The sequence below is a fragment of the Mastigoproctus giganteus genome, chromosome 13, assembly GCF_048544385.1.
Source record: "Mastigoproctus giganteus isolate SK-2022 chromosome 13, ASM4854438v1, whole genome shotgun sequence".
NCBI classification, from domain to species: domain Eukaryota; kingdom Metazoa; phylum Arthropoda; class Arachnida; order Uropygi; family Thelyphonidae; genus Mastigoproctus; species Mastigoproctus giganteus.
This window is the reverse complement of record NC_143587.1, coordinates 27,857,824-28,434,539: the sequence shown is the minus strand read 5'-3', so window position 1 is coordinate 28,434,539 and position 576,716 is coordinate 27,857,824. Positions and strand designations below refer to the sequence as shown.

Here is a 576,716-nt window from a genome sequence, read left to right as displayed (position 1 = left end):
AGATTTGAGGACATGAGAGGAAAGATAACAGGTAGCAAATTATAATCGATTAGACATAAACCTATGCAGAGGTATAATTACACGTATTTTCTGTCTGTTCCCATTACATTGATACCTGCCAGTTGATGAAATGTAGCCAGTCCTTTACATAACCACACCCATGTCTATAGCTCAAAACATTTGATTCATTCCCTAAAGGATAAACTACAAATCACTGAAAAAATTATAAACAAAGCAGTACTGATCGAAAGAGTTTATAGTAATAAAATCTTGGCCGAAGATTAGAGAAGTTTAACTATTCGGGGTTGTAGCTGTTTCAGGCCACAGCCTCGAGTAGTAAAATCTTCGGCCAGTGATGAGTGAAAGAGAGCTAGAAGAGAGTGAGAGAAACCAATGAAAGAGACTGATATACATTTGAACAACCGGTCTGATGGTTTTAATTACTACTTGAATACAACTTTCGTTGACAGTGTTGCAAGAAGCGTGCAAAGATGTATTTACTTTGAACTATACGAAAACATGACTAACATATTAATGGACGATCGGCAGACTTCTAAGCGAGACTGCAATTAGTAGTCATGCCTTTCCCAGTAGTTAGGCTAAATAGGGAAAGAGACATTATCTTGAATAAAGAGAAATATAAAGAATGGCTAACTGATGGGTTTATTATGATAATAGGACGCTGATGCAGGTGGTTCAGTCATCATTTCAATATCATGAAGATATCTACCAGAATGATAATCGTGTACTACTAAAGAATGCTTTTTCAGCTTGGCTAATTTTGCTACAATTATTAATCACAGTTTGTACGAGAGACGTCCGGCTCAGGGGATACTACAAGCAGGATTTTGAGCTCACTGTTGAGGTCAAATTTGCGCTGTTTCGTTCAGATGTAAACTTATTGTGGCAGATATATTTCATTCCTAGCATCGTTTCGTTCTCTTTATACTCCAGCACGACCACATCCTGTTGATTAGAGAAGTTTATAATCCGTAATTTGTCAATAAGAATATTAACAAATTATTGACCGTGTTTTGAGGTAATGTGAATTTTGACCATGGTCTACTCAAACGCGCATATTACTGTACTTTCGTGATAACCGCTGGGCTAGGTCAAACTTGTTTCCTTGGTGGTGATCGTTTTTTCCTCCTTCCCATTTTGCAGCATTCCTTCAAGTTCTGCAATTTACCGAGTATTGTTTGGCAATTAAATTCTAAGAATTTTAAATTTAAAGAAAAAAATATGTTAGAATGACAAAAAAAGCTTTTAATATTTTTCAAAGCCTTGAACAACTCTACACTTGTGAGACAGTTTGTAGAGTTGTTGTGGACATGTGTGATATGTAAAGGGCGGCTCCTAGAACGTCAGTTCAACTCCGCCTCGTATCTTTGGGAAGAATAGTACCACGCTATAAAAGGGCCAGAAATGTGAATGATGTAGGTTTGTGTGTGTTTTGTTGTTCTGTTCTGGCCGCTTGGCTAACCACGGGAAGGTGGGCCAGTCCATGTAAAGCACGTACTATCTCAAAAGAGACTCTGACCCACCTGGTGTTGCCAGAAGGTAGGGCAGGATCGTCTGGGGGCCCATTCCAGAGAGGAAAAAAAAAAAAACGACCACCCATAGTGCTGGATATGAAAAAAAAAAACGAATAAAAATAAAATAATGAATGAAGTAAAAGAAAATAAAAGAAAATATGTATAATAAAAATAAGTTAAAAAAATAATAAATAAAAAAATATAAAATAAATAAATAAATAAATAAATAAAGTAAACAAGTAAATAAATAAACAAATAAATGAAAGAAAGTAGTGGTGCTACTAAAAAAAATAATAATAAATAAATAAAAGATAACAATAATAATAAATCAAAAAAAATAAAAGAAAGAAAGTAGCGGCTGCTAAAAAAAAATAAAAATAAAATAATAATAAATAAATACATAAAAGAAAGAAAGAAAAAAAAAGAAAAGAAAAGCACTTAATTTTGTCTGCGGGCCTAATCCAGAGGAAAAATTACAGTTCTTGAGGATTTGAGTTTACATATTGAACAATTATTAAAGGAGATCGAACCAGGTATGCATCAGCAGAGCCATTGTGCTGCATCCTGTTGAGATCTGTCGACACTGAACGCCTTCGCAGAAATACGTCTTGAGCGAAAACCTGAAGAATCAGATATGATTTCGATCTTTGAAGCAGAGACGACTCCTGTCCTGGTTGAAAATTAGAAGTGCACGAAGAGGAAGTCTGAGATCATCATACAGCAATGAAACAAGATGTGATCCGAACTTTCTGGTGATTCCCAACAACTCTTGTAGAGTTGTTTATATTCTTTTTTTATATTCATGTGTTTTTGTGGCGGACCCCAGGGTTTCCTCCATTAGCCGCTATTGTACTTCTCGTATTGAAGCTCACGCCAAAACCGGCCATTTGTATATGGTGTTTTGGATGTGTAAATGTTATGATGCGTTCTGTTGTTATGTAGTCGGCCGGTACCTGGCTCTTAGCAGGTGGGAAGCGGCAAAACCTGGTCACAGAGTTCCCCCCCCCCATCCCCGCCACGTGGAAGCAGCCAGGATCTTCTACCTTCATGCTAATCTATACCGGAACATGGTTCCAGGACAGACAAAGTATGAGAAAAGGAAAATGGGAATAGCTGGAAAAGTTAGGGATGGGTGGAGAAGGAAAGAAGTGCAGCTGGGGGTCAGAGAGGGGACCCGCCTTAATAAAAGAAGTTAAGAGAAATTGAGAAAAGATAAAAGAAAAAAAATAATAAAATAAAAAGAGGAGGTGGAGGCAATTTTCAGCCTTTGTAGAAGCTACATGTCGTGGTGTAATCCTATCCTAAATTAGGATTAGCAATTCCTATCCAGTTACTATCCTGTGACTCCTAATCCTATCCAGGATTAGGAGATGTCGAGGCGCTTCCTCGATAGATCCTTCAGCTTGAAGGGTAATTCTTCCAACATTGAAGATTTCTTTAGCACTCCCATCAGTTTGATAGGAGAACTCTACGACAGACCAGGAGGAGGGAGGTTCTGTTGTTGTAGCTATCCTAAGTTTCAATGTTTGATAGTAAGTATCCAATGGCATGGCACAGCTGAAGCACTAGAGTCAAACTACATACACTATTTTCAATTTCTAACACAGTAGGTTCGTCACTCCAATCAATAAGGATTTAACTTCCATTACGATGTATCACCTAACGTATGTATGTATGTATTTATGGTCACCGGTGGCCCCTAGACATATGTCCAAATATACCTGTCGTCACTGTTCTTTATTGTTTCTTTCTACATAGATAGGGAGCAGCCAACACTCTGGCAACCACTACCCGGCACCCGACCCCAGGCACGGGGCCACTAATCTGTCTCTGCTAGCTGCACAAAAATCCCGCACCTTCCGGTAGAAGTGCTAGACCAGTGGATGCCAGCAATCCCGCTCCAATCACGCCAGCAATCAAGTTGCCCAGGCCTGGGAGCCAGCAAAAAAAAAAAAAAAAATAAATAAATAAAAATAAATAAATAAAAATAAAATAAATAAATGAATAAAAAAATATAATTAAATAATAATAAATAAAAAATGAATAAAAAATAGAATTAAATAATAATAAATAAAATAAAAATGAATAAAAAATAGAATTAAATAATAATAAATAAAATAAAAATAAATAAATGAATAAAAAATAGAAATAAAAAATAAATAATAATAAATAAAATAAAAATAAATAAATGAATAAAATATAGAAATAAAAAATAAATAATAATAAATAAAATAAAAATAAATAAATGAATAAAAAATAGAAATAAAAAATAAATAATAATAAATAAAATAAAAATGAATAAAAATAGAAATAAAAAATAAATAATAATAAATAAAATTAAAAATCACCTAACGTTGGGAAACAATCTCTAAATGCATTGTTTCACCTACCTTTGTCATATTTCTACACTTCTTTCAATGTCTTCTAAACCGCCAACATGGATTTGATTTTGGGGAACAGGAAGTACTTGAGGAAGATGTTGTTGTGTTTTAGGCGCATCAATCACTTAGACCATATTGCAACGTTATATCTCTCTATGCATATATTCTGTGGGCTATTGTCTTGTTTGCTGGACGAAAAACCCCTGTTTCCGGAAGAAGAAAAAACCATGTTACCCTCGCCTGAGAACGACTAACTAAGCCACGTTGTGAAAAAGACCCATAAATATTATTCGTGTCATTGACTGGTTTCGAATTCACGTCTTTTCCACCTGATGTGAGGAGAACGGCGATTGCACCTCAGCTACCCACGAGGGTCACAGGTCCTGAAGTCAAGAAGGTTGTGTGAATGAGGAAAGATGGACAAAATCAGTCACCGTGCAATCATCCAGTATTTGGGAAAAACAAAACCAACGCCAAAGGCAATTTATGAGGATATAGTCACAACACTTGGGAGGATGCCCCTTCCTGTCCCATGCTTAAGAAATCGGCAGCAGAATTTTAAAGTGGGAGGGAGAGTCTAGAAGACGACACCTGCAACGTCCATTACTCACTCCAGAAGTTGTTGCCAACGTGCTTAATCTGGTGATGATCAATCGACGAGTGACAGTTCGGTACACTGCTACCGTCTTGGACATCTCATTTGAACGTGTGTAGCATATAATAGCAGAGGTTCTCATTATGAAAAAGGTATCAGCACGATGGGTCTCAAAGTTGTTGACAGCAGATCAAAAACGCACAAGAGTTGTCAAGCCAAGTAAACATTTGCAACACTTTTAAGCAGATCCACCAAATGTCTTTGCAAGATTTGTGACCACGGATGAGACGTGATCCGTCGCTTTCAGCCAGAGACAAAGGAGTAGTCCAAACAATGTAAATATACTCTTCTTCTTCCCCTCCAAAGAAATTCAAGTCGATTCCTTCTGTTGGCAAGGTAATGTCATCAGTTTTTTTGGGATGCTGATGGAGTATTAATAGCAGATTACCTTCAGAAAAGCCAGACAGCCACAGGGATATATTATGCAGAAATTGAAAGGAGTTTGCGTGAAAACTTCGAAGACAAACGATAAAGAAAACTCAGGAAAGGAGCCTTGTTCTACCAGGATAACCTGCCCGCTCACAAGTCTGTCATTGCCCATGACTACACTGCATTAGTGCTGCTTTGAAATCTTGAGCCATTCCCCATATCTATCAGATTTAGCACCATCGGACTTTCACCTTTCCCCAATTTGCAAAAATACTTAGCTGACATCCATTTTTCCATCAACAGTGACGTCATTGCCGTAGTGGATGCATTCTTGAAGGTCCAAGAGGAAACTTTCTTTGTAGCTGGAATCAACATATTGCAGCATCAGTGGCAAAAGTGTATTCACTTCAAAGGGGATTACGTTGAAAATTAGCATGTTGCCAGGCTTTTCAAATAAACCCTTCATAACCGTCCCCAGTATTAGTATCAGTAGTTGCAAAATGATGGAAGTAAGCATATACATCAATTAAAATAAATAATAATAATAATAAAAACATAACTTGAGTGCATAAAAGGCAAAAAGTATTTGCCTTTTATTTACATGATTGTTATTTTATATTGTACTTAATACGTAGTCATATAGTTATAGTAACGCTGGTTATTTTTTTATTTTAATTTAGATAAAGAGTTTTTGTGGATTTTACTTACGATAGGTAAAACCGTTATTTCATTCGATTTTAGTAGCCATTGTTTTTGTATAGTGGTAGGGAATTCAAATTTTTTTAATTGAGGTAGCTAGGTAGCTCTAACGCATAATTATATAGTAGTACGCTTCACTGTTTCTATTTAATAGTTTCTATTCAAATACTATTGACATTTAATTTATTGATTTTATTAATTTAAACTACCATGCCCCAAACTAGAGCAGCAAAGCAACGGGCACAAAGTGGCAGGAGTGCTGTGACTCGTGGGAGAACTGAGGGGGGCAGTTCTCCAACGCATCACAGCCTAAAAAAATGTGCAACTTGTGAAATGTTTGCCGAACTCTCTGGAACGGAACATGATATTGCCATGGGGGATGTCTTTGTGTGTGCGCGATGTAAGGAGTGTAAGGAAATCAGGCGACAACTCAGCGTTGTTATGGGCCTATATGAGAGTTTGAAGGACAGGGTGGATGCTCTCGAAAGATCTAAATTGAGGGCCCATCAGGCTCTCAGCTGCCCACATCAACGCCAGAGCTTGCACTCGGTCATCACGCAACACAGCGGCAACCCCTAAGGCAGAATGCGCTGGTCCCACAGGAACTAGTAGTTGTTGGTGACTCTATTGTCAGGGAAACGGGGAACATGCTTTGCAAAAAGGATAGGTGGAACAGGACCAGGGTATGTCTGCCAGGGGCAAAGGTTGATGACGTTGTAGAGCGGATATCATCTTTCAAGGGCACAAAAGGTGATATAGTTGTACACGTTGGCACTAATGATATTAAGAGTAGGAGACCGGCGGAATTACTCAACAAGTACAGGTCACTGTTGAAAAAAAGCCGTGAAATAGGGTTGAATTTGAAAGTGTCTGCAATTCTGCCCAGACACGATAGGAGGGAGTACATGATGAGAGCCTTGTCGATCAATTCGGCCCTGGAAAGATTGTGCAAGGCTCAAGGGGTAGAATTTTTTTCAGCCTGGACTGTACTTGTTAACAGGAGAGATTGCTTCTACAGGGACGGGATACACTTAAATAGAAAGGGTGCAAGAATATTTGCTGATGCTATCGAGGCAGTGTTAGGTGGGTCGGAAAACTGCTAGTTTGGGGGGATACAAAGACTAATAGTTTAACAGCAACCGCAGGCAGAGGTGAAGGTGATTCTTGCACAACTTCTATTAGAATACGAAGCGACCTGGAGCGAGGGATGTCGGGGGTTTCAGGGACGGATGGCAGTCATCATGGAATAGTTGGGTATATGGGATGTGTTAGAGTGGCTGGGAATAGGAATAGGTGCATGTATACTTGCATGTATACCAATGCTAGAAGTATAGTAAATAAATTTGATGAATTTGAAGTGTTGGTCAAGACATCAAAGGCGGATATGGTTGGGATAGCAGAGACGTGGTGTCACAAAGATATAAGGAATGCAGAACTGGAATTTGGGGAGTACAATGTGTACAGAAAGGATAGACAGGACAGAAAGGGAGGGGGTGTTATGCTGTTAATTAAGAAAAACATAAAATCAAAGGAAGTGCACCCAGTTAATATAGATGAACAGTGCTCTGTTGAGTCAGTTTGGTGTGAGATAAGCACTGCGAAAGGAAAAATAAGAGTAGGAGTGTGTTATAGGCCTAATGACTTGAAAGAGTACAATGAACAATTGTACAGAGAAATAGAGTGGGGCAGTAAATCAGAATGTCTTATAATGGGGGATTTTAACTTCCCAGATATTGACTGGAACTTGTGGGTTGGTCACTCACACACTAGTCAGACTTTTGTGGATTTATTGGATGATTGTTTTCTGGAGCAGCATGTTCGAGAGGCAACCAGAGAAAGTAACATTCTTGATCTGGTTATCAGCAGTGATCATTCGTGTATTAAGAATTTGCAGATAAAGGAACCACTAGGTGGCAGTGATCACAGTGTGCTGAAGTGGGATTTACTCAAAGAGGTAACTACCGTCAGGGGTAAAGGAAAGGGTTTTTGCTTCCGTAAAGGGGAGTACAGTGGTCTCCGACAGTTTTTAAATTCTGTACAGTGGGATCAACTGACGATGTTACCAACAGTAAATTCTAAGTGGGAAGCATTCAAGGAATTAATCGTGGAAGCTACTAGACTTTTCATACCGATTAAGAAATATTGTTAAAGGTTTAGGCCTAAATGGTTATCAAATGAACTAATGAGACTCGTGACAAAGAAGAAAAATGCATGGGATGCATATAAATTATCAGGCGACGCAGAAGCCTGTGGCAGATATAAGCTAGTCTGTAATCAGGTCACAAAGGAGGTTCGGCAGGCGAAGGCGGATTACGAGAAATCTTTGGCAAAAGATGCTAAGAAAAACAGCAAGGATTTCTTTACTTATATAAACTCTAAAAGGAAGGGAATGAATATGATTGGTCCACTTGACATCGATGGTTCGACTGTTGACGATCCTGCTCAGATAGCAAACAAACTAAATGAGTATTTTGCATCTACATTCACACGTGAGGAATTATTACAGTTTGAAAATGGAAGAAGGTTGTCAAATTGTAGCAGAGTGCTTAATGATTTTGTAATAACTGAGAGCAAAGTGGAGGAGAAATTGTTGAAGTTAAACATAAGAAAGGCACCTGGGGTGGATGGGATCTATCCAGTTATATTAAAGGAGGCGGCAAAGCAACTAAGCAAACCCTTAGCCATAATTATGAGAGCATCCTTGGACTCAGGGGAGGTTCCCACTGACTGGAGATGTGCAAATGTATCCCCAATTCACAAAGGTGGATCGAAGGGTGACACGAGTAATTACAGACCAGTTAGTTTAACTTCTGTTCCGGGTAAAATAATGGAATCACTGGTTAAAGATGCATTGCAGGATCATCTAGACAAGACTGCAGCAATAATTCAGACACAGCATGGGTTTGTTAAGGGAAAGTCTTGTCTGAAAAATTTGATTGGTTATTATGATGTGGTCACAAAGGAACTGGATGCAAAAAATAATTTTGATATCATATACTTGGATTTCAGGAAAGCTTTTGACACTGTTGCGCATGGAAGACTACTGTACAAATTGGAGCAGAATGGTATTAAGGGTAAGTTGCTACAATGGATAAAAGGATGGTTAAGTGGGAGAAGACAGAGGGTGGTAATCAATGGGTGCTGCTCTTCGTGGACTAATGTTATTAGTGGAGTCCCACAGGGTTCGGTGTTGGGTCCACTGTTGTTTTGTGTATTTATCAATGATATTGATGAAGGTATATCAGGCTTAATGTCGAAGTTTGCAGATGACACAAAGGTTGTCAGGGTTGTTAATGACAGTAATGGCAGTGTGCTACTGCAACAGGATCTAGATAATTTGGGCAGATGGGCTAAGAAGTGGCAACTGAAGTTTAACCTTGACAAATGCAAAGTACTGCATATGGGTAGAAGTAACCCCAGAGAAACGTACCAACTGTGTGGTACTACACTTAAAGTGGTAGAAAATGAAAAAGACCTGGGAGTAATTGTGCAGTCAGATATGAAGTTTTCTGAGCAGTGCAGACAGGCTGCTAGGGCAGGTCATGGGGTTTTGTCAATGATATATAGGAATTTTGCTAGCAGGGAAAAGGAGGTGATTGTCCCTCTGTATAAGGCAATGGTCAGGCCGCGCCTTGAGTACTGCGTACAGGTCTGGAGGCCTCATTTTAGGAAGGATGTAGATTTGCTTGAGCGTGTACAGAGAAGAGCAACACGATTGGTGAGGGGAATGAAGGGATCCTCTTACCAAGAGAGGCTTAAGTTCTGCAAATTGCAGTGGCTGGAGACTAGGCACCTGCGCGGTGATCTGATTGAGGTCTATAAGGCCTTGAATGGGTTGAGCACGCTGAATTCTGATGGGATCCTCCCACTTGTTCAGTTTACGAACCTACGGGGACATAAGTTCAAATTAAGAAAGGACAGATGTAGAATAGATGTGCAGAAATTTGCCTTTAGCCAGCGGGTGGTTAATTGCTGGAACAAACTTCCATCTGTCGTTGTGGAAGTTGATAGGTTAAATAAATTTAAGGAGGAACTGGACAGGCATTTGGAGGGAATGGTGTGTTTTTTTTTTTTTTTTTTTTTTTGGCTGATGCTGCATAAGCTCCTACACTTGCTTTCTTGCATCACGTGCCACTACTACTACTACTACTACTACTACTACCTAATAATAAGTTAGTCTAACCCTTCTTTAAATTTATACAAAAATCCATAACACAACATGAAAGTTCAAAGTCAAATAAAATTAACAGAATTTTATTTTAACGTCTTTCAAGGATAAAAGAAAATAATTGATTTTATACCTTCGTACACATCTGTTCTCCCTTTTTTAACGGTTGTATTGAGAAAAAAATTATAAAAAATATTATTTTTGGAATTACAGTTGGTTGCGCCCTCTCACCTCTTTGACTTACCGAAGGGAATTAACATTTAATTGAATAAAACAATTAATTTTACTGAGTGGAATTATCAGTTTAATTTTTGTCATATGTAAAAGTTGTAAGGGGGCGCTGCCTGTACACAATAACTGGTTATTTCTGTAGGAAATTTTAATTGTAGTAGAAACAGAATTACATTATACATTTTCATATTTCTAATCTTTTATAAAGGTGCATGTGATTCTCTCAGAGAATCAAACGAATAATCATTTTGTTGCGACTGTTTTGTTTTCCAATTAAATAAATAAAAAGAAATAGAAATATGTATAAAATTTTACCAAAATAATGATCATAAAATTTATGAGTTATCTCAAACGTTGGATCCCAGCACATGTGCACCATCGACAGCGCTTCTGATAAAAGAACGGCTATGAAATTTTTTGTACCCACCGTAACGAAGTTTCAAAGAGAAGAAACTAGATGTACGACATCATTAGTTTATCTCTCTGTAGTTTATTGCCTTCACTGAAGCCCTCGCTGATTTGATGCTGTGGGACACTTGATTAAGGGTGTTGCCGTAATACCAAAAATACTCATCAAGCCACAGATGTTGTCAGCCACTCTACACGTATCTCTGCTAACACCTGTCAAATGGGGTGGTCTAACCGCTACACCACTGCAGGCGGATGGATATGTTAAAAACGAGTATTTTTTACTGGCACACTGATTTCCACGATAAGATAGTACTAGCAAGCAGCTCTCCCATTCAGTAACAGTCTATTCATTCAAATATGGTGCAGATCGCTTTTTTGTTTTCATTTGGAAAATACACAAATTGTTGAAAGCAGCTCGCAGAGATAGATGAGAGAGAGAAAATCGATATGAAATCACTGTCTTGTCTACATTAATCATGGCTAAAATATACAGAAACACAGTACATCTGAAGATTAATCAGGAAAACCATGAGTGGTCACAGTTTGAATTCATCGCGATGTGAATTTAAGCAGTGTCTGAGAAGTATCCGGCTTGGAATTACTTCATTCTTGTAGCAATTATATATGCCTCTATTGTCCCTCAGTGATGATACTAGTGGACCGAAGTGCCGTTAAAGACTTTCAAAATCATTTTCAGGAAGAGGGAAGAAACTACGGCCAGAAATATTCCTCTTTTATACCTTTCCTTGGTTGAATTACTGCTTTTAACCTTCCGATCTTAACGTTTACTCTGACCATGTCAGTGAAATTATCTTTGTAGGGATGAAATCCTTTATTATACATTCGCTAAATAAAGTCGTTCCAACTACTTTTGTATATTCATGTCTCTGCTTTTCAGGAAAAAAAAAAAACCAAGTTTCTCGGGGAGGCTTGTTATCCACGCCTGAAACCAACTCTGCCACGGAGTGAAAAAGCCCATAAAAGTTCTCATGCCATTGACGGGATCGAAACTGGTCCTTTTCCACCTAGTGTGGTGGGGGGGGGGGGTGTTTATAACCACTGTGATACTCGCGCGGACGTCGAATACGAATAGGATGTAGCAAGAAGGATCCACTACTGCATGTGCCAATCATGGCGTTCATTAAAGCATGGAAGAAGAGACTGCTGATTGCTGTTTTAACCTTCCGATTGTGGTTGGTGATGATTGGCTTATGCGTTGCCGCTCTCCCACAGAAACTGAACAAACTTCAATCCCTGTTGGCCCTCAAACTTCTGATTCATGTTTTGCCGGAATGTATGGCGAGATTGAAGTATTATCCTTCCGAGTACCGTCTGATCATGTGGAGTAAGCTTCCTTGGATGCATCGACAAGCCACCAATGTGACATCCTGCAATAACATTCTACTCGCACTTATTTAGCTCAGTTCTACGTCCCATGATGAGAATTACTAACTTTTGTGGTTGTACCTTCTTTACTGGTCTGAGCTATTTGCCTCTCCTTGATTGTCCAGTGGACTATGACAACAAAAGTTTCCGTATACTTTTTAGAGGTAGTGTACAGAGTTGAAACGGAAACGTTTAAAAATGGAAATTTCGTAAAATAAACCTGGAAGGGAACCCGAACGGGAACGCCTTTTCCCGTAGGGTCTCTTCCACGCGTTGGTAGTGTACCTGGCAGTGCTGCAGTCTTAAAATTAGCAGAAGGTATACTCTGTGAATGTTACGTATGTGGAGAGTGTAATGTCTTTATTAATCATACCCGCGTGTACCCTCCACTACAGGTACTTGGTTGAGGGGGAAGTGGCTGATTCTGGGAAAGTTTCACTTAACACTGAATTCGTTGTAGGCATAATAGAAGAACTGTCGTTTAAGATTACTGAAGAACTATTCCTTACAATACTCATTACATACCTCTTCCAGACAGCTAGCTTCTTTTCAGTATCAATTTCACCTTCTGAGGTGAATTTGCCGACAATTCCACCTCAGTCGTTCTTAATGGGGGAAGGGAGAATCTTAATATCTTCGATCATTCAAAACCCAATTTTTTCTTATCATTCGCAAAGAGAGAGAGAGAGAGAAATGCTTCCTCATGTTCACCTTCAATAATATCCAGCTTTCTAGACAAGCAGATTTTTTTACTTGGAATAAGCGTTAATTAGCTTTTGTGGGCTAATTCTGTGCGAGTCACAAAAAATACCTCTCCCTAAACTATGGAATATTATTCTCAAAAAATTTCCCTTAAACACCCCTAGATTCTTCTTACAAATCCCCTGAATGCCGAATGCCGTTTCTGCAGATGTTTTCATAAGCACTCTTCTGAGGTGCTGTCATCGGAACCAACCTTTCTTCAAAGTTAGTCAGAACACGCACATCAGCAAGTCAACTTCCATTCAATTCATAATTCAGCTAGCTCTAAACTGACAGTATCAACTTTTCTTCTTCTTGATTTATCCCTTCAATTTCTGCTCTTTAGAATAACATCCCTTCTTGTGTCTTATCTCTGAAAATTACAATCCCAAAAATTCAATTCTAATATCAACAATTTTGTTCTAGCTTTCTGAACCCATCCACGGTATGAGTGCCTTTGTTAATGAATTCCTAGCCATCGCAGTGTGTCCTTTCTTTAAGTCACATGATCATACATTTGCATAAATCTCAATCGGACACGGGAACAAAATTCAACAGGAGACGGACGGACTCGTTTTCTAGTATTTTGTCTTGGCAGGGTAGTGACGCGCATCATTTGTACTACCTACTGGATGGCGAAGATGGATGGCTAACTTTTAACGTTCGTTTTTATACTAAGGTCGACACGAGAATGCATTTAAATTCATTGTAATTGCAATACTAAAAGTCAAAACCTGATTTCTTGTTGGATAAAGAGAGCCGCTCTGACTGATCTACCATCAAACCGAATCTGTATTCAGATGAACTGCATGAAAAAATACACATCTGTCAGTCCCAACTATTTTAAAAGCGTTCTCTATAGACCGGAGGTCATTACCTAAAGAAATGCATAGAACACGTGGTCATTTTGCATTCAGAATTCGACCTTGTTTGTCCAATGTGAAGTAACAGCCATTAACCCTTCGATCTTCAGGCCATTTCGAAGTCGGGGCAGCAGTTCAAAGCACGTGACAACATTACAAAGGCTATCTAATTGATAATGTAAATAGCATGAGTTTATACAAGGTCTATTAAGGTATGACATGTCAAAGAAAGACCTAAGCCTATCCCTGTTGGGATGAGGCTAGCGTGAACACCTTTTACGCCATGGTGCGATGGTAATTTGCACGTGCCCCCGGTTAATGAAAGAGACAAGAGTTCATTACGCCATTGTCAGATATGTTGACCCATCAATGTTTATTTTTTTCTGGTTTTTTGTCGATATAGGGGACTCTTTCTTTCCTTAATTGCTTCAGGAGAAGAGAGTATTTGTTCAATCGAGTTCACTTCGGCTTTTTAAGGTCAAAAGCCGAAGTTTCGATGCGTCTAAAACCAACAAAAGTGAGCGTAGAAGAACTGAAAAACTTATCCATGCCTTCTTATATATTAGCATGTGGTTAGACCGCCTCTGGCTTTAATGATAGCCTATTCTCTTTGTCCAACATCTGCCATTAGCTTTTAGTATTTGTATTGAGAAGCAACAAAAAAAAAAAAAACCTTCCTACAAAAGTCTGATAGACATTGCCACGTTACCATGGAAGCCTTGAAGCAAATGCATCCAGATGTCAGCTCTAAGGGGCAGCAAAATGAATATTACTGGATCCCTTTCATGTAGTAAGGGGGCGGAATTTTTTTGTTTGCATTTGTTTTGACACAGACCCATGTAGAGACACACCTTAGATTCCTTTTGCAAACGGCATACATATTCTCATCTCAAGACTGATGCTGAAACCGGATGTTCCTAGATCCGTTGATAGATCTGTTTCATAGATCTGTTGATATGACATTTATATTCAAAATGTCAACAATAACAGAAAAAAAGGCTAAGTAACTGAATAAGTGATATTTTTAAAACGTATTACCAAGATATAAATATGCGGTTATAAATCAAACGATTTATAGGCACTTCAGTATTGGAACATCGATTGATCATCCTGTTACAGTCAACCCAATAAGTGTTACAACTGACCCACACGTGGGGAAGATTGTAACAAATGTATATTTAGAGTCAGAAAAGAATTTTTACATAATTTTTGTATTGATTAATTATAAAAGTAAATTCTTACAATTAACCCACGATTTCCACTTCTATTACACACTTTTATTTATTTTATTATTTTTTTGTTGGTTTGTTTGTTTATCATCGAATAATGAAAAAATCTGTATCATAACAATCCCATTCATTATTGTAAAATATCTAAGAGATAGAAATCTCAATTTATCTCCTTTTATAAACTGTAAAAATAACTTTGAGAGTTACCCCAACATCCAAATATGAGATCTTCTTTTTCAACTTCCGGGATAAAATGAATTAGAATAAATCAGAATTTACATTTAATTTTAAATCTCCGAGTATAGATAAATTATTATTCTTATAATTAACCCACGATTCCTTAGTTATAATTTACTTCTACTCTGAGATTTAAAATTAAATGTAAATTTTGATTTATTCTAATTCATTTTATCCCGGAAGTTGAGAAAGAAGATCTATTTGGATATTGAGGTAATAATCAAAATTTATTATTAGTAATTATTGCATCATGATCGTCAATCATTTCATTTAAATGTTTAATAAGTGGTATACTTTTGAAGAATAACTTTTTACTTTAAATTTTCAAATATTTTAACTTTTCAAACATTATTTCCAATTAACTTTACAGTTGCAAGATTCTTTTATATTAATAAACTAGAAAACTTAATCTATTTTAGGCAGAATGCATTTTGGATCAGATATTATAAATGGGAAATCGAAGTATGAAAAGATGGTGGAGTTAAATTCCATTTGTCAGGGAAATATTTTTTATTTAAAATTTTTTATAAAAAAACACGTAATAAATTGATTTGTTTACAACACATTTGTTTACAAAATTTTAAACGAGAACCCATAAAATACGAATAACTTCAAGTAAAAGAGTGCTAGAGAAAAAATTCACAAGGAACATTCTTAATTCAGATTATTTTTATTATCTTTTATTTTTATATTTTAATAATAATAACGAATATGATATAAATATAAAAAATGAACCTATAATGAATATATTTTATTATTTTATTATTGTTGTAGGAATTGTCTTCGTTCTGAATGATATTAATGGTTCATCACAAAATCAATTTATTAAATTATGGAAATATTTTACTTTGTTTACAGCTCTTTTATACACAGAAAACAAGAAAGAGGTGTTCAATGCATATTTCTATTTATTGACTAAAAATTTAACTAGTTGTTCACTATAGTTAAGAAAACAAAGTTACATATTATTGTTCAAAATCTTTTTATTTTTATTTTAGGAAAAATCATTATATAATAATGTAACTGTGAAATATGAACAACACAGTATATTTAGGGTAAGTTGACAGGAATAGTTTGCCAACCACGAGTACGTTTCGAAAGAATCGTGGTAGGCAAGACTAAGATCAAAATGAAAATAGGGGATTCGGACCAATAAATACGCAAAATATATTTGATAAAAAATAAAAAAAAACACATTCAACATTGAACGTTTAGAATGTCATCATATAGGATATATTACGACATTCTATTATTAGAGATCATAATAATGAAAATCCATATAAATAGAATTTAAAAATAAATAAAATATAATAATCAATAAAAATCGTAAACAAAATGATGATAATTGTTATAATAAATAAATAAATATTGAATTTAAAATAAACACCGTGCTATAAATGCAGAATTCATCATAAACATATATTTTTGAATTCAAAATGGTGTTAGAGACGATTGTTCTTGATGCTTGTTGTTCTTCTTATTTAAAAGAATAGCCATCTTTTAAGGAATGGTCTTCTCAACATGAGTTTTTTCAGCCAACCACGGAACAGAATAAATAAAACAAGTGTCGACGTGAATTAGCAACTACCAGAACGGTTTCATGACGATTCAACAATCCATGGTTAGCTGTTCCCAAAGTGATAATACAAAAATGCTGTAGCCCCCTTACAAAATCTACATGGTGAAGTAGCTAACAACATCTGGTTTACAGAAAGGTATCGACTTGCTCTCCAATTTCGAGCCAAGATGAAAATAGATGCTATGGATTCAGTGGAAGTAACTAGAGGTCATTGTGGTCCCGTGTCGGATGCTCCTATTATGATCCACCACTACTTCGTCCCTAGCCCTCATACAAAGAAGTTTCTTCAGTATAACGATTATGATATTGCTATTCTAGAGACAGTTACTCCGTGACCCATTTCCCAATAATCGTATAATTTCTGTTTCTTTAGTCACCTCTAGCACCTGACCCCAATCTATACTACACTGCTCTACAAAATTAACAGAACACATAGAAAATGTGGTGTAATTCGTGCAGCTTGCGATGAAGCGAGACAAAGTATGGTAGTGTACAATAGAATAACAAGGAGAAAATGAGGAGACAGCGAGAAACTTCAGATAGGTATAAGGGTCATTTATAGGGGTTGTATCAGAAGACACATTACAGAAGTTGCTACAAAATTCTCTAAAATATAGTCACATGACATCAGTACAGCGTATGATCCCCTCCAACGGCTAAACAGGCCTGACAGCGGTGAATCATGCTCGACATAAGGGTGTCTATAAGATTCTGAGACAACAATCTCATTCTTCCTCCAGCGCAGATCTTAGTTCACCAAGTGACCAAGGAATTGGCTGTCGGCTAGCAATGCGACACACAAAGGCGTCCCACACACATGTTAAAATTGGATTTAAGTCTGGTGATCGCGCTGGCCGCGGCAGTCGTTGGATATCATCAGTTTCAAGATATTCCTCCACCACTTGAGCTCTATGTGCAGTAGCGTTGTCGTGCATGAAAAAGAAAATCTGGTCCAACCGCACCCCTAAAAATCGCACATAGGATTTGAGGATCTGTTCTCGGTACCTCTGCGCAGTTACGGTATCCGTATAAAAAACACGAAGAGGAGTGCGGCCGTAGATCATTATTCCACCCCACACGAGAACGTCGCCTCCACCGTAAGTGTCCCTTTATCTGATGTTGGAGGGATGGTACAGCATTCCTCGTTGTCTCCAGATGAAATAACTTCTAGAATCTGTTTATAGGCCAAAATAGGACTCATCAGAGAACTCATCTGTACTCCATTGACAATATTTTAACTATGGGGCATGCGACTTCAAACTCGGATTGTAACAAACTGAGCACTTTGAAATACCAAACTGCCACTTCCTCCAATTAGGCAACATCCTCCACTAGAGCCTTCACACAATTACACTAACTATAGTTACTCGGTAGCGTTGTACTTAACACGTTCGGCGCTTCTTGAACGCATATATGCGCATTCGGATTTTCATCCAGTTGGAGGGAAAACCAACTTACTCTAGAACTTTTTCTTCCAATTTGAGAGAAGAAAACCCAGACATTTTTACCAAGCAACCTTCACAGGGGACTAATTAATTCCGCCATAGTGAAGAAAGCCCAAAAATGTTTCTGCCCTTTCCAAGACCCATTTCTGAGGTTTTCTATCCAGGATCGAAACCGCGCTCAGAAAAGCCAGCAGCTAAAGTGTTAATACAAACAAACTAGATTTACTTTTAAAATGAATACACTGTATTAACAAAAAAATAATAAATAAGCACACATTTGTGAGGAGCTTTGACCTGGAGCCAGTTGGTTTTTAGCTTCTTTATAATGACTCGTTACAACACCAAGACTCATTGTCATTCCAAAGCCAGAAAATTAAGGTAATAAACTTAACTAATCGCTCACTTTACGTAATGACTTACATTACTCCTTAAAACACTGCAGGAATAAATTATGTTCGCACCGAACTTTAAAACGCCCAACTGCCTCCTCCTTTTCTTAAATAATTACCACGAAGCGATTATCTTAAGTGGGCAAGTTTGTTTTATTGAAATCAAAATGGCTCCAAACAATGCTGAAAGAGTGTACTAATTGTTTCATGAATCTAATTTACAAAAAAGATCAAGTTTTCTAAAAGCAGTCTATTTTTTAATTAATTAATTAATTAATTAATGTTTCTGTATTGTTTAAAATTAAAAAGTTATTAATAAATGATAAATAAAATTCATGCTACTGTATTTGATCATTCAGTTTTTTTTTTTTTTTTTTTTTTGTTTCGTTTCTGTGTGTATTTTGATTTTGGATTATCTCATAATTTGAAGCTAATTATCACGAATTGTCTCGGTCTTGCACTTCAAATAACAAAAATCACAAATATATGATTTGTTTGTTATTTGGTTTTTAGGAGCATTAGCAACTAAGGCCATATTGCTCCGAGATATGCGGTGGTCATTCCCTGACCTTTCCGCATCCTCCGTATTTGGTGGTGACGGGCTCGAACCCCGGTCTAATCAAGAAGAGTGTGCTACGCACTGCTGCTCCTTCCCACCTGGCTACGGAGGCGCCTATATGATTTGTGATATAAGGTCTATAAGGTTGAGAATGTGAATTGCGAATTCGTCTTGTTGTGGTCTTTCGTGAGGCCTAATTTCCTGCACGATTTGCACTTTCTAAGCATAAAGTTCCAATCTTTTGCGAACCATCCTGTGCAATGTTTGCTTGCGGTATTTGCAGTTACAGGCTTGACTGGCAGATAGATTTTGTAGGACCTCTGGTAAACACCTCCTGAATTTCCGAAACTCTATCTACAGATACACTAGGCCTACCTGCTCCTTTCTGATATACCACACTTCTGGTTTCTTGAAACTGTTTCAACCATTGATTGTTCCTTAAGTGGATCGCTGTGGAATTCCCATTGAAAACAGTCACCGGAGATTTGATATCCCATAGCCACAACGTGCACATTGCTGACTCCTGCACTGTCGCCATTTTAATGCTGTAATATCGCAATGGTTTCTGGGATCAAAACTAACAACCGTACGAGAAAAAACTCATTGAGTTGCCTTGATAAGTGCAGCAAAGCATTTTATACACCCATTACAATAAAATTTTAATCAAGCTTCATAATCGGGTGAATAATTTATAGACATCCTGTATTTGCAATCAGGAAATCAACTTTTCTCCATTTGAAATTCGATCTGCAACGTGTGCAAATTTTTCAATACAATTCGCACGCTGGAAAATATTTGCAGGCGAAGAACAGTCAAATTCCATCAAGAAAAACAAATCTTTTGAGTAACGGGTGAGCCCCCAACAGTTTCTACTAAGTATGGGATCGTCAAAGGGAGGAAGTTCAGCTCACGTTTTGCATGTCCTATTAAATGGCAAACGTGGTTAGAATAAGAAACGAAGCCCATTCGTCAGGGAATGGGGAGCGAAAGAACTCCTTAATTTATTGGTCAAAGGAGAAAAAGGGTCAGTGCGCTACTGTGTTTCTCAGCAGTGAGTGATTCTTTTAGAACTGGTTGATGTTGACATCATCGCTTGAAAGAGTAGAATTTCTTCTTATGCCGGGGTTCAGCATGTCGCTGGTTCGAGACTGCACTAGTACTCAGAAATAAGGAGATCAGCACTTTCAGCGGATGAATGGGTTGTACAGATACACAACATGAAATACGTGTATGCATACTCAACACGAAACAATCATTGCGAAAGAAACTTAACCGTAGGTTGCTTAACTATGTATTTCTTGTCTTCCCATAAACACAAAAGAACAACTGCAGACGCAATCGTATTCAGTTTTCTTTTTTTTGAAAATCCCCAAACACGAAAGGTATTAGAACCAAAGTACTTAGTACCAAGCATGGGTTGAAGTTTGAGAAGATTAAAGATTGTTGACACTTGTTTGGACGGATTTGAAAGATTTTGAGGGGGAAGAGAATTGCAGATGACAATTCAGAAGAACAGTGCCCATGGAACTATCTCTAGGAAAGCCATGCAGCAGAAACTGAACGTCTATGAGACATAGAGTGCAGAAACTTTGTGTTGGTCATTAATTAACCTAACTTCCCTCTTCTGAATTAAGTCTAGAAAGGTGAGAGAAGTTTCGGGGGCGCTACCCAAAATGCGAGAACAATATTCAATGGTAGGGCGGATTTGAGATTTGTACAGAGTCAGCAGCTGTTTGGAAGAAAAGTAACGCTGAGAATGAAAGAGAAAACCATGTTTTTTAGATGCAGAGGAAGCAATATTTGTAATGTGCTTATTCAAAGAGAGAGTGGAAGTCAGGATAATCTCCAATAAAGATATATGATCTTGCTTAGAAATTTGATTGTCATCGAAGATAAGCATAGGAGAAGAAGAATCCTTTTTGCCAGATATAAGACAAGACTGAGTTTTAGAAGGGTTGAAATCAACTAAGTTGTCTTTGCCCCACTGGAGAATTACCTGAAGATCGGCATTTAAGGAATTGGAGGCAGATTTTCGAGAAGTTGAAGCTGATTGAGCAGGACAAGGTTTCTCAAAATGGAAAGTGGAATGCAAAGTGCTATCATCGGCAAAACTATGGATAGGATTTCCAGTCCATGGAAGAAGGTCATCAATATACAAGAGGAAAAGAGTGGGGGGAAAGAACTGAATCTTGGGGGACACCAGCACTAATGCAGAAGTCAGAAGACAAAATAGTTTAAAGTTGGGTCGAGAGAGAGAGAGAGAGAGAGAGAGAGAGAGAGAGATCTAGCTGGCTAAGAATGAGGTCCTCTTCGACTAATCCAGTAGTTGGAACAGTGACGGTTCACATAATTGATAACCAGTCTGAAAAAAATACGGTGATGTTCCATCATGATGGAAGTATATACGCCGATTCGTCAATAAAGGAGTGGCCACCAAATCGACCGATAGCTCATTTTTCAAAAAATAATTATTAAGGTATGTTTCTCCGCTCTGATGCTCGTTGAACTCATATGATCCGATTAATCGGTTCCCAACAACTTCGCATCTTACATTTACAAAAACCACTGATGGAAATTGGATTCACCCATTGCACGAGGATTGTCACCGGACCTAACATGCTCATTACTAGTCTTATTCATTCCATATCGATAAAACGTCGGTTCTTCAGCGAATGAAGTGTACGTACACATCAGAATTAGCGAGCACTCAACAGAAACATTCTCTCTCTAGGAGCTCTTAATATACGAGTACCTCTTCAAGGTGCTGTATTGGAAATGGTAAACGCTCTTTACTCAGCATCTTCCAAACAGTCGTTTTAGAAACTGCAAAGCACGCAGATATTCGCCGATTTTTTTTTTTTTTTTTTCGGGAATGCTTTATATTGCTCACGTTATTTTGAACTTTGTGATTATCGTTCCCTTCAGATGGAACCCAAAATGATCAAGTTTCTTCGAGACCGGGAGACTGGATCTAATTAGACCACGACACGTGAACAGTCAGGCAGCGCTACAGTTACTAGCGACAGAATCATGAACTGACTGTGAATTTTAAATGACGGTATTTCCCTACGAGGGAGATCCAGTCTTTTAAAATCACTCAAGGAACCGACCACTGAAGTTTGGAAGATTCCTTTTGGGACACCCTGTATATATACGCTAATATAAAACAATCGAATGTGTTATTTTTCCAGCGCTTGGTTGAATCCTTGCTTTATCTGACTTTGGACTACCAAAACACATCCTCCTGTAAAACCTGCCCTTATCATATTATTAGTTCTATCATCTATTTTTATTTTCATTAATTTTCTTTTCTTTTCGTTTAAGTGAGCATATTTAAACTATGCAAGACCGAAGAATGTTCTACATAAGTTGCAATTCCCTCTTCCTCTTTCCCTCCATTCGCTTAGAACGTTCCTCGATCCGCCTTCTAATTAACATTGCTGACCTTAAGAGGAAGTAATTTTAAAATAAACCAATCTCGTGAGGAAATTGTCTGAACCAAGATATTAGTCATTCACTATTTTCTTAGGCTATATATTAACATACTAACACGTATCTGTAAATTCCTGTTTAGCAGAAAACGTTGAGAATGCCCTGTCTGGATTTAAAGCAGGCTTTGCCTCCTTGGTGTGATATATAAAACAAAATCCTCTCGACCTAACGGGATACTGTAGATCAATTATTACTGAAGTTCTGATTATTTTATGCCGCATAAATAACAGTAGGTATTGAAAATATCCTCCAACCTACCATACACTTATCTCGCCACTTTATTTAGGCCATAAAGTAAGAGCATGTTGGGCGGCCATTGGCCCAAGTCATTGCTCCAACAAGACGAAGCAGAGTTTTTCTGCATCTGTCAACAAAAGGAATAAAAAGAAAAAAAAAATCTCAATCACTGGCATTTTTCCATTGCTAAAAAAGTGGCTATTCAGTTCGGCTTTGAACTTTACCAAGCTCTCAGCCTTTCCACTTGGATTTTCGCAACCGATCTAGGTCATTTTGAAGCAAAGTGGCTATTTTTGGCTGTTAAACACCTTTCTACATTTAAATCATCAGCAAACTTTGACAACTTCCCTGCGCTGCATCACAGTCATTAAGCAAGATGAGAACAGAAATGGCCCCAACACTGATCCCTGATGGACTCCACCTGCTACTCAGATCCACTTAGGAATGTTCATTTATGACTATCTTTTATCTGATCCAACTAAGAATCTTATCAGTAGTCCCAATTTGCTTCAGATTATATAATAGCCTTTAATTGGAAACTCCGCCTTTCCAATTAATCTTGCAGATAGTTGCTCATTGGGGTTGGGATCCCAGGATTGGACATGCCAAGGCAGATTTTTGAAGTCTTCCTGAAACCACTGTGTCACAAATTTGTCCGATGGGTATTTAGATTGTTAAATGTCTTAAATGTACTCATGTACATCGCTATAAACATGAAACATTGCTGATGTATCTAACTTACAACGATATTCGGATACTCTCCAGGTCCTCTGATCCTTCCATAAGGATCAGGGGACAGGAGTACGCCACAAAACATTTCCCACACCATTTCAATTCTCTAGCAGCCTGTAAAGGTCCTTTATTAGGACTACTGTTCATGATCCTAATAAAGTGGCCAGCCGTTATGTATTATTTTTAGAAACACGCTAAGTTCCACCCGAAGTTGAGCATTAATTATTTTGCTGAGGATCGTGCTTTTAAGATCATACTAAATACTGCAATGAGGAACAGTTTGTTCTAAACAAACTGTTCCAAACTATACTCGGAATGAAAAGCAAGAGTTATACAGCGAGTCCATTATTATTCTATTGACAATACACTATTGGCAATACACTATCAAAAATTTGTACTTGAAAATGACAGCGGAGTCTATAATGGAAGTTTGAGGATACGTGCGTCCCCTCTACTATTTTAAAATGAGCAGAGTAGTTTGTGTTTCTGTTCAAATTCTTGAAGTTGCGTTGGTTTCCTTAACTCTTTCCAAAATTAGAAACCAATGCAAAATTCAGAACGCTAATTGGGTTTACGTTCAATGTTGGATGTGGGCCGGGCTTGTGGATAACAAATCAGCTCTTTGTAGGCATTGTTTTAAATACCAGTTGAGCATATAAGGAAAAAGTTCCGAATACTCTCGCTAAGCTGATAACCTGAATTTGTGACTGACGTCTATGTTGAGTGTGGTCTGCTTAATGTTAGGAAATTGGGTTAAATGCTCGAAAGATTTTAGAAACTTGGCGCCACTTTATAACCTACGCGTAAATGTTCGAAAGTAAAATAAAATATACTTCGTCTATCGTACTAATGCTTGGAGTAAACATTTATTTTATTTTTCTATCATTTTATTTCTGCTTGAACCAAACAATGCAATCAGCAGCTTAAGTTGCTCGAAAAGGAAGAAAGAAATCAAATTTATGGTGGTGTTCTGATTCAACACTTCCTATTTCATTACTCGTAAATATTTTTTTATTTTTAAGGCGTGTCAGGACCCGAACTTTAGCCGTCCAGATTAACCCCTTGCGTCGTACCCTGATTTCACGTTTCCCGAGATGTAAATTAGCATGACCTTGAACCAAAGTGCAGAGGCATAGTCGTATTTTAATCGCAACCATGTCGTGCATACAGTACATTATCCAAAGGATTCGGACACCATAAGTTCTGTTTATACTCCGGCACGAACACCAGCCAGGTCAGAGGTGTTAACAAAAAATCACGAATACAATCGTTAGTCGTATTTAGCAGTCGTGCGGACTCGAACCACAGGCTATTCAAAGAGCATGTGATACCTGCACTCTCAAGTGACCACTCGGCTACTTCAGGTCTTGACAAAAATAGCTAAAAATCACAATGTTTAATATATCTTTCAATACAGCAGATAAGCAGTAGTGGCGATTTTGTTTGGCAACACCTTTGCCCTTTCTGCGGTGTCTCTGTGAAAATATGTGGTCAGCTGCTTTGTAATTCACCTCTTGCTTCTTCCATTGCCTTACGATGTTCCGTATTAGTGGCCCCTGAGAATTTCAGAACCTCTGATAGCTGTCCAACACTAAGTTTCACAATGTCCTGCTCAGATAACTCCCCACGTTCGAATTCTCTAAGCTCAGTTCTATGTGGCAGTGCCATTTTGCAGTTGAGTTTATACCCATGCGTTGCTATAACACCCTCTATACTAAGTTTCTGAAACTTTTTCAGCTGATGGCACCCTGAAATTATGCAATACGAATCAATGCACCCTTTTAAACAGGTCCATGATTTGAGAAGGGTGACGCAAGCCCACAAATTTACGAAAGGCACCTAAAACTATTCTTTTAATTTCATTAAAGTGATGGAATTATCAGGTTTCTATTGAATTTCTTTTACTTAGAACGCGCTGGAGAATCGCCGTCTTCTCCACATCGGGTTGAAGAGACTTGAGTTCAAGTCCCGTTGATGATCTGAGGAATTGTTATGGACCTTTTTCACAACGTGGCTGAGTCAGTCGATCTCAGACGAGTGTAGCATGGTTTTTTCTTCCCGAAACTCGAGTTTTTCATCCAGCAAACAGAAAATCGACCACAGAACCATAGCAATTTACAGACATTATGGAGCAATATGGCCCTAGTTGCCGATGCTCCTAAAACCGTATTACAACAACGCCGGTTAACCGAATGACCAGTTATGCGAACTGAAGAGCCACGTGGATGAATTCCATGAAGTTTGTCTTTTTACTCAGTAAACTTTTTCAGAACAGAAAACCATTTTTCTCTGCTGATTGTTAAAATACGTTTATGCGTTTATTGAATTCATGGAAAATATAAATGATCAGAAAGTTCGCTGTATCACCCCGGACTATAAATGCAATAAAAAAACATTGAAAAATGCGACTGAAGAGACATTGATTGAAGTCAAGACAGTTATAATATCTACAAGAAAATATTTACACTACAAGAGGTATTTAAGCTATTAATTTTAAATCATAAAACGCCCTGCGAATTTCAAGCTACTCTAGTCCAGCTTCTTGTAGAATATTCTGTGATAGAATATTGGCCCTCTTTTGGTTGTTGTTGTTGTTGTTGTTGTTGTTGTAGGGTTTTAGGAGAATCAGCGGCTAAGGCCATATTGCTCCGGATATATTGCCTTTAAATTGCATGTGTTCTAAGGTCGATTTTCTGTTTGCTGAATGAAAACCCCTAGTTTCCGGGAGTAAAAACCATGCCATCCTCACGTGAGACCAAACACAGCCACATTGTGAAGAAGACCCGAAAAAAAATTCCTCACGTCATTGACGGGACTCTAACTCAGGTCTTTTCCCTCCGGCATGGAGGAGGACGGTGATCCTACCAACTGTGCTACTCACGAGGGCGCCTCTTTTGGTAGGGTAATTGATGATATCATGCGATTGTGCTATGGTGTCCCACAGGGCCTTTTGATAATGGTATATCTATGTTCTCGATATTTCTTCCGCTCATGAAGATCGCAAGAAGAGAGCAAGAGGAGAATTAAACCCGATTAGAAAAATTATTGTATTTTATTACCACTTGCTTTGTTTCTCTAACTGAAATCATTATTGTACAAAAGGAACAGAAACTTGGTTTAATGCTTTACCCAAAAACTATGTATGCACTTTTGATGCTGTTCTATATAATAGACTGCTGTACAAACTGGAGCAGTGTAGCATTAAGGGCAAGCTACTGCTTTGTATAAATGGATGGTTGAGTGGGAGAAGACAGAGAGTGATCATTAATGTACGCTGTTCTTCTTGGATTAATGCGCTCAGTTGAGTTCCTCATGGCTTAGGGCTGGACCCCCTTACTGTTTACAATATTTGTTAAAATTATTCATGAACGCATATCAAGTTTATTGGCTAAGTTTGCAAATGATACAAAGGTTGGCAGAGTGGTTAATGACAAGGATCAAGGCAGTAAGATCTAGAAAAATGAAGCAGGTGGGCTGAGAAGTTGAAGTTTAACATTGATACATAAAAAGATCTGCATTTGGGTAACACAACTGAGCAGTGTTTATCAGTGTGAGCTCTGTTTATTTTGAGGTTATCGTGTCGAACTTATGCTGTAAAGTGAGTAAAATGTCTTCACGCAAGTGTTTGAACAACCCGAACCTATTTTGTTTTAATTGTGGAAGTTATGTAGTCCTCAAGCAGACAAGATATTACAGAATTTATAAACAAAAAATGTGTATTGTACTTATTTTGGAGTGAAACTCGGTGACCATAGTTCATAAACCACAGTTAGACCTCAAACTGTCCTCCTTCCATTCTTGCACATCAAACTAGGTTGGATGAAACATTTTATGAAAGCTTTACCTCAGGAAGGTTCTTGCTTCAGCTAGCTTCATTATAAAATCCCATCCAAGAGAAGCTAAAGTAAAGTATTTGTTGGACCTCAAATTCGCAGACTGATGTTTTTGAGGTAACTATGAATAAATGAGAAAAACAGGCATGGATTAGCTTCAGGTCTGTTGTTCAAAAGGTCTTAAAGAACAACAAGGATCCAGACCACAAGAATATAGTTGAAAATATGTTGGCAAACTTCTGGGTTGCAACATGAGTGTCAAGGTAAATTTTTTACACTCCCATTCGACTACTTCCCTGAAAATCTAGGATGTGTTAGTGAAGAACAGGGTGAGAGATTTCACCAGGACATTAAAGACATGGAGATGAGGTACCAGAGGAGGCGGAATGTCAATATGATGGATGACTATTGCTGGATGGTGAAGATGGACTGTAAAGTAGAAGGATCTGCAAAAAAAAAAACAAATTTTGACGCATCGTAGATCAGTTTTTAAAATGTGAGGTGAGTGTATTTAGCAGACGTTTTACACACTGTCCTTTTTAATAGTGTTTTCAACATGTATTTAAATATAAGTCTGGTAAAAGTAGCATCTTGTTATAATTTTCATGCACAAATTCTGCCAACATTAATAAACATTTGTGAAAAATCAAAATTTCTTTTGTAATTTTGAAAGAAATTTGACGCGATGAACAGCAATGGTTAGGCTGCATCTTGAGTACTGCCTACAGGCGTGGAAGTCTCATTTTAGGAAGGACGTGGAACTGTCGAAAAAGAAGAACAATAAGAATAGTGAAGGTAACAAAAGGGTGCTCTTACCAAGACAGACTTCAGTTCTGCAAGTTGCAGAGCTAGGAAACTGGGCACCTACGATAAGATCGGATTGAGGTGTTCAAGGCTTTGAACAGATTGAGTAAGCTCAATGCTGATGGAATCCTTCCTCTTGCTCAGGCTGCACACATGAGGGGGAATGAATTCAAATCGAGGAAGGAGGGCTTCAGAATAAATGTGCGGAAGTTTTCCTTCAGCCAGAGAGTAAATGATTTTTGGAACAAACTTTCACTTGGTGTTGTGGAAGTACACATATATGTAGAGATGTATAATATCTTATGTAGGGCCACTCCAGAACGTTCGTTCAACTCTTCCTTGGTTCATCAAGATGAAACAGAATACTGTAAGACGGCCAGAAATGTGTATAACGTTATGTTTGTGTTGTTTAGTTGTTTCTGGTCACTTTGTCAAAAGGAAGGCGATCACCTGGAAGCTTGCTCAGTGCCCGTTTACACCATGAGGAGGTGGGCCACAACTATGCATTTACGTACTAGATCCTACGGCCCAAAAACAGGGCAAAATCCCGCACCCACTGGAGGGAGTGCTGTCCCAGTGAGTGCCAGCATAGGTGGAAGATGGCGAAAAAATATGGGTGGATTTTAGGAAGAAACCGTTTTGAAAGTATGTTAAAAATTATTTTATTGATTTACTCTGGTACAACAGGTGATGTCAGAAAAGTAACTAAACTAAAACATAATCCGCCACTAAGCTGACGCATGCTCATTAATCGAAAAGTGTTGAGATTCCTTTAATTCAAAGTTTTACAAAACGAACAAATCGTTCGGATACAAAATTAACGCAAAAAAATGTAATATTCGGTAACCTTTGAAGATTTAAATGAAATTAATATTTTCCAGGCTTCGTAAAAGATCACCTTATTCAAAGTTCAAATACGGAACGAGTCTTGGCATTAATATTTCAGTCGCCTCCTTTCTCTCCGTATAACATTTGATAATGTAATGAGTCGATGCTGGAGATAAACACCACCGCCCGAAGGATCAAACTCTATGTCAAACAACAACCATGTCGAACATCGCTGCTGGAAAGGTGGCAACACGCCCCGCCTGCCGTAACGTGCTTAATGTGCCGAGCATGTCTACAGAATATCCGGCAGGGGTTGGTTTTTTTCGATGCACGTGGAACGTCCTGATCCTTTAACCAAATATTTTAAACGCGCTGTTTACATTCTTTGCATTCTCCCGCGGAATTTGTGTATTCGAGAGTTAAAGGGATTAAATTCCTTTCCCCCTGCCTTGTCCCTTCGACGTAGGCAGTCCAGGACTATTATCTTCCCACATAATTGGTTACCACAATGTCCAAACTGCGATTAACTTTAGGGATGGTTGGATATTTATGTTCATACATTATCTGGATGATCCATATTAAAGATTGGCCTGTACGAGACAGTATTTGTCATCGAACGAGGAGTGTTCGATGGAAGCATTCGTAATATAGCGTCGTCCCAACCTCATTTAACAGCACACGCCGGTAAAGGGGCGACTCAGCTAGTCGCGTGCTTTCTAACTGCACCCAGACTCACAGTTTTAATGTTAAACGGAAACAAAAATTAAATAATTGTTCAACTAAGTGGGATGAAAACTTGTTTTAATAAGTTTATGGCTGCTTCAGAAATATGCAGTACACCAGAGGGCTCTGATTAGAAACAATTGTTTCCTTTTTATCGAAGAAAGGTCAACTTCATTTCGGTTTTTTGATTTTTTTTTTTTTTTTTTTTTAATTTTTGTGTCTCGGAGAGCAGGTCCATGCTTTGTCTTTTTCGACGTGTTAGTATATATGCATACACGCCTATTGTCTGCATTAAGCCCGTCCGTCCGTCCGTCCGCATGTAACAACTCGACGCCTATTGGAGAGATTTTCATGAAATTTTATATTTCGGATTGTTTGAAAGCGTTGTTGAGCCTTCCCAAATTTCATTAAAATCGAACCAAAAGAAATGTAGCAATTATTGTTTATTTTCTCCAAACATATCACGTACGTCATCGATATAGTATATATTGTATCCGTGTATCGTAGCTGAAGCATAGAATACTATTCGCTGATTAGAGGACTGAAAGGCGCCTCTGTAGCCAGGAGCAACAGTGCGTAGCACACGCTTCTTGATTAGACCGGGGTTCGAGCCGGTGACCACCAAATGCAGAGGATGCGGAAATGTCAGGGAATGACCACCACATATCCCCGGAGCAATATGGCCTTAGTTGCTAATGCTCCTAAAAAACAAATAACAAACAAACAAACGAGGACTGAATGGGCGATATGGTGGAATTTTTTTTTTTTTTTTTTATGAAAACGCGAAAGGTATTAGAACCTCCGGTACTTAGTACCTTGCATGGGTTGAAGGTTGAGGTGATGAAAGAAGATACTTGTTGATATTACACTTACATTTCTGTGGACTGTAATTTTCAGGAAATACGTGTGAAGAAAGGTTGTTCCAGAAAACAGAAGTTGGATGAATAAATGAGAAAGAAGAAAAGTTGGTTTTGCGATTTCGAAGTTGGACAGTAAATGGATGTTCACTAGTTGCGGCACGTGTTCGGACTGCTTTGAACGAGAGAGCGGGAATTGAAGAAGCCAATTCAGAAGAACAGTGCCCACGGAAGTATTTGTAGAAGAGGCATGCAGCAGAAACAGTACGTCTATGAGAGGGAGGGTGAAGATACTTTGCATGCGATGGGTAATTAATTAAGCTAGCTGCCCTCTTTTGAATGGAATATAAAAATTGAAAGAGGTTCAAGTGACACCGGGGTCATCCCCAACTCCACGTAGTATGCGTGTGCAGGAATACAAACTCTCTGAGGCCAGAGATAGTGTCAGTTTTAGTGTAGTCTGTGTTGGAGTGTGTTGTTATGCTATTTAGCTGCGGGGCCACAAGAGGTACTCTCGTTTCTGTCCATCACACAAGGAGGTAGAGGTGGGGACAATATTCCATGGTAGGTTGGGACAACAAGTTTTCTTGTTATTCCCACTAAGAGTCTTTACCTGTTTGTGGTTCCTGGCACGCCTCCACGTAGCATGGGACGGGAGTCAGGGGGCAGCGGACCAGGTGTTCACTGCCCTCTGGATGCAAAGTTGCCAGGCGCTGGCACTCAACATTCAACATAACACACACATAAACTTTACACACCAACACTTATTCACACTTGCCGGCTTTGGCAAATTTGCTTTTCAGACGCTATTGCGGTACAGAGGGGGACACCCTGGAGACCGCCTCAAAAAACAAGAATACCTTAAAAACCTTAAATTCCATGGTAGGTCGGATTTCAGATTTATGCGGAGTGAATAGCTGTTTAGAAGGAAAGTAACGCCGATAGCGAAAGAAAAACTTTGGTTTTTTAGATGCAAAGGAAACAATATTTGTAATGTTCTTATTCCAAGAGAGATTAGAAGTCAGTGGTAGTCCCTAATAGAGATACGTTATCTTGTCTAGAAATCTGAGTGTCATCAAAGATAAGCATAGGAGCGGAAGAATCTTTTTTGCGAGATATAAGACAGGACGAGATACAAGTTTTAGAAGGACTGAAATCAACTAAGTTATTTTTGTCCCCACTCGAGAATACCTGGAGATCAGCATTTATGGAATTGGTAGTGTATATTCGAGAAGTTGAAAATGTTTGTGCAGGGCAAGATTTCTCAAATCGGAAGGTGGAATGCAATGTGTCGTAATCAGCAAAACACTGTTGACAGGATTTATGGTCAATGGAAGGAGGTCATTAATATACAAAAGGAAAAGAGCTGGAGAAAAAATTGAACCTTGAAGAACACCGGCATTAGTGAGGAAGTTAGAACACAGAGGGCCAGTTGCAATTACCCGCAGTAAGCGGCCAGAGGGAAAACTGGATACCCAATTACAAGAAACAGTCGGGATTCCATAAGAAGGAAGCTTATTTAGAAAACTTTTATGGCAAGCACGATCAAAGCCTTTGAAATATCAGAAGCAACTGCTTGAATTTCACCAAACTTTTCTATTGAATTTATCCATAGAAGGGTAACATAAGTCAGTATATTAGTAGTGGATCGATACTTACGGAATCCATATTGGCGATCATTGACCAGATGGTAAATTTAAATCTACTGAAATACTGAAAATTAAAATGTACAGAAATTCAAGACTAGTGTCAACAAGTTCTTCTCAACCTTCAACCTTCGCACGGTGCTAAATGCTATAGTTTCTAATAGTTTTCATGTCGAGGTTTTCCTTAAAAAAAAGATCTTTGTCACTCGAACCTGACTGCATGGTACAACGTACTTCTTGCAACGTTTAGAAGCCTTATGGAGTCCATGCTTCTTCACGTGGCGGCGGCACTCTGTTGGCAAGAGGAGGATACCCACTATTAGGTAGGTGGTAGTAATGTTTTGACTGGACATTGTACAAAAGGCAAAGGGAGTTAGAGGAGGGCCAGATAATTACCAAATAGTTTTTTAACTTATATGAAATGAATGATTTGAAATGAAATACAATATTTCGTTTCGTAATAACAATGCGGATGTGGGGGTAAGACATATTGTCACTAATATACAAGGAGAGATGTTCAAAAGGGGAAAAAAAAATCCCATTATTTGTGGGTGGACTCGTAAGCACTTACCAGCGGCACTCTGCTAACTGCAGTCCAATAACCCGGGGGGGGGGGGGTACTGGAGGAAATAGAAGCTCATCCATCGCACTAATTTTTAAACTTTTTTCGTCTGGGAAACGGCCTATTAAGCCAAAAATCAAAAGGGAACCGCGGCTGAAAACGTTTTCCTGACACTCTTCTATACTTATCCCTGATCATATTGAATCTTATCATTACAGTTCCAAAGATAAAGTAGTTAGCACTGTGCCAAAAAAAATCAACTGTTATTTTTGCAGCAATTAGTTAATTCTTGAAAGAAGTTATAAAAAGAAAACAAGAAAGAGAGAGAGAGAAAGAGAGAGAGAGAGAGAGAATGTGCCATGATGCAGCAACAACATTACGTAGACAAATCACGACGACATAATAATTCTTCAAGCAGCTGTTCACATGTTGTTCGGTGCTCGGAGGGCAATAAAGAAGACGTCAACCTAGCCAAATGTCCTCATTAAACACCCCGTGGTTCCTATTTGTTATTAGGATAATAAGGGCAGTTAACGTGTACTTTTTTACATGGCCAAGCAGGCGTTGATATCTTAGCCAGCTCCGTAGCGGAATGGAAGAGGGGGAAAGAGAGAGATAGGGGGTTAAAATTAAGTGCAGGGCAGCCAATAGTTTATCTCCTTCAATCTCTACCATAGGTCTATGGACTCACAAAAAATCAGAGGTGGGTCTTTGTTAAAAAGGACAAACAAGAAAAAAAAAAATCTGGTAGCCTACAGGTTCGCTGTGGGCGATTATATTACGTTGATTAACTGTTCTAAAAGGGTCAGTCTTCGACACTTATCTCTGCGAACAATTTACATATAATTTGCTTGGCAGATAGTTTTTATAACACATTTTTCTTTAATTAGCATTAAATTGCCCATTTCTTGCAATAGCAATTTCGACTGATGAGAGGGCGCCACTGTCCAATTAGCATTAAAATTTTCATTTCATATAAAACTAACTTGGTCTGGCGAGAGGGCGCCATCGGTTTCTTCTCAGAATTTTTATGAACATCCGAATAATCTTGACAATAAAAATACTTTTTTTCTTTAATTAGCATTAATTTGTCCATTTCTTATGATAGCAATTTCGACTGATGAGAGGGCGCCACTGTCCTTTCTCAGTAGTCTCCATTTTTTATATTAACATCCCATTAATAATCTTTATTATCAAAAATGGTATTTATTTTTCTTTAATTAGCATTAAATTGTTAATTTCTGTTAAAAAAATAACTTGGTTTGGAGAGAGGGCGCCACCAGCTCATTCTCAGAAATGTGTGCAACATTGATATCAACATGAAAGTGATGCCAACAATAAAATGTCATTTCATTAATTATTATTGAATTATTTTTTTATAATAACAATTTGGTGAGAGGGCGCTATCAGTTTATTCCAGAAATAATTTCTTTAATTGTTAAATTGTTCTTCTCATAAAACTTGTTCTACTGAGAAAAAAAAAAATTATAAGTAAAATTATGAACTCATACCTTTTAAAAAGTTTTAATTTTTATTGTAATGTTCTTTAATTAGCATTAAAATATTTATTTCTTACAGTAGTATTTTGGTGAGAGGGCGCCACCAGTTGTTTGGCAGAAATATTACATTCGGAGTGATCTTAAAATAAAAATAATATTTTTTTAATAATCATTAAATTTTTCATTTCTTATTTAAAAAAAATAACTTGGTTTGGTGAGAGAGCGCCACCAGCGCTTTCGCTGAAAAGTGTCCATTTCTTACATTAACATTTAAATTAATATGAATTTTTAATTTCTTCCAATAGAAATTTGAAATGGTGAGAGGGCGCTACTAGCTCGTTCGTAGAATGGACATTTTTTGAGAGTGAAAATTTTAACACACAAACGTTGATTTTGGAAAAGATTTTGACTTTGCAGATTTATGCAGATACAACCTTTCAATGAAGTTTTATCCGTTTCAGTTCTAAAACCAGCTTAAGAAGTTGGGGGGAGGGGGGAGGAAGATGACAAATAATTTACGAGTAACCTGAGTAAAACATCTGTTTTGTGTTCATGTTTGGGAGTGTTCCATCCAGGTCACTTGGTCAAGGAGTGGAGGATCGCTGTCCCAGTTCTTCATCCTCTAAAAAGATGTTTATTTCAACAAAACTAACTTTACGGCCAACCTAAAGAATGAAGTTTTTCTTGTAAGTGGCCCGCGTTATAGGAAGAGAGAACAAACATTCAATAGACTTTTCACACGGAGTAAAACGTGACAGATGAAGTACATCTCCCACAGTAACCACAGCATTCAGCTTGGGGGCAACTGGTTAGGTTTATGTTCTTTAACTTGTGCCCAAATAAGGGAACATTCGTCATATACAAAAACACTTCCTGCTTTTTCGTTTCTTTTCAATAGGAATCATGCCCCATAAAGGAAACGAGCATTTTTCTCCTTCTGTGTTCATTTAAGCTTTGTAATTTCACAGCGCATGCGTCAGGAGTCCTGGTTTAGTCGGCGTAATGGTTCTGTCATATTTCATCCATTTGTTCAGCAGAAGGGAGCAGAAAATTAAAGTCATTCGTTATTTAAAAGGATGTCAGCATAATGGTTTAAAAAGATTTTTCGAAGATATTTCGTCTGATTCATTGTGATGTAATGCCGTTTAACTTCTTAACGTGGGAGGTAACTTATTTTCAACCTGAGATCACCTGATTAGGGATTACTAATTACTTGTAATTAGTAAATTTATATTTCTGATTTTTAGTTAATTCATTTTTGTTAATTCAAATCTTGTGATGAGATTGACTGAAAGAGATGAAGATGTCGTTTGGTAATTTATTTAAATTTTTCTTTTCGTCTGCTGTAAAGTACAAGATTTAATGCATCACGTTTTGTGCACGTGAAATGAATGTTAAATGTGTGATGCATTATTGTGGTGACGTAACAATTACTTTCCTTCAATCGCAGGTCAGGTGACCAGAGATCGTGCTGGGAGATGAAATAGCCTTCATTGTTGAATATGCAAATAACTGCGATATCGTTTGGTGGTTTTTTATCCTTATCTTTTTATTTTCTTTTAATGTAAATTATGCAGTCTTGTTTGCCTGTTTTATGACGCGTAATAAAGTCCAGACATTGGATTATTTTATTTATAATCAGGCCACTATGGAATTCATAATTATTATAATGTATTTGTTGACGTTTTTATTGCGTTCCCATTTCTGCAAAACATGGACGTCTTATTTTCAGGTAGTTCATTTATGTGGTACGTAATGATGACTCGAACCTATATTTTACTGTGGGATCCTCCCTTCCTAATTCTAACCAAAGATTAGCGGCGGATGCTTCTAATTATTTTATTTGTAAAAATCCCAGAAAGATTTCCAACAAGGCAGAAACTGGAAGTTAGATGCCTTTAACCTCCCATTATAATACAGGAATGTTTTGTTTTATTTTCAAATTGTTAGTTTGTACGCTGATGATTGCTATTTAAGCAGAGAACGTTGAATCTTGCTCTGGGACACATTTAAGGGAATTCCAAACATTTGTCAAAATAAATTATCGGCCAAACGATAATATATGTGTTAATCACGATAAAGGGGGGGGGGGGGAATCGTCCCACACAGGAAGCAAAATCGAGTACTTTTGATTATTCCCACCATGACAATGCGCCAGCCCATAACGTTCTTTTGTAAGATGGGGGTTGACAGAAAAAAGGAAAATTAAGAAACCTGATCATCCACTGGGTTGAACCTCATACGACTTCTTTCTCTTTCCTAAGTTGAGAAACTCCATAAAAATTACATAAATAAATAAATACAATGTCTCTTTATGTAGTTATTAATGTACTATGATTGACTAGTTAACTTACGAATATAGCAGCCACTGCAGTTTTCCTAAACTTTTTTGTCGGCAGTATATATTTAACAATTCTCCGTTTCTTGCCAGTTTCTGCTCCAGAAAAAAAATGAAAAAGGGTTGTTTACCACAGTCGTGTGTTAAGTGGTTGTTATGAAAGGGAAGATGGCTTTAAAAAATTCCATTAATTGGTTGCAAAGTCAAATGTATTTCAAAATTAAATCTGCTCTTAATAAGGTGGCTGATGTGTAGCTCATCAGTTATGAAACGGGGAGGGGAAGGGGTCTGCGGGTTGTTCTACGAAAGGTGAATCGGTGCATTAACCTGTTCCCCCCCCCCCTGTAGGACGTCAACATTTAGCGTTCGTTCTCTCCTTTCCGTGATGAGGATTGGTACAAAGTGGCCTGCGAAGGCGCACCTGCTGAAAGGCGAATGGTAAGAGGTGAAATTGATTGTTAGTGAAAAAAAAAATGTCAACAAACCCATGTGACGTCACTATTAATTTTTCTACTTGTCTCGTGCGCATTATGACGTGGCAGTTTAAAAATATTAGCGTTGTTGCGCTAACAATTACTTTTCCTCGAGGGTCACGTGACCATATGATAGCTATTGTTGAAACAGACGACGTTCTCCTTTTAAGCGGATTCTCTATTCATTTTCACGACTGCTACTTTGTGTTTTTTGTACTCATTGCTCAAATGTCCAGCGAGTTTCTTTCTGTTGTTTATACGCATCTTTGATTATTTACTCTTGTTCCTAGTGCCAACGTTATTTCCTGCAGATTGCCAACTCAGGAATTCTGAGCAGAAAAAGCGAAAGAAATTAAGATACGCGGATGAATGAAGGAAGGAGAAATAAATAACCTTAGCAACAGCTAAGAGCACGTGTCAAAATCGAAAGAATGCTACCAGATGGCCACTCGAAAGATAATTCTTAAGGATCTTTCTCTACAACGCCCTTACGAAAATCTAGAACAGCTTTTTTCCCCTTCTGTGAATGTATCACAGTGTTGAGCGAATAGCCACAGAGCTTTAGGAAGTTTAATATATCATCTGTACCGCCCTCTGGTGCCTATAAGACAAAACATTCCTTTCACGTGGCAGTTTGCTGTGAAAAAAAAAAAAAAAAAAAAAGCAGTCACGCAGCAGTCTCCCTACTTCCCCGACCTTGCACCGTCTGGTTCGATCTGAAATTAATTCTTTTAGAGTAACAAGTGAGTTTTTTCATCATTGGGTCCTCAATGCTTCTATCAAGTCCTCAGTGGTTTCGCCATCTGTCATTCATTGGGCAAGGTATGCGTTCGAATCCCGCTCAGAACTGGAGGAATTTTTAAAGGCTTCTTCAATTGTAGTTAGACGATTTCAGGGAGAAGGAGTAGGGGATCCTCCCCTTGAGTTATTCCGCATTTTTTTAAGAGTGTATAACGCGCAAAAGTTTATATTGCTATTGACCGGTACAAAAATGTTCTAACTAAATATCAAAACAATATTTCCGCATTTCTTTCGCACAGTATGAATACACACACCCCTCCACATATTTTGTTTCTCCAATGAATGATTTGCTCTGCAGGACTCTGAACGTAAGTAACTCACATAATGGAAAGCTTTGTGTCTGTTTTTACTACCCACGTTCAGGGCCACACCCCTCAATTGTGTATATCTCTTATCAAAGAGTATTCGCTTCTGGTTGCAATAGGTTTAATCGCAAGAACTGTCGATGGAATATTAATATTCTTCGCTTCGATGGAACGTGAGTTGAGATGACACTCTGAATTATCGGGTAGACTTTGCAGTTCCCTTTTTGTTCGTATGATTGAGAGGACGGACCTGCAAGAACGAACAGTGGGAGATATCTCCCAGTTGATGCTTCCTTGGAGTAATGACCTCATGGGACGGATGGAGCTTTGTGCTGTCTCCGATACCCTTTGATCCACTCCACAGTCTTCTTTGGTTGGTGTCTAACTTGTATTTGTTTCGTCGAACTGGAAAGCCAATTAATCACTTGTCTACAGGCTTACCACATCTATCAAACGTATCTCGGGCATCTGCCATTCCCTTAATTGCTCTTATCCTGCTGGAAGTAAGATAACCTCATCAACACCAAATACTCAGCAGATTAATTATCGTCAAAGATTTATCAACCATTGATCAACTGGACGAAAGACGCTTACTCTTCAGTTTCTGAGTTGCCGTATTGTTTTATTTTATTTTAATTTTTAACCCGGGATCCCAAGAGGAATCGAATTCACCTCAAAAAAATTACGTCATCATCATTCCACATAAAATTATATATTATTAATTTTGACTTTTTTATATTTAGCCCAGAAAATTTGCTTTAGATGAAAAACGGGACAAACGTTTTGAGAGGATGGAGGGCACTTCATATCACTCCAAAATTTTCCAAATTTCATTAAAACCGGACCAATAGAAATCAGACAATTATTATTATATTTTTTCATATATATCACATAAGTTAGTCATATACTGGATATTGCAGCTGAATCAATGGATACTGTTTCTTACCACGCTCTGGTTGGAAGAATGAATGAGTATTTATTTATTTTTTTTTAATATTCGACTGGTAAAAAAACAGCAAGCCCTAAAATGCTTTGCTTGACCTCTTCTCACGTTGATTAATATGTGTTCTCTAAGGGTAACACGCACGCGATAGATACAGTCAATTAGAACAAAATATAAAGTAGCTAGAACCCAAAAAACTCCAATCGAGGCAAAGCAAGAAGAAAAGTTGCAATTAAGAAACTGCCAGTTATATTGAAATATTACGAGTTTGAGTTGCACGGAGTTCACTCCAAATAATATCACACTTTACACCTCTTGGCAACTGCTGCTAACAGTCATTATTGGTAAGGAAGTTCCCGAAATTCCTATTAAAAAAAAAAACAAAAAAAAACAAGCAATTAGAAAGATGATTAATCGATTTTCATGATTTTAATTTAAGGTTTGGGTAAAAAAGTATAAAAGAGCGTAATAGGTGGTCCTAGGGCAGTAAAAGAGCTCAGAGATGCTTCATCTATAAGAGAAAAACCTTGAAACTGTTGGTGCCATTGATGCGTAACCCTGAGGGCCTCATGCGGCCCGCGCGGCTGCTTTTCAGGTTACCGTGAATTTGAATTTCAGTTTTAAAACAATAACAACCTCCCACCACGGATTTATTCGATTATCACTTCAGTTTCAGCGTTTTCATTTAAAAATAAAAAAGGTATTTGCATATTTTAAGACAAAAGACAATATAAAAATAAATTAAGAAAGCGCAAAGTAAACCGTAAAGTGTGTTTAGGGTCTGACGGCACCAGGGGGTTCCCCCCCACCTATCTTTGTCGTGTGTTACAGTACGCTGTAAAGGCCAGAGATTTAAAGTGTATGGAGTTCATCTGGCCATTTAGTCGCTGACTAAATCTGTCTGAATCAACAGAGAATGTGGGACATTCTCTGTTGATTTAGATAGAGTGAGGGGGAGACTGAAGACTGGGGGGGGGTGAAATTCAGAGTAGGACATCGATAGGGAAGGTGACCCTTGGGAAGATCAGTGAGGCAGGCCCATGCCTCACCAGGAGGGGAAGAAAATAGGGGGGCGAGGGAAAGGAAACACAGAGTCGGTTCCCTCCCCCAGGTGGTGGAAAGAAAGTACCATGCAAGGGAGCATTGGTATTGGATCGCCAGTGGGCGCCTTGGCAGCATAGCTGCAAGGGGAAGACATATCAGGTAGTCCAGATTCTTCTAGTCCAAACTAGTGGGTTGGAAGGTAGTCGAATCCAGTGTAAGTTCGATCTTGTGAGTTGATTTTATCAGTCTAATCCAGTGTATCGCTTGACTGTACTGTTCTGGTGTCATACTTGTGGCACCTAGGTCCAGTCAGTGTATGGTCATGTCTCTGTCTTATTGGTTTGTTGGACACGTTTCGTGGTTTCAGTTCAGTGTCGCGCTGAAGATGGGGTCCACTCCTCTGAGAGTCCTTGTTCTGTTAGGTTTGTTGGAATCCATTGACAGTTCCAGTTTGCACGTCGATGTTCAGTGGTTGAATTTGCAGTTAGTGAGTGTCCGCTACGGGGGTCCAGGGACTGGCAATCAGGTGGAATGCTGCAGTTGTCTTGTCCAGTTCTGTTCGTGAATCATGAGATAGAGTCTTCCAGGAGTTTGGAATCCTTGGGCGTGCTGCGCCATTGTTATCCGTTCCTGATATTGTCTTTATAGGCCACTGTTGTCACACAGCTGTGCAATTCCGTCTTCATTTAGTGTTGGGGTGTCGGCCAGAGTCGGGAGATCACTAGTTGTTATGGAGGTGGCAGGGATCTTTGTCGTGAAAAGAGGTCCTGTGCAAATTGGGTGATTTTTTTTTTGGTAGTTGTTGGCGCATCGGCTTCTGTGGCCATAGTGCACCTCCCAAGGTTTTTGCAGTACTTTGATCCAAGCCCGAGGCGGGATTCGAACCCGCGACCTTTCGGTTGCCAGGCAGGCACTTTACCAACCTGGCTAGCCCGGTCGGCCCAAATTGGGTGAATGTCCTTTAGTATTCTTCTTCCTGTATTATTAGGTGTTCCTGGTTTCGGAGTAGGGAGTGGATCCTTGTGACCAGCTGGCATCACAAGTCTTCATAGATTTCACAGTCGTCTATGAGGTGCTCCCACGATTCCTCTTGCCCGCAGGAGCATTGCGGTGTTTCCGAGATTCCAAAGTCAAAGAGTTTTTTTCCTGAAAGGGCCATGTCCAGTCAGGAGATACGTAGTGTGTAGTCCAGGTGAAAACCAGGCCGGAGGATGCGGATATACCAGATTTATCTCAGGGATGAATTTTTTGGTAACTGTGTCTTTTGTCGAGTCTGACCATCTGTCCTGCCAGGTTTGTTTCAGGAATGTCATGAGTCCTGCCTTTTCCAGGGTCTTGTTGCTTGTTAGATCTGTAGTGAAGCCAATGCAAGTAGTTGTTCTCCCTTTAGACAGTTGAAAAAGCAGCAACAGCGGACAATTTCCAGGTCCAGGGGAAGAGTACCCGCGAGGACCTAGAGCGCGTGGGTGCTGACTGAAAAACACGCTCTAGTGATCGTTAGCAGAATTGAGCGGTGAACTGTTTCACGCCTTCATCTATTCACTACCGTAGTCGCCTTTTTATACCATACATTAGCTGCGTAGGCCAGTACTGGGACGAAGACGGCCTTGTTAAAGAGGGAGAGCGTTTTCCTTTTTCAGGTCCCAGTCCCTCCGGGTAACTCTAGCAATGAGTGCAGAAAATTTTCTTATCTTGGTTCGTAGACAGCAGAGGTACGGCATGTAGGAGAGATTCTTGTCCAGAACCAAACCGAGATATTTGAGTTCAGTTTTGAGCTTTATGGCTGTCTCTCCGACCTTGATTTGTGGGGGGCTTCTTAGGTCTAGAGAGCCTTTTAGGAGAATGGAGCTTGTCTTCTCTGGATGTCTAGGAAATTTTGACTGGCCCATTCTTGAAGGGTAAAAATAGCTTGGTCTGCCGTGGTTTCAATTTGGGCCCTGCTGTCAGATACAAGCATTAGGACCAGGTCATCTGCGTAGGCCTGGGTCCCGACGCCCTGAAGGTCAAGGTTAAGAAAATTGTCCAGGATCAAGTTCCAGAGGAGATCCGAGGACAGACCCCTGAGGGAAACCCCTGTAGACTGGCCTGGAAAGATGGCAGTACTGGGCACTAACAGTGATTTCTCTGTCCTTAAGATAGGATTTGATGCATTGATAGAGGTTACCAGGTATGTGAGCTCTCTGGAGCCTTTCCAGGACACTGAGCCACCATAGGGAGTCAAAGGCTCCAGCGAAGTCGATGAATATAACCAGGAAATATTTGTGGTCACAGTTTTTAGCCGCTTCGGTGATATTTTCGAGTGCATCGACAGTGGAGCGCCCTTTCTGGAATTCATATTGGTTCGGTGATGGGAGTCCAGCTTCCTGATAGCGTGTTTCTATTTTCTGGTGAAGAAGTCGCTCGAATAGTTTACTCAGCATTGACAGCTGGTAGGCCCCTAGGAGGGCTTGAGGTTTGGTCGGATTTTTTGGTAAGAATCGGATATTTGCAGTTTTCCAATCAGAGGGGAAGGTGCCTTCTGAGAGGCAACGATTGAAGAGATCACGGATTTTATGTGGTATGATTTAAACAGATTTTTCGACTAACTCGGATTCGATTTGATCTTCACCCGGTGTTTTCTTGTTTCGCATTTTGGATGCTGCAGTGTCGAGATCCTCCAGAGTAAAGTGATTTTCTATGGTTGACGTTTGGTAAGTTTCATTCCACTTCTCCCCTGCGGAGTTTGTTGGTGGTGACTTTGTACACCATTCCCCAAGGGTCAGTGTTTCCTTCCGTGGAGACAAGAGTTTCCCAGGAGTTTATTTTGCGGAGCTTGATTTTGGCTGGGTACTCATTCCTGTTAATTAATAAAATAAACTTAAATTATATTTTATAATCGAGTAATTCTTGCGATAGCGATGATGCATGATTTTCAAGTTTTAATAATGAATCTTGGAAATCACCAAGTATTGCTAAGTGACAGTGATTTCCATGACATCATTGCTTAATTTGATTTTTGTTCAAGGACAGTTCAGGTGTAGGCGAAGCAGTGTGTGCCTAATGACCGAAAGGAAAGAAGACCCATCCAGCCACAGACTCTGCCATTGTGGTTAAAGCGAAATGGATGGTCCTTGAAGACAGACGTGTAACTATAAATTTTATAGCAAATGAAGTGAGCATTAGCCATGGGTCTGCTTGAACTATAATGCATGAGTTCCTGCACATGTCTAAGGTGGCAGCCCGATGTATTCCGAGATTGTTGAGACCTCCTCAAAAGCTCCACAGGAAAGAATGTTCAGCAAAATTTTTGGAGATTTGTACAGAGAGAACTTTGATGCTGTTTTTGATCGAATTCTGACAATGGGTGAACGTTGAATACATCACTATGACCCAGAAACAAATGAGCAAACAATGGAAATATTCATCTTCATTAACCCCCAAAAAGCCAAGGTTCAATTATCTGCCAACTGGGTTATGTTGTCGGTTTTGTGGGAATCTAAAGGTATCATCTGTACAGATTGCTTCCAGAAACGTAACAGAATCAGTGGAGAGTACTACAGCAGCCTCCTGGGAAAGTTAAGAGACGTATCGAGTTAAAGAGACGTGGGAAGCTATTGAAAAGTGTCCGTCTCCTACCAGACTTTGAAAATCTGCAGCACCCACCCTATTCTTCCGACTTCTTATTGACCACTTAGCAGAAATCCGATGCCATTGGATAATTTTGAGTTTTACAGGAGCGACAGCTCCTTTCTGTTTCCCAATCGCTATGTTTTTTTTTTTTGTTTTTTTTTTAATGTTTGACAGTTAAGAGTCGGGTTTTTGGAATCGAAAGGGATGGGTTTTGTTCCAGGTTCATACCACAATCAAATACACCATCATGTTTTATCTCCAGTGTTAATGTCGGTGCTTGAAGCAATCGTTCACGTTAATTTGTTGCTCTTCCATTCTCGCGTATCTATTGGTTATAACGGTGATGTGTACACAAAGGGGAATAAATTATTCCCCTTTCTGGTTCTGAAAACTTACATGAGATCGAAAAATGAGTAAGTCTATTCCCCTATTATAGAATTCAGTTGAAGCTTCTTTTCAGAAGAAGAAAAGAAAACTTCTCTGTCCTGGAAACTAAGACTTATCTGCTCTTGGAGAGTATTGGAATTAGCGTCTCCCCACCACCCCAATAGGCCGACCCATCATTACAATTGTTGAACTCGTTTTTAGAATAACGAATAGATGTTTACTATAAATTAAACGCCCTATTTGGAGGGATGTAGATGATGGGGCAATAAACCGATGCATTCTTTTACGTTCAAAAGATTCAATCTAGAGGGGCGTGTTGTGAGTTGTTTGGTACATTGTTTCAGATCCTCACTTCTACTAGTCATTGACGTCATTCTTAAAGAGAGAGGAAAGAAAGAAAGAAAAAAACACTCGCAGGACATCACCTCATGCAGGGTGGACAGCGCTGCGTTAATAATTTTGTTCGAAACCGTAACCCGACAGCTACAAAATCGTCTCAGTAATTAAGTCAGAGATTAATACACCTAAGGTGTCCATCGCTGCCTACAAAAGGATCTGAGAAAGGAAAAAGAAAAGAGAAAAATTACGGAGGGAATTCAACGCAATCATGATCCAGTAGAACTTTTCCCTGAAGCTCGCAATTATGCTTTGCTTCTATATAATTGGCTGCCACGAGTGTTAGAGGTTGCGCACATAAATCATCTCCCTGGCCAAACACACACGCGACAAACGAAGCACGTAGTACCGGGGAATGGGGATATTAGGTGCAGGGATCGACAGGGGGAGAAGCTGCAAAATAAAACTGGTTTACGCTCTAGTTCGTTAACTTGAGGGCTTCATCGATGGAGAGAATAGAGCGCATGTGAGTGGAAGGGGGCCCTAAAACTCATATTCATTGGCCAATGAGGGTACGTCTTATCTGAAATGAAGATCGGGTAATCTTCGTTCATAATTTTTTCACACAATTTAAGGAATGCAGCACCAATCACAATTTATACCACGCATTGCTGGGCGCGCGACTAGCACAGGGACACATTTCCAAGTGCGCACGCTCTTTAATAGTATTATTTTATATTATAACATCACTGAGACTGCGCATTGAATATTCGTAATACATCAACGTTTCTTTCCCCCTCCTCCCATTTTGTTTGATGTGTAACTCAGTCTGTATTTAGAGGATCGTGCCAACAAATGTAAGCAACGCATAATGGTGTCGCCAAATGTAAACAACTGCCGTCATTCCAAAGATTAATCGTTGTAGACGACATTAATTTTTTTTATAGCGGCAATTTAACTCAGTATAATGATGCTGTTTTATTTTTATAAGTTCCGTAATACAACTCGTTTTGAATTTTGGTGTCTGGACTTAACGAGAGCCATAATACTGTATTCCAGTGGTTCTCAACCTTTATTGCCCCATGCATCCTTTTCACCATACGTCAGATTGTCATTCCACCCCCTTTCCAAGATTGTCTGACTCAAAAGGCTCCAAAATCTGCGCATAAAAAACAAGAAAAAGTCGAATATAACTATAAATGCGATATTCATCCAGTAAAGTCTGATGTCCTGTAGATTATGTACAATCTGTAGAATTGTAGTTTGTAGAAAGATCAATATTCCAGCAGTTTTGAGTCTATCAATCTGTGGTCTCAATTCCTTCCTGGTTGAGAACCCCTGCTGTATTCGATCACCATTTTTATTCTCTTTAGTCTTTTCGATTCATACCAAACAGAGTCCGAGTTGACAACTCTATTTAAATAAAATTTACGTTTCAATAAAATATACTTTTCAAATTCAGCCGTTTCAAAATGACGATTAATAGCTTCATTTTAATAGTATGTTGGTGGACACAATCGAGAGTCATAATCGATTAATTCGAAAGAATCGAATGATTATAGTAAATCATTTGGTTATTTCGATTATATTCGTATACTGTAATTCGAATGATTCGAACAAGTATGCAGGCGGCATTTGTTTGTTTAATAAATTGAATGTCAATAAATAACAAAATGCATTTTCTTTCTGTTTTGTTCTTGTAATGTACTAAAAACAGAGCTCAAGCTCAACACAGATTAATGAAAATTTGAAATGGTTCATTAATTATGCTTTTCTACATTATCTTTTTCAATCGACCGTCTGGAGGCCCTAGTGTCCTCAGTGACAGAGTTCGAACTTAGCTCTCTAATGTATAGTTGTTTCTAAAGAACTTAAGTTTGAGCGCAGTCACCGTCACTGGAGAGACAAGAACTCTAAGCTACCTAGAAACCTTCCATCTGATCAATGATCGCCAGTATGGATTCCGTCAGTGTCGATCCACTGGAGATATTCTGGCTTATGTTACCCATTTATGGACTAATTCAATGGAAAGGTTCGGCGAAACAGAAGTAGTTGCTCTTGACATCTCAAAGGCTTTTGATCGTGTTTGGCATAAAGGTCTTCTAAACAAGCTTCCATCTTATGGTTTGCCAACTGTTTTTAGTAATTGGTTATCCAGTTTTCTCTCTAATCGCTCACTGAGGGTGATGGTAGATGGCTCTCTGTCTTCTAACTTCTCCACTAATGCCGGTGTCCCCCAAGGTTCAGTTCTTTCCCCCACTCTTTTCCTCTTGTATATCAATGACCTTCTTCCATTGACCGGAAATCCTATCCATAGTTTTGCTCTTGATAGCGCATTGCAGTCCACCTCCCAGTTTCAGAAACCTTGCCCCTCTCAATCAGCTTCAACTTCTCGAATATCTGCTACCAATTCCTTAAATGCCAATCTCCAGGTAATTCTCCAGTGGGGCAAAGATAACTTAGTTGATTTCAATCCTTCTTAAAGAGTTCTTCTTCTTCTAAAACTCAGTCTTGTCTTATATCTCACAAAAAGGATTCTTCTGCTCCTGTGCTTATCTTTAGTGACACTCCGATTTCTAGGCAAGTTGATATATCTCTTTTGGGGATTACCCTAACTTCTAATCTCTCTTGGCAGAAACACATTACAAATATTGCTTCCTCTGCATCTAAAAAACTTGGTTTTCTCTTTCGCTCTTGGCGTTACTTTTCTTCCAAACAGCTTCTCACTCTGTATAAATCGCAAATCCGCCCTACCATGGAATATTGTTCCCACATCTGGGGCAACGCCCCCCAGAACCTCTTTCAGGCTTCTAGGTTCCATTCAAAAGAGGGCAGTTAGGTTAATTAATCACTCGTGTCTAACAGAGTTTCTCCACTCACTCCATACTCAAACAAAGCCCTTTATATTTAATTTTTATTAATTAAATCAACTTAATATTTCTCACTGAAAATATTTTACAGCAAACTTTACTCATTGACAAATAGTAAAAGAAAGAGAAGAATACCTACGGGCAATTCTCATCTCTCCTATTAGAACTAATTGCGAGTTGATGTAAAGGGGTTGGGTGGTCTTCTTTTATACTTTCCTAATGCGCAAGGTCCTCTGTTCAGTCCTCGGCACCTCCAACCGTAGTAGCCGAGTGACCAGGCTTGAGGACCACGGTTTGAGGCGCGAGGGTACTTATGTACCCTCGCGCCTCAAACCGTGACTGCTAAATACGGTGCTGTTTCTTATAATCTCATTAACTTTGCCTTCGTGGGTAGCACAGTTGGCAAAATCGCCGTTTCCCCCACACCGGGTGGAAAAGTTCGAGTCCCGTTGACGACGGGATGAATTTTTATAAGATCGTACTTCAAAAGATCATTTCTGTAATTTGATTAGCGAGTTATTCCAACCACAAACGGGATTTGAACCCGCTCCAAACGACAGACAAGTGGCGATATAACTATACTGTCACGGAGAACTGTGCACATTATTCTGTGGGTGGGGAAGGGAATGAATCTAATCTAGGGTGGAATCGTTCATAGGCGCATCTATGTGGGAAAGCTGAAGGAGCTAAACCCCCCATTCCCAATTTGTATTTTTATATTTTTTTAAGTTTAAAATGGAAACGATTGTTTAAGTCTTAAACAGACTCCGAAGGGAGTGTCTATTTTATGATAATGTCAACAGTAGGGTTACCACACGTCCACAGAATGTCCCTGGTTTTCAGGATGTATCCCCTGAAAGGTGACTGATAAAAACTTCAAATCAACACCTACTTGAAAGTACTCTCTTTGTAGATCAAACTTCTGCGCAGTACATCGTTGACCACCACTTGAAATGGTCAACGATGACATATCCTCTTACCACTCTTAACTACATTACTGTGGACGTGAGTGGCACAACTAGAGTGTAAAAACTGTGGACCTGAACCGCCGAAATAATTGTCTTCATAACGAGTTGTCCTGGCATTGCATTGCTTTCAATCATATTTTTTTCCAAACTACAATAGTGCGTAGTGCGATTGGTAAGATTAATCTTTGGAGATGACATTACTTCACCATTACTTCCTTTATAATTATTTTATTTTATTTTTACTATTTAATTAATACTAAAATTAATGCAAGTAGCATAATTTTTTCTTTAAATATTAATTAAAGAAATTCCAACTTTTATTAAGTCAACGGGTGATTTTCCTATACTAAAGCCGGTTCAATGACTAGTATCAGAAAACTTAGTACAGTTGTCGCCCTCCCTAACAAAAAAAAGAAAGAAAAATCCTAGATGCGCTCCTGATATCAAAACCTGTAAAACTGACAAATTATTTTAAGATTGATGCTGACCGAACTTAAAATTAGCATCACAAAAGATCTTTTTACACTGATTTTGAGAACATTTATCTTCAGTAATGTTTTAATTTTCTGTATTGCTTACTTCTAATGGTTTATTCACATTCCTGACTTATAACATATATTAGGACATAAAACGTATATTTACATATAAAATTAATATTAACATGTGAAATGAAGACACATGAAAGGACGATGACAGTCACTCGGTTGAAGACGAAAGCTGTTCCATGATGATGCGTCTTCTGTACGATTTGTCCTCTATGAACTTTTTGTAGTCCACATCTATCTCCTGGACGTTGTGGAGTATCTCCATGGGCAGGAATCTATCCCCTATTCTGAGCCTCCACGCCACAGACTGCAGAGAGGGGAGGGCTCTTAAGGGTTTCGGGAGGATCCTCTAATTGCACATCTGCCAATAATTTGGCGTATTGACTTCACCCGCCATCATTTTAATTGACACAAGCAAGCGGAGGGCAAATATCCGTTTGGAGACTTTTCTGTAATTGTAAGAACCTGAGGGGGAATCTATTCCCCCTCAGGTTCTTAATCTGAGCAAAAGGAAGTGTCCCATCAGCATTTAGCCTGCTCAAACCATTCAAGGCCCTGTACACATCAATCAGATCACCTCTCAGGTGCCTAATCTCCAAATGCTGCAACTTGCAGAAGTTGAGCCTTTCTTTGTAAGAGCACCCCTTTGTTCCCCTCCCCAATCTTGTTGCCCTTCTTTGTACTCGTTCTACAAACTCTACATCCTACCTAAAATGAGGCCACCAGACCTGTATACAGTAATCAAGGTGTGCCTGACCATTGCCTTGTACAACGGTATAATCACCTCCTTGTCCCTGCTATCAAAATTCCTACATATCATTGATAAGACTCCATGACCTGCTCTGAGAACTTCATATCTGACTGCACAATTATCCCCAGGTCTTTTTCACTCTCCACTTCCCTGAGTGTAGTACCACACAGATGGTACGTTTCTCTTGGTTTACTGTTGTCCATATGCAGTACTTTGCTTTTGTCAATGTTAAAATTCAGTTGCCACTTCTCAGCCCATTTGCCCAACTTATCTAGATCCATTTGCAGTAGCATGCTGTCTTTACTGTCATTAACAACCCTACTAATCTTTGTATCATCTACAAACTTGGACATTAAGCCTGATGTATCCTCATAAATATCATTGATGAATACACAAAACAACAATGGGCCCAGCACCGAATCCTGGGGAACTCCACTAATAACATTAGTCCACAAAGAGCAGTGGCCATTGATTACCACTTTCTCCCGCTCAACCATCCTTTTATCCCTAGCAGCAACTTGCCCTTAATGCCACACTGATCCAATTTGTACAGCAGTCTTCCATGTGCAACAGTATCAAAAGCTTTCCTGAAATTCAAGTATGTGATATCAAAATTATTTTTTGCATCCAGTTCCTTTGTGACTACATCATAGTATCCAATCAAATTGGTTGGATACAAGATCTCCCTTTAACAAATACATGCTGTGTCTTAATTATTATTGCAGTCTTGTCTAGAATTCTATTATTGCTTTATAATTTTTAACATTTTCATCATATTATATTATAAAATGCAGTGATGAAATTAGTAACAATATTTATCATTGGATTTTTTAATTGTTTTAATAGCATGTGTTATTTATAATTCTGGGCAGTCCACAGGTATGTTTAACCGGTTCTGTAGAACAGGGTCCCGCGCTCAAATGGATTAAATCAGGGATAGACAACCTCCGGCCCGTGGGCCAACCCAACCCTGCGAACATGTATAATCAGGCCAGCGGCCATTTTCAAAATATATATAATAAAATCGCATTAAATATAAAATATTGCAATTTTTATTACTGAAATTGTATTTGGTTACTATATTTGTATTTTTGTATTTTTATCTTGAATTTGTAATTCGTTTTTCTTCAACGATTTTTCCTTCAATTGACTCCTGCCCTCTTCTGAACTCTGCCGACCATCTTGTAACAGTAGCATAACTGGTTGGTACTTCTTCAAACACCTAGTCATTCTTTCATGGACTTCTTTAGTATTTCTACCCCTCTTTAGTCAAAAGTATGATTACTTAACAATGCTGGATTTGCTGGATCTTCATTTTTCCACCTACCAAGATAAAATAAAAATTAATTTTACGTACAATTGTTTCCATATTATTTTATACGACACTAAGCTATCAAAATAACTTATTCTATAATTCATTAATACATTTTATATATCCTATTCTCAGAACTCTTTGGCCACCCCCAGTACTCCAACGTCATTGATGGCACGAGAATTAAAATAAAACACCGTTGATGTGTTTTATTAAGCTAACTGAAATCTTTTTTTCAGGATAATGTTGTCATATTTAATGTTTTTAATGATTGAAATCATATTTCCAATTTCCAATCATTTTAATTATTGAATTCATATTTCACAAAATTCAAATGTGTTCCTAATTGAGATTCAAATGAATATGGCAGCGTATCTCGCTTTATTTTAAAAATTTCCACTTGTCGTCATGGTAACACATACGTCACATACAAATCGTCTGCATCTAGTAAACTTAAATCTATTCACCAAACATAGAGGGCGATAAATACCTAAATGCGATAAAAAATCTGTTTTTCAGATAATAAATTCTAAAAAATCATGACAAGGTGTGGTCTAATTTTCATTTCGGGATGGGGTATGTCCCATTAAACTCCTCCCAGCGCTGCCCCACATGACAGCATGCAGCTGTGTCCTGTAACATACATTCCCTAATTTGGGGGAAAATCCTGTCAAAATGATTTATTGCAGGCAACTAATTTCAATAAAACCAAGGAAGAAACAGAGTCATTAAAAACTGGAAGGAAATCAATAAATCTAAGGAAGCGCGATCAATCAAATAGCGGGGATTTTCCTCAAAACCAGAAGGACTCAAATTAGTGGTCCAGAGCAGGTTCTTCTAGTTGATAACTGCGTTAAAAAATATAAATAAAATAAAAGAAAATTAGCAAATTTTAAAATTTAATACATGAATAAAATTTAAACTCCTTTTCATTTTAATTAAAAAATCAAAATCAAAATAAAATTAACTCTTAATTTTTAAACATATCCAGATAAAGATCACAACTGCCGCTTTAGTTAGATATCCCATTGAACATGTTCTATTCGGACAACCTTCCAAAGTCAGTAAATAATGACAGCCGGCTTATGCATATAGAGTAAAGAACTAGTATAAGGTAGAACGCCCTCGTGAGTAGCACAGTTGGTAGACTTTTCCTCTCCACACCAGATGGAAAAGACCTGAGTCATCGAGTCTCTTCGATGACGAAAGGAATTTTTATGTGCCCTTTTCACAAAGTGGCTGGCTTAGTCGGTCTCAGACGAAGGTAGCATGGTTTTTTTCTCTACCGACCATGTCATTGGGTCGAAGAGAAGGTGAATCCAGTTTGACCCACTGCGACTTAACTGGGTCTCTTCTATTAGACTCAAATCGTCACAAAAAGTATTTATAAACCCAAGTAAATAAACACTGATCTGGTAATGTTCCTTTTCAGCCTATATCCATGAAACATTCTCAGTAGTCTACTTATAGAGCCAATTCACGCTATCTTCTAAATGACTATGTCGCTGGTATCAAAAGCAGAAAACGCTGTGTTCACTGTATTCCCTATCTGGCTCCAAACCATGGCGAAACCACTCTTGATTAATCTCAGGGATTGGCCTTCGTGGAATCTTAATCGGCATGATACATTGCCATCTACCACTCTTTGGAGAGGTATAGATTCGATTCTTCTCGATGAGTAATTTTTAATTATCTCTTCAATAGCGGCTATAGTAATCCAATCTCGTGAGGAGGGAGTATGGGAAGGATGCAGTTAAAATAGTAATAATTAGAATGTGAATCTCAAGGATTGGGCCGACTAACTACGCGGTCAGATTTAATTCTACTTCCATCCCTTCAGAGTAGGTGTCCAGCACATGCATTTTGAAGCCTTCGTCCTGTCTGCAGTTTCATTATCTGTGGAAGATATACTCAGAGCAATTAGTGGGAATCAATATGATCCTTTCATTTGCACTTAAAGTAGCAAACTTTTTCATTAATAAGACATTAACTTCAGTGGTCAGTAGAACTCAAAGATCATCTGCAATTCTGGAATATGAATCCACTGTAAAATGGTACCCAAAGTTGAGTCTCCAGAATCAAAAACCGACTTCGGAACTGTTGCCACCTCTCAAACGCATCGAAAACAACAAAAACAAACTGGTTGCACACGTCCTCTACAAGAGACCTCCAACCATATTGTATGCTTTAAAAGACCTTTCAGTCCTGCCTTCAGACGATTCAGATATTCTTCAAGTTGGAGTTACAAATAGTTCCAAAGAGAAGTAAGCCCTTGATCTTACTTCTACTTTTCCCTCGGTACAAGTCGAATCCTTGTTACAGCTATTCAAAACTACTACAGAACTGTAGATAGTTATAGAAATCTCTCGACATCATATTATCAATTGGATTCCTCTATTTCACTTCATCCAATAGAACGGTGGCCAGGCAAATAAATAGTAAAATCCCTTGTCTGTGTGTTAAGCGCCAAGGGCCCAAAGGCTATGTGGCATCAGTATATTGTCTGTAAATTGCATGTATTCTGTTAGCCGAGTACGAAATACCAAGTTTCCAGGATTAAGAACTATGCTACTTTCTCCTAAGACCGACGAACTTAGATATGTGGTAGTAAAAGTCCATAAAAATCCTTACGTCGTTAAGGGAATTCTAACTATAAAATATTTAAGGGCAAAGGCCTCATGCTACGAAGTAGAATGACTAACATATAGGTCAGTGCAAAAGCATCATTTTAACGTAGACATCTACCAAAGTAGTTGGTAGATGGCTACGTTAAAATGGATCTCTCATATTGTGAAGTTATACTTCATAACTGGGTTGTCACTATTGCAACACCAGGGTACCTGCCCACCCACCGAGGAGAAGTCAACAAGCTTTGAAACGGTGCCGCCTGGATGGTGGTATCTGCTGAGAATAAGTAACAGTAGTTTCCTCCACTGGTGAAGTGTTACTTATTCGAGGTAGTACAATACCATGGCAAACTCGTTGTGAAGGCATTCACAACATGAGATATAACCAAAACGATGTCAATTTAATTAATTAATTTAACTACTTTGGTAGATGGCTACGTTAGAATGATGCTTTTGTACTAACCTATATGGGAATTCTAACTCGAGCATTTTTCCACCCGGTGCGAGGAGGAAGATGATTTCATCCACTGTTTCTCAACGAGGAACCCTATTAGCTTTAATCTTCCCTACTGTCCTTGTGCTGTTCCTAAAAGCCTACTGCTATTTCAGATCCTACGCTGATGATATTTTTTGTGCCTACTCAACATCTAAATTCCTCTGAACAAGCTCAATCAACAATTGGAAAACTTTTATTACTATTGCAGTTTTTTTGAGCTCTCCATAAAATCAAAAATAACCTTAATATGTTATTTTTCCCTAAAAACTATCCACGGGTACTTGCCTATGCTTGGCTAATTATCAAACTTTGCTGAATATATTTCATTCTTCCAATTTAAAGCTCTCCAAGATGTTTTGAACTTAATTCTCCACCTGTGTCGAATTCAAACTAAGACTAGAATAATGAGATGTATTATCTTTTATATTTGCTTTATCTGCTACTCATCTGTGGTCTAGTCCCCATTCCTCCAACACTACTGCTCAAACTATCTGAAGCATTGAGTACTGAATGAAGCAAGAAATGATCCTGATCTTCAAAATCGGCTTCGAAGTCAGTTAGCTTTAAAAATCTACATTATACCCCAATACCACACATTATTCAAATCTTAAAAATATTTGTTCTCTTACCCATGACCACATCAACATACGGGAAGTCACAGAATGAAGAATTCTTAGGGGGCTTGCTAAGAAGTACGCCTCGCCTTCACTCGAACTGCAACAGGCTCAAAACCTTTGAAACGTTTTTCACAAATTGCAAACGATAAATACTTTTGGAAAAACCGCAGTGATCCATAACTGATGTCCATTTGTAAAATGGACATTAGTTACCCTTAACATTCATATACTGGCAACATTTTTCAAATAACTGGAAGTAATATCAGGCCACCAACTGGAAGTAATATCAGGCCACCAACTGGAAGTAATATCAGACTGCCAATTTTGCATACCACAGGCCAAGTAGCATCTCTCTGAGCTGATGCCACTCGCTCACTACCTCAGCTGTTGTTGTTGTTGTAGGGTTTTAGGCGCATCAGCAACTTAGGCCATATTGCGCCGGATATAATGTATCTGTAAATTGCGTGTGTTCTGTGGTCGATTTGCTGTTTGCTGGATGAAAAACGCGAATTCTGGGAGAAAAATCACGCTACCTTCGTCTGAGACTGACTAACTCAACTATGTTGCGAAAAAGGCCCACAAAAATTCTTCGCGTCATTGACGGCATTCGCCGCGACAAGCTCCTGCCAAATAAAAATGTGAAAACATGTTTAAATGGCAGAGATTTAAATAAAAAATAAAACAAAATAACAAATTTAATACCACCATTCCTCATCTCTTCAGGAGATTCGTATGTTGTGATAAGAGTTTCTCCCCACACCGTTTCGAAAATCGAAATATTCGGTTTCGATTTTCCAAACGCTATTTCAAAAAAAGACAAAGATGAAAAGTAATAAAAGTACTGAAAATTAATTAAATATGTACAAATTTGTATGTTCTTAAAGATATAAGATGGTAAAGGATTATGAAAAGTCATAAATATAAATAATACACCAATATGTTGGAGGTACGTTAAACATAATTTAGCAGTACTCTTATACACTCCCTCTCCTGTTTGCCCAAGTACAGGGAGGAGAAAAAAAAAAGCCTACCATGACCAAAAAAGATTGATATCAACAAACTGAAAATAATCAAACTATATAAAAAATAAATATACATATAATTAAATTTCAGAGAAAGTCCAAACTTCATTGGAAAGAGCTACATCTGTTCACAGTTTGTTTCAAAGCCAGCAGCGCCAGGAGCTGCCGAGAACAGAAATGCCAGCACAAGGAACTGGAGTTGCAGTGGATATAGCAGACTCAAGCCTCCACGATTTCACAGGACTTTAGGTAATTCGGCATACACCATACCGCATTACAAATCCAAGGCTTCCAGATGCAGAAGAGTCTTCCGCCTAAGAAATATTGCGGTTACAAAGACTTGGAAAGCCAAGAAGTTCTCCTGTTTATCAACTAGAATTGTCTCGCAGCCTTCTGCCATAAGAGTGAGATTACTAATCCGAGGTACCAGTTCAATTCGTAGATCGCTGTACTCCTCACAGTTGTACATAATATGTTCCCACAATTCTCTTTCGCCACAATGGCAACTAGATCTTTCAGTAATTCCTAAATCATGCAACTGTGCATTAATCGAACCATGACCAGTCAATAAGGACATAGCTTGTAAGTTTGGGGCAAACCATTTGAATTTTATCGAGGCTGCATTTCTTAAATCTGGGAAAACATTTTGTGTAATCTGCCCTTTATCACAAACACTCCAACACTCTTATCAGACTTTTACCAAAGCATCCGAGATTCTTGTCCTTTCCTTCCTGGGATCTGCCAAAATGTCCACCTGTATATTCAGAAAAGAACAGGAAATGCCACGACGGATGAAGTAAGCCAATGCACAATACAACAAATGCAGATCAATAGGCAATTTTCCAGTCACATCCTGCAAAGCTGGGGTCGATACAGTTCTGCGTGCCATGCACATCCTAAGGAGGATTACTCTTTGAATGGAACTGAGCTAGTTCCATTCAAAGAGTAATGAATACCAATAAATTTCCTCACCTTTTCTGATAGATAAGTAACATGTGAGTTGAAAGTCAAAGATCCGTCAAACATAATGCCTAGATATTTTAAATGACTCACCAAGAGAAGAATGATGATATCCGGCTCAGGACCCTGGGTGTGCCAAGCCCATACTCACCAGATGTGAGCCCTTGGGGTTGGTAAAGTAATTTCAGTAACAGTACTGGAGCCCCTGGGGTTGGTAAAGTAATTTCAGTAACAGTACTGGAGCCCCTGCTATTTAAATAAAGCCAGTAGGACCCTCTACGTAAAACCACTGAAGGTGAATACATGGTAGAAAGAACAAGTGCCCCCTCTGTAGGGATATTAATAAATTTATAGCTTTAATATACAGTCATTAAGAACCCTTGAAACAAACTAATAAGGCATCGATCTAAGTCTACCAGATAGAAACTTTAAGAGAAAATTAAAATTTAAAATAAATTAAATTAACTTTTAAAATATCTGCCCCATGTTTTGTTAACTTTCCTCATTTTATTCCCCAAATTGGAAATTCCTGTGATACCACTGTTCAAGAATGAAAAAATCGGTAAAGAACAGATAGTTTTTTTTTTTTTTTTTTGATAAGATGAAACCGTACATGCCAACATACCGTAAGATGGCGCCACATTCTATCTTATGTAATATTGAAAAATCAACCGACTGGTTTCAATCGCATTATTTAGTGTTCTACTTTCTAATTTTTTGGTTTTATAATTTCAAATTGCCTAATAATTTACGATAATATAAAATTAGTTTATTTAATAAATATTAATTAATAATATCAACAATATTAATAGTATTAATAATAGTGATAATATAAATAATATTAATTCGGTTGATAAATTTGTTCTAAATAAGAATAATTTTAAATTGTCTTCCACCCAACCCTGATGACTAACACAATATAATCTTGTTCGTGTGGGCTTCTGTTTTTTTTTTTTTTTTTTTTTTCTACATTGGTAATAACTATCCTACCAAGCGATGAAAGTTACTAGCAGACGACACCCTTTTCAAGGGCGTCTCGCGCTATGAAGGTGAAACGAAATCTTTTCAAAATTTGTAGCCAAAAAAATAAATAAATAAAATAAAATAAATAAATAAGCGTGTTGGTATTTCCCGATTTAAGAAAAAGGATCTTATCTTCATTTTCTATCGAAGACTGGGATCGTCAAGGTCATTGCACCTGTTGTTCAGGAAGTAAATGAAATTCAGGAAATAGTTCCCACCTCTGGCACGCTTCATGACTTCAAAAGAAAAATAACGCAGGCAGTTCCGAAAGCCTTTCAGCTTAAAGGTAAAGATGTTTCTTTGGTGTTAGTACAAATGCAACTGGCTACGAATTTATGCGTAATATTTGTTACTTCAAAAACAGCTTTGCCCAAGTGAGTACAAGCAAGATTTTTTACCATTATTTCAAAACGTTTTTCCCTTTTTTAATGGAATTTCCCCCCCGCCCAGTGACGGGTAGTGATACCAAGTGCACGGGGTGGTTGCTTGAATCCGGTTACTAAGTTCCAAAGTGGAACTCCAGAAATCCGTTATTATTATTGAGAATATTAATTTCATAGAAGGCAGGTGGTAGTAATAGTAGGATTTTAGGAGCATCAGCGACGAAAGCCAAATTGCTCCGTTTAGGTAAAAAACCCGAGTTTACGGGAGAAAAAGCCATGCTACCTTCGCCTGAAACCGACTAACTCAGCCACCTTGTGAAAAAAAGACCCATAAAAATTCTTCATATCATCGACAGAACTCAAACTGAGATCTTTTCCACCCAGTGTGGGGAGGACGGCGATCCTACAAACTGTGCTACCCACGAGGGCCATAGAAGGCAGGGTCTCTATACTTTTTTGTAAAGAACTCGACCAGTTTTAATCCAACCACATGAATCAATGTCTAGAAATGTTTGTGAGGGTAGGGCGGATCTCCTACGTTATTAACACCAGTTAGTAATAAGTATGAAGTAATTTTGTTTCAAACCGAGGTATAGTTCCACTGATATAACCATACAGGGGGTCAAAAAGTTCTGAGAACAGGGTATGTGAAATGTAACATAAATGTAATAAAATGGAATGTCTTGTATATCTTTTGCAGTTTCTAAAATTTAATTTTTTATGTTGGTAGGTGGAAGAAGAATGAATATCAAGAAATTTGAGCAGCGTTCGGTAATCAAATTTTTGACCAAAGAGGGCAGAAGTACTAAAGACATCCATGAAAGAATGACTGGAGTGTTTGGGGAAGCATCGTTCGGTTATGCTACTGTTGCATAATGGTTGGCAGAGGACGGGAGTCGGCTGAGGATGATCGAAGATCTGGTTGGCCATCCGAAGCAATCAATTCTGAAACGATTGACATAATAGAAGAAAAAAAAAATTAGAAAATAAAAGAATTAAAATGTCGGAATTCGAAAAAGTATTTAATATTTTCCATGGAATACATGAGCATTTGAGAATGTCCAAAGTTTGTGCAAGATGGGTTCCCAGAAAATTGTTCATTCACCACCAAAAATCAGAGGGTGGAGTCATCGAAAGAGAATTTAAAATTAATTATTGCTAATCCACATAGACTTTTATCACGTTTGGCGAGTGATGATGAACTTGGCTACATTTTTGTGATCCTAATCCAAATTAGAAAGCATGCATTGGAATCACGAAGGATCTCTAACTCCGAAAAAGTTTCAAACCCATCCATCAGCTGGAACAGTGCTGGCATCAATTTTCTGGAACACAAAAGGACTGTTAGATTTATGCCAAAATGAAAAGCTGTAATTTGGGGAAAAAAAAGGTGAGGAAATTTTGGTCTTCAGAGTGAATACATTGAAAATAAAAAAGAAACAGAATTTTGTACCTATGTCTTTTATATCCCATTCGCAGAACATTTGGACCACCCTTCTTATTTAAGCAGAAAATGAATAACTGGTTGGTTAATCGGCTTGGTATATTACTGTTCAAAAGTTCTAAGAAAGATAGGCAGAATATATATGGTAGCCTCTCAGATCATGAATATAATTGGCAGACGTAGTAGAAACGATTGCCACACTAAATTTTGGCGACGCCTGTTGAAACATCAATTATATAATTTAATTAGATAATGTCAGAATTAGTTATGTTGGTTTAGGTTAGGAAATAATTAAGTAAACAATTATACAGTACAATAGGGACAATCCATTTATTACTAATTATTAACGTAATCTGAATTGATATTAATTATGGAATGATTGATTAGTCACGTATAAGTAGATATCCATCAGATGTCAAGCGCTTCATATAATCTCCTGTTTCTCTGAGGCGATAAAATTCCTTCACACAATAGGAAATAATTTTTTTGTGAGTTTTATTTTGTCACACACTGTACAAACGGAGATTAAACTTTAAAAAAAAAATGGAAGTTGTTGTGTTGTCACCGTTTGTAGGACTGTCTACCGTGTTTCAATGCTACCTACGCCGTCTGGGCTCGTACAGGGGTCACCTCTTTTGCACGTGGGACGCTGTAGCATGCTGACTGACTCGTGCTTCTCTTCCACATGCTGCACCGACAGGGGCGATCACTTTCACCGAAGTCAGAGCGACGGATAAGCGCAGCTGACACCCGGACGACCCCAGAAGGTCGCACACAGGACGGGGTTGCCTGTAGGCCATGAAAATTGTTGGAGTAAGTAGCGCAGACGTACGGGATTCCAAGGAAAGAGAAGAATTACGAGCGGACAAAGAGCGCTGAGACAAATGGGGATGTTGGCTCCGTTTATTACCTAATGAGCAAGCAACGTCCCCCCCCCCATTCTGTTCGGGCATCTCGATGTGAATAGGAGACAGTAATTATCAACTGCACCCTGGAACAGTTGTGCCGCTGCGATATGGCATCAGGAGGGTATTTCACTGACAGCAGCGTCGTCTGCGAGGTAAGTAAGCTCATTTTAATCACTCTTTTCATTCCTGTTTATTTTCTTTCGTTCTTTTTACTGTCCCTATTGCTCTCCATCTAGCTATCTGAAGATCACAGCTGCTGCTTCAATCTACAGAAAATTACTCGATTTGTTTGTTTTATTTATTTATTTATTTATTATTATTATTTCGTTTTAATCGAGTCTCTTTGGATGGGGCTGAAGTAGTCCATGGTTCGTACCACGTGGTTGGACATCCTCAAACAAAAATGGATTAACCAAAAACGTGCAGTCCTTCAGTTCAAGTCTCGTGATGAATTTTTGTGTCCATTCTGTTGTCACCTGTTTTTTTTTAGCTCTACCAAGGACACGTCGTTGGATTATTGTACGCGTATAATGCTATGCAGCGCCATGCCCTCTCGTGATACCTTTTAGGACGTAATTTTCATTTAACTTATTTATACTGCTGATTTATTCATCACCACATTCGCTGACTTCGCCTTTGTTTTTAGTTCCAGTTATAATTTGAAAAAATACTTTTGTAGCAATCGAAAATTTCAATTATTCTTTTTTTAAATTTATTAATAGGATTTCATTTTCCTCATGTGCAATGCAGGTTCCATCTTTGTCTCGACCGAAGATATTTACTCTTACAAAAAAAAGAAGAAAAAAAGTGCAATTATGTAAACCGTACCACTTTGGTCTTACAACAGACAATGAGTCCGGGTTCCAATTACGGTCAGTATAATTTGCTCCACCAAGGATCTGCCTTAATCATCAATCCAACTCACTGTAACGTTCTTTTTCGTCCTCAATTAGCGTGTTACAGAATAAATGGTGTCCGCGGGGGTCATCCTTCAAACGAACAAGCAGAACGTGATCGCCCCAACAGCCCATTCTTTTTGTATTCTCTGTCAGCAGGTAAGCGATAGCACTATGAGAAACAGAGTCGTTTGTTAGTGGATGACAAGCGAAACCAGAATGTCTTTGTAAACTTTGCCGCAGAGATGCACGATTTCTCATCTACTGCCTCATGACGATTTTCAAAGCGTGCCGACTGCAATGTTAGAACAGACCTGTTTCCCTTTCTGCATAATCTTATGGAAAACCCCGGTTAAAGCAACTCTCATTAATTCAAACCACCGTAGCAGTTTCAGGAAAGGAAGCAGTTCTTGACTGGGCAATAACCGTGAGGTGATAATTGATTATTTCGATTATATCAAATCATTCGATTATGGAAAATCGTTCGAATGGCTCATTCCATCATGAAAAACTCATTGTATTATTTCGATTATGGAAAATTCAGTCGATTATCTCGATTAAGGAAAAATCATTTGAATGATGAATTCAATTATTTCCTTTAAGAAAAATAATTTGGTTATTTCATTCGATTATATCATTCGAATTATTATGCCTATCACTAGTTTTAACTTCCACTTCTGCTTCTGGAAGTTCATAGTTCAACAATGAACAAATTGGTCCATGTTCTTCACCTCATCCTTTCAAAATAGTTAATTGTTAAAATTTGGCCTTCAAGGAGACATTTTTCCTGTCACTCCGGACGTCAGGAAGCTTCCGCCCTTCCCTCCTACAGTTGGGGGCTCATATTGGGAAAATATCTGAACATCGCACAAATATTCCCATGGTAAGAAAATTATTTTAAAAAGGGGCTGTCCGAGGATTTTCTGAAGGATGGGGAAGCTAAAGAAGTGTTCCGGAGAATCATTAAACATTAATTCTCATGTAGCAGAAAAAAATCAACATTAATTTTGTTACAAAGGTTATTACACTACCCGTTTATCCCCTAATTGGAACCCCCACTGCTCTTACGTGTGATGTCTTTTGTATAATGTGTCTGATATAAGAAACTACATTGCTGGACAAAATTAACAGAAACGTAGAAAACATGCCGTTTGCGATGAAGCGGGACAAAATTTGTTATGGTGGTGTACCATAAAATTACGATGAAATCAGAAAAAAAACTTCAAATAAGTATAAGGGACATTTATAGGGGGGTTGTATAAGAATTACCAAAAAGGTCACATTACAGAAGTCGATACAAGATGCTTGAAAATATGGTCACATGACATCAGTACGGCGTATGATCCCCTCCAACGGCTTAACAGGCCTGGCAGTGGATTAAAGACACCCTTATACTCGATATAAGAGTGTCTTTAATCCCATTAACAAATCCAATTCTTCCACAGCGCAGACCTTAGCTCACCAAGTGACCGAGGAGCCAAGTGTCGGAGTGCAATGCGACGCCCAAGGCCATTCCACACATGCTCGATCTGATTTAAGGTGCTAGTCACGGCAATCGTTGGATATCTTCAGTTTGAACAGACGTTCTAGGAGCCGCCCCTTACAAAAATACACATCTTCAGTTTCAAGATATTCATCTACTACTTGAGCTCTATGTGCTGTGGTGTTGTCATACATGAAAATAAAATCTGGCCAAACCGCACTCCTGAAAAAAGTCACGCATAGGGTTTGACGATCTGTTCTCGGTACTTATGCGCAGTTACGGTATCCCTATCAAAAACATGATGGAGTGCTGCCGTTGATCATTATTCCGCCCCACACGAGAACACCACCTCCATCGTAAGTGCCTCTTTCTTTGATGTCGCCAGAAGAAATAACGTGTAGAATCTGTAGGCTAAAATGGGGCTCATCAGAGAATAGAGCTGTACCCCATTTTTGTCAGGGCTCCAAGTCACATGTTCATGGCACCAGTTTCGACGAGCTCTGCGGTGGTTTGGGTTAATGAGATACAAACCACTAGCTTCTTTGCTTAGAGTCCACTTGAGTTGAGCCTGCTTAACACAGTCAAGTTGAAAATGTTTTCACCTGTGGAAACAGCAACCCCAAGAGACAGTTGATGACAGGACATCGTACGATTTCGTCTTGCTGTTAGAGCCAGATAGCGGTCTGTTCTGGTTGACATATCCCTCGGGCGACTTTGGCCAACTCTTCATGTAATAGTTCTTGTCTCCTTAAACTGCTTCCATAGCGCCGACACGACAGTACGTGACACATTAAGCCAATGTGCTACCTCCGCCTGCTCGGCTTCAAGTCATCCAACGGCTCCCAATCTCAAAAATCATCTAAACGACCATGACTTGCTGTCCTGAGTACTGAGGATGTGGCTGTTCCACTGAGCAAGCAAAAAACAGGAATTGGTGTTGGCAACCCATTTTTTTATAGGCATAAATAATTTGTATAATATGCGGCTCTGTAAGGTCTTCCTTACAGAGATCGGTCTACCGATCTACCGATCGGTAGACCGATTTCTACTGAATATTCGGAATTTGCACGCTAGAATGCCTACTATATTAAATATTCGCCTTCGGCGACACTGTTCATAATAAAATATTCATGAAAGACATTTTGTTCTGTTAATTTTGTCGATAAGTGTAGTAGGACCACATTTTATTCAAATTACAGCCCGTACACGTCTTCGCCTGGATTACATTAGGTCTTTGAGGGAGTCTAGCCTCAGATTTGATCATTCTTCCATCAGGATATTCGTCAGCCGCTGTATTGTGGTCGGTAGAGAACTGCAAAGCTTAAATGCCCGTCCAACATCTCCCAAACGTTCTCAATTGGATACAAATCTGCAGAATTAGTCGATCAGGGTAGATATTGGAAACGTTCCTCGAACCATGCAGATTCATCTTTTGCATGGTGAATAGTTGCGTTGTCATCTTCAACAATTCATCCCAATCCAGGTAAAAACGAAGCGGTGCAGGATGAAGTTGGCCTGATACGACAGAAAGATATTCATTAACAGTAACATGAACTTTAATGGCATTAGGAGGCTCAGTTCATACCAACAAATTTCAAATTATTATATTAGGGCCACCCATAATTTCTTGCATATACCCGTATATGTATTATGTCTGTAAATTGCGTGTGTGTTGTCGGGTCGATTTACCTGTTTTGCTGAACAAAAAACTCCCAGTTTTACGTCCAGCAAAACCTTGAGACCGACTAATTCAGCCACGGAGTGAAAAAAACCCCCTAAAGTTTCTCGCGTCATCGACGGGATTCGAACTCGAGCCTTTTCCACCCGGTGTGGGGAAGATGGTGACGACACCACTGCGTTACCCGCGCAGACAGTTTATATCAACAGAAGATACCCCACACCACGATACCACTTCCAGCCGCTTGAGTAGACTTGATGCATGGCTTCACGAGATTCGCGTCACACTTCTCCCTACCACTGGCGCAAAAAAAAAAAAAGCGTGTAAATCGAGATTCGTCATACCGCATGAACTTTTTTCTTGTCGTCGGCGGCACCATATGGAGGCCGCCGTAGCCTAGTGGTCAGGCGCGCGGGTGCATAAGTACACGTGCCTTGAGTGACCGGGGTTCAAGCCCGTGACTGCTAAATACGGTGCTGTTTATTGTAATCTGTCTATCTTGTGAACTCCTCTGACCGTTTGGTCGTCCCGGAGTATAAACTGCAAATTTATTTATATTTTTTTTTCCTTCTCCTCTCTCCGCGCTCTGCTCTGACTCTAGGGCTGTCCTTGGAGTCGGAGTAGTCCAAGGAGTGCTTCTCTGCACTCCTTCCTTTTTCCCTTCTAGTCCCATGCTAGATGAAAAACTTTTTTTTTCTCGCGTTCTGCTTCTCTGAACCGGGGCCCCCCAGGGCAGGGCAGGGCAGCCCCTCTTTCTCAAAAAAAAAAAAAAAAAAAAAAAATATATACTGTATATATATATATATATATATATATATATATATATATTATTTATTTATAATTATTATTATTTATTTATTTTATTTTTTTTTTTTCTCCTCCTCTCTCTCTCTCGCTCATTCTACCCTGGATTGAGACTTCCCTGGGCCAGGGAAGTCTCTCTCCTCTCTTTCCCCTTCTCCCTCTTCGTCTTTAGATAGTCCTCTACTTCCCCCCTGGGAAACCCGTTCCTAAGGGGGGGTGAGCAGATAGTAGGGGAAGCCTGCCTTCCTGCAGCTAGGGATGAGTGCCTGGAAGCGACAGTATTTATTTTCTTTCTTGTCCTTCTGGGAGGGATGAACTTTTTTTTTTTTTTTTTCCTTCTTCTTCTTTTGCTTTCCTCTCTCTCTCTCTTCCTGCCTGGGCAAAATTTCCCGTGCGAATTTTTTTTTCTTCTTTTTTTTTACTACACACACGGGCCTTATCTTCACAGCCTGTTGAAAAAAAAAAAAAAGTAAAAAGTAATAGTAGTAGTGGCACATGATGCAAGAAAGCATCATGTGCCACTTGATTGTTTACAGAAAGACGTGGCTTCCAATAGGCACGGGACTACCAAATCCACGATTCTTCAACTCCAACCGCAGTCTGCGAGGGTAGCACAATGGTATCGGCACCATCCTCCCCACACCGGGTGGAAAAGGCCGGGTTCAAATCCCGTCGATGACGCGAGGAACTTTAGTGGGTTTTTTTCACTCCGTGGCTGAGTTAGTCGGTCTCAGGCATAGATAGCGAGGTTTTTTTCACCCAGAAAACTGGGAGTTTTTCGTCCAGCAAAACAGGCAAATCAACCAGAGAAAACACGCAATTTACAGACACAAATACAGGTCAACGTATTAAATTACGGGTAACCCTTATATATATATATATTTTTTTTTTAAAACTCCCACCGATATTTCGATTGGAAATGGGTCTTTCTTGAATAAATTAAATTCTTCAGTCATTTGCTGTACACTGGATCTTCTATTTTGGCGCTCAATTCGCTTTAAGTTCCTAAGGTCTCTTTATTGCAGTACTGAATTACTGCTAGATTTCTTCCTTTTAGAGATGCATTCTCATTTCGTATAATCTTGCTAAACCTTCTGCAATACAGCACCTTTCTGAAAACCGGAAAGATCATTGTCTTCCCCATGACTGTACCCTTTCCACAGGAAAGGGTACAGTCATGGGGAAACTTATGGTATGCAAACTTACATTTGCATACCATACGTTTAATTATCTGTTGATACCAATTGCAAACGGTTTCTAAGTTTATTGGCCAGTGAGTGCATCAGTGACCACCCTGTATTTTAATTAAATAATTTTAAAAACTTTAAGCTCTGAGCTTCTTTATGCCTAAAAATAAAAATCCCAACTGTACTTGCATATCTTTCAGTCCTATTTTTTATTTTATTTTTTTGTCATCACGAAAAAAATTATCTTATTGGAAGACAAGTGGATGACGGGAGGAATTTTTATGGACCTTTTTCACAACGTGACTGAGTTGGTCTCAGGCGCGGGTAGCCTGGTGTTTTCTCCTCGAAACTCGGGTTTTTCATCCAGCAAACAAAAAAATCTACCTCAGAACACACGCAATTTACAGCCAATATACACGGAGCAATATGGCCTTAGACGTTGATGTCCCTAAAACCCTATTACAACAACATTGGGACACAAAGTTGTAAATACCAAATGAAGTCCTGTTAAAGTTTATAGGAATGATTTACATTCCCTACAATTTTAAAAACTTTTCTTAAATTTAGTGCTTGTTGGTTTTTTTTTTTTTTTTTGTATTTATGTAAACTTTTCGTTTGTAAATTTTTATGTATTTTTTTTTTTTCTTATTTATTGCACTTTTCACTGAGGGGTCATACCTTGTTCATTAAGTTGAGAAATTATTTTAGCATAAGTTTACTCCTCTTAATACGAATAATAATATATTATTTGTAGTTTTAACCATATTGTTTTATGTATTTCCATCGTACAAAACTGCCTGAACATAAAGCACAAGCACACCCACTTTCGCTTCAAATACTGAAAGGAGAAGTTATTTGTTTGCTCGTGCGTTATCGTGTTTGGAGTTCCTCTTAGAAATTCATAACACTTGTGTGAGAACAGATGGACAGGACATTACGAAAGAGAACATAAGTGGCCATAAAGAACTTGAAAATGACAAAAACAAAAGAGAAAAAGAAAACAGCTCGCCATCAAAAGTGGTGATTGAAATGATAAGAGAAGTTAAAAGGAAAGAACAGAATGTGTTTGGTTGTTTGCTGATATATGGGTATGAATTTAATGTGAAACTAGATCCTAAATGGAGGATGCTAATTGGGTAGAGGAATGTCTTTCATAAGCGTAGCTGATGAAAGAACTGCATAGTGTTATCCAAATATAATGGATAAATCAAAAATTTAATCGTTTAAATCAAAAATTTAATTAACCCACAATTAATGATTAATTAATAATAACCAACTACATAGTAACTAATTTATTATTAATTGACCATACACTAATTTATTTATTATCAATAAAGTGCCTTCAGTATACTTTTTTAATGGATAAAGGATAATTAGTTACTTCACGTTGACTACAATAGACAAATGTAGTCGTTTGTAAAACTCTGTCATCGTCACTGGACAGTCAACAGCGTCCTCAAGCGGTCGACTATAAAACTTAACGCTGACAATATATATTTTATTATTATTTTGCATTACACATTCAAAAATAGTTCTGTTATGTTCCAAAAGCTATAGTACTGTATATGAAAAATCTTTTAAAAATTTAACTATTGATAAATATATAAACTTATATAAATGTTTATTATATAATTATTTAAAATTTATAGTTGTAAATAAATATGCCAAAAGATTTTTATTAAGATTTTTAGTGGATAGTCAACAACGCCCTCAGACGGTTGGTCCACTGTAAAACCAACGCTGACAATATATGTTTTATTATTATTTTGCCACTTCACATGCATTACGCATTCAAAAATAGTTCTGTTATGTTCAAAAAGGTATAGTATGTGAAAAATCATTTAAAAATTTAACTATTTATAAATATATAAAACTATAAAATATTTATTATATAATTATTTAAAATTTATAGTTATAAATAAATATGCCAAAAGATTTTAAACTTCCATATCACTATCTGTGTATCTGTCTCGCAATAAATTGTGTGTTAACTGTTTTTTAATCTAATAAACTCCAAAGCTAAACGAAAGGTGGTAATTAATTTATTTATTGAATTATTAAATAAGAGTGATTAATTTCTAATTGAGTGTTATCATTAATTTTAACATAATATATTAAATTCTGGCACGTTTTTAGTACCTCATTTTAACACCAGGGTTATACCTCATAATAGAAAAATTTACCTAAAAGAAATTACTTATTCTTTTAGGTAAATTAATTCAACAGACTTATATATCCTTCATTTGTCATCTTTCTTTAAGGGAGATGCTGTGTCTTTAACTTCCTATTTATGTATTGTACATTATATCTATGCATTTAACCCCAGGGACTCACATCTGGTGAGTATGGGCTTGGCACACCCAGGGTCCTGAGCTGGATATCATCATTCTTCTCTTTCTTGGAGATTCCCTTCTATTTTCTCTCTCTCTTTCTCGGGGTAATTTTTTTTTGGCTGGTGCAGTATAAGTCTCAGGCTTCCTTGCACCATATAGCTAATAATAATAATATTGATAATAAATAATGTATGTTTATGTCGATTCGTATGATGTGCGGTTGAAAGACCCTACTCCTTCTGCTTGAGATTGGCTAACAGCAACCATGAGTGAACGCGCCTTGCAGAATTTTCCCAGTCAGGGCTAGGTTAATACTTTCAAAGAGCTTGGATCAAACAAAAAAGATAGAACCTCTTCTCCCAAACAGGAAAAGGTCCGTGTTCATTTTCCTGTCCTTGGAGCTGATGCTTCCGGGCTTTCGTATTAACAATGCCTTGCGCGGAGTCTTATACAGGTTTTGAACCCATATCCCTCCCTAAACCTGGGACAATTGGAAAACCTACTATACTGTCGCAGAGGCCATTTTTCAAGGCTAAGTAAAGTAAGCAGACGCAACTTTTGCTGATATATTCCAGAGCGGAAGTAATTCTTGATGTGCTCTCATCACCCTGGAGAGCAAAATTAAGAAATGTTGAGTGATTTAAAGAGGTTCTTATGTTTGAAGGTCAAGAAACAAATCTGGCGTATAAAAAACCTCCTTCTTTAAGTACTATAATATAAAAACGTATGAACAGCAAATGGATAATGGAAAAGTGGATGACATCGTGAAATAAATTAAAGGCAGAGATTGTACGAAAGCGGAAGTACTACAACCGCAATTTCCTGTTACTTTTTTTAATTATCAGTGTACAGATAGGAAGAGTATGCAATGCTTTAGCATGACAGCTCATACATTAAGAAAGAAAGACACTATGAAAATTGATCCGAGTCAACGGACATGTGACTGAAATTAAAAATTACACATACAGGTGGTTGTGTCAACCACAGAAAAACATTGATTATGCTAATGACGTCATTTTGAAAGATAGTTGGATCGGGTCACGAAATATATCTAGGACACCAAACATAACCTATGAACAGCATATTGTCCAAAATATTTGAATGAAGACCAAAAGCGAAAGATAGTGAATTGTGCAAGTGAAACTTGGATTCGTTACTGCTATCTAGAGCAGTGGTCTCCAAAGTGGGGTGCGCAAGATGATCCATGGAGTGATTTGGTAAGCAGAGGGAGCGATGCAATCCTTCCATTTGGATCAACGTACCTATGTGAGGTGACTTTCTCTGCAGTGACTATTATTAAAACCACGTTTAGGAATAAACTTAACTTAGAACCAGATCTTCGGGTAGCCATGTCCTAAAATATGAAACCAAGATATATAGCAATAATGAAAAATATTCAAGCACATTGTTCCCACTAAAAAATGCTGTTGATTTGATTTATACCACTTTGTACTTTAATTTCAATTTCGTTTTGTTTTGTATTTTTGCATCGCATTCGATTGTGATCTTTTCAAATTATATGTGATTTTATATATGTGATTATAGATATTATAATGCATACCATGTAAATTATTTATAAATAAAACAAGTAGTATTATATTACATTTACTATACTTATTACATTAATGATTTCATATAATTTTGTGCTTCAAGTTCAATTTAATTTTGTTTTGCATTGTTTTATTTGTAATCTTTTAAAATTATATGTGATTTTATAATAATGCTTTCCATGTAAATAATTTATAAATAAGAAAATATTAAACTTATATATTTAGTAAAATATGCGTACGCGACCAAAAACGTTTGGAGACCACTGATCTAGAGACCAAACAGCAATCCACGGAGGGACGTCATAAACGATCTCCTCGCCACAAGAAATTTCTCAGGACGCCATCAGCAATCAAGTTGATGGCATCAATTTTTTGGAACAAAAAAAAAGAGTGGGGGTGGAATTCATTGAATCTTAATGACGCGAGAATTCTTATGGTCTTTTTCACAACATGAATAACTCGGTCTTGAGTGATGGATGCCTGGATTTTGATCACGCAGTTATCCTGACCCTTATAACCTTAGTTTCCTTGGCGCCTAACTGTTCCACTTCGCCACTCGCATCGTTAACGTCAAATACATAATTATTAAAAATAAGATATTTTACTAATGAGCATTTCGTTTCATGAAATTTTCTACCTCAATCCCCGATTATATAATGCTCCTCGGCACAAAAGGCCCTGCTATCCATGGAAACAACCAACGATGGAAAATGACAATACTTTTACCACAATATCAAAGTGCAGAACTCGGATTTCTTTTGTAAGACTTACCCTAAAAGAAATTCTGCAACTTTTCAAGGTTAAGGGGACAATTAGATAGTTAGCTTATTGTTAAGAAAACCTCCATTGTACTTTCTTGAATATCTTCTTGTGTCTGCTTTCTTGAATTCTTCGAAGACATGTGAAATAATTAGTCTCCTTTTGGGACAATTATTTCATATCTTCTATTGTCTATTCCCTCGAATAAAATATATAATTTTATGAGAATTGCAGAGAAAGAAGAAATGCAAAAAGACTCGTGTGATGTCAAAAAGAGCGCAGCATCGCAATCAATGATTTATTTACGATTAAAATCTTTCTTCTTACCTAAAATCGAACCTCGACAGTCGAAAACATCGTCAGACAGAGACACAAACAATCAGTTCGAAATGCCGTAAATGGTTGGCGAATTAACGCAGACCTTCAAAATACATTTACCAACGATCGCCAGCGAATACTAACTAACTTCGCAGGAGACGGTCAAGTACACCGCTGTAGCTTCGAACAGTTTGACGTAATGTACGATCGTCAGTCTGTCGTCATATAGTTGGTTATTTATCTTACAAATCCAGAGCAGCAGGAACAGTTCCTTGCATGTCGCTGATAGAAGTATTTGTTGAAAGTGAGGCTTGGAAAAATTACACGAATCAGTTGATCGATGGGTTGTTTATCGAAGTTTGTGCACTGTGGTTTGTTACGCAGAATTTTAAGAGGTAAGCCTTTTTAATTTGTGTCGTCCATTGCACGCAATGCGCAAAATATGACATTTTAATATTGCGTTTTAGTTTTAGCATCTTATAATCATATTTAGACCGTCGTTTGGTTTCACTAAAATCATCGTTTGGTTTTAGTAATCATATTTAGCATTGTTTGTTTTTGAATCTTATAAAATCATATTTAGAGTTTTTTGCTTTTAGTATCTTATAATCATATCTGGAGTAGTTTGGTCATGTTTTATTTTGAGCAATGAGAAAAATATGATTATAAGATGCTCAAGTTAGAATTAAAATAATATTTGGGGTTAGTTTTGCTGAGTTATTGTATTTCGATTGTTATAAATAAATGAAAAAAAAAAAAGTGTTTTTGCTAGTTTTGTTGCACAAGATGACTGACACTTTTTTTTTTTTTTTCGTTTAGATCGATGTTGATATGGCAGCAGCAGCCAAGAATGCAAGAAAAAGGTTAGTCTATTTGCTTGTATACAACAGTGGACAAAAAATCACAACAACAAGATGTGTAAATAATTATCTAAAACGATGAAAAAAACCAAAAAAACCACAGTTATCGTATACAGTATTATTATGCAAAAAAGACCAAATCAATCTAAAGAAAACCAGACGATAGAAAAAAACAAACAAACTAATTTTTCAAACGCATTTGAACGATTTCTTTGTTACGTTTCTTTTAATGTCCCCTCCACTTTCAAATCGTGTGCTTTCAGGGTAGATTTCATTTTAGGGTCAGGAAATAGTCCGGGGAATCAATCCGCAGAAGTTTTGGAGATGGTTTGATTTATAGATAGTTTTCAATAAGTTATTTAACAATAAAGTAAAGTGCAGCCATTATCAAGCCACTTCAACAATTCACGTTGAGGGAAATGGTCCATAATCTGCCACGCTGATCCAGTGCGGGTTGGCAGATCGACCGTATTCAGCAGTCAGGGGCTTGAACCCCGGTCTACTCAAAGAGCGTGTGCTAATGCACTCCCGCTCCTGCCCACTCGGCTACGGAGGATTTAACAATAACTTATTGTAAATAAATTAAAGTGGACCCTGAACTAAACTTATATCCATACGTGCATTATGTCTGTAGAAATTGCCGATAAGCATATTGCGCAGCATGAAAAACTTGAAATAATTCACGGTGGAGGGGAACCTTACATCCTCCGCCTGAGATCTACTAAAACCTTGATTAAAGAGTATTTTGGAAATTCCTGCAGTCGACCGGAATCGAACCCAGACTTCTCCAGACGAGTGACAATTAGCAAAAGCACCCACTATACTGTCATGGAGGACAAAATTATTGATAGTTAGGCCAAACGTAGCATGGCCAAGGAAAAATTTTAATAGCACACGCGTTTGAGCTGACCAGAGTTCAAAAGACGTGACCACCAAATACGGTTAATATAGACTTCAAAACGACTACATGTAAACTGCTCCGATCTGTGTGGTCGTGAGATTGTCAGTGCATCAATCCTTTTGAAGAGTTAACTGTTGGTCCATTCTTAAGGGGATTGAATTTATATTCATATGAATATTTATCGTGCGATTGAAGCCTCTTGCCTTCATATTTAGCATCGACAACAGAAACATATGAATTAGATTGTGGCAACAGGAACATATGAATTGCTAAAAACTGTTTATGGTGATGAAACTTAAGTCGTACCAGTATGCATGAATGATATAAACGGTACAAAGAAGGAATTGAGGATGTTCGCACCCAAGAAGAAAGCTCCAGTCAACCTCTCGAAATGAGGACAGAGATGCAAAAGTTCTGGAAACTGTGGCAAGAGATCGTTGTTTGACCTTCAGAATGATGGTTGATGAATTGGATATGAATAAGGAGGCGATTCGAATTCTGCATGAAGATTTAGGGAAATGAAGGCCTCTGCAAATTTTGTGTCGCACAGCCTCACGGATGAACAGAAGCAACGAAGAATGTTATCGTGCGAAGACTTCATCAGACTTGTGAAGACTATCCGAATTTCCTCGACTGTATTGTCACTGGAGATGAGTGTTGGGTGTTTCAGTACGACCTAGAGAAGAAGCGTTAGAGCACACACACTGGACTTCAAAATCATTAGCAAGGCCCAAAACGTTTCGTTGCAGAAGCCTAGGAACAAGATTGCGCTGATGGCGTTTTTTCGAAAAAATTTGTACCCTGAAGGGGAGATATTCAATGATATATTATACGTACAGGTTCTTCAAAAACTATTGAAGCGCATTTCTTGGGTGAAGCCGAAATTTCGAGAGAAAAGTAGCTGGTTCTTGTTGCACGACAGTGCTCCTGTCTATTCCACACTTATTGTGAAGACATTTCTGACGAAACATGGTATTATACAGATCAACCATCCACCCTACTTGTCCGATCTAGTAGCATCGGACTTCTCCTCTTTCCCAAAGTTAAAACTGCCTTCAAAGGAAAAAGATTTCAGGATGTTAAGAACATAAGGAAAAACGTACCCGCCGAACTGAACTTCATCTCTTTGGATGCCTTCGCTGACTCTTTTCAGAATGGTGCAATAAGTGCATTCAATCAGGTAGTGATAAGTTTGATTAAAAATTAAACCACTTTGTGTTATGTTTATGGCATCAGTTCGGGAACTTCCCACACCTAGTATACTTCTTCATTACAATTATTAGAACTACTCATCACTTTATAACTGTCTTCATTATATGAACAATTTTAATTTCTCCTTTAGGAGTTCTAAAAGGCGGCTAGATTATTTACTGTTATTGTTTTGCAAAGTTCTGTATCTGACTGCTACGCCAAGCTCGATAACTCCTTTTCAGTGTGTACTATTCACAGTGAGCACTCCCCAGTGGGTGCGTGGATGAGATCCGGATGTCAGTGATGTCTCTTCCCTTTCCTCTCTGCCTTACTTGTGTCTTAGCATTAGTTCATCTACTTGTGGCCTCTTCCGATACGTGCACTTCGAAAATGAGAATCATTTGGTTTCTTCGTTTATTCCTCTTTTGTTTCTATCCGCTGCTCTTTAGCAGTACGGCAAGTAAACTTTCTTTTATTTCATAATCACGTGATTTATGTGATTAATCTTTCTTGCTCCTATAAGTTTTGTACAATATTATCAGTGCTTTAAGCTAATCTCGTTACTATTTATATAAATTCGGATGGTACTTCATTTTCAAACCATTTTATAAAGAAGAAAAAGGTGCCTGAACAAAATAATATTTAATGATCGTCAATATCAATAAAATTTAAAAAAGAAACCAAATTTCTCTTTCAATTTTTTTAACAGAAATTGTCTCTTAAAACTCATAGTAGAAAATTTCTTTTTTAAATCTGTATGAGACAATCGTGTGAATGAACAGCATAGGGTTAAACCATGTGGTTAACTCACGAAGGGAATATAGGCAGTGGATTATAGGGGAATATAGACAGTGGACGTTGGTAAATATTTGCTAATAATTACTAATATCCTTATTCACACATACGTACGAATAACAAATCTTATCGAATTAATATTTATAAAGGGCAGATGAGTCAAGAAATTATTCTGAATATGCAAAATAATGATAGGAATTGACAGGACACGAGAGGACACCATGTGCCATCCTAATCTCCTGTTTACTTTGCATGAAAAATTTCATGTCAGATTGAACCTTAACACCTAAGTATTTTTTTTCTCTTGAACCACTTTTAGTTCCTCTTCCCCTATCATATATGTAATTCCAGGATGTCTAATCCCCAAATGCATAACCTTACATTTATCATCATTAAATGTCAGTTGTCATATTTGGGACCATGTAATACAACCGATCCAAGTCTTTTTCAAGCAGCGTGGCCTGGCTGGAATTGTGTACTAGTGATGGCTAAAAGAGTCTTTTTGTTGATTCAACTTCGTCGAGCCAATACAGAAAAGTGGCTCCAATCATTGAGCCACTTCGAAGTAAGTCACCATAGTAGCGGTGGCCAATGAGTAAGGAATTTAACTGGCTCACTGATTCCAATCATGCAATATCTAGTTATTCAAACACAAACCTGCGTTAATTTGATTTTATTATTCGTACAGAGTAGGAAATATGCCAGTAGTTTGTATTTTACTCTTTGGTGATTGTAATTACTGTATGAAAACAAAACAATAAAATTGCAAATGAAATTACGAAGGTATCATAAAAATACAATTTATATACGATAAATTCAATACAACAAGAGACTGAAGAACGCAAAGAAAAGTTTCTAAAATAATCTGTTTTGGATTCGAATACATGACATAAATGATTTTGTTTTCTTTCCATGACTTCAGTGAATCTTCGTCACTGGTTGCTGAATCTGGAACCGAAAGAAATGTGTGTCGCTGTCACTTCTCTCCATCTTTTCAAAGAATCCTTACTCATGATCATGGGAATTCTAAAACGAATAACCGAATTTATTTTTCACATTTCAAAGTTGGATAATTGCCCTTCTCTGTAGGCATTGTAGTTATTCTTTACCATGCGGGGTGTTTAGAATATCAATGGCTCGCTTTTATAATTGTGTTTGTTTAATGCCACATTCAACCTGGCAGGTGACTTGATTTATCATCTCATCGGACGTGCTTATTTATACTTGTGACCTTTTAGGACTATCTCGTTCTCTCTATACCCGCCGCTCTCAGTATGCTGCCATTAACTGGAGTTTCATGTGTACGTTGAAAACCAAACAGTCTTCTTCTCCAAGATTTACTATTCATTGTTCTATCCATCTACTACATCTGCATGTTATGCAAAGTTCCTAATCTTCAGATATCGTGAATTTATGATCTCCTGTAAAAGTTACATCGCCTATTTAAAGTTGCAAAACAATAGATAGTATTTAGGAAAGGTAGAGGCGGAAAGTGTGATCAAACTTGAATTTACTCATGGAAAACGCCTACATCGGATTTGAAGGTTGCAAATAAGTTACGCTCCTTCTATTAACTTGCCAAATCGCCTAGGGAAGTCGAAAGACAAGCAGAATTATGCTTATTCAGATTCCTTGTCCATCCTCCGGGTTCCAGGTGGTTCTAGTTCATATAATCGCTAAATACGTTAATGATCATATGTCAAAATGGCTAACTGTAAAACTCTTTCGACATTTTGGGATGGAGTATTAAGGCATATATACACAGTACAAACAATTTACAGTACATATAAATTGATTTTAGGAAAATTTGTTAGTTTTCAAAAATTAATTTGACCAGCTATGGCAGTAAACTTGGTGGATACTAAGCAAAAAGTGTGTGCTACTTAGTTTTCATCCTGTGTATTAAAATCACTGTTTTATGCCCTTTAGTATATATGCGTAATGTGCCTATTTGTCTTCGTCATGTCCGTCCACATGTAATAACTCGCTTCCTAGTGGGTGGATTTCACAAAAGTTTATATTTGCCTTGAAATGTAACGCACTGCCTTACATTTCAAGCTCCAAAAAATTCTGAAGCATTGAAATAGTTGAAATAATACTGCATACGTTATGTGTTTCATTAGACCTGGCTATGCTCTTGTCCCTCCAGTAACAGGACAGCGCTCTGGCTTAGGCTATTTAGAAACTATTACATATGTCCACGTAGTCAACTGTTATTGAATACAAAAAAAATCCAATTTAACCAAAAAATTAAACCAAATTAAATTTAATCGAAAAAATTAAATTAAATTTTTAATTATTAACAATAATAATTTATTAACGACAACTGAAGAACTGGTATATCAGTGCATTGATATCGGATACTATTACCAATTTTCTCTTTGTAGTCCTGTCTTCAGCGCCCCAAAGTTTTCTACACCTCTTCAAGACGTTGTATGTAACGAAGGGGACAAAGTCGTCTTGGAATGTCACGTTCAAGGATATCCAAGTCCTGACGTTCGATGGGAAAAAAGAGGTGTATCATTACCAATGACGCGCCATATTAGACCCGATAAGGAGGGTGAAAGGTTTGCTGCTTATCTCTTATTCGAATATTATAATATAAATAACAAAAATCCTTTATTAGAGTTAATGTTTAGCTAGTTTTACGTGTATTTATTTATCTCTTGGGACAATAAGAAAGGTTCATATAAGTGATAAAAAACATTTTTAATATGATATTAGTACGAGTATTAGTCATATTTTTGCAAAGAAACCATGGGCTTTTGCTAGTATGAAGATGGGGTTAGTATGAAGCTGTTATAAGTCGTCTAAAATCTGATGGAGACTTTTTTTCAAAAATAAAATACTAGTTTCTTGTGGTATCTTCAGATTATTTGTGTGTGTTCTGTTGTTATGTTCTGACCACTTGGCTACCCAGAAGCATCAATCACCTGGACAGATGATTCTGGGTACTCGTCCACACCACGGGAAGGTGGGCCAGTTCCAGTAGATGGGACACCTATGGTCTCAGAGTATGAGACAAAAAAAAAAAAAAAAAAAATCCTTCTCTGGGGCCCACTCCAGAGGGGAAAAAAAAAAAAAAAAAGAAAGAAAAAGAAACCCGAAAGGAAGAGAAAGAAAAGAATAAAAATAATTAACTAAGATAACAAAAAAAAAATAAATAAAATAAAATAATAATAATAATAAAATAAAAAAATAATAATAATAATAAAATAAAAAAATAATAAAAAAAGATAGATAAATAAATAAAATAAAATAAATAAATATATATGCTAAGTATATATATATATATTGGTTTTTAGCATATATACGCAAACATACATACATATATATACCAAAAAGTGAAAAGGGAAAAACCAAGGGGGGGGGGGAGAGAGATAAAGAAAAGAGTAGATCTTCCAGTTGTGCAACCAGTAAGAACGGCAGCATCAAAACACTTCGGCGCCTCCAGCCAGATGGATTTGATCAACCTCGTATCACTGGAATCATACTTTTCCTTAGTTCAAACACTTCTTTAGCAAATACCTGGAGCATCTAATACTTACTGCGGTCTCTTAAAAATATAGCTTCTTCTGCTGGAGCTATACTCTCAAGAATTTCACGTATCGCTGTCCTGGCATTGTCATATATTTGACAATCATATAGTATGTGCTGCCAGCCTTCTATGGCCCCGCAAAAACAAAGGTCCGTGTTACTTAGTCCTAATGCATATAATTTCTCATTCATTGACCCGTGCCCTGTTAACAAAAATGACGACTGCATACTAGGTGTAAACCAATTGCGAACCTTTTCATCATTCAGAAAAGTGACGTTCGGGATAAACAAGTTGGTCACTCTTCCAGTGGGTATGGTATCCCATCTTGTCTGCCATAAAATGATTATTTCATCATACATCTTTTCTTTTCGCCTCTACAATCAGAGCGAATATTTATCTCTGTACCAAAAAGTTCTGTAGGAATTTCCCTCTTAACACGGTAGCAAAAACCACGATACAACAAATGTAGATCTAAGGGTAGCGCTCCGGCCAGTAGACAACATCTGGATGACTTTACCCGGGATTGAATAATTGGGAAGGTCGAAGTGCGAGGAGTGTGGCTGCAGAGGTTGGTATCGCCGATGGCATCGTCTCACGTGTGTGGTCGGCCTTCAGAACGACAAGTGCAGCTGTTCGAAGGACCAGTGGTGGTTGTCCACGAAAAACAACGCCCAATGATGACCGCTATCTCCTACAGGCCAAGAAGGACCGACACCAGACAGCGGAATCCATTGCAAACCAGCTGCACAGGACGCAGGATATCACGGTTTACTGTGGCCAGGCAACTCCACAAAGGTGGACTGTTTACCCGACGGCCAGTACGCTGTGCCCCTTTAAAACCTGCCTATCGGAGACACCGGTTATAGTGGTGCATCGAACACAAGGACTGCACAGCAGCGCAATGGGGTATGTTGTTGTTGTTGGTTTTAGGAGCATTAGCAGCTAAGGCCATATTGCTCCGGGAATATGCGGTGGACATTCCCTGACTTTTTCGCATCCTCCGTATTTGGAGGTCACGGGCTTGAACCCCAGTCTAATTAAGAAACATGTGCTACGCAGTGCTGCTCCTGCCCACCTGGCTACGGAGGCGCCCCAATGGGGTAAGGTACTCTTTACTGATGAGAGTAGATTCAGTCTCAGCAGCGATTCTGGACGTCAGCTAATCTAGCGAGAGGTTAGCACACGTTATCACCCCACAGTCGGCCTCCGTAGCCGAGTGGTCAGGAGCGGGAGTGCAGTAGCACATGCTCTTTGAGTAGACCGGGGTTCAAGTCCCTGACTGCTAAATACGGTCGATCTGCCAACCCGCACTGGGCCAGCGTGGCAGATTATGGTCCATTTCCCTCAGCATGAATTGTTGAGAAGGCTCCCATCCAGCAATGGGTTGATAATGGCTGCAGTTTACCTTTTTTTTTTTATCGCCCTGCAAACCTCACTGAAAGGGATCGATATGGAGGTGGAGGAGTTCTCGTCTGGGAGGCGTTATCTGGGATGGACGTACACAACTCCAGATACTGGAAGGCGGTACTGTAATCGGTGCACGCTACTGTATTGAGGTAATCCTTCCCCATGTGCATCTGTTCCGAGGTGGCATTGGCCCCGAGTTCGTGTTTATGGATGGTAACACCACACCCAATTGCACTGCAGCTATTGATATGCTTTTGGAAAGTGAGGACATTGTTCGTATGGATTGGCCTACCCTTTCCTCCGACCGATCTAAATCCCATCGAACACATATGGAACGCTCTGCGGATGCCTAGCGGCACGTCCACACTCACCAGCTGAAGATGGCGGTGACAGAGGAATGGACGATGTTACCGCAAGAACTTATCAACAACATTGTTCTAAGTATGGACAGGCGGTGAAAAGCCTGCATCGACATTAGGGGGGGGATGGCCATATCTCCTACTAAGGACTACCTCTTCTCTTTGTTCCATCTTTGGCAGTGATGCATCTGTATCATGGCAGCCAGTGCTATGTTGCCATTTTTGAATAAAGTCCCTGTGTACCGTTTTGTTTCCATTGTTGTGTCGGTGTTGTTTCCTTAATCATTTCTTCACCTAATGAGGTTCCTTTGGTATGCTTTTCCCATATCCATGCCACCCGTATGAGAAGCTACAGGTGAAAACCTGACTGATCCTTAAGTTTCGCACACCAGTGTATTAGACAACACTACCAAGTAATGATCGTTGGTACTAGTGGAGGATGCTATATAACTGGAGGAAGTGAATGTTTGAATTTGAAGTGTTCTGTGTCACAATCCATATTTGAAGTTGCACATGTTATCCAGTATAGTCAAGGACCGTGTTTTTTAGTGAAATCTTATTGGAAGCGAAGTCTTACAGTGAATGTCAACAAAAGTTGGTTTAAATATTCCAAAAAGTCAGTTGGGCACATTAGATATGACACCTTAGATAAAATTATACAAACAATTATGAAATCTCCAAGCAAATCTCTGTGGAAGCTCAGCATTCAAAAGGGGATATCATTTGGTTCAGTTCTTTTCACTTTAAGAAAATTCCCAAAACTTTTCCCGTACCTAATCCAGAGTATAAATCAGTTTCAGGATAATGTTAAAAGTATTACGGTAGTGTCGCTGGTTTAAAAGGAAAATTGGAAAGCGCTAAAACTCCGCACATTTTTTTGCGAAATCCGTTTAAAATTGGTGCCCAAAAAATCGGTGTTTGGTGTGGCATATATCGCAGAAGGATAGTTGAGCCCATATTTATTTTTATTATTTATTATTATTATCTGTTTATTTCTCTTCCGAGACACCCATAGACAGCACGTGGCTAGAGGGTGTGGTTACATTATTTCAGTATTTACAAGCATATTTACATGAACTTATTTACAATATTTGGAGATGACAAAACACAGAATATGTGTTAATGGATTAATTGCGAATGGTTGTTAAATGCTAAATATTATTATATAGATTATTAAATTACTCTTATTATATTTGTACCTGCCGGTACACATTACCAAATATTTCTGTCCTATACATTTTGTCTGTACATAGTTTCTCTGGATCTATATTTAAATTATTAAAATAATTCACAGTATTTGCTGGGAAAAATCTCCCCAGAGAGTCCAATTGAGTCAGTTGGCACTTGAGATTTGGTTCTTCTCTGTTTATTCTCGGTCGTGTCATCCGAGGGCGAGTGATCACGTTTCCCACTTTCGACGCATCTGTTCTCTCCGTTAGTAGCTTTGCCAGAGTTAAGATGTTTCTGGTTGTGATGATATACTTCCAGGGTGTGATGTCCAGATTGGCAGACAAGACCGCTCTTGAGATGGTAAACGGTTTCCTGGCGATCTTGTTTAGCCATCTCAGGAGCCAGTATTCTACTCCTAAGAAGGCCTTGATGTTGTTCTCGGGGGCCGATGACCAGATAGTCGATGCGTACAACGGAATCGGTGTAACGCATTTAAGGATGTATTGAATCATGAGATGAGGGCTTCGGAGACCGGTGAGTTCTTGTCTAGTGCTCCAGAGTGCTGCGTATGTCTTTTTCCTAATGTATTCGAAGTGAGGTATGAAGTTTAATCCTTCATCCCACTTAAGGCCAAGGTCAACATGTGCGGGAGATTTTTGGACTCTGGTATTGTTCACGAAAATCGTAATTTCATTTTTCTTCTTTTTATTGGTGAAGGTCATTTGGGCAGTTTTCTTTTCATTAACTTTCAGGCCAATGTAGTGCAGATATTCTTCTAGTTTCCTGATTGCCTTGTTTGCTTCCTCTGATAGATGGGGTGCAGTTTCTTGTTCTTTAGAGATTACAAAAAATTTCAAATCGTCAGCATATGTAATAAATTGCTCACAGTTTTGAGCTAAAAATGGGGCTAGTGCTATTGCGAAGAAGGTGGTTTGTATTGAACAAACTGTCACCGCTGTTGTTTAGCTGGGCGTCATAATGCAGTTCATTGCATTGCTACGGAAAAAACAAACAACATCCAATTTTGCAAGACTCTTTTAGGAATCGAATCACATTACAAGGACTTTGGCCACCTAGATCTCCTAATTTGTGTATCGACACAAACTTTGTGGCATCGCTCCCAACATGATCAAAAGAGTGAATTTGTGTACAAGGAGGACACGTCCAGCATTTTTCATCAACTATTATTTGTCAATTACTCTAATAATAAATGAATGGAACAAAGGGTTGCTCTTACGAAGAAAGGCTTAAGTTTTGCAAATTACAGTGTCTGGAGACTAGGCACCTGCGAGGTGATCTGATTGAGGTGTATAAAACCTTGAATGGTTTGAGCATGCTCAATGCGGATGGGATTCTTCCTCTTGCTCAGAATAATCGCCTGAGAGGGCATAAATTGAAATTGAGGAAAGACGGTCGTAGGATAGATGTGCGGAAGTTTGCCTTTAGCCAGCGGTAGTTGGTTGGTGGAACAAACTTCCATCTGTCATTGTAGAAGTTGATAGCTCAAATAGATTCAGGGCAGAACTTGACAAACATTTGGAGCGAGTGGATGGGTGAAATAAGGGGTTTTTCTTGGCTGATGCTATATAAGCTTGCTTTCTTGCATCATGTGCCTTTGCTAATGCTAAGCCGACCGGGCTAGCCGAGTGGGTAAAAGTACCTGCCCGGCAACCCAAAGGTCGCGGGTTCGATTCCCGCCTCGGGCTTGGATCAAAGTACTGCAAAAACCTTGGGAGGTGCAATATGGCCACAGAAGCCGATGCGCCAACAACTACCAAATCAATCAAGCTAATGCTAATTTTATTTTCCTGATTATTTTTGAGCGCTTACTTTTAAAACGAACACCCCGTAGTTGTCGCGAGACCCAGACTATTCCATTAGATTAAAAGAGCGTTCACCAGTATTCATCATTCGAGAGAACGCGTTTCCACTCCTCCAATGTCCAGTTTTTAATATACAGTACTGTAGTGTTTATCAATAATGGTTATAGGCTGACCTACGGCGGGAGGAGAGAAGGGGGATTAAAGCGCTTCCCAACAACATTTTGTTTATATTATACAAACTGACGTTCGTAAAAGCCATCATGTAGATGTATTCGTTCTACAATGATGGCTTTTACCAGATGAACTTTCTGAGGGTGCGCCAGCTGACTGAAAACGAAAAGTGGTTCGCTTCTGTGGACGTTGTGGTCTAAAGAGGAGAAAACATTTGATCACATCTAGTTATAACAAAAAAAAAAAAGGAGGAATTAAAGATGACATTAAGTTTAAATAGATTAATGGTTAATATGCCCCCCATTTCTCAAAAGTTATAATGAATCAGACGTAATGATTTAAAAGAATTTTAAGAAGAGAAACAGTTGAGAAATACACAACAAAAAAAACCCGAAAATCTTCTTCCACCCCTTTATTCGGTTTCATTAAAATTCATAAACAGGGCTATCCGACAACTCATCGTTAGGTCGAAGGATTCAACCATAAATTCTTTCAAAATTTATGTTTCACATCTTACAATCTTTATCAGACCAATCATTATATAGAATTAAAAACCCAGACCGCTTATTTGGGTTGCTAATGTACCCCAGCTTATCATCAGCTGATCAGATAATATCACTGGGAGTTAAGTCTTTTATATACAAGTTTATATATAAAGAGGTTGCATCTCATTTTAGCTGTGTCTAAAATATGTTGAAGGATACTTCCATATTTATTTGTTAGGACAAATTTGAAGGCTAGTACCTTATGGAGATGGTCAATATTTTGACACACGACTATTTTTTCACTTTGGGGTTATGTCTAGACAGATCAATGAATTGCCTATGAGGCAAGCTACAAGTTTTAGGGCTCTTCCTGTTGCTAATGTGGAATTTTAAAATAGTTATTTCTTAAACAAGTTGCCATGAGTTTATGAGAAGTTTGTCTATGAATTTCTTATCATTTCTGAACGGAAACTCACACTGTCTCTTTGTGTAGAATAAATATCTATAATTCGCTTTTAAAGTCTGGTGTTGTGAATTTTTTTTTTTTTTTTTTTTTTTTTGTTGATTCATAGGATCACCGTTATGGAAAAGGACAATATTCTCCTCAACCAGCTCAATTCTTGAGTTGTATTGCACTAAACCTAAGCACCGAAACAGGAAGTAAACATCCTGTTTACTTCCTGTTAACAGTTTCTCACAATATACTATTTGTGAGAAACTGTTAAAGCTAATACCATGGAGACTCTTATATAATATAGAAATAAAGTACATCAAAATCATTGGCTATTTTATGGAAGGCTCTTCCCGACCTAACGTACAACCAATCTATACTATTGAATCAGTGCATGCTCCAACAATTATCAAATAAAAAAATGACCTTTATTTAGTTTAGGTATGTATGGGTTTTGTGTTAACCAAGTTTCTTCTGGCTTCCCAACTTTCAACCCATCCATGGCATTGGCGCACAGATACTTTTAAAAGTTTCCCATGAAACAGTAATCTTTACATCTAGTGTCTCTGCTAACAGATTTATTTTGACTGTGAGAAAGTTTCGTCTGGCCTTCCTGCTCCAGCGACTAACATGGTCGTCATGACAGCTATCTTTCCACACATTATAAAAAAGGACCTGGTTTCCAATCGCATCTAGGCGGGAAGAACTTTGCCTCTGCCCAAATACTAAAACAAAACATCTAGCCTCCCAATTAGATTCGCCCAGCCCACTTGGGCTTCAGCCATAAAACAGTTTAACAGCCATAAAAAGGAAGAAAAATATTAAGTTTAATTTATTTTACTTTTAGGACTATCCTGATGGGTTTTTCAACCTGCAGTTCGTACATGCAAAGCACACGGATGGGTTTTATTCTTTTTATGCCTTTGATCCGTCAGAGGAATGGAAAAATATCTGTCCACGCGTTTCTTAAATTGGTAGAAAGTGAACTACCAACGCTAATGTGAGAGTGAGAACTCAGAAGTAATGTCTCTTACTGCATAACTTTTTAAGGCAGCCGTAGCCTAGTGGTCAGGCGCGCGGGTGCGTAAGTACACGTGCCTTGAGTGACCGGGTTTCAAGCCCGTGACTGCTGAATACGGTGCTGTTTCTTGTATTCTGTCTATCTTGTTAACTCCTCTGACTGTTTGGTCGTCCCGGAGTATAAACAGAAAATTTATTTATTTAAATGATGTCTGTGTAAATAACACCCATAGAGTACCTTCCCCCCCACAAAAAAAAAAAAAAACAGTCAACATCATTTTACTGGAAATTTGAATGCTTAGACTTTGAACTTCTTTTGAAAGTGGAGATATTTTATAGAGCCTGTCTGTTGTTATCCAGATCGTACTAGCAAATCCAGAATTCATTCAGGATTCGACATTTTCGGCGGTCAAAAACTCAATAACTGCATGAACCGCGTGTTCAAGGATGCTTGCATTTTAAACTGTATAATTGGTAAGTGAACAGCCACACAGAAACGCTACTGCGACGGTACTAACTAGAGACTATAGCTATACTGAGAACCTAGTTGGAAGTTTCTGCTCCAACTCTCTCTCTCTCCACTTTGCTCACAGATTATGAACTAAGAGACATTACTGTACTTTTAAAACCACTTTAGCCCCAGGGGCTCACATCTGGTGAGTATAGGCTTGGCACACCCAGGGTCCTGAGCTGGATATCATCATTCTTCTCTTTCTTGGTGATTCCCTTCTACTTCTCTACCTCTCTCTCTCTCTCTCTCAGAGTAATTCAGAATTTTTTTTTTTTTTTTTTGCATGATGCACCATAAGCCTCAGGCTTCCTTGCACCATATGGATAATAATAATAATAATAATAATAAAGGAATTTATATATCGTATTAAAATGTGATCTGTAAATCGCTGTTGTCCCTGGTATAGCTAAGTGGTCAAAGACCAAGGGTACAGTAGTACAAAAGTTTAAGTTGACCATAGTTCGAACTCATATGGTTAGTAAGAACATTTCTGTCTTGCGAACTGCTCTGACCTTACGTGGCTATACCTGAGTATAAACAGAAAATTAATTTATTTATCCGAACACTTGAACCAAGCAAGTGTTGAACGATGAACCAAGCGATCGCCTAGTGAAGTATAGCACTACAGTTGTAGGAAGTGGTGGTCAAGCTTGTAATGACGCAAACTCTTCAAATGCCATTAATTGATATAAAAAAAGTTTACTTCCTGTTGATAATGTGTGATTTCACTTAAGTATAATTACAATCGTATTTATGCGCCGTACCTAAATGAGCTAATAGTGGCTTCATTAAAAACCAACAGTAACCAACACCAACCATTCTCAAGGATATTATGCGTACGTTCTGCTTTGAACGTCTTCCCACTGGTGTGTTTGATTTGCTGCCTCTACCAGATATCTTATCAGTAAAGAGAGCTTAATGCATTAGTCGTATATCATTAATCAAATCATTATAAGTACAGAAAAAAAAATGCTATTCATTGAAACAGGTGTGCCTTTCCGGCTTCCTGGTACAGATAATATTACATAGTATTTGTTACTTGATAAACTCATCAGCAAAAACGTAATAATTATATTTATTTATTTTTGTATATACATGTACAGTATATATATTTTTAAATTAGCTTTTCATCGCTGGACAGCGACATCTGGTGCTTGAATGCAAAAGAGGTAAAGGAAAGCCAGATGTGTTATGAAGGTTGAAATAACATTACTTATTAAGATGAGAGATATGAAGAATAAATATCATATTACTTGAATAAACATTCCAAGCGCATTATGAAACATGCTGATTAAAAAAATATGATTTATATAACAGGTGCTTATAAATACCATCCCGCCTCCGTTCTGAGAAGATATACATTATTTCGAAAGTTAACTTAAGTTAATTTTAATGATAATTTCTTTGCAGTAATCTAGATTTCTTAGCTAAGTTACACTTTATAATTTTTTCTTCAAACGTTTGTAACGAACTGACCAAATATGCTGAAGCATAAAATTAAAAAATATATATACTTTTTTTATTGATAAAAATAAATAAAAAAGAAATAATAAAATAAATAAATAAATAAAATAATAATAATAACAGCAAAACGTGAACAAACACTGAGCGTCAAGTAAGCATAATTAATATACTCAAACTATTACGTTTAGCGATTATTTCTGCTTTTCTGCTAAGAAAAGCAAAATGCGTAATGCGATTTTTAAACTTTTGAACACCTACACCATAACATATTCAACTCCATTCCTGTTATTACATAACGAAGTATTTCAGCTTAAGGGATGTCGTTTTTTATTGAAAGAACCTGCTATGTAACATTCTTGCCAATCCCTTCTACTAGCAAGCATTGTAACTCATAATGCCAATGAATAATGTGTATTCTTTTTCATTTTATGGAAATTTTATTCTTTTTCCTGGTATTTTTTTTTTTTTTTTTTTTCAATCTATGGAAATTTTTTATTTGCACGTGCTGTACTACTCTGACTTTAACATGGGGAATCGTGGTTCCGGTAATGTGTTAAGCTAGGGAATCCCCGGATGGCCTTTTTCTGCTCGAGAAACGTCACAACTGGTCTAGAGCTAAGGCTAATTCTGTTTGTTGTTTCATTCGAAAGACTTTATTTTTGTTATCAGATTATTAGACAACACGTGATATAAATACAGTCGTGACTGTAACTAATTAACAGATTTTCGAGAGATAATTTTTATTGATGGTAAACTGTGTAATGTAATTGTAAATTAATAAATGGGATAAATTTTTGTATATTTTATTTGAATAAAAAATTTTCCGTAACTGCTATGCTTTAGCTTTCCTGTAATTAATAGTACATTGGCTCACTTCTCATTGAAGTACTGATCCAACTGATACATAATTCGTTTGCTAAAGAAAAACTTCATATTATTATTATTAGCCATATGGTGCAAGGAAGCTTGAGGCTTTTTGCTGCACCAGCCAAAAAAAAAAAAAAAAATCTGAGTTACCCTGAGAGAGAAAAAACAAGAGTCAGAAGTAGAAGGGAATCACCGTGAAAGAGAAGAATGATGATACCCAGCTCAGGACCTGGGAGTGCCAAGCCCAGATGTGAGCCCCTGGAGTTATAATGCAGTTTATAATTCGTCTACTTTAATTTGAATTTATATCCTCTGGTTCTAGTATCACTAATACTGTACTTGAATCACTTGCCTTCACTTTACTGGTCCCCCTCTCAGAGCCTTATAACTTCAATCAAATCCCTTTCTAAGGGTACTTAGTTACCTTAGCTCTGTAGTCCACATACTGTATTCGAATATCCTCTTCATATGGACGACCTTTTGCCAGTCTCACCAGGTACAATGTCGGGCCATTGTACATATTCAAGAAGCTCGATGTGGGTTTTTTTTTTGGTGCACTTGCAATACTGTTTCGTTCATGCCACAGTATTCCAAGTGCTATCCCACAATTGCCTCGTACTGTGAGATCATGACTTCCCTATCTCTATAAACAAATGTTCAATAAATCATCAATAATCGATAATCACCAATCTTATTGTAACTCCCAAATCATTTTCTTTTTTCTATTGCTTTCAGGTCAACCCCACTAAGTTTATAATCTGTTTTGGGATTGCTATTCACCAAGTGCAAGACCTCATATTTTGCTGCATTAAAACATTTCTGCCACTCTTCTGACCATCCTCGAGGCCTATTCAAGTAATCCTGATTGAGCATTGTTTGGCACTGAACATTAATCACTCCTCCAATTTTCATATTATCTAAAAATTTTGACATCACGCCCTCTATTCCTTCATCGATGCCATTTATGAAAATCAGAAACGTTATAATCGAGTTACAATGTGTTTTGGACGAAAGAGAACATATGTTTAATATCGTTTTTGAACGACATTGACAATCCAAAAATGCATCCAAACTTCGAGAAAGAAGATCACAACAAAAATCGCGTCTGTAAACTTTTCTTTTTCTCATATGCAGGCTTTCTTTGTGTACATAGACATGTCTAAAAAAAAATGGATTATTTAATCAGTGCTGTCTTGGACTGTCTCTATTCTTTCATCAATGAAGTTTTCTACCTCTATTTTTTGAATAGATGCATAACACTTTGGGCTACCCTACTTTTTACTGGCCACATAATGCCGCCCATGGCTCGAGAGTTGGACACACCCTACATTAAAGCATAGAAAAAAGTGGCAGAACATAAATTGAAAAGTACAGTACTTCGTAATCAGCGGTCGTCACGGATAGGAGTTAAAGGGACTACAACCCCACCCCCATGATGATTAAAACTCACTGATTCTCCGGAACACGTCTTTAGCCTTCTTCGGAGTGCCACGTTTAAACACAAAAATGTGTAGGGGAAAAAAAAAAACTTTTATTGACAAATAAATAAATATAATAAACAAATATTACCTCGTAGTTTACAATTTGCGATCTTTTCTGTCTATCCAAATGTCTCTACTACTCCTGGTGACGTCATCGACCTTGGGTTTCAAGTTGTATAATCTTTACACTACAGCGAAAAGTCATCTACTGTCGTAACGAAGTATACTTTTCATTACTCATTTCTTAAGTCACCCAAACATGCATTCTGCCTGTGTTCAATAATTACAAAAATTTACGCAACATTACTGGAAAGTTTTAGAGGACAGTTAACACAGTATACCAACACATGTGAGAGATAAAGATGGCGCATTGTTTTTGTGTCGATCATAGTTTGAATAACTACGATATTTTCAAGGGCTGATGTGTGCTTAACTTATTTCATTTCAGGTAATTTATTATTAGTAGACTTTTTATTACTTTATAAATACTAGGCTGTGAAAAGATTAAACATTTTTGTAAGTTTTTTTTTTAAGTGAGGCTAATTCACTTTAGCGAATTCGAGAATAAAATATTTAAGTCGATTGAAAATGATTGACACCACCTAACGTAATGTAATCTTTAGAGCAGATAACTTAATTAATTAATACTAAATTTGGATTAAGTAAGGAACATAGTCTGATAAAACTGCTTAGATACAATACTATGCCGTTCAACCTACATGACCATGTAAAACAGTGGTCGCTAAGGGATTGTCAAATAAATAAAATTCGCTTTATACTCGGTATAAACATTTACTATTCATTGTAACTTTTATTTCAGCATATAAATACCATCACAACAGTTAACTGTGGAACGTGTATAAAGTTCAGAATTTAACTTTTATTCATTTCACTTTATTGCTTTATTTAATGTCGAAAATAAAGCATTCTGAAACTTTTCAACACGTAGGCTTGCATGCATCATCATGTTGGAAGAATAGTTCTTTTTTATTAACCCCCCCTCATTATTTGGAAAAATTGGATGTGCAGGTTCACAAGAAAACATCAGCCGAAGCGAATGAAATGTTAAAAGAGGCGTGTAGTGAATCTACCATTCCATATAGCACAGCTCGCAGGTGGTTTAGAATTGTTTAAGATGAACGTGATTCAATCACAAAAATCGGCTGTCCTGGAGTTCCAACCACTGCTTTCATCACAGCATAAACATTGGTTCCGTAATCGTCAGAGAAGATTGTCGTATAACAGTAAGGCAACTGACAGAGATGTTGAGAATATCAGTAGGAAGCAAGCATTGTATTCTCCATGATATTTACATATGATACGTCTTTGTGTATGCTGGGTTCCAAGAATACTCGCATCTGAGCAACAGCAAGTTCGCATGGAGGTTTGTCAGGAGCTGCAAAGAATTGTTACTATGGTTCTGGGGTTTCCCCATTCACCGCTGAGTCTTCTGTACTGGGCGTAGCCCAAGTCGACCTGTGTGTGTACAGTAGTGTGGGTCTGTGAAAGGTGTGGGATATGTTGTTGTGTTGTTGGCCGGGCTAAACAGGAGTTTAGGAGCCAGACACCAGGTCTAGCGCCCCCTGACTCCCATCCCTAGCCGCGTGGAGGCACGCCTGGTTCTACTATCGATGACTCTATACAAGGGTTACTGGGGGCCCAAGTAGTAAGTGAAAGGAGTTGGATAGCGGGAGAAGTTAAGGATGTTTTAGTGGGGGGGTAAGGGGATAGTAAGTTAGGAATGGGAGATTGAGGTTCTGTACAAGGTAACGGCAGATGAAACATCATTTTGACCCAAAGGGTAAGCAAAAATGCTCTGTTTGGAAGTCTACGTCGCCGCCAACACCGAAAATTAGCAAAGTTATGACATCAGCAAGAAAGGTTATGGTCATCTATCTCCTTTTTGACATTCAAAGAATAGTTTGCCAGCGTGTTGTACCGCATCATACCACTGTTACGGGACCTTACTATAGAGCTGCACTGCACACTTTGTGGGATCACATTCGTCGCAAAACCACCACTGCACTCAGGTGGTTGATGCTGTATCACGGCAATGCGAGACCTCACATTGCTTATATTGTCATCGAGTAATTAGCCAGCATTAATATTTTCTATTTTATACTCTGGCATGACCACCAGGTCAGTGGAGTTTTTATAATAAATTATCAATACAAACATTAATCGCTTTTAGCAGTCGCGGGTTGAACCCTGGTCCACTCAAAGAGCGCGTGCTACTGCACTCTCGTTCCTGACCACTCGGCTACGTCAGGCCTATTGTCAGTTGTTTCCCATCCGGCTTACAGCTGTGATCTTGCACCCTGCGATTTTTCCCCCCCAACCTTAAAGAAGGAGCTGCGAGGAAAACGTTTCCAATCGTCAGACGAAATTGTAAAGACATCGGAGGCGATTCTCTAACGCATGTCAAAAAATTGGCTTCCGCCATGTTTTTGAAGGAGGGCAGAAACGTTAAAGTAAGTGCATTTCGTCAACGTCCGACCGTTAGGGGCTAACATGAATTGGTTAGATAACCTTTTAAATCTCCCATCAAGATAGGGGTTATAATTATGCCTATGCAGTTGATATTAGACATATCACATCCCATTTGAATATAACATTTTTAGTATTTGTGCTTTGCATTTGAGGTATTTGGTTAACAAAAGTCACAGATGGTGCGTTTCTATTTAAGCAGTTTAGTTTTGACGCTTTTCTTGTACTTCGGGTCCTTCCCGTATCTGTGATGATCAGTATCAAGAACCAGAGCTTGTTTCAGCAACTGATAGGGAGAAATCTTCCTATTACCTAATGCGGGTGTGGCCCATAGTGCTGGAATGGGGATCCGCCAATGACAGTTTTCCCAGACGGAATTCCGACGCCTGCAGTCATCTTGATTGTGGTGTTCAGTTTGGTTTGGTGAATTCTGTCTTTGAACGGAACAAAGTTCAGTTTTTCTATAAGCTGTGAGGCATGTATTACTTTTGGAGCATCTACTGTTGTATTATATCCATTGTATACCTATCGGCATCCTATCGCTTGGCAGGTTAGAACAATTGCGCAAATGACCTACCAATCACAGTTGTGCTGTAGGATTAATTCAAAACAAGATAAAAGCAATGAAGGATTGGCCCTTCCGTTTAATTCTATTGAACACTGAGAGAACTTGAACTGCAGTATTATTTTTTTCGAATCGTGTCTTCATTAAAAAACGAAAAACAGAATTTTTCACAGTCAAACAAGAGTAATAGTGGTTTATGAAACTGAATTCCATTAAACAGCTACACTTGAATGTTTTATTATTATGAGGAGTCTTCAAAAAATAAGTTACACCTGTCGCCAACAAATGTGGCGCCTGCGTAGAATGGAGTTCATATCATGCGCCCTGGTAGGTGAGTTTCGTTGACGTACTGGTAACAGTTGTGTAGGAGCAAGCGTTCATAATGGCACATCAGATAGAATGTTACTCCAAGTTTGAGGCACCCGGAACAGTACGATTTTTGTGGGCGAAACTGAATCTCCGAATAATTCAGACGAAACGTCTGAATTATTCGGAGATTCATCGTGAAATAACGGCGGTGTATGGGGAAAATGCAATGTCACGTCCAGCCATAGCGAATTGGTGTCAGCAGTTTGAAAGTGGTCGCACAGAACTGACGGATGCTGATCGAAAAGGAAGGCCATCAACGTCGACCACTGCAGACAACGTGATTATTATTATTAGCCATATGGTGCAAGAAAGTCTGAGGCTGGTGCAGCCAAAAAAAAAAAAAAAAAAAATCCCAAGTTACCCTGAGAGAGAGAGAAAGTAGAAAGGAATCACTAAGAAAGAGAATAATGATGATATTCAGCTCATGACCCTAGGTGTGTCAAGCCCATACTCACCAGATGTGGGCTTGGTACACCCAGGGTCCTGAGCTGGATATCATCATGTATCCGTTTAATTTCCTTTTCTTTTATTAATTATTATTATTTATTATTTTTTTTTTCATCATTGTTTTTTTTTTTTTTTTTTGGCTGGTGCAGCAGCCATAGGCTTTCTTGCACCATGCGGCCATTACTAATACTAATGTACAAGTTTATTGAAGCTGTACATATAAGTTAAAAAAAAAATTTTAAAGGTTCAAAATTATAAATTAACCAGTGCTATTTCATTTTATTGAAATATTACCCGACTGGGAGGAAGTGCGTTCATATTTTTTTTTAGCAGCAGAATTTAAAGTTCTACAATTTCTTTAATAAACACGTTTGTCTTCACAACGAGTTGCCCTGGAATTGTAGTACTGTACTTTCAAAAACATTGAATCGCCAAAAAATTATTAAAATGCAATACTGTGCTAGACTCCCCCGAAATCCTACATAATTAATCTGAAAAATACTTGAGATTACTATGACAACCTGTTTCATGTCTTGATGAACCTTCTAATACACTGGTGTGCAAAACTTAAGGACCAGTCACCTGTAGCTTCTCAAAGGAATGGCCTGGATATGGGAAAAGCATACCAAAAGAACCTCGTGAGGTACAGAAATGATGAAAGAAACAACACCGACACAACAACAGAAACAAAACGGTACAGAGGAACTTTATTCAAAAATGGCAACATAGCGCTGGCTGCCATGATACAGATGCATCACTGCCAAAGATGGAACAAAGGGAAGAGGTGGTCATCAGTAGGAGATATGGCCACTCCTAATGTCGATGCAGGCTTTGCACCGCCTGTTCATACTTAGAATAATGTTGATAAGTTGTTCTGGTAACATCGTCCATTCCTCTGTCAGCGCCATCTTCAGCTGGTGATCATTTTCTGGTGAGTGTGGACGTGCAGCTAGGCATCCGCGGAGCGTCCCATATGTGTTCGATGGGATTTAGATCGAAAGAAACGGGCAGGCCATTCCATACGAACAATGTACTCACTTTCCAAAAGCATATAAACAGTGCGATGGGATGTGGCGTTATCATCCATAAACATGAACTTGGGGATTACCTCAGTACAGTAGCGTGCACCGGTTACAGTATCGTCTTCCAATATCTGGAGTTGTGTATGTTCATTAAGATAACGCCTCTCCAGACGAGAACACCTCGACCGCCATATCGATCTCTTTCAGTGATGTCTGCGGGGTGATACTGTGTGTTAACCTCTCGCCAGATTAGTTGACGTCCAGAATCGCTGCTGAGACTGAATCTACTCTCATCAGTAAAGAGTACCTTACCCCATTGCACTGCTCTCCAGTCCTTGTGTTCGGTGCACCAACATAAACGGTGTCTCCGATGGACAGGTGTTAAAGGGACACAGCGTACTGGCCGTTGGGCAAACAGTTCACCTTTGTGGAGTCGCTTGGCAACAGTAAACCGAGATATCTTGCTTCCTGTGCAGCTGGTTTGCAATTGATCTCGCTGTCTGGTGTCGGCCCCTCTTGGCCTGTAGGAGTATATAGCGGTCATCATTGGGCGTTGTTTTTCGTGGACGACCACCACTGGTCCTTCGAATAGCTGTACCTGTCGAAGGCCGACCACGCACGCACGTAAGAAGATGCTATGGGCGATACCGAACTCTGCAGCCACACTCCTTGCACTTCGACCTTCCTCTAGCTTCCCAATTATTCAACCTCGGGTAAAGTCATCCAGATGTTGTCTACTGGCCATTTCGTTGTCTGTAGCACTGTATGAAACCAATAGAACGTCTGTAACAATCGTACTCACCATTCTGTAATTTGCACATAACTGCTGCTTTTATCCGTTTATGTGAGCCCTCTCATCACGATTCAAATTTTTTCATGTGTACCAGCTTTGTACTGAACGGCCACAGTTATGCAAATCGCCACAGGCTGTTTCATTTGATTTTGTGGTTGTAATCTTTAGAAATAGTTGGCCCCTAACTTTTGCACACCAGTGTAGTAGATGGTGTTAACTTACAATTATTAGTAATTTAAAAATAAATTCAATAAAATAAATAAATTAAAAATATTATTAGACAAAACTATGCTCTAAAATATGTTGCAATATTTGCAACAGCGCTGACAACCATCTGTAAGGGCCTTCGTAGCCAGATGGGCAGGAAAGGCAGTGCGTAGCACATGCTTCTTGATTAGACCGGGGTTCGAGCCCGTGATCACCAAATACGGAGGATGCGGAAAGGCCAGGGAATGACCCCCGAATATCCCCGGAGCAATATGGCCTTAGTTGCTAATGCTCCTAAAAACCAAATAACAACAACCATTTGTAATAGCGTTCATATTCTTTGAGTAACCCATCATTTTTGGTGGGCGCTTTTCTGTACGCTATTTATTTTATAGTGTGCTACACTGTAAAATAAATAACATACAGAAATATTATTTTTTGCATAAAATAATAGCTACATGAAACTTTATAGAGTTCTTTCGTTATTCTTTTATTCACTAAAATAATAGCTAGATGAAATGGGTATTTTTGTGATTTCGTGTGTTCATGTGGCTAGTCAAAGAAACGATATTATCGTTCACAAAGAACAAACTTTGCCTTTACAGTGCGTTGCACAGGTATTGCATTAACATTCATATAAATGGTCGGCATCACCTAAAATATAACCTTCAGTTTCTGGACTTAATGGTTCCTCTCATGTTGCAGGTGGTTTCTTTTAAATAAAAGAAATCTTTTGGCGATGGCACTTGATTGAAGCCTTCGTTGGTAGCACCGTTGGTAGAATCGTCGTCCTCCCCATACCAAGTAGAAAAGACCTGAGATGGAGTCTCGTCGATGACGAGAGGAATTTTTATGGGCCTTTCTCTTTGCTGGACGAAAAACCTGAGCTTCCGAGAGAGAAAACCATGCTACCCTCGCCTGAGACCGACTTAAGTAAGTCTAAGTCGGTCTCAGGCGAGGTACGCAATTTACAAACAGTATACGCGAAGCAATATGGCCTTAGTCGCTGATGCTTCTATAAAAAAACTTGTTTGAAAGTTGTGAAAATATTTATGAAAGCGTGTATATCTGTATGGCTGTGGTTAGAATTCACATCGAAATGGAACTGAAATCACTCTTGTTCCTGGTTTTAATAAGGTGAGAGGAAGTTTTAGTCCATTCTTCAGCGGTTTTCTGCCTTCTTCGTGGATATCTAAAACTATAGATGATGTAATCGTAAAACTTGGTTACCGTTGTTCAGGTAATACTGTTTTTAAAAAGCCTTAAACCTTTTAACTCAGCCGTTTTAATTGCTAACTGTTACAAAAACAGTGATACTATTCGTGACAGTTGTAAACCTTTTTTTTTTTAATTTCTGGAAAAAGTTATATGAACTTTTAAATTCTGCTTGGAGTTATTATTAGCCATATGGGGCAAGGAAGTGCGAGGCTTATGCTGCACCAGCCAAAAAGAAAAAAAAAAAAAAAAAAAAATCTGAATTACCCGGGGAGAGTGAGTGAGTCAGAAGTAGAAGGGAATCACCAAGAAAGAGAAGTATGATGATATCCAGCTAAGGACCCTGGCCCTGACCAAGGCCATACTCAACCAGATGTGAGCCCCTAGGGTTAATATTTCATCGTTTCTTAATGAATTACAATTCTTTTGTATGTTTTTTTTTTTTTTTATTTTTACAAAAAAATTGAAACATTTAATTAAAGAAAGGTGTGTTTTTTACACCTTTTATTAAAAAAAAAATTCTGCTGAAAAAAATTAAAAAAACATTGTAGGCATTAAAAAAACATTAATGTTTTATGCCATTAACAGTTTTTAAAACTGTAAACATGAACATATGCATATATTTCTGTGTATTATTTATAAAATGGATTTTAATGCTTTTAAAAACATTCAAAAGCTATATAACATTTTAGAAAGTATTATTTATTTCCATTTTTCAAATATTTTTAAAACTTATTTCAAATTGGGCACACTGTGAATCCTGCAAAATTTAGAGTGAATATCACCTTCTGTTTTCTTCATGAAAACGAATAAATAATCTTTCAAAATCACCTCATATAAGACTATTCATGTCTATGAAATTCCTCAGACAGCAGTTCTTTACCACATACTTGTGCATATGGGCTTGGAAAACCCAGGGTCCTCAACTGGATATCATCATTCTTCTCTTTCTTGGTGATTCCTTTCTACTTCTGACTCTTGCTCTCTCTCTCTCTCTCTCTTTTCTCCCAGAGTAACTTGGGAATTTTTTTTTGGCTGGTGTAGCATAAGCCTCGGGCTTCTTTGCATCATATGGCTAATAATAATAAGAATAACAACTATGCCTGCACACAGAGTTGCACTGGTATTGAACTATTTCCAAATGAATATCCCTGGCCAAAAGGTTCATATCCAGTATTGTAGCCAGAATTTTTTGTCAGCAGGTACATTTACAAAAAAAGGTGCCAATTGCTGTTAAAAAGTGCCACAATACCAGATTTCGGCATCATGGAGTACAGTGCACCTGCTGACTCTACCCTGGCTATGTCACTGTTCATATCCTATTTATTAATTTCTGGAAAACAATCATGAATTACATAGAGTTTGCTTTACTTTGTAAATGAGTCTATATCTAATTTATGATTAGTACTTGGGTATCTAGATTCCTTTTAAGCTAATTAATGCTCTAAGTATACTCATACTCTGTGACTGAGTGATCATCCAGAAGTAATACATATTTTTTTTTCAAATACATAAATAATAATAATCATAAAGGAGAAAAGAAAACACAGGCTATAACTTACATTATAAAAACATCTGACCTGAAATGAATGACTGAAGCAAATGTGAAACTGAAAGAAACAAGATAAAACATCCAACATACTGTGAAATAGAAATTTGTCATTGCAAAAAAAAAATGCCTCGAGAGTAAATCGCGTGTTGAGAAATGATTATTTCACATATTTAACCCCAGTGGCTCACATCTGCTGAGTATGGGCTTGGCACACCTAGGGTCCTGAGCTGGATGTCATCATTCTTCTCTTTCTTGGTGATTCCCTTCTACTTTTGACACTCCGTCTCTCTCTCTCTGTCTCTCAGGGTAACTCGGGGAATTTTTTTTGGCTGGTGCAGCATAAGCCTCAGGCTTCCTTGCACCATGTAGCTAATAATAATAATAACAAACATCATTATATCAGTTCGACAGTTCTAAAGCTAGATAAAAAATAATGCAAATTTATGACATGGTCACTGCCCACTGTTGGTTCTTGCACTATCAAGTAGTTAATGCAGTTTGGATCCTTGATGAGAATGAGGTTTGAGGATATTATAGCCCCTTGAACTTTCTCTAACATCTTGAAATAAATTAGTCATCCAGTTGGTTCAAAATATTCTTTCCACATGGCTTGTTGCCAGTTCACACTTTCCAGTCATGTAAGACTGGAAATTGTATTATGAAAAGTATTATTTTGCCCATTCAAGTTGACAAATTGATTTTTGTTACATTCCTTAAATGTGTTTGGCCTGTTACTTACCCCCACTATCATCTCACCTTTACTGCAATTGATGTTACGCCACACAGATGTCTATCTATAAGAAGCATGACTGATCCTCCCCATCGACCTGCCTTATTTAACCATAATGACATTCTTTATTGCCTACCTTTGGTCTCTATTAGCCCTACATCAGCATTAGGTGGCCAAATGAAAAGCTGAAATTTGTTTAATAACTATATTTTTGATTTATTTTAAAAATATGACTAGCCATTTTTATTATCTGAATCGATTATTATAAAAGTTTGTAATTCTTTATATAAAATCTGCAGACTTTTTGATAATAATTTAATAATTATAAAATGAAATAGATGCTATTTGATCTTACTGAAATTATATTGAGATTGGAGGGAAGAGCAATCCTGTTTTCCTTATGTGTATTTTAGAGGGAGCAGCAGTTAATCAGTAGCCTTAATGCTCAGAGCACTTTGCCTTCATAACAAATTGCCCTAGTATTTCACTGCTTCTAAACACATTTATTTGAAATTATTGCAATTGGGAGATTAATCTTTTACTCAAGTAATTTATTTTTAAAGTATTGCAATACTGGGGTACATTGTTGTGAAAGCAAAGTTTGTTCTTCTATGAGCATCAAAACTATTGCATTGCTAAGCAGTTTAAATCCTGTTGGCTGTAAATAATAATATAATAATAAAATTATTAAAATACACAAAGTTAGAACTATCCTCTTCTTTTTTTGTTTGCGCAAAAAAACATACTTTAATTTCATACATTTTAATAATTTTTATAATTAATACCCTGGTGATGCTCTTGTTATTTTCCCTTATCTTCACTTTGATTGCTTTCCAGCAAATCCACTGAATTGGAATTTAACAACATAAATTATTGGGTGTATAGTTATCTTTAGTGCTTCATCTGATTTTGAAATACAGTGTATTCAATATCTTGTACATGTGCAGGAAAATTGAAAATATTCAGTGTCTTTTACATTTCAGTGCAGTTAATAACAAGACAGGTATGATTCATTGACAAGCAAAATACAGATGGGAATGTTTGCATACTGTTTATCATATTTGGCCTTAAGTGACCGGGGTTCAAGCCCGCAAAAGCTAAATATGGTGCTGTTTGTTGTTTTCTCTCTATCTGGTGACCTCCTCTGACCATGTGGTCATCCTGGAATATCAGCAGAAACTGGCATTGCTAGATGATTTGTGCCTGTTGCAAAGATTGTATATTTTACTCTCACTCCTTACTCATAAAATACAATCCCTTTGCAACTCTTCTTAATATTCATCTGCTAGCATATCTTCTGACAGACACCACTTTATTAATGAACTTGCACTGTTATTTTTTTAAATCTGTAATTAAAATCATATCCTCCATGTACCTTTGCCTTCCAATATTCTCTAACTGATTATACTGTATTTTTTGTTTTCATTTCAATATACTGTACTATGAATTACGAGACATTAAATTTTTGTATGGCATTTAACAGACTCCAAGTGAGCAAAAGTGTCTACTTTTCTTCTAGGAAGTTCCCATTCCAAGTGGCATTTATGAGACACCAGCAACAGGTGTCTATTGTTTCCATGGTGCTTTGATTTCACTGGCAAAAAGCAAACAGCTGTAAAAAATGCAGATGGTCATGCAAGTGTCTGAATTTTAAATTTTAAAAAAGAATTTTCAGTTCTTTTTTAAATTTAGTATTTTTTTAGTATTTTTCAAAATTTGTAGTGTTTTCTAGTATTTTCTAAAAAAACAATAAAAACTTTATTATTATTATTATTGGTTGATCTCATTTATTTTCATTCAATACTTTTTAATTGGGTTTAGCAAATCATAATTAATAGATTACCATTTTAAGCAAGAAAGCTAAAATCAATTTTTTTATCATCATCATCATCATGAACTTGGTCCGGCTTAGGTCTTTTAAGACCTGTTCCATTGTAGCTCTTGGAGGTGGTCTTGATCTTGCCATCGTTGTCCTGGTCGACCAACATCTCTCTTGCCTGTAAGGTTGTAATTAAAGGCTAATTTTGGAATCTGGTCTGGGTTCATTCTTTCTATCTGGCTGATCCATTTTTCTTGATACTGTTTTATGTTATCTACTTTTAATTTCTCGCGGATATCTAAATTTCTTTGGTGTCTAGTCTTGTAAAGCCTAATAATGGTCTTAAAAATCTCATTTGTGCTGCTTCTAGTTTGTGTGCATATTTTTTATTTATGACCCAAGTCTCACAGCTGTAGAAGAGGGCTGGTTTTGAAGTGATGTTGTACAGTCGTAATTTTGTTTTCGTTTTCATTTGTTTTCCGAAGTGGCGTTTAATCGTTCCATTCATTTTATTATATTTTTGTAGTTTAGTGTGGATGTCTTTCCCTTCATTTGATATTAAATTTCCCAAATAGGTGTAGTCAGATATTTGTTCTATTATTTTATCATCAATAACAATTTTGACTCTTTGTATGTTTTTTTCCACATAATCCCATTGATTTTGTTTTTGAGGTGGAGATTTTCATCTTGTACTTTTTACCTATTTTATTAAGTTCATTTGCTGCTGTCTGTAGTTCATCTTCGGATTTTGCAATTATAACTTGATCATCAGCATATAATATAGTATGGATTTTATTCCTGTTGTTCAACTGTATTCCATTGTTAATTGTTTGTTTCCATTCTTTAAAAATTTTATTGATATAGATATTAAATAAATTTGGTGATAGTCCACATCCTTGTTTCACTCCTTTATTGGTGTTAATTGGGTCTGATAGTTGGCCATTAGAATATTTTATACAGACTTTTGAGTTTTTATATAGGCTTTGGATCGCTTTCCAGAGTTAGGTTGGGATATTTTCCTCACATAGAATCTGCCAAAGATTTTTTCCCAGTTTACATTGTCATATGCTTTTTCATAATCAATAAAGAGCAGAAATGTTGGTAGATTGAATTCTCTTCTTTTCTCCAAAATTTGTTGTAGTGAGAAAATGGCATCTATTGTGCTTCTCCCTTTTTCGAACCCACATTGTTCTTCTTCTAAGAATTGTTCACTGTATTTATTAAGTTTATTCTTTAGTATATTAGAGTATAGCTTTGCAGCAGTTGACAGCAGTGTTATCCCTCTGTAGTTGTTAGGGTTATTTCTGGAGCCTTTTTTGTGTAAATTGATTACTATTCCTGTTTCCCAATCTTTGGGTATCTGTTGCTTATGCCATATGATGTTAAATAATTTTAGTAGCGTGTTTTTTAGTAAGGTGCCCCCATATTTAAATAGTTCTACATTCAAATTGTCTATGCCTGGGCTTTTTCGGTTTTTCGATTTTTGTAATATTAACTCCTAGTTCTTCCATTGTTATATTTTTTCTTCATCTTTGGTTATCACAGATTCATCTTCCAATTCCCTAGTGCTTGGGTTATACCATAGTTTGGAATAGTATTGCTTCCATTCTGCTTGGGAGATGGAGTTGGTTTTTATTTGATCATTTGTGTCTAGTTGTAATTTCTTAAAAATTTTAAAACCTCTTCTCTGTGGGCCCGTGATATCATGTTCTAAAGATTTAACAAATTTATCCCAGTCATCTCATCGGATTCTTCTGGTTAGTTTTCTGATTTCTGCTCGAAGCTTTTTATATTTTATTTGTAGATGTAGGTCTTTACTTTGTAGGAACAGTTTATAGGTCTTTTTTTTCTCACTGATTGTTTGTTTCAATTCTTCATTCCAAGTTCTTAGCCAGTTTTTATTTTTTATAGCTTTATATCCAAGACTTTCTTCAGCAGCTTCCAGAATTGATTTTTTCATGCTTGAGCAGATTTCCTCAACATTATCACTTTCATCTGATTTGAGTTTATCTTTCAATTGACTTTCATACAGGAATTTAGTGCTTTCGTCTTCCAACAAATGTATTTTTAATTTCTTAGCAGTTTTTGTTGGTATTTTCTTCTTTTTATTAAGATAATTTCGGTTTAGAGGTGGCAAATGAAGTTTAACATTGACAAATGTAAAGTACTACATATGGGAAACAGCAACCCCAGAGCAACGTATCAACTCTGTGGTACTACACCGACAGTGGTAGAGAATGAAAAGGACCTGGGGGTAATTGTGCAGGCAGATATGAAGTTCTCTGAGCAGTGCAGACAGGCTGCAAGAGTAGCTCATGGTGTCTTTCCAATTCCCTAGTGCTTGGGTTATACCATAGTTTGGAATAGTATTGCTTCCATTCTGCTTGGGAGATGGAGTTGGTTTTTATTTGATCATTTGTGTCTAGTTGTAATTTCTTAAAAATTTTAAAACCTCTTCTCTGTGGGCCCGTGATATCATGTTCTAAAGATTTAACAAATTTATCCCAGTCATCTCATCGGATTCTTCTGGTTAGTTTTCTGATTTCTGCTCGAAGCTTTTTATATTTTATTTGTAGATGTAGGTCTTTACTTTGTAGGAACAGTTTATAGGTCTTTTTTTTCTCACTGATTGTTTGTTTCAATTCTTCATTCCAAGTTCTTAGCCAGTTTTTATTTTTTATAGCTTTATATCCAAGACTTTCTTCAGCAGCTTCCAGAATTGATTTTTTCATGCTTGAGCAGATTTCCTCAACATTATCACTTTCATCTGATTTGAGTTTATCTTTCAATTGACTTTCATACAGGAATTTAGTGCTTTCGTCTTCCAACAAATGTATTTTTAATTTCTTAGCAGTTTTTGTTGGTATTTTCTTCTTTTTATTAAGATAATTTCGGTTTAGAGGTGGCAAATGAAGTTTAACATTGACAAATGTAAAGTACTACATATGGGAAACAGCAACCCCAGAGCAACGTATCAACTCTGTGGTACTACACCGACAGTGGTAGAGAATGAAAAGGACCTGGGGGTAATTGTGCAGGCAGATATGAAGTTCTCTGAGCAGTGCAGACAGGCTGCAAGAGTAGCTCATGGTGTCTTTCCAATTCCCTAGTGCTTGGGTTATACCATAGTTTGGAATAGTATTGCTTCCATTCTGCTTGGGAGATGGAGTTGGTTTTTATTTGATCATTTGTGTCTAGTTGTAATTTCTTAAAAATTTTAAAACCTCTTCTCTGTGGGCCCGTGATATCATGTTCTAAAGATTTAACAAATTTATCCCAGTCATCTCATCGGATTCTTCTGGTTAGTTTTCTGATTTCTGCTCGAAGCTTTTTATATTTTATTTGTAGATGTAGGTCTTTACTTTGTAGGAACAGTTTATAGGTCTTTTTTTTCTCACTGATTGTTTGTTTCAATTCTTCATTCCAAGTTCTTAGCCAGTTTTTATTTTTTATAGCTTTATATCCAAGACTTTCTTCAGCAGCTTCCAGAATTGATTTTTTCATGCTTGAGCAGATTTCCTCAACATTATCACTTTCATCTGATTTGAGTTTATCTTTCAATTGACTTTCATACAGGAATTTAGTGCTTTCGTCTTCCAACAAATGTATTTTTAATTTCTTAGCAGTTTTTGTTGGTATTTTCTTCTTTTTATTAAGATAATTTCGGTTTAGAGGTGGCAAATGAAGTTTAACATTGACAAATGTAAAGTACTACATATGGGAAACAGCAACCCCAGAGCAACGTATCAACTCTGTGGTACTACACCGACAGTGGTAGAGAATGAAAAGGACCTGGGGGTAATTGTGCAGGCAGATATGAAGTTCTCTGAGCAGTGCAGACAGGCTGCAAGAGTAGCTCATGGTGTCTTATCAATGATATACAGGAATTTTTCTAGCAGGGATAAGGAGGTGATTATTCCCTTGTATAAGGCAATGGTCAGGCCACACCTTGAGTACTGTATACAGGTCTGGAGGCCTCATTTCAAGAAGGATGTAGAGCTGTTGGAACGAATACAGAGAAGGGCAACAAGATTAGTGAATGGAACAAAGGGTTGCTCTTACGAAGAAAGGCTTAAGTTTTGCGAATTATAGTGTCTGGAGACTAGGCACCAGCGAGGTGATCTGATAGAGGTGTATAAAGCCTTGAATGGTTTGAGCATGCTCAATGCTGATGGGATTCTGCCTCTTGCTCAGAATAATCACTTGAGAGGGCATAAATTCAAATTGAGGAAAGACAGATGTAGGATACATGTCCGGAAATTTGTCTTTAGCCAGCAGGTGGTTGGTTGGTGGAACAGACTTCCATTCCTTGTTGTGGAAGTTGATAGCCTAAATAAATTTAAGGCTCAGCTGGACAGGTATTTTGAACGAATGGAAGGGTGAAGTGGAAGTTTTTTTTTTTTTTTTCTGGCTGATGCTGCATAAGCTTGCTTTCTTGCATCATATGCCTCTACTAATGCTAATCACTGTCAATTTCACTGCCTCTGAATACTCTTGTGTCTCTAATTTTGTCATTTAAATTTTCATTAATGATAATATAATTTATTATAGACTTTGTGTTTCTTGCTTCCCATGTGAATTTATGGATATTCTTGTGTCTGAAAAAAGTATTTGTAATTTTAAGTTTATTAAAAATGCAGTAGTCTATCACGCATCTTCCATTATTGTTGACCATGGGTTCGCCTTCTGATCCCATACATTTGTCTACTGATTGAGCACCAACCCTTTGCATTAAAATCTCCTGCTAGTATGGGATACTCATTTTTGTTAGTTTGGTCTATGATCTGTTGTAATTCGTCATAAAATTTTGTGGTTTCATCAATGTTGCCTTCTACTGGTGCGTAGATGCCAATGATTGTTATTGTATAAGATAGAATTTTTAGTCTTAATTTCAATATTCTGGGTGATATCCAAGAGTTGTCTAATATTTTGTTTTCCCATTCTTTCTTTATTATAACAGCAACTCCCGATGATGCCCATGTTTCACTTGGTACGCCGGAGTATATCATTATGAAGTTACCTATTTCTTTGGATCCTTTGTTCTTCTTTTTTGTTTCGGTAATGATTGCTATGTCAATATTTCTATTTTCTAGTTCCACGGTCAATTCATCTAATTTGTGATTTATTCCCCTAACATTCCAAGTTGCTACTTTATAAGTTCCTTAATCGTAGTCCTATATCCATTGCCTAGGTCGTTACCTTTGAGATCCATCCAGTTTTTCCCCTTGAGCTTATTTTGAGTATTTAGAATGTCCCCCTGATAGGTTACCAGCCTTTCGCGGGGTAAGTCTAGTGGTGGGGGCTGCCACCTTATAGCCTCTAGACAGGCTTCAGATACAGCATTTCCTCTGTATGTGATGGAACAGTTATACCACTGTGACTCGGTCGCCAGAGCCTTGTCTGTGGAAATGGGTTAGTTTGCCCCGAGAAGGTGAGGTTGGCATTTGGGTAGGAGAAGTTATGGAATGCACGTCACTGCACCATGAACACACCCCAATTTTTTTTTATAATTAAATAAAAAAGGGGGAGGGGTTGAATAGACACCACATGAATGTTCTTGTTACAATTGAGGATGCAAGTGAGTGCAGGTTAATTTATATGCAACTGGCACCTCTATCTTTGACGCTAGTTGTATTACCCTAGCTACTGTTTCAACAGAGGTGAAACTGCAAATTCCACCCTCCCCCAAACTTGGAAGTATGGGGCTTGTGACAGCTTTCATAAAAGAGGTAGTATTTAACAAAGAGATCTGATCCTTATAATCTTTTGAGCTTAGTCTCATAGTAGCTGATAGTCTTGCAGTTAAAATTTTAATTTTCAGACTTCCCTGGAGATTATATCAGGACATTCTTGTTTAGAAAATTTGTTTCTCCCTCATGTGACAACTGTTTACTCTACATTTTTGATTAATAAATTGTTTTTCTGTGCAAATGTTTAGGGTAACTGGCAATGTATTATTTTTATGAATTTAGTAGAATTGGTATGCTATAGTTTTCTTTTATGCTCCCTGTTAAAACAGATAACTTTTTCTTACTTTTTTTTTGTGTTTTATTTCAGATGTCGATTAACAATAAAGAACTGTGGACTAAAGGAAAGTGGGACGTATACATGCATTGCTATAAACAGGATAGGATCTGAAAGAAACAGTGCATCTGTAATTGTTAAAGGTAAGAGATCCATATAGAGAAAGCATTTCTGGTTACTGGATTTGATGTGATGTAGTAGATGCACGTATCACTTGATATTTTATAATTTGTTAATTACACTTAGGGATGTAATGAAATGCATATTTTTTATCGTCATTGTCACTCAGTATAGGGGCGCCTCCGTAGCCAGGTGGGAAGGAGCAGCAGTGCGTAGCATACGCTTCTTGATTAGACTGGGGTTCGAGCCCGTGAGCCACCAAATACGGAGGATGCGGAAAGGTCAGGGAATGACCACCGCATATCCCAGAGCAATATGGCCTTAGTTGCTAATGCTCCTAAAAACCAAATTACAACAACTCAGTATAGGATCTCCAAAAAAGTAGGTTTTAGTGTAGAAATTTGTTGTCTGAGGTAAGAAAATTAACTATAACCTGTGACAACTAAATACTGGCCATGGAGAAATGTCACCCTCAGTTAGTTCTCTCCAAATCACTGCACACTGCTCTGTAAACAAAACAAAATCATATATCATAGTGATTTTATATAGTACAGATTTTTATTATGACTGTAGAATTGCCATCATAATGAAATCTTATTATTATGATAATAAGATTTATCATAATAAAATTTGTATTATGACCAGAAATGTTGGCCTGAGGTAGGTTGCTATTAGCCTCCTTTTGGAAAGATGTTCCTTCCAGATAAAGAGATGTTCTATTTAATAATTTTATTGTCTTAAAGTAATAAATTATATTTCTTTATTATACATTTTTAAAAAATTATTTATTATGAAAGTTGCAACTTGTAAGTGTATTGAAACTGCTCACTTTGCCAGTTCACTCAAATACACGAATGCTTGTTTGCTAGCTGCCAGATCTAGATGATTTTTGGGAAAGTATTTGACTCTCTTTAGACATATTTATATCTGATATCTGCACATATTATAGTGAACGTTGGTGAAGATCTGCTTCTGTTTGACATTTATATACTATATCTTTAAGGAATAGTTGTTGATAAGATAGTTTCCTGTATCTATTAATTTTTAAATTATTATTATTTATATAAATAAATCACCTGGCAGTTGTGTTTGAGTACAATAAGTATCACACTTCATATTAAAAATTTAGTTTTTGCTATGTGAGTTCAATGATCTCAATAGTAAAATATTGTTATTTTTTAAACTTTATTTTATGATTATTATTAAAGATGTTTAAGTATTTATTTCATATTAAAGTAGTTTATGGTCTTTAGAGGCCTCTTATTGTAATAATTTATGAACACATTAGCATTAGTTGATGCATATGATGCAAGAAATCAAGCTTATACAGTATCAGCCAAAAAAAAATCCCTTCCCATTTCGCCCATCTGGTCACTCCAAATGTTTGTCTAGTTCAGCCTTAAATTTATTTAAGCTATCAACTTCCACAGCAGCAGCAGATGGAAGTCTGTTCCAGCAATCAACTACCTGTGACTAAAGGCAAACTTTTGCACATCTATTTTACAACTGTCTTTCTTCAATTTAGCATTAGCATTAGCATTAGTAGAGGCATTTGATGCAAGAAAGCAAGCTTATGCAGCATCAGCCAAAAAAAAAAAAAAAGTAAAATAAATAAATAAAAAATAACCACTTCCACTTCACCCCTCTGTTCGTTCGAAATACCTGTCCAGCTGAGCCTTAAACTTATTTAGGCTATCAACTTCCATGACAAGGGATGGAAGTCTGTTCCACCTACCAACCACCCGCTGGCTAAAGGCAAATTTCCGCACATCTATCCTACATCTATCTTTCCTCAATTTGAACTTATGCCCTCTCAGGTGATTATTCTGAGCAAGTGGAAGAATCCCATCAGCATTGAGCATGCTCAAACCATTCAAGGCTTTGTACACCTCTATCAGATCACCTCGCTGGTGCCTAGTCTCCAGACACTGTAATTCGCAAAACTTAAGCCTTTCTTCGTAAGAGCACCCCTTTGTTCCATTCACTAATCTTGTTGCTTTTCTCTGTCTTCGTTCCAGCAGCTCTACATCCTTCTTGAAATAAGGCCTCCAGGCCAGTATACAGTACTCTAGGTGTGGCCTGACCATTGCCTTATACAAGGGAATAATCACCTCCTTATCCCTGCTAGAAAAATTCCTATATATCATTGACAATACACCATGAGCTACTCTTGCAGCCCGTCTGCACTGCTCAGAGAACTTCATATCTGCCTGCACAACCACCCCCCAGGTCCCTTTCATTCTCTACCACTGTCAGTGTAGTACCACAGAGTTGATACGTTGCTCTGGGGTTGCTGTTTCCCATATGTAGTGCTTTACATTTGTCAATGTTAAACTTCATTTGCCACCTCTCAGCCCATCTGCTCAACCTTTCCAGATCCTGTTGCAGCAGCATAGTGTAAGTAGTGTCCTTGACAACCCTGCCAACCTTCGTATCGTCTGTCTGCAAACTTGGACATTAAGCTTGATATACCGTCATCAATATCGTTTATAAATACAGAGAACAATAAAGGACCCAATACTGAACCCTGAGGGACTCCACTAATAACATTAGTCCACGATGAGCAGTATCCATTGATTACCACTCTCTGTCTTCTCCCCCTCAACCACCCCTTTATCCATAGCAGCAATTTGCCTCCAATGCCACACTGCTCCAATCTGTGCAGCAGTCTTCCATGTGCAACAGTATCAAAAGCCTTTCTAAGATCCAAGTATATAATATCAAAGTTATTCCCTGCATCCAGTTCTTTTGTGACTGCATCATAGTATCCAATCAAATTGGTCAGGCAAGACTTCCCCTTAACAAAACCATGCTGTGTCTGAGCTATAACTGAAGTCTTGTCTAGATGATCCTGCAGTGCTTCTTTAACCAGTGCCTCCATTAATTTTCCTGGAACAGAAGTTAAACTCATAGGTCTATAATTACTTGTGTCAGCCTTTGATCCTCCCTTGTGAATTGGGGTCACATTTGCACATCTCCAGTCCATGGGTACCTCCCCTGAGTCCAAGGAAGCTCTCATAATTATGGCTAAGGGTTTGCTTACTTCCTTTGCTGCCTCCTTTAATATAACTGGATAGATCCCATCCACCCCAGGTGCCTTTCTTGTGTTTATCTTCAACAATTTCTCCTCCACTTTACTCTCAGTTATTACAAGATTCTCTAGCTTACTGCTAGAGTTGAATACACCTCTGGCATTCCCCTCGCTGAATAACTCCTCATGTGTGAATGTCGATGCAAAATATTCATTTAGTTTGTTAGCTACCTGAGCAGGGTCATCAACAGTTGACCCATCAATATCAAGTGGATCAATCTGATTCATCCCCTTCCTTCTAGAGTTTACATAAGTAAAGAACTCTTTGCTGTTTTTCTTCGCATCCCTTGCCAAGGATCTCTCGTAATCTGCCTTCGCCTGCCTAATCTCCTTTGTAACTTTGTTACAGATCAACTTGTATCTATCATAGGCTTCTGTGTCACGTGTTAATTTGTATGTATCCCATGCATTTTTCTTCTCTGCCATATGCCTCATTAGTTCATCTGACATCCATTTAGGCCTAAACCTTGAACAATATTTCTTAGTTGGTATGTAAAGCCTAGTAGCTTGCAAGATAAGTTCTTTGAATGCTTACCATTTTGAATTTGCTGTTGGTAACATCATCAGTTGATCCCACTGTATAGAATTTAAATACTGTCTCAGTCCATCGTAGTCGCCTTTACGAAAGCAATACCCCTTCCCTTTACCCCTAATGGTAGTTACCTCTTTGAGTAACTCCCACTTCAGAACACTGTGATCACTGCCACCTAGTGGTTCATTTATCTGCAGATTCTTAATGCATGAAGAATCACTACTGATAATCAAATCAAGAGTATTACTCCCTCTAGTTGCCTCCCGAACATGCTGATGTAGAAAACAATCATCCAATAAATCCACAAAAGCCTTGCTAGTGTGTGAGTGACCAGCCCCCAAATTCCACTCAATATCTGGGAAATTAAAATCCCCCATTATAAGACTCTCTGATTTACTGGCCTACTCTATTTCTCTGTACAGTTTCTTATTATACTCATCAGAGTCATTAGGCCTATAGCACACTCCTACTCTCAATTTTGATCTCCCAATGCTTATGTCACACCAAACTGACTCGACACTGCACTGTCCAGTGATGTCGACTGGCTTCACTTCCTTGGATTTTATGTGTTTCTTAACTAATAGCATAACCCCTCCTCCCTTCCTATCCTGTCTATCCTTTCTGTAGACATTGTACTCCCCAAATTCCAGTTCTGCATTCCTTATATCTGTGTGACACCACATCTCTGAAATCCCAACAATATCTGCCTTTGATGTTTTGAGCAATAACTCAAATTTGAATCTATATTCCCTCAGGTTCTTAATCTGAACAAGTGGAAATATCCCATTAGCATCGAGCCTATTGAAACCATCAAGACCTTTTACACCTCAATCAGATCACCTCGCATGTGCCAAATTTCCAGTTGCTACAACTTGCAGAACTTAAGCCTCTCTTAGTAGAGCACTCCTTTGTTCCTCTCACCAATCTTGTTGCCCTTCTCTGTACTCCTAGCAACTCTACACCTTTCCTAAATGAGGCCTTCAGACCTGTATGCAATACTTAAGGTGTGGCCTGACCATTTCCTTATACAAAGGAACAATCACCTCCTTGTCTCTGCTGGCAAAATTCCTATATATCATTAACAAAACTTCATGACCTGCACTGACAGCCCATCTGCACTACTCAGAAAACTTCATATCTGACTGCACAATTACCCCCAGGTCTTTTTCATTCTTCACCTCTAGGTGCACTATAACCCAGCAGCTTATGCACCATTAAACCTCACACACACACACACACACACACACACACACACACACACACACACACACACACACACACACACACACACACACACACACACACACACACACACACACACACACACACACACACACACACACACACATTCTCCACCTCCCTGAGTTTAGTACCACACAATTGGTATGTTTCCCTTGGGTTACTGTGCTACCCATATGCATTTGTCAATGTTAAACTTCAGTTGCCACTTCTCAGCCCATCTGCCTAACTTTTCTAGATCTGTTGCAGTAGCATAATGTCTTTATTGTCATTAACAACCCTGCCAACCTTTGTATCATCTGCAAACTTAAGCCTGATATACCGCCATTGATATAATTGATAAATACACAAAACAACAATGGGCCCAAAACAACAATGAAGCCTGGGTGACTCCACTAATAACATTAGTCCATGTAGAGCAGTGTCCATTTATGATCTCCCACTCAACCATCCCTTTACCATTGCAGTAAACCTGTCCATTTATGATCTCCCACTCAACCATCCCTTTATTCATTGCAGCAACTTGCCCTTAATGCCATACCTCCAATTTGTGCAGCAGTCTTCCATGTGCAACAGTATCAAAAACTTTCTTTAAATACCATATACCTGAAATTCAAGTATATGGTATCAAAATTATTTTTTTCATCCAGTTCCTATGTGACCACATCAGCATCATCAGCCATTTTCAATCCACTATAGGATGAAGGCCTTTCCAACAACTTTCCAGTTCCTTCTGTTTTGTGCAATGGCCATCCATTTACTACCCACAAACTCATGAATTTCATCTGTCCATCTCTATCATTGTGTTCCAGGTTTTCTTCTAGCTCCTCTTGAGTACCACTCTGTTATTTTCTTAGTCCATCTGTCATCATGTCTTTGAGTTATGTGTCCTGCCCAAGACCATTTTAGTTCTTTAGCTTTGATAAGAATGTACTTTACTTGAGTTTGCTGCCTAATCCATGTGTTTCTCTTCTTATCTAACAGTCTGATTCCTAATATAATTCGTTCCATTCTTCGCTGTGTAGTTCTTAGCTTCTCTTCCATTCTTTTGGTGAGTGCCCAAGTTTCACTTCCATAAGTCATGGTGGGGAGTATAAATTGGTTCATTATTTTACGTTTCAGACAAATTGGGATATTGCTCCTCAGTATGTGACTATATTTCCTGAATGCTATCCATCCAAAATTTATTCTTCTCTTGACTTCCAGCCATTTATCATTATTACATCTAATGACTTGTCCCAGATAAGTATATGGCTCCACCTTTTCAATTACTGCTCCTTCGATCATTATATCCCTTTCTGTGGCGTACTTCTTCATCATTACATTTGTTTTAGCCATATTCATCTTTAGTCCAAAATCCTTACTAACGCTACATAACTGATTAAGATTTTCCTCCAATTCTTTCGGATCATTGCTTATGACCACAATGTCATCTGCAAATCGTAAATGGTTTAGGTACTCTCCATTCACATTGACTCCTTTCTGCAACCAGTCTAATCTTCTGAAAGCTCCTCAAGGGCAGCAGTAAACAACTTCGGAGATAGTGTGTCTCCTTGTCGAACACCTTTCTCAATTTTAAATTTGCTACTGTCTTTATCTAGTCTAATAAAGGAGGTAGCATTCTCATATATATTTTCTTCAAAATCATAATATATGGGGTATCTATGCCTTGTTTTTCTGGTGCCCGAAACATTGCCTTATGCTGTATGGAGTCAAATGCCTTTTCATAATCCACAAGTGCCAGGAATAACGATGTTTTATATTCATTTGCTTTCTCCATTAGCTGCGATATTACATGAAGGTGATTTATAGTTGAGAATCCTGTCCTAAAGCCAGCTTGCTCTTTTGGTTGATTCTCATCAAGTATTCTTTCTAATCTGTTAGTAATGACCCTTGTGAACAACTTGTAGATGTGGGATAACAAGCTAATTGGTCTATAATTTCCAATTTCTGATTTATCTGATTGCATTATTCCACTGCTTAGGCATCACACCTTTTCTAATGCATTTTGTGAAGAGTCTTGCCAGTTTTTGTGTCATGTGTCATCCTCCCAATTTTAACAACTCTACAGTAACTTCATCTTCACCCATTATAGACCCAATCAAATTGGTCAGACAAGACTTCCCCTTAACAAACCAATGCTGTGTGTGAGCTATTACTGCAAACTTGTCTAGGTGATCCTGCATCACTTCTTTAACCAATGACTCCATTATTTTCCCAGGAACAGAAGTTAAACTAACAGGTCTATAATTATTTCTGCTACCCTTTGAACCCCCTTTGTGAATTGGGGATACATTTGCACATCTCCAGTCCATGGGACCTCCCTGAATCTAAGAATGCTCTCATAATTAAGGCTAAGAGTTTGCTTACTTCCCTCACTGCCTCCTTTAATATAACTGGATAGAGTTCATCTGCCCCAGGTGCCTTTATTATGTTTAACTTCAACAATTTCTCCTCCACTTTGCTCTCTGTTATTACAAAATCATTTAGTTCCCTGTTAGAGTTATATTAAATCCAGTTATATTAAAGGAGGCAGCAAAGGAAGTAAGCAAGCAAACCCTTAGGATAATTATGAGAGCTTCTTTGGACTCAGGGGAGGTACCCATAGACTGGAGATGTGCAAATGTGACCCCAATTCACAAAGGAGGATCAAAGGCTGACACAAGTAAATTATAGACCTGTTAGCTTAACTTCTGTTCCAGGAAAATTAATGGAGGCACTGGTTAAAGAAGCACTGCAGGATCATCTAGACAAGACTTCAGTTATAGCTTGAACACAGAACGCAGCATGGTTTTGTTAAGGGAAAGTCTTGCCTGACCAATTTGAAATGATGCAGTCACAAAAGAACTGGATGCAGGGGAATAACTTTGATATTATATATTTGGATCTTAGAAAGGCTTTTGATACCATTGTACATGGTAGACTGTTGCACAAATTGGAGCAGTGTGGCATTGGAGGCAAATTGCTGCTATGGATAAAGGGATGGTTGAGGGGGAGAAGACAGAGAGTGGCAATCAATGGACACTGCTCATCATGGACTAATGTTATTGGAGGAGTCCCTCAGGGTTCAGTGTTGGGTCCATTATTGTTTTCTGTATTTATAAATGATATTGATGGTGGTATATCAAACTTAATGTCCAAGATTGCAGATGATACAAAGGTTGGCAGGGTTGTTAAGGACACTACTGACGCTATGCTGCTACAACAGGATCTGGAAAGGTTGAGTAGATGGGTTGAGAGGTGGCAAATTAAGTTTAACATTGACAAATGTAAAGTATTACATATGGGAAACAGTAAACCCAGAGCAACGTATGAACTCTGTGGTACTACACTGACAGTGGTAGAGAATGAAAAGGACCTGGGGGATAATTGTGCAGGCAGATATTAAGTTCTCTGAGCAGTGCAGATGGGCTGCAAGAATAGCTCATGGTGTCTTGTCGATGATATATAGGAATTTTTCTAGCAGGGATAAGGAGGTGATTATTCCCTTGTATAAGGCAATGGTCAGGCCACACCTTGAGTACTGTATACAGGTCTGGAGGCCTCATTTCAAGAAGGATGTAGAGCTGCTGGAATGAGTACAGAGAAGGGCAACAAGATTAGTGAATGGAACAAAGGGTTGCTCTACGAAGAAAGGCTTAAGTTTTGTAAATTACAGTGTCTGGAGACTAGGCACCAGCGAGGTGATCTGATTGAGGTGTATAAAGCCTTGAATGGTTTGAGCATGCTCAATGCTGATGGAATACTTCCTCTTGCTCAGAATAATCACCTGAGAGGGCATAAATTCAGATTGAGGAAAGACAGATGTAGGATGGATGTGCAGAAATTTGCCTTTAGCCAGCTGGTAGTTGGTTGGTGGAACAGACTTCCGTCCCTTGTTGTGGAAGTTGATAGCCTAAATAAATTTAAGGCTCAGCTGGACAGGTATTTCGAATGAATGGAGGGGTGAAATGGAAGTGGGTTTTTTTTTTTTTTTTTTTTGGCTGATGCTGCATAAGTTTACTTTCTTGCATCATACGCCTCTACTAATGCTAATGCTAGAGTTTAGTAAACTTCTGTCCTCCCCTTCCTTACAGAATTGCTTGTGTGTGAATGTAGATGCAAAATACTCATTCAGTTTGTCAGCTATCCGAGGGATCATCAACAGTTGAGACACCAACATCAAGTGGACCAATCTGATTCATCCCCTTCCTTCTACAGTTTACATAAATAAAGAAGTCTTTATTGTTTTTCTTTGCATCCTTTGCCAAGGATTTATTGTAATCGGCCTTTTTGCTTGCCTAACCTCCTTTGTGAATTGATTACAAAGTACCTTATCTGCCATAGGCTTCTGTGTCACCTGATAATTTCTATGCATCCCCAGCAATTTTCTTCTCTGCTACGAGCCTCATTAGTTCATCTGACATTCATTTAGGTATAAATCTTGAACAGTATTTCTTAGTTGTTATTTAAAGCCTTGTAGCTTTCAAGATTAATTTCTTGAAGGCTTCCCATTTAGAATTCACTGTTTTTCACATCATCAGTTGATCCCACTGTATAGAATTTAAAAATTGTCTGAGACCACTGTAGTCACCTTTACGAAAACAAAAACCTTTCCCTTTACGGTAGTTACATCTTTAAGTAAATCCAACATCAGTACACTGTTATCACTGCCACCTAGTGGTTCCTTTATCTGCAAATTCTTAATGCATAAATAGTCATTGCTGATTATCAAGTCAAGAGTATTACTCCCTCTGGTTGCTCCTTGAACATGTTGCTGTAGAAAACGATCCTCTAATAAATCCACAAAAGTCTTGCTAGTGTGCTAGTGATCAACCCACAAGTTCCAGTCACTATCTGGAATCTTAAAATCCCCCATTACAAGACATTCTAATTTTCTGGCCCACTCTATTTCTCTGCACAATTGTTCATTGTACTCATCAGGCCTATAATGCACTCCTACTCTCATTTTCCTTTCCCAGAGTTTATGTCACACCAAACTGACTCAGCATTGCACTGTCCACTCATGTCAACTGGATGCAGTTCCTTAGATTTTATGTGTTTCTTAACTAACAGCATAATCCATCTTCCCTTCCTACCCTGTCTATCATTTCTGTACATATTGTACTCCCCAAATTCCAATTCTGTACTGCTTATATCTGTGTGGCACCATGTCTCTGATATCCCTACAATATCTGCCTTTGATGTCTTGATCAGCACTTCAAATTCATCAAATTTATATACTATACTTCTAGCATTGATGTACATGTAAGTATACATGCACCTGTTCCTACTCTTAGTTACCCTAACACAGCCCATGTATTTACTTGTTTCACTATCACCCCCAGCAGTCCTTGAAATCCCCAGCAACTTGTTCTCTAGAGTGCTGCTCATTACAATAGAAGCAGTGCAAGAATCACTTTCGCCTTTCCCTCCATTTAATCTTTTAGTCTGTGAATTTCCCCTAGTTAGCAGTTTTCTGAACCACTTAACACTGCTTAGATAGCATTAGCAAATATTCTTGCACCCTTTATATTTAAGTGTATCCCATCCCTGTAGAAGTAGTCTCTCCTGTTAGCAAGCACAGATGACGCTGAAAGAAATTCTACCCCACAATCTCTCCAGGGCTGAATTGATTGACAAGGCTCTCATCATATACTCTCTCCTATCGTGTCTTGGCAGAATTGCAGACACTTTCAGATTTAACCCTAACTCCTGACTTTTTTTCAACATTGACCTGTACTTGTTAAGTAAATCTGCAGATCTCTTACCCTTAAGGCCATTAGTGCCAATGTGTACAAAAATATCACCTTTTGTGCCCTTAAAAAATATTGGGTATTTCAGAATCGTTATTGTAATATGCAATAAAATTAAAATGTTTTACTGCATATGAAAATGTTATTATGTTTTAAATTAAAATTCAAAAAAGTTATTAAATTAAACTTAAAAAATTTAAAATTTTTATATGGGCCAAATATAAAATTTTAAAGTTCCCATATCAACTATTTCTGATATTTTATTTCCATAAACATAACAACTGTGCCGTACTCAAGGTAGTGGAGAATGAAAAAGACTTGGAGCTAATTGTGCAGTCAGCTGTGAAGTTTTCTGAGCAGTGCAGAAAGTCTGCAAGAATAGCTCATGGTGTCTTGTCAATGAAATACAGGAATTTTTTGGCAAGGATAAGGAGATGATTATCTTCTTGTATAAGGCAATGGTCAGGTCACACCTTGAGTACTGTATACAGGTTTGGAGGCCTCAATTTAGGATGTAGATCTGCTGGAACAAGTACATTGAAGGGTAATGAGATTGGTGAATGAAACAAAAGGTTGCCCTTACGAAGAAGAGCTGAAGTTCTGCAAATTGCAGTATCTGGAAACTGGGCACCTGCTAGGTGATCTGATTGAGGTATATAAGGCCTTGAATGGTTTGAGAAAGCTCAATGCTGATGGGATTCTTCCTGTTGCCCAGATTAATCACCTGAGGGGATGTAAATTCAAATTGAGGAAAGTTGTGGAATAGATGTGCAGAAATTTGCCTTTAGCCAGCGGGTGGTTGATTACTGGAACAAACTTCCATCTTTCATCTTGTCATTGTGGAAGTTGACAGCCTCAATAAATTGAAGGCAGAACTAGACAAATGTTTGGAGGGAATGGATGGGTGAAATGGGAAGAGTCTTTCTTTTTTTTTTGGCTGATGCTGTATAAGTTGGCTTTCTTGCATTGTATGCCTCTACTAATGCTACTGCTAAAACTAATTAAAATGCCTTGTACACAACACCCTGCTGCCATGATTTTTGTGATATCTGCATGGAGGATTAAATTATTTTATAAGATGGAAGAGACTGATAGTTTCATGTTTATATTTTGTTTATAACTATTTTTTCACTCATGAGGATTAACAAAAGGTTTTTGTTGAAAGTAAACAGGTATAAAAAAAATAACATTTTTAAAATTTTTGATTAAAAAATTAATGTTTAATAAGTATTGTAATTCTTTAGCATTAGTAGAGGCATTTGATGCAAGAAAGCAAGCTTATGCAGCATCAGCCAAAAAAAAAAAAAAAAAAAACCCACTTCCACTTCACCCCTATGTTCATTCAAAATACCTGTCCAGCTGAGCCTTAAACTTATTTAGGCTATCAACCTCCACCACAAGGGATGGCAGTCTGTTCCACCAACCAACCACCCGCTGGCTAAAGGCAAATTTCCGCACGTCTATCCTACATCTGTCTTTCCTCAATTTGAATTTATGCCCTCTCAGGTGATTTTTCTGAGCTAGAGGAAGAATCCCATCAGCATTGAGCATGCTTAAACCATTCAAGGCTTTATACACCTCTATCAGATCACCTCGCTGGTGCCTAGTCTCCAGACACTGTAATTTGCAAAACTTAAGCCTTTCTTCGTAAGAGCACCCCTTTGTTTCATTCACTAATCTTGTTGCCCTTCTCTGTACTCGTTCCAGCAGCTCTACATCCTTCTTGAAATGAGGCCTCCAGACCTGGGTGTGGCCTGACCATTGCCTTATACAATGGAATAATCACCTCCTTATCCCTGCTGGAAAAATTCCTGTATATCATTGACAATACTCCATGAGCTACTCTTGCAGCCCATCTGCACTGCTCAGAGAACTTCATATCTGCCTGCACAATCACCCCCAAGTCCCTTTCATTCTCTACCACTGTCAGTGTAGTACCACAGAGTTGATACGTTGCTCTGGGGTTGCTGTTTCCCATGTGTAGTACTTTACATTTGTCAATGTTAAACTTCATTTGCCACCTCTCAGCCCATCTGCTCAACCTTTCCAGATCCTGTTGCTGCAGCATAGTGTCAGTAGTGTCCTTGACAACCCTGCCAACCTTTGTATCATCTGCAAACTTGGACATTAAGCTTGATATACCATCATCAATATCATTTATAAATACAGAAAACAATAATGGACCCAACACTGAGCCCTGAGGGACTCCACTAATAACATTAGTCCACGATGAGCAGTGTCCATTGATTACCACTCTCTGTCTTCTCCCCCTCAACCACCCCTTTATCCATAGCAGCAATTTGCCTCCAATGTCACACTGCTCCAATTTGTGTAGCAGTCTTCCATGTGCAACAGTATCAAAAGCCTTTCTAAGATCCAAGTATATAATATATCAAAGTTATTCCCTGCATCCAGTTCTTTTGTGACTACATCATAGTATCCAATCAAGTTGGTCAGGCAAGACTTCCCCTTAACAAAACCATGCTGTGTCTGAGCTATAACTGAAGTCTTGTCTAAATGATCCTGCAGTGCTTCTTTAACCAGTGCCTCCATTAATTTTCCTTGAACAGAAGTTAAGCTCACAGGTCTATAATTACTTGTGTCAGCCTTTGATCCTCCTTTGTGAATTGGGGTCACATTTGCACATTTCCAGTCTATGGGTACCTCCCCTGAGTCCAAGGAAGCTCTCATAATTATGGCTAAGGGTTTGCTTACTTCCTTTGCTGCCTCCTTTAATATAACTGGATAGATCCCATCCACCCCGGGTGCCTTTCTTGTGTTTATCTTCAACAGTTTCCTCCTCCACTTTACTCCCAGTTATTTCAAGATTCTGTAGCTTACTGCTAGAGTTGAATACACCTCTGGCATTCCCCTTGCTGAATAACTCCTCATGTGTGAATGTCGATGCAAAATATTCATTTAGTTTGTTAGCTACCTGAGCAGGATCATCAACAGTTGACCCATCAATATCAAGTGGACCAATCTGATTCATCCCCTTCCTTCTAGAGTTTACATAAGTAAAGAACTCTTTGCTGTTTTTCTTTGCATCCCTTGCCAAGGATTTCTCATAATCTGCCTTTGCCTGCCTAACCTCCTTTGTAACTTGGTTGCATATCAACTTGTATCTATCATAGGCTTCTGTGTCATGTGTAATTTGTAAGTATCCCATGCATTTTTCTTCTCTGCCATATGCCTCATTAGTTCATCTGACATCCATTTTGGCCTAAACCTTGAACAATATTTCTTAGTTGGTATGTAAAGCCTAGTAGCTTGCAAGATAAGTTCTTTGAATGCTTCCCATTTTGAATTTGCTGTTGGTAACATCATCAGTTGGTCCCACTGTATAGAATTTAAATACTGTCTCAGTCCATCGTAGTCGCCTTTACGGAAGCAATAACCCTTCCCTTTACCCCTAATGGTAGTTACCTCTTTCAGTAAATCCCACTTCAGAACACTGTGATCACTGCCACCTAGTGGTTCATTTATCTGCAGATTCTTAATGCATGAAGAATCACTGCTGATAATCAAATCAAGAGTATTACTCCCTCTAGTTGCCTCCCGAACATGCTGATGTAGAAAACAATCATCCAATAAATCCACAAAAGCCCTGCTAGTGTGTGAGTAACCAGCCCCCAAATTCCAGTCAATATCTGGGAAATTAAAATCTCCCATTATAAGACTCTCTGATTTACTGGTCCACTCTATTTCCCTGTACAGTTCCTTATTATACTCGTCAGAGTCATTAGGCCTATAGCACACTCCTACTCTCAATTTTGATCTCCCAATGCTTATGTCACACCAAACTGACTCAACACTGCACTGTCCAGCGATGTCGACTGACTTTTACAACCTTTTAGTATAAAGGTTGTAAAATACATTGGCACACTCTAAGAAGTATTAAAACCAGGTTGGTTTTAATACTTCTTAGAGTATGTAGGGTATATAGTGCCTTACAATTTGGGTACATTAGCAAATAGTAATAATTCATGATTTATATTTAAAAAAAAAGAAGCAAAATGCAACAACTGTTATATGTAAATTGAGAAAACTTCATTTCTGTGCATGCACCACATTTTATTCATTCCTCTAACCAGTGTGTGGCAACAAGCATAATACCTACTGCTTCAGCTACAATAAACAGTATATCATTAACCTATATGATATGTATGAAAAACATAAATAATAATTACCAATTTTTATTGGTCTGATTTTAATGAAATTTGGGAAGCTATGACAAATATTTTTAGCAGGCAAATATAAAATATATATATAAAATATTCACCAAATATAAAATTTGATGAATCCATCCTTTTGGATTCAAGTTATTACATGCAGATGGAAGATAAAGAAATAATATTTGTAGGTTTCCTACTGGTGCAATTTTAATGAAATTTGGGAGGGCTCAACGAATCATTCTAGGAGACCCAACTATAAAATTTCATGAAAATCTATCCACTGGGAGTCAAGTTATTACATGCAAACAAAAAAGAAAGAAGAGAAAAATAATTGCCGATTTCTTTCATCTGATTTTAATGAGATTTGGAATGGCTGAACAAATCTTATCAACAGGCTCAAGGTATAAAATTTCATGATAATCTATCCACTAGGATGGATTTTTATGAAATCATCATCCTAGTTGATAGATTATTTTTATGAAATTGGGCTTTCATTCAATTTATTACTTGCAGATGGACAGACAGACAGTGAATGGATATGAAGACAATAGGTGCATTAGGTCCGATTTCTTTCATCTGATTTTAATGAGATTTGGAATGGCTGAACAAATCTTATCAACAGGCTCAAGGTATAAAATTTCATGATAATCTATCCATTAGGATGGATTTTTATGAAATCATCCATCTTGGACTTTCATTCAATTTATTACATGCAGATGGATAGACGGACAGTGAACAATAGGTGCATTATGTGTATATGCAAAAACACTTAAAGAAAAAACCAAAATTTTTCAAAAATAAAAAGGAAAATTTGGTATTTGTTCTTGTAACCATTGCTGGCATCACCACTGCAACAATGTATTAATAATTATTGCTTCCTCTTTCTAAAATATTGCTGTCCACCACTCATATTTAGTATTCATACTGAAATACATAGCAGTATTACAGTAATTCCCAGATGTAGACTGCTTCATTTTTTTTTTTTGTTTGTTTATTATTGAACTGTACTCTTTAGGTGAGAAATCTCTTTAAACAGGTTGAAAATACATTAAGCTTGTGGGATATTTTTTAAGGACAGACCAGATACTCTAAGCTTTAGGGTAGAAAAACATCTTAAGTCTTAAATACATCCACATCTTTTATACATTCACACAGGAAATAAAGTATTAGATACAGAGTCAGTTTTTTTCTGTGATATACTGGATTTTAGATATGTTTTTTGTTTGTTTGTTTTCATGCCTCTAGGTAATTAAGTCAAAGCAATCTTGTGTTTTTATTCAAATGCTGAAATGAAGTCCTTTATTATAGTTTGCAATCAACAAATAATACTACATACATATATATTGTATATCTCTTTCAGGTGTTTCATCCAAGTCCAAAATGTCAGAGTATAATAGGAAACGGCCCAAAGCACCAGTATTTGTAATTTCACCTAATAGTAAATTGGTAAATGAAGGAGAAAATGCTCGTTTTTTGTGTTCGGTACAAGGCTATCCAGAACCATCTGTCAAATGGATGAAAGGTAGGACTTGCTTGAGTTCTGGTGAAAGAGTGAAGATTATGGAAAGTGAAGGAGTATACATTTTAGAAATCCAGTCAGTTACAAAAGCTGATGCAGGGAAATATACTGTAATAGCAGAAAACATTCAGAATAGGATTCTGTCATCTATTCATCTGGAGGTAAAGGGTAAGTCTGGAACAATTATATATTTTAAATAATCAAAGCAACAGTTTACAGTTTTAAGTTTTAAAAATTAATAAATCAGTCTATGATACGAAAATTAAAATAGTATAAAAAGAAGGCAAAAAATAAAAATAGTTAACTAACTACAGTTTAGCTAACTGTTTTTATTTTTTAGATTTACTATTGAGAGTAGGTGGTATATTTGAATATTCAAAAATAAATCAATGTAGTATGAAATCATAATTATTATTATAATAAACTTACAAAATATAAATTGTGTATATATATTTTTAAATACCATACTTAAAAATTATAATAAGTAAATTTTAGTCATTGTCTGTAATTTTATTTTTTAATTTTAGCCAAAGATCCTCAGACCACGCAGTCTCCACATGTCATAAGGCCACTTATCAATGGAACAGCTATGGATGGAAAACCATTTAGCTTATCATGTGAGGTGGCAGGTAATCCAGTCCCATCAGTTACTTGGTATAAAGATTCCCAACCTGTGCAACAGAACAAGGACTTCAGGATAAGTTATGATGGTCAAACTGCAACCTTGTTTATTGCTGAGGCATATCCTGAAGATGAGGGAGAATATGTTTGTGTTACTAGAAATGAATGCGGGGAAGCTGATACCAGCTGCTGGGTAACTGTGAAAGGTTGTTATTGGTACATAACAGTATTCTCAGTAAAAAATTAAATTAATATGATACCATTAAAAATATATTATTTTAAATATATTTTTATTTCTGACTTATAGATTTTTATGTGGCAGGGATAGCCTTTGAGGATTATCTGCACAAGATAATCCTCAAAGGCTTCTGAGGCTCATATATATGTCTTGCTTTTCTGTTAAATAAAATTTACAAGACTAGAGGAAAACTAAAATAATTTAACAGCAGGGCTTCTTCTTAGCTTTGCCATTAATACTGATATAGTGTTTTGGATTCCTATATTTTAAACCAGAGTATCCCCAGTGTAAATGTCACTAAACAATAGTTTTTAGATAATTAATACAAAGAGAATTTAAAACTGAAAGTACACAATAGTGTACTTATCTTGTAAAATCAAGGATAATTTTGAAGTATAAAACTACTTGAATTAAATGAATGATAGATAACTAAATAAAATGTAATACATAAAGCCATAAATTCGGATGAAAATTAGCACAGTAAATGAAGAAGAATGAAAAAATAATTAAATTAATTAATTTTAATTAAAACTGATTTTAATTAATTCAATGAAAAATGAAAAATAATTTTATCAATTTTTCATCCTTAGCTTATATATTTTACCAGGTTTAATTTTTAATTACTTTCATGGATTTTCAAGTTTATTCATGTATGTTCATATATAATTTCAGTTAGCCATCATTATTTTAATTAAATTAATCATTATACAAGGTAAGCACTATTAGACAAGCTTATACAAAATTGTACATTGTTATTTACCTTTTCATTTTAATTTATTTATGTATTAATCATTCCACCTATTTTTTACTGACATTAACATGAGGATGCTCTGGCTTAAAGAGTATGTTTTAATTAACAAGGATTCATGAACTTTGTAACATTTACATATGCAGTAAAATATACTTTCAAATTCAATAATTTCAGAATCACAATTAATAGCTATGAGTAGCAAAATTAACTCAACTCTTCTATCAGAGCTAATTTTATGAAAGATGTAAAGGCAGTGGGTGCTTTTAGTGTGCTTATAAGTGTTTTGAAACTAAAGGAATTGTTGACATTTTTCTAAGGCAAGGGGTACCTGTCTATGTATCTCTTTCTCTATGAGTGAAAGATAGAAATGGTGAACAAATTCCTTAAAAGATGTCAACTTTCCCTGCACATTAACACAAATAATTCAACTCAGTTCCTTAAATGCTGATCTCCAGGTAACTCTCCAGCAGGGCAGAGATAACATAGTTGATTTCAATCCTTCTAAAACTCAGTCCTGTCTTATATCTTGCAAAGAGGATTCTTCTGCTCCTATGCTTATCTTTGATGACACACTCTAATCTAGGCAAGATCCTATATCTCTATTTCAGATTACCCTAACTTCTAATCTCTCTTGACATAGGCACGTTACAAATATTGCTTCTTCTCTATTAAAAAAACTGGAGTTTCTCTTTTGCTTTCAGCATTACTGTTCTTCAAAACAGCTGTTCAATCTGTACAAATTGCATATCCGCCCTACCATGGAATATTGTTCTCACATCTGGGGCAGTGCCCCCAAAACCTCTCTCTCTCTCTCAGGCTTCTAGATTCCATTCAAAAGAGTGCAGTCAGGTTAATTAATGACTCATCTCTAACAAAGTTTCTTCAGTTTCTGTCTTATAGAAGTTTTGTTTCTGTTGCATGCCTTTTCTATAGATACTTCCACAGGCACTGTTCTTCTGAACTGGCTTCTATAATTCTGCTTTCTCTTCCAAACCAGTCTGAAGACGTGACGCAACTAGTCAACATCATTTTACTGTCCAACTTCGAACTCATAGAACCAACTTTTCTTCTTCTTAATTTATTCATTCAACTTCCATTTTCAAGAACAAGCTCCCTTCATATGTATTTCCTGAAAATTACAATCTACAGAAATTGAAGTGTAACATCTTCTTAACCTTCAACCCATGGAAAGTACTAGGTACCATAGATTCTAATACCTCTTGTGCTTAGGCGCCTCTGCAGCCAGGTGGGAAGGAGCAGCAGTGCGTAGCACATGCTTCTTGATTAGACCGGGGTTCGAGCCCGTGACCACTAAATATGGAGGATGCGGAAAGGTCAGAGAATGACCATCGCATATTCCCAGAGCAATATGGCCTTAGTTGCTAATGCTCCTAAAAACCAAAATAGCAAATAGCAAACCTCTTGTGCTTGAGTTTTTCTTAAAAAAAAAAAAAAAAACTGGGTAAAAGGAAGCATTTCAGGAAGGATGTGGAAAAAGGCACAATGAAGGAAATGAAACATAAAGAAGTATAGGGGAGTTTCAGATTTAGTATTTAAAACTTTGAAAGGCTTTAGTAAATTAAATAATGGGAATTTTTTTTTCATTTGCTAATGGTACAAACTAGAAGACCTGCACTTGAATTAAGAAAGGATAGTTGTAGACTAGGTATAAGAAAGTTTTCCTTTAGCTCAAATATTGTTGTAATTAATTATTATCTAAAGTTTCCAGTTCAGAAATATAGAACTGGAAAGCATATATAAATCCAAGGAAGGATTGGACAAATACTTGAATTGAAACAGGTTATTTGAAGTTAATAAAGCACTCAAACCTATGTTGATATAATTATGTTTATTTCCAAATTGGAAATATGTTCATAATGGAGTCAAATGTTTCTTGGTATTTTCTTACCCTCTTCAGTGACAGCTGTCTTTACAATATCACTATCACAAATGATCACTTTGGTCACTAGAACTTGTTGCCGAGTCTACCTATCCACCGTAGAGGAACCAGGTTAATTTTTTTTTTTTTGTTTTAAAGGCTGGTGCTAAATAAGCCTGCCTTCCTTACATTGAGTTGCTTTTAATAATAAATAAAGTGTGTAAACTATCCTGCAGTTCAGTTCATAAACATTTGCATTTGTTGTTACAACGCATGGACACCTAACCATGACACTTTCCATATAAGCTGTCTGTCTTTGCTACTTGTTTGACTCAAAACAAGTAAAGACATAGTATGTTTATTGATGAAACTCATTTACTATCTGATTCTGTATAGTCTAACAAAAATTTGCAAGTGATTTTTAGGGTCTTCTTTAGAAAAATGTATAGTAGTACTACAAGTATATGCTGGTCTATGAATTATTAGATTCTATAAGAGATCATAATCTATTTAATTGAATTTTCATATTAACTTAATTGGTTTATTAATATAAAGTATATATCATTATTCCTGTTTTATATTTTTGAGGTACAAGGGACTGCCCAAAAGTTTTTATATTCCTTTTTTTCCATGGCAACATAGATGATGGTATGAAGTTCTGCCACTAGATAGTAATAGTGTGTATAGCCTTGTGAGGAGCTCGATGCCAGTTCTGCTCATCTAACTTGTTTCACTGTTATTTTTTATGCCTCTGAGTAGGAGTTTATTGAGTAACCATAATAATTTTGTGTATTACTAGGATGGTGGATTTGAAAGAACAATTTGTGATATTTAAGAGTGACCCAAACTTCTTTTCAAAGGTCATCACAGTTGATAAGTGTAAGTTTACAGGTGATTTAGAAACAAAACTGCAGTCATCTTAGTAGAAAAGCACTTTATCTCCATGCCTAAAAATGGCCAGGCAGGCTAACTCTAATTTAAAGAGTATCTTGATCATGTTTTTTGATATTAGCAGAGTTTTGCCATGAATTTGTTCTAGGGTATAAATTTAAATTCAAAGGGACGTTTAATGATATTTTGGAGATCAAACAAAAATCAAACAGGTGCTGTGAGAAATAAGAGAGCAGGGATTTCAGAAGTGCTTCATTCCATCAACAGCAGAATTGCTTGATATGGCATGTTACCTCTCAAAGGAACTACTTTAACTGGAATGTCATGGAACAACCAGTAAGTGAGACCATTTTTTGTTTTTATTTGTTTATATTATTTTTTTATTACAGTCCATAAACTTTTGGGTAGCACTTTGTACAGACACTTGCATAATGAAATATATTTCATGCCTAGAATCTAGGGGTATTATCACTTGTAAAATATTAAGTTTAGTATTATTAAAAATATTGAATTCAGCTTAAATAAAATGTGTATGTGAAGGGTGAACATCAGGAATTACAGTTGTGCATATTTTGCATTATTTTTGTTGAATTAGAAGGAATATGTTGCAAAGTAAAATATTCCTTCTAATTGAACAAAAGTAATGCAAAATATGAAAGAATGCAGTGCTTGCTGAAAATTTTGTCTCTTGTGCAGCTGGCATTTTTGAAAGCAAAATTTGTAAAACAAATCAAATAAGATTAAATAGAATAAAATAATAAAATTTATAGAAAGGAGGATTTCATGTGATAGTGCTTTATTTCATGGCCTTGGCAAATGAAGAAACCAAAGGGCAGCATTTCAATAACTTCTAAACTCTGCTGTAGAGCAGTTTACAGATGATTCAGTTTGAAGAACTGTGGCACTGTGGTAACTTATCAGGGAGTTTTTATCAAGTTAAGAATAAAGAAAGAAAACTTTTCTTTCTTTATCCTTATAAATTATTAAATATCTCCAGATAGTGTTCCATTTATGAAACTTCAATCAAAATGATAGAACAAAAGTAATCTCAGACAATTTTATTTATTTATAGTGTTAGAGGAGAGCAACTGAGATTGACTAAGAAAAAAAAAATCATCACGTAATTACTAGTGATTTAGTTCAGATCTGGAAAAGTAGCAAGTGTAAGCCTTGGCCAGAAAAGATAGAATATAATTGTGGACAAAAAAAAAAAAAAAAAAAAAGAAACTGATTGGAAACTACCAGTAGTCAAGTGTGAGAGAGCAGTAACACATATGCATTTTAGTGAACTGTGGTTCACATGACTCTAAAATATGGTTAACAGTAATACTCTTTAATAATCTCAAGTCGAGTACATAAGATCAATAAAAGGAGGTCCCAAAACAGAGACCAGTGAGACTTTTACATACAGCAAAAGGTAACAAATCAATGTTGAAATTTCAAGTTTAAATGATTAGTTATAAGGTTAACAGAAAACTGCAGTTCACATTTTTATGCAAACACATTTTTCTTAAATCTGACTGTATTTATTTTGTGACCACTGGTCTGCATCAAGATCAAGGTTATTCATTAACTGTATTGCACAGTTTAGTGAGTGGCTATCAAATTTTACCATTCTGTTTGGGCATGAAGTTACATATTTTAACTTAATTTTAAATTAATGATTGTATTAATTTGTTAAAATAATTGTAAACTCTGACCTACTTGTCATGCCAGAATATGAGCAAGAATATATTTTTTAGTACTTTTCTTGTTAGTTTAATTATTCTGTTTTGCTTTTCAATGTTATTATGGAGAAATGGTGTACTGGTTTTCTGTTGCATAAAAATAGCATGAAGCAAATAACTCTTCATGACTTCATTGTATTTACTCACCAGTGAAAAATGTGGTCATTCTTCCTGCTTTGCTTTTCTTCCTCTTGAGGCCGACCGGGCTAGCCGAGTGGGTAAAAGTACCTGCCCGGCAACCCAAAGGTCACGGGTTCGATTCCCACCTCGGGCTTGGATCAAAGTACTGCAAAAACCTTGGGAGGTGCAATATGGCCACAGAAGCCGATGCGCCAACAACTACCAAATCAAAATCAGAATCTTCCTCTTGGTTTTAAAGAATGGAAGAAAAGTAGCAGTGTCTGTTCAAATGCAGAATATTGATTTGATTATTTTATTAGGGTATTATTACTTTTTAACTAAATTAGTAATGCAAATTTGTCTGACACTGTCTTAAATTTTATTACAGAAAATCCAGAAAATACAAAACAGATTAATGGAAGAGGAGATCCACCAGTTTTTACCCAGAAACTACAGAACTTAGAAGTAGCAGATGGTGATACAGTTACATTAACAGTAAACGTCACAGGTATAGTTATGTTTATTAGTGGTGAAAAATGTGTGATGGCATAAATTTTGTTTCTTGTTAAAAATTTTATAGACATTCCATTAATATGATTATTGATAAAATAAAAGAACAAAAGCTTATTTTCTTAATAAATAGCTTTTGCATTTTTCATCTTGTTTATGTGATTGTATATATGCTTATATAAGAAAGTTAAAATGTTTACTTTTGTTTATAGGATCCCCTCCTATTGAAGTGGTCTGGGTTCACAATGATCAAGAGATTAAAAATTGTAGTGACTTCCGTTATGTCACTTCTCCAGACTCTGTCACACACTCACTAGTCATTGCTGATGTCTTCCCTGAAGATGCAGGCCTGTATGTATGTGAAGCCTATAATATATATGGAGACTGTGAAACATGTTGTAAATTAACTGTGAAAGGTAATTCATGGTTTTTATTTGTAAATATACCTAATCATTATCATAATTTTGTTTTAGTTATCTTTTGATAAATGTGATAATATTATCAACTTATCAATGTAGGATTAAAAGCATGTGATATATCAAGGGACAATTAATCTGAATTTGTTGGTTCGAAAGACCTGAACAGTACTTTATTAATGAAAATCCCCACATAAAGAAAAAAAAATTGCTTTAGTATTTAGCAATGCTCTCAGGTCTTTAAAAACAAAGCATGTGATATTGGATTAGTTTTGTAATGACATCTTATGTTTTATTATATCAGAGTCCTCTGTAGCAGCTTAGTTGGCATGATACATCGGTACTTGCCACTCATTTGGAGAGGTCTAAGTGCAATTCCCGTCTGTGACTAGAGGAATTATTTAAGTTCTTCAGTCAGGGCTGTTGTTAGCCAATCTTAGACATAGAGACCTAGGATTTTTTCCATGAGTTATTCCAGATTTTTCTTCCTGCCTGGGTTTGATTCCCTTCTGTGACTGGAGGAATTCTTTAGGCCTCCTCAGTTGGGGCTGTTAGCTGATCCCAGGCAGAGAAAGCAAGGTTTTTCCCTCTGAGCTATTTTAGGTTTTCCACTCATACAGCATGCAAATCATTTTCCTATCCACATCTGTAGTTGTGTAATTGTCATGTCATGTCATGATATTTGAAAGTCGAATAATGCAGGGTGAAACAGAAACCAGAATAATAGTGGGAAGTATAAAGGAACAATGCTGAAAAGACTGTTTTCTAAATTAGACAATATGGAGAGAAGAAATTTCAATTTTAAAAAAATAACCTATGCTGAAGTTATATTTGATAGTTGTGTTATCATTTAATAATTAGTATCCTGTTTAATTGTTAAAAAGAAATAAAATTACCACAATCCAATGATTGTTATGATCAGATGATCAGTTAGATCATAACAATTATAATAAATATGGTAGCACCACTCTCAGGTGGTGCTACCATCTGACTTTTTTTTTTTTTTTTTTCTTTGTGAATTTATTATTATTATTTTTTTGTGAAATCTTTTTGAAATAGGCTTCCTTATGTATGTAGAAACTGGAAACTTTATTTTATAGCTTTTAATTTTGCATAAGCATGTGAATAGAGAGGACTGTTGTTTATTTTCAGTTGAGTACCACCACCCATCAACTGAGAATAAACAATGATAGTACAAAACAAATAGTCTTCTCTGTTTAGGAGGCATTGCTTATTCAAAGTGTAATGAGTAGGATAACTTCTGAAGAGATTCACAATATGAGATGTTAAAATAGCAATGCCATTTACAACTTTGTTTGCTTATACTGGCTGCATAAATTGATGCTTTGCACTTTATAACTGATAACTTTCCTCTCATAATCTGAAGCTTTGTGCTTTAAACTCATTTCTACATTTTAACATCTGGTAGCAATGTTTTATAGCCAGTTTTAAAATTATCCTGACATGACAAGAGTAGTTTATATATAAAGATGGCATCTCTCTTGAAAGATTGACAAGGTTAAGCAACATTCAGTAATTCATTCAACTTTTAAATGATGAATTAAAATCGCTATTGATCTATCGAAAAATGATGTAGCAGTATTTTTTTTTTTTTTTTTTTTGTAGTTAGAGAGAGAGATAATCTTTATTACCCTTCACGGCCATAAAGCCAGGGGCTTACAGTTTCCCAAACTTCCGGGAAAATTGATCAATTATTTACAAAAAGGTAATTTTACAAAGAAAACATTATAATACAAAGGAGAGAACTCCTTACGAGAGTTAATCTGATTGAGCTGGCTTAACATCGAGATAAGAGCACCAGCTCAATCAGACAGGAACAGATGCAAGGTACACATCAGTCATTGCTGATTAGTCCTACTCGTCATAATTTTTTTCCGGTAAGTCCGGTCAGCAGCGAATTTGTTGAGGTCGGCGTCCAGTGCCTGGGTTTGCTTGAGCATCTGCTGAGGAAGGAACCTGTCCGAGAGATGGAGTCGTGCTGAATGCGAGTAGAGCTCGGGATTGGCCCTAAGGGCAGCAGGGGGGATCCTCCAGCCACAGGTATCCCAGAATGAAGGTGTTGCCATTATGCCTGTTATCATCTTGACTGTTGCTAGGAGGCGTTGGTCGTCGACTAAGGTGGGAAGCCGTGGAATTCCGAGAGAGTTGGCAAGCTGCGTGGTACGAATCTGAGCTGGAAGGTTGTGCTTCCTGTTGGCCCATCGGCTTCTGTTGTTGGCGCATCGGCTTCTGTGGCCATAATGCATCTCCCAAGTTTTTGTAGTACTTTGATCCAAGCCCGAGGCGGGATTCGAACCCACGACCTTTGGGTTGCCAGGCAGGCACTTTACCCACCCGGCTAGCCCGGTCGGCTTGTAGCAGTATAGTGAAGCATGTATTACTGGTAGAAAAGTTTGAGTGGGCGTGAATATTTAAAAGTAGATGAACAAGTGTATTCTTAGTAAAGGACTCTTAATTTCAGCATTTTCATACAGCTGTAAAACCTGCTGCCAATTCTGTGCAGATGTATAGTGGTTTGTATAATTTTTGTATTAGATATTATATGCTTATATGTATACTTATTAGAATTTTTTTTGTTTCCTCTGTATTTGCTACGTTGTTCTTATCAGTTAGCTTTTGTTATTAGTTAAAATAAAGCAGACAGATATGTATAATATTAATTGATGGTGAAACAGTATACTGTTGGTTAATATTGTATGTCTGTTTATTTGTTTACAGCTTATTACATGTCAAAGTTTGGTTGGTTGTTTAAGGGTTTTCTGGTGCATTGACTGTTTTGATCATAGTGCATTAATTAATATGGTTTATTGGTTATAATATCTGCAGAAGTGTGTGTGTGTGTGTGTGTGTTCCAATTTGCATATTCTATAGGCTAAAAAACCTATAATAACTGAAGGAGGAAAAACCTACCTCTCCATTTGAGATTGGCTGAATACAATCCTAATTGAAACATCTTTAAGTATCCCTATAGTCGGAATTTGAACCTATAATTAGTTATTATAGGTTTGATTGTAATAGATTGTGACATTATACCATTGCAGCAACTTTATGTACTTATTGGAGTTATGAGAAACGAATTCTGTAATCTTTTCTGGCTTACTGCATTCATGGAAAGCATATGGTACTTACCCATGGTTTCCTATAAAGTAGTTGTGTAAATAAATTAACATTATTATATCTCTGAATACTAACAGCAAAAATCTAGTGAACTGGGACCTTCAAAATGGTTAACATGCTTTAAAATATTTTCCTATTTATATGTCTCACCGACGTACAATTTGCATTTTTATTTGTTTTTCTAGGAGGTTTAACCAATTCATTGGGAAACTGTGATGTTGAGAAAAATATTCAGAATTGCAGTAATCATCTAGAAAATTCAGTCAAGTCCATTAACAATGCCAAAGAAACCTCTCAGCATGTGAGTATTCGAATTTTCTAATATTTGTAGGAAAATAATTTCCTCAGTATTTATACTGAGGAAATGATAGGATGTCCCCAAAGCTCCTAAAGTCTATCCAAAAGAGGGCAGTCAATTAATTAATGATTCTCTTACTTTCAAACTAGCTCCATTCCTATCACATAAATTTGTTTCTGCTGTATGGCTTTTATACAAATATTTCCACAGGCATTCTTCTTCTGAATTACCACCTATAATTCCATCACTTTCTTCAAAACTAGTCTGAATATGTACCTCAACTAGTCAACACTATTCACAGTTAAAACTCCACACTCACTGAGCTTCCTTTTCTTCATTTATCTCTTCTACTTCTATCTTTGGAGCAACCATCCTTTGTACATATTTCCCAAAAATTGAAATCTACAGAAATTGAATCCAGTGTCAAGAAGTATCTTCTATCTGTTGAACCTTCAACTTGCACTTGGTACTAGAGTACTATAGGTTCCAATATCTTTTGTGTTTTGGGTCACCAAATACCAAGAAAAAAAAAAAAAAACTTAATTGCAAATAACTTAAATTAAACTAGGAAATTTCATGTAATGATATTCTTAAATAAATATTATAACTTTCTGACATTAATCTTTTTAAAAACTCATACCTTCACTTATTTATTATTTATAGTTAAGGTGTGAAAGATAGAGGTATAAAGCAAGTTTTTTTTTTTTTTTTTATACATATAATAAAAGCAAAATCCTAACACCCCAATTCTTATTAATAATATAAGTTAGAGGAACTGCTTTGTGTTATTTACATGCCTCTGGTTTGCCATCTTGGCTAGTATTAGAAATTCCTAATAATATTATAGCTATGTATATCAAATCATCAACACTTCTGCATTTAAATATTCTAAATTTAAGTAATTCAATAACTTAACATTGAAAACCATATATAGAAAAGTCATGAATTTTTCTATATATGGTTTCTTTTATGGTTTCTTCGCTAACCTTTTATGATTTGTACTGGGTCAGTAGCTGTTCAAAAGCAGTATAATACCAAAAGTGAAAGCGAAATTCTAGTTTTTTTTAAATGCAGAAGAAGCAGTATTTGTTCCAAGAAAGGTTAATGATGATCATGACAACAGTAGACTCTCTTTTGAGAAACAGGACTGTGTTTTACAGGGATTGAAGGTAACTAAGTTTTCTTCTTCACACTGGAGATCAGAATTTAAGGAACTGGTGGTTGTGGTGGTGGATATTCAAGAAGTTGTAGCTGTTTGAGCATATCAGGACTTGTTGAACTGGAAAGTAGTATTATCAGTGAAGTATTATCATTAGCAAAGCTATGTATAGGATTTAATGGTTAATGGAAGAAGATCATTAATATACAGGAGGGGAAAAAAGAGTGGGTGAAAGAAGAGAACCTGGAACTTCAGCATTAGTTGAGAAGTTAAAAGGCTGAGAGCTGTCTATCATCACATGCAGTGAGCAGTCAGAGAGAAAACTGGTTACTCAATTTCAAAAAATAGAAGGAAGCCACAAGATGGAAGTTTGTTTAGAAGACCTTTATGCCAAATAATCAAAAGCCTCAGAAATGTTGAGAGACACTATTTGAGTTTCTCTAAACTTTTCTGTGGAATTTTTCTAAAGGTGAGTAACATGAGCCAAGTTATCACCAGTGGATTGACACTAGAATTCATAGTTGCAATTGTTGATTGATGGAAAGTCTTAAGGTAGTGTAAGAGTTGGCAGCCAATGGATTTCTCTATTACTTTGGACAGAATTGAGATGCAAAAAAGTGCGCAGTGGGATGGTAATCAGAAGGGAGGGATTTTTCACCCTTTTTTTTAGGACATGACATGGTTGGACATAAGACAATTTCCACACAGAAGGAAAAACACTAGTAGAATAAGAGAGTGTAAAAAAAGCAACACAAAATAGGAGTTAAGGCTTTAAGAATAGGTGGGAAAATGCTATTAGAATCCTGGTTACTTCTTTGCATTAAGATTGATCAAGTTTCTTTTAATGTTTTTTTTTTTTTTTTTTTTTTTTAACCAAGGGGAGCATTGAATGGGATATGACAGGAAGAGATTTCCTTGGACTCAGGGGAGGTACCCACAGACTGGAGATGTGCCAATGTGACCCCAATTCACAAAGGAGGATCAAAGGCTGACACAAGTAATTATAGACCTGTGAGTTTAACTTCTGTTCCAGGAAAATTAATGGAGGCACTAGTTAAAGAAGCACTGCAGGATCATTTAGACAAGACTTCAGTTATAGCTCGGACACAGCATGGTTTTGTTAAGGGGAAGTCTTACCTGACCAATTTGATTGGATACTATGATGCAGTCACAAAGGAACTGGGTGCAGGGAATAACTTTGATATTATATACTTGGATCTTAGAAAGGCTTTTGATACTGTTGCACATGGAAGACTGCTGCACAAATTGGAGCAGTGTGGCATTGCTACTGTGGATAAAGGGGTGGCTGAGGGGGAGAAGACAGAGAGTGGTAATCAATGGACACTGCTCGTCATGGACTAATGTTATTAGTGGAGTCCCTCAGGGCTCAGTGTTGGGTCCATTATTGTTTTCTGTATTTATAAATGATATTGATGATGGTATATCAAGCTTAATGTCGAAGTTTGCAGATGATACAAAGGTAGGCAGGGTTGTCAAGGACACTACTGACACTATGCTGCTGCAACAGGATCTGGAAAGGTTGAGCAGATGGGCTGAGAGGTGGCAAATGAAGTTTAACATTGACAAATGTAAAGTACTACACATGGGAAACAGCAACCCCAGAGCAACATATCAACTCTGTGGTACTACACTGACAGTGGTAGAGAATGAAAGGGACCTGGGGGTGGTTGTGCAGGCAGATATGAAGTTCTCTGAGCAGTGCAGACGGGCTGCAAGAGTAGCTCATGGTGTATTGTCAATGATATATAGGAATTTTTCTAGCAGGGATAAGGAGGTGATTATTCCCTTGTATAAGGCAATGGTCAGGCCACACCTGGAGTACTGTATACAGGTCTGGAGGCCTCATTTCAAGAAGGATGTAGAGCTGCTGGAATGAGTACAGAGAAGGGCAACAAGATTAGTGAATGGAACAAAGGGTTGCTCTATGAAGAAAGGCTTAAGTTTTGCAAATTACAGTGTCTGGAGACTAGGCACCAGCGAGGTGATCTGATAGAAGTGTATAAAGCCTTGAATGGTTTGAGCATGCTCAATGCTGATAGGATTCTTCCTCTCGCTCAGAATAATCACCTCAATTTGAATTTATGCCCTCTCAGGGCATAAATTCAAATTGAGGAAAGACAGATGTAGGATAGACGTGCGGAAATTTGCCTTTAGCCAGTGGTTGGTTGGTGGAACAGACTTCCATCTCTTGTTGTGGAAGTTGACAGCCTAAATAAGTTTAAGGCTCAGCTGGACAGGTATTTCGAACGAACAGAGGGGTGAAGTGGAAGTGGTTATTTTTTATTTATTTTACTTTTTTTTTTTTTTTTTTTTTGGCTGATGCTGCATAAGCTTGCTTTCTTGCATCAAATGCCTATGCTAATGCTAAGATCATTGATTCAAGGGTTAGAGCAAAAGTAACACATTGATAGGTCAGCTTTGTCTTTAGATGAGGATGCAATAAATATAGCTGGAACAGAGTTAGGATTAGACTGCATGGAGTATTAAACATTGCCTTATTTATTTTTATTCTAGTTACACTCAGAACCTTGTAGTGATAATGTTCTTGAACAAAGTCCAGAGTTCCTGACTGTTAAAGAAGAATCTCTGTCTTCGGTTAATATTAGTGATTCACATTTAGCAGTTCTAAAACTTCCTAATGAAACGAAGCCTTTTGTGGATGCCACTGAGAGTAGCAAAATCAGGTAATAATGTTTATAATACTTTTAACATAACTAATTATAAGCAGAACTTTATTAAATTCTTCCTGTATTTTAGGTAATTAGTAGAGACCGACCTGCATACATTTGATTTCTGTGATCAAAAAAAAAAAAATAATAAATAAATGATTTGCAAGTCTTAGAAAAGAGTAGAGTAGCTAGGGAATATACACCCCTCCCCATTTTTTTAAAAAAAATTTGTTTTTTGTTGAGGATTGACATTTTAATCCTAAAGAGTATTTCTTCAGATTTAGTCTTTCTTCTTTTTAAGCTTCTCCTCCTTGAAAGTTGCTTTCTCTGAATTCATTTATACATAACTTTTACAAAAGAAGTAACTTAATGATAGCCCGTAGCTAGGCCTGTATAATGTTCACTATGAATAGATTATGATTTTATATGAATCCGTGATAATTAGTTTGCACTGTGTACAATAAATTATGAATGCTTGATGGATTAAGATTTTGACAAGCCAATATGAACTAATTTTTGTGATTCATCTTGTGTTTGGGACAAGTAGGGTAATTTTTTATTACTCAAAATATAAATATTTATACTACAGCCATTTACGAATATTTGACATTAATTTTTTCCCTCCCTGCTAAATACAGGAACTCCCCGACTTATGTAAGAGTTGTGTTCCGCAGAACGCTATGCAAGTCATATTTTATGTAAGTCGGAATTTCCCCCATGCTTGTGCAGCACTTGCAGCTGTGCTCGTTGAATTGATTGAATCAAAAAAGAAATGTTCGACAAACATGTAAATAGAATTATTTATTGTATTTATTCAATTTTTTATCTCATGCGGAGGAAAAATTACAAAAACGTGCAATTTAAAAAAATTTCAAAATTATAAAATTACATAAAAAGAGAGGAGACAAGCGTAACGTAAGTAAGTTTTACTTCTTGAGCATAATTGCCAGAATTGACGTCTTCAGCTGATAAGTATGCCACTCCGGAGGTTGAGGGCTGTGGAGATTTAGAAGGGGTCGGCCGCTCAACCTTACAAAAGAACAAATTAAAGGATGACTGGATAGTGGCTTTTTTCTTTTCATCGTAGATTTCTTTGTAGCAAGCATATCATTCACCCACCCCTCTGTTAACTTTTAAGAATCATTCGCTGTCAGAATCCATCTTCTCAAACCTCGCCATTTCACGAAATGCCATCTCTCTGGTGATGAAGCATCTCAGCTCCTCATTTGGTTCATCTTGAGCTTAGTCAGCATTTCTTCTTTCACTATTGCTGCCTGCAAGTCAATAAGTTCGTTAGATAATTCATTCTCTTCTTTCTCTATTAACTCCTCCACGTCTTTGGCATCAACCTCCAACTGAAGTAGCACAGCAACCTTTACAATCTTATCTGTAACCACTTAATATGATTTGTCTTTTTCAAATCCTCTGAAGCCTTTTACGTGCCGTGGGCATATTTTCTTTCATGTGGCATTTAAACAACTTTTAGTAATTTCCGCCCAGGCCTTATTAATGTTTAAGATGGCGTGGTAAATATTGTAAGATTTCCAAAAATCTCTTAATAAAATTTTTCTCATCATCCACTGCAGACGATGCCTGAGCAAATGTTTTGCATAAATAGTATGCTTTTAAATTCGAAATAACACCCTGATCCATAGGTTGGCCGAGTGAAGTTGTGTTTGGCAGTAGAAATATGACTCTCATGTTGGAATTGAAATCATCTAGATGCGAGGGATGTCCAGGAGCATTATCTAATAGAAGCGAAATTTTCTTTACAATATTTTTCAACCTCAGGAATGAAGCAGCATTTAAACCAATCCTCAAAGAGAGATATTGTTATCCATGCTCCCTGGTTCGATCAAAATGCACAAGGATTTCCAGAATGATACACATGCAGTGGTATTAATCTGTAATCTCCCACTGCATTAGCCCCAATCAAGAGTGTGAGTGTGGCTTTATCTCTTGAAGCCTTGAAACCTGGCATTGTCTTTTCCTCTTTTGCAATGTATGTTCGATCTGTCATTTTTTTCCAATACTGAGCAGTCTCGTCAACATTAAAAATTTGCTGTGTTGAACAGCCGCCTTCGTCAATAATTTTTTCCAACACATCACAAAATTTCTCTGCAGCTGCAGAATTGGCACTGGCAACTTCACCGCATACTTTAATGTTTTGGAAACCAGCGCAATGCTTGAACCTATTAAACCACCCGTTGCTTGCCACGAACTTGGCTTGGGGTTCGCCGTACTTATCCTTAATATCTTCTTAAATACTTCTTGCTTTTGCTTGAATGGCCATTGGACTCAGGGGCACTCACTTCTGAATCTGATTTTCCATTCATATTATTAATAGCTGTTCCATCTTCGATATAGCACCTGAACACTGTTTTGCGATCACTGTTGATCTTAAGTGCATTGATCCTTTGACATGGTCTTTTATATGTGCACTGTCCTTTAACATAGTATTCACTATTGAAGCAGCGAGACTTAATTCCCTTGCAATAGATGAAAAACTTTGTCCTGCCTCATACTTAATCATTTTCATCTTCATTTCTAAATCAATTTTGTTTCATTTCCTGGCACTGCCAGCACTTGCATTTTCCATTGGTCCCTTTTCCCCTCATTATTGTAATACGTAAATAGGAATGAAGAGAAGTTTCTGAAAATTTGTTTTTTATATGATTGAAGATTTCAGTGAAGGGGAACACATTTCACTATAATACGGCAACGAAAAACCCACAGAATTCCAGTTATTGGGATTCTTGCAAATGCAATTAGATCGAGTTTACTACCCGATTGCGCTAACAGAAAAGCCCAATAAACCAGAAAGTGCAAATTGTTTTTGTTTTTTGGTCGTGACCTCCAGAAACGTGCTTTAGAAAAACATCACAAAGGCATTCAAAATTGATTCTTATAACAGGAACATATGATAATGATGAAAGTGTAGTGCAATTTCCATTATAAATATGGCCTTTTAGAGAGATAAATAGTTTGGTAATATAGCGAAATTTTCAACTTCCAAGGACTTGGAACAAATTACAACAACAAAAAAAAAAAAAGCAATATGTTATTGGATACACATTATGATATTTTCACAATACCTCCATTTATCCCTACAGACGCAAAATACGTTTCCACATTTTTTTTTTCAGTTTGCACCGGCCGGCAAAAACTTGCGTAAAGTCTAATTTACGTAAGTCAGGTATTACGTAAGTCGGGGAGTTCCTGTAATATTGTAATTATTCTATCATATCATGCATGATGGAAATAGTTACTTAAAAAAAAAAAAAATTCATCCTAAGTGATTGTGATTGGGTGATTTTTAATATCTCAACTTTTAGAAGCTTGTAATTTAGCCGTGAGTAGATGTTTTGTTGAATTTTTTTTCTGGTCAACAATACTTTTCATTGCTTGCTTGTTATTTGGAGCATTAACAACCAAGGCCATATTGCTCTGGGATATGCGGTGGTCATTCGCTGACCTTTCCGCATTCTCTGTATTTGGTGGTGACGGGCTCGAACCCCGGTCTAATCAAGAAGCATGTGCTACGCACTGCTGCTCCTTCCCACCTGGCTACGGAGGCACCTACTTTTCATTGCAAAACAAATCTTATATTTATAATGAGTAATTTTTTTTTTTACTTAACTTTCATAATATAAGGGGTCATATTGTTTTCTATTTCTTACTTTTATAAGCCTATAATGTGGGTGGTTACATACAAATATTTTTAATTTTGTTTTATGTAGCAATAATATAAACATCACAAAAATAAAATATTTTATAGTGGTAATAGTTATATTTTTAAAAGAATTTCACAAAAAAATTTTATCCCACCTTTAGAAGCTTATTTTATGAGCTGCAAATAGATATTTTTGAAAGAACATGTATGTTGAAATTGAAGAAATTTTGCTTTCATGATGAGTTGCCCTGATATTGTGCTAGTTTCAAACAACTATGACTCAAATAAGACCAAGAAGTAATCTGCATTTATTTAAAAGATGAGACATTGGCTAAATGGTAGATTGTATAATTTTAATAAGGCCAAATGGCATTACCTATTTTATTTTATGATTTATATTTTATATATAATAAAAATTTTAGAATATTATTTATATTTTATATATAATAAAATTTTTATAATATTATTTATATTTTATATATAATAAAATTTTTATAATATTATTTATATTTTTATATATTGTATAATATTTTAATATTTTATATATTATAAAAATAAATTTTTATAATATAAAAATATAAAGCCTACAGACAGTTATAATAATTTGTGTGTATTAGTTATTCTGAGCCAGTAATGATTTGAAATACCTGGAAATTGTCAATGACCTGCAGAATTTTTATGGCCTCTTTTTGCAATGTGGCCAAATTAGTCAGTCTCATGTGAGAGTTATATACAGTTTTTTCCTCCTGGAAACTCTTGTTGTTCAGCAAACTGACTGGCAGAATAACATAACTATACCGGTGCTTCATACCTTTAATTGCTTTGGAGCTTACACAAACCTACATGAGTAGGCACTCTCAGAGTTCCAAAGGTGCCATTTACTTCCAGCTTTTGAGTTCCTTAAACATAATAAAAAGAAAAATGAAAATACTTGAAAACAAAAAAAGTGAGATATAATTTAAATTTATTTTTTATTTAATAAATACTTTTCCTAGCCTTTCTCTGTGCATTTTCAGTAATTATTGAAAAAAAATCTATTTGATAAGCTATTTAAAGTCACTTTTTGAGTTTCAGAACCAAGTCAAGTGGTCCTCATGTTGCCTCCCCACCAATAGGCCTTGATTTGGTGCCTATGGTAGACACTACATTTCACCATACCCTAGGTCTGACATCCACATTAATACAGCCATAATAGTAATACTATTAAGTGGATATGTTATCATTGACCATTTTGAGAGGATTCTTTATTTAATGTGCAGAATATAAAAATAGCCTCAAGTACAACATCTTTCCAGGGACACATTCTAAAAATGAGGGAGACAAATAATTTCCAGGGATTTTAAGTAGTAAATTCTGGGTAGTATCCCCAGAAACCAGGGACATCTGGTAACTTTATCTTATGCTTATTTTAGTCTTCACTTTTTTCTTATTTCTGGTATTCATTATGAAATACATGATGTCATTCCAAACTGAAAGCAACTAAGCAATGTGTACTCCTTATATAGAATGATGATATCCTGCTCATCTTTTGCCAAAACATTGATAAATAAAATAGTCTAAAATTAAGTCATTTTAAATCTCATAGAAAGTATGGTTGATCTCCAATCTAAGTGGTTGTGATTGGCTGATTATTATGAGTAGTAAGTACCAAAATTTATGAATTACAAATAAACACTTTTCTGAAGACATAAAGCTGTTATAATGATGCATTTGCATTGGTATCAGAACAGCTCTAACTAAATAGTGGTTTCAGGTGCCAGAAAAATGTGCTGTGTTTTTGTATCTGTTTTGCCAAATTAGGGTGCACTTTTCAATATACAACAAATGAGTGAAGACTTTCTCTGAAGGGCTTCTGCATGATTGCTGCTTCTTTTGAGTGAAATTGTGCATCTCTGAAATATGAAACCAATGCTAGTAGTCTTTAAAATATGATTATATTCTTTTATTCTTTCATTCTTTTATTGTATACATTCATATATACAATCATTACCAGTAAAGAGTTTTATTGGTACCAACGCAAACTTCATAATGTTTCAGTAAAGTAGATAAGGTCACGGAGAAAGTTTTTCACAGAAAAAACAAACAGTACTAGGGTGATTTTTTTTTTTTTTTTTTTTTTTTTTTGCCCCATATCTGCCAAAGGGTTGTTAAATAATTATGTAATTATGAGATTCTTTAATGAACACAAAAGAACTATTAAAATTTCAAGTCAGTGAACATTGATAACTTACATACGGATGGCAGGTTTAATCAGTATAGAAATAAGCATTACTATGAGCCAAATAAACAATCCTTCTTTTACAAAAGTATAATAATATTTATTTATGCTGCAGTTTTGATGATTATAGCCATCGTATTTGAAGTTGCTAGGAACTTCATTGGAAAAATTTACATTAGTTGACATTACTGCTAATCAAAATTTTGGTTATAGGTAATAATTAGCAGAACAAAAGATTCTTCCTTCTGGGTGCACACACACACACACACACACACACACACACACACACACACACACGCGCGCGCGCGCGCACGTAATAATTTTGTGTTTCCATTTTTTTCCTCCCAGCTTGAACAGTTATATTAAAGGAGGCAGCAAAGGAAGTAAGCAAACCCCTAGCCATAATTATGAGAGCTTCTTTGGACTCAGGGGAGGTACCCATGGACTGGAGATGTGCAAATGTAACCCCAATTCACAAAGGAGGATCAAAGGCTGACACAAGTAATTATAGACCTGTTAGTTTAACTTCGGTTCCAGGAAAATTAATGGAGGCACTGGTTAAAGAAGCACTGCAGGATCATCTGGACAAGAATTCAGTTATAGCTCAGACACAGCATGGGTTTGTTAAGGGCAGGTCTTGTCTGACCAATTTGATTGGATACTATGATGTAGTCACAAAAGAACTGGATGCAGGGAATAACTTTGATATTATATATTTGGATCTTAGAAAGGCTTTTGATACTGTTGCGCATGGAAGACTGCTGCACAAATTGGAGAAGTGTGGCATTCGAGGCAAATTGCTGCTATGGATAAAGGGATGGTTGAGTGGCAGAAGACAGAGAGTGGTAATCAATGGACACTGCTCAACGTGGACTAATGTTATTAGTGGAGTTCCTCAGGGTTCAGTGTTGGGTCCATTGTTGTTTTCTGTATTTATAAATGATATTGATGATGGTGTATCAGGCTTAATGTTCAAGTTTGCAGACGATACAAAGGTTGGCAGGGTTGTTAAGGACACTACTGATACTATGCTGCTGCAACAGGATCTGGAAAGGTTGAGCAGATGGGCTGAGAGGTGGCAAATGAAGTTTAACATTTACAAATGTAAAGTACTACATATGGGAAACAGTAACCCCAGATCAACGTATCAACTCTGTGGTACTACGCTGACAGTGGTAGAGAATGAAAAGGACCTGGGGGTAATTGTGCAGGCAGATATGAAGTTCTCTGAGCAGTGCAGACGAGCTGCAAGAGTAGCTCATGGTGTCTTGTCAATGATATACAGGAATTTTTCTAGCAGGGACAGGGATGTGATTATTCCCTTGTATAAGGCATTGGTCAGGCCACACCTTGAGTACTGTATACAGGTCTGGAGGCCTCATTTCAAGAAGGATGTAGAGCTGCTGGAACGAGTACAGAGAAGGGCAACAAGATTAGTGAATGGAACAAAGGGTTGCTCTTACGAAGAAAGGCTTAAGTTTTGCAAATTACAGAGCCTGGAGACTAGGCATCGCCGAGGTGATCTGATAGAGGTGTACAAGGCTTTGAATGGCTTGAGCATGCTCAATGCCGATGGGATTCTTCCTCTTGCTCAGAATAATCACCTGAGAGGGAATAAATTCAAATTGAGAAAGGACGGATGTCGGATAGATGTGCGGAAATTCGCCTTTAGCCAGCGGGCAGTTGGTTTGTGGAATAGACTTCCATCGCTTGTTGTTGAAGTTGATAGCCTAAACAAATTTAAGGCTCAGCTGGACAGGTATTTCGAACGAATTGAGGGGTGAAATGGGAGTAGTGGTTGTTTTTTTTTTTTTTTTTTTGGCTGATGCTGAATAAGCTTGCTTTCTTGCATCATATGCCTCTACTAATGCTAATGCTAATGCTAACTTTGTTATTTTTTGTTTAATCATGTGTGCTATTTATAGAACTTATGTTATTCTGCCAATCATGTTAGACATCTCTTAAGCATTCACAGAATGTGCTCAGGGTAAAATAACATATTTAAACATCTTTCTAAATTTTGTTCTAGATTTTAAAACAATTATTTTGTATTGGATCTAGAAAGCGTCCTCAGATGGTCAATGGTGTGCATGAAGATACTGTTGATATGGGACAGCCTTCTTCAAATCATATATCAAATGACTTGTCAACCTCTGCTAATGTTTCTGGTATTTCACCACCTAGACTCACCCCAGCACAAATTTTAAGAGGACCTCAAAATGTATCAGTACTTCGGGGAGACACAATAACCTTAAGGACACATTTCATTGGTCAGCCTTCTCCTTGTGTTACATGGTTGAAAGGTGTAAGTGAAAGTTATTACATGTTTTATATAATTAGTTTATTTGAGAAACTGATACTTTTAAGGATTTCTGGTGCAGTATATCATCTACTAAAAATAAAATTTAAAATATTTTCAAAGACATTATGATTTTTAATTAGGTATAATAATAGGACAAATTAAGGAATCTTATTTTTTAACTAAAGTAGATGTATTCAATCTGATGTTGTGGCCAGTCATCAGCCAATGTGTGGTGGAGTGTTGTCTTGCATAATGGCTATCAGCTCCAAAACCTGACACTATTAAAAGTCTGGTGAAGCTCTAAAGTCTAATGGTGCAATGAGCTACTCAGCCATCTCAAACATTGGCTCCTGCCAGTTGATATTTTATGTCTACTTTGTAATTCTTGGGCTCAGTATCATCTCAGGACTTCCATTTCTTCAGCACACGTTGCCAGTTGTTTACTTGAGAATGTTTACTTCCTGAGCAGTAGCATGTACAGACATTTTTCCCATATGATTGATATCCAATTATCATTCTTCTCTGAAACCTTTAGCTCTTTCTGTATTGCTCATCATTTTGTGGGTACATTTGAAATGAGTTCCAGGCTAACTGCTAATCACCTTTATAGCCAAAATATTTGCATACTTCATAATCGTACACACTTTCCTGCAATTAGAGTGGTGCCCCATTACTTTTAGTAGCATCTCCAGATGGTGAAATGCTACCTGTGCACAGATTATTTTATCACATCACACACACACAGACTGACTTTAACCCACAGAGGGGTTATGTGTACATTCAAAATTTATTTTGCGTAATAATATTTTAATAATTCACTATGCTATTTTCTGTCAGTATTGACATATATTAGAGTAATCTTCTTTCCATATGTTATCATATATCCTGATAATACAGAATGGAAGAACTACACCTTTATTCAAAATTTGATCTCAGAATTTCTAATAGGAAGTCCATACAGATTTTGAATTCTGAAAAGAAATAGTTGCAGAGATCCTCTAAAAAATTTCATCATCACTTAAGTCAGTCTGCTTCTGATAGACTAATTGTGAAATTTACAAAGTAAGAAATGAAATAAATAGAAGAAAAAATTCTTTTGAGAAAGAATTTTTTCTTCTATTCTTTCGAGAAAGAAAGATTAATGAAAGATGAAAGAATGTTAATATCCTAGAGGTTATGATGAATTAAGCAAATTATGGGCTGAATTGCCAAGACAATATAAAGTGGGGGAACTGTAAAGTAAAATTAGTATAACAAAATATTAATAAAATGAAAATGGTATAGCTGTCATCAGATATGGGGGGAAACAATTTTAGTAAAAGGTCTAATATAGGTAATGCAAAAATTGCTTGATCTGATGTCAGCACAAATAAATATTGATACATGAATACGTATTTCATCAGGGGATTACACCTGACCATGTATCAGGTTTCTATACTTGTCCATAGTAGTAGAAGAAAAGTGAAAGGTCAAAAAGGAATGAAATGAAATTAGCACTTTTTAATACAGTATAAGTGCTAATTTCATTTTATTAAAAAGTATTAAAAAGTGCTAATTTCATTTCATTCCTTTTTTGGCCTATCACTTTTCTACTACTATGGACAAGTATAGAAATGCAATTCCTGATATATGGTCAGGTGTAATCTCCTGATGAAATACCTGATCATGTATCAATATTTATTTCTGCTGACATCAGATCAAGCAATTTTTGCATTACCTCTATTAGACCTTTTACTAAAACTGTTTCCTCCCATATCTGATGACAGCTATACCATTTTATTTTTATTTTCATTTTTATACCAATTTTATTTTTATTTTCATTTTTATACCAATTTTATTTTTATTTTCATTTTTATACCAATTTTATTTTTATTTTCATTTTTATACCAATTTTATTTTTATTTGCATTTTATTAATATTTTGTTATACTAATTTTACTTTACAGTTCCCCCACTTTATATTGGCTTGGCAATTCAGCCCATAATTTGCTTAATTCATCATAATCTCTAGGATATGAACATTCTTTCACTAATCTACTAGTCTTCTTTTTCTACTTTCCTCACCATTATAGATACTGGCACCTTGTGTAACTTTCACATCCATTTATATTTACTCAATTTAATTTAATATTAATACAAATTGCATATACTCTTGCATCCTTTAATGCTGCTTTGTGCTTTTAGGTGCATCTGTCATACCTAATTTATTAATCTTGCTTTCACTGAAGCCATTTCATTTACTTTTTACCTCTGTTCTGCATTACTCTTTAAACTTTTCTTTTAAAGAGTTACATTAAAAACACATTTTTATATTTATATATATATGAAGTTATGTAAAAGAATATGAGGAACAGAAATAGAAATACAACAAAAGTCCAACTTAGGTTTCCTAAAAAACTTGGCCCTTTGACCTATTGGGTATAGTGTTCACCCCTTAATACTTATACAGTCAGTCCTCGTATAACACATGTTTACACTACACGAATTCGATCATACACGATTTATAAATAGGGGAACAATATCTTATATAACACGAACCGAATTCGCTTATGCACGATTCGCCTTTGTGTTTACAAGAAATGGCAGTTGAATGCAGAATCACCCCAACCGAACGCAACACAATAGGAATGAAGAGAAGATTCTGAAAATGTATTTATGTTTTTTATATCAGTGAAGGGGAAACACATTTCACCATAATAACGTAAAAACCAACACAATTCCAGCTATCGGTATAATTGAAAATGCAATTAGATCGAGTTTACTACCAGTTTATAACAGATTCCACTAGCAGAAACGCAACTGGAAATTGTGTTTATTGTTTTATGGTAGTAACCCCTAGAAATGTGCTTTAGTAAAATGTGAGGTGTTAATAGTGTATCTCAGCCTTTACGGCATTGCTTATTCAGTTGCTACACACACGTAGCTTTGTTTATGTGTATTAAGCGTGCCTCCTCATTTTGTAATTGTGCTTTGTTCCCTAAAAATGAGTAAAATACTTAAAAGGTGTGAAAAGGAATCGTCCTGGTGAAGACACTGTGGATTCAGAGAGAAAAAGAAAAGCAATATCGATAAACAGAGGCGGACTGGGTCAAAAATTCTTACCCAGGAAAATTTATAGTGGCCTCATACTATGGTTTATGGCCAAAATCACACCGGGGTTTCCCCGGTAAAGCTTATGGCCAGTCCGCCTCTGTCGATAGAGAAAAAATATGAAACTGTGAAACGCTTTGAGCGAAATGAAAGACCATGTGATATTGCACGTGCTACAGACCTAAATGAGGCAACGCCGAGAATTAGAAAGAATGCAGAGAAAATAAAAACAACTTTCATAGCAGGAACAACTCAAAGTGCAATTAAAATCCATTATATTAAAACAAAGAATTGGAAGAGATGGAATGGCTGTCATCTGTTTGGATAGAAAATCAAACAAAAAACAAGTTTGCTTATGATAGAAGCAAAAGCATTAGCAATATTTTATTATGTAATAGTCATAATAAAATACGATTATTTATTGTGTTTGGTAATGTTTTGGTTACAAATGTGTGTTCAGTCTTGGGTGGTCGGGACCTAACTCCATTTTTCCCATAGGGCCTGTTGTTTATATTGCATGATTTTGCATTGCACGAGGGTTTCTAGGAACACAACTATCGTGCTATACGAGGACTGACTGTCTTCTAAATTCTCCAATTTATCCAGTTGGTATTATTTTTAAAAAATTAAGGTTTTATATATATAGGGTGTCCAAAAAAAATGTATACACACTCGATCAGCCCACAAAAGTCAGTAACTTTTTTTCTTTTTCACTTGCAAGTTGGTGGAAATAATGGAGAAGACCAGACTTACATTTGAACAGCAGAAATTTGTGTTGAAGTGGTATTGGAAGTTGGAAAATATCAACGAAGTCCAGAGGCAGTTTAGGAGTGAACACCACACTGAACCACCAACGCGTCTCACAATTTCACATATTTGTGATAAGTTTGAAGCAGATGGCACTGTGCAAAATGTACACAGGCAACGATCAGGAAGACCTTGCACATCCACAAGATCACAAGAAGTGCTGGAACTTTTCCAACAAACACCAAGGAAATCTGTCCGACAAGCTGCTTGTGAAACGGCAATCCCCAAATCCAGTGTGCATAACATTTTAAAGCATGCAAAATGCACTTGCTTCAGGAATCAGTTGTCCCACACATTCGTGAGCTATTTGAGGATTACAATGAATTTTATTTTGAATACGGTGGGGCATCTCCCCATTTTCATCGTGATGTTAGGGCTTATCTGGATGAAACTTTCCGAAACAGATGGATTGGATGAAGAGGCAGTGTAGAGTTCCCTCTGCATTTGCCAGATCTAATGCCATTGGATTTTTATTTATGGGGATACCTCAAAGATAAAGTTTATGCCACAAAACCAGCAACAATTGCTGAATTATGGCAAGCTATTGAAGTAGAATGTGCAGCAATATTGAGATATCTTAGGTGATGTATGCACTTCAGTTTCTCAGCAATGCCTGGATGAGAATGGAGGACAATTTGAACACTTGCGTTAATGCATATTTTTTCTCACATTTTTTTTTTCATTCAATTATAAAATTTAATTTATGAAAATAAACAGGGAAATTATTAACAGTCAAAGTGTGGATACATTTTTTTGGACACCCTGTATATATGATATTAAAAAAATATGTTATATGATAGTTATTATAATAATAATATAATTATAAACAAAATTACAATTCATAATACAAATTATATATACTTACGTAATAATTTTTTTATTTATATAGAGGTACTAAAATATACCTCTATATAAAGAATAAAAAAAACATAAGTCCTGGGGCACACGTTTGTATTTTGTCGAGTCCCACTCAACAAGGGAGCACAAAAGGTTAACAGTAAATTAATATTCAATATTATGCTAAGGTTAACCATTGACACGACTGTGTGCAATCTTTGTGTAACAGTTTCAATACATACAATATTAAGTATTGTATGTAATGAAACTGTTATCTTTTATAATGTGAGGTTTTTTGTATTTTTGTTTTTTTTTTTTGGAACACTAATAAATAGAATGATCAGTTGACATATGTAAATACTGTCGTTGTGGTTTATGGAACACAATAATAAGAATGTACCTTTTTATAATGAAATAAACATATACATTTTAAAAAAATAAGTTTAAGTAACTTAAACCTAAATTACGTGGCATCCCGGTTGAAAACCACTGCTGTATATCATTGACAAAACCCCATGAGCTGTTCTGGAAGCTCATCTGCACTGTTTAGATAATTTCATATCTGATTGCATGATTATCCCAGATCTTTTCACTTTCCACTACCCTAAATGTAGTACCACACAGTTGATAAGTTACTCTGGAATTACTGCTACCCATATGTAGTATCTTGCATCAATATTAAACTTAAACTACCATTTCTCAGCCCATTGATCCAATTTTCGTAGATCTTGTTGCAGTAGTTCACCGCGATTACTGTTGTAACCACCCTGTCAACCTTTGTATCATCTGCAAACTTTGACATTAAACTTGATATACCTTCATCAATATCATTAATAAATACAGAAAACAATGGTGGGCCCAGCAAAGATCCCTGGTACTCCACTAATAACATTAGTCCAAGAAGAGCGGTATCCATTAATAATCACTCTCTGTCTTCTCCAACTCAACCATCCCTTTATCCATAATGGTAACTTGCCTTTTATGCTACATTGCTCCCATTTGTACTGCAGGCAGCTTCCATGTTAGAAAAGTATCAAAAGCTTTCCTGAAATCCAAGTATATGATATCAAAATTATTTTTTGCATCCGGTTCCTTTGTGGCCACATCATAGTATCTAATCAAATTGGTCAAACAAGATTCCCCCTTAATAAACCCATGCTGTATCTGAAGTATAGTTGTGGCCTTGTCTAGATGATCCTGCATTACTCTTTGATCCCCCTTCATATCACCCTTTGATCCCACTTCATGAATTATGAATACATATGGGCATGTTTAATTTCAACAATTTCTCTTCCACTTTCTTCTCAGTTATCACAAAATTGTTTGTTTAACTCCCTGCTAGAGTTTGATAAACTTCTGGCATCTCCCTTCCCAAAAGAGTTTGTAATTATAAATGTACAATTTAAAATATAGCTTTAAGATATTTTTCTGATACTTTCGGTTATCCACTAGTCTTCTTTAATTATATTTAGCCTGTATATATATATATAAACACAAAAGAAATTTATTTATTTTATAGTATTGAGCATATTAATTTCAAAAGGAGGAAATAATTTTTCCTTTATTTTAATAGGGCAAATTGTTAAAAGATGATGGTCGTGTAACTATTAATTCAGAAGAGTGCATGTCTGTGTTAATAGTAAGGAATGTCTCTTCAGATGACAATGGAAAGTATGTTGTAACTGTGGAAAATTCGGCAGGCTCTGATTGTCATTTTGCTTCAGTTTCAGTAGAAGGTAAGATTTCCATGTTAGTGGATAGTAATTGCATATACAGCAAAATCTGTAAATTTGGCAATGCCAAAAGGTAAATTTACATAGGTGGTCAGCATTAAATTGAAAAGAATAAGGTGACATCCATTAGTACAAAATAGTAGTATATGGATTCACATCTGTGTTACCTTATTTCTTTTCCTGATTGATCAGATTTACTGATATTATTTAATAAGACTGCTGATCTCAAGGGTTATATTCCCAATAATTTCCATGATTGGTAAAGTTAGTGTATGGACAAAAATAGGGTTAGGTGTCTGGTTTGCAAGATATTTTTGCATGAAAGATTAATATATCAGGGGGAGTCATTAAATCAGTCAGAGTCAAAGTAAGGGAAAAAAGATGTAAGCAGGAAACTGATCCAAATGTAGCATTTATTTTTTAATATATTTATTTGTATAAATATTTTGGTATAAATATGTATAAATATTTATACACTTGTTACTTTATCATATTTTATACATATTTGTAAGAACATTTTTAATGATATTATTCATGGGAGCTTAGGTTCATATTAATAATGTAATTAAAGAATGTTACTTTCCACCAGAGGCTTTTCAGGAGTGATGTCATTTGAGAAAGTCCCACATTTTTAATGTATGCTTTTTAATGGATATTACATTTTATATATTCAAATATTACTTCACATTACAGGTAAACTAAGCAAGGGCACTGTCATGCATAAAGTACATAATTTGTCACATTGCCAATGGGACATCCTCCATTAGCTGAGATAAATCTTCCACTAAAATGAGAGTCATGGTAGCAAATAGCTCATAAGGTCCTATAAGGAATTTTCAATTATTCCTGTCCAAACATCAATTGTAAATTAATGTTAGAAGCATTTTTCATGCATTGAATGGGGATTTCATTAGCTCTTATGTTCTGTTTATGATTATTGAAAATACTAGTCCATGTGAAGAATGCTTCATCCTGCTGCAATAGCCATTGGGAAAATGATCTCTGCAGCTGAGGATCTTCCTGGTTTCAGAACTTGAATGAGCTGAACATAGTATGGAGGCAACAACTGCTTATGGTAACATCCTCCACACCATAGACTAAGAAACACTGACAAGAAGCCAACCATCTAATATTAGCATGAGAGAGGGTTGTTTTTCAGATTTGATAATACCTCCTCCAACACTGGCACTCCTGCATCTTTGTTGCCTACCAGCATTTGCTGCAGTCATTTGTAGAATTTGATTTTTTTCTGAAACAATCAAGAGAAGTAGATGTCCTTGGTTTCAGAAGCCTTTGTTGCAGAAGCTGTTCAGCATAAAGTATGTATAGCTGAGCTGTCGTGCTGTGCTTCTCTGTATACCAACAACATATGAATTAATTTTCAAATGAATAATCTCCATTACTAGGCATTATTGATACTAAATGTATCTCAGCAGTTCAGAATGATACAACAATGGAACCAAGGCACCAGAATGGGATGTATGTGTTATATTGGTAAAAAATTACTCTTCTCTTGACTGTGTTAAACATTGTTTATCAAGTTAATGCATGTCATGGCTATATGCAATTTTGGCATATCTCACCAATGAAATTTTTATAACCCTGTGTTTATAGAACAGGGCTTTCCAAAGTGTTGGGGCACCTCCCTCCTGGGAGGGGGGCATGTGTTGTGTTTACGAAGCAGTTTTTTAATGCAATATGGACAAACCATCCCACTAATCTAGGTACGAAACTTATTTTATTTCAGTCTTTGAGATTAAATGTATTAATTTATAAAAACATGTATACTCATAGCTAAAGTTTATGTCAGATCTGGTTATTTGTACTTGTTCTGGAGGATGGGGAGGGGCATGTGAATTGTAGGAAATGCTTTAAGGGGGCACTAGGTGCAAAAGTTTGGGAACCGCTGTTATAGAAAACTCTTTTTCTTGATTTTATATGTAGAACAGGTTCCTTATATTTTATTATGCATAATCAAAAGGCACTCTGTAGAATGGTTATATTCCCCCAACAGCATTAATTCTCTAATATAGTCACTGAATAGCATGACCATGCAAGATATTACATAGTCAAGATATTTGCCAAAGGGCTGTTAAATAATTATGTAATTATGAGATTCTTTAATGAGCACAAAAGAACTATTAAAATTTCATGTCAGTGAACATTGATAACTTACATACGGATGGCAGGTTTAATCAGTATATTTGTGAAAAAAAAAAACACATCTCTGCATACATGAATTGTATGCGGCCTGTATAATGTGAATAGTACACAGCCTGTATAATGAAGAATTAACAAAAAGGAAATAAGAATGCATGTAAAAATGCTTTTTTTCACAAGTATATATCCCTGTAATGAATCAGCATGTTTCATTTTTTTCCTTTTGTAGTTTGTACTGTCTTTTATTTATTTATCCCCATTTTTGATTTATTTTTATAGGTTCACCTGATCCTCCAGCAGGGAAACCAAATGTTTCTGATATTACTAATCATTCCATAGTTGTGAGTTGGTATGGAGCACCATATGATGGTGGTAGTGTGATTACAGGTTATATTGTGGAAATGTGTACACTGCCCGAAAAGAAGTGGAGCAGAGTTAGTGCAGCATGTCACAGTACATCATATCTAATAAGGGATCTTCTGCCGGAGAGACAGTATGTATTTAGGATACGAGCAGAAAATGTTCATGGAGTTAGTGAACCTAGTCAGGAATCAGATCCTGTACTTTTATCTGAGAGACATTCTCCTTATGAGTATGACATAGAAGGTGAAGCTTGTTTTTATTTAAAAACTTAGGATATGTTAAGTGTTCATTAGAGTATTATAGAAAACCAATATACAGGGTGAGGTAGAAATATTATTACAGCCCTATAGCCAGAAAATATATACCCGGGACAAAATTTTGAATCCTGAACTTGTTGGTACTGAGATGTTATGAGAAGGAAATCAAAGATTTTTCGTTGTTTGTTGTTCAAACCAGTTAGTGTGATTTCCAGCACTGAAAAGAAACATTTGTAATTCAATTTGAACATCTACTTTCTCATAGTATAGAATAAGCTATTTATTTTTATTCAATATGTTGCTAGTATTATTTCTTTGAGTTAACTCTTCAAGTAGTACAATATTCCAGAATATTTATGTATTCAAAGAAAATGGGTAAGTATTCTGAAATGTCGTTCTGTTTACAGTGTGTAAATAAACATGTCATAAGCCAAGTGATTTCCTTACTGATGGCTCAACTTTATTTATAAAAAATAGTAAAATATGAAATAACAATAAAAGGCAAAACTTATACTCAGAAAAATACAGCAAAAGGCTATATTTTTCTGAGTATAAGCCACACCTTTCCCCCCCCCAAATTCGCACTTTAAAAAGTAACATGAAACTTATAATCAGTTTTTTAAAAAAAACAGTTATCATTAGATTGTCCAGATCTAGTATAGGTACATAGTTTGTTGTTATTATCAAAAGATGATGCATTAGCTTCAGTTAAATGATACACGTGAAACTTGATTTGAAAATCATTGCCAGTTGGCAGAGTCTTAATGGAAATGATTATATTGGAGCCATTTGGTGATCCAAAATTTTCAAATTAACATGTCTTAAGTATTAGTAGTAGCAAATGGTACAAGAAACCAAGCTTATGAAGCATTAGCAAAAAAAAAAAAAACCTTCCTACATCACCCACTCATCCCCTTCAATAGTTTATCTATTTCTTCCTTGAGTTAATTTAAACTACCCATTTTCACAACAACAGATGAAAGTTTGTTCCACCAATCAACCACCTACTGGCTGAAGGCAAACTTCTGCATATCTTTCCTGCAACTATCCTTCCTCAATTAGACCGGGGTTCGAGCCCGTCACCACCAAATACGGAGGATGCGGAAAGGTCAAGGAATGACCACCGCATATCCTGGAGCAATATGGCCTTAGTTGCTAATGCTCCTAAAAACCAACCAAAACAAACAAACCTTCCTCAATTTGAATTTATGTCCCCTCATGTATAGTCTCAGCAAGGGGAAAATGCCATCAACATTGAACTTGATCAATCAGATCACCTCACAGGTGAATAGCCTCCAGATGCTATATTTTGGAGAACTGAAGCCTGCCTTGTACCATCCTTTTTGTTCCTCTCACCGATTTCATTGTCCTTCTCTGCAGTCTTTCCAGCAGATCTATATCCTTCCTAAAATGAGGCCTCGAGACTTATATGCAGTACTGAAGATGCATCCTAACCATTGCCTTGTACAATGGGATAATCATCTCCTTATCATCGTTATCATTGCTAGCAGAATTCCTGTATATCATTGATAGTAACCACCATGAGCTGTCCTGACACCCATTCTGCACTGCTGAGAGAACTTTATATATGACTGCACAATTACCCCAGAATTTTTTTTTTTTTTTTTTTCCTAATACCTTAGTGTAGCACCACATAGTTGGTATGTTAATCTGGAATTACTGCTATTCATATGCAGTACCTTGAATTTGTTAATGTTAAACTTCACTTGCCATTTCTCAGTGCATCTGCTTAATTTTTCTAGATCTTGTTGCAGTAGCCTTACCTTGGTTACTGTCAGTAACCACCGTGCCAACATTTGTATCATCTGCAACTTTAAGTATTAAGCCTGATATACCTTCATCAATATCATTAATAAATATAGAAAACAACAGTGGGCCCCAGCATTGATCCCTTGGGAACTCCACTAATAACATTAGTCCAAGAAAAGTAGTGTCCATTAATAACCACTCTCTTTTCCCTCTCAGCCATACTTTTATCCATAGCAATAATTTTCTCTTAATGCCAAATTTCTCCAATTTGTACAGCAGTCTTTTATGTGCAAAAGTATCAAAAGCTTTCTTGAAATCCAAGTATATGATATCAGAATTATTTTTTGAATCCAGTTCCTTTGTTATTACATCATAGTATCCAATCAGATTGGTCAGACAAGATCACCTCTTAACAAATCCATGCTGTGACTACAGTATAACTGCATTCCTGTCTTGATGGTCTTGCATTACTTCTTTAACCAATGACTCCATTATTTTCCCTGGAACAGAAGTTAAGCTTACAGGTCTATAATTACCTATAATTGCATGTGATCATATAATTTTTGGAGTTGGAAGTTATATTTGAAGGTGCATATATTCAAGAAAAAATGGTATAAAATGGGTTCCTTCCAAGAAACCTGGAGCACTCATTGTCTTCACGATTTTATATGGAGCTGCTAATTTTCTGGTGTGGCAGATTGACTTTAGTGACTGCTATTTGTCTCAGTGGGGATTAAAATAATTCTTGGAGTGAAATTATGCAGTTTAGTGATGAGTGTTCTTGGGATGTGTAATAATTTACTTCTTGTTCTGAATAAAATTTTATGAATGATCGCATGCAAAACTCCAACTGTCACTCAGACTTTTTACTGAAAACAATTTAAATATATTGTGTTCAGTAATGTCAAGTATCTATTTATATCCTGCAACTGTTACCCTAAGAAAGTTTGGCAGTTCTTGTTAGCTTGAAACAAAAGTTCATTTTATGCCTAAGAAACTTCCAAAGAAAACTGCAATCTGTCAATATTAATTTTTAACAAACTGTAACACATTGTTGAGACCCACTTTCTATATCATGGCTGTATAGGTTTGAGGTGTTTTTTATTAGTTTGTAAAGTTAACATGTAAAATTTTAATGCTGAAGCAATTGTCAGCAGAGATGTCTATGTTTTGCAAAATATCTTTTTATATTTTAGAATTCAAGACTTTTGAACATCGTGTAGTGGATATAACAGAAGGGTGTTATTTTAATGAACAGTATGATCTGAAGGAAGAAGTGGGCAAGTATGTATTGCAATAATTTGATCATAAAAGTTGTTTGTGAAGTATTGAACTATGAACTGTGTGTTCTATAATCTAAAGAGAATGGGTTTTTGTTTTTTTTTTTTTTTTTTTTAACTTTAGAGGAAGATTTGGAATTGTTTATAAATGCTTCGAAAAAACAGATGGAGAAACAAGAGCAGCAAAAGTTATCAGGTGTGTCAAAGCCAGAGATAAAACTAAAGTTAGAGAGGAAGTGGCTATTATGAACAAGCTATGTCATCCGAAATTATTGCAATTGGCTGCTGCATTTGAGAACCACAGAGAAATGATTTTGGTTATGGAATAGTAAGTTAACTATAAATATTACCCTTTACTTTTTTATTGAATTGAAAATGATGTTTTCATTTACATAATTTAGCTCACTTTTCATTGTTTCAAATTTCTTGTGCTGTGTGTTTTTCACTTGTCTTCTGTTCCATCCCTTCTCCTAGTCTTTACTTTTTCATCCCATAATCATCCTCCCCGCCCGTCAAAATAAAAACAGTTTCAGAAAAAGATATGCAATATGTAACATGTACAAAGAATCAAATTAAGCTAAACACTTTCACTACTGAAATATTTGCAGGTGTCTAGCTGTGAAGTATAATTGTTCCTGAACTCTCTAGACTTGAAAACAAAACCCCAAGTAGGTTCAATGTTGTCATAGTTGTGCAGAATAATTTAGTTAATTGAACTTCTGGAAATTGTTTTTGATCATGCACATCCCTTCATGGCTGCAGTATATCCATCTGTGAATGAGTTCTTCTGACTAGATAATGTACCATGTAAAAAGAGCAGAATTTACAGAACTGGTTCCAGGAATATGGGTGTAAATTCAGCCAACTGTGGTGGTCTTTTTAGTTACTAGATCTCAGTCCAATTGAGTGCCTGTTAGATGAACAAGCTCTTTGGAGAGAAACCTGCAACCATTTAATTTACAAAAACTGTAGGAAGCAATTGAATCAACATGGATTAGCACTCAACTACACATTGAGTTCATATCATGACAAATCCAGGCTGTTCTGTGGGCTGTAGGAAGTCCTTGTTATTAGGTAGGTGTACCTAATAAAGTGGCTAATTACTGTTTATGTATATAAAGGATAAGCCACAAAGAATATGCATAACTTCAGAATGCAATTTTTGAGTTATTCCAAGTCAGCAATATTTGAATATTTTATCACCATGGAGACCCACATTGATATAACATTTACTTTGAATGACCTCAGTAAATCACATCCTGAAGTTATACACATCATTCCTCATGACTCACCCTGTGTGTGTGTGTGTGTGTGTGTGTGTGTGTGTGTGTGTGTGTGTGTGTGTGTGTGTGTGTGTGTGTGTGTGTGTGTGTGTGTGTGTGTGTTAAGAAAGAACCTGCATTTAAAAATTAGATACTTTCTAAAGTGATATTTTTATTCTTAAAATTTATTGCACATATATTAATTTAGCAGACATTATATTAACTAAACCTTTTCAGCATTTCAGGTGGTGAACTATTTGAAAGGGTAATTGCTGATGACTTTGTTCTGACTGAAGAAGACTGCATTCTCTTTATGAGACAGATTTGTGAAGGGATTGGCTACATGCATGACAATAATGTTATTCACCTGGATTTAAAGCCAGAAAATATTTTGTGCAAAACCAAGACAAGTCATCAGGTATTAATGTATATATTTTTGTGCCTAATCAGTAACAAAGGAACCTATTATGGTTCCTTTGTTACTGATTATATTAGTTAATCCAATTAGCCAGACAAGATTTCACCTTAACAAATCTAGGCTATGATTGCCATGTAACTGCATTCCTGTCGAGATGATCCTGCATTACTTCTTTAATCACTGACTCCATTATTTTAAAATAATCAGATTGCAGTAGGCTCCTTAATCAACTTTCACTCAAGCCATGCTGTTTATTTTAGGGTAGATCAGATTCCTTTGAAGGTAATTTTTCACTACAGTTTTTATGTTAAAAATTCGCAAAGTTTTTACCGAACAGGATGAAAATATGTTAAAACATTGGCAGTATCTTATATATGATTTCACATGACCAGCTGTGGTTTAAATACAGAGGTGGACAAAAAAACTTGATCACTTGTGAATTTTGCAAATAATGTTTTGCGCTGCATTGTGGATTGCGAAATGAATGTTAGATGGGATATCTCTGTGAATGAAATCCAATAAAAAGCCTCCACCCGACATACCTAATTGCCATAAATATCTTCCCAAAGGGTAAAATGCGTAATTAAAGGAAATATGAGAAATCATGGAAATTGCATATCATGACAACCAAACATACATTTTATTGCATTTATTTGTACAAACTGAAACTACTAGTTAATGTAATAGTATTATGTACTGTAAATCAGCAAAATAAGACCTCAATATTTTGTTGTTCCTTCTTGAGCTGCAAATACAGCCTTGCAACGATCTGGCATAGAGTTAATCAACTTCTGGATATATGGTTGCCCAATTTTATGGTACCACGCCCTTACAATGCCCTCCTGCAGCTGAACATTACTTGTTGGCTTCTGAGCAATTTTAGACAACATTTTATGTTCCAGCAATTTTCAATAGAGTTCAAATCTGCACTGTTGCCGGGCCAGTCCAACACTGTAATGCCAGCATTTCTGAGGTATGACTGCACCTTAAGGGAGAAAAATGAGGGAAAACATTGGTGTAAGTATGTTTTAAGTCTTGTGAGACAAGAAGACAAACTCATCTTTAAACCTAAACAGCATAAAACTTACCAGTTTTGCTGTGTGGCAAGGTGCTGAGTGCTATTGAAAAATGCAGTTTTGGATGTCTGTGTGGTGATCCCTAATAACGGGTTTCAGGCACTCTTCCAAGATATCAGTGTAGGTTTCTGCATTCACTGTTCCATTAATAAACTTAATTCGCCCCACCCCTTTGCTTGTTATGCATTCCCAGACCATCTGACCAACGGGGAACTTTACAGTTGGTGTTATGCAGTCAGGATGATATGCCTCCAATTTTCACCTTCTGACATATCGCTTCCCATCCGAGCCATGTAGGTTGAATTTTGATTCATCAGAAAAGATGACAGTGTCCCATTGCTCTTTTGTTTGTGAAACATGCGTTTTAGCCTGAGCAAGTTGCTTCTTCCTCATTGGCGCCTCCGTAGCCAGGTGGGCAGGAGCAGCAGCGCGTAGCACACGCTTCTTGATTAGACCGAGGTTCGAGCCCGTGACCACCAAATATGGAGGATGCGGAAAGGTCAGGGAATGACCACCGCATATCCCCGGAGCAATATTGCCTTAGTTGCTAATGCTCCTAAAAACCAAACAAACAACAACTTCTTTCTCATTTGTTGGGTCAACAAAGTATGCAGACCACATTCCGAAAGCCATCTTTGGATAGTTCGTGCACTTGTTTCAACACCAGAGGCCATCTCAAAGTCCAGTTTTAGGTCAGGAGCACTAGCATGGCAATTATGAAGGCATAGCTGTTTCAAACATCAATCTTGGAAAGGCATAGTCACTCTCTTACGGTCTGATCCAGGTCTTCTCTTCACATCATCAGTTTCATGCTTTAATTTCAGCACCCTGGATACTGTTGACTGGTGGCAGCCGATTTTATCAGTGATAGCACTTGTAGAAAGCCCTTCCTGGAACAGAGCAACAGCTACACTTTTTTTTTCTTGGTCAAGTGAACATATGGAGCCATGCTTACACCTCTGCAAAACAGGATAGTACCCTTGCAATGTTGTATTTATAGAAACGGCTGATGCGATACCTTGCAATTACTGTCTGATGCAATACCTTTGCTTTTCAACAAACAAAATTACTGTAATCAAAAATATCTTATACACCGATGAGCCAAAACATTATGACCACCTACCTAATATGATGTCGGTCCTCCACGTGCAGCAAAACAGCTCGTACCTGGTGAGGCATGGATGCTGCAATATTTCTAAATGTGTCTTTTGGTATCTGGTACCAACACAACCAGCAGATCCTTTAACTCCTGTAAGGTCCGTGGTTGAGATGCCACAGATTGGAGTTGCTGTTCCAACACAAACCAGAGATGCTCGATGGGATTGATGTCTGGGGAATTTGGAGGCCAGGGCAATACCTGGAAGTCTTCCTCATGTTCCGCAAACCAGTCTCGAACAATCCAGGCGGTGTGGCATGGCGCATTATCCTGCTGAAAGACGGCAATGCCAGAGGGGAAGACTGTTGCCATGAAAGGGTGTACCTGGTCAGCAATGATGTTTAAGTAGGTGGTAGACGTCAGAGTGCCCGGCACATGGATGACTGGACCCATTGTATCCCAGCAGAACATCACCCATAGTATGACACCACCGCCACCATCTTGTTTTGGTCCTCCAGTTCACCCAGGTGCCATCATTTCCCCAGGTACACGACGCACACGTACCCGGCCGTCCACATGGTGCAACTGGAAATGTGATTCATTGGACCACCTCGAGCATCGATGAGCCGTGGTTGTCCAAAACCTCGCCGGCAGTTCGTGGGTTCCCCCTCTTCGGACCACTTTCAGTAGGTACTAACCACGGCTGACCGTGAGCACCCCACCAGCCATGCCATTTTGGATATGCTCTGACCCAGTCATTTGGTCTTTGTCAAACTCGCTTAAGTCCTTTCCCATCTGAAGAATAAGAGTAACACTGATTAACGGAACTCAGTATCAGGTGTTTTTTATACTGTGTCTTGACCTGCGCACATGCCACAGTTCACCTGCAGTTGCTTCGATTTGCTTAACGACTCGCTGGTCATAATGTTTTGGCTCATTGGTGTACGTTTCCCTGCAAATGTTTTAATTTTTTTAAGGTGATGCAGTTTTTTTGTCTGCCACTGTATATCTTAACCCTCTCCCTCACATCTTACAACAATGTCAGTGCTAATCTGTTTTTTCTGCAGCTTGGCAATATCTCTCCCTCTAAGCCGACCGGGCTATCCGGGTGGGTAAAGTGCCTGCCTGGCAACCCAAAGGTTGTGGGTTCGAATCCTGCCTGGGGCTTGGATCAGAGTAGAAAATGCAAAATCTTGGGAGGTGCAATATGGCCACAGAAGCCGATGCACCAACAACTAACAAAAAAAAAAAAAAAAAAAATCTCTCCCTTTAACTTGTTGCCAGTGTTTGTGTTTTCTGTCTGCAGAGCAAGATGAGTACAACCTCCTTGTATCCTATAAATTGTGTGGTTATGATATTTAAATGCATTTCTTCCATCGATTATACAGTGGTGAAAGACTTGTAATATAGCTACAAAAAATTGGATCATCTTATAGCTGTGTTGCGAAATAAAATTTTCACTGTGGTAAATTTATATAACCTTTTCTTGTTTACTGAAGAAGATTACAGCAAAGTAATTGGTATATATACTCATTGATCACTGAATTGCAACCACCTACCGAATACAGTGTTGGGCTACTAGTTGCATTGATAACAGCTGCTATTCACCTAGGCATTGACTCCACTAGATGTCTGAAGACATCTATAGGGATCTGCAGCCATGCTGCCTGCTAGGCTTCACATATTGTAAGAATAGATGATGGTTGTGTGTTCATAAGCCTCACTTCCCGTTCCAAAACATCCCACAAGTGGTCAATTGGATTGAGTTCAGGAGCCAATCAAGATGAGTGATATCTTCATTGTGTTCCTTGAACCACTTGGCAAATTATGGCCATAGTTGCCGATGCACCTAATAAATCCCTAAACAAACAAACCACCTTGAACCACTTGTTCATAGCGCGGGCCTGTTGACACAGTGCATTATTGTCTTGGAAGATCCTGTTTCTGTCTGGGATAAATAAAATGCAATGTGGCAGGGTGCACATGGTCTCCTAAGAGCTGCCAGTAGACCTCACCAATAAAACATCAGTCCATACACACCAGGGGTTCCAGTTCTTGCCAGCAAAACATTTCCCATATTAAGCATCCATCGGCACTTTCCTGCGAGCTATGTGGCATAGTCCATTACAGATGGGGTGGTCACAATTCAGTGATAACTGAGTGTATATTTTGGGAACTTATATATATATATATACAGTGCTATTTTTTGTAAAAAATAGGTGCTGGTACTCATTCTTTGTTATCAGGAAAAATTGAAAATTAAAAGGATATGAAAAGTACTCTAAAATTTTTTTTAGAGTAATTTTTTTTTTTTTCTGATATTGTTATTTTAGTAGTAATGTTTTTGGAATAAGAACAACAAATTTAGTATATTAACACAGTTTATTAAGCATAAATATTATTCAAGTATATAAAAAAATAATAGAGAGCTATTAAGTGCTCGATAATTCCTATATTCTATTATATTATAAAAACAACAGGGATTACCTTTATTTTAGATATAGGAAGCTTCTTTTCCAGCTAACTCTACTAGTCCAATGTGCTAATAATTCTTTGGGAAGGCAATATCAATTTTACAAAAAATGTGGGACATCTTCCCCTTGATATATTGCCTTCCCAAGGAATTATTAGCGCATTGGACTAGGAGAATTGGCTGGAAAACAAGCTTCCTATATCTAAAATAAAGGTAATCCCTGTTGTTTTCATAATAAAAAAATAAGTAAAATAAGTAAATAAATCGGTCAACTACTGAGTGCCGGACACTCAGGATGAAGAATCCGTAGTCACAAATGGTTGTTAGTGAAGTATCTCAAATAGAGAACTTTATGGTAACTGAAAAAAGTTTCTAGTACCCTGGCTTGGCCTAAAACTAAGGAACTAACAAAATGTTGTCTATTTGAGTCTTTCCAGTTGTTGTGAATGACAGAATTTTTTTTTTGAAATTGTCCAAATTGTCAGTGTCATTCAGATATTCAAGTACTGTGACCATGTAAACAGAGATAGAGAAAATTTACAGAAAAAGTCAGGGTGAAAGAAAATCACTCCCTCCTAATTCTCGAACGGGGCGCTTACAGTTGATTCATAGTGGTGTCCAACCTACAGCCTGCCCGGAAAGTGAACTAAAACAGCATTTCATATTTTGTTAAATATCAAAAACATTCTCATTAAATGTTTTGTTCAGTAAATGTAATTGTGCATTGTACTTAATAAAATTTTCAAATATTTTCAATTTTACTTTGAAATTTACTTTGAATACAAGCAACAAGATATGGAAAATGTAACACACTAAAGAAAGCTAACTTTGAATTTTTTTGAATATGGCCCCTGTACTGGAAAAGTTTGGACACCACCGCAGTAGAAGGTTGACTAGAGCGCATTGGGAATACCCCTTGATCTGCTCACTGCTGAACAGCGCGACTTCTCCGTATGTGGGACAGGTGGTTGGATAGGTTTTACCAGGTACCACCAAGTTGTAAAATGGTAATCCCTTTAGCTCTCTTAATTCGTGCAGCAGCACTAATTGCCTGAAGGCCAGAAATGCGAACAGCATGTACTGAGTTAATTCTCTCCTAATCCGTTCAATATATGAAAATTTTCTTCACTCAACGGAAAGTATTTTAAATGTAACTTCCAGTGGGAATTAAAAATGATTTGCTATAAAAGGACTTTGTTAAACAGAGGTCCGGCTGAGTGATTTAGAATTATAAAAATGGTTATACAGTTTTATATAGAAAATAACTTAACAATAGGCAGTGAAAAATGCAAATTTAGTTAAATAATTTTAAGCTTATTTGAATTGTAGGTAAACATGTGAAAAAAATTTATGGAATATTACAAATTTCGAAGTGCACTGCTTCCAAATGTCACACGTCACTGTTAATAAAGGTGCTGGTTTGCCGTACCGTTGCGTACCATCCCAAAAAAAGCACTGTATATATATATTATATTTTTTATGTAGAGCTAGTCTCTTCTTCAGTATAAAGATGTTTAAAGCACAGACACCTTTATAAATTAAGGTGTTTTTGGTTTGACACCTTAATAAATTAACATAATATTTAAGTTATGTTTATAATAATATCATTATTATGATATTTATGTTAAATATCAATAGTATACAATTAAATTTGGAAGTGTTTTTACAATGCTGTTAATTTTTTGCATTCATAATGCTAATGGTACCTGGTTTCAGTGGTTAGAATTTTCTGAGTTATTACTTGTTTTTTATTATATAAATTTTATGTGGTAATGGGGTACTTATTCACAGATATAATTTAAAGATTTTAAATTTCAGGTTAAAATCATTGATTTTGGACTAGCTAAAGTTTACAACCCTAGTGAAAATTTAAGAGTGCTATTTGGAACACCAGAATTTGTTGCCCCAGAAGTGATAAGCTATGAGCCTGTAAGTCCAGCTAGTGATATGTGGAGTGTTGGCGTAATCTGTTATGTGCTGTAAGTATACTAATATATATATTTGTGTGTGTGTGTGTGTGTGTGTGTGTGTGTGTGTGTGTGTGTGTGTGTGTGTGTGCGCATGCGTATGCCCAGTGGTAGCAACATAAATACATCACTGTGAATTTTCTCTCAAAACAAGCATTACAATTGAAATAGTTGCTCCTGTGGCCCCTATTTTGTTATACACTGATGTAAAATTATTATCTATTTTATTGATAAGAAAATAAATTAAATCAAAACTGCTTACACATTTATTTACAAATAATCACAGAAATACACTGCAAGCCATATGAATGCTTTTCCATTGTGACCAATGTTTGAAATTAACGTTATGTAATAAGGTTGAAAAAAATATATACCAGCAGCAAAATAAAGCCTTTGAATGGTTTGAGCATGCTCAGTGCTGATGGGATTTACCTCTTGCTCAGAATAATCACCTGAGAGGGCATAAATTCAAATTCAGGAAAGACAGATGTAGGATAGATGTGCGGAAGTTTGCCTTTAGCCAGCGGGTAGTTGGTTGGTGGAACAGACTTCCATCCTTTGTTGTGGAAGTTGATAGCCTAAATAAATTTAAGGCTGGGCTGGACAGGACAGGTATTTGGAACGAACGGAGGGGTGAAATGGGAGTGTTTTTTTTTTTTTTTTTTTTTTTTTTGACTGATGCGGCATAAACTTTCTTACTCACATCATATGCCTCTGCTAATGCAAACAAATATAGTTGTGGTTCCATATCTTCTGTAACAGATATCAGTATTTTGTTGGCCCACCATGAGCTTTATTTACCACTCTGCACCTATTTGGCATATCATGGAGCATATCAGATTCTTGATGTAATCACTGTTTAGTTCATCATACCAGATATAAATAACGGTTTCTTGAAATTTTATCTTGCATGATGGCTTTTTAGCAGCAATTTTCTGTCCCATAACATGCTAGCAGTTTTTATTCAGGTTCAAATCAGGATGAACTTCTAAAGTTCCTGTATTAAAAACTTAAAAACACCATGCTGTTATCAGGATGTTATCTGGACCTGATCATCAACAATGATTAGGTCCAGAATAATTTTTCTGTGTGTACTTTTTCTAAAATGCTGATATAGATGGCAACCACCAGCTGATTTAAAAATTTATTCATTTATTCAAATTATTTAAATAAATATTCAAGTGAACTAATTTTTATTTGCAGCCTCTCAGGATTGTCACCTTTCATGGGTGATAGCGATGCTGAAACATTTACAAATATTACTCGAGTTGACTTTGATTTTGAAGATGAAGCTTTTGATTCAATATCAAAAGATGCCAAAGATTTTATTACTAGGTTATTAATAAAGAGACCAGAGTAAGTATGATTTATTTAGAATTAGTATTAGTCATGTAGTCAAGGAAGGTGCTTTTGCTGCACCAGCCAAATAAAAAATAAATAAATGACGTATAAAAGACAAAAACAGTAGTCCTGTGTATTTCCCTTTCTTTTACAGGTACTGATTCAGCAGGTCTTTGAATTTCTCCAAACTGTCTGCTCCAACTACTCATGGTGGCAACTTTAACCCTTAGCAAAAGTAAAACGTTCTACAATCCAATCTGTGCCAATAGAATTTAAAATTCCCTCTTAGTTTGAATTTTTGCTCCCTGGGCTAGTGTTACTTTATACTGTGAATGAAGTGTTATATTGTGGAAACTTCGATCAGCACCCTTCCAAGGTACTTAGCTCTGTAATTCCCATTTTTGTCTTTCCTTATATGATCCATAAGTCTTTCCTCCACTTCTAACCCTAGGCCACTCTAAAGAGTAACCATTAAGTACAATTCTTTGCCTCCTGTAATCCATTCCATAATCCATCTAAGGATCTTACTTGTGATCCCAACTATCTTATATTGCAATCCCACTTATGGGACCTAGTCAAACGCTTTTCTAAAGTCCAAATAAACAGCATCAAGAGTTATTTCCTGCATTCAACTCACAAGTAATGCTGTAATAATAAGTTATCAGGATAGTTATATAAGATTTTCCCCTTAGAAAACCATTCCTACCTAGATGATCCTATATTGCATTCTTAATAATTACCTCCTTGAGTTTTTCAACCACTGAAGTTAGACTGACTAGTATGTAGTTACTCACTTCACTCTTTTGAATCACCTTTATGAACCAGTGTTATGTTGGCACTTTCCCAATTCAAGGGAATTATCCCCAATTCTAATAATGCTCTCATGACTACTCTTAATAGTTTTATGTATTCCCTTATCACTTTATTTAAAATAACTCAGTATATGCAGTCATTTCCATTAACTTATTTTGGCAAAGGTAAAGAAAGCCAGCATGAGAACGATGAGAAACATATGATAACTTACGTGGAAAATTAGTTTCCCGACACCAGACTTTATCCTGCTCGCTCTGTAAACAGATGGTAGGTGTTATCGGTCTGGAGCAAAGTCGAGAACGATATATTGATTGACAGGTAGGCATGGAAAATGATGTGCCAATTGGTGCATGAACACAACACATGATAACATCAGGTTAGTGTCATTTTAGTAGCACTCAAAAGCACTAATGGTAACTTGCCCTAATGAACGCTTTCCATAATGGTGAAAAAAGGTCAGATTACCTCAACTTGAATCCCATGGGAGCTTGAACCCCTCCCAAAGTGGAGGCGGTAACCTAACCTTTTTTCTTTAGAATCACAGTCATATTTAGAAATACAGTCATAAAAAAATAAATTTTTTTTATGACTGTATTTTTATTTTCTTGTTCAATAATATGCCCTAATGGTGAAAAAAGGTTAGGTTACCTCCACTTGAATCCCATCGGAGCTTGAACCCCTCCCGAAATGGAGGGGTAACCTAACCTTTTTTCTTTAGAATCATGTGGACTAGTGCATAAATTGTTTCTTAACAAAATATTATTTTTTTATTACTGTACTTTTATTTTATATATATATATATATATATAATCTTTCTTTCTTTTCTTATATTATTTCCTAACCTAACGTTTAAGGTTAGGTCACTAAATATAAGGAAACTGTTTCTATTATTTCCTTACCTACCATTTAAGGTCAGGTTATGAAATGTAATGAAAAATAAAAAAACCTTTTGCTTTTTTCGTAACCAAACCTAAATCAACAGTATAGTAAAAACACTCAGAAACTCCAAAAATCTACTTTTCATAATGAGAAAAAAACATAATGAAGAATATAAAAATGAACAGAATGAAACTTTTATTAATTTAGTTTTCATCAAAAAATCAACCAACGTTTTATTTTCCTTACAAATTTCTTCCATCTTTAAAAGATTCATTGCTACTATTACCTGTTTACCATTCATTACAAAACTATTAGGCACCGTTCTTTACTCATAAATACACATTATAATGCCAACCAATGACTACACAGTAGCTTGTCCTCTGTCACGCCCACCACCAATCATTTCATCGTTTGCCACACCTACCTGTCAATCAATATATCCTTCTCAATTTTGGCTCCAGACCGATAACACCTACCGTCTGTTTACCGAGCAAGCAGCACTAGAGTCCCGTGTCGGGAAACTAATTTTCTGCGTAAGTTATCCGACGTTTCTCATCGTTCTCATGTTGGCTTTCTTTACCTTAGCCCTTATTTCTTGTCAGGAACAAAAGTTTTTCTAACAACCGATATTTGATAATTTCTGTATTACTGATTTTACAGTGTTCAGATTCACAGGTTTCCTAGTCAGGAAGGAGCTTTCCTCAGTAAAGGTCAATCCAAAGTATCTGTTGAGTTCATCTGCCACATCATCTGAGTTGTCAATGACTCTTCCGCACTTGTGGAACTGATTTGCTCTTTTCTTCATAGTTTCATATGTGCTAAATCTGATTTGCCCTTTTGTTCTTTGTTTCATACATATAAAAAGTCCTTATCCTTCTTCTGTGCTATTTCAGCCATTTCTGTACTATTATATACCAACTTATGACTAGTGTATGCTTTTAGTGATTTTCAGTGCTCCGTAAATGTCCCATGCTATTTTTTTTTTTTTTGCTCTATTAAACTAGCTTGTCTTATTGTCCTTCTTGTCTTATATTTTCTTAATGGTATATATTTTATGTAAATTAAAGGCCTTACTTTTTTATTTTTCCCCAAGGTATTGCTAACCTCAACACTCAGTTTAAAAACTTATTAAAATATGAATTTTAGTGCTCAAAGAACTACCACATCCTTTACTTTCAGTTTAAAAATGAACAGACACCCTGTCATTATTCAATGAGGGGAATGCCAGAAGTTTATCAAACTTTAACACGGAGCTAAGTGATTTTGTAATAACTGAGAGCAAAGTGGAGGAGAAATTGTTGAAATTAAACGTGAAGGCACCTGGGGTGGATGGCATCTATCCAGTTATATTAAAGGAGGCAGCAAGGGAAGCAAACAAACCCTTAGCCATAATTATGAAAGCTTTCTTGGACTTAGGGGAGGTCCCCATGGACTGGAGGTGTGCAAATATATCCCCAATTCACAAAGGGGGTTCAAAAGGGGACACAAGTAACTATAGACCTGTTAGTTTAACTTGTGTTCCGGGGAAAATAATGGAATCACTGGTTAAAGAAGCATTGCAGGATCATCTAGACAAGACTGTAATTATAGTTCAGATGCAGCATGGATTTGTTAAGGGGAAATCCTGTCTGAAAAATTTTATTGGATACTATGATGTGGTCAAAAAGGAACTGGATGCAAAAATAATTTTGATATCATACTTGGATTTTAGGAAAAATTTTGACACCGTTGCACATGGAAGACATACTGTACAAATAGGAGTGGTATGGCATTAAGGACAAGTTGCTACAATGGATAAAGGGATGGTTGAGTGGGAGACAACAGAGAGTGGTTATCAGTGGACACTGCTCTTCATGGACTAATGTCATTAGAGAAGTTCTCCAGGGTTCCATACTGAGCCCATTGTTATTTTGTGTATTCATTAATGATATTGATGAAGGCATATCAAGCTTAATGTCCAAGTTTGCAGATGATACAAAGTTTGGCAGGGTTGTTAACGACAGTAAAGACAGTATGTTATTACAACTGGATCTAGATAAGTTGGGAAAATGGGCTGAGAAGTGGCAACTGAACTTTATCATCGATAAATGCAAAGTACTGAACATGCGTAGCAGTAACCCAAGAGAAACATATCAACTGTGTGGTACTACACTCAGGGAAGTGGAGAGTGAAAAAGATCTGGGGGTAATTGTGCAGTCAGATATGAAGTTCGCTGAGCAGTGCAGATAGGCTGCCAGAGCAGTTCATGGAGTCTTGTCAATGATATATAGGAATTTTGCTAGCAGGGACAGGGAGGTGATTATCCCATTATACAAGGTAATGGTCAGGCTACTCCTAGAGTACTGTGTACAGGTCTGGAGGCTTTATTTTAGGAAGGATGTAGAGTTGCTAGAATGAGTTCAAAGAAGGGCAACAAGATTGGTGAGGGGGGAACAAAGAGGTGCTCTTACAAAGAAAGGGGCGCCTCCATAGCCAGGTGGGCAGGAGCAGCAGTGCGTAGCACACACTTCTTGATTAGACCGGGGTTCGAGCCCGTGACCACCAAATATGGAGGATGCGGAAAGGTCAGGGAATGACCACCGCATATCCCAGGAGCAATATAGTCTTAGTTGCTAATGCTCCTAAAAACCAAATAACAAACAAACAAACAAAACAAAAGAAAGGCTTAAGTTCTGCAAATTGCAGCACCTGGAGAATAGGCACATGCGAGGTGATCTGATTGAGATGTATAAGGCCTTGAACGGGTTGAGCAAGCTGAATGCTGATGGGATTCTTCCTCTTGCTCAGATTAACAACCTGAGGAGGTATAGATTCAAATTGAGGAAAGGCAGTTGTAGAATAGATGTGCAAATATGGAGGATGCAGAAAGGTCAGGGAATGACCACCGCATATCCCTGGAGCAATATGGCCTTAGTTGCTAATGCTTCTAAAAACCCAATAACAAACAGAATAGATGTGTGGAAATTTGCCTTTAGCTAGCAGGTAGTTGATTGCTGAAACAAACTTCTATCTCTTATTGTGGAAGTTGATAGCTTAAATAAATTTATGGCTGAGCTGAACAGGCATTTGGAGTGAATGGTTGGGTAAAATGGGAGGAGGTTTTTTTTTTGGCTGATGTTGATAATAAATATCTGATAATAAATATCAGATTGAAAGAAATATAATACAATTTGAAAGCAGGACTCCAAAAGACAAGTCAAGCAGTTTAAAATGTGCTACCTAGCCCTTGCTTTGAAATTGTATTACATTCCTTTCATTCCAATATTAGTATTAGTAATGGCCACATGGTGCAAGGAAGCCTATGGCTTATGCTGCACCAGACCAAAAAAAATAATAATAAAATAAAATAAAAAAACAAAAAAAAAGGAATAAAAATAAAATAATAAAAAGAAAATTTTAAAAAAATAATAATTAATAAGAGAAAAGGAAATAGAAAAACTATGCGTTTCCCTCCTCCCATAGGTAATTATCCTGCTGACCGTTGAACTTCACCAAACTGTCAGCCTCTACCACCCATGTAGGTAACTTATTCCAGTAATTTATAATTCACTGGCTAAAATAAAACTTCCTGCAATCCAGTCGAAACATATACCCCTGTAACTTGAAATACCTAGTTCTAGAATCATTATAACTGTGAAAATTTCATCCTCATTCATTTTACTTATGCCTCTCAGAGCCTTAAATGCCTCAATCAAGTCTTCTCTGAGGTGCCTAGTTTGCAACCTCTGCAACCCGCACCTCCGTAGCCAGGTGGGAAGGAGCAGCAGTGCATAGCACATGCTTCTTGATTAGACCGGGGTTCGAGCCCGTCACCACCAAATACGGAGGATGTGGAAAGGTCAGGGAATGACCACCGCATATCCCGGAACAATATGGCCTTAGTTGCTAATGCTCCTAAAACCAAATAACTAACTAACTAACTAACCTCTGCAACCAAATTCTAAGTCTTTCCTTATATGGATGCCCTTTTGCAGATCTCACCAGGCCAGTTACCCATCTTTGGACCCATTCAAGAAGCACAATGTCTTTCTTTAGGTGTGGTCTCCATACTTGAACACAGTATTCCAAGTGTGGTCTAACAATAGCCTTATATAATGGGAATATGATCTCCTTATCTCTACTAGCAATTGTTCAATAAATCATCGATAGGACACCATGGGCCTTCTTTGCAACCAGTCTACAATGCTCAGAGAACTTTGTCTGACTGTATCGTATCCAAGTCCCTTTCCTCCAGTACCAGCTTTAATTCAACTCCCAAGTGTATATAAGTTATTTTGGGGTTACTGTTGCCCAGGTGCAATACTTACACTTTGCTGAATTAAAGCATAGATGTATTTTTCTGAACATCCCTGTAGTCTATCTATATCACTCTGAAGAAGCTCTGCTTGGCAGTGATCATTAAATACCTACCAATCTTTAAATCATCTGCAAATTTAGACATCACGCCCCATATCCCTTCATTGATGTCATTTATGAAAATCAAAAACAACAGTGGTCCTAATACTGATCCTTTGGGAACCCCACTTCTTACATCAACCCAGTCTGAGGAATAATCATTTATCACAACCCTCTGCCTCCTGCCCTGAAGCCATCCAGCTATCCAGCTGATTCCAACCTGTTCCAACTTATAAAGTAACTGCTCATGTGGGACAGAGTCAAATTCTTTGCTGAAATCCAAATAAACAATGCCGAAATTATTTCCTAAGTTCAGTTCTTGAGTGACCCTGTCAAAATAGCTAACCAGATTAGTTAATCAAGATTTTTCCTTTACAACACCATGCTGAGTATACTTCAGAATTCCATTTCTATCTAAATGATCCTGAATTCCACCCTTGATCATTGTCTCCACGATTTTCCCTACTACTGAAGTTAGATTAACCAGCTGATAATTTCCCGCTTCACTCTTAGAACCACTCTTATGTATTGGAGATACATTGGCACTTTTCCAATCCAATGGAATCACTTCCAAGACCAGTGATGCTCTCATAATTAGCCTCAATAGTTCAATGCACTCACTTGCTGCCTCCCTTAAGATTATGGGGTATATGCCATCAATCCCAGGAGCTTTACTGGTCTGTAGGCTTGAAAGTTTTTTTAATTAAATAAATATGTGAAATTTCAACATCATTAATTAAATTTTTTTTAACTGCACTCCCATAATTTCTCATTGACATGAAGTGTTTTTCTTCTGTAAATATCAATGCAAAGTAACTGTTGAGTTCATCTGCAACTTTAACTGGGATATCTAATACTATCCCACATCTATTACAATACATAATGGTCCAATCTGTTTTGTCCTTCTCTTCTTTGCATTTATATATGTGAAGAATTCCTTATCCCCTCTCTCTTTGCCAGTGATTTCTCCAACTCTGCCTTTGCCAGCCTAACCTTTTCTGTGGACTATTACAGATCATTTTGTTAGCTGTTGTGGGCTTCAGTACATTTTATTGCTCTGTAACTTTTCCATTCCATCTTTTTCTCCTCAAGTAATCTGGCAACTTCCTTATTCATCCAACTTGGAATCTTCCTCGTGGAATATTTTTTAATGGTATATAAGCATTCAAGGCTTCTGTGATTAATGTTTTAAAGGTATACCATAATTCAATTGTATTCGCTCTCTGTGAGTTATCTACCCAGTTAATAGAGGCCACATAGCATCTTAAGCCGTCATAATTTTCTTTCTTGAAATTATAACCCATTCCTTTGCCTTTAACTCTTAATCATTACCTCATGTTTCAAAAACCAACAAAATAGAACTGAGGTCCTATTCCATGCACCATTATTCTAGCATTACAGCTGCTTTAAGCACTCAAATTTTTTCAAAGTAAACACGTTGGTCACCCAAGACATTTGTTGAAGAGAATCAAGGAAAACTGACGAGATTGTTCAGGCCGGGCAGTAGCCACTGGGCAGTGGACAACCCATCTGGAATTGAGATCCAACTACGAGCTTTTTAACCACAACAACTTTAATATATGCTATTGGAGCTGGAATTACCACTGCTGCTACCAGACTTGCTCTCCAATAGATCCTCTTTAAAGGATTTAGAGTGTACTCATTCCAATTACGAGGCTTCAATGGAGTCCCATATTGTTATTTTTCGTCACTACCTCTCTTTTCATCGTCTGCCAGAGAACTCCATGATCACTTCCTGCTACTGGTTCCTGTACTGTCAGCCCTGTTATATCATCTGGTTCATGGGTAATGACGAGGTCTAGAATATTATTTTCCCTAGTACTTTCCTTGACATGTTGATACAAATAACAATCATCCAGTTGATTTAAAAATTTTGTCCCCCATGTCGAGTTTCCTTCCTATTTTCTCCAATCAATTAGAGGCAAATTAAAATCACCCATAATAAGACATTGATGTTTACTTGCCCATTCCATTTGTGTGTAGAAACTGTCATCATAATCTTCACAATCACCTAGCCTGTAGATTACTCCCACTCTCATTATACCTTTGCTTCCAACTGTCTCACACCATACAGATTCTATACTAGCATGCAAAACATCTGAATCCGGAAAAGCTTTCATTGTGCTCAGGCTGCTTTTGACAAGAAGCATGACCCCACCACCCCCTTCTATCTTCCTTATCCTTCCTAAATACATTATACATACCGTACTGAAACTCATCATTCCCTATCTCTGGATGGCACCATGTTTCCGTAATCAATGGACACTGCTCATCGTGGACTAATGTTATTAGTGGAGTCCCTCAGGGCTCAGTGTTGGGTCCATTATTGTTTTCTGTATTTATAAATGATATTGATGATGGTATATCAAGCTTAATGTCCAAGTTTGCAGATGATACAAAGGTTGGCAGGGTTGTCAAGGACACTACTGACACTATGCTGCTGCAACAGGATCTGGAAAGGTTGAGCAGATGGGCTGAGAGGTGGCAAATGAAGTTTAACATTGACAAATGTAAAGTACTACACATGGGAAACAGCAACCCCAGAGCAACGTATCAACTCTGTGGTACTACACTGACAGTGGTAGAGAATGAAAGGGACTTGGGGGTGGTTGTGCAGGCAGATATGAAGTTCTCTGAGCAGTGCAGACGGGCTGCAAGAGTAGCTCATGGAGTATTGTCAATGATATACAGGAATTTTTCCAGCAGGGATAAGGAGGTGATTATTCCATTGTATAAGGCAATGGTCAGGCCACACCTAGAGTACTGTATACAGGTCTGGAGGCCTCATTTCAAGAAGGATGTAGAGCTGCTGGAACGAGTACAGAGAAGGGCAACAAGATTAGTGAATGGAACAAAGGGGTGCTCTTACGAAGAAAGGCTTAAGTTTTGCAAATTACAGTGTCTGGAGACTAGGCACCAGCAAGGTGATCTGATAGAGGTGTATAAAGCCTTGAATGGTTTAAGCATGCTCAATGCTGATGGGATTCTTCCTCTAGCTCAGAAAAATCACCTGAGAGGGCATAAATTCAAATTGAGGAAAGACAGATGTAGGATAGACGTGCAGAAATTTCCCTTTAGCCAGCGGGTGGTTGGTTGGTGGAACAGACTTCCATCCCTTGTGGTGGAGGTTGATAGCCTAAATAAGTTTAAGGCACAGCTGGACAGGTATTTTGAACGAACAGAGGGGTGAAGTGGAAGTGGGTTTTTTTTTTTTTTTTGGCTGATGCTACATAAGCTTGCTTTCTTGCATCAAATGCCTCTACTAATGCTAATGCTAAGCCCTATTATGTCAGCATTACTTGTTCTAACCAGCAATTTGAATTCACTCATTTTATTGATGACACTCCTGACATTACTGTAAACAATTAAGACTTTAGTGTTCTTGTATAGTTAATTGCCCTGACACACCCCTTAAAGTTATTTAATCTCACTTCCCTGGCATTAGCTACCTGCTCATTTGAAACATTTCTACCCTCAGAACGTCTTGCTAATATGTTCTGTTGCAGTAACAAACAAGAACTCTTGAGGTATGTGCAAGTGCCTTTTTTTTTATTCATGATCATGCCCAGTTGACTCTGATATTATTATTCCATGTAACATATATTTACCAACATTCACTATCCAGCTGAAGAAGGGACACCTCGTCCCAAAAGCTACTGTTATTTTATTTTATTTTATTTGACTTCAGTTTTTATGTTTCCTTGTTTTTTGTGTTATAATAAAGCATTTAAATCCATTTTCTTCGGTCATGACAAAATACTAAATGAATTATTATGCAACTCGAAGCTCAAGGCTTGTTCTCCAATATGGATTCAATGTTAGCAGGCATTAAATTGTTTAGTAATGGTTAGTTCAGATGATTATTATTAAAATTTATATAAAGTGATGAAGAGTTAGAAAATCTAAAGAAATTAAGAGTGGGTGCTTCTTATTGTGAGGCCCCTCCATAGCCAAGTGGGTAGGAGCAACAGGGCGTAGAACACGCTTCTTGATTAGACTGGGGTTCGAGCCTGTGACTACCAAGTACGGAGGATGCGGAAAGGTCAGGGAATAACCACCGCATATCCCTGGAGCAATATGGCCTTAGTTGCTAATGCTCCTAAAAAACCAAAATAACAAATAACAAATAGCTTATTGTGATCAATTCTGGATGCAGCCTAGTTGATAACAAGAACCAATGAAACAAGAATTCAGCTATTTATTGATGCAGGGCGGAATGTGTAAAGTTTTTCTTTTCTTTTTTTTTTTTTTTTTTTTATGTAAACCCCAAACACAAAAGGTATTAGAACCTATAGTACTTAATACCGTGCTTGGGTTGGAGGTTGAGAAGACAAAAGAAGATATTTGTTGACATTGGACTTGAATTTCTGTAGACTGTAATTTTCAGGAAATACCTATGAAAGAAGGTTGTTCCAGAAAACGGCAGTTGAATGAATAAACGAGGAAGATGAAAAGTTGGTTCTGTGAGTTTGAAGTTGGATAGTAAATGGATGTTGGCGGCACGTGTTCGGACTGTTTTGAAAGAGAGAGCGGGAATTATAGAAGCCAATTCAGAAGAACAGTGCCCATGGAAGTATCTATAGAAGAGGCATGCAGCAGAAACAGTACGTCTATGAGACAGAGAGTGGAGAGACTCAGAGATGAATCATTAATTAACCTAACTGCCCTCTTCTGAATGGAATCAAGAAACCTGAGAGAGGTTTTGGGGGCACCACCCAGATGTGGGAACAATATTCCATGGCAGGGCGGATTTGCGATTTATACAGAGTGAGCAGCTGTTTGGAAGACAAGTAACGCCGAGAGCGAAAGAGAAAACCAAGTTTTTTTGATGCAGAGGAAGCAATATTTGTAATGTGCTTGTGCCAAGAGAGATTAGAAGTCAGGGTAATCCCCAAAAGAGGTATATCATTTTGTCTAGAAATCGGACTGTCACTAAAGATAAGCATAGGAGCAGAAGAATCCTTTTTGCGAGATATAAGACAAGACTGAGTTTTAGAAGGATTGAAATCAATTAAGTTGTCATTGCCCCACTGGAGAATTACCTGGAGATCGGCATTTAAGGAATTCGTAGCAGATTTTCGAGAAGTTGAAGCTGATTGAACAGCACAAGGTTTCTCAAAATGAAAAGTGGAATGCAATGTGCTATCATCAGCAAAACTATGGATAGGATTTCCAATCAATGGAAGAAGGTCATTAATATACAAGAGGAAAAGGGTGGGGGAAAGAACTGAACCTTGGGATACACCAGCATTAGTGGAGAAGTTAGAAGACAGAGAGCCATCTACCATCACCCTCAGTGAGCGATCACAGAGAAAACTGGATAACCAATTACTAAAAACAGTTGGCAAACCATAAGATGGAAGCTTGTTTAGAAGACCTTTATGCCAAAAACGATCGAAAGCCTTTGAGATGTCAAGAGCAACTACTTGTGTTTGACTGAACCTTTCCATTGAATTAATCCATAAATGGGTAACATAAGCCAGAACATCACCAGTGGATCGACACTGACGGAATCCATACTAGCGATCATTGATCAGATGGAAGATTTCTAGGTAGTTTAAGAGTTGGCGGTTAATTGATTTCTCCATTACTTTAGAAAGAGTAAAAGTAATTGCAATGGGACAATAATTGGATGGGAGAGATTTGTCACCCTTTTTAGGAACTGGCTCGATATGGGCAACTTTCCAAGCAGAAGGAAAAACACCTTTGGAATAAGAAAGTGAAAAAAGGCGGCAAAGAATAGGAGTAAGTTCAGGAGCACAGGTTTTGAGAACAAGTAGAGAAATACCATCGGGACCTGGAGCTTTCTTAGCATCAAGATTCGTCAAAATCCTTCTGACATCCTTTTGATGGAAGACCACAGGAGGCATTGAATGGAGCGTGTTGGGAATGGTGGGAGGTGTTTTATCAAGATCATTAATATATGAGTTGGAAGAAAAATGGGATGCTAGCAGGTCAGCTTTATCCTTGGCTGAAGTGACAACAGAACCATCTGGTTTGGACAGAGGTGGGAGCAGAGATGGGCAAAAGTTGTGGCCAATAGCTTTGGCAAGGGACCAGAATGCTCGGCTACCATTAGAGCAAAAGCAAGTTTTCTACTCTTAGCCTGTTCAAACACTAGTTTGGACTGATTAATAATTGCTTTACAATTGTTGCAAGCTTTGGTGTAGGCAGAAAATGAAACTGAAGAATTAGAAACAAGCCAATTATTTGTTTTGTTTGTTTGTTATTTGGTTTTTAGGAGCATTAGCAACTAAGCCCATATTGCTCCGGAATATGTGGTGGTCATTCCCTGACCTTTCCGCATCCTCTGTATTTGGTGGTGACGGGTTCGAACCCCGGTCTAATCAAGAAACGTGTGCTGCGCACTGCTGCTCCTTCCCACCTGGCTACGGAGGTGCCAAGCCAATTATGATATGCAACATTCTTCTCTTGAACAGCCTTAGCACATTTATTGGAAAACCAAGGTTTAGATAAAGGATGAGATTTTAAAGTGGAGTGTGGGATAAAGGATTCCATTCCTGCAAGAATAATTTTGCTGACACAATCTGAGCAAACGTTGACATCAGAAGTAGTAGTAGTAGTAGCAGTGGCATTTGATGCAAGAAAGCAAGTGTATGAGCTTATGCAGCATCAGCCAAAAAAAAAAAAAAAAAAAATCACACCATTCCCTCCAAATGCCTGTCCAGTTCCTCCTTAAATTTATTCAACCTATCAACTTCCACAACGACAGATGGAAGTTTGTTCCAGCAATTAACCACCCGCTGGCTAAAGGCAGATTTCCGCACATCTAATCTACATCTGCCTTTTCTTAATTTGAATTTATGCCCCCTTAGGTTCGTAATCTGAACAAGTGGAAGGATCCCATCAGAATTCAGCGTGCTCAACCCATTCAAGGCCTTGTACACCTCAATCAGATCACCGCGCAAGTGCCTAGTCTCCAGCCACTGCAATTTGCAGAACTTAAGCCTCTCTTGGTAAGAGGATCCCTTCATTCCCCTCACCAATCTTGTTGCCCTTCTCTGTACACGCTGAAGTAAATCTACATCCTTCCTAAAATGAGGCCTCCAGACCTGTACGCAGTACTCAAGGCGTGGCCTGACCATTGCCTTATACAGAGGGATAATCACCTCCTTTACCCTGCTAGCAAAATTCCTATATATCATTGACAAAACCCCATGACCAGCCTGTCTGCATTGGTCAGAAAACTTCATATCTGACTGTACAATTACTCCCAGGTCTTTTTCATTTTCTACCACCTTAAGTGTAGTACCACACGGTACGTTTCTCTGCGGTTACTTCTACCCATATACAGTACTTTGCATTTGTAACAGTTTTGAAATAGTAATCCGACCAAGGAAAAGAAGAAAAGAAATCTCGCAGGTCATCCCATTTTGCATTCTTGTAATGCCAAACAACACAAGATTGGGAATATCCATGAGATAAAGGCTCTATTGGAGAAGAGACAATCACCAAGTTGTGATCTGAAGTGCCTAAAGGACCTCTCACTTCGACTGTGTACTTTGAAGGGCTGTTTGTGAGAAAAAGATCAAGCGTGTTGGCTGCATGATTAGGATTGTCTGGTATTCTTGTAGGTAAATGAACAATCTGTGCAAGGTCATTAGTAATTGCAAAAGCCTCAGCATCTCGACCAGCTGGATCGGTGTAACTAGAAAACGGAAGCCAACTCGAGTTGTGAACATTAAAATCACCAAGGAAAATTATCTCACTGTTAGGAAAGTTGGACTGGAGAAAGTCAATTTGCAAAGAGAGGAAGTCAAAAAGCTCCAAGTGATTAGTGGAGTTGGGAGAACGGTAGAGACAACAGATGAATTTTACACAATGAGGTAGAGAGATTTTAAGCCAGAGAAGATCAAAGAGAGTAGATTCCAAACTGCCAAGTCTCTGGCAGGGAATATCAGAACGGACATATGCAAAAGTACCACCTTTGAGGCGAAAGGAATCATACAGCAAATAATTTGGGCATCTGAGTTGAGCAGTAGTTGAATCAACTGATAACTGATCAGAAAAAGTACATGGGATTTGGCAGACTGCAAGTGGAAATGGACATCGTTAAGATTAGAATTGAGACCACGTATATTTGTGAAATGAATTAGGAAGTGCTTGGGAGGTTTAGATCTTTTTGCAGATAAGCTTGCTCTATTAGTTTGACAATTCATGGTGTATTCAATAGTAAGAAAAAGTGGGTGGGACATGCTGTATGAAGTAATGAAATTTTTGGATATGGTGTACACATGGTAAGGATATACCCAGATCTTTGACATAATGTGGCCTCAACAATGCTCCCCACATACACACTACTCGGACTCTCTCCAGTCACTATCTGGCAGAGTAGAGGTAGCAAGATTATATATACACTAGCTGATCCGGAAGCCTCCTAGAGAGTTACCAATGGGTTCGGTCCGGTGTAATAACTAGCGGCCGTCGTGCAAACACCGTTTTAGAGCTGTACCGTCGAAATGTAAGGAATATTGGATCTCGCCACGATGTTCATCATAACCTCAAAAGTCATCAGTCATACTGCATGATGGAAGAGAAGTGGACAGAAAGAAAGAAAATGTTAAAATCAAGCAGTATAAAACACTTTAATTTGACTGTTGTCCACTATTTCTTCAAGAAAGTCACAATAAAATGAAATTGTCATAATGTTTCTGGGAAATCCATACAAACCATTATAAACAAATGAAGAAAACATCAAAATTGAGAATTAGAAAAGGAATAATTCTTTATTGTAAAACATTCAGTTTGGTAGGATATATAGTACTTGCCTTCTCAAAGTGATCATACTGACAACAAAGCAACAGCAGTAACTGGATGTTAAAGGAAACTCTTCTGCTGCACATGCAGAAAACCGCAATAAGGCAAAAAAGAAATAACATAAACCAAAGTGCTGATTATGATAACCATTGTTTTTTCTATGTATTTGTATATGTCTGATCAGGACTTATAAAAGTGATAATGTTATACAAACAATAACATTATCCATGATCACGGTAAGCAGTGTGCACTGTATTAGTCCTTCCCTTATTTTTTATTAACCAATTTTAATTTTCTTATAAAGGAAAAGAATGACAGCCTCTTCCTGTTTGAAGCATTGCTGGCTTGCCAGGGGACAAAGAGGAAGGAAAAGTATTCAGTTATCAACAGACAAATTGAAAAGATTCATCATTAGGAGAAAATGGCAGGTAAGGGTTATGTTAGAATCAATTAAGGAATTACTTTGTATTTTCCAGCTAGTATACTAACAGGAGTCATCATTCCATTTGAACCTTTTAGAAATGTTTCATTTCTTTTATTGTACACATAAACTATGTTAAAAATACACACCACACAAAAAATGCCATAAGGGATAAAAAAATCACTATTTAGGCATACATCATATCTTTTAAACTAGATATCCATCTCAATTAAAAGTGAGTTAAGCTAGATTCTCCTAGCTAAATGATATACAGTTTCATATTTGCCACACACATACAGAGTATTTCATGACTGTTTCAAGATGATTTCAGTGAAATATGTTCTATAAACATAGGTCTGATTCTGATTGGTTATAGAGCTGTAATTACCTTAATGTTAAAAATAAGAACAAGTGAGCTTGTATCCTTAGACAAAATTGTTATTGCTGAATTTACAGTAATTGTTGAAAATGAGCACAGTTGGCATTGTTGTTGTATTTGAGAATTTTTGACACAAGGGCCACTTGGGCCATATTGTGCCTAACTTGGCCTGCATATTCTGGATCATTTGTGAATAGTGTATATGTATCAGTTCATGAGGATTTCCCTTTTTATAGCCTGCAGAATTCAAAATGGAATGCAGTAATGCATCTAGTGTTTCTATTTTTTTTTTTTTTTTTTTGCTGTCTACTAGATATTTCACACATCCGTACAGATTTAGAGGGTTGAGGTCTGGAAATCTGGGTGATCTTCTTGGGCCACCACAACCTGTCTGTTGACCAAAAGAGTAATAATCGAGATATGTTTTTACTCTGGTTAGAATGAGGTGCTCAATCATGGTGAAAGTACATATGTAATCGTGTTCTTGAAGGGACATCTTCTAAGAAGTCCACCAATTCATTTTTCAGAAATTGTAGATAAGAATTGGCTGTAAGGTAAATGGACCAATCAGCTGTCATGAAGAGTACTGCACCACACATTTACACAGAATTTGTTGTTGAAGAATGTGTTTGCCATTTTAAAATCCTGGTTTCCTTCACACACACACACACACACAGCCGACCGGGCTATCCAGGTGGGTAAAGTGCCTGCCTGGCAACCCAAAGGTCGCGGGTTCAAATCCCGCCTCGGGCTTGGATCAAAGTACTGCAAAAACCTTGGGAGGGGCATTATGGCCACAGAAGCCAATGCACCAAAACACACACACACACACACACACACACACACACACACACACACACACACACACACACACACACACACACACACACACACACACACACACACACATTCTAATGGCAACTGAAGATGAGCTAAATGTGTTTAAAGCATAGACAGCTTATTGCCAGTCACTTATTACTTTCACCATGTGCTAGTGGTTTTTTATGATGATCCTTTTGCAGAGTTTTCTTCTTAATACGGAATGACAATGTTAAAATATTTTATTTTCCATTTTTATTTTCTGTCTGTAACCAGCTTCTTTTAATTATGTATTTATAACCATGCAAATGCAGAGTTATATCTGCATCAAATCTCCCCGGAGGACGCTATTATTTTGGATCGTGCACACGGATACTGGGAGCGTAAATGGCTCGAGGGTTTACGGATTGGTTCATCCAGTAAGAATACCATGAATAGAGATAGAGGCATGCGTATTCATCCTATTTTTGAAACAATTGTATTAAGTTTGGATGAACGATTTTATTTGCCACGTACCCGAGACATTTCCCCTTCCGGTTCTGACCATGTGCCGATTGAACCACGTGGAGAAATACCACGTGTGGAGGTACCGTGAACCTTCTATTTAAGGAGATGTTGCAGAAAGTCATATTACTGTTGAAGAAGAGAGCTGACGCTCTCGAAAGCTCCAGGTTTTTAGCGCTTTTAATTTTATATTTTAGCTTATTTTATGGTAAATGAAGATATGAGTTTTCCCGACCTCAGAGGCCTCTTTCAGGAAATGCAGAGTTAAGAAAATCGAAGCTTCTGTTGTATATTTCATTTAACTGAATGTTAAAAATAAGAATAAGCAAATAATAACTAATAAATGTTGAAAATGACCACCATCAATTGAAGCAGCTTAAAGCTGATTGGTTGGTAACAACTGAACTGAAAACAGTCTCTCTTTATTTACAGCTTTAACAAATGTCTTAGTAGTCCCAGTTTTATATGTAGCACTTTATTTGGAGAGATAAGTGGCTCATTGATGGTATTTTTGCTTTCAGTATCAGATTAATCCCCTTTATGGAAATGTCTTTCAGATCAAATGATCAACTTTAGCCCTGCTGTTTCTCAAAGATGTACGATTAATACTTTCAAATCGCCACAAGTTGTCCACTCATGATCACATTATTTCACTTTTCCTACCTAGAATTTCAGACAGTTTTAAGTTTCCTTTAGGCGTGTGCAGAATAGGAAACCAGAATTGAGGGTAATGTTCCTATTTTATAGCAGAACTCCTTTAAAGCATGTTGTTGAGCTGTCAATGAAGAATTTCCATTCCATTGGATCATATATATCACCCAGTGCAACTTGAGTAATAATAATAATAATAAACACCAGACATAACACCCACCCTGTGTGCTTGGTAGCAATACTCGTCACGAGGTGGAACCTCCCAATCAGGGAGAAATAATGAGTAACAACAACAACAATAATAATAATAATTATTATTATTATTATGTTAATGGCTCCCAAATGTAACTTTTATCTATATAGTGTATTTTGTCCCTGGAAGTGTGTTTTCACAGGCTAGTTTGCATGTTGTGCAGGTTTTTCAACCTGCTGATGGGGGAGAACCCTAATCCCTCTGCCCATGATTGGCTAACTGTAGCCTTGATTGAAGAGGATTTTAGAAATTCCTCTGGTCATCAATGGGAGTTGAACGCAGAGCTCAAATGAGTGAGAAGTGGTGAAACCACTAACCTATCATGGAGGACTGCAACTTTGGTAGAAGGGAATGAATCCTTTTTCTCTGTACTAATACCAAGCAAACAAAGCCAATCAAGGTTTTGGAATTTAGCTGGAATTGGAACATCTTCACTGTAGCAGAAAAGGTTAATAACAGCAGATTTGGATATTGTATTTCAGCTTGTTCTTGGTGCTGCATCCTGTAATATTGCACATACAAAAATAACAATGTGATGTGTGGTCTCTTGGTTCATGTAACACCATAGGTACACCTAATTCAAGGAAATTTCATCCTCCAATAACCCATTATCTCACATTTTTAACATAGCTGAAAGCCACAACTGACTGTTTATCGTAACTTGATGGGACTAATGATTTGTCTTAGTCACCACTTATAACAACAAAACAAAGCATAATGCACTTTCAGAGAAAAGGAATAAATTGGTGATTCTTTGTTTGATTCTGTGGTGCAACAGATGTAGCAGAAAGAATCAGGATTGTTGACACACTGAAAGTAGTACATTACCTAAAAAAATGTTACATTAATAATAATAATAAGGATCGAAGAGTTCTGGGGAAATATCTGGAGCAGTGAAGTAAGACATAACAGCAGAGCACCCTGCATAGAAGTAGAATGGAAGAAAATGAAGGACATACAAGAGATGACAGAGTGGGAGATTCGAGAAGAAGAAGTAAAACAATCGATCAGGAACACCCACAACTGGCGAACCCAGGAATTGATAACTACTGGTACAAGAAGCTCACCTGCACACACACAAGCACCTAGCAGAGCAGCAGTTCACTCGAATGATAAGCAACCTGGAGACAATCCCGAAGTTTCTCACTGAAGGAGTCACATATCTGAAGCCTAAAGATGAAGATACAAGAAACCCGGCGAAATACAGGCCAATCACATGCCTTCCAATGATGTACAAGATCCTGACCAGCTGCATAACTAAGAAGATAACAGACCACTTAGAGAGTCAGAACATAATGGCCGAACAGCAGAAAGGATGCAAGTGGAAGAGCAAAGGATGCAAGGAGCAATTAACCATAGATGCCGCAGTTATGGAGCAAGCCTTCAAGAAGCACCACAACCCATACACAGCCTATATTGATTATCGCAAGGCCTTCGACTCCGTACCTCATAGCTGGCTAATAGAGACCCTGAAGATCTACAAGGTTAATCCGATAGTGACCAACTTCCTAGGAGTAACAATGGCGAAATAGAGTACCACCATTAATGTCAAGAACATCACAACCAGGCTAATCACCATTAGAAGAAGAATCTTTCAGGGAGATGCTCTGAGCCCACTATGGTTCTGTCTAGCACTCAACCCACTATCCACCATGCTCAATGGCAGCAAGTATGGATATAACCTCAAAGAAGGAAGAAAGAACCTGTACACCCTCAACCACCTGATGTACATGGATGACATCAAGCTCTACGCGGCAACCGAGAAGCAACTACTCCGGATCACCGAAGAATTCAGCAAGGACATCAGGATGGAATTTGGTCTAGAAAAATGCAAGACCCACACACTGCACCATGGAAAATTAGTTGGCCAAAACTACCAGCTGCTGACTTGACTGGTAAAGAGATCGAAGCTATGGCAGAAGGAGAGACCTACAAATACCTAGGGATGATGCAGGCTGAGCAGTTAGAGCACAAGGAAATCAAGAAGTGCCTGACTGAAAAATATCATCAGAGACTCAGAAGCTTGCTGAAAGCAAAATTGAACGGAGGGAACACAGTTAAAGCCATAAACACCTATACAGCTCCAGTATTAACATACACATTCGGGGTCATAGATTCAGCTAACACCGAGCTAGAATATATCATGCAAAAGACAAGGACAATGATGACCAAGAGTCGCCAACACCACCCGAAGTCAGCAGTGAAGAGAATAACTATACTTCGGAAAGACGGAGGAAGGGGCCCTGATAGACCTGAAAGAACAACAGAAAACAGCGATAGCTAACCTGAAAGATTACTTCGAGAACAACACAGCCCCATTACACCAGGCCATAAGGAAGATATATAATTGGTATACCCCACTCAACCTAAGCGAGGAAACCCCTTCCACTCAGACAGTAAAAGAAACGAAGTTAGAAAGATGGGCAAAGAAGACACTCCATGGCAGACACTACAATGACCTCCATCAAGATCACATCGACACCATTGCTTCCAATGCATGGGTCACAAGTGGGATGCTCTTCCCTGAGACTGATGGATTCATGCTGGCCATCCAAGACCAGGTAATCAACACCAGAAACTATAGAAAATACATTGTAAAGGAGCCCGGAATGTCAGATGACACATGTCGACGATGATCACCGCGGGGTGCAAGGTGATCACCCAGACTGAGTACACTCATAGACACGACCAGGTAGCCAAGATAATACATCAGAAGCTAGCGAGGAAATACCGGTTGACCAAAGAAAGTGTACCATACAAGTACGAACCCCAGGCAGTACTAGAGAGCCGAACCCACAAGCTGTACTGGGATTGCACCATAATAACGGAAAGACCATCCCGCACAACAGGCCGGACATAACTCTTGTGGACAAGATGGAAATACGTGATTGACATAGCGGTGCTCAACACTAGCAATGTCCAGAAAACCCATGAGAAAAAAATTAGGAAGTACATGAACCTGAGACATGAGATAAAGGAGATGTGGCATATGCAAAAAATATCAACCATCGTGTCATCCACCTGTATGGTACCAAAGACTCTACATAGCAGCCTAGCAGCAATAGGTCTCCCAGAGAACACCTACAAGGCACTCCAGAAAGTCGCAATCCTGAACACCTGTAGGATAGTCAGAGATTTCCTTGACCGACAGTGATGTGTACTTGGTAGCAGTACTCATCACGGAGTGGAACCCCCAATCAGGGAGAAATAATATAACAGCAACAACAACAATAATAATAACACAAATTAGCATTACATGTGATAATAACATTTATCACTTCTGGCACTTCTTTCATTAATAAGAATACAATTTGTGATTTTTTTTTTTTTATGTGTCAGCTGAGCACACTACAGAAATTGTAATGCCATATTTTTGAAAACTCTTGTCATGTAGGAAAACAATGTTAGTTAATGTATGCAGTGTATACATTTCAGGCTCATTAGCAAATAGTAATAATTCATGATTTAAAAAAAAAAAAAAAAGAGCAAAAAGCAATGACATATGTAAAGCTTGAACATTTTGTTTCTATGAATCTTGCCACATTGCCCATTTATTCCTCCGACCAGTGCATGGCAACATAATATCCAGCTACAGTATGTGGTATATGGATTGCCTACATGATATATATATATATATATATATATATAAATAAATAATAATTGCGAGATTTTTATTAGTTTGATTTTGATGAAATTTGGGAAGGCTTGACAAGTCATTCTAACAGTGCAAAATATAAAATGTCATGAAATCCATGCATTAGAAGTAGAGTTATAACTTGTATAATTTGCAGACAAATGGAAAAAGGAATAATAATTGCTAGATTTCTATTGTACTGATTTTAATTAAATTTGGGAAGACTTGACAAATCTCTCTGAAAGGCCCAAATATAAAATTTAATGAAAATCCATTCACAGGGAGCAGAGTTATTACATGCACATGGCATGTAATAACTTGGCAGACTGATAGACATGAAGGCAATAGATGCATTATTCATACATTTGTATATGTTAATATGCCTAAAAATGACAGTGGTTTTTAATAATCCCATCCGGTAGGGAATAAAACATTTCACAGTTTTTCAGTTATCATAAATAATATATAATGCTGTTATATGTGAGAGATCAATGCTTTTTTTTTTTTTTTTCCAATTTTTATTATGGAAACTGTCTGCTTAGTCCATAAAATATGATAGGGTTAGTATCATATTTTATGATCAAGAAGCAAAGAACTATTAATACTAAATTTCTTTTGAAATATTTTGCTTTTCTTCTTTAGAAAACTGGTAATGCCATAAGGGCCCTAGGGCGAATGGTTTTTCTTAGTGGACTTAGTAGCAGCAGCTCTCGTTCATCCCTTGGCAGCATTAGTAATAGCGACAGCGAAAGTCCTTCTTCAGCAGCTTCTGTTACAAGAACTGGATGTTACATTACAAGTCAGGAAACAATAAAAGAAAGAGAAGATACAGATGACACCCAAAACCACCATCTGAATGAATCTGAAGAACATCCAGAAGTATTCTGTGCCCAAACTAACATTACTGTGTCCTTACCTACTTAGAAAGATACCTTAAGCAAGAACTTTGTACTTGTGTGACCGAAAGTTCAAATTATCACGTGCAATTGGATGCATTTTCTTGGTGAAAAAGCTTCCACAAAGGACATTTCACTAACGGTATGTTTTCTTCGCATCTGATTGCTGAAGTGAACAAAAGGTAACTTTTAGTGGTCTGCATGAGCCAAATATTTTTCTCCTAAATTGGCATTGTGCAGGAATCCCTTGTGATTGTACAGAAACCTCAACCTGTAAACTTTTATCGAAGGAATAATTTTGGCAGATATCTCATAGCGAGATCAGTACGTGTCCAGCATATTCCAAGTAATATTGTATAATAACTCTTATATGAAATCGCATTGTTAAATGTGTTTTAAAGTGAAAGGTCTAATGCATACATTCAGGTATGAATTAGAACTTTCTTGTAAGAACTTTGAATATTCTTATAAAACAGTTATATCCTAAAATCTGGCTCAACCATAAATAAATGGAAGGTTTGAAATTATTTTCTAATTTCATTAATTATATTTGAAATTGCACCTTTATATTTAATAGAAATGAAACAACCAGCCAAAAAAAAAATACTATTTAATAGATCACCAGTTTCATTCTTATTGCTTGGAATATACTATTTGACAGAACATATTTTTAATAACAATTTTTTTTTATATAAAGTCTGGGTGCAATCCATTTAAATCCTTTGACCAATTTAGATGTATGAAATAAATTAGAGGATGTACCCATACTTTAACGTGATAGTTTTCCATGTTTTAAGTGTGCATTTAATATTTTACACAAAATATATATACCAAGTTACACAGTGTATGAAAGCAAGTTGAACTTTTTAAATTAAATATCCATAATTGGAAGAATATCTTCCAGTGATGGATAATATTTTTATATTTCATGACATGCATTTTCATCATGTTGAAAAGCTTCCTATGAATATTTCTCGATTTTATTATAGGAATTTATTTTAATTTTAAAAGAAGCTATACGAATAAATTTTTACATTAATATTACAAACTATAAAAAAAAAAGCATGTTGGAAAAACGTATCATATAAGATGTTATTTTAAAACGTTATTTTAATATTAGTTGCTACCAATATTAAAATAAAATGTTAATGTCTGTAGTACAAGTATGTAAATTGGAATAAAATTAAATTTTTTTTGTGTAAAAGCTTAAATTTCATCAAAGAATATTTTTATATCTATTTAAGATTTAAGTCTACTTAAAATCCAGTTGGTCTTTTTTAACATTTCTAGTTAGCATCAACAGATCATCTCGGTCTTCTAGTTTCTTCGTTAGTACAGTTATATTAGACATTATAATAGTAAAGATATAACTTACAGTAATAGTGATCTTGTTCTTATATTATGTACTTAATGGTAATATCAATATCAGCAAATGATATTTCCAGTGGATTTCTACTGGAAAGAAAACCTTGACTGATTACTTATGCTTTTCAGCGTAGAGATTTTTTTTTTTTAATAATTAACTTTTACATAGCAAACTGATTTGATCGATAAAAGCACTAATTTCTAGCACAAATAATTTATAGCCAATTGCTAATAAATGTGCTACCTAACCTTTAAAACAGTTATTGATGCACTTACAGCTTGTCAGAGGGAAAGATTTTAAGTTGTCTTCTTAAAATCTGTTCTAAATTTATTCTCTTTAAATAATTATTTTCAAGTGAATTCTTCAGCTTACAAATTGAATATCACAATCTAATTTAAGTTTGTCAGATCCCATATGGTTCCTAGATTAAAATTATTAGTCATTTTAAATCCAAATTTGAAACATGTAAATAATTGTATTTAATAGATCTTTTGTGAAAATGTTTTTTCTCTCTCTCTCTCTTTCTCTCTTGTGAAAAGACATTATACTCAGGTATAAGTTTTTATCCTTTAGTTGAGAATATTGTCTTACTTTTACGAATTCTTTCAAATTAATTTTATTTATATTGTATATTCTACCAAAGTACTAATTTGTAATTATGTGCCATATCTATAATTTTAGCTCCTCTTAATACTGTATATTAAGACCCTTTGTTAAAATGTATAAAATGCTTAAATAAATGGGTTTTCTTTTCTATAAAATGTGTATTTTTTGTAATATGACTTATATTATACATAAGTGACCCTAATCATTGGCATATTATCAAGGGTGCCAGAACTAGTACATGTATTGTCTTCAACAGCATATGAAAAATATTAATTAGCTGGTTAATCAAACCTTCACCTAGGTGAAAGTTTATTTTTATATTCCAATAAAGCCTCAAGCTTGCCAAAGGAGTTTACATTATCATCGTAACTGATTTATGGCAGCTGGTGTACTGACACTACAGTTAACCTGCTACTGATTCACAACTAGTGAGTCACCAGGATTAAATGTTTTCCCACTAGCCGTCTAGTAGTTGGTTTTTTTTTTTTTTTTTTTTTTTTATACTTGCCTAATATTGTCTTTGGTCTTGTATGTGCTACTTTTTTATCCATTTATATTATTTTTGTCATGTAGCAAAATGCTTTTCATCACAATGGCTTGTCCTTCACTATCTAGAAGCTTCTCAAAGTTCATCACTCACCTATGTTAGAATTATTATGTTGTTGTTGTTTGGTTTTTAGGAGCATTAGCAACTAAGGCCATATTGCTCCAGGGATATGCGGTGATCATTCCCTGACCTTTCCGCATCCTCCGTTGGTCACAAGCTCGAACCCCGGTCTAATCAAGAAGCGTGTGCTACGCACTGCTGCTCCTGCCCACCTGGCTACGGAGGCACCAGAATTATTATGGAAAACAAGAAAACTAAAAACATTCTGGTAGATTTTGTGACCACAAACAGTAAATCAAGCAAGTCAACTGTAACAAGTACAGGACAACGTTGGGGGAAAAGTCAAAAGTTAGAATTGAATTTGAAAGTTTCTGCAATTCTGCCAGGATATGATAGGAGGGAGTACATGCCTGAGAGCCTTGTCAATAAATTTGACCCTGAAGAGAATGTGCAAGGTTCATGGGGTAGAATTTTTCTCAGCATGGTCTGTACTTGTTAAAAGGAGCGATCGCTTCTACAGAGATGGGATACACTTAAATAGAAAAGGTGCAAGAATATTTGCTGATGCTATCAAGGTAGTGATAGGTGGGCTGGAAAACTGCTAGCTTGGGGGATGGATTAGAGTCACAGGCAAAGGTGATTCTTGCGCTGCTTCTATTGGAAAATGAAGCGGCCTGGAAAGCAAAGTGTCAGGGATATCAAGTCCCGATGTGGGTCATCATGGCCTTACCCAGGTTAAATACATGGGCTTTGTAATGGTAACAAAGAGTAAGAATATGTGCATGTATACTAGTATGTTCACTAATTCTAAGAGCATTGTAAATAAATTTGATGAATCTGAAGTACTAATTAAGTCATCAAATGCAGACATTGTAGGGATAGCAGAGACACGGGGTTACTAAGACATAAGTGATACAGAATTTGAATATGGGGAGTAAAATGGATACAGAAAGGAGGGGTGGAGTGGTTATGTCTCAGTTAAGAAGCATATTATATCTAAGACAGTGCATCCAGTTGACATGGTTAACCAGTGCAATGCTGAGTCAGTTTGGTGTGATATAAGTACTGGGAGAACAAAAATGAGAGTAGCAGTGTGTTAGGCTTAATAACTGTGATGAGCACACCAAACAGCTATACACAGAAATAGAGTGGGACAGTAAATCAGAATTTCTTATAATGGGGGGTTTTAACTTTCCACATGTTGACTGGAATTTGTGGGTTAATTACTCACATACTAGCAAGACTTTTGTGGATTTATTAGAAGACTGTTTTCTAAAACAGCATGTTAGAGAGGCAACAAGAGGAAGCAATATTCTTGATCTGGTTATCAGCAGTGATTCTGCATGCATTAAGAATATGGAGGTAGAAGACCCCCTGGGTGACAGTGATCACAGGGTACTAATACGGAATTTAATTAAAGACATAACTACTGTCAAAGGTAAAGGGAAGGGCTTTTGCTTTCATAAGCATGAATACAAAGGTTGCAGACAGTTTTTAAATTGTGTGCATTGAGACCAACTGATGATGTTACCAGCAGCAAATTCTAAATGAGAAGCATTCAGCAAAGTAATCATAGAAGCTACTAAGCTTTTCATACCAACAGAAAGAAATACTGTTCAAGGATAAGACCTAAATGGATGTCAGATGAACTATTGAGACATGTGGCAGAGAAGAAAAGTGCATGGAATGCATATAAATTAACAGGTGATACAGAAGCCTACGGTAGATATAAAGTAGTCTGTAATCAAGTCACAAAGGCAGTTAGGCAAGGAAGGCAGATTATGAGAATTCTCTGGCATAGAATGCAAAGAAAAGCAGCAATAACTTCGATGCATATTTTAACAGTAGAAGGAAGGGGTTGAATCACATTTTGTCAGAAACCTGACAAAGAGAATAAGTATTCTGCATCTATATCACATGAGGAATTCTTTAGGGGAGGGGATGCCAGAAGTTTATCAAACTCTAACAGGGAGCAAAATGACTTTGTGATAACTGAAATGAAAGTGGAAGTGAAATTGTTGAAGCTGAACATAAAAAAAGCATCTGGGGTGGATGGGATCTATCCAGTCATATTAAGGGAGGCAGCAAAGGATGTAAGAAAACTTTGACATAAGCATGAGAGCATACTTGGATTCATGGGAGGACCCTATGGACTAAAGATGTGCAAATGTATCCTCAATTCACAAGGGGATCAAAAGGTGGCACGAGTAATTACAAACCTGTTACCTTAATATATGTATGAGGGAAAATAATGGAGTCACAGTTAAAGAACTAATTATTATTATTATTATTATTATTAATAGCCATATGGTGCAAGGAAGCCTGAGGCTTATGCTGCACCAGGGAAAAAAAAATTCCCGAGTTACCCTGAGAGAGAGAGAGAGAGAGTCAAAAGTAGAAGGGAATCGCCAAGGAAAAGAAGAATGATGACATTCAGGACCATCTGGATGGAAATGAAATTATTGGCATTAGTAGTGGTATATGATGCAAGAAAGCAAGCTTATACAGTATCAGACAAAAAAAATAAAAAATACAGCGAAGGTAAAGAAAGCCAACACGAGAACTTTGGGTAACTTACCGGGAAAATTGGTTTGCTGCTACTGCACTCTAGCGCTGCTCGCTCAGTAAGTGTTATCAGTTTGGAGCAGAAGTCAAGAACGACATATTGACAGGTAAGCGTGCCAAACAATATATTGATTGGTGTGTGAACAAAACAGATGATAAATCAGTTTAGTCTCACTTGCCCTAATCTTAGAAGCATTAATGATAACTTGCCCTAATCACACATGCCCTAATGAATGCTTTCCATAATGTTGAAAAGGTCAGGTTACCCCACTCCCATGGGAACTTGAACCTCTCCCAAAGTAGCAGCGGTAACCTGACCTTTTTTCTTTATTATCATGGGTGGACTAGTCGATAAATTGTTTATTAACAAAATATTAATTTTTTATTACTGTATTTGTATTTTGTTGTTATTTATGTTTATTTTTAAAGACACTCACTGATACACACGTATCATAACATCAATTAATACCACAATAGCTATTCGCAATATATTTTTATCGTGTATATATATATATATATAAAGAATCTTTCTTTCTTTCCTTATTATTTTCTAACCTAACCTTTAAGGTTAGGTCAGGAAATATAAGGAAACCTTTTCTATGATTTACTAACCTACCATTTAAGGGTCACGTTATGAAAAATAAAGAAACCTTTTCCTTTTTTCATAACCAAACTTAATCAGTAATATAGTGAAAACACTCATGAACTCCAAAAATCTGCTTTAAATAATGAAAAAAAAAAAACATAATGAAGAACATAAAAATGAATGGAACAGTGCTTTTTCAGTAAGAAAAAAAATCAATTTCATGAATACAAATCATAAAGTTGGACCGCAATAGTTATTTGCAATTTGATTAATAATATTCTGAAAAGTATAGTGATTTTTCCCATAAATTTGATGCCACATATATTCATTCATGTAACCCGTCAACATATCTTTACAGATGCCATTTAGTCTTTTAGTCACACTTTTTAGTCTCTTCCACTGGACTTCGATGTTATTCGTATGTGGATTTACAAAGTGTTCCTTATGTTTCACCATTAAATATTTGTAATTCTTTTTTTTTAAAGCCACAATACGCCCATATCCACACCATTCATCTGTTATGATGGTAGTTTTTTTCTTCACTACTTTTCTAATAATGTGTAAAAGAGTTTTTGCTTTCCAATTTTTTATGAATTTCATGAACAAGAATTTTGATTTTCTTTCAAATACTCCAAACATCCATTTCTTCTTAGCAGTTATGTTTTGTCCTCAGTGATTTTTTAGTTTTACCAATACAGTTTCATCTGCTTCTACAGTTTTTCCCAATCCACCCAACTTAATGGGTTTTTTAACAACTGCAATTTCCAAATATCTCTTAGTTTCTTATAAAACTTAATTGCTGTTACTTTTGAAATCTCCAGATGGAATGCTGTTGTAGTTACCGACATGCATGCTGACCAGAAGTATGTAATATACATTATCTTTTTTTTTAATGGAAGTTTTGTATTTTCCATAAAACTGTGTTTTAATAAAGAAACTCATGCAGAAAAAAGAAACATTTTTTACAATGCCAGAACTTTCCAAATGACTTTGATCGTGATTCAATTAGTTTAAAATAATCACTGCACTTAAAACAGTACAATTTCGATCTTATTAATTTAGTTTTCATCAAAAAATCAAGCAAGGTTTTATTTTCCTTACAAATTTCTTACATCTTTATCATCATCGCTAGTATTACCTGTTTACCATTCATTACAAAACTAATTATGCACCATTCTCTACTCATAAATAAACATCATAATGTCAACAAATGACTACAGTGTTTAGCCGTCTGCCACACCCATCACCAATCGTTTCATCGCATGTCGCACCTACGTGCCAATCAATATATCGTTCTCGACTTCTGCTCCAGACTGATACCACCTACTGTCTGTTTACCGAGCAAGCAGTGCTAGAGTGCAGTAGAAGCAAACCAATTTTCCCAGTAAGTTACCAGAGGTTTCCCATGGTTCTCGTGTTGTCTTTCTTTACCTTAGCCAAAAATACACTTCCCATTTCACCTAACCATTCCTCCAAACGTTTGTCTAGTCCTTCCTTGAATTTATTTAAGCTATCAACTGTCCACAATGACAGAAGGAAGTTTGTTCCAGCAATCAACCACTTGCTGGCTAAAGGCAAATTTCTGCATGTCTATTCTGCAATGAGAATACTTTCTTCAATTCGAATTCATGCCCCCTCTCAAAGTGTGTAATCTCAGCAAGAGGAAGAATCTCATCAGCATTGAGCTTGCTCAAACCATTCAAAGCCTTAAACACCTCAATCGGATTACCTCTCAGGTGACCAGTCTACAGATGCTGCAATTTGCAGAACTGAAGCCTTTCTTGGGTATAGCACCCTCTTTGTTCCACCCCACCAACCTTGCTGTCCTTTTCTGTACTTGTTCTAGAGCCGACCGGGCTAGCTGGGTGGGTAAAAGCGCCTTCCTGGCAACCCAAAGGTCGCGGGTTTGAATCCCGCCTCGGGATTGGATCAAAGTACTGCAAAAACCTTGGGAGGTGCATTATGGCCACAGAAGCCGATGCACCAATAACTACCAAATAAAAAAAAAAAAAAAAAACTTGTTCTAGCAGCTCTAAATCCTTCCTAAAATGAGGCCTCCAGACCTGTATGCAGTACTCAAGGTGCAGTCTGACTACTACCCTATATAAAAGGACAATCACCTCCCTATCCCTGCTAGCAAAATTCCTGTATATCACTAACAAATACCCCATGAGCTGTCCTGGCAGCCTGTCTGCATTGCTCAGAGAACTTCATATCTGACTGCACAATTACTCTCAGGTCTTTTTCATTCTCCACTACCCGAGTGTAGTACCACACAGTTGGTGCATTACTCTGGAGTTACTGCTATCCACATGCAGCACCTGACATTTGTCAATGTAAAACCCCAGCCCATCTGCCCAACTTCTCTAGATCCTGTTGCAGTAGCATACTGTCATTAACAACCCTGCTAACCTGTGTATGATCTGCAATCCTGGATATTAAGCCTGATATACCTTCATCAACATCATTAACAAATACAGAAAACAACAATGGGCCTAACACCGAACTCTGGGGGTCTCCACTAATAACACCAGTCCATGAAGAGCAGCAATGCCCATTGATTAAACTCTCTGTCCTCCCCGACTCAACCATCCCTTTATCCACAGCAGCAATTGCAGTTATTTTACTGCAGTTAGCATAGATTTGAATGTGTCCACATACATTAGTCAACACATTCAAATTGTGTCCACTAATGTATGAATTGTTTTAAAATTGTCTAGCACATGCTGCCACTTGTTATCTGTGTTTCAAACTAGCAATAGATACAACTTTAATAGATCGCAGTACAAAAATAGATTTCAAAATCATTGCATCTGTCAGCCATTGTTATCTGAGTTCAGTTTACAAAAGCTAAAACTAAAATTCTTTTGAAATTCAGTTCTAGAATCGATGAAATAAAATTAACTTATGCTTAAATAAATGTAGATGATATTATTTCTTCAAAATAAAAAATTTAAAAAAAAATTTACCAGTTTATTTTTAAACAATTTTTATTAAGTGTTTATTATTTTTTTGATTTAAAAAAAAATTTAGTTTGATTTTTGACAATTTTACTCTAATGTTCTGAGGTAAATTCTAAATAAGAATAAATTAATATTTAGAAGCATTTAAGTTTTCATTTTTACAAAATTTAATGATAAGCTCATTCGACAGAGCCCATCCCTGTCGGAAATTGATTATCGGAAGCCCACATACAAACACATTCACTCACGGAGACAGTTAATAGTTAATAAACATTATTCACAGCTTGTCTCACACTTTAGGTGGTGCTGTGGGTAGGCTATAAATTTAAGTAAGACAGCTTCATAGAAGTATACCACTTCTGTGAAATCGCAGAACACAACAAGGTGAAACCCTAAATGCTCTGTTCTCTAAGATGTAACATCTTAATCTTCTTAAGAATCCAAGATCAGAAGATAAAATTTGCTCACACATGGCTAGGTTTGAACATACCTTGCTTCCTGCTTTAGTGCAGTAAGCAATTAATGTGCATAGTGTGTTGGGACATCCACTGCCACTGTTGAGCACTCTGTATGGCTGGGGGGAGAGAGGGGGACTAGCATAGGTGTAGATTGAACTTGCAGTTTCTGGACTGATGAACTTTTGCTTTACCTGTGGACTTCATGAACTGATATCAAGAGAACGCAGGTGTTGGTAAGGAGGAAAGCAAATTTTCTCAATTTTATTGAGTTTATATGTGGTCATATTGCTTGGTCTTTTTTTTTTTTTTTTTCCTTATTTAAAGCATACTTTATCCTTATGAAGTTGAAAATAAATTGAAGGCTGTGTACTTGTGTCATAAAACACATTGCCTTTGATTTAGAATGCTGTAGTGGCCAGTTTAACTATAAAAATGTAGGCATATGGAAATAACATATTTTCCAGATGAGATGTACCCACACTTTAAAAGGAAAATTTTGGGGAAAAAATATTTTATTGTATATAGTTGAAAAAAATTCACAAGTGAATTTTTCCATTTCGTCATTTTATGTTGAAAGAATGTCAATGTAAAATGAAGCTTTTTCTCATCTTATGATACCAATAATGTCATCATACTCTTCATTATTAATGTTATGGTCTGAACTTTCACTTTCTCCAAAGAGTGCATCATCTTTAGGGCCGTCAAGGGTATTACTGATTCCACATTTCTTGAAAGCTTGCAACTGTCTTGTGTTTCACTAATTCCCCCACTAATTTTTCACCCATTCACATACCTGGATAATGGTTGGTCACTCCATTCATCCTTTTGGTGTCAAAATGGTGGCTCCATCCATTTTGGTTCACTCCTCACACAAGAATAATTTAAAGGATTTGTTAATTGAGATGTCCAATGACTGCAGTTGGCTACAACTAACTCCACGTTTAATTTAGCAATCATCCTTATTGTTGCCCCTGTTATGTATGATCTGAAATAGTCTCAATAAAATAGATAAGCCTTTTTAAAAGGGATCTGGATGTTCTGACCTTACTGCCTATAGTCATGGCTAAAGATAAAGACATTGCCATGTGTGTGTATAGTAGGTGCATACACCTTCAGGCCATAAGGCAATATAATTTAGGCGCCTCCGTAGCCAGCTGGGAAGGAGCAGCAGTGCGTAGCACACACACACTTCTTGATTAGACCGGGGTTTGAGCCCGTCACCACCAAATACGGAGGATGTGGAAAGTTGGGGGAATGACCACCGCATATCCCGGAGCAATATGGCCTTAGTTGCTAATGCTCCTAAAAACCAAATAACAACAATGCAGTATAATCTTAGGTAACATTTTTCAGATGAAAAAGTGCCTTATTGTCCAGAAAATGTGATAATTTCACGTTTAAGATATAAGACCTGAAAAGCATCTTGTGAATAACAGCTCTCATTAAATGTGAAAATAACATGCTACAACTGTGTTGTGAAATATTTGTTGTGGGTGGGAGGATACATGTAAATAATTTTAATTGTCAGTAAAGGTGAACAGAATCAGCAAATTGAAAATTATTCTATATGATGCTTCCATCTAAAATGGCTTGCAATGCAGTACATTATTTACATAACATATGAAGATGATGTATTTTTAAATATTACATATATAAAATTAAAGATTTTTTAATATTTAAATTTTTTAGGCTTTTTTATACCTAAATTGTACAACAATGGCTAACAGGCACGATTTTGCTCTTTTGATTTTCAGACTATTTTCATTCTGCCATCTATTACAACTGTGTCTACTATTTCCTGATTTCAATTGCATACGAAAAGACCTCGGAAAACATAAATTTATATAAGTACTCCCACGAGTCCACATAACAAAATGTTAATTTGTGTGTACTCTTGCAAAAAAAAAAAAAAAAAAAAACAGAGAGAAATTTTCATATACTTTGAGACAGCTGCCAGATAAGAAGGGTTTTACATCATTATGATGGTAAATAATGAAACAAAAAACAGTGCTTGATTAATAATAGGCCATGCAATTTTTGTGGCAGTATACAGATTGAAACATCACACCAGTTAAGGACACTAATAAATATTAACATAATGATTATATTGATGAGACTTACTCATTAGAAAAAAAAAATAGCATTTATTGTACAAAAACTGCATTTCAGATAATTGAAAAGACAGGCAAACTGTTAGTATCCTTTACCTCGATGCTCTTCATATATTTAAAAAAAAAAAAGTCATTAGTTAAATATTAACTTTGTTTTACTGGATGTCAGCCTGATAAGTGATTGGCAAACTGATTTCCTTTCTTTGCTCCATTCTATTCACAGTCATTTCTTTATATGCAGTGGTCCTATAGGTAGTTGCTGAAATGCTGTCACTCACTAATAGGTCTGCAGTGCATCGAGCTTCTCCACCATCATTTGTGGCTTTTACTGTCACTTTTCCAGAATGTTCTGGTGAAGCACTAGGAATGAATAGAGAGTGAATTGCTCCATTTGATGTTATTTGTTGTTCAACGTTATGTTCCATAGGTATGTTATTATGAAGCCATTCGACATTAGGCAGTGGTTCGCCACTCACTTCTACCTCAAGGTGGATACTCTCTCCTGGCTTGTAACCTTTGGCTTCAAGAAGACGAACAAACTCAGGAGGTGTACAGTTAACTGCAATAGAGAGATAGTATAAAAAATTACTGTTGTATTTAATGAATAATAAAGATTATATTTTTATTATATGAATTAACAAAGTATGTAGAGACTAGTTTATACATGCAAGAAAGCATACTGCAGCATTCAGATGGTTGTAGTCAGCACTGGCCCTAGTGGGTGTGCAGGGTACACCTGTTTCCACACTAAGAGAAGCCCTGCATAGGTTAACAAAATATGGGATACAAAGTGTGATGCTACCTTCGTGCATTGGCTCTGCACTGGCCATTGCAAACTCCAGTTTTGGTTCTGGTTGTAGTCTTCTAAATGAAATAATTTTTAAGTAAATGTCAGTGCTTAGTGGAAGATTTTAAAACTGAAACAATAAAGTTGGACTTTTGCCAAAATTTACTGGTTGTTTAATATCAGCAAGATCAACTCAGTTGTCGAATTTCATCACTAGATTATTTTTAGATTTTATGATGTTAGATTTCAAACATAAAAGTATTCCCAAAGTTTGGAGATTTGAAAGAAGAGCAAGGTGAAGTGGTGCAAATCACATAATGATTAAAAAAAAGTTTAAATGATTTGACTGTTTTGCATGTGGACTGCATAGTGAGATCATAATCTTGCTCAATACAAAAATCATCATCCACAGTTTTTAGAATTGGGGAAAAAGTGCAGCTTTTGATGGCCTGTTTTACTGGATATCAGTCTGATAAGTGATTGGCAAACTGATTTCCTTTCTTTGCTCCATTCTATGGAGCAAAGAAATTGTATTGTATTAAATACAATTTAATATTTTGTAGCTAATTGGGTACACATATATCAAAATTTCATCTCATATTTTACTTTATATTCAATAGGAGATATCCTATTTCTTTACTAGAAGAACCCTATTTGTAGCTTCTCTGTGCCAACAGAGAAACCAATAAGAATTATTATACAAGGGTTACTCAATAAAAAGTTATCTACCTTGGTAATGAAGAAACAACATAACCTAATTTTTAAAATTTTTTTCTCAATATATATCCCCTTAAATTCAATGTCTCCTCCATTTGAGATCAAGGAGCAAATACCTGGGTAAAAAAAAGTCTGTTCTTGGTTCTGAAAAAGCCATTTACAGCTTCCTCGAGATTACTGAAAATTGATGTCTGTGCAAGTGTTTCTTCCAATTTATGAAGAGGAAATAATCACTAGGGACAAGATCTGAGCCCTACAGCTCAGATCTTGTCCCTAGGATCTGTAGGTGATTTAACTCCTAGAATCTGAAATCTCTCAGAGCAGCAATTTCTTTATGGGACTTGTGTACAATGGCCCTGTCATAAATAAACAAGGTACCCCATGTCAATTATTCCCTTCCCTGTTTTTTATGGCCCCTTTTAATATTTGAGAACAGTAGAATAGGCAAATCCAGTGACTGTTTTCCTGAATTTTTTTTAAGCAGTGGCAATCCATGGTGTTTCCACTGTATGGACTTCTCTTTTTTTTCTGGATCCCAGATGAATCCATGTTTTATCACCAGTTATAAGTCTTGGAAAATTTTTGGGGATCTACATCATGTATACACAAAGTTTCCTCACCAATTTGAGCTCTGCACTGTTTCTAAAAAGTTGTGAGCATTCTTAGTGCCCATTGAGAGCTGACCTTTACCCAAGTATTCATGGAGAATGGTCAGTACTAATCCCTCTGAAATATTACATTCTTTGGCAATCATGGACAATTTAATAATGTCTATCCTGCATATAACCAAGTCTTCAATTTTTTTATGCATTTCTGGAGTTGTCACTTCTGTTGGTTGTCCCAATTAGAACCACATGGATTCTCAATCCCATTTAAATTACCTAGGCCAAAATTTTATCTGATATTCATGAGGTGTAGAATTACCATATACAGTTTTCATGCATTTGAATAAACTTTGTTCCATTCCCATCTTTTGTAAAAAATTTTATGGCCCGAGGCTCTAGTTTTGTTGACATCCATTTTTTCTTTTGGGTTGGCTACTTTAAATCGCTTCTGTTTTTCCATGCTTCATTGTATTGAGCTAGACCTGTCCAAATAAAATACAGACACATGCGAGTATGATCAAATTAGTTTTTTAAATCTCAAACACATTTAGAGTCAAAGTAGATAACATATTGAATTGAATGCCCCTCATATAAATGGATATGATAATTCTGAGAAACAACCATATTGACTATTATAATACAGATACAGATACCTTTTTCACTTCTTTATTTATAAAACTTAGGTTTAATTTCTGAAATACAGTATTTATAAAACCTATGTTTAATTTAAAACAGAAGAAAATGGTGCAAAAATATAAATAATTACATGCTTATGTAAGAGTGAAGCTGGCAAATTTGATGATCGCATAATAATGTTCAAACTAAAATAATGTCCAAATTAAAATAAATCTCGTATAAACAGCTCTATTAATTATGGTAACTATTATTTGTTCTAAGCTGAGGTTTCACTTACTTCTGACAAGGACATCAGCTGTACAGGTAGCAGTGCCTGCTGAGTTGGTGGCAGAGCAAGTATAGGAGCCTGAATCACTTTGCTTTGCTCTAGAGATCCTAAGACAAGCTTTCCCATTAGAAAAACTAATTGTCATCCCTGGTTTATAAGTGGGTAATTCTACATCATTTTTAAGCCATTTTATACTGGGTTCTGGGGAACCTGTAAATAAAGAAGTAATATTAAATTATAGTGTGGAAGACACTCTCATTAGCATACTGTTTAGAGTGCTAATGCATGAGTAGTTAAGACAACAATCATATACTGAATTTCAGTTGTTAGCAAGAGGTTTACAGTTTATTAATAATAGCAGACAACCCCCTTACACCCCTGATTAAACTGATTCCTGAATTTTGAAGTCCAAGGCAGATAACAGAGGTGTAGTGAGATTATATGATACCCAGGACAATGCAATATATTTGTGTTTTCAATTATTTAAATACAAAAATAATTATTACTGTTTTCATTCACAAAGAACCATTCACAAACATAAAATACTGTTCACACAATGAGGGGTAAAAAAAAAAAATAATGTATTCATCTTTATTAAAGATGAATACATTGATTATACTGTATTAAGCTATAAATAAAAATAAAATCTAAAAAGATCAAGTTTCCTAGCCCTTTAATGGTGCAAATTGGTCAATGATGTCATTAAAATCAATATTCTCTAGAGTTTCATTTTTTACACTTAGCAGGACTGGATCACTAAATTGATCTTGTACCACTGAAATTAACTTTTAACTCATAGTGCCCAGTGCAAATATCTGTATTGCTCCCATCCCAACATTATTGCCACATTGTTTAGGTATTTTTGTCCCCCCCCTACACAAACTGCTTCTATCAGGGTGAAGATCACATTTTAAGCCATAAAAATTCTTAAAATACTCCAACCACTTTAAAGTGAACACACAATAGCTTACAAAGTTTGCAGTGTGAGATTATATTTATGGCATGGTAGGAGTCAGAAAGTCACAAGATGACTGGAAATTAGCAACTATTTTATTAATAATTAGCAATGAACTCAAGTTTTTCATTTTTTCAGCAGGATTACTGCACTTACAAACAACACCGATGCAGCAACTTTCATTTAATTATATGAAGTGTGGAGGACTGGTTGGTCCTTTAATGCATTTTTATGGCCAGCAGCATTTCAACTGCCTGGTTAATGCAATAAGGTTTTATCACTTAAAGCAAAAAAAAAATTTCTTCATAACAAGTTGTCCTGGTATCATATTACTAAAAGTAGTGCAATACCACACCATTTGCAAAGGGCATCTGCCATTTATTAAAAATAATCTACTGCTTTCTGAAAGAAAGACCATTAATATACAAAACAGACTGTCATAGTAGTGACTCTCCACTGGTGAAGCGTTATTTATTCGAGGTAGTACAATACCATGGCAACTCGTTGTGAAGGCATTCACAATATGATATAACCAAAATGATGCCAATTTAATTAATTAATTTAATTACTTTGGTAGATGACTATGTTAAAATGATGCTTTTGCACTAACCTATATGAAAGAAGACAAATTATTTCTTTATAAAAATTTAAATGACAAAAAATCAAGGTGATGAACCAAACTAGCCTAAAAAACTAATTAATATTATATGAAAAAATTATATAACATTTATTCTTACCTTCAATCTGTCCCTCGAGCTTGATCACCTCTCCTTCTTTAACAAGGGCACAATTAAGGGGAATTACAAACCTAGGAGAGGTTCCAGAAGGCCTTAATGTAGTAGTAACTAGCGTTGATGGTAATTCAATAGATAGAGGTGAGCTTGATCCCCTGTTGATCATACTGTGCAGTCTAGATGTCCCACCATTTACCTATTAGGAAAGACATTTTAATGAAATAATTAATGTGATGTAATTGAATTGAAAAACAAGATGCGAGGATTAATAATTTCTCTAAATATAACATACACTAATAATTATTTTCAATTTCTCCTTTAGAGGCAGACTGTCTTTTCTAAGTGAGCATTTGAAAAGCTTGCTCTAAGCCCTTTCAGATCAGTCACACACAATTTCCCAAAGGTCTGTTAATATGGTGTATTCATTCAAATAGGACCAAAGCTTTATACAAGGCACTTTTAAACTTAGCTTTAAAACCAACTTGGCTGTATACTGCATAAACCCTTTGCCATATTTCTAAGATAATAGTAAACTAAATATTATTATTATTAGCAGTAGTAACAAGAAAGCAAGCTTATAAGGCATTAGCCAAAAAAAAAAGAACCTTCCCACATCACTTGTTCATCCCCTCCAATAATTTGTTCAGTTCTTCCTTGAATTTATTCAAACTGACCACTCTCACAGCACCAGATGGAAATTTGTTCCAACAATCAACCACCTGCTGGCTGAAGGCAGCCTCTGCACATCTATCCTGCAACCATCCTTTCTAATTTGAATTGATGCTCCCTTATGTGTGTAGCCTGAGCATAAGGAACAATGCCATCAGTAATGAGCTTGTTCAATTCCATTCAAAGCCTTAAATTACACTTATTAAAACAAATGTTCAATCCTTCGCTGATTTCCCTATACCACTTAATGCTACACCACTTTCACAAATTGGCTATTAAATAATATCTTCTCAGAGAAAAGATTTTGCTTTTGTTTGTTTTTTCACATTGCACTGCTTTTTTTTCCTAGTTTTCACATTTCACATTTCCTAGTTTATAAAGAATTTTGGAAGCACCAGTGAAAAGTCAATCATGTGCTTGTTGAAACTACCTCATCTCCTTTGCCGGCTAACCACATTGAAGGATAATGAAAGTTAATTTAACAAATAAATTTGAAAAATGAATCTGAATTAATGAATTTAATATAAGATTTTATTTTTCAGTTTGTTTTTCGAATTTTGTGAGAGCAATACCATTACAAGCCACGAAAGCAATGTAGTCTAGTGTGGGAAAGTCAGTCAGGGATGAGAACTTTCATTTCTACAAGTGCAAATTTTAGTTAGTATATTAAAAATAAAAATCAAGTAAAGTTTTCTTTAATCAAGTAAAGAAACTGGTACTATTTCAACACAGGTATTGAAACAGTTTCAGAAATAACATTTACACTGCATTCCATATTTCTATCTATGCTGCTGGTGGGAGACAAGTTGTCCCTCTTGTGACAGTGACAGAGCTTGGACTTAGGCTTTTTAGAAATGACTACATTATCCACAGGTCGACCTAATGTAATATTGCTTTTAATCAAATAACATCACCCAGTAGGTGAATTAATTATTCATTAAAAACTTAAAAGCATTGTTGTGACCAGTTTCAGAACTATTTTGTTCCATCATTAGACAACAAAAACAGGTAGCCTCACTTAGCGACCTTCGGCCATCACAAAATATAAAAGTGGTAATGAAATGAGAGGACATCAGTAGGAGATATTTTGCACTAAAGACTTAACAGAACATATTTTGCACTAAAGACTTAACAGTCTCCATATGTGTAGAAGGTTCAGTAAAATAGACTTTTGTTTTATTAACTAAAAACATATAATAATAATTTTACAGTGTCTGGCATTTAAAATATGGCTTCATATCTGGACAAATGGATGGTCTCCTTCAGCCAAAGTTACTGTCTGTTATAATTAGTCTATTAAAATTCTTAATCTCTAAAACTGGGAGAACTTTGCTTTGTTAAGATATAATTGGATGCCATTTACAGTGGAACTAACTGATGATGTTACCAACAGCAAATTCTAAATGGGATGCATTCAAGGAAGTAATCATGGAAGCTACTAGGCTTTTCATTCCGATTAAGAAATACTGTTCAACGTTTAGGCCTAAATGGATGTCAGATGAACTAATGAGACTCATAACAAAGAAAGAAAAATGCATGGGATGCATATAAATTATCAGGTGACACATAAGCCTATGGTAGACATAAGTCTGTAATCAAGTCAAGAAGGAGATTAGGCAAGCGAAGGATGATTATGAGAAATCTTTGGCAAAGGATGCTAAGAAAAACAGCAAGAACTTTAGTTATATATAAACTCTAGAAGGAAGGATGAATCAGATTGGTCCACTTGATATTGATAGTTTGACTGTTGATGATCCTGCTCAGATAGCTGACAATCTGAATGAGTATTCTGCATCTACATTCACACATGAGGTGTTATTAAGGGAGGAGAATGCAAGTTTATCAAATTGTAACAGGGAGCTAATGGATTTTGTAATAACCAAGAGCAAAGTGTATAAGGCCTTGAATGGGTTGAGCAGGCTCAATTCTGATTGCTCAGATTTCAAACTTGAGGAGGCATAAATTCAAATTGAGGAAAGACACTTGTAGAACAGATGTACGGAAATTTGTCTTTAGCCAGCGGGTAGTTGATTTCTGGAACAAACTTCCATCTGTTTTTGTGGAAGTTGATAGCTTAAATAAATTCAAGAAGGAAACAAAGGTTTAGAGCAGGAGTGGGCAACAGCCGCCCCGCGGGCCACATCCGGCCCCCTCGGTAAATGCATAAATATAGAAAATCCATACCTGACTACACTCGCCGTAAACGTTCGGCTTAATTAGGTTCAATCGGGAATCGCGGCCAATACAACAGTAACCAAGTGATTCTACGCAGCGTCAAAGAGTTATTTCCTAATTATTATTGTAGCATCGATCGAACGAAGTTCCTTTGGGTTTGACTTCTTATTGAAAAAAATAATATTGGTGCGAGATATTTTATGTTTTATGCCTTTTCTAATTATTACAATTTTTAATTTAATATAATTTATAGCCCATAAAATGAGCCAATTAAAAAAAAAAGAAAAATTGATGCCGAATGCCGCATTTTCAATGATAATTGGACATTCAGATATTTTTTTTAAAAATACATTAATAATTTGGTAATTCAAGTAATAAAACATTTTTTAGGTTCTGATTTTTTTTATTAAATCGTTCAATCTATTCCGGCCCACATCATGATGCGAAAATTTCATTCAGCCCGCATCATGATATGAAAATTTCATTCGGCCCGCTGACGAAAAAAGTTGCCCACCCCTGGTTTAGAGGGAATGAATGTGTGAATATTTTTTTTTTTTTTTTTTTGGCTGATGCTACATAAGCTTGTTTCCTTGCATCACATGCCTCTACTATTACCATTACTATTACTACTACCTACCTCTTGAAAGTCTTCTTCAGTTGAGTGAAGCCTGACATTAGAAATATGCTGTACACTATGATTTTCCATTCGAGTTACTTCTGTAGTCTTGTTCATAGTGCCGCTGCTAGTTTCTAGCGAAGACATTGCTTTGGTCGTGTGTATGGAATGAATGCTAAAGAAAATATAGAAAAATAATGTGTGTAATGGTTGACTAAGCATTGCTCATTGAAAGGAAAAAATATCCTTGAAAAATATGTTGCTGCTTTTATCATAATTGACAGATTGAAAGAACTCTGTTAATTATGAAAAAGATAGCAATAGTTATTAATTAAAAGTATATACAGAGTTGGAGTCAATGTGAAAGTGCAGCAGTGCATGTATTTAAGTTGACCATAGTTCAAGTCATGTGACCACTGAATACAATTAATAATATATACCGAAGCCTTTAACAGCTACAAGATGATCTGTAATAGAGCCACAGAAAAGGTTCAACAGGCAAAGGCAGTTTATGAGAAATTGCTAGCACACAGAGCAAAGAGGGGTGATAAGGAATTCTTCACATATATGTAAATGCTAAGAAGAGCAGGACAGATTGGACCTTCACCAGCTGCCATTGCAGATGAACTCAACAGTTATTTTGCCTCGATATTTACAGATGAAAAACCTTTTGTGGCAATGGGAAATTGTGGGAGCAAAGTTGAAAAATATGTAATTAATGATATTGAAATTTCGCAAGATTATTTAATGAAAAAACTTTCGAGCCTACAGGCCAGTAAGGCTCCTGGAGTTGATGGAATATACCCTATAATCTTAAGGGAGGCGGCAAGTGAGTGCATTGAACCATTAGGCTAATTATGCGAGCATCACTAGACTCTGGGGAGATTCCGTTGGATTTGAAAAATGCCATTGTATCTCCCATACATAAGGGTGGTTCTAAGAGTGAAGTGGGAAATTATCGACCTGTCAGTCTGACTTCAGTGGTAGGGAAAATCATGGAGGCAATGATCAAGGGTGGGATTCAGGATTATTTGGATAGAATTGAAATTCTCAAGGATACTCAGCATGGTTTTGTAAAGGGAAAATCATGTTTAACAAATCTGGTTTGCTATTTTGAAAGGGTCACTCATGAGCTGGATTTAGGAAATAATTTCAACATTGTTTATTTAGGTTTCAGCAAAGCTTTTGACTCAGTCCCACATGAGCGGTTGCTTTATAAGCTGGAACAGGTTGGAATCACTGGGAAAATCCTTAGATGGATAGCAGAATGGCTTCAGGGCAGGAGGCAGAGGGTTGTGATAAATGGATATTCCTCAGATTGGGTTGATGTAAGAAGTGGGGTTCCCCAAGGATCAGTATTAGGACCACTGTTGTTTTTAATTTTCATAAACGACATTGATGAAGGGATAGATGGTGTGATGTCTAAATTTGCAGATGATGTTAAAATTGGTAGAATAGTTAATGATCACTGTCAAGCAAAGCTTCTTCAGAGAGACCTAGATAGACTTCAGGAATGGTCAGAAAAATGGCAGCTATGCTTTAATCCAACAAAGTGTAAGGTATTACACCTGGGAAACAGTAATCCCAAAATAACTTATTCACTTGGTGGAGTTCAACTAAACCCAGTATCATAACTTGGGTGTTAGGATACAGTCAGACGAAATTCTCTGAGCATTGTAAACAGGTAGCAAGGAAGGCCCATGGTGTCCTATCGAACTTTTGCAAGTAGAGATAGGGACGTGATAATCCCATTATATAAGGCTTTTGTTAGACCACACTTGGAATACTGTGTTCATGGAGACCGCACCTAAAGAAAGACATCGAGCTTCTTGAAAGGGTGCAAAGACGGGTAACTCGCCTTGTGAGATCGGCAAAAGGGCATCCTTATGAAGAAAGACTTCGAATATGTGGTTTGCAGAGTTTGGAAACTAGACACCTTAGAGGAGATTTGATTGAGGTGTTTAAGGCTCTGAGAGGCATCAGTAAAATGAATGAGGATGAAATTTTCAAGATTATAAATGATGCTAGAACTAGGGGACATAAATTCAAGTTACGGGAGGAGATGTTTAGATTGGACTGCAGGAAGTTTTATTTTAGCCAGCGAGTTATAAATTACTGGAATAAGTTGCCTGCATGGGTGGTAGAGGCTGGTAGTTTGGGGAAATTCAAAGGACATCTGGATAGTACCTTCAGGTGAGGGAAATGCATAGGATGATAGGTTAAATTTCCTTTTCTTTTATTAATTATTAGGTTTTTTTTTTTTGGTTTTTTTATTAATTATTGTTTTATTCGTTTTTTTTTTTTTTTTTTTGGCTGGTGCAGCATAAGCCATAGGCTTTCTTGCACAGTGTGGCCATTACTAATACTAATATATATTCTTGTCAAATAACTAGTTTTACAGGATGCACAAGATTAGAGCCAGAACATCTTAAAAATTTGAAAGGTGCAGTGCAAAGTGTATGTCAATACCATTATGATTCAAAAAGTTTATCAGCAATTTTTTTCAGAATTAAAATATTGTAACTTTTTTTGTCATAATTAATATAGCATACCATTAGAAATACCACTGATGCAACTGCACAGAGGCCTCAGACATAACCATAATAGCTTTAATAACCTCTTGGCTGCCAGAGCTAGACTTGTGTGGCTATTTCATTAACTTCTTAAATTAAGAGGTTAAAATACAGATTCAATCCACACATGTTTTATATGTTCTGCTTTCAGGTAACATCTAAATACCATATATCAAAAAAAATCACCATTAGGTTTCAAATTATGCAGCAATTACCTCTTGTTTTCTAGTCCATTAATTAAAGATACCTCACCAAATGGCTCTGGAAAAAATTAAAGATAAAACAATAAAAATTTTGTAAATATTATTGATTTACATGAACAGTATAAAATTTTTTCAAATAGCATGAATGATCTTTCCTAATTAGCATTAAAGAACCAAAAATATTACACAATGGCAATTTGAAATTTTTTGAGTTTTAAACATGGGAAAGTAAGATAAAATTTTAATATAAGTAAATAAGTTAATAAGTAGGAAAAATTTAATATAAATAAGTTAATAAATAAAATTTTAAATGCATTCATATTTACATGTCTGACTATTAATATTGGCATATTCTTGGCAATATAGTTTTTGAAGTTTGTCAATAGGCAAATATTACTGTAAGATTTATTTTATTGTTGTAAGAGAGTGCTTATATAACAGCTAACAGCATCCTTTTCATCTGTTCCAGTGAATCCTATTTGTCATTTATTTTCTATTATTAATATCCTAGATGTGTTCGGTAAGTTTTTTGTCAGGAAATAACCTTTTCTATCATATGAACTTAAAAATGTACTTCTTGATCAGCCTATTGTATAAGCTTGATCAGCCTATTGTATAATTTTTTGTATATTTCTGTTTTAAATAAAATATGCTGGTTGTTGAATTATTATAAGATTTTTGAATATTAAAAACACATTTGGTAAGAGCACACAGTCAACAAAAGTATGTGTTGCAATTGATTATCTGCTGGTCTCTAGTTTTCAGCTTTTAAACTGACTTCTGAAAAACACTGTATATTTATCTTGCATATTATACAATGCTATTAAATATAATTAAAACACACTTAAACTTCCATAAGCAGATTTTCATTCTGAAGACCTCAAAAAAAAGCTGTTTGTTTCACAATGAAAAAAAAAAATAAAAAACATCAGAGATACTGTTTTATATATGTAGCAGCCTAAGGAGATATAGCTGTGCAATCTTCTTCTTCAACTTGGCATCACGTTATCACTTAGAGACAAGAATGAAGTATTTTAATTGGCTTTAATTTATATATAAATACATCCAAGAGCAATAATTCCGAAAAAAAAAAAAAAAATCAAATCTGAGTCCATGGTCTTATTTGTAATTTAATTAATTTCAAATCTGTATAAGCTACAATAAATTCTTTGTCCCCTCCACCCCCAAACACAGCTGAAATTACAAAGCAAATATCTTCCAGATGCTCAAATATATATAGGTGCTCAAAAAGCTAGAAATTACTCAGTCAGCTTGGTATGCTTGAAAGTAAAAGTATTTGATTTAATTTAACACAATTATATTTGGTGGCTATAATAAATATATAAAAAGGAAAATGTTTGTTGTTGTTTGTTTATTTGGTTTTTAGGAGCATTAGTAACTAAGGCCATATTGCTCCAGAGATATCGGTGGTCATTCCCTGACCTTTCTGCATCCTCCGTATTTGGTGGTCATGGGCTCGAACCCCGGTCTAATCAAGAAGTGTGTGCTATGCACTGCTGCTCCTACCCACCTGGCTACGGAGGCGACAAAAAGGAAAATAATTCACTCTTATATTCTAAACAAAATTACATTTTAAAATTATGAAAAAATATTATGATATTATGGGAAAATGCTATATTCACTTATAAAGATATAAATCACTTTGCTGAAGAGTTCTTCTGGCTAAGACTAAAGGATTAGAGGAGTAATGTTAATTCTTCAGAAGTTATTTAAATATGAAGGGGGAGTATAATATAAAGGGGGGATACAGATCTCCAATGCTGTAATTTAAAACAGCTGTGATACAGAAAAATAATTTTGAATATTCATGGCATACCCTGTGAAAAATTAGATGAAACTGAATCTGTCTGATTTCCTTCAGATTTGACCGTGAAGTGATGTGTTGGGTATGGCCAATCACATAGATGTGTACACAAAAAAAAGTGTGAGATATCATCTATTTCTTATTGGCTAAAAGCAATATACCAACAGAAATCCACGAAGAAATTATGGCTGTGTGATGAAGCAGCAACATCTGAAAAGAGTTCATAAAAATTATCATAAGTGGTGTTGATTGTTTAAAGAAGGAATGAGCAAGTTGTGTCCATGAATATCAGTCACTTCTGTTAATGCTGCTGAAGTCGGATTATCATGTAACTGCAAAAATCACCAGTGAAATGCTTAATATTTCTTATGGTGCAGCTTGGAATATCATCAATTAAGAACTGATTTCCATAGAGTATTAAGCAGATGAGTTGGAATAGACTGGATAAGACACATTACAATATCCTCAATACAACTCTGATTTAATACCTTCAGATTTCCATATGTTTTCTCACCTTAAGCAATATTTTGCAGGAAAACATTTCCTTCAAAATATTGAGGTTTATCAGCAGTGCAATAATGGTGTTGAAAGTAGTAGTAGTAATAGAGGCAAGAAAGCAAGTGAGCTTATGTAGCACCAGCCCAAAAAAAAAAAATTTTCACACATCCATTCCCTTTAAAAGTTTGTCCAGTTCCTCCTTGAATTTATTTAAGCTATCAACTTCCACAATGACAGATGGAAGTTTCTTCCAGCAATTAACCACCCACTGGCTAAAGGCAAATTTCTGCACATCTATTCTATAACTGTCTTTCCTCAATTTGAATTTATGCCCTCTCAGGTTTGTAATCTGAGCAAGCAGAAGAATCCCATCAGAATTCAATGTGCTCAACCCATTCAAGGCCTTAAACACCTCAGTCAGATCACCTCGCAGGTGCCTAGTGTTCAGTCACTGCAATTTTCAGAACTTAAGCCTTTCTTTGTAAGAGAACTCCTTCGTTCCCCTCGCTAATCTTGTTACCCTTCTCTGTACATGCTCAAACAACTCTACATCCTTCCTAAAATGAGGCCTCCAGACCTGTATGCAGTACTGAAGACGTGGCATATAAGTATAATGGTACATTCCTTGTAACAGGGTTTTGAAAATTACTTTGTACAATAAACATTTAAGTTATTTTGTAACTTTTGAAGACAAAGAAAAAAAAAAGCATTTTTGAAGCAAAAAAAAGCATTAGAGACATCTGATTTGAGACTTTCTGATCTGGCTTTGTTTATATTTATACAAAGGGTACTAGGAAAGTTTTGCAATACAGCTTTGTTTATTTAATTTTTTCAAAGTAATTTCCTCTACATTCAATACACCTCTCCATCCTCCGAAACCAATCTTTAAACCAGTTCTGCCAAGTTTCACTAGGGAGTAAAGCACACTCGTTGTCCCAAGCCCGTAGAAGGTCCTCATCACTGGAAAACCGCCTCCCTTTTAGCTTCATTTTCACATGCGGCAACAGTGCAAAGTCGCAGGGAGCAAGGTCTGGACTGTAGGGAGGATGCTCGAGAAGTTTCAGTCCTGTCGTGGTCAAATATTCGATGCAGGCTTTGGCGCGGTGAGCTGGAGCATTATCGTGATGGAGGTACCAGGTGTCCATTCTTGACTTTGGCCGCAGGTTCTTCATAGATCCAATGACTTTAGGCAGGCATTGTTCAGTATACCACTTAGCTGTGACTGTCTTCTGCGTGTCCAAAACGACACGTTCCACAATTCCACTCGATTTGAAAAATACAGCTATCATTTTCTTCTTTACAGATCGGGATTTTCTGACAATTACGGGTGTGTCGTCATCATCAAAGACCCAAACTTTGTTTTGAGCCTTGGTCGGCAGATCGTAATAGTACAGCCAAGTCTCGTCACCTGTCACGATGTTGTTCACATACCGAGATTGTCCCTTATCAAACTTTTTTAACATCTCCCGGCACCAAGTCACACGTCGTGTCATCTGCTCTTCAGTCAGTTGATGCGGCACCCAGAGAGAACAAAGTTTCTTCACGTGCAAATGATCTTGCAGAATCGAACGAATTGCTGGTGCATTTAGACCCAAAGTATCCTCTATCTGTTGGTAGGTCACTCGCCTGTTTTCGTCAAGCATTTTCCTCACAGCAGTAACGTTTTCCTCCATAACTGACATTCGTGGCCTTCCCGGCCTCTCAGAATCCTCCAGAGTGAAATTTCCCCTTTGGAATTCTCTATACCACCTGAATATCGTTGTACGATGTGGACAATCATCATCTAGTGCAAGAGTCATTTCTTTTAAGCACTGGTCTATGGTTAAACCACGCACGAAATTATACCGCTAAACTGGCCTTATCTCATTTCGTGACCACGATGCCATCGCAAGCACTTTACACTCTCACTACTAATGAATAACTGAGCCCATCGACTTGGCGCGGTGGCTACTATGCACGTATGAACATGTCTCAACATGCAGCAACAAGCAGCTTCCTGTGATTCATTGTTGCGTCATATTGCAAAACTTTCCTAGTACCCTTTGTATATATATATATGGAGGATTTAATTTTATGCCATTTCATTTGATATACCTCACACCATTATACGTCCACTTCATTTTTGACACATTTATGTAGTTGGACTCCAACACTACCTTGTTGCTGCTGCTCTCTGAAAAAAGTCCCATGGAACCTGCTATAACTTGCATTGATTTATTATTCAAATTCATCCAAAGTTTGGGGTTTGTTCATGTAAACCTCTTCTTTTCCCTATCCCAATAAGAAATCATATGGTTAGGTCACGGCTACTTGCTGGCCATTTTGTTGGACCTCACTCACTGATCAAGCTTTCACTGGATGTATTACCCACCTTTCAAAGAAATAATATTCTGTGTGTTTTCCCACTCTTAAGACAGTTGGCCACACATAATTTACTAACATTTTGGTAAAAAAACCACAATGATAAAAATTCAGCACTGTCAACTTGACTTATCATCTAACATTCACAGCAACAGTTATCCATTATAAAAATGTCTGAATTGCACCTGCAACAATTCAAGTTTGGGGGAGAGAGGGATTTAGTTGAGTATTAGGAGAAATTCAGTAATTTTTAAAATGACTCTACAGCAATTGTAGAGCATTTACATAACACTAAAAGTAAGTTTGGAATGAAAGTGGTGGTGTAATGTTTAGGGGAGGATTGGTTAGTTTATTATCAAGAATTCAATACTCTTCTGGTTCCATGAAAGAGTATTAGATACTTGCCTTCCACAGCTAATAGAGCAGATGAAGTCGCTTTTCCACTATCATTTTCTGCAGTAACTGTGTACCTTCCTGCATGATAGGATTTAACTTGTGGAATTACTAAGGTATGTCCACTGCCACTCTTACTAATTCTGTAATCCTTATCTATGGTTATTGGAGAACCTTTGAAAAACCATTCCACCTGAAAAATGATAAATATGAACATTTAAATTTTCATTAAAAAATAGTAATAAATAGGGTTAGATTTCACATGTCAACAAATTTTGATTTTTTTTTTTGTTTCTTTGAAGAAAGAAATTAAAAAATTAATTTTTCTCAAGTTGTGAAAATACCTGCTATGTCTTATATTCTATAAAATATGCAATGTAGGCCTAAAATGAGATAAATAAAGAACATCCACAATACTTTTTTAATATATCACTGGCAAAAAGAGCAAAGAGTGGGGATCAGAAATTCTTCACATATATAAATGCAAAGAAGAGAAGGACAATCCAGATCAGACCACATGCAATGGACATGGGATAGTATTAGACACTCCAGTTGATGTTGCAAATGAACTCAACAGTTACTTTGCATCAATATTTACAGAAGAAAAACCTTTTGTGTCAATAAGAAATTATGGGAGTGAAGTTGAAAAAATGTAATTAACGATGTTAAAATTTCACATCTTTATTTAATGAAAAAACGTTTGAGCCTACAAGCTCAAAAGTTTCCTGGGGTTGATGGCATATACCCTATAATCTTAAGAGAGGCAGCAAGTGAGTGCATTGAACCATTGAACATATGAGGGCATCACTGGACTTGGGAGTGATTCTGTTGGATTGGAAAAGTGCCAACATATCTACAATACATAAGGGCAGCTAAGAGTGAAGTGGAAAATTACCGGCCGGTTGGTCTAAGTTCAATAGCAGGGAAAATCATTGAGACAATGATCAAGAGTGGAATTTAGGATCATTTAGATAGCAATGGAATTCTGAAGGATACTCAGCATGGTTTTGTAAAAGGAAAATCATGTTTAACTAATCTGGTTTGCTATTTTGACAGGGTCACTCAAGAGCTGGATTTAGGAAATAATTTCGACGTTGTTTATTTGGATTTCAGCAAAGCATTTGACTCGGTCCCGCATGAGCGGTTACATTATAAGTTGGAATAGGTTGGAATCACAGGGAAAATCCTTAGATGGATAGCTGGATGGCTTTAGGACAGGAGGCAGAGGGTTGTGATAAATGGTTATTCCTCAGATTGGGTTGATGTAAGAAGTGGGATTCCCCAAGGATCAGTATTAGGACCACTGTTGTTTTTGATTTTCATAAATGACATCGATGAAGGGATAGAGGGCATGATGTCTAAATTTGCAGATGATGTAAAGATTGGTAGAGTAGTTAATGACCACGGCCAAGCAGAGCTTCTTCAGACTGACCTAGATAGACTTGAGGGATGGTCAGAAAAATAGCAGCTATGCTTTAATCCAGCAAAGTGTAAGTTATTGCACCTGGGAAACAGTAACCCCAAAATAACTTATACAATTGGTGGAGTTGAACTAAAGCTGGTAGTGGAGGAAAGGGAGTTGGGTATTACAATATGGTCAGACATGAAGTTCTCCGAGCATTGTAGACTGGTTGCAAAGAAGGCCCATGGTATTCTATCAATGATTTATTGAACAATTGCTAGTAGAAATAAGGACATCATAATCCCATTATATAAGGCTATTGTTAGACCACACTTGGAATACTGTGTTCAAGTATGGAGAGTGCACCTAAAGAAAGACAATGCGCTTCTTGAACAGGTCCAAAGATGGGTAACTCGCTTGGTGAGATCGACAAAAGGACGTCCATATGAGGAAAGACTTCAAATAAGTAGGTTGCAGAGTTTGCAAACTAGGCACCTCAGAGAAGACTTGATTGAGATGTTTAAGGCTCTGAGAGGCATAAGTAAAACGAATGAGCATGAAATTTTCATGGTTGAGATGTTTGATTGAGATGTTTAAGGCTCTGAGAAGCATAAGTAAAATGAATGAGGATGAAATTTTCATGGTTATAAATGATTTTAGAACTAGGGGCCATAATTTCAAGTTACAGGGGGAGATGCTTAGACTGGATTGTAGGAAGTTTTATATGCAAGTAATTTATAACTCTCATGGCAGCGAGTTATAAATTACCTACGTGGGTGGTAGAGGCTGACAGTTTGGTGAAGTTCAAAGGTCAGCTGGATAATTACCTATGGGAGAAGAGAAATGCATAGGTTGTCTATTTCCTTTTCTCTTATTAATTATATATTTTTAAAATTTTCTTCTTATTATTATTATTTTATTATTTTATTTTTTTATTTTATATTTTTTTATTTTTTGTTTTTTATTTTATTTTATTTATTATTATTATTATTTTTTTTTTTTTTTTGGCTGGTGCAGCATAAGCCATAGGCTTCCTTGCATCATGTGGCCATTGCTAATACTAATACTAATATATCTTATATTGAAAAACTTGTTATATTATAAAAAAACTTTACAAAACAATTTAAAATTATAAGAATTGATATATCTTTAGTTATTGAAAAAAATAATTAAATCACATTAATCAGTAAAATATATAAAATCACTTTATTCACATTTTCTCCTCTTCTTTGCCTGTCATTTGTACCCCACATCTTGGGCATCTCTTATCACAGTCAGTCTAGTAATAGTCAGCTAGTAGCATTGCAGAGTTCCATTTTCCTTGGTATTGCTTCTCCATCACTGAGATGTCCTGTGGAATCTCTCACCATGCTCATCAATTAATGCACCACAGTTGGAAGTGTAAATGCAATAATACCTGGGTTATATAAAGGTGTTTTTACAATTTGTTCCATGACAATTAACACCAGACCACAAACTTCAGAGAAAGGAAATTGCCTCTGTGATTAAAAGTACAACATAAGGCAGATAAAGAAGCTTCCTTTCATGAGTTCTCAGTGATCATGAAATGTGGGCACACCAAACAATAATCCATGGAGTGGTATCACTTAAACCTCCCACATAAAAAGTTCAAGACAGTTTCTGAGAAACTGTCTCAAAAAAAACTGTCTTGAAGAAAAGTGATATCCACTCTCTTCTGAACTTAAAAGGTGATTTTGGCATTTAAACACATCTTTTCATATTTTTAAAAGATAAGTTGAAATCCCCAATTTTGGTTTTTAAAACAAATTTTTTTACAGAATCTGAAAGAGAAATATAATGTCGTAAATAATCCAGTAGATGATATAATGTTATATTTATCAATTAAAAATAGTATATAGTTAACAGAGACAAAATGTAAAAAAATTTACCTGAGGAATAGGTCTTCCAGTAATTACACATTGAAATTTTGCTTCTTTGCCTTGCCTAACACGTTGATTTTCCAGAAACACTTCAAAGTGGGGTGGGGTCTCACCAAAAGTGAGTGAAGGCTTTTTTTTAGGTGTCACATTCAATCTACAGTAGCACTGTGCATGGCCTGCTGTGTTAGAGGCTTTTACTTGATAAAGTCCCTTGTTTTCACAGCTAACCATCAGGATACTAAGAGTAGCACAGCCATATCGATCAAAATTAATCTGTAATTGAAGAAAATAGAGTGAATTACTATTTACATGAAAGTATCCCCTCTAGTAACTTTAGGCTGCTAATAGTAACTTAAATTAATAATACTGAGTTGCCAAGCAGTAAACTTTGAATATTTAATATAACAAAGACTACATGGCCTGTGAAATATGAAATTACTAATTTATTTCAAAGGCCATAGTCTATTAAAAATTTAAGTCTTATCTTCTGCATGACAATTTACATAGAACTACTTAATTAATCACAAATCATCAAAGATTTGCTAATTGAGACTGCCCACTATATAAGCCCAGCAAGTCCCAAAACACAGGCTGTCAGAGTAGCAACTCATTTAAAAAAAAAAAAAAAAAGCAGACTAGCTTTTTAATGATGCTATTTGTTTAAAAATAGTGTTTCTGTAGGCAGTTTGTAGGGAAGTTTGTTCTATCTTGAATTTATAAAAGCCATAATATGTCAACTGAAATTCCATTGATTGCCAAATACCTTGGAAAAATAGCCCTCAGTATCACTAATTTATTTTGTAGGCCACATTGTTTCTGTTATATTAAATATTCAAAATATTAACTTAATACGGACAAACAGATTAAAAAAGAAATACTCAATAATATACTGTATATCCAATTTACTACTTCCATCCCAGAAATATACACAAATTTTCCACTGTACTAATATAGTTGAGTAAACATCTCTTAAATCAACAAAAAAGGTCAGAAGTTAAATTATGAAAATGCAGGATATCAGGATACTGTACATTGTTTCTAATATTTTCTCCCAAGAGATATAAAAATTCCAATTGAATGCAGAAACATTATGAGCATGTCTTATACAACATTATAAATGACATACAGAAGTGTATGATGCTCCAATGAGATACATTGGCACGATGCAATACAAAAATGTATGTTTCTCTGTAAAATTGCATGTATTAAAACTCCTCGGGCTAAATGGTTGTTTCAATAAACAAAATAAAAATTTATTTATTTAATTATTTAGCAGTTCACTTAGTCTGTTGGCATAATGATCAAGTGGTGTTATACAGGGTGTTTCAAAAGTGATGGTCAATAATTTAAAGGTGAACTGTACAGATTACAATATGCAAAAAAAGCCTGGTAAACATGGATCCTTAAGTGAAACGTTTTTGAGATACTGCACATTTCTAGTTGGAATCCACCACTGACAAGATGAACTGTACAGAGTTGGGATCCACCACTGACAAGATGAACTGTACAGAGTTGGGATCCACCACTGACACTTGTTTGTTTAGGTTCGGTTTTGCTCATTCTCTCCCATTCCCCTCTCTCAATGCTGACACTTGTTTGTTTAGGTTATGTTATGCTCATTCTCTCCCTTTCCCCTCTCTCAATGCTCTGAGATGTAGCAGGCATACTAGTACTTGTCAAAGGATAGTCAACATAGAAAGAGGTTACAGTAATGAAGAGTACGTAGACATGCACTTCATGTATGGTAAAGCCAATGGCAGTGCACTTGAGGCTGCACGTTTGTACCAAGAAGCATTTCTCTGCTGAAGGCAACCCAACAGGTGCACATCCATCAGGGTACATCAACGCCTTAGAGAACATGGGCACTTCGCACATGGAATACGAGCAGGTAGGCCCAGAAGCATAACACTGATGTCGAGGAAAGGGTGTTAGAAAGAATAGAACAAAATCCAGGAATTTTGACAAGGAGGGTTGCTCTGCAAGAGCATGTACTGAGTCAGAGCAGTGTGTGGTTAATTTTACATTGCCAATTACTGTACCCCTACCATATCCAGCATGTACAAGGTCTCAGCAATACAGATTACCCTCCCAGAGTGAACTTCTGCCAGTGGATGCAACAACAGCCCCTAATTTTTAAACAATGTTTTGTTCACTGACGAAGCTGGGTTTACTCGTGATGGTATTTTTAATTTTCATAACTGTCAGGTTTGGTCTGACGAAAATCCTAATGCAATTCACAAGTCACGACATCAGCAATGTTTCTTGTTGAATGTCTGGGCAGGACTACTAGGAGACCGTCTAATTGGACTACACTTTCTGCCAAACAGGCTAACAGGAGAGTTGTACCTTCAGTTCCTGCAGAATGTTCTTCCAGACCTCCTTGATGATGATGATAATGTTCCACTTCAGCAACGTCAGAACATGTGGTTTATGCATGATGGTGCACTGGCACATTTTGCTCGAGTTGTGACTTGGTATCTAACTAGAAGGTATGGTCAATGGTGGATAGGTAGAGGTGGGCCTGTAATGTGGCCTCCCAGATCACCAGACTTAAATCCAATGGATTTTTGTTGTATCTGGGGTCATGTAAAAAGCTTGGTGTACACTTCTGGCATTAACACAGTTGAGGAATTACGGCATCAGGTTGAAGAAGCCTTTCAGCAAATCAGAAATGACCCAGGAATTCCTGAGAGGATTCACAACTCAATGCAGAGAAGACTACAAAGCTGTGTACGGATGCAAGGACAGCATTTTGAACACCTCTTGTAACATGTAACATCTGTAAAATCCTGTGGTGTTGAAACCAAAAATTAAAAATGTATTATCTTATGTTTAATACAACCACCCTTAGCAAAGGGTTCACAGCCTTTTGCTAAACTAGTGCTTTCATAGTCAGTGGCAGATCTTAACAGAAAAGGTGCATTATCTCGAAAATGGTTCATTTGAGGCCCAATGTCCACTGGGACTTTTTTGCTTATTTTAGTTTGTACTTTTCACCTTTAAATTACTGACAATCATTTTTGAAACACCCTGTATAGACATTCACGCATATAGTAAAAATATCTCAATATAATTTCATGTCAGTACAGGGTGGAACATTAAAGTAACCTACAGGTAATAAAGGTATACAGAGCGGTTACTTTTAAATGTGCCATTCTGCATTAATGACTAGGACAGTAATGTTAGGTCCTTTCAGGTAGCAGTACAGTGGATAGTGCTGCTGCATAATCTCTCTTTCATACTACAGAAAAAATCATTCCCATCAATGGCCAAAGTTGGGAAATGCTTCTTGATGGAAAGAAATTTAACAGGCCTTTTACACACCTTGGTAGAATTAGTCAATATTGGGAAAGGGGTGCAGAGATTTTTGTCCTAGAAACTTATATTTCTCCATCCTGAAAAGCAAGCAAACCTACGAAAGAATACCTAAAATTTACAGATGTGATGTACTGATGAATGTGAGCGAGAGTTTGGTGAAACATATACTTTTATTCACTGGGTAGCTTAGAAGTACCTGATAATCTTTAGAATCTTCAATCTTTTGTCCATCCTTATACCATGTTACGGTAGGTAAAGGTTGTCCAGCTACCTTGCACTGCAGTTGTACACAATTACCTTCTTCTACGGTTGTATCAAGTAGCAATTTTACAAACAGGGGAGCAGTAGTTATTCTCTCAGACAGCATTGATATATGATGACTAGAAAAATAAAAATTGCAATTAAATAAAATGAGGTTATTCACATATGGACTCTGTAAGCATTGATTTACTAAAAAAAAAAAATAAAAATAAATAAATAAAATAAAATAATAATAATAATATATATCCATTTAACATTGGAATATATTCTTACAAATTAGACTGATTCGGTTAACATTTAATTATACCCATCAATGAAAGATTAAAATAGGATCAGCTATTAACCGTTAGGAAGGTGCTTAAGGGCGAGGAAAATTTCTCAGAAGGACAGTGAACTTCGACCCACAGAAAGAAGGTCAGAATTCTTCGAAAAAGTCCGAGCCAGGAGTATGGAGAAACGGAGAAGGTCCAGGACGAAGGAATTAATCAGGGATTATATTAAAATAAGGGGTGGGGGAGAATTTAGGACCAAATGGGATATATAAGGATTTGTTCGGCGGGAAACGTAGAGAGAGTTTGTGGTTTAGAGTGAGTTGGTGGTTTGGGGGGAGAGAGAGAGAGAGAGAGAGAGAGAGAGAGAGAGAGAGAGAGAGAGAGAGAGAGAGTTGGTCGTTTATAGTGAGTTGGTGGATTTAGAGAGTTATTAGTCGTTTTAGAGTGAGTTGGTAGTTTTCAGAGAGAGTTAGTGGTTTTAGAGTCAGTAGGCCATATTAGAGTGAGTTGGTCGGTGAGTTATTATTATTATTATTATTAGCCATATGGTGCAAGGAAGCCTGAGGCTTATGCTGCATCAGCCGAAATCAACCGCTTGCTGGCTAAACGCAAACTCCTGCACATCTGTTCTGCAACCAACCTTCCTCAATTTGAATTTGTGTGTGGTCCGAGCAAGAGGAAGAATTCCATCAGCATTGAGCTTGCCCAATCCATTCAAAGCCTTAAACTCTTCAATCAGATCACCTTGCAGGTGCCTAGGTTTCGAGGTGCTGCAATTTTCAGAATTGAAACCTTTCTTGGTAAGAGCATCCCTTTGTTCCCTTCACCAATCACATGATCTTCTCTATATTACTCATTCCAGCAGCTCTACATCTTTCCTAAAATGAGGCCTGCAGACCAGAATGCATTACTCAAGATATGGCCTGACCATTATTCCCTTATATAAGGGAATAATCACCTCCTTATCCCTGCAAGCAAAATTCCTGTATATCATTGACAAGACCCCATGAACTGATTTGGCAGCCTGTTTACATTGCTCAGAAAACTTCATATCTGACTGCACAATTAGCATTAGCATTAGCACATGACAAAAGAAAGCAAGCTAATATAGCATCAGCCAAAAAAAAAAAACACACACACACTCTCTTCTCATTTCACCCATCCACTCACTCCAAATGTTTGTCTAGTTCTGCCTTGAATCTGTTTAAGCTGTCAACTTCTACAGTGACAAATGGAAGTTTGTTCCAGCAATCAGCCACCTGCTGACCAAAGGCAAACTTCCGCACATCTTTCCTACAACTGTCCTTCCTCAATTTGAATTTATGTCCTCTCAGGCAATTATTCTGAGCAAGAGAAATAATCCCATCAGCATTGAGCATGCTCAAACCATTCAAGGCCCCATACACATCAATCAGATCACCTCACAGGTGCCCAGTCTCAAGACACTGCAATTTACAAAATTCAAGCCCTTCTTCATAAGAGCAACCCTTTGTTCCACCCACCAATCCCGCTGCCCCTCTCTGCACTCATTAAAACAGCTCAACATCCCTCCCAAAATGAGGCCTCCAGACCTGCATACAGCACTCAAGGTGTGGCCCGACCATTGCCCTATACAAGAGGACAATCACCTCCTTATCCATCCTAGAAAAATTGACAAGACACCATGAGGTACTCCTGCAAACCGTCTGCACTGCTCAGAAAACCCCACATCCGCCTGAACAATCACCCCCAGGTCCTTTTCACTCTATACCACACAGCAGTAATCCCGTTACTCTGGGATTACTGCTTCCCACATGCAGCACCTCACACCCGTCAATGCCAAACTTCAGTTGCCACCCCCCAGCCCATCTGCTCAACCCTTCCAGATCCTGCTGCACCAGCGTACTGTCATTAGTGCCATTAACAACCCTGCCGACCCTTGTATCGTCCGCAAACTTGAACACTAAGCATGATATACCATCATCAATATCACCCATAAACACAGAACCCAATGGAACCAACATTTAACCCTGGGAGACTCCACTAATACACCAGTCCATGAAAAGCAGTGTCCATTGATCACCACTCTCTGTCCTCCCCCACTCAACCATCCCCCCATCCATAGCAGCAACCTACCTCCAGTGCCACACCGCTCCAGTCTGCTCAGCAGCCCCCCATGCGCAACAGCACCAAAAGCCCTTCCAAGATACAAACATACAACATCAAAATCACTCCCTGAATCCAGCTCCCCTGCAACCACATCACAGCATCCAATCAAATCGGTCAGACAAGACTTCAGAAACTTAACAAACCCATGCTGTTTCCGAGAATGCTGAAGCCTCGTCTAGATGATCCCGCAGCGCCTCCCCAACCAGTGCCTCCACCAATTCCCCTGGAACAGAAGTTAAACTAACACGTCTGTAACCACTTGTGTCCCCCTCTAATCCTCCTTTGCGGACTAGGGTCACATTTGCACATCTTCAGTCCATGGCCACCTCCCCTGAATCCAAGGAAGCTCCCATAACTATGGTTAAGGGCCCGCTTACTTCCTTTGCTGCCTCCTTCAATATAACTGGATAGATTCCATCCACCCCAGGCGCCCTTCCCGCGTTTATCCTCAACAACCTCTCCTCCACCTTACTCTCATCCACCACAAGATCATCCACCTTACTGCCAGATTTGAATACACCTCTGGCATTCCCCTCGCTGAATAACCCCTCATGCGCGAATGCAGATGCAAAACATTCTTTTAGTCCGTTAGCCACCTGAGCGGGATCATCAACAGCCGAACCATCGATATCAAGCGGACCAATCCGATTCATCCCCCTCCCTCCAGAGTCCACATAAGTAAAGAACTCCTTGCTGTTTTTTTTTTTTGCATCCTTTGCAAAGACTTCCTGCAATCTACCTTTGCCCGCCCAACCCCCCCTGCGACCCGGCCACTGGCCAGCTCATATCCATCATAGGCCTCCGTGTCACCTGTTAATTTATATATATCCGATGCTTTGTATATGTATCCAAAAATTTATATGTATCCAAAATTGAGAGTAGGAGTGTGCTATAGGCCTAATGACTCTGATGAGTATAATAAGATATTGTACAGGAAAATAGAGTGGGCCAGTAAATCAGAGAGTCTTATAATGGGGGATTTTAATTTCCCAGATATTGACTGGAATTTGTGGATTGGTCACTCGCACACTAGCAAGGCTTTTGTGTGCGAGTGACCAATCCACAAATTCCAGTTTTTTTTTTTTTTTGGTACAGAACAAAGGAATCCAATTTGAAGACCATAATGGAAAGTCGTCCTAAAATCAAGGAGCTGGCCCAACCTGAAGAAGGAGACAAATAATTGTAAGTACTGTTAGTATTATTATACCTAGTCAAGATATAGTCCTGGGGAAAGGAGAAAGGCATTCTGAAATCCTAACTGTGAATGACTTGATTAGCCTGTGAGGTGGAAGAAAAAACACAATTGATGTTTTAAAGGAACTGTAAATAAATCTTCCTGGTAATGAGATATAGTAAAGAACTTTTGTAACTGTACATCCCAGTGGAGGTGCCTGTATTATAAATTTAGTGAAAAATTTGTATGTACATGAGTCAGTTTCCTAGAATTAAACATGTTGCAATTTACTTGTGTTTTGTCAGTTGTCTCACTCATTTCTAGCAAATTCGAAAATCCCTGGACTTGTATATGCAGTCAGAGGCCCAAGGATAACTTATAGTTACCTGATAAAATTAAAAGTAGGTGGAGAAAATTATGTATATATAAGTAAACTAAATAATTATATATATAACACTGAGTAAAAGAGTGTATGCCTACAACTCCTAATAAACAAACATACATTGAAGACAGAGAAGAGGCTTGTTAATTTACAATTATGAGAAAATATGAGTTATAAATTATTCCCATTAAGAGGAGACAGACTATCTGAAATATGATGCAAGATAGTCCTATAAATATGGGCATTACTGGAAGCTATATCTATCACCCAGGTCTAAATGGACAGTTCCAATCATAGAACTAGAATCAAACAGAGGCAACTCTATCAAGGATGACATTGCAGATTGTAATCATGTAAGAAATTACAATAAGTAAAATTCCTTTTATTAGCTCTCAGTCACTTGTTCCTACAATGCATAGAGACAACAGCTCCAGACAAGCAAGTGGCTGCAGGTTTGTCCAAGAGGCATCCTGGGCAAAGTGCCTGACCAGCGTGGCAATGTGGAGATGTAGCATCAATACAGTACAAAAAACATGCTGACAATGATGAGCTTGCCCTGGGACCACTAATGCAACAGCTATAGGACTTACAGTAAAGCATAAAGATGCATATAATTAGAATAGAGTACAATTAATAGGACAGGCAAAATTATTGACACATGTAGTTGACATTAAGTGCACACAACTGCGTGACTTGGCTATCACTAAATTCTCAAGATCAGTTAATGCACGAGAACTGCAATTCAAGAAAACATAAAATACCGGCGTCATCTGATGAGTGGAAGGTGTGTGCTCCCCTAGATATCTAGACTGTAAAGTCAGGATGAATGGAAAGGAAGGATATATAACATTGTGGTTATATTTAGTTTAGTGGAGATTCGTTAGTATGAGTTTAGCTGCTTGTGACAGGAGAGCTCTGTTTTGGGCTATTAAGACCTGGTCTATATTCAAACCATTGACAAAGAGCAGCGTGTTGAATGGGAAGTGCCTTTCGATTAAACGGAGTCGGTTTAGTAAAGGGACTAGAGTTGTTTTGGATCTTGCTGCTTTCCTGGGGATACTCCAAGCTATAACTTCCCAAATTTCTGGACAATTAATGTTGTACAGTTTTGTAAAGAAAGAAAGGTTGTTGTACGAGATTGAATGTCGGAGTAGTTTAGGCAGTCAACCATGAAAGTTCGGGAAGAGACAGGTTCATAGCTGGACATGAAGAAAGTCCATTTAAGAAATCAGTACTCAAGGGAAGAGATTTTTTGAAATTTGCATTGGTCACACTGGCCCAGATAGGACAAGCATAGAGAATTTTTGGCTTGATGATTTTGGAAAAGAACTGTATTATAATATGGGCAGAGTGTATATGTTGAAGGTTTTATTTTGCCAGCCAAATGGCTCTTGTGAGTTTTTTGGACAAGTAGTTCAGATGAGTAGTGAAGTTGAATTCTGAGTCATAGAAAATTCCCAGATCCATATGATCGGTTATGATAGGAATTGTTTGGGAATTCAGGGAGGTGGTTATTGGAAAGATGCTCTTTTTAAGCGAGATTTTGAGGTGACTGAATTTTGTGGGGTTAAGTGTGAGATTGAAAGATTTAAGGTAGGAAGCAAACTCTTGGAGGGTGTTACAGATCAGCTCTTCAGTGCATTTAGCTGATTGACTTGAGTTTGAGGTGGCAATGATTTTAACATCGTCTGCATAAGACATTACATGCTTATGGGTTAGTAGGAACAGTTGGAGGATTGTGGAGAACATTATTGCCGATAGTGTCCCACCCTGAGGGATTCCAGTTGAGCAAATGGCCTGATAGGATTTGTTTTTGAAGTCTGCTATCAGGACCCTTTCTTTGAGGAGGATGGCAAAGAGATTTAATAGATCTGTTAATGAGGTAAAACTGTTCTAGGAGTTTCAGGAGAGAGTGTGTGGAGACCGCATCGAACACAGAGCTGATGTCTGTGTAAATTATATTGATTTGATTTTTAGAATCGAGAGCCTTCAGGATTATTTGGTTTGTTGCAAGGAGGTTGGTCAATGTGGATCTTCCAATAATTCCATAGTGAATCTGGTTATGATGTATTGGGAAGAGTTGCTTCCTCACTGTTGGTAACATATTTCTCTCTAGGAGTTTTAGTACAGAGGATGAGATTGATATTGGCCTGATGTCTTTGTTGCTTTTGATGTTTTTGCATTTCGGTAGCAGGAAAATTTTGTAGTGAGCCCATTCTGGGGGAAAAAAGTTGTTATTTATGACCTGATTGAAAAAGAAGACCAGAAGGTCTAGAATGTAGACACTAGCGATTTTGATCATGAAGTTCGGTATATTGTCATGTCCTGCGATAGAAGGGAGATTTTTAATTGTCTCTTTCGAGACAGCAATACTGCTTAATTTGTCGATGCATGGCATACATTCTTTAAATTCTGACCAGGGATTTGTTTTACTGTTGAAATGGCAACACTCAGATTTACAGACAAGACAAGTTGTTATTTGTTATTTGGTTTTTTAGGAGCATTAGCAACTAAGGGCCATATTGCTCTGGGATATGCGGTGGTCATTCTCTGACCTTTCCGCATCCTCCGTATTTGGTGGTGACGGGCTCGAACCCCGGTCTAATCAAGAAGCATGTGCTGACAAGACAAGATCACATATATCTATTAGGGATTATCCTGACTTCTAATTTATCTTGGCATAAGCACATCACAAATATTACTTCCTCTGCTTCTAAAAAACTGGGTTTTCTCTTTTCTCTTGGCAACTTTTCTTCTAAACAGCTACTCTCCCTGTACAAATCTGAAATCTACTCTACGTGGAATGCAGTTCCCAAAACTGGGACAGTGCCCCCTTAACCTTTCTCAGGCTTCTAGACTTAATGATCCATCTCTTACAAAGTCTCTCCATTCTCTGTCTCACAGAGAATGGAGAGACTTTTTCTATAGATACATCCATTTTTCTATAATTCATCCTCTCTCTTCCAAACCAGTCCAAAAACGGAACCACAACCAGTCAGCATCCTTTTACTGTCCAATTTCCAACTCACAGAACCAACTTCTGTGAGAAGGAAAAACTTCCATTTTCTGGAACAACCTCCCTTCATATATATTTCTTGAAAATTACAATCTTACAGAAATTCAAGTATAATGTCAACAAGTATCTTCTTTCATCTCCTTAACCTTCCATCCATGCATGTTACTAAACACTGTAGGTTCTAATACCTTTCATGTTTGGGATTTTTATAAAAAATATTAAACTATATAAAGAAAACTGCAGTGGTTAATGTGTATGACATCAGTAAGCAGTGAAAATGCTACCAAAAAATCTTATGTTATCATACCTGTGTAAGTAAAAGTCAAATACAACTTACCTTCTCTCCAGGGTGCTCATTTCACTGAAGGCTAGAAGAAAATATTACAATCATTGTATATCAGTTATTATTTAAAGCAGGTTTAAGACAAAAACTACTTATTTATAATTTATAAATTTTAAAATAAAATTCTATCAGAAAAGTTATGCCCATAATAGATTATAATAATTAAAAGTAGCAGGATTTTCACTGATTTTTTTCAAAATGATGTCCGACCCTTAATACTATGGTACTACCTTTTCATGATTTGAATTTATGCCCTGAGAGGACATAAATTCAAATTGAGGAAAGACAGTTGTAGGATAGATGTGCAGAAGTTTGCCTTTTAGCCAGCGGGTGGTTGATTGCTGGAACAAACATCCATCTGTCGTTGTAGAAGTTGATAGCTTAAATAAATTCAAGGCAGAACTTGACAAACACATTTGAAGTGAGGGGATGGGTGAAATAAGGGTTTTTTTTTTTTTTTTTTTTTGACTGATGCTGTATAAGCTTGCTTTCTTGCATCATGTGCCTTTGCTAATGCTAATGATCTATACTATTTTTGAAAACACCCTACTTCTACACCACTTTTAAGATCTTAGAAGTCTGCTGATCTGAGTTTTCCAAATTGTTCATCCCTCTGTAGGTGACTGGGATTGGAGACATCATGGACATCACTGTTGTAGACAGAAGCAAGGATATTCATATCTCTCATTTCCATCATGCTTATGCTTTATCTTTTGGCATATAGTAGTTCAATGACTATGACACTTGATTAAATTTATTCAATGTTACAAGCATTACAAGGTAATACCCACTCAGCTACACAAAAGAATTTACTGAATTTTATTCAACAGTATTTGAATACATACATCAGTTTAGAATTAATGATTATCCTTTATCTACTACTGGTTAATGCTTAAAACACTGGGATAGCCAATATGCTGAAATCCAAAAATCAGCAGCAAAAATTTTATAAGTTGTTACAAAAAGGCTTTCTATTTGATGAAGTGAGTGAACTAATTCAATTCATAATATTATTCTCAAATATTATAATTTCATATAACATTATCCACAAATATTATCCCCAAAGCATATGGGGAAAATATTATCCCCAAAGCATATGGGGAAATATTATCCCAACATGCTTTGCATGTGGGAGAATAATTCCCCCATGCATCCCAAAAGACTTCAGTTCATTACAACTGAAAAACATGGACCAATTTGTTTAAAAATAATAAATTTTTTTATATAAACATTGTTTATATCAAGAAAATAGTTTTTTAAATTATGTAGTAGTAGTAGTAGTGGCATGTGATGCAAGAATGCAAGTGTATGAGCTTTATGCAGCATCAGCCAAAAAAAAGAAAAAAAAATTTACAAAACAATTCCCTCTATTTGTTTGTCCAGTTCCTTTATTTAATCTATCAACTTCCACAACGACAGATGGAAGTTTGCTCCAGCAATTAACCACCCGCTGGCTAAAGGCAAATTTCCGCACATCTATTCTACATCTGTCTTTCCGCGATTTGAATTTATGCCCCCTTAGGTTCGTAATCTGAACAAGTGGAAGACTCCCATCAGAATTCAGCATTCTCAACCCATTCAAGGCCTTATACACCTCAATCAGATCACCTCACAAGTGCCTAGTCTCCAAGACACCTCTGTAGCCAAATGGGCAGGAGCAGCAGTGCGTAGCACACGCTTCTTGATTAGACCGGGATTCGAGCCCGTCACCACCAAATACGGAGGATGCGGAAAGGTCAGGGAATGACCATTGCATATCCTGGGAGCAATATGGCCTTAGTTGCTAATGCTCCTAAAAACCAAATAACAAACAAACAAGCCTAGTCTCCAGCCACTGCAATTTGCACAACTTAAGCCGCTCTTGGTAAGAGAATCTCTTCATTCCCCTTACCAATCTTGTTGCCCTTCTCTGTACACGCTCAAGCAAATCTACATCCTTCCTAAAATGAGGCTTCCAAACCTGTATGCAGTACTCAAGGTGTGGCCTGACCATTGCCTTATACAGAGGGACAATCACCTCCCTTTCCCTGCTAGCAAAATTCCAGTATATCATTGACAAAACCCCATGACCTGACTGGCAGCATTCTGTATGCATTGCTCAGAAAACTTCATATCTGACTGCACAATTACTCCCAGGTCTTTTTATTTTCTACCACCCTACTTTGCATTTGTCGATGTTAAACTTCAGTTGCCATTTCTCAGCTCATCTCCCCAAATTTTCTAGATCCTGTTGCAGTAGCACACTGCCATTACTGTCATTAACAACCCTGCCAACCTTTGTATCATCTGAAAACTTTAACACTAATCCTGATATACCTTCATCAATATCATTGATAAATATGCAAAACAACAGTGGACCCAACACCGAACCCTGTGGGACTCCACTAATAACATTAGTCCATGAAGAGCAGCACCCATTGATTACCACCCTCTGTCTTCTCCCACTCAACCATCCTTTTATCCATTGTAGCAACTTTCCCTTAATACCATTCTGCTCCAATTTGTACAGTAGTCTTCCATGTGCAACAGTGTCAAAAGCTTTCCTGAATTCCAAGTATATGATATCAAAATAATTTTTTGCATCCAGTTCCTTTGTAACCACATCATAATATCCAATCAAATTTGTCAAACAAGACTTTCCCTTAACAAATGTTGTGTCTGAATTATTGCTGCAGCCTTGTCTAGATGATCCTGCAATGCATCTTTAACCAGTGACTCCATTATTTTATCCGGAACAGAAGTTAAATTAACTGGTCTGTAATTATTCGTGTCACCCTTCGATTCCCCCCTTTGTGAACTGGGAATACATTTGCATATCTCCAGTCCATGGGGACCTCCCCTGAGACCAAGGATGCTCTCATAATTATGGCTAAGGATTTGCTTACTTCCTTTGCCACCTCCTTTAATATAACTGGATAGATCCCATCCACCCCAGGTGCGTTCTTAAGTTTAACTTCAACAATTTCTCCTCCACATTGCTCTCGGTTATTACAAAATCATTAAGCACCCTGCTACAATTTTATAACCTTCTGGCATTTTCAAATCTTAATAACTCCTCATGTGTGAATGTAGATGCAAAATACTCATTCAGTTTGTTTGCTATCTGAGCAGGATCAGCAACAGTCAAACCATCGATATCAAGTGGACCAATCAGATTCATCCCTTTCCTTTTAGAGTTTATATAAGTAAAGAAATCCTTGCTGTTTTTCTTAGCATCCTTTGCCAAATATTTCTCGTAATCTGCCTTCGCCTGCCTAACTTCCTTTGTGACTTGATTACAGACTAGCTTGTATCTACCATAGGCTTCTGTGTCGTCTGCATCCCATGCATTTTTCTTCTCTGCCACAAGCCTCATTAGTTCATTGGACAACCATTTAGGCCTAAACCTTGAACAATATTTCTTAATAGGTATGAAACTTTTAGTAGCTTCCACGATTAATTCCTTGAATGCTTCCCACTTAGAATTTGCTGTTGGTAACATCATCAGTTGATCCCACTGTACTGAATTTAAAAATTCTGAGACCACTGTAGTCACCTTTACGGAAGCAAAATCCCTTTCCTTTACCCCTGATGGTAATTATATCTTTAAGTAAATCCCACATCAGTATACTGTGATCACTGCCACCTAGTGGTTCCTTTAACTGCAAATTCTTAATACACAAATGATCACTGTTGATAACGATATCAAGAGTATTACCCTCTGGTTGCCTCTCGAACATGCTGCTGCAGAAAACAATCATCCAATAAATCCACAAAAGCCTTACTACTGTGCGAGTGCTTTCACTCTGTTTAAAAAAACAATGGACTGATGGGAGGAACAGACCCAAAATCGAAACAGTTAAACATTTGCTACAAATGAAGTCCAACTATTCCTTGGCTTGCAGTGGAATGTATGAAAAAATGCTGTAAGATGATAAATTAGTGAAGTTCTTGTTTCATGTAACAAATGTATTTTTGAATTCCTGACTCTATAAGAAATAATATAAGAAATGGGAGTTACATCCTTCAGCATTATAATGGGAAAGCCACTATACCATAATGAAGAATGCGAATCAAGTCATGTTTTAGTCATTACAACACTGTTTCTCTATTAACCCATTAAGGATTTTTTAACATATTTAATCAGAGTGATTAAATTAAATGCTGATTTTATTTTGAAAACATTTTTAATTCATTGCTGTACTTCCCATTTTTCCAAAATGAGATTTATCAGTAACTGAACCTGTTTCATTAAATATTTTGATACTGGATTTTTTCTAGATGATTGTTACTACAACTATTTTTCTTATTTTACTCTGCAACTATTTTTCTCTGTGACCACCTTACATGTCCATACAGCAAGATAATTTCAATGCACCTGCAACAAAAAAAATAATAAAATAAAAAATGTTTTTAAATAAAACCAGTTTATTTTGATTCCCGACTTTATGGACACCTTGCATAACACAGATAGGCAAGTGTGTGAGACTTTTAGGATTCTCATTCCTTATTAATTCATGTTTATTAATCTATATCAATTGGCAATTACATATTATGTGAAATATGTAATTTCCAATGATAAATTCCACCAATTCTTTGGCATTAAGAAGAAAACTGTGCCTTAGAAATCCACATAAAATCCATACATTCAGATCAGAAGCCAATTAATTCAATGTAAATATAATTCTTAATGCCTACATTTTATATCAAGATGGCACTGACTTGAAGCTTCACCAGCTGAATTAATAGCCACACATCTGTACCAACCACTATCTTCTGGATATGCTTCTTTTATCACCAGAGAACAACGATCACCTTCAAAAAGTAAATTGATATCACTGGATTCCTTCACAGGATTTTTATTGTGATACCATATCACCTAAATAAAACATAAAACAGAAATTGGTTACTTTGAATAAGTGATCGTTAAACAGCTTCTTCCATCAAAAAAGGTTAAATAACATAATTTACTTAACAAGTTTTAATCAATTTGTGAATAAAGTGGGGGATGTTTCCTATCATGAAGGCCAAAGTCCCCAATAATTTCAAAAAATGTGCTTTACATCGGCTTTAATCTTTCAGGCTTTAGTGATGATGAAACATGCTCTCTTGACATTACCCTAAGCATTTTCTATATACAAAGTATAATTGCTGTTTACTTGGTCACACCATCAAAACAGCTGTTATGACAGCTATTAACATCTTCAAAATATGGAACAGTTATACATAAAAAATATAAGAAATTGTAATTCTCGTATTGGAAGTGTTGTTTATTTGTGGCACAATATTAGGGTGACCTGCTCTTTGAAAACTGCAATCTGGGAGGTGAACACTACTTTAAGGATCTCTCTCTCAGGCAACTCACTTTACAAGCAACTTTGGAAAATGGAGTAAACTTCTATACAGTCAAACTTGGTTATAACGAGCACGGAAATAACAAGATCATGGCTGTAATGAGCAAAAAGCCATAATGATTTTAATTTACATGTATTCCCGTACAATCAATCACTGTTATAATGAGCGTACTACACAGATATACCAAACATATTTTGGTAACTATGCAAACATTCTTAATTGCTCGGGTAGTCTTAAAAACCCAATTCTTGGAATAGATGAAAATGAAAGGGGAGACTTAGCTTTATGACCACCTGCATCAGATTGGCGGCTGGTTTATGATCTTGTCCTTCTGGAGATGGGCTATACAATAGTGCATTGGTGTTCCGCTTGTCGCATTACCCTATTTATAGATTTTTTTGTATTCACTGAACCATAAATTTATTTCGGGACTTCTAAGAACTTTGTATGCCTTTCAGGGTTCTAAGAACTTTGAATGCAGATCACTTTATCATTTTAAAGTAAAATTAGTTAGAAATAAATCCTTCCTTCCGAAACATGTCTACTAAAAAAATAAAGTGTCTGTCGATTCGCGAAAAAGTCAAAATTATTCGTGAGTTAGAACGTGGTGCAAAAAACGTTGAAGTGTGTAAAAAGTTTTCTTTGTCCTCTTCAAGTGTATCAACATTGTGGAAGAATAAAGATGTTTACATATCGGCACTGGAAAAGAACATAACTGAAAAAGAAAAAAAAATTTAGAAAGTGCGAGGTTACAAACATTGATGAAGCATTGCTTCAATGGTTCACCACACAAAGAAGTGCTGGATGTCCAATCTTGAAGGCTCAAGTGAAAAAATTTGCTAAACAATTTGAATGCAATGATTTTGTGTATAACAACAGTTGACTAGGCTGACCGGACTAGGTGGCTGGGTAAAGTACCTGCAACAGTTACCTGCAACAGTACCTGCAACAGTTAGACATCTACAACAGTTGTACTACTGCAACAGAATCTAGAAAATTTGGGCAGATGGGCTGAGAAATGGCATCTGAAGTTTAACATTGACAAATGCAAAGTACTGCATATGGGTAGAAGTAACCCCAGAGGAATGTACCAACTGTGTGGTACTACACTTAGGGTGGTAGAAAATGAAAAAGACCTGGGAGTAATTGTGCAGTCAGATATGAAGTTTTCAGAGCAATGCAGACAGGCTGCTATAGCAGGTCATAGGATATTGTCAATGATATACAGGAATTTTGCTAATAGGGAAAAGGAGGTGGTTGTCCCTTTGTATAAGACAATGGTCAGGCCTTGAGTACTGCATACAGGTCTAGAGGCCTCATTTTAGGAAGGATGAGCATGTACAGAGAAGGGTAACAAGATTGGTGAGGGGAACAAAGGGGTTCTCTTACCAAGAGGGGCTTAAGTTGTGCAAACTGCAGCAACTGGAGACTAGGCACCTGCGAGGTTATCTGATTAAGGTGCATAAGGCCTTGAATGGGTTGAGCATGCTGAATTCTGATGGGATTCTTCTGCTTGCTCAGATTGTGAACCTACAGGGGCATAAATTCCAATTGAGGAAAGACAGTTGTAGAATAGATGTACAGAAATTTGCCTTTAGCCAGCGGGTGGTTAATTGCTGGAAGAAACTTCCATCTGTCGTTGTGGAAGTTGACAGCTTAAATAAATTCAAGGAGGAACTGAACAAACTTTTAGAGGGAACAGTTGTGTGAAATTGTTTTTTTTTTTTTTGGCTGATGCTACATAAGCTCATACGCTTGCTTTCTTGCATTGCATGCCTCTATTACTACTACTACAACAACGCCGACAAAACAGAACTTTTTTATAATTTAATACCTGACAATACATTTAAATTCAAAGGGGAAAAATGTGTTGATGGAAAAAAAATCTCACTTGACGGTACTCGTGTGTGAAAATATGACAGGAACTGATAAAAAAAAAAACTGTTTGTTATCAGAAAATCGTTAAAAGCTTGGTATTTCAAAAATGTAAGGAAACTTCCTGTGGATTACGCTGCAAACAAGAAAGCTTCGATGACTTTGGATATTTTTTGGGAATACGTAAATGATGGAATAAGGAGCTATTCAAAAAGAAGAAAAATATTTTATTGTTAGTTGATAACTGTCCTGCACATCCCCGGATTCAAAATTTGTCCAACATTAAGCTAGTGTTTCTGCCTCCCAATGCGACATCAATTTTACAACCTATGGACATAGCTGTAATCAAGAGTTTGAAAGGATTTTATAAAAGATTTCTAGTTCTACATCTGATCAGTCAAAGAGAACAGCAACTTACCGAGTCTATATCGATATTGGATTCTATAAATTTACTGAATAATGCGTGGAACAAAGTTACTTCAACAACCATATTGAATTGCTTCAAGAAATCAAAATTAAATTCAAATGAAATTTCAATTGTAGATGAAGAAGATGGAAATGATGAAAACAACTTACCATTATCTGAATGTTGCTATGTAACAGCATGTAGGTTTTGATACTGACAACGTTGATGAATTTGTATAAGTTGATGATAACTTATTAACTAGTGGTCTTTCTACAGAGAGTGATATTGTAGATGCTGTGCTCAACGAAGATGATAATAACGATGGTAAAGATGATGATTGTGATGATGATATGATGACAATTGAAAGTGAATCAAAATCAGTGCTGACAATCTCACAAGCTCAAGGTGCAATGGACACATTAGTCAATTATTTTGAAGGAACTGAGGCAAGTAATGAGACTTAATGTGTTGAGTGTTTTAAGGGGAAACTTAAGAAATGTCAAAGTAAAATCTTTAAAACAAACCCAGATGGCACCGTTTCAAAGCTGTTGGCCTATCATCAGTGGGTGGTCGTATCCACTGAGAATAAATAGCATTACTCTTCTTAGCGAAGGTAAAGAAAGCCTGCATGAGAATGATGAGAAACATTGGATAACTTATGCGGAAAATTAGTTTCCCGATACAGCACTCTAGTGCTGCTCACTCGGTAAACAGATGGTAGGTGTTATCGGAGCAAAGTCGAGAACGATATATTGATTGACAGGTAGGCATAGCAAATGATGTGCTGATTGGTGTGTGAACACAACACATGATAACATCAGTTTAGTATCACTTTAGCAGCACTAATGGTAACTTGTCCTAATTGCACATGCCCTAACCTTTTTTCACCATTACAGTATTTTGTAATGGTGAAAAAAAGGTCAGGTTACCTCGACTTGAATCCCATGAGAGCTTGAACCCTTCCCGAAGTGGAGGGGGTAACCTAACCTTTTTTCTTTAGAATCAGTCATATTTAGAAATACATTCATAAAAAAATAATTTTTTTTATGACTGTAATTTTATTTTCCTGTTCAATATGCCCTAAGGGTGAAAAAAGGTCAGGTTACCTCCACTTGAATCCTATGGGAGCTTGAACCCCTCCCAAAATGGAGGGGTAACCTAATCTTTTTTCTTTAGAATCGTGGGTGGACTAGCACATAAATTGTTTATTAACAAAATATTAATTTTTTATTACTGTACTTTTATTTTTAAAGACACTCGTGCGGATACACACGTATCATAACATCAATCAGCACCTTAAAAGATTCATCACTACTATTACCTGTTCACCGTTCATTACAAAACTATTATGCACCGTTCTTTACTGGTAAATACACATCATAATGCCGACCATTGACTACACAGTAGCTTGTCGTCTGTCATGCCCACCACCAATCATTTCATCGTTTGCCACGCCTACCTGTCAATCAATATATCCTTCTCGATTTCTGCTCCAGACCGATAACACCTACTGTCTCTTTACCAAGCGAGCAGCACTAGAGTCTGGTGTCGGGAAACTAATTTTCCGCATAAGTTATCCAACTTTTCTCATTGTTTTCATGCAGGCTTTCTTTACCTTAGCTGTCTTCTCTACTAGAGAAGCATTACTTATTCGAAGTAGTGAAATACCTGGTACTCGTTGTGAAGGTAGCCACAATATGAGATACAATTAAAAATGGTGCCTTTCACACTATGTACATAGTTTAATTTATGGATGTAGCATCTCCTTTGACTTGTACATCATGTAATATTTGTGTCATGGTTTTCACCAATTTATGACCCATGCTGACAGAAATATTTTGTTATTCCTCTAGCAAAAGAATTTTTAATTGGGCATATGATGTTGTCCTCCGTGGATGATTTCTCACCAATTTGTCCCACAATAGTTATCTTCAGCCAGATCAGAATGTCACATTATTCTCCCCAAAGCTATAACATATACAGGTTTGTAATGGAGAATTGTCCTGTTGAGAAATGTAAGAACTTGTGCCATAAAATCTCATAAATGTTGAAAGAATGACATAAACAGCCAGTCTCACAATGTTGCTCAATTTTTCAAGGTACCACAATAAACCACAAGGTCAACATCATGCACAAAAAGCATGCCAAAACCATCAGACTGTCTTCATTATGTTTCATAGTTGACATGGTGCAGGTCCTTTTCAGCACATTCTTTGGATTTACACAAAACAATTTCTATCAGAAGAAAACTGAATATTTTGAGATTCATAGCTTCAATTAATCCTTTTACTTTTATAATGAAAGTGGTGGTAGGGTTGTCCATGGAATCTCTGTTCATGAAAATGAATAGTTGTCAATGTGTATGCTTACATACACATTGACAACTGATAATCTACATTCCTAGACATTTTGGGTACCTGTGGCAACTATGGGTGAAGTTTTTCCAGATAACACAGACAGGTTGTTTTATCCTCTTCAAAAATGCTGTTTTGTTGGTTAATGTTCAATTTTGGAATGACCAATGCCTTCCAGTTGCATATAATATTTCAGAAAGAATAGTAATAGTAATAATGTTTGCCACAGAGTGTAAGGAAGCCACAGGCTTTTGCTGCGCTAGCAAAAAAACACCGACCGAGTAGATAAGAAAACCCAAATTATATGCATCCCTACTCACACAGGTAAGTATCCAAGAGACCTTCGAATTTGTTCAAACTGTCAGCCTCAACTGCCTGTGAGGGCAACTTGTTCCAGCTATCAATGACTCGCTGGCTAAAAGAAAACTTCCTGCAATTTAATCTAAACCTCAAGCTCTGTAATTTGAATTTATGCCCCCTAGTTCTGGAATTGTTTAGAACAGTGAGAATTCCACCATCATTTATTTTACTAATCCCTCTCAGAGCCTTATAAACTTCAATCAAGTCACCTCCGAGGTTCCTGGTTGCCAAACTCTGTAACTTACTTAATCAGAGTTTTTCCTCATATGGTCATCCTTCTGCCGATCTTACCATTCGAGTTGCCTGTCTTTGGATCCTTTAAAGAAGCTCAATGTCTTTTTTCAGATGAGGTCTCCATACTTGAACAAAGTATTCCAAATGTGGTCTTACAACTGCCTTATACAGTGGGATTATGACCTCACTATCTCTACAGGAAAGCATTCAATAAATCATTGATAGGACAACATGGGCTTTCCTGGCTGCCTGTTTACACTGGTCAGAAAACTTCATATCTGACCACATTGTAACTCCTAGATCCCTTTCCTTCAACACCGTATTTAGCATGTTGAATGCATGCCGACTACAAGTTAATTTGTACTTGGCGATCTGGCTCAGGACGCCAACTACGAGTTAACTCGAACTGCTATGACTTGCCTTTCAGGTGCAGCTACGAGTATATTCGTAGAAAATATGTGCAACTGATGGCTTCTGGGATAAGAATGAAAAATGAACCACAGCATCAGAAAACAGAATTTATTCACAAAAAGAAATATTTTCTTCACACAAAGAGCTAGCTTCTCTTAGCACACTGGACAATAATAGCTTGTTCTGTGGCATTTTTTATTTCTCGTACATACTCGACACGGCTTAGTCGGCAGTGGTTTTTTTCAGTTGGTGCTATTGCCAACTGAAATTCTAAATAATGAATTTTATGTTCAGACCTAATCTTCTTTGGAATGTTTAGAATTTTTTCTCCAATCAAAGATTCAATGTAACTTTCCTGTTAAGTTACGGGTTCCACCATTAAATGTCCGAAATTCAGAGAAATCCGTAACTTGATGGAAAAGGGTGTATGCGTTATATATATATATTTCTATAATTTGTAATGCAGTTTTTTTCAGACATCTGATGGTTTTTCTTAGCACTGAATAATATGAGAGCATTTGATCTGATCGATCTACGAACCAGGACCGTACGACTCGTCAAAAAACTCTTCAAATTCCGAGTCACTCATATTAGCATAGAGCTGAAGCTTTTCTTCAGTCAGTGGTCTCTTCTTATCCATGTTTTCGGTTCTTTTTAGTTCATAACAAAGTACTGAATTCAACATACATGGCAAAGTCTGTGTCAATGCAGCAGATTATGCACAGCACTGATCCATATACAGAGAATTCTGCAAGTAGCGCGCCTCCGTAGCCAGGTGGGAAGGAGCAGCAGTGCGTAGCACATGCTTCTTGATTAGACCGGGGTTCGAGCCCGTCACCACCAAATACAGAGGATGCGGAAAGGTCAGGGAATGACCACTGCATATTCCCGGAGCAATATGGCCTTAGTTGCTAATGCTCCTAAAAACCAAATAACAAACAACAAACAAAATTCTGCAAGTTACAACACATCTGATTTAATCGAGTTAACTTTTAGTTGGCTGCCGCAAAGAATTTTCTATTACATGCGCCAACTATGAGATAATTCACAATGCTTTTTTTACAACAATAAGCTTTTTTTATGAGTTTTGGTGATGAATATATATTATAATTTGGGTTTTGAATAATTTAACATGCCTAACTCAAATTGGCGTCGGAGACTAGTTTACCCAAATAAGCCTTGGCAGTCAACATTAATTCACCCCTACCGAGTGTATAATTTATTTGTGTTTTGCTATTCCCCAGCATTAAAACATAGCTGCCACTTCTATGACTATCTTTGAAATCCGTTCAAATCATCTTGAAGGAGCACTGATCATTAATGATTCTGCCAATCTTTACATCTTTTCTTCAAATAGGCCTCTGGGATTGGGAATGTTCATGTTTATAATGACTGCAATGATACTACACCAACCGTTATAAACTTTTATTGAAATAAAATAAAATAAAATGTTGGATGTTCCGATTTTACTATTAGGGATAGTGCAGACTTTGTATGATTTGTAAGGGATCAGGTTATAGAAGAGGATGAGACCATGGTGTCATTTTATGTGATATCCTTGTTTACATGTATTCCTATTGACCATGGGGTGAAATGTGCATGTGTGGCATTAGAGAAAGATGATACCCTAAGGGGTAGGACTCTGCTAAGGGTGGAGGATATTTGTAGTGGGGTGGAGCTCTCTCTCTCTCTCTCTCTCTCTCTCTCTCTCTCTCTCTCTCTCTCTCTCTCTCTCTCTCTCTCTCTCTCTCTCTCTCTCTCCAGTACCACCATGGTATTTCAAATCACAATGTATAAGCAGGTTCACAGCGCAGCGTTGGGCTCCCCTATTAGTGCTGTCATAGCAAATTTAGCTATGGAGGAGCTCAAGTCCAGGATTTTTGATGGGTTTGTTCTTCCCATGCACACATGGAAATGATATGTTCGCAATTATTCGGAGGGGGGAGAGGAAGAGGTGCTTAGTTTCCTCAATATCTTTTCCCCGTTTATTCAGTTCACGTCAGAGGTGGAAGTAGAGGGTACCCTCCCTTTCCTTTATGTGTAGGTACATAGGGAGGGCCCTGCAGTGAAAACCAGTGTGTATAGGAAACCCACGTGCCGGGACCAATACACACATTACAATATGGCACAAGCAAACCATCATAAGAATAGTGCCTTACTGGATAGGGCTGGGTCTCATTGCAGCACCTCTGAGGATAGAAAAGAAGAAATTAAATGTGTCTCAGCAGATCTCAGGAAATGAGGCTACCCCCAGAGGGTCATAGATAAATGTATCCGAGATGCAGAGAGCTGTTTATGCCCATTGCCACTGCATACATTCCTTACTATGCAGGCTTAACTGAGTGCATAACTCGGGTGTTGCGCGATTGCCAGACATGCTGTGTGCAGCTGCCAGGGTGGAGGTTGCACACAGTTGTGTCAAAGGTTAAGGACCCCATACTTATGGCATGGGTAAGTGGGGTTGTATACAAAATAAAATGCCTGGATTAAGGGGAATGTTATGTTGGTGAAACAAAGCGTCGGTTTAAAGATTGTATGGTGGAGCATATCAGTGCAATTAAGACCACAGATTATGGGAGGTTAGCTGTGGTGGAGCATTTTTGGGAGAAGAACCATCAAATCTTTCCTGATGAAGCTGTTATTGTTGACCGGTCACACAGATTTTGGGACCACAAGTGGCTCGAGATTGTGCGAATTTGCTCCTTTGAGAGTAACACTATTAATAAAGACAGGGGAGTCCACATTCATTCCCTCTTCGAAGCTGTGGTTCTTGGACAGGATGAGCCATTTCCAGTTCCAGTGCGCATATGGAAAGTACTGCCCATGCTCCTGTGGAAACATGTGCTGTGAACCGTGAACCTGCTGATATTTAAGGATGTACTGTACATTAAGATATACAGTTGATAAAGGAGGCGGATGCCTCTGAAAGTGTCAGTGTTTTATCGCTTTTATCCCATGATTTACATTGCTTTATTTCATTGTATATATTTTATTTTTATTGCATAGACAGTGTATCTTATTTTATCAGGTTTTATCCATCTTAATTATAATATTCAATTTATCTATTTTATCTTATTATTATTATTATTAACAATTTTGATTTATTTTATTTCAATAAAAGTTTATACTGGTTGGTGTAGTATCGCTGCAGTCATTATGAACAATCTTTATGTCATCTGCAAATTTTGACATCATGCCTTCTATCCCTTCGTTAATGTCATTTATGAAAATGAGAAACAACAGTGGTCCAAAAACCGATCCTTGAGGGACCCAACTCCCAACATTACACCAATCTGAAGAATATCCATTAATCACAACTCTTTGCCTTCTGCCTGCAGCCACCCAGCAATCCATCTTAGAATCTTACCAGTAATCTCAACCTGCTCAAGCTTACACAGCGACTGCTCATGGGGGTATGAGTGAAATGCTTTGCTAAAATATAGCCGTATGCTAAGTCTTGTCTGGCAGTACTACCACTTGTTTACGTTTAAATTCACTGAGCTCATTTCCATATATAGATTGGAAATACATTACCTTCTGCAGCCTCTATATCTCTATATTACTGTATTATCCTCTACAATATTTTCATGTCCAGAAATTTTCATGTACAAATAAGTACATCATGTCCATATGATGTACTCATTTGTTAGTGTTCCAATAAGTTTTCTAATATAGTAAGCTTACGGTGAAGATGTAAGTTATAAACATTCTTAAAATGACAAAAAAATACTGACATTCACAGACAGAAGTGGATGAGAGGTTAAATTCAAGAGAAATACAATGTAAATATAAAAACCATTACAATCCTTACTTCAGGTTCTGGTTGTCCAACAATGACACAATCCATACGGACTTTGCTACCTTCTGTTACAGTCTGGTTTTTTAAATGTTCTATCACATGAGGTTTTACAGGTTCCATATCAGAAGGAAGCTCTGAATCACTAAGAAATAAATGAAAATATGCTATTAGAGATGTGACAATAAAGATAACAAGGACAATCAAAACAATATAATTCTGTTTTGCCATCTCAAATTAAAATGTGAATATGGAGCTAAAGTTTATCAGGATGTTAAGTGCTATCAAGCATCCTCTCATGTAAATTTTGGAAATATATCTAGTCTTTAGATTATTTCCTATTCAGATTTACCTTCAGATTATTTCCTAAGAAGACGACTTAAACTTTTTTCCTTCATTTCTGAACTCACCCCCCCCCCAAATCAATATGCTTACTAAAGTTTTTAAAGAGAGAAGAATCATTCTTGCAAAACATCAAAATGTCAAAAAAAAAAAAAAAAAAATCATTTATGGGAGGGAAAGGAAGGGATTTAAGAAAAAGAGATATTTTGAAATTTTGGGGTGAGTGGGAAGATGACAATAATCAATTCATTTCATCGTAAAAGCTAAGGGATCAGTTAGTATACGTGATGAACCACAACAATATTTCAGTTTTAAATTTTTAAATGGTGATAATGAAAAAAATAAATAAAACCTTGACTGTTTTTTTTTTCGTCCCAATATTACTATAATCACTGATTTGTCATTCTATCAGTATTAGTATGCACACATCCATCAGCGTCACTACATACATATATATTTAAATATCCAGAATTAAAAACAAAACCCAGAACAGAATGATCATTAAAAAAAAAAAAAACAATAAGAAATAATACCATATAGTTAATCTATGATCTACTTACGAGGTTTCCAAGGGTAGCCGTCCCTTTACAGAAACAGAACAAGTAGATGTGGCCTCTCCTGCTGAGTTTTTAGCTACAATAGTGTACACTCCTGCATCTTTGGGAAAAGCTTCTAATATTACTAAAGTGGCTTCACTTCCATCATAATGAAGCTAAAATAATCAACAGGTAATTTTTTCTTATCACTATAAGAGAATATACTCTAAATTTAAAAGTAACAGAAAGCACTTTTCATTCAAATTAAGTAAAATTTTTATTAATATTAACTAAAATTACCATAATTTATTTCAATTTATGGAATCAAAAATATGCATGAAACTAATAATGTATACACTAAATATGCTAAGGTATGTCATGCCAATTTGTACATACATATATAGACTACTTATTGTAAAACATAATGTCCATAAAAGTTTCGCTTACATCTATACAATCAAAGGAAATTCTGGAGTATCAGCAATTCAAGTTTTACCCAGTTTTTCCAGTTTTACAGCAATTCCTATGTTTTACTTAACTACATAAATCATACATTTTTCCAAGTTACTTTTGCTACAAACCACAGTATAAACATGCAACTGAGTCTGTGTACAGTAGGTCCTCAAAGTATGTAAATTCAGAGTACACAACCCCTACTCATCTGTGACTGACCCCTGATGGGTACTTAGGCTTGTGACTTGTACTTATTGCTTGTCCATTTTATGACAGAAGCAGTAATGTACAAGAGGTGAAGGTCTACACCATAGCAGGTGTGCAGCATCCACTTTTTGATCAGATGAGTAAGAATTCTGTATACTTGAGCTAGATGATACCTTATGGATTTATAAGGATTTATAAATATGATGTCCTCTAAAGTGTACCCTATATGAGGACCAACTCATCCCAACAACTTTATTTAAGATTTATTGAGTTTACACAAATAAAGTTTATAAGAATGTACACAAATTATAGAAGTTTGTTTAGTTTTACATCAGTATAGTTTTCTATGGGAAAACCCCAACTTATGCAAATTCTCCCATATGCAGGGAGTTCCAGGAACCTCACCTTGTGTACTTAACTCAACTATATCTGACTTTCAATTCCAGCCTTCCTTTTTGTGACAGTGTTATCTTTCAATAACAGCACTTTTTTTTTCTTTTTTTTTTGTTTCCATTGATATCTGTTGCTTTACATAAGACAATTACTTCTAACATTGCTGATGCACATGCACAAGACCAGTGTTTCTCAATCTGTGGGAAATACTGGTCAATCCCATTAACAGCAATGCTTATATATATTAAATGAGTCCAAAGTAGCATATCCAGTTGAAGATCAATATAGATTATTATGTTTCATGATTATCCTCAGTCATGCAGTGTTCTGTAGATGGTGTAAAATTGATTTTTAAGGGCATAGTAGACTGTAAAATTTGGTGTGGCAGCAGGTGTCCTATAAAATTTGGGAACAGAATACACTAAAGCAGCTTAAGGAGGTTAGATGCCTTTGTAACAAGTCTAAACTTCTGAATAGCCATGGATGCTAGTATTTTAGATACAGGAACAAAGTCATTTCTATTCCAACGAGATGGAAAGTAATGCTACTGCAAAATTTCATCAATAATACCAAAATTGTTAGAATAAATATTAAATAATAAGAATAAATATCTTTAACAGCAATAGTCTTAATAATTTATCAATTATCTCACTTCCAACACATTGTAATAAAGAGCAAGAGAAATTAAAGCCAAAAATAAAACTCCAAAGGAAAATAATACATGAGTGGGCATGTGCCACATTTTGCAAACCACATGGATTTTTTTATAGCCATATCCAAATAAAAAATTAATCAATGATGCAGATTGAAACTGAAGACCATGCTAAAGGAACATTAAAATTTACATAGATAGAATTCTAATAGGTATTTTAATATATAAATTGAAAAATTTTTATTGAATAGTGTCAACCAGCACACCAGCTAGAGGGTTAACTCCTATTTAGTTGTCAAAGAGATTTTCTGTTCCTCACATGTGCACTCACTTAATGGGGCAACTTTTTACCCCATTTATAATCTTAAAAATTGGCAACAAATAATTCTAAAGGCTAAGGTAAAGAAAGCCTGCATGAGAACAACGAGAAACGTCGGATAACTTACACAGAAAATTAGTTTCCCGACACCGGACTCTAGCGCTGCTCGCTCAGTAAACAGACAGTAGGTGTTATTGGTCTGGAGCAGAAATCGAGGATATATTGATTGACAAGTAGGTATGGCAAACGATGAAATGATTGGTGGTGGGCGCGACAGACGACAAGCTACTGTGTGTCATTGGATGGCATTATGATGTGTATTTACCAGTAAAGAACGGTGCATAATAGTTTTGTAATGAATGGTGAACAGGTAATAGTAGTGATGAATCTTTTAAGGTGCTGATTGATGTTATGATACGTGTGTATCCGCACAAGTGTCTTTAAAAATAAAAGTACAGTAATAAAAAATTAATATTTTGTTAATAAACAATTTATGTGCTAGTCCACCCACGATTCTAAAGAAAAAAGGTTAGGTTACCCCCTCCATTTCAGGAGGGGTTCAAGCTCCCATAGGATTCAAGTTGAGGTAACCTGACCTCTTTTCACCATTACGAAATACTGTAATGGTGAAAAAAGGTTAGGGCATATGCGATTAGGACAAGTTACTATTAGTGCTTCTAAAGTGATACTAACCGATGTTATCGTGTGTTGTGTTCACGCACCCATCAGCACATCATTTGCCAGCGCCTCCGTAGCCAGGTGGGAAGGAGCAGCAGTGCGTAGCACACGCTTCTTGATTAGACCGGGGTTCGAGCCCGTCACCACCAAATACGGAGGATGCGGAAAGGTCAGGGAATGACCACCGCATATTCCCGGAACAATATGGCCTTAGTTGCTAATGCTCCTAAAAAAAAAAAAAAAACCAACCAAATCATTTGCCACGTCTACCTGTCAGTCAATATATAGTTCTCGACTTTGCTCCAGACCGAAAACGCCTACCGTCTGTTTACCGAGTGAGCAGCACTAGAGTGCCGTATCGGGAAACTAATTTTCTGCGTAAGTTATCCGCGTTTCTCGTCGTTCTCGTGGAGGCTTTCTTTACCTTCACCATTCTAAATTGTTTGCCTTTTTTAAGGCCATCTTTATTAGCCAATATTAGTAGTGGAAAACGATGCAATCAGCAAAAAAAAACCTTTGCACATTTATGCACATTTATTACAATCATCCTTTTTTAATTTAAATTTATGTCCCCTTATATACGTTGTCCAAGAAAGGGCAAGGATGCCATCTGCATTTAGTTTACTCAATCCATTTAAAGCCTTAAATACTTCAATCAGGTCTCCTCGCAAGTACCTAGTTTTCAAGTACTGCAATTTGCAGAACTATAGCCTTTCATCATAATACAAGGACTCAAAATTACAATGTAATTTTGAGTCCTTGGCTAATCTTGTCACTCTTCTCTTCATCTGTTCCAACCAGATCTGCATCATTCTTAAAACGAGGCATTCAGACCTGTATGCAGTACTCAAGGAACAGCATAATGATTGCTTTATACAACAGTATAATTACCTCCTTGTCCTGCTTGCAAAATTCCTGTATATCATGACAGAATCTCAGGAGGCTGTGAAAAATCAATTTTTTTATATTAAAAACATATATTTTTAATTATTTTTTTCAAAATAAAAACACCTCTGCAGCCCTTTAGACATGATTTTTATCTTCTCTTTTTTGGGAGATTTGAACATTATCTCCCTTGTTATCTTTGACTGACAGCAAGAAAGATTTCTGGAATTTTCAATGACTAAATCAAAGAAAATAATTTTGTTGAAAGGTAAAGGCCATGCATATGGGGAGACAGTATTGGATGTGATGTACCAAAGCCATGGCACAAAAAAGAAGGGGTCTATAAATGTTTCTTAAATAAATGTTTCATTAATAACATAGTTTAAAAAACAAAAGGGAGGAGCAAAAACCAACCAAGCACCTGGACCCCTGGATACCACTGCATGGTTCTGATTGTGACAGCAAAAATTTGATTCTTTGGGAGACAGATATTCACAAGTATATCTTGTTGGGTCAGGTTTCACTGAAATTAAGAGGGGTACTGGAACTCTAATAAGATAGCAATAAAATTTAGTCAACAAAGTGGGTTAAGGTTGAAATTATAAAGCTAAAGTTGCACATAGTACGATGCCCTCAAATGTGAATTCTGCTAGTATTCAACTGTATGTGTTTTTTTTTTTTTTTGTTGAAACTGTCTCTGCTTTGGACAATATTATTTGACTGGAGATCTTATTTGTGTTCTTTCAACAGAACAATATACTTATGTTTCATCAGTGGTAATAAATCTTAATAAAAAAGTCCTCGCAGTTTTTTCAAACAACAAATTTGGAACACAATCCAGGATCTGTTTTAATTACACATATAATTTATAGCCAATACATTGATTTATTATAATCAAAACAAAACTATTTGAATAAATCTTGTAATATGAAAGAAAATGAAATTTACTGTACAATAATTTTGCAAGATTCTATTAACAGTGGAGATTAAGTTAGCACTATGCTCTTCACTGTTCTTTAGAGGAAGCTCTCAGTAAATCACTTTGATGTGTATTTGCTGGTGTGCTTATTTGTGTAAGCAAGTAATGAGTCAATCACTTTAATGTGCCATTCTAGCAGAGAAGGTGCCTCCATAGCCAGGTGGGCAGGAGCAGCAATGCGTAGCACATGCTTCTTGATTAGACCGGGGTTCGCGCCCGTGACCACCAAATACAGAGGATGTGAAAAGGTCAGGGAATAACTACCGTATATCCCGGGAGCAATATGGCCTTAGTTGCTAATGCTCCTAAAAAAAATCAAATAACAATAACAACTAGCAGAGAAGTTTTTATTTATTTCTAGTAACATTTTGGTCAACTTCTGTTTCAAAAGTTTTTGAGGCAAAAAACACATGTCATCATCATCATCAGCCATTTTCAACCCACTGCAGGATGAAGGCCTCTCCAGCAACTTTCCAGTTCCTTCTGTTTTGAGCACTGGCCATCCATTTACTACCCAAAAACTCATGAATTTCATCTATCCATCTCTGCCTTTGTCTTCCAGGTTTTCTTTTAGCTCCTCTTGGGTACCATTCTGTTATTTTCTTAGTCCATCTGTCATCATGTCTTCGAGCTATGTGTCCTGCCCAAGACCATTTTAGTTCTTTTGTTTTGATAAGAATGTCCTTTACTTGAGTTTGCTGCCTAATCCATGTGTTTCTCTTCTTATCTAACAGTCTGATTCCCAATATAATTCGTTCCATTCTTCGCTGTGTAGTTCTCAGCTTCTCTTCCATTCTTTTGGCGAGTGCCCAAGTTTCACTTCCATAAGTCATGGTGGAGAGTATACATTGATTCATTATTTTACGTTTCAGACAAACTGGGATACTGCTCTTCAGTATGTGACTATATTTCCTGAATGCTATCCATCCAAAATTTATTCTTCTCTTGACTTCCAGCCATTTATCATTATTACAGCTAATAACTTGTCCCAGATAAGTATATGACTCCACCTTTTCAATTACTGCTCCTTCAATCATTATTTCCCTTTCCGTGGCATACTTGTTCATCATTACTTTTGTTTTAGCCATATTCATCTTTAGTCCAAAATCCTTACTAACTGTGCATAACTGATTAAGGAATTCAAACATTCTTAACATTTTGAATAAGGAATGTTCAAGGTCTCTTCTTGGATACAATCCTATTAATAGTAGAACGATGACAGTTAGACTTTAGAGCCAAACAGTATATCTCACAGTTTTAGTTACATATGCACCGACATCAACATGCACAGAAGATGAAGATATGGATGTTTATTATGAAAATCTCTAAGCAACTGTTGATCTGCTCCCAAAAAAAAGGATGTTTTGATACTCATGGGTGATTACAATGCAAAAGTAGGCAGGACAGTTTCTTCTAGTCCGGAATGTGGTAGGTTTGGTCTTGGCACTAGAAATGAACGGGGTGAAAGTTTGATTGAATTTTGTCATCTGAACAGTCTTGTCGTATGTAACACCTGCTTTCGGCAATGCCCGAGAAGACTACACATGGAAATCTCCTGATCATAAAGGTGGTGTTCCAATGTAATCACAGCAAAGGCACTTCCTGGAGCAGATTGTGGCAGTGATCATCGATCATCGGCTACTCCACATAATTCTCAAGCCGAAGCTGAAAAACATTATGAATACGGTTTTCCCTAGAAAATATTCCAAACGATTATACAGGGTGTCTCAAAAATATTGGTACAAACGTTTAGGGGAGGTAGGTAACATCTAAAGGAATGTGAATTGCATAGGAACCCATAACTGGAAACGTCACGTTTCCAGTTATGGGTAGCAGAGGCACAAGAAGCAGAAATGACACAAGACAGTAATTAGTGGCAAACATTTATTTGACATAATATTAACAACGGAGTATGAGATGGATGCATTTCATGATCTTACAACAGATGCTCGAAGGTTCCACCATGAGACGTGATGAAGGCGTGACACCGACGCAGAATGGATTGGCAGATACGGTTGAACACACCTGGAGTTTCTTCGACAGTAGTAGCAGCACAGACGAGTCTTGCCACGAGATCCATTTCCGTCTCCACGGGCGATTCATACACGATAGATTTGAGGGCCCCACAGAAAGAAATCAAGGCTCGATAAATCAGGTGAGCATGGAGGCCAGGCAATGAGTCCACCACGGCCAATCCATCGATGCCCAAAACGCTTGTTCAAATGGTCAAGAACACATCTTCCATAATGGGCAGGCACCCCGTCATGTTGAAACCAAATGTTGCATCTCACATTTGCTGGAACATCGTCAAGTAACCCTGGTAGAACTTGTCCAAGAAAGATCCGATATTTAGCGGAGTTCATGCGGGATGGTAACAGGTATGGACCGACTAAGCAGTCACCGACCATACCTGCCCACACATTTATTGCGAAGCGATGTTGTGCCGCACTGGGGGGTGCACACCGTGTGGGTTGTCATGAGCCCACACATGAGCATTGTGCTGATTGAATAAGCCTTCCCGAGTGAAATAAGTCTCATCCGTGAACAAAACATAGCTGGAAAATTCAAGTCTTGAACACTTTCTTGGAGAAACCACTGCGCAAAAGCCACATGTGCAGGATGATCTTGGGGGAGTAGTAACTGAACCCTTTGGAGGTGAAAGGGGTGTAAGGAATCATCATGCCAGACACGCTGTACACTGCAACGAGACACTCCTAAGGCAGAGGCAGCGGCACGTGTGCTGGTAGTAGGATTATTCTGGATGGCATTCAACACACTTTCTTCCATGGTGGGAGTTCGCGTCGAACGTGGTCTGCCCGCACTACTCCTATTACCTCTAAATGACCCATAATCGCACAAATTTTGATGTACACGCGCAAACAAACGATGGTCCGGTACATGTCTGTCTGGGAAGCATTCTCCATAAATTTGTTGAGCGGCTCGTCCATTGCCCTCTGCTAATCCATACACTAGGTGCATGTCTGCCAGCTCACAGTTTGTATATCAATGCATGCTCTTCATGCAGCGAATACCGTGCCGTCTACTGACTTACAGTGATGTTTCCGGTTATGAGTTCCTATGCAATTCACATTCCTTTATATGTTACCTACCTCCCCTAAACGTTTGTACCAATATTTTTGAGACACCCTGTATATTTGAAACAGGCAATTTTTTTCAAGCTCTATTAGAACTAGATGATGATATGCTGCCTGAGGAAATGTGGGAAAATATAAAAAGCATTATTAAGGATTCAGCAAATAGATACATTAGAGAAAGGTCAAAGATCAGGAAGCCATGAATCACAGAAGCCACTTTTAAATTTATTGAGCAGAGAAGAACTGCAAATGCCTAAGTTACTGATACTCTTCATGGAAATGAAGAGTATCAGTAACTGAGCAAAGTCATCAGGCACTGTTTAAGCCAGGACAAACAGGATTATATCAATTGAAAGTGTAAAGAAATCAAATACAACAACAAACAAAACAAAACTAAGGAGATAGATGTATGATGTTATTAAGTCCTTAAGACAAAATTTCCGACCAAAACTTAACATAATTAAGAACTCCAAGGAGGAAATTTTAACAGAGGAGAACACAATTAAAGAAAGGTGGAAAGAATACTGTGAGCAGCTCTTCTGAGCACTTGCTGGCATTAATGATCTGCCACCCCATTTTCAAGAGTGTGATCATGAACCAGTTTCACTGAAGGAAGAAGTCGAAAAAGCCATCAGAGAACTGATATGTGGCAAGTCACCTGGAATTGATGACATCTCAGTGGAATGATTAAAACTACAAGTGTGAAGGGCACTGAGTTTTTTGATAAAATGATTGTAAAGATTTGGGAAACGGGACGGTGGAAATCAGATGGGAAGAAATCAATTTTCATTCCCTTACCAAAAAAAGGAGACCTGAAATTTTTTTAAAATGATAGGACTATTAACCTAATTTCTCACGCTAGCAAGATTCTTCTTAAAATCATATTCAACAGAATTTCAAGGAAACTTGAAGAAGAAATGCCAGTAGAGCAAGGTTTCAGAAGGGGCAAAGGAACCAGAGATCAGATCTCAAGTCTACGAATGATTATTGAAAAATGCAAAGAATTCAATGTTCCAGTTGTTTTGTGTTTTATAGATTATTCAAAATCATTTGATTGTGTTCAACATGAGAAACTATGGGAAAAGATGACTAATATGGGATTCTCAATCTACATAATTCAGCTGATTAAGCTGCTGTGCCAAGAACAGGAAGGAACTGTGAGAACCACGTGAGAAACACGGACTTTTTCAAAATCAGTAATGGAATCAGGCAGGGCTGTATTTTGTCAGCGTCAGCTCAGCTTTTAAATCTTTATGCCAAAGATATGCATGAAGCTTTGGAAGATTTAGAGACTAGCATCAAAATTGGAGGACTGAAGATAAACAACCTTTGTTATGCAGATGATACTGTGCTAATTTGCAATTCTAAGGATCATCTTAAAGAAACTCTGAGGAGAGTATGTGAAGTAAGTAAGAAAAAAAGGATTGTTTCTGAATGTGTGTAAAACTAAAATTATGGTGATTAGTGATAATCTCGGTTCCAGTAAAGTGAAGGTTAATGGGCAAGATATCAAACAAGTTGATGAATTTGATTACTTAGGGTCAAGAATAAATAAAAATGGTGCCTGCTCAAATGATGTAAAGAGACAACAGGCAATTGCTAAAACGTTTGTCACTGATCTGACAAAACTATGGAGAGATCAAGATCTGCTCCTAAAGATGAAACTGAGAATTATTGATTCATTAATTTTTCCAGTTGCCACTTATAGATGTGAAGGATGGAATCTGAAAAGAGTTGACAGGAAGAAAATTGAGGCATTTTAAATGTGGTGTTACAGGAGAATACTGCATATTTCTTACCTGGATTGAAGAACAAATAAGTGGGTATTGAATAAAATTGACAGGCCTAAAATTCTTCTTCATAGCATCAACAAAAGTTTTTTGGATACATAGTAAGGAGAGAAACTTTCTGTTGAAGAATATATTGGAATGAAAAATCGAGGGGAAGAGGTGCAGAGGAAGACCTGCAACTAGGTGGAAGGATGGGATCAGTGAACTTCTGGGCATGACACTTTGTGATGCTGCTCATAGAGCACATAATCGATACAGTTGGAGAAATTTGTTGGTGGCCACAACAGCCCCTCCGGGAGCTATGTGACTGGAAGAAGAAGAAGAAGAAGAAGAAGATGGTAACAATATTTAGGTGGTATTTATAGATACTGTGAATATGCAAATTTGTATCTGGATAAAAAATTGTATTGCATAAAACTGGATATTTGACAATTGGATATACGAAAGTTTACGTATCAACACAAACTGACATCTAAAAGTGTCATTATATCACTTTGTACCATTAAAAAAATTATTCATTTTAATAGTTAATATAAAAAAATCTTACTTTCACATCTCTATTCTCTCTGATAGGTTTATTGTCATGCAACCATGTGAGCTGTGGCTGTGGTTGGCCACTAACATGACATTCCAGACGGAGTTTTTGACCAGCACGAGCCATCACATTGGAGAGTGGGATTAAGAAAGTTGGGGGTTTTGTAGAAATTACTGAAAAACAAAGGTAGCTACTTTGAATTTTAAAATAAGTATTCCAAATAATGCATTTCTCAAGTGTAAACTTAATAATTATGTGAACATAACTGGAATTAGGATTTAATTTTAATTATGGCACAAGAATTATTAATTAATAAGAAATATGCTATTGAAAGCTTTATGTTGATCTGATCTTCATTACTGTAAGCTTGGATAAAGGTCTAATGTGAAAAAGACATCACAAGCATTCTTTAAGTCTGCAAATGTAAATCACTTTTTTACTTACTTCCCCAAACAGGAAAAAACAATTTCTTTAACCCTCTTTCTTATTTACTAATGGTATTTTTGTATATATGTAAATTTCTGGATCTTTACAACCCTAAAAAAGAGAAGCTTTTTGTGGATGTAGAGAACCAGATTATTTATCCTTAAACTTGACAGACTTAAGATTTTAATACTGCATTTCTAGTAGCACTGCAAACTAGTGGTATTTATTTTGCAATATCAATTGAACTAATTGATATAATTTTGTGAAACAAAATTATATCAATTAGTTTAATTGATAAAATTTAATATAGCCTAGTTATTTCAAAAGCATTCTTTCTATCTCTTGCAATTACTGAGCTAACCAACATGCAAAGGTAACTCAAGGCTTATTTAACGAGTGATTGATAAAGATTGATGAAAATATAAAATAAATAAAATGCAAGATTTTAATCCCAACTGTATTGCACAGAATAAGATCCTCATCTAGAAAATTTTTGAGTTATATATTTACCACCTAATTCTACAGTCATTTTACAACCACTGGATCTAGACATAATGCATAATGTAAAAGTTCATTATCTACGTTGTGTGCTGAAATGAATTATTCTTGATCACAAATTTCTGATGCTTTGTGTTCAGTAAGAACATCAACAATTGTGAAATACTAGCAAAAAACAGGATCGGCTCGAATAGAAACGTCCAGCAATATTATTGAACAAGAAGCTGAATTGGAAGTCAAAATTGAAAAAAATATGGAAATCAGTTATTGCAGTGGCAGGTGTTGCAAGCAAAGTAGGTTTTATGTGTCAGCAGATGACGATTCATTCATTGCATATGAACTAACAGTGAAGAAACATTGAAACCATGAGGGATGGTGCAGAGACCAAATAAACTGATGATGAAGATTATAATAGCGATGAGAACAACGTTAATTTATTGGAGAAGCAAAAAATGACCATGACAAAAGCAATTACAAGTATCCAAAAAAGTAAGGCAGTTTCTTTGTAATTGTAATAATGTTCTGGAATAATCCAGAACATTATTACAATTACAAAGAAACTGCCTTACTTTTTTTTGGATACTTGTAGCTTTTGTCATGGTCATTTTTTGATTAGATAAATGCTATCAATGAATATTTAATGACAACTGCAACAAAAACTTTAGTTCAATCTAAAATCACTGATTTTATCTGAAAAAAGAAAATGCAGATGACATATTTTGAACACTATTATTTTGTATTAATAAGTGAAAAATAACAAAGTTTTAACTTCTTGCTCCAGATGTTTTAGTGTGTTGTGGTTATTAAAATTTTATATTGTACTTTACTTCATTTCTTGCAAATAAATATGCTTTCAAAATTACAATATTACACAAATTTATTTACTTTCATACCTATATTTTGCTTTATATGTATGTAGTAGTAGTAGTGGCATGTGATGCAAGAAAGCAAGTGTATGGGCTTATGCAGCATCAGCCAAAAAAAAAAAAAAAAAAAAATCACACCATTCCCTCCAAATGCCTGTCCAGTTCCTCCTTAAATTTATTTAACCTATCAACTTCCACAATGACAGATGGAAATTTGTTCCAGCAATTAACCACCCGCTGGCTAAAGGCAAATTTCCACACATCTATTCTACATCTGTCTTTTCTTAATTTGAATTTATGCCCCTTAGATTCGTAATCTGAACAAGTGGAAGGATCCCATCAGAATTCAGCGTGTTCAATCCATTCAAGGCCTTGTGTCAGCAGTTTATGCTTTATTAAGTAAAAATAAAGCATAAACTGCTATCTCTACCACTCGTATATACAGTGTACCATAATTAGAAATGTGCAGTAGAAATACTTTGAATAAATTATGTATCTTTGGCCATAATTTTAGATAATATTCACTACAACTAACAAAATTTCTGTACAATGAAATGATTCATGCACCACCATGAAGTTTGTTCTAATAGGATTTTACTGCACAATGCAATGCACTAAACATTTAAATGATTAAGAAACAATTTATATCAGGTGATAAAGCGATTTTAATCTCATTTCATATGATCCCTTTTATTTTTATTCTGATTATCCATACAGTGGACACGTATACAGACAGATACCAGAAATGTGATGGTCATGCCTCCCCATTAGTGTTCTTTATTGCTAATGTGATGGAGGAACTGATGATGAGCACTCTGTCTAATCAAATCCAAGCTCTCATGTCATCGCATAAAGACATTTTATGGAATCTTGGAGAAGGTGCCTTCTCCAAGATTCAATGAGGTCATAAAGGTGAAAGCCAGCAGTTTATATTTTACCTTTGTATATGAAGAATAGCTGGCACATAAGTGCTGGTTTAGTGATGGTCAGCACAGCTAAAAAGCATTACAATTAAGTTGGAAATTCCTCTGGTTTCTTAGGATATAAAAAGAATTTAATAATTTATTAGTTGGGCATGTCTGAAAGTATTGGCAGGGTTTTACATGGACATCATATTTAGTACAATGTGGATGCCTGGCATGAAATTACAATTAACCAATGTAAAAATATTCACATGTGATCTAGTGAGAAGTAGGGGGGTGATGCATCAGGTATCCTTGGATTGAGAAAAATTATGTAAACTGAGAGAAAGGGGCCATGTTTTTAACTGTCTTAAGGTAGAGAATGACCTCTCAAGGGTGGATGTAGAAACTGGAAAGTGTAGCCAAGATTTAGAACAGCATTTTCATATTAAGGAAAAATGTTTTATTGCATTTGGAAGCAGTCTCAATTGTTGGCTTCGATTTATCATTATAATTTAATAATGTACAATATTTTGCAGGTTTTAATCCTCTTGTGAAGCCACTGAAGTTCCATTCCTCTCTACATATTAGCAAAATATTCATAATCTAATGAAGTTTAAAAACTTTCCTCATTTCTGGATGGCTACCACCAGGGGTAATAGCAGGTTTGGGCTAAGCAGGCTATAGCCACCCCATATGATCAAAGGCACCTGAGGTGGATGAGATCTATCCAGTTATATTAAAGGAGGTAGCAAAGGAAGTAAGCAAACCCTTAGACATAATTATGAGAGCTTCCTTGGATTCAGGGGAGGTACCCATGGACTGGAGATGTGCAAATGTGACCCTAATTCACAAATTAAGATCAAAGGGCAACACAAGTAATTACAGACCTGTTAGTTTAACTTCTGTTCCAGTGAAATTAATGGAGGCACTGGTTAAAGAAGCATTGCAGAATTATCTAGACAAGGCTTCAGTTATAGCTCAGACACAGTCTGGGTTTGTTAAGGGGAAGTCTTGTCTGACCAATTTGATTGGATACCATGACGTAGTCATAGTATCTGGAACTGGAACAAAGGAACTGGATGCAAAAAATAATTTTGATATCATATATTTAGATCTTAGAAAGGCTTTTGATACTGTTGCACATGGAAGACTGCTGAAAAAAATTGGAGCAGTGTGGCATTGGAGGCAAATTGCAGCTATGGATAAAGGGATAGTTCAGTGGGAAAAGACAGATAGTGGTAAACAATGGACACTGCTCTTCATGGACTAATATTATTAGTGGAGTCCCCCAGGGTTCAGTGTTGGGTCCATCATTGTTTTCTGTATTCATTAATGATATTGATGATGGTATATTAGGCTTAATGTCCAAGTTTGCAGACAATACGAAGGTCGGCAGGGTTGTTAATGACACTAATGACAGTACGCTGCTGCAACAGGATCTAGAAAAGTTGAGCAGATGGGCTGAGAGGTGGAAACTGAAGTTTAACATTGACAAATGAAAAATACTGCATATGGGAAGCAGTAACCCCAGAGTAATGTATCAACTATGTGGTACTACATTGACAGCGGTAGAGAATGAAAAGGACCTGGGTGTAATTGTGCAGGCAGATATGTAGTTTTCTCAGCAGTACAGACGGTCTGCAAGAGTAGCTCATGGTGTCTTGTCAATGATATATGGGAATTTTCTAGCAGGGACAAGGAGGTGATTATCCCCTTGTATAAGGCAATGGTCAGGCCACACCTTGAGCACTGTATACAGGTCTGGAAGCCTCACTTTAGGAAGGATCTAGAGCTGTTGGAGTGAGTGCAGAGAAGGGCAACAAGATTACTGAATGGAACAAAGGATTGCTCTATGAAGAAAGGATTAAGTTTTGCAAATTACAGTGTCTGGAGAATAGGCACCTGTGAGGTGATCTTATTGAGGTGTATAAAGCCTTGAATGGTTTGAGAATGCTCAATGCTGATGGGATTATTATCCCATATATTTATACACCTCAATAAGATCTGATGATCTTATTAAGGTGTATAAAGCCTTGAATGGTTTGAGAATGCTCAATGCTGATGGGATTCTTCCTCTTGATTAGAATAATTGCCTGAGAGGGCATAAATTCAAATTGAGGAAAGACAGTTGTAGGATAGATGTGCAGAAGTTTGCCTTTAGCCAGCGTGTGGTTGATAGCTGGAACAAACTTCCATCTGTCATTGTAGAAGTTGATAGCTTAAATAGATTCAAAACAGAACTAGACAAACATTTGGAGTGAGTGGATGGGTGAAATTAGATTTTTTTTTTTTTTTTTTTTTTGGCTCCTGCTATATAACCTTGCTTTCTTGCATTATGTGCCTTTACTAATGCTAATACTAAATAATGTGCATTTTTTATAGTTATGTGACGATGACTAAAACTTAACAATTCCCTGGAACACTGCTCTAACCCCACCTTTAGAAAATCCCAGAACTGCCTCTGGCTGCCATTACAATTGTTGAATGAGGATGGGCTGCTGCCCATTTATGGCCCTACCTGATTATACATAGTGCACAGTACTATGTACTGTAGACTACACTGCACACACTGCAAGTTGACTGTTTTAGATGGATAGTGAAATGCATAATAGGTTTTGTGTTCTAATTAAGATAACTAATATAATAATTTGAAAAACTTATAACTTGTAAAACTTACAAGAACGCTGGACTTTCAGTATTCCAGTGCATTCAGATGTTCCACCTGGATTAACTGCTCGGCAGGAATATGTACCTTCATCATTCTGCCTAACACGATCAATATTAAGCTTGCAGAGTCCATTGTTATAAGTTATTGTATAATCTGGGGAGGCATCAATGCAAACTCCATCTCTCAGCCAAGAGACTAAGGGTAATGGAGTACCTGCTACTTGGCAATGAAAGTGAAATGATTCACCTTCTTTCACAATACCTGATTCCAGTAACTTCAAAAAGTAAGGAGCTCTATAATGTTCTTGAGGATGACCTTCTAAGAAATTATAAAAAAAAAAATCAGTGACTAAAGCTTTAGTAGGTTTTATCCTAATCATTATTATTTTAATTATTATAATTATACGGCATAAAGTCAAAATTTTACATGAAGTCACAATATTAATGTCTTTTATCCATTATTTTGTCCATTAAAAAATGAAAATTTTTATTTTACATTTTATTAAAAATGTAAGAAATTCCTTCTGAATTAATAACATTTTTTGGTTAATTTCAGCAAGGCACAGTTGGAATATCTCAATATACAAGAAAAAAATATATATATTTGTAACAATAGTGTACCAAAAACAAAAGAATTGGACTTTTTAAAATAATGTGAAAACAAATACTCAGTTGAAGTTGATGCACTTAAAAGATATTTATGATTATATTTAAACAGATAAAAAAAGTATGGTTGAAATGTTTGTGATACCTTTTACTTGTAGCTGTCCATGGGTTTCTTCTGTTCCAACAGCATTAGTAGCTTTGCAAGTAAACCATGCTGAATCATCAGGAAGAGTTTCCTCAATAGTAAGAGTACAAATACCGTTGCTATTAGTGATATGGTAATCTGGATTGTTCAAGATTAGAATTTTATCTTTATACCATTCTACCTAATGAGCAACAAAATAAAGAACAATTTAACACATTCATATCAATTAATTAATATTTATATATATTAACAGAATAGTTATAATAATTTTTTATTTTTTGATGTGACTTGATCATAAATAAATATTTATACATAGTCTTCTCTAATAATCACCAACATATATTCCACTCTTAAAAGGGTTATAATATAAAGATTTAAAGTAGTAGTGTGCTGCTAATCAGTTGATAATGTGCTTGCCCAGCCTTTCCTACTCCACTCAAGAAAAAAAGCCATTTCTTATAGCTAATCAGTTAAAGTTATCAGTTATCAGTTAAACACACTCATCAGTTAAAGATTTCTTGAAGATTAATAGTATTATCATTGGTAGAGGCTCTATTAAAATTAGTAACATGCAAGTAACAAATGATATATCAGGTCCATCCAAGTCTGACTAAGCATGTGGCAACACACTTCTGATGTACATTAATTAAATGTTAAGGAATATCATAATACTGCCATTTTCATAGCTTAGATTAATAATATAAAGCAATCCCAAGCAGATTTTATTCTGGAATGGGGAAAAAAAAAACAAGAAGGTTGGCACCTAGCATTAAAAAATATCAAACACTGGCATATTAAAATTTAAGTTTATATTATAACTTAAATTCTAATATGAACTGTTCTGAGTTATTTCAACAGTCCATAGCTAAGCATTAACGAAAAATTTTATGACACTAGTCACTGAGAAACTCATGATAATCCTAGGTGCCTCTAGGATTATCAGGGCACATATGATGAGTATACACCACAGATACAAGATGTCTCTTTCACAACAAATGTTCTGTACCACAACACTTTTTTTCATCTAACTTCATCATTTATGTTGTTGTACCCTAATACAATACTGCTTAGCTTATGGTGAACAGGATTGTATATGCGCCTCCGTAGCCAGGTGGGAAGGAGCAGCAGTGCGTAGCACACGCTTCTTGATTAGACTGGGGTTCAAGCCCATCACCACCAAATACGGAGGATGCGGAAAGGTCAAGGAAGGACCACCGCATATCCCGGAGCAATATGGCCTTAGTTGCTAATGCTCCTAAAAACCAAACAACAACAACAACAACAGGATTGTACTGTTACCTATGGAAAAGTAGTCTGAGAGTAATGTATGTGGCCAAAAGTATGCGTGTCATGAGATCGAAACCCAAAGGCTGCCAAAAAAAATGTACAGCCCATTGTTAACTTTATAATAGTATGAAAATTTCTCTACTCACTTTGGAACTGTAACAGGGTGTATTTTTTTTTTTTTTTTATTCTTCAAAGTGACTAGGGAGATTAATAATAAAATGACCACTCTCTAATGTGGGCATTTTATTTGTATTAATTTGATATTAATATATTTGTCATAATCTTACTTGTAAACCTTCCTGTTTCATAGCTAATGGGAATATTTCCCTTGTACTGATCTCTGTTATCTTGATATAACTGATGCTCTATCCTAATTCAAGAATTTTTGTAATCAATTATGCATTTTTTCATAATTGTTAGTAGAAACTACAATTTTAAAATAAAATAGTATTAATATTTGTACTGGCTGTATGATGCAAGTAAGCCCTGGATGTTTGCTGCACTGGCCAAATCAAAAAGAAATAATCATAAACCACCTATTTGACTTCTTCCTCATGCAGGTATCTATCCAGTTAAGCTTCGAATTTCCCCAAGCTGTTCAGCCTCAACCACCTATGCAGGCAACTTATATTCCAATAATTAACAACTTGCTTGCTAAAAGAAAACTTCCTCTCTCTCTCTCTCTCTCTCTCTCTCTCTCTCTCTCTCTCTCTCTCTCTCTCTCTCTCTCTCCCCTCCCCCCATAATTTCATAATTTTAATTTACGGCACACAGTTCTGGACTCATACACCCCAGGATAAATCTTGAGAATATAAGAAAACACTGCTTATTTATAAATTAAAAATTACTTAATTTGAGTGAAAAAATAATTTTCTTTTTTTTTTATTTTTTTTTTTAAAGCTTCAGGCTCTCATTTTCTATAGTTGAAACTGTTTCATCAAGGTTCTGTGATGAAATTATGTTTTTCTCAAGTTTATATATAAAAAATTCCTTTTAAGGAAATATTCAATTATTTAAAAACTGATGAGAATTTTAATTCTTGTTTTGATTGTTTTGTCAATTTTAATTGCTCTGTTTTGATTGTTTTGTCAATTTTAATTTCCTTGTTTTGCACAGGCAAAACAAGAAAATATCTTAGGATAGTTAACTTAATAATGTAAAAAGCTATTTTAAATAAAGTCTTTAATTTTGAACATTTTATTAGATGAGGAATTGAAATAGTGGTTCATTTTATTCCCATAAAAAACTTATTTTGCTATAAAGATAAATATGGTTATATCTCCAACACTATTTAGAGAAAATAATGCTAATTACCACAAAACAAGTGTGACAAATTAATGCTACAATTAGGATGATATTTGGCAAGGTATAACTCTGCTACCAAGAGTATCAAGAAAACTTAATATTAAAATAAAATCATAAAAATAAGAAAAATATAAAGCAACACATCCTTAGCAGTGCAAATTATATTTATTTATTATGAAAGTGGTACTCACCAAAGTGTGAGTGCCACTTTCATAATAAATAAATATAATTACATAAAGACAGGGCACTCACAAGCATCACTTAAGATGCCATTAGTGCTTGTGAACTTCAAAAATTTTATTTCATTTTGAACATTATGGTATCTTGTGCTCAGGTAGCAGCATCACACCCTGCCAAGTATCATCTTAATTGTAGCATTAATTTGTCACATTTGTTTTGTGGTAATTAGTGTACTTTTCTGTGAATAGTCTTGGAAACTTCTTTTATTCTAAATATTTTGCATAAATTAATTTTATTAATTAAGTTATTCCCAATTTATTACTTACAGTAGGAGTTGGATAGCCTTCAACTTGACACTGAAAAGTACACTTAGTACCTTCAGGAACCTCACAGTTAACCAGAGATTTTGTGAAATAAGGTTTCTTATATAAAGATTCATCGGAACCAATATAGAGATGAGAACTTGATTTCATTGGCAGTGAATTGGTCTGTGATGTTAAACTGGTAGTTTTTTTCATTTGTTTGACAAGAGTTGACACCAAATGAGCAGAGGTGAGTGTACTTGAGCTATAGTTGGTGAGATTCTCTACACTAGATTTCACTTCTTCCCGACCTGTCTGCAAAGATGACTCCATCCTATCCTGAGATTAAAAGATACATGATAATGTTAATAAATTTTAAAAACTAACTAAAAGTTTAATATATGCTCCAATTAAAATTTTATTTAATTGAAGACAACAATTCAGTACAAATTATATTGGCATTTCTAACTTCATCATAAAATATAATATAGAATGGGTGCTACAGTGATAATTTAATCAACCTCCAGACTATATTTTAATTAACAGTGAATATCCCATGCAAAAATTTTTATAAAACATATTCAAAATCTAAATATAGTTAATCCTACTATAACATGGCATCTTACGTGTACATTTAAAGTTTCTTGCATATTTATTTTGACACCCTGTCTGCCATTTTACACAAAAAAATGTAAATGACATTAGCATTAACATTAGAATTACCAGAGGCATACGATTCAAGAAAGCAAGTTATACAGCATCAGCCAAAAAAAAAATTTCCATTTCACACAACCATTTGCTCTAAAAGTTTGTCCAGTTCTTCCTTGAATTTATTTTATTGGTAACTATCAACTTTACCAATATCACTTATAAATGATATTGATGAAGGTATATCAGGCTTAATGTCCAAGTTTGCAGAAGACACAAATGTTGGCAGGGTGTTAATGACAGTAATGGCAGTGTGCTACTGCAACAGGTTCTAGAAAAGTTAGGCAAATGGGGTCAGAAGTGGCAACTGAAGTTTAACATTGACAAATGCTAAGTACTGCATATAGGTAGAAGTAACCCCAGAGAAACGTACCAACTGTGTGGTACTACACTTAGGGTGGTAGATAATGAAAAAGACCTGGGAGTAATTGTGCAGTCAGATATGTCAGTTTTCTGAACTGTGCAGAAAGGCTGCCAGAGCAGGCCATGGGGTATTGTCAATGATATACAGGAATTATGCTAGTAGGGAAAAGGAGGTGATTATCACTTTGTATAAGGCAATGGTCAGGCCATGCATTGAGTACTGCGTGCAGGTCTGGAGACCTCATTTTAAGAATAATGTAGAGTTGCTTGAGAGAGTACAGAGAAGGGAAACAATATTGGTCAGGGGAACAAAGTGGTCCTCTTACACCTCCTTGAGAAGTATAAGGGCTTGAATAGGTTGAGCAGGCTCAATTCTGATGGGATTCTTCATCTTGCTCAGATTATGAACCCGAGGGGAGCAAAAATTCAAATTGAGGAAAGACAGTTGTAGAACAGATGTGCAGAAATTTGCTTTAGACACAGCGGGGTAGTTGATTGCTGGAACAAACACCCATCTGTTGTTATGGAAGATGATAGGTAAATAAATTCAAGGAGGAACTGGACAGACTTTTAGAAAGAATGGATGTGTGAAATTTTTTTTTTTTTTTTTTTTTTTAGCTGATGCTACATAAAGCTTGCTTTCTTGCATCATATGCCTCTACTACTACTACTAGGTTAGGTTAGATGAAAGTTTGTTCCAGCAATTGACTACCCACTGACTAAAGGCAAATTTCCAAACATTTATTCTACAAATGTCCTTCCTCAGTTTGAATTTATGCCTCCTCAGGTTCATAATCTGAGTAAGAGAAAGAATTCCATCAGCACTAAGCCTGCTCAACCCATTCAAGACCTAATATATCTCAATCAGATCAGCTTGCAGGTGTCCAGTCTTTGTATGCTGCAATTTGCAGAACTTAAGCCTTTCTTGGTAAGAGGATCCCTTTGTTTCCCTCACCAATCTTGTTGCCCTTCTCACTTATGAAATTCTACATCCTTCCTAAAATGAGGCTTCCAGACATGTACACAGTAACCAAGGCGTGGTCTGACCACTGCCTTATACAATGGAATAATCACCTCCTTCTCTCTACTAGCAAAATTCCTGTATATCATTGACACGACTCCATTACAATTATCCCCCCCCCCAGGTCTTTTTCTTTCTTTACCATCCTGAATGTAGTACTACACAGTTGGTACATTTCTATGCAGTTACATGTACCAATATGCAGTACTTTGCATTTTTCAATGTTAAACTTCAGTTGCCACTTCTTAGCCCATCTGCCCATCTTTTCTAGATCCTGTTGCAGTAGCATACTGTCTCTACTGTCATTAACAACCCTGCCATCTTTTGTATCATCTGCAAACTTCGACATTAAGCCTGATATATCTTCATCAATATCATTATACAAAACAATAATGGGCCCAACACCAAACCCTGGGGAACTCCACTAATAACATTAGACCATGAGGAACAGTGTCCATTGATTACCATTCTCTGTCTTGTCCCACTCAACCTTTTATTCATTGTAGCAACTTTCCCTTAATGCCATACTGCTTTAATTTGCACAGTAGTCTTCCATGTGCAACAGTATCAAAAGCTTTTCTGAAATCCAAGTATATAATATCAAAATTATTTTTTGCATCCAGTTCCTTTGTAACCACATCATGGTGTCCAATCAAATTGGTGGAACAAAACTTCCCCTTAACAAACCCATGCTATGTCTTAATTACTATTGCAGTCTTGTCTAGATGATCTTGCATAGCTTCTTTAACCAGTGACTCCATTATTTTCCTTCGGAAAAGAAAGTAAAGTAACAGGTCTGTAATTATTCGTCACCCTTTGATCCCCCTTTGTGAATTGGGGATACATCTGCATATCTCCAGTACATGGGGACTTCCCCCTGAATCTATGGATGCTCTCATAACGATGGCTAACAGTTTGCTTACTTCCTTTGCTGCGCCTCCATAGCCAGGCGGGAAGGAGCAGCAGTGCGTAGCACATGCTTTTTGATTAGACCGGGATTCGAGCCCATCACCATCAAATACGGAGGATGCGAAAAGGTCAGGAAATGACCACCGCATATCCTGGAGCAATATGGCCTTAGTTGCTAATGCTCCTAAAAACCAAATAACAACAACAACAACAACAACTTCCTTTGCTGCTCCTTTAATATAACTGGACAGATCCCATCCATTCCAGGTGACTTTCTTATGTTTAATTTCAACAATTTCTTCACTGTGCTCTCAAATTACAAAATCATTAAGTTCCCTGTTAGAGTTTACTAAGCTTCTGCCCTCCACTTCCCTACAGAATTCCTCATGTGTGAATGTAGATGTCATCTATCAGTTTGTCAACTGTTTGTTTGTTTGTTTGTTATTTGGTTTTTAGGAGCATTAGCAACTATGAACATATTGCTCCTGGAATATGCGGTGGTCATTCCCTGACCTTTCCGGCATCCTCCGTATTTGGTGGTGACGGGCTCAAACCCTTGTCTAATCAAGAAGCATGTGCTTCGCACTGCTGCTCCTTCCCACCTGGCTACAGAGGTGCCAAAGTTTGTCAACTATCTGAGCAGGAGCGTCAACAGTCGAACTATCAATATCAATTGAATCAACCTGATTCATCCCCTTCCTTCTAGAGTTTATATAAGTAAAGAAGTCTTTGCTGTTTTTCTCTTCCTTTACCAAAGATTTATCATAATCTGCCTTCGCTTACCTAATCACCTTTGTGATCTGAGTACAGACTAACTTATATTTACCACAGGCTTCTGTGTTGCATGATAATTTATATGCATTCCATGCATTTTTCTTCTCTACCACAAGTCTAATTAGTTTTTTCATTTCAACATGCATAAAACCTACATGCTATGCTGCTCTCTTTTTCACTAGTATCATTTCAGTTTATGTTTGCCCATGAGTGCACCTTGCATATTTTGATTGCTATATATTTCCTGTGTAAAAATTTATATATACATTCTTACTATCTGTACTAAAAACAACAAGTGCAGAAAAAGATGACAGTGTTTCAAAAAAATGGAAAGCATTAAATATTGAAATGAAAATGGAAGTTTTAAAGTTTTGGCAAAAACAGTTTCTAGCATGGATCTAGTAACTGAAAGAAGCTGCATGTTCAAAAGAAAATTGAATAATCTGAAGAGTAGTTGTAGATTTATTTTAGAAGAATAAAAAAAAAATAGAAAAAAAAAAGAAAGTTGGCATCAAACCTTATTCTTTCTTTAAAAAAACTGGCCCAATACAAGAAGATTCCCCTTCTATCATTTTCTCTGACTAAAAAATTAGTCATTAGCTAAAAAAATTTTATTTCAGTAAATTTTTATCTAATAACCTTTGGATTTTAATGTTATTTACTAATCATAGCATAATATGTGTTGATAAAAATAAATCTGAAAATCTGGGGTTAAGTATTGACAATTTATTGAACCTATTCCCTAGCTTTTATATGAAAACGTGCATGCTACAGTGCACATTTCAACTATGTGCTGTTTTTTTGGAATATATGTTGCACATTTTAGCAGGATGAGCTGTATAATTTTAAATATTTAGTATCATAACTAGACCTTGACAAATTTATTCAAGAATTAGTCACTACCAAAAGCTAGTTGCCAGCTGGGAAGAGATACAGATGAAAATACCAGTGTTTACCTTGCTTATTAACATTAAATTCATATAATGCCAACTTCCCAAAGCAAATGATGTTAGTCAACATCATGCTGTAATACTGGAACTCTGTGAAAATTAAAAGCTTTTTAAATTTTTTTATGTGATTAATTTTTATCTATGTGTGAAATTAATTATAAATGATATAATAACTACTGCCACTGTACTGAAACAATACAAATTGAAAAAGTAAAAGAGATGTTAAATTGCTAAATCGCTCCCCAAGTTAAAAATACCCAATTTACAACAATTGTGCATGCAAACAAAGCTCCATAAGTCAAATAGTATGTTTTCACAAGTGAACAACCAATGAATATTTATTTAACTTTTCCCTGATAAAAAAAGAATATATATACAGTCAGTCCTCGTATAACACGTGTTTACACTACACGAATTCGATCATACACGATTTATAAATAGGGGAACGATATCTTCTATAACACGAACCGAATTCGCTTATGCACGATTCGCCTTTGTGTTTACAAGAAATGGCAGTTGAATGCGGAATCACCCCAACTGAACGCAACACAATAGGAATGAAGAGAAGATTCTGAAAATTTATTTGTGAAGGGGGAAACACATTTCACCATAATAATGTAAAAACCCACACAATTCCAGCTATCGGTATTATGGCAAATGCAATTAGATCAAGTTTACTACCAGTTTATAACAGATTCCACTAGCAGAAACACAACTGGAAATTGTTTTTATTGTTTTATGGTAGTAACCCCTAGAAATGTGCTTTAGTAAAATGTGAGGCGTTAATAGTGTATACGTGCCTTTACGGTGTTGTTTATTCAGTTGCTACACACGCGCAGCTTTGTTTATGTGTATCAAGCGTGCCTCCTCGTTTTGTAATTGTGCTTTATTCCCTAAAAATGAGTAAAATACTTAAAAGGTGTGAAAAGGAAGCGTCCTGGTGAAGATACTGCAGAATCAGAGAGAAAAAGAAAAGCAATATCGATAAACAGAGGCGGACTGGATCAAAAATTCTTACCCGGGAAAATTTATAGTGGCCTCATACTATGGTTTATGGCCAAAATCACACCGGCCCACCGGGGTTTACCTGGTAAGGCTTATGGCCAGTCTGCCTCTGTCGATAGAGAAAAAATATGAAATTGTGAAACGCTTTGAGCGAAATGAAAGACCATGTGATATTGCACGTGCTACAGGCCTAAATGAGGCAATGCCAAGAATTAGAAAGAATGCAGAGAAAATAAAAACAACTTTGATAGCAGGAACAACTCAAAGTGTAATTAAAATCCATTAGATTAAGACACAAAGAATTGGAAGAGATGGAACGCCTATCATCTGTTTGGATAGAAAATCAAACAAAAAACAAGTTTGCGTACGATAGAAGTAAAAGCATTAGCAATATTTTATTACGTAATAGTTGTAATAAAATACTTACGTATTTTATTACGATTATTTATTGTGTTTAGTAATGTTTTGGTTACAAATGTGTGTTCAATCTTGGGTTGTCGGCACCTAACCCTATTTTTCCCATAGGGCCTGTTGTTTATATTGCACGATTTTGCATTGCACGAGGGTTTCTAGGAACGCAACTATTGTGCTATACGAGGACTGACTGTATATATATATTTTTTTGTTATTTATTAAACCAGGCAATCCCACCCAGATTTTTCAGCATCCCTGCCACCAATTTACAATACATAGTTTTCAGACGTACTTTTTAGTTTTCTGTGTACCTAAGGACGAGTCATATTCTACATTGACATGGTCATGGAATACAATTCTGCATCATAGAATACTCACAGAACCTGTCCATGCAGTTGCTGTTCAGATGTAAGGTAAAGGTTGACAGTCCAATGCACCACAAGGAGGTGCAACAAGGAACACTGAGATAGTGGCAATTTATCCTTAGAGTATTTTGATCGTGAGAAAAGACAGATCAGATACTTATACCCATGTGACTAAAATTTCTATCATATATCTCCCAAATCAGTTATCCCTTAGCTATATTCATATCAACATCATATATTATGGCCTCCGGAACAGGGTGCTGTCGTGTTGAGAAACTCACACTTATGTACCGAATTCTCTCATTTTTCTTCACTTGTTATACAGCCACTCCCCAACTTACATAACGGTTGCATTCTGCAGACCTCTGTGTAAGTTGAGTTTTACGTAAGTCGGAATTTTTCTAAATGCTTACGCAGCACTCGCAACTACACTTGCTGAATTTGATTGAAGCAAAAAAGAAATGTTTGACGAACATGTAAATAGAATTATTTATTTAATTTTTTTATCTCATGCATAGGAAAAATTACAAAAGCGTGCAATTACAAAAATATAAAATTACAAAAAAAGGGAGGGGACAAGCATAATGTCAGCAAGTTTTAACTTTCGAGCATCATTGCCAGAATCAACGTCTCCAGCTGATATTACGCCTCTGCACAGGTTGAGGGCTGTGGAAATTTAGAAGGAGTTTTTTGAACACATCACAAAATTTCTCTACTGCTGCAGAATCGGCACTGGTGACTTCACTGCATACTCTAACGTTGTGGAAACCAGTGCGATGCTTGAACCTATTAAACCACCCATTGCTTGCCACAAACTTGGCTTAGAGTTCTCTGTACTTATCCTTAATATCTTCATAAATACTTCTTGCTTTTGCTTGAATGGCCATTGGAATCAGGGGCACTTGCTTCTGAATCTGATTTTCCATCCATATTATTAATAGCTTTTCCATCTTCGATATAGCACCTGAACGTTGTTTTGTGATCACTGTTGATCTTAAAAGCACTGATCCTTTAACATGTTCTTTTATACATGCACTGTCCTTTAAAATAGTATTCACTGTTGAAGCAGTGAGACCTAATTCCCATGCAATAGATGATAAACTTTGTCCTGCTTCTTACTTCTTAATCATTTTCATCTTCATTTCTAAATCAATTTTGTTTCATTTCCTATTACTGCCACCACTTGCACTTTCCATTGGTTGCTTTCCCTTCATAATTGTAATAAGTAAATAGGAATGAAGAGAAGATTCTGAAAATTTATTTATGTTTCTTATATGATTGAAGATTTCAGTGAAGGAGAAACACATTTCACCATAATAACATAAAACCCCACACAATTCCAGTTATCGGGATTAGTGCAAATGCAATAAGATCAATTTTACTGCCCATTTATAATTAGATGAACTAACAGAAAAGCCCAATAAACTGGAAAGTGCAAATTGTTTTATGGTCATGATGTCCAGAAATGTTCTTTAGAAAAATATCAACAAAGCTGTTCAAAATTGATTCTTATAACAGAACATATGATAACGATGAAAGGGTAGCACTCCATTATAAAAATGACCTTTTAGGGAGATAAACAGCTTAGTTATATAGCAAAAATTTCAACTTCCAAGGTCTTGGAATGAATTACCAAAAAAAAAAAAGAATGTGTTATTGGGTTCACATTGTGATATTTTCACAATACCTATGGGATGCAAAATACATTTCCATGATTTTTTTAAGTTTACACCAGCCAGCAAAAACTTACGTAAAGTCAAATTTACGGAAGTTGAGTATTACGTAAGTCGGGAAGTTCCTGTACATTGTTCTTACTCTCCATTTCCAGAACACTCTCTCTCTCTTTCTCTCTCTCTCTCAGCAATCTGTCACAATTTCAATTTTCTTACTCTGACTGCCTTTGGCATTCCTTTCATCACTTTTCCTACCGCATTCTGCACTTCCTTACTGCTATTCAAAGTCAAATTATCTGTAGCTTTGGTTGTTGGTTGGTTGTTGGGTTTTATTGCCGCATTAGCAACTAAGGCTATACTGCACATAGCCTTAGCTGATTCCCCTCATTAATCTTTTTATTAATCATCACTGATTCTGCAAGTTTTATACCTGTCCCTCCTGACTGAGGTTTCTTAGCTGCATCACTGTACAGTTTTCTCCCATCCTGCTTTTCATTCATATTTGACTGTGTTTTTAAAGTCAAATTCTGCAAATCACTTATTTGCACCTGATGTTTCAACCACACTATCGAGACAGGAGATTTTCTTCAAATTTGCATCCTGGACAGCCAGCGTAATAGCTGCCCTTTCCAAAGGCGCCAACATGATAAAATTTCTTTAATCACCTTCTACTCACACCATTTTCTTAATCAAGGAGGAAATCCTGGATGCTAGATTTTAGCATAGTAGTAATCTCCATTACAGTACACAGAAATGTCTTACCACAGCTGTCTCCACCCCGTAGGACTGTGATCATCACCTGAGTCTCAGATGATCTCATCTGGTTTGAAGTCTGGCTCAAAGTTGGCATTAACTTCTTCCACAGGAGACAAAGGTTGTTGAATGAGTTCAGAGCCACTAACCCCACTTGAACTATTTGAATCTCATCGATCAATACATTGACCACTCTTCAACAGTGAAAGGTCCACTTCAATGTTTCAAGTAACTCCCTCTAGATCATCCTGCAATTGACAGACTTTTCTACACATCACATTTCTAGTGTTATGCAAAACAACAAAATTCACATCCCTTGACAACATACCCATCTATAAGTCTGGAGTATCAGCAACACTATTACCATCCAACTCAACTTTGTCATTTCCTTTCATCATCATAGTGCTCTGCAGTTCATCCTCCTTAATTTCTTCATATATAGATAGCTGGCTGTCCTCCAACATTATCCCGGAAACATCGTCTTCCCAATCCTTACCCGAAGTGGGTATTTCATCAGCCATCATGACTTCAGATGTATCATTCTGTTGCATGGGGTCTTATTTTTGCTGTCATCCCTATGTTTGTAGTCTAGTTTTCAGCTTGACTTTCTCTTCCTCACATTCCTTTTCTTCATAGCTATGTCATTTTTGCTGTCTTTATTTAATGCATGATCATCAATGCTCTGGATTCAACAGGGCAATCCCTCTCCCAATGTGACTTTTGTTTTGGGTTGCCATGTTGTGTAAAAATGCAAACTTCTATATATGAAACATATGTATAAATGTCATATACAGTGGATTCCGGTTATTTGGGCCACCAGTTAATCGGGGCAGCCATTTATTTGGGACAAATCTTAAAGAATAGAACCCAATTGAGAAAATAGCCAGGGTTTACTTCACTTAATTGGGACAACATGCCGTTTAATCGGGGCAGGAGACTGCAGCACTCGAGATTACTCTACGATAATCTCCGACCATACCACGTGGTTCAGTCGGATTTCTGGAGGTCACAACCATAAAACAATTAGCAGTCCCCCGTTTATTGGGCTTTTCTGTCAGTCCAATTTATTATAAATTAATAGTAAACTCGACCTCATTGAATTTGCGATAATACCGATAACTGGAATTCTGCGGGTTTTCACCTTATGGTGAATTGTGTTTCCCCTTCCATGAAGTCTTCAATCATATAAAAAACAAATTTTCAGAATCTTCTCTTCATTCCTTTTTTTTTTTAAGCTTCATAACTTGTTACTCCATTCTCACTTGCAAGTATCGTGTTACTTGTGATTTGTGTGTGTGCGCGCCATGTTCTTTTTTATTAATTGCTTACCTTTTTTACTGTTTTAAATTTTAACCCCCAACCACAAATGTTAGTGAATAGAAATATCAACTAGTTAGTATGTACATATTACAGTATGTATTAATTAAGCTATGCACATAAGCGTAAATTTATTTTTATTTTGGTTGCCTGTGGAAAATAATCTTCCGATTTTCAAGTATCATTTAATTTTTTAATTGGTAAGGTAATAAAGTGTAAATTTGTGCTTGTTATATTTTTACTTTTATAGCCTGTGGATAATTTTCCTCCTATTTTTGGTAATTAGAATTGCTGTTTAATAGAATTAAAATTCAATTCATGGATTCAACAGGGCAACTTACCATATACTTTGCTATGGTGAATCCATCGTAACATGATTTGATCGTAAAGAAAATCAATCGTAAAGCAGGGGTCCATTGTATTTTTAACTATTTACATGAAACTTCGCATAATTGGGGCAGCCGCTTAATCAGGCCAAAATGCACAAATACCGATGTGTCCCAAATAACCGGAATCAACTGTATTAGTAGTGAAAATATTATATTAGGAATGAAATTGTACACACACAATATGCTATACTATCGATAAATAGGTAAAACCTTTTTTTTTTTTTTTTTTATCTCCAGTAGCTGAGGCAGTGCTGGCTTCTTCCTAACTGCTACCATTTAAATACTATTATGGCTACTCATTGTTCTATATGAGTGAAATGTATTGACTTCTAAAGTAAAAATCAAACTCTCCATAAACCAATGCAAACTGAAACCTCATAACTGCTACAAGTAACTCCTTGCCTATAAGAGAATCTACCTCCCCAAATATGTAAGTCTCCCGCTTTCAAATTATTAAGTAAAAATATAGTCCAACATATATGGCTGCCTATGCTAAAGCATAGGCAGCAATATATGTTGGACTATATTTTTAGGCATAGGCAGCCATTAACCCAAGCTCAGTTAGAACCTTCCAACCATTAAAATATTCTTTCAATTATACTAGCTATATAAATACCAATTTTAACATAAAAAAATATCACCATAGATATTATTCCTCTTCATGAATTAAATCCACATACTTGTTTTAACTTTTAACACAATTTTACTCTCTAAATTTATCTTTAAAGCCAGAACTAAAACAGGCATAACTGTCAGTCTCGAGTACCATCTATATTCTCCAGCGATAAAAAAGAATAAAGTTTACTCTATGCAGAATAAGAAATTAAATGCAAAATGCTCTCCAGGTAACTTTAATTTTCATGCTATACTAATGAGAGCCAGATATAACTGATTGGGCTATTGTTCTTTGTAAAATTTCTTCAACCAATAAGATTCATTCTGTAAAAACAATACTGTTGATAGTTTAGCATCCATACCAAAAGTCCATCACACCATACTTTTGTCAACAGTTATGCTAGTCCTTTCAAGATACAGACCACAACAGTTGTAAAGCAAAGAACTGAAAGTTCAACCTTGCAGCAACTAATATTAATGTTAGTGGCTGTGAGGTTAACATTTTACCTCTGTGCAGTGAAATGTTCTTTCATTCTGATTATAGTTTATTGACATATAACCATGCCCTTTCTGAACTCAGATGTATTCAACAATTTATTTTACTACCAGTCTGTTTAGTCAGTAGTGACAAGAATCTTATGCATAATAATAAAAGTAAAAAAGTAAAGTGCAGCCATTTATCAACCCACTGCAGGGTGGAAGCCTCCTCAACAATTCATGCTGAGGGAAATGGACCATAATCTGCCACGCTGGTCCAGTGCGGGTTGGCAGATCGACCGTATTCAGCAGTCAGGGGCTTGAACCCCGGTCTACTCAAAGAGCGTGTGCTACTGCACTCCCGCTCCTGCCCACTCGGCTACGGAGGCATAATAATACTTTATACTAAATTCTATAAACAGATTATAAATTAAACCTAACTTATATATTCATTTTCCATGATCTGCAAAGATTATGCAAAGACTTACCCTTTCCTCTCTACTCTCCTTTTCTCTTATCTTCTGCATCATATTAGTTAACTCAACAGTAATATTTGCCAGTGCATCTAGCAGTTCTTTATTTTTTTCCTGGATTTCTTTCATACTAGCTGGTGTGTATCCACCTATTAAAGAGACCACAGCCATGTGTATACTTCTTCTTTCTACCTAAGCTTAATCAAATTATAAAACAGCACAAAAACTTTTCAGTATGCTTAGAAGGCTATGAATTGGTAATTTAATAGCAACTAGTGACACCACTTCCTGGCTTGGCTGAAAAAAAGAGTAATCATTCACACATCCACTGATGAATTTGCTCAGTTCATCAATGATATTTAATAGAGCAAGTCAACTAACCAAAATACAATTTAGATCACAATATATTTCTAAAGCACAGTCCTTAGATTCAATTAGATTAAATTATTATTAAATTAGATTAGATTATTATTCCAATACTCATTGTATGTCTACTAAGCTTAGCCTTTCATATTTCTATAATTTATTATTTAGCAAGTTTGTTTGTTTTTTTTTTTTTTTTTTGCAGGTGGAGAATTTACACAGCACATTCCTCCTGGCATATCAGCTTTGGTGTCCCAGCTGTACGTAATTTTTGAGAAAACATGTACCCTTAGGAAAATGACTACTTTGCCAAGTGGAAAATTTGCCCACTGGTGGAAGAACATTGCATTGCAGTGTCCTTACTGTAGAGAAGCTCTACAATATAGTGGTACAAGGTATTTTTACCATGTGGGCAGGACTTGATATTGCCATCCTTGGTCCCTCATACAAAGCAGAAAATATAACTAAAACAAACAAACAGTGTTTCATCCCATAAGAAAGAACTGCCTATGGCATTCACCCTTCAGAGAAAATTACAAAGTACATAGCAATCTCTATGTTGCATAGTGCAGAATGGTCTTTAAAGACTACAGAAGGTGGTTAGAATATAAAGGTTATTCCTATGATTTCTGCAATTAAGGGCAATAAATATTATCTGCTTCTGCAACAGGATCTGGAAAGGTTGAGCAGATGGGCTGAGAGGTGGCAAATGAAGTTTAACATTGACAAATGTAAAGTACTACACATGGGAAACAGCAACCCCAGAGCAACGTATCAACTCTATGGTACAACACTGACAGTGGTAGAGAATGAAAGGGACTTGGGGGTGGTTGTGCAGGCAGATATGAAGTTCCCTGAGCAGTGCAGACGGGCTGCAAGAGTAGCTCATGGAGTATTGTCAATGATATACAGGAATTTTTCCAGCAGGGATAAGGAGGTGATTATTCCATTGTATAAGGCGATGGTCGGGCCACACCTAGAGTACTGTATACAGGTCTGGAGGCCTCATTTCAAGAAGGATGTAGAGCTGCTGGAACGAGTACAGAGAAGGGCAACAAGATTAGTGAATGGAACAAAGGGGTGCTCTTACGAAGAAAGGCTTAAGTTTTGCAAATTACAGTGTCTGGAGACTAGGCACCAGCGAGGTGATCTGATAGAGGTGTATAAAGCCTTGAATGGTTTAAGCATGCTCAATGCTGATGGGATTCTTCCTCTAGCTCAGAATAATCACCTGAGAGGGCATAAATTCAAATTGAGGAAAGACAGATGTAGGATAGACGTGCGGAAATTTGCCTTTAGCCAGCGAGTGGTTGGTTGGTGGAACAGACTTCCATCCCTTGTGGTGGAGGTTGATAGCCTAAATAAGTTTAAGGCTCAGCTGGACAGGTATTTTGAACGAACAGAGGGGTGAAGTGGAAGTGGTTTTTTTTTTTTTTTTTTTTTTTGGCTGATGCTGCATAAGCTTTCTTTCTTGCATCAAATGCCTCTACTAATGCTAATGCTAATGCTAATTTATGTTTTTATTTTTAGAACAGTTTATATTATGAAACCATTATAACCAATTATATTTACTCTTCTCATTTTTTAGTAGTTAGTCCTGTAGTGCACACACTTTTTGATCTTATTTAAATTTTATTTAAACTCGCACACTTTTTAATCTTATTCTACTATCCCAATTTCCATCTGATATATACTACATCTACTTAAGGAGTATCTTAGTAGTCATGTAGCGATGCCTTTCACATGTTTTTAACTGTTTATATATGTAAGCATGTAATGAAACTGCATCATGTGAACCGTTAAAACTTTCAGTCAGTTTTCTCGAATGGAATCTTAAAGTCAATCACAGTTGTTTCTGTTAATCTAGAAACACTTTGAGACTGCTAGAATATTTAAAGTATCGCTAGCAAAACACTGTTAAAACTTTCAGCCAGTTTTCTTGAATGAAATCTTAAAGTCAATCACAGTTGTTTCAGTTAATTCAGAAACACTTTGAGACTGCTAGAATATTTCAAGCATCACTAGCAAAACAGAAATAAAGTAAAATAGCTTAACTGAGATGGATATGCTCTCATATACTTTACAAACATTAACCATAAACATGCTTTGATGTTCAAGATCCTCTAATCTAGCATATCTCATGCATTATGCAATCCACTTTGTCCAAATAAATGATAGCAGTGATTATTACTCTTAATGTTAGTTACTAAGATACATTGATAATTTAGGGTAAAATCATGATATCTATTTCAAAATAAACTCATAAAATAGAGTTACATTTTTATGCACTTATAAAAAACGTTAATTAGCAGAAAAAGCAATAGCTTGTTGGACAAGGTCTTAATATATGAAAATATATTTCTATTTTATGTAAGATTTGCAAAGATGTATTAAATATGATGGGTAAGTTCTTTCCAAAGCATACACTTTCTTTAATACTTATTACTCCATTAAGTTTATTACTTATTTTTCCTCTCTGGAATAAAAATTACTTAAAATGAAAAAAAAAATAAAAGTCTTACCATATAATTGCATAGCAAAAGATGACAACCTCCTCAATCTATCATCCTGCTTTACTTTTCCAGACTTCAAGAAATTTTCGATAACTTCTAAAAGACTATCGATATCATCTTCAGTTTTACAAGTCACAGATTTACGAGTAGTTGCAAGCAACAGTTTATGGCCTTCTTTAATCCAATCTTCTGCCTGTAGAAATAGAAAAATATCAGAAACCATTAGCATACATTATAAAAAATTATTTGGGTAGGAATGGGTAAAGAAGAGAGAAGTTATTTTTATTAGATGGTTTGTTGCGAACAGTAATAAGTATCAGAATTTTATAATGACATTTTCATACAGGATTTTTATGAATAAAAAAAAACTAGTTTTACAATGCCTTTCTTAGTGTAGAGCATTTACAGAAATTTTTTAAAGGCAAAAAATGATCAAGGGAAGGAAAGCAAAGATAAATTACTAATAATCTATTAAAAATTCTAAAGAAACATTATTGTTATTAAAATATTATATACAAGGTGAGTTAAACACTACTACCCATTTTTAAAAAGGTACTGCTGGAGTACAGTGGAACAGGAAAGATTTAATCAAGCAATATTTGTTTGACAATTTTAAATCATTTGCTTCACAAATATTCAAATGTTGGCATGAGCACTAGCATTTTTAAGAACCTTTCTTTATCCTCCTATCAATTTTCCACTGAGTGTGAAAGAAAGTCTACAGAAACACCGCTAGCATCCCATTTTTCTTCCAACTCATGTATTAATGATCTTGGTGAAACACCTCCCACCATTCCCAACATGCTCCATTCAATGCCTCCTGTGGTCTTCCATCAAAAGGATGTCAGAAGGATTTTGACGAATCTTGATGCTAAGAAAGCTCCAGGACCCAATGGTATTTCTCCACTTGTTCTCAAAACCTGTGCTCCTGAACTTACTCCTATTCTTTGCCACCTTTTTTCACTTTCTTATTCCAAAGGTGTTTTTCCTTCTGCTTGGAAATTTGCTCATATCCAGCCAGTTCCTAAAAAGGGTGACAAATCTCTCCCATCCAATTATCGTCCCATTGCAATTACTTCTACTTTTTCTAAAGTAATAGAGAACTCAATTAACCGCCAACTCTTAAACTACCTAGAAACCTTCCATCTGATCAACGATTGCCAGTGTGGATTCCATCAGTGTCGATCCACTGGTGATATTCTGGATTATATTACCCATTTATGGACTGATTCAATGGAAAGGTTCGGTGAAACACAAGTAGTTGCTCTTGACATCTCAAAGGCTTTCGATCGTGTTTGGCATAAAGGTCTTCTAAACAAGCTTCCATCTTATGGTTTGCCAACTGTTTTTAGTAATTGGTTATCCAGTTTTCTCTCTGATTGTTCACTGAGGGTGATGGTAGATGGCTCTCTGTCTTCTAACTTCTCCACTAATGTCGGTGTCCCCCAAGGTTCAGTTCTTTCCTCCACTCTTTTCCTCTTGTATATTAATGACCTTCTTCCATTGACTGGAAATCTTATCCATAGTTTTGCCGATGATAGCATATTGCATTCCACTTTTCATTTTGAGAAACCTTGTCCTGCTCAATCAGCTTCAACTTCTCGAAAATCTGCTACGAATTCCTTAAATCCCGATCTCCAGTGGGGCAAAGACAACTTAGTTGATTTCAACCCTTCTAAAACTCAGTCTTGTTTTATATCTCACAAAAAAGGATTCTTCTGCTCCTATGCTTATTTTTAATGACACTCCAATTTCTAGGCAAAATGATATCTCTTTTGGGGATTACCCTGACTTCTAATCTCTCTTGGCACAAGCACATTACAAATATTGCTTCTTCTGCATCTAAAAAACTTGGTTTTCTCTTTCGCTCTCGGCGTTACTTTTCTAGGCAAAATGATATCTCTTTTGGGGATTACCCTGACTTCTAATCTCTCTCTTGGCACAAGCACATTACAAATATTGCTTCTTCTGCATCTAAAAAACTTGGTTTTCTCTTTCGTTCTCGGCGTTACTTTTCTTCCAAACAGCTGCTCACTCTGTATAAATCGCAAATCCGCCCTGCCATGGAATATTGTTCCCACATCTGGGGTGGTGCCCCCAAAACCTCTCTCAGGCTGTTTTATTTCATTCAGAAGAGGGCAGTTAGGTTAATTAATGATTCATCTCTAACAGAGTCCATCCACTCGCTGTCTCATAGATGTACTGTTTCTGCTGCATGCCTCTTCTACAGAGACTTCCATGGGCACTGTTCTTCTGAATTGGCTTCTATAATTCCTGCTCTCTCTTTCAAAACAGTCCGAACACGTGCCACCACCAGCCAACATCCATTTACTGTCCAACTTCAAACTCACAGAACCAACTTTTCATCTTCCTCATTTATTCATTCAACTGCCGTTTTCTGGAACAACCTTCTTTCATAAGTATTTCCTGAAAATTACAGTCTACAGAAGTTCAAGTCCAATGTCAACAAATATCTTCTTTCGTCTTCTCAACCTGCAACCCAAGCATGGTACTAAGTACTACAGGTTCTAATACCTCTCGTGTTTGGGGTTTACATAAAAAAAAAAACATAAAAAGTCACTTCCGTAATAATTTCCTACAGTTCATCAACAGTTCTTAGCTTTATCAGTAAACATCTTCTTTGGCCCAAAACATTATTATTATTATTTAAAAGTAAAACTATTTTGTTAATATACATAGTGTATTCATTTCAGGGATGTTCAATTTATTTTTCTAAAATTAATTGAATTTTGTTCTTTTTCTGTGATTAATAGAAGTGAAAAGTAAATATAGTTATCTCCTTATCAATTAATTACTAAGATTATAACTTTACAGAACACTTAATAAAGCTCTACAGTTTTACATTCTGCAAACTTAGCCATTCAATTTAATTACCACTGTATAATATTCAACACTCTTCTCCCACATAATTTTAAGCTCTTTTCTATCTATATGTAACACACTTTTCACAAGCTACATCACATTCTTGAGTCTTATATTACAATATACATGAAACATGCATGGACTATCTAAAGCTAACAATACTGCATTAAACCACATTAAATCTATAAATTTCTTTTTTCTATACAATTTACATGGAAAAAGAAATAATAATTGGCAGATTTCTATTTATCCAGTTTTATGAAATTTGTTTTTTTTTTTTTTTTTTTTATGAAAACCCCAAACATGAAAGGTATCAAAACCTATAGTACTTAGTACCGTGCATGGGTTGAAGGAGAAGTATGGGGGGTGGGGGTGATGCCGGAAACTTTGCTCTAGAGACTAAACATGGGTTTCACCACTTCAAGCCTCCAAAAAGCAAAGTGGTGGTATTTCACCGGTTGATGAAAGTCATCTACCACCTGTAGTAATGGCTTGACAAGTATTTTTAAAAGACCCAAATAAAAAATTTCATGAAAATCCATCCAATGGAAAATAAATAAGAAAAAATAGTTGAAAAGCTAACATCAGTGGCAGCAGAAAAGCACAAACCACTACCTGTTGTGTATAATAAACTAAAATAAAATATATGCCAGTAGCATGGTAGACCAGTAGAGTGAAAATGAACTTAGCCAATAAAATAACAAAAAATAAAACAACGTTGAAGCAACATTGCTAATATAATTTAGAAAATACAAGCCATTTCACATAATTAATGAGGCCCATGGCAGAGAAGAAAAATGCATGAGATGTATATAAATTATCGCCTGATAATTTATATACAAATTATCGCCTGATAATTTATATGCATCCCAAGGTTGGTGAGAGGAACAAAAGAGTGCACTTATGAAGAAAGGCTTACATTCTTCAAGTTGCAGCATCTGGAGACTAGGCACCTGTGAGATGATCAGAAGCCTATGACAGATATAACCTAGTCTGTAATCAAGTCACAAAGGAGGTTAGGCAGGCGAAGGAAGATTATGAGAAATCTTTGGCAAAGGACGCAAAGAAAAACAGCAAAGAGTTCTTTACTTATGTAAACTCTAGAAGGAAAGGGATGAATCAGATTGGTTCACTTAACATAGATGTTTCGACTATTGATGATCCTGCGCAAGTAGCTGATAAACTGAATGAGTATTTTGCATCTACATTCACACATGAGGAGTTATTCAAGGAGGGGAATGCCAGAAGTTTATCAAACTCTAGCAGGGAGCTAAGTGATTTTGTGATAACTGAGAGGAAAGTGGAGGAGAAATTGTTGAAATTAAACATAAAAAAAAGGCACCTGGGGCAGATGGAATCTATCCAGTTATAATGAACAAGGCAGCAAGGGAAGTAAGCAAACCCTTAGCCATAATTATGAGAGCATCCTTAAAGTCAGGGGAGGTCCCCATGGACTGGAGATGGGCAAATGCATCCCCAATTCACAAAGGGGGTTCAAAGGGTGATTCAAATAATTATAGACCTGTTAGTTTAACTTCTGTTCTGGGGAAAATAATGGAGTTACTGGTTAAAGAGGTGATACAAGATCACCCAGACAAGACAGGAGCATGGGTTTGTTAAGGGGAAGTCTTGTCTGACCAATTTGATTGGATATTATGATCTGGTCACAAAGGAACTGGATGCTAAAAATAATTTTGATATCATATACATGGATTTCAGGAAAGCTTTTGATACTGTTACACATGGAAGACTGCTGTACAAATTGGAGTGGTATGGCATTAAGGGCAAGTTACCGCAATGGATAAAGGGATGGTTGAGTGGGAGATGGCAGACAGTGGTAATAAATGGACACTGCTCTACATAGACTAATGTTATTAGCAGAGTCCACTAGGGTTCTGTGCTGGGCCCATTGTTATTTTGTGTATTTATCAATGATATCAATGAAGGTATATCAGGCTTAATGTCCAAGTTTGCATATGATACAAAGGTTGGCAGGGTTGTTAATGACACTAAAGACAGTATGCTACTGCAACAGAATTTAGAAAAGTTAGGTAGATGGGCTGAGAAGTGACAACTGAAGTTTAACATTGACAAATGCAAAGTACTGCATATATGTAGCAGTAACCCAAGAGAAATGTAACAATTCTGTAGTACTACACTCGGGGAGGTGGAGAATGAAAAAGACCTGGGGGTAATTGTGCAGTCAAATATGAAGTTCTCTGAGCAGTGCAGATGGGTTGCCAGAGCAGGTCATGGAGTTTTTTCAATGATATATAGGAATTTTGCTAGCAGAGAAAAGGAGGTGATTATCCCTTTGTATAAGGCAATGGGCAGGCCACACCTTGAGGCCTCATTTTAGGAAGGATGTAGAGTTGCTAGAACGAGTACAGAGAAGGGCAACAAGATTGGTTGTTATTTGGTTTTTAGGAGCATTAGCAACTAAGGCCATATTGCTCCGGGATATGCGGTGGTCATTTCCTGACCTTTCTGCATCCTCCGTATTTGGTGGTGACGGGCTCGAACCCCGGTCTAATCAAGAAGCGTGTGCTACGTACTGCTGCTCCTTCCCACCTGGCTACGGAGGCGCCCAACAAGATTGGTGAGAGGAACAAAGGGTGCACTTATGAAGAAAGGCTTAAGTTCTGCAACTTGTAGCATCTGGAGAGTAGGCACCTGCAAGGTGATCTGATTGAGGTCTCTAAGGCCTTGAATGGTTTGAGCAGGCTCAATGCTGACGGGATATTTCTGCTTGCTCAGACTAAGAACCCGAGGGGGCATAGATTCAAATTGAAGAAAGACAGTTGTAGAATAGATGTGCGGAAGTTTCCCTTGAGCCAATGGGTAGTTGATTGCTGGAACAGACTTCCATCTGTTGTTGTGGAAGTTGATAGCTTAAATAAATTTAAAGCTGAACTAGACAAACATTTGGAGTGACTGGATGGGTGAAATGGGAAGGGGTTTTTTTTTTTTTTTTTGGCTGATACTGAATAAGCTTGCTTTCTTGCATCATATGCCATATGCCTCAGCTAATGCTAATACTAATGCTAATTTGGAAATGGATGCCAGATGGCACCCATTTCCAAATCATGTGAAAACTCACTAAGGTGGAAACGAGGACTACCAACAATACGTGACCAAATGAACTGAAAATAATAATTAATAAAATAAAATAGACTGACCATTGTGCCCCATCTCGATGGAGGATGAAGAGGCCCATAATAGTCAGGGAATCACTGCATTTCGAACACTAAACAAATCCATGCAATGACGGAAAGATACTAAAATCAAACCGCAAATGCATTAGATTTGTTTTCTACATCAGCATGTTCGGGAGGCAACTAGAGGGAGTAATACTCTTGATTCGATTATCAGCAGTGATTCTTCGTGCATTAAGAATCTGCAGATAAATGAACCACTAGGTGGCAGTGATCACAGTGTGCTGAAGTGGGATTTACTCAAAGAGGTAACTACCATTAGGGGTAAAGGTAAAGGGAAGGGTTATTGCTTCCGTAAAGGCGACTACGATGGACTGAGACAGTATTTAAATTCTATACAGTGGGACCAACCGATGATGTTACCAACAGCAAATTCAAAATGGGAAGCATTCAAAGAACTTATCTTGGAAGCTACTAGGCTTTACATACCAACTAAGAAATATTGTTCAAGGTTTAGGCCAAAATGGATGTCAGATGAACTAATGAGGAATATGGCAGAGAAGAAAAATGCATGGGATACTTACAAATTAACACATGACACAGAAGCCTATGATAGATACAAGTTGATATGCAACCAAGTTACAAAGGAGGTTAGGCAGGCGAAGGCAGATTACGAGAAATCCTTGGCAAGGGATGCAAAGAAAAACAGCAAAGAGTTCTTTGCTGTTTTGTAAACTCTAGAAGGAAGGGGATGAATCAGATTGGTCCACTTGATATTGATGGTCAACTGTTGATGATCCTGCTCAGGTAGCTAACAAACTAAATGAATATTTTGCATCGACATTCACACATGAGGAGTTATTCAGCGAGGGGAATGCCAGAGGTGTATTCAACTCTAGCAGTAAGCTACAGAATCTTGAAATAACTGGGAGTAAAAGTGGAGGAGAAACTGTTGAAGATAAACACAAGAAAGGCACCCGGGGTGGATGGGATCTATCCCAGTTATATTAAAGGAGGCAGCAAAGGAAGTAAGCAAACCCTTAGCCATAATTATGAGAGCTTCCTTGGACTCAGGGGAGGTACCCATAGACTGGAAATGTGCAAATGTGACCCCAATTCACAAAGAAGGATCAAAGGCTGACACAAGTAATTATAGACCTGTGAGCTTAACTTCTGTTCCAGGAAAAATTAATGGAGGCACTGGTTAAAGAAGCACTGCAGGATCATTTAGACAAGACTTCAGTTATAGCTTGGGACACAGCATGGTTTTGTTAAGGGGAAGTCCTTGCCTGAGCAATTTTATTGGATACTATGATTCATTCACAAAAGAAACTGGATGCAGGGAATAGCTTTGATATTATATACTTGGATCTTAGAAAGGCTTTTTGATACCGTTGCACATGGAAGGACTGCTACACAAATTGGAGGCAGTGTGACATTGGAGGCAAAATTGCTGCTATGGATAAAGGGGTGGTTGAGGGGGAGAAGACAGAGAGTGGTAAATCAATGGACACTGCTCATCATGGACTAATGTTTATTAGTGGAGTCCCTCAGGGCTCAGTGTTGGGTCCATTATTGTTTTCTGTATTTATAAAATGATATTGATGATGGTATATCAAGCTTAATGTCCAAGTTTGCAGACGATACAAAGGTTTGGCAGGGTTGTCAAGGGAACACTACTGACACTATGCTACTGCAAACAGGATCTGGAAAGGTTGAGCAGATGGGCTGAGAGGTGGCAAATGAAGTTTAACATTGACAAATGTAAAGTACTACACATGGGAAACAGGCAACCCCAGAGCAACGTATCAACTCTGTGGTACTACACTGACAGTGGTAGAGAATGAAAGGGACTTGGGGGTGGTTTGTGCAGGCAGATATTGAAGTTCTTCTGAGCAGTGCAGACGGGCTGCAAGAGTAGCTCATGGAGTATTGTCAATGAATATACAGGAATTTTTCCAGCAGGGATAAGGAGGTGATTATTCCATTGTATAAGGCAATGGTCAGGCCACACCTAGAGTACTGTATACAGGTCTGGAGGCCTCATTTCAAGAAGGATGTAGAGCTGCCTGGAACGAGTACAGAGAAGGGCAACAAGATTAGTGAATGGAACAAAGGGGTGCTCTTACGAAGAAAGGCTTAAGTTTTGCAAATTACAGTGTCTGGAGACTAGGCCACCAGCGAGGTGATCTGATAGAGGTGTATAAAGCCTTGAATGGTTTTGAGCATGCTCAATGCCGATGGGATTCTTCCTCTAGCTCAGAAAAAATCACCTGAGAGGGCATAAATTCCGAATTGAGGAAAGACAGATGTAGGATAGACGTGCGGAAATTTGCCTTTAGCCAGCGGGTGGTTGGTTGGTGGAAACAGACTTCCATCCCTTGTAGTGGAGGTTGATAGCCTAAATAAGTTTAAGGCTCAGCTGGACAGGTATTTTAAACGAACAGAGGGGTGAAGTGGAAGTGGGTTTTTTTTTTTTTTTTTTTTTTTTTTTGGCTGATGCTGCATAAGCTTGCTTTCTTGCATCAAATTCCTCTGCTAATTGCCTAATGCTAATGCTAATATTTTCATAGCAGTGGTCCTTATGTAGTGAAAAACAATAAGACAGGAAGCCTAGTACTCACATGGCTAACCAAACTACTGACAAAACAATAGTTTAATTGAAAATATATAGAAACAAATTAGGCTATAGATAGCAGTACGGATGTAATAGATTCAAATTGAAGAAAGACAGTTTGTAGAATAGATGTGCGGAAGTTTCCCTTAAGCCAATGGGTAGTTGATTGCTGGAAACAGACTTCCATCTGTTGTTGTGTACCAATTATACTCTTATCACAAAAGTGATAAGAGTATAATTGGTTACTAATATAGGTACTCAAAGTGTACTTACTAAAAACATTGACATAAAAGTTTGCTTGTTTGTTTGTTATTCGGTTTTTAGGAGCATTAGCCAACTAAGGCCATATTGCTCCGGGGGATATGCGGTGGTCATTCCCTGACCTTTCCACATCATCCATATTTGGTGGTCACGGGCTAGAACCCCAGTCTAATCAAGAAGCGTGTGCTACGCACTGCTTGCTCCTGCCCACCTGGCTAATATATACAGTAAACCCCCCGTTATTCGCGGTATCTGTATTCGCGGTTTCACATATTCGCTGTCGCTGATTTAATATAAAATGAAACCTAAAAAAATGTGAATTTTAAAGCGCCGTGAACATTTTCCGCCATAAAAAAAACATGGCCGTGACTAAAATTATCTTTCCCGGTCAAAACAGTGCTCAGTGGGTGGGGGGAGAGGGGTGACAAAATTGCGAGCATGGATGTTTCTCGCTAATCCTTGTTCAGTATGTTGTTATGCGCTTGTCATGGAAGATTTCATCGTTTGCTTTTAATTTATATGCTTATAAATTGAATAAATTTATCAATTTATAAATTGATATGCTTACAAAAGTGATAAATCTACCGTTTTGCAGTGTAAAACAGGACTTTTTCGAGTGTGTTTAACGGAAGAAAGTGACTTTATTGTGGACAAATTCTTTCTAACCTATACAAAAATATGGCTACGAATAACAAGGGAAATGTGAAAAGATCAAAGAAGGTGATGACATTAGCAAATAAAATTGAGTTATTAGACAAAATATCTAATCGTGAAAGTTTTCTCCTCAGTGGCAAAACATTATAAAATCAATGAGTCAACAGAATGATCAATCAAAAAATCAGAAGAAAAAATCCGCCGTAGTGTCCCGTGAAAAACACGCTAATTGCTTCAAACATTTGATCTGTAACTCGTGATGTTAAATTAGAAAAAATGGAAAAAGCTTTAAATCTGTGGATAGAAGACCGAACTCAAAATAAAATTCTGTTAAATTCACTCATCATTCGTGAAAAGGCAAAACTCCTTTATCAACACTTTAGCGAAACTGGTGATAGCACTGGCGGGATAAGTTTTTTTAGCTAGCAAAGGCGCTGGTTTGAAAGATTTTGTTTGAAATTTCTAATAAATATTACATTTAATATTAAATTGTTTCTTATTTTCATTTCAATGCCATATGCTTACATTTCACTATGTACTGTATATGTACATAGTCATATTATGAAGGTACATATAATACAAATATAGACAAAATTTTAGACTAGTTTTTCTTATATATTTCATACTTTGGAATGGAACCCCTTTATTACTATGGGAGCCATAACTCAGTATTCGCATTTTCGGTATTTGTGGCATTTCTCAGGAACGTAACCCCGCAAATAGCGGGGGTTTACTGTATTGTCATATGGTGTTTATGCTCGATCATTTTCCAGCCTAAACATCATTTGGCAATACAACTTCAGAAAAATCAAAATTTTGATGTGTGGCAAAGTATCTTTTTGAATTTATTGTATCCTTTAACTGTTTGACTGAAAATGCTGTTATATGTCTTATCATACCGTCACTTTGCTAACCTTCGCCTGTCTAACCTCCTTTGTGACTTGATTACAGACTAGCTTATATCTGCCATAGGCTTCTGTGTCGCCTGATAATTTCATGCATCCCATGTATTTTTCTTCTCTGCCACGAGTCTCATTAGTTCATTTGACAACCATTTAGGCCTAAACCTTGAACAATATTTCTTAATAGGTTTGAAACTTTTAGTAGCTTCCAAGATTAATTCCTTGAATGCCTCCCACTTAGAATTTGCTGTTGGTAACATCATCAGTTGATCCCACTGTACAAAATTTAAAAACCGTCCGAGACCACTGTACTCACCTTTACGGAAGCAAAAACCCTTTCCTTTACCCCTGATGGTAATTATATCTTTAAGTAAATCCCACATCAGTACACTGATCACTGCCATCTAGTGGTTCCTTTATCTGCAAATTCTTAATACATGAATGATCACTGCTGATAACCATATCAATAGTATTACCATCTCTGGTTGCATCTCGAACATGCTGCTGCAGAAAACAATCATCCAATAAATCCCCAAAAGTCTTACTAGTGTGCGAGTGACCAACCCACAAGTTCCAGTCTATATCTGGGAAGTTAAAATCCCCCATTATAAGACATTCCGATTTACTAGCCCACTCTATTTCTCTGTACAATTGTTCATTGTACTCATTCGAGTCATTAGGCCTATAACACACTCCTACTCTTATTTTTGCTTTTGCAGTGCTTAGGTCACACAAAACTGACTCAACAGTGCACTGTTAATCTATATCAACTGGATGCACTTCTTTTGATTTTATGTCTTTCTTAATTAACAGCATAACACCTCCTCCCTTCCTAGTCTCAATAATGGGTGTTATGTCTGTTAATGAAGTCTCCAACGTGAAAAATAGCTTCATCCGACACCACGAAAAATAGCTTCATTAAAATAATGTTCTTTAAGAGGTTTTGCCAATTCTCCAGCTAATTTAGCCCAGGTCTTTCTCTCTCTCTCTCTCTCTCTCTCTCTCTCACTCACACACACACACACACACACACACACACACACACACACACACACACACACACACACACACACACACACACACACACACACACACACACACACACACCTGTTCTAATGACTTCTTAAGATTGTGAAAAAGGCACCTCATACCACCTTAATTTCCTAATCTGAAATAGAAGTGAACGGTCTTTCACTCCACTTTCTATTAACTTTGGTGGTAACTTTTTTTTTTTGGTTTTAGGATCAACGTTCAGCTTGCCACCATTTTTGGATAGCTGGTAATGACCTCCATATTTCATATCTGGCTAAAATCTTTGCTATATTGCTGATACACTTAGTTGCCCACTATAACTTATCTGAAACAGAACAAAAACGAAACTCTGGTGCAAGATATTAAATTATATCACATTCCTAATAAACATAATCTGATTAAATATTTTATCTGATTTTGCTGCATTTTAAAAGAGGTAGTGACTTTCCAATTATGTAGTTTATATACAAAATTATTAATTTCTTAATAAATATTTTTAAATATTGCATGGTTTTTAAAAATTAAAGTGTTCTTTTATTTTCATTTTCCTAAATTCCAGGAGGGCTAACTGTCTTCAATTGTTGCTATCTGTGGAAATCCACGTTAAAAATTTTGTTCTATTAGTGACCATGATTGAACACTTACATCAATTATTGTGTGGAAATATTCCAGGGCAACTTGAATGAGATTGGAAACTTTATCAACTTCAGCAATGAGACTTGACCACTTTTCCTTAACATTTTGTACTTGTAAAAAGAGATGACTTGTTCCACCAGTCTGACTCTGTAATATTTGATCTGTTTTTCTGATGAAACGGTCTAAAGTTTCTTCAACCATCTAAAATTGAACAACACACATTGGAAAAAGTTATTATCCAGATATCCTTGAATCTTTGAAATAATCTACTTAACAGATTTGAACATCACAAAATGCATTCAAAACAACTAAAATAATAGATGGATATATTTATAATTGGTAAATGAAATTACAAAAATTAATGTAATTTTTGTAATTTCATTTACCAATCATTTATTAAAAAATTAATAAATGATCTATTCAAATAAATGGCTTGGCTAGTTTGTAAATAACATTAGTGAGACTTAATAAAATTTGATATTTTTCAATATTTTGAAAGAGATTTTATTTTGTTTAGACTAAATATATAATGAACCATAGCAGTCTTTGATGAAATAATGATGGAGAACATCCTCATAACATTTTTTTCATTAAACATATATTTTTATGGCAAGCTGGCTGCATATTATTAAAGGTGGTTGAAAAAAATAATTTACCTTGACTGTACTTTGGAATTCAGAAAAAGTAGAAGATGAAGCCTTTGCTGCATTTAGAGACTTTGTACAGTTGTCTTTAATACATGAGAGCTGTTTGTTAAGATCTTCAATATGCTGATTTACCTGTAATTTTTTAAAGAAAGCCAATAACATATTAAGTTCATTTGCAGTTTTCAGTTCAACACTTCAAAGTTATAAAACGCAAATTTTGTTTTTTCATAAAGTAATAACTTATATTATTATTATTATTCCATATTAATTACTCAATTAAAGGAAATCTAAGTGACAAAATTAAAGTGTCAGATTATTGCCAAAGTATACTGAATTAATATGGACTCAAGTAAATTTAGGCTTTGTTTATATAGCTTCCAATAGCTTTGTTTATATACAAAAATACAAGGGGTGATTATTTCATTCACACACTGGTGCAAGATCTTATCTTAATCATCATCATCTGAATCTTCTGTGCATTTCTCCTTCTCGAAATACTCTACCTTGAACTTTACATACTTTCCCCACCATTGTGCACCATCTTGCAAGCCATTTTTCGAAAGACTGAGAAGTACTTCTATTGTGGCTCTGTGAGTATCACTGTCAGATGTGAAATGCTTTCTTCAGACATGGAAACAGAAAGAAATCACATGGGGCTGTGTCCAGTGAATAAAGAGAATGTGGCAGAACCTTGACCCCTATGGCAGTGATCACTGGCTGCACAATATTAGCCATATGAGGCCTGGCATTGCCTTGAATGAGAAACCACTTCACACCAAAAAGTTCTTGATGTTTCTCACGAATGACATGGTGAAGTTTGACTCTGTGAACCTCAGAGTATGCAGAGAAGTTTGACCCTGAAAACTCAATATTTGACTCTTACCTCAGAAACTATGGGGTACCACGGGGCACAAAATGTGTAACAACACTGCCTTTTATCAAAAAACACAAGAACCATTTGTTTTCAGCCGAACGAGAAGCTTGAAATTTCTTAGGTCTTGGTGAATCAGAATGCTTCCATTCACTCAACTGTTGTTACGTCTCCTGATCATAGTAAAAAATCCAAGTTTCATCACAAGTCACTATTTGATATAAGAAGTTTTGATCCTATGTTTCAAAACAATCACGCATTCCTTTGCACAAGTCTACTCTTTACTGTTTTTGTTCTGGAGTCAAATTGTGTGGAATCCAGTGGGCACAGATTTGCAAAATTTTCAGGTGAACTTTCTCAATATTGTGAGTGCTGCCACAATATTTCTAACTTGGCCTTGAAATTACTCAAAAAATGAGAGCTGAAATAGGAAAGACTTTTGCCAGCATCATGTTTGTTGGATCAACATAAGAACAACATAGACAATATTTAATCTTCTTTTCTGTAGTTCTGTAAGAGTATAATTAATATTATAAATGCTTTTTTATTAAGTCTATAAACTGCAAATTCACAATGATATAAACATGACTTTATAATTAACTGTAGAACATAATACATAATGTGATTTTATAGTACAATAACAGATGGTACATAATGCTGTCACATAACATGGGAATAGCGTAGTGTTATTGTTATTATACTTATGTTTCTCTTAGTTTAGTGTAATTTTATAGCACAGTATGAGATAGCACATAATACTGTCACATTAGCATTAGCAAGGGCACATAATGCAAGAAAGAAAGCTTATATAGCATCAGCCAAAAAAAAAAAGAAAAAAAAAAAAAAAAAACCCTTATTTCACCCATCCCCTCACTCCAAATGTTTGTCAAGTTCTACCTTGAATCTATTTAAGCTATCAAATTCTACGACAGATGGAAGTTTGTTCCAGCAATCAACCACACGCTGGCTAAAGGCAAACTTCTGCACATCTATCCTACAACCGTCTTTCCTCAATTTGAATTTATGCCCTCTCAGGTGATTATTCTGAGCAAGAGGAAGCATCCCATCAGCATTGAGCATGCTCAAACCATTCAAGACTTTATACACATCAATCAGATCATCTCGCACGTGCCTAGTCTCCATACACTGTAATTTGCAAAACTTAAGCCTTTCTTCGTAACAGCAACCCTTTGTTCTGTTCACTAATCTTGTTGTCCTTCTCTGTACTCGTCCCAACAACTCTACATCCTTTTTAAAATGAGGCCTCCAAACCTGTATACAGTAATCAAGGTGTGGCCTGACCATTGCCTTATACAAGAGCATAATCACCTCCTTATCCCTGCTAGAAAAATTCCTGTATATCATTGACAAGACACCATGAGCTACTCTTGCAGCCCATTTGCACTGATCAGAAAACTTCATATCTGCCTGACAATTACCCCCAGGTCCTTTTCATTCTCTACCACTGTCAGTGTGGTACCACAGAGTTGATACGTTACTCTGGGAGTACTGCTTCCCATATGTAGAACTTTACATTTGTCAATGTTAAACTTCATTTGCCACCTCTCAGCCCATTTGCTCAACTTTTCTAGATCCTGTTGCAGCAGTATACTGTCATTAGTGTAATTAACAACCCTTCCAACCTTTGTATTGTCTGCAAACTTGGACATTAAGACTGATATACCATCATCAATATCATTTATAAATACAGAAAACAACGATGGACCCAACACTGAACCCTGAAGGACTCCACTAATAACATTAGTCCACGAAGAGCAGTGTCCATTGATTACCACTCTCTGTCTTCTCCCACTCACCCATCCCTTTATCCATAGCAGCAATTTGCCTCCAATGACACACTGCTCCAATTTGTGCAGCAGTCTTCCATGTGCAACAGTATCAAAGGCCTTTCTAAGATCAAAATATATGATATCAAAGTTATTCTTTGCATCCAGTTCCTTTGTGACTACATCATAATATCCAATCAAATTAGTCAGACAAGACTTACCCTCAATAAACCCATGCTGTGTCTGAGCTATAACTGAAGTCTTCTCTAGATGATCCTGCAATGCTTCTTTAACCAGTGCCTCCATTAATTTCCCTGGAACAGAAGTTAAACTAACAGGTCTTAATTACCTGTGTCTCCCTTTGATCCTCCTTTGTGGATTGGGGTCACATTTGCACATCTCCAGTCCAAGGGTACCTCCCCTGAGTCCAGAGAAACTCTCATAATTATGGCTAAGGGTTAGCATTAGCATTAGCAGAGGCATATGATGCAAGAAAGCAAGCTTATTCAGCATCAGCCAAAAAAAAAAAAAAAAAAAACCACTCCCATTTCACCCCTCCGTTCGTTCGAAATACCTGTCCAGTTGAGCTTTAAATTTGTTTAGGCTATCAACTTCAACAACAAGTGATGGAAGTCGGTTCCACCAACCAACCACCCGCTGGCCAAAGGCAAATTTCCGCACATCTATCCGACATCCGTCCTTCCTCAATTTGAATTTATGCCCTCTGAGGTGATTATTCTGAGAAAGATGAAGAATCCCATTGGCATTGAGCATGCTCAAACCATTCAAAGCCTTATACACCTCTATCAGATCACCTCGCCGGTGCCTAGTCTCCAAACTCTGTAATTTGCAAAACTTAAGCCTTTCTTCGTAAGAGCAACCCTTTGTTCCATTTACTAATCTTGTTGCCCTTCTCTGTACCCGTTCCAGCAGCTCTACATCCTTCTTGAAATGAGGCCTCCAGACCTGTATACAGTACTCAAGATGTGGCCTTACCATTGCCTTATACAAGGGAATAATCACCTCCTTATCCCTGCTAGAAAAATTCCTGTATATCATTGACAAGACACCATGAGCTACTCTTGTCAATGATATACAGGAATTTTTCTTACTTCCTTTGCTGCCTCTTTTAATATAACTGGATAGATTCCATCCACCCCAGGTGCCTTTCTTATGTTTATCATCAACAATTTCTCCTCCACTTTACTCTCAGTTATTACAAGATTATCTAGCTTACTGCCAGAGTAGAATACACTTCTAGCATTCCCCTCCCTGAATAACTCCTCATGTGTGAATGTAGATGCAAAATATTCATTTAGTTTGTTAGCTACCTGAGCAGGATCATCAACAGTTGAACCATCGATATCAAGGGGACCAATCTGATTCATGCCCTTCCTTCTAGAGTTTACATAAGTAAAGAACTCTTTGCTGTTTTTCTTTGCATCCTTTGCCAAAGATTTCTCGTAATCCACCTTCGCCTGCCAAACCTCCTTTGTAACTTGGTTACAGACCAGCTTATATCTATCATAGGCTTCTGTGTCACATGTTAATTTATATGTATCCCATGCATTTTTCTTCTCTGTCACATGTCTAATTAGTTCATCTGACATCCATTTAGGCCTAAATCTTGAAAATATTTCTTTGTTGGTATGAAAAGCCTTGTAGCTTTCAAGATTAATTCTTTGAATGCTTCCCATTTTGAATTTGCTGTTGGTAACATCATCAGTTGTTCCCACCGTAAATACTGTCTCAGACCACTGTAGTCACCTTTACGAAATGGTAACTTGATGGTAGTTACGTCTTTGAGTAAATCCCACTTCAGCACACTGTGATCACTGCCACCTAATGGTTCCTTTATCTGCAGATTCTTGATGCATGAAGAATCACTACTGATAATCAGATCAAGAGTATTACTCCCTCTGGTTGCCTCCCAAACATGCTGCTGTAGAAAACAATCATCCAATAAATCCACAAAAGCCTTGCTAGTGTGTGAGTGACCAACCCACAAATTCCAGTCAATCTCTGGGAAATTAAAATCCCCCATTATAAGACACTCTGATTTTATCAATTCTTTGGCCATTCTCTAAGCCAGATTATGGAAAAAATTTGGCAAACAGGTCCAAGAAAGATAGTAAAGAGTTCTATGCATATGTGAACAAAAGAAATCTTCTTGGATCATCAGTATAGATGACCCAAGTAGATGCTTGATGAGCTGATCTTGCTCCTTGCATCTATATACACACACACACACACACACACACAGATGTACTTTCCAAGGGTAGAATACTGTTAATTCAGCTAACAAATTATCCAGGATAAAATGAATTTGTGAAAAGTCAAAAAGCTGTGATTGAGAAATTATTATGTTCATTTATTATATTAAAATATTATAGTTAATAATGAAATTACCTCCTTTAAATCCTTGCCAACTGTCACATACTGATGGTGTTCAGTTAATTTCTTTCTATATTCATCCAAAGCATTTTTCCTTGATTTGTAATTATTTAATACTGCTGTTACTTTCTCTCTATCCTTCAGTGCTGCTGAATAAGGTTCCTTAAAAAATAAAAAGAATTAGCACAATATAAATTAACACAATAAGGACAAAAATTTAAAGATAACTGAAAATGAAAAATGCCAACTTTTAATCTGATTACTAGTGGTACCTCAAGTATAATCAGTAACAAAATTAAAATACCACCTGCAAATGCCAACCGAAATCAGTAATCACACCTTGCATGGTGCAATGAACACTAATTTGTTCTCAAATTACAAACTCAAACCATTCAAGGTCTTGAATGGTTTGAGCAGGCTCAATGATGCTGATGGGATACCTCCACTTACTCAGATTAAGAACCTGAGGGGGCATATATTCAAATTGAGGAAAGACAGTTGTAGAATAGATGTGTGGAAGTTTGCCTTTAGCCAGTGGGTAGCTGATTGCTGGAACCATCTGTTGTTATGGAAGTTGATAGATTAAATAAATTTAAGGCTGAACTAAACAAACATTTGGAGTGACTGGATGGATGAAATGAGGTTTTTTTTTTGGTAGATGCTCTATAAGCTTGCTTTCTTGCATCATATGCCTCAACTAATGCTAATGCTAATGCTAATTGGGCTATAGAGCAGTGGAAACTGGTTCTATGAGTGATGAATTTTGCTACACCCTATTCTGAGCAGATGGGCAGTATGGATGTGGAGGATGCTTGGAGAATGTCTGTTATTGAACTGTATTGTGCCAACAATGAAGATTGGAGGAGCTGTTATAGTGAGAGGTTGTTTCTCACAATAAGGCTTCAGTGGTTGTGTGGAGAATCACGAATGCCAATGCCTACCTTAACAATTTGAACAATTCCATGCTCCCTATGATGCGGCAGTTCTTTGGTAAAGACCTATGTTTCATTTAACAGGATAATTCCGTTTATAATAAATTAAAAATAAATAATCCCTTATAGGCAATACTTATTTTTATTTTATTAACTTATTTATCCATAGTCTATTTAGTTTAATTTTATTTTCTTTCACCTTGCTTATTCACACCATTTTGAATTCCCATGCATTTAATAGCGTAGTGTTGCTGTGATATCTCATGTATTTGGAATTTAGCCAATCTCTTCAGTGACTGAAGAGAAAAAAATTAAATTTAAATTGAATAAAAAATTAATTTTTTAGGTATTCATTGGCTATTTTTGTTCTGTAAGTTTAAATTTTTAAAATTACATTTAAGTTTAAGTTTTGAACAGGCTAAGAGTAGAAAACTTGCTTCTTGTCCTAATGGTAGCCGAGCATTCTGGTCTCTTGCCAAAGCTTTGGCTGCAACTTTTGCCCATCTCTGCTCCCACCTCTGTCAAAACCAGATGGTGCTGTTGTCACAGCCATAAACCTGACATACTAGCATACCATTTTTCTTCCAACTCATGTATTAATGATCTTGGTAAAACACCTCCCACCATTCCCAACATGCTCCAATCAATGGCTCCTGTGGTCTTCCGTCAAAAGCATGTCAGAAGGATTTTGACGAATCTTGATGCTAAGAAAGCTCCAGGTCCCGATGGTATTTCTCCACTTGTTCTCAAAACCTGTGCTCCTGAACTTACTCCTGTTCTTTGCTGCCTTTTTTCGCTTTCTTATTCCAAAGGTGTTTTTCCTTCTGCTTGGAAATTTGCTCATATCCACCCAGTTCCTAAAAAGGGTGGCAAATCACTCCCATCCAATTATCATCCCATTGCAATTACTTCTACTCTTTCTAAAGTAATGGAGAAATAAATTAAAAGCCAACTCTAGCTAGAAATCTTCCATCTGATCAACTATCGCCAGTATGGATTCTGTCAGTGTCGATCCACTGGTGATATTCTGGCATATGTTACCATTTATGGACAAATTCAATTGAAAAGTTTGCTGAAACACAAACAGTTGCTCTTGACATCTCAAAGGCTTTCAATTGTGTTTGGCATACCGGTCTTCTAAACAAGCATCCATCTTATGGTTTGCCAACTGTTTTTTGTAATTGGTTATCCAGTTTTCTCTCTGATCGCTCACTGATGGTGATGGTAGATGGCACTCTATCTCCTAACTTCTCCACTAATGCTGGTGTCCCCCAAGGTTCAGTTCTTTCCCCCACTCTTTTCCTCTTGTATATTAATGACTTTCTTCCATTGACTGGAAATGCTATCCATAGTTTTGCTGATAGCACATTGCATTCCACTTTCCATTTTGAGAAACCTTGCCTTGCTCAATCAGCTTCAACTTCTTGAATATCTGCTACCAATTCCTTAAATCCCAATCTCCAGGTAATTCTCCAGTGGGGCAAAGACAACTTAGTTGATTTAAATCCTTCTAAAACTCAGTCTTGTCTTATATCTCGCAAAAAGGATTCTTCTGCTCCTATGCTTATCTTTGGTGACACTCCGATTTCTAGGCAAAATGATATATCCCTTTTGGGGATTACCCTGACTTCTAATCTCTCTTGGCACAAGCGCCATACAAATATTGCTTCTTCTGCATCTAAAAAACTTGGTTTTCTATTTCGCTCTCGGCATTACTTTTCTTCGAAACAGCTGTTCACTCTGCACAAATCGCAAATCCACCCTACCATGGAATATTGTTCCCACATCTGGGGCGGTGCCCCCAAAACCTCTCTCAGACTTCTCGATTTCATTCAGAAGAGTGCAGTTTTCAGTTAATTAATGACTCCTCTCTAACAGAGTCTCTTCACTCGCTGTCTCATAGACGTACTGTTTCTGCTCCATGCCTTTTCTACAGATACTTCCATGGGCACTGTTCTTCTGAATTGGCTTCTATAATCCCCGCTCTCTCTTTCAAAACAGTCCGAACACGTGCCGCCGCCAGCCAGCATCCATTTACTGTCCAACTTCAAACTCACAGAACCAACTTTTCATCTTCCTTGTTTATTCATTCAACTGCTGTTTTCTGGAACAACCTTCCTTCATACGTATTTCCTGAAAATTACAGTCTACAGAAGTTCAAATCAACAAGCACGGTACTAAGTACTATAAGTTCTAATACCTCTCATGTTTGGGGTTTTCGTAAAAAAAAAAAAAAATTTAGTATCTCTATGGATGCTGTAGTTCTGTCCATAGTCTCCTCCTTGTAGTTCCTAGCTTTATATTTTTATATAATATTTACATAAATATAATATACACTTTTTCATATCAATAACTAACCTTGTTGTTCTTTGCTGCACCTTTTCCGGTAGATCCACTTATTTCCTGAAATGGGCATTCCAAATGTTCAGGAATAAATTATTCCTGTACATTTGGGATAGATTATCCCTTTGTCTTCACTAGAAAAATTGCTGTAAATCAGAGATAAAGCACGTGTTGTTCTAGCAGACTATATATGCTGTTTGGAGAACTTCATGTTGTGCTGCACAATTACTCCTGAGCTGCCATAAGTTTTTTACTTCCCAAGTAATCAGGTAATCTGGGATTACTGTTCAAATTTCACCTTCTTAATAAACTAGTTAAAATACTCACTAAGAGCTACTGGCATGCCACGTTACTCAAATCAGCTGATGCAACACTCTCATAAGATGGCCAAAATGTCTAATAAATTATGTAATTTCATAATTAAAAATTAATTTACTTAATTTTAGTTAATGTTATAATCTTAATTCCTTGACAAGACCTTTCAAATGATACCGTGTGATATGTCTTTGTAGATGAAAACTTGAGTAGGAGATTATGGACAGACATAAATTCAAGAATGGCTTTGTTAATGTATAACACATTAAAATTTTGAACCTTATAAATGTGAGATATGCTCTACTTTATTGCTGTTTCAGCTCATGCACCTTTCAGCAACTGCGCTGATGAATGCCAGTTCCTCCCTTTCCCAATAAAGTGCTGATGAGCACCAAAATGCTCATTTGAGAGTTGGCACCAGAGTTAAAATAAGTAACATTATATATAACACTACTTTTCAGAAAGGGGTTACATATTTGTAGTGAAATATTCAGATAACTCATGATAGCCTAATGTAATGAGAAACAATGCCAATCTTTAAGACTTTTCTTGTAATTAACAGACTTTTGTTTGTTCTTGTTTTGTTTGTTCGTGTTTGTTAATTTTTATTCTTTGAGAAGCAGCTCATTTTTTTATGTATTATGATTTAACAAATGAATGAAAGGAATTACTTCCAAAATGACTTGTAGAACGTTTGTTTTTAAAAATAAAAAAGGCTTTTCGACATCAGTCTTGATCACAGGATAGTTAAAGTGCAAAATGTACAATGGAATTTAAAGTAGAGAGATTAGTTGTTACTCTGACACATGCATATTAGGGACCAAAAGTTTGAAACAGGATAGGGGTAACTTAAATAATTGAATTATGGTGCAATTTAATTTCGAGTGTTTCTGCTATTAAATTTTTTTTTTTTGAGCCTTGTTGCCCTGACATTTATTAATTAAATTGTATATAATAAGATATATATGTATCTTATCATATTGGATTATTAAGTTCAGTAAAACACAAATGTAGATGCCAAACTTTTCTTACTAGAAGTCCATTATCTGTGTCATCGAAATATGCGTGAAAATATGGCAATATTTTTAATAGACAGGTCTCACTGGCTACTGCTACTATTGTTTCATGAGGTTACTGAATAATTTCTTTGTATCATCCAGAACATCAAAATAAATGATTATCTTGCTGTGTAGTGCTCTCCCTTAATGCTAAAAAAAAACTAAAAAAAATTAAATCCCATTTCACTAATTGACTTAAAATTATTTCTATTGATCTTTTGCTCTGGGATTCAAAAATGTTACTGCACCTTACGATTATGTAGGGAGTGCACCCCTTTACAGTAAAGATGAGAGGAGAAGGACAAACTAGACTGGAGAGAGGAGAAGGTCAAACTAGAGTTCCTGTATCCTTTTCAATGAAATTAAATCATTTTTAAATTCTAAGGCAGAAAAAAATTAAGTAAAAAAAAGATGTAAAGCTTGAGTACAGAGGTAAAAGAAAAGTAAAGGGATCTAAACTGTAAAGTATGCAAAGAATTTAGAGGACTCCTTCCTGAGAAATTTTATTTTTCTACACCAACTAGTCCCATTAAATTTTTTAAGAAATTACTTTTAACTAAAGGTGTCCTCCCAACTATGGCATGCATACTCTTATGGAAACTGCCCAGTGAACACAGTATTTAGTTTCAGTATTTTGTTAAAATCACCTCCACAGATAATTATAATTGAATAGTCATACAGACAATTGGTTAAACAAATCCAAATTTAATCATGTTTGTTTTATAAAAATGTGTTAAAAACCATTAAACTATTATCCATGCTTTTTACTACAGAGGATCATCATTATCCGAGGATAATTGGTTCCAAAATTTTCAACTTAAAACGGGGACCAATTTTCATAATGTTTATTATTTAAATAAGCTAAATGCAACAAGGCATAATATTTTAAGACTTTAAGGTTCTATATCTACATAATATCAGTGTAGACACACCATAGACAACCCTTAAAGAAAAACTATAATAGTAGTGTGAAAAGCATCATTTCATCTGTATCTCATATTGTGCTCATCCTTCACAACGAGTTGCCAATGTATTGCACCATCTCGAATAAATAACACTTCACTAATAGAGAAGACTATTGTTACTTATTCTCGGTTAGCACCACCACCCAGATTACACTGTTTCAAAGTTAGTTGGCTTTTCATCGGTGGGTGGGCAGTTACTCTGGTATTGCAAGTGAAGCATTATTTATTCGAGATAGTGTAATACATGGGCAACTCATTTTGAAGGATGAGTAGATATGGCGTATCTACACCAATATTATATAGTAATGTTTATGATGTACTTGTACACAGTAAAAAATGGACGAAGAAACTGAAAAATGAGAAAATTATTTTATTAGCCATTTTTTATTATAATATGTTATACAATGTAAGGCTAAGTAAAGTTAACATTAGCATTAGTAGAGGCACATGATGCAAGAAAGCAAGCTTATGCATCATCAGCCAAAAAAAAAAAAAAAAAAAAAACTCTTCCCATTTCACCCCTCCATTTGTTACAAATACCTGTCCAGCCCAGCTTTAAATTTATTTAGGCTATCAATTTCTACAACAAAGGATGGAAGTCTGTTCCACCAGCCAACTACCTTCTGGCTAAAGGCAAACTTCCACACATCTATCCTACATCTGTCTTTCCTCAATTTGAATTTATGCCCTCTCAGATGATTATTCTGAGCAAGAGAAAGAATTCCATCAGCATTGAGCATGCTCAAACCATTCAAGGATTTATACACCTCAATCAGATCACATTGCAGGTGCCTAGTCTCCAAACACTGTAATCTGCAAAACATAAGCCTTTCTTCATAAGAGCAACCCTTTGTTCCATTCACTAATCTTGTTGCCCCTCTCTTACTCGTTCCAACAGCTCTACATCCTTCTTAAAATGAGGCCTCCAGACCTGTATACAGTACTCAAGGTGAGGCCTGACCATCGCCTTATATAAGGGGATAATCACCGCCTTATCCCTGCTAGAAAAATTCCTGTATATCATTGACAAGACACCATGAGCTACTCTTGCAGACTGTCTGCACTGCTCGGAAAACTTCATATCTGCCTGCACAATTACCTCCAGGTCCTTTTCGTTCTCTACCACTGTCAGTGTAGTACCACAGAGTTGATACGTTACTCTGGGGTTACTGCTTCTCATATGCAGTACTTTACATTTGTCAATGTTAAACTTCATTTGCCACCTCTCAGCCCATCTGCTCAACTTTTGTAGATCCTGTTCCAGCAGCGTACTGTCATTAGTGTCCTTAACAACACTGCCAACCTTCGTATCATCTGCAAACTTGGGCATTAAGCTTGATATACCATCATCAATATCATTTATAAATACAGAAAACAACAATGGACCCAACACTGAACCCTGAGGGACTCCACTAATAATATTAGTCCATGATGAGCAGTGACCATTGACTACCACTCTCTTGTCTTCTCCCACTCAACCATCCCTTTATCCATAGCAGCAATTTGCCCCCAATGCCACACTGCTCCAATTTGTTCAGCAGTCTTCCATGTGCAACAATATCAAAAGCCTTTCTAAGATCCAGATATATGATATCAGTTATTCCCTGCATCCAGTTCCTTTGTGACCACATCATAGTATCAAATAAAATTGGTCAGGCAAGACTTTCCCTTAACAAAACCATGCTGTGTCTGAGCTATAACTGAAGTCTTGTCTCGATGATCCTGCAGTGCTTCTTTTACCAGTGCCTCCATTAATTTTCCTGAACAGAAGTTAAACTAACAGGTCTATAATTACTTGTGTTGCCCTTTGATTATCCTCTGTGGATTAGGGTCACATTTGCACATCTCCAGTCCATGGGTACCTCCCCTGAGTCCAAGGAAGCTCTCATAATTATAGCTAAGGGTTTTCTTACTTCCCTTGCTGCCTCCTTTAATATAACTAGATAGATCCCATCTGCCCCGAGTGCCTTTTTTATGTTTATCTTCAACAATTGCTCCTCCACTTTCCTCTCAGTTATTACAAAATCATCTAGCTCACTGCCAGAGTTCAATTCACCTTTGGCATTCCCCTCCCTAAACAACTCCTCATGGGTGAATGTAGATGCAAAATACTCATTTAGTTTGTTAGCCACCTGAGCAGGATCATCAACAGTTGAACCATCAATGTCCAGTGGACCAATCTGATTCATCCCTTTCCTTCTAGAGTTTAGACAGGTAAAGAACTCTTTGATGTTTTTCTTTGCATCCTTTGCCAAAGATTTCTCATAATCTGCCTTTGCCTGCCTATTCTCCTTTGTGACTTGTTTACAGACCAGCTTATATCTATTATGAGCTTCCATGTCACCCATTAATTTATATGTATCCCATGCATTTTTCTTCTATGCCATATGTCTCATTAGTTCATCTGACATCCATTTAGGCCTAAACCTTGAACAATATTTCATAGTTGGTATGTAAAGCCTAGTAGCTTCCAAGATTAATTCTTTGAATGCTCCCCATTTTGAATTTGATGTTTGTAACATCATCAGTTGGTCCCACCATATAGAATTTAAATACTGTCTCAGACCACCATAGTCGCCTTTACGAAAGCAAAAACCCTTCCCTTTACTCCTGATGGTAGTTACCTCTTTGAGTAAATTCCACTTCAGCACACTGTGATCACTGCCACCTAGTGGTTCCTTTATCTTCAGATTCTTAATGCATGAAGAATCACTATCGATAATCAGATCAAGAGTATTACTCCCTCTAGTTGCCTCCTGAACATGCTGATGTAGAACAATCATTCAATAAATCCACAAAAGCCTTGCTAATGTGTGACCAACTCACAAATTCCAGTCAATATCTGGGAAATTAAAATCCCCCATTATAAGACTCTCTGATTTACTAGCCCACTATTTCCCTGTTCAGTTTCTTATTATACTCATCAGAGTCATTAGGCCTATAATACACTCCAACTCTCAATTTTGATCTCCCAATGCTTATGTCACACCAAACTAACTCGACACTGCACTGTCCAGCGATGTCGACTGGCTTCACTTCCTTGGATTTTATGTGTTTCTTAACTAATAGCATAACCCCTCCTCCATTCCTATCCTGTCTATCCTTTCTATACACATTGTACTCCCCAAATTCCAGTTCTGCATTTCTTATATCTGTGTGACGCCATGTCTCTGATATCCCAACAATATCTGCCTTTGATGTTTTGAGCAATACCTCAAATTTATTTACCAAATCCTAGCATTGGTGTTTACACAAGTATACACCACCTGTTCCTATCCTTAGCTACCCTAACACAACCCATGTGTTTACTTGTACCACAATGACTCCGAGCAGTCTCTGAAATACCCTGAATCTTGTTTTCCAGGCTGCTTCTTATTGAAGCTACACTATTTTTCAGTTGTACAAATAAAGAATGAATCCAGAGTTGTTCGTGTTTTTTTTTTTTTTTTTTTTTGTATTTTTTCAGATGAAATTGTGTCGTAGCATTTAGTTATGTCTTTAACTTCACATTTAACATTTGTTGCACGATCATGGAGAAGATCGTTCTGACAAAAAAAAAAATTGGTCAATTTTCTCAAGGGAAAAAGCTTTAATTCTTTAATTTTCAAATCCTCGTAACTGCGAGGACTCAGATAATGAATACTCAGATACCAAAGACCCCCTGTTCTTCACTTTTCAATAAAAAATAAATAATATTTTATTTTTAAATATAGAATTCTAAAAATTTCTCAGTAAAAACTAATTCTTATTTAAGATTTCACACTGTAACTAATTGGATATTCTGCTTTCAGACAAAGAATAGTAAAAAAAGCAGTAAAAAAATACTTTGTTACTTGGTTAAAACAAGCTATTTTATGAAAGAGTAATTGAAAATTGTTCCACTATACTGTATTTGTCAAATGAGAAATTTTAAACCAAATTACCACTTCATTAATTTTGCAGATTAGGTGATCCATATCTTCAGTACATGACTTTAATGATTTGAGAATTAAAGAACTATTGGAATCAAACTTTTGGAGGAGATGATGAACTTTTGCTGCATCATCAATCACAACGTTAAATGAAGAATAGCTGGTTTCTTCTTCAGCCAGAAGAGTCTCTAACTAGAAGAATATATGAATTAATGAGTTATTTATATTAATTAAGGAAAATTTAAGATACTACATTATCCAAATGCAACATTTTTCTGATGAAAATTATAAATTAAAAACTGTTGTGTACATAACAATTTGTGATTATATGAGAATTTGATGGCTGAAAGGACTGTAAATGCATAACACAAAAACCTTGAGAGAAATGCCAAGTAAACACCAATCTAGAGGCATAGGCAGTAACACTACCACTAGACTTGCCTTATTTTGGATGGTGACCAATCCAGTAGATTTACTTGAAATTCACAAATTCACTCAAATAACTGGAATGCCAACAATGTCAACAACTCAGGAAGAAAGAATAAAGATAAAAAGACCAAAATGATTATATAAACATAGCAAATTGAATGCTACAGGACTAAAACATAAAGAAGAAGAATTATTCAAAATTTGAAAGGATGAAACAGAAAATTTGCAGTTTTAACTGATGCAAAAAAAGAATGTCAGACTAATAACTACAGACAAATTTACAACCGAGTACCTAAAAATTAATGCACCAGAACCACGGTAATGATTTCTGTAAACAAAATATAATTGAATATAATCCAATTATAATAACTGAAATTAGATTAAAAACTCATTTCAATGATTACAGTGAGCATAAATGGAGAGAAGGGACTGGGAAATTTTATAAAATGTTACAATAATAGTATTAATAATAGTAATGCAGGCATGTGATGCAAGAAAGCAAACATATGAGCTTATTTAGCATCAGCCAAAAAAAATATAAATAAATAAAATAATTTCATATGTCCATTGCTTATAAAAGTTTACCCAGTTCCTCCTTGAATTTATTTAAGCTATCAACTTCCACAACAACAGATGGAAGTTTGTTCCAGCAATTAACCACCTGCTGGCTAAAGGCAAATTTCCACACATCTATTCTACAACTGTCTTTCCTCAATTTGAATTTATGTCCCATCAGGTTCGTAATCTGAGCAAGCGGAAGAATCCCATCAGAATTCAGCATGCTCAACCCATTCAAGGCCTTATACACCTCAATCAGATCACCTCACAGGTGCCCAGTCTCCAGCCGCTGCAATTTACAGAACTTAAGCCTTTCTAGGTAAGAGGACCCCTTCATTTCCCTCACCAATCTTGTTGCCCTTCTCTGTACATGCTCAAGCAACTCTATATCCTTCCTAAAATGAGACCTACAGACCTGTAAGCAGTACTCAATGCATGGCCTGACCATTGTCTTATACAATGGAATAATCACCTCCTTTTCCCTGCTAGCAAAATTCCTGTATATCATTGACAATACCCCATGACCTGCTCTGGCAGCCTGTCTGCATTGCTCAGAAATCTTCATATCTGACTGCACAATTACTCCTAGGTCTTTTTCATTTTCTACCAAACCAAGTGTAGTACCACACAGTTGATACATTTCTCTGGGTTACTTCTATCCATATGCAGTAGTCTGCATTTGTCAAAGTTAAACTTCAGCTGCCACTTCTCAGCCCATCTACCCAAATTTTATAGATCCTGTTTCAGTAGCACACTGCCATTACTGTCATTAACAACCCTACCAACCTTTGTATCATCTACAAACTTCGACATTAAGACTGATATACCTTCATCAATATCATTGATAAATATACAAAATAACAGTGGGCCCAACACTGAACCCTGGAGGATTCCACTAATAACATTAGTCCATGAAGAGCAGCACCCATTGATTACCACCCTCTGTCTTCTCCCACTCAACCACTCTTTTATCCATTGTAGCAACTTACTCTTAATACCATACTGCTCCAATTTGTACAGGAGTCTTTCATGTGCAACAGTGTCAAAAGCTTTCCTAAAATCCAAGCATATGATATCAAAATTAATTTTTGAATCCAGTTCCTTTGTTACCCAGCATAGTATCCAATCAAATTTGTCAGACAAGACTTTCCATTAACAAACTTATGCTGTGCCTGAATTATTACTGCACATTAGATGTGCAGTAATAATTGTCCACATTAGATATATATTTGTTGTATTCAGTGATGACATTGGGCTTAGGTTTTGTTTGATCTCTCCTTTTCTAGGCTTTTTAACGTTTATATTTAAATGATATGATAATTATAGTGATGCACATTATACCAATACCTCTCAAATTGTAGTATACACACCCCTGGGAGATATATAACATGTCTTTTGGTGAGGGGAAGGCAAAAGAAAAAATGCAATAGTAGATTTTATTACTCTTTACATGTCTGCATTTCAAAGCTTACTGTCACACATCAGTTTTTAAATTTTTCTAAAGTACAGGTAAAATAACTTTAATGAAGTTTCATTATAAGTTGCACCAAAATATATATAAGCATATTTTTTGATGCAGGCTGTTTGTTTCATGAATCATATATCTTACAAAACAAACACAAATATGATTCATTCTGCTTCTGTTTGGAACTGAAGATTCAGCAGAATATTATATTTTTGACATTATTTAAAGGTTGCTGAATTAATGATATTTAAAAATGGTTGAATTTTTGATTATATTTAAAAATTAATACTGCAGTGTTTCAAAAAGTTGAATAAGTACATTCTAATCGAAGAATCCAAATGGATTAACAACTAATGAAATTGACTTCATCCTCACTAACAGACGATATATCGTGAATGATGTTACCATCCTGAATAAGGTAAATGTTGGAAGTGATCACAGAATGGTAAGATGCACAATTGATATAGATTTAGAAAGGAAAACTGACTCGAGTAACTAATACGAAGGTCTTTGGGATAACAGAAAAGGAGAAAAAGCAGTGTGTACTGGAACTTAAGAACAAGTTTGAGCTTCTGCAGACTGCTCAGGACCAAGATATCGACAAGGTATATTACAACTTTCTGAAAGTGATAAAGCCCAAGAAACCTATAGGGAAAAAGAAATCCAAAGAAGAAAAAATTAGTCAAGAAACACTTGTTATGATGAACCAAAGGCGACAAATGAAGAGCAAGATAAACACTGACAAGGAGAAAATATACAGAGTTATGCAAAGCCATTAGAAAGAGACTCAGAGAGAACATAAGAAGATTTAACACAAGAAAAGTAGAAAACAAAGAATTTAAATCAGCAGCCACGAGCAAACAAATGATGCTGAAAATTGAAGAATAGCGATGGTGTACTTATAAGTAGCAGAGAAGGCATAATTCAAATAGCAGAAGACTACTATAGAGAATTATACAAGGGGCGAGGGAATGGTGCCAGCAGTGGGGAAGATGGATTGCAAATTAGCAACACATACGACATACCTGATATTCTTCCTGATGAGGTAGACCATGCGTTGAAGAAAATGAAGAATTCGAAAGCCCCGGGGGAAGATGAAGTTACCGTAGAGTTGTTAAAATTGGGAGGAAGAGACATAACTCAAAAACTTGCAAAGCTCTTCACAAAATGCATTAGAAAAGGTGTGATGCCTAAGCAGTGGAATAATGCAACCATAGTTTTGCTGCATAAGAAAGAAGATAAATCAGAAATTGGAAATTATAGACCAATTACCTTGTTAACCCACATCCACAAGTTGTTCACAAGTGTCATTACTAACAGATTAGAAAGAATACTTGATGAGAATCAACTGAAAGAGCAAGCTGGCTTTAGGACAGGATTCTCAACTATGGATCACCTTCACATAATATCACAGCCAATGGAAAAAGCAAATGAATATAAAACACCATTATGCCTGGCATTTGTAAATTATGAAAAGGTATTTGACTCCATACAGCATAAGGCAATGTTTCGGGCACTTGAAAGAGAAGGCATAGATAACCAATATATTATGATTTTGAAGGAAATATATGAGAACACTACCTCCTTTATGAGACTAGACAAAGACAGTAGCAAATTTAAAATCGAGAAAGCAGTTCGACAAGGAGACACAATATCTCCGAAGCTGGTTACTGCTGCCCTTGAGGAAGCTTTCAGAAGATTAGACTGGTCACAGAAAGGAGTCAATGTGAATGGAAAGTACCTAAACCATTTATGATTTGCAGATGGCATTGTGGTCATAAGCCACAATCCCAAAGAATTAGAGGAAAATCTTAATCAGTTATGCAGAGTTAGTAAGAATTTTCGACTAAAGATGAATATGCGTAAAACAAAAGTAATGATGAACAAGTATGCCACAGAAAGGGACATAATGATTGAAGGAGCAGTAATTGAAAAAGGTGGAGTCATATACTTATCTAGGACAAGTCATCAGCTGTAATAATGATAAATGGCTAGAAGTCAAGAGAAGAATAAATTTTGGATGGATAGCATTCAGGAAATATAGTCACATACTGAAGAGCAATATCCCAGTTTGTCTGAAACATAAAATAATGAACCAATGTATACTCCCCACCATGACTTATGGAAGTGAAACTTGGGCACTCACCAAAAGAATGGAAGAGAAGCTGAGAACTACACAACGAAGAATGGAACAAATTATATTGGGAATCAGACTGTTAGATACGAAGAGAAACACATGGATTAGGCAGCAAACTCAAGTAAAGGACATTCTTATTAAAACTAAAGAACTAAAATCGTCTTGGGCAGGACACATAGCTCGAAGACATGATGACAGATGGACTAAGAAAATAACAGAATAGTACCCAAGAGGAGCTGGAAGAAAACCTGGAAGACAACGACGAAGATGGACAGATGAAATTCATGAGCTTGTGGGTAGTAAATGGATGGTCATTGCACAAAACAGGAGGAAGTGGAAAGTTGCCGGAGAGGCCTTCATCCTGCAGTGGATTGAAAATGGCTGATGATGATGATAATGATGATTTCATATTATTACCTAATATGTTAAATGCACACAAAAAAATGGTTATTAAAGAGAACACAAATATTTTTTCAGTAAAACCATTTGGTAATAAGAGGTGAATGGGAAAATATTTTTAACATGAGGCACACCACATAAAGAAGTCTGGAAACCATGATATTATACAAAGAAATTATTTGCAGGCATAGTCATGATCATAAAGTTGTATGACCACTTTCTAATTATTTCAATTTCGTTACATCACAGGAGTGAAGTTTATATCTTGAGATATGAAACAAAAGATGGTAAATAAACTCATTAGAAAAATATAAGACAAACTGAGCTAGTCAAATAATTCAGAATAAGCTCAATATCAAGCTAACTTGGTCAATCAACACTAAAACCAGCTGTCAAAAAACTGAATATTCAAGCAATTATTATATTTTTTTATTATTTAAAGTTTTTTTTTTTTAAACCTGAGAAAGATTTTTAAATATTTGTAACTAACCAACAAATATATCTGATTCTCAATCTACTTACTTGTTTTACATTGCGGAAAAAAGTAATCATCTCCTTCACTAAGCTTTCATAACCATTAATTTTCCTTTCAAAGTCCTGGTAGTTCTTTTTAAGTTTTTCTGTCAGTTCATCCTTGTCACTTTCTATGTCTCCCACAAAACACTTCACTCCTGCTGCCTTAGTATAGGCTTCCATCTCAAATTCAACTTTCTGAAATGATACAGAAATAACAGTTACTACTAATATATTATTAGCAAAAATATATATACAAAATACCTCCTGAAAAGGCCACCCATCCCAGAAACTATCTCAAAGATACAGTATGATGCTGATATGAATTTGATGCTGAGAAACATCAATTTCACTCACTTGGAATGAATATTACTCCCGAATTTATTTTTGTTGTTATCTGACAACAGCAAACTATATAAACAAATTTTTAAAAAAGTGGAAACTATATTTTATTTTTTATAATAGTCAACGTGCTGTAATGTTAAAACAAAAATTTATAGGAGGCCACCAACTTTTTTTTTTCTTGTTATTATGATGCCTATCTTGTGTACTTAACTACAGTACTTGTGTAGTGAAAGTGGAAAAACAATTTTTCGTGTTTTTTTTTTTTTTTTTTCTGAGACCTACTGTGGGGGGGGGTCACTAGGCCCAATTAGAAAAAAAGTAATTTCTGACCATGAAATATGTACTGCATGTTTCATAATGATTGTCTTGTACCATTTGTTTACATTTATGCCTTTTGTTTTTCCATTTGATATGAGTTTTTGAAGTTGCATGGTGTAACATAAATAGAACTTTAGCATTAGTTGAAGCATATGATGCAAGAAAGCAAGCTTATACAGCATCAGCCAAAAAAAAAAAAAAAAAAAACCTACCCATTTGGAGTGACTCTTCCGGTCACTCCAAACGTTTGTCTAGTTCAGCCTTAAATTTATTTAAGCAATCAACTTCCACAACAAAAGATGGAAGTCTGTTCCAGCAATCAATGACGCCTCCATAGCCAGGTGGGCAGGAGCAGCAGTGCGTAACACACGCTTCTTGATTAGACTGGGGTTCGATCCCATGACCACCAAATACGGAGGATATGGAAAGGTCAGGAAATGACCACCACATATCCTGGGAGCAATATGGCCTTAGATGCTAATGCTCCTAAAAACCAAATAACAACAAACATCCAGCAATCAACTACCCGCTGGCTAAAGGCAAACTTCCACACATCTATTCTACAACTGTCTTTCCTCAATTTGATTCTATGCTCCCTCAGGTTCTTAATCTAAGCAAGAGGAAGTATCCCGTCAGCATTGAGCCTGCTCAAACAATTCAAGACCTTATACACCTCAATCAGATCACCTCACAGGTGCCTAGTCTCCAGATGCTGCAACTTGCAGAACTTGAGCCTTTTTTCGTAAGTGCACGCCTTTGTTCCTCTCACCAATCTTGTTGCTCTTCTCTTATGTTTACTTCTGAAGAAAAACAATGTAATTGCAGTGTGAGATAATAGTCGAGCTCTGTAAGCAACCTACTTAAAAACTCTATATGACATAATGGCCAATTTATGCTCTGAGACCTGTAAATCAGGTCTCAGAGCACAAAATAACAAAACAACACATGAAATGTTGGAGCCTACATGAAATGTAGGCTCCAACCTTTGTGGTAATACCAAATAAACTTTTGAATCATCATCATCATCAACCATTTTCAATCCACTGCAGGATGAAGGCCTCTCCAGCAACTTTCCACTTCCTTCTGTTTTGTGCAATGGCCGTCCATTTACTACCCACAAGCTCATGAATTTCATCTGTCCATCTTCGTCGTTGTCTTCCAGCTCCTCTTGGGTACTATTCTGTTATTTTCTTAGTCCAGCTGTCATCATGTCTTCAAGCTATGTGTCCTGCCCAAGACGATTTTAGTTCTTTAGTTTTAATAAGAATGTCCTTTACTTGAGTTTGCTGCCTAATCCATGTGTTTCTCTTCGTATCTAACAGTCTGATTCTCAATATAATTCATTCCATTCTTCGCTGTGTAGTTCTCAGCTTCTCTTCCATTCTTTTGGTGAGGGCCCAAGTTTCACTTCTATAAGTCATGGTGGGTAGTATATATTGTTTCATTATTTTACATTTCAGACAAATTGGGATATTGCTCCTCGGTATGTGACTATATTTCCTGAATGCTATCCATCCAAAATTTATTCTTCTCTTGACTTCCAGCCATTTATCATTATTACAGCTGATGACTTGTCCTAGATAAGTATATGACTCCACCTTTTCAATTACTGCTCCTTCAATCATTATATCCCTTTCTGTGGCATACTTGTTCATCATTACTTTTGTTTTACCCATATTCATCTTTAGTCAAAAATCCTTACTAACTCTGCATAACTGATTAAGATTTTCCTCTAATTCTTTGGGATCGTGGCTTATGACCACAATGTCATCTGCAAATCGTAAATGGTTTAGGTAGTTTCCGTCCACATTGACTCCTTTCTGCAACCAGTCTAATCTTCTGAAAGCTTCCTCAAGGGCTGCAGTAAACAGCTTCAGAGATATTGTGTCTCCTTGTTGAACTCCTTTCTCCACTTTAAATTTACTACTGTCTCTGTCTAGTCTAATAAAGGAGGTAGTGTTCTCATATATTTTCTTCAAAATCATAATATATTGGTTATCTATGCCTTGTCTTTCCAGTGCCCGAAACATTGCCTTATGCTGTATGGAGTCAAATGCCTTTTCATAAACCACAAATGCCAGGCATAATGGTGTTTTATATTCATTTGCTTTCTCCATTAGCTCTGATATTATGTAAAGGTGATCCATAGTTGAGAATCCTGTCCTAAAGCCAGCTTGCTCTTTCAGTTGATTCTCATCAAGTATTCTTTCTAATCTGTTAGTAATGACACTTGCGAACAACTTGTAGATGTGGGATAACAAGCTAATTGGTCTATAATTTCCAATTTCTGATTTATCTCCTTTCTTATGCAGCAAAAGTATGGTTGCATTATTCCACTGCTTAGGCATCACACCTTTTCTAATTCATTTTGTGAAGAGCCTTGCCAGTTTTTGAGTTTTGTCTCTTCCTCCCAATTTTAACAACTCTACAGTAACTTCATCTTCCCCCGGGGCTTTCTGATTCTTCATTTTCTTCAATGCATGTTCTACCTCATCAGGAAGAATATCGGGTATGTCGTATGTGTTGCTAATTTGTAATCCATCTTCCTCACTGCTGGCACCATTCACTCGCTCCTTGCAAATAACGTTTGAATAGCAGTGTTATTAATTTAAAAATTTTTCAATGTAAAAGTTTACATGATGATAACAATGTGTGTTTAGTTGGGAGTGTAAAGATTTTTATAAATTTTGAAAATTTTTTCTATCAGTAATGAGTTCTTTTTTCTTAACAATTCAAAATTGCACTTTACACTTTATTACACTTTACACTTTATTACAATTTATTATATTTGCATTACTGTATTTTTCAGAACGGCATATGGTTATTCCATATTTCTGGCAAAATTTTTATTGACAAAACCCCGAGCTATCCTAGCAGCCCATCTGTACTGCTCAGAGAACTTTATGTCTGACTGCACAATACTCTCACGAGCTTTTATGTCATTCTAGGATTACTGCTATCCATACAGAGTACCTTGCATTTGTCAATGTTAAACTTCAATTGCCACTTCTCAGACCATCTGCCTAGTTTTTCCAGATCTTGTTGTAGTAGCATAACTGATTCCTGTAACTAACCACTCTGCCAACCTTTGTATCTTTTGCAAACTTAGACATTAAGCCTGTTATACATTCATCAATATCATTAATAAATATTGAAAACAACGAGTCCAACACTGAAACCTCGGGGACTCCACTAATAACATTAGTCTAAGAAGAGCAGTGCATTGATAACCACTTTCTGCCTTCTGTTATTATTATTAATATTATTAGTGGAAAATGATGTAAGGGAGCAAGCTTAGACAGCAAAAGCCAAAAAAATAAAAATAAATATAATAAAATATATATATATACATCTATCCATTTCAAATTTAATCATTCTGCTAATTTAATCATTCTTTAAATTTATTTAAATTACCCACTTCCAAAACATCAGGTGAGAGTTTGTTCCAATAATAAATTCAGAATTTTATGTAATTATTAATGTTGTTGTTGTTGTTATTATTTGGTTTTTAGGAGCATTAGCAACTAAAGCCATATTGCTCTGGGGATATGCGGTGGTCATTCCCTGACCTTTCCGCATCCTCCATATTTGGTGGTCACAGGCTTGAACTCCAGTCTAAAATTATTAATGATTAAATAATCTTGTATTATTGTCGCAAAGCTGAAACAAAAAAAAAAAAAAATGAATCTTGTATGTTGGCATATAATGAAATAAGTTAAGATTTAGGCAACAACATAATCTCTTAATGCCATAATATTGCAAACCATTTGCTTTTTTTCTTCATAAATGGCAGAGAACTTTTATCTAACTTTAAAATAACAAAAGCAATATGAATTTTTATTTCTATGCATGCTATTACACAAAATTTTGAGAAGTGACCTGAACTAAAATATATGTTATTTGAAGAAAGACTTAATTCTCTATTTATTAATGATATATTACAAATGCAGTTTTAATTTATAAACCATCAGCTTTATTAATTGTTCATTCAGTGTTGGCTGTTCATTCAAATTACTCTGAATACCTAGATACACTTGTCCGGCGCGAAGACACATGCTTAAAGACGACAGTTTATCGTAAGCCTATGTGTGCTGGCCAATTTACCAACTTCCAGTCAGCACACACACGGGGCCACCTCCTCTCAACCGCCCGAACCTTGCTAACTCGCGCCTGGACACACTCCAGCTCTGCAGATGAAAGGCGCAAAGAGATCACCAGAGTCAAAGTAGACCTTACGAGGTGTGGCTACCCCATCGATGTCCTTAACAGATGTGATCTACAAGCACGCGACAACGTGACGACCAACAGCAACGCCAACAGTGACGAGTCTTCCACGAGGGCATTCATCCCATACTACCCCAACCTGTCACAGCAGATCGGTAGAATCCTAAGATCGCATGGGGTAAAGTGCATCCAACTCCCAGGCAAGAAACTGCGTTCTCTCCTTTCCAACATAAAAACACCTGTCCCCACCCTTCTACAGAGTGGTGTGGTCTATCGCATCTCTTGCCGTGACTGCATGAGCTGCTACTTTGGAGAGACTGGTCGTCGTCTCGAGAAACGCCTCTCAGAACATAAAAGGGCGATCCGTTTGGCGGATGTAGAACACTCAGCTATTGCCGAGCATGTCTGGACAACCCACCACGACATCGACCCACACCGCGATGTCGTGGTTGTAGACAAGTCCCACCATTACCTAAGGTGCACCTGGTTGGAATCGTTAAGTATAAAATGCTCGGATACCTCGTTGAACAGGAACAGTGGTTGTCAACTTAACCCCATCACAGAAACAGTAATTCTGTCCATAGACAAACACTGGCCACGTCACCACCATACGTCACAGCCACAAACATCAACAAACAATTAACCACGTGTCTCACGCACCATCCTGGCAGTGCATCTCTATTCTAACTGCCATTCAAAGTATTTTAATCTGATGAAGGCTGCCACCCAGCTGAAAGCTAATTCATTTATCATAGTTTTAATGCTCTGTGTAACAAAAATAAATAAATAAAAATGAACAGTTTTAAGTTATAAATAAAAAAAAAAAAAAAAAAAAATACAAAGTATACCTTAATAAGTGGTAGCAGTGTTTCCATACGTCTTTCTAAATGAAGGGATATGGAATCTGGATGGCTCATATCTTTCGGAATTATGGGAAATAATTCATCATCTAGTGATGTGATAACTTGTACTGACTAGATATCAAAAAGAAAATAAAACAGAATTATCAGGATTATGATATTAGGTTGACATAACCACAATATATATATATTTTTTTTTCTTTTAAATTATTTAAAAAATATCACTAATTAATAAATATTCACTTGAGCATAGTTTTGAAATAGTGATATAAAAAGTTTTAAAAATAATTAAAGGTAAGAAAAAGAAAAGTAATAAATACCTGTAAAATATCAGTAACCAGAGTTTTCCACTGAGCTTTTTGTTCTTTGAATGCTTTCAGTCTAGCCTGCCATGCTGTCCAAATATTGTTTTTCCTTTCACAGAGCTGATCCATTAATGTTTCAACACATAAAACAGCACTTCTAATATTCAGATAAAGATCATCTGGATGCTGGAAGTATTTAACTTATTTTTATTGCCAAATTTAATTTTAATTGACTAAATAGCAATAGTAGTTCTCAAAATAATATCTAAATTCTATTCAAAGAAAATTAAAAATAATTTAAAACTATGCCCTATTAATAGACTTTTTAAATTTAATAATTATTAATTATCAATTTAACATATATATATAACACTGATTTTTAATAAACAAGAAAAATGAATCTATGAATGAATGAAGTAATTACAATAGTCAAATTATATAAAATTAATTTTAAAATATATTCTTTAAATTTTTAAATTGCTTACACATATATATACACAACTTATGAAAACTTTGACACAACTTTTTAACACAACTTTGACAACTTATAGGTAGAATCATCAAGGAGTATTTTCAAATATATGAGAATTTCAATAAAGAATGGTTTCAAGCTCAGCTCATGGGCTTAATCGAAGGCATTGAGAAGTCTGGTTCCCACCTAATGGCATCCACAATGAACATCGGTAGTCGACTACTGATGTTCATTGTGGATGCCATTAAGTGGGAATGAGCAAAGAAAAGAGTCTAGCTCTTTTCTTTGCTCACACATTGCAGTTGTTTCCTGGATACAATGGTCACTTCAAATTTAATGTATCCCTGAGCCCGTCTTCCCTTGCAAGAATTCATTCTTTATATGCCTTCCTTTAATAAAGCACACAAGGGGAAAAAATTATAGAATTTATGTCTGTAAAATAAGGCAGCTACAACCCTTTTCACCAAACTGCACTTTTCAGTGTCTGTGTTGAGTGACTGGATGTACATGTAGTAGCAGAATCTTTCTGGAAGTATCCACAGAATTTTTCTTCATCTGTTAGTTCCCTAAAAATTGATTGCAATAACTGACTGACATACCTCTCCAAGTTAAATGGCTCTGTAAAACACAAAGGCCTCATAATCCTCTTTACAATCAAAGTGTACCAAACACCCACTTTTACACTGTGGAGAGGAACTGAGTGAACAAGATGCAAGTTTTCTAAGCTCTACTATCTGCTATTTTGGTTGTTCACTAGTATACTGTTTTTCAGATGAAACAATGTTTCATCTGAAAAACAGTCTGAAGTTAATCATGCAAACATTTTTGCATGGTTAACTTCAAACAATTATAATGCATGTGTGTTGACCTTGTAGCACTTCTCCATGGCCTCGTATTGTGGAGCTTACTAAGCAGTATGCCACGTGCTGGCAGTGCACCATCATCTCTGTGCAGCTCTCCAAAAAATCTCACTTTATTATGCTAATTGGTAAAAACTATGTAATCAAATAAAAATAGAATTTAAACATTTATAATATGTTTAATATGGATTTGGATATGTAATATGGATTTAATCTTAACATATTAAATTAATAACATTTATAACAATTGTGATATGAATTTATCTTAAAAAAGAAATGTTTCTTTTTTTTTTTTCATATATTTTCCATTTTCCCATCAGCTTACAAGATAAACAAATATAAGCAAATATATATAAAATACAAATATGAAGATAAACAGATAATGGAAAAATGTTACTGAGTTTAAAGGAAATACCAGAAATTATTTTCTTTAAACTCAATCACATTCAAATATTTTGGTTTTCCTTTCAAAATTTTAATGCTAAATACATCTCACTAATGTCTATATTTTATTCTAAATTGTTGATCTTACATTACCCACCAATTAATATAATGTGACTTCAAGGTCAAGGAAATTTCATCATATTCACTAAGAAGTGAGGTATAGCTAACAAACTGAGATTTGGTTTAGCATTAGTAAAGGCACATGATGCAAGAAAGCAAGCTTATATAGCAATAGCCAAAAAAAAAAAACCCCTTCTCATTTCACCCATTCACTCGCTCCAAATGTTTGTCTAGTTCTGCCTTGAATCTATTTAAGATATCAACTACTACAACAACAGATGGAAGTTTGTTCCAGCAATAAACCACCTGCTGGCTAAAGGCAAACTTCCACACATCTATCCTGTGAGTGTCTTTCCTCAATTTGAATTTATGTCCTCTCAGAAGATTATTCTGAGCAAGAGGAAAAATCTCATCAGCATTGAGAATGCTCAAACCATTCAAGGCTTTATACACCTCAATCAGATCACCTCGCAGGTGCCTAGTCTCCAGCCGCTGCAATTTGCAGAACTTAAGCCTCTCTTGGTAAGAGGATCCCTTCATTCCCCTCACCAATCTTGTTGCCCTTCTCTGTACACGCTCAAGCAAATCTACATCCTTCTTAATGTTGGTTGGCTGTAAATATGTATACTATAGACTTCATAAGCATAATAAATGTGCTTGTAAGATTCATAATGAATGACCTATGAAGATCTACAGTTGGTTATGCATTAATTTTCATGTTAACCGAAAAACTTAACATAAAAAGTAATATGGAATCAGGATTAATTTAGCATGAGGAAGAACTTGATAATAATGGCAAACTTCCTAATAATGTCCCAAGCATGGTCCATATTTCAAGGTATGGCAAACCAAAGCGATGCATTGCCAGAAGATTCCTAGCAGTTCTTAGCAATAAGGAGGCATGAAGCAGTTCAAATTCTGAAGAAAAAGGCCACTCCAAAAACAAATGCTGGACTGTCTGAAGAAACCATGATGGCCATCTTTAAATACCGATGGTATAAATGGAAGTTTAAAGTCTTTAAGTAAAGAACTTCAATATACAAAAAGATCATTTGTAGACTGTTTAATACAAACCTCAGAATCACTGCTATCTGACATAATATCAAGTGATAGCATTTCAGATGGAAACAATGATTCTGATGTTTGTATTAGACAAGAGATACTGTTCAAGATTTAGGTCTAAATGGATGTCAGATGAACTAATGAAGCTCCTGGCAGAGAAAAAAATGCGTGGCATGCATATAAATTAGCAGGTGACACAGAAGCTTATAGCAGATATAAGCTAGTCTGAAATCAAGTCACAAAGGAGGTTAGGCAAGCAAAGACTGTTACAAGAAATCCTTGGCAAAGGAAAGGATGCAAATATAAACAACAGACTTCTTTAATTATGTAAACTCTAGAAGGAAGGGGATGAATCAGATTGGTCCACTTGATGTTGCTGGTTGGACTGTTGATGATCCTGCTCAGATAGCCAACAAACTTCTGTCCTCCCCTTCCTTACATTCTGTAAGGAAGAGGAGGACAGAAGTTTACTAAACTCTAAGAGGGAACTAAATGATTTTGTAATAACGGAGAGCAAAATGTAGGAGAAATTGTTGAAGTTAAACATAAAAAAGGCACTTTGGGAAGATGAATCTATCCATTTATATTGAAGGAAGCAGCAAGGGAAGTAAGCAAACCCTTAGCCATAATTATGAGAGCATCCTTAGATTCTGGAGAGGTCCCCATGGATTAGAGATGTGCAAATGCATCCCCAATTCACAAAGGGGGTTCAAAGGGTGATGCAAATAATTATAGACCTGTTAGTTTAACTTCTGATCCAGGGAAAATAATGGAGTCACTGATTAAAGAAGTGATGCAGGATCACAGCATGGGTTTGTTAAGGGAAAGTCTTGTCTGACCAATTTGATTGAATACTACAATGTGGTCCCAAATGAACTGGATGCAAAAAATAATTTTGATATCATATAAGTGGATTTCAGGAAAGCTTTTGATACTGTTGCACATGGAAGACTGCTATACAAATTGGAGTGGTATGGCATTAAGTGCAAGTTGCTGCAATAGATAAAGGGATGGTTGAGTGGGAGATGGCAGAGAGTGGTAATAAATGGACACTGCTATATATGGACTAATGTTATTATGGAGTCCCCCAGGGTTTAGTGCTGGGCCCATTGTTGTTTTGTGTATTTATTAATGATATTGATGAAATGTATATCAGGCTTAATGTCCAAGTTTGCAGATGATATAAAGGTTGGCAGGGTTCTTAATGATAATAAAGATAGTACGCTACTGCAACAGGATCTATAAAAGTTAGGTAAATGAGCTGAGAAGTGGCAATTGAAGTTTAATATTGACAAATGCAAAGTACTGAATATGGGTAGCAGTAACCCAAGAGAAGCATACCAACTGTGCAGTACTACACTCAAAGAGGTGGAGAATGAAAAAGACCTGGTGGTAATTGTGCAGTCAGATATGAAGTTCTCGGTGCAGTGCAGACGGGCTGCCAGAGCAGGTCATGCAGTTTTGTCAAGGATATATAGGAATTTTGCTAGGAGAGACAAGGAAGTGATTATCCCTTTGTATAAGGCAATGGGCAGGCCACACCTTGAGTACTGTATACAGGTCTGGAGGCCTCATTTTAAGAAGGATGTAGAGTTGCTAGAACGAGTACAGAGAAGGGCAACAAGATTGGTGAGAGGAACAATGGGATTCTCTTACCAGGAGAGGCTTAAATTCTGTAAGTTGCAGCATTTGGAGACTAGGTACTTGCAAGGTGATCTGATTGAGGTGTACAAGGCTTTGAATGGTTTGAGTAGGCTCAATGCTGATGGGATACTTCCACTTGTTGAGATTAAGAACCTGAGGGGGCATAGATTCAGATTGAGGAAAGACAGTTATAGAATAAATGTGTGGAAGTTTGCCTTTAGCCAGCAGGTGGTTGATTGCTGGAACAAACTTCCATCTGTTGTTGTGGAAGTTGATAGCTTAAATAAATTTAAAGCAGAACTAGACAAGCACTTGGAGTGACCAGATGGGTGTAATGGTAAGGGGCTTTTTTTTTTTTTTTTTGGCTGATGCTCTATAAGCTTGCTTTCTTGCATCATATGCCTCAAATAATGCTAATGCTAAAGAGATATCAATCTTTATAACATTATAATTAGCACAAGAACAATATTAGACATCTCTTCTTAATTTGACTTAAAATAAAATCTTCCTGTTATAATCTAGTAGGTGAACTGGATTAAGTATAACAAAAAATATAAATAGTATAACAAATAAATAATAGTTTCTCCTCTTCCCCTCCTTTATAAAGAAAGGAAAGAGATAAATATTTACTTCAAGTAAAGATATATATATTTACTAATTTATAAATTGAATTGTAAATATATTTAAATATATATAAAAAGTATATCGTTATTTAAAATTATACATACTTTGTAAGCATTCTCAATAAATACTTTTCCTGCACTATTCAGTTGATTCTGCAGTTGCTCAACAGCGAACCACTTGGATTCTAGCTGCTGAAGTTTGGCATCTGTTGGTTTATTACTTTCTTCTTGGATAATCAGCTCTACAGACTCAAGAAGGTTTGCATACTGTGAAATAAAAACAAAAACAGTACAAGTATATCCAAATTTTAAAATATATCGCTAAAAATTAAAAAGTAAAGGAAAAATAAACATTTTCTTCTTGTCCCCCCAATGTTAGCAAAATACAGAACTTCCAAATTGTATAAATCAGCATCAATAGTATTAGAAACAAAAATTAGTAGGCTCACAAACAGCTATAATGGCATTATGACAATAGATATTATATATTTTTAGAATCATAACAATACTAGGCCTAATAAACTCAGCACACCTAGTAGAATCTCACCACACCATACTATTTGTAGGTCATGTATCATTTGCTGAATGTAACCTTGCTTTTCTAAAAGGTACTAACCCTTCTTTAGTGATATGACAATCATACAGGCAACAGTATAAATATAAATCACTGTGGGAGAATATATAAGTAGGCACCATTTTCTGAAATTTTTGTATAGCAGAAATTATTTTTATTATAAAAACTTTTTCTCCTGTTATGGTATTTTTTCCATCCCATGATGGGTACTGGTACCAAGTGCATAGGGTGGTTTGCTGTGTCTTTTGTCCTATTATTATTATTACTACTGGTTGGGGAACTCTCTTACTATCATATAGGCATTCAGGATCATGGCTTTCTGGAGTTTCATGTAAGTGTTCTCTGCAAGGCCTATTGCTGCTAAGTTCTTATGGAGGCTCTTTGGCACCATGCTGGTGGTTAACACGGCGAATGGGATAGTGATTTATTACTTGTTACATATCTCTGACTTCCTATCTTAGGTCTGTATATTCTTGATCTTTTCTTCATAGGTTTTCTGGGGGTTGTGGAGTTGGGCACTGCTATGTTGATCAGGTAGGTAGTCCTTTCCTTCTTGTCAATTAGGGTTATGACTGGTCTGTTGTGCAGGATCAACTTGTTCATTATTATGGCACGGTCCCAGTACAGTTTGCGAGTACCAGTTCTATTATGGCCTGGGGTTCATACTTGTAATATGGCACATTTTCTTTGATCAATTAGTATTTTTGTGCTAGCTTCTGATGTATTATCCTGATGACCTGGTTGCATCTGAGTGATCGCCCTACATCCTGCATTGATGTGCTGGACAGTTTCTGGGTGATATGTGTCACTCCAGAGAAGAGGTGAAGTATTTCTTATAGTTCCTGGTGCTGATTATCTGGTCTTGGATGGCGAGGATAATTCCTTCGGTCTCGAGGAAGAGCTTCCCTGAGGAATCTTAAGCCAAGTATTGGAAGCTATCTTATAGTTGGCTAACAGAGACACTGAAGATCCACAAAGTCAATCTGACAGTGGCAAACTTCCTAGAAGCAACCATGGAGAAATGGAGTACCACCATCAAGGCTGAGAATATCACAATCAGACCGATCCCCATCAGGAGAGGAACCTTTTGGGGAGATACCTTAAGCCAACTGTGGTTCTGTCTAGCACTCACCCCACTATCCACCATGATCAACAACAGTACATATGGATATAACCTCAAGGAAGAAAGGAAAAACCTGTACACTCTCCCCCACATGATGCACACGAATAACCTCAAGCTCTATGTGGCAACAGAGAAGCAACTCTAGCAAAACTCTGGATCACTGAAGAATTCAGTAATGATATCAGAATGGAATTTGGTATAGATAAATGCAAGACCCATGGATTTCATCAGGGAAAATTAGTTAATTGAAACTACCAGCCACAGACTGGTAAAGAGATCAAAGCCATGACGGGGGGAGATATCTACAAATACCTGAGGATGATGCATGCTCAGTAGTTAAAGCACAAGGGGATCAAGGCCTGCCTGAAAAATACCATCAGAGACACAGAAGCCTGCTCAAAGCAAAGCTAAACAGAGAGATCTCAGTTAAAGCCATAAACACTTATGCAGTCCCACTGCTAACATACTCCTTCAGGATCATAGAATAGATTAGCACCAAGTTGGAGGATATCATGAGAAAGACAAGGACAATTATGACCAAGAGCCACCAACACTATTCGAAGTCAGCCATGGAGAGACTGACAATAGCTTGGAAAGAAGGAGGAAGGGGCCTGACAGACCTCATCGAGCAACAGAAGACAGTGATAGCAAACCTGAAGGATTACTTCCAGAAACACAGAGCACCACTCTACCAGGCCATAAGGAAGATAGACAAGCTACATACCGCACTCAACCTAAGCAAAGAGTCTTCTCCTGCCCAGCTAGAACAAACAAAGCTAGAAAGCAAACACGACATGGTACATACTACAACGACTTTGATCAAGACCACACAGATAAAATGGCTCCTTATGCATAGCTCATGAGCAGAACAGTCTTCCCCAAGACTGCCATCCAAGACCAGGTAATCAACACCAGGAAAATACATTGCAAAGGTGCCTGGAGTGTCAGATGATATATGTTGACAATGTCTCTTGACCTCAGAAACGATCTAACACATCACCACAGGATGTAAGGTGATCATCCAGACAGGGTGAACTCTGTCTGCCTGAAGCTAGTGAGGAAATACCAGTTGATCAAGAACATGTACCGTATTACGAGTACATTTTCTTGATCAACTGGTATAGTATGAGTCCCATACTAGAGACTCCAACCCACAAGCACTACTGGGACTGCACCATAATAATGGAGAAGACAATCCCACATAACAGACCAGACATAACCCTTATCAACAAGAATGAAAACGCTACCGATTGTCATAGCGGTGCCCAACACTGGCAACCTCCAGAAAACCGATAAGGAAAAGATCAGGAAGACCAGAGGTGAATTAAACTTTGGCAGTGAACTAGATGATTTTGTAATAACTGAGAGGAAAGTGGAGGAGAAATTTTTAAGATAAACATAAAAAAGGCACCTGGGGTGGATGGGATCCATCCAGTTATATTAAAGGAGGCAGCAAAGGAAGTAAGCAAAACCTTGGCCATAATTATGAGAGCTTCTTTGGACTCAGGGGAGGTACCCATAGACTGGAGATGTGCAAATGTGACCCCAATTCACAAAGGAGGATCAAAGGGTGACACAAGTAATTATAGACCTGTTAGTTTAACTTCTGTTCCAGGAAAATTAATGGAGGCACTGGTTAAAGAAGCACTACAGGATCATCTAGACAAGACTTCAGTTATAGCTCAGACACAGCATGGTTTTGTTAAGGGAAAGTCTTGCCTGACCAATTATATTTGATACTATATGTGGTCACAAAGGAACTGGATGCAGGGAATAACTTTGATATCATATATTTAGATCTTAGAAAGGCTTTTGATATTGTTGCACATGGAAGACTGCTGAACAAATTGGAGCAGTGTGGCATCAGAGGCAAATTGCTGCTATGGATAAAGGGATGGTTGAATGGGAGAAGACAAGAGAGTGGTAGTCAATGGACAGTGCTCATCGTGGACTAAGGATTGTCTTTTTCCCGAATTTCGGTAATACCGGGATTATCATTGGTGGAATTAAAACTGAAAATTTCACAGAATTTTATTTATTCACATTATATATATATATATATATAAACTACAAATTGAAATGAATTAAAAACTTACTTTTCAGAAACTTAACATGTTCTTTTTAAACCTTGACAGACTAGTGACTACATTGTTAAACAAAAATTAACTGATTTGACAATTAACATGTAATATGAACGTAAGAAATACAGGCAATTTATACTTTTATCGCTGAGTCTAGTTCTAAGTTTAGTTATAAATAGTCCTGCAGCCGAAAAGGACCTTTCAGCCTCTACACTTGGTGGTATGGATTCAAGAGCGTCCATTAATTTTAATACATTTGTTGTTTTTTCACCAGTTGCCTCAAAGATTTTGAACTCCTTGGATATATTCTTTGCAAGTGATTGACCTTCAGCTTCATGTTGAGGGTCTTTAGAAATACATTCAGTTTGTTTTTTGATTTGACGCGCCAATTTCTCACAAAGTGTCTGCTGTCTTTCGCTCTCACTGTCACACTCTTTCTCAGAGTCGGAATGTGACAAATCAGATTGCAATGATTCAGAAGAAAAAAACCCAAGACGAGTTATTATTTGTTTTGCTGTAACCAACAAGGCTGACTTGTTTGGAAATGGCTGCAACTCGGTTTCTACTATTTTTTCTGTTTCTTTTATAATATGTTTTTCCAGTTTTTATATACTTCAATAATCCAACCAAAGCTTTTTGCCTTCTCTCGTTTATTCTTAAAATGAGTGCTTCCTGAACTTTTCTCGAAAAGATAGAATTTTGCTCAGAAAGTTCTTGTATGATGAAAGAAAAAAACTCCCTCTGCACTGAGAAGTGTCACATCACAACTGCAAAGGTTTTGCGATCCAATTTTGACGGGTTTCAATGCACACACAAGGTCATTAAGAGCTGTATACTCTGCTTCACATATTGGATTTTTCATATTATAGTCAATCATTGTTTTTTCAATTTGTGATTTTAGCTGTAATAATCGTTCTAACATGGTTACCAAACTGTTCCATCTAGTTTTAGAATAGAGTACTAGGCTTAAATCTTCTTGCTTGAATGAAGATTTAACATAATTCTGAAGAGTATAATTTCTCAAGGGAGACTTTCGAACCATTCGCACAATCGTTCTAACTTTATTAATGATATTAGCTATGTTTAATACACCAGATAATAGGTCATCTCTGAAATCACATTTCTGTTGCTTATCAGGATTGTTTTCGAAACTTAGATTTGAATCATAATTTTCCGTTTCATCCTCTTCTAAATCTGCCTCGCTGTCTTCAGTTGTTTCTATCTCAATTATCTATCAATCTATCTCAGTGTGTACAGAGAAGGGCAACAAGATTGGTGAGGGGAATGAAGGGATCCTCTTAACAAGAAAGGCTTAAATTCTGCAAATTGCAGCGGCTGCAGACTAGGCACTTGCGAGGTGATCTGATTGAGGTGTATAAGGCCTTGAATGAGTTGAGAATGCTGAATTCTGATGGGATTCTTCCACTTGTTCAGATTACGAACCTAAGGGGGCATAAATTCAAATTGAGGAAAGACAGATGTAGAATAAATGTGCAGAAATTTACCTTTAGCCAGCGGGTGGTTAATTGCTGGAACAAACTTCCATCTGTCGTTGTGGAAGTTGATAGGTTAAATAAATTTAAGGAGGAACTGGACAAACATTTAGAGGGAATTGTTATGTAATTTTTTTTTTTTTTTTGGCTGATGCTGCATAAGCTCATACACTTGCTTTCTTACATCACATGCCACTACTACTACTACTACTACTACCAATAGATTCATGCTTGCCATCTGAGGCCAGGTAATCAACACCAGTAACTACAGGAAATACACCATCAAGGACCCCAGATAACAGATGGTATGGTAACGTCCTTCTTTATCAACAGTGTTGATAAAGGGGGGTGGGTGCCTCTGGTATGGCCTAAGGCTCATACTTGTAATAAGGTAAATGTTCTTGATCAACTGGTATTTTTTCACTAGCTTCTGAAATATTATATTGATGACCTGGCTGCATCTGTTAGTGTACTGTATCTGGGGGCGCACACTGCATCCTGCGGTGATGTGCTGGATTGTTTCTGGGGCCAGATTAATTGCCTGAGGGGATAAATTGAAATAGAGGAAAGACAGTTGTAGAATAGATGTGTGGAAATTTGCCTTTAGTCAGTGGGTGGTTGAATGCTGGAACAAACTTCTATCTGTCATTGTAGAAGTTGACAGCTTAAATAAATTCAAGGCAAAACTAGACAAGTGAATGGATGGGTGAAATGTGAAGGGTGTTTTTTTTTTTTTTTTTTTTGGCTGATGCTGTATAAGCTTGCTTTCTTGCATAATATGCCTCTAGTAATGCTAATGCTAATAACAATAGTAACCAGACAGCCAACCACCCTATGCACTTGGTACCAGTACCTGTCATGAGGCAGGAAAAATCCCATAAAGGAGAAAGGGTTTTTTTGTAATAATAATAATAGCATAATATAATGAAACTTTGTAATGTTTGAATGATTTATTTTTATATGAAAAGATTTGTTAAAATATAATAGTTAAAATACAAAAAAGGGTTTAGGGCTGAAAGACTCAGACTATGGCATATTTACTAGATGAACAAGTTAGGGCAAAGCATAATTTTAGTTGCTTCTCAACTCTGTAAAAATTTACATACAATAGTTAAATAGTGAAAGTCCAGGATTCATAACTAAAAGCAAACACTTCATTTTGGGCTAAACTGTAAATCATAATTTTATTCCATGTATATAAGCTAACCCCAACAACACTAGCAAAGAACAAAAACTGACAAAAACCAAGTACTGGTGCAAATAGTATGAAGTTTAATTAGTGTGCTGATATTGAGCTGCTGTTAATTTTGCATGCCTTTACTTTTACAGACTCGCTTAATGACTACTTAAGAATGACCACCTACATGCATTATAGCACATCACTTTGGTGTCATCTGATGCTTATATGTATCAGAGACAGCAAAAATGTTAAAAATTAAAAACAAAAAAGAAAAAGAAAAATAAATGAAAAGAGTAGAAAAAAGGTTAAATACATGTAAGTTCTATATGCTAAGGAAAAACAGAGGGAAAGAAGTTTTGATGTATAATAACTTTCACTTTCATTCCATCTTTATGTTGAAGTGGAATACAAGAGAAACATAATTATGCACACAATATACAATATTTATTAACAATAATAATATTAGATAAGTTACTCACTTGAACAGCAAGCCTATGAAAAGCTATATAGTACTGAGCCAGTTGAATACGCCTCTCTAGCACCTTGTGCATTTGTTTCCACTGACGACCTAAGTTATCAATCTTTTGTCGAATCTCCACTATCTGTAGATCTCCTGGTAACCCTTCTAAGGTGGCAGAGACTAATAAAGCATCAAGCTCTTTACTGTTTTCCTGGAAGTAGTTTTCAAACTCTTCAGTTATCAGATTTTTGTATATGTGTGTGTGTTTGTTAAAATGAACACACACACATACAGAAAAGATGATTTCATAATATAAACAAATTAGTATCAATAATGCTAAAGAAATGAGAGACTGAACATATCTAGAAATCCAGTTGGATTTCTTTAGAAGAATATAGTGCTGCTAAAAAACAGATTTCAGAAAAATCTGTTTTTTTATGAACAACATATTTTATCACATAATGTAGTGTTTTTTCATAGTATTACAAAGTACTATAATATTTTAGCACTAAAGTAATATTTTGTAATATTATGTAAAATTCTGTTAGTATTTTCTTAATAAAATTACAAAATATTTATCTATTGTGTTAAAATAAAATTTCATTTTGCTGCTTTATGTTTTAAAGTTAAAAAAATCAAGGTAAATTATTATAAAAATACTTACTAACATACTGTTAACACATACATTAAGCACCATGTTGTACACAATACTTACACATTAACATTAGTTGTATAATGCCACAGCTTAAAGCTTTTGCTATGAAAATGCACAGAAAAAAACTTATTCAAAATAAATACTTACTCTAACGTCGCTTTCAAATTTTATATGGCCATCAAGAAATTCCTGAACTCCACTCAGAACACTTCCCATTTCCCTGTTATTCTTCAGAAATGCTTCCAAAATATTGACTGACCAGGTATGTAGCTAGGAGAGAGAAAAAAAAAAACTTGCATTAAAGATATGTTAACATGGATACATATATTATCTAAATACCATCGACACAAATGAGTTCACCCATATTGATGAATCTCAATATCAATTTTCAATTTATGTAATTTAGTCAATTTACTCTATAGAGAGAGTTCTGGAAAATAACACTTGAAAATAAAATTATTATTAAATAAAATTTTTGGCAGATATTAAAATATTTTTTTATATAGCCATTTTATTATAAAAGTTACAATCTTTATGTTACTTATGGATTATCAAGTTTCAATAAAATCCCTGAACTTGATGTAACTGAGCTACTTTACAACTTACAATCTTTATGTTTAGTAAATTTAGTTTTAAAGCACTCTCTCTCTCTCTCTCTCTCTCTCTCTCTCTCTCTCTCTCTCTCTCTCTCTGTGTGTGTGTGTAAATAAAAAATAAAAAAATTGCTATATTAGAACTGAATAAATAGAAGCATAAATAAAATAATATGATAAAAGCAATACAAATAAACTGATTAAAAAGTAGAGTATAAAGTAAACTAGAGCATTCATAAGCAACAAGGAGCAACGAGCACCCTTTTCACTGAGGAAAGGGACTTATTGCTCCTATCCAGAGCTTAAGAAAATCTTGAAATCTCTCAGAGGGCAGTAGTAACAGCAGAATCCATAACCACTGCTCTAGACTTATAAACCTAGCTTTCTACAATCCAGGCAAGCAGACTGCAAGCTACATAGTTATACAAATTGTTATTACAGTATACATTCACAATTATAAAAGTTCTTGACATCTGTGGAAGAGCAGTGGATATATTACCTTATTATACTATTTCCAAAACCATCATCAAACTATTTCTAAAACAAATTTATAAAATTGTTTTCATTACTTACGTTATTATATTTTCCATAGAGTGCATTATAAGCAGAAGATTTCTTTGTAATTATGGAAAACAATTCATTAATTCTTTTTTGACATTCCTCAAGTTCTTCTACCTAATGGAAGAGGGATATTTTTAATTCAGACATTCTATTTTTTTGCTCTCTTTAATGTAAAGTGTAAAATAAATTTAACACTTTGTCAAAAACCATATTTACCCAATAAACTAACTTATTTTTTCATTTATAATTAACATAAATAAATTAATTTTTAATAAAGTTTATTATTATTAATAATAAAGTTGGTATTAAGATAGTAATTAATGTAAATTACAGTAATAAATTCAATGATGCTGTTATAATAACCTGCATTTTTATTTGGCTAGTGCTTGATAATAACTAATTAACTGCAGTAACTAAATTAGAATAAATCTGATAGAATTTTTCTTTAGTGGATACCACAAAAGAAAATGTCCAGGTCAAAGAAAATGAAAAGGAGAAATCTAGTTTTAAATCTAGAAATGACCTGGCATCAGTTCTAATGGTCTTGGTTCTTTTCTTTCTTAGTAAGAAGTGTATATAAGTATACATATACAATAACAGAAAAAAATGAAATTATAATAATAGTTTTTAATGATAGAATTTTTCTTTAGTGGATACCACAAAAGAAAATGTCCAGGTCAAAGAAAATGAAAAGGAGAAATCTAGTTTTAAATCTAGAAATGACCTGGCATCAGTTCTAATGGTCTTGGTTCTTTTCTTTCTTAGTAAGAAGTGTATATAAGTATACATACACAATAACAGAAATAAATGAAATTATAATAATAGTTAAAAAAATTAAGTGAATATATATATAAATACACTAACCTTCCTGGCTACTCCTCCAGCTCCTGGTTCACTTTTCTGAATTCTGCTAAGTATGGCATATCCTTCCTCCAGAGCACTTGTGATGAGATCGTCAGCTTGTCTTTCCAAATGTGCCATCTGACTAAGTTGCAGGGAATTTGTTTTAAGGTGTAATTCTATTTCTGATACTTTAATTAAAGCCTGTGAAAAATAAAAATTAACAAAATACTATATCTATATACAACCGAGATAATTACTAAATGCACAAATAATGATAAAGAACAGACAAAACAGACAGCACAACTGGATTGAAAAATCTCATATTAATAATGAATCCTAATCAATTAAAAGAAAATTTTCAGGAAATTTCAACATGCATTATAATGCTCTTACATAAGATTCCTCCTATTAATTTCTACTAATCTATATATATTTTTTGAAAATCCCAAGCACAAAACGTATTAGAACCTACGCTGTGCTGCCACTTTATTAGGTACACCTACCTAGTAGCGTGTTGAGCCTCCTTTAGCCTTCAAAACAGCCTGAATTCGCCTAGGCATGGATTTAACAAGATGCTGAAAATGTGCAGGAATAGAGTACCACGCAGACATGAGTGCATCATGCAGTTCTTTGAGATTTGAAGGAGGTGTAGGCCTGCAGCGAACAGCCCTTTCCAGCTCACCCCAAAGATGTTCAATAGGATTGAGATCCAGGGACTGAGCTGGCCACTGCAGCAAAGAAAAGTCATTGTCATTCCATAGTGATTCGAGCTTTGTGCACCGGCACATTATCCTGCTGGAAGTAATCATCTGACTGAGGATAAACTGTCAACATGAACGGATGCACTTGGACAGCAACAATGTTTAGGTACAATGTGGCATTCAGACATGAATCTATGGGTATTAATGGACCCAACGTGTGCCAAAAAAACATTCCCCACACATAACACTGCCCCCACCACCTTGCACAGTAGTCGTCAGACATGACAGGTCCATGGATTCATGTTGTTTTTGCCAAATTCTGAGCCTTCCATCAATATGATGCACCAGGAACTTCGACTCGTCAGACCAAGCAACTGTTTTCCAATCTTCAATAGTCCAGTGCTGGTGTTGCTGTTCCCACAGGAGGTGTGCTCTCTGTTCTTCATTGATAACAAAGATATGCGATGTGGCCGTCAACTGTTGTAGCCCATTCGCAACAAAGTGCGACTAGTGGTCCGTTGCGATATTTTTTTCTGTGCACCAAGGTTGTATTCTGACATGACGTGCAACATTGTGGCTCGTCTGTTTGCTTGCACAATTCTAGCCATTCTCCTCTGACCTCTCTCTCTCTCTCTCTCTCTCTCATCAACAAGCGATTTTCTTCCACAGGAGTGCCGTTGAGAGGATGTTTTCTGTTCAGTGCACCATTCTCGATGCACCCTTGAAACTGTGGTGCATGAAAAGTTCAGGAGAACTGCCATTTCAGAGATGTTTTGTCCAACATGTCTTGCACCTACTACCATGCCACGTTCAAAGTCCGTTAGATCACTCCGTTTCCCCCCGCCACCTCCGTAGCCAGGTGGGAAGGAGCAGCAGTGCGTAGCACACACTTCTTGATTAGACCGGGGTTCGTGCCCGTCACCACCAAATACGGAGGATGCGGAAAGGTCAGGGAATGACCACCGCATATCCCAGAGTAATATGGCCTTAGTTGCTAATGCTCCTAAAAAAAAACCAAATAACAATAACTCCGTTTCCCCATTCTTGCTACGGTTTATATGCTTAACTGATACTAGAAAGGTTGTTCTCCTGCGTTTAAATCCACAACTGTGGTCATGTGACTTGCAATGTTGTGGGCCAAACCATTTGTGTGCACAGCAGGGGTATACCTAATAAAGCGGCAGCACAGTGTATATTACTCAGTACCATGCATGATTTGAAGGCTGAGAAGATGAAAGAAGATATTTGTTGACTCGAATTTCTGTAGATTGTAAATTTCAGGAAATTTTCAAGAATGGAAGTTGCTCCAGAAAACCGAACAACTTCCCTTCACACATATTTCTAAAGGAATAAATGAGGAAGAAGAAAAGTTGGGTCTGTGAGTTTGAAGATAGACACTAAAAGAATGCTGACTGGCTGCAGCAAGTGTTCAGACTGGTTTGGAAGAGAGAGAGAGAGAGAGAGAGAGAGAGAATTATAGAAACCAATTCAGATGACCAGTGTCCATGGAATCTATAGAAAATTAATGCAACGGAAACTGAACATCTATGAGAAAAAGAGTGGAGAGACTTTGTAATGGAGGGGTCATTAATTAACCTGGCACCTCCGTAGTCAGGTGGGCAGGAGCAGCAATGCGTAGTACATGCTTCTTGATTATACCGGGGTTCGAGCCCGTGACCACCAAATACGGAGGATGCAAGAAAGGTCAGGGAATGACCACCGCATATCCCCGGAGCAATATGGCCTTAGTTGCTAATGCTCCTAAAAACCAAAACATCAACAACAATTAACCTAACTACTCTCATCTGAATGGAATCTGGAATCCTGAGAGAAATTATTGTGATACTGCTCCAGATGTGGAAAAAATATTCCATGGTAGGGCAGATTTCAGATTTCTAGAGTGAGTAGTTGGTTAAAAGAAAAGTTAAGTTGAGAGTAAAAAGAGAAAACTCAATTTTTTAGATGCAGAGGATGCAATGTTTGTGTTGTGCTTATGCCAAGAAAGATTAGAAGTCAGGGTAATCCCTAATAGAGATATGTGAGCTTGTCTAGAAATCTGAGTGTCATAAGATAAGATAAGCATAGGGTCATAAGAATCCTTTTTGTGAGAGATAAGACAGGACTGAGTTTTAGAATGATTGAAATTAAATAATCTTTGCCCCGCTGGAAAATTACCTGGAGATTAGCATTTAAGGAATTGGTAGTGGATATTCAAGAATTGCAGCTATTTGTGCAGAGAAAGGTTTCTCAAACTGGAAGGTGAATATGATGTGCTAATACGGTGAAAACTATGGATAGGATATTCAGTCAAATGAAGGTCATTAATAAACAAGAGGAAAAGAGTAGGAGAAAGCACTGAATCTTGGGGGAACACCAGCATTAACGGAGAAGTTAGAAAACAGAGAACTATCTACCATCTGACCGCAGTAAGTGGTCAAAGAGAAAACTGGATACCCAATTACAAAAAATAGTTGGCAAACCATAAAATGGAAGCTTATTTAGAATATCTTTATGCCAAGCATGATCAAAAGCATTTGAAATGCTTTTGAAACTGCTTGAGTTTCACCAAACTTTCCCATTGAATTTGTCCACAGATGGGTAACATAAGCCAGTATATCAGTGGATTGACACTGATGGGATCCATACTGGTGATCACTGATCAGTTCCTTTTTAGAAAGAGGCTGGATATGAGCAAATTTCCAAGCAGAATGAAAAACACAAGTGGAATAAGAAAGTGTAAAGAGGTGACACAGAACAGGAGTAACGTCAGGTGCTCAGGTTTCAAAATAAGTAGAGAAAAAAGTACTATCAGCACACTTTCTGGGTATCAAACTGTTCAAAGTTCTTCTGACATCCTTTTGATCGAAGAAAACCACAGGAGGCATTGAATGGTGTGTACTGGTGTGTAAGAGGTTTACCAAGATCATCAATACACGAGTTAGAAGAAAAGTAAGATGCTAGCAGGTCAGCTTTATCTTTAGTGAAGTGGAAATAGAACCATCTGGTTTTGACAAAGGCGGGAATAGAGAGGGAGCAGCCAATTTGCAGCCAATAGCCTTGGCAAGAGAACAGAATATTCACCTTCCATTTGGACAAGAAGCAATATTTCTACTCTTAGCATGTTCAAAATATAGTTTAAACTCATTACTAACTGGTTTACAATTGCTGTATGCTTTGGTATAGGCAGAAAATGAATCTGGAGATTTCAACATAAGCAAATTGTGATATTAAACATTCATATCTTAAACAGCCTTAGCGTAATTATTGGAAAACCAAAGTTTATATAAAGGACAAGATTTTAAGGTTGAGTGTATAATAGAGGATTTTATCCCTACAAGAATAATTTCACTGACATGAATTCAGAAAATGTTGGAATCAGAAGATTTAAAACAGTAATCGAAATAAGGAAAAGCAGAAAAGTAATCTTGCAGATCATCCCATTTTGCAGTGTTGCAATGCCAAACAACACAAGGTTGATAATGGCCATGAGAGAAAGGCTCCTATGGAGAAGAGATCATCACTAAATTGTGATCTAAGGTGCTAAAAGGACCACTTGCCTCAAACATGTAATTGGAAGGGTTATTGTGAGAAAAAGATCAAGTGTTTGTTGGCTGTGTGGTTAGGATTGTTCAGTATTCTTGTAGGTAAATAAACAAAGCCTCAGCATCTTTACCAGATGAGCCCATGTGACTAGAAAACAGAAACCAGCTGGAGTTGTGAACAGGAATTTGAAGGGCTGGTCAAGACATCAAAGGCGGATATTGTTGGTAGATCAGCGTATGGTTTTGTTTGTTTGTTTGTTTTAGGGTTTTATGGCGCATTAGCATCTAAGGCTATAATGCGCCAAGTCAAAAGGTTGTAGAATATAAAACTATAATATTAAAATTATTTGTATATTATTGTAAAATAATATACGACATAAATCGTTCATATAGCATAAAACGATAAAAATATTTTAGATAGAATTATTTAGATTAATAAGTTGTAAAAACTTAAAAATAGCTGACACGTTGTCATTGTCCGATAAAACCTGTCTGAGTGTATAAGGTTCAGACAGATGGCTAAAACATAAACGGCGGTCATTATAAAAGGACGGACATTCAATTAAAATATGACGGACTGTTAAAATGGTGTCACAATTTCTGCACATAGGACGATCGTCTGCCCTCAGCAAATAGCAGTGTGTCAAGTGACAATGTCCTATGCGGAGTCGAGATAGAACAACTTCCTCTTTTCGGTTCCTGCGCAGACTAGACTGCCAATGTTCAATTACAGGCTTAATCTCATATAACTTGTTTGTAATCTGTCCATGCCATGAGTGTTGCCATTGGGATACAAGTTTCTTTCGAATTACCGACCTGTAGTCTGTATAGGGGACTAACAGGCAAGAGTTAAATAGGTTTGCTGATTTGGCTGCAGTGTCTGCCAAATCATTTCCTGAGATCCCAATGTGGCCTGGGATCCAGCAGAAACGAACATCAAATCGAGATTGTACAAGGAAGTGCAGCTTCTGCTGTATCCGAGTGAGGACAGGATGAGGGTTAAACCTCATCGATGATAAAGCCTGCAATGAACTCAGAGAATCGGTATATATAATATATTTTTTGTGGTGGGTGGTTCGTATGCGATCTAAGGCTAGCTCAACCGCATGCAGCTCTGCAGTGAACACACTGCATTCGTTGGAGATCTGCTCAGATACCGTGGCATCTGGGAAAACAGCTGCAGATCCAACAGACATTTCTGACCTCGAGCCATCTGTGTAGATGGGCAAGAAGTCAGCATGTTCGGAGCGATCAGCTAAAAAGAGCTGCAGGTAGACGGTGGACGAAGTATTGTCCTTTCTCCAGTTGTTAAGGGAGAAGTTGCAGTTTGGGACACGAGCATGCCAGGGTGGAAAAGGTTGCCCTGGTGATGGGGCAACATTGTCTAACGTGATGTTCAAATCGTTGAGAAGCCTTTGGATACGAATACCGAATGGTTGATTGGCAGTCTGGCGAATGTTATACAGATTTTCCCAACGTGGCTCAAAAACGGATGTCCACGTCGGATGGTCTGGCAGGGATTTCAGTTTCAAAGCATACTGTAGAGACAACTGTTTCCTACGAAGCGATAACGAGGGCTCATTCGCTTCGACATAGAGGCTATGGACAGGAGAAGTTCGAAATGCTCCTGTGGCAATACGGATAGCCTGATGGTGGATGGGATCCAGCCATCGGAGTACGCTGAGTCTAGAGGATGCGTATACCTGGCACCCGTAATCTAACTTAGATCGTACGAGTGCACGATAGAGGCGCAAAAGGGTACACCGGTCAGCGCCCCAGGAATGTGAGGAGATTGCACGTAGGATGTTCAAACCTCTCGTGCACTTCGCACGTAGTTGACGGATGTGTTCCAGAAAGGTCAGCTTTTTATCGAATATAAGCCCCAAAAATCTAGTCTCAGGTACTACTGGGATTGCATTTTGTCCAAGCCTCAGTTCAGGTTCAGGGTGAAGATTGCGCTTTCTGCAAAAATGCATGCAAACAGTCTTTTGTGCAGAGAACCTGAACCCGTTATTCGTTGCCCATGAGTTCAAATGGTCAATGGTACGTTGCAGTTGCCTCTCAATTACCCTCATGTTGCAGGAATGACAGAATATGCTAAAATCGTCAACGTAGAGGGCACAGTTTACAGTTGGAGGAAGTTGTTCTGTGACGGAATTCACTTTAATGGCAAAAAGCGTAACACTTAAAACGGATCCTTGAGGTACTCCCTCCTCTTGGATAAAAGAGCGAGAGAGAGTAGATCCTACACGGACTTGGAAAGATCGGTGACATAAAAAGTTTTTAATAAAATTGGGGAGATTACCTCTAAGGCCGATGCTGTAGATGTCTTTTAAAATTCCAAATCTCCAAGTTGTGTCATAAGCTTTTTCCATATCGAAGAACACTGACACCAGGTGTTCTCGTTTTAAAAAGGCATCTCGAATGGAAGTTTCGAGCCTGATTAAGTGGTCCAAAGTTGACCTATTCCTACGGAAGCCGCACTGAAATCTGGAGAGAAACCCATTAGACTCCAAATACCAGATAAGGCGGGCATTGACCATTCTCTCCAGAATTTTGCACAGACAGCTAGTCAGAGCAATAGGACGGTAGTTCGTTGGGATTTTGGGATCCTTTCCTGGTTTAGGAAAGGCTAGCACGATTGCCTTATGCCAGGAATCCGGAAACTGCTCTTCTTTAAATATTCTGTTATATAGAAAAAGCAGTTGGTCCATGGATTTTGCAGACAGATGTTTGATCATATCATAATGGATAAGATCTGGTCCGGCAGCACTTGCCTTGGTAAGAGTTAGAGCTGTTTCTAATTCTTCCGTGGTAAAGGGCCCGTTATAGGGATGAGACCTTCTTGATTTAAAGTTTATTGGCTGTTTTTCACATTTATCTTTCCAGACCAGAAATTCTGAGGAGTAACCAGATGTTGACGAGATGGCAGAAAAGGTCTCCCCAAGTGCATTGGCTATTGCAGTTGGATCTGCAATAACGCATCCATTATACTCCAGGACCGATGAAGGGTGCGATGTATATTTACCCTTCATTTTCCGGATTTTGTCCCATATAGCTTTACTGCTGGTTGACTGGGAAATGGTGGATGTAAAGCGGACCCACGATTCCTTTTGGCTCTGACGACGAATATATCGCGCTTTCGCGCGTGCACGTTTGAAGGCTAAGAGATTGGCTGTGGTAGGATATCGTCGGAATATCCCCCAAGCTTTATTTTGTGCCTTTTTTGCTGCTGTGCATTCAGTATTCCACCAAGGTTTTGGAAATGGTGGAAACCGGTTAGATGTTTTCGGAATTGTAGCTGCAGCTGCATGGACAATTCTTTCTGTGATGTACGCCACTGCATCATTGATAGACTCCCGACTGACTGTACTGATGTTAAAGTCTACCAGGTGTTGAAAGGTGTTCCAGTCAGCCTGATCAATCTTCCATCGCGGTAACCTAAAAGGTGAGCATGGCATCCCTTTAAGTAAGCTGGTTATCACGGGGAAGTGATCACTTCCATAAAGATTCTCCTCTACCTCCCAGTTGATTGAAGGAAGGAGAGAGGGGGAGCATATAGACAGGTCGATAGCAGAGAACGTACGGGTAGGCATGTGGAAAAAGGTGTTACTTCCCACATTTAGGAGGGATAGGTCATTGTCATTGAGCATATGCTCTATGACACGTCCCCTTCTGTTAACATTTGCACTACCCCACAGGGTGTTATGTCCATTAAAATCGCCCAGGAGTAATACAGGAGTAGGCAGCTGCACAATGAGATCATCAAGGTCCGTCTGGGAGATATCAGCCCCTGGTGGTAAATAAACTGAGCAGACTGTTATTAAAAAACCTACCGTAAGGCGAACCGCTACCGCTTCTATGTTGGTGGTGAGCGCAATAGTTTGATATGGGGTATGGTTGCCCAATATTATAGCAACACCCCCATGAGCAGGTCCATCGTCACTTCTGTCTTTTCGAATGATAGTGGTGTTACGAAGCGAAGCGTTTTCATTTGCCTTCAGGTATGTCTCTTGTAAGCAAAAGCAGACTGGCTCATGCTTTTGCAGAAGGGCCTTGATGTCATCATTGTTTCGCCGGAATCCACGACAGTTCCACTGTAGGAATTTAGCCATTATTTTGGCTTGGTGGGTCCATCAGGCGGCTTCCGAGGTGCTGAGGGCTTACCTTTTTCAGTCCTGGATTTATCCTTCCTGGGGAAGTACGGACGCTGTCCAGTGTCCATTTCCTCCTCAGCAAAGAGCTCCAAGACTGAGTCTTCTTGTACCTCCTTCTGCTCTACATCCATGTTTTCTTGGGTTGTAGGTGGTATTTCACCTTTCTTATTCTTTTCTTTCGTGATTGCTTTTGTTATTTGTGGAGCATTAGGAGGTACTGATATAGGAGTGGCAGCTGATTGGTCCTTTTGTGCAGGTTTTTGGGAGCTTAAGAGATAACGTGCGATAGGGGTAAATGATTCTTTTGGGGGGATGGACATGTCCGTCTGAGTTCCGACGGAACATCTCCCTGCTACCTTCTGGGCGTAGGTAGGTTTTTTGATGTTGAGAGGTTTCACTGCTTTCCTTGCCTCCTGATACGATATGTTTAGCTCTGCCTTCAGCCGTTGAATTTCTTTTTCTTCTTTCCACCTCTGGCATGCTCGTGAATAGGCCGGATGTTCGCCTTCACAATTAATACAAGTGGGTTTTGCGGCTGAACATGATGTTGTTTCGTGGTCCTTTGCGCCACATCGGGCGCATGCAAGGACTCCGTGGCAGGCCATTTGAGAATGTCCATATTTCTGGCATTTAAAACACCGTAAAGGGTTTGGAACATATGGACGCACTGGACAGTTGATGTAGCCAGCTTTAATCTCATCAGGAGGTTTGGGAGAGTTAAAAGTCAGGATAACACTCCTGGTTTTAACAAGTTTCCCATCCCTACGCGCACTAATTCTCTTCACGGCTATAACTCCCTGAGGTTTCAGTTCCAAGCAGATTTCCTCCTCGGTTACGTCGAGAAGGTCCCATTCTGAAATAACACCTCTCGATGAGTTTAGTGTTCGATGTGGTGTTACTGTTATGGGTATTCCTCCGATTGATGTTGCACGGAGTAGCTGCTCAGATTGCCTGTCAGTTTTGGTTTCGATTAAGAGGTCTCCAGAACGGAGCCTCTTAACTGACTTGGGTGAACCTACTAACCCATCTAACCCTTTCTGTATGAAGAAGGGCGACATTTTGCCAATCGGTTTTTCTGTGGTAGAATGAATTATTAAAAATCTTGGAACAGGCCCTGATGATATTTCTGTTCGCTGCCTCTTTGTAGCAATGATGCTATCTGCTTCACTGTCTAAATTTTCAGATAGGGACCGGGTTGGGGCCCCTGAAGGAGTAAGTTTATCAGGATTCATAGAGATTTTTTAGTTGTTCAGTGCCCGGGCTCCCCACCCACCACGGAGCCCAAAGGGACGCCCACTACCCGGCATGCAATAAATGCGCTCGGGAGTGGGACGCCAGGGCTACCCAGACACTATACCCGCACCGCCGCCAGCCTGAATCCTGTCCCTCGGACCATGAGGGTAGGGGCGTGGCATTGACACGGTTGACCCTCGCAGGCGAGCCTACTAGCCGATTGATCCTAGCCGGGCCTTCCAGGACCACCCGTCTTGTCGAAGCAGGGGCCAAAGTGGTGTATTGAAGCTGGGCCCCTCAACCACCAGGATCCCCCTTTCCGAATTTCCACGGGTCGCAGCGCACGGCAAACACGCCGGATTCCATTGATGTAAGCCTGGAACCTAGGCTGTGGGCGTTGGATCCCAGTGATGCTAGTCTGGAAGTCCAGCAGCGTCACTGGGAGGTCCCCTCACCACGTACAGGTGCCCACGTCGAGGGGTCAGCGTATGGTGTCGCACAGATGTAAGCAGTGCAGAGCTGGAATTTGGGGAGTACAATGTGTACAGAAAGGATAGACAGGATAGGAAGGGAGGAGGGATTATGCTGTTAGTTAAGAAAAACATAAAATCAAGGGAAGTGCATCCAGTTGACATAGATGGACAGTGCAATGTTGAGTCAGTTTGATATGACATAAGCACTGGGAAAGCAAAAAGAGAGTAGAAGTGTGTTATAGGCTTAATGACTCTAATGAGTACAATGAACAATTGTACAGAGAAATAGAGTGGGCCAATAAATCAGAATTTCTCAAAATGGGGGATTTTAACTTCCCAGATATTGACTGCAACTTGTCGGTTAGTCACTTGCACACTAGCAAGACTTTTGTGGATTTATTGGATGATTGTTTTCTGCAGCAGCATGTTCAAAGGGCAACCAGAGGGAGTAATACCCTTGATCTGATTATCAGCAGTGCTTATTCATGCATTAACAATTTTCATATAAAGGAAACACTAGGTGACAGTGATCAGTGTAGTGATGTAGGATTTACTTAAAGATGTAACTACCATTAAGGGTAAAGGGAAGGGTTTTTGCTTTTGTAAAGGTGACTACAGTGGTCTCAGACAGTTTTTAAATTCTATACAGTGGGACCAACTGATGATGCTACCAACAGCAAATTCTAAATGTGAAACATTCAAGGAATTAATCGTACCATGTAATTAATCCTCCTACTAGGCTTTTCATACTGATTACGAAATACTGTTCAAGGTTTAGGCCTAAATGGATGTCAGATGAACTAATGAGACTTGTAACAGAGAAAGAAAAATGTATGGGATGCATGTAAATTATCAGGCGACACAGAAGCCTATGGTAGATATAAGGTAGTCTGTAATCAAGTCACAAAGAAGGTTAGGCAAGAAAAGGCAGATTACGAGAAATCTTTGGCAAAGGATGCTAAGAAAAACAGCAAGGACTTCTTTATTTATATAAACTCCAGAAGGAAGCAGATGAATCAGATTGGTCCACTTGATATCAATGGTTTGACTGCTGATGATCCTGCTCAGATAGCTGACAAACTGAATGAGTATTTTTATTTTACATTCACACCAATTCTACAGAAATTCTGTAGGGAAGTGGAGGACAGAAGCATATTAAACTCTAATCTTAATGATTTTGTAATAACAGAGCAAAGTGGAGGAAAAAATTGTTGAAGTTAAATATAAAAACAGCACCTATGGTGGATGGGATCTATCCAGTTATATTAAACGTGGTGACAAAGGAAGTAAGCAAACCCTTGGCTATAATTATGTGAGCATTCTTGGACTCAGGGGAAGTTCCCACCCACGGACTGGATATGTGCAAATGTATCCCAAATTCACAAAGGGGAATCAAAGGGTGACAAAAGTAATTACAGACCTTTTAGTTTAACTTCTGTTCCGGGGAAAATAATGGCGTTACTGGTTAAAGAAGCACTGCAGGATCATCTAGACAAGACTGCAGTAATAATTCAAAAACAGAATGGGTTTGTCAAGGGAAAATCTTGTCTAACAAATTTATTGGATACTATGATCTGGTTACAAAGGAACTGGATATGATTGGATACAAAGGAACTGGATGAAAAAAATAATTTTGATATCATATACTTGGATTTCAGGAAAGCTTTTGATACTGTTCTACATGGAAGACTACTGTACAAATTGGAGCAGTGTGGTATTAAGGGCAAATTGCTACAATGGATAAAAAAAAGTGTGGTTGAGTGGGAGAAGACAGAGAGTGATAATCAATGGACAATGGTCTTTGTGGACAAATGTTATTAGTGGAGTCATCAGGATTCGGTGTTGGGCCCACTGTTGTTTTGCATATTTCTCAATGATACTGATGAAGGTATATCAGGCTTAATGCCCAAGTATCCAGATAACACAAATGTTGGCAGGGTTGTTAACCACAGTAATGCAGGTGCTACTACAACAGGATCTAGAAATGTTGGGTAGATGGGCTGAGAATGGCAAATGAAGTTTAACATAGAAAATGCAAACTACTGCATATAGGTAGAAGTAACCCCAGAGAAATGTACCAACTGTGTGGTACTACACTTTGGGTGGTAGTAAATGAAAAACACCTAGGAGTAATTGTGCAATCAGATATGAGGTTTTCTGAGCAGTGCAGACAGGCTGCCAGAGCAGGTCATGGGGTATTGTCAATAATATACAGGAATTTTACTAGTAGGGAAAAGGTGGTGATTATCCCTTTGTATACGGCAATGGTCAGACCACACCATGAGTACTCCATACAGGTCTGAAGGTCTCATTTTAGGAAGGATTTAGAATTGCTTGAGGGCGTACAGAGAAGGTCAATAAATTGGTGAGGGGAACAAAGGGGTCCTCTTACCAAGAAAGGCTTAAATTCTGCAAATTGCAGCATCTGGAAACCAGGCATATACGAAGTGATCTGATTGAGGTGTATAAGGCCTTGAATGGGTTGAGCAGGCTCAATTCTGGCAGGATTCTTCCTGTTGCTCAGATTACAAACTTGAGGGGAAATAAATCCAAATTGAGGAAAGACAGTTGTAGAATAGACTTTTGGAAATCAGCCTTTAGCCAGCCTTTACCTGGAACAAACTTCAATCTGTCATTGTGGAAGTTGGTAGCTTAAATAAATTCAAGGAGGAACTGGACAAACTTTAAGCATTAGCATTAGCAGAGGCATATGATGCGAGAAAGCAAGCTTATCATTACCAAAAAACAAAAAAATTTCCCATTTCACCCATCCATTCACTCCAAATGTCTAGTTTGTGTAGTTCTGCCTTAAACTTATTTAAATTGTTGACCTCCACTACAAAAGATGGAAGTTTGTTCCATCTATCAACCATCCGCTGGGTAAAATTTTCCACACATCTATTCTCCACACAGTCAAATTTCCACACATCTATTCTATAATTGTCTTTCCTCAATTTAAATTTATGTCCCCTCAGATGAGTAATCTGAGCAAGAGGAAGAATCCTATTATCATTGAGCTTGCTCAAACCATTCAAGGCCTTATACACCTCAAGTACATCACCTCACAGGTGTATAAGTATCAGGTATTGAGATGTATGAGTATCAGTACATCACCTGTGAGGTGATGTACTTGATAGTCTCTAGAAGCTGCAATTTACAGAACTTAAGCCTGACTTGGTAACACTAACCCTTTGTTCCACACACCAATCTCGTTGCCCTTCCCTGTATTCATTAGAGCAGCTCTACATCTTTCCTAAAATAAGGCCACCAGATCTGTATACAGTACTCGGGGAGTGGCCTGACCATTGCCTTATACAAGGGGATGATCACCCCCTTATCCCTACCAGCAAAATTTCTGTATATCATTGACAAGATACCATGAGCTACTCTTGCAGCCTCTCTGCACTGCTCAGAAAAATTTGTATCTGACTGCATAATTATCCCCAGGTCCGTTTCACTCTCTACCCTGAGTAGTACCACCCAGTTGATACGTTACTCTGGGGTTACTAATACCCACATGCAGTACTTTACATTTGTCAATGATAAACTTCAGTTGCCACCTCTCAGCCGATCTGCTCAACCTTTCCAGATCCTGTTGCAGTAGTGTACTATCATTACTGTCATTAACAACCCTGCCAACCTTTGTATCATCTGCAAACTTAGACATTAATCCTAATATACCTTTGTCAATATCACTGATAAATACTGAAAACCGCAATGGGCCCAACAGAACACTGGGGTACTCTGCTAATAACATTAGTCCACAAAGAGCAGTGTCCATTAATAACTACTCTGTTTTCCCCACTCAACCATCCTTTTATCCATTGTAGAAACTTGCTGTTAATGCCATATTGCTCCAATTTGTACTGTAGTCTTCCATAGGCCACAGTATCAAAAGTTTTCCTAAATTCCAAGTATATGATATCAAAATTATTTTTTGCATCCGGTTCCTTTGTGTCCACATCATAGTATCCAATCAAATTTTTCAAACAAGACTTCCCCTTAACAAAATCATGCAGTGTCTGAACTATAACTGCACTCTTTTCTAGATGATAATGTATAGCTTCCTTTACCAGTGACTCCATTATTTTCCCTGGAACAGAAGTTAGACTAACAGGTCTGTAATTACTTGTGTCACTATTTGATCTGCCTATGTGAATTGGGGACATATTTGCATAACTTCAGTCAATGGGGACCTCCCCTGAGTTCAAGGAAACTTTCATAATTATGGCTAAGGGTTAGCCTACTTCCTTTGCTGCTTCCTTTAATATAACTGGATAAATCCCATCCACCCCAAGTGCCTTTCTTATGTTCAGTTTCAACAATTTCTCCTCCAGTTTGTTCTCAGTTATTACAAAATCATTTAGCTCCCTGCCAGAGTTTGATAAGCTTCTGGACTCCCCTTCCATACATACCTCGTCATCTGTGAATGTAGATGCAAAATACTCATTCAGTTTGTCAGCTACCTCAGCAGGTTCATCAACAATCGAACCATCGATGTCAGGTGGACCAATCTGATTTATCCCCTTCCTTCTAAAGTTTACATAAGTAAAGAAGTCTTTACTATTTTTCTTAGTATCCTTCGCCAAAAATTTCTCACAATCTGCCTTTGCTTGCCTAATCTCCTTTGTGACTTGATTACAGACTATCTGATATATACCACAGGTATCTGTGTCTACTGATAAAATATATTCATCCCATGCATTTTTTTTTCTCTGCCACAAGTCTCATTAGGTTTAGAGGGAATGGATGTGTGAAATGTTTTTTTTTTTTTGGTGATGCTACATAAGCTTGCTTTCTTGCATCACATGCCTCTACAACTATCATCACTACTACTACATTAAAATCACAAAGAAAAATTGCCTATATGTTAGGAAAGTAGGAGTGGAGCAAGTCAAGTTTCAAAGGGAGAAAGTCAAAGAGTTCCAAGTGATTAGTGAAGTTGGGAGAAAATAAGGCAGTAGATGAATTTGACAGATAATGGAGTAGGGAAATTTTAAGCCAGAGAAGATCAAATAATGGAGATTCCAAATTGCTGAGTGTCTGATAGGGAATATCAAAGTGGACATAAGCACAATTAATAATATGTCAAAAGTATCAAATTTGAAGAGAAAAAAGAACCATACACTGAATAATTAGGGCAACTGAGATGTAGTTGAACCAACCGATAACTTCAATTCTGTCAGAAAAAGTACATGGGGTTTGGCAGACTGTGGGTGAAAATGGACATCATTGACAGTGGAACTGAGATGTACATTTGTGAATTCAAGGGGAAATCTTGTCTGACCAATTTGATTGGATACCATGTGGTCACAAAGGAAATGGATGAAAAAATAATTTTGATATCATATACTTGGATTTCAGGAAAGCTTTTGATACTGTTGCACGTGGAAGACTACTGTACAAATTGGAGCATTACGGGAAAGTTACTACAATTGATAAAAGTATGGTTGAGTGGGAGAAGACAGAGAGTGGTAATGAATGGATATTGCTCTACGTGGACTAACGTTATTAGTGGTGTCCCTCAGGGTTCAGTGATCGGCCGTTGTTGTTTTTATATACTTAATGATATTGATAAAGGTATATCAGGCTTAATGTCCAAGTTTGCAGATGATACAAAGGTTGACATAGTTGTTAATAACAGTAATGACAGAATACTGCTGCAACAGGATCTGGAAAAGTTGGGTAGATGGGCAGAGAAGTGGCAACTGCAGTTTAACATTGACAAATGGAAAGTACTGCATATGGGTAGCAGTAATCCAAGAGAAACACACCAACTGGGTAGTGTTACACTCAGGGTAATGGAGAATGAAAGAGACCTGGGGTTAATTGTGCAGTCGGATATGAAGTTTTCTGAGCAGTGCAGACAGGCTGCCAGGTTAGGTCATGGGATCTTGTCAACGATATACAGAAATTTTGGAAGCAGGGATAAGGAAGTGATTATCCCCTTGTATAAGGCAATGGTCAGTCTACACAGTGAGTACTGCATACAGGTCTGGAAGCCTCACTTTAGGAAGGATGTAGAGTTGCTAGAAAGAGTAAGGGCAACAAGACTGGTGAAGGGAACAAAGGGGTGCTCTATGAAGAGAGGCTTAAGTTCTGCAAATTGCAGCTTCTGGACACTAGACACCTGTGAGGTGATCTGATTGAGGTGTATAAGGCCTTGAATGGATTGAGCAGGCTCAATGCTAATGGGATTTTTCCTCTTGCTCAGATTACAAACCTGAGGGGGGGCATAGATTCAAACTGAGGAATGACAGTTGTAGAATAGATATGCAGAAGTTTGCTTTTAGCCAGTGGGTAGTCGATTTCTGGAACAGACTTCCATCGGTTGTTGTGGAAGTTAATAGCTTAAATAAATTCAAGGCAAAACTAGATAAACATTTGGATTTAATGGATCAGTGAAATGGGAAGGGTTTGTTTTTTTTTTTTTTTTTTTTGTCTGATGCTGCATAAGCTTTGCTTTCCTGCATCATATGCCTCTACTAATGCTAATGCTAAAGTTGACCTCCATTACAATAGATGGAAATACGTTCCAAATATAAACCACCCCCTGGCTGATATCATCATTTTGTCTCACAAACAGCCCAATATGACAAAACAAACAGGAGATATTCCTATATGAATTGTGTCTCCAAGGAGATTCTCCCACATATATTTATTTATTTATTTTTTTTTTTATGAAAACCCAAAACACGAGAGGTATTAGAAACTATTGTACTTAGTACCTTGAATGGGTTAGAGGTTGGGAACAAAAAAGAAGATATTTGATGACATTAGACTTGTAGACTGTAAACTTCTGTAGACTGTAATTTTCAGGAAATATGTATGAAGGAAGGTTGTTCCAGCAAATGGCAGTTGAATGAATAAACAAGGAAGATGAAAAGTTGGTTCTGTGAGTTTGAAGTTGAGCAGTAAGTGCATGATGACGGCACATGTTCGGATTGTTTTGAAAGAGAGAGCAGAAATTATAGAAGCCAATTCAGAAGAACAGTGCCCGTGGAAGTATCTATAGAAAAGGCATGCAGCAGAAACAGAATGTCTATGAGACAGAGAGTGGAGAGACTATGTTAGAGATGAGTCATTAATTAACCTAATTGCAGTCTTCTGAATGGAATCTAGAAGCCTGAGAGAGGTTTAGGGGGTACTGCCCCAGATGTGGGAACAATATTCCATTGTAGGGCAGATTTACAATTTGCACAGAGTGAACAGCTGTTTGGAAGAAAAGTAACGCCGAGAGCGAAAGAGAAAACCAAGTTTTTTAGATATAGAGGAAGCAATATTTGTAATGTGCTTGTGTCAAGAGAGATTAGATGTCGGGGATTAGATGATATATCCCAAAAGAGATATATCATCTTGCCTAGAAATCGGACTGTCACCAAAGATAAGCACAGGAGCAGAAGAATCCTTTTTGCGAGATATTAGACAGGACTGAGTTTTAGAAGGATTGAATTGAACTAAGTTGTCTTTACCCCACTGGAGAATTACCTGGAGATCGGCATTTAAGGAATTGGTAGCGAATATTTGAGAAGTTGAATCTGATTGAGCAGGGTGAGATTTCTTGAACTGGAAAGTGAAAAGCAATATGCTATCATCAGCAAAACTGTGGATAGGATTTCCGGACAATGGAAGAAGGTCATTAATATACAAGAGGAAAAGAGTGGGGGAAAGGACTGAACCTTGTGGGATACTAGCATTAGTGGAGAAGTTAGAAGACAAAGAGCTATCTACCATCACTCTCAGTGAGCAATCACAGAGAAAACTGGATAACCAATTACAAAAAACAGTTGGCAAACCATAAGATGGAAGCTTGTTTAGAAGACCTTTATAACCAAACACAATTATTATTATTATTATTAATAACTATATGGTGCAAGGAAGCCTAAGGCTTATGCTGCACCATAAAAAAAAAGTTCCCAAGTTACCCTGAGAGAGAGAGAGAGAGAGAGAGAGAGAGAGAGTCAAAAGTAGAAGGGAATCACCAAGAAAGAGAAGAATGATGATATCCAGCTCGGGACCCTGGATGTTCCAAGCCCATACTCCCCAGATGTGAGCCCCTGGGGTTGAATTTTAAAAGCCTTTGAGATGTCAAGAGCAACTGCTTGTGTTTCACAGAACTTTTCCATTGAATTTGTCCATAAATAGGTAACATAAGCCAAAATATCACCAGTGGATCGACACTGATGGAATCCATACTGGCGATCGTTGATCAGATGAAAGGTTTCTAGGTAGTTCAAGAGTTGGCAGTTAATTGATTTCTCCATTACTTTAGAAAGAGTAGAAGTAATTGCAATAGAATAATAATTGGATGTGAGGGATTTGTCAACCTTTTTAGGAACTGGTTGGATATGAGCAAATTTCCAAGCAGAAGGAAAAACACCTTTGGAGTAAGAAAGCAAAAAAAAGGCAGCAAAGAACAGGAGTAAGTTGAGGAGCACAGGTTTTGAGAACAAATGGAGAAATACCATCAGGACCTGGAGCTTTCTTAGCATCAAGATTCGTCAAAATCCTTCTGACATCCTTTTGATGGAAGACCACAGGAGGCATTGAATGGAGCATGTTGGGAATGGTGGGATTTGGAAGAAAAATGGGATGCTAGCAGGTCAGCTTTATCCTTGGCTGAAGTGTCAATAAAACCATCTGGTTTTGACAGAGGTGGGAGCAGAGATGGGCAAAAGTTGCGGCCCATAGTTTTGGCAAGACTAGAATGCTCAGCTACCATTGGGACAAGAAGCAAGTTTTCTACTCTTAGCCTGTTCAAAATCTAGTTTGGACTAATTAATAACTGCTTTACAATTGTTGCGAGCTGTGGTGTAGGGAGAAAATGAAACTGAAGAATTGGAAACAACCCAATTACGATATCCAACATTCTTCTTTCGAACAGCCTTAACACATTTATTGGAAAACCAAGGTTTAGATAGAGGATGAGATTTTAAAGTGGAATGTGAAATAAAGGATTCGATTCCTACAAGAATAATTTCACTGATGTGATCTGAAGAAATGTTAACATCTGAAGTTTTGAAACAGTAATCTGACCAAGGAAAAGAAGAAAAGAAATCTCGCAGGTCATCTCATTTTGCATTCTTGTAATACCAAACAACACAAGGTTGGGAATAGCCATGAGATAAAGGCTCCATTGGAAAAGAGACAATCACCAAGTTGTGATTGAGGTGCCTAAAGGACCACTCACTTCACAGTGTACTTAGAAGGGTTTTTTGTGAGAAAAAGATCAAGCGTGTTGGCTGTATTGTCTGGTATTCTGGTAGGTAAATGAACAATCTGTGAGAGGTCATTAGTAATTGCAAAAGGTTCAGCATCTCGCCCAGCTGTGTTGGCGTGACTAGAAAACAGAAGCAACTGGAGTTGTGAACATTAAAATCACCAAGGAAAATTACCTCACTGTTAGGAAAGTTGGACTGGAGAAAGTCAAGTTGCAAAGAGATGAAATCAAAGAGTTCCAAGTGATTATTGGAGTTGGGAGAACGGTACAGACAACAGATGAATTTGACAGAATGAGGTAGAGAGATTTTAAGCCAGAGAAGATCGAAAAGAGAAGATTCCAAATTACCAAGTGTCTGACAGGGAATATCAGAATGGACATATGGACAAGTACCACCTTTCACCTCATTCCTTTGAGGTGAAAGGAATCATATAGCGCATAATTTCGGCAACTGAGATGAGCAGTGGTTGAATCAGCAGACAACTGAGATTCTGTCAGAAAAGTACATGGGGTTCAGCAGACTGTAAGTGGAAATGGACATCATTGAGATTAGAACTGAGACCATGTATATTTGTGAAACGAACTAGGAAGTGTTTGGGAGATTTAGATCTTTTTTGCAGATGGGTTTGCTCTATTAGTTTGACAACTCATGGTGTATTCAATAGTAAGAAAAGTGTTGGGGGTGGCATGCTGTATGAAGCAATGAAATTTTTGGATAAGATGTATGCATGGTAAGAATATAACCAGATCCTTGACATAATGTGGCCTTGACAATGCCCTCATATACACACACTACTCGGACTCCCTCCAGTCACTATCTGACAGAGTAGAGGTAGCAAAGATTATACACTTGCTGATCAGGAAGCCTCCTAGAGAGTTAGCAATAGGTTCAGTCTGGTGTACTAACTAGTGGTCGGCATGCGAACACTGTTTTAGAGCTGTACCCTCGAAATGTAAGGAAGTTTGGATCTCATCATGGTGTTCATCATAACCTCAAAAGACATCAATCATACTGTACGATGGAAGAGATGGGGTGACCAGAACTTAGCTCTGGAGACTAAACATGGGTTCCACCACTTCAAGCCTTCAATAAGCAAAGTATTGCAGCAAAGTATTGCACTGGTTGATGAAAGTCATCTACCACCTAGTATTGCCTGGTAACACAGAGGGGCGACATTCCTCCATGTGGTGTGGGTGCCACACCTTGACCCCTGCTTATGTTGGTTCACACCTGTGTGGTCACCCACAGTGTGCTTGCACATGGGGGTTATACCCAGGATTACTAACAGTCCCACCATCGTGAAGGTGCAAGCAAAGAATTTGGCTGTCACAGATCATCCACACTTCACTGAAATTGGGTCCATGTGACTTGAGTGTCACCTGAATATCAGTTCCATCAGCGTTTTAGACTCCCAGGTAGCAAGCACAGCTTGTCTGGCATATCTGAGGGAATGTCTGCAACAGCCTCAAGGACCATATAGGAATGAAAGCCTTTAATTTCTGTTTCTAATTATGGGGCCTGCTTTTGACCAATAAAAATTTTGACTGATTAAAATCGGGCTTGTGGTGCAGCAAAAACAAGTTTATAATTGAGAAACACATACAGAGCATGTCAAAATTTTTCTAATGGTATAGAAATAATGGTATAGGTGATTTTCTAATGGTATAGGTGACCCTGGATTTAGGGACAAAAACAAAAGGCTTTAAAATTTTTTTACATGATTAACTTTCATTTCTATATGTGGGATATTCTCTTAAGTAATTGTCAAAAGTTGGCATGCAACTGATAAGGAGAACCACACTGTTCTATCTGAAGGAGGAAATAATTATTTCATTGAGTTAATTCTCATTCTGCAATAACTGGTCATGATTTATGAGCTCAAGGGTCAATGACAACAATTCTATTTATCTGTGTAATAAAATTTCATTTTATCTGTGGTCGGAGGTGCAATACACCTCCAACCACATGATCTTGTTATATCTGTGAATGTTATAATCAAGTTTTTTTTCTAAGTCTTTCTTTTTCCAATTCTAAGAACGTTTACTTTAAAGGTATGCAAGGCAAACCTTGCATACCTTTAAAGTAAACATATACAGCCAGGCCTTGCATAATGCGAGTTTGATTAACGCGATTTTCAGTAAATGCTATTTGAAAAATTATATCACTTTTCAGTTTACATAATGCAACTTTCCAGTTAACGCGATCTTTTTTTTTTTTTTATGCGATAGTTGAAAAAGATTTGAATCACGCGTTGAGCTTACCGCGAGTCGTACGGGCAATAAACAAACATTTGCCTGCTGCCCGCCTCGGTGTGTTCCATCAACCATCGGAAGAAGACGTGTTACTTGTTTGTCTCCTGCTAATAAAGACAATGCACACTTGCATAAAAATTCAAATTTTTAAATGAGTCAGATGAAAATGTTACCGCGAAGGAGATAAAGGTAAAAGAATTAGATGAAATTGTTCGTATTGCATAGAACCTCAAACCTTTGGTTTGAGGTTCTCTGCGATATTTATTGCGCCAGGGCCCAGAGAAGATTGTTGTCGGCTATCGGAAATTGATTGATGAAAAGAGAAAGTCGGCACTGTTCAAATATTTCTGCAACAGTCATTTCTTCATTGTGTATTTTATGTCAGAGGTTCCCAAACTTTCTCAGTTCACGGTGCCCTTAGTGTCTCAGTAATTCTTTCAAGGCGCACCCAGACCAAAAGAAATACCTAACAGTTCCGTTTAGTAGTTAGGTCCAAACATCTTAATAAGAAATGCTGAAACGTGAACTACCTCAAGCTAGTAGTTCGCACGGCGTCCGACAGATGTCGAGTATCGCTGTGTTTCCCTTGAAAATTTAAAATATTCCGCGGCACAGTTTGAGAACCGCTGTTTTATGCAATAAACATTTAATTCCATAATTATTTTCATTATCTTTTACATTGTATACAGTTAAAAAGTTATTTAAAAGGTATTTTTAAAATTCTTTATGGACATTCCAGAAGGCCAAGGACCAATTATAATTTTTCCTATTGATTATTATATTCGATTAACGCATTTCCATTTTGCGCGATGCGCTCGCGGGACGAATTAATCGTGTTAATTGAGGGCAGCCTGTACATTGCATACATTTGAAGTAAACTGACTGATACCTCTGGATTGACCCACAAGCTATACTTAACTCAGATGTGTAAGGTCTAATAAATAAAATAATAAACAGCGAATCTTGCAAACATTATCAATTTGTAATAAATGTATATACCATAGCTGTAAACCATCCTAGCCACAATGGCTAGGATAGTTTAACCCTACGGGGTAACTCAAAGGATTAGTTCAGTAGTTCAGAATAAATAGTCTTCTCTAATAGTATTTTAACGTGATTAATAAATGAATACATAAAATAAACAGATTACATATATTTTATATATAGAAATGTTAATAAACCAAATGAATAATTTTAAAATATATAAACCTTATCTGAAAATTTCCTAACCTTTTCAGCCAATTCAAACAATTTCTTTGCCATATCCAGAAGTTGTAACCGATTATCCATGTTGGCCAGTAATTCTGAGCTTTCTGCCAAAATAGTATATGCTTTAGCTTTAACTTCTTCTCCAGATGGATATCCCATGTTGAATAATTGTTCTGCTTTATGCAGCAAACGAATTGTTTGGTCCTGTTTTTCCTATAAACAAGAAGAATTAAACTAATTTAATATGAAATATAACCAACATTTAACATTTCATTCATAATTTCCAACTGGATATACTGTACTGTGAAATTAGGAAAACTATTTAAGGGCATTGTAAACATAGTATTTTTAACTTGAAGTGCCTGAAGTATTACTGCAAGGTAAAAGAGGCTGGGGAACACTGATTTCACTACTAACAATAATAATTGTAATAAAAATAACACATTCAACTAACAGTTTTCATATTCATAAATAAATAAAAATAGTTGTCTACACAAACTGAAACTATTCCATCATCTAGCTCATCCAGCATTCTTTGATAACACAGATAAATACATATTCACAAATTAAGAAAGTTATAAGAAAAAAAAAAAATTAAACCTAATCCCCATAATTCACAGCCTAACAGTACAGTAATTCAGTAATAAACAAAAGCAGAAAATATCCAAAGGCACAAATCTTAAGATTTTTTTATAAATTTAAAAATGCATAAACAAGGGCTCCATTTAATTTTAATTAGGCTTATATTTGGAGATTTCATAAATAATTATTGAAAAATCACAAATTTAAAAAGATTAGCAAACAAGTGAAGTACTTCAATTAAATCTTTAAATGTTGTGGACATCATTATGAATGCATTGTGAATGATGTGTTCATAATTTGGGAATATGGGTAGGAAGAATTACTTGAAATCAAATATCTAAACAACATCCCAGTCCCAAAACAATGTATTTTCGTGCTCAGGGCAGAAAGATTTTTCAGCACCCCCTTTACTAAGGATATATATATTTTTTTTTTTTTTTCATGATTTGTAAAATTTGGTGCTCCTTAAAAAATGCCACCTCTGGCAAGGGCTCTACTAGACCGTGCCTTAATCTGGCACTGCAACATTCATCAGACTATTACGTTTATGCTTGAGATTGAGGCCAATAACACTTGGATAACCTAGTAATTAAAGAGAAAGGCAGGCTAAGTTCAGGTATTCAGGAAACTAGTGGATTTCAGCTGATATACAAACTGTGTCTGAAAATTTGTCATAGTGACAAAAAAAATTGTGAAATCAGCACTATTAAAGAATCTTTATTAACAATAGACACCCAAGGCATTTAATCAACAAGACCATAGAAAAATATTCAAACAACATAAACAATAGCATACAGCAGAATATGGATTACAAAAAAGTGATATTGATTCCATACATAAAAGGCATTGAAGCAAAAACAAAAAGAATTTGTAAAAATTATGAACTTTAGATAATCTTTAAGTTGGTTAATAAGATAGGGAGTTTTTTTAAAGGTCTACCACCAGATTATAGCAGATGACATCTAATATACAGAAATAAGTATAAAAGTGGCAAGATGAGAAAAAGATATGAAACATGCATAGAGAACACTAAAGAACCTGAATTTGCACGGCATGCATTGGAATGCATTCAGTGATATAATGATAGGGGCCTCACGGTAATAGGGATGGGAGTGTGTGGAGACTGAAAAAAATAAAAGAAACTTTTTTTATATCAAGAAATTTAGCCACATCGCTTTAAACAAAAATAAAAGGAGAAACACAAAGAAATTATGGAATAGGCCTTTCAACAACAAAATTAAGTAGGGATTAATGGAGATGGAAGAGATGTGCCAGAGAACAATAGGCTGTGAAAACACCTAGACACTGGATTGGAGAAGCTTCTTATGACATGATGTCAGCAGTTTGAGAAAGGAAAATTTGTAATCCTTCTGACTCGTCATGCATGTAAACAGGAACCAACCTCGTGAAAGGTTTGTAAATTGATGCTTATTTACTAAAATTATTTATTGGGGTGTATAAAGTGTTAGAGTAGTTTATTTCTTGAAGTAGCATAATATTTCAATGAAGGTGTTGAAATAATTTCAGAAAATAGCACTATATATCATTATGTTTTTCTGCTATGACCTAGGGACATTTTTGTTCCCCAGTGACAGAAAGAGCTTGGGCTCTCCAGAAATTACTACATTTATCCACAAGTCAACCTAAAGTAACTGATATCCTTTAAATAAAATATCACCCAGTAAGTGAATCTGTTATTTATTAAAAACTTAGTCACTGTCATGACCACTTTCAGACCTATTTATTCACTGCTTGACACAAAAGTCACTAATTGGGGCTACCTATTATCTGATGAGTGAAACAAACAGGTGTGAAATCAATCACAACAGCGCAGCAATGCTTTAAGTTTTTAATGAATAATAGACTCACCTAATGGCTGGTACACAATGTTATTTGATTAAAAAGACATGTTTGTTTGTTTGTTATTTGGTTTTTAGGAGCATTAGCAACTAAGGCCATACTGCTCGGGGGAATATGCAGTGGTCATTCCCTGACCTTTCCGCATCTTACGTATTTGGTGGTTACGGGCTCGAACCCTGGTCTAATCAAGAAGCGTGTGCTATGCACTGCTGCTCCTGCCCACCTGGCTAAGGAGGCACCGATTAAAAAGACATATAATAGTAAAACGTTGGTGTAGTGAATGCCAAAGTAATGAAATATTCAGTATAACAAAGTTATTTTCCAGTCCTCCTGCCAATTTACTATGTATTTTTACGTGAAAATATTTAATTTCAACATATATCATTGTAATGAAAATATCAGTTTAGCTCAAGAAAAATTAATCTCATCCCACTATGAAAAAAATAAAATCATTATAACAAAATTTGTAAAAAGAAAATCCTTAAACAATACAACATACACATTTTGATCTTTGGTCTTTAGCATCTGGCAATGCTACAGTAACTTCCTAACTAGCAGTTAATTGCCTGATCGAAACTAGTGACTTTTAATCAGTCTGCCTTCCTACAGTCTTACTTGTGGAATTTTGGAAGTGACAGGAGTTGTTTATGCAGAGTTACACAGAGTTACATATTTTGTGAAATGTGCTAATAGGCAAGGCACCAGTGTTATTGAAATTATGTTTGTTTGTAGCTTTGTATGAAGTATTGTATTGTTTAAGTAATATTTTTTTCAGTGGGGGAACAAAAGTGTCCCCAGACAGCCACAATGGAAGATGTTAAAATAAACTGGCACTACATTGTGTAATTTTAAATTAATTTTAAATGATTTAATTAATAATGATTACAAATTATATAGCCAAATGTTTCACAGAGCCCTACAACTCTCTCCTTGGCTATATAGATACAAAAATTCTGAAACCAACTATTTACACCTTGCTAACTTGATGAAAGTGAAACAAAGGAATAAAAGTGATCTAATCATTCTTTTATTCATTTGTTTCTGTTCCGTAAAGAAGATAAGATGTAAGTAGTCATTTTCAAAATTTCTGCATCTGTAAAAAATAAAAATAGAAAAAAATAATAATGATAAAAGCAGTTTGGGAAAACATTTTTCACTGAGAAGTGCAAAATCATCACATGGTACAGATGCTTTTAAAGCAGCATCATGCAGAAGCATCATTAGTAGTTGTGTACCTCCCACTAGAAAATGTTTTCCTAATATGCATCTAAAGTGTTGAATTTTGTCTCAATAATAATAGTATCATAAATGTTATTGAGTTGTTAACTTACATGATACAAGAGAAAATTAATTCCTACCAAAAATGTAAGACTTATTTATTCTGCTTTCACATCCTGCCAGTTATTTTCCCATCTCTGGTAACACATCACTAGGTCATTTTTTTCCTGTTAATCAGATGATATACTACTGTGTACTGTCTTAGAAAGTTTTTTCCCCCCAAATACATTCTATTATTGTTCTGTTTCCAAATTTTTATGAGAAAGAAAAGAGAAAATTAATTTTTTTCAAAATTTTATTATATTTTAATAAAAAATTTGTTTATGAACATTGTTTTGTTAAAAAAAATTATCATTGAATTATTTCCCAAAAATCATATCACCTTGTTATAATGAATTTATTTTATAAATAAAATTTTATTTCTCTTACAATTCAATTTGTGGGCTCTTGGTGGTTAATCAATATTTAATTTCTGCATTCCTACAATTGAAAATCAAGTTGTTTAAAATTCAGAAATTATAAACAAGTTTTTCACCTTAAACTCAACTTCTACTGCACGATGTTCACTTTGTAATTTGTCTACACTTATTACAGAATCTCCAAGTTCTGTTTTGTTTTTGTAATCTGTTCCAGTTGTCATTAGCCACATCTGAACCTAACAAAAAAATTTAATCAGTAAATTATGCTAATATTACATTCTGTTTTAGAAAAATGAAATACTACACTGCATTAATTTCACTTTATATTATTTTATTTTTGTTTCTGGGTAGTTGATTATAATATTTCATAAGAATACATATATATTGACAATATATTGTAGTTCAAAGATACAATTTCAATCTTTAGACATTTCTCTAGCAAATACTGAAAAGTGTACCCCTTTCCTTGTTTTCTTTTAGAGTTTTAAAATGCATATTTTGGATCCATTTGAATAAATTAAATTCTTCCTCTCCCCTCCTCTTCCTAGCATTTCAGAGTTTTGCAGCATGATAGTTATGTCACTGTTCTGGTTTTTAAAAATCAAATTTGAGAATTAATTCCTAAGAAATATATAGCCGACCGGGCTAGCCAGGTGGGTAAAGTGCCTGGTAACCCAAAGGTCATGGGTTCGAATCCCGCCTCGGGCTTGAATCAGAGTAAAATGAAAAAACTTTGGGAGGTGCATTATGGCCACAGAAGCCGATGCACCAAAAACTAACAAAAAAAATAATATATATATATATATATATATATATATAATTAAAATCTGAAGATTGAAAATTAAAATCTAATGCCTTCGGGGACTTGCAGTTCTGGCAGAAATACTCTTGTTATTAAAAACCATCAGAGATGGATGTTATTCTCAGCTTTTAAATTTTATTCAGCATGGATTTCTTTACTGAAATTGTAGATTTTATCAAATTAATGCTAAGAATATGATGCTGACAGCTAATGGGATACAGTTTGTACAAAGTGTGTTCCATTAGCTGTATCCCATAAGTCCCATCTCTCCAGCACAAACTTCAGGCAAATTATATAAAGCAACATTATCTTCTATAAAAATCATGTGCTTTGCCAATTTATAAGCTGTTCTACTTTATGTGTTTTCATAAATGATACTAAATTTCTTTCATTTGATTACTCTTTAATGCTCTATAAATAACAGACTGATAATCTCCCAACCATAGTTGGTATTCTGAACCTCATAAAATTCTATTTTGTAAACCTTCGAAATGAATTTTGAAGGTTTACAAACAATTTGTAGATTAACTTTAGTTCTCTGTATAACTTTGAATATCTGCAGTGAAAAATAAAGATAGAATGGGCAGTTATGCTGAAAATTTCAGTATAGGGAAAGTTTGTTCACTCTTTTATTACCTTACGATCCCATCTCTGAAAGTTGCTGTAACTATATATGAGGCCTGTTCAAAGAATATCCAGATTATATTATATATACTTGTTATTCAAGGTTGAGACAACACAGTGCACTGCAACAAAACATAACATCTTTACACATCTCATCCTTACTTCCATGCAGTAAGCTGTTCACATGTAAGTTATTCATCTGATAACCAAGGTGTGTTTTTACATCTCATTGTATTTACTGTTATTTTAAAGTTAGGATGAATTTTAAAATGTTTGTTAAAATTAGAAAAACTGCAAGTGAAATATCTGACCTTCTTAAAATTGAGTATGGGGACTCTGTAAAGGGCTGTTCATATGTTTTTGACTGGCACCACCATTTCAAAGCAGGTAGGAATCTATCAAAAGTGATCTGCAATCTCAACAGCCAGCCCTCAACCTCAACCTCAACAAATGAGGAAATTGTGTCACAAATGTGAATTTTGGTATGAAATGACCAAAGATGGTCAACTATTCATGAAATCACTGAAGAAACTTGTATCTCCATCAGATTTCACCATTCCATTTTAACAAAACCTTTGAATATGAAGCAAGTTTCCTCAAAGTTTGGGCTGTGGCTATTAACAGAAGAACAACATGAACATGACTAACAAGTCACTTCTGATTTGTTTGAACGAGCAACAAATGATGAGATATTTTTTAAATATATCATAACTGGAGATAAAATGGGTGTGTGGGTTGATCCTGAAAAACAGCAGTTATCCCAGTGGAAGACTCTTTCTTTCTCCAAACCAAAAAAAGGGGAGGCAAAAAAAGATTGGTCTATTAAACATAGACTGTTCCACTATTGATGATCTTCAACAATTTCTGCTCCACTTTGCTCAGGTAGCTAACAAACTGAATGAGTATTTTGCATCTACATTTACACATAAGTTATTCAGGGAGGAGAATGCCAGAGGTGTATTAAACTCTAGCAGTGAGTTAAATGATTTTGTAATAACTGAGAGCAAAGTGGAGCAGAAATTGTTGAAGATAAACATAAGAAAGGCACCTGGGGTGGATGGGATCTATCCAGTTATATTAAAGGAGGCAGCAAAGTAAGTAAGCAAACCCTTAGCCATAATTATGAGAGCTTCCTTGGACTCAGGGGAGATCTCCATGGACTGGAGATGTGCAAATGTGACCCTAATTCACAAAGAAGGATCAAAGGGTGCCATAAGTAATTACAGACCTGTTAGTTTAACTTCTGTTCCGGGGAAATTAATGGAGGCACTGGTTAAAGAAGCACTGCAGATCGTCTATACAAGACTTCAGTTATAGTTCGAACACAGCATGGGTTTGTTAAGGGGAAGCCTTGTCTGACCAATCTGATTGGATATTATGATGTGGTCAGAAAGGAACTGGATGCAAAGAATAATTTTGATATCATATACTTGGATCCTAGAAAGGTTTTTGATACTGTTGCACATGGAAGACTGCTGCACAAATTGGAGCAGTGTAGCATTGGGGGCAAATTGCTGCTATAAATAAAGGGTTGGCTGAGTGGGAGAAGACAGAGAGTTCTAATCAATGGACACTGATCTTCGTGGACTAATATTATTAGTGGAGTCCCCAGGGTTCAGTGTTTGACACATTTTTGATTTCTGTATTTATTAATGATATTGATGAAGGCATATCAGGCTTAATGTCTAAGTTTGCAGATGATACGAAGGTTGGCAGGGTTGTTAATGACACTAACGACAGTATGCTACTTTAACAGGATCTAGAAAAGTTGAGCAGATGAGCTGAGAGGTGGCAACTGAAGTTTAACATTGACAAATGTAAAGTACTGCATATGGGTAACAGTAACCCCAGAGTAAGGTATCAAATGTGTAGTAGTACACTCAGGGTGGTAGAGAATGAAAAGGACCTGGGTGTAATTGTGCAGTCAGATATGAAGTTTTCTGAGCAGTGCAGATGGCCTGCAAGAGTAGCTCATGGTGTCTTGTGGATGATATACAGGAATTTTTCTAGCAGGGATAAGGGGGTGTTATACCCTTGTATAAGGCAATGGTCAGGCCACACCTTGAGTACTGTATACAGGTCTGGAGGCCTCATTTTAGGAAGGACGTAGAGCTGCTGGAATGAGTAGAGTAGAGTAACAGGATTAGTGAATCTTGTTGGGTTGCTCTTATAAAGAACGGCTTAAGTTTTGCAAATTACAGTGTCTGGAAACTAGGCACTTGCAAGGCAATCTGATTGAGGTGCATAAGGCCTTATATGGTTTGAGCACGCTCAGTGCTGAGGGGCTTCTTCCTTTTGCCCAGATTAATCGCCTGAGGGGACGGACATAAATTCAAATTGAGGAAAGACAGTTGTAGAACAGATGTGCAGACATTTGTCTTTAGCCAGCAGGTGGTTGAATTGCTGGAATAAACTTCCATCTGTTGTTGTAGAAGTTGACAGCTTAAATAAATTATTGGCAGAGCAATAGCATCATTAATACACAGCCATTTCTGAATTAACAGAATATTTATAAGGCGGCATCGTTTTAAGTTATATCTCATATTGTGAATACCTTCACAACGAGTTGCAATGATATTGCACTACTTCGAATAAGTAACGCTTCACCTAAGAAGAAGACTAATGTTACTTGTTCTCAGATAGGTCACCATCCAGACGGCACCATTTCAGGGCTATTTGGCCCTTCTTCGGTGGGTAGGTACCCAAGTGATGCAACGATGGCAAAGCAGTTATGAAGTATAACTCCACAATCTCATATTGTGGAGTTATACTTCATATTGTGGAGTTATGCCTCATATTGTGGAGTTATGCCTCCACAATATGAGGCATCTCTCATATTGTGGAGTTATACTTCATAACTGTTTTGCCATCATTGCATCACTTGGGTACCTACCCACCCACCGAAGAAGGGCCAAATAGCCCTGAAATGATGCCATCTGAGTGGTGGTACCTATCTGAGAATAAGTAACATTAGTCTTCTCCATAGGTGAAGCGTTACTTATTCGAAGTTGTGCAATATCATGGCAACTCGTTGTGAAGGTATTCACAATATGAGATATAACTTAAAACGATGCCGCCTTATAAATATTCTGTTGATACAATTTTATTAAAATTTTGTTGAACGTCAAACTCAGAAATCAAAATTTAAAAAGCTTATAAACTTCATTATAACTTATTACATACCTCATCTAACTGCATGGATATCAAACACATTTCAATATGTTGCTCTAATAGAACTTTTCTTTGCTTCCATAACAGCTCTAATTGACGTCTACGGTCTTGGAGAGATTCAATTTGCTGTTCTACATTGCTACATGAAGCATTTACACTAGGATCCATGTAAGATGGTCGTGCATCACCAAGATTTTCTGTACTAATCTGCCGCAGCATTTCTAATAAAATCTGTCCATCGTTCATCATCTGCATTGATGCTTCAAGAACAGCTACAAAAACAATGTGACTCTGTAACTAACATGAAAGAAGTATCTTATTTTACAGACACAACTGAATACCAAAATTAAGAAATGTTAATTTAAAAAAATGTCAAAATTAAAACATTTTCACTATACAATGTTATATTTACAGGTAACACCTTCTCAGTGCATCTTAGCTAATGTGAACCCATTATAACATGGTTTGCATTTAAAAAAATTAAAAAGGAAAAATTCTTTGTGAAAAAATATCTGGCAGTGAGCCATAGATGAGTAGTACAGGGTGGGGAGCAAGCTGACAAAGCTAGGCATGTACACTTGTTATGGGCAGATTCATTTTCCTTCATTCATTCATTCTCATCACCTCTTAGGTGGTGAGAATGAACCTGTCCATAATGAGATAGAAATGTTTCCGGTCTTCAGAAGAAGTTGTAAAAATATCAGAGACAATTCTCAAATGCACGACAAAAATGACTTCCACTATGTTTTTGAAGAATGACAGAAAGGTTTAGAGTAGGTGCTTTTCATCAAATGAGAACTACTTTGAAACGGACCATCAAAATATGTATGATTAATGAAGGTATGTTGTGAAAAAAATTATGATCATTCTTTATTGAACAGCCCTTGTAAAATAGTATCAGCTAACTGAAATAAAGTACACAGATTTGCAGTGTCTCCCATAATATCAGTTTAACAAATGCTATGCTGGTTACTTACAACTGAGTAATTAGTATGACTCATGTAGTAGAACCAACAATACTATTCATGTCAGCATATGCTTTGTACTATTTAAAGTCCACTTTGCAGTCATATTTTTATGATATAAATTTGAACATGAAAATGTTTTAGTATTTTCAATTTTACATTTATTCTTCTGGCCTCAGCCATCTAGAGAATAAAGGAAATGTATTTATTTATTTGTAATTTAGGATTAATGTTTATCACTTGGAAATAAATAATTTTGGGACAAACGTTTATAGGAACTTTTTTTCTTATTTTTAGCTACGGAATATGCTCCTATATTTGTTCTATGTAATTTTAAAACACCATATAATTTGTCTAAGTCTTATGGTAGCAATGTTCCTTGGTTGTAATGTATAAGCCGACTTCAGTTCTAGTGGATATACTTCTATTCTAGTGTATAAGTCAACTTCTATTTTTTTTTGCCTTGAAAATTCATGCTTAATCATACATTTATTGTGTATGCTGGCTTCACCCCTTTTTACAGTAATCTTTTGTATTTTGCACAGTGGTGATTACAGTAAAATTTGCATTAAGAACCACTATCTGCTTTTCAATTCAATTCAATTATTTATGATCTTTCTTTTAAAAGTTTACATTGGGATAAAATTGTTTACATTTTATTAAACTCTACAGTAAACTACGAAGAAGCAGTAAACATATACAGCACTCCCTTATGTAGATATTACAAAGCCAAACCCCACAGGCATGGATGACAACACAGCATTGCTGTAATTGATTCTATATGTATACATTGGAGGTTTTGATTATATGACTGAGCCATTCTTCCCTGCCTGTTAAGTACTACACTGCAAATTAACTTCTCTGTAAACAATGCCTCAGTATGAAATCATGTTTGTTATATATCTTGGTAATACTTCATATCTTTCGAACTATAGGTGTCTGCCTTTTAATTCAACCTTAGGATTTATACTTGATGTATATTGGGAACAAAAGGTGATATAGTTGTACACGTTGGCACTAATGATATTAAGAGTAGGAGACCAGCGGAATTACTTAACAAGTACAGGTCACTGTTGAAAAAAAGCCGTGAAGTAGGGTTGAATTTGAAAGTGTCTGCAATTCTGCCCAGACACGATAGGAGGGAGTATATGATGAGAGCCTTCTCGATCAATTCGGTCCTGGAAAGATTATGCAAGGCTCAAGGGGTAGAATTTTTTTCAGCCTGGACTGTACTTGTTAACAGGAGAGATTGCTTCTACAGGGATGGGATACACTTAAATAGAAAGGGTGCAAGAATATTTGCTGATGCTATCGAGGCAGTGATAGGTGGGTCGGAAAACTGCTAGCTTGGGGGGAGACAAAGACAAAAAGATTAACAGTAGCCACTGGCAGAGGTGAAAGAGATTCTTGCACTGCTTCTATTGGAATGAGCAGAAGCCTGAAAAACAATATGCAGGATATTTCAGAGACTGCTGGAAGTCATTGCGGTACAAGTAAACACATGGGTTGTGTTAGGGTAGCTAAGAATAGAAAGAGGTGCATGTATACTTGCGTGTACACCAATGCTAGGAGTTTAGTAAATAAATTTGATGAATTTGAGGTTTTGCTCAAAACGTCAAAGGCAGATATTGTTGGGATATCAGAGACATGGTGTCACACAGATATAAGGAATGCAGAACTGGAATTTGGGGAGTACAACGTCTACAGAAAGGATAGACAGGATAGGAAGGGAGGAGGGGTTATGCTATTAGTTAAAAAACACATAAAATCGAAGGGAGTGAAGCCAGTCGACATCGATGGACAGGGCAGTGTCGAGTCAGTTTGGTGTGACATAAGCATGGGTAAATCAAAATTGAGAGTAGGAGTGTGCTATAGGCCTCTGATGAGTATAATAAGGAAGCATTCAATGACTCTGATGAGTATAATAAGGAAGCATTCAATGACTCTGATGAGTATAATAAGATACTGTACAGGGAAATAGAATGGGCCAGTAAATCAGAGAGTCTTATAATGGGGGATTTTAATTTCCCAGATATTGACTGGAATTTGTGGGTTGGTCACTCACACACTAGCAAGGCTTTTGTGAATTTATTGGATGATTGTTTTCTACACCATCATGTTCGGGAGGCAACTAGAGGGAGTAATACTCTTGATCTGATTATCAGTAGTGATTCTTCATGCATTAAGAATCTGCAGATAAAGGAACCACTAGGTGGCAGTGATCACAGTGTGCTGAAGTGGGATTTACTTAAGGAGGTAACTACCATCAGAGGTAAAGGGAAGGGTTTTTGCTTTCGTAAAGGCGACTATGATGGGCTGAGACAGTATTTAAATTCTATACAGTGGGACCAACTGATGATGTTACCAACAGCAAATTCAAAATGGGAAGCATTCAAGGAACTAATCTTGGAAGCTACCAAGCTTTACATACCAACCAAGAAATATTGTTCAAGGTTCAGGCGTAAATGGTTGTCAGATGAACTAATGAGACATATGGCAGAGAAGAAAAATGCATGGGATGCATACAAATTAATGGGTGACATGGAAGCCAATGATAGATATAAGTTGGTCTGTAACCAAGTCACAAAGGAGATTAGGCAGGCAAAGGCAGATTATGAGAAATCCTTGGCAAAGGATGCAAAGAAAAACAGAAAAGAGTTCTTTACCTATTTAAACTCAAGAAGGAAAGGGATGAATCAGATTGGTCCACTGGATGTTGATGGTTCAACAGTTGAGGATCCTGCTCAGGTGGCTAACAATCTAAACAAGTATTTTGCATCTACATTCACACATGAGGAGTTATTCAGGAAGGGGAATGTCGTAGGTGAAGTAAACATTGGCAATGAGCTAGATGATTTTCTAATAACTGAGAGGAAAGTGGAGGAGAAATTGTTGAGGATAAACATAAAAAAGACACCCGGGGTGGATGGGATCTATCCAGTTATATTAAAGGAGGCAGCAAAGGAAGTAAGCAAACCCCTAGCCATAATTATGAGAGCTTCTTTGGACTCAGGGGAGGTACCCATAGACTGGAGATGTGCAAATGTAACCCCAATTCACAAAGGAGGATCAAAGGCTGTCACAAGTAATTATAGACCTGTTAGTTTAACTTCGGTTCCAGGAAAATTAATGGAGGCACTGGTTAAAGAAGCACTGCAGGATCATCTGGACCAGAATTCAGTTATAGCTCAGACACAGCATGGTTTTGTTAAGGGCAGGTCTTGTCTGACCAATTTGATTGGATAGTATGATGTAGTCACAAAAGAACTGGATGCAGGGAATAACTTTGATATTATATATTTGGATCTTAGAAAGGCTTTTGATACTGTTGCGCATGGAAGACTGCTGCACAAATTGGAGCAGTGTGGCATTGGAGGCAAATTGCTGCTATGGATAAAGGGATGGTTGAGTGGCAGAAGACAGAGAGTGGTAATCAATGGACACTGCTCAACGTGGACTAATGTTATTAGTGGAGATCCTCAGGGTTCAGTGTTGGGTCCATTGTTGTTTTCTGTATTTATTAATGATATAGATGATGGTATATCAAGCTTAATGTCCAAGTTTGCAGACGATACAAAGGTTGGCAGGGTTGTTAAGGACACTACTGATGCTATGCTGCTGCAACAGGATCTGGAAAGGTTGAGCAGATGGGCTGAGAGGTGGCAAATGAAGTTTAACATTGACAAATGTAAAGTACTACATATGGGAAACAGTAACCCCAGATCAACGTATCAATTCTGTGGTACTACGCTGACAGTGGTAGAGAATGAAAAGGACCTGGGGGTAATTGTTTGTTTGTTTGTTGTTTGTGTGTTTATTTGGTTTTTAGGAGCATTAGCAACTAAGGCCATATTGCTCCGGGATATGCGGTGGTCATACCCTGACCTTTCCGCATCCTCCGGGGGTAATTGTGCAGGCAGATATGAAGTTCTCTGAGCAGTGCAGACAAGCTGCAAGAGTAGCTCATGGTGTCTTTTCAATGATATACAGGAATTTTTCTAGCAGGGATAGAGATGTGATTATTCCCTTGTATAAGGCATTGGTCAGGCCACACCTTGAGTACTGTATACAGGTCTGGAGACCTCATTTCAAGAAGGATGTAGAGCTGCTGGAACGAGTACAGAGGAGGGCAACAAGATTAGTGAATGGAACAAAGGGTTGCTCTTACGAAGAAAGGCTTAAGTTTTGCAAATTACAGAGTTTGGAGACTAGGCATCGGCGAGGTGATCTGATAGAGGTGTATAAGGCTTTGAATGGCTTGAGCATGCTCAATGCCGATGGGATTCTTCCTCTTGCTCAGAATAATCACCTGAGAGGGCATAAATTCAAATTGAGGAAGGACGGATGTCGGATAGATGTGCGGAAATTTGCCTTTAGCCAGCGGGCAGTTGGTTTGTGGAATAGACTTCCACCACTTGTTGTTGAAGTTGATAGCCTAAACAAATTTAAGGCTCAGCTGGACAGTTATTTCGAACGAACGGAGGGGTGAAATGGGAGTAGTGGTTGTGCTTTTTTTTTTGGCTGATGCTGAATAAGCTTGCTTTCTTGCATCATATGCCTCTACTAATGCTAATGCTAAAAGTCAACCTTAAGATTTTTGACAAATTTTTCTGTGCTTCAAAGGTCAACTTATATGCTAAATATGTGGTACTTATTTATTTATCATTAAGTTTATTTTTATTATCAAATTATTAAATTAGCATTAAATTTATTTCTATTTAAATTTTTTTATATTTTATTATTTATAACATTTATTAAAATATTTATTAATATAATAATAAAACACAGTGTATTATTATTAGGTATATTTTTAAATTTATTTATATTTAAAAATATACCTAATAAACCTATTAGTTTTTAAATTAGTAAATAATTTAATGGGATCTTTGAATTTTTTAATAATTTTTTGATCATTTAAATAGAACATAATAAAATAATTTAATTGTTAAATTCACACAGAGATATATATACTCACATTTCTTGGAATCATGATGGTGGCTCAAAAGAGTTTTACAAAGTTGCTCATTTAGTGGGAAATCAATATCATAAATTTCTTTTTCAGCTATATCCATTTTATGGGAAAACTAAACAAAGAAAGAATATAGATAAAATATTAATAATTTTATATAAAAATAATTAAAAACGATTTTATTGGTGTATATATAAATATTCACTCTTATTTTGCTTCTACATAAATTTTCAAAACCAAAGCCTTTTAATATTTGGTTAAAAAATTCCATTTAAAATCTTTAAAAAATTTTAAAAATTCACATATAACTAAAGATGTACATAAAGGTGAGACAAAGAGGAAGGTGCTTTGGTGCATCATTCACAAAAGGCATTGAGTATAAAAAGATATAAAAAGGTGGTTCAAAGTTGACCTGGACTTTTTTTTTTCTATTTTTTACAGAAAGTGTGTACACAACAACAAACCATTCTTTGTGAACAGATGATGGGAACACTGCTCTCAGCCACAGGTGATAGAACACTGCTCTCAGCCACAGATTATCCACAGAAGGGATAATCTTCAATGGAAAAGTGACTTTCATTAAATTTTGTGAACCACTGAAGAAGCCTTTGAATTCTGAAGAAATTTGAAAGAAAAAAATTTATGCAAATTTACTGCTCAGTACTTTCAAACTGATTGTAGATAAATAGGTGATTAATTTAGCTAGTGCAGGGGTGGGGGAACCTTTTTACCTTGGAAGGCCATATTTTATTTAACCAAAATACTATTAGTCAGCATGCTGAGAATTTAATATATACAAAAAAATTTATAATTTTGTAGGCATATTTACAATTTTAATTACAGCCTGTCATTGTATGAGGAATTTAAACAAAAAAATTAGTGAAGACATTTATTTGTTTAGCAAAGATGATAACAAAACTAAAAATGTACAAACTTTGACAACAAACCATTTAATGACTTTTCTGTGACTGCTTAATGCCAGATAGTAGTCTGATATTTGGTTCCAACATTGTTGAGCACAGTTTTAATTGGTCCTCCAAGTGAATATCCTTCATCTGAGATCTTAAGCTTGTTTTAATTTGTGTCATATATGAAAATGCTGATTCACAACAGCAGGTTGTGCCAAACAAGATAGCATTCAATGAGCATGTTGATCTAGATGTCGGTATTCAACAGCATTTTTCCATATTTGAAGAGGATCCTTTTCGCATCAAATAGAGACTTCAGAATATTATCTTCTGAGAGCTCGATTAATTCCATCTGTAAGTCATCAGGTTCTTTTGAGACATCAGTCAGGTGTGGTTGAAAAGCTAGTTTCAGCGTGAGACCATGTTTCTCAAAATCAGCATTGTATTCTGCAATCAGGGAGTCTAGAACAGCTGTGTATTCTTTCATGTTGCATTTCCGTAATTTGTTTCTATCCTGTTCATTAATTACTTTTGCCAGTTCAGGAAAGTGTTCAGCTGAAAGTTCCGATCAGGTAAGCAAGGTTTTTAAAAACGTCAGCTTTTTCCGAAATTCCTGTATTTTAAGCCACATATTATATATAGATTTGGTTTTATCTTGCAAAAAAATATTCAGATCATTATGCTTTGACATTATATCACATGAAAATGCATTATCTCTGCAGAATTCCACTTTTGACAATTCACACTGTTGATTCAGTTCCTCAAAATTGTGATTTGTTTTTACAAAGATAAAAGTTTGACAAGGTTGTCCCAAGTATTTGTCCTTGGGACAACCAGCGCACTTTAGAATAATATGGCAGATCCACGCTGAATGTTTCATCATTAAGCTGAAGCATGTTGCGAGATTGGCGATGTTGTGATGTATTTGCTCAAACATAGTTAACAATACCTATAACTTTATTTAATGTGTCACTTCAAACAGTAGATTTGGCACACAGATCCTACTCATGAAGAATACAGTGAAAGGAAATCAAAGTATCTGGATCTGGCAATTCTTTCTGTAGTAACACAACAAATCCTTCATATTTTCCTCTCATGGAAGGTGTGCCATCTCTGCGCATACACTTACTAAAGTACATAAATTCAGTTTTGCTTCACAGCATTTTTCTTTGAAGACGGTGAAGATGTCAATTCCATGTGTCATAGCAGTAAGGGTACCCAAAGCCAGTAACTTCTCACGACAATGAAAATCCACAGAATAAAAAATTACTGGTTTGACATAAGCACTGGGAAAGGAAAAATGAAAGTAGGTGTGTGTTATAAGCCTAATGAATCTGATGAGTATAATGAGCAATTGTGCAGAGAAATAGAGTGGGCCAGTAATCAGCGTGTCTTATAATGGGGGATTTTAATTTCCCAGAGATTAACTGGAATTTGTGGGTTGATCACTCACACACTAGCAAAGCTTTTGTGGATTTATTGAATGATTGTTTTCTACAGCAGCATGTCTGGGAGGCAACTAGAGGGAGTAATACCCTTGATCTGATTATCAGCAGTGATTTTTCATGCATTAAGAATCTGCAGATAAAGGAACTACTAGGTGGCAGTGATCACAGTGTGCTGAAGTGGGATTTACTCAAAGAGGTACCTACCATCAGGGGTAAAGGGAAGAGTTTTTTGCATTCGTAAAGGTGACTACGGTGGTCTGAGACAGTATTTAAATTCTATACGGTGGGACCAACTGATGATGTTATCTCAGGGGCTCACATCTGGTGAGTATGGGCATGGCACACCCAGGGTCCTGAGCTGGATATCATCATTCTTCTCTTTCTTGGTGATTCCCTTCTACTTCTCTCTCTCTCTCTCTCTCTCTCTCTCAGGGTAATTTAGAATTTTTTTTTTTTTTGCTGGTGCAGCATAAGCCTCAGGCTTTTTGCACCATAAGGCTAATAATAATAATAACAGCAAATTCAAAATGGGAAGCATTCAAGGAAATAATCTTGGAAGCTACTAGCCTTTTCATACCAACTAAGAAATATTGTTCAAGATTAGGGCATAAATGGATGTCAGATGAACTAATTAGACATGTGGCAGAGAAGAAAAATGCATGGGATATATATAAATTAACAGGTGACACAGAGGCCTATGATAGATATAAGCTGGTCTGTAACCAAGTCACAAAGGAGGTTAGGCAGGCAAAGGCAGATTACGAGAAATCTTTGGCAAAGGATGCCAAGAAAAACAGCAAAGAGTTCTTTTCTTATGTAAACTCTAGAAGGAAGGGGATGAATCAGATTGGTCCACTTCATATCGATGGTTCAACTGTTGATCCTGCTCAGGTAGCTAACAAACTAAATGAATATTTTGCATCTACATTCACACATGAGGAGTTATTCAGGGAGAGGAATGTCAGAGGTGTATTAAACTCTGGCAGTATGCTAGATAATCTTGTAATAACTGAGAGTAAAGTGGAGGAGAAATTGTTGAAGATAAACATAAGAAAGGCACTTGGGGTGGATGGAATCTATCCGGTTATATTAAAGGAGGCAGAAAAGGATGTAAGAAAACCCTTAGCAATAATTATGAGAGCTTCCTTGGACTCAGGGGAGGTACCTATGGACTGGAAATGTGCAAATGTGACCGCAATCCACAAAGGAGGATCAAAGGGAGACAGCTAATTACAGACCTATTAGTTTAACTTCTGTTCCAGGAAAATTAATGGAGGCACTGGTTAAAGAAGCATAGCAGGATCATCTAGACAAGGCTTCAGTTATAGCTCGGACACAGCATGGGTTTGTTAAGGGGAAGTCTTGTCTGACCAATTTGATTGGATACTATGATGTAGTCACAAAGGAACTGAATGCAAAGAATAATTTTGATATCATATATTTGGATCTTAGAAAGATTTTGATACTGTTGCACATGGAAGACTGCTGCACAAATTGGAGCAGTGTGGCATTGGAGGCAAATTGTGACTATGGATAAAGGGATGGTTGAGTGGGAGAACACGGAGAGTGGTAATCAATGGACACTGCTCTTCATGGACTAATGTTATTAGTGGAGTCCCCAGGGTTCAGTGTTGGGTCGATTGTTGTTTTCTGTATTCATTAATGATATTGATGATGGTATATCAGGCTTAATGTCCAAGTTTGTAGATGATACAAAGGTCAGCAGGGCTGTTAATGATACTAATGACAGTACGCTGCTGCAACAGGATCTAGAAAAGTTGAGCAGATAGACTGAGAGGTGGCAACTGAAGTTTAACATTGACGAATGTAAAGTATTGCATATGGGAAGCAGTAACCCCAGAGTAATGTATCAACTGTGTGATACTACACTGACAGTGGTAGAGAGTGAAAAGGACCTGGGGGTAATTGTGCAGGCAGATATGAAATTTTCTGAGCAGTGCAGATGGCCTGCAAGAGTAGCTCATTGTGTCATATCAATGATATATAGAAATTTTTCTAGCAGGGATAAGAAGTGATTATCCCCATGTATAAGGCAATGGTCAGGTCACACCTTGAGTACTGTATGCAGGTCTGGAGGCCTCATTTTAAGACGGATGTAGAGCTGTTGGAACGAGTACAGAGAAGGGCAACAAGATTAGTGAATGGAACAAAGGGTTGCTCTTACGAAGAAAGGCTTAAGTTTTGTAAATTACAGTGTCTGGGGACTAGTCACCTATGAGGTGATCCGGTTGAGGTGTATAAAGCCTTGAATGGTTTGAACATGTTCAATGCTGATGAGATTCTTCCTTTACTCAGAATAATCGCCTGAGGGGGCATAAATTCAATTTGAGGAAAGACAGTTGTAGGATAAATGTGTGGAAGTTTGCCTTTAGCCAGCGAGTGGTTGATTGTTGGAACAAACTTTCATCTGTCGTTGTAGAAGTTGATAGCTTAAACAGATTCAAGACAGAACTAGACAAACATTTGGAGCGAGTGAATGGGTGAAATGAGAAGGCGTGTTTTTTTTTTTTTTGGCTGATGCTATATAGGCTTGCTTTCTTGCATTATGTGCCCTTGCTAATGCTAATGCTAATATAACACCTGCACTGAGTCAGTAATGTGAGTTAATTCATCCAAGGCAATCGAATAATAAATTTCTTCGCTTTGGCATATTGCATGAAGCTGTTCTGTTATATTACAGGCTAATTCATGTTGCCAATCAGTTATGATCCTCCTTGAAAGAGGTAGTTGTTTGTACTTATTAACCTTTACTGAATCTAGTTTTACCCCACGGACTCATATCTAGTGAGTATAGGCTTGGCACGCCCAGGGTCCCGAGCTGGATATCATCATTCTTTTCTTTCTTGGGGATTTCCTTCCTTTTCTCTCTCTCTCTCTCTCTCTCAAGTTAACTCAGATATTTTTTTTAGCAACTGAAGACAGAACCCTGGGGGACTCCACTAATAACATTAGTCCACAAAGAGCAGTGTCCATTGATTACCACTCTCTATTTTCTCCTACTCAACCATTCTTTTATCCATAGCAGCAACTTGCCCTTAATGTCATACTGCTCCAATTTGTACAGTAGTCTTCCATATGCAAGAGTATCAAAAGCTTTCCTAATATCTAAGTATATAATATCAATATTATTTTTTGCATTCAGTTCCTTTGTGACCACATCATAGTATCCAATCAAATTGGTCAGACAAGACTTTCCCTAAACAAACTCATGCTGTGTCTGAATTATCACTGCAGTCTTGTCTAGATGATCCTGCAGTGCCGCTTTAACCAGTAACTCCATTATTTTCCCCCAGAAAAGAAGTTAAACTAACAGGTCTGTAATCATTCATATCACCCTTTGATTCCCCTTTCTGAATTTCGGATACACTTGTACATCCCCAGTCCATGGGGACCACCCCAAGTCCAAGGATGCTCTCATAATAATGGCTAAGGGTTTGCTTACTTCCTTTACTGTGTCCTTTAATGTAACTGGATAGATCCCATTTACCTCAGGTGCCTTTCTTATGTTTGACTTCAACAATTTCTCCTCCACTTTGCTCTCAGTTAGTACAAAATCATTTAACTCTCTGTTAGAGTTTGATAACCTTCTGGCCTTCAGTTCCATACAGAATTCCTTATGTATGAATGTAGATGCAAAATACAAATTCAGTTTGTTAGCTACCTGAGCAAAATCATCGACAGTCGAACCGTCGTTTTCAAGTGGACCAATCTGATTCATCCCATTCCTTCTAGAGTTTACATGAGTAAAGAAATCGTTAATGTTTCACTTTGCATCCTTGGCCAAAGAGTTCTTGTAATCTGCATTCGCTTGCCCTAACCTCCTTTGTAACTTGATTATAGACTAGCCTATATCTACCATAGGCTTTTGTGTCATCTGATAATTTATATGCATCCCATGCATTTTTCTTCTCTGCCACAAGTCTCATTAGTTCATCTGACATTCATTTAGGCATAAACCTTGTATTTCTCAGTTGGTATTTAAAGCCTAGTAACTTCCAAGATTAATTCCTTGAATGCTTCCCATTTATAATTTGCTGTTGTTAACATCATTATCAGTTGGTCCCATCATATAGAATTTAAATACTGTCTGAGACCACTGTAGTCACCTTTCGAAAGCAAAAACTGTTCCCTTTACCCCTGATGGTAGTTACATCTTTGAATAAATCCCACATCAATACTCTGTGATAACTGCCACCTAATGGTTCTTTTATCTACAGATTTTTAATGCATGGATAATCACTGCTAATAAAGAGTATTACACCCTCTGGTTGTCTATCAAACATGCTGTTGTAGAAAACAGTTATCCAGTAAATCCACAAAAGTCTTGCTAGTGCGAGTGACCAACCAACACCCTTCTTACAATACAGATTTAGTCTGCAGTGTCTATTATTTGTTTGGGCTAATGAAGAAGCACCTGTGTGGACAGAATGTGTAGTGTCTTGAATTGGCTATGCACACAGTCTACTTCTTTCTATGCTGCTGGCATCGGTGCCTTGGCACGATGTGGCAAAATGTATCAATGCAGTGGGATAATATCTTGAAAAATGATTAATAAGTTTGGTGATTCTGGTATGTGTTTTTGGAGAGCAATGAAAATCCAGATCAACAATGAACTACTGATCAACAATGAACTACTCTCATATAACACAGGTGTCATATTCATATTTCACCTCAGACAACAAAATGTTTAGGCCTAGCCCTATATATATATATATATATATATATATATACATTAAATACTATTATACATACATAATATATAACTGAAATACATAATAATACTGAAATTATAAATAGATAATAATGCTGAAATTATAAATACACAATAATACTGAAATTATAAATACATAATATATAACTGAAACCTGTTAATACATATCCTTAATGTACAGTTATTTCTCTCTTTAGCAGAAGCTTTTGAAAGAGGGTATTTACCAAATATTTACATTCGCTACTCACAAGAAACCGATACCTCTTTGGCTTTGGTATGAAAAATGACAGCTCTCTCCAATATGGTCCTTCGATGTTCTAGTTGTGCATTAAGATCTTTCCAAGCCAACCCCAAATTTTCAGCCATAGCTTCATAAACTTCTGCTTGGGGTTTTTGATTAGCTATCAATTCATCAACTTGACTCAAAAGCTCTTCTACGGGACTCTGTTTGCTCTAGAAAAAAAGAAAAAGAGTGGATTAATCAAAATGGCTTTATAAAATAAGTTCTATAAGTCATTTCCTTATTATTCTCAGAACATCTCAATATCAAAAAGGTAAAAATAAAGAAAAATAGCTATAAACAAGGAAAAAATTGCCATTAAACATATTCAACATTTTACTATATTTTCTGAAGTAGTCAGTATCTAAATCTAGTTACTGCATGCATATTCCTTTATATACCACACCTGTAGTTTCCGAAGTGCCTCGTCATGTTGTTGAAGTAAATGGACAGCTTCCTCTAAAGTTGCTCCAATTTCTGCCATTGAAGGATCCATTTCTTGAATCTTCAGCTGCATACTTTTCTTGCTCTAAAAAATAAACAAATACATAAATGAAATATAATAAATAAACTGCTCAGTGGTGAAAGACTAGATTTGCCATTAGGAGGAAATGAAGAGTCAAGGAAGGAGCATAAGGTAGTTTCACCACCAGCTCCCATCCAAGGCCATCTTGATTCTACCATCCATACAGTCTACTATAGAACAGTCTACTCTTTTTTCATTTTTTTAAAATATTATAATAAATATTATGGTACAAAATTAAAATAAATACAATATGCACATCACAAATAAATAGCAATAAAAAAGCACAGAAATAGCAAAAGAAGCTATAGGCTTTTGCTGCACTGGCCAAAAAAAAAGCAGATAAGGAAATACAAATTATGCACTTCTCTCCTCACGTAGGTAACTAGCATTAGCATTAGCATTAGTAAAGGCACACGATGCAAGAACACAAGCTTATATAGCATCAGCCAAAAAAAAACCTCATTTCACCCATACACTCAGTCCAAATGTTTGTCTAGTTCTGCCTTGAATCTATTTAAGCTATCAACTTCTAAAATGACAGATGAAAGTTTGTTCCAGCAATCACTACCTGCTGCTAAAGGCAAACTTTCACACATCTGTCCTACAACTATCTTTCCTCAATTTGAATTTATGCCCTCTCAGGCGATTATTCTGAGCAAGAGGAAGAATCCCATCAGCATGCTCAAACCATTCAAAACTTTATACACCTCAATCAGATCACCTCGCAGGTGCCTAGTCTCCAGACACTGTAATTTGCAAAACTTAAGCCTTTCTTCGTAAGAGCAACCCTTTGTTCCATTCACTAATCCTGTTGCCCTTCTCTGTACTCGTTCCAGCAGCTCTACATCCTTCTTAAAATGAGGCTTCCAGACCTGTATACAGTACTCAAGGTGTGGCCTGACCATTGCCTTATATCATTACCTTATAACTATCCTGTTGACCTTTGAATTTCTTCAAACTGGCTGCCTTGACTACCTGTGGAGGCAACTTGTTCAAATAATCAACAACTTGCTGGGTGAAAGAAAACTTCCTGCAATCTAGTCTAAACCTATTCCCTGTAATTTGAATTTATGGCCCCTACTTCTGGAATTATTTATAACAGTGAAAATTCTACCTTCATTCATTTTACTAACCCCTCTCAAAGCCTTATAAACCTCAATCAGGTTCCCTCTAAGATGCCTGGTTGCCAAGCTCTGAGCCTAATCGAAGTCTTACTTTGTACTGTCGCCCTTTTGCCGATCTCACTATGTGAGTTGCCCATCTTTGGACTCTTTCATAAAGCTCAAAATCTTTTTTTCAGATGAGTTCTCCGTACTTGGACACAGTATTCCAAATACAGTCATAAAATTGCCTTATACAATAGGATTATGACCTCCCTATCTCTACAGGTTATTGTTCAATAAGTCATCGACAGGACACCATGGGCTTTCCTGGCCTCTTGTTTACGCTGCTTCATATTTTGGAGATATTTCACATGAGTTTGGCATTGCATTATGTAATGCACTTCAAATAAAAAAAAAATTCCTCCATAGCTATTTATTTGCAATGTGCATATTGTATTTATTTTAATTGTGTACCATAATATTTATTATATGTTAAAAAAATGAAAAAAAAGTAGATTGTCCTGTAGTAGACTATATGGATAGTAGAATCGAGATGGCCTTGAATGGGAGTGGGTGGTTAAACTATCTTATGTCCCCTTCCCTGACTCTTCATTTCCTCCTAATGGAAATGGAAAGTAGCTTCCTTGCACTATATGGCAAATATTTATATTATACTAACACTAAGCATGTTTGTAGGATGCTTAAACCAAAAAAACTAAAGCTATGAGGCATCAGTATAGTGTGTACCGGTAATTGTGTGTATTGTTCAGTTGGTTTGCTGTTTGCTAGATGAAAAACCTGAGTTTCCAGAAGAAAAAAAAAAAATCCTTGGCTGAGAATTGAGGTGAGTGGTAGTGATTTCAGTGTGAAAACAATATGTGTGTGAATACTTTGTTGGAGGGTAGTGTATAGTTAATGATAATCTTGTCATATTGATGTCCAGAATAGGAGAGCAAAAGTCACCTCAGGATTCCACTACACAAAGAGCCCCAGATAAAGGGTAGGAAAGCAACGGTCACCTCAGGAGCCCAACACGCAAGAACCCTAGATCTAGGATAGAAAATTGGCACAATTCTATTGGCTATTGGAATTAATCCTTGACTTATAAATTAACTGCTGGTGGCACCTGTTATCTGCATGCACATCAGGTTTCTGGGAGCACTGGCAAGAGGAATCTGTCAGCAGGTAAGAATTTAATCTCTATGTATTTACTTAATTTAATATCTGATTCTATTATAATAATTCAAACCTAGGATTGTAATTGTAAAATCATAATATTGATAATTGTAATGGTAATAATGGCAATTGTAATCTTAATATTGATAATTGTAATTATAACATTGGTAACTGTATCTAAATTTGTAACCCTTTCTATTTTTGTTCCCCCAACAGCACGGTCTGATGATGGGTATCAGTAAGATACCTGACATGTTACCTCAATGTATGGTAGTTTAGGCAAATAATTTAATAACTACTGTATATTATTAATTTCACATGGTATAATAATAATCTTAATGGAAAACAACACGTAACATCCTTCCCTAACTAGATTAAATCTTCTTGTCAATTAATTAATGGTAAACTCCTCTAACCTACATAGCCATGCTAGAATATAAGCAGAATAAAATCTAGGATTTAGTTAGCAGCTGTTCTCCCTGTCGGTAAACCGCTTGTTTCCGGAAAAAATTGAAAACAATAACTGCTGGCTGCACTCATATTTAGTCATTGTGATTGGACTGTAGAGGCCTGTTAGCATGTATTGTGATGAGATGAATTTCCATTTACACTCTTTCATACAGACAATAAGGCTAAAGTGTGGAGTAGAATAATGGCTTTTCAGAACAATACAGACATTTTACTTACATAGTTCTAGGAAGATATACCTAATTCCCAGTAGAATTAGTATAGGCAGTCATAATCTAGCTCAGAAATTAGGCAGATAGCACCATCCGCATCCTCCTTTCCCTCTCATTTTTAGCCCTGTGTGGCAGAAATCTCAAAATGTGATGGCTCCATCATTTGCTATCCTTACTGTACTATGAGTGGATCAGAAGTTTGGGGGGGGGGGAGATTTAACATTTCTGGGGCCCCCATTTGGTGTAAAATTACTAATGTATTCAGTACTTGTAAGAAAAACTCTAAGTGGTATTTTATATTCCTTATTCGGCAAACCTACTTGCAAGAATATTACTTATGTGTTTCAAACTAGAATTGACTAAAAATGTTTTTTTGCCAATCCTAAGCCATCTATCAAAGAACAGAAGGAACATCAATATAGGAATGGTCAACAATGGTAATGTGTGATAGGTAAGTCTCTGCCGTAAAAAACTCTTTGCACACACACACACACACACACACACACACACACACACACACACACACACACACACACACACATCAAAGGACCTATGGTATTCCAGCTAAACATTCCTAGAGCCTCCACAGTCTGCACTGTCTGCACCCTGCCATGGAATCCGTTGCCTCTTCTTGTTATAAACATATCTATCCATCAGCATGATACAAAAAGAAATGAAATTCATCTAACCACCACATCTTTTTCCTCCTTTGGTGAGATGCAGATATATGCAATGTCAGGAAGGGATGTTAAGTTGGTATCCGCACTGATACCATCCCATGGTGGGTACAATGACTAGCCCAAATCTCGACTATCCCATGTTGCACTTTGCAGTCAGTTGCATCACCATGAAAAAATTGTCCTGTTAGTCTGCACAGCTGCTGCCATCATCTCTCATTTCATCCTGTTCATTCACCATTACTTTTGCACCACAAGTTTTCTATAAGCTGATTGTTTTTCACCTTGTTCATCACTCCAGTCCCTCACAGGCAGCGCAGTGATTATAATTACTACCTTCCAAACACTATACATAAAAGGCCAGGGTTCAAATTCCTACAGTGATGTAAGGAACTTTTATGGGCTATTATTCAGAACATGGCTCAGTTAATTAATATCAGGCAAAACTAGCAAGAGAGAGAAAACCCTTATTTCTCCCAGAAACTCCCTTTTTTTTTTTTTTGTAAAGCGAACAGGCAAATTAACCAGACAACACACAAAATTTGTAGATAAAATACACTTGGGTGTATGAGATACCACTCAGATCACCTACCTAATACACCTAATGAAAAATCTTGTCTGCCACTTCTCACATAGTGGCAGGCTGGGAACAGCCAACCAAACATGTTGTCTTGGAGATGAATAAGCCTCCTCACCTTGCAAGAATAATAACACCTTGGTGAAAGACATGTAACACTACCTTCAAGGTGTATAAATACCCATGCATTGGCTGTTGACTAAAGTTCATCTGACCAAGCTTTTATTTGTGTAGTGTGGTCCACTTGCTCCTATTGGGATAGATGATTGTACTTTGTCCTTTCTATGTATTTTATATAATACAGTATATATTTTTATTAATTTATATTTCATATAAAATATATATTTTTAAATATTTTGTATATATATATAAGAATTAAAAATAATTAATAGAAATAATTAATAGAAAATACTAAAATTTTTGTATTTTCTATTAATTATTTTTAATTCTTATCATTATATTTTTGTATACTGTTTTTGCTGCCTTGATGCATTCAGGTAAACTTACTGTTTCTCTTTCTTTTTTCTTTTTCTTACATTTTATATATATATATAATGAATATTGAAAAGCAAGAAAACATGAAGAAAACATTAACATTATTATTATTTTTTTTAATTTAACAAACATAGATTTTTTAATTCGACAAATTATCTTAATGCATTTGTAGGGCCTAATGCATTTTCCTCAGTAATAATGCATAATTATCTTAATGCATTTGTCTCAATTAATAATGGTTTGGCCGGGAGGAGGGTAACTGCTGGGGTTCCATATTGGCCACTTACCCCCATGGCTGTCTTTTTCATTAGGCACTACATCTAGAACCCATGACATTTTTAGGGCCGATGAAAAAATAGGGACCCAAAAAATATAATTCAGAGAGAATTCAATGATTTTATTCCAACAATAAAATTCTACAAAGTAATTTTTAAACACAGATCTAAGATAAATTTTTCTTTGGTCTTTTCTGTTAGCAAAATCATTAACATCTTTTAAAGAAGTGCTGTGCGAATGATTTCGATACTAAATAAATGTATAGAAACACTTTCGAATTTATTTAAAAACAAAAAAATTAGATTCAGCACAAGGATACTTTAATATGTCTAATGTAAAGGATAAAGTCTTTAGATCAAACATATTGAGTAGCGAGGCCTTGGAATGAAGAGTACTTAAGGCCTGATTATTCTACTTATGCTTAAAGCCAAGACTGGAGGGAATCGTCTACAAAATTATTCTAAAATGTATATCCTGCTTCTCTGCTATTTATAAAGAGAAAATCTTCTATGCACACAAAACACAAACATTGAAAAAACATAGCTCTAAATTCATTTCCAGCCTTTTTACAGAGTTCTGTATCATCACAAAACACCACAGTGAAGTTGAATTAATATTCTGGTCCTGCTCTATATAAGACACAACACATATCTACCCCCACATCCCCAGATATGAAGGTTGGATCTGCTTCAGCTTGTACAGTACAAGAGCAGTAGAATAGATGTGTGTGTTTGTATTCCACTCCCCCCCCCCCCGGATCGGGTTTGCTAAAGTACCCAATCTTGTAAACAAATATCTAATGCCACATCAAATTCAAGCTGTATTCCATGCGCACTTCAACATGGCTGAGTTAGTTGGTCTCAGGCAAAGTTAGCACGGTTTTTTTTCCTCCCAGAAATTCAGATTTTTTGTCCAGCAAACAGCAAATCAACCAGAGAACACATGCAATTTAGAGACATATTATATTGTTGTTGTTATTGTTATTTGGTTTTTAGGAGCATTAGCAACTAAGGCCATATTGCTCAGGGATATGCGGTGGTCATTCCTTGACCTTTCCACATCTTCCGTATTTGGTACATATTATATACACTCCTGCCTAAAAGTTTGGAATTATAGCATATGACAATGGTTTTCATCAATTTTTTTTTTTTAAATTAGCTATGACAATATAAGATTTAATATAAAAAAAAACGTATTACAATGTATTTTAAGATTTTTTGTTAAGCACTGAAATATTTACAGGTAACCCTCATATAACACGGTAGTTAGGTTCCTATAGAATGTCATGTTGTGCAAAACCGTGTTATTCAGGACTTACGAAAAGTGGGTTTATGTTCCAAAAGCTAACAGCCTTTGGAATGAAAAATACACTATTTCATTAACAAAATGTTGACAAAACTAACAAAAATACACATTCTAGATTTTGTGTATCTTCTACTCTCTTTAAAAAATCAGTAATCTGGGTTTCTTTGCTTGATAAATCTTTGTGAATTTCATCGTATGGAACTAAGCATTTTTTGAAACTCCCTTTTGAACTTTGTGCTCCTTTCATTCAAGAATCTGCATTCAAAAAATAAGATTCTAATTGCTTGGCTAACTTTATACCTTTCCATATGCTTTTTAGTGTAAAATTTGGAAGTTAAGAATTTTCAACTGTGCTATCATCCTCTGAATTGATTTGGTTTTACCTCTGATGCCATTTCAACCAAATCCACTTTGCCAGCCTCTTTTTCTACCAGTAATTCAAGAATTTCTTGAATGTCTTCAGTAATCATATCTTTTTTTAATTTTTTTTAGAGCATAGGCGACTAAGGCCATGTTACTCTGTGTCTATTGTCTATAAATTGTGTGTGTTCTCAGGTCGATTTTCTGTTTTGCTGGACAAAAAAACCTGAGATTGCCTGAGCCCAACTAACTCAGCCACGTTGTGAAAAATACCCATGAAAATTCCCCCCCATCATCAACGGGATTCGAACTCAGGACCTTTCCACCCAGTGTGGGGAGGAGGGCAATTCTATCAAATGTATACTTGCGTGTACACCAATGCTAGGAGTTTAGTAAATAAATTTGATGAATTTGAGGTATTGCTCAAAACATCAAAGGCAGATATTGTGGGGATTTCAGAGATGTGGTGTCACACAGATATAAGGAATGCAGAACTGGAATTTGGGGAGTACAATGTCTACAGAAGGGATAGACAGGATAGGAAGGGAGGAGAGGTTATGCTATTAGTTAAGAAATACATAAAATCCAAGGAAGTGAAGCCAGTTGACATTGCTGGACAGAGCAGTGTCGAGTCAGTTTGGTGTGACATAAGCATTGGGAGATCAAAATTGAGAGTAGGAGTGTGCTATAGGCCTAATGACTCTGATGAGTATAATAAGAAACTGTACAGGGAAAGAGAGTGGGCCAGTAAATCAGAGAGTCTTATAATGGGGGATTTAATTTCCCAGATATTGACTGGAATTTGGGGGCTCGTCACTCACACACTAGCAAGGCTTTTGTGGGTTTATTGGATGATTGTTTTCTACATCAGCATGTTCGGGAGGCAACTAGAGGGAGTAATACTCTTGATTTGATTATCAGTAGTGATTCTTCATGCTTTAAGAATCTGCAGGTAAATGAACCACTAGGTGGCAGTGATCACAGTGTGCTGAAGTGGGATTTACTCAAAGAGGTAACTACCATTAGGGGTAAAGGGAAGGGTTATTGCTTTCATAAAGGCGACTACGATGGACTGAGACAGTATTTAAATTCTATACAGTGGGACTAACTGATGATGTTACCAACAGCAAATTCAAAATGGGAAGCATTCAAAGAACTTATCTTGGAAGCTACTAGGCTTTCATACCAACTAAGAAATATTGTTCAAGGTTTAGGCCTAAGTGGATGTCAGATGAACTAATGAGACATATGGCAGAGAAGAAAAATGCATGGGATACATACAAATTAACACGTGACACAGAAGAATATGATAGATACAAGTTGATCTGTAACCAAGTTACAAAGGAGGTTAGGCAGGCGAAGGCAGATTATGAGAAATCTTTGGCAAGGAATGCAAAGAAAAACAGCAAAGGGTTCTTTACTTATGTAAACTCTAGAAGGAAGAGGATGAATCAGATTGGTCCACTTGATATTGATGGGTCAACTGTTGCTGATCCTGCTCATGTAGCTAACAAACTAAATGAATATTTTGCATCGACATTCACACATGAGGTGTTATTCAACTCTGGCAGTAAGCTAGAGAATCTTGTAATAACTGAGAGTAAAGTGGAGGAGAAATTGTTGAAGATAAATACAAGAAAGGCACCGGGGGTGGATGGGATCTATCCAGTTATATTAAAGGAAGCAGCAAAGGAAGTAAGCAAACTCTTAGCCATAATTATGAGAGCTTCCTTGGACTCAGGGGAAATACCCATGGACTGGAGATGTGCAAATGTAACCCCAATTCACAAAGGATGATCAAAGGGCGACACAAGTAATTATAGAGCTGTTAGTTTAACTTCTGTTCCCGGAAAATTAATGGAGGCACTGGTAAAGAAGCACTGCAGGATCATCTAGACAAGACTTCAGTTATAGCTCAAACACAGCATGGTTTTGTTAAGGGGAAGTCTTGCCTGACCAATTTGATTGGATACTATGATGCAGTCACAAAAGAACGGAATGCAGGGAATAACTTTGATATTATATACTTGGATCTTAGAAAGGCTTTTGTTGCACATGGAAGACTGCTGCACAAATTGGAGCAGTGTGGCATTGGAGGCAAATTACTGCTAGGGATAATTTGATTTTTTTTTGATTTGGTAGTTGTTGGCGCATCGACTTCTGTGGCCATATTGCACCTCCCAAGGTTTTTGCAGTACTTTGATCCAAGCCCGAGGCGGGAATCGAACCCGCGACCTTTGGGTTGCCGGGCAGGTACTTTACCCACTCGGCTAGCCCGGTCGGCGCTAGGGATAAAGGGGTGGTTGAAGGGGAGAAGACAGAGAGTGGTAATCAATGGACACTGCTCATCGTGGACTAATGTTATTAGTGGAGTCCCTCAGGGTTCAGTATTGGGTCCATTATTGTTTTCTGTATTTATAAATGATATTGATGATGGTATATCAAGCTTAATGTCCAAGTTTGCAGACGATACGAAGGTTGGCAGGGTTGTCAAGGACACTACTGACACTATGCTGCTGCAACAGGATCTGGAAAGGTTGAGCAGATGGGCTGAGAGGTGGCAAATGAAGTTTAACATTGACAAATGTAAAGTACTACACATGGGAAACAGCAACCCCAGAGCAACGTATCAACTCGGTGGTACTACACTAACAGCGGTAGAGAATGAAAGGGACCTGGGGATGGTTGTGCAGGCAGATATGAAGTTTTCTGAGTAGTGTACACGGGCTGCAAGAGTAGCTCATGGTGTATTGTCGATGATATATAGGGCGTTTCTAGCAGGGATAAGGAGGTGATTATTCCCTTGTATAAGGCAATGGTCAGGCCACACCTTGAGTACTGTATACAGGTCTAGAGGCCTCATTTCAAGAAGGATGTAGAGATGCTGGAACGAGTACAGATAAGGGCAACAAGATTGGTGAATGGAACAACGGGGTGCTCTTACGAAGAAAGGCTTATGTTTTGCAAATTACAGTGTCTGGAGACTAGGCACCAACGAGGTGATCTGAAAGAGGTGTATAAAGCCTTGAATGGTTTGAGCATGCTCAATGCTGATGGGATTCTTCCTCTTGCTCAGAATAATCACCTGAGAGGGCATAAATTCAAATTGAGGATAGATGTGAGGAAATTTGCCTTTAGCCAGCGGGTGGTTGGTTGATGGAACAGACTTCCATCCCTTGTCGTGGAGGTTGATAGCCTGAATAAGTTTAAGGCTCAGCTGGACAGGTATTTCGAATGAACAGAGGGGTGAAGTGGAAGTGGTTATTTTTTATTTATATTTTTTTATTTATTTTTTTTTGGCTGATGCTGCATAAGCTTGCTTTCTTGCATCAAATGCCTCTACTAATGCTAATGCTAATGCTAAATGTGCTACCACGAGGGTTTCAGTAGTCATATCATCAAAACCTTCCCTCCTACCAACATAGCAAGTTCTACTATCGTACTGATTCCTGTCGGTTCAACCATATTCCCTGAATGAACCCACACGCATTTACTGTTGACGGTTTTACTTCTTTCAGCGATAAAGTTATGGTTCTGATACAGCATTAACATTAGTAAAGGCAAGTGATGCAAGAAAGCAAGTTTATATAGCATCAGCTCACAATTGAGAAATATTTCCATGCTTCCATTACTTCAATAGATTCAGAATCAATTTTTTCCAAAATCCGTTGTAACGATTTTCTGATGGAATGAGTTTTAAAGGTGGACATAATGCCTTCATCTAATGGCTAAATGAAAGAAGTTGTATTAACCTAGTACAACCGTGGTGGTAGGAACAAAACTTCAACGTTTGGATGACTTAAATCTTTTGGATGGCATGGTGTGCTGTCCAATAGTAATAAAACTTTGAAATCTAAATTTTTCCACAAGTTCAATAGCACAGAATGTAACACGGGGATTTCCCAACAAAATAAAATACAGGGATTTTTCAATGGTTTTTTTGACTAGTGGGTTAACAGCGGGGATTCAACAAGAGTGGAAATGTGGAAAAAAGAGTGGAATTACTTCCAACATTACAGCAGGGTTTCTCCCACACAAAAGCTCAAAAATACCCTGTTATGCGAAATTTATCAAAATTCTCTAACCGTGTTAGAGCGAAACCATGTTATATAAGTACCGTGTTGTGTGAGTTAACAGCGGGGATTGATTGCTGCAATTTATCAATCGTGCTAGAGCAAAACTGTGTGGTATAACTCGTGTTGTAGAAGTACCGTATTATATGGGCGTTTCCTGTACAGCAAAAACCATTGAAATGATTAATATTAACAACTAGACTGATTTTTCATCAAAATATCCTCCTATATATTTCTGTATATTGAAACAATACTCTCACTTTTGCAACTATTCTAGAATTGACTACAATGTTTAAGAATCATCTACAATGTTCTACCATATTCAGCAGTCTTTTTTACACCTTTATGGAATATTCTTGAATTCTAGAAATTTCTTAAATATTTCTGAAATATTATTTCAGTTTTTTGATTAATTTCAGATTTTATACATAACAGAAAATATTTTAATAAAAATTGGTAAACCAATTGGTCCTATTTTTATAAAAACTTTGAAAATTAAGAAAAATAAAACATGATTTCAAACTTTAAGGCAGCAGTGTATTAGCCAATATGACCTAAGTTGCTCATAAGCCTGCAACAACAAACCATTACACATGTGGAGATTCTACAGAATACTGAATTTTGGTTGGTATAATCACTGCCCTCCTCACACCGGGTGGAAAAGACCTGAATTTGAATCATGTCAATGATGAGAAGTTTTATAGAGATTTTTCATAATGTGGCTGAATTAATCAGTCGTAAGTAAGTAAGTAAGTAAGTGAGTTAGTAAGTAGGAAGCAGGGTTTTTCCTCATGGAAACGTGGATTTTTGTCCAGCAAACAGCAAATTGTCTACAGAACACAAGCAATTTAGGGCCATATTATATACCACACAATATGACCAAAGTTGGTGATACACCTAAAACCTAACAACATCCGCTGAACTTTGTTTACTAATATTTTTCCCACTTGGTGGAAAGATGTATGATCTAATGTATGTATAGATAAGTATTTATGCATAAGAGGTGTGGCAATAAAGTTCACAGACTGGTGCTGTTGAAGTCAAGTTCAATGAGTTTGAAAATAAACAGAAGTGATATGTTGTAGTTCAAACTTCCCCCAACAGATGGTGGTAGGGTTGACAGGTTGCAAGTACCACCCAGTTGCTTTAGTAGTGCTAATGTTCCATGTCATGATTTTGCAATGGAACAATGAACAAAAAACAAATTTTGCTGTAAACAGGCAACAGAAATGTATGAAATGTTAAAAACTAATTACGGTGATGTAACATTAAGTTGTACCTGTATGTTTGAATGGCATAAGTGGTTCATACAGTGCTCGATAAAATTAACAGATCACATAGAAAATGTGGTATAACTCGTGCAGCTTGTGATGAAGCAGGACAAAATTTGGTATGGTGGTGTACCAATCATAGAATAAAGATGAAATGAGGATATAGTGAGAAACTTCGGACAGGTATAAGGGACATTTATAGGGGTTGTATAAGAATTACCAAAAAGTCGCATTACTGAAGTCGATACAAGATGATTGAAAATATGGTCACATGCCAGTTTAGGGTATGATCCCCTCCAATGGATAACCAGGCCTGACAGCACTGAACCATGCTTGATATAAGGGTGTCTATAAGATTCTGTGGCAACAAATCCCTTTCCTCCACCAGTCCTGCAGACCTTAGCTCACCAAGTGCTGAGGAATTGGTTATCAGCATGCAATGCAACACTCAAGAGCATCCCACATATATTCGATTGAATTTGAGTCTCGTGGTCATGCTTGCCAAGGCAGTCATTAGATATCTACAGTTTCAAGGTATTCCACCACCACTTCAGCTCTACGTGCAGTGGCACTGTCATGCATGAAAAGAAAATCTGGGTCAACCTCACCTCACCACTAAAAAGTTGCATATAGCATTCAAGGATCCATTCTTGGTACCTCTGCACAGTTCCAGTACTCCTATCAAAAGCATGGAGGTTGTGGCCATTGATCATTATTCTGCCCCACGTGAGAACACTGCCTCCACCGTAAGTATCCCTTTCTCTAATGTTGGAGGGATGATAATGTATTCCTCGTTGTCTCAAGATGAAATAACATCTAGAATCTGTTTGTAGGCTAAAACGAAACTCATTAAAGAACAGAACTGTACCTCATTTGCCAGAGCTCCATGGCACTGGTTTCGAAGAGCTCTGCAGTGGTTTGGGTTTAATTTGATGTGAACCACTAGCTTCCTCATGTAGAATCCACTTGAATTGAGCTATCTGAACACAGTTCTGGTTGGAAATATTTTCACCTGTGGCCACTGCAACCTCAAGAGACGATTACAGGACATCATAAGGTTCTGTCTTACTGTTAGAGCCAGATAGCGATCTGTTTTGGTTTTGGTTGATGCAGCCCTTGAGCAAACTTCACCAGCTCTTCTTTTAATGGTTCCTTCCTCCTGAAACTGCTTCCATAGTGCTGAGATGCACTGGGTGACTCATTAAACTGCAATGCCTGGCTTCGAGTCATCCAATGGCACACCATCTCAAAGAATCATCTAAATGACAATGACTTCCCATCCTGAGTACTGGAGATGTGGCTATCCCACTGAGTAGGCCAAAAAATGGGAATGAAGTAGAGCTGTCACAACACATGTTTTTATAGGGTGCCAGAATGCCTATTATATAAAATATTCGCCTTTGGCGACACTGTTCACAATAATATATATTCCTGAAAAACATTTTGTTCTATTAATTTTGTTGAGCAGTGTAGATGGATGTGAAGATGTTCACCACAACCCAAAAAGTGGGCATCCATCAACCTCTCTAAAGCAGGACAGAGTTGTAAAGTTCAGGAAATTTTGACAAGGTATTGTTGTTTGGCCCTCAGAATGATGGCTGATGAGGTGGATTTAAATAAGGAGACAATTCATCAAATTCTGCATAAAGATTTAGGGTAAAATATGTGAAAAATTTGTGCTCCACAGCCTCACTGGTGAGCAGAAAACAGAACAAAGAGTGTCATTATGTAAAGACTTCATCCAGACTTGCCAAGATAATTCCAATTTCTCTGACAGTAGCATCATAGCATGTAGTGGACTTCAAAATTATCAACAAGGCCCAAACAGTTTCGTTTACATAAGTGCAGGATCAAAACGATGCGATCATGTTTTTCAACACACAGGGTGTGATTCACAAGAAATTTATATTTTAAGAGGAGAGAATCAATGCTACAATCTATGTACAAGTACTGCAAAAACTATCGAAACACATTTGCCAGATGAGGAAGCAATTTCGAGAGAAAGGCAGCTGGTTCTTGTTGCATGTCAATGCCCCATCCATTCCGTAGTTGCTGTGAAGACATCCCTGACGAAACATGGCACTGTACAGACAAACCATCCACCCTACGCTCCCAATTTGGTCTCAGCAGATCTCCCTCTTTCCCAAGGTGAAAACTGCCCAAGGAAAGAGAGTGGAGGATGCTGGGGCCATAAAGAGAAACATAACCTTTAAACCGAATATAATCTCTTTGGAAAAATTTCTGAAAAGAGTCAGCAAAGCTGACTCTTTTCAGAAAATTTTTGAATGGTGTAATAAGTACATTCAATCAGATAGTGATTACCTTGGATAAAAATAAAATCATTTTTGAGCTCCTTCACTTTGTGTTCTTTTTATTGCGGCAGTTCGGAATTTTATTACCACACCACGTACATGTATGTATAAATACCTATCTTCGCATATTCATAAATGTACGAAGAAAATAATTTGAAAACAAGTCACATCCGACTTCAATTTCCTGGTCGTACTTTGAGTTACGAATTCACTCCCTTGCGTAGGTAAACTGGCTAGTCAAGTGTATATGGAGGTGTGTTTAATATCCGATTTGAGACAGACGTTGGTAGTTTATACGAACTGGTTACTGGTTTTCACTTTCCTTCGGCCGAAATTCTATCGAATACAAAACACTTGTGTTAATAAATTATTCCAAGTTTTTATTACTTAAAATTCGGTGCCTTTGTTAATCCAAGTTAGAGACAGAGAGGTAAAAATCAACAGATGTTGTGGTTATTGGGTTTTAGGAGCATCGGCGACTAAGGCCTTGTTGCTCCGTGTACATTGTCTGTAAATTGCGTGTGTTCTGAGATCGATTTTCTGTTTTGCTGGACGAAAAACCTGAGTTATCGGGAGAAAAAACCACGATAGTCTCGCCTGAGACCAACTGAGACGTTGTGAAAAAGACCCATGAAAATTTATTCGTCATCAACGGGATTCGAATTCAGCTCTTTTTCACCAGGTGTGGTGAGGACCGCGAACCTACCAAATTATCCCAGGGGCTCATATCTGGTGAGGGGCTTGGCAAAACCAGGGTTCTGAGCTGAATAACATCATTCTTCTCTTTCTTGGTGATTCCCTTCTATTTCTCTCTCTCTCTCTCTCTCTCTCTCTCTCTCTCTCTCTCTCTCAGGGTAATGATTTTTTTTTTTTTTTGCTGGTGCAGCATAAGCCTTGCACCATATGGATAATAATCATAATAATAATAATACATGGCTCACGAACGGACGCTCTTCCCCGAGACTGAAGGATTCATGCTGGCCATCCAAGACCAGGTAATCAACACCAGAAACTATAGAAAATACATCGCAAAGGAGCCCGGAATGTCAGATGACACATGTCGACGATGCCACCTGGCCTCAGAAACGATCCAACACATCACCGCGGGGTGCAGGGTGATAACCCAGAATGAGTACACTCATAGACACGACCAGGTAGCCAGGATAATACATCAGAAGCCAGCGAGGAAATACCAGTTGACCAAAGAAAGTGTACTATACTACAAATACAAACCCCAGGCAGTACTAGAGACCCGAACCCACAAGTTGTACTGGGATTGGGCCATAATAACGGATAAGACCATCCCGCACGATAGACCGGACATGACCTTTATGGACAAGATGGAAAAGGCTACCTACCTGAATGACATAGCGGTGCCGAACACTAGCAATGTCCAGAAAACCCATGAGGAAAAAATTAGGAAGTACGCGAACCTGAGACATAAGATCAAGGAGATGTGGCATATGCAAGAAGTATCAACCATCCCAATCATCGTGTCAACCACCTGTATGGTACCAAAAACTCTACATAGCAGCCTAGCAGCAATAGGTCTCTCAGAGAACACCTACAAGGAACTCCAGAAAGTCGCAATCCTGAACACCTATAGGATAGTCAGAGATTTCCTCGACCGACAGTAACACCAGACATTACAACCACCCCGTGTACTTGGTAGCAGTACTCGTCACGGAGTGGAACCCCCAATCAGGGAGAAATAATATAAGAGCAACAACAACAATAATAATAAATAAATACAGGAGATCAAAGAGATGTGGCATATGCAACAAGTAACAACCATCCCGATCATCGTGTCAACCACAGGTATGGTGCCAAAGATCCTACATAACAGCCCAGCAACAATAGGTCTCCCAGCGAACACCTACAAGGAACTCCAGAAAATTGCAATCCTGAACACCTGTAGGACAGTCAGAGAGTTCCACGACCAACAGTAACACTAGACATAACAACAACCACCCTGCGTACTTGGTAGCAATACCCGTCAAGAGGTGGAACCCCCAATCAGGGAGAAATAATAATAATAATAATAATAATAATAACTGTACAGATAATAATAATAATATCTGTTGCCCTCGTGTACCCACGAGGGCAACAGATATTAAGCAATTTATTTTATTTATTATATTAATTTGATTTTATGGTATTGTATATAAAATAAAGCATCTTGTCTCGTGATAGGAAATAATCTGCCTTTTTAGTAGCACACTCGCGGGTAGTAGCTGGAACAAACTTCCATCTGTCGTTGTGGAAGTTGATATCTTAAATAAATTCAAGAAAGAACTGAACAAACTTTTGGAGCGAATGGATGGGTGAAATGGGAAGTGTTCCTTCTTCTTCTTCTTTTTTTTTTTTTTTTTCCTTTGGCTGATGCTGTATAAGCTTGCTTTCTTGCATCATATGCCTCTACTAATGCTAATATTCCAACGTCTCATATTTTTGACGCCCTTTTATCTGGAGGGAATGTTGGGCCATATTGCGCCGTATATAATATATCTGTAAATTGTGTGTTTATGGTCGATTTGCTATTTACTGGACAAAAAACCAGAGCTTTCGGAAGAAAAAACCATGCTAACCTCGCCTGAAACCGACCAACTAAGGCAAAGAAGATTTATCGGTGTGAAAAAGATCGATAAAGATTCTTCCCGTCATTGACAGAATTCAAACTCAGGTCTTTTCCACCATATGGGAGAGGACGGTGATACTATCAACTGTGCGATCTACGAGGGCCAAGAAGGAATGGGGAACCATGTAAAGCGTAATATTTAGTTCTTAGAACGAGGTTGTTGATTAGGGTGAAGTTTCCTACTGAAAGCTAATTTCCAATAGAGCAAACCAGAGATGCTCTAGCATCCCTGACAAGTTCTATTGGATTGAGATGCAAGAATCCGGCCCCCATTCCTATCTCATCTTGATAGTCACGGCTGTAAGGTATCGTGATGAGATCCCTATTCCTATTCGCCTTTTCGTTGGAGCTGTTGGACCACACTTTGTTTTACCGGGCGATATTGCATGTTTGGGCACCATTTTATTTCCTATAGTTTTACAGTTATTGCAAAACCAATTTTGCAATAACTGTAAAATTGCTTTTGCAATAACTTTTTATGTCACAAACATAGTATCATATGCTTGTGACATAAAAGCGCGGTTTATAGTAGCTATCATTCAAGAAGCCAAAATAAAGAACTACTCAGTCAACTTCAAAAGCCTAACACTATCAGACTGATTTTGAAACTTGCCATCCTGATTTTGAAATAACCATAGACTGATTTTGAAATAAAAATCAATTCAAACAGGTTGGTGCATTTGTGTATTATTAACAAGAGACCATTTTTTTCCCTGGTGCAGCTCACCAATCTATCTAAAACAAAAAGATGTGGAGGTAGTGTTTGACAGCAAATTCAAGTTTCGCTACCACATCCATTATCTACTATCAAAAATATAGCAAGGCCTTTAGGTTCTTAAACAGGAACTGCTACATGTCAGTTATTCCAAAAGAACAGTCGAACAGGTGCATGCCTTTCTTCACCTGTCATATAAGCTCCCTTCTACTGTTTAACTGGGAATGGCCGACTCCCACTCCAAAGCTACGTTTGAAGTGGGAGTCAACCATTAATTAATTTCCATATGTGGCTTTAACCAACCTTGGTAAAAACAACCAAATAATATCTGAAATTATACTTTCATTCTATTATCAACTGAATTGATCTTCAATTCTAACAAAACGCTTAAATGGATCACTACATGCACTATACAAATTTTACACTGGATGGAAAATTCTCAGACCTCCCAATTAGTTTGTTGTATGGTTTTAGGTACATCAGCAACTTAGGCGTTATTGCACCGTATATGTTATATCTCTAAACTGAGCGTGCTCTGCGGTCGATATGGCGTTTGCTGGATTAAAATCTCGAGTTTCTGAGAGAAAAAACCTTGCTACCCTCGCCTGAGATCAACTAACTCAGCTACTTTGTGAAAAAGGCACATAAAAATTCCTGGTCATTGACGAGATTCGAATTCAGGTGTTTCTCAGAGAGGGAGGACAGTGATTATACTAACTGTGCTACCCAGATAGTAGACTTCTATAAAGTGTGTCATCATCACCAATAACCACAAATGCTCTTTTTTTTTTCTTTTTTCTTTTTTTTTTTGGATTCAGTGCAGATACGGTTGCATATTTTCTATTAGTATTAAATTAGACGGTTCAGAATTCTTTAATTATTATTTCATTACAGTACTGCAATAAGATTTTAATATTATAGTTTAAAGCTGATGGCGTTTTTTTTTTTTTTATTAATGAAGGAGGGCAGTAAAAAATATTATAATAACATTGATTAGCATTAAAACTTTGAATATTAAAAGGTCTGTTGTGTATTTTTAATACACGTGGATTCAAATACACGCCTTTAACTCTAACTCTGTACTGTTTTGAATAATTTTACTTTAAAATATTTTTATTTAGTACTTCTCGTCCGAAAAATCATTTTATGAAATATCCCATCTGAATTATTAAAGAAAACATTTCTCTCCCATTTTAAACAGGGAAAAGAGCTGTAACAATAAAATTTAATGAACAGTATATCAAATTTTACTAATAAATAACAATTCAGAAAATACCACACTATAAATTCATAGTTTGAGATTTTCAGAATCAAAAATCTGTAAACATATATAATACTTTTTTTTTTTTTACAACAGGCAGAACGAATTTATTAAAGATGGATTTTATTCAAAAATGGCAACATAGCACTGACTGCCATGATACAGATGCATCACTGCCAAAGATGGAACAAAGGGAAGAGATGGTCCTCAATAGGAGATATGGCCACCCCCTAATGTCGATTCAGGCTTTGCGCCGCCTGTCCATACTTAGGTATTCGGGACGATGTTACCCCAAGAACTTATACAACAATGTTGTTGATAAGTTCTTGCGGTAACATCGTCCATTTCTCTGTCAGCGCCATCTTTAGCTGGTGAACATTTTTTGATGGATGTGGACGTGCCGCTGGCGTCTCCCCAGAGCGTCCCATATGTGTTCGATGGGATTTAGATCAATGGAACGGGCAGGCCAATCCATACGAACAATGTCCTCACTTTCCAAAAGCATAACAGCTGCAGTGCGATAGGATGCGGCGTTATCGTCCATAAACACAAACTCGGGGCCAATGGCACCTCGCAACAGACGCACATAGGGAAGGATTACCTCAGTACAGTAGTGTGCACCAGTTACAGTACCGCCTTCCAGTATCTGGAGTTGTGTACGTCCATCCAAGACAACGCCTCCCCAGACGAGAACACCTCGACCGCCATATCGATCCCTTTCAGTGATGTTTGCAGGGTGATACCGTGTGCCAACCTCTCACCAGATTAGCTGACGTCCAGAATCGCTGCTGAGACTGAATCTACTCTCAACAGTAAAGCGTACCTTAAGTAAAGATTTTGTGGTTGTAACCTTTATAAATAGTGTTGGTCTTTAAGTTTTGCACACCAGTGTAGCATGTTGAACTCAATGCTGCTGAGCCAGTTTAAATGAACCCACACATACACGATCACAACATCGTTTGTTTCCACAGACCGAACAGCATTTTAAAAAATGCAAAATTGTATAAAATAAGTTACGACAGTAGATAAAAGCACAGGCAATATAAACAAGATACAAACATATTTGTACTGTATTACGTATATAAAGACCAGTGGTATATTCGGGTCGGAACGCACCGGAACGTCGTTCCGGTACTTTTTTCTAAATGTCATAATAGAAAATCATTAAATTTATACACCTAATATTATGAAACAATGGCATAATCAAAGGGGAGGAAGAAATAATATCGATTTTACCCATTGCTACTAAATATATATATCAATAGTAATCTTTAAAATTAAATTTCTTTAAAAATTTATTTAAAAACAAAATATAAATTTCGCAATGAAACTTGAACGTTTCTTACTAAAGTACAATCTGTTAGATAAAGACATCCAACGAATGAGATGTACTGTGATGCGTGCGAACGCTGCATTTTGATTCGCCATGAACTGAACGCTAGAACTGGTTGTTCTATGAACCGTGAGTCTGAAGTCTGATTCAGTTACTGTACAGTCGGTGTGGCGTTATCGGTACTATTTTTGTATATATATACTTTCGTTTTGTATATATTTTGTATACTTTCGTTTTGATCTTTTATTAGTTGGTTCCTGTTTTTTCACTTCGGATTTCTGGGGAACAAAAGGCTGCGATTGTTTATTCTCACTTTGAAGTGTGACAATATTATGTTCGTTTTCATCAACCACAGTTGCACTACTAGAAGTACTTTGTTTCTCGTTTTAAAATTCCTTTTTTCAACCATCAATCCATGATCACATATTTTAATAATAATGTTTCGAAATACTAATAATTATCAAAAAAAAATTATACAAGGAAGTGAGTTTAGTTATGATATTATCGATTCGCTTCCTAGCACCATATGGCTAATAATAATAATAATAATAATAATAATGATACAAAAGTGGTATACGCTACAAATATGCAAAATTTATTTTTATTTTATTTTTTTTTAATTATTAATTACGATTTTTCGCGGAACACTTGTTCACATCTCACGGAACACAGCTTGAGAAACGCTGGTATAGACTAAAATAGAGTTTTCAGAGATATATCTAGAATATGAATATGTAGTATGTATAAACACTTTATATCTAGAATATGAGGCTCGATGTGACTCTTGGTTCACTAACACCTGATCAGATACACATTTCTGGAGACAGCAGACTGACCATGTTGACTGATTGGGTGTCGAATACGTGTACACTGAAAGAAGTGTATTAAAATTTAGCAAGAAAGGATCCAAGTTTGAAAATGTAATTTTCTTAACAATTTTCCCTAGCTGCGTTCAGAAACCAGTAGACCTTCAGGTTCAGAGCTAATACAACTTCCTTGGATTTCAAAAATAAGACATTGATGAGGACTCGAAGAAAATAAATTCGGCAGTTATGTCATAAACATTGCTAAGCTGAACCTGGTGAGCGAGTCAAAACTGACCCTTCGGTCAGTTTGACTGCTTGAAAAATTCGTATTTCCGGGAGGAAAAAGTATGCAAACCTAGCCCGAGACAGACTAAGAAGACATGTTGTAAAACAGGATTCGAACACAGTTATAATCACTATGCTTATTGTGTGGTTATAATAACTATGCTGCTTTTTTTTTTTTTTTTTTTTTTTTCGTAGTAGTGTTTTTAGGAGCATTAACGACTAAGACCATATTGCTCCATGTACATTGTCTGTAAATTGCGTGTGTTCTGTGGTCAATTTTCTGTTTGCTGGACGAAAAATCCAAGTTTCCGGGAGGGAACACAATGGTACCCTCGCCTGAGACCGTATAAATCAGCCACGTTGTGAAAAAGATCATAAAAATTTCTCCCCTCATCGACAGTACTAGAACTTAGGTCTTTTCCACGCGTTGTGGAATACGGCGATTCTACCAACTGTGATACCCATGAGGACACGCTATACCAGAGGTTCCAAACTTTCTCTGTTCATGACGCCCTTAGTGTCCAAGTAATTTTTTCACGGCGCCCCTAGGCCAAAAGAAGTAGCTAACACAGTGGTTTTGACCTTTTAATAATCCGATCGTGTGTGTGTGTGTGTGTGTGTAATATTTTTAAAAAATATATGTTATATGATAGTTATTATAATAACATAATTATAAACAAAAATTACAATTCATAATACAAATTATATATACTTATATAATAATTTTATTCTTTATATACCTTTATATTTCGACAATTATAGATCACCACAAAATTAAAAAGATACGGTACAATGGATATCGTGCACCTTATTTATAATGAAATAAATTTATAAATTTCAAAAAAAATTAAATAAAATTAAGTAACTTAAACCCAAATTACATGGCACCCCTGGAATGTTGTTGCGGCACCCTAAGGTGCCGCGGCACTCCGATTGAAAACCACTGCGCTATACTGCTTGCATGGTTATAAGCACTACGTTGTTTGTGAAGGAACCTGAACAGAAATGGAAGATTGTTTTGATTTTTTTTTTTTTTTTATTGTTGTTGTTCAATGTATTCACCCACATAAACTTGTACGCTACATTTGTTTTATTATTATTATATTGCAAGCTACTGAAAACAAAAAAATTAATATAGGGACTTTAATCCCGCAGTGGTGGTAGTGGTTTGAAGGGGAATGGTCTGCTAAGAGCCACCTAGAAAATAACGAGCCTGCATTTACTGTCGCTGAAGATTAAAATATGAGATATTTTTGAAAGATTCCTTATTATTTGTGAATAAAAAACATGTTAAAAATATGCGAAATATTTAAATTCCGTGCTCTTCATGGAGCGCCAAATTTGAAGTGCACATACAAAAGATGGTATAAGCATTTCAATCTATGAAGAAAAATTAAATTCGGTATACCCCAAGCAAAATACAAAAAAAAAAAAAAAAGAAAGAAAGAAAAGAAAAGAAACTTTTCACAGAAATTAAGAAAGTAACAGCGCCACCGTTCTATAATAATTGGGGACACCACCAATGCTTAAAAATATAGCTGCTAGGAGTCAGAAGTCAAATTCCTCTCATTTGACACACCCTTGGGTTTCACAATTTCTTAAAGCCTGAATAATCTTCGTGTCTCTCAGGAATGGCATATATCTAGATGGCAAGTTCCCATATGCGTAACACTTCGGAGGTCACAGAACAAGAGAAGCTTAAACCAAACACTAACTGTTTATCTAAGTAATTATACCACTGGGGGGGCCACCATATGTCGTCGGGATCCATTATATAACGCTATCACTAGTGTAGTTCAAGGAAATTTTAGCTAGGTCAGTCGAGTGTGTACAGAAAACCTGAATCCCTTCCACTCTCCCTCTCCCCAGCTTCCATCTTCGTTCAGTTCAGCGCATGACCGAAAACTGTCAAACTATGCCAGTTGAAATCTGAAATTCAAAATAACATTTAAAACAGGTAGATAAAGCATTTTGATAACACATTTGTTTGCTGAGCTTCTTACGGCTATAGTCTGGTTTCTGATGATTCTAGTTAACAGCATGAGAACGGAATAATAAAATTATTCTTGTCTGACCAAACAAATGGCAGAGGAATGCATCTCACACTTTCACTAACTACTTTTTTTTAAATTAATTATCTTTTATTGCCCATCGCAGCCTATAGGGCTAGAGGTTTCACAAGTTAAGAATGGAGTTGCATAAAATCAGTGATTTAACAATAAGTAAATACAGTACTCTGAGTTGGTTATTATTATTAGCCACTAGGGGGCTTCGCCCCCTGCTCGCTTTGCTTGCCAATCCCCGCGCACGTTTTTCTACGTAATATGTAGAGGTATGACTGAGTAAGTCAAATCTTTTCTACACAAAAGACACACCTGTCGAAACGCACTGATCGATATCTAATCTAATATACAAAAGAAAACAGAAAGTGTAAGAAAAAACTATAAAAAATAAAATTGTGTGAATGTTGAGTGAATGAAAGTTATTATTAATTGCATGTTCTATCTAAGCCTCTTCACTGGACAGACTGATGGCTAGGCAGGGCCTCAGGGGCCTCGTGGTTATCCAAGCTGACACCATGCTGTAGCTTTTCCTAGCTGGCATGGTGTGGGACGCTGACACTGGCCATTAGAGTAACCCCCAGAGTCCTATGTTCTTTTATTCCTTCCCCTACCCTGTGTGGCCCCTACCCCCTTTTGCCTAGTGGCTCACCTCACCACCCAATTTAAACTCCCACCCTCTGGACCAGGATGGGCATCCTGTACAAGGGATCCCCTTACAGTCCCCCTCCCCCTTTTAAATCAAGCGAGTGCCTCAACACTGTCCCCTCTGTTCGCTACTCCTTTTATCCAACCATCTTCCTATTTCCCCATTATCTTCTTTCCAATAAAATTTTTTTTCTTTTTTTGGGGGGGCTCTCCTTGGATGCCTAAGCTACTGAGGATCACCCCACCAGAGCTTTCTTCTCTCCTAATGTGTCCTGGCCCGCCTCCCAGTGGCGGTAATGGAAACTGAGATTCTTAGTGGCTCTCCACAAAGAAATCTCTGATGACGTTCAAGTAATAATTTGAATAATTGACCTCGTATTTGCAGCAGCGTTTCTATCAAACAGCCTTAAAAACCAATCTCGACTACTAATTTTAGAATGATCGGATTTTAGGTAAAAAAATCGTCCTATGATAACACTGACTATATAAACACCCTTCTAGCAAACTTATTATTATTATTATTATTATTTCTTACTTCTTCTTCTTATTATTATTTTTTTTTTTTTTTGTTGTTGTTATATTATTTCTCTTGATGGGGATTCCACCCCTTGACGGTTACTTGTATCAAGTGCCTAGGGTGGTTATGTTTGGCGTTGCTGTTGAGGGAGGAACTCTCTGACTATCCTACAGGCGTTCAGGATTGAGACTTTCTGGAGTTCCTTGTAGGTGTTCGCTGGGAGACCTATTGCTGCTGGGCTGTTATGTAGGGTCTTTGGCACCATATCGATGGTTGACACGATGATCAGGATTTGTGGGTTTTCTGGAGGTTGCCAACGTTGGACACAGCTATGCCATCAGATAGGTAGCCTTTTCCTTCTTGTCCACGAGTATGTCCAGTCTGTTATGCTGGGATTGACTTGTCTGTTATTATGGCGCGCTCCCAGTACAGCTTGTGTGTTTGGGTCTCTAGGACTGCCTGGAGTTCGTACTTGTAATATGGTGCATTTTTTTGATCAACTGGTATTTCTTCGCTAGCTTCTGATGTATTATGGTGTGCATAGTGTTCGGGTCGGGCGCCACCTGTGGTTTCCCACATCTGCGCCATATGCACACTGTGAAGAAATACAGGACACTGTAAATGCCAGAAAAGTGTTGTGTGTTGAATCCGTAGTATTATGCATTCAGATCTGTTAATCAAAATATCTGTTAAAACAATAGAAACTCTTTTAACAGTCATTCTTCTTAAAATAGACGTGTTATAAGATTATACGAATACTCTTCTAGAAAAATTTCTGTCCGCAATGGTGAAGATCATGTATACATTGACGAATAATTAAATAACTAAATAAATACCATACATTTTTTTTTTCGAAATTCATAAACAGCTTTCGTTAGCCTATATACAATTAATGAGATAGTGATGTAATTGCATTCTTGTAAGAGAGCTCATGAAAATAATAATAAAATGTAGCTGTGGTTAGTAAACACTAAACAGAATTCACCATTATAAACAAGCTATAAATTATTTCTATCGAAATTACTCTATTTATTTTGTTATAATGATGTTTGCTTTCTAGGAGAGAACAGGAATGCTTGTGGAAATATGTCAGTACATTTAAATATTTTTGAATTAATTAAAAAAAATTGAATTCACTTAAGTAATTTTTGGCATTCTGGGCCATATCAACATATCAATACACGGTATATATAAAATTTGGAGATTAAATAGCATTCAGAAAAACGAAAAAAAAAAAAAAAAAATGGTTATCTCATAATAAACAGAAGCCATACTTGTTGGTGAAAGTCATCGTGTAGTTTAGAGATTGATATCCAACGTCATATCTGCATTATGTTGGGACTATCTGACAAAGTTTTTTGTATGCTCACACGTATAATTTACATATCACATACAATATTAATACAGTAACGATCAAATTAATAATAATACTCAAGATTGTTAGCAACATAATGGCAAAGTTGCTCCCAGCGACGAGCACGCCCTCACTTACACTTAATTAAAATAATTAATTAATGATTGTTACACAAAATATTATCATAATACGATAATTTTTTATTCATGGAATCGTTTTAATTGCTTTGGACACGAAAACAATAAAAAAAATAATAATAATAATAAATAGGCGGTCATTACATACTGTTAATTATTCATTTAAATGATTGTAAATATAGATCAGCTCTCTAAGCAATAGTACGTTCGACATACCTTCCTTTTTGTGAAACAGTATTAATACAGCTTGCAAAGTTTCAATGACGATTAATTTTGATTTATTATTATTATTATTTCTCCCTGATGGGGATCCTCACCCCCGTGAATTTAATCGTGAATTTATTATTATTATTATTGTTGTTATGTATTTTCTCCCTGATATTTTCCACCCTGTGACGCGTACTGGAACCAAGCGCACAGTGTGGTTGTTATGTCTGGTGTTAGTTTGTCGAGGAACTCTGACTATCCTACAGGTGTTCGGATTGCGACTTTCGGGAATTCCTTGTATGGGTTCTCTGGGAAGCCTATTGCTACTAGACTGTTATGTAGGGTCTTTGGCCCCATACCAGTGGTTGACACGATGATCGGGATGGTCGTTACTTGTTGCATATGCCACACCTCTAATCTCCTATCTTAGATCCGTGTACTTCCTGATCTTTTCCTCGTGGGTTTTCTGGAGGTTGCCAGTGTTGTGCACCGCTATGTCAATCGGATAGGTAGCATATCTGATGATGATTATTATTATTGATATGAATACTACATTTTTGAGATATTCCATTTGAAAATTTGCTAATGGATTTAAATCGAGATACAGAAATAGCTACACAAAACCACTATGAACATTAGGAAATCCGTTTGGAAAAAAAAAACAAAAGTGTAAATATCCCGATTAGTCTGAGGTATAAAAAAAATTATTAAACAACACATCCAAAAAAAAAAAAAAGAAAAGAGTAATTCGTAACAGTCATAAAATGCAAACCTACGGGAAAAAAATGCTATTTTTTCTACACCACTTTTTTTCCCATACCACTCAATCACCACGACGGTATTTATTGCCTATTTACGCAGTTTATTGCTGATTAAATTGAAGGTTATTCATTAGAATACCCTGAAGGTAGCATACAACAGCATCGCCTTACATTAAAAAGAAAAGAAAAAAAATGATTGCCCTCTTAGTCACGCCGGTTGACTAATTTATAATTTCAGATGTACGGCATTTTTTGTCAATGAAACGGGAACTAACATTAAAGGTACCGCCTTTTAATACCACACGCTGGAAAAGCAGTTGGAAAGGGAACCAGCAATTCGAAATCTGATCATAATATATAGTTAAGTCTCGGATGGTAACATCCAGCGGACAAGACAAACCAAGAAATGATTGATAGAATCCATTGTTAAGAACAGAGAGAGAGAGAGAGAGAGAGAGAGAGAGTGAGAACATAAGGAATAAAAAGTGAAAAACAAAAACAACAGAAAGGAAAAAACTGCAATGAAAAATGTCGTGGTAATTTTAATATTTTTCCTATTAAAACTTGTTTAAACTCAGAGTGGTTGTTGTAAAAACACATGAATTAAATTTTTGAGGGAAATACGACATTTTTTTTAATAACAGAAATAATATAAAACTAAAATTCAAGTATTATTATTTTCTCAGATGTAGCTGGCCTTTAAATTTTATTTCTGTGTGTTTATTTTGTTCTAAAAAAGACTAACATTTACAATACTCACGCGCTGTTGTAGAATTTTAGGAACACCAGCGACTTAGGCTATATTGCTCCGCGTATACTCTCTGTAAATTGCGTGTTCTGTAGTCAATTTTCTGTTTGCTGGATGAAAACCCGAGTTTCCGGAAGAAAAACTATGCTACTTTTGCTTCAAACCGACTAACTCGGCCACGTTATGAAAAAGGCCAATAAAAATTTCTCCTGTCATCAAGGGGACTCGAACTCAGGTGTTTTCCACCCAGTGTGGGGAGAACAGTGATCCTACCAACTGTACTACTCACAAGGGTAATAATACTATTGCAGATAAGGAAATGGGGTGGTGTGATCCAGTTAGAAACAACTTTAGAACCACATACAACTGAAGATAAGTGAACCAACACATGCTTGGACAATTGTAACTAAATACTAGTTCAACAGAAAGCACTTCACCTGTGCAAAGTTGTTCAAATCTATTTATTGTTTAACAGGCTTACCGTAATACCAAAGTATATTTTCAGAATGAAATGAGATAGGGAATGAAAACCTATCATAAGCGTAAGATGTATCAAAAAATATGCCGTCTGATTGAGATTTACTGTTAAGAGTTGTTTGTATTTTAAATAGGATATCAGGTAGTTAGTATATGTGGATATTTTGAAGATCACTGCATGAAGTTGTTTAGGTCTGTGTAAAAGGCATTGGTCAATGAATAATATTAAGATCTTTTTCTCAAAATACTTTTAATAGAGCACAGTTCACTGAGATAGGTCTGAAGTCCTTGGGCTCTAAGATTTATTCTTTTGGGGATGGATTGGCAATTTCGACCATAGCATTCCACATGGTCGCGATTGTCCCGGGTTTTCAGATATTATTATTAGCTATATGGTGCAAGGAAGCGTGAGGCTTTCGCTGCACCAGCTAAAAAAATTAAAAAAATCTGCGTTACCCTGAGAGAGAGAGAGAGAGAGAGAGAGAGAGAGAGAGAGAGAGAGAGAGAAGAGAAGAGAATCACCAAGAAAGAGAAGAATGATGATATCCAGCTCAGGACCCTGGGTGTGCCAAGCCCATACTCACCAGATGTGAGCTCCTGTATGATTAAAGATTGTCAGAAGGGGTTCCGCAATGAAGGCACTACACACTTTGACCATGAATAAAGGAAAATATCAGGACCTATTGTTGTTTTTTTGAGAAGTCAGTTGACAGTATTTATAAGGTGTTATAGACATAGTTGGAAGGGTCTGTATCTATAATGACGAAGTCATTTAGGTTTGGGATTCTTGGGTCTGATAGCAGTTGGTTGAAATTCAAAGTTTCCGGAAATACCTTTTCCTCCATGTGAAATGTCAAGTTAAATTTGGATGTTATTCTTCTGGAGTGGTTTAAAATACTGCCATATATTAGGGTTACCCGAGAACAATCTCATCTGCCCATGTGTATTATGTTCATAAATTGCGTGTGTTCTCTGGTTTGCTTGTTTTGTTGGACGACAAATCAGAGTTCTGGAAGAAAAAACCTTTGTCTTCGCTTGAGACCGACTAACTCAGCCAGGGAGTAAAAAAGCCCATAAAACTTCCTCGCGTCATTTACGGGATTCAAACCAAATGAGTTTTTCCACCCGGTGTGAGACGACGACGGGAAGAATGTGGGGAGGACGTTATAATGTGCTACCGCAAGGACTTCTGGAGTGGTTTTTCCTGCTCAGTACTAATTGCATTCTTTTGCATTTGAGAAAGCTGGCCCGCCCTTTTCTTGTAGATGTGATAGTCCACCGAGTTATTATGCCTTTTCATTTTCGGAATGCTTTTTGTTTTCTGTTGAATGCTACTCTGACTTTAGCGTTGAATCATAAATTAGATCTTCCGCAGATTTTTATTTTCTTGGCAGCTCCTTGAGTGGAAATTTCAACTAGCTCGTTTGCAGGCTTGATATGGCGACGTCTATTGATTCATGTTGTACATCCTTCCAGCAGTGCTGTAATCATAAAATTAGCAGAAGGTATACTCTATGAATGTCACGAAAAGCAGAGAGTATACTGTGCATATCAGGCTTATTAATCGATCGCTTTGGTCGCATTGAAGTCACATAAAACTATAAGTATTGCCTAAGAATCAAATTCTAATAATTTTATTTTTTTTATTTTTCAGTAGTGTATATATATTTTAATAATATTTGTTTTTTCAAGTCTTTCAAAAACCTGGTTTTTGAAAGGCTTGAAGAAACCTTGAAAATACGCTATTTGCCTAAAATTCAGAGGGTATATAGCGTATACTCGCGTATACCCTTCACTACAGCCTTGCCTTCCAATTCACCTCAGTCAGATGTGCAAGACTTCTGGGTTTAAGTACTGGGTCATCACTTCTTCATTACCTAATGCTTTACCTGAATTTGAGTCGTTGGTAACATTGAAATCAAATATGATAGGAGAGCAATTATACGAAAAGTTGTGTACTGTTCTGAGGTCGCAATGAAATGTGCAAGATTGTGGAACAATAGATCCAACATATGGTTTCTCCTGGTAGGAGGTGTGATCTGCTGGACCAAACTAAATATTATCAACGAGATCGTCAAAGAGGCCTTATCATTTTGGGTGGTCATGTTTAAATCGCCTATAATAAATGTGGAGTATATGGTATGCCCTATAATGAATTTAGGTATTATGGGCTGGACTGACTTCCATCCGTTCCAGGAGGAATCTTGAATCTCCTTGAATCTTCCATATGGTCGGAGTAGATATACAAGGACAGATGTGAAGCTGTAAGGGATCCTTTCTGAAAGTAGTACACAATGCTTCAAAGTTATCAGATTTGCTCACCTGTTTGTAACTCAATGAGTAAAATAAGGCGACGCTTCCGCCATTTCTGCTATCTCTGCAGTTATGGAAGGTGAGGTATGTATGAGGCTAAGCTGTTACCATTCATTTTCTTTCTGTGTGATAACCAAATTTCAGTTAAGGAAGTGAGATGATATTCATATAATAACATGATGGTTTGTAGAGAGTGTAGTTTATTGATTATGCTGATTTCATTTTTGTAAAAGCATTTAAGAGAAATTTTGGACAGGCTTTTAAGAGACAGTCTTAAGTTTCTATCTCTGTGTTGTAGTCGATTTCATTTGGTAGGACGAAGATAGGTTCGTTCTGTATATATGTGTTTATTAATGTTCCTGGTGGCTAGGCGTTAGTATTCGGTAATTTTGGTTCATCACGTTTATTACAAGCAAAAAATGGAGGAGTCATAGGAGACTTTCTTTAGAAAAGGGATTTCACAGCCATCTTGATCCCCATTTCTTCCTAAAAGAATTTTCATATATTGTCTGCTGTGGTGGATTCTCCAAATTTCAATATGGATGTTCTCGGCTTTGTTTGAACGGACGTTATTATATACGAGGGGTTTCCGAAAAGTAAGGTAACGCTAACGCATTTTTTTTTTTCTTAATAATGGTGAAAGGGAATGAGATGAAACGCGGTGGACAGATAGACCCGTTAATAACGTTCAAAAAGACCACCAGTGCAGTGTTGCGGTACTGTCGCCTCACAGCAGATTCCAGTTGCAAAATGGCGGCTACCGTGCGAGTGTGGTCCAAAACAGGTGCTCGTGAAGTTATTCGCTTTTTGCAAGCAAAAGGGTCTTCACCAAGTGACATTCACCGTAAACTGGTTGCTGTGTATGACGAAAAGGTGATGACAAAGAAACAGGTGTGTTTTTGGTGCAATGAATTTAAAGCGGGTCGTGTTGACATTGAAGAGCGACATCATGTCCACAGTGTTCTGGGATCGCCAAGGCGTTCTGTTGGTGGATTTCTTGCCGAAGGGAGGAACATCAATACACAGCTTTATTGTGCAATGTTGGAAAAACTGAAAGCCAACATTCGACGCAAACGACCAGGACTCCTGACAAGCGGCGTGATTTTGTTGCACGACAACGCAACTCCACACACTGTCCACACCACTCGTGAGTGGTTGCGCCATAATCGTTGGGAAAATCTGTCACATTCCCCCCTACAGCCCAGACTAAGCACCTTCAGACTTCCATTTGTTCGCCTCTCTGAAAAAACACTTTTCAGGATAGCATTTCACCACGGATGAGGAAGTTCATCAGGCGGTGCGATGTTGGTTACTGCCTGTGGGCCCGGACTTCTTCAGTACTGGTATTGATAAACTGATCCATCGTTGGGATTAGTGCATCAATAAAACTGGAGACTTTGTGGAGAAGTAGTGCATGTTCACTTATTTCTTAGTGTGTAATTTCAACTTCGTATTATTAAATTTCATCGAAAGAAAAAATGCGTTACCTTACTTATTGGGAGCCTCTCGTATATATATAGTCTCCAATTCGTTGGCTTGATTTACTGTTTTCGCATGATTTTCCCATTAGTTGTTCCTTGGGAAGGCTAAACCCGCTGTGCATCTCTTATATTCTTTTAGTCAGTCTATAACCTTACAAGGCGTATTATCATAATTAAGAACGTAGTGCTTCAAACGACTCACAAATGAACTTGAGAGTCGTTTGAAGCACTACATTTTTATCCATGGACCATCCTTTGGGCGTCTCTAATGACTCAGAAAAATTTTTAGAAATAACATGTACAATATGCTATGTTCTTTTTCACAACACAGGGAAAAGCAATAATCTTTCTACACTGAATCAAACAAACTTTTTAAAATAGTTAATTTAATCAAAATTCAAGGTAAAACTTTTCAAAAACCCTGAAGAAATGGTTGGTTGTTGTTGGGTTTTGGAGCATCGACGATTAACCATATTGCCCCGTATGTTGCTGTAAATTGCGTGTGTTCTGAGGTCGATTTTCTGTTTGCTGGAAGAAAAATCCAAGTTTCTGGGAGAAAAACCCATGCTGCTCTTGCATGAGACCGACTAACTCAGCCACGTTGTGAAAAAGACCCATAAAAATTCCTTCCGTCATCGATGCGATTCGAACTCAGGTCTTTTCCACCCGGTGTGGGGAGGACGACGATCCTACCAACTGTACTACCCACGAGGGCCCTGAAGAAATGGAGTCAAACATATGGGTTTGACTCTACAGCGAAGTGAGGTGGTTATCCAAACTAAAAGTGTTAAAACGTGTGTGTGAATTCAGAAATTAAGTGCACCCCTTTTAAAAAGAAAGTCGTTACCATGCAGACTTTTATACTGACGTTGATTTCCTCATTGAGTTTGATTACTCCACAATTTTTTTATTTTTTGAGAACACACTTTGAGAAATTATTCATTTATAGAATTTATTTGTATAAGTAAATAGTAATATTTGCTTTATTTTACTTAAACATCGACTGTAAAATCAATAATAAATAAACAAAACGGCAAAATACGTGTACTAAAAAAACAGTTCAACTGCATCAGACACTCTTTTAATTATAAACTTATTTTATTACAAATGAATGAACAGGAAAAACTGAATGACATCTCCACAGATTCTTCTCTGAGAATCAGGTTTAACAATTAGTTTCTGAGTGATTTTTGATTTGAATATAAGACTGCCCTATCCTTATTTAAATTCCTTTCGCAACAACCTACTTATGAGAGACAGATTTTCAGATGATGCTGCTGTCAAGAAATCAAAGCGTTGTTCCAGCTTGAACATAAAGAACTGAGGGTAGACATTTCAGAAATGCAGCCACAGTAAAAACTCTGTTCAATAAAGTAAGCTTATCCTTCTCATTAAAACTTCTTTACTACCCAGATTTCGACTCTGATTGGAGTCTCATTCGATGAGGCTCCAATTAGAGTCGAAAACCTGATCTGGGTAGTGGCGTAATCTTTAAACAAAAAGCAATTTACTTCTCTATTGGAGTAGTGCCTTTTATTTAGAGCAGTGCAATACTAAGGCAACTCTTAGCAAATTTCTACCACAATATGAGATCGATGCGCTAAATTAAAACGATTTTCGAGTTGGTGGGCGCCATTTTATTAGGAATTCAAAAGGCTGTGCGATAGTGAAAAGTTTGAGAATTATGTATATGTAGTATAAGAACTGGTTGCTTTTCTTTAATAGAAAAATCACGACTTTCAAAACAAATGCAAATTTTAGTAAACATAAATAAATATTGAAATTAGGCTTACGAATATTATCTATTATTTTAATTTTTACTCAATTTTTTACTTTAATACTTCGGCAGACCGTTGAACACAGCCGAAGGTGATACATGTAGTTGAATTTCAGTTTGCTTTGTAATATTACTCTCGAAGTTCGAAACAAATTTATCCTTTTAACTCCAACTTTTTTTACAAACCAAGTGCAATAAGCTCACAGTTCATGAAGTTGTGATTGTTCTCCTTCCTGCCTGCTAGAACGATGTTCGCCTACATAAATAAACACCAATAACGCTGCATGTGTCATCTTCCATCCGCTGTATATATGCTTTCCCCTTTATTCCCTTTTAACATGACTCAGCCTTACTTTTCCAAGAGAAAATGATGTGATAATGAACAGCTGCTTTTCCTTTTCTCATGTAATGAAGATGTTTATCTTACTGCACAATCACAATGTTATTCATGCACTCAGGCACTGAGGAAGAGGTTGAACGTCTGGATAAACAGATAGCCTCCCACGCCGATCTTCTCCTGTATATTATTTAATAGGAAAGAACTCAACTCCCTTAATTAAGCATAACAATAATGCATATTTAAATAAAATAAGTATTCACTTCTTCGAAAACTGGTTTGGAATGCGAGACCATTAAAATATCTCAGAAAAACTCCAAAGGAGAATTATTTATAGCATATTTGTAAAGAATATAGCAAGTATGTGCAGATTGAGTTGTCCAGAACAAAGGTGGAGAGCATTTTGTGTTTTAAGATCTACTTCCATTTTTGTTGAAATTCCGCCGCCCATTTCTTCATTTTAATTTAAATATTTAGGTGTGATCACCTAAATAATCGGATCTCACGATTTGCTGTCTGGATTTTTTTTTTTTTTTACTTGGCACTAATGTGAATTTTCATATGTGCATTGTATATCTCACTGTCGTCTGAGACTGACTAACTTGGCCACAGTGTGAAAAACGCCTGTAAATGTCCATTCACTTCTAATCGTCTTGACGCGAGTATTTTTCAACTAAGGCGTTTCCGGCAAGAATTGAGTTCCTTTTCCACCCGCATGTGTGCGAGCCTCAACTTTGTCCATTGTGTTACCTATAAGGGTACGATTATGCAACACTAACTAATTTAAGTAAGATTTATTTACATTTATTTATGTTGTTGTTTTAAGGTTTTAGGCGCATCAGCAACTTGCTATATTGCGCGTATATATTATGCCTATAAATTGCATGTGTTCTGTAGTCAATTTGTTGTTAAGGAACACTCGGGTTTCCTGGAGTAAAAAAAAATCGCCGGCTGAGACTAACTAACTCAGCCACATTTTGAAAAAGGCCCATAGAAATCCCTCGATCATTTACGGGATTCAAAGTCAAGTCTTTTCCACCCGGTATGGGGATGAGGGTGATTTTAACAACTGTGTTACCACGAGGAAACATTTATTCAATTAATATGATCATTAAGATTAAGATTACAACTAGTGGAAAGAGTCTTTTCAATTCAAAAGTTAAAAAAAATACTTTTTTTTTTTGAGTCTTGCAGTCTCTCAAGCTGGCTTTTTGCAATCATTATTGGATACCATAATATCACGATATAGAGACAGAAAAGTAACTGTTTGAATGGGACTGGTGACGACATCAGTTGTTCTGAGAAAGATGCGTCACCAACTCAGGTTTAGAAAACTGTTTCTCTTACGTAGTGTAAGAGGAGTAATCGGAAAGTTTCTGTGCTATAATAAAAAAAAAAGTTATTTCACTTACCAACTATTTCATGACATGACATCCCCTTGCGAGGTGACTCACTGTTCCTGTTATCGCTGAAAGCACTTCTTGAACCCCTGTTTGTTGGATCTCCATAATGTTATTAAATTTTATTCCTTCCCTTTAAGTCTAAATATTGAAAAATGAAACTATGGGAACTAGTAAGTACGAAGAGCAAAGGACCAGACCGTGTTATTTTTGGCTAAGGATGAATCCATATATTTGTATGTAAATCTTCTGTATTATCTATAAACAGAACAATTTTCATATGCTGTTACCTCCACCTAAGATTGGATCTGCCTTATATGTCTACTCTATTCGTCTTTCTCAAAAAACAACATGAACGCTGGATCTGCCAAAATCGTTCCACCCAACGATTTCTTTACTAGAAATCATTGCATAGAATAAAGCGGTGTAAGTTTCCACATTTGATTTATCATGATCGAATAACCAATTTCCAGTGTACCATTTTCCTCGACTCTTATGCCTGACAGCCTCCCCTAGATGCTCTATGACCCCTTTTTAAAAGTTCTCATTAACTTTTTAACCCTGTTGAACTCTTTGTTCTTAAATTCGCCATCCTAATAAAACATAAAATCGTAAACCGTACCTAGTATGATCTCAGTGGCAGAAACATAAAACTACGCTTAAGGAACGCCATCGGGGTTACCACAATAGTTACGATCCGCACGGCTTCTTCCCCCCCTCCCAATTTGATCGAGTTAGTCACAGGCAAGAGTTGCATGGTTTTAGCTCCCCCCCCCAAGAAACTTGTGTTTTTCATCGAAAAAATAGAAAAACTGACCATAAAAGACAAGCAGTTTACCGATACGACATTCTCAATCCTCATGACCTTAGTTTGACTGAAAAGGCACTGCAACTGGGCACTGAAAAATATTTTTAAATTATAAAAAAAAAAATCACAACTGAGAAATAACTTGGAAATAAGATTTCCATCAGTAATTTACTCTACAAGTTCTTAATCTCGCCCTTTTTTAATGGTTTGTTCCACATATTTTTAAATTACGACTGACAGTGACTGAATGGAACGAAACGTCATTTGAAAATGCAGTCGATGAACAGTAAACAAACATACTATAAATGTCAAACCAGGAGACATTTATGAATGTCTGTACATGAAAAAGGAAGAGTTGAAGGGGGGAGGAAGATATTTAATGGATAACTGTAGAAAGAGATGGGAAAATGGAACGAGACACGCAACAGGATGGTGACTCCTAAAACTGAAAGAAAGAAAAAACGCAAGGCTGTTTAACTCCCATTGTTATCCGTTCATGTTAGAAAGGTTTCTACATCCTTCAAGTCATGTTGTCAGCGTGAGTTGACTTCAACGTATGCGTTACTGTTCATGACCTTTACGAACAGGTGAGGAAGAGGGAGAGAAAAAAAAAACAGTGATTGGTAAAATGTAAAAGGTTTTCCGTTTCTGTCACTCAAGGTAATTGGCTACCACATAAAGCTTCGCAGACACGTTAGTGTGATCACCCGCACCAACTTTTATCTCGATGAATGACCTTAAAAGAACTGTGAACACACTTGCGGAGGAGGAAAGGGGTTAAGTGCGAAATTCTTTCTTCTCCATTCAAATTCAAAAATTTATTTTATTTTCATTAATTTTTTTTTTTTTTTGATGGAAAAAAGAAGTCAAATCTGCAATAAATGATAAACCAGAAGACATTGAAGAAGGGAAAATTGAATTTTTTCTCCAGGATTTTTACTAAACAAATTGGTTTCAAACTCAGTTAATTAACCCGATTCGCGTCCCGACCTCATGAAGGAACATGTGTTTTAAGACCCAAATTTTAGTTTGATTCTGAGGATATCAGCTGCTGATTGTTGGGAATATTCGACCTCGAATCAATGACAATACAGTAGAATAAATTAAAAGGGCGAGATATATTCTAGAGTGGAAATCAAAATGCTGTTGAAGATGTAGCAGATTGTGATTTCTGAAAATAAGACAGGATTGGGTGTTTTAAAATAATCGAAGTTAACTAAATCCCCCCCTCCCCTCTTCCATTTGAAGAATGATTTGGAGATTAGCATTTAAGGAAAGGCAGAATAGTACTTCTGGCTGTTTGAAAAGACAGAATTTTTGTCAAACTGGAAAATACAATGAGGTGTACAATGTATAATCAACAAAAATTGATTTCGATATACAGTATTGGAAACATTTGAATTTCGAAACACCTTTTGTAACTTTGTCCAGAAAATGTCATCTACAGCAGATAAAAAAGAATCAAGCGATGATCGTTGTTTATTGATATTGATGGCATCAAATTGTGACTGATAAAGTGTCTAAAGGGATGTTTCAACTCTTACCACAAGAATTTCAACTCTTTAGAACAAGAATTTTCTCCTGGTCAGGCCACGTTCAGAAATTCAAAAGAAGTAACGTGAACTCTACCGTTCTTCTTATTATTATTATTAATATTCATATGATGCAAGGAAGCCTGAGGCTTATACTGCACCAAGAAAAAAAAAGAAAGTTCCCGAGTAACCCTGAGAGAGAGAGAGAGAGAGAGAGAGAGAGAGAGAGTGAGTCAAAAGTAGAAGGGAATCACCAAGAAAGAGAAGAATGATGATATCCAGCTCAGGACCCTGGGTGTGCCAAGCCCATACTCACCAGATGTGAGCCCCCTTATCACACACGATGATGTGCGCATTATTACAAGGGAACACTTTTGACTTCACTGTCACAGTTGTTTCTATATCCACTTTTTTTTTTTTTTTTACTAGAGTTGGCTAAGAAATACGACAAATCAGTAAGGATGACCAGCTGATGAAGCCAGCAGATTAATAAAGACCCTCGTGAGTAGCACAGTTTTTAAAATCGTCGTCGTTCCCCACACGGCGTAAAAAAAGACCTGAGTTCGAGTCCCGTCAGTGACGTGAGAAAATTTTTACAGACCTTTTTTTCACAACGTGGCTGAGTTAGTCGATCTCAGGCAAGGGAAGCATGGTTTTTTCTCCCGGAAACTCTGGTTTTTCGTCCAGATCGACCACAAAGCATATGAAATTTAAGATAGTATACACAGAGCAATATGGCCTTAGTCGCTTATGCTCCTAAACCCTACCACAGCAAAAGCAGACTAATGAAGAGGTTATTTTGAAGGGAAGTAATTTCACATATTAAAATTCATAGTCACTGTCTCGTATTTACCCAAATAAATGGAATCTACTAAAAACGACAAATACTCATTAAAATTTTGTCTAATTATTAAACCAAATGTTACTGGTGTATCGACTATTGCCCCAATCAATTCTGAATTCTATTATTTTTACTGTTTGCTTGTAACGACAGCGTAGGACCATAAACACATGTTATTTACACAGCCGCGTCATAGCGCATTAGTATCTAAGGCCATGTTACGCGGTATGTCTAACTTCTGTACAAGTATACGAGACTCAATAAAAAGAACACAATGTGAAGCAGCTCAAAAATGGTTTTATTTTTATTCAAAATAATCACAACCTGATTGAATGCACTTATTACAACGAAAATGCGGCCTTACCCGGGAAATGCGCTTCAATAGTCTTTGAAGCACCTGTTTGTAGAATACAGTGTTTACTCTCTCCCTTCAGGTACAAATTCCTTGTGAATTTCACCTTGTTTGTCTTAAAACACGATCAGTATTGTCTTGATCCTGGATTTGTGCAAACGTAACTTTTTGGGCCTTGCTGATTTTGAAGTCACTGCATGCTCTGACGCTTCGTCTCTACGTCGTAATGAAACACCCATTACTCATCTCCAGTGACAATAGTCGAGGAAATTAGGATTGTCTAGACAAGTCTGGGCGAAGTCTTCGTATGATTTCACTCTTTGTTGCTTCTGCTCAACTGTAAGGCTGTGCGACACAAATTTTGCACAGATCTTCCTTTTCCCTAAATCTTCATGGAAAATTTGTAAAACGACGATCTCTTGTCACAATTTCCCGAAGTTGATGGACGCCCATTTTTAGGGTCGTCGCCAACATTCTCACGTCTTTGAACCTCTTATACCGCTCAAACACATTGGTACGACTTACCATTTCATCACCATAATCAGTTTTTAACATTTCAGTTGCTGATTTTCCAAGTTTAAAGCAAAATTTGATATTTGTTCGTTGCTCCCTTGCAAAATCGTGGCACTTAACGTTAATTTTTATTACTAACGAAACTGGTTGTTGCTTGAGACTTGTCAGCCTATTGGACAATTTTTGTAGTGTAGCAAGGTTTCAGGAGCATCAGCGACTAAGACCATATTGCTCTGTAAATTGCTTGTGTTCTGTGATCGATTTTTTATTCGCTGGACGCAAAACCCGAGTTTCTAGGATTAAAAAACCATGCTACTTTGCCTAAAACCGACTAACTCAGCCATGCTGTGAAAAAGACCCATAAAAGTTCCTCATGTTATCGACAGGATTGGAACTCAGGTCTTTTCCACCCAGTGTGGGGAGGACGGTGACCCTATCAACTGTGCTACCCACGAGGGCAATCTTTGTACCATGATCCGTTGGGAGAAGTTTGAACTATAACATATCACTTCCATTATATTTTCAAACTTATCGAACATGACCCAATAGCACCAGTCCGGGAACTTTATTGCCACATCTCGTATGTTTAATGGCCGATTTACACATTTCTGGATGAAAAATCCAAAATAACTCAAGGAGTTAATTCCCACTCCTCCTGAAATCAGCTAACTACAGTCCGATTGAGGAGGCTTTTAGAAATTTCCATGGATGTAAATCCAGATTTCTCAGAATGTCTAAAGTCTGAGATTAAATATCTATGTAGTTCCACCTGTTCTGAAAACAACCAAAAGTAAAAACTAGCTACTCTAGCTCAATGAAATATTCATTAACTGAATAATTTCTCAACAGAATCCTAACCTGTTATCAGATAAATATTTGCATTCAAAATGAATGTCTATTATAAAACCCATGCACCTGCTACTTTCTCACTATTCATTACTCTTGTAACGTTCGCAATTTACATCACTAGATCAACAAGTTTCTTAAGTGCTATTTTCTTAAACTGAAATTAATTAGCCATGGACCATCTGACAGCACTATCAGATATGCTGTTAGTAAATTAACTGTGCAGACGATGAATGCGGTAAAGCACCTGCTTTAAAGTCACTTATTCTGTCTGTGGTAATGAGTCGTCACGTGATTTTCACCAGTTTGACAGAGGGCAAGAATGTGGAGTAGAGCAGTTATGTAATCAGTCTGATGATATCGTGATAATGACCATCTGCTTGCGTGATCGAGTCTTGTTTTAGCAAAGGGGCCCCTTCTATTATGTAATATCGCACAAAAGTCAGTTGAATGACCATGTTTGTAAAGAGGCTAGCAACGTAAATGCTTAAGGGTTGAAACATCCTGACAAGAACGTATAGACATCTAGCCAATCTTGGTGTATACTACGCTGCCAATGTTTTTTCTCTTTATTATAGAAACGTCAATATAAATCACAAACTTGATGCAGTAAACCTTTATCACGAACCAGGTATGTTTTGAAACTTTTCCGGCAGGTTCATTTTGTATGAAAAACGTATGTGACAAGATAACATCTGGATAGCTTCTGCAAACCTCCATATTAGGCACGTCGAATACGCAGTCCGAATAACAAGGAACCGCCACCCGCTGGTTAGTAGTATTACAGCCTGTGTTTTTCTCCTCCCACCACAAATTCGGAGTTAGGCTGGCTTAAAGGAGTTCAGTCGGGAATCGATTGATAAGGAATATTTTTACCCCTCTCTGGACTTTGGTATTATTGGAAAGCGTTCAGGAGCAATTTAAAATTTAAGATTCATCCAATCAGCGCTGTCTTGTTTCTGCATTGCATCTTTTATTTATAAATTATGTGTCATTGTAGATGGTTCAGGACAAAGTTTTGATCCTTTACTATTAAGAAATGATGTTTAATTAATATAGATTGAGCACAGTTTTTCATATTCTAACTTGATTACCCATTAAAAAGGATTAAATGAGACGTGCAAAAAAACAGTTTGAACCCATTGATTAGAAACGCTGAAAAGTTTTATTGATCTGTTGAACAATCAATGGGTGGAACCCTTGAGACGTGATAACAGGTAGTGTAAATGGAGTCTGAATTCACCATTTCTGTAGCAATACTCTGTGCTATAAGAAATTGCGAATTGAGATAATTGGTTTGTTCAGACCAAATTTAATACTCAGGTGCAAAAAAACTACCGGACAAGCCACAGGAAAGAATCGCCATCGATTCGTGCTTAGTACTATTTGCCATAATTTCCGCGGATGATAAGACGCATCCACTTTTAAGAGACAAATTTTTGGAAAAGATATTTCAGTGGATATATTCGAGACACAAATTCACAAGTGCTTATTAAACAAAATTTGTAAAATGAGGCTTCTTCAGAGAGTGCACCATCGTCAGGGACATTAAAGACATTGCTGATTCTACATTTTTTAAAGATATGGCAATTGATTCGTTCTTCACCAATTACAGCTAATTTTTCACGCATTCACACAAGTAAACGGTTGGTCGTTTCACTCTTCCTGTTGGTATCAACTCGTGATTTGGTGCCTACGTTCCTCAGTCCATTCCTCGCACATGAATACTTTAAAAAGTTTGTCAATTTAAATTCCCAATAAATGTAGCTGACTAAGGCCTCGAGAAACTGTACAATTCAGCAACTGTACATTTGTTTTCTCTGTTGATCTGAATTGCTCATGCCATAAAACAGTTAACTTTTTAAAGAGAGTCACCTGGAAGGATTGACATATATGGGTGCACCTAGGATTATTTGGAGTGGGGGAGAACAGTCGATCATTAGAGCAGCTGCTTTGAATCTATGTAAATTTACCAGATTTCTTGTTTTTTCGTTTTGATTGAGTCTCTTTAGGAGGGATTTAAGCCCTGCAATGTGGTCTGTATTGTGGACCATAGTATGTCTAGCCATGGCTGCAAATATCACTGGGTGCATCTAGCAGACCAGAAGATCAGGGCAACATTAAGCAATATTTTCCTGAAAAAGAAAGTGTATTATGGTAAAAAAAAATGGCGTATTTAATCTGGAGCTAAATATTTCATGCTGAGAAACAGCTACAAATAATTTGAATCATTTGAAATGTCATGCAAAACCCACTATCCAGATCGTCGAAGTTGCATTGAGCACTAGGTAGTTATACAAAAACATGCAGACAGATAAATAATCTTTTGGAACCAGAGACAATTCCAGAAGATTTGAATTTTTATTTTTTAAAAATTGTTTTTATAAAATAATTTTTATAAAAAAAATCGCGCGAACTGGTCATCCTCTCAAATTTTTGTATATTCTGTAAATTAATGATATCACACCATTCCATCCTCACCACCACGTATAGCCCAGTGATTAAGCGCCGTCCTCTCCACACCAGGAGGAAAAGTCACGGATTCGAATCCCGTCAATGACATGAGGAATTTGTATGAACATTTTCCTCAACGTGGCTGAGTTAGTCGGTCTCAGGGGAGAGTATATGTTTTTCTTCTCACAGAAACTCGGATTTTTCGTTTTGAAAAAAAAAAAGAAAAATCGACGAATTTACAGACATAATATATAGTGTAATCTGGCCTAAGTCGCTGATGCGCGTAAAACCCTACAACAGCAACCTCTTCCCCAAAATATTATTTTTCTTTGTACGCCTCTTTCTTCAATGAAACAGTCTCAACAACTGACCTTTATCGAACATAAAATCTTATCGTTCAGCGCTGTTTCAACTGAGCAGCAGACATCATTTTTTGCTAGAGTCGAAACCAAAGACGCTTGAACTCCAGCGCCAGCCACTCCGTTTATAGCAATGCTGTCTGCTGGGTCATTCAAACATTACACTCCACCTGTAAGGTCAAGGGAAAAAAAAAAAAGGAAACTATCAGTTACTCTGGGACAGCCCCGGATTTGAACAAAAAAATATATGATATATTTATCATCAACTGCATATCCGTGTTCGGCTTTTTTGATGTCCAGTGAGTGACGATATCAAATAATAAATTGACAATTGTGCTAGTGAAGCTAATTCTCGTCTGCCATTATCTGCTAGAACACGTGTCAGTGACGTCATCATATTACTCTGCTCTTAATATTCAGTAGGTGGTGTGCTTGACATTCCATGGAAAAATGCTTCAATTTCACTTGAAGACGGCCATTAGTGTAATAAAAAAATAATAAAAATAACGAATCTGCCACCAGCACTTTCTTAACGACGACCCTGAACTGCCTAAGGTATGGCTGTAACAAAATATAAGTGGCAGATAATTAATAATTCAAATTATATATATATATTTTTTATTTCTAAAAAAAAATTACATTAATTTGATACGCACAAAAAAGGGGCCGGGAAGGAAAAAGCATATTCGCAGACTAACCATCTATATGTAATGTCCTTGAGCAAAAGTGGGGTGTCAGAGAGGAATGTCTTCTAGAATTATGACTCTCATTCGATAAACATATACGGCACTTAGCCATTCTCAAGACTTATGCAGCTGTCGCATTAAAATGGTGGAATGATTTTTCATGGGGATAGCTCTGAAGATCTTACATACATAACCATGTTTATTTACAAGAGCCAACAGCTGCGGAAAATAAATCGTTAAAAATAAAGTATGTATAAAACAAAATTGATTTCACAAGGAAAGAGTGTTCTATAGACATTACATGTACATATGTCATTTGTTTGTTCGATAATGGTAAAGGCCAGTCCTTAGTGAGGTGCAGCGAATGCAATGCACTCGGCACCGAAACCCCATAATTCAGACAGAATTCCTCCTTAGTGTCCTTTTAGACTGCGTTAGTAGCACACCGGGTGGAAAAGGCTCGGGTTCGAATCCCATCGCTGGCGCGAGGAACTTTTATGGGTTTTTTCACTCGCGGCTGAGTTAGTCGGGCTCAGGCGTAGATAGCAAGGTTTTCCCTCGGAAAAACTTGGGCTTTTTCATCCAGAAAATGAGGCAAATCGACCAGAGAAAACATGCAATACAAATGAGTAGTTGAAAGTGATTTTTCAGGTGACCTTAATATAATAGTTTAGTCGTTTTTTTTTTTAGTGTTCTTTTACCCATTATTAGTTTTCGTCTCGGGGTCTACTGAACTCTAAGGTCGGCGCTGATGATAGTAAAAAATCAGTTGAAAATACTTTAAAGTATTTTGCACCGTTCAAAGTTAATATATCCAGTTTTGTAATTAATTCAACAAAATACTCAAGTCGCTAACTGTTTAAAATCGCATTCAGCTTTTTTTTTTCTTTAGTTCAACACCATCTGTACAAAAGTCTAAACAATGTGATTGAAATGCTGATGATCCAATGTTAACCATTTTCGTTTTATTTTAAATTTTCACTTGTAAATAGAAATATTGACATCCCTGATAAGCTACCCTTGATCAACCATAAACTTAGTTTGGATCAGGCTGTAAAAGCGGGAGTTGTAAAAAGGTGATTTTATAATTTAAAAAGCAATCATTTTATTTCAAGATGGCGGCTAGAAACGAAATCATCTCTTACGCTGTAAATCTGGATTAACATTGGACTGTAGACACAAAGATTATTTTTAAAATGCGCACAGGATCTCAATAAATCCATTTTTCATTCTTGGAAAGTAAACTAATAAATAAAACTGTCTTCAGCGTTTCTCATTTTAGATGACCAAATCTATTTTAGTAAATAAATGGATTGATTTCTAAAATACGTAGCAATTTGATTTTGTTTACGCTTCAAATAAGGATTGTTGTTCTTTAATTCCAAGAGCGTACGTAGGCAGCTTCATAGCACGTCATTACAAGTTTTCGCTGAAATATTGATTTTTTTCTTTCTAGATCTTTCACCCAGATGAATAACATCCATCTTCACTTTGAACACCTGCCGGCTGAATCCCCGTTATGGGTCTTTGAACTTTCTCTACTTCCTCAATAATAGATGATATTATATGCAATTCACGCATCTTTTATTTCTTTAGCAGCGAAATGATCATAGTCTGACCTCTTCCGGTTGTGTTCCGATTTCTTTGCAAGATATGATAATTTGAAATGTGTTTTGGGCAGTTTTTTACTGACTTGGAACACCTGTTGCTTGCAATTATGAAGGACGAGAGGTGAGAAGTTAATGCCGTCACAGGTTTTTGGGACAAATATTATTCAGCAACGAATAATATTTGACTTTTTGTAATTACCCTAGAACTTCCTCACATACTGTACATTTGGTCTGGATTGGACTACACACAAAATCTCGGTTTTTCAATGCCTACATTGTTTTTTGTTTGTTTTTATTTAATTTTTGCATTGCTATTACCAAGAAAATGACAAAAGATGCAAGTAAGCAAAATTTATCTAATATTTTCCTTCAAAAAAGTTTGTTCGTTAACTCCTTCCAAATATTTATCTAATCCTCTTTGCAAAACTAGATGGTTAGCTAATTTTTGTTCCAATATCTGGTTACTCTTTTATACGCAAATTTTCTTACATCCAGTCCATAATTATCTTTCTTTAATTTAAAATCGTCCTTTGTTTGCTTCATCTTAAAAAGAGGACTCCATCAAGTTTACTCAACCATTTTAATCAGTAGCAGTAGTAGGGTTTTAGGAGCATCAGCGACTAAGGCCATATTGCTCTGTATATACTGTCTGTGAATTGCGTATGTTCTGTGGTCGATTTTCTGTTTTGCTCGGCGAAACACCCGAGTTTCCGGGAGAAAAAAACCATGCTACCCTCGTCTGAAGACTGACTAACTCAGATACGTTGTGCAAAAGGCCCATAAAAATTCCTGACGTCATCAACCGTACTCGAACTGGAGCATTTTTCACCTAGTGGTGGGAGGACGTGATTCTACTACCCGTGCTACCCACGAAGGCCCATTTTAATCCTCACAAACACCTATTCTTAAACAACCATCTTAAACACCTCAGCTAGATCCCTCCACAGATGCCTAATTTCCAAACTTTGCGGCTTAGAGAGCAAGAACTACTCTCTCTTCCTGTAAGAATACGAGTATATCACTGCATCCAGTTTTGTTCTCATCCTTTGCACACGTTCTATAACTTCTTGGAATGAGGCGTCCAGAGCTGTGTGCTATAGTAAAGATTTGTTCTGACCGTTGATTTGTTCAATAAAAAAAATTCCCTCTTATTTCTTTATTTTTAAAATTCCTCTGTATGCATATCATTTACAGAACCCCATGAGTGTGTTCTCTTCTATTAACCTTACCATACTGTTGAGAGAACTTACTTCGTGTCGGACTGTAGTGCAGACCAAATGTCATTTTTATCATCGACAGTGGTGACTGTTACCTCCCAGTTTAACTCGAGATTACTGTGTGCTCCTCCAACCAGTATTGCCACTTGTCACTTCTATGGAGAGCTCTGGGTTGGAATCCTGTCATAGACCGGAGGAAATTTTTAAGGCCTCTTTAGTTGGGCCGTGGTTATCAGGAGGAGAGAGTAGGATTTACCCCATGAATTATTCTCGACATTTTAGCTCTCATAACATGCAAATTGGCCGTGAACACACATGTGCATATACTTTTGAACAGCCATAATTCAAAACAAAACCATATGAACCATAGTACAGCAAATAGAAAGCAGTATTTCTACCGGCGATTACATACGCTGCAGGGATATGGTATTCGAGAGCAAAAATTGCAGTAAACAGAAAGAAGCTCGAAACTATTCAAAGATTTATCCTCCTCACCATTACCAGGGCCTGCCGTACTGTCAGCACCCATGCCCTTCAGGTGCTGGCAAGCGCCTTTCCTTTGGACCTGGAGGTGATTTGCGGGCTCCTCTACCAACTATCAAAAGGCACATCGGTGACGTTCATGGACCACACCATTGATCCCACTAATAATTTGATTGCTGAAAAAGAAGCGCCTTAGCCTCCATATACAGCAGATATCACTAGGAAATTTATTCCACATATCAACAAGGTATATCCCAAGTCTCCTTCATGTTTCTCCCCCGACCTATACGCAACTTTCTTGCTAACAGGTCACGGATCCATCAGAGCCAAACTCTCAAGTCTTGGAATTATTGATGATCCCCTCTGCCATTGTGGAGAGCTGGAGAGTTGGTCTCACCTAATGTATGACTGCCCTTTGTATGAGGACCTTCGCTGCATTCTGATTACCAGAATTAACTTCGATCCAAAACTCCAGGAGCATTACTTGTTGGACAGCGACAGAAAGTACAAGACCTTTTCGCAATACTGCCAGGAGCTCTTCACAAGAAGAAGATCCCTACCACTGGAACGAACGTACACCTGATTAACTCGTCTTGCCCAAATTCAAGCTGGACTGTCAACGACTACCATCGTTATTGGGATGGGACCTCTGTTCCATGAATGACAACACTGTTTTGGACCTTCCTGATTTAGACTCTTTACAAATTGTGATAGCAGCTCTGCTGACCCAGTGACCAAATGGACAGAAGCCCTGAAACTGCCCCCAAGTCAGACTGCAGTGAACATACATCTCTAATTTTGACTTAACAAAAGGGACAAATCCGCGGTGAGACCCGTACTAGTGACACAATCTAGTGATAACTACACACTTGACGACCAGACCTGAAAGCTCTTCGAACTCGTAGTGACAAGTATACATCGGGCGGGACACATTATGTACAGTCCCAAGTGTGACAACCTTGCCAGACTCTGAAAAAGAAGACAAGATGGGACGAGACCTTCGTCCAAGCTATGACACTCCAAAACATAGCTCAGCTGCTGCCATTAAGCTTTCTTTGCCACGCTCCCTTGCGTGATTCTTTTTCTCCATCACCCAAGCAGGGGGAGTTACCCCTGGTCGCCTGCCCCCTCGCCATCCCTCTTTTCCCTCTGGTGGGGCATGGGCTTGCTCCACTGATTTGGGGGTCATCTCTATGGACCCCTTATCTCTGTCTTTTCCCCCTTCCTTCAGTCTCCTTTCCCCCCTCTCTAACTTGTAACCAGCGTCTGAACCATCTATAAATTGCCTACACCCAAAAACTTAATAACAACATTAGAGTTGCATAATCAGTAATCCTTTTGGCTGACCCCTATCTGTAGCGTTTTTTTTTTTTTTTTTGTTTTTTTTTTTAGGTCCTAGCCACTGAAATCTCAGGAAAGTAGGTGGCAGGACCTGCCAGAGTAAATAACTATAATACTAGTGTACCTGCTCTGCCTCCACGGGGCAGAGTGTGGACAACGTTGGAACCTTTTAGGGGCCCAGCGGCTAAATGACCAGAGGAACAACGGTACACTACACTACACATATACAAAACCCATACACTTTAAACCTCTGGCTTTGACAGTGTTCTATTCCACACCCACAATGTATACTACGCGGAGATGGGGGAAACCCCTTGTGCCGTTTGACAATAAACACACTCTACAGTACAGAAAATGGACAAATTACGGTCTGGGTAGTCGACATGCCAAAAATTCCTAAGAACAGGGACAAGGACTATGGTGCAGATACAGTACCTTGCCTTTACTACAATTAAAGCTTAAAAATTCGGTTTCGTACCAGTTGCTAATTTATTTCCTCTTGCTGTAGTAACTTTCCTTGGTTACTGTTGTCAGCAACTCTGCCCTCATAATATCATTAACACACAAGAAACTTGTACCATAATCAATATCATTTAATGTATCCACAGTAGTATAAATTTTGTTTCTCTTTCTATTTTTACAAAATGTATCTAAATTTTCATTAACTGAAGTTTATTAATTTAAAAGTTATTTACGTTAGGGGGCGTTCTGTATCTGTTGAATATACGAAAAAAAAAAAAAAAAAACGCTCAAGGGAATCATCAATAGATCCAAATATTTCTAGCTTCTTCAGTACTTTGTAAAATAATAAAAACATTACTTTTATTCAAAATACATTTTAAATCAATTTAAAACTAATTTAAAATTTAATTAACGTTGAATATACTCAAAATACATCCAACGCGGAGGTGGGGGAAACCCCTGTGGCCGTTAGACATCGAACACTTTGCATTTTACTAGATGTAGATTATATATATATATATAAAAAAAAAAGTTCTTATAGCAGATAATATTAACTTGGAAGGAAAACTAATACAAAATAATAAAAATAATACAAATTGTGATAACAAAAGATATTTTCCTTGAGTCCGGTTTTCTGCGAGTTTCTTGCCCACACAGAACGATTTGAGATCAGTTGGTAGTTGTGGAGACCGCGTGCAGATCTAGGATGAGCCGCCTGTGCTTTTTATCATCTATGATTTTAAACAAGTCGGCATCAAGGGATTGAACCAGATTGAGCTTCTGATAAGGGAGGAACCGATCTTTAAAATGTAGCCTCGAAGGAAGAGCAAGAAACTTGGGAGTGGAGCGGAGAGCTGGTTGGGGAATCCGCCAGCACACGGTGTCCCAAAGGTTGGGTGCTGAGACTCTCGGCAATCATTTTTACGGTGAAGATGAGTATTCTCTCGTGCATTAATGCTGAAAACCTGGTTAAATTCAGCGCTTTGGTCATCGGTGTTGTGCGCTGCTGTGGTGGGAGATGACATTTCCAGGTTGCCCACTTCAGGAGTCAGTATTCAGCGGCTTTTAATGGTTTAATTGTGGTGTCTGCAGCTGAGCCCCACAACTCTACTCCATACAGTACACTTCCGAAAATCATCATCCTGATATATATTTTTATCAGGTTTATGTTCTGAATGTGTAGCAAGTGATGTTTGGCAACCCACCGTTTCTTGTTTAATTTAGCACAGAGTTCTTCTATACGATGATGGAATCGTAATTTTCTGTCGAAGATCACACCCAAATCTCTTTGCTTTTCAACACAGGGAATGGTTGGCATGGGTTTAAGTGAGAATACCATGATGGCAGATGTCTCAGGGTTCACTTGCAGGTCAAAATTCGTGAGGTACTGCTGTACTTCGGATAAGTTCTTGTTGAAGGTTACTGTGGTGTTTTTTGCTTCATCGGTCGAATTTATTTTTGTGAAGATCTTTAAATCATCTGCATATGATATCATATCTGTTCTATTGTGTATTAGCGGTTAGATGATAGCTGTGAAGAGAATTCCAGACAGGACTCCTCCTTGTGGAACGCCTGCTTGTATTTTTCTAGTATACCTTTGTTTCCCTATGGACATTTGGATGGTTCTATTCTGAAGAAGAAATGCCAGAAACTTCAATACTTGGCCTGTGATGTGATAGTAATTTCGAAGGAGTTTGAGGATGTGAACACTATCGAACGCAGCTTGTAGATCAAGATATGTGATTGCCATTTCTTCTTTCTCCTCAAATGATCCAAGGATGGCATTGGTAGTCATAATCAGGTTACTAACTGTTGATCTGTTTTGCAAAGAATAATGAATTTGCTGAGGCCTGTGAGGGAGAATGTGCGGGGTAAGTGTTTTCAGTACTGTTTTTTCAAGCAATTTCGATAAACACGAGGAAAGAGAGATGGGTCTAAAGTGCCTGCCTGGTTTCAGTTGGCTGGGAAACTTTTGGGATATTGAGTAATTCCTTCTTCACCCTTTGAAAAATATTGTTTATGCTTTTACCTACCATAAATTTCTGCGTTAGTCTCATCTCTTGCAAAAATACTGAAGGAAATTCTTAAAGAAAAGAACACACAAAGTGTTCTGCTAAAAAACATAACGTATCAATATATATAAAAAAGGACATAAGCAACTTCGAGAAAATTATAGGGGTATTAATAAAATAAACACGTCATTGAAATTGCACACAAAAGGAATATCAAGAAGATTAAATAAAATTGTAGAATTAAGCAATGGGCATTGAGGATTTAGAAAAAAACAGATCATGTGTAGATGCAATATTTATGATAAAGCAGATACAGTAATCGGAAAATCATTAGGGTAGAATAGACCAATTCATATGTGTTTTTGTAGATTTTGATAGAGTAACAATAAAAGATGTAATAGAAATCTTAAAGGAATTAGAATAAAAAATATCATGGCTGATTCAATTGATTCCCAAAATTGCCACGAATTGGACGGTTTGGAACTCTACTCCAATGATCTCATTCCACCTTTTCACACAAGTGCTCAGTTGGATTGAGGTCTGGTAACTGCTGGGAAGGCCACTGCAGTAAGCTGAATTCACTCTCGTGTGCCTGGAACCAATTCTGGACTTGTGACATGGGCAGGGGCAGCTCGTCCATAGGCACTGAGGCACTGCAGCACCCCCCAGCTATTTAAATCTAGATATACAGTGAACAGAGTTATATGAAATTTTGTGAAGAACAATGCAACACAATGAATATTTTTATTAACAGGACCCGCATATAGTATGCGCATCCTCTATTTCCAGTAATCATTTCAATAATAAACGAATAAAAACAAGAAATCGTTTCCAACTTTGAAGTTTAATTAACAGTAGGCCTCACTGTGCGCTAGGCAGTGACACATTCTGCATTCCAGTGAATATCTGGCAGTTGATTGCCATTGGCAACCAGCATATTGGCAACTTGCCAATATAAAATTTTTATAAGTGAAACTAATCAAAGTCACTGTAAAGCGCGCATGATGGCTGTGTAGCCACAATGTCGGTGTCTTTTTGTTGTTTGCCCGAATATCCATTAAATAACTAAATAATATCAGTGTTAAGTCAATACTCAACATTCAACAGTGTAATTATATGATAATAGCTTAATTGCGAATTGAGCTTGAACTTGGTAAGTTGAAGTTATGAGGTGGTGTGTAAGTAAAACATTATTTCTACGACACACGATTTTGTGAAATTTGATTCAGTCATGGCCTCCATGCTTCCCCATTAAGTAAATCGCGTGACAGTGAATAAACTTCAGCAACTTAGTTTTTCACGATTATCTCTCCAAGAAAAAATGCGATTGAAAAAGGCCACCCCACGCCAAAGATTCAAATTTCTCAGCGGGGAATAAGTAATAATAATAAATATATTCGCAGTTTTAAAACTGAATGGTACTGAAGGAAAAGTTGGCTTTGTGGTTGTGAAGTTAAAAATGCATGGTTTTGTTTTTCATGTTTACTGTTCGGAGGTGACTTAACGTGGACAAAAAGTGGCTTTATAAACATAAACAGAATGAAAGAAAAAACTCTAAAACATGAGAGTTCCAAGAAACATATTGATAATGTGATTTCACTATCGCTTTTAGGAAGCGTAAATATTAAAGAACAGCTTAGTGAAGCCTACAGACTTTCGATCTGCAAACATAACAGAAAAGTTACAAGAATAGTGAGGTATTATCTAAAATAATAGACTGCATTAAATTTTGTGGACAGTTTGGACATTCCTTTACGTGGACATGACGAAAAATACAATTCTAAAAATCCAGGCGTGTTCTGAAGATTAATAAATTTCTCCTGTCCATTAGATTCCAATTTAAAGGACTATTTAGAAAGTAATGCAACACTTAAAGGAATTTCAAAAACTATTCAGAATGATATTCTTGACTGTTTGCTGCAAATATGCCGGGATGAAATAAAAAGAGAAATTAAAGAAGCTTCATTCGTAGCTGTCAAATTGAGGCAGTTAAAATACATGAATATATAGGAAACTTTAAGAATGCCATTCTAAAAATCAGAAATTCAATGTACTGTGAAAATCCTTTAAAAACTATGATTTAAAAACTAAGATATGACTACTCTTTCAATCATCCCATGATTGAAAGAGAAAAACTTTTTACGGAATTAGAAGTTTTCTATAGCAGACGTGATCTACGCAATTATTGAAAATTAACTGACTTGCTGAAATTTATTTCAGAAAATAATCTAGCTGAAGTTCTTGGTGAACTTACAAAACTTATAAAAGTTCTTTTGACCATTCCAATGACTACTTCAGAGCCCGAACGCTGCCATTCAACATTAAAAAGAACAAAAGCATTTTTAAGGAGCTCTGTGAATCAGGAAAGGCTAAATGCTCGAGCAATGCTTTCAATAGAGAAAAGCTTGGTCAACAGTGCACCAACTTGAATGAAAAAGTTATTAATCTATTTTCAACAAATAAAAACCGAAGAATGGATTTTGTTTTTAAATCAAAGTCTATTAATGGTAAATGTCTAGTTAATGTTTTATAGTATTTTTAACCTGCTTATTATTATTACTGTGTATGTCTACATGTCTTATAACCAAGGCAATTTAATGTAACGTTAAGACGCAGCACCCCCAAACATCAGAGTCACGAGCCGCCACTGGACATGAGCATTATCCTGTTATAAGAACCCATTTCCAGATGAATACATTGCAGCCGTGAAGAGATGCGCCTGTTCAGAAACGATTTCCAGACCTATGCATCCAAATATTGCTCCACTGGTATCAAGGAGTCGAATATCCACTACTAAAATGCTCACCATACAATTATACAACCACCACCACCACCACCACCACCACGAGCCTGCACTATTGACACCCAGCAGGATGGGTCGCCCTCGTGGGTAGCATAATTGGTATTATCATCGTCCTCCCCACACCCGTGGAAAAGATCTGACTTTTAATCTCTCTTCAATGACGGGAGGAATTTTTATGGGCCTTTTTCACAACGTGGCCGAGTTAGTCGGTTTCAGGGAAAGGTAGTTTTTTCTCCCTGAAATTTGTACTTTTGGTGTGGAAAACAGAAAGCAGACCACACAACATACGCGATTTACAGTCATATTATATACGGCTCCACATGGAGTAAGTTGCTGTTGCGCCTAAAATTCTACAACAACAACAATAAGATGGGTCGATAGACTCATCTTATTGTTGTAGATAGATAGATGATCTACGCTAAACCCAACAGGCAGAATGCTTATTAATAGCCAGGAGCAGAAGCATTGCTCGGTCTATTTGTACTCGGGTCAAGTCCCGAGAAGTGCGCCTCTGTGCCGATTCCCAGGAACCTTCACGTGCTATGAATGCCTTCTCCAGCTGCGCACGGGAAAGCTCTCGCTCTCCCTCCCCTAGTTGTTCCGTCTCTAGCCAGAGGCAAACGTAGAGGGAAATCATTAAAATAAATGATTTATTTAAAAAAAAAAACTCCTATTAGAATTGCTCGAGAACAACCTCCTCCACCCATGTGTATTATGACCATAAAATGCGTGTATTCCCTGGTTGGTTTCCTCCCTTCTTTCCTGGATGTAAAAACCCGAATTTCCCAGCGGTAAAAACTTTGCTACCCGCGTCAAGGACCAATTAACTCAGCCACAGAGTGAAAAAAAAAAAAAAAGCCCATAAAAGTTCCTCTCGGTATTGATCAATTTGAACCCGCAATTTTTGCACCCGATGTGAGGCAGCTGGTGATTATAACACACTGTGCTACAGTCGAGGACAATTCCCTCGTGGAAAAAGACATGAGTTCGAGTCCCGTTGATGACGGGGGAAATCTTTATGGGCCTTTTTCACAACGTGGCCAGGCAAGTGGGAATCTTGGTTTTTCATCCAGCAAATAGAAAATAGACCACAGAACACACGCAATTTACAGACAATATACACGGAGCAATATGGTCTTAGTCGCTGATTCTCCTAAAATCCTATTACAACAACAGCGAGGAGAATAATTTCTTAAAGTTGTTTTACTTGAGTTAAAAAACAATGATTACATTAAAATTATTTGACCAGGGGTAACCACTCGCACTGTTTTCATTCCAATCCTGTTTATAAGTAAGAGGGAAAGAAAGAGAATTGTGTGGCTTCGCCCACCGTAGAGAAATCAGTGTTTCATTTGGTTGTATTAAAACGGTAAAGCATTAAGTAAGGAAGTACTCAATAGTCGTCATCGCTTTATCGGGTGAAAAACAGTGCCAACAGCTTGACACGGTTCCGCCCAGTACTACTTTGTTGCCTCGTTGCGGTAATGAGGTTAGACTGCATTACCGCAAGAATTAATAAATACTTTATTAAAACGCTATATGCGGTATTTCTATAGATAGCTACCCTGATGTTGAAAAAATAATTTATGAAAGAGTAATTTTGAAATTAGTTTTGCTCGAAAAACAAGGAAAAATAAATTGTTCCAGAAAACTACCGAAAATTCAGATTTTCAATGCAATGACGTCACGTTGCTTTCAACTCCTACAGCAGGTTAATGGCAGTTTAGGTTAAACGCAGATTTCCTTATGTGGCAATCTCGAGACACGCAGACGAACTGTAATTTATGGTTGCACAGTAAAATCATATCACCAGAAAATTATATAAAAAATAATAAAAATAAATAATTAATTAATTAAAATAATAAATAATTAAAACAATTTTGATATAATATCAAAGAAAATAATATAAATAATTAACAAATAATTATCAGACGATATTATATCAATGAAATAACTATCATAACTAGCGCTACATGCAGAAGTTATTTTTTATTTTATTTATTGAAATTAGTTTATAAATAATTTTAATCACCCTATATTTTAATTAGTATATAACATAAAGACGAAATACAGTATTCAAATTACAGTGTATTGATCTGAAATCGAATTCAAACATTGCGTTTAAACAAAATTCCCGAGTTTTTTTTTTTTGTTTTTTTTGTCTCTCTCTCTCTCTCTCTCTCTCTCTGACTTTTATTTGCCACATTGTGTTTTCCCTTACTGGTAATGTTACACTATGACAGCGTCGACCCTACCAGAACTTGAACCTCAAATAGAGAAAGACTTATTTGTATGATTAGAAAATAAACAAATGATATTATCAATACTCCATTATGCATTATATAATTTATAATGATTCTAAAAAAAAATATTTAAAAATTTTTATGGGAAGAAATTCAATATTCCTGTAACGTATGCGGGAAGTAATTACATCAACACTTTAAAGGCGTAACAGCTGCAAAAACAAAATACAAATAACTATTATGTCCTAACAGAACGCTAATCAAGTTCTGTCGCTGTCTGAAGGTCAAAATACTTACCCCCTAGCTTTAATGTTGGTGACAAGGAAAGGTTTAGGTCTGATATAGAGATATTAACTGTGGTTACATTTTAGAAGGCCTTGCAATTTATATTCTGCAACCAGGATTAAGAAATATTATCATCGAGCAAATGTAATTAGAGCGAACTGAATACTGTTATTAACACACAGCAGTTACCTGTTAATGATGACAAGTCAATTTTTGGAATTTTTGATATTTATTCCATCACCAAGGAAGTTGTTATTGAATTAGGGCTTTAGGAGCATCAGTGACTAAGGCCATATTGCTCCGTGTATACTAAGGTCGTTTTTCTGTTTACTGGATGAAAAACTCGAGTTTCCGGAATAAAAACCACGTTACCCTCGCCTGAGACGACTAACTCAGCCACGTTTAAAAAAAGGCGCATAAAAATTCCTCAAGTCATTGACGGAATCGAACTATGGTCTTTTTTACCCGGTGCGGGTAGGGACGGCGATTCTACCAACTTGTTGTTGTTTTTGGTTTTTAGGAGCATTAGCAACTAAGGCCATATTGCTCCAGTATATGCGGTGGTCATTCCTTAACCTTTCCGCATCCTCCGTATTTGGTGGTGACGGGCTCGAACCCCGGTCTAATCAAGAAGCGTGTGCTACGCACTGCTGCTCCTTCCCACCTGGCTACGGAGGCGCCTGATTCTACCAACTGTGCTACTCACGAGGGCATCAGGGAAGTGGATATCAAAAATGCTGTGGGTATTTAAATTGTTAGTTTATCGTTAGTATGTGTTATTATTATTAATGTAACATATTTTTCAGATGATACTGAGTTGTCAACAATCCTGATTCCATACTTATGGAAATTTTCCCAAGAAATCAGAAGCGAAGAATCACCGAACGAAAGTATTGTGCTTATTTTAGCGTTTGAATTGGTGGAAAAGACAAATCATGAACCCCACATTATGTTTGCCAAACATATGTCGGAAATATGAGACAATATGTTAATGGAAGACAAAAATCCCTTGTATTTGGAGACCCTACGGTATCTCGTGAACACAGAGGCCACATATAAAAATTAACATACAATACTGGGCAGTGTTGCAGAATACAGCAGCACGAACACAGCTACAATAAAATATTCGCGTTGTCCCACGCAGTAAAATCGAGCTAAACGTCAGAACTTTGTAGCCCACATTCTGTTTTATACAAAGAGACATAATGTGGGCTACAGAGAATGGCAACCTGGAACCTTAGAGGGGACCTGATTGAAGTTTATATGGCTCTGAGATGGGTTATTAAAATGAATGAAGGCAGAATTTTCTCTCTTATGAAGAATTCAAATATTAGGGGCCATTATTTCAAATTACAGGGGATGAAGTTTAGATTAGATTGTAGAAAGTGTTTTCTTTTAGCTAGCGAGTTGATTACTGGAAAAAAGTTGCCTCCTCAGGTAGATGAGGTTAACAATTTGAAGAAATTCAAAGGTCAGTTTGAATGTTATCTACATAAGGAGGGAAGGCCATAATTTTTGTTTTCTTATCCACTTTTTACATGTTTTTTTTTTTTTTTTTCTAGTGCAGCAAAAGCGTGTGGCTTCCTTGGTCGGAGTGGCGGCTAAGACAGAAATAAGTCGAAGCTAAACAGGTCCACCTCAATGATGGATGATGTCGCAGCGAAATAATAATCATACTGCATCTAGTGTGGCGCAGGATAAAGTCACTGGCGTTCAGGCCTTAGGCAGATAGGTCGGTTCGAAAAGTCAGAGAGTCTCTCGAGGAAGACAGTGGAGCAAGTGACGCTGTCCTCCGTTTGGCTACCAGAAGAGAAGGACAGGACCATCCAGCCCCACCAACTGGAAGTGCTTCCTGCGCAACTGCGCTAGTGACCACCCAGGAAGGAAGAAAACGCCAACCATGAAGTGGAGCATCGAAATGAATACGTACATCATGAAAATCATACTAAGAAATAACGATAATAATAATAACAATAATAATAATAATAATAACCGTACTACAAGTACGAACCCCAGGCAGTACTAGAGACCCCAACCCACAAGCTGTACTGGGAACTCCAGATAAGACAATCCCACAACAAACGGGACATAACCCGTATGGACAAGAAGGAAAAGGCTACCTATCTGATTGACATAGCGGTACCCAACACTGGCAACCTGCAGAAAACCCATGGGGAAAAAATCAGGAAGTATACGAACCTAAGACAGAAGATCAAAGAGATGTGGAATATGCAACAAGTAACGGCCATCCCGATCACTGTGTCAACCACAGGTATGGTACCAAAGACCCTACATAACAGCCTAACAGCAATAGGTCTCCCAACGAACACCTACAAGGAACTCCAGAAAGTCGCAATCCTGAACAACTGTAGGATAGTCAGAGAGTTCCTCGACCAACAGTAACACCAGACATAACAACAACCACCCTGTGTACTTGATAGCAATACTCGTCACTAGGTGGAATCCCCAATCAAGAAAAAATAATATAAGATAATAATAATAATAACGACGGACCTAAGACAGGAGATCAAAGAGATGTGGCATATGCAACAAGTAACGACCATCCCGATCATCGTGCCCGCCACAGGTATTGTGTCAAAGACCTTACATAACAACCTATAGGTCTCCCAGAGGAGAGATACAAGGAACTCTAGTACAAAAAGAAGAGAATGATTTAGATTTTCGTTTTAGATTAGACAACCCATTTTAATGGCCAGAAAAACAAAAGTAAAATAATTTGGATAAACTAATGGGATTAACGTTTCGTTCAGATACTACTTTTCTTAATCAGCATAAAATTACTACTAATCAAAAGTAATTATTGTATTAATTACTCTAATTAGTTAATAATTAAAAATTTAATTTATTAAATAAATAGATTTTAATCAGCTTAAATAATTAAATAATTTTAATTATATTATATTAGTAACAAATTATTATTTTGTAATTATTGATATTGCATTTTAAAATGGGCGTTTCTGAGTTTCTCCCTGTTTATGAACTCGATTTTTTATTCATATTTCCAACCTACAGAACCATCAGCATAACCTGCTTTTTAGAAAGACCATTAGCAGGCGAAGTTCCCCCAAAGAGGGATGAATGGCCTGGCTGGAGGAAACTTGCCATTAGTGTCCCGCAGAAAGTGGGCCGAGATGCACCAATATAGAATTCATTACGCAGAATGAAAAAAGTGAATAGTAAATAAAGAATAATATCTCAGAGTTTGTCTGAGTGTCCGAAATAAGCAAAAAATATAGTGACTTAAGCATGATGTCATAACGTGTACTGGGTAACGAAGTAGTTGGCTAACAAGGGAGAAATGTGATATCAATGGGAATAACTTCACGTCTGATTTGCAATTAGGCAACCGACAAAAAACTTGGTTTGATTGTTACGTCATGCTGTTTGGCAGGGAGATACGCAAGCAGACGACAAAAAATAAACAAATAAATAATGAAAAAAATAAGAGCGTGCGTTATCACACTTTCAAGGTTTGGAATTCCTTTAACACAATATATATGCAAGACATACGCAGGTTGCTCAGTTTGACTTGCCTTCTGGATTGCAAGTAGATTATAGAATTCCCGACATTATGAGCGGGACGTTACTTTACTTATATAAAAGGAAGGGGATGAATCTGATTGGTCCACTTGACATCGATGGTTCGACTGCTGATGATCCTGCTCAGATAGAAAACAAACTGAATGAGAATTTTGCATCTACATTCACACATGAGGAGTTATTAAGGTTTGAAAATGCCAGAAGGTTATCAAATTTTAGCAGGGTGTTTAATGATTTTGTAATAACTGAGAGCAAAGTGGAAGAGAAATTGTTGAAGTTAAACATAAAAAAGGCACCTGGGGTGGATGGGATCAATCCAGTTATATTAAAGGAGGCCGCAAAGGAAGTAAGCAAACTTAGCCATAATTATGAGAGAATCCTTGGACTCAGGGGAGGTACCCATAGACTGGAGATGTGCAAATATATCCCCAATTCACAAAGGGGGATCGAAGGGTGACACGGGTAATTACAGACCAGTTAGTTTAACTGCTGTTCCGGGTAAAATAATGGAGTCAATGGTTAAAGATGCATTGCAAGATCATCTAGACAAGACTGCAGCAATAATTCAGACACAGCATGAGTTTGTTAAGGGAAAGTTTTGTCTGACAAATTTGATTGGTTATTATGATGTGGTTACAAAGGAACTGGATGCAAAAAATAATTCTGATATCATATATTTGGATTTCAGGAAAGCTTTTGACACTGTTGCGCATGGAAGACTATTGTACAAATTGGAACAGAATGGTATTAAGGGTAAGTTGCTACAATGGATAAAAGGATGGTTGAGTGGGAGAAGACAGAGGGTGGTAATTAATGGGTGCTGCCCTTCGTGGACTAATGTTATTAGTGGAGTCCCACAGGGTTCGGTGTTCGGTCGTCTGTTGTTTTGTATATTTATCAATGATATTGATGAAGGTATATCAGGCTTAGTGTCGAAGTTTGCAGATGATACAAAGGTTGGCAGAGTTGTTAATGACAGTAATGGCAGTGTGCTACTACAACAGGATCTAGAAAATTTGGGCAAATGGGCTGAGAAGTGGCAACTGAAGTTTAACCTTGACAAATGCAAAGTACTGCATATGGTTAGAAGTAACCCCAGAGAAACGTACCAACTGTGTGGTGGTAGACTTAAGGTGGTAGAAAATGAAAAAGACCTGGGAGTAATTGTGCAGTCAGATATGAAGTTTTCTGAGCAATGCAGACAGGTTGCCAGGGCAGGTCATGGGGTTTTGTCAATGATATACAGGAATTTTGCTAGCAGGGAAAAGGAGGCGATTGTCCCTCTGTGTAAAGCAATGGTCAGGTCACGCCTTGAGTAATGTGTATAGGTCTGGAGGCCTCATTTTAGGAAGGATGTAGATTTGCTCGAGCGTGTACAGAGAAGGGCAACAAGATTGGTGAGGGGAATGAAGGGATCCTCTTACCAAGAGAGGCTTATGTTCTGCAGCGGCTGGAGACTAGGCACCTGCGAGGTGATCTCATTGAGGTGTATAAGGCCTTGAATGGGTTGAGCACGCTGAATTCTGATGGGATTCTTCCACTTGTTCAGATTACGAACCTAAGGGGGCATAAATTGAAATTGAGGAAAGACAGATGTGCGGAAATTTGCCTTTAGCCAGCGGGTGGTTACTTGCTGGAACAAATTTCCATCTGTCGTTGTGGAAGTTGATAGGTTAAATAAAAATAAGGAGGAACTGGACAAACGTTTAGAGGGAATTGTTTTGAAATTTTTTTTTTTTTTTGGCTGATGATGCATAAACTCATACACTTGCTTTCTTGCATCACATGCCACTACTACTACGTTGCATGTTTGCATTGTTAGACTGCAAGAAATATTTCAAGCATAAATAGATTTATATGTAAAAATGCCGGATAGTTTATTATTTGTTATATCAAAAATGACTCTTTTCTGGTAACCGAAAACAGATATTACAGGGATCCCCAACCATTTTATGTGGGGTGCCACATTACCCCTCATTAATGAGGGGTCCCCCAACCCCACTTTTTTTTTTTTTGTAAATTCTAAAATTTGCATTTTGTGATTTGTATACATATCGCCAGGTCTGCCACTGCCGAGAATATGATATGATTGTTAAAGAACACAGGGAAGCATTCGAGAATCTCCTATGGTCCATATTGACGCAATACCTTAACCTTGCTACAGTTGTTGCAAATTGGATGGCTGCCAATTACTACTCCAAAAACTCGTTTCACCACACAGGACTCATGCTGTTTTCGCGATATTCTGGTCCTTCCATCAGCATGAAACGGCAAACACCAGAATTCGTCAGACCAAGTAATGTTTTTCAAATTCTCCACTGTCCACACTAACCGTACCTTCTTGAATTTGATGACAACAGTGGAATTTGATTAGTTAGTTGGCTGCAATATCCCAACCATGAAAAGATACAAATAGTGAAAACGCCTCTTTGATTACCACTTTTGTACTGGCTCCATTTCATCAATTTCAATGGCCACTTTATTAGGCGTACCTAATAAAATGGCCATTCAGTGTATGTGTACTATCTGTTAACTATCTCATAAATGGTAATGTGCTAATTAATAAAGTAAATTAGCAAATCAATTTTCAAAATCGTTCTTGGGTAATTGAAAAGAACTCATACATTTATAATATACATAAAAGTATACAATATACAAAAATACAATATCCACTGGTACAGTGGATATTGTATTTTCTATTGTTGTTGTAGATGAGTTTTAGGAGCATCAGCGACTAAGGCCATATTGCTCCGTGTATACTGTCTTTAAAAAAGAAATCGACCTAAGAATTTCCTGTGTGTTTTGAGGTCGATTTCTGTTTGCTGGATGAAAAACCCGAGTTTACGGGAGAAAACACAATGTAACCCTCGTCTCAGACCGACTAATTCAGTCACCTTGTGAAAAATGCCCATAAAAATTCCTCACGTCATCGACGAGACTCGAACTCAGGTCTTTTCCACCCGGTGTGGGGAGGACGGCGATTCTAAAAAATGTTCTATCCACGAGATAAATCAATCAATAAGATTAAACAAAACTTTACGCGTAAAACGAAGGCTTAATGCTAATTTCTTCTTCCTTTTTCTAAAATTGAAGAAACTGGATTAGCCCACAGAGAAATTTCCTTGTTGAACTGAGCATCCCAAAAGCCACAGAAACAAAGCGGATTAAGATCGAACGAACAAAAACATTTAGGAAATGAACCAATATAACTTTCGTAAGCCTGAGCAAGTATGTGATCCTTGTTTCCAGCAGATATATTAAAAGTTTGTAACCTCCGAAATCAGTTGCTGACCCAAACAAATTGTTCTGTCATGTGAGATTTGTTTATATCTTAAATCTGCAACCTTTCTTGGCATCGCATCCTGCTTTTCAGCCATTTGCTGACGATTGAAAATTATATATTATTGTCTGACCTGATACAGGTTCGTTGTACTACTATTGGCCGACCAAAAATCTCTAACAACCGAATATTACCTCGTAAACTCATCAGTGGAAGATTCAACTCAAAAAAAGAAAGGTATGCTCGCTTACTGTTTTAAATCTTCGATTACAGCGTAATTATGAATGTTAATTCCACAGTTGAACGATAAAAGAGGGCGCTTTGAATGAAACTAAAGCAACGTAAACAAGTTTTTTATCACTTCAACTGCGAAAAAAACAGGAGTAAAACTGTCACTTAATTTAGAATCGCTATTAATATCTACTTAATTTTTTTTTACCTTTTTGTAGCTTTTAATAGACACATGAAATGCATGGCACAGGAAGTTACAAACTTCTTTTTGTAGACTTCGTTGCAATGACCGCATAGACAAGATAAATTAGTTAAAGAAATAGCAGCCGAAATAAGGTTTGTTCATTTCAAGTGAGCGACCTCTGGAGGAACAATTGTTTCATTCAATATCCTAAAAGCTGGATGAAATGAAATTGAAGTAAAATTTATTACAGAAAATGCAAGTAATATTTTAAATATCCACGAATTTTGCCTGAGAAATTCAGAACTAATAAAAATATAATTTTCCAAATATTATAAATTTTTCTTTAAATTTTAATTTCTTTAATTTTTTTTTTTTTTTTTTTTTTGCTGTGATTGAAAGTAGCGACTGTTTACTGTTTGTATTTTTAAATTCACAAAAGTATTTGGACACCCTATTGAAGAAAATTAGTTTTATTTGTATAATTTATAAACTATATCAGATATTGTATGAATACTGAAATAGTTAAGAAATAATAATAATCTGTACTGAGTGGTCACTTTATTGGGTACATCTATTTAATAGTGAACAGGTCCCCCTTTAGCCCTCAGAACAGCCTGGCCTGGATTCGTCGTGATATGGACTCAACCAAGTGTTCAAAGCGCGTAACAGATATTTTGGTCTATGTTTACTTAATTGCTTCGCACAGTTGTTGCAAATTTGATAGGTGGACGAGGAAGGCCATTGCAATACGATTAATTTACTCTTATGTTCTGGAACCAGTTCTGTACAATTCTGGGCTGAACGTGGCTTAGAAAATAGCTTAGTAAACTGGCTTAAAAACAAAGTTTATACAGTATTAACAGGGATATCGAGAACCCAGCACAGATTCTGGGGTAAACTGTCTCACCGAATTTGTGCTGGCCTTTCCAGCGGGCAGGCCGACTCCAGTTCTTGGGGCTCCGTTCACACTGCTCGAATTCGGGGAAGGTAACCCGCCTACTTACCCTCCTGACGCTCCTCAAGTATTGAAGTTTTCCCCTTCCATATGCTACGTGCAACACCTTCACAGCGAGTTGCGTCGTATTGTGCTACTTTAACTCAACACCACTTCCTTAATGAGAAAATGCTAAGGTACTATAAACGTGACAGTCATATGTGAGATGGTGCTGCAATTTCATCAGAAAGAGGACGCCAAATCAGCGAAAACTTGTCAAAACATTTGTGGTACAAAATTGCAATATGGAAGACCCTCGTATTATTTGAGATCTCCTGTTGTATATATAAAATCATAATAAAAAGTTTAAGTGAGTCAGTCATAAATTTACTCTGAAATGGCAGGTTCAGCATGTTTTCCGTAGGTTATGCAATTTTTAAATCTTCTGGCGAACTGGAATGTACTGTATATCATCTATGCCATCCATTCCTCTTAAAATCTGAAAACCGCTGAACAAGATGTCCATGGATCCCGCTGAACAAGATGTCCATGGATCCTTCAAGAGGCTGCTGAACGTAAGATTTTTTTTTTTTTTGGTAGTTGTTGGCGCATCGGCTTCTGTGGCCATAGTGCACCTCCCAAGGTTTTTGCAGTACTTTGATCCAAGCCCGAGGGGGGATTCGAACCCGCGACCTTTGGGTTGCCAGGTAGGCACTTTACCCACCTGGCTAGCCCGGTCGGCGCTGAACGTAAGAGAAAAAATGTCTTCACAGCATATCATTCAGGGGAAGGTCGTGTGTTCTCTTTCCAGGAAGTCGACTACCATATGTTATTGTAAATATGAGTAGGAATTTTATTTGCACACTAAAACCTGGATGATGAAGGAAAATTTTGGAACTGTAACATTAGCATTTTGGTTTTCCACGTTCCGAATGTCTCCGATGTATTGCAAGTTATTCTGAATCCATTACTTTTGTATACCATCCATTCTGAAAGTAATTTCCAGTAGCGCAATTCGTTAGTGACTGGTACGTATAACGCAGTACTCTCCTATAGCCTTTTTTTAAAGTATCGCCGAGGTTGTGAGTTCGAGCCTCTCCTCGGGAAATTTCTTTTTGTACTTTCACTTTTGTGTCCTCTACAGCCTTGAAGGGCTATGAAATCAGCAACTTTCTTTCAGTTGCAACGAACGTTGCTAAATTCCTCCTGATCTTCCCTGTCATACACAGAGTGACAGTACGATGAAATGATGAGGCAAAAAATCAGAAAATGTGTGATTACGAGTATATCTGAAGCCCTAGCCTCAAAATACGTAATTAACTTCACCAAGGGTCCCCAAGTCATAACATATTTGGCTTATGCCTAAATCCGGCCCCAGGTTATGGAATCAGACAGAAATATTTGTTTCATAAATAACGAATATTTAGTTCTATTTTTATTTATGTTTAAAATGTATTTACGTTTTCATGTTTGCTCCTTGGTATTTGGCACCAATGTATTTTCAAAAAACCAAGTGCAATTTCCCCGCATTTATTACCAATTACAATAAGAAAATTATCAACTTTTAATTCTGGAAATTAAAAACGTCAAGTTCAAAGGATTTCTATGACATCAAATCCGAATGGTCAAGTGTGAATGTACATAAGTACACGTGCTTAGAGTGACCGGGGTTCAAGCCCGTGACTGCTAAATACAGTGCTGTTTCTTGTATTCTTTCAACCTGGTGAACTCCTTTAACCGTGTAATCGTCCCGGTGTATAAACAGAAAATTTTTAATTAAAATTTATTTAAAAATTTTCCCTTGAGCACAAGCAAGCAGTCTTGTCGAGTTCGTTTTCAATAAGAAACATCATCAAGGTAAAAAAAAAAAAAAAAAAAGACTTCCCGTTCTTTCACTTAAATGTAAGTTTACATTTTTAACCTTAGATCTTAACCTTAACCTTAGTGATTAAAAATGTAACTTTTATTTGAAATTTTAATCTGTTTTCTTTTTCTTTGCGGGACTAAATACTATTTCTTTGTGTCCGAATACCTTTGGTACGGCAGTGTACGTATACGATTTCTATATCGCGTGGCGAGTCTAGGACCTTCTGAACAAGGTCCCGGTGGATGCCTGCTTAAAGAAGCTACTCTCGAAGAACTACTCAAGCTAGTACACAAATGCAAAACATCTTCAAACCATGACATTCGAAGTATTATGTCATGGTTTCCTATTGGCTTATAGGTTTACAACTAGTTGAGCTCATTCTGAATCCTGTGGTATTTAATACAATAAAGCTTGCAATATAATCCTGAGTGATGCAATTGGCTAGTGTCGGGCACTTATAAAATAACAGTGTCCTTGAGTAATGCCATTGTAAGTTCACCTGATTCTTTTACAATTCTTTACTGTATATTACCTCCTTTTAAGGACTGGTCTCTAGCAGCCCCGAAGGGATATTGTAATCAGCAACTCTCTCGCAATTACGATGAAGATAACTGAATAATCTAATTATTTTTGACTGAATAACCTTGTCATACAGCATTACAATAGGACAGCAATAGTGGCAAAATGCCACAGACCATGTACCCCAGTGACTTTATATCTTCAATAACTTTACAGTCGTCATAAAGGGAATCTGTTGGTGAAAATTGCTTTCTTCCCTTTTAACTATACCTCATCATAAGTGAAATTCCGAAGACAAATCAGTAATTTATTATTCCAGTGATAAAGTTTAATGCTGAAAAATTCTTGTAAGAGTATAAATTACCTAAACACGTATATTAAACAAAAATGTGCACAGTTCATCAATGAATTTATTTCTCCTTTTAACGTTGCAAAGTTTTAAGCATCTATTGTCCTCGCCGAATGGTCCATCCTCTCGCATCTAACACGTCGACTCCAAGTGGACGAATTTTTATGGAATTTTATATTTGGTCTATTAGAAAGATTTGTCCAGCCATCGAAATTTTCATCAAAATTGGGCCAATAGAAATGCGGCAATTATTATTATTTATTTTTTTTTTTTTCACGCAATGGTAGAAGGAGACAGAATGAGCTCTATTTGCAGTAACAAAATATTTCAAAAAGATGCAATATTTATTTTTATTAGTATTACCAGAGCTTGCCTTATTTAACTGTTGTGTTTAGTACTGGAAGTGGTCAAAGTAAGAAATTAAAATAAAATTTTCTTCCCTTCGACAGAACCAGTCCTCCAAAGATACAACTTATGGAAATTTGTGTCCTAAATAGCAGCCTGTTTTCTAAAGGAGAAAACATCACCTTTGGTGTTGGCTATTTACTCCACAAGCCTGACTTACTTTGGCGATTGGCACAAAAAAGTAGATGTGTCATGTTGATGGAGAAAGCGAAATACTGGAGACATGAAATCAGGACGCAGAGACAAAAACTAGCTTGGCTAACCTGAAGACTAGAAAGTGACGAATTAGTTTATCCAAATATTATGTCGAGTGTGGGATTTTAAAACACCATGCAGTTATTGTGTAACTGGACATACACTTCAGTTATGACCATCCCTGTCTTTACAACTGAACGCATCCCGTAGAACCAAGGAGTGACGTCACTGACCGGCGCAGCATATATATTGACAGCTCGGTAGTGCCCATCAGTTCTTCAGTACGAAACCCGGCAATGGGGAAAATGGAAGGACCTGATGGAGTTCGAACAGGACATTATTTGCAGCGTTAGAAGCGTGGGAACCAGCATCATAGATACCACAGGCATTGTCCAAAACAACAGGCGGGGTCACGATCCAACAATTTACGGCAGGCTACAACCAGGGCGGACAGAGAAACGTTTCCGAGTACACCAACCAACGGACGCTCTTGAAGATATGCGTACGGCATAGGCGATCTGATGGCGCATATTCCTGACTTATCATTTGATACAGTGCATTTGCTTATTGCAAATCGTGACTGTTTTAATTTATTTCAGGAGTTTTCAGCTGCTGTTTTTGCAAGAAGAACTGTTCTCAGAGCCTTTCTTCAGAGGCAAACCTAGTGTCTTAATTGTCTTCATGGAGTTTCACTATTGGTTTCTGCATCTGGCTGGCGGCTGGGGTGCTGGACCTGATTCATGGTGTTGGGTCTGGTGCTCTGGTTGGTTGTCTTTGTGCTGCAATCATGAATACTCCATTCTGGATTCTGCCGTGCTGGATCAGATTCATTGCGTCGGGTCTGGTGGTCTAAAGCGTCTATTATCCATGGCGTACAGTTGGAGATTGCTGGATAGTACCGTTATTGGTTTTGGAGGTTCCAGTGCATGTGAAACAGCAGCTGAGGAAATATTCAATTGAACTGTGATTTTTGGAGTTTATAGTTATGCCATCCAGACTATTGAATATTATTGTTGTTTTATTATATATATATTTTTTTTTTTTATTATTATTTTTTTTTTCCCTGCTGGCTCCCTGGTATGGCCAACCCGGGGCGCGGGATTGCTGGCACTCACTGGTATTGCACTACCTGCAGTGGGTGCGGGATTTCAAGTGCGAATAGCGCTACAGTAAAATCAGACTCAAGTAATTTAACATACTTTTTAAGGACTGCTTTGTAAAGACTATATATTCCCAAGTTCTCAAGGTAGATTTGGGCTTATGCCTGGGAGCTACCCTGAATAAGAACACACTTGCACACACACATGAGAGTTTAATGTTTGTCAGAGCATATAATTATATGTAAATATATCTTGTATATAAATCATGTATATACTTTTATGTACATAATGTTGAGACTATATTGTGTGTAATTAATAAATGAATGAAAAAAAAAAAAAATGTTGAACGACCGTCATCATGGTTTGGGAGAAGTTTTCATGGATATCACTTGGCTTCCCCTCATCTTCACTGAACATACCCTCACTGCCAGATCCTACCTTGGCATTGTTTCGGACTCCGTTTTGTCCTACATGGTGACCGTGTATCCAAATAGCAATAGACACTTTCAACAAGACAACATCCCTTGTCAGAAGGCCCGCATTGTGCAGGAATGGTTCAAGAATCATGTGCAAATATTTCGTGTGTTCCCCCGGCTGCCAAATTCTTCCGACATCAATCTCGAGCGTTTGCGGGATGCGGTAGAACGCAGTATTCGTCAGTCCACGACATTGCCTCGCTCTGGGACGTCATTCTGTTTAGCTGGTTCAGGATACCTGAGGAAAGACACCTTTCCCGGTCTCTTGAAGTTGATGCAAAGCCAGATGCAAACGGTTATCACGAAGAAAGGCGGCCCGACACGCTATTAAGTAGGCGGTCATAATGTTTTGGCTCATGAGTGTACCTTTTTGAACAGATTCTTAGAAACTGCAGTTTGGGATACCAGGACATCGGGAAATTTCTTGATGGGGCTCCTGATGGTCTGGCTTTCTGTGAGACCATCAGCTCTCTCGAAAAATCTCTTCATGTCTCCAGTCTCCCAATACTAAGCCTTGGGCTTAGAGACAAATAGACAGACAAATCCACAATTCTGCCTACGTTACTAATATCATTTTGAATGATACAGCATCACCAGAATAGTTGAATCTGTGATACTTATAAAATTATGAAATTGCACCAGGACAACTATTTTGAAGCGTACTAGCCTCTCTCTGTTGGTGGTCTCTATTAGCAAACGTATGTCGAACTGTAAATGATGCTTTTGTGAACAACTGGTGTATCCTATTTAAAAACATAACTGTTATGTTTTACCTTTAACTTCTAGAACGTATAAGCAGTCTTGAACTGCACAATTGTTTAAGAGCCACTTTCTATCCACTGCATCATCCCCTTTATCACTTGCATTTTGCATTTAGGGATAATAGATCATCCCTATTATATTCCAGAATGCCAAGCTTCGTTTTTGTTCTTACAAATTTGGATTCGTGTTTGGATTACGGATAATTTAAACACTTACACATGATTTTTTAATTTTTTACGTATAATTTACATTGCTACTTTCTTTTCATTACTTTGAGTTTTGCGCCCTCGTGGGTAGCACGAGGTCGTGTTGGTAGGATCGCCATTCTCCCCACACCTCGTGGAAAAAACCTGAGTTCGAGTCTCGTCAATGACGTGAGAAACTTTTATGGGGGCTCTTTTCACAATGTGGCTGAGTTAGTCGGTCTTAGGCGAGAGTAGCATGTTTTTTTCTCCCCGGAACTGGGTTTTTCGTCCAGAAAACAGAAAATCGACCTCAGAACATACGCAATTTATACACCATACACAATTAGGAGCAATATGGTCTTAGTAGCTGATGCTTCTACAACAACAACAACAACTTCGAGTTTTGTGATTGCGGAAGTTTTCCAGTCCTTAACCTCTATGATTGATAAACGGTATAGTTAAATAAAAATAAAGGGGAGAACTACTAAAATATTTTTCAGGCTGCCCAATTCACCTCTGAATCTTAGAAACCCGAAGTAAAATGGTTCCTTTTAACTATTTCATATATTTCTTTCTTCACCAGATAGGGTGGCCGAGCGGTCTAAGGCGCTGGTTTAAGGCACCAGTCTCTTCGGAGACGTGGGTTCGAATCCCACCCCTGTCATTTTTTTTTCGTATTTCCTCTCCCTTTTTCATCTTTTCTATGTAAAATAAACTAGCGATCTTCGATAGGTTTATCGCATGACCCGGTTGCAAAAATTTCAAAATCCATCACCTTCAGTGATGGAATTCCAACCTCTAATTTACTGATACAAACCCACATTCATCATTTTCCAGGGGAAGCTGTCTCCTTTTCCACTCCTGTAATTGGGTTCTCAATATCGCAGCTCAGCTTACGTCACTGCAAGCTTGTCACTTAGAGCCGGTCCTGAGCACAACATACCACTAGAATAGCATTTGTTTTTGGAAAGCGTGTCAAATGTGTTATCTACTTACTTCGGTTACCTCTATACTTAATGATAACAATAATAATATTGATGATTTTCAAAAATATACAATGAATACAAAATTAAAAATGCAATATATGAACATTAAAATAATGTACAGTATTTACATTCGATCACTTTTTCTGAAAGGTCACTGATATTTGGTTGTCTAAAGATATCAAAAAAGGTAATTTCCCCAGGTGAGGCTCGAACTCACAACCTCGGCATTACTTAGTACTGTCTTATAAGTACCGCGCGCTAACCAATTGCGCCACTGGGGATTACACATTGCGCTTTCTTTTCACCATTTTTCATAAATATCGATTGGATTGGTGTTATAATCCAAGAAGGTGAAAGAAGGATCAAAACTTCTGAACCTTTCAGTATTCTTTGAAGACATCTAGTAGATTCTGGCAATGAAGCACGGGTCGAACACACTGATGTATGAGAGAGAGAGTACTACATTGAAGGACAGTCGAGAAACAATGTTAAGGTTTGTGCGAACCCCGGGGTTTCTCCCATTTACCTACCCAGAGAGAGAGAGAAATTTTCCCCATTCTATACGACCACAAACAGCGGTCCCATACGTCAACATTAACAATGTAACAAAGCTTATTCCGAACAACCGCCGCATTAAGGTGCGTGGAATTTTACAAGAAGAAAACAGCAGTGTCGGTAGTGTAGAAACAGCGATTCATAAGCAGCTTTACTTCCAAAAATTGAGCGTAAGATGAAAACAATATTTGAAATGTTAGCAGGCCGCAGTACCCGAGTGGTCAGGCGTCAGGATAAGTAAGTGCACGTGCTTTGAGTGACTGGCGTTCAAGCTGAGATTGCTAATTACTGTGCTGTTTCTCGTATTCTTTGTATCTTGTCAATTCTTCTGACCGTGTGGCCCTCACAAGTAGATGAGAAAATACAAATTATGCGCTTCTCCTTACGTAGGTAAGGAGAAGGAACTATCCAGCTGACCTTTGAAATTCTTCAAACTGTCAGCCTCAACTATCTACAGAGGAAACTTGTTCCAGCAATCAACAATTGGCTGGCTAATAAAGAAAACTTCCTACAATCTAGTCTAAACCTTGCAATTTGAATTTATGGCCCCTACTTCTGGTATTATTTATAACAGTGAAAATTCCGGCTTCTTTCATTTTACTAACCCTTCTCAGAGTCTTATAAACCTCAATCAGCTCCTCTCTAAGGTGTTTGGTGCCAAGCCCACATAATCCAAGTCTTGCCTCGTACAGTCGCCCTTTTGCCGATGTCACCATGCGAGTTGTCCATCTTTGGACCTTTTCAAGAAGCTCAATGTCTTTTTCAGATTAGGTCTCCATACTTGGATGCAGTATTTCAAATGTGGTCTTACAATTTCCCTTATACGGTGGAACTATGACCTCTCTATCTCTACAGGATAATAAGTCATCAAAGGACACCATGGGCTTTCCTGGTCGCCTGTTTACACTGCTCAGAAAACTTCATATCCCTGTATCGTAACTCCCGATCCCTTTCCTCCTCCTCCTCCTCCACTGTTTTTAATTCAACCCCACCAAGTGCATAATTTATTCGGAGGTTGCTGTTCCCCAAGTGTATTTGCATTTAGCAGCATTAAACTTAGCTGCCACTCTTCTGACCATTCTTGAAGCACTGTTATAAGATCATTAACGACTCTCCCAATCTTTGCACCGTTTGAAAATTTTTGAGTCAGTATTCAATACTTTATTTTAAGCATCATGTTTTTCTACAAAATATTTTTTTCTTATTGTGTTTTTCCCTAATGACATGGATCTGTCATACAGAATGCCCCTCACCTCTACAATGAGTTGGCTCAGCATTGCACTACTTCGCGCATTTCGTAAGATAGTAACGAACTGTTCATATTTATGTAATCATCCGTTTCAAAGTGTTACTCCTATAATGCATTACTACAGGTTATTAAGGGACCAAATGAAGGGTAAGAAGTGAAAAAAAGGGGGTGGTGGAGAAACTGAATCGGATAGTGGTTCTATCACTCTGAAATAGCAGTATATTCCTGTTAGGGAGTTCTGTTTGTTTGAAAAGTATCTCTCTTTTTTTTTATCCCTTCATGCTCGGGATAGAAACATAAATTCTAGATGAATTTTTAATTTCTTTGCTTTTTCCGTTTCCCCTCTCATTTTGTGGGAGAGAAATTCTAATTACCTAACGATATTTCGTATATTTATTCTTGATATCTTAGAAGCATAGTCTTTCTTCGAAGGGGGGTTGCATGTGTAAATTTTTCGTAAAAACTAAGAAAACTATATGCTAAGGGTTACTAGACAGTCTTCAAAGAATGCTCTATTATTTTTCACTCTTCCTACTTTTGTATTCTACTTTTTGAAATGTATTCTACTACGAACACATACTTGCTTTCAAAACAGAACAGAGAATTTTTTAAAACTTTTTTTTGCAAGCTATTTCGAACAGAGCCGAAACACAAGTGTTTCTGATCAGATAGCTTATCTTTCCCCAAGGTTCACATCACTTTGACCAGACTCATAGCTTTCAGAAAGAAATGCTCTGTTTTTCACCCAACAGCATGGTTTGCGTCCCAGCCAACAGTTCATTAACTTGCCACTTGACACCAACCCACGTTTGAAACACTGTATGTTCGCCGCTGTTTCGTATACCAGAAAGTCCTCATTCCTAACTTTAAGGACAGCAGTGGTGTACCACTCAAAGAATTAATGAACCTCCTTGTCAGCCACTAAGACGTCAGAATTATTTGTTAGTAGGAGCTACTGGAAAGGTTCTAGAAAAAAAGAAATACATCAACCAAAGAACTAGATGCGATGACCTGAAGATACACTTTAGAAACCCAGAAGAACGCTGACCTTCGGTATTTATTTGATTTTCATGATTCGACTTTGTATCAGTTAATGTGCTAGAAATCCAGCTCAGCAAGCCGTTTAACAGGCTGAAGAAAATATTTAAAAACAGAGGGATTCACAGTGGACGGATTTTCATGAAATTTTATATTTGGTTTATGTAAGATTCATGAACGTGGAGTAGCTTGTGAAGAGATACGAATGTGTATAGACAAAAAGAGGCTTAAAAGTATATGGGAGAATAGTAATAAATATTATATAGTAGTACTTAAACTGAACGGCTAAATTTAGAGAACGTAAAACTACAGAATTTTATTGTGTTCTATAAAGTTATAGGGTTAATTAATTCATAAGGAGATAACTATATTTATTTTTCACTTCAGTTAATCACAGAAAAAGAAAAAAAATGTAATTAATTTTAAGGAAAAAAAAAAGAATTCGCCTGAAATGTAATACTATGTACTTGTAATGGAAGTATGTGATCGGATGTTGGGACCTTACTTAATAAGAAAATTTTCAATCGATACCACATTTTCGTACGATTTTACAGCCCTCATTCCTTCTCCCCAACAAAAATTGGTATAAATGAAAACGTTTTCGCGTTAATCGACTATAAAAATACGGATTCTTACCAAATTTTCATCATATATTCTATTAACCCCTGGGATAGTTCTAAGTTCAATTCCGATTTCATAGCATTCCCTCCCCAGTTTCCCCTACAGAAATATTAAGATAAATTTGGAACAGGAGCTGTGATCCACATCAAAATTCAATGTTTATTTAGAATATTTTAGGAATCTTAATAATACCACAATACACGAAAAAGAAATTATTATTAATGGAAGGATTTACAACGCAAGGTAAAGAGTTTTATTTACAATACACTCGTCAGATCAAGACAGGCCAAAATTGAGGGGACTGTCCAACATAATTAAGGTATTAGATAGAGAGTATGATCACCCCGCAAAACCAGACATCTCTTTCAAAAGCCCGTAAAAAAAACCCTCCCATCTTAAAGGAATTAGGACCAAGAGTTTTTTCCACAAGGTGTAGAAGAACAGCGATTTTAACCGCTGTGTTATTCGCGAGATCCAGTTAACTAGGTCAGCTCTTCGATGATAGATGAACCTGGAACAGGTGATGGATGGAGATAACTGTTGCCACTAGGGTGAGCCGATGGCACAGTAGTCGCGAGTCGAGTAGGATTTATACCCACAACAGAATTGGCAGTCGTATCAAACGTGAAGCGTGTCAAACACGCTTACATTTTGTAAGCATGTTTGAGTTGACCGGGGTTCAAGCTCGCATGACTGCTGAATACGGCGATGTTCTTGTGAACGCCTCTGACTTTACATGTTCGTCTAGAGTAACTCGAAACAACCATATGAAGAAAATAAAGAATTATGAACAAAGAAGAATCATAAATTTCTCTTTATGCAGAAATTTATTTTATGTCATTTGGCCTCTGTCCAGGAATAGGTGAGAGGTCATTATATAGACGGTTTGGATAGGAATATTCTCAGGAGATGCGCTCCTGTTCTGATGAATAGCAATTTTAGGAGGGTGATGATATTTATATTAGCGAAAATAATTTTCCCAGAGATGTAGTACCTTATAAATGCGATTCCGAGGCTCAAAAGGGAAACGCACTGGAGAAACACATCTAGTGGTGTATTGGATGACGATTTTTGAGTGGTGTATGCCAATAAGTCCTTGCTTAGCTCTCCATAGGGCTTCTATGGTTTCCATCTAGTATCAGATGAAACGTTGACCAAGTGTGAGTCGTTCGTCTCATATGACTGCAAGATTTCAGTGGTACTGGACCCTATTGATGGACTGGCCATTGAAAAGGATTACGATTAGCGTCTTTTATAGAAAATCGGGATATTTAGCAGGACTGAATTGTTCAAGAAGAGATTTCTCTCCAATTGGAGATAAATTATGGGAGTAGCAGGCAAGGGAAGCATGTCGACATTGCAGAGAAACTGTTTGACAATATTACCATATTGCGGCCATGCAATGTCCTCTTCGAATAAATGTTAAGTCGGAGCAATGACAATAGAAAGGTCTAAGTACAGTTTAGATATAAATTCTTTGTCTGAGAAGCAGTGAATAGCAAAGAGATGGTATCTATACCATAATTCATGGTGTTTCAATTCATCATGGCGTCGCCACACACAGATCCTTTGTCAACATTCCCCAAACAGAATTTCAATACATTATTAAGAATGATCTGTTACTATCCTTCCTTCCAAGTGGCTCTGACTTGGCACTACCAAAATTGCTGTACACAATGAGATGTAACGAGGAGTCGACACACCTAATGTAAGTGGAATCCTGCCTTTGTGGTATCCGAATGATTTACTTCCTGACATTGTATGTTCCAAAGATGACCTATTATCATGTATAATTCTTTTCAGATATGCGATCTGCAGAAGCTGACAGATTTGCCTCTCTGAGAAGAATATCTGCGGTTAGCACGCTGACTACTTCATGGCTCTATTCTTCTTATGTTCGCTTCCACCTTATATCATTACGATAGGCAGTATTTCAAAATTTCAGACAGAATTGCACATCGTTATCTATCCATGATTTACAACACTGCTGTCCAACCTTTCTAGCTTTCTTTTGTGATGAATGTCAAAGATGCATATATGAAGAATAGCTTAGAAGGTGTGGACTGTAAAGTCTGACAACTGGACATCTAAGAAGAAATCTGATTGATATGAGAAAGATCTGTTCTCCCTCGTAGGTGAGACACAGATATAAAAACAGAAGACTGTATTTCATTAAGCTCACATATGGGTAGAAAATTCAAACATTGGAATAAGTTTTCTTTGAATGTGGCAGAGCCAGTGAGTCTGGTCATATCCAGCTGGAACTCTATGGTTACTTTGTGGAATTTTTTTCCGGGGTGAAAACTTGAAATACTCTCACAGAAAACGTTACCGATTGTACAAGCCCTGGACTAAGGCCCGGCAAACTTCTAGGAGTAATATGCTATATTCACTCTGATGTTGGATTGCTGGGTGTCAGTGAAATTAAATCGAAACGTGGGTTCTGGATATCACTAAAACTTCCGTAGTCAATAGTGTCTTTAGGTCACGAAATTTGAGGAGTATTAGAATACTAACACTATAAATTGCGCGTGTTCTCTGGTGGGTTTACTTGTTTAATAAATCCCGACATTATGTTCTGCTACCCTTTCAAGGTTCGAAAGATTTTGTTACCCTCACCAAAGACCGACTAACTGGGCCACAGTGGAAAAAAAAAAAAAAATCTTAAAATTTCCTGGCTTTATGACAATAAAATTATTAATGACGCAGCCGTGTGGTCAGGAGTGCGAGTGCAGTAGCACACGTTCTTTGAGTGGAGTGGGGTTCACGCCCGTGACTGCTAAATACGATAAACATTTGTATTGATTGATTTATTGTAAACTCCACTAACCTGGTGGTCGTGCTGGAGTATAAACAAGAACATTTATTTATAAAATAAACTAAAATATAAATAAATAAAATAAATACGAAGATCGCTTCACTCCTATGCAGACCTCACAAGAGAAAGATTCGTTCAGGTCCGTATGCAAAAGATGAGATTATGTTGGCTCTTACTGAAGTCTTTGTGATCCATTGAAAGGATGGATGTTAGTGGTTTAACTCTAAGACGTGTATCTAGCCAGGTAACTGTGGGCAAAATAACTATTTCTTGGTTATTAATTTGCTTACAGTGTATACTTTAATTTCTTGAAGTTTAAACAGGTCGAGAAACGCTATCTTAGATAATTTAGCCTCTTTGAATTCAACATAAGAAGATATGAACTTAAACTTGTGCAGATTCGAGAGTTAATTAGATAGAATAGCAAATCATCGTATATCAAACAGAAAATTTCATTCAATACCCTAGCCTTGACTTTTGACGCACTCTTTCACAGACTTTCAATGGAGTTAGGAATGGTACGCCTGATCACCATGGGATTAAACCCCTCCCTACTTCCTCCGTGCACCCTAGACACACTTCACCGGTAATGAACTACTGCTGTGTTGTCCCTAGCTGTTCCTCTCCGCTGATATTATCAATCTTAGCGTACTTGCTCATTACACACACACGGTCAAAAGTTTGGAGAGTGAGGGCAGCAACCCTTTCCCAGAGAGAAAAAACAAAAATAGCAGCAGTAGGTGATTTATATATTAGTATCTACCGTATATTTTAATAAATCGTGAATACCAATTTACCATATAGTTATCACATCATATATGCCTGTTTTTAAAAAGTTTATCCTTTATATTTATATAAATTCCAATTACAGCCCTATTTTGAATACCCACAAGGAATGAACTGAAGTGGCTTTTGAAAGAGTGATCTGCGAAGTTCTTGAGACCTGCAGAAATCAATGTAAGAAAATTTAAAAGACACATCTATAGTTGGAACTGATCGCCCACTGATTCAGAAAATTAAAAGAAAGAAAAAAATCACAAAAATATCATATGATATTTGGAACCTTGTATAGAGTTGAGGTCATTATCGAAAATGTTCCATCGGTTGTTATGTGCGTTAAGTTCCAAAGCAACTAATTCAATGAAGCTTCAGTATATTTTGTCTGTAACTGCGTTTGCTCGGTTGACTGCTGGAATTAAAAAAAAAACCGAGTTTCCGGGAGAAAAAAACCATTCAGCCCTCACCTGAGATCCAGTAACTCAACCATTTTGTGAAAAAGCCCATATATTATAAATTCCTTGAGTCATTGACGTGATTCGAACTTAAGCTTTTTCCTCTCGGTGTGGAGAGGACGGTGATTATAACCACTATGCTCACTGCTTGGGCCCATGGTCGCTTCTACTCCTAGCTATGCCTCCATATGTACTGTACAAACTGGTTAGTTGGTTATTGGAGGTTTAATGGCACATCAGCATCTAAGGCTATTGTGCGCCGTACAATTTGTATGGCTTTATGAACCAGATAGCGCATGCTAAGTTTTCACCAAAATTTCCGAATATTGTCTGTTTATGAAAAACAGCACTATCGGGATGACTAAGAACTACAGCTTAAGTTTAAGAACATTATGTAATTAGCAGTTGGTTATAATAAGAGAGCAAATCCCTTTCGGCCAAGACTTGATCTCATGCAGTTATAAGAGCGTTTTTAGCCATTTTATCAGTGTTATTATGCATGTTGACTCATTTGTGTTCTGTTCTCTGGAGCGATCCTCAATGGAGGTCAATAAAATCTATTAAAAATCGAGTTTCGCTACTACATGTGTTGTGTCGTGACTTTGAGAGAATGCAGGGATAGATTCAACCCAGAAATATTATTGAAAGAAGGCAAAGATGGCAAGAGCAGTTTCCTGTGAGTTGATGTGCCATTTCCATATGTGTTTAAAGAAAAGGCCTGAATGGTTTGAAATAGAGAGAATATCTTCGTGCTCCATGTCAAAATCCCTATATAGGTGCTATTTAGAAAAAAAAAATTCGTCCTAAACTAATCACGTGTACTGCCTATATAAATAATTATAATTATATAAAAATAATTAACTGAATCTAAATAAAGCCAATGTGGTTGAAGAAATCCTTGCGAGAGTGAGTAATTCTTCCTCAACCATATTAGTTTTAGGAAGTGATGCTGCTCGCTTGCAAGGAATTGTGGGCATGGATCTGGCCAGCAGCATCGCTAGACTTGAATCTCATAAAGTAAAAATATCATTTCTTAGTGAGACGATTTCACTTCTTGCCACTTAAAAACACACGGAAGTAAGTGCACAATTAGTCAACTGATCTAATGGTTAATGGGGATTTTAAGAAAATATACTGTGAAGTTTGCATAAGGAGAGGTAAAAACCTTTTGCTCCTGGCTTTTCTTATATATATGTCTTTTTGAAATTATCATACTATTTTTTAATTATCCCATGTCTAATCAAATTGGGGACCCTTCCAGCGATGTGGAAAAGGCCCGAGTTTGATTGCAGTCTCCACAGAAGAAGAAAACTTCCATCGGCGAAGGAGGATCTCTTGTGGACTTTCTTAATACATTGGTAGAGTTTGTCTAGACGAGATGGCTGGTTTCCCCCATAGCGAATAACGTAACCATGCAAACGATTCTGATTTATGGGACCTAATCCTAAGCAGCGAAGCAGTATCATGTTGTTGCTGATCGCTTATGTTGAATAATACTTAGACGTTTTGTAAGCCCTCTAGTTTTGTAAAGATGTTCCTGTCATATATTCTGTATGCGAATTATTTGTTAACTTTTTTTTGACAATAAAGTTTTTAATAATAATAATAATAATAATAATAGTCGCGAGTTTTGCATCTTGCAAACAACTGAATATAGAATACAAGCAATTTATAGACGAGAAGTATAAACAGTTGACGCAATTACAAAACTACTTATAGGGATCACTTTGAAGCCGGTAAGCTTTGAAGATGGATATTAATCCATCCTTTCCCTTAACTTTGGAAAAGTAATGCATTTTAAGAAAATAAAGAAAACAGAATCTCATATGACTCTAGTGTTGTCATAATGATTTTGCTATATCCCATTGGTGGATGATAGTGAAATTATTTTGCGAGTTTAAATATAATCTTTCTGTCGCTCGCTGTTTAATTTCGAACAAAAGATTACAAAGCAAAATTTTATTTAAAAAAAAAATAGCCTATATTTCGCAAACAAACTACTAAAAACAAGATAACAAGCCTCACAGCTAAGAAGTAATTTTCAGAAGAAATGCAGAATTCAAGTTGAAATTCAAATTGTGCTGCAATAACTACCCAATTTTTTTTGTAGAGTATATTGTTCTAAACCAGTGATATAAATTTTGGTAGAATCTGAAGCAGAAGACCGGCCTCAGTAAATGTTGGAACGGTTTACATTAATGGGAGACCCTAATAGGGAAATGACTGATTTCCTTTTCAGGATATGAGTAACATAACCATTCATTTCCTAAATTTTTCTCTTCATTTTACATTTTGAACTGAATATATATGTGTAAATATATTCAATTAAAACGCATATCACCAAAGAAATACATACATTTTGAAGTGCAATTAAATTCGGTAATATCTTAGTAGCAATAACAGACAACTATCCTACAATCATCTTTCCTCAATTTGAATTTGTGCCCCCTCATGTGTGCAGTTTCAGCAAGAGGAAGAATGCCATTCACATTCAGCTTACTCAATCCATTCAAGGCCTTAAATACACTTAAATAAAATCACCCCGCAGATGCTTAGTCTCCAGATGCTGCAATTTTCAGAACGGAAGCCTTTTCTAGGTAATAGCACCTTTTTGTTCCCTTCACCAATCTGGTTGCCTATTTTCCGAACCCGTTCCAGCAGATCTACATAAATCGTAAAGTGAGGCCTCTAGACCTGTATAAAGTAATCAAGGTAACCTTCTCCAAAAGGAATAATCGCGTTCTGCTGGCCAAGTTTCTGTATAACATTGACACAATCCCATGAGCTGTTCTGGCCGCATATCTGCACTGTTCAGAGAACTTCATATCTGACTGCATAATCACCCACAGATTTTTTCATTTTCCACTATCCTGAATGTAGTACCACACAGTTGTATGGGCAGCATGGGTTACATGGGTAGCAATAATCCCAGTTACGTTGGCATTACTGCTACCCATATACAGTACCATGCATTTGTCAATATTTAACGTCAACTGTAATTTCTCAGCCCATCGATCCAATTTTCCTAGAACTTGTTGCAGTAGCTCACCCTGATTACTGTCGTTAACCACCCTGCCAAACTTTGTATCGTCTGAAAACTTAGACATTAAGTCTGATATACCTTCATCAGTATCATTAGTAAATATTGAAAACAACAATGGGCTCAGCACTGACCCGTAGCGGACTACACTAATAATATCAATCCGCGAAGAGCAGGGCCCATTGATAACAACTTTCTGTCTTCTTCCACTTTACCAGCCCTTTATCCATGGCAGTAATTTGCCCTTAATGCCACATTGCTCCAGTTTGTACAGCAATCTTTATGTGCAACAGTATCAAAAGCTTTCCTGAAATCCAAGTATATGACATAAAAATTACTTTTTATATCCAGTTCCTTTGTCACCCCGTCATAGTAACCTATCAGGTTGGTTAGACAAAATCCTCCTCTTAACAAATCCATGCTGTGACTGCAGTATAATTGCATTCCTGTCCAGATTGGTTTGCACTGGTTTTTAATCAGTAACTCCATTGTTTTTCCTGGAACAGACGTGGAACTAACAGGCCTGAAATTACTCATAGTCACCTCTTGATACCCCCTTTATGAATTGGGGGTACATTCGTACATCTTCAGTCCATATGGACCTCCCTGAATCTAAGGATGCTCTTATTATTATTATTACTAAGGATTTGCTCTCTTAATTTAATTGAATAAATTCCGCCCACCTCAGGCGCTTTTTTTATGTTCAGCTTCGACGATTTCTCTTCTACTTTCTCCTCAGTTATCACAAAGTTATTTAGCTCCTCGTTAGAGTTTGACATCTCCTCCCCTATAGAATTCCTCATGTGTGAATATAGATGCAAAATACATATTCAATTTGTCCGAAACCTGAGCAGGATCATCAACAGTTAATAAATAGACATCAAGTGGACTAATGTGATCCACCCCCTTTCTTCTACTGTTAAAGAAGCATAGAAGCCTTTGTTGTTTTTCTTTGCATTCTTCGCCAGAGATTTCTCATAATCTGCCTTAGCTTGCCTAACCTCCTTTGTGACTTGATTACAGACTTATTAATATCTACCATAGGCTTCTGTATCACCTGATAACTTATATGCATCCCATGCACTTTTCTTCTCTGCCACGTGTCTCAATAGATCAACTGACATTCATTTAGGTCTTGAACAATATTTCTTCGTTGGTATGAAAAGACTGGTAGCATCTATGATTACTTCCCTGAATGTTTTCTATTTAGAATTTACTGTTGGTAACATCATCATTTGGTCCCACTGCATAGAATTTAAAAACTGCCTGAGGACCACTGCAGTCACCCTTTCTAAAGCAAAAGCCTCTCCCTTTACCCTTGACAGTAGTTATGTCTTAAATTAAATTCCACATTAGTACACTGTGATCGCTGCCACCCAGTAAAAGGCCCACTCTTAACGAGTGCAGAATTACTGCTGATAACCAGATCAAGAGTACTGCTCCCTCTTGTTGCCTCTCTAATATGTTGCTGTAGAAAGCAGTCATCCAAGAAATCTACAAAAGTCTTGCTAGTGTGTGAGTGACCAACCCAGAAGTTCCAGTCAATATCTGGAAAGTTAAAATCACCCATTATTAGACACTCTGATTTACTGGCCCACTCTGTTTCTCTGTATACTTGTTTTTTATACTCATCATAGCCATTAGGCCTATAACACACTTTTACTCTGGTTATCATTTTTCCAGTGCTTATATCACACCAAACTGACTCAACGTTGCACTGGTCACCTGGATGCACTGCCATAGATTTAATATGCTTCTTAACTGAGAGCATAACTCCTCTACCCCTCATTTCCTGTCTGTCCTTCCTGTACACATTGTTCTCTCCATGTTCAAATTTGGCATCGGTTATGTCTGAGCGACACCATGTCTTCGCTATTCCTACAATGTACTTTGATAATCAAAGCTCAGTTTTATACACTATCATTTGATATCTTTTTTAATAAATTAATATTTATTACCATTGACATCTGTCATCTTTAAATATATCATTTGAATTTTTTTCTAGGGTACGCCCATTAAAATTTATATTTTTCGACAATTTCTCATTATCCACCCACGTTGAAATAATCCATTTTTCTAACAGGTGTGGCGCAACTGTAGTCAACATTCTTGATCGTATGTTCGTGGTATGAATTTATGACGTATAAAAATAGCTTACAGCTATTATCATCAATTTTCGTTTAATGGAACGTCATTTAATCAAGCATATACAGTATTCACTTTTTTATTTATTTATTTATAGCATTCAAGTTATATTTATGTGACCAGGTGACGTAAAAGCACGAGGAAAGAAAACATGAAGTCAGTAGGAAATGCTATTCAATATCGAATGCAGTAAAATGAAACGACTTTATAAAATATCGCATAAAAACTTCATTTTTGGTAGGTAGCCGTGTATTATATTTTTAATTTGAGTAAATTATCTCAGTTTATTTGTATTAAATAGATAAAAATAATAAAGCAGAATATATTATATTACAGTATTTATATAATATACAACTTTGTTTATATAATGAGTTAGAAATCACAGTTCCGGAAATAATAATATTGATGAAATTAAAATCGCCTCAGTCCGCTAGGGGCGCTTTTATTGTTTAATACAAATATTAAAAATTAACAAATATTAAATAATTATCAACACTTCTCTTAAAATTTAAAACACTGAAAGAGAGAACATCTTGATATTATGAGAAAAGCTATTTACTTAGAATAGTAAAAAAAAAACATCTGCGCAGTTTATTTTAAGTATAAAAATAATTTTATACTTAAAAGATCGGTAGATCTAAAATTAAAGGGACTCTAAGTAGATAATCAAATCTCTCCACAGTGATATATATTTTAAACACAAACTAGATACATTGAAATGAATGGAGTTTAGAAAGTGGAGTGAGTTTTATAAATGAAATATCCAACTGGTGCCCAACTATACACTCTACCTTTATACTAACAATAAAAACGACCCTTGGAAGGCAATTATGGAAATGAATCATTAGGACATAGTTTAGGCTTATGGATAATTGCAATTGCAATGTAATTGCAGAGTGGAGAAAGAAAGAGAGAAATTATCAGTCTGTATAACTCAGAAAGATAACTTCCTGTTATCTTTAGAATAGGACGTCGGTGTTTCAGCAGTCTGACAGTATCGGATTGCGCAATGTCTCTGACATTACTGAGACAGGAAACAATGTATAAATACATATATTAATCGCTATAGTAACAACATACTCTCGTCCACCTACCTGCAAGAGGGCAAGAACAATCCTAGTGGTTCCTGACTTTACGGCTATCGTACTGATAGTTGTTGATGGCGGTTTGATTTCATCATCATTTGGCGATCCCTGCATATCGTTCGTTTTCGGCTTAGCGGGCAGCGTGCCTTTCACAGAATTACGAACAAGAGACATCGTGTGGTCGTATGTTACAGGTTCGAGGTTGAACGTAGCACTTTTGGCGTGTTCTTTTGATGCGGTTTTGTCAGTTTGCCTGTCTTGACTTTAAGGTGGGGTTTCCTATAATCACAGACACTTCCTCTCGACTTAACCCCGTCCGTTACAACTGCCGATCTATCTATGACCAGACGTGTGCACGAGAAGCTAGGCCTCTAACGCAGACGCTGGCATGAGTCGGCGCCCCCGCTCCCCTGCTTGTAGGATCCAGTTTCTCTGGCACACCCGAGCTACGTGGTCGTCGTTGTCGGAAGACTTTCTCGTCACGTCTGGACCCTGCAGCTGCCCACCTCCTCGCAATGCCTAAAACGGCACGGTTTACGGACGCCCGGCGGGGCTGGTCCCTTTATCAATGGGCCAACTGAAGGAAACAGGTTTGCCGACAGGGCCTCCGTTTTATCCGAGAGACAGTCCTGTACTGTTTCGGTCCGTGCGGTAGCCAAACTCCACAATGTCCCTGATAGGAACATTACAAGGGAACGCCCAGACCGAGAAGGGGGTATTCGTGTATCTCGCAGATTAAATGGCAAATAAGAATTCCCGGTGACAAAGCGTGGGTATGAAAGAAATTTAAATTGATTTGACGAAGTAGACTTGGATATTAAGAGATGACGAAGTAGACTTGGATATCGTAAGAGATTACGATATGAAGTTATATTGTCGAAGTATTTGATAAAATACTGATATCACGTAAAAACCTATTTTAAATTTTCTTTAATTTATCGAAATAGAATCGGAAGTTCCTTCTCTAATGAATAAATGATGCTCTGTGGTACAAACTACGTTTAATAATATAATTAACTAATTATATTATTAAACATAGTTATACACTTTAGAGTGCATTATTATACACTGCACCTGGAGAACCTCTGCATGAAAATATTATAAACATGATGTATGATGCAACATCGTTGCTCCCTTTATATGCCATACTGTTATTTTAGTTGTGTGTACGAATGTAAACTGAATGTTCTCTTCCATCATGACTCTTAATTTTTCTTTCTAAATGAAAAAAGCTGGATAACTATAAAAATGGCAGATCTCTTTAAGTTTTTGAGATTCTGTTCTATTAATTCATGTAAATTAGTGTTTCTGAAACACTGAGTGGACTAGTAGGCATTTTTGTTTTTGACACATTTACATACAAATAGGCTCTCCTATTCATGTGTCAAAGGAATAGGAACGTATATGCTAATAAGCCTACCGGATCTTTGCCTGAATAGAACTAGATCTTCTGGATTACAGCATTTTATTTTATTTTTCAGTTTCCGGATGTAAATTAAACTGAGAAAAAAAACTAATCCAACTGACAAGCCGAATTAGATACACCACAAATCAAGAAAATTTGAATTGCAGGTTTTTTGTGATATTAACTCCAATTCTTTTATTTTTTTTTTTTTTTCAGGTTGAAGACTATTAATTAGAATTTTAGTTACCATGGAAACCTCTATTCCGGAAAAGAATTAAAATATTGAAGCTTTATTTCAAGCATGTCCACTTAATTTATTCAACACGAATTCAAAAGTGAATTTCACTGGAAAGATGCATCCTATCATGGAGAAATGCATCCTATATGACACATAATGTGTCATAAAGATTCGAGTGACATGGATTCAGCTAGTGATCAACCGGTATCTCGTATAATTTGAAGCCTGAACATGCAGTTACGGGCACAGTATATTGAAAATATACTACATAAGCTTACGGACAATATACCTCATAGCCTTAGTTGCTTTGGCGTTTAACACACACGTAAAACTCGCATAGAGTCGCCTTATCCGTGACTGAGTTGGTCCGTCTCAGGCGAGGGTTGAATGGTTTTTTCGTTCTTTTTTTCTCCACAAAAAGTTTTTGTCGAGCAAACAGGCAAATCGACTACAGAATACATGTAACATAAAAAAACTTACTGACGCCTCGTAGCCTTAGTTTATTGATGTTTAACCAACACACAGACACACGCACGCACACAGTTGCGTGTGCGATCATCTTCAGGGTAAAAATGAAGCATTGCCGATGTACGCAATCTGATAATATCTGCGGCTTTCTATTGACCTTTAAGAGAGAGAATATCTAGCAGGTATTCTCTCTCTCTCTTTCTCTTTCTTTTTTCTTTTTTCTTTCTCTCTACCTAGGGTGAAAGTACGCTCTCTCTCTGTACCTAGGGTGAAAGTAACTCGAAATTTCTCGATCGACGATTCGACCTTATAGTCGTACACTTCTGTCTCTCCTGTAGCATTCTTCTGCTACAGTTACTCCTTCGTGAAGTTGGTGCTGTATTTCCCAACTACACTGGTGTGCAAAATTTAAGGACCCGTCAGGTTTTCGCCTGTAGCTTCTCATAGGAGTGGCCTTGATATGGGAAAAGCATACCAAATGAACCTCGTGAGGTACAGAAATGATGAAATAAAAACAGAAACAAAACATACAGGGACTATATTAAAAAATGGCAACGTAGCACTGGCTGCCATGATACAGATGCATTACTGCCAAAGATGGAACAAAGGGAAGAAGTGGTCCTCAGTAGGAGATATGGCCACCCCCAATATCGATGCAGGCTTTGCACCGTCTGTCCATACTTAGAACAACGTTGTCGATAAGTTCTTGTGGTAACATCGTTCATTCCTCTGTCAGCGCCATCTTCAGCTGGTGAACATTTTCTGGTGGGTGGGGACGTGCCGCTAGGCGTCTCCCCAGAGCGTCTCATATGTTTTCGATGGGATTTAGATCAATGGAACGGGCAGGCCAATCCATACGAACAATGCCCTCCCTTTCCAAAAGCATATCAACAGCTGCAGTGCGATGGAGTGTGGCGTTATCATCCATAAACAGGAACTCGGGGCCAATGGCACCTCGGAACAGACGCACATGGGGAATGATTACCTCAGTACAGTAGCGTGCACCAGTTATAGTACCGCCTTCCAGTATCTGGAGTTGTGTACGTCCATCCAAGATAACCCCTCCCCACACGAGAACACCTCGACCGCCATATCGATCCCTTTTAGTGATGTTTGCGGGGTGATACCGTGTGCCAACCTCTCGCCAGATTAGCTGACGTCCAGAGTCGCTGCTGAGACTGAATCTACTCTCATCAGTAAAGAGTACTTTAAATAAAGATTTTGTGGTTGTAACCTTTAAAAATAGTGTTGGTCCTTAAGTTTTGCACACCAATGTAGGATTGATCTCTGATCTTCTGAGCACTAATAATACACTCCTCGACAAAATTAACAAAACATATAGAAAAGGTGGAGCTAATTAGTGTAGCTTGCAATAAAGCGGAAAGAATTTGATATAGTGGTGTAGCACAGTATAACCATGAAATGAGAAGACAGCGAGAAACTTCGGGCAGGTATAAGGGACATTTCTAGGGCTTTTGTATAAGAATTATGAAAAAAATCACATTACAGAATTCGATGCAAGATGCTCGAAAACGTGGTCACATGACATCAGTACGGGGTATGATCCCCTCCAACGGATAAACAGGCCTGACAGCGGTGAGCCACGCTCCATATAAGGGTGTCTCTGTCAATAGGATTCTGTGGCAAACAAATTCCATTCTTCCACCAGTGCAGACAGCTCACCAATAACCTACGAGTTGGCTGTAGACGTGCAATGCAACGCCCAAGGTCGTCCCACAGATATTCGATCGGATTTAAGTCTGTGATCGTGCTGTCCACGACACTCGTTCGATATCTTCAGTTTCAAGATTTTCCACCACCTCTTGAGCTCTATGTGCAGTGACGTTGTGAGTGAGACTGTTGATCATTATTCCGGCCGAAACGACAAACTAGCTCCAACGTAATTGTCCCTTTCTCTGATGTTGGAAGGATGGTACCGCATTCCTTGTTGTCTCCAGATGAAATAACGTCTAGAATCTGTTTGTACACTAAAACTTGATTTATCAGAGAACAGAACTGTATCCCATTTGCCAGGGCTCCAGGTCACACGTTCATGGCAGCAGTTTCAAAGAGCTCTGCGGTTGTTTGGGATTAATGAGATTCAAATTCAAATTATTATATTAAGGCCACCTGTAATCTCTTACATATACCCATATATGTATTATGACTGTAAATTGCGTGTGTTCTCTGGTCGATTTGCCTGTTTTGCTGGACCAAAAAAACCCGTTTCTGGGGGAATGAGATTAATGAGATAGAAACCCTCAGCTTCCTTGCGTAGAGTCCACTTGAAATGAGCCTTCTTAACACTGCAGCTGGAAATGTTGCTGGCCGCAGCAACCTCAAGAGACAGTTGATACAGGGCATCGTAGTATTCTGTGCTGTTACAGCCAGATAGCGGTTAAGCCAATGCAACTTCTGACTGCGACTGCCCGGATTCAAGTCTTCCAACGGCCAGCCATCTCAAAGAATCATCAAAAAGACGATGACTTGCCATCCTTAATACTGAAGATGTGGCTATCCCACTGATCAAGCCAAAAAATGGGAATGAAGTGATGTGGTCGCAACACTATTCATAATAAAATATTTAGGAAAAACATTTTGTTCTGTTAATTTTGTCTAACAGTGTAAATTCTAGATATGGTGGCTTTAGACAAACCAGCGATTTCCATATTTTTTGCTACCTTGGCAGCAGTTCTCGTGAATCAACAGGTCATTTTGGAAGTCGGTTATATCATCCATTTCGCACATTTCGAATTCGACTTTTTGTTGTTGACTATGCTGATGGTATTTATGGTATTGAAGTTATGTGACCCTCCCTTGTGATTCCCTGATTTGAATATGTTTTCTTTGTACCATGTCAATGCAAATGGGTATTCCCATGCAGGGTGGCTATAAAGTGTTTTCCTGTTTTTATGAAGTAATAATTCGAAAATTATAGGTCATACGGAAAAGTTTATTTGTATTGTAACCAGTATAGGTAGGAGTTTTTCAAACATTTAAATAAAAAAAAAAAAAAATCGAAATTTGACCGCCAGGGCACTAAGCAATTAATTCACTCCAGTAAACAAATTAACTTTTGCGTTCGTATAAAAAGTTGTTGTTGTAGGGTTTAGGCGCATCATTTAGACCATATTGAGCCTGTTTATTACGTCTGTAAATTGCCTGTGTTCTCTGGTCGATTTGTCAGTTTGCTGGACGAAAAACCCCAGTTTCCAGGAGAAAAACTATCAACCATCTCCTGAGACCGACTAACTCAGCCACGTTGCGAAAAAGCCCATAAAATTCTTCGCGTCATTGACAGGATTCGAACCCGGGAATTTTCCTCCCGGTGTGGGGAGGGTGCTTTTGTGCAGTATGCTAGGAGAAGGAGTTATAACATGGCAAAGGACTGTGGAATCAGAGAATTCGCGTGTTTGCTCGTGATATTATTCTTCATAGACAAGATAAAACGCTTATAGCTGTACCCCTAACTTAAGTAACATGTTCCCTGAAGATAAAAGACTTTTAATTAAAATTTATTACAAGAAAGTCGATAGTATCCAAAACAGAAGAGTGACTTATGGCCTCCTTGTTTGAGAAGAACTATTAAATATTAAGGCTTTGCGATGAAGGCTATCTAATTCAAGCGTAGAAGGGGTCGTCTGTCAGCATCACAAGAAGTGATTTAAAGAATTAATGCGGTTCAACAGCAGGCCTTTGTGTTCCCTAGAGTATGTAAAAGAAAAATCATGGGACATTATTTTAATTAAGAACGAATTAATAGTCTCTATATTTCACATCCTTGGCCTGCAAGATCGCCCACCAGACTTTTGGTTATGAGAATATCCGAAACACGATGTTTACGGAATCTCTTCAACTCTTTCAGATGTGGACGGGAGGTAGTGAACATTGCACTAGACTAGACATTTTAAAGACATCTGTGGAGAACACAACGCTCCGTTTTGATTTTTTATTAGAAAATAATGGTGAGCTTATGGAGATTTAATTGTCAATTTTGTGAAATCGATGGGTAAATGATTGGTAAAAACTTTATCATTGTGTTATTTTCTAAATTAGTCACTATTAATTTTTAAAAGTGGAAGGACTTTATAACCATCCTTTATTTTGGACCGTTCAGAATTTTAAACTTCATGGCTTAAACTGCTTCGACATTTACTCTGAAGAACCCAACTCATGGTTTATTATTATCTCATAAAATATTTTAACTATTTAGTGAATTAACAAGTAATTTAATAAACCTTAAATATGAAATTACATTTTACAATTCATTTTAATTTTTCATCCAGTAGGATCTCAGTGCTGCAATTATTGTTATGGGTTTCGCAGGATGTACAAATTATTTACTAGGGTTCTACCGAAATATTTAAAAGACTAGTTCTTACCAAAATGATTGAAATCGATTGGAGATCGAATGGGGACATAAATTGTTTGTCCGTAAGGGATACTATTGTTGGATGCTAGATTGGTACGAAAATTAGTCTTTCATAAAGGACCCTCTAAATTTAGCATGCATGATTATTGCCATATGTGTGTGAGTTTACAAGAGGCATCTGCAGCACATTTTTAAAAGTCGAATGAGAAGACTCGACACTAAAAATATCTTGAACTGATGTAAGATGTGAAGATTTGTAATTTAAGAGTCAGATGTATATCAGTCACATACGAGATAATTACTCGCGATGAATACAAGATAATCACGGCTATTACTGTGAGTAGTAATTGCTTCTACCAAACTTGGATTAGAATAGCAGGCCTTAAAGATATCTTAAGTTATCTTGGCAGTCCTTAAAGATATCTTGAGTGCAAAGTTCTGTAAATTAACTTATCCAGTGTACGAAAGCGCTATGACCGCTGTTTTTTTCGCGCCTAGAGGTAGTTGTTGTAGTTGGATTTTAGGAGCATTGGCAATAGAGACCATGTTGCGCCGTGTATATTGTCTGTAAGTTCGTGTGTTCTGAGGTCGATTTTCTGTTTTGCTGGACGAAAAACCCGGAAACTCGGGTTTTTCGTCCTATAAAACGTTGTGAAAAAGACCTATAAAAACGGCTGGGATTCGAACTCAGGTCTTTTCCACCCGGTATGGGGAGGACGGCGATTCTACCAATGTGCTGTCCACTAGGGTGCGCCAAAAGGTAAGGCCTTGGGTTCAATTATTCCCGTCTAAACGGAATAAAATTTTTTGAATGGCTCTTTTCATATCGAAGCAGTCAATCTGGAGAGGGCTGCATATTTTTATCTCCTGGGAACTGGTACTTTTCATTGCTAATTCTAAACATTTCCAAAAATAAATGTTGGGTCGTCAATCTCAATAACTATTTATTGTGATACTGTGCATTTTGTTCTTATTGTGATATTGTGCATCTTGGACTAGGTTGTTGTTGCACGATATTAGGAGCATTAGGCCATATTGCTCCGTGTATATTGTATGTAAATTGCGTGGGTTCTAAGGTCGATTTTCTGTTTTTTCTGGATGCAAAACATGAGTTTCAGGGAGAAAAAACCATGCTACTCTCGCCTGAGACGGACTAACTCAGCCATGTTATGAAAAGTTCGCAGTGAGTGGTGTCAAACGATTTATTTTTCCGAATAATCCGCGGATTTCCCAATTAATTGCACGAAGCGTGTCAATTTTCTTTTGAATCTTTGTTCTCTGTGTGTGTTTTTTTTTTTTTTTCTTCTTTCTATGGATTTTCTTTTACTCTCTTTCTTTATTGCCTCCTCCCATTTTCTCTCCGATGCCTGAGTGTGTACATATATAAATAAACACAACGTAATGGTTTTTGAACGCGGTTTGGTAATTCTGGAGACGCATTAGTTTTGCACCCTCTGCTACTTAAAGGAGTATAGTAAACATCTTATTTCATTCCCCCTTCCCGTAAACGTGCCGTGGAGTAATGGTCTGGGAAATTCTAGTCAACCTACCCGTAAGCATCGAGCTGCCAATGGACCCTGAACAGTGATTGCTTCCTGGAAGAAAGTTCGCGGGAAGACCTCGGAGCCGATTCGAAGATACCAAATGATAACCCCCCAGAGAACCTTTCTCCATTTAAATTGTCAGATCATTTCTCTGTCATCGGAAACCCCGTTGCCACGTGATATATATTCGTGCATGTTGGAATGTTACATGGAAGAGTTCCAAATCCCGTTGGTAACTGGTCCCACTAAGATTATGTATCCCAGGAGCGTAACATCGATAAGTCGTGCTGATTGCAGCTTCCTACATGACAGCCTAGTCAGCGAGAACAACCCATTATACCCGAGGAAATGACGACACGCAATTTCTTTTTATGAAAGGGGACTGCAGAAATAGAATGCCAGCAGAAGAAATACGTTCGCAACCAACTGGAAGCCAGACTACTCCATCACGCGTTTATACGAGATTTTTAATTAAGTCAGGCAATTAACGTTTGTTGGTCAGTAAATCAGCATTAGTTCGTGCCTGGACTGGCTGATTATTGCTAGCTTGGATGGTACCTAATGATTCTCAGCCCATTACATAATTTCTAATACTACTCTCTTTGAAAATGCTTCCGCTTCTCCCCTTTCCTTGTGTGCGACAAATATTACAATTAAACTACATAAACAAACAAGAGATATTCACAGGCACTGTGAAGCCTTGTCTGAGTAATTTTAGGCAATGTTTTTGACGAAGGGAATATTTCATTGAAAAAAAAATTGATATTTCATTAAATTAATTGATATAATTTCAAGGCCAGTAAACCTGCCCTTTACCCCATCATCAGAGGTTCTGGGGATGTAAAATTAGTTTTATCTCCTGGAAATTCTGGTTTTACTTGCAGACTGAAGAATACACTCAATTTTTACTCACTCCATACGTTTGATGGCATTTTTAGTGAAATTAGCATTAGTAGAAGCATAGGATGCAAGAAAGCAAGCTTATACAGCATCAGCCAAAAAAAAAAAAAAAACCTTCCCGGTTTCATCCATCCATTCACTCCAAAAGTTTGTCTAGTTCGCCTTGAATTTATTTAAACTGTCAACTTCCACAACCACAGATGGAAGTTTGTTCCAGCAATCAACCACACACTAGTCAAAGGCAAATATTTCCGCACATCTATTCTACAACTGACTTTACTCGATTTGAATTTATGCCCCCTCAGGTGCGGAATCTGAGCAAGAGGAAGAATCCCATCAACATTGTGCTTGTTCAAACCATTCCAGGCTTTATGCACCTCAATCAGAACACCTCGCAGGTGCCTAGTCTCCAGACGCTGCAATTTGCACAACTTAAGCCTTTCTTCGTAAGAGCAACCCTTTGTTCCATTCACTAATCTCGTTGCCCTTCTCTGTACTCGTTCCAGCAACTCTACATCCTTCCTAAAACGAGGCCTCCAGACCTGTATACAATACAGGTCTGGAGGCCTCGTGGTGTGGTCTGACCATTGCCTTATACAAGGGAATAATCATCTCCTTATCCCTGCTAACAAAATTCGTATATATCATTGACAAAACCCTATATATCATTGACAACTTCATATCTGACTGCACAATTACCCCCTGGTCTTTTTCATTCTCCACTACCCTGAGTGTAGTAACGCACAGTTGGTACATTACTCTGGGGTTAAAAATGTAAGCAACCATTAGAATATTCAGGGTTCAGGGTTGACAGATCAATGACTTACTTTCTGCATTAAAAAAGAAAACATCATGTGGTGTTATATCAGGCGAATGTAGTGGCGAATTAATCACCCCACTACGACTAATCTAACCATCTGTAAAATAGCATCAAGGCTCACAAAGCATGATTCCGATTAGTTGGATTTTCATCCTGTTGAAACCTATTTGGTAATTCTGCACTTGTGAAAACATACAATTCTATAAAATATCAAAAACTGTTCCAATTATTGGCTTCTTAATATAAACAAAAACAGACAAATAATTTTATTGTAACGAAGTTCAGCCCACACATTAACTTTGGGATTATCACATTTGAACAAAACCGCCCAAATAACCGTTTCTTCTTCAGATGTTTGCACTCTTCAATAAGTCGAAGTATCACAGAAGCAAACTGTTCCGGTGTTGGTCTACCAGATGGTCTCAGCTCTTGAACCAGTTTCAGTTTATACTCTCATGAGACTAAACATTATGATTACCTTTGTATCCACGAGTAAATGCATCGCACAGCACATAGGAGTAACGTCACCGACCGGCGCAGCATATATAGTAACGGCACGTGTCTGTCAATTAGTCAGTACGAAGTCTGTTCAATGGGAGAAAGGGAAGGATCCGATGGAGTTTCAAACATTTCCGAGCACACCATCCAGTAGACGCTCTTGCAGGTAGGCCTACGGAGTAGGCGGCCTGTTCATCTACCTATCTTGACCTTCCTTCATCGACACCTTCTCCTGTAGTGAGCACGGGAGCACTGTTGCTAGACATTGAACGACTAGAAAGAGTCGCCTGCTCGGATGTATCAAGGTTCCAGCTCCATCGTGCTGATGGTTGGTTATTAGGATTTTTATGGCGCATCAGCATCTAAGGCTATAGTGCGCCAACGTGCTGATGGACTAGTGCGTATGGACTAGTGCTGATGGACCGTGCAGTCTGACTGCGAGCAGGTGAACAGCTGCAGTCAGACTGCACGGGTGGGCGAAAACAGGCTGACAGCGGTGGTATCATGGTTTGGGGGGCAGTTTTCAGACATCGCTTGATCTCTTCTTCCCATTGAACACACTCTCACTGCCAGATCCTACCTCGGCATTGTTTCGAACCAAGTTTTGCCCTAAATGGCTATCTTATATCCATATTGGATTCTTTCCCGTGTCATAAGGCCCGCATTGTGCAGGAATGGTTCGAGGATCATGTCCAAGTAAGTCGTGCGTTTCCCTGGCTGCCAAATTTCTCCGACATCAGTCTCATCAAACATTTGTGGATGAATGAATGGAAGGCAGCATTCACCAGTTCACGCCAGTGCTTCGTTCCGTTGCCGAAATCTGGGATGGCCTGTCCAGGAGGTCCAGAATACCGGAAGACACCTTCCACGGTCTCGTGGATTCTATGCCATATGGGCACATGCGGTTATCACGCGAAAGGCAGCCCAATACGCTATTACGAGTAGTATAAGATAGTAAGGCAATAGTTATAGTTTAAAGTGCGATTCTGGACCTGAGCATCAAGATAGGCTAGCATTCAAAATAGAAGTAGAATGAAATCATAAAAGTGAAAAAAATAAAAATAAAAACAAATAACATAATAATCATAATAATAAATTCATTAAGAGGCGTCCACCTCTAACACTGCAAACTAATAATAATAATAATAAAATAGAATATTCATACGTTAATTGGTTTGGGACACTTGCATGCTATTTGAACTGATGGGGAGTGCATACGGAAACTGTCCTTGAATAGAGAAGGTATACCTGTTGGCATCCTGCTTAGCAGGGCGGAAAATATGCGCAGTATCTGACCAATCACAGTTTTCTGTAGGAGAGTTGTCCCTTCCGTTTTAATTTTAATCTTTTTTTTTTAATTTTGAATATTGTCATCATTAAAAAAAAACAAAAAAACAGAATTTTTTCCAGTCAAACAAGAGAAATAGTGAATGGCTTATGAAGATGAAAGTGAGTTATGTTTTATGTGAAAGTTTTTGAAGTTATAAGTTCAATAAAAAATTATTAAAGGTTCAAAAATAAAAACAATGCTATTTCATTTTATCGCAATTGTATAGAGTTAGGAGGGAAGGAGAGCTATTTCGTCTTTTCGTATGTTTTTGCAGCAAGAGGGATTTAAACTATTGTATTGGTCCACCTGAAAATGGCTAACCTTAGATGGTAGGAGAAGCAACATCTCCTCTATGTCAAGGGTATTAAAATCACTAGGAAGTATATCACAACAGTTGTCTACCCAGCTGTCCTGTATTGGGCAGAAACATGGGCTTCGGCCGCCTCCACAACACTGAAACCAGTGTAAGCTTCTGGATGCTCAGGTAGGCAACTCATAAACATGGTGTTCTCCCTATCAGCAGCACTACAGCTCTGGTGCAATCCCAAAAAATAGCAAGGCTCCACAGCTCAATCTTTGAAAAAAAAAGACTCAGTGTCACTGTAAATATGCTAATAGGAGTATTTCAGCTCTTCATCTATGGATATTGTTCACTGGAGAATCCCATTCTGTACTGTTCGGCCGACTCCTTTCCTAACCACTAACAGAAACAAATTGTACATGACTGCTTGTTTCTTTTTTGTTTGTTTGTTTTATTTTTGCCTATTTTGCAAGACGAAAAAGTATTGGTGGTCTGTGTGTGTGTGTGTGTGTGTGTGTGTGTGTGTGTGTGTGTGTGTGTGTGTGTGTGTGTGTGTGTGTGTGTGTGTGTGTGTGTGTGTGTGTCGCTGGTGAATGTTGTACATGGCTGATAGATTTCTCCCTGGGCAAAAGTTGAAAGTTGCACAGTCACTAGATACGGACCTTTGTAAATTCTCTTCCAACAGGAACAGAAAATCTATCGCCGAAAAAATTTTAGACCAAAGGCCTGTTCTTTTGCACTAATTGAGCCAGCTCTATAAATTTAGTCTTTTTTTTTTTTTTTTTTTGTAAACAACGTAACTGAATAATCTCTTCTAACATGCTAAATAATACAGTATTCCCTGTTTAGAGTGTACTGAAGAGAATGTTGTGTTTCAATTTTCTAACCAACTAATTCTATACTAACTTACTGTTTACTAACCCTCTTACCACCTGACTGGAAGAATACTGGATATCTTGATATCATCTTCCTCCTTGCTAGTTATTAATTCACTATATAAATCCCTTTCCAGCAGTTCCTTTTCTATATACAAAGGGAACTGCTAGAAAGATTGCCAAAAGAACTTTGTCCTTTGTATATACACTGTGCTGCCACTTTATTAGGCACACCCCTGCTGTGCACACAAATTGTTTCTCCCACAATGTTGCAATTCACATGACCACAGTTGTGGATATAAATGCAGCAGAACAACCTTTCTAGTATCAGTTAAGCGTACAAACCATAGCAAGAATGGGGAAAAGAAGTGATCTAACGCACTTCGAACGTGGCATGGTAGTAGGTGCAAGACGTGCTGGACATCTCTGAAACGGCAGTTCTCCTGAACTTTTCACGCACCACAGTTTCAAGGGTTTATCGAGAATGGTGCAACGAACAGAAAACCTCCTCTCAACGGCACCCCTGTGGAAGAAAATCGCTTGTTGATGAGAGAGGTCAGAGGAGAATGTCTAGAATTGTGCAAGCAAACAGACGAGCCACAATGTCGCACATCACGTCAGAATACAACCTTGGTGCACAGAAAAAAATATCGCAACGGACCACTAGTCGCACTTTGTCGCAAATGGGCTACAACAGCCGACGGCCACATCACGTATCTTTGTTATCAATGAAAACAGAGAGCACACCTCCTGTGGGAAACAGCAACACCAGCACTGGACTATCGAGGATTGGAAAATAGTTGCTTGGTCTGACGAGTCGAAGTTCCTGGTGCATCATGTTGATGGAAGGCTCAGAATTTGGCGAAAATAACATGAATCCATCATGTCTGACGACTACTGTGCAAGGTGGTGGGGGCACTGTTTATAGTGTGGGGAATGTTTTCTTGGCACACGTTGGGTCCACTGATACCCATAGATTCACGTCCGAATGCTACATCGTACCTAAACATCGTTGCTGACCAAGTGCATTCGTTCATGTTGACAGTTTATCCTCAGTCAGATGGTTACTTCCAGCAGGATAATGCGCCGGTACACTAAGTCCCAATCACTATGGAATGGGTCCAGGAACATGACAATGACTTTTCTTTGCTGCAGTGGCCCGCTCAGTCTCTGGATCTCAATCCTATTAAACATCTTTAGGATGAGCTGGAAAGGGCTGTCCGCTGCAGGCGTACTCCTCCATCGAATCTCAAGGAACTGCGTGACACACTCATGTCTGAATGGTACCCTATTCTTGCACAACGTTTTCAACATCTTATTCAATCCATGCCTAGACGAATTAAGGCTGTTTTAAAGGCTAAAGGAGGCTCAACACGCTACTAGGTAGATGTACCTAATAAAGTGGCGGCACAGTGTATACTCTGCTGTATAATTCACAAACTTTGCCTTCGCCTTTACAACGCATTGCACTACTTTCAAATAAATGGCATCGGCAACAGGTTAATCTATCATTCACTTAAAAGATAACCCCCAATTTTACGACTTACTAGTTCCTCTCAAAAGAAACGTGGTTTCTTTTAAATAAAAGCAGAAACCTTATGGCGAAGGCACTTGTTTGAAAGTAGTGCAATATCGCGGCAACTCGTTGTAAAGGTTTTAAGACCATTTCGTTAACTAAGTTTAAATCCTACTGGCTGCAGAAATATGAAAATGCAACAAATAATTTGACTTAAAAGATCGAATAACTTATTACCTTAATTCTCATGTTATTTTTGTTGGTTGCTAAGAAATAATCTTAGCAATAAATATATTCGATACCAATAATTTTGGGACACGCTAATGCGTGACAGTGGCGTAACTATAAATTCTGAGCCTCCCCCAGCCATATGTTATTATTTAAAATATATATAAGAAATTCGTTGTGTTTTTAAGTTTATTACTGTCTTGAACTTGCCCAGTGATGATTCTGTTCAACGAAAGCCACGTCCTGCCAAACAGGATGCCGTTGACTATAGCTGTAATAAATAAAAAAAAAATACTATTCCCATTCCAACAAGATTCCAACATCCCATTCCAACAAGGTAGTTATCCAGTTGTGCTTTAAACTTATCCAGATTCATTGCCTGCACCTTGGAAAGCAATTTCTTTTAATGTTGGACACAACCACGTTTTGCCTTTATAATTAAGAGAAGGGACTTTTCTAATTGATCTTTATTGAATTATTTATGCATCCGGAATAAATTATATATTATTCTTCCTCTGTAAATAATTTCTTTACCACCGAAATATTTTTGTAATAGACCAAACTTTCAACCCTCCACCCCCCCCCCCAAAAAAAAATACTACAACAGATGCACCAAAAAACATGGTAGGAGTGACTTTTTTTTGTTCTATTTCTGTCCCATATCCCAACGATACTCCATTGTCCTTGCCATAACTAATGGCCCAACTGTTGGTTTCAGTCATTTCTGTCAACAAGTAGAGAAAAATGGCTGGTACAGAACTTTCCTTATTTATTTAAGTTATGCGAAAGACGTACAATTTTTTGTTTCCGGTGGAGAGAACAGTTGAAAATAAGTATGCTGTCACTAGAGGCTACAACGTAATTGTTTTATTGTGGATTTATTTTTGTTAAGAATTAAATCCAACCCAACCTCCTCTATTTTTATACACCGAATGAATTTTTAAAAGTAGTCGACTCTTGTATTCGTACATAAAGCAGCCTAAAACAAACACTTGACTGTTTGTATGTGCGCAATTCACTGAGCGCTATCTAAGAGACTTTGAGCATGGTATGATAGTCAATGCTAGACGGACATTGCCACCCTAGGGGGAGGGGGGTATTCACACACAGCAGCCCCTAGAGTATACTGAGAATGGGCCAACATCCAGCCAATCAATCCAATCTGGCAATCCATGAATTGTTTTGAGAACAGTCATCTGTTCACGTGTTTGTAGGCTGCTTTATACAGTGTGGTACGAACACGTGATACTAGTGGTCGACTCCCTGAATGATGGGAATGTGCCTAATAAACTGCCCATTTTATTATAGGCAGTGAAATATATTGAAATTTAAGGCGAAGATGGAGGCACATTTGGGGTGCAGTAGTCTACTCTATGAATCCCTCTCTTCCAGGGGAAATACCCCGAAATTAGTGCTCTTTTCAGCTAAATCAATTAAAATCTGTAGAGAAGTTTTACACAATTTTCTACAAAATATGAATAAAAAGAGATACGCCGAAGTCAGGCCTATTTCAAATCATTACAAAGAACTGCTTCCAAGGACACCCAGTGTATTTATCCTGCAAACAATGTTCTCCTCAGCTTTCCCAAAGACAAAATAGGACACTGAAGCGATAACATACGCCCTCTTATGCAATACATTATCCCCACACCTAGCGCTGCCTACCGGAAGAAGACCTAGATATTCTTGGCAATTGGTGTGTCTGTCTGTGTACAGCTGTTGCGTGAGAATATGTAGGTCTGTTGACGTACGAGGGATAAGGCGGGGAGAAGGGGCCATCCGGAATGGGGGGGATGGAGGGAAAGACTTGTAGAAGGATGACTATCAGTCCAGGTGGGAAGATACGTTGGCGGAGTCGGAGGACGTTAACGGATGACGTCATGCGGTCTCCTACACACTGGCAAGGTTTGGAATGTCTCCAAAATAGCCACGTGAATTCTTTTCCCCCTACTTAGATTCCTAAACTTGTGCGCTTGTTCGTCAACAAATCGAAATCGAAATGATTATCGTTGTACTTCTTTAATTAGGAAAGATTTTTAAAGGAAAGAAAGTATAAGATACATAAGTTGATAAATATTAGAACCAGATGCAGTATTTCAGAGTAAACAGACAGCATTGAATTTGTTTTTCTTCCTATTAAGCAAATTTTCTTGTAGACATCGCCAAGAATATAATTAACAATTCTGCATTGTATTCTATCCATTTTAGCAGTGATAGTAACAGCATTACGCTCTTTTATAAATGCTTCCTATTAATGTCACGAATGCAGATGATAACAGTACGTTCACGAGTGATGTGATCGTCAATGTCTGTAAAGTAGGGCGAACCTAAAGACCACATCGGAGTTGACATATGTATCAATACAGACTGTGTCAAGGATCTGTAATTAGTGGTTGTCAACTGAATAATCCACAACGACGTGCAAAAGGCAAACTGCAAGATATTTTGCAATAAAAACGGCGAAAGTAGATAAGGAAATACATATTACGCGCTTCCCTCCTCACGTAGGTAACTATCCAGTTGACCTTTGAATTTCTTCAAATTCTTAGCCTCAACTACCTGCGGTGGCAACTTATTCCAGGAACCAACAACACGCTGGCTAAAAGAAAACTTCCTACAATCTAATCTAAGCCTCTTCCCCTGTAATTTGAATTTATTAACATATTTCACTACTGGAATTATTTATAGCAGCGAAAATTCTGCCTTCATTCATTTTACTAACTCTTCTCCGAGCCTTATAAGCCCCGATCAGGTCCCCCTCTAAGGTGCCCGGTTGCCAAGTTCTGTAGCCCCTACCTTCCTCGTACGGTCGCTCTTTTTGCTGATCTCACCATGTGAGTTGCCCGTCTTTCGATCGTTTAAAGAAGCTCAATGTCTTTTTTCAGTGTATGAAAAAATGAATTCTTTTTCTATTCTCTAAAAGTAAGTTCCTTGGAGCGATTTATGAATGGTAACCGTAAAATCCCTATTAAATCAGTCTTTGTACATTAACTTCTCGCCCTCGTGCGTAGCACATTGAGTAGATTCACCGTCCTCCCTACACCGGGTGGAAAAGACTTGAGTTTGAGTCCCGTTGCTGAGGGGAAGAATTGTTAAGGGTCTTTTTCACAACGTGGCCGAGTTATTCGGTCTCAGGGAAGGGTAGCGATTTTCTGTTTGCTGAACAAGTTTTTCATTCAGTAAACAGAATATCAACCTCAGAACACACGCAATTTACAGACAATATACACCGAGCAACATGGCCTTAGAACCCTACTATAACAACAACAACTAACTTCTCTACGTTTACATAATACTTCATGATATATGTAATAAAACACTCTTATACCACGTGAAATTCAAACGTTCGTTTATTAAGTTCTTATAACCTAGTTTGACAGCCATGGGGGAGGAGAGAGAGAGAGAGAGAGAGAGAGAGAGAGAGAGAGAGAGAGAGAGAGAGAGAGAGAGAGAGAGAGAGAGTAGTTATCAGCTCATGTATTGGTCTGATGATAAGATCCCACAAGGTCTCGAAACATAACCTTTGTGTCAAATTCAGTGATGTAATTCGTGTTTTATTGCACACTATATTTTCCAGACGTTTCTTCCTAGAAAGTGGTGTCGTCTAAATTTCTCTGAGTTTTATATGTAGTAGGGATTTGTTTTTTAGATCAGATTGTATATCGTTCTTGTCTTATATATGTGAGTGAGGATTTACGCATGTTTCACAAGAACTTATCCTTTATTACCAAGAAAAGACTAATAAACGCCTACTTCTTTCTAAAAATCAGAAGTCTTTGAAGAAATGTATAATCATTAATGCTCCTGACTCCATCTTTGAAGAATTGGGATTTTGGGATTATACGAAGAGCAAATTAGCCCTACAATGATATTTTGATTAGCAAGCACTTGTAAATTTTGTATTCTAATATATGCAATAAAAATATATATTTATAATAATTATTATTATTTTATTTTATTTATTTTTTTTTTTTTTACCAAAATTGGCTTTCTAAAACCTGTGTGCATTTTATGGTCCAGTGCGTCTTATAGTTCGGAAAATACGGTAATTAATCTACAGAGAAAATTGAGTAGTTTTATAAAATTTTGTAGATTAAGGTTTCATAACCAGCAACCTCACTAATGTTATTATTTTGGTTCAATACCAGTCAGGTTTATTATATTTGTCAATTGTAAAACTAGTTCCTTGGAGTGAGCAGATGTCGATTTATTAGTAAAGCATGATCAGTTTTCCTGTAATTATATTGAAAAACATACAAGTCTACATTTCTGCTATTCTCTTAAGAGTCACCAGGCTTAAAAAAAAAAAAAATATCACCTACGTGCCGCTTCCACCTGTCATCCTAAGGTCAAGGTCTGGCTTCCAGTCGACAGGGTGGTACAAAATCTGCCAGCTACTTTAGAAAGAAAACTATGTGGCAGCTTTTTTTTTTTTTTTTTTTTAAGTATGTGTGTGAAGGGAGAGGGGTGAGAGCTAAGATTGTGAAAATAATACAGAGAAAGGACATGCCAGGTGAATTTTTTTTTTTTTTTTTGGCATTCTAAACAGGTTGTCCTCCAAGGTACCTTGGCAGAAGTTAAGCTCATGCATGGATGAAGACCATTATAATAAATAAACGTGGAGCAAAAAAGTTTTGGTTTTAAAAATTGATTTCGATTTTCATAATAGCCTTGAGAGAACTGCCCAACCCATTTGTGAACCTTGAAATTAAAAAAGAAAAAGATTATTTATTTATTGTAAAGAATGCCAATCCGCTTTCCATATCCAACACAGCTCAAATTTTGCTTTTACAATTGATAATGCTGGAGCTAGTTTAAGTACAAGACAAGTCAAGCGATCTCTTGTTCTTCGAGGACCAAAAATTTCCTTCATAATCTATTTTTGTATCCGTTTAAACTTTTGTTTATACTGTCTAATTTTGATTTTATATTAGCTGGAGAAATTACACTTACACCTCGGTCGTAGTAATATAGTTACTTGAATGGGTTGAGGGTTGGGATGCTAAAAGAAACTTATGAACATTAGGCTTCAATTTGTCAGTCGTAATCCTCAGACATACGTAATTCGTATTCCTAAGGGAGCCCAGCTCCAGATTTGATCATTCTTCCATCAGGATATTTGTCAAATGGTATATTGGGGTCGGTAGAGAACTGAGAATTCGAACTGTCCTCTCCAACACATCACAAACATTCTCAGTTGGATTCCTATCTAAAGAATTAGGTGGCCAGAGTAGACGTTGGAAATCTCGGGAATCTTCCTCGAACCGTGGTCAGCAGCTCTATGTAGCCGAGATCTGGATGCTGAAGTGATTCGACTCAGCGCCAACAGAACTACAAACATGGTCAGATCACTTCCGAATTTACTGGATTGAATTCAGCACAGAGTATTTAGGATGAGTTCCACTGGCTATTCCTGTTCCATCATTGGGACCTGCATCTTAGTCTCAAAGGATACATCAGCCTGATAGGTTTTTACCATCTCAAAGCCTTCGTGGTTGTGTGCAGTAAATGAAGTAGCTGTTTTGTTTCACATCCTGAATTCGATCTCCATCGCTGGAGGAGGGAGAGAGGAACCTGTATGAGATTTTTTAACACATTGGCCCAGTTAGTCAGTCTCTGCTGATGATTACATAGTTTTCCTTTTGAAAATTCTGAAGTATTTTGCGCGATGAAAAGCTAACATTTCCGTTTTTCATCCCTCAAAACAGACAGACTGTAGGAAACACGCAATTTACATTTACGAAGCAAATGTCCGTACATTTCGTTGCTGTATTTCCCACTAATGATCCACCAACCAGATTACATCATTCTTTGCTCACGTGTAGCTCCCTCACGTCATTCCAAATGTTTCGGCCAATGCTCAACTAATTGTCAGAGTAACAAATGATGTCTCGCCGTAATTTCGAAGCACGTGCTTCGAAATTCCATATTCCAAATCTCCCCGTACTTGCTTTGAAGGTCGGTTAGGTTTACGGTTTATTTAATAGTTTTATTTCGTACTTTCTGTATCCGAAGATGAAGAAGGATACATCCTTTGAAACGTAAGTATCAGTATTTCTTGCCTAATTGCTAGTTCAGGGTGGCCAACTGTCCCGATATGGTCCACATTGTCCCAATTTAGAACTTCAAGTCCCGCTTCCCGATAAGAAGAAAAAAAACTGTTGATTTATTGATTTTACGTATTTTTAATTAATTCTTATTGGAATCTAACGAATGTGTTAAAAATTAATTCTAATAACAAGAAAAAAAAAATGAGAACGTCTAAAGGAATTTCGTTCGTCATTGATAAAAAAAGGGCGCAATTTTTCTGATTTTTGTCTCAAGCTGTAAGCTCCATATTAAGAATTCCACATTCAAATGCTTAAACAGAAAGAGTTTTCAGCTTAATGAAAACTGCTTGGCCTAAAGAGAGAAATCATCTTTTATTAGAAAATTTAGAAGCCGAACTTGTGGTGAAAGAAAACTATAACATGTCCTGTTCAGAATTTAAAAACATTTAAAATCTTAGGAAGTAGAAGAAATCTTAAAACTAGAGAAATCTAAAGAAAAATATTCAGGTAAAATAAGTCTTCCTCGTTATGTTTAAAATAATCGTTATAAATAATATTATAGTTTACATAGGACAAATATACAAATAAATATCATGATTGCTTGATTGATTCTAAAAATATGTATTTTAATTGTAATTTTATAGTTTTCTTTTACTTTTTGAAGGAAACAATGCTATACTACACATTTCATTTCAAGTTGTTCCTCTTACCAATTTTAAAAATATGGCCACCCTGTGCTAGTTACAGGATTTATGGTCATTTTTATCTAAGAAATCCAAATGGCCAATTTGAAACAAGTGAAAAGGGATATAAAAAGGGAAGGAGGGAAGAGTGTGTCAATATTGTATTGTGTTTGCTATCAGAGCAGTTAATGTGTGACAGTCGTTTTATGCGAGACTTTTAGCGGTTTTTAGGGGGGTGAATTATTATACAAATACTTATTAATATATATATTTTAAAAATTAATAAATGTTAATTAATAAAATAAATACTGTATTTCGTAATTAATTATTAATATATGATTATTAATTTTTAAATTATCCACAAGATGGCGCCAGCCTTCAAAGAGGAGTAGCATAACGCCCTAATGTTTTTTGTTTTTTTTAAAAGATGATTCTGAGAATTCATGTAGTCTGCAACTGCATATTATTATTATTATTATTATTATTATTATTATTGTGGTGCAAGGAAGCCTGAGGCTTATGCTGCACCAGCCAAAAAAAAATAAAAAAATTTTCGAGTTACCCTGAGAGTCAGAAGTAGAAGGGAATCACCAAGAAAGAGAAGAATGATGATATCCAGCTCAGGACCCTGGGTTAGCCAAGCCCATACTCCCAGATGTGAGCCCCTGAGGTTAATATAGGCAGAAGGCCTGAACTACATTTAGTCTGAAGATAGGATTCTGTAAGGATGTTGAAACGTCATCTGTGAAAAACCTTAGTGCAGATTACATAACCTTTAATTTACATGTACTTTAATTTATAAATCCTGTATTTATAAATTTTGGAAAAAGGTATCGAAAATAGTTATTTCTAAAAATTACATGAAATATAAAAATAAAAATATATAACATACAGTAAAGCACACTCCAAAAATTTTTGTTACTGAGAGACTTCGGACAGCTTTATTGCGGATGTTAACACAAGCATTTTTAAGTGTTATTGCAAACGTTCCTTGTATTTTGTCTAATTATTATGCCTAATGTTCACCTGATATCTAATGAAGGACAAGAAAGTCCTGAAACAGGCTATCATAATAGTGTCATCTTTAAAATAAATTTAAGATTAATCTTTTGTAAATCCATTTTGTCTGATAATAGTTACCAATGGAATTTGTGAAGGCAAAGTTTGTTCTTCTGGGAGGACTAAGACCATTGCATTAGTTTAAATTCTGCTACATATGAAGGAGCAAGATGACTCTTCCCACAAAAACATATGAAGGAGCAAGATGACTCTCTAGCTTCATATAATTTCAAGAAAATCAAATAGCATCAGTTAATTTATAAATTTGAATTTTAAAATCCCTTTTTTAAAACAAACTAATCCGAAAGATAAATATTAACCTTTTGCTGATTGATTTGTTTTAAAGTAGTGCAATACAAGGCATCTCGCTGTGAAGACAAAATTTATTGTGTCGGTTAATTTATAATCTTTAACATTTTAAATTTCCTTTTCTTAAACAAACTTATTCCAAAAGATAAAGATTAATTCTTCCCCCAGGGGCTCACAGCTGGTGAGTATGGGCTGGGCAAACCCAGGGATATCATCATTCTTCTCTTTCTTCGTGATTCCTTTCTACTTTCTGTCTCTCTCTCGCTCAGGGCAATCACGAATTTTTTTTTTTTTTTTTTTTTGGCTGGTCAAGCATAAGCCTCAGGCTTCCTTGCACCATATGGCTAATAATAATAATAATAATAATAATAATAATAATAATAATTTATTCTTTTGGCGATCGATTTGTTTACAAGTAGTGCAATACCAGAGCAACTCGTTGTGAAGGTAAAGTTTTACATCTGGTTTGTAAACTCGCAGCGAACTCAACCACGACGAAGAATGGTGGAGTTTCATCCTGAGCGTGACAATGACTTAGTTTGCCACTTTTTGGTGGTGAAACTTGTCATGGAAGACCGTTCCCTCTCTTTATGTAAAGGGGTGTAGGGAGGAAGCTCGTTCTGAGTGGTTTTTTACTTAATCAAAATATAAGCACATTCGTTTCTTATACCACGATTTAAGAGAAATAATTTCTCTTAATATAGCATTAATATAAATACTGTTATTAATTTTTAGAGAAATAATTTCTTTTAACATTGCATTAATAACAACTGGAGTTTGGAAATGCTCATTATAATCGATAATGAGTATCCAACCGGTAGATGGCACTGTCTACGCTGCTTCATATCAGCTAATGGCTGTACATACAGCTAAGATGTCCTGCGACTGAAAAATACTGTTTTACTTTTCTTTACAGATCACAAGAGGAAGCTCTTTGCATCTAACTCCGGGGGCTCACATCTGGTGAGTATGGGCTTGGCACACCCAGGGTCCTGAGCTGGGTATCATCATTTTTCTCTTTCTTGGTGATTCTCTTCTACTTTTGACTCTCTCTCTCTCTCTCCCTCTCTCTCTCTCTCAGGGTAACTCGGGAATTTTTTTTTTTTTTTCCTGGTGCAGCATAAGCCTCAGGCTTCCTTGCACCATATGGCTATTAATAATAATAATAATAATAATAATAAAATCATCATCATCAGCCATTTTCAATCCACTGCAGGATGAAGGCCTCTCCAGCAACTTTCCAGTTCCTTCTGTTTTGAGCACTGGCCATCCATTTACTACTCAAAAACTCGTGAATTTCATCTATCCATCTCCGCCTTTGTCTTCCAGGTTTTCTTCTAGCTCCTCTTGGATACCATTCTGTTATTTTCTTAGTCCATCTGTCATCATGTCTTCGAGCTATGTGTCCTGCCCAAGACCATTTTAGTTCTTTATTTTTGATAAGAATGTCCTTTACTTGAGTTTGCTGCCTAATCCATGTGTTTCTCTTCTTATCTAACAGTCTGCTTCCCAATATAATTCGTTCCATTCTTCGCTGTGTAGTTCTCAGCTTCTCTTCCATTCTTTTGATGAGTGCCCAAGTTTCACTCCCATAAGTCATGGTGGGGAGTATACATTGGTTCATTTTTTTACGTTTCAGACAAATTGGGATATTGCTCTTCAGTATGTGACTATATTTCCTGAATGCTATCCATCCAAAATTTATTCTTCTCTTGATTTCCAGCCATTTATCATTATTACAGCTAATAACTTGTCCCAGATAAGTATATGACTCCACCTTTTCAATTACTGCCTTATGCTGTATGGAGTTACATAACAAATTACATAACCTTTAAATACATGTATTTATAAATTTTGGAAAAAGGTGTCGAAAATAGTTATTTCTAAAAATTACGTGAAATATAAAAATAACAATATATAACATACAGAAAAGCACACACCAAAAATTTTTGTTACTGAGAGACTTCGGACAGCTTTACTGCGGATGTTAACACAAGCATTTTTAAGTGTTATTGCAAACGTTCCTTGTATTTTGTCTAATTATTATCCTGATATCTAATAAAGGACCAGAAAGTCCTGAAACAGGCTATCATAATAGTCTCATCTTTAAAATAAATTTAAGATTAATCTTTTGTAAATCCATTTTGTCTGATAATAGTTACCAATGGAATTTGTGAAGGCAAAGTTTGTTCTTCTGGGAGGACTAAGACCATTGCATTAGTTTCAATTCTGCTACCCACAAAAAATACGAAGGAGCAAGATGACTCTTCTAGCTTTATATAATTTCAAGAAAATCAAATAGCGTCAGTTAATTCATAAATTTGAATTTTAAAATCCCTTTTTTCAAACAAACTAACCCAAAAGATAAATATTAACCTTTTGCTGATTGATTTGTTTTAAAGTAGTGCAGTACCAAGTCATCTCGCTGTGAAGACAAATTTTATTGTGTCGGTTAATTTATAATTTTTAACATTTTAAATTTCCTTTTTTTAAACAAACTTATTCCGAAAGATAAAGATTAATTGTTCCCCCAGGGGCTCACAGCCGGTGAGTATGGGCTTGGTCCACCCGGGGTCTTGAGGTGGATATCATCATTCTTCTCTTTCTTGGTGGTTCCTTTCTACTTTCTGTCTTTCTCTCGCTCAGGGTAATCGAAGAATATATATATTTTTTTTTTTGGCTGGTGAAGCATAAGCCTCAGGCTTCCATGCACCATATGGCTAATAATAATAATAATAATAATTTATTATTTTGGCGATCGATTTTTTACAAGTAGTGCAATACCGGGGCAACTCGTTGTGAAGGTTTTACTTCTGTTTTGCAAACTCGCAGCGAACTCAACCACGACGAAGAGTGGTGGAGTTTCATCCTGAGCGTGACAATGACTTAGTTTTTCACTTTTTGGTCGTGAAACTTGTCATGGAAGACCGTTCGATCTCTTTGTGAATAGGGATGTAGGGAGGAAGCTCGTTCTGAGTGGTTTTTTACTTAATCAGAATATAAGCACATTCGTTTCTTATATCGCGATTTTATATTTCTCTAAAATTTAATAATAGTATTGATATTAGCATTAATATCAATACTGTTATTAATTTTTAGAGAAATAATTTCTCTTAACAATGCATTAATAAGAACTGGAGTTTGGAAATGCTCATTATAATCGAGAATCAGTATCTGACCGGTAGATGGCACTGTCTACACTGCTTCATATCTGCTGATGGCTATACATACAGCTAAGATGTCCTGCGACTGAAAAATACTGTTTTACTTTTCTTTATAGGTCACGAGAGGAAGCTCTTTGCATAAAATACACGATGTTAAAAAAAACTATTTCATGATAGCGTACAATTAAGAATACAGTACTATTTTTTGGAGCCGTCGCACGCAAATAATAATATGAACCCAGGGGTTATCACATTGTTTGGGCAGGCACGCTAGTCAACTAAGTAGGGTTAATAAAAAGATTAAATTTGAATTTTCACGTAGGAAAGATTTTTGGAATATAGCGTCGAAATTTCATAACATCTTATATTATCTCGAGCTGCATAATTTCGTGCTGGATGTAACCCGAGGAATATCGAGAAAACACACAGGTAATTTCGCTTGTGCTTTGGTAAAAACTTTGTATGGTAATAACCTTAATAACTTATAAAATGTGATAAAGTGGTTCAAATTTTTCATAGCATTTTTTGGAAAACTGAATAATAATATAAAATGTTATAAAAACATCAAATTGTCTAAAAGGCTTATTAAATAATCTTGTAGCTTAAAATACACCATTATGTGATCGCAATAAGTGTAATAGATTAAATCTATCTAGCAAAAATGCTTTAAATTAGCTGATTTAATTCGGTTAATCTTGGTTCAGTCTGCACGCCAACTTCATTTGTAATATAAATGATCGAATCCTTTGAGGGTTTTTTCACATGTCGTTTACAAAACATGTTTGTGAGAAAAACATGAGTTACATCAGATTGTTAACGAAGCACAGTTTTACATTTTCAGTTCCACGACGATTCCTTCCTGTATTTTTTATTATTGGCCACTTCCTGGAGGTCCCCGTCGATGGCTTGCAGTGAGGGCAGCATTTGCTTTGGCAGGAATCTGTCGGTTAGTACTAGCCGGTTACGGTTTGCTGGCAGCTGTTCTGAAGACCGGAGATAAGGGGGAGGAATGCGCCAAGAGCAGTGATCCCAGATGTTCGACTCTGTAATTTTACCGGTGGCCATCTTGATGGTGAACAGCAGCCTTCTTTCTCCGATGTAGGACCGGAGCCTGCGTAGTTGAAGAGCTTCTGCTAACTGCGTTGAGCTGGGGGAAGGTGGAGTTTGCTGTTGGCCCATTTTAGAGGAGCCGTTAAGCACAGGCTCCAACGTTGTTGGGCTGCCCTTTACAGAATAAGTTATTTTTGCCGATTTTAGGGGGTTGATTTGGAGGTTGAAGGTATTGAAGTGTTCAGATATGTTCTTCAGTTTGCGAGTGATTTCGGCTACCGAGTTGGTTGGTGAAATTCTAGTAAGGAGCTTGACATCGTCAGCATATGTGATCCAATTGCACTTAATGGTCACAAATGGCACCATGATTACTGAGAAGAGAATGCCAGACAGGACCCCCCCCCCCTGAGGTACACTGGCAGTTATGTGACGCGTGGAGGTCTTTGTTCCGATTTTTAGAACAAGGATCCTCTTCGATAGGAGAGATTCTAGGAACCACAGAACATCGCCGCGAAAATTGAACTAGTTTTCTAAGAGACGTAGGAGATTAGGTATATAATGCGGAATGGATGTCAAGATATGTAACTGACAATTCCTGTCTTTGTTCTAAGGCATCAAAGATTTGCCATCTAGTTATTGGCCAAACGGATTCTGTAGCCATAATGCACCTCCCAAAGTTTTTGTAGTACTTTAATCCGAGGCGGGATTCGAACCCGCGAACTTGGGGTTGCTCGGTAGGCACTTTACCCACCGGATCCGATTTGAAACAAGTGATATAAAAAAAGAGGAGAGGGAGGGAAGAGTGTAGTAGTAGAAGTGTATGATCTTATGCAGTATCAGCCAAAAAAAATCACACTATTCCCTCCAAATGCGTGTCCAGTTCCTCCTTAAATTTATTTAACTTATCAATTGTGTTTGCTATCAGAAGAGTTAATGTGTGACAGTCTTTTTATGAAAGTTTAAGAGCGGTGAATTATTATACAAATATCTATTAATATATATATATTTAAAATTAATATATGTTAATTAATAATATAAATACTGTATTTCGTAATTAATTATTAATTTTTAAATTATCTACAAGATGGCGCCAGTCTTCAATGATTAGTAGCATACGGCCCTATTTTTTTTTTTTTAAAGATGATTCTGAGAATTCATGGTCTGCGACTCCATATTATTATTATTATTATTATTATTATTATTATTATTGTGCGTCCTTAGATTGTCGGATTTTAAATGTGCTGCAACTTATGTTTATTATTTGTTATCTTTTCTGGATATAATCTTATAATACTTGATAATCAATAGAATCAGCCATAAATATGCTACAAATGGAGTAAGTTAATTTTAATTTTCTTATGGGGTTAACTTAGTTGTGTCCGTTCTTGTACTCTACGTTGTCGGCTACGGCTCTGACCACGCCGTCGCCGTACCGATAATTTAGGGGAGGCGGCTGTCTTTTAATTAGCCTGCCACAGCTACAGCTGAGTTTTTACTGGGGAGGAGATCCTCCTTGTGTAATTTGCATTGTACCTGTACTATAAGATACTTTGCTTACTTCCGCGAATGAACTCGAGTAATGGAAATATGAAAGAACAAAGACACTTATGGCCGCCATATTGCATCGGTTTGTGTTATTACTGCAGTGCCTCGTGTTCTGAAATAAACTGAGTGCCATTACGAGAGCAAATCAGATTGAATTTTTTTTTTTTTTTTATGTGAACCCCAAACATGAGAGGTATCAGAACCTATAGTACTTAGTACCGTGCTTGGGTTGGAGTTTGAGAAGACGAAAGAAGATATTTGTTGACATTGGACTTGAACTTCTGTAGATTGTAATTTTCAGGAAATACGTATGAAGGAAGGTTGTTCCAGAAAATGGCAGTTGAATGAATAAACGAAGAAGATGAAAAGTTGGTTCTGTGGGTTTGAAGTTGGACAGTAAATGGATGTTGCCTGGTGGCGGCACGTGTTCGGACTGTTTTGAAAGAGAGAGCGGGAATTATAAAAGCCAATTCAGAAGAACAGTGCCCATGGAAGTATCTGTAGAAGAGGCATGCAGCAGACACAGTACGACTATGAGAAAGCGAGTGGAGAGACTCTGTTAGAGATGAATCGTTAATTAACCTAACTGCCCTCTTCTGAATGGAATGAAGAAGCCTGAGAGAGGTTTTGGGGTTGCACCACCCCAGATGTGGGAACAATATTCCATGGCAGGGCGGATTTGCGATTTATACAGAGTGAGCACTGTTTGGAAGAAAAGTAATGGCGAGAGCGAAAGAGAAAACCAAGTTTTTTAGATGCAGAGGAAGCAATATTTGTAATGTGCTTGTGCCAAGAGAGATTAGAAATCAGAGTAATCCCCAAAAGAGATGTATCATTTTGCCTAGAAATCGGAGTGTCACTAAAGATAAGCATAGGAGCAGAAGAATCCTTTTTTGCGAGATAAGTCAAGACTGAGTTTTAGAAGGATTGAAATCAACTAAGTTGTCATTGCCCCAGTGGAGAATTACCTGAAGATCGGCATTTAAAGAATTGGTAGCAGATTTTCGAGAAGATGAAGCTGATTGAGCAGAATAAGGTTTCTCAAAATGGAAAGTGGAATGCAATGTGCTATCATCTGCAAAACTATGCATAGGATTTCCAGTCAATGGAAGAAGGTCATTAATATACAAGAGGAAAAGAGTGGGGGAAACAACTGAACCTTGGGGGACACCGGCATTAGTGGAGATGTTAGAAGACTGAGAGCCATCTACCATCACCCTCAGTGAGCGATCAGAGAGAAAACTTGATAATAAATTACTAAAAACAGTTGACAAACCATACGATGGAAGCTTGTTTAAAAGACCTTTATGCCAAACACGAACAAGAGCCTTTGAGATGTCAAGAGCAACTACTTCTGTTTCACTGAACCTTTCCATTGAATTAGTCCATAAATGGGTGACATAAGTCAGAATATCACCAGTGGATCGACACTGACGGAATCCATACTGGCGATCGTTGATCAGACGGAAGGTTTCTAGGTAGTTTAAGAGTTGGCGGTTAATTGATTTCTCCATTAATTAAGAAAGAGTAGAAGTAATTGCAATGGGACGATAATTGGATGGGAGGGATTTGTCACCCTTTTTAGGAACTGGCTGGATATGAGCAAATTTCCAAGCAGAAGGAAAAACACCTTTGGAATAAGAAAGTGAAAAAAGGCGACAAAGAATAGGAGTAAGTTCAGGAGCACAAGTTTTGAGAACAAGTGGAGAAATACCATCAGGACCTGGAGCTTTCTTAGCATCAAGATTCATCAAAATCCTTCTGATATCCTTTTGACGGAACACCACAGGAGGCTGTTTGTTTGTTGTTTGTTATTTAGTTTTTAGGAGCATTAGCAACTAAGGCCATATTGCTCCGGGAATATGCGGTGGTCATTCCCTTGACCTTTCCGCATCCTCCGAATTTGGTGGTGACGAGCTCGAACCCCGGTCTAATCAAGAAGCGTGTGCTACGAACTGCTGCTCCCACTCACCTGGCTACGGAGCCGCCCCCACAGGAGGCATTGAATGGAGCGTGTTGGGAATGGTGGGAGGTGTTTTACCAAGATCATTAATACATGAGCTGGAAGAAAAATTGGATGCTAGCAGGTGAGCTTTATCCTTGGCTGAAGTGACAACAGAACCATCTGGTTTGGACAGAGGTGGCCAAAAGTTGCGGCCAATAGCTTTTGCAAGAGACCAGAATGCTCGGCTACCATTAGGGCAAGAAGCAGGTTTTCTACTCTTAGCCTGTTCAAACTCTAGTTTGGACTGGTTAATAACTGCTTTACAATTGTTGCGAGCTTTGGTGTAGGCAGAAAATGAAACTGAAGAATTAGAAACAAGCCAATTACGATATGCAACATTCTTCTCTTGAACAGCCTTAGCACATTTATTGGAAAACCAAGGTTTAGATAAAGGACGAGATTTTAAAGTGGAGTGTGGGATAAAGGATTCCATTCCTGCAAGAATAATTTCACTTACATGATCTGAGCAAACGTTGACATCAGAAATTTTTAAAAAATAATCCGACCAAGGAAAATAAGAAAAGAAGTCTCGCAGGTCATCCCATTTTGCATTCTTGTAATGCCAAACAACACGAGGTTGGAAATAGCCATGAGATAAATGTTCCATTGGAGAAGATACAATCACCAAGTTGTGATCTGAAGTGCCTAAAGGACCGCTCACTTCGACCATGTACTTAGAAGGGTTGTTTGTGAGAAAAAGATCAAGCGTATTGGCTGTATGATTAGGACTGTCCGGTATTCTTGTAGGTAAATGAACAATCTGTGCTAGGTCATTAGAATTGCAAAAGCCTCAGCATCTCGACCTGCTGGGTCAGAGTGAATAGAAAACGGAAGCCAGCTGGAGTTGTGAACATTAAAATCACCAAGGAAAATTACCTCACTGTTAGGAAAGTCGGACTGGAGAAAGTCAAGTTTCAAAGAGAGGAAGTCAAAGAGCTCCAAGTGATTAGTGGAGTTGGGAGAACGGTAGAGACAACAGATGAATTTGACACAATGAGGTAGAGAGATTTTAAGCCAGATAAGATCAAAGAGAGGAGATTCCAAATTGCCAAATCTCTGACAGGGAATATCAGAACGGACATATGCACAAGTACCACCTTTGAGGCAAAGGAATCATAGAGTGAATAATTTGGGCATCTGAGGTGGCAGTAGTTGAATCAACCGATAACTGAGATTCTGTCAGAAAAAGTACATGGGGTTTGGCAGACTGCAAGTGGAAAAGGACATCGTTGGGATTAGAATTGAGACCATGTATATTTGTGAAATGAATTAGGAAATCCTTGGGAGGTTTAGATCTTTTCGCAAATAAGCGTGCTCTATTAGTTTGACAATTCATGGTGTATTCAATAGTAAGAAAAAGTGGGTGGGACATGCAGTATGAAGTAATGAAATTTTTGGATATGGCGTACACATGGTAAGAATGTACCCAGATCCTTGACATAACGTGGCCTCGACAATGCTCCCCGCATTCACACTACTCTGACTCCCTCCAGTCACTATCTGGCAGAGTAGAGGTAGCAAGATTATACACTAACTGATATCCGGAAGCCTCCTAGAGAGTTACCAATAGGTTCAGTCCGGTGTACTAACCAGCGTTCGGCCTGCGAATACCGTTTTAGAGCTGTACCCTCGAAATGTAAGGAATATTGGATCTCGCCACGATGCTCATCATAACCTCAAAAGTCATCAATCATACTGCATGATGGAAGAGATAGGGAAGGGTTGACCGGAACTTAGCTCTAGAGACTAAACATGGGTTCCACCACTTCAAGCCTCCAATAAGCAAAGTGGTGGAATTTCACCGGTTGATGAGACTCAGCGGACTTTGCTGCTTAAAATTTTTTTTTTTCGTTGGACATATTGAAACACATAGGCAATGTGTCTGAGGAGAAGAACAAATTGCGCAACCCCGTAGTCGTGCTGTTTAAGGCCGCTGAACTGGGACCTTCGGATGAAGAACTTAAAAAAAGGGAATCACTGCTTTCCCCCAAACGCACATTACAAATACTATGGCAAGGAAAAAAGAGAACAGACCTGTTCTTCAAATATCCAAGGAAAAAATACTGGAACAGCACGATAATGACTCTATCCAACAAGTAGAAGAGACTAACCAGCCCTGCAAACCTACCTTTCGAGCGCGCATTGATACAGACGCTACATATTCTAATGTCCTTAAGAATGATACTAAGGGCTATAATGAACCACCACAACCAGAGACAACCCAATCAATAGAGGCCATATTACCTGGCATCATCTTTGATATGTCCACCCTCCCCGAGCGATCCATTATGGATCAAGTTTTCGCCCTCAGGTCAGAGATAGAAACACTAATGGCCGAATCGGATAATCAAATTACCATTTCTCTCAGAGGAGAAATAATTCAAATCTGGAAATCATTTTACTAAATTCCCACATTGAAAACGAGAATGCTCAGGCCAAATTAGAGGCTTACCAAGTAGAGCGGAAATCTAAAAACCAGCAGCGCTCCTGCTCTTATGCTGATGCGCTGAAGAATTTAAAACCCAGTTCAAATAACTTAAATAAGGTACCAATGACAAGAAAGAAGATTCTCATAAAGGAACCACACTTGGTTGTTCTCAGGCCCACACACCCAGAATCTACAAAAATTAGTGAGGAACTAAAACAGACAGTAATTACAGAATTGACCACAGACTTCCAAAACACTAGGATCAAGTCGATTAGAAAGACTCGAAATGTGGGGGTAATCATAGAAACTGAATCTGGCCAAGCAGCTGCTGATATTATGAACAACCCGAAGATACCAATGCTTGGGCTCATAGCTGCGCCACCAAAGAAAAGAGGACGCTCCATTGTTGACAAAGATCTCACCCCTACCCAGGTGCGGGACGAGCTATACGGAAGAAATATTCGGAGAACACTCCCAGACGTCAACCCGGAGGAAATTATTACCCCAAAGTATCAAACAAAGTCTAGAAATGTAAACAGTGAAAACTGGATTTTTGAAATTGCTCCTATTGCTTGGCAAACAATCATTCACCAAGACAGAGTTTTTATAAACTGGGGCAGCCACGGGCTTCAGGGAGCGCGTGACTGTACCCAAATGCTTTAAATGCTGCAGATTTCGGCCCACCACTCACACCTGCACCCAGGCTGCTGCTACTTGTGGCCATTGGGCTGAAAAGGTCCACGAGAATAATACATGCCCTAATAAAGAAAAACTGCCCGTCTGTGCAAATTGCAAGGGACAGAAAATGCCTCACGAACACTCTATCCGTGACAACAAATGTCCGATATATTTAAAGGCGAAGAGTTACACCAATCAAAGACTGATTATGGTCCAACGTCTTAACCCATACAACACCAGCGTCCTGAAGATACTCCAAATAAATGCACAACGGGCAAAAGCAGTAGCTGAACAACTAAGAATAAAAGCAGATGAAGACAACTTTGATATTCTGATCTTACAGGAACCATACTCCTATGCAAATAAGGTCAGGGGTACCCCCCTCACCTATAAAATTACTCAATTTGATGAAGAGGATCCCTGGGCTGCAATAGCAACTAGGAATCCTGACAAAACTGTCACCAAAATCCCCCATTTATGCACAGCCTGGGCGGCATGTACCCACATCATTAGCTCCCTGGGAAATTTTTATATAGTCTCATTATATTGCAGGCCGGGGGTTGATATACTTCCATTCACGAGGTATCTGGAGATCGTCCTCCCAACTCTCCCAAATGAGAAGATTATTATCGGAGCCGACGTCAACTGCAGGTCGCCTGTCTGGTTCAGCATTACTGCTGATAGGCATTACTGCAGGAACAGCCAAAAACTTGAAGATCTGGCAAATTCACAGCTTAATGTTCTAATCAGGCCGAACAACCTTCGCACCTTTTGTAATACCCTGTGGAAATCCACAATTGATGTCACTCTGGCTACGAGAAATATATCAAACTTCATCGTGGGTTGGGCTGTCCAGGACTCCTGGACCACATCAGACCACAGGTCCATAACATACAAGATAACAAGATCCTTGGAAAGAATCCCAACTCCATGATGTACCCTTCAAAGGTATGCCAACTCCAGAGCAAAATGGGACATTTTCGCGGAGTAGCTACGCTCCTTAGCCCAGCAGCTGCAAGTTAATAATTACCATCCCACTGATCCTGATGCCTACCAGAGAAAAGTCACAAATATAATTAAAGCAGCTAACAACTGCGCCATTCCTTGTGCTGTCTCGTGGTGGTGCCCAGAACTCCGGCGAGAGGTTAACTTCAGAAGAAGAGCCTTCCAACGAGCCCGACGGTCCTGGCCAGCTGCAGAAGTAGAGACTCTCCGCCAGCAATACAGAGAGATCAGAAATATATACACGGCTAATATCAGGAAACGAAAGCAAACATCATGGGAACAACTTGTTTCCACAACTGGAAACACCGATCCCTGGGATGTTGTTTATAAAATCACAACCAACAAACACCCAAGAGGGGAGGAAATGACAGCAACAATAACCCCTCAAGGTAACATAACAACCTCATGGGACGGATCCATCGATAACATATTAGATACAATTATCCAACCAGCAATGGATCCTTGTACAAGTAGACCGATTGCCCTGTTATCTGTGCTAAGCAAACTTTTTGAATACCTACTACACAGAAGAATCACAGTACATTATAATGCAGCAAATTTATCCTCTACAAGACAGTATGGTTTCAAACAAGGATGCTCAACAGTTGATGCACTCCAGAATATCCTTACAACTGCCACAAACTCCAATAGAAAATATTTCCTGATTAGTGTCATAGACTTTGCTGGAGCGTTCGACTCACTCTGGTGGCCGAGCGTCCTCAGCCGAGTAAGACGTGCCTTCTTCCCGGAAACCTTTATAACACCATAAGAAGCTACCTCACAGCCAGAGAAATAAATGTCAATGCACCATATTGCAGAGTCAAACGCCAGGTTTACAGGGGGTGTCGCCAAGGCTCGGTACTGGGCCTCTTCTTTGGAATATTGTACTTGATGACTTCCTCAACACTAACCTTAATGAAGTTATCTCTCAGGCCTATGCAGATGATCTGGTCCTGGCCGTGTCTGCATACAGCAGAGCGCAGCTAGAAAATTCTGCGAACCAGGCTCTCTTGATATAACAAAACTGGGCAAGGGATCATAATCTTCAAATCTCTTTAATGAAGACTAATTCCATCTTACTGAAAGGGTCCCTCAGAAGACATCCTCAAATTAAGATAAACGAGACCACAATACGTTTCACTAAGGAATTGAAATATCTAGGAATAATCCTGTACTCAGGACTTACATTCCTCCCACATTTGAAACACTTGCAGACAAAATTAAGGAACTACACTGCCATGGACGCCAGAGTTTCGCGACGGGATTGGGGCCTCAACCGCCGCACTCTCTCGCTGTTCTACAAAGCAATATTTCTACCGGCGATTACATACGCTGCAGGGATATGGTATCCGAGAGCAAAAATAGTAATAAACAGAAGGAAGCTTGAAACTATTCAAAGATTTATCGTCATTACCATTACCAGGGCCTGCCGTACTGTCAGTACCCATGCCCTTCATGTGTTGGCAGGCGCCCTTCATTTGGACCTGGAGGTGATACGTTGCGGGCTTCTCTACCAACTGTCAAAAGGCACAACGGTGACGTTCTTGGACTACACCATTGATCCCACTAACAACTTGAATGCTGAAAAGAAGCGCCTTAGCCTCCACTTACAACAGACATGGCAAGATAGATGGGCTAATTCTACTAAAGGAGATATAACTAGGCATTTATTCCAAATATCAACAAGGTATATCGCAATTCTCCTTCATGTTTCTCCCCCGACCTATACGCAACTTTCTTGCTAACAGGTCACGGATCCATCAGAGCCAAACTCTCAAGTCTTGGAATTATTGATGATCCCCTCTGCCACTGCGGAGAGCTGGAGAATTGGTCTCACCTAATGTATGACTGCCCTTTGTATGAGGAACTTCGCTGCATTCTGATTACTGGAATTAATTTCAGTCCGAAATTCCAGGAGCGTTACTTGTTGGACAGCGACAGAGAGTACAAGGCCTTCTCGCAATATTGCCAGGAGCTCTTCACAAAAAGATCCCTACAGCTGGAATGAATATACACCTGATCAACTCGTCTTGCCCAAATTCAAGCTGGACTGTCTACGACTGCCATCACTAATGGCATGTGACCTCTGTCCCATGGATGACAACACTGCTTTGGATCTTCTTGATTTAGACTCTTCACAAACTATGACAGTGTTTCTCAATCTTTTTACTCTCGTGGCACATTTTCCAAAGAAGAAAAATTTCGTGGCACACCTACGTAGTCATAGAAGAAGAAATTTCTAAATTAAATAAATAGAATGAAAAATAATATTAACAATTTCTTTTATTTATACTTATATCATATCTGTGTTATGCAAGCAATTCTTACAACCAAAATAAAATATAAAAATTATTAAATAAATAATTACAAAAAGAAAATATGTATGCCTTCAGCAAAGCTTTAAATTATTCAAATATTTGATAGAATTTTTATTTAAAAAAGTATAGTCAATGTGAAATATGTGATTGACGATGTTTTGTTATTTCTGCTATATCAGGTCTTATTTCAGACAGAGCAACTCGCAGGTCATCTTCGACATTTTCCAATTTGGATCATTTTTTATTTTTCATGTTAGTGAGAGTTGAAAATCCTAACTCACATAAATACGACGTAGAAAATTGGAGTAAAATATTTATTGCTCGTTTAGATAACTTTGGATATTCATCTCTGACTGAAATCCAAAAGTATCCAAATTAAATTCCGAATGTTTGATTTTTAATGTTCGATCGGATGAAAGGGAAATCAGTTCTTCCTCTTCTTCAAGACAAAGATTCCAGTTTGATGTATCATTAATAAAAGGATTTCGAATTCAGTCATATTTTTCCGATTTAATAGATGGAAAATATGTTTCCGTTACCTTTTGAAGCAAATCCAAATGGTTTTCACCATTGGTGCAAGAAAATTTCTCATCTGTTCCCGAATCTTAGGAAACATAGCTAAATTATTTTCATCCAGTTTATTCATCCACAAGGCATAATTTTTTTATCAAAAGCAATTAACTTATCTGTTGATGTTAAGATATTTTCATTTCGCCCTTGTAAACTAGTATTTAAAATATTAAGTTGTGCAAATATATGTTCTGTGTCAGCCAGTTTTGCACACCACAATACATTATTAAAACAATCATAATTTTTTTGTATTTTCATACGATTCTTTTGTTTTCCTGCGGTACTTATTTCATTTTTAAAAAATGCACAAAGTTCTGCTCGCAATTCAAATACACGGGCTAAAACCTTTCCTCTAGAAAGCCAACGAATGTCATTATGTAGTAATAAACAATTGTAGTTATATTCATTTTTAAAGGTCTGCTTTTAATATAGTTAACAATTTTTATTACATCATCTAGTACAATGCTTAATTCTGTCGGGAGAGTTTTGCCTACTAAAGCTTCTCGATGAATAAAGCAATGTGTAGAAATAAGATTTTAATTTTTTTGTTTTGCAAACGCCAAAAAATCTTTTTCAGGTCCGATCATTGATGCAACACCATCTGTACAAATGCCTGTACAAAAATTCCACGATAACTTTATCTTTTCAAAAATGTTATCTACCCAATTAAATATTTCCCTTCCTGTCGTTCTTCCTGGCAATTCTTGACAAAATAAAAATTGGTTCATAATTAAAAATCAGTTAATGAATCGAACAAATCCCATTAATTGTGCTTTCCCGCTGATATCTGTTGATTCATGTATTTGCAGAGCAAACATTTGACCATCAAGTTTTTGTTGAACATTTTCTACTATATTTTCCGACATATCGATTATTCTTCGACTTATAGTATCGTTGGAAAGAGGAATTTTATTTATTTCAGCTTCTCCATCTTTGCCGAACATACAATTCACAATTATACGACAAGCAGGACCGGTCAACGTTTCTCCAATCGAATGAGGTTTCCCTTTTTGTGCAATAAGTTGTGCTACTTCATAGGAGGCAATTTGTGCTTTGTCAAACACTTTTACTGTGTTTTCCAATTTTTGTATTTGTTTGGCATTAATCGTTCAAAATACCTCTTGTCTTTAGACATCAAATTTTGATGAACTTCTTCCATATGGCGTTTTAGCTTGCTAGGAACCATTGCACTGTTTGCTTTTTTATGTCCACATACAACACATAAAGGTAAGGGGAAATTTATGTCCCCTGTCCACGTAAAACTTCTGATGCTGTAAAAATAGCGTATGCCGACGACTTGGTTATTTTAGTGAAGGGAAATGCAAGATCAGTAATTGAGAGTAGGGCTAATGAAGCTCTTGTGATCTTGCAAGAATGGACACTGAAGCATAGACTGCTGATATCAAAAGAGAAGACTGTTCAGATGTTGCTAAAGGGGAAACTAAGTATGAATAGAGTCCCATCTGTGAGGTTGATGGAGAGGCCTGTTCGGTATGCCCGAGTAGTAAAATATTTAGGTCTAAAATTAGAAGAAAGGCTCTTTTTTACCGAGCATGTCAAGTATTTAAAAGAGAAGATCTGTACATTATATGCCAAGCTTCGAAGAGTTATACGGAAAGATTGGGGTATCAAGGGAAGGGCATTAAATTTATTGTACGAATGTTTGTTTGTTCCCATAATATCTTATGGTGCTGGAGCTTGGGTTAATAAATTAAATAATGTTGTTATTCAAAAATACTTGATTCAAGCACAAAGATTCGCTTTGCTTGGAATTACAAGGGCATGCCGGACGGTGTCTTCAGACGCCTTGCAGGTATTAGCTGGAAAGATGCCAGCCCATTATGTAGTACTTGTTGCAGGACTCTCATATTTGACAAAAAGAAATATCAAGAAAACTGTACTTGGTGTGAGCACATGTCCAGATGCTAATAAAGAATATACAAAAGCAGATGTAAAATTAGAGAAGAAAAGATTTGTGAATGAAATTAAGATAAAATGGCAGGAATATTGGGATACATCAGAAAAAGGGCGGCAAACATATATGTTTCTGCCAAGAGTTGATATAGTAGATTTTAGAAATAAGAGCTGGTTACAATTTGGATTACAATCAACATTTTTGGTAACCGGACATGGATTGGCTCATAAACTATACCAACTAAGTCTGCATGATACTGGATTGTGCTCTTGCGGTGAAGAAGAGACATCTGAACATGTCATGATGTATTGCAGTCAATATGCAGATTTAAGGCATACTCTAGAACTATCTTTGGGCATTCTGGAGAAGGAGCTCCTCTATGTTATGTTTAATGACCGGCGTCTCTTTACTTATTTTAATAATTATGTAAATAGCGTATTTAAAAGAAGAGTAAGATTGCTGGATAGTAGAGGCACGCCTCCACGTGGCAGGGGTGTCAACTCGGGCTATCAAGATCAATAAAGATGAAACTTGAGATTGATTTTCCTAGCACGAGGCTAAGTTGCCGAGCGTTATTGTTTTGTTAATTTCTTTCCTTATGGTTTATTGCGTTGCAAAATTTAATAATATAATAAAAAGGATTTCAGTATAGACTTTATTTCCCATTTTAGAACTAGCCACGGATGAGCCTCGGCTCAGGTAGTGGTTTCTATAATGGAGGTCAGAATGTCCACGTAAAACCAAAATTTAAGTAATCTTCATTATATTTTCTTGTACTAATTTTCGATCTTTTTGGCTGAGATTGTTCATATTATCAATATTTTCAACGGATATATTTGTATCTGCTGCAGAACTACTGTCGCCGACATCAATAGTTTTGTTTTTATTTAAATTTTTTCCTATATCCATTTTCAATTTTTTCTAATAAACAAAAAACGGTTTTGTAGAATTTTTAATTTTATATACATTTAAATTACCTAAAGAAATCGCCTAACCCTAAATTATTTACTTTACAACACAAATACAGTTTAATATGACAATATTAAAAACACGATATATATAAACACGTAATACGGCGCATGCCTACGCGTACAACTCCCAGAGAACTAGAGAGACTAGAGACGGGATCCCGTATTTGGACTTTCTGAGGTAATTCAGGGGCGCTGCGCACTTATACAGTATCGCGTCGGTCCGATTCACGTGGTCTGCGGGAGACAGATAATTGGTCTTTATTCAAATAGTGTTGGCGCGTGAATGCAATTTCAATTCGTCATAAAAAGATCCTTCGTGTACTTTATGCCTATTAATGGTATTGTGCGTATATTCGGACAATGATGTTAAAATAAAAACGACGCTAGTTTTTTTTTAAGATTTCGCGGCACACTTGGAAAATTTTGTGGCACACCCTTTGAGAAACACTGAACTATGATACTGTATTATGCAGTGACCAAATGGACAGAAGCGCTGAAGCTGCTGCCATTAAGCTTTCCCTGCCACGCTCCCTTGCGTGGTTCTTTTCCTCCACCACCCAGGCAGGAGGGAGGTTATCGATGGTCGCCTGCCCCCTTGCCATCCCTCTTTTCCCTCTGGTGGGGCATGGGCCTGCTCACTGATTTGGGGGTCATCTTCTCTATGGAACCCTTATCTCTGTCTTTCCCCCCAGCCTTCAGTCTCCCTCCCCCTTCTCTAACTTATAACCAGCGTCTGAACCATCTCTAAATTGCCTGAGCCCTACATCCAAAAACTTAATAATAACATCAGTTGCATAATGATTATCCTTTTTGACTGACCCCTATCTATAGTGGTTTTTTTTTTTTTTTTAGGTCCTAGCCACTGAAATCCCAGGAAATTAGATGGCAGGACCTGCCAGAGTAAATAACTACAATACAAGTGTACCTGGTGTGCCTCCACGGGGCAGAGTGTGGACAACGTTGGAACCCTTTAGGGGCCCAGCGGCTAAATGACCAGAGGAACAACGCTACACGACACTACACATATACAAAGTCCATGCACTTTAAACCTCTGGCTTTGACAGTGTTCTGTTTCACACCCACAATGTATACTATGCGGAGAGGGGGGAAACCCCTGGTGCCGTTTGACACTAAACACACTCCACACTATTCATATGGTACAAGGAAGCCTGAGGCTTATGCTGCACCAGCCAGAAAAAAAAAAAAATCTCAAGTTATCTTGAGAGAGAGAGAGTCAGAAGTAGGGAATCACCAAGAAAGAGAAGAATGATGATATCCAGCAAAGGATCCTGGGTTTGCCATGCGCATACTCCCAGATATGAGCCCCAGAGCTACACTTAGTTTGAAGATAGGATTTTGTAAGAATGCTGAAACGTCACCTGTGAAAAACCTTAGTACATATTACATAACTTTAATTACATGTATTTATAAATTTTGGAAAAAGGTGTGAAAAATAGTTATTTCTAAAAATTACGTGAAATATAAAAATATATATCATACAGAAAAGCACACTCCAAAAATTCTTGTTACTGAGAGATTTCGGACAGCTTTATTGCGGATGTTAACACAAGCATTTTTAAGTGTTATTGCAAACATTCCTTGTATTTTGTCTAATTATTATGCCTAATGTTCACCTGATATCTAATGAAGGATCAGAAAGTCCTGAAACAGGCTATCATAATACCAGAAAGTCCTGAAACAGTCTATCATAATAGCCTCATCTTTAAAATAAATTTAAGATTAATCTTTTGTAAATCCATTTTGTCTGATAATAGTTACCAATGGAATTTGTGAAGGCAAAGTTTGTTCTTCTGGGAGGACTAAGACCATTGCATTAGTTTCAATTCTGCTACCCACAAAAAATACGAAGCAGCAAGATGACTCTTCTAGCTTTATATAATTTCAAGAAAATCAAATAACATCATTTAATTTATAAATTTGAATTTTAAAATCCCTTTTTTAAAACAAACTAATCCAAAAAGATAAATATTGATTTGTTTTAAAGTAGTGCAATACCAAGGCAGCTCGCTGTGAAGACAAATTTGATTGTGTCGGTTAATTTATAATTTTTAACATTTTAAATTTCCTTTTTTTAAACAAACGTATTCCAAAAGATAAAGATTAATTCTTCCCCTAAAGGCTCACAGCTGGTGAGTTTGGGCTTGGGAAACCCAGGAAACCCAATAGATTGACAGTAGCCACTGGCAGAGGTGAAAGAGATTCTTGCACTGCTTCTATTAGAATGAGCAGAAGCCTGAAAAACAAGATGCATGGTATTTCAGAGACTGCTTGGAACCATTGCTGTACAAGTAAACACATGGGTTGTATTAGGGTAGCTAAGAATAGAAACAGGTGCAGGTATACTTGCGTGTACACCAATGCTAGGAGTTTAGTAAATAAATTTGATGAATTTGAGGTATTGCTCAAAACATCAAAGGCAGATATTGTTGGGATATCAGAGACGTGGTGTCACACAGATATAAGGGATGCAGAACTGCAATTTGGGGAGTACAACGTCTACAGAAAGGATAGACAGGATAGGAAGGGGGAGGGGTTATGCTATTAGTTAAGAAACCCATAAAACCCAAGGAAGTGAAGCCAGTCAACATCGCTGGACAGTGCAGTGTTGAGTCAGTTTGGTGTGACATAAGCATTGGGAGATCAAAATTGAGAGTAGGAGTGTGCTATAGGCCTAATGACTCTGATGAGTATAATAAGGAACTGTACAGGGAAATAGAGTGGGCCAGTAGTAAATCAGAGAGTCTTATAATGGGAGATTTTAATTTCCCAGATATTGACTGGAATTTGGGGGCTGGTTACTCACACACTAGCAGGGCTTTTGTGGATTTATTGGATGATTGTTTTCTACATCAGCATGTTCGGGAGGCAACTAGAGGGAGTAATACTCTTGATTTGATTATCAGCAGTGATTCTTCATGCATTAAGAATCTGCAGATAAATGAACCACTAGGTGGCAGTGACCACAGTGTGCTGAAGTGGGATTTACTGAAAGAGGTAACTACCATTAGGAGTAAAGGGAAGGGTTATTGCTTCCGTAAAGGCGACTACGATGGACTGAGACAGTATTTAAATTCCATACAGTGGGACCAACTGATGATGTTACCAACAGCAAATTCAAAATGGGAAGCATTCAAAGAACTCATCTTGGAAGCTACTAGGCTTTACATACCAACTAAGAAATATTGTTCAAGGTTTAGGCCAAAATGGATGTCAGATGAACTAATGAGGCATATGGCAGAGAAGAAAAATGCATGGGATACTTACAAATTAACACATGACACAGAAGCCTATGATAGATACAAGTTGATATGCAACCAAGTTACAAAGGAGATTAGGCAGGAAAAGGCAGATTACCAGTAATACCTGGCCAAAGATGCAAAGAAAAACAGCAAAGAGTTCTTTACTTATGTAAACTCTAGAAGGAAGGGGATGAATCAGATTGGTCCACTTGATATTGATGGGTCAACTGTTGATGATCCTGCTCAGGTAGCTAACAAACTAAATGAATATTTTGCATCGACATTCACACATGAGGAGTTATTCAGCAAGGGGAATGCCAGAGGTGTATTCAACTCTAGCAGTAAGCTACAGAATCTTGAAATAACTGGGAGTAAAGTGGAGGAGAAACTGTTGAAGATAAACACAAGAAAGGCACCCGGGGTGGATGGGATCTATCCAGTTATATTAAAGGAGGCAGCAAAGGAAGTAAGCAAACCCTTAGCCATAATTATGAGAGCTTCCTTGGACTCAGGGGAGGTACCCACAGACTGGAGATGTGCAAATGTGACCCCAATTCACAAAGGAGGATCAAAGGCTGACACAAGTAATTATAGACCTGTGAGCTTAACTTCTGTTCCAGGAAAATTAATGGAGGCACTGGTTAAAGAAGCACTGCAGGATCATTTAGACAAGACTTCAGTTATAGCTCAGACACAGCATGGTTTTGTTAAGGGGAAGTCTTGCCTGACCAACTTGATTGGATACTATGATGCAGTCACAAAAGAACTGGATGCAGGGAATAACTTTGATATTATATACTTGGACCTTAGAAAGGCTTTTGATACTGTTGCACATGCAAGACTGCTACACAAATTGGAGCAGTGTGACATTGGAGGCAAATTGCTGCTATGGATAAAGGGGTGGTTGAGGGGGAGAAGACAGAGAGTGGTAATCAATGGACACTGCTCATCGTGGACTAATGTTATTAGTGGAGTCCCTCAGGGCTCAGTGTTGGGTCCATTATTGTTTTCTGTATTTATAAATGATATTGATTATGGTATATCAAGCTTAATGTCCAAGTTTGCAAGTGATACAAAGGTTGGCAGGGTTGTCAAGGACACTACTGACACTATGCTGGTGCAACAGGATCTGGAAAGGTTGAGCAGATGGGCTGAGAGGTGGCAAATGAAGTTTAACATTGACAAATGTAAAGTACTACACATGGGAAACAGCAACCCCAGAGCAACGTATCAACTCTGTGGTACTACACTGACAGTGGCAGAGAATGAAAGGGACTTGGGGGTGATTGTGCAGGCAGATATGAAGTTCTCTGAGCAGTGCAGACGGGCTGCAAGAGTAGCTCATGGAGTATTGTCAATGATATACAGGAATTTTTTCAGCAGGGATAATGAGGTGATTATTCCATTGTATAAGGCAATGGTCAGGCCACACCTAGAGTACTGTATACAGGTCTGGAGGCCTCATTTCAAGAAGGATGTAGAGCTGCTGGAACGAGTAAAGAGAAGGGCAACAAGATTAGTGAATGGAACAAAGGGGTGCTCTTACGAAGAAAGGCTTAAGTTTTGCAAATTACAGTGTCTGGAGACTAGGCACCAGCGAGGTGATCTTATAGAGGTGTATAAAGCCTTGAATGGTTTAAGCATGCTCAATGCTGATGGGATTCTTCCTCTAGCTCAGAAAAATCACCTGAGAGGGCATAAATTCAAATTGAGGAAAGACAGATGTAGGATAGACGTGCGGAAATTTGCCTTTAGCCAGCGGGTGGTTGGTTGGTGGAACAGACTGCCATCCCTTGTGGTGGAGGTTGATAGCCTAAATAAGTTTAAGGCTCAGCTGGACAGGTATTTTGAACGAACAGAGGGGTGAAGTGGAAGTGGGTTTTTTTTTTTTTTTTTTTGGCTGATGCTGCATAGGCTTGCTTTCTTGCATCAAATGCCTCTACTAATGCTAATGCTAATATCATTCTTCTCTTTCTTGGTGATTTCTTTCTACTTTCTGTCTCTCTCTCGCTCAGGGCAATCGAAGAATTTTTCTTTTTTTTTTTTTTTTTTTTTTTTGGCTGGAGAAGCGTAAGCCTCAGGCTTCCTTGCACCATATGGCTAATAATAATAATATTAATAATAATAATTTATTCTTTTGGCGATCGATTTGTTTACAAATAGTGCAATAGCAGGGCAACTCGTTGTGAAGGTAAAGTTTTTACTTCTGTTTTGTAATCTCGCAGCGAACTCAACCACGACGAAGAGTGGTGGAGTTTCATCCTGAGCGTGACAATGACTTAGTTTGCCACTTTTTGGTGGTGAAACTTGTCATGGAAGAGATGGAAGGCCGTTCCATCTCTTTATGAAAAGGGATGTAGGGGGGGAAGCCGTTCTGAGTGTTTTTTTACTTAATCAGAGTATAAGCACATTTGTTTCTTATATCGCGATTTAAGAGAAATAATTTCTCTTAATATAGCATTAATATCAATACTGTTATTAATTTTTAGAGAAATAATTTCTCTTAACATTGCATTAATAAGAACTGTAGTTTGGAAATGCTCATTATAATCGAGAATCAGTATCTGACCGGTAGATGGCACTGCCTACACTGCTTCATATCAGCTAATGGCTATATGTAAAGCTAAGATGCCTGCGACTGAAAATGTTTTACTTTTCTTTACAGGTCACGAGAGGAAGCTCTTTGGATAAAATACACGATGTTAAAAAAACTATTTTACGATAGGCTGCAATTAAGAATACAGTACTATTTTTTGGAGCCGTCTCACGCAAATAACAATATCAACTCAGGGGTTATCACAATGTTTGCGCGGGCACGCTAGTCAACTAAGTAGGGTTAATAAAAAGATGAAATTTGAATTTTAACGTAGGAAATATTTTTGGAATATAGTGTCGAAATTTCATAACATCTTATATTATCTTGAGCTGCATAATTTCGTGCTCGAAATAAGCCGAATAATATCGAGAAAACACACAGGTAATTTCGCTTGTGGTTTTCTAAAAACTATGTATGATAATAACCTTAATAACTTATAAAATATGATGAAAGGTTCAAATTTTGTATAGCATTTTTTGGAAAACATAATAGTAATTTAAATATATTACAGAATCTTCAAATTATCTAAAAGGTTTATTAAATATTCTAGTTAGCTTAAAATACACCATTATATGCTCGCAATAAGTGTAATAGATTAAACTATCCAGCAAAAATGATAAATGAAGGTGAAGTTTTTAGTTCTGTTTTGTAAACTCGCAGCGAACTCAACCACTGTTTCGATTATTTAGTTCCCTTAAACCAGGTTATTCTTTAAGATTTTCTCTAGCATAACAAGGTTTTTTTCACCTGTAGTTTTAATTGCAGCAATGAAAGACATGCAATTAGTCTCGGCATGGTGGTTCCAGGGGTTAAAAAACATATTTGTGAGAAAGACATGAGTTACATCAGATTACTGGAAGGGAACAAAGCACAGGTTTACATTTTCAGTTCCACGAGGATTCCTTTCCTTTTTTTTTATTATTGATCACTTCTTGGAGGTCCCCGTCGATGGCTTGCAGTGAGGGCAGCATTTGCTTTGGCAGGAATCTGTCGGTTAGTACTAGCCGGTTGCGGTTTGATAGCAGCTGTGCTGAAGACCGGAGATAAGGGGGAGGAATGCGCCAAGAGCAGTGATCCCAGATGTTCGGCTCTGTAATTTTACCGGTGGCCATCTTGATGGTTAACAGCAGCCTTCTTTCTCCGATGTAGGACCGGAGCCTGCGTAGTTGAAGAGCTTCTGCTAACTGCGTTGAGCTGGGGGAAGGTGGAGTTTGCTGTTGGCCCATTTTAGAAGCCAGAATTCGGCAGAGAATATTCTTTTAATGTTGGATTCGCCGACCGAGGCCCATATCTCGGAAGCATACATTATTGTCGGGTAAAGGATTGATACGATGTATCTTTTTACCAGTTGTGGGTCGGTGGTGTGGAGCAGGTATTGTTTGGTGACCCAGCGTAGTGAATTCAGCCTCGACTGTAGGAGGTTTATGTGATCGTTGAAAGATAGTTTGGAGTCGAAAACGACCCCCAGATCTTTGTGTGTTTGAACACTTGGAACTGAGGAGCCGTTAAGCACAGGCTCCAACGTTGTTGGGTTGCCCTTTAGAGAATAAGTTATTTGTGCCGATTTTAGGGGGCTGATTTGGAGGTTGAAGGTATTGAGGTAGTCAGCTATGTCCTGCAGTTTGCGAGTGATTTCGACTGCCGAGTTGAATGGTGCAATTCTAGTAAGGGAATTGCACTTATTGGTCACAAATGGCACCATGATTGCTTAGAAGAGAATGCCAGACAGGACCCCCCCCCTTCAGGTACACTGGGAGTTATGTGACGCGTGAAGGTCTTTGTTCCGATTTTTAGAACAAGAGTCCTCTTCTTTAGGAGAGATTCAAGGAACCAGAGAACATCGCCACGAAAATTGAAGTAGTTTTCTAAGAGACGTAGGAGACTAGGTATATAGATGGACGCTTCTTGATTTAGACCGGGGTTCGAGCCCGTCTCCACCAAATACGGAGGATGCGGAAAGGTCAGAGAATGACCACCGCATATCCCGGAGCAATATGGCCTTAATAAATAAAAAAAAAAAAAAAAAAAAGTATATAGATGGCATCAAATGCCGAATGGATGTCAAGATATATATAACTGACAATTCCTGTCTTTGTTCGAAGGCATCAAAGATGTGCCATCTAGTTATTGGCCAAACGGATTCTGTGGCCATAATGCACCTCCCAAAGTTTTTGTAGTACTTTAATCCGAGGCGGGATTCGAACCCGCGAACTTTCGGTTGCTAGGTAGGCACTTTACCCTCCTGGTCCGATTTGAAACAAGTGATATAAAAAACAGAGGAGATGGAGGGAAGAGTGTGTCAGTGTAGTAGTAGTAACATGTGACGCAAGTGTATGATCTTATGCAGCATCAGCCAAAAAAAAAAAAAAGTCACACCCTCCAAATGCCTGTCCAATTCCTCCTTAAATTTATTTAACTTATCAATTGAGTTTGCTATCAGAACAGTTAATGTGTGACAGTCTTTTTATGAAACTTTTAGGGGGGGGGGGTGAATTATTATAAAAATATTTATTAATATATGTATATATTTAAAATTAATAAATGTTAATTAATACTATAAATACTGTATTTCGTAATTAATTATTAATTTTTCAATTATCCACAAGATGGTGCAAGTTTTCAAAGAGGAGTAGCATACGACCCTATTGTTTTTTTTTTAAAGATGATTCTGAGAATTCATGTAGTCTGCGACTCCATATTATTATTATTATTATTATTATGGTGCGTCCTTAGATTGTCGGATTTTAAATGTGCTGCAACTTATGTTTATTATTTGGTATGTTTTCTGGATATAATTTCATAATACCTGATAATCAATAGAATCAGCCATAAATATGCTACAAATAATGGAGTAAGTTAATTTTAATTTTCTTATGGGGTTAACTTAATTGTGTCCGTTCTTGTACTCTACGTTGTCGGCTACGGCTCTGAACACGCGGTCGCCGTAGCGATAATTTTGGAGAGGCGGCTGTCTTTTAATTAGCTTGCCACAAAGTATTTAAAGTATTTTATTATTTTCTGCGGGCTCCAGGGTTTCCCCTAACCGCCGCTAAAGAGTAACTGTACATTATTTACAATTTGTGGTTTTACAAAACATCTTGATCCAGCATCTTCACAGGAATTATTACAAACATACTGTATGACCTTAACACTTGCACCTAAGTTATTACAATTTGTTGAAGGCACCAATTTCTATATTAACCTTCACAACTTATACAACTATACAGATATTTAGGACCTACCAGTTCGGTTACAATGAGGTCCGATATATATCTTACAATTTATACAATTTATGATTTACAATTTATGTACCTTGTTACAGGCCGAAGTCCCAGGACACCGTCCACCCAACAGTGATCCTGTCACATCGACTGATATATTCTGAACACTAATATTGCCTTCCGGCAATAAATACAAATACATTTCCTCATCAGAGGTCTTGTATCAGTACGATTAATACCAAGGAGGCAACTATATACAGTGCTAGTACACTTATTACATAACATAATTTTTCTCAGCCGGCAAGTCCTTTCCTTCTGCGGAAAGCCTTGTCTGCAAAGTTAGCCAGTGTCTGATAATTTGCTTTACATTCTAAAAACTTGGTGAAGTTATTTACATCGTAAACTTCGATCAATGCCTGAAGTTCAAATCGAATGTCTACATAATATCGACATTCTAAGATTATATGTTGGACTGTCTCCTCTGAGCCACATTTACAAAGAGGAGACGCAGCCAAACCCAAATTAAATAACTTTGAGTTTAGGCTGCCATGCCCGGATAGAAGGAAAGTTAGGTGAAGACCCGGGTTATTTACCGACTGAGAATCCGCTGCACCTTCAGGTGATCCCAGTTGGGGTAATTCCTTCCCTAGCATTTCTATAAATTCGTCTAAAGGTTCTTTCAACCCAGTATTTAAAAAGTCTGGAGCTAATATTAGATATCCAGGCATGTCCGATAAAGAGTAATCCTCAGACATCATTACACTGGTTAATGGTTTTCCTGTGACTAAAACTAAACCACACCTGGAAGAAACACCTGACTTTAACTTAGTTCAGTAAGCCTTGAGATTTCGTTCACACCAGGAGCAGTCCACAAGAAGAATTAGGGTTAAGCGATTTCTGGCCGCGCTCTATAGCAGTCACAGTCTTTGTCCTTGCAATCAGTCCAGCAAGGTAAGATCAGTTGGAGTAAGGCTACTTGACTCACATGCAGAATGGCATGTTGATCCGGACATGGTTCGTTTTACAGTAGAAATGTGCTACAATTGTCTTTCCCATACTGTTTCCAATTCCTTATTTATGTGAAGGCAGTGAAGAAGCTTCAGGCAAGGATTAACCTGCAGGGGTCACTTCCATGCCTTCTTGCTAGGCTCGCGACCTTGACGACGTAGCTTGAACAGTCTGACTATACGATTATTGTCATTTATTAACATAATTTTCGAAAGCAATTATTAAAGATTTTACCTGTTGTATATGTCCTAGAGGATGGAGATTAACACTGTATGAAGTGCACATTGCGTCCTCAGGATAGGCAAACTTTCAACACCATTGGCGATATAGATCCGACAAGAAAACTGTGTTGAACACAGAGCACAGTCAAATGCGACCGCACTGAGCAACGATCCTTCTGATCTATGATACTGTATTATAAGGTATAAGGTATGTTAGTGTCTAGCGGCTCCTGGGATTTCTCCCATCTCCGCGGGTGTACATTGTATCGGGGCCAGAGATTTGAAGTGTGTGGGGGTCATGTGCTGTATATTGTGTTGTGCCCTTTGTTCCTCCGGTCTATTAGCCGCCGAGCCCCAAGTGGGACCCGACGTTACCACACCATGCCACGGGGAGGCTGACCGGGTGTACCACTGTAGCTAGAGTACTTTGGCGGGTCCTGCCCCCTACTTTCCTGGGATTTCAGTGGCTAGGACCAGATTTGAGAATGAGATGATCGCTGTTTCTTGAGCAACGGTTGTAATTTTAACAGAGCGTAGGGTTGTTCGCTGATAACTTGTTCTAGGGCCAAATAGGTCGGGCAGTAATTTTGATGTTTTTAGATTTAGACCTGTGGGGAATGCGTGTGTGTGTATATATAAATATATGTATATACACACACACGCACACACATATATATATATAAACTAAATAAAAAAAAAAAACGTAGTGCAAGAGAAAAGTAAGGGAGGAAGGCAGAAGACTGGAGGGTAGGAAACAGAAGAAAGGGGCCAAAAGGGAAGATGGCCCCTGATGACAGTGTGGCATGCCCAGTGCCTCACCAGAGAGAGGAGTGGGGTGGCGGGTGGACGAAAACCACCACCCCACAAAAAAAAAAAAAAAAAAAAAAAATCATTCTGTAAGAGAAAAATAGGGGGGGGGAGTAAAAGAACGGATGGCAGGAAACAGAAGAAAGAAGCCGAAAAAAAAAAAATAAAAAAATAAAAAAAAATAAAAAAAAAAATGAGAGAGAGATATACTCCGCAAGTTCAGGGTAGGTACAGCTAGCACGGCCAGTCAGTTGGAGCCGACAACTTGCTGGAAATCCAGCAGTGTGAGTGCTGCTATGGTGGATGGGTCATGTTCAGTAAGGTCTAGTTCAGGTGCCGTCATTGGGGCTCCATTTGGTGAGTCTGTGTCGCATCCAGACTGAAGTCTGGTCCAGTAGTCCATCAGAACGAACAGTGGGGGTGGTCAAAACCGGGAGTCCAAGATTGATGGTCAAGTCCAGGGATGGATGCTAGGCCTCTTCTTGATGAAATGTGTCACATCTGGTCGAGAGAAGTTTGTCCAGAAATGAATGATGAGGAATTTGTCAAGGTATGTGCGGACCCTGTCTTTTATTGCACTGCTGGTCAAGTCTTGTGCAAGTTGGTCCAAGGCGTTAGCATCCATGGCTCAATGATGCGTAGCAACAATTGGTAGTCATGGTTGTTATGACCTATTGATTCGGATACTAAGGTGGTGGTAGCGCTTTCTGCCTGGTAAATAAGTCCATTGCAAATTGAGTCAGAGCTCGGTAAGTTTCTTCATTCTGTAGGGTGAGGTGTTCTTGATTTTGGTAGTTGAAGCATAGTTTTGTTATTAGGATCCTCCTGAAGTCCTCGTAGATTTCACAGCTGTGTGCAAGGTGCTCCCACGTCTGATCCTCTCCACAGTGGCAGCGGGGTGAGTCTGAAATTCTGAAGTCATGTAGTTTTTTCTGGAAGGAGCCATGTCCAGTGAGGAGGTAGGTAGCATAGAGTCCTGGTGAAAACCAGACAGGTGTGAGGGGGTAGGAGGCCCTGACATCAGGGAGGAATCTTTTGGTGACAGCGCCTTTAGTTGATGCCTGCCATCTTTCTTGCCAGGTGCCTGTTAGATGTTCATTAAGTCTCTTCTTTTCAGCGTTTCTATTATTTGCTGGGTCAGTGGTGAAACCTGCACAAGTAACTGCTCTTCCTTTGGCTATTTGGTAGAGCAACCCATGACGAACAATCTCCAGGTCCAGTGGAAGAGATCCAGTGAGGACCTGGAGCGCATGGGTGCTGACAGTGCGACAGGCACGCGAGGACAGAAGGAGAAGAGAGCGCTGGATAGTTCCTAGGCGCGATCTGTTTACTACGGTATTGGCCTTCTTGTACCAGACTCCAGAAGCATAGGTGATAACCGGGATGAAAACTGCCTTATAGAAGAGTGACAGCGTTCTCTTCTTTAAGCCCCAGTCCTTCCGGGCAACTCTTGAGACTTGGGCAGCATACTTCCTGATCTTAATCCTGAGTTGGTCTAGATGAGGAGTGAAAGAAAGGTTTTTGTCTAAGATCAAACCTAGATATTTAAGCTCTGTTTTTAGTTTTACTGTAACACCATTGACCTTGATTTGGGGTGGTCTTCTCAAATCAAGGGTGCCTTTTAGTAGGATCGAATTGGTTTTCTCTGGGGAGATCTTTAGGTTGTTATGCTCTGCCCAAGCTTGAAGGGTAGAGATGGCCTGGTTGGCAGTTGCTTCTAGTTGGGTTCTGTTATTGGCAGAAAAGAGCATGACCAGGTCATCTGCATAGGCCTGGGTTTGTACATTGTTGAGTTTGGTGTTCAGGAAATCATCCAGCACCAGATTCCAGAGGAGAGGCCCCAGGACAGATCCCTGAGGGCATCCCCTGAAGACTGGTCTAGAGACACTGCAGTGGGGAGCAGACACGACAACTCGCCGGTCCTGGAGATAGGTCTTGATGCATTTATATAAGTTTTCTGGGACATGCGCTCTTCGGAGCCTGCCCAGGACGCTGGGCCACCAGAGGGAATCGAAGGCACCAGCAAAGTCAAAGGAGATTAGTAGAAACTATTTGGAGTTGCAGTTGGTAGCAGCTTCAATGATTGTTTCCAGTGCATCAATCGTGGAGCGTCCTTTCCGGAAACCGTACTGCTTAGGTGAGGAGAGACCAGCGTCATTGTAGTGGGCTTCTATTCTATGGGAGATCATCCGTTCGAGAAGTTTGCTGAAGACTGGCAGCAGTGCAATGGGCCGGTAAGATTGTGGCAGATCATGTGGTTTGGTTGCATTCTTCAATATAAATCTAAGGATTGCAGTCCTCCATTGTGTGGGGAAGAATCCTTGGTGGAGACAGTGGTTTAACAGGTTGAGTATTGTAGTGGGAATAAGTTCAATGGCCTTCTGGACGATTTCTGGATCGAGCATGTCTCTGCCCGGAGCCTTCTTGTTTCTGATTCTAGATGCAGCTAAGTTGAGCTCGGTTGTGGTGAAGGGTTCTTCAATTGCAGTTGTGTGACATGTTTCATTTTCCGTGCAGAGCTGTAGCTGTTCCGGTGTGTGTGGGTCAGCAGGCTGCTGGAATGTAGCGTCTAGAATATTATTGATAGTATCTTGCCACGATCTGGTGTACAGTCCGTTCGGTAATTTTGTGGTTGATACGACCTCACTTCTGGGGAGCTTGTTAGTGGTCACTTTGTACACAATCCCCCAGGGATCGGTCCCTTCAGTGCTTACCAGGGCTTCCCATGAGCGCCTTTTCCGCTGTTTTATTGTTGTGGTATACTGGTTCCTGGTCACTCGATATTGCTGCAGTAAAGCCTCTGTTTCTTCTGGAGGCCATGTTCTTCTTGCACGTTGATAGCGTTTTCGTCGGTAAATGACTTCGCGTCTAAGAGTCTGGAGTTCAGGTGACCACCAGGGGACAGCACCAGGTGTGAATCTCTTCTTTTTGATAGCCTTGTTTGCAGCATTGCTGACGAGCTGTGTAATTGCGCATTGATGCTGGTCTGGGCTGAGGCCGCTAGGATTGAAGTGGCTGGCTGCACTGGTCAATTCCTCCTTAAAAAGGTTCCAGTCAGCCTTATTCAGGGCATATCTTCTTTGTTGAGTTCGGTTGGTTGGTTGAGTGACTAGTGAACGGTGTAGTTGGAAGGTTAGTACCCTGTGGTCAGAGGTGGTCCAGTCCTCACGGACTGTCCAGGAAGCAAGGTGCTGAGCAATGGAGCTTGAGGCTAAGGTGATATCTATTGTAGCTTCCCACAGGATACTGGAGAAAGTTGGCAGGCAGTTAGGTTTGTTTAGAATGACCAGGTTGCTGTTAGACAAGTAGTCCTCAAGACGTTGGCCATTTCTATTTCCTCTGTGATTTTGAGTTCGGCTGTGCCAGGCTGGGGACCTGCAGTTAACATCAGCCCCTATAATGAGTTTTGCATTTGGCATTTGTAGCTGGATGGTCTGTAGATATCGGGTGGCAGGAAGAATATCTTCCCCCGGTCGACAGTATATCGAAACTAAGTAGAATTGCCCCAGTGGTGAAATTACATGGGCGCACACAGCCCAGCTAGTACACAGATCAGTGATTTTGGTGACAGTCAGTTCGGGATTGCGAACGACGATCGCGGCCCAGGGTGTGTCACCATCAACCTGGACCACTTTAAATCTCAAGGGGTAGCCTTTTACCTCCTTGTTATGAGTGTATGGCTCCTGAAGCAGCAGCACATCTAAGTTCTCTTCATCTGCCTTTTTGACCAGTTGTGCAGCAACAGCCTTGGCCCTCTGAGCGTTATGTTGTGCTATTTTCACGGTGTGGGTATTTAGGTTTGGTCTGTTACTCCCCATATTCTATTCTTGATTGTTGAGCACTTCTGGCTTTGAGATAAACTGGGCAACTGCTGTCACGGAGCGAATGGTTGGCTGGCACCTTTAGGGCCTTGCAATTGGCACATGTGGGAGGTTGAGACTTTTTGGGACATGTAGCGTATTCATGCCCCATTTCGGCACAGTGGCCACAGGTGGGCAGATTTTGCCTGCACGTGTGCGTGGTGTGGCCGAAACGGCAGCACCTGAAACATTTGGGGACGGCTACATGCTCCCTAAAGCGGTGGCTGCCCCAGTTGATGTAAATTCTTGTTTGTTGGGAGAGGATCTTCCAGGCCTTGGGTGATAGCTCAAAGACCCAGTTAATGGTGTGCCCAGCTCTGGGTTTTGTTTGGAATTTAGGGATTATGTGAGAAGCTGGTTCTTCATCTGGGAGTTCCTGTTTCAAGTTTCTGTGGAAAATTTCGCTTTGCAATTCCTCTGGAAGGAGATCCTTGTCCACATCTAGTACCAGTATGCAAGGGCCCTTTTGTCTAGGGGGCTCGGCCAGGAGTCCCAGAGATGGTAATTTAGGATTCTTAACAATCAGTTCAGCATCCTCTTTTGTGGCTGTTTCTATAATTACTCCTGTATTTCGCGTTTTGCGAATTGACTTGATTTTAGTGTTCTTTAAGTCATCTGTCAAGGAATCCATGATGGTCTTCTTGACCTTCTCACTGGACATACGACTTTCATTGGTAAGGGGTTTAAGTACCACAAAGTTAGGTCTGGGTGATAGCGTTTTCTTCAGTGTAGTCCGTAGGTTGGCACCTGAATTGTTTGTCTGGTAGCTCAGTTCCTGAGATTCGGGAATAAAGTGCGGTGGTGACTTCCTCAGCGCATGGGCATATGTGGAGTCGCGCTGTCGCATTTGTTTTACTCCACAGTCAGTGTAGGCTTCCAATTTTGCAGTTGCCTTTTCGCTTTCCAGGTGAGTCTGGATAAGCAGCGATTCTAGCTTGTTCCATAGGGTGACGATTTCTGCCCTAAGAAGTGTTGTAACTCTGTTAGTTGGCTCTTTGAGCACGTTCTCCAGTGCTACTTTGAGTTGTAGCGATTGTTGGATAACTGTCCCCTCAGGCATGCTGGGGTCAAGGGGGAGGTCAGGTTGTCTCATATCTGTGTACTCGGTTTGGGAGAGGGGGGGGGGGTCCATGGTCCCTCTGTTTTGAGATTTTGACCTGGTTTTTCGATCAAGTTTGGTACCGATTGATTTTTTGTTCTTAATGGGGGGTTCAGTTTGAGATCCCTCATGTTCTTCGTGTTGCTCTGCTATTTTAGGGTTGTCGGTCACTGGCAGGGTTATGTTTACAGCCGATTTCCTCGATTTACCCTCCATTTTGAGCAGATACGAATTGGCGAGTTCACTGCGGATGAGCGAGTGGCGAGACAGTCTCACAGAAGGAGCTCAGAAAATGAGTGCAGATGATACCCACTGCAAGTTAGTAGGTGAATCAACTTAAGAAGTGCTACACAAGAACAGTTACCACCAATAGGATTTACGTGCTGTTGTCACGTGCTATTTGCCCTGGGATGACATCCATATGGTCATTATAATGGTATTAAGTTACACCAGTGCTTGCAATATTATTTATGTCAAGTGGCACAATTCTAATTTCTGCCGAAATCGTGGGGCCAAAATCAGCCGTTCACATCCAGTATCAGCGCCCTAATTTAAATAGCCGACTGGGCTAGGTGAGTAAAGTGCCTGCCTGGCAACCCAAAGGTCGCGGCTCAAATCCCTCCTCGGGCTTGGATCAGAGTACTGCAAAAACCTTGGGAGGTGTATTATAGCCACAGAAGCCGATGCGCCAACAACTAACTAGGGTTAAACGAGGCAGTCAGCGATTCCTGAGTTAGGCCTAACAATATTACAAAGGTAATAAACTAATATCAACAGTTTACAAAATCTATTAAAATTTATAGCCAGTTAGAGAAAAACTTACTGACAATTTCTGGACAACAACTGAATTAAATAAAGCACAATGAATACATTAGGATATTAAATGAAGTGCAGCATACTAAAACATCAACCGTACTAACAACAACACTAGCGACACTCCTATGATACTGTATTATGCAGTGACCAAATGGACAGAAGCGCTGAAGCTGCTGCCATTAAGCTTTCCTTGCCACGCTCCCTTGCGTGGTTTTTTTCCTCCACCACCCAGGCAGGGGGGAGGTTACCACTGTCGCCTGCCCCCTTGCCATCCCTCTTTTCCCTCTGGTGGGGCATGGGCCTGCTCACTGATTTGGGGGTCATCTTCTCTATGGACCCCTTATCTCTGTCTTTCCCCCCAGCCTTCAGTCTCCCTTCCCCTTCTCTAACTTATAACCAGCGTCTGAACCATCTCTAAATTGCTTGAGCCCTACACGCAAAAACTTAATAATAACATCAGTTGCATAATCAGTAATCCTTTTTGACTGACCCCTATCTATAGCGTTTTTTTTTTTTTTTTTTTAGGTCCTAGCCACTGAAATCTCAGGAAATTACGTGGCAGGACCTGCCAGAGTAAATAACTACAACACTAGTGTACCTGCTCTGCCTCCACGGGGCAGAGTGTGAAAAACATTGGAACCCTGTAGGGGCCCAGCGGCTAAATGACCAGAGGAACAACGGTACAAGACACTACACATATACAAAATCCATGCATTTTAAACCTCTGGCTTTGACAGTGTTCTGTTTCACATCCACAATGTATACTACGCGACGATGGGGGATATCCCTAGTGCCGTTTGACACTAAACACACTCCACACTCTATTCATGTGGTGCAAGGAAGCCTGAGGCTTATGCTGCACCAGCCAAAAAAAAAAATTCTCGAGTTATCTTGAGAGAGAGAGAGTCTGAAGTTTCTACTTCTCAAATCACCAAGAAAGATGATATCCAGCAAAGGATCCTGGGTTTGCCATGCCCATACTCCCAGATATGAGCCCCTGAGCCTGAACTACATTTAGTTTGAAGATAGGATTCTTTAAGAATGCTGAAACGTCACCTGTAGAAAACATTAGTACAGATTACATAACCTTTAAATACATGTATTTCTAAATTTTGGAAAAAGGTGTCGAAAATAGTTATTTCTAAAAATTACGTGAAATATAAAAATAAAAATATATAACATACAGAAAAGCACACTCCAAAAATTTTTGTTACTGAGAGACTTCGGATAGCTTTATTGCGGACGTTAACACAAGCACTTTTAAGTGTTATTGCAAACGTTCCTTGTATTTTGTCTAATTATTATGCCTAATATTCACCTGATATTTAATGAAGGACCTGAAAGTCCTGAAACAGGCTATCATAATAGTCTCATCTTTAAAATAAATTTAAGATTAATCTTTTGTAAATCCAATTTGTCTGGTAATAGTTACCAATGGAATTTGTGAAGGCAAAGTTTGTTCTTCTGGGAGGACTAAGACCATTGCATTAGTTTCAATTCTGCTACCCACAAAAAATATGAAGGAGCAAGATGACTCTTCTAGCTTTATATTATTCCAAGAAAATCAAATGGCATCAGTTAATTCATAAATTTGAATTTTAAAATCCCTTTTTTTAAAACAAACTAATCCAAAAGACAAATATTTATCTTTTGCTGATTGATTTGTTTTAAAGCAGTGCAATACCAAGTCATCTCGCTGTGAACACAAATTTTATTGTGTCGGTTAATTTATAATTTTTAACATTTTAAATTTCCTTTTTTTAAACAAACTTATTCCAAAATATAAAGATTAATTCTTCGCCCAGGGGCTCACAGCTGGTGAGTATGGGCTTGGCAAACCCAGGGATATCATCATTCTTCTCTTTCTTCGTGATTCCTTTCTACTTTCTGTCTCTCTCTTGCTCAGGGTAATCGAAGAATTTTTTTTTTTTTTTTTTTTTTGGCTGGTGAAGCATAAGCCTCAGGCTTCCTTGCACCATATGGCTAATAATAATAATAATAATAATAATAGTAATAATAATAATAATTAATTCTTTTGGCGATCGATTTGTTTACAAGTAGTGCAATACCAGGGCAACTCGTTGTGAAGGTTTTACTTCTGTTTTGCAAACTTGCAGCGAACTGAACCACGACAAAGAGTGGTGGAGTTTCATCCTGAGCGTGACAATGACTTAGTTTTTCACTTTTTGGTGGTGAAACTTGTCATGGAAGACCGTTCGATCTCTTTGTGAATAGGGATGTAGGGAGGAAGCTCGTTCTGAGTGGTTTTTTACTTAATCAGAATATAAGCACATTCGTTTCTTATATCGCGATTTTATATTTCTCTAAAAATTAATAATAGTATTGATATTAGCATTAATATCAATACTGTTATTAATTTTTAGAGAAATAATTTCTCTTAACAATGCATTAATAAGAACTGGAGTTTGGAAATGCTGATTATAATCGAGAATCAGTATCTGACCGGTAGATGGCACTGCCTACACTGCTTCATATCTGCTAATGGCTATACATACAGTAAGATGTCCTGCGACTGAAAAATACTGTTTTACTTTTCTTTACAGGTCACGAGAGGGGTTATCACATTGTTTGGGCAGGCACCCTAGTCAACTAAGTAGGGTTAATAAAAAGATTAAATTTGAATTTTAACGTAATAAAGATTTTTGGATTATAGCGTCGAAATTTCATAACATCTTATATTATCTCGAGCTGCATAATTTCGTGCTGGATGTAACCCGAGGAATATCGAGAAAACACACAGGTAGTTTCGCTTGTGCTTTGGTGAAAACTTTGTATGATAATAACCTTAATAACTTATAAAATGTGATGAAGTGGATCAAATTTTATATAGCATTTTTTGGATATCTTAATAATAATATAAAATATTATAAAAACATCAAATTTTCTAAAAGGCTTATTAAATAATCTTGTAGCTTAAAATACACCATTATGTAATCGCAATAAGTGTAATAGATTAAATCTATCTAGCAAGAATGCTTTCAATTAGCTCATTTAATTCGGTTAATTTTGGTTCTGTCTGCATAGCTGTTTCATTTGTAATATAAGTGATTCGAGGGTTTTTTCACATGTAGTTTACAAAACATGTTTGTGAGAAGAACATGAGTTACATCAGAGTGTTAACAAAGCACAGTTTTACATTTTCAGTTCCACGACGATTCCTTCCTGTATTTTTTATTATTGACCACTTCTTGGAGGGCCCCGTCGATGGCTTGCAGTGAGGGCAGCATTTGCTTTGGCAGGAATCTGTCGGTTAGTACTAGCCGGTTACGGTTTGCTAGCAGCTGTGCTGAAGACCGGAGATAAGGGGGAGGAATGCGCCAAGAGCAGTGATCCCAGATGTTCAGCTCTTTAATTTTACCAGTGGCCATCTTGATGGTGAACAGCAGCCTTCTTTCTCCGATGTAGGACCGGGGTCTGCGTAGTTGAAGAGCTTCTGCTAACTGCCGTGAGCTGGGGGAAGGTGGAGTTTGCTGTTGGCCCATTTTAGAGGAGCGGTTAAGCACAAGCTCCAACGTTGTTGGGCTGGCCTTTACAGAATAAGTTATTTTTGCCGATTTTAGGGGGTTGATTTGGAGGTTGAAGGTATTGAGGCGTTCAGATATGTTCTTCAGTTTGCGAGTGATTTCGGCTACCGAGTTGGATGGTGAAATTCTAGTAACGAGCTTGACATCGTCAGCATATGTGATCCAATTGCACTTAATGGTCACAAATGGCACCATGATTACTGAGAAGACAATGCCAGACAGGACCCCCCCCCCCTGAGGTACACTGGCAGTTATGTGACGCGTGGAGGTCTTTGTTCCGATTTTTAGAACAAGGATCCTCTTCGATAGGAGAGATTCTAGGAACCACAGAACATCGCCGCGAAAATTGAAGTAGTTTTCTAAGAGACGTAGGAGATTAGGTATATAGATGGCATCAAACGCGGAATGCATGTCAAGATATGTAACTGACAATTCCTGTCTTTGTTCTACGGCATCAAAGATTTGCCATCTAGTTATTGGCCAAACGGATTCTGTAGCCATAATGCACCTCCCAAAGTTTTTGTAGTACTTTAATCCGAGGCGGGATTCGAACCCGCGAACTTGGGGTTGCTAGGTAGGCACTTTACCCACCGGATCCGATTTGAAACAAGTGATATAAAAAAAGAGGAGATGGAGGGAAGAGTGTAGTAGTAGAAGTGTATGATCTTATGCTGTATCAGCCAAAAAAAATCACACTATTCCCTCCAAATGCCCGTCCAGTTCCTCCTTAAATTTATTTAACTTATCAATTGTGTTTGCTATCAGAACAGTTAATGTGTGACAGTCTTTTTATGAAAGTTTAAGAGGGGTGAATTATTATACAAATATCTATTAATATATATATATTTAAAATTAATAAATGTTAATTAATAATATAAATACGTACTGTATTTCGTAATTAATTATTAATTTTTAAATTATCTACAAGATGGCGCCAGTCTTCAATGATTAGTGGCATACGGCCCTATTGTTTGTTTTTTTAAAGATGATTCTGAGAATTCTTGGTCTGCGACTCCATATTATTATATTATTATTATTATTATTCATATGGTGCGTCCTTCGATTGTCGGATTTTAAATGTGCTGCAACTTATGTTTATTATTTGTTATCTTTTCTGGATATAATCTCATAATACTTGATAATCAATAGAATCAGCCATAAATATGCTACAAATGGAGTAAGTTAATTTTAATTTTCTCATGGGGTTAACTTAATTGTGTCCGTTCTTGTACTCTACGTTGTCGGCTACGGCTCTGACCACGCCGTCGCCATAGCGATAATTTAGGGGAGGCGGCTGTCTTTTAATTAGCTTGCCACAGCTACAGCTGAGTTTTTACTGGGGAGGGGATCCTCCTTGTGTAATTTGCATTGTACCTGTACTATAAGATACTTTGCTTACTTCCGCGAATGAACTCGAGTAATGGAAATATGAAAGAACAAAGACACTTATGGCCGCCATATTGCATCGGTTAGTGTTATTACTGCAGTGCCTCGTGTTCGGAAATAAACTGAGTGCCATTACGAGAGCAAATCAGATTGAATTTTTTTTTTTTTTTATGTGAACCCCAAACATGAGAGGTATCAGAACCTATAGTACTTAGTACAGTGCTTGGGTTGGAGATTGAGAAGACGAAAGAAGATATTTGTTGACATTGGACTTGAACTTCTGTAGATTGTAATTTTCAGGAAATACGTATGAAGGAAGGTTGTTCCAGAAAACGGCAGTTGAATGAATAAACGAGGAAGATGAAAAGTTGGTTCTGTGGGTTTGAAGTTGGACAGTAAATGGATGTTGCCTGGTGGCGGCACGTGTGCAGACTGTTTTGAAAGAGAGAGCGGGAATTATAGAAGCCAATTCAGAAGAACAGTGCCCATGGAAGTATCTGCGAAGAGGAATAAGTCTCTCCACAAGCAAGCGAGTGGAGAGACTCTGTTAGAGATGAATCATTAATTAACCTAACTGCCCTCTTCTGAATGGAATCAAGAAGCCTGAGAGAGGTTTTGGGGTTGCACCACCCCAGATGTGGGAACCATATTCCATGGCAGGGCGGATTTGCGATTTATACAGAGTGAGCAGCTGTTTGGAAGAAAAGTAATGGCGAGAGCGAAAGAGAAAACCAAGTTTTTTAGATGCAGAGGAAGCAATATTTGTAATGTGCTGTAAGGACCCAGCCTTACAATAATTTAATAAAGTTTGTTAAATATTGGAAGAATTAATTGTGGCATATATAGTTAGTTTCAGTCAAGTATCATTTGTTAAGAAACACTGGAATTCGAAGGTTAGTCCAAACACTCCCAGTTAGTTAAATCTCGGTTGTATGGAAAAATTCCTTAAGCGAGTCAGTAAAAGCAATCATAATGGACCGAAACAAATCCCACTTAAGACAGGAGCATATACTCTATAGAAAGGGCACTGAGTGCGGAAGTGGCCCTATTATAGATTTCACGGTTCGACCTCTAGCAGGTGTGGGCGACTAGAAATGGATATGGGGGTGAGGTCACAAAGAAAGCCTGAAACTCTCTTAGCTGACCGGAACTTACGTTTAATTTCTAGAAATTACCAGTATTTTCCAGACTATCGGAAGTTCGGTCACACTAGGAAAAAGAAAGCACGCCCACGGAAATGAAGGGAGACGAATAGGATCACGAAAAAAAGGATAGGGAAGTCAACGATTGGCCAGGAAGAAAGCGGTGGGAAATTTGAGAGAAAGGAGAGAAGGGAAAAAAAAAATTGATACTGATCATTCGGAGAGGAGTTTTTGTGGTGGAAGCAGTCCTGGGGAGATGGAAGCTATAGTGGGAGAATTGATTATAAGAATTTATTTTGTGAAAGTCTAGAGTCGGAAGTATCGTTCCCTTGAAGAAGTTAATGCAGTCTATGGAGGAAGAATGGTGAAACGCCCTAGAGGCAAATTTCTCGATTGAGCAGTTGAGTGACTAGTCGACCCGGAAGGTATCCCAGTCCTCGGACGCAACGCAGATGGAGGAAGAAAGGAGATAAGATCCGGTATTATCTTCAGCCGTGCAGTACCCGGTAGAGAAACCCAGGATAGATTACTGTGTTCCCCGGATGAGCAACCTTTCGCTTTCCAGTCCTCAACCCGAGCAGATAGGAAGAGAGACCGAGCAGGGAGGAATACCAGACCATTGCGTAAGTGTTAGAATAAGTACTGAGAATATAATTTGAAAAAAAAGGGGAACTAATTTAATAATGAAAAGGACTCTAGGAGGACGCTATAAGTTTTAAGAGAGAATGTCAAAGTACTAAATATATATATACATATATATTTGAACGAGTGTAATACTTAAGGAGTGATAATTCAATTTAGTATAGAGATCAGAGTAATGCAATTTAAGAGTAAGTTAATCTGTAGTAGGAAGTAAAAATTTTGTCCTTGAATTATTGTGAATGTTAAATTGCTGTGAGTATGACTTATTTGGGGTAGAAAATGATTAAACAGGTAAACAATTAAATGAGCATCTAGCCCTAATTGTGAAATAGTGGATTAATTGAACGGAAAGGTAACTAAGTAAATTGGTTGGATATTGTTGACTGTTGACATGTTTGCAAGTAAGGATTCTGGAATGAATATATATGTATTTCCTAATAAGTTGGGAAACGAGCACTTATGAAATTATATTTTGTCTGTTCATTGGCTGATGGTGGTTTATTGACTTACATGGACTGTTAAGGAGCAAAGAGACAGATTGTGCGTTGTGAGGGGTAATAAATGCCCGGACCTACTGAAATCTTTGTAGAGCAACATGAAGAGACACAGTGATATATATGTAGATATATATAAGTATTAGGATTTAGTAGTTCTTTTGATAACAAGGTTGACTGTAAATTACAAGATATATACACATTTAAAAATTAGTAAAATAACAAGTGTCAAACTAAATACTGTATTCTGTTAAAGGTTATTGTAATTTTCTTATATATAATATGACAATAAAAAACAAATTTGTATATTCTACATTCTTGTGTGTGTGTCTGTCATTTCTAAACTCAGCCAGTCCAGTGGAAGAATACCTTAATATATTAGGGGTCCCCGTGAGTCTGGGAATTTTCTGAAATCAATCAAGTCAGGTGTTAAAGTGGGAGGGGTTAAAATAAGGGGATATAAAAAAAAATATAACATAATATAATATAATTGTAGGCCTCTTTGAGGAATAGGATTTTCAGAATAATAAAGATAACAAAACCCACCCCCCACAGTGCTTGTGCCAAGAGAGATTAGAAATCAGAGTAATCCACAAAAGAGATGTATCATTTTGCCTAGAAATCGGAGTGTCACTAAAGATAAGCATAGGAGCAGAAGAATCCTTTTTTGCGAGATAAGACAAGACTGAGTTTTAGAAGGATTGAAATCAACTAAGTTGTCATTGCCCCACTGGAGAATTACCTGAAGATCGGCATTTAAAGAATTGGTAGCAGATTTTCGAGAAGATGAAGCTGATTGAGCAGAATAAGGTTTCTCAAAATGGAAAGTGGAATGCAATGTGCTATCATCTGCAAAACTATGGATAGGATTTCCAGTCAATGGAAGAAGGTCATTAATATACAAGAGGAAAAGAGTGGGGGAAACAACTGAACCTTGGGGGACACCGGCATTAGTGGAGATGTTAGCAGACTGAGAGCCATCTACCATCACCCTCAGTGAGCGATCAGAGAGAAAACTGGATAACTAATTACTAAAAACAGTTGGCAAACCATAAGATGGAAGCTTGTTTAGAAGACCTTTATGCCAAACACGATCAAAAGCCTTTGAGATGTCAAGAGCAACTACTTGTGTTTCACTGAACCTTTCCATTGAATTAGTCCATAAATGGGTAACATAAGCCAGAATATCACCAGTGGATCTACACTGACGGAATCCATACTGGCGATTGTTGATCAGACGGAAGGTTTCTAGGTAGTTTAAGAGTTGGCGGTTAATTAATTTCTCCATTAATTAAGAAAGAGTAGAAGTAATTGCAATGGGACGATAATTGGATGGGAGGGATTTGTCACCCTTTTTAGGAACTGGCTGGATATGAGCAAATTTCCAAGCAGAAGGAAAAACACCTTTGGAATAAGAAAGTGAAAAAAGCCGGCAAAGAATAGGAGTAAGTTCAGGAGCACAGGTTTTGAGAACTAGTGGAGAAATAACATCAGGACCTGGAGCTTCCTTATCATCAAGATTCATCAAAATCCTTCTGATATCCTTTTGACGGAAGACCACAGGACGCTGTTTGTTTGTTGTTTGTTATTTGGTTTTTAGGAGCATCAGCAACTAAGGCCAAATTGCTCCGGGAATATGCGGTGGTCATTCCCTTGACCTTTCCGCATCCTCCGAATTTGGTGGTGACGAGCTCGAACCCCGGTCTAATCAAGAAGCGTGTGCTACGAACTGCTGCTCCCACTCACCTGGCTACGGAGCCGCCCCCACAGGACTCATTGAATGGAGCGTGTTGGGAATGGTGGGTGGTGTTTTACCAAGATCATTAATACATGAGCTGGAAGAAAAATTGGATGCTAGCAGGTCAGCTTTATCCTTGGCTGAAGTGACAACAGAACCATCTGGTTTGGACAGAGGTGGGCAAAAGATGCGGCCAATAGCTTTGGCAAGAGACCAGAATGCTCGGCTACCATTAGGGCAAGAAGCAAGTTTTCTACTCTTAGCCTTTTCAAACTCTAGTGTGGACTGGTTAATAACTGCTTTACAATTGTTGCCAGCTTTGGTGTAGGCAGAAAATGAAACTGAGGAATTAGAAACAATCCAATTACAATATGCAACATTCTTCTCTTGAATAGCCTTAGCACATTTATTGGAAAACCAAGGTTTAGATAAAGGACGAGATTTTAAAGTGGAGTGTGGGATAAAGGATTCCATTCCTGCAAGAATAATTTCACTGATACGATCTGAGCAAACGTTGACATCAGAACTTTTGAAACAATAATCCGACCAAGGAAAAGCAGAAAAGAAGTCTCGCAGGTCATCCCATTTTGCATTCTTGTAATGCCAAACAACACGAGGTTGGAAATAGCCATGAGATAAAGGTTCCATTGGAGAAGAGACAATCACCAAGTTGTGATCTGAAGTGCCTAAAGGACCTCTCACTTCGACCGTGTACTTAGAAGGGTTGTTTGTGAGAAAAAGATCAAGCGTATTGGCTGTATGATTAGGACTGTCCGGTATTCTTGTAGGTAAATGAACAATCTGTGCTAGGTCATTAGAATTGCAAAAGGCTCAGCATCTCGACCTGCTGGGTCGGTGTGACTAGAAAACGGAAGCCAGCTGGAGTTGTGAACATTAAAATCACCAAGGAAAATTACTTCACTGTTAGGAAAGTTGGACTGGAGAAAGTCAAGTTGCAAAGAGAGGAAGTCAAAGAGCTCCAAGTGATTAGTGGAGTTGGGAGAACGGTAGAGAAAACAGATGAAATTGACACAATGAGGTAGAGAGATTTTAAGCCAGATAAGATCAAAGAGAGGAAATTCCAAATTGCCATATCTCTGACAGGGAATATCAGAACGGACATATGCACAAGTACCATCTTTGAGGCAAAGGAATCATAGAGTGAATAATTAGGGCATCTGAGGTGGCAGTAGTTGAATCAACCGATAACTGAGATTCTGTCAGAAAAAGTACATGAGGTTTGGCAGACTGCAAATGGAAAAGGACATCGTTGAGATTAGAATTGAGACCATGTATATTTGTGAAATCAATTAGGAAATCCTTGGGAGGTTAAATCTTTTCGCAGATAAGCTTGCTCTATTATTTTGACAATTCATGGTGTATTCAATAGTAAGAAAAAGTGGGTGGGACATGCTGTACGAAGTAATGAAATTTTTGGATATGGCGTACATGTGGTAAGAATATACCCAGATCCTTGACATAACGTGGCCTCGACAATGCTCCCCGCATACACACTACTCGGACTCCCTCCAGTCACTATCTGGCAGAGTAGAGGTAGCAAGATTAAACACTAGCTGATCCGGAAGCTTCCTAGAGAGTTACCAATAGGTTCAGTCCGATGTACTAACTAGCGGCCGCCCTGCGAACACCGTTTTAGAGCTGTACCCTCGAAATGTAAGGAATATTGGATCTCGCCACGACATTCATCATAACCTCAAAAGTCATCAATCATAATGCATGATGGAACAGATAGGGAAGGGTTGGCCGGAACTTAGCTCTGGAGACTAAACATGGGTTCCACCACTTCAAGCCTCCAATAAGCAAAGTGGTGGTATTTCACTGGTTGATGAGAGTCATCTACTACCTAGTACTGCCTGGTAACATAGAGGGCCGGCGTTCCTCCATGTGGTGTGGGCGCCACACCTCGACCCCTGCTTACGTTGGTTCACACCTGGGTGGTCACCCACCATGTACTTGTGCATGAAGGTTATACCCAGGATTACTAACAATCCCACCATCGTGAAGGTGCAAGCAGAGGATTTGGCTGTCATAGACCGTCCGGACTTCGCCGAAATTGGGTCCACTTTGACTTGAGTGTCACCCGAATATCAAGTTGAAGAGCTTCTGCTAACTGCGTTGAGCTGGGGGTAGGTGGAGTTTGCTGTTGGCCCATTTTACAAGCCAGAATTCGGCAGAGAATATTCTTTAAATGTTAGATTCGGCGGCCGAGGCCCATATCTCTGAAGCATACAGTATTGTCGGGTAAAGGTTTGATACGATGTATCTTTTTACCAGTAGTGGGTCGGTGGTGTGGAGCAGCTGTTGTTTGGCGACCCAGCGTAGTGAATTCAGCCTCGACTGTATGAGTTTTATGTGATCATTAAAAGATAGTTTGGAGTCGAAAACGACCCCCAGATCTTTGTGTGTTTGAACACTTGGAACTGAGGAGCCGTTAAGCACAGGCTCCAACGTTGTTGGGCTGCCCTTTAGAGAATAAGTTATTTGTGCCGATTTTAGGGGGTTGATTTGGAGGTTGAAGGTATTGAGGTAGTCAGCTATGTCCTGCTGTTTGCGAGTGATTTCGGCTGCCGAGTTGGATGGTTAAATTCTAGTACGGAGCTTGACATCGTTAGCATATGTGCTCCAATTGCACTTTTTTGTCACAAATGGCACCATGATTGCTGAGAAGAGAATGCCAGACAGGACCCCCCCCCCCTGAGGTACAGTGGCAGTTATGTGACGCGTGAAGGTCTTTGTTCCGATTGTTAGAACAAGGGTCGTCTTTGATAGGAGTGATTCTAGGAACCAGAGAACATCGCCACGAAAATTGAGTAGTTTTCTAAGAGACGTAGGAGATTAGGTATATAGATGGCATCAAATGCGGAATGGAATTCAAGATATATAACTGACAATTCCTGTCTTTGTTCGAAGGCATCAAAGATGTACCATCTAGTTATTGGCCAAACGGATTCTGTGGCCATAATGCACCTCCAAAGTTTTTGTAGTACAGTACTTTTATCCGAGGCGGGATTCGAACCCGCGAACTTTGGGTTGCTAGGTAGGCACTTTAGCCACCCGGTCCGAGTTGAAAAAAGTGATATAAAAAAAGAGGAGATGGAGGGAAGAGTGTGTCACTGTAGTAGTAGTAACATGTGACGCAAGTGTATGATCTTGTGCACCATCAGCCAAAAAAAAAAAAAAAAAAATCACACTATTCCCTTCAAATGCCCGTCCAGTTCCTCCTTAAATTTATTTAACTTATCAGTTGTGTTTGCTATCAGAACAGTTAATGTGTGACAGTCTTTTTATGAAACTTTTAGGGGGGTGGGGGTGAATTACTATAAAAATATTTATTAATATATATTATATATATTTAAAATTATTAAATGTTAATTAATAATATAAATACTGTATTTCGTAATTAATTATTAATTTTTAAATTATCCACAAGATGGCGCCAGTCTTCAAAGAGGAGTAGCATACGGCCCTATTGTTTTTTTTTTTAAAGATGATTCTGAGAATTCATGTAGTCTGCGACTCCATATTATTATATTATTATTATTATTATTATTATTATTATTCATATGGTGCGTCCTTAGATTGTCGGATTTTAAATGTGCTGCAACTTATGTTTATTATTTGTTATCTTTTCTGGATATAATCTCATAATACCTGATAATCAATAGAATCAGCCATAAATATGCTACAAATGGAGTAAGTTCATTTTAATTTTCTTATGGGGTTAACTTAGTTGTGTCCGTTCTTGTACTCTACGTTGTCCGCTACGGCTCTGACCATGCGGTCGCCTTAGCGATAATTTAGGGGAGGCGGCTGTCTTTTAATTAGCTTGCCACAGCTACACCTCAGTTTTTACTGGGGAGGGGATCGCCCCGGTACCATTTTGGCGGTCTGGGTGCACGGTGTTCGTATTGCTTTGATCTAGCGTTTATTATAGTGATCGTAGTGCTTTCCACAAGAGACTTCTTGTTTTACTGTGCAGTGACTACTGCTAACTGGTAGGCGTTACTTCCACGCAGTCCGGGGTAGGCGGCCAGGCGAGTCCTGGTCGGCTAAGTAGGCCTTGATCGGCACACTTTGTCGGTCAAAAGTGATCAGTGTAGTGCGGGACTCTCTTGGAATCGAACATTGTGTTCCAAACCATACATATTACCATATAAATATGTATACTTATATTAAGTACTGTTGCAAAGTTTGACCATGTCTGTGCCACGTAAAGCCAAGCTAGGCCCGAAGACATCGGACTCAGAGACGACTGCGATCGTTGATCTTGGTGCTTCTATCACTGCGGACGGCAGCGCTGGAGGTGCAGATCCAGTAACGACGCAAGTAGTGCTTGAACAATTGCCTGGAGATCTCCTTGAGGTATACATGGATGACTCCTCTAACGATTCGGCGGCTGTTGAATCGAACCAGCGAACTGCTGTAAAACGACTCAGGCCGGATTCCTCCGACGATGAGGAAACCCCGATGGATAACTTCGAGGACTTGAAGGCGGTGCGTCAAAGTCTTCATGACTTTATGTTCAACGATTCGAACGAAGTCAATAGATCAGCCATGCGTACTATTTTAGGAATGTGGGACGAACTGGAGCTTCGGGCTTTCGAAGTATACGCCGAAAACCAGTCTTTAAAGGCAGCACTGAAGAGGAGTCAACCCTCCGTCAGCGTTGCGCCTACATCGTACGCCACTGTCGGACAGAGCCAGAAGCGCTCAACTCCTAAGAAAGCAGAAGTCCATGCTGTTCTCATAAAATGTGATTCTGAGACTCTTAAAACCAGTGAGGCTGTAAAGCAAGTGGTATTACAGTCTGTAAAGCCTGCGTTAAACAGTATTAATGTTCGAAGAATGCGAACCATAAAGGATAATGGAGTGGTGCTGGAGGTGGACAGCACGGAAGACGCACAACGCATTCTTAACTGCGAGACGATAAAAGCCAAGGGTCTAAGGACGGAGGTCCCCAAGAGACCTAGGAAACGTCTCATTATCTACGATGTAGATGCAGAAGTCGGAAAGGAAGATTTTCTGTCAGAATTATATGAGCGTAACTTCAGTTCAAGCTGGTCGCCTGCCCCCTTACCATCCCTCTTTTCCCTCTGGTGGGGCATGGGCCTGCTCACTGATTTGAGGGTCATCTTCTCTATGGACCCCTTATCTCTGTCTTTCCCTCCAGCCTTCAGTTTCCCTCCCCCTTCTCTAACTTATAACCAGCGTCGGAACCATCTCTAAATTGTCAAAACTTAATAATAACATCAGTTGCATAATCAGTAATCCTTTTTGACTGACCCCTGTCTATAGCGGTTTTTTTTTTTTTTTTTTTTAGGTCCTAGCCACTGAAATCTAAGGAAATTACCTGGCAGGACCTGCCAGAGTAAATAACTACTGTGGGAGGGGGAGGATGTTTTATGATTATATTTCCTTACTTATTTATTTTATTTATATATTATTTATTTCTATTATTTACTTATTTATTTATTATCTTATTATTAGAGATATTGACCTTATTTTTTTTCTATCCCTTGGCTATTTCCTTCCCCCTTTTCCTTGGAACCATAAAGGCTGTTGTTATTTTTTTTTTTATTCCTTTAAACAGGGGGGTCCTCAATTTCCTTCCAAGGCCCACATGCTACCTGCTGCATAATATATTTTATCCATTAATTTTATCAGAAGATCCAAGTTGGAGGAAATACTAATTTTCTCTTATTTGTGTTATTAGCTCCCCGTGCTAGAATAGTTCCCGTGACTTACAATTAATGCTTAGTGTCAATATCACACATAAAGCTCATGATAAAACAACAAACTAGATTTATTTACCATTTGTACAATTATTTACACACTTTATAATTCATAATATCGAATTTTTACAACAATCAACTATTACTATACATGTTATGATGTCTACACTCATCTTTGTTCTTCTAACCATAATTGTAACTTCCTCATCTACTATTCAGAATGCTAATAACTAACCAATACAATCATTTGAGGTTAACACAATCATTTGAGCCTTTTCAGGCTTAACAACTTTCCTTGTTCTCAGACACTTCTAATCACAGATGAGTAACACACACTTTCTTTCTCTCTTTCTCCCAAGTTAATGACTCTACTTCCTATCACTTACAATATATTCTGTTCCCCTGGTCTCAGTTCTTTACAAAATGTCCTGTCCATTACTTTGTCTTTCGTTTATTTATTTCTAACACCGTTTCCGTTAATAATTATTCTACATAAACTTACTTGCTTTCCTTTTTTACCCCCTGGATGAGTTTTTCGATCCTTTAGGCCTTCCTGCGATGTCTTCCCTGATCAGCTGGGCTTACGGCTCTTTTCTGTCTCCACGTTCACTTTCCCACACTCAGGACTTCCTCCAGGTCATTCTGCCTTTCGCTATTATCTGCACCCACTAAACTATCATGATCTAACTTTCCGTACGCGTTTCCCCGCACTCCAAAATATCTTTCCGCCACTCTTTCGCACCTCCGGGATTCTCCTCCGGATCTTTCCCTTCCAGGCTTCGGGACTCTGACTCTCGGGCTCTGCTCCCCTCTTGCATCCGAGTTTTTGTTTCCAACTCTCGCTTATTTTCCATCCAATCACATTTTTCTCTCTCTCTTCATCTTGAATTTCATTCGCTTAATTTTCTTTTCTCCTCGCCTGGACCCGCGTCTGATAGGTACAACTCCTTTCTTTGTATTCACAACATCCGGGCTCTAACCAATCTCTAGAAATTATCCTGGGATGACCATTTCACTTACCTCTTCTGTCACGCTTCCTTACAAGACATCGCCTGTGAAATCATTGAGTGCTTCTCATGTCGGCCTGTTTGTACTTTGTTTACATCTCGAGTCTGTTTACTGATCTGGGTTTGTTTACTGATCTGGGTCTTCCTTTTGGATGGAGATGGAACCACTTTAGGGGTGTGGGCGTTCTTTTGTCCCCCTGCTATCTTCTGTTGGCCCAGCCCTTGTTTCTCTGTAGGCACGGACTGCATCAACTGGCCTACCCATTGTGTTTACCGTTCGGTAAGCGCCCCTCCTGCTGTTAAGCTAATCTCTCAGTTTACAGTAAGTAAACAGCACAAACAATTCTACTGAGAGCTAGACTGCGTTTAACTTACATTATTATTAAAATTTGATAATTTATAATTCAAAAAAATTAAGTGTAAGAATAGTTCTTACATTCCCTAACACTCCGTCAAAAAAAAAAAACGTTACCCCTTTTTTTTTTTTTTTTTTCTATACCGACCAATCCTCCACGCTAATTTGTTAATCTTTGCCCTACCTATTATTTATATAATTATATACATCTCACTCTATCCTGTTTATGAGTAGCCCTCTATACATTTTTACACAACTATCCTACTTTATATTTAGCGCTTACTAACTCCTTTCCCCTCCTATGTACTCATCAATTAATCCTCCCACTAAATACAATTGCTGGAGTCTGTTTGATTCTTTCAGTTTATTTGCCCTTTCTGCACTTTGATTCACAAATCCTTCCTTCCACTGTCCTTTGATTCTACTGCGGTTTGCTACTTCCGTTCGAGATTTGCTCTCTTTATTTTCTAGTCTCTTTTCCTTTTGAGATATTTGACCTGAATTTTGCTTAACTTTCTCTGTTAGTTCTACTATTCCCACATGCACTATTTTGTTTTCTGCCTGTTGCCTTGTTCCGTCATTTTCTCTAATTCTTCTCCTTCTCCTCAATCTTCTTAACTCCTCCTGCGCAATCAGAACTTTATCAACACATTTTTTTCTTTTCGGTAACTTTCGGCTCGTTTTTTGCATTTGCCTCTCATTGCCTTTCCTTATGTTTCTATTCGCTTCCACCACTGCAGTCGGTGTCTTACTCTTAACATCATTTTCTGTCATATGATAACTAACCTCGATCCTATTTGGTCTATTCTCGCTTTCACCTGGCCTGGATTTCAGGTTTGCTGGGCGCCATGGATAGAACCGACCCCTCTTCAGTTTCCATTCCTTTCTTGGGTCATCAGCTCTGTATTCGGCTCTGAGATGTACCCTTCGTGCTGGGCAAAATCTAGCAATATGCCCATAGTTACCACAGCTATAGCATTTTACCAGACAGTGATCAAATTTTCTATTATTCGGCGTGACACGAAATGAATGATTACTGTCCTGGAACTTACCTCTCTGATTGCTGTACCTTCCCTTATTCCGACCTGCTTTACCTTCATCTGCATAAAATGACTTATGTCTAATTTGCCTATAATCTAAAGAATTGACACGTATGTGTTGTCTTTGATCTTCAGCCTCCCTTGTTCTCCTGTCCCATAGACGTTCACTCCTACCATTTGATCCTTGCCCTCGCGTCTGAGTTGGCCGACCTGCTCCCTGCTCATAGTGATAGTGGGTGCCTTCCTGATACCCCCTCTGGCTATTGCTGAGTGGACACTGTCTTGCGAAGTGTTCTCTATCACCGCAAATGAAACACCGTTTCGGCCAGTCCCGTTCATTGCCAAACCCTTCAAAATTTACTAATTCCCTCTCACGTTTCCGGTTCATTGACCCCGTATTGTCTGTATTGCTTCCGGCCTGCGAATTTACCCTTTTTCTTACTACCGCCGTCAGTTCGGCCAATTGTTTTCCGAGCAATTCGATCTGATTTTCCAGATTTTTTCTTTCCGGACCATCATCTTTGTCTGGCCGAAGGCTCTTATTCTCTATAGATACTTGGTATACACTCTCCTTTCGTTCTTTCTTAAAATACATCTCTAGTCTCTCCTCATCACGTGCCAGTATAAGGGCGTGTGCCAAAGAAGATGGGCTGCGTCTGAGGACTTCTTTCCTGTATTTCTCTTTCATCCCGCTTATGAACTGTGCCATCAGTATTTTATCTAATGTTTGTTTCTCCTCTATTTCGCTCTCAGTGGCTAATTTCACTTCTACGAACTTCCTATGGAACTCTTCTACAGTCTCCTTACCTGTTTGTACGCAATTATTCAAACAATTTATGCCTTCCATAAATGTATATTTCTTACGGAACAATTTTATCAAAATTTCCCCGAATTGCCTAAGTGTGTCTACGTCAGTAACTTGTGTAGCTCGCTGATATTTAAGTAGGGCTTCACCTTCTAACTTATATTCTGCCAACGCCACCACCTCTATGTCCCCTAAGTTTTCATTTTCCTGGACTATTTCTAGTTTACGTAAGAATACGTCTACCCTTTCAGTGGGCTCACCCTTAAATGGCTTCAGGTATTTGCTCATTTTAAATTTATTACCTACCCTCGAGCGCACGCCTAATTCAACGGAACTCTCCCTCTCCCGTTCATCTCTCTCGCTAGTTGCCATCTGTGATCTTAGAAGCATTGTTACAATATATTCCCTCCAAAATGTATAATCTTTTCGATTATTCCAATTAAACAAAATAATCTACTATGACTAACCAATTAAACAATCAATACTAATCAACTCCAATTTAAACAATCAATACTAATCAACTCCAATTTAAACAATCAATACTAATCAACTTCAATTTAAACAATCAGTACTAATCAACTTCAATTTAAACAATCAATACTCATCAACTTCAATTTAAACAATCAGTACTAATCAACTTCAATTTAAACAATCAATACTCATCAACTTCACTAAATGATCAATGCTAATTCAATCTCAATTAAACAATCTTCAATAATCAAGCCCCATTAAGCAATCCTCAATAATCAATTACAATTTATTGATCAATAATAATCAACTACCATTAATCAATTAATAATAATTCACTTCACTTGAACCTTCAATATTAATCAACCTCAATTAAACAATCAATGTTAATCTACTACAATTTAAATAATCAATACTAATTCAACTCTCAAGAAAATTAAACAATCTTCAATAATTAACCCCAATTAATCAACCAATAATCATTAACCTCAATTACTCAATCATCTACCTGTTGAATGGATTATAATCACAATAAATTACACCTTCAATAAATCAAATTAATTTTCTGGCTCGCCAACTGATTTTGATGAATAGTTCAGTAACTATTTTCTTTGGTTCTCCTTGCCTGGGAGAATTATCACTCTCCAACACTCTAAGGCCAAATTTTCCAGGCTGGATAAGTCACTTTTGGGGGAACTATCTTTGTTATCTGATTTCGGGAAGCTATCACTAACTGCGAGAAAAATTCTGGCTGGCACTCGCCAATTGTGGGGGGGGGGGGTATATATATATATCTTTATTATATATTGACCTTCGATTCTATTTATTTATTATCTTATTATTAGAGATATTGACCTTATTTTTTTTCTATCCCTTGGCTATTTCCTTCCCCCTTTTCCTTGGAACCATAAAGGCTGTTGTTATTTTTTTTTTTATTCCTTTAAACAGGGGGGTCCTCAATTTCCTTCCAAGGCCCACATGCTACCTGCTGCATAATATATTTTATCCATTAATTTTATCAGAAGATCCAAGTTGGAGGAAATACTAATTTTCTCTTATTTGTGTTATTAGCTCCCCGTGCTAGAATAGTTCCCGTGACTTACAATTAATGCTTAGTGTCAATATCACACATAAAGCTCATGATAAAACAACAAACTAGATTTATTTACCATTTGTACAATTATTTACACACTTTATAATTCATAATATCGAATTTTTACAACAATCAACTATTACTATACATGTTATGATGTCTACACTCATCTTTGTTCTTCTAACCATAATTGTAACTTCCTCATCTACTATTCAGAATGCTAATAACTAACCAATACAATCATTTGAGGTTAACACAATCATTTGAGCCTTTTCAGGCTTAACAACTTTCCTTGTTCTCAGACACTTCTAATCACAGATGAGTAACACACACTTTCTTTCTCTCTTTCTCCCAAGTTAATGACTCTACTTCCTATCACTTACAATATATTCTGTTCCCCTGGTCTCAGTTCTTTACAAAATGTCCTGTCCATTACTTTGTCTTTCGTTTATTTATTTCTAACACCGTTTCCGTTAATAATTATTCTACATAAACTTACTTGCTTTCCTTTTTTACCCCCTGGATGAGTTTTTCGATCCTTTAGGCCTTCCTGCGATGTCTTCCCTGATCAGCTGGGCTTACGGCTCTTTTCTGTCTCCACGTTGACTTTCCCACACTCAGGACTTCCTCCAGGTCATTCTGCCTTTCGCTATTATCTGCACCCACTAAACTATCATGATCTAACTTTCCGTACGCGTTTCCCCGCACTCCAAAATATCTTTCCGCCACTCTTTCGCACCTCCGGGATTCTCCTCCGGATCTTTCCCTTCCAGGCTTCGGGACTCTGACTCTCGGGCTCTGCTCCCCTCTTGCATCCGAGTTTTTGTTTCCAACTCTCGCTTATTTTCCATCCAATCACATTTTTCTCTCTCTCTTCATCTTGAATTTCATTCGCTTAATTTTCTTTTCTCCTCGCCTGGACCCACGTCTGATAGGTACAACTCCTTTCTTTGTATTCACAACATCCGGGCTCTAACCAATCTCTAGAAATTATCCTGGGATGACCATTTCACTTACCTCTTCTGTCACGCTTCCTTACAAGACATCGCCTGTGAAATCATTGAGTGCTTCTCATGTCGGCCTGTTTGTACTTTGTTTACATCTCGAGTCTGTTTACTGATCTGGGTTTGTTTACTGATCTGGGTCTTCCTTTTGGATGGAGATGGAACCACTTTAGGGGTGTGGGCGTTCTTTTGTCCCCCTGCTATCTTCTGTTGGCCCAGCCCTTGTTTCTCTGTAGGCACGGACTGCATCAACTGGCCTACCCATTGTGTTTACCGTTCGGTAAGCGCCCCTCCTGCTGTTAAGCTAATCTCTCAGTTTACAGTAAGTAAACAGCACAAACAATTCTACTGAGAGCTAGACTGCGTTTAACTTACATTATTATTAAAATTTGATAATTTATAATTCAAAAAAATTAAGTGTAAGAATAGTTCTTACACTACAATACTAGTGTACCTGTTCTGCCTCCACGGGGTGAGTGTCTCATCGTTGGAACCCTTTAGGGAACCAGCGGCTAAATGACCAGAGGAACAACGGTACACGACACTACACATATACAAAATCCATGCACTTTAAACCTCTGGCTTTGACAGTGTTCTGTTTCGCACCCACAATGTATACTACGCGGAGATGGGGGAAACCCCTGGTGCCGTTTGACACTAAACACACTCCACACTCTATTCATATGGTGCAAGGAAGCCTGAGGCTTATGCTGCACCAGCCAAAAAAAAAAAAAAAAAAAAAATTCTCCAGTTATCTTGAGAGAGAGAGAGTCGAAGTTTCTACTTCTGAAATCACCAAGAAAGAGAATAATGATGATATTCAGCAAAGGATCCTGGGTTTGCCATGCCCATACTCCCAGATATGAGCCCCTGAGCCTGAACTACATTTAGTTTGAAGATAGGATTCTGTAAGAATGCTGAAACGTCACCTGTGGAAAACCTTAGTACAAATTACATAACCGTAAATTACATGTATTTATTTGTATATTTTGGAAAAAGGCGTCGAAAATAGTTATTTGTAAATATTACGTGAAATATAAAAATAAAAATATATAACGTACAGTACAGCACACTCCAAAAATTTTTGTTACTGAGAGACTTCGGACAGCTTTATTGCGGATGTTAACACAAGCATTTTTAAGTGTTATTGCAAACGTTCCTTGTATTTTGTCTAATTATTATTCCTAATGTTCACCTGATATCTAATGAAGGACCAGAAAGTCTGAAACAGTCTATTATAATAGTCTCATCTTTAAAATAAATTTAAGATTAATCTTTTGTAAATCCATTTTGTGTGATGATAATCATCATCATCAGCCATTTTCAATCCACTGCAGGATGAAGGCCTCTCCAGGAACTTTCCAGTTCCTTCTGTTTTGAGCACTGGCCATCCATTTACTACCCAAAAACTCATGAATTTCATCTATACATCTCCGCCTTTGTCTTCCAGCTTTTCTTCTAGCTCCTCTTGGGTACCATTCTGTTATTTTCTTAGTCCAACTGTCATCATGTCTTCGAGCTATGTGTCCTGCCCAAGACCATTTTATTTCTTTATTTTTGATAAGAATGTCCTTTACTTGAGTTTGCTGCCTAATCCATGTGTTTCTCTTCTTATCTAACAGTCTGATTCCCAATATAACTCGTTCCATTCTTCGCTATGTAGTTCTCAGCTTCACTTCCATAAGTCATGGTGGGGAGTATAAATTGGTTCCTTATTTTACGTTTCAGACAAACTGGGATATTGCTCTTCAGTACGTGACTATATTTCCTGAATGCTACCCATCAAAAATTTATTCTTCTCTTGACTTCGAGCCATTTATCATTATTACAGCTAATAACTTGTCCCAGATAAGTATATGACTCCACCTTTTCAATTACTGCTCCTTCAATCATTATGTCCCTTTCCGTGGCATACTTGTTCATCATTACTTTTGTTTTAGCCATATTCATCTTTAGTCCAAAATCCTTACTAACTGTGCATAACTGATTAAGATTTTCCTCTAATTCTTTGGGATCGTGGCTTATGACCACAATGTCATCTGCAAATCGTAAATGGTTTAGGTACTCTCCGTTTACATTGACTCCTTTCTGCGACCAGTCTAATCTTCTGAAAGCTTCCTCAAGGGCAGCAGTAAACAGCTTCGGAGATATTGTGTCTCCTTGTCGAACTCCTTTCTCAATTTTAAATTTCCTACTGTCTTTGTCTAGTCTAATAAAGGATGTAGCACTCTCATATATTTTCTTCAAATATATAAATCATAATATATGGAGTTTCTATGCCTTGTGTTTCCAGTGCCCGAAACATTGCCTTATGTTGTATGGAGTCAAATGCCTTTTCATAATCCACAAATGCCAGGCATAATGGTGTTTTATATTCATTTGCTTTCTCCATTAGCTGTTATATTACGTGAAGGTGATCCATAGTTGAGAATCCTGTCCTAAAGCCAGCTTGCTCTTTCGGTTGATTCTCATCAAATATTCTTTCTAATCTGTTAGTAATGACCCTTGTGAACAACTTGTAGATATGGGATAACAAGCTAATTGGTCTATAATTTCAAATTTCTGATTTATCTCCTTTCTTATGTAGCAAAACTATGATTGCATTATTCCACTGCTTAGGCATCACACCTTTTCTAATGCACTTTGTGAAGAGCCTTGCCAGTTTTTGTGTTATGTTTCTTCCTCCCAATTTTAACAACTCAACACTAACTTCATCTTCCCCCGGGGCTTTCCGATTCTTCATTTTCTTCAATGTATGATATGATGATAATGTATTTTGTATGATAATAGTTACCAATGGAATTTGTGAAGGCAAAGTTTTTTCTTCTGGGAGGACTACGACCATTGCATTAGTTTCAATTCTGCTACCCACAAAAACATACGAAGAAGCAAGATGACTCTTCTAGCTTTATATAATTTCAAGAAAATCGAATAGCATCAGTTAATTTATAAATTTGAATTTTCAAATCCCTTTTTTAAAACAAACTTATTCCAAAAGATAAAGATTTATTCTTCCCCCGGGGGCTCACAGCTGAGTATGGGCTTTGGCAAACTAAAGGATATCATCATTCTTCTCTTTCTTGGTGGTTCCTTTCTACTTTCGGTCTTTCTCTCGCTCAGTGTAATCGAAGAATTTTTTTTTTTTTTTGGCTGGTGAAGCCTAAGCCTCAGGCTTCCATGCACCATATGGCTAATAATAATAATAATAATAATAATAATAATAATAATAATAATTTATTATTTTGGTGATCGATTTGTTTACAAGTACTGCAATAGCAGGGCAACTCGTTGTGAAGGTAAAGTTTTTACTTCTGTTTTGTAAACTCGCAGCGAACTCAACCACGAGGAAGAGTGGTGGAGTTTCATCCTGAGCGTGACAATGACTTAGTTTGCCACTTTTTGGTGGTGAAACTTGTCATGGAAGAGATGGAAGACCGTTCCATCTCTTTATGTAAAGGGATGTAGGGAGGGAAGCTCGTTCTGAGTGGTTTTTTAGTTAATCAGAATATAAGCACATTCGTTTCTTATATCGCGATTTAAGAGAAATAATTTCTCTTAATATAGCATTAATATCAATACTGTTATTAATTTTTAGAGAAATAATTTCTCTTAACAATGCATTAATAAGAACTGGAGTTTGGAAATCCTCATTATAATCGAGAATCAGTGTCTGACCGGTAGATGGCACTGCCTACACTGCTTCATAACAGCTAATGGCTATACATACAGCTAAGATGTCCTGACTGAAAAATATTGTTTTACTTTTCTTTACAGGTCACGAGAGGAAGCTCTTTGCATAAAATACACGATGTTAAAAAAAACTATTTCATGATAGCCAAAAATTACGAATACAGTACTATTTTTTGGAGCCGTCCCACGCAAATAACAATATCAACTCAGGGGTTATCACATTGTTTGCGCAGGCACGCTAGTCAACTAAGTAGGATTAATAAAAAGATTAAATTTGAATTTTAACGTAGGAAATATTTTTGGAATATAGCGTCGAAATTTCATAACATCTTATACTATCTCGAGCTGCATAATTTCGTGCTCGAAGTAATCCGAATAATATCGTGAAAAGACACAGGTAATTTCGCTTGTGGTTTGGTAAAAACTATGTATGATAATAACCTTAATACCTTATGAAATATGATGAAATGGTTCAAATTGAATATAGCATTTTTCATTCAATATTCAATAGTTCAAATTGAATATAGCATATTTTGGAAAACTTAATAGTAATTTAAATGTATTACAGAATCTTCAAATTGTCTAAACGGTTTATTAAATAATCTAGTTAGCTTAAAATACACCATTATTTACTCACAATAAATGTAATAGATTAAACTATCCAGCACAATTGATTTCAATTAGGTGATTTAATTCCGTTAAACAGGGATATTGCTTCCTCTTTATACCTTTGGCTTTCTAACAAGGTTTTTTTCACCTCTAGTTTTAATCACGGCATGGTGGTGGTGCCAGGGGTTTACGAAACATGTTTGTGAGCAAGACATCAGATTATTGGAAGGCAACAAAGCACAGGTTTACATTTTTAGTTTTCGTGTATTTTTTATTTTTGACCACTTCTTGGAGGTCCCCGTCGATGGCTTGCAGTAAGGGCAGCATTTGCTTTGGCAGGAATCTGTCGGTTAGTACTAGCCGGTTGCGGTTTGATAGCAGCTGTGCTGAAGACCGGAGATAAGGGGGAGGAATGCGCCAAGAGCAGTGATCCCAGATGTTCGGCTCTGTAATTTTACCGGTGGCCATCTTGATGGTGAACAGCAGCCTTCTTTCTCCGATGTAGGACCGGAGCCTGCGTAGTTGAAGAGCTTCTGCTAACTGCGTTGAGCTGGGGGAAGGTGGAGTTTGCTGTTGGCCCATTTTAGAAGCTAGAATTCGGCAGAGAATATTCTTTTAATGTTGGATTCGGCGGCCGAGGCTCATATCTCTGAAGCATACAGTATTGTCGGGTAAAGGATTAATACGATGTATCTTTTTACCAGTTGTGGGTCGGTGGAGTGGAGCAGCTGTTGTTTGGCAACCCAGCGTAGTGAATTCAGCCTCGACTGTATGAGGTTTATGTGATCATTGAAAGATAGTTTGGAGTCCAAAACGACCAACAGATCTTTGTGTGTTTGAACACTTGGAACTGAGGAGCCGTTAAGCACAGGCTCCAACGTTGTTGGACTGCCCTTTAGCGAATAAGTTATTTGTGCCGATTTTAGGGGGTTGATTTGGAGGTAGAAGGTATTGAGGTAGTCAGCCATGTCCTGCAGTTTGCTAGTGATTTCGGCTGCCGAGTTAGATGGCGAAATTCTAGTAAGCCAGTATGGTTTCAAACAAGGATGCTCAACAGTTGATGCACTCCAGAATATCCTTGCAACTGCCACAAACTCCAATAGAAAATATTTCCTGATTATTGTCATAGACTTTGCTGGAGCGTTCGACTCACTATGGTGGCCGAGCGACCTCAGCCGACTAAGACGTGCCTGTCTTCCCGGAAACCTTTATAACACCCAGACACCATCGCAGTGTCGCCACTGTAGCAACTCAAAGAGAAGATTTCGCCAATATCCCGCATGCACAGCCAACAATGCATGCAGATCCCCAAAGAAGGAACTCCCCACCTTCTATCGTGATTACTAATGTGTCTTCACAAACTGATTTTTCGCTTGCTGAATCTTTGTTTCCTAGACACTCCACGTGCCTCTTCAAGAACCGTAAATCACTTGAAATTATTATAACATCAATACTTGAAGATATCAAACATGGTATGCTCTGCAGTAATAATAACTGCGTATCCTCCATAACTGATAACTTTTCTCAAGATCCAAGTTTGTGTACATGTAATGATGGTGCTCCAGCTATTAAATGCGCTACGACTCAGACCTGCGCTACTAATCAGGATCACAATAACTTATCCTACAGCACTAATGTACTGAATTCAGGCCAAACACTAAATTTCCCCGAGATCCAGATAGCCGAAGAACTTCCTTTCCAGGAAAACCAGACCAGAAATCCTGCCAATCCTACGGAAGAATCAGCTAATCCAGATAAACCACTTAGTGTCCACTCCACAAATAACAGAAGCCATATACTACGTTGCAATGTAAACCCAATCCTGAAACTATCGTCAAGCCTTACTCGTACTCGAGCCGAGTGTATCAACCTACAATGCCGAAGAAACCTGAAATCCACAATTGCGGCCCCCCACTGCTAACATTACAACCATCCTGGGCGGAGGTTGTAGCTGCACCTCCTCCTACACTTGTGGCCCAGAGTTACTGCAGTAAGCCTCGCCACCCTGAAGAGGGTAAAATGGGAACCCCAAATGTACTAAAGAGAAGGCGATCATTTAAAATGGGCACCTCGGCCACCTCCAGGCTGCAGGCGATGAATCCACCAGCTGTCCGTCTTCGACGAAGTCTATTCGTTTCCCGACTGGCCCCAAATACAACTCCAGATGATATCTAGTCATACATAATGCATGAGCTGCACTTTACTGTGTCCGTCACACTCCTTAAGAAAACACCCCTGCATACATCGTTCAAAGTTGAGTGCGATGCACAGAATTTCAGCTCCATATCAGCGACTGCTCTCTGGCCGTCTGGATCACTACTCAGGCCATACTATGAACCTAAATCCAATATCACCCCACGTCTAGCCATGGCTAATGCGCTATCCCACCAAGACTGCTCCCAAGCGTGACGGTTTGATAGACATTCCTATTCTCAGAAGCCCCAAAACCAGGAATCAGGGCCACACGATGATGAGCCCTATACATACCCCGATGACAAAACCTCTGATCAATCTCTGCAATACCACAGCTACAATGAAATCCACCCTCAGCTTATACCAACTATTGTAACCAACCGTGCTAAAAAGCCAACAAAGAAAGTAAATAATGTCCTCGAATCAGCACTCCTGAAGGTCTCGTGTCACCTTACACTCAAGATTTTTTATCAAAATGTTCGTAGTATTCGGAATAAGCTCGAGACACTTGAGCAGATGCTTCTGTCCCAAATGGCTGATGTCATCTGCATGTCTGAAACCTGGCTGGAACCACAACAAGAATCAATTGCCTCCGCCCAAGCTGCTGGTTACAAATCTTTCTTCACCTCCCGCTCTCATTCCTGTGGTGGGGGCGTTGCTGTTATCATAAATGCCAGTAACTTGAGTTCGTACATGTAGTCTCCAGCAAATCCAATCTATTCGAAGCATTGATAGTAACGGTCAAGATTAACTCCTGCTTATTAGATCTCGGTGCAATATATACACACCCAACCCCCGATGCTGAGACAATCAATGATATTGCATCCTGGCTAATAAATACGCTTCACACATCTGCTATCCACCTCATCTGTGGAGATTTTAACTTACCACCAAATCTCCAACATCTTCATGAGTCACTTATGGCTAAGATTGCACCTAGTGGCCTCAGGATCATAAACGAAGGCCCAACTAGAGGTCCTCATCGCCTGGATCTCATATTATCGTCTGGTTCCTGTAGCGTCGACATTAAACCCGAAACTCACTTTGAATCCGATCATGAACCCATCGTAGTCCTATTGCAGCTCCCAACGCCCAACTTTAATGTCTCCCACTACGTCAAAAGGAAGATCATCATCTCTCCCACCTTCCTACAACCGAATAGATGCCTTTATGCAACAAGATTAATTCCCTGGGAAGTTCTCGAATCAGGAGATCCGGAACTGGCTCTAGACATATTAACTAGATGGTTGCACACTGTTACCATGTTCTCAGCAGCTAAACAGGTCAGTATCTCCGCTAGAACTAATGCTTGGTGGTCTTCGGAGCTAAATTACAGTTTCAAGTGCAAACAGTCCCTCCATAAACAATGGAAACAGTCTGGTACAGCATCTGACCGAACTCAGTACTCCAAAGCTAGAGCACTGTTTAACAGACTGAAATCGCAAGCCATTAAAGAATATACTGACAAGACCTTATCCAAAGGCAAAGTGCCATATACCCGTAACTCTGAACCAGATTCTAATTTCAATCCAGATCAACTATGTAGCCAGATTCCAAGACAACATCACACAACCATATGATTACCAACCAGACCCCATTTCTAGTCCAGATGATGAGCTGTTTTCCATTCAAATCGATCGACAGCAGCTTCGTCAAGCCATCAACTCGCTGCGTCCATCATGCACCGCTGGCATCGATAAAGTCCCGCATTTCATCGTAAAGTGCCTCAGTCCATATATCCTTGATCCTCTGCTCTACTTGTTCAACTCCATCCTCTCTCATAGAGTGTTTCCTGCATCCTGGAGCAAATACAGTCTTGCCCCACTACCTAAAGTTCAACTACCAAGCCAGCCGAAGCACTATAGATCGATTTCCACTGCATTCACGCTCCTAAAGATACTAGAAAAGTCCTTCTTCCGCATATAACACGCCATCTTCTTCCACAATCATCAAAACAACTCCATTATGTTCTCCCTAATAGATCAACTGTCTCCAACCTTCTGGCAGTCCAAACGGAAATTTTAAATGCATTTGAGGCCAAATCAGAAATGGCGGTTGTTTATGCCGATATTGAAGCTGCTTTTGATAGCCTCAACATCTCAGCCCTTCTGAATCTCCTAACCAATTTCTTTCGGATCAAAGGTGACGTTTTCGCTTTTCTGCACTCGCTCCTCCGGAATGTGGCTCCTCCTTCTCGCGTTTTTGTGTATTTCATTCAAGCGGTTTATCTCGTCTTCAGGTCTACAATCTCTCCTAGTTCTCTGAACGTCTCGTCTTGCGCTCTTTGTATGATTCCTTAGAGTAGAAAGGTTCTGGGAACACCAAGGAACCGAATTTTGCCTTCTCTGTTTCTTCTTAATCGTCTCGTCGCATATTCCGGTGATGATTGCCATCAATTCTTTTAGATGCTGGTCCAAAGTAAGGTCTGTCAGATTTGTCACTTTTTCCTCAGTAAATTTTTCCTTAAGTAGTTTTTCAAAAGGATTCCAATTGATTTGTCGAGTTTTGTATCTGGGGAAGTCATGAGTGCCTCTCAAAGCTGCTGCGTTTTCATTTGATATTATGTCAAAGGTTATTACATTGTGGTCGCTTACCGACCAAGAGGAGTGAACAGTCCAGTTTTCTATGCATCTCCCGAATGTTTTATTCGACAGAGTGACATCTATGTAAGACTGACCAGAAGGGGATGAATAAATGGCCAAATGCCCGGGGGTGTTCCAGACAATCAATCCGTTAGTTATTATGAGTTCCTCCAGTAATTGACCTTTATTATTCGTTATGGGGCTGTTCCACATGGTGGAAGAAGCATTTGCGTCGGTCATTATAACTATCTTTTTGCCTGATAACCTAATTAAAGCTGTCTCAAGGAAGTTTAGATAAGGCTGAATTTGTTGAGAATGCTGTGAGCACTGCATGTAGATTGAGATGAAGAATATTTGTCCAAAACTACGTTCCAAGCATGCACATGCCGCATGCTCGGAGCAGAGACCATTTACCCTCGTGATCGTGATCTCCTTGTCCGCTATAACGAGAGCTGCCCACACCCTTGCCACAGCATTTGCATCCTGTCCTGTAACAGATACATTAGATTGAACCACCCTACAGCCGTTTGGTAATCCTTTAACTTTGCCTTTGTAGTGTAAGGACCCATCCTTACAATAATAATTAATAAAGTCTTGTTAAATATTGGGAGAGTTAATTGTAGTGTAAACAGTCAGTTTTCAGCTCAAATATCATGTGTTAGGAAACACTGGAATTTGAAAGTTATTCCAGACACTCCCAGCTTAAGTTATATCCCTCGTTTGTAAAGGATTCCTTAGTGAGTCGTTAATTGTAATAGACCGAAACAAATCCCACTTAAGATAGGGGCATACACTCAAGAGAAAAGGGCACTGAGTACGGAAGTACCCTCTTAAAAATTTCACGGTGCGACTACTAGCAGGTGTGGGCGACGTAGTAATGGATGTGAGTATGAGGTCACAAGAGGATCTGGAATTTTCTTAGATGACCGGAACTTCCGTTTGCTTTTCGCGAAAGTTCCAGAAATTGCTAGACAAACGGAAGTTCTGACATAAAGGATGGAAGACACGCCACGGAAGAGGAGAGGAGACGAATAAGAATCGCGAAGGAAGGGATGTGAATGTCAACGATTGGCCAGGAAGAAAGCGGAGGGAATTTTGGAGAGAGCGTAGAGAGGTAAATAGAGAGAAATTTCGAAGAGAGTCGTGGTCTAGTTTGTGTGGTAGCTGCAGTCCGGGGGTAGATGGAAGCTGTAGTGGGAGAATTTGTGATAAGAACTTTGTGTAAGTTTAGAGTAGGAAGAAAAGTTCACTTGTAAAAGCTAATGCAGTATGGAGGAAGAAAGGAGAAACGCACACAGAGAATCCTAGAGGCAAATTTAATCAAATGATTAAGGTAAATAAGGTTTTTTTCATCTGAATTTAATCGTAGCAATGAAAGACATACAATTGGTCACGGCATAGTGGTGCTAGGGGTTTACAAAACATATTTGTGAGAAAGACATCCACGTGGATTCTCTTCCTGTATTTTTTATTATTGGCCACTTCTTGGAGGTGCCCGTCGATGGCTTGCAGTGAGGGCAGCATTTGCTTTGGCAGGAATCTGTCGGTTAGTACTAGCCGGTTACGGTTTGCTGGCACCTGTGCTGAAGACCGGAGATAAGGGGGAGGAATGCGCAAGAGCAGTGATCCCAGAAGTTCGGCTCTGTAATTTTACCGGTGGCCATCTTGATGGTGAACAGCAGCCTTCTTTCTCCAATGAGAATCGGAGCCTGCGTAGTTGAAGAGCTTCTGCTAACTGCGTTGAGTTGGGGGAAGGTGGAGTTTGCTGTTGGCCCATTTTAGAAGCCAGAATTCGGCAGAGAATATTCTTTTAATGTTGGATTCGGCGGCCGAGGCCCATATCTCTGAACCATACAATATTTTAGGGTAAAGGATTGATACGATGTATCAATATTGTATGCTTTTTACCAGTTGTGGGTCGGTGGTGTGGAGCAGCTGTTGTTTGGCGACCCAGCGTAGTGAATTCAGCCTCGACTGTATGAGGTTTATGTGATCGTTGAAAGATAGTTTGGAGTCGAAAACGACCCCCAGATCTTTGTGTGTTTGAACACTTGGAACTGAGGAGCCGTTAAGCACAGGCTCCAACGTTGTTGGACTGCCCTTTAGAGAATAAGTTATTTGTGCCGATTTTAGGGGGTTGATTTGGAGGTTGAAGGTATTGAGGTAGTCAGCTATGTCCTGCAGTTTGCTGAGTGATTTCGGCTGCCGAGTTGGATGGTGAAATTCTAGTAAGGAGCTTGACATCGTCAGCATATGTGATCCAATTGCACTTATTGGTCACAAATGGCACCATGATTGCTGAGAAGAGAATGCCAGACAGGACCCCGCCCCCGTCCCTCGAGGTACACTGGCAGTTATGTGACGCGTGAAAGTCTTTGTTTCGATTTTTAGAACAAGGGTCCTCTTCGATAGGAGAGATTCTAGGAACCAGAGAACATCGCCACGAAAATTGCAGTAGTTTTCTAAGAGATGTAGGAGATTAGGCATATAGATGGCATCAAATGCGGAATGGAATTCAAGATATATAACTGACAATTCCTGTCTTTGTTCGAAGGCATCAAAGATGTGCCATCTAGTTATTGGCCAAACGGATTCTGTGGCCATAATGCACCTCCCACAGTTTTTGTAGTACTTTAATCCTAGGCAGGATTCGAACCCGCGAACTTTGGGTTGCTAGGTAGGCACTTTACCCACCCGGTCCGATTTGAAACAAGTAATATAAAAAAAGAGGAGATGGAGGGAAGAGTGTAGTAGTAGCAACATGTGACGCAAGTGTATGATCTTATGCAGCATCAGCCAAAAAAAAAAAAAAAAAAGTCACAGCATTCCCTCCAAATGCCTGTCCAGTTCCTCCTTAAATTTCTTTAACTTATCAATTGTGTTTGCTATCAGAACAGTTAACGTGTGACAGTCATTTTATGAAACTTTTAGGGGGGGGGGGTGAATTATTATAAAAATATTTATTAATATATATATATATATTTAAAATTAATAAATGTTAATTAATAATATAAATACTGTATTTCGTAATTAATTATTAATTTTTAAATTATCCACAAGGTGGCGCCAGTTTTCAAAGAGGAGTAGCATACGGCCCTATTGTTTTTTTTTTAAAGATGATTCTGAGAATTCATGTAGTCTGCGACTCCATATTATTATATTATTATTATTATTATTATTATTATTATTCATATGGTGCGTCCTTAGATTGTCGGATTTTAAATGTGCTGCAACTTATGTTTATTATTTGTTATCTTTTCTGGATATAATCTCATAATCTCATAATATTTGATAATCAATAGAATTAGCCATAAATATGCTACAAATGGAGTAAGTTAATTTTAATTTTCTTCTGGAGTTAACTTAATTGTGTCCGTTCTTGTACTCTACGTTGTCGGCTAGGGCTCTGACCACGAGGTCGCCGTAGCGATAATTTAGGGGAGGCGGCTGTCTTTTGATTAGCTTGCCACAAAAAGTATTCATAGTATTTTATTATTTCCTGCGGGCTCCAGGGTTTCCCCTATCCGCCGCTGAAGAGTAACTGTACATTATTTACAATTTGTGTTTTACAAAACATCTTGATCCAGCATCTTCACAGGAATGATTACAAACATACTGTATAACCTTTACACTTGCAACTAAGTTATTACAATTTGTTGAAGGCATCAATTTCTATATTAACCTTCACAACTTATACAACTATACAGATAGTTAGGATCTACCAGTTCGGTTACAATGATGTCCGATATATATCTTACAATTTATACAATTTATGATTTACAATTTATACAATGTAAGATTTACAATTTATGTACCTTTTTACAAGCCGAAGTCCCAGGACACCGTCCACCCAACAGTGATCCTGGCACATCGACCGATATATTCTGAACGCTAATATTGCCTTCCGGCAATAAATACAAATACATTTCCTCATCAGAGGTCTTGTATCAGTACGATTAATACCAAGGAGGCAACTATATACAGTGGCAGTACACTAATTACATTACATAATTATTCTCAGCCGGCAAGTCCTTTCCTTCTGCGGAAAGCCTTGTCTGCAAAGTTAGCCAGTGTCTGATAATTTTCTTTACATTCTAAAAACTTGGTGAAGTTATTTACATCGTAAACTTCGGTCAAGGACTGAAGTTTAAATCGAATGTCTACATAATATCGACATTCTAAGATTATATGTTGGAGTGGCTCTTCTGAGCCACATGTACAAAGAGGAGACGCAGCCAAACCCAAAGTAAATAACTTTGAGTTTAGGCTGCCATGCTCAGGTAGAAGGAAATTTAGGTGAAGACCCGGGTTAAACCAGGGCCAATGTTTTTTGTCAAATTCGGAAACTTGAGGTATAAAAAGGGTAGTAATTCTTCCAGTGTTGGCATTAGTCCATTCGTTTTGCCATTCCTGGAGGAACTGGTTTCTTAATCTAGTGTTGTCTTCTTTCACTGGCACGTCTAGGTTAAGAGAAAACTGGTTGAACTGTGCCGCAATACCCTTCCTTCTTCAATACTGAAAGTAATTGTACAACACTTCGTATTTAATTGGTAATTTGCCATTGATTACCTGTAATGCCGACGTTGAAATTGTGCGACAAGTTCTTGAAGTTGCAATCAGGAAGAAGCGCTGGGCTTGAGTCAAGATTTTTTCCACCATGACTCTGCGTATACTGAGGCCCCAAGCGCCCGCACCATAACAGACAATAGGAATAAATATACATTTGTAGTACAGCTTGAGAGTGGAGGGGTTCAGACCCCAAGAACCTACGTATGCTACGTATTTAGCATGGGTAATGAATTGAAGTTTTTTATCTAACATAATTTCTAGGTATTTGTACGAGTTAACTAATTTTATTGATTGTTCTTTAATCTTACTACATGGAGGTCTATTTAGGTCTAATTTTCCTTTGAGAAGAATTTGTTTTGTTTTGGGAACAGAAATAGTTAATTTATGTGTACTACACCACTCATCTAGGTCTGATAGGACTTCGTTAGCACGGATTTCAAGTTGTAGTCTGGAGTTTCCAGAAACAAGGATAATTAAATCGTCTGCGTAAGCCATCTTAGTAGTGCAATTATGTTCGGTAGCCAGCCACCCATCAAGGACCACGTTCCAGCATACTGGTCCGAGAACTGATCGCTGAGGGCAACAGCGAGTCACAGGTCTCGCAACAGAGCAGGATCCACTGGAGACCACAAGTGAGCGATTCTGGAAATAATCCGTGATGAGACGATAAATAGGCACGGAGACCCCGGCCTCTCGGAACCTCTCCAGGACACTTTGCCACCAAACAGTGTCAAAGGCCCCTTTGAAGTCCACAAGAAGGCCGAGGACATTCTTTTCATTGGAGGTTGAGACGTTATTAATAACTAGGTTAATGGCATCCACTGTAGACATCCCAGCAGTGAAGCCAAACTGATATTTGTAGTTTAGGTTTCTTTCTCTATAGTGCTTTTGGAATCTCGCTACAATTAACTTCTCTAGTATTTTTCCGAAGACCGGAAGTAGAGCGATTGGGCGGTATGAATTTGCCTGATTTGCTGTTTTGTTGGAATTCTTAATGAGTAATTTAAGATTTTCTTTTTTCCAAGGAGAGGGGAAGGATCCAAATTGTAAGCAGGCATTAAAGAGGTTCATCATCAGTTGGGGACAGGTGCTCCAGATTCTTTTAACTATGGTAACTTCTAATAGGTCCAGTCCAGGGCATTTGCCATCAAGCAAAGTCGCAACAGCAAGACCTACCTCGTGTCTGTCAAAATCATCTTCGTGGCTTTGGCCTACGTAGGAAAGATGTTCTAAACGAATGCCTGTTTGTACCGGACTTTCTGGTGCAGTTTCATCCTGCATAATCAATTCATCCAAAATTGTTTCCATAGTCTCGGCCCATGTCAGAGTTTCGGAGTAATCAGGTCTAAGTACAGAGGAGAATATTTCCCCCGGATGAATTTTGTCTAGAGTCAGCTTGTAGATCAAGCCCCAGGGCTCCTGGTCCATAGTTTGTTTAACTAAGCGTTCCCAAGCGGAACGTTTTGCTTTGTAAATATTGTTGAAATATGTCCTTCTCGCGTTTTTGTATATTTCATTCAAGCGGTTTATCTCGTCTTCAGGTCTACCATCTCTCCTAGTTCTCTGAACATCTCGTCTTGCGCTCTTTGTATGATTCCTTAGAGTAGAAAGGTTCTGGGACCACCAAGGAACCGAATTTTGCCTTTTCTGTTTCTTCTTAATCGTCTCGTCGCATATTCCGGTGATGATTGCCATCAATTCTTTTAGATGCTGGTCCAAAGTAAGGTCTGTCAGATTTGTCAGTTTTTCCTCCGTAAATATTTCCTTAAGTAGTTTTTCAAAAGGATTCCAATTGATTTGTCGAGTTTTGTATCTGGGGAAGTCACGAGTGCCTCTCAAAGCTGCTGCGTTTTCATTTGATATTAAGTCAAAGGTTATTACATTGTGGTCGCTTACCGACCAAGAGGAGTGAACAGTCCAGTTTTCTATGCATCTCCCGAATGTTGCATTCGACAGAGTGACATCTATGTAAGACTGACCAGAAGGGGATGAGTAAGTGGGCAGATGCCAAGGGGATTAGCTTGCCCCAGCTACAGCTGAATTTTTACTGGGGAGGGGATCCTCCTTGTGTGATTTGCATTGTACCTGTACTATAAGATACTTTGCTTACTTCCGCGAATGAACTCGAGTAATGGAAATATGAAAGTACAAAGACACTTATGGCCGCCATATTGCATCGGTTTGTGTTATTACTGCAGTGACTCGTGTTCGGAAATAAACTGAGTGCCGTTACGAGCTGAGTGCTGCTACTAGAGCAAATCAGTTTGATTGGATGATACACAGCGGACTTTTCTGCTTAAATTTTTTTATTTTTTTTTTTTCGTTGGACATATTGAAACAGATAGGCAATATGTCTGAGGAGAAAAACAAATTGTGCAACCCCGTAGTCGTGCTGTTGAAGCCCGCTGAACTGGGACCTTCGGATGAAGAACTTAAAAAAAGGGAATCACTGCTTTCCCCCCAAACGCACACTACAAATACTATGGCAAGGAAAAAACAGAACAGACCTGTTTTTCAAATATCCGAGGAAAAAATACTGGAACAGCACGAGAATGACTCTATCCAACAAGTAGAAGAGACTAATCAGCCCTGCAAACCTACCTTTCGAGCGCGCATTGATACAGACGCTACATATTCTAATGTCCTTTAGAATGATACTAAGGGCTATAATGAACCAGCACAAACAGAGACAACCCAATCAATAGAGGCCAATTTACCTGGCATCATCTTTGATATGTCCACCCTCCCCGAGGGATCCATTATGGATCAAGTTTTCGCCCTCAGGTCAGAGACAGAAACACTAATGGCCAAATCGGATAATCAAATTACCACTTCTCTCAGAGGAGAAATAATTCAAATCTGGAAATCAATTTACTAAATTCCCACATTGAAAACGAGAAGGCTCAGGCCAAATTAGAGGCTTACCAAGTAGAGCGGAAATCTAAAAACAAGCAGCGCTCCTGCTCTTATGCTGATGCGCTGAAGAATTTAAAACCCAGTTCATCTAACTTAAATAAGGCACCAATGATAAGAAAGAAGATTCTCATAAAGGAACCACACTTGGTTGTTCTCAGGCCGACACACCCACAATCTACAAAATCTAGTGAGGAACTAAAACAGACAGTAATTACAGAATTGACCACAGACTTCCAAAACACTAGGATCAAGGAGATTAGAAAGACTCGAAATGTGGGGGTAATCATAGAAACTGAATCTGGCCAAGAAGCTGCTGATATTATGAACAACCCGAAGATACCAATGCTTGGACTCACAGCTGCGCCACCAAAGAAAAGAGAATCCTCCATTATTGTCTTTGACGTTGACAAAGATCTCACCCCTACCCAGGTGCGGGACGACCTATACGGAAGAAATATTCGGAGAACACTCCCAGACGTCAACCCGGAGGAAATTATTACCCCAAAGCATCAAACAAAGTCTAGAAATTTAAACAGTGTAAACTGGATTTTTGAAATTGCTCCTATTGCTTGGCAAACAATCATTCACCAAGACAGAGTTTTCATAAACTGGGGCAGCCACGCGCTTCAGGGAGCGTATGGCTGTACCCAAATACTTTAAATGCTGCAGATTTGGACACACCACTCACACCTGCACCCAGGCTGCTGCTACGTTTGGCCATTGTGCTGAAAAGGGCCACGAGAATAATACGTGCCCTAATAAAGAAAAACTGCCCGTCTGTGCAAATTGCAAGGGATAGAAGATGCCTCACGAACACTCTATCCGTGAAAACAAATGTCCGATATATTTAAAGGCGAAGAGTTTACACCAATCAAAGACTGATTATGGTCCAACGTCTTAAACCATACAACACCAGCGTCCTGAAGATTCTCCAAATAAATGCAAAACGGGCAAAAGCAGTAGCTGAACAACTAAGAATAAAAGCAGATGAAGACAACTTTGATATTCTGATCTTACAGGAACCATACTCCTATGCAAATAAGGTCAGGGGGTACCTCCTCACCTATAAAATCACTGGGCTACAATAGCAACTAGGAATCCTGATATAACTGTCACCAAAATCTCCCATTTATGCACAACCTGGGTGGCATGTGCCCACATCATTAGCTCCCTGGGAAATTTTTATATAGTCTCATTATATTGCAGGCCGGGGGTTGATATACTTCCATTCACGAGGTATCTGGAGATCGTCCTCACAACTCTCCCATATGAGAAGATTATTATCGGTGCTAACGTCAACTGCAGGTCGCCTGTCTGGTTCAGCACTACTGCTGATAGGCATTACTGTAGGAACAGCCAAAAACTTGAAGATCTTCTGGCAAATTCACAGATTACTGTTCTAAACAGGCCGAACAACCTTCCCACCTTTTTTAATACCCTGTGGGAATCCACAATTGATGTCACTCTGGCTACGAGAAATATATCAAACTTCATCGTGAGTTGGGCTGTCCAGGACTCCTGGACCACCTCAGACCACAGGGCCATAACATACAAGATATCGAGATCCTTGGAAAGAATCCCAGCTCCATGATGTACCCTTCAAAGGTATGCAACTCCAGAGCAAAGTGGGACATTTTTGCGGAGAAGCTACGCTCCTTAGCCCAGCGGCTGGAAGTTAATAATTACCATCCCACTGATCCTGATGCCTACCAGAGAAAAGTCACAAATATAATTAAAGAAGCTATCAACTGCGCCATTCCTAGGAAGAAACCCATTCCTGGCTGGTGCCCAGAAATCCGGTGGGAGGTTAACTTCAGAAGAAGAGCCTTCCAACGAGCGCGACGGTCCTGGCCAGCTGCAGAAGTAGAGGCTCTCCGCCAGCAATACAGAGAGATCAGAAATATATATACACGGCTACTATCAGGAAACGAAAGCAAACATCATGGGAACAACTTGTTTCCACAACTGGAAACACCGATCCCTGGGGTGTAGTCTATAGAATCACAACCAACAAACTCCCAAGAGGGGAGGTAATGACAGCAACAATTACCCCTCAAGGTTACATAACAACCTAATGGGACAGATCCATCAATAACATATTAGATACAATTATCCAACCAGTAATGGATCCTTGTACAAGTCAACAACTCTGCCAGGACAACAGTATATACTGTCCAAAACATCAAGAGCCGCCCTTCACTATTGAGGAGTTGCACAGTGCAACTCATAGACTCCGCAATAATAAATGTCCAGAACCACACCTACTCGAACCAGAGATTATAAGGAAGACTGTGGAGCTTTCTCCATACCTCATCCTCGACCTGTTCAATCACTGCCTGCATACAGGAATCTTCCCATCTGATTGGAAGATAGCTAACATGCGCCTGATTCTGAAAAACCCAATCAAGCCTCCAGAAATCCCATCCTCTTATAGACCGATTGCCCTGTTATCTGTGCTAAGCAAGCTTTTTGACTACCTACTACACAGTAGAATCAGAGTACATTATAATGCAGAAAATTTATCCTCTACAAGCCAGTATGGTTTCAAACAAGGATGCTCAACAGTTGATGCACTCCAGAATATCCTTACAACTGCCACAAACTCCAATAGAAAATATTTCCTGATTATTGTCATAGACTTTGCTGGAGCGTTCGACTCACTCTGGTGGCCGAGCGTCCTCAGCCGACTAAGATGTTCCTGTCTTCCTGGAAACCTTTATAACACTATAAGAAGCTACCTCACAGCCAGAGAAATAAATGTCAATGCACCATATTGCAGAGTCAAACGCCAGGTTTACAGGGGGTGTCCTCAAGGCGCGGTACTGGGGCCTCTTCTTTGGAATGTTGTACTTGATGACTTCCTCAACACTAACCTTAAGGAAGTTTTCTCAGGCCTGTGCGGATGATCTGGTCCTGGCCGTGTCTGCAGACAGCAGAGCGCATCTAGAAAATTCTGTGAACCAGGCTTTCTTGATATTACAAAACTGGGCAAGGGATCATAATCTTCAAATCTCTTTAATGAGGACTAATTCCATCTTACTGAAAGGGTCCCTCAGAAGACGTCCACAAATTAAGATAAACGAGACCACAATACGTTTCACTAAGGAATCTAGGAATAATCCTGTACTCAGGACTTACATTCCTCCCACATTAGAAACACTTGCAGACAAAATTAAGGAACTACACTGCCATGGTCGCCAGAGTTTCGCGACGGGATTGAGGCCTCAACCGCCGCACTCTCTCGCTGTTCTACAAAGCAATATTTCTACCGGCGATTACATACGCTGCAGGGATATGGTATCCGAGAGCAAAAATAGTAATAAACAGAAGGAAGCTTGAAACTATTCAAAGATTTATCCTCCTTACCATTACCAGGGCCTCCCGTACTGTCAGTACCCATGTCCTTCATGTGTTGGCAGGCGCCCTTCCTTTGGACCTGGAGGTGATACGTTGCGGGCTTCTCTACCAACTATCAAAAGGCACAACGGTGACGTTCTTGGACTACACCATTGATCCCACTAACAACTTGAATGCTGAAAAGTCATGTCAACAGACATGTCAAGATAGATGGGCTAATTCTACTAAAGGAGATATCATTAGCACATTTATTCCACATATCAACAAGGTATATCCCAAGTCTCCTTCATGATTCTCCCCCGGCCTATACGCAACTTGCTTGCTAACCGGTCAAGGATCCATCAGAGCCAAACTCTCAAGTCTTGGAATTATTGATGATCCCCCTCTGCCACTGTGGAGAGCTGGAGAGTTGGACTCAACTAATGTATGAATGCCCTTTGGATGAGGACCTTCGCTGCATTCTGATTACTCGAATTAACTTCAATCCAAAATTCCAGGAGCATTACTTGTTGGACAGCGACAGAGAGTACAAGGCCTTCTCGCAATATTGCCAGGAGCTCTTCACAAGACGATCCCTACAGCTGGAATGAATATACAGCTGATCAACTCGTCTTGCCCAAATTCAAGCTGGACTGTCAACGACTACCATCACTAATGGCATGTGACCTCTGTCCCATGGATGACAACACTGCTTTGGATCTTCTTGATTTAGACCCTTCACAAACTATGATACTGTATTATGCAGTGACCAAATGGACAGAATAGCTGAAGCTGCTGCCATTAAGCTTTCCTTGCCACGCTCCCTGCCGTGGTTTTTTTCCTCCACCACCCAGGCAGGGGGGAGGTTACCCCTGGTCGCCTGCCCCCTTGCCATCCCTCTTTTCCCTCTGGTGGGACATGGGCTTGCTCACTGATTTGGGGGTCATCTTCTCTATGGACCCCTTATCCCTGTCTTTCCCCCCAGCCTTCAGTCTCCCTCCCCCTTCTCTAACTTATAACCTGGTCTGAACCATCTCTAAATTACCTGAGCCCTACACCCAAAAACTTAATAATAACATCAGTTGCATAATCAGTAATCCTTTTTGACTGACCCCTAACTATAGCGTTTTTTTTTTTTTTTTTTTAGGTCCTAGGCACTGAAATCTCAGGAAATTAGGTGGCAGGACCTGCCAGAGTAAATAACTACAATACAAGTGTACCTGGTGTGCCTCCACGGGGCAGAGTGTGGACAACGTTGGAACCCTTTAGGGGCCCAGCGGCTAAATGACCAGAGGAACAACGGTACACGACACTACACATATACAAAATCCATGCACTTTAAACCTCTGGCTTTGACAGAGGTTTAAAGTGCATGGAGACTCTAGACAAAATTCATCCGGGGGAAATATTCTCCTCTGTACTTAGACCTGATAACTCCGAAACTCTGACATGGGCCGAGATTATGGAAACAATTTTGGATGAATTGATTATGCAGGATGAAACTGTACCAGAAAGTCCGGTACAAACAGGCATTCGTTTAGAACATCTTTCCTACGTAGGCCAAAGCCACGAAGATGATTTTGACAGACACGAGGTAGGTCTTGCTGTTGCGACTTTGCGTGATGGCAAATGCCCTGGACTGGACCTATTAGAAGTTACCATAGTTAAAAGAATCTGGAGCACCTGTCCGTAAATGATGATGAACCTCTTTAATGCCTGCCTACAATATGGATCCTTCCCCTCTCCTTGGAAAAAAGCAAATCTTAAATTACTCGTTAAGAATCCCAACAAAACAGCAAATCAGGCAAATTCATACCGCCCAATCGCTCTACTTCCGGTCTTCGGAAAAATACTAGAGAAGTTGATTGTAGCGAGATTGCGAGATTCCAAAAGCCCTATAGAGAAAGAAACCTAAACTACAAATATCAGTTTGGCTTCACTGCTGGGATGTCTACAGTGGATGCCATTAACCTAGTTATTAATAACGTTTCAGCCTCCAATGAAAAGTGTCCTCGGCCTCCTTGTGGACTTCAAAGGGGCCTTTGACACTGTTTGGTGGCAAAGTGTCCTGGAGAGGTTCCAAGAGGCCGGGGTCTTCGTGCCTATTTATCGTCTCATCACGGATTATTTCCAGAATCGCTCACTTGTGGTCTCCAGTGGATCCTGCTCTGTTGCGAGACCTGTGACTCGCTGTTGCCCTCAGCGATCAGTTCTCGGACCAGTATGCTGGAACGTGGTCCTTGATGGGTGGCTGGCTACCGAACATAATTGCACTACTAAGATCGCTTACGCAGATTTAATTATCCTTGTTTCTGGAAACTGCAGACTACAACTTGAAATCCGTGCTAATGAAGTTCTATCAGACCTAGATGAGTGGTGTTGTACACATAAATTAACTATTTCTGTTCCCAAAACAAAACAAATTCTTCTAAAATGAAAATTAAACCCAAATAGACCTCCATGTATTAAGATTAAAGAACAATCAATAAAATTAGTTTACTCGTACAAATACCTAGGAATTATGTTAGATAACAAACTTCAATTCATTACCCATGCTAAATACTCCAATTGTCTGTTATGCTGCGGGCGCTTGGGGCCCCAGTATACGTAGAGTCACGGTGCCAAAAATCTTGACTCAAGCCCAGCGCTTCTTCCTGATTGCAACTTCAAGAGCTTGTCGCACAATTTCAACGTCGGCATTACAGGTAATCAACGGAAAACTACCTATCAAATACGAAGTGCTGTACAATTACTTTCAGTATTGTAGAAGGAAGGGTATTGCAGCACAGTTCAACCAGTTTTCTGTTAACCTAGACGTGCCAGTGAAAGAAGACAACACTAGATTAAGAAACCAGTTCCTCCAGGAATGGCAAAACGAATGGACTAATGCCAACACCGGAAGGATTACTACCCTTTTTATACCTGAGGTTGCCGAATTTGATAAAAAACATTGGCCCTGGTTTAACCCAGGTCTTCACCTAACTTTCCTTCTATCCGGGCATGGCAGCCTAAACTCAAAGTTATTTACTCTGGGTTTGGCTGCGTCTCCTCTTTGTAAATGTGGCTCAGAGGAGACAGTCCAACATATAATCTTAGAATGTCGATATTATGTAGACATTCGATTTGAACTTCAGGCATTGACCGAAGTTTACGATGTAAATAACTTCACCAAGTTTTTAGAATGTAAAGAAAATTATGAGGCACTGGCTAACTTTGCAGACAAGGCTTTCCGCAGAAGGAAAGGACTTGCCGGCTGAGAATAAATATGTAATGTAATAAGTGTACTGCCACTGTATATAGTTGCCTCCTTGGTATTAATCGTATTGTTAGAAGACCTCTGATGAGGAAATTTATTTGTATTTATTGCAGGAAGACAATGTTACCGTTCAGAATATATAAGTCGATGTGCCATGATTATTGTTGGGTGGACGGTGTCCTGGGATTTCGGCCTGTAATAATGTACATAAATTGTAAATCATAAATTTTCTAAATTGTAAATCTTTAATTGTATAAATTGTAAGATATATATCGGACGTCATTGTAACCGAATTGGAAGGTCCTAACTATCTCTATATTTGTTTAAGTTGTGATGGTTAATATAGAAATTGGTGCCTTCAACAAATTGTAATAACTTATTTGCAAGTGTTATGGATATACAGTATTTATTATTTGTATTATTTGTAATTATTTGTAATTATAACAGACTTGTTATTTGTAATCATTCCTGTGAAGATGCTGGATCAGAAGATGTTTTGCTAAACCACAAATTGTAAATAATGTACAGTTACTCTTCAGCGGCGGATAGGGGAAACCCTGGAGCCCGCAGAAAATAATAAAATACTATGAATACAGTACTTTGTTTCACACCCACAATGTATACTACGCGGAGATGGGGGAAACCCCTGGTGCCATTTGACACTAAACACACTCCACCCTCTATTCATATGGTACATGAAGCTTATGCTGCACCAGCCAAAAAAAAAAAAAAAAATTCTCGAGTTATCTTGAGAGAGAGAGTCACAAGTAGAAGGGAATCACCAAGAAAGAGAAGAATGATGATATCCAGCAAAGGACCCTGGGTTTGCCAAGCCCATACTCCCAGATGTGAGCCCGAACTACATTTTGTTTGAAGACAGGATTTTGTAAGAATGCCGAAACGTCACCTGTGAAAAACTTTAGTGCAGATTACATAACCTTTAATTACATGTATTTATAAATTTTGGAAAAAAGTGTCGAAAATAATTATTTCTAAAAATTACGTGAAATATAAAAATAAAAATATATAACATACAGAAAAGCACACTCCAAAAATTTTTGTTACTGAGAGACTTCTGACAGCTTTATTGCGGATGTTAACACAAGCATTTTTAAGTGTTATTGCAAACGTTCCTTGTATTTTGTCTAATTATTATCCCTAATGTTCACCTGATATCTAATGAAGGACCAGAAAGTCCTGAAACAGGCTATCATAATACCAGAAAGTCCTGAAACAGTCTATCATAATAGTCTCATCTTTAAAATAAATTTAAGATTAATCTTTTGTAAATCCATTTTGTCTGATAATAGTTACCAATGGAATTTGTGAAGGTAAAGTTTGTTTTTCTGGGAGGACTAAGACCATTCATTGCATTAGTTTCAATTCTGCTACCCACAAAAACATACGAAGAAACAAGATGACTCTTCTAGCTTTATATAATTTCAAGAAAATCAAATAGCATCATTTAATTTATAAAATTGAACTTTAAAACCCCTTTTTTTAAACAAACTTATTCCAAAAGATAAAGGTTAATTCTTCCCCCAGGGGCTCACAGCTGGTGAGTATGGGCTTGGCAAGCCCAGGGATATCATCATTCTTCTCATTCTTGGTGATTCCTTTCTACTTTCTGTCTCTCTCTCGCTCGGGGTAATCGAAGAATTTTTTTTTTTTTGGCTGGTGAAGCATAAGCCTCAGGCTTCCTACCGCCATATGGCTAATAATAATAATAATTAATTCTTTTGGCGATCGATTTCTTTACATTTAGTGCAATACCAGGGCAACTCGTTGTGAAGGTAAAGTTTTTACTTCTGTTTTGTAAACTCGCAGCGAACTCAACCACGACGAAGAGTGGTGGAGTTTCATCCTGAGCGTGATAATGACTTAGTTTGCCACGTTTTGGTGGTGAAACTTGTCATGGAAGAGATGGAAGACCGTTCCATCTCTTTATGAAAAGGGATGTAGGGAGGAAGCTCGTTCTGAGTGGTTTTTTACTTAATCAGAATATAAGCACATTCGTTTCTTATATCGCGATTTAACAGAAATAATTTCTCTTAATATAGCATTAATATCAATACTGTTATTAATTTTTAGAGAAATAATTTCTCTTAATAATGCATTAATAAGAACTGGAGTTTGGAAATGCTCATTATAATCGAGAATCAGTTTCCGACCGGTAGATGGCACTGCCTACACTGCTTCATATCAGCTAATGGCTATACATATAGCTAAGATGTCCTACGACTGAAAAATACTGTTTTACTTTTCTTTACAGGTCACGAGAGGAAGCTCTTTGCATAAAATACACGATGTTAAAAAAACTATTTAATGATAGGCTACAATTAAGAATACAGTACTATTTTTTGGAGCCGTCCCACGCAAATAATAATTTCAACCCAGGGGTTATCACATTGTTTGCGGAGGCACGCTAGTCAACTAAGTAGGGTTAATAAAAAGATGAAATTTGAATTTTAACGTAGCAAATATTTTTGGAATATAGCGTCGAAATTTCATAACATCTTATATTATCTCGAGCTGCATAATTTCGTGCTCGAAGTAACCCGAATAATATCGAGAAAACACACAGGTAACTTGGTTTGTGGTTTGGTAAAAACTATGTATGATAATAACTTTAATAACTTATAAAATATGATGAAATTGTTCAAATTGTATATAGTATTGTTTGGCAAACGTAATAGTAATTTAAATATATTACAGAATCTTCAAATTATCTAAAAGACCTATTAAATAATCTAGTGGCTTAAAATACACCATTACTTAATCACAATACGTGTGATAGATTAAGCTATCGAGCAAAAATGCTTTTAATTAGCCAGTTTAATTCGGTTAAACTGGGTTTGCTGGCTATTTCGGTGTAATTGCTCGTAGGCAGTTTACCCACCCGGTCCGATTTGAAACAAGTGATACAAAAAAAAATGCCCGTCCAGTTCTTCCTTAAATTTATTTAACTTATCAATTGTGTTTGCTATCAGAACAGTTAATGTGTCACAGTCTTTTTAAGAAGCTTTTATGGGGGGGGGGGGTGATTTATTATTTTAATATTTATATATAAAATAATATTATTTTATACTATATTAATTATTAATATATGATAATTAGTTTTTAAATTATCCACAAAGTGGCGCCAGTCTTCAAAGAGGAGTAGCATAATACCCTAATGCTTTTTGTTTTTTTTAAAAAGGTGATTCTGAGAATTCATGCAGTCTGCGACTGCATATCATTATTATTATTACTGAGAGACTTCGGACAGATTTATTGCGGATGTTAATACAAGTGTTTGCTTTTTAAGTGTTATTGCAAACGTTCCTTTTATTTTGTCTAATTATTATCCCTAATGTTCACCTAATATCTAAGGAAGGACCAGAAAGTCCTGAAACAGACTATCATAATAGTCTCATCTTTAAAATAAATTTAAGATTAATCTTTTGTAAATCCATTTTGTCTGATAATATTTACCAATGCAACTTGTGAAGGCAAAGGAGGACTAAGACCATTGCATTAGTTTCAATTCTGCTACCCACAAAAACATATGAAGAAAATCAAATAGCATTAGTTAATTTATAAATTGGAATTTTAAAATCCCTTTATTAAAACAAACTAATCCAAAAGATAAATATTAACCTTTTGCTGATTGATTTGTTTTAAAGTAGTGCAATACCAAGGCATCTCGTTGTGAAGACAAATTTTACTGTGTCGGTTAATTTATAATTTTTAACAATTTAAATTCCTTTTTTTAAACAAACTTATTCCAAAAGATAAAGATTAGCGGTTTTTAGGGGGTGTATGGCTTGGCTAAGCCAGGATCCTGAGCTGGATATCATCATTCTTCTCTTTATTGGTGATTCCTTTCTACTTTCTGTCTCTCTCTCTCACTCAAGGTAATCGAAGAATTTTTTTTTTTTTTTTGGCTGGTGCAGCATAAGCCTCAGGCTTCCTTGCACCATATGGCTAATAATAATAATAATAATAATAATATATTGTTTTGGCGATCGATTTGTTTACAAGTAGTGCAATACCACGGCAACTCGTTGTGAAGGTAAAGTTTGTACTTCTGTTTTGCAAACTCGCAGCGAACTCAACCACGACGAAGAGTGGTGGAGTTTCATCCTGAGCGTGACAGTGTCTTAGTTTGCCACTTTTTAGTGGTGAAACTTGTCATGGATGACCGTTCCATCTCTTTATGAAAAGAGGTATAGGGAGGAAGATCGTTGTGAGCGGTTTTTTATTTAATCAAAATATAAGCACATTCGTTTCTTATACCACGATTTAAGAGAAATAATTTCTCTTAATATAGCATTAATAACAACTGGAGTTTGGAAATGCTCATTATAATCGAGAATCAGTATCTGACCGGTAGATGGCACTGCATACACTGCTTCATATCAGCTAATGGCTATACATACAGCTAAGATGTCCTGCGACCGAAAAATACTGTTATAGTTTTCTTTACAGGTCACGAGAGGAAGCTCTTTGCATAAAATACACGATGTTAAAAAAACTATTTCACGATAGCCTACAATTAAGAATACAGTACTATTTTTTGGAGCCGTCCCACGAAATAACATGTTCGAGCGAAACAGTTTTTTTTTTTTATCCCAGGGGCTCACATCTGGTGAGTATGGGCTTGGCACACCAGGGTCCTGAGCTGGATATCATCATTCTTCTTTTTCTTAGTGATTCCCTTCTACTTTTATCTCTCTCTCTCTCTCTCTCTCTCTCTCTCTCTCTCTCTCTCGCTCTCTCTCTCTCTGTTTGTCTCTCTTCGGGGAATTCAGAATTTTTTTTTTTTTTTTTTTTTTTTTGGCTGGTGCAGCATAAGCCTCAGGCTTCCTTGCGCCATAGGGCTAATAATAATAATAATAATAATAATAATAATATCAACTCAGGGGTTATCACATTGTTTGCGGAGGCACGCTAGTCAACTAAGTAGGGTTAATAAAAAGATGAAATTTGAATTTTAACCTAGGAAATATTTTTGGAATATAGCGTCGAAATTTCATAACATCTTATATTATCTCGAGCTGCATAATTTCGTGCTCGAAGTAACCCGAATAATATCGAGAAAACACACAGTTAACTTGGCTTGTGGTTTGGTAAAAACTATGTATGATAATAATCTTAATAACGTATAAAATATGATGAAAGGTTCAAATTTTATATAGCATTTTGTGGAAAACTTAATAATTATGTAAATATATTACAAAATTATCTAAAAGATTTATTAAATAATCTAGTGGCTTAAAATAGACCATTATTTAATCGCAATAAGTGTAATAGATTAAACTATACAGCAAAACTACTTTTAGTTGGCTAGTTTAATCCGATTAGCTGGGATCACGACGTGGTAACGTTATGGCTTTGGTCGAAATCTAACAATTTTTTTTTCACTCTCCATTCTAGTAGTTGTTGGCGCATTGGATTCTGTGGCCATAATGCGCATCCCAAAGTTTTTGCAGTACTTTGATCCGAGGTGGGATTCGAACCCGCGAACTTTGGGTTGCTAGGTAGGCACTTTACCCACCCGGTCCGACTTGAAACAAGTGAGGAGGATATTTAAAAAAAGAGGAGATGGAGGGAAGAGTGTGTCAGTGTTAGTAGTACTAACATGTGGCGCAAGTGTATGATCTTATGCAGCACCACCCAAAAAAAAAAAAAAATCACACCATTCCCTCCAAATGCCTGTCCAGTTCCTCCTTAAATTTATTTAACTTATCAATTGTGTTTGCTATCAGAACACTTAATGTGTGACAGTCTTTTTATGAAACTTTTAGGTGGGTGAATTATTATATTATTATATATATTTAAAATTAATAATATAAATAGTGTATTTCGTAATTAATTATTAATATATGATTATTAATTTTTAAATTATCCACAAGATGGCACCAGTCTTCAAAGAGGACTTGAGGACTTCAAAGAGACAAAAAACAATAGGGCATATGGCCCTATTGTTTTTTTTTAAAGATGATTCTGAGAATTCATGTAGTCTGCGACTCCATATTATTATATTATTATTATTATTATTATTATTCATATGGTGCGTCCTTAGATTGTCGGATTTTAAATGTGCTGCAGCTTATGTTTATTATTTGGTATGTTTTCTGGATATAATCTCATAATACCTGATAATCAATAGAATCAGCCATAAATATGCTACAAATGGAGTAAGTTAATTTTAATTTTCTTATGGGGTTAACTTAGTTGTGTCCGTTCTTGTACTCTACGTTGTCCGCTACGGCTCTGACCATGCGGTCGCCGTAGCGATAATTTAGGGGAGGCGGCTGTCTTTTAATTAGCTTGCCACAGCTACAGCTGAGTTTTTACTGGGGAGGGGATCCTCCCTGTGTAATTTGCATTGTACCTGTACTATAAGATACTTTGCTTACTTCCGCGAATGAACTCGAGTAATGGAAATATGAAAGAACAAAGACACTTATGGCCGCCATATTGCATCGGTTAGTGTTATCACTGCAGTGCCTCGTGTTCGGAAATAAACTGAGTGCCATTACGAGCTGAGTGCTGCTACGAGAGGAAATCAGATTGATTGGAGGATACACAGCGGACTTTGCTGCTTAAATTTTTTTTTTTTTTTTTTCGTTGGACATATTGAAACAGATAGGCAATATGTCTGAGGAGAAGAACAAATTGTGCAACCCCGTAGTCGTGCTGTTGAAGGCCGCTGAACTGGGACCTTCGGATGAAGAACTTAAAAAAAGGGAATGACTGCTTTCTCCCCAAACGCACACTACAAATTCTATGGCAAGGAAAAAACAGAACAGACCTGTTCTACAAATATCCAAGGAAAAAATACTGGAACAGCACGAGAATGACTCTATCCAACAAGTAGAAGAGACTAATCAGCCCTGCAAACCTACCTTTCGAGCGCGCATTGATACAGACGCTACATATTCTAATGTCCTTAAGAATGATACTAAGGGCTATAATGAACCACCACAACCAGAGACAACCCAATCAATAGAGGCCAATTTACCTGGCATCATCTTTAATATGTCCACCCTCCCCGAGAGATCCATTATGGATCACGTTTTCGCCCTCAGGTCAGAGATAGAAACACTAATGGCCAAATCGGATAGTCAAATTACCACTTCTCTCAGAGGAGAAATAATTCAAATCTGGAAATCATTTTACTAAATTCCCACATTTAAAACGACAAGGCTCAGGCCAAAGTAGAGGCTTACCAAGTAGAGCGGAAATGTAAAAACCAGCAGCGCTCCTGCTCTTATGCTGATGCGCTGAAGAATTTAAAACCCAGTTCAAATAACTTAAATAAGGCACCAATGACAAGAAAGAATATTGTCATAAAGGAACCACACTTGGTTGTTCTCAAGCCCACACACCCAGAATCTACAAAAACTAGTGAGGAACTAAAACAGACAGTAATTACAGAATTGACCACAGACTTCCAAAACACTAGGATCAATTCGATTAGAAAGATTCGAAATGTGGTGGTAATCATAGAAACTGAATCTGGCCAAGAAACTGCTGATATTATGAACAACCCGAAGATACCAATGCTTGGACTCATAGCTGCGCCACCAAAGAAAAGAGGGCCCTCCATTATTGTCTTTGATTTTGACAAAGATCTCACCCCTACAAAGGTGCGGCACGAACTATACGGAAGAAATACTCGGAGAACACTCCCAGACGTGAACCCGGAGGAAATTATTACCCCAAAGTATCAAACAAAGTCTAGAAATGTAAACAGTGTAAACTGGATTTTCGAAATTTCCCCTATTGCTTGGCAAACAATCATTCACCAAGACAGAGTTTTCATGAACTGGGGTAGCCACGCGCTTCAGGGAGCGCGTGGCTGTACCCAAATGCTTTAAATGCTGCAGATTTGGGCACACAACTCACACCTGCACCCAGGCTGCTGCTACTTGTGGCCATTGTGCTGAAAACGGCCACGAGTATAATACGTGCCCTAATAAAGAAAAACTGCCCGTCTGTGCAAATTGCAAGGGACAGAAGATGCCTCACGAACACTCTATCCGTTACAACAAATGTCCAATATATTTAAAGGCGAAGAGTTACACCAATCAAAGACTGATTATGGTCCAACGTCTAAAACCATACAACACCAGCGTCCTGAAGATACTCCAAATAATTCCACAACGGGCAAAAGCAGTAGCTGAACAACTAAGAATAAAAGCAGATGAAGACAACTTTGAGATTCTGACCGTACAGGAACCATACTCCTATGCAAATAAGGTCAAGGGGTACCCCCTCACCTATAAAATTACTCAATTTGATGAAGAGGCTCCCTGGGCTGCAATAGCAACTAATAATCCTGACATAACTGTCACCAAAATCCGCCATTTATGCACAGCCTGGGTGGCATGTGCCCACATCATTAGCTCCCTGGGAAATTTTTATATAGTCTCATTATATTGCAGGCCGGGGGTTGATATACTTCCATTCACGAGGTATCTGCAGATCGTTCTCACAACTCTCCCAAATGAGAAGATTATTATCGGTGCTGACATCAACTGCAGGTCGCCTGTATGCTTCGGCACTACTGCTGATAGGCATTACTGTAGAAACAGCCAAAAACTTGAAGATCTTCTGGCAAATTCACAGCTTACTGTTCTAAACAGGCCGAACTACCTTTCCACCTTTTGTAATACCCTGTGGGAATCCACAATTGATGTCACTCTGGCTACGAGAAATATATCAAACTTCATTGTGGGTTGGGCTGTCCAGGACTCCTGGACCACCTCAGACCACAGGGCCATAACATACAAGATAACGAGTTCCTTGGAAAGAATCCCAACTCCATGATGTACCCTTCAAAGGTATGCCGCCTCCAGAGCAAAATGGGACATTTTTGCCCAGTAGCTACGATCCTTAGCCCAGCAGCTGCAAGTTAATAATTACCATCTCACTGATCCTGATGCCTACCAGAGAAAAGTCACAAATATAATTAAAGAAGCTAGCAACTGTGCCATTCGTAAAAAGAAACCCATTCCTGGTGCTGTCCCGTGGTGGTGCCCACAACTCCGGCGGGAGGTTAACTTCAGAAGAAGAGCCTTCCAACGAGCGCGACGGTCCTGGCCAGGTGCAGAAGTAGAGGCTCTCCGCCAGCAATACAAAGAGATCAGAAATATATACACGGCTACTATCAGGAAACGAAAGCAAACATCATGGGAACAACTTGTTTCCGCAACTGGAAACACCGATCCCTGGAGTGTAGTCTATAAAATCACAACCAAAAAACCCCCAAGAGGGGAGGTAATGACAGCAACAATAATCACTCAAGGTAACATAACAACCTCATGGGACAGATCCATCGATAACATATTAGATACAATTATCCAACCAGTGATGGATCCTTGTACAAGTCAACAACTCTGCCAGGACAACAATATATACAGTTCAGAACATCAAGAGCCGCCCTTCACTACTGAGGAGCTGCACACTGCAACTCATAGACTCCGCAATAATAAATGTCCAGGACCAGACCTACTCGAATCAGAGATTATAAGGAAGACTGTCGAGCTTTCTCCATACCTCATCCTCGACCTGTTCAATCACTGCCTGCATACAGGAATCTTCCCATCTGATTGGAAGATAGCTAACATGCGCCTGATTCTGAAAAACCCAACCAAGCCTCCAGAAATCCCATCCTTTTATAGACCGATTGCCCTGTTATCTGTGCTAAGCAAGCTTTTTGATTACCTACTACACAGTAGAATCAGAGTACATTATAATGCAGCAAATTTATCCTCTACAAGCCAGTATGGTTTCAAACAAGGATGCTCAACAGTTGATGCACTCCAGAATATGCGTACAACTGCCACAAACTCCAATAGAAAATATTTCCTGATTATTGTCATAGACTTTGCTGGAGCGTTCGGCTCACTCTGGTGGCCGAGCGTCCTCAGCCGACTAAGACGTGCCTGTCTT

General features: G+C 37.5%; 2 protein-coding genes, 4 non-coding genes and 5 pseudogenes across 9 annotated transcripts in view; 9 read left to right on the top strand and 2 right to left on the bottom strand.

Moving 5' to 3' along the window:
• Nucleotides 1-190,886, top strand: part of LOC150075900 (myosin light chain kinase, smooth muscle-like) — a 212,679-nt gene extending 21,793 nt beyond the window's left edge. The window contains exons 1-20 of one of the 3 annotated variants that reach the window (XM_090387043.1): nucleotides 60,103-60,404; nucleotides 72,080-72,123; nucleotides 77,395-77,574; nucleotides 107,018-107,127; nucleotides 123,237-123,563; nucleotides 123,923-124,222; nucleotides 130,011-130,130; nucleotides 130,345-130,548; nucleotides 133,872-133,987; nucleotides 137,679-137,848; nucleotides 145,786-146,029; nucleotides 152,333-152,495; nucleotides 154,932-155,258; nucleotides 158,239-158,326; nucleotides 158,447-158,650; nucleotides 159,822-160,002; nucleotides 166,466-166,626; nucleotides 167,818-167,970; nucleotides 183,146-183,269; nucleotides 190,145-190,886. In XM_090387043.1, the coding sequence (XP_090243169.1) occupies nucleotides 60,360-60,404; nucleotides 72,080-72,123; nucleotides 77,395-77,574; nucleotides 107,018-107,127; nucleotides 123,237-123,563; nucleotides 123,923-124,222; nucleotides 130,011-130,130; nucleotides 130,345-130,548; nucleotides 133,872-133,987; nucleotides 137,679-137,848; nucleotides 145,786-146,029; nucleotides 152,333-152,495; nucleotides 154,932-155,258; nucleotides 158,239-158,326; nucleotides 158,447-158,650; nucleotides 159,822-160,002; nucleotides 166,466-166,626; nucleotides 167,818-167,970; nucleotides 183,146-183,269; nucleotides 190,145-190,426 (3,543 nt within the window). In that variant the 5' untranslated portion in view covers nucleotides 60,103-60,359 and the 3' untranslated portion in view covers nucleotides 190,427-190,886. Of the gene's footprint in view, nucleotides 1-60,102; nucleotides 60,405-71,408; nucleotides 71,656-72,079; nucleotides 72,124-77,394; nucleotides 77,575-107,017; nucleotides 107,128-123,236; nucleotides 123,564-123,922; nucleotides 124,223-130,010; nucleotides 130,131-130,344; nucleotides 130,549-133,871; nucleotides 133,988-137,678; nucleotides 137,849-145,785; nucleotides 146,030-152,332; nucleotides 152,496-154,931; nucleotides 155,259-158,238; nucleotides 158,327-158,446; nucleotides 158,651-159,821; nucleotides 160,003-166,465; nucleotides 166,627-167,817; nucleotides 167,971-183,145; nucleotides 183,270-190,144 lie in introns of those variants that run through there. The other 2 variants (XM_090387044.1, XM_090387045.1) reach the window with 2 other exon arrangements.
• A 10,883-nt stretch (nucleotides 190,887-201,769) lies between these two features.
• Nucleotides 201,770-466,576, bottom strand: zormin (spectrin and immunoglobulin domain-containing protein zormin). Of its 2 annotated transcripts, XM_090387636.1 has the most exons (37): nucleotides 466,025-466,576; nucleotides 380,672-380,794; nucleotides 380,247-380,438; nucleotides 372,904-373,012; nucleotides 366,976-367,235; nucleotides 362,483-362,602; nucleotides 358,249-358,440; nucleotides 335,461-335,640; nucleotides 334,609-334,710; nucleotides 333,590-333,712; nucleotides 332,807-332,998; nucleotides 325,982-326,143; nucleotides 320,727-320,897; nucleotides 320,395-320,520; nucleotides 314,669-314,857; nucleotides 309,171-309,350; nucleotides 299,650-299,796; nucleotides 294,592-294,714; nucleotides 293,945-294,136; nucleotides 281,805-281,988; nucleotides 278,935-279,068; nucleotides 266,738-267,052; nucleotides 263,640-263,820; nucleotides 262,899-263,207; nucleotides 257,539-257,699; nucleotides 247,565-247,716; nucleotides 246,678-246,807; nucleotides 236,570-236,750; nucleotides 231,887-231,917; nucleotides 224,493-224,676; nucleotides 220,988-221,251; nucleotides 217,688-217,868; nucleotides 212,611-212,656; nucleotides 209,844-209,997; nucleotides 206,366-206,558; nucleotides 204,683-204,883; nucleotides 201,770-202,219 (listed from the first exon to the last, which is right to left on the bottom strand). In XM_090387636.1, exons 1-37 carry the CDS (start codon nucleotides 466,187-466,189, stop codon nucleotides 201,816-201,818), a joined length of 6,453 nt encoding a protein of 2,150 aa, XP_090243762.1. In that variant the 5' UTR covers nucleotides 466,190-466,576; the 3' UTR covers nucleotides 201,770-201,815. The 2 variants fall into 2 exon arrangements, with proteins under 2 accessions (XP_090243762.1, XP_090243763.1); XM_090387637.1 differs by lacking the exons at nucleotides 380,672-380,794; nucleotides 466,025-466,576 and having other exon boundaries at nucleotides 380,234-380,311.
• TRNAL-AAG (transfer RNA leucine (anticodon AAG)) lies at nucleotides 451,829-451,910 on the top strand. Its single transcript has one exon. It is a non-coding gene; the product is annotated as a tRNA-Leu (tRNA).
• On the bottom strand, nucleotides 452,425-452,513 carry TRNAI-UAU (transfer RNA isoleucine (anticodon UAU)). The gene is given in 2 exon segments: nucleotides 452,425-452,460; nucleotides 452,476-452,513. It is a non-coding gene; the product is annotated as a tRNA-Ile (tRNA).
• Nucleotides 466,577-489,056: 22,480 nt separating the features above from the next.
• Nucleotides 489,057-489,240, top strand: LOC150075896 (small nucleolar RNA U3; annotated as a pseudogene).
• A 2,141-nt stretch (nucleotides 489,241-491,381) lies between these two features.
• On the top strand, nucleotides 491,382-491,592 carry LOC150075895 (small nucleolar RNA U3). Its single transcript, XR_016547863.1, has one exon. It is a non-coding gene; the product is annotated as a small nucleolar RNA U3 (small nucleolar RNA).
• A 20,117-nt stretch (nucleotides 491,593-511,709) lies between these two features.
• Nucleotides 511,710-511,903, top strand: LOC150075894 (small nucleolar RNA U3; annotated as a pseudogene).
• A 13,300-nt stretch (nucleotides 511,904-525,203) lies between these two features.
• LOC150075893 (small nucleolar RNA U3) lies at nucleotides 525,204-525,414 on the top strand. Its single transcript, XR_016547862.1, has one exon. It is a non-coding gene; the product is annotated as a small nucleolar RNA U3 (small nucleolar RNA).
• A 21,500-nt stretch (nucleotides 525,415-546,914) lies between these two features.
• On the top strand, nucleotides 546,915-547,109 carry LOC150075892 (small nucleolar RNA U3; annotated as a pseudogene).
• Nucleotides 547,110-568,562: 21,453 nt separating this feature from the next.
• LOC150075891 (small nucleolar RNA U3) lies at nucleotides 568,563-568,756 on the top strand (annotated as a pseudogene).
• Nucleotides 568,757-570,821: 2,065 nt separating this feature from the next.
• Nucleotides 570,822-571,008, top strand: LOC150075890 (small nucleolar RNA U3; annotated as a pseudogene).
• Nucleotides 571,009-576,716: the final 5,708 nt, after the last annotated feature.

Coding starts and splice junctions, on each gene's coding strand:
- zormin (XM_090387636.1), bottom strand. CDS start 466,189: ATGTCTCTTGTTCGTAATTCTGTGAAAGGCACGCTGCCCGCTAAGCCG. Junction 362,603..366,975: donor TATCCATGCAGTTAGATGAG/GTATGTAATAAG, acceptor TTTTTTTGTTAG/GTTCAGATGTGGCTAATGAC. Junction 204,884..206,365: donor GCTCGAGGGACAGATTGAAG/GTAAGAATAAAT, acceptor CTTTATTTACAG/GTTCCCCAGAACCCAGTATA.